General features: G+C 44.1%; 3 protein-coding genes across 5 annotated transcripts in view; 2 read left to right on the plus strand and 1 right to left on the minus strand.

Annotated features, from left to right (window-relative positions):
- Positions 1-38,107: 38,107 nt before the first annotated feature.
- On the minus strand, positions 38,108-47,937 carry TMEM18 (transmembrane protein 18). Of its 3 annotated transcripts, none has more exons than XM_012497684.2 (6): positions 47,131-47,937; positions 45,610-46,087; positions 45,362-45,482; positions 42,668-42,722; positions 39,888-39,981; positions 38,108-39,806 (listed from the first exon to the last, which is right to left on the minus strand). In XM_012497684.2, exons 2-6 carry the CDS (start codon positions 45,718-45,720, stop codon positions 39,711-39,713), a joined length of 477 nt encoding a protein of 158 aa, XP_012353138.1. In that variant the 5' UTR covers positions 45,721-46,087; positions 47,131-47,937; the 3' UTR covers positions 38,108-39,710. The 3 variants fall into 3 exon arrangements, with proteins under 3 accessions (XP_012353138.1, XP_030656497.1, XP_003278853.1); XM_030800637.1 differs by having other exon boundaries at positions 45,818-46,087; positions 47,131-47,210; XM_003278805.4 differs by lacking the exon at positions 45,610-46,087.
- A 29,778-nt stretch (positions 47,938-77,715) lies between these two features.
- Positions 77,716-462,307, plus strand: SNTG2 (syntrophin gamma 2). Its single transcript, XM_030800009.1, has 17 exons — positions 77,716-77,840; positions 212,911-213,048; positions 226,560-226,616; positions 226,717-226,774; positions 254,916-254,959; positions 255,062-255,103; positions 284,400-284,487; positions 290,733-290,824; positions 309,597-309,724; positions 335,891-336,020; positions 337,753-337,791; positions 345,031-345,147; positions 358,537-358,608; positions 366,561-366,767; positions 408,896-408,988; positions 416,668-416,778; positions 462,037-462,307. The coding sequence occupies exons 1-17, from the start codon at positions 77,769-77,771 to the stop codon at positions 462,166-462,168; spliced, it is 1,620 nt and encodes a 539-aa protein (XP_030655869.1). The 5' UTR covers positions 77,716-77,768; the 3' UTR covers positions 462,169-462,307.
- Positions 462,308-506,537: 44,230 nt separating this feature from the next.
- The window catches only part of TPO (thyroid peroxidase), an 86,837-nt gene continuing 16,658 nt past the window's right edge, over positions 506,538-576,716 (plus strand). Inside the window, 11 exon segments of the mRNA XM_030799838.1 lie at positions 506,538-506,631; positions 513,891-513,975; positions 523,113-523,282; positions 525,943-526,075; positions 540,852-540,981; positions 543,235-543,441; positions 562,629-562,851; positions 562,854-563,146; positions 569,905-570,163; positions 574,468-574,611; positions 574,614-574,637. Coding sequence (XP_030655698.1) covers positions 506,538-506,631; positions 513,891-513,975; positions 523,113-523,282; positions 525,943-526,075; positions 540,852-540,981; positions 543,235-543,441; positions 562,629-562,851; positions 562,854-563,146; positions 569,905-570,163; positions 574,468-574,611; positions 574,614-574,637 — 1,762 coding nt within the window.

Below are 576,716 nucleotides of genomic sequence, written 5' to 3' on the forward strand. Positions count from 1 at the left end.
TGTATCAGAGCAGAGAACAAATTGATGTCATTACAAAAAGTTAGTGTAAGACGTAAAACTTCCTTGATAGCAGTACCATTAAGTTAGATATATAAAAAAAGTTATTTTAATATACAACAGCATACATTTATCAAATAAATTAAATCTACATTTGACTGAATAAACGAAATATCAAGTAAAAATTATAAAATAGAGAGAGATGAATAATAATGAAAATAATATACATTAAGTTTGGGGAATACAGCTAAAGCAGTATGTAGAGGGCAATTTATAGTCATAGGTACTCCTAATGGAGCTCATTATTAAAGGGCTAAAAAAAATCCCTTAAGTATATAAAGGTTTATGCCACTAAATTAATTAAATCAGCAGTTAAAATATTAGCAGGGTCAATAGTCTTATGGACCTGTCCAATTTTACGAGAAAAAAATGAAAAAAAGTTTTACATGAATTACATCAACATATCAAAGTATAGCTAATCCCAAACTTTTAAGTCATTGTAAAAACAAATCTAAAGTAACACTTTCAAAATGTCTGTTTTGAAGTTTTCGATGAGTCTTTTGTAAGTAGATTTGACTATGTGTATTTTTTATTTTCAATTTAACAATCAATTCAATTTTGATTTTGATTTAACATGTTTTGTCCATTTATTTTCATTTTGATGGGAGATACATTTGAGTTGATGTTTAGTGGCTTATTTTATGTTTTATATTTATCTAAGTTGCTAATAGTGTTTCATATTCTACTATCCTGACTCCTATTAGATGGAGTGATTTAGTTCACATTTTCCCTTTCTTGTTGTTAACTTTTTATTTTTTAAGTAATCATTATTGAAACTGACATGAATCTAAACACTGTCTAAAGGTAATTTAAAGTCCTAAAGTGCAGTTTCGGGGGGGAAGATTTTTGGCAGTAAGTTCTATTTTAACAGTTACTGGGGAAACATATTCAGTCTATTTTAGTAAGTTATGTTTTTTGATAATTTGTTAAATATTTTATTTTGTTTACTCTGTAGTCTATAATGTTAGACACACTTTTATTCTTGACATCCTTGTGCTGAAGTAAATTTTTTTTTACAAGTCCTTGTAGAGATTTGCCAATTTTATTAGTGTTTTCAAATGACTATTCTCATCTTCAGGTTTTCTATATTATGATGTTTTCTATTTTGTTAATTGCCACTCTCATCTTTACAACTCTTTCCTTCTTGATGCTCACTTGTTGATATTTTTCTAACTTCTTGAGATGACGATAATTAATTATCGGCCTTTCTTCTTTTCTACTACACACATTTTAATACCGTACATCACCATCTACATAACCGGGTGCACCTCACCCCATCTGTCACCTCTGGTCCTGCACTAGGTCTCTGCAATCTGTGCCTGATACAAGCTAGGGTGGCATTTTTGAATTAAATATAATCATGTCCTGTCCCTACTGAAACCCTCCAAGTTTTCTCCAATTCTCTTGAGCTATATAATCCAATGTCCTTCTATTTCCTAAGAAACTTACATGATCATGTGATGCCCCCTCTCCAGCGTCCCTGAAACCCCCCGCTGTGGTGGGGACCTTGCTCTCCCTTGGCTTCCTTTGGCCTGGACTGTTTTCCACTTAGTTGTCCCACAACTTCCTTTTTGTCCTTGATCTTATCTCAAGGATCCCCGCCCCCTTCCATCGTGGCCCCGGTTTATTTCTTAGAGAGCTGTCACAATCCACAGCTACCCTGCTTCATTGTGTTTGTGTGTCTTTATCATTTAATTCCTTCTTAGAGAAGGTCTGCTCCCAAGGGAGGAAAACATTTTTATTTTTCTTACCTTTGTTTGTTTTACCACCTCTTATGTGGTAAGAGAAACAGAGGTAAGAAAAATAAAATGTCAGTCAGCATTTGCTGATGGGATAAATGAATGAAGCCAAGCAGAACGTCTGAGGGGCCTATGGGCCTGGTGCTCACAGACAGTGCTGTCAGTCGGCTCTTCACCCACCAGTCCCATCATGGTCTGGGCTCAGTTTTCTTCCTCTGTAATTACTGAATTGAGTGAGTTCACCTTTGAAGGGATAACTGCTAATGACATCGCCAGATACAGAAGAACATCATCAAGTTATAGAAATGTGCAGATGCAGGTATTCCTTATCATCAATGCAGGGTGCTGGGTGCTCCAGGGAGGCCTAGGAACATGGATGGGTCTGGTCCTGACCCCCAGCGCCCAGCTTCTCACAGCACACGGTGCAGAAAAGCACCTGAGGGTCGGCAGCCGGGCGGGGAAGCAGCAGACACAGGCATGCGCCTGGGAGACTCGGCAGATATCACAGGGAGACTTGAGCCTGGCCCCCAGGGATAGCAGCAGGCACTCTGACCATCTGCATGAATATCTATCTGTATTTATTTATTCTGAGACAGAGTCTTGCTCTGTCGCCAAGACTGGAGTGCAGTGGCGCGATCTTGGCTCACTACAACCTCTGCTTCCTGGGTTTAAGCAATTCTCCTGCCTCAGCCTCTGGAGTAGCTGGGATTACAGGCGTGTGCCAACATGCCCAGCTAATTTTTTTGTGTGTATTTTTAGTAGAGACAGGGTTTCATCACGTTGGCCAGGCTGGTCTTGAATGCCTGACCCCAACTGATCTTCCCACCTCGGCCTCCCAAAGTACTGGGATTACAGGTGTGAGCCACTGTGCCCAGCTATGTGTTTATATTTATGTGCATTTCTGTATTAATTCGAAGTGACTCCCTTAGCCAAGATTCCTGCCACTCCTTTAATGTATGACTCAGGCACTTTGTCCGTGCTTCAGTGACTGTGATTTAGGTTCCTTTGATTGGAAGTTGACTGAGAGTTCTTGTTACAGGTGACAGACCAAGGCCGAGACTGAGAAAGAGACAGGAGAAGGGAGGGGAAGGGCAGAAGTCCACAGCTGGGAGCGCAGGGACTCGGGTGACTTACCCTGGGGCCTATTTCTCATTCATCCCTACAACTGGCGCAGGTCTCTGTGTTTTCCTACTGACATCATCTTCCTCATTACACATCACGCTGAATTTTTCAGTATGTCAATTCACATCACTAATTTTAATTCCATCCAGTTGCGTGTGACAAACCTGAATATCCCATCCGTTTCGTGCCCAGGTTTTTAGACTTTTGCTTCCAGGAGCATTTCCCAACCTTGCTGCTTGTGCACTGCGTGCCTTGGTCCCAGGCTGGAGCATCACGTGAATGAATCTGTTTCCAGCAGGCATGGGGTGAGGTTTATATCAGCCTTCATTAAGCAGTAATCACAGCCTGCCGCTAGACGCACATTTCCCACACACATGGGATTGCAGGAAGCTAACATTCGCCTCTTCTGTTTTATTTTCTGCCACCCTTGCTTGAAAGTTCAATTCACGAGTAATACATTAAGTGGGAAGATAAGTAAGGTTTATCCTTTAGCTAACATTCATTACAATAATAACAAAGTACATACTATACACCTCATTGTTTATAATTGCAAAGTACTGAGGTTACCTATTTTGATGAAAAATGTCTTAAAACATCAAGATTTTAAGCATGATTATGTCCATGTTACTAATATTTTAATTCTGCTACCTTAAATATCTATCATTGACACATTAAATATGCTATTGCAGGAAAGCTGATTTAAAAAATCACAACTTTACATATATATTATATTATTTCACAATGGCTAAAATTCCTTTTATATATTGAGGTTGCCTTTCATTACTAATGAGTCAAAAGAGCTTTATAATCCTCTTATTGATGGTATCTTTAACTTTCTTAAATGAAAATTTTAGCTGGAGGTGAATATATTTTGCTTAAAAAGTTAACATAGACAATAATACCTCATGTCCCCATTGATTTGGCCTTCGCATATGACATCTGCTATCTACTCAGTAAACATATTTGTGTAATATCGAGCATATTATGCAATACATATAAGTGTATTTAGCAATTACGCCAAATAAAATTATGCTTGTTTTAACAGCTCATACCAGTTTTCACATCTAGCTTTGTGGGGTATTTTTTACAGTTACGGTTACTTTTAGGGTTGGAGTGAGGTCTGGCTGGTGTACGGATGATCCGTCTTGTTAAAACGAAGAAGCACGATTACTCAGTGAGGCGTGGCCAACTGTGTTTTTAGAGAAAGTGCCCCGGGGCACAGGGCTTTGTGTTTTCTGGAATGCGAGGTGACAAGCCCCGTCCCAGGTGGCCCCGGACGCTGCTGGCTGCCACTTTCCCCGCCGTCCCCGGCTGTTGGAGCCGAGGCTGAGGGATGGCGCCATCCCAGGAGGGAAACGGTGGCCCCCAAGGCCGGGACGCAGGTGGCGCTGCAGTCGGAGCTGGGATGTGGATCCCCCGGCCCGGGACGCGGTTAAAAGGTCCAGCAACCCCACAGGCCCGTGGGGTCTGCGTTGCTCCAGGTGCCCGGATTCACCGTCCAGCCGGGGCCCTGACCCCGGGTCCGTCCACGCGGCTGCGATGCTCGGTCACCCTGGCTCCCGCCCACCCCGGGGAGATAGTCCCCTCACCGGCTCCTCTGAGGAGCGGGGCCAACACGCCGCGGGCTCTGCGGGTCCGGCCTCGGGTTCCATCGCAGCAGCGTAGCCTGATGACTCCATTTTGTCGCTGCGGAGGAGCCGCACGGAGTCCACAGCGCCAGTGCTGTGGAGCCGCGCCGGGGAAGACGGAGGAGGCGCGTCCACAGTAGCCTCGTGTCTCCTCATGGGACGTTTCCTCGGCGGGGACTCGGCGCGCCCAGAGGCTCAGGCTCGCTCAGGCCTAGGGAGGCGGGTGTATCCGCGTCCGGCCCGACCTGTGAGGAAACAGCACACGTGAAGCGAGGGGAGTCGGCGCAGGCTGGAACAGGGTGAATCCGCAGAGCCCTCGGCCGCGCATGGCGGCTCTGTCAGCTCCGGGGACACAGGGACCGTCCCCGGGCCCATCAGCGCGATAGGGAGGGCGTCCGTGCGCCCACATGCCCAGCTACACCTCCGCAAAGCTGGGAAAGACGAACACAGGCCACCCTCAGCCACCCGCCCGGACCGCTGCGAGGCCCGCGGGAGGGAAGACGCGCCCTGGCACGCGGTGTGGTAACCGCCCTTGGACGCAGCGGCGCTTTGGGCGGGAAGAGCCGCGAATTCCAGAACATTTGGGATCATTTGTTAAAAGAAAATCCTCGGGCGCCACCTAGGGCTGACATGCTGCCTAACTCCTCCCAGCCCTCATTTTAGAGAACGGAAAATGAAGCCCAAGTTATTTACTATAAAATGGGAAAAAACGAAAACATTGCAATATGCAGATTGTATCACACATATTATCTTAGCAGGTGTTTTTGCACTTGCCTTGCAGATAAATAGGACATATCTAGGTGGTGCTGTGTCCAATAAAAAAAACACATCTGAACTCAGGTAAGGAAGGGTTCTCTCAACAGGGAGAGGTTCCAGCCAGGAGACCCCGAAGCGTCTCCCACTCAGGAAGACACGTGCTTCTCTGATATGAGAAGGAATGACCACAGCCAGAGAGACGCCCTACGGGGGAGGATGGGCGGGATGGTGAGTGGAAGGGGTCTTAGGCTGGGGTTAGCAGACGCCTGGAGAAGCAGGCCAGGGCTTGCTACTCCCTGTACGGAGCACTGGATGGCTCCGTCACGTGGGTGTCTCGTCCACCGTGGTCAGTTACTTGTGAGACAAGAACAGGGAATTTGGAGGGTCTGAGCCTGGCCTGCCTGGGTAGAAAGAGGACCCCTGGGTCTCCTCTACACCCTGCAAGGAAGGTGATCTTCGCAGGGGACCATTTCTGGAACGTAGAGGGTGGAGCTTCTTGACCAGCTCGAAACTCAGGTGAAGTTCGGTGTCAGTAGAAACTCCGTGTTGCCTCTACGCATGGCTGGACACATTTGCTTCTAGCCTTGGCCACTTGATTCCTGGTTGTATAGGTTTTATGTGTACAGTCATGCATTGCTTAACGCTGGGGATACATTCTGAGAAATGCATTGTTAGGCCATTTCGTCATTGTGCAAACATCAAAAAACATCGTAGGGTATATGTGAACAGAGCCTAGAAGTTACAGCCTATGACGCACCTCGGCCATAAGGTGTAGCCTCGTTCTCCTAGGCTACGAACCTGTACAGCAGATGGCTGTGCTGGAACTGCAGGGAGCTGTTACACAGTGGAGAGTGTGTATCTATACATAGCTACACGTAGAGGAGGTGCAGTAAAAATATGGCATAAAAGATAAACATGGTGCACCTGTATAGGGCACTTACCACGAAAGGAGCTTGCAGGATGGAAGTTGTTGCTCTGGGTGTTGGTGAGTGAGTGGTGAGTGCCTGTGAAGGCCTAGACTCTCAGACATTTCTGTCCACTACTGTTGACTTTATATACACTGTACACATAGGCAACACTCAGTTCATCGCAAATATTTCTCTTTTCTCAATAATAAATTAAGCTTAGCTTAACCTTATGAAATAACTTTTTACTTTATAAACTTTTAAGTTTTTAATCTTTTTGACTCTTTGTAGTAACATTTAGCTGAAAACACAAACACATTGTACAGATGTACAAAAATATTCTCTTTCTTTATATCCTTGTTCTATAAGCTTTTTTATTTTTATTTTTACTTTTTTAACCTTTTTTGTTAAAATCTAAGACGCAAACACACACGTTAACCTAGGCCTACACAGGGTCAGGATCGTCAGCATCACTGTCCTAACCCTAACCCTCCACATCTTGTTCCCTGGAAGGTCCTCAGGGGCAGTAACACACATGGCGCTGTCATCTCTAATGCCTTCTTCTGGAATCCTCCCCGAAGGGCCTGCCGAAGGCTGTTTCACTGTTAACCAGTTTTTTTTTTATATAAGTAGAAGGGGTACATTCTAAAATAATGCTAAAAATATAGTGTAGCAGCAGTCCCCAACCTTCTTGGCACCAGGGACTGCTTTTGTGGAAGATAGTTTTTCCATGGACCAGAGCTGGGGGGAATGGTTTCTGGATGAAACGGTTCCAGCTCAGATCATCAGGCATTAGATTCTCATAAGGAGTGCACAACCTAGATCCCTCTCATGCACAGTTCACAACAGGGCTGTCACTGGATTCTCCTGTGAGATTCCAGTGCCGCTGCTGATCTGACAGGAGGCAGAGCTCAGGCAGTGATGCTCACTCACCTGCCATTCACCTCCTGCTGTGCCACAGTTCCTCACAGGCCACAGGCTGGTACTAGTTTACAGCCTGGGGATTGGGAACCCCTGTAGAATAATAGAGACATAAAAGAGCGACACAGTCATTTATTATTAAGCATACTGTACATAGTTGTGTGTGCTACACTTTTATGCAACTAGCAGTGTGGCAGGTTTGTTTACACCAGCGTCAGCACACATACATAAGGAAAGTGTTGTATTGGGACCTTAGCGTGGTTACAATGGCTGCAACTGCCCTGGGCAGCAGGGATTTTCAGTATATGCAGCCCATTCTTTACCGAAATGTTATGTGGCCCATGAACACATATGCGTATGTATACATATGATGAACTGTCAGTAGGTGTGCACAAAATTAGGAACCTCTAATCTCTAGAGAAAACAATCCCTACTTTTGCTCAAAATAAAGAAGCACAGGTTAATTAAGACATTAACTTGATGGGGAAACCCTGGTTGTTCCTCTCAGACTGGCAGTTCTAGGGTCTTGAATTAATGAGAACATCAACTGTGTGAGTTAACATTGCGAGTGCACAGTCCTCAAATGGATGCCAGGCAGAACCCAAGAGCTCTGCCCTCTCTCCAGCATCCCCTGTGACTGTCTCACCCGTGGAGACACCGGACTTGTATCTTTAATGTCTGCTGTATTAGATAGAATCATTCCAAAGTTGCTGATTTTGTAGAATACAAACTGTAGAATATTGGCAGTCTCACCTACAGAGGATCAAACGAGTGAGCCACCAAGGTGCTGTTGAGGATTGCACGTCTGCACCCACAGCCGTGCTTGTGACTGCCAGGGAAGCTGGCGGCCACCAAGCCACAGAAAAACAGTGGAACTGAGCCTTTCAGGATCTGCTCGCAAAATATGGCAACTCTTAGAAAACAAACAAAACTGTGAGGCACAGTCACATTAACCTGCACCCGTGAGGGCATCTCAGTTCTTTGTGTTCAGCGCCCCAGAGGAGATGTAAATGAGGGTAATTGACCAAACCCCAGAAATCTTGGCTGGAACTAGGTGGTTCAAAGACATTTTTGGATGAGGTTCTTAAATTCTAATAAATTATATAAATTACTCTACATTTAGAGGTGCTAGTAGCTGGGCCTCATCACAACAGTGAACCCAGACCTCACAGGATGAGAGAGACAGTTCGTTTTGACAAAGAAAATGCATCTGAACATTAGTATTGCCAATTTCTTAGAATTCCAGGTGTCTTTAATTTAGTCAGCATGTGAAACAAACCTTCAGTACATGGTTTTATCTTAACACCCAAACTAAGCCTCCAAAAAATCTCAGGATTGCAATTAGCTCAAAGAGCTTAAGCTAATCAAATAGCTTTTAAAATTAAGTTTTAATGCCTGCTGCTATATTAATGTGCTATATTTCTGTGGCTGATTCTATGCACATTTTAGAGATTCGTAGCTTAAAGTTGTGCTTCCAAAAATTACCCAAAGAAAATTTCACACATACACAGACATAGGCACACAACCCACCACATATATACACATATGCACACAGGCTCACAGACACCAGTACACAGACAGGAACACATGTATACAGGCATACACATATACACACTTGTACACATTTATACAGGCATGCAGATGTGCACACACACTCATATATGCAGATATATACACACATGCACATACATACTTACACACATTTATACATACATGCACATGTGCACACACACCCATATTCACATATACACACCCACATGAACATGTGTATATATAAATACACACATGTGCACACTTCTACACTTTTATACATACATGCATGTGTGCACACACCCGTATAAACACACATACATACCCTCACATGGACACACATACACACTTTTCCACATTTATGCATACATGCACATGTGCACATGCACCCGTATAAACACATATGCACCCACACGAACACATATATACACACATGCACACACATATAATGTTGTACACATTTATACATAAATGCACATGTGCACATACACCCATACACACACCCACGGGAACACACATATATACACACATGCACACACATACACACTTGTACACATTTATACATACATGCACATGTGCACACACACCCATGTACAACACACATTACATATACACACACACACACACACACACACACACGGCCAGACTAGAGATGGATCTTTTGTTCCATGACACTCCCTTTCATTGAATCTGGATCTGCACCAAGCACTGGAGACTCAACAGGGAAACGGCTGCTGTGACTTCTCCCAGGACAGCGTCTGCACTGAAAACAGCATCGAGTTGGCTGACGAGCCTTCTCTACTACTACGTTACACGGGTTTACACGGTGGTGTCAAGGAACATAGGCAGGGAACTTAACCAACAGGTATAGGAACAGGGAAAATTCAGGAAAGAGCTGAGCCTCAGGAATTCTGAAAACTGCATGCATGCTTTTCAGAGTTCCTAGGGAGTTGCGAATCACCATTGCAAATTTAGTTCAGTGCAATGCATTTGGATGGAAGGCCTATTACTGCAAAGCACCCCAAGGAAAGAAACAGGTTTTGTTATCTCTTTTGAGCACGTGACTCGCTGGGAAGGCTGGATGTGAAACACTACCTCCGACCTGATGAAGATTGTGATGAGAAATGTAAGGAGGTTTAAGAGCGGCTGTGAGGAACATGAAGAAAAGAAAGAAGGAAATCTAACTGGGAAGACCTTAAAGGCCAGTTGGGGAAGTTGGGGGCTCTGGCTGGGTTTGAAGGAGACACTGGAACTTGGCGGGAAGGTGCAAGGGAGGCACCGTTGCCAAGCAGCATCCCCACGGGGCCCCACAGCGCACACTGAGCCAAGAGGACAGCCACCCTCCTCTCAATGCAAACAGGCACTTCTTCATACAGATGCGATGACTAATTCACCCAGGACTTGCCCGAAATGAATTCTAACGTGAGGAATTGAAAGAGATTGTGCCATGTTAGAACCTCAGTTCCCACCTGCTGTTACTGTGCCCCATGTGTGATAAACTCAGAAGTCTCCAGTTTGACGTTCTGTGCTGCATCCAGGTGATGGTCATTCAGCTCCGTGATACGCACCACGTGAGCACCTGTAAATGGACATAATGAGCCGGTTCCACCATGGGCCACGCTCTCATCTCCACTCACATCATAAACAGTCCTTGTCATAAACAGGGTCTGGTCTCCTCGACTTTTTCAAAGTTTGCCCCTAACTAGGAAGGGGTTGACCCTGAAATGGAAAATCGCTTTCTGAGGCGTAAGAAAGAGCATAGAAAGTGAGAGCCAGGGTGTATGAGGCCTTCCGTGACTGCCACGCTCTCCGCTCCATTTCTGTCCCAGCTCAGTGGGTCTGACTGTTCATTTTTCCCGAGAAAGTGGGATGAGCAACATGCACGTGGCTGGTGGAGCTGGGGCTGGCGCACGGGTCTTCTGGCTCCAGACGTGGTTCAGAACCCCAAGATCAGCCTGGCTCCTCAGCCTGACCACGTCCTTGGGGCAGCACAGGGTTAAGCCAACGGGGAGTGATGCCTGGGTCCCCGGAGCCCCCACTTCCGTAATGGTGCCCAGGGTATTCACCTTGAGAACTGGTGTCCACAAGACTAACAGTGTCTTGCATGAATTCTATCAACTACTAATTCTCACTGCAAAAGATGAGACTTTCAAACAATAATGTGGAGGTTGTAATAAAAATGAAACCATAGAACTTGGAATGTTGCATTCCAGAGCTCAACTTATATGATTCTTAGATTCCACTTTGCAGAGGCAGATACAGAAGTTTGGGGGCTGGAACTCACACAGTTTGCAGAACCCTCTTTGAGAAAAAGAGCACGCAGGGCCCTGTGGACAGGCCCTGAGACGCAGAGGCGACCCTGAGCCCCCGAGCTGTGGGGCCAGCAGATTCCGCATTTCATCAGCAGGAATGATCCTGCCAACTTGCTCTCTTCCCTTTCCCTGGATTAAATCTGTTCTTCCCCTTCTGCCAGTCTTGCGTGGACACCAACTTCCATGGTGAAGATTTGGGAATCACAGATGATGTTTTAAAACAAGGCATGTGTCATCAAAGGTTTTAAGGAACAGGAATCATTAGAGCAGAGACAGCCTTTAAAAGGGTGAGGTGGAGCCACCCCACTCAGCCCCGCCATTCGAGAATCCAGTTCCCCTCCACCTTCCACTTTGTATCCGGGTAAAAATGAACACAAGGGGGACTGGCCTGGGGAGGAAAGGACCCAGAAGAAGAGAGAGGATGGGAAAGGGCCTCAGCGTTGCCAGGAATGTTGAGGACAGGCGGGAGGTAAACACAGAGGTGGCCGAAGGGGGCTACCATGGGGTGGGGAGAGATCCAGGTTTCCCTGGCTCTGGGCTGTGGGCCCTCACCTGCGGGCCGCTGCCTACACGGGTGTCCCTCCTGCACCTTAGTCCTCTGCGTCAGCTCTGCCTGGAGGTGGGGATCGCACACTTAGGCTGATGTAAGCTGCCCCAGCAAGTGTGCTTGAGCCCCCTGGCTCTGGGGCATGTCCTGATAGCAAAGCCAGAGGAGGCTGAGTAACCAGATTTATGCAGCACCCCTGGGAGACATTGAAGCCTGCATGTCCCCTTTCATCATAGGATGACGGTGGAGTTTACTTCTATGTGTGGTTTCTAAAAAGTGAGTTTGTACATGTCACTTCCAAATCTGATTTCAGAGAACAGGAATCAGTGATTTGTGGATGCCCAGAAGTGGGACTAGTTTGAACTCAGTGGACTGGGTTGGGTTTCATCTGGGGAGGTCAGGTCACTCACATCTTGGTTCTCTTGTTATCAACAATTAAAGCATGATTGGCATGTATGTTATTTTAGGTAATTTACCAAAAATGTGCTGAGAGCATTGCTGCAGTTTCGTTGATGAAATTGGTGGAACAGCTCAGAGGGATTTTTACCCAGCAGGCATTTTTCCTCTGAGTTTGTCATACCAGCTCTTTCTTTCCCAGAAAATACAATTCCGGTTGTTTTATTTTCTCTCTCTGTTAGATTGCAACCTTTGATACCCAGCTCACACAACACAGGCTGTGTCTGCCTCTTAGGCTCATATGTGCACAGAGCTGTGCAGCTCTGCAATATGGAATTGTAGAGTGAATGAAGGGATGGAGGATACAGTATGCGATTGTAGAGTGAATGAAAGAATGGAAGATAGAGTATGCAATCACAGAGTGAATGAAGGGATGGAGCTTACAGTAGGCAATCATAGAGTGACTGAAAGTATGGAGGATAAATATGCCAGTTGTAGAGTGAATGAAAGGATGAAGGATACAATAATGCAATCATAGTGTGAATGAAGGGGTGGAGGTTACAGTAGGCGATTGTAGAGTGAATGAAGGGATGGAGGTTACAATATGCAATTGTAGAGTGAATGAAGGGATGGAGGTTACAATATGCAATTGTAGAGTGAATGAAAGGATGGAGGTTACAGTGTGCGATTGTAGAGTGAATGAAGGGATGGAGGTTACAGTATGCGATTGTAGAGTGAGTGAAGGGATGGAGGTTACAATATGCAATTGTAGTGTGAGTGAAGGGATGGAGGTTACAGTATGCGATTGTAGGTGAATGAAGGGATGGAGGTTACAATATGCGATTGTAGAGTGAATGAAGGGATGGAGGTTACAGTATACGATTGTAGAGTGAATGAAGGGATGGAGGTTACAATATGCAATTGTAGTGTGAATGAAGGGATGGAGGTTACAGTATGCGATTGTAGAGTGAATGAAGAGATGGAGGTTACAGTATGCAACTGTAGAGTGAATGAAGGGATGGAGGTTACAATATGCAATTGTAGAGTGAATGAAGGGATGGAGGTTACAGTAGGCGATTGTAGAGTGAATGAAGAGATGGAGGTTACAGTATGCAACTGTAGAGTAAATGAAGGGATGGAGGTTACAATATGCAATTGTAGTGTGAATGAAGGGATGGAGGTTACAATATGCGATTGTAGAGCGAATGAAGGGATGGAGGTTACAGTATGCAACTGTAGAGTGAATGAAGGGATGGAGGTTACAATATGCAATTGTAGAGTGAATGAAGGGATGGAGGTTACAGTATGCGATTGTAGAGTGAATGAATGGATGGAGGTTACAGTATGCGATTGCAGTGTGAATGAATGGATGGAGATAAATGCATCCAAACAAACTGAATTTGCATCACATCAGGATCCTTGTAGTTTTAAAGATAATTACAACTGGGAGTTTTTGGAACATAGTAATGTATATTTTTTACAAATATGATTTTTCCAAGAGAAAAAACAACTTGCTCGCCCGACGAGTGTTTGCACATGTGGTGCGTATTTTACCATGAATGTCTAAAGCAGGGTCAGGTTTATGAAGTCGTGATTACTATCGTGGTGCGTTTGGCAGAGAAGAAGGCTTAGGGCTCCCCCACATCCACGTTCTCTCTGTCGGCCACACTTGCTCACTGGAGACACTTCCCAGCCCCTTCCCAGAAGTGAGGTCTCCTGCTAGCACTGGCTCAGGAGATGTAGGCAGAGATGACAGGTGACGCTTCCTGTCATCTGGCTAAAAGTTCCCAAAGATCCTCCCCTTTCTCGCTCTGTTTTCACCTCCAGGATAAGCGTGAATGAGCCCTGCAAGATGCACGGTCTGGACAGATGGAGCCTGGGGCAAGGTCCCACAGCCACCCACCCAGAGGAAAGGCACTGGCTGTGTTACAGTGATGACACCTGGGGTTGGCGTCTTCCAGCAGCCAGCCTCATTAGCCTGCTAAGCATGGTGACACCTGGGGCTGGCGTCTTGCAGCAGCCGCCCTCACTCGCCTGCTAAGCATGGTGACACCTGGAGTTGGCATCTTGCAGCAGCCGGCCTCACTCTCCTGCTAAGCATGGTGACACCTGGGGTTGGCATCTTGCAGCAGTCAGCCTCACTCTCCTGCTAAACATGGTGACACTGGCATCTTGCAGCAGCCGGCCTCACTCGCCTGCTAAGGCACAAGAATCATCCTATCAGAGACTCCTTATGAGGCAGAGAAGCGGGTGGAATGGGGAGTCTTTACAATGAGAAAACTGTGGCTCAGGAAGCTGAGGAGGCTTCTAGGTAGGGAGGCTGTGAACATCATGGAAGTACGTTCGTGCCGTGACACGAACAGCGGTGACAATCTGAAGTGCTTCGAATCCCAGTTGCATTTGTGTTTCAACCTGACTTTTTTTTAATTAAGATATTTCTATTTGTAGAACAGATCTGAGCATGGCCCATAGGCATGGAGGTAAAATCCCATCTAAAATGTTTCAAGGAGGCAGCTTTCTCATCACATAGAACAGTTGCTTTCTCTCTGCAGCCTGGTGATGCTCACATTTGTCTTTTGAAGAGGTAAGTTTGAAAAAAGGAAAGTTCTCCAGGTTGTCTGTATGCTTCTCCCTTATAAATCCCAAACCATAATTCAACTTTAAGTATTTAGACTAGGCTTTAAGTATTTAGACTAGAGCCAAGTGGAATAAAATGCTTATGCATTTATACATGCAACTGTGCTAACTATAATGGTAGTATTTTTTCCTAATAAGAATTTGGCAACAAGGAAAAAAAAAGAGGGAATCTGAACAGAGTTGAGGGCAAAGATGTTTTAGCAAAATAGTTGGTTACTGATTAGCTAATAGATGTCCTTACTCAAAATTCCAGTCCACCCAAGTGTTCTGGGGAAACCTGCACAAACTCGAAGGTGGTGTTTGGAGTTTCACTGAGAAGTGGGTTTAGTCCAGTGCAGCTCATGATTCCTGGCAACCCTGGCCCACATCAATGAGGTAATCTTTTCAAAATGACTCTGAAATGCATCTTTAATGAATTAAGTACAGCACACCTGCAGGCAATTGAAGTAACACATACCTTCAGTTTCCATCTTCAGCTCTCAGAAACCACACGCTTGTTACGGCAATCGATACCATTGTCATTTTGTATTCCCAAAACATGGGCTTTGTGCCAGCCACATCTGTCTTGGAGGAAAGAAAATTATTTTTTTCCAATGTTCATGTCACTTTGTTTGGCAGAAGACCCTTTTGAGGCTGTGGTTCAGTGAAAAGCTCTTATTTTTTTGCAGCGTATCACCCTGCAGATGCCGTGTTTCAATAGAACTACCTGAGATAAAAACCAGAGGTTTCTTTAATTCTCTAATAACTATTTACTGGACACTATTCTACATGCCCTGGGAGGACACAAAAGTCACGATGCAGCCCTAGATCTTGAAATAGCGATTATATCAATCCTTTTATTACTTTTTTGTATGATCTGGTTCCTACCTTGATGGAAATTACCATCTGGCTAGATACATTAAATGGATAGTTAAGATCCTGCTAACACGGGCTACTATTTGTTAAGTGATGCCAACATGCCAAACCCCAAATAAATATGTTTTCCGTGATTCTGCCTCGTTATCACAAGAGCACTGTGAGTGGGGATTAGACATCCCTATATTCAACTGAAACGGAGAGACTCACAGAGGTGAAATATTTTGCAAAATTCATAAGAGAAAGTGCAGCGACAAGATAAAGACGTAGATTGTTAAGGCCCAGGCAGCGGATTTCTTGAGCTCAGGAGTGTGAGACCAGCCTGGGCAACATGGCGAAACCTTGTCTCTATAAAAAATACAGAAAAACAAAAAATAGAAGATGTGGTGGCGCATGCCTGTGGTCCCAGTTACTCGGGAGGCTGAGGTGGGAGGACTACTTAAGCCCAGGAGGCAGAGGGTGCAATGAGCTGAGATCGTGCCACTGCACTCTATCCTGGGTGACGGAAGTGAAACCCTGTCTCAAAATAAAAGAAAAGATTGTCAAATTCAAAACACCTCTTTCTGCTGTTCATGGCCAGGTGGAGACTCTGAAGCAGCCTTAGTGAGCCACGTACTCCAGCCCAGCCAGTGCCATTGACCATGAGCCCCAGCACATGGGAGGGGGACAGCCCTGCCCTCCTGTCTCCCCCTCATAGGGCATGTCTGCAGGGAGTTCCCCTGCGGGTCTGGGACGGGGCTGGGATGGCTGATGCTGGAGGAACCCGGGAACCTGCAGGCACACCTGGCATGAGCAAAACAACCGTTTTCTGTTTTATGCCACTGAGAGCTGTGGCCGTTTGTTATTACAGAATGACCAGGTCTGTTTTGACAGTCACCAAAACAGCGTGGAGCACCCTATGGGGAGGAGGGGGAGAGAGCAGGCCAGGAACGAGGGTGCAGGCCAGGAACAAGGGTTTTAGGATGTGGGGTGTGCAGGGGCCAATAAGGTGTCTTTTGAAAGTGGCTTTGAGAACGAAATTTTAATAGTTTCGAAGCAGAAGCCAGATTGAGGCAAGTGGGATGCATGTGTCTTCATGAACTGAGTTCTTCCAAAAAATCTTTTTTAAATGACAAGATTACTCATAGTTGGTAGACTTTTGACCATTTCTAGAGATAAGAAAGGTGCCTATCAAAACTCACCATCAAAACTCACAGAGGTTGGTGCCATCATGGCAGCCATGCAGCCACTGGCCCTTCCAGGTTCCCGGGCTCTGCTGCATGCCCAGCCTCACTGTGTGCCCGGCCTCACTGCACAGCTGCATTGTCAGCCGCTCCCGGCCTGGGTCGGGGTCAGTCACTGGCACCGAGGTTTCTATACCGATCTTAGACAAGAGCTCAGTCTCATTAGGGCCGTGATTAGTGATGGCATCTGTATAAGATGTTGTCCTGAGATGTCCCAGTGCAAAGCAGCTCGTCTGCCCACCACGCCACAGGCCCTGAGGGTGGGTCCAAGCCCAGCTCAGCCCAGCCCTCAGGCGGGGGCAGTGGATGGAGGTCACTGACAAGTCGCTGGAGGGCTCGGTCCTTCCTGACTGTGGTGGAGGCAACCAGGAGGACCCCGACCAGGCCACTTCCTTCACCAAAGCAGGCAGGCTGAGAAGCCCACCGCCATTCCAGCCAGTGGAACCAGCTCTTCTGAGCCTAACTGTGGACCCTGGCACCATTCCGTGTTTCAGGGCACCAGGGCCAGCTATCGCTCCAGGGAGGGCCTCCTGGGGCAGCCTGTGAACGCTGCCCACACAGGGGTCAGCTGAGGCTGAGTGAAAAATAATTGGGTTAATAATAAATGAAATCAAACTCTAATCAAAGCACAGCATATTTTTTTAAAATCATAATCACAGACCAGTTGGATAGTGGGTGTCCTGAGGCTCTGACCCTTGGGGTGAAGGAAGAAAGCGGAGAAAGGCAAGAGCTGACCCACAGACAGGGGGTCAATGTGCCCAGGGGACTCACAGACACAGGACCAAGGGACCCACAGACACGGGGTCAATGCATCCAGGGGACTCACAGATACAGGATCAAGGGACCCACAGACACAGGGTCAGTGCGGACCAGGGGACTCCTGTATCCACACCATACACGCTCTGGGAATGGCAACGCACGCGTGTCCAGGTCCCTGCAGCCAGCAGGTATCTGCGTGGGGCTGAAATGCAGCTCTCTCAGAGGCTAAACCTCCAAAACTCCAAACACAAGGGCTAGGGTATCAGTGCAGCCCTGACCTCAGGACAAGTCAGCAGCCAGGGGTGAGCAGGAGGTAGCTGAGCGCCTGGCGGGCCTGGCCCCGGGTGCTGGATTCACCCTGGACCTATCAGCCGGAGCTTGGGCGTGGACAGCTGCAGATGTCTGGCCTGGAGGCTGAGTCCTGCCACTCCCATCCGGTGGTGTCAGGATCTGAAGATGAGAAGTTCTCTCCCACACGCTCCAGTCCAAGTCCCTCTCTGCTGCCTGGCCTGCCCCTCCCGACAGCCACGCTGGAGTCTATTCACGCAAGCAAAACCTCTGCAGGGTGCCTGGGCTGTCCGGGGGAATGGAATTGTGAGAAGACATGGTGTCCCTGTAGGAGAGACACAAGCATGACGGGGAGATCCCAGCCCTTGGCCAGGCCTGCGAGTGGGGGCAGGGATGCCATCAGGGGGTCCGGGGTGGGATGCCTGGCCCTCTGCACCCTGCATTTCTCTCAGAATTAAGGCAGAGCACAGCGAGGAAGGGGCAGCATCCTCCTGCATTTCCAGAGTGGCTTCTGAGCGCAGCAGGGATGGGAGAGGTGGGGGTGATGTGGGGGCAGAGAGGGTGGCAGCCACAGACACTGGGGGTCTGGAGATGGACTCGCCTGGGAAGGCCCCCGCGTCAGGGCAGCTGAGAAAGTTCTCATGGTTTAATTTGAGTGGTTGGCTGGAATTTGGTGCCAGGCTTTAAGATTTAAAACCCAGGGACAGAAGCAAACTAGGAGTAGAGTGATGCTGCATTTGCCTGTTGAAGGTGTTCACACGTGGCCCAGGTCATGGGGCAATGGAGCTGCCCTGGAACCCCTGTGTGCTCAGGACAGGCTCTGCCTTCGCTGGCCTCTGCATCTTGATTGCATCGTTCCTTGCTTGTCCCCCATGGTACCCCAAAGGGGACAGAGCTCGCCCCAGGGGTGTCTCATGATGGGGACCAGCTCTGCCCCACTGTGATCTCAACTTCCCAAGACGGGGACCAGCTCTTTCCTGCTGCCGCCTCAATGTCCCACAACAGGGACCAGCTCTGTCCCACTGTGGCCTCAAGGTCTCACAACAGGGACCAGCTCTTTCCCACTGCAGCCTTGATGTCCCATGACAGAAACCGCCTCTGACCCACTGTGATCTCGGCATCCCAAGACAGGGACCAGCTCTGTCCCACTGTGGACTCAGCACCTGGTGGTGCTGGAAGTTCAGGTGGTGCTAGCCCCACAGGAAGGGAGGATGTGTGTCTGCATGCATCCCTGTTGCAGCCCCAGGCCATGGGCTTTGCTCTCTGTCCCCTGAGGGGAAGGCTCAGAACTGTATTTATGACTGTCTACCAGCCGGCCATGCAAACAACCAGCCGGGTAAGGCTAGGACTGCCGCCAAATGCCTGACCCAGCAGCTTGGGTTTGGCCACACACATGGCACTGCTTGGGGCTGACGAGGAGGGTGACCAAGACCTCGCTGAGTTTAAGATGATGACAGCTCCTGGATGGCAAGTCCCACAGATCTGTGTCTCCTGAGACTGATCGTGGAATGGACTGAGGACCATCTGCAAATACCGCTTAGTACCAAATCTCTTCTGCTCGAAGCCTTTGTTATATGGTTCGTGTGACACTAAATAATGGGAAACGTATGAAGAATTCTAAACATTCTGTTTACGCGGGTGAGTGCAATCAAATCAATAGCAGTTGCTACTCAGAAATCTGGAAAAGCAATTGTCTGGAATGGATTCTAAAATGTTTTAGCAACTCAGTGGGGTGGGGTGTTGTCAGACTGACTGTTGGTAAAGTGAGGGTCAATTATGGAGCTGCAATAACCTAAATTAGTACCACATGATGGCTCAGGCCACTCCGCACGGATCTGTGTCTAAGAGGGCCTGGCAGAGTGAACTTGCAGCTCGGCTTGGTTTTGTTTCTGAGTGAGGAACTGCACAGGAGATTGCTCTTCAGAGGCCTGCATTTAGAGGCGAATGAGGTAGAAAGATCGATACCTGCGTTTTCTTATTCCTTGTGGCTGCGGCAGATGTAATCTTAAAATGGCTCCATCACCTTCGAGGCGCAGTCCGATGTGAAGGAGACGGTCCTGCTTGGCCCATGAAGACAGCTCTAGTGCATCTCAGAACCACCATCATTTTTGTCCCTCTCCCTTCATACCTGCTCTCAGCAAAGGACCCTGCCTTTGGGATTTACAGAAAATGAGGAGTTGAACTAAATAACAAACAAGGGGCTGCTAATTAGAGCGTATGAGTCCATTTTCATCCACAGCGTCTTATTCCATCTTCTTCATGCACGGGCTCTGCATGGTTCTGCCCAGTTCCCTCTTGCCTGGTTTTTCAGTTATTTGTGGATTCTTAGAAATTCTCCATATACTCTGGACATAAATGTCTTTGCTAATTATTAATCTATGGCTGCCAACCTTCTACCAGCTTATATCTTTTCAAATGCCTTGAAGATGTAGATTTTGTTGTAACTGGCACATGATTCTTGTGCATCTTTATGGCGTAGTCAGTGATGCTTTGTTGCATGCCGTATGCCACTCAGGTCAGGGTAATTAGCATAGCGATGCAAACACTGACCACATCTTTGTGTAGGGAACACTCAGTATCCTTCCAGCTATTTGAAACTATATATCCTTGTTTACTATAGTCTTCCTACAATGGTGTGGAACAATAGAACTTTGAAAGATAAATTCGTATTTTTAATGTAGTCAACTTTGTCCATTTTCCCTGTATTGTTAATGGATTTTTAGATCTTGTTTAGAATATTTCTCCTTGCACCAAAGTCAGAAAGCTGTTCTCTCATTTCTCCTGTAGAAGGTTTAGGGTTTCAGCATCCACAAGTCCTTGAGCCATGGGAATTAACAGCTGCTGAGCTGTGAGGTCCGAGGCACACTCAGCCCGGGAACCATGGGCTGTTGCAGTGCTGGGTGAAGGCCTGGTCCCCCAGCTGCAGCCCATCCTTCCCATTATGGCCTGTACCTAGCTGGGCCACACCTGGGCATGTGGGAATTAATGGCTGCTGAGCTGTGAGGTCCGAGGCACACTCATCCCAGGAACAATGGGCTGTTGCGGTGCCCGGTGAAGGCCTGGTCCCCTGGCTGCAGCCCGTCCTTCCCACCACAGCCCACACCCGCTGGGCCACAACTGGGCCTGTGGGGCCACCTATGAGTGCTTCCCTTCACTTCACCCAGACCGCAGTGCAGGAATTGCCAAGAATCCGTGAGCGGCCGTGGTGTCCATCAGAGCACAGGCCGCTCCTGTCCTCAGGAGTCTCTTGGCGGATCCAGGGCCTTTGCACTCAGGGTCACTTTCAGGTCACTCTGGGCTGGGCTCGACTCTGCAGACCAGTCTGGAAACCTCTTATGTGCGACATCAGCTTTTCTTACCTGTCAATATGCCATACGTTTCCGTTAAGCCATCTTTACATCTTCTAAAACAATTTTGTAATTTTATTCATAAAAATCTTGCACATATTTTGGATTGGTTTCTTGGAAACTTACAATTTTGGTCGATATTGTAAAAGGCATCTTTTATAAAATGCATTTCTAGTTGTTTATTTTGTTATAAAAACAAAATTGATGTACATTGATCTTATATCGAGTGATCTTCCCCAACTGTCTTGCTAGTATTTATCATCTATCTATATCTTATTTGGGGATTTCTCTGTAGAAAATATCATCTGCGATTAAGAACACATTTTTTCTTCTTTCTTTCAAATTCTTACAACTTTGGTTTCTTTTGTTTATGTTACTCTATGATAGTGTTTCTATTTTCATAAGATTTCTTCTTTTCTTCTGATAATGTCCTTATTCAATCTTTATTCTCGAGAGTTGAATTGATGGACATGGTTTCTGAGCAGCTGGAGGCTTCCTGTCTCTGTTACTGGTGAGAATTTGCCGTTCACCTAGTCGCTGTTCCTTGCAGGGAGGGAGACTCTCTCTGTGGCTTCCACGCTCTTCAAGCTTCCTGTGTTGGGCTCAAGTTCATGACCCCTGCCCTACTCGACTGCTGGTCTCCATCTTTCCATTTTGTTATCATAATTTTAATGGGGACTTGAAAGAAGCAGAGAGAAACAGCTCTCAGCTGTCCACCTTGACCCAGCAGCCCAGAACGGCCGCAGAACTGACCTGAGGTGCGTAGAATGAGACCTGCAGGCTCAGCTGTCTTTCCGCAGTGTCCTACCACGTCCACACCTTCCATTTCATCAGCTCCTAAACCTCCTGCTTCTCCAATCTGGGCCTACCCCCAAGTGATGTCTTTTGAAACATTAAAAACATATTGGACCTTAAATACAATTTTGTATGAATGCATAGTTTTCTCACAGACTGGGTGCAGGCCACAGTTAAGATTGCTGTAAATTAGTGGCTCTGTCGTGTCTTCCCCGTGGCTGAGATAATACAAGTGTTCATGCGTTCCTTCAGCTCCTAAATGGTACATTCCACATTGTCCAGGAGCTTGGTTCACTTCCACATGGACTCTCAGCTAGGGGTGGGGAGCCGCAGAAGGGGTGGTCAACTTTTATCACCGGACCCAGTCTCTGCTCCCAGCTTGTGGACTTCGTATCTGTATGACTTTGACAGCTTCCAGAAACCCCAGCCACAGTGCCCGGCGTGTAGTAGCCTCACATATTTGGGTGCCAGGGAGCTGACCCACTGGAGGTGGAGACCCTGACAGTGAGGTGAGGCTGTCCTCATGGGGTCCACTGTGGGAAGCATGGGGCAACTGGGGCCTAGGGAGTCCCATCCATTTCCCAGGGTTCACAAAACATTTGCCTCTATCTACTTCTTAATGTGGGGCAAATTCCTTCTCATACCCAAACCATGTTTCTCTGTGAGGTTCTTAGATTCTCCTCCCAAGCACCCTTTTCCAGCACAAATTTATTATTTCTCTGCTGTGCTGCAGCCCCAGCTCCTCCTGGCTTCATGCCTCACACACCTGCCGCTGTCTCCTGACCAGGTCGCAGTGTCAAGTTCTTTACACATGTGGACGTGCAGAGCGGACGCACAGACGCTGGAGAAGGTGGGAACACACGTGGATGTGCAGAGCGGACTCACAGGCACTGGAGAAGATGGGAACACACGTGGATGTGCAGAGCGGACTCACAGGCACTGGAGAATGTGGGAGGCGGGGAGCAGCTGAGAGCTGGGGAATTGCCTGTGGGGTATGATGCTCGCTATTCGGGTGACAGGTGCCCCACCTTCACCACTGCACAATCCATGCGTGCAAGAAATCTCCACCCGCCGGGCGCGGTGGCTCACGCCTGTAATCCCAGCACTTTGGGAGGCCGAGGCAGGTGGATCACAAGGTCAGGAGATCGAGACCATCCTGGCTAACACAGTGAAACCCCGTCTCTACTAAAAATACAAAAAAAAATTAGCTGGGCGTGGTGGTGGGCGCCTGTAGTCCCAGCTACTAGGGAGGCTGAGGCAGGAGAATGGCATGAACCCGGGAGGCAGAGCTTGCAGTGAGCCGAGATTGCGCCACTGCACTCCAGCCTGGGCGACAGAGTGAGACTCCGTCTCAAAAAAAAAAAAAAAAAAAAAGAAATCTCCACCCATCCCCTCCAAGTATATAAAGTAAACATATGATGAGAAGGAGAAACGCTCTACACAGAGAATGTGACCCAGCCTCGCTTCTCTGTCCACGTCCCACTCACAGAGTAGAGCATGGGCACCTGCCAGGACCACCGTGGCCTCCTGGTGAGGAGGCAACACCATGGGCTTCCAGATCTCCTCGTGTGTTCCTCAAACTCGCTTTGCCCCTGAGTGTAGGATGCTGTTTCCTGTCTTCGGTGCTCGCCCTTCTGACATCAGAGATTGATAGCACTGAGTCAGGAAGGAGAAAAGGACTCTGGCTTTGGGCCACGACAGCTCCAGATCCCATACCAACATCACTGTGGACTGCAGAATTTTTCATTTTTCTGGAAATCTCTTTTTTCATCTAAAATATGGAGATAATACCATTTACATTACAGGGTTGTTGTGATGAAATGGTTCACTCAAAACAACTTCCCAGGAGGTTTCTGATGTAAACATGGCTCCCAGCACTGGGGCACAGGGAGGACAGGCTCCGCCCTTGGGATGCACACCTTCCAGTGCGCGTTTAAGGAAGTGCGAGCGAGTTCATCAGGGAGCAGAATGAGTTTAGATAGAACTTCTATAACATAATATAAAGTGGGGCTTCTGGGTGGAAATGAGTGGGTGACACTTTAGATGGGGGCCCAGGAAGTCCCCTCTGAGGAGGTGATGCCCGTGCAGAAGCAGATCAACCTAAGCCTCAGCCAGAGGCACGTTCTGAGCAGAGGCGGAAGCCAGCTGGGGCCACTAGGAGGAAAGACACTTCTTCTGTAGGATCAGTGCGGGTGCAGCACCCTGAGTAAGTTATCATCCTAAAAATGAGGCTCTCCATGGAGGCCACATCACAAAGGCTGTTACACACGTGGTGCAGGCATCGGGTTTTGTTCTGCAGACCTAAGAGCGATGGAAAATGCACCACAGCTCTGTGCAGGCAAAGGAGGTTGTCAGATGATGGGATTTTCTAAGGGAAATATTTGAGTCTCACAGAAGAACACATGTATTACACATCAAAGTTATAAAGCCTAAGAAAAAATGAACACCATTTTGTCTATGGCAAGTAGAACATTGTCAAACCATTAAAATACACCTGGACACTCCTCCCCCAAGAGAAAACCACATAATTAATCACACAGAAAAAATCAGCGGTGGCTGATTGCATTTTCCAAAGACAGCATAAGACAAGCCCTCATCACACTGGCTCCTTCACAGTGGGACTCTGACTTTGACACACCTACCAGGATATGGAGTGCCATGTCCCTGTCCTGGGTCCTAGGCAGTCTTTGTGACTTCCTCTGTGAGTGGGATGACATAGGATGAAAAAGTGATGCACCTTGTTGTCTTGAGACATTTGTTCTTGGAACCGGCTACCATGTTGTAAGGCAGCCCAAGAGGCCATGAGGAAGCCTGTGTGGCCTGTCCTGCCATGGCCCCAACCCACAGCCCTTGCTGCTGATCAGCACCAACCAGCCAGTCACGAGGGCAAGTCCATGTGTAAAGTGAATCTTCCTGCTGCCTCCAAGCTGAAGTGTATGAAGCAAAGGCAAGCTGTCTCCTGGGATCTCTGCCCAAGTTACAGATCTGTGAGCAACACTGTGACTGCTGCTGTTTTCATCAGCTGAGGCTTGAGGTTGTTCATCACAAGGTACTAGTAAGTAAAAGAGATTTGGGACCAAGAGTGGGGTGCAGCCATAACAAAACCCAATGCATGTGTCCTTAGTGCTGGGAAGTGAGAGGCACCTGAGGGCCTTAAGTGTCTGTAGCAGGAAATGTTCTAGATTTTCCACACTAGGGTAAAGTGCTGTGATTACTTAATTGTTTAAATAGCCTTTATTAAGTTACAAAAGTTTTCCTTTTTTCCTACTTTGTCAATAGTTTTTGCTTGATTAGTTCATTTTGTTTTTTAGTTCATGAGTTTTGAATTTTATCAAATTTTTTTTTCTGAAGCCATTGAACTCTTCACAATTGTAAACTGAGTTATGTTTTCTCTTCAATACACAGCTGGGTTCATTTTCTTAACATAGGCAAGTTTTCCATCTGCATTTATAGAAGTTTCTATGTGTTCTTTCTTTCTTGTGTTTCTCTTGTCTAGTTTGAGAATCAAGTTTGTCACAATAAACTTAAATAACGAACTTGGTTTTGTGTGTATGTTTTTATTTTTAAATTTTATTTAAAACATGTTATTTTATGTATATATGTATTTATTTTTTAAGTTTTTTTCTTTCTCATCTTATTTTGGATTGTTTTCTTTTTCTGTTTTCTTCTCTCTACAAATTCGATGGTTATATACTACATTCGTATTTCTTTGATAGTTACTTAACAAGGCCTGAAGTTAATTAGTATCTGTCTTAACTCAGACTGCTCTAACAAACACCACAAACTGAGTGGCTTAAACACCAGAAATTTATTTTCTCACAGTTGTGGCGGCTGGGCACTGAAGATCAGGGCAGGAAGGAGGCAGCCAATTTGTTTCCTGTGAGGGTTTCTCCTTGTGTTCTTGTAAGTCCAGAGCTCAGTGGCGTCTCCTCTTATCAGGACACCAGCCTGATGGAACCACGCCCTGCCCAGTGACCACCTTCTATCCTGATGATCTCCTTATTGGAGCCACCTCCAAATACAGTCCCACTGGTGGCTAGGAATGGATGTATACATTCTGAGAGCACACAATCCAGCCCATAGCAATACCTGTAGTCTTCTCCTAAAAAGTAAAGAATAAAGAGCTTGAACACTTAAATTGTGTTCAATTGTGTTCTCCTGAATTATTGGTTCCTGCTGTCCAGTAGTTTATCTTTCTCTCTCTCTCTCAAATGCATGTTATTATTATAATATCATTAATGTCACAATCATAATTTTCTGCAATGTGTTTTAGATTTAAACAAATAACAATTAATTTTCTTCCATAACTTCTTACTTCTTTTACTATCATCTGGTAAAAGAAGGAGGACATCTCTCAGTAGTTTCTTCAGGGAGTCTGTGTGTAGTAAACCCTCCCAATTTTCTTCAGCTGTAATGTTTTAAATTTGTTTGTATTCATGAAATATAATTTTACAGGGCACACACATCCAGGTTGACAATTATTTTCTATCATCATTTTAAGGGATTATTCCAAACTTCTCTTAACTTTTAGTATCGCTTTTGGAGGTCTGCAGTCTACCGAATTGTCATTCCTATTAGACAGTGCCAAAGTATTCTGTCTTACATATTTTACCTTTAGACTGATTAGTCTCAGTTTTACTCCAGTATGTCCAGATGTATCTTTGTTTTGTATTTATTCTGCTTGATAGACAGCATGCTTTTGTAATCAAATTGTTTACTCATTTTTTTGCAAATATAGTCTCTCTCTAATTCTTCTTGTTCTATCCTATTGTAATTACATTCAATATATACTGAATCTTCTCACTTTATCAAGAGAAGTTTAATAAACCCACGTTTTTCATCTTCCTTTCTCTGTGTTTCTCAACAGCCTCCTCTATGGACCACATGGCTGGTGCTGCAGGGAGCATCTGGGTCACCTCCCTGCTGGCCCCTGGGTCTCTACAGACCTTGCTGAAAACCTTCCTGGGTAAACACCTACGGCTTGCATAACTTAGATCCAATGGCTCACAGGAGAGATCGCAACTGGGTGACCACATGCCAGGGCACCACATCAACAGCACTAGGAGCTGCCTTGGGGATGTAGGCGCCTTCCATGGGCTCTTCCAGAAACCAACTACAGGAATATGTTTAGAAATAGAGGTGTTCTCAGCAAACAGACTGGAACTAGTTAGATAAAATGAATCATTAGTGTATAGATCTCTGTAAATGTCCAGGAAATTATTATTAACTTAAATGTCCAAGAAATTATTATTAACTTAAAACATTAGTTATTCTTGCTACACCTCCATGTTTTATGATGGAAACATATTATTTTTTCTGAAATGGAGTGTGGGTTATCATCTACATTTCAATTGAGATATAAGCTTTGAATTGCTAGCTATCATTATTCCTTAGTGCAGTTATTGTAACAAAAACAACCAAACCAAACTTTACCTTATTTTTATTTATTTATTTGCAAACTGGATCTTGGAAAAAAACCCAAATCATCCTTAATCCCTGTAGTTTTGTTTATTAATCAACTCCCCCTGTGTACTGAAACCTGTGCCACATCCGGGCATGTGGCAGCTCCAGGATCCATAGCTCTGTACCCAGGGATGATAACTCAACAGCAAACCTCTGCACCCTGCATTTCCTGGAACTGAGGGATGCAGTCTCCATGTGCTGGGATTCCTTTTCTCAATTCCTGTTCAGTTTCTAGTAAGTCATTAGGCCACCCTCTGTCCGTACTTCTGGGCACCCTGCACAGATCACAGGCAGTGTCTCCGCAGGCATCTCCTCTCCCCACCTGCAGTCAGTCTCAGACCCATAGACTGGGTGCCTTTGCCACCCTTCTGGATAGTTTTCATTGACATCAGAAAATTGGAGAAACTGGAAAAATACTGACGTCTATAGAATGTGAAATATAATTTGGAATGTAAACTTGAAAATTAACCTTGGAAATAAAAACATTCATCATGTCGTAAACGTGTTCAGAGGAGAAATGTGTAGAACCCAATACTCCAGCTGAGCCCAGCTTAGGGTCCTGCAGGGGGTGACCTTGGGTTTCTGTTTCTTTTCTTTCTTTCCTTATTTCTTTCCTTCTTTTTTCTTTCTGTCTCTCTTTCTTTTCTTATTTGTCTCTTTCTTTCACTCTCTGTCTCTCCCTCTCCCTCTCTCTTTTTTCTTTTTTTTTTTTTTCTGCTGTCTAACAGACCAAAATGTGACCTTATCTCAGGTCCACATATGTTATTTCTTATTCCATCGCATTGTCCTCCAGGCTTTCACCAGAGGTGGAGGGAGGCGGGGGAGTCAGTGGTCGCATGTGAACCACGCTCATTCTTAACTGCAGTTCCACAGACAGAACCCTCCCTAACCGTTCCCCAGACCCCAATTTTCTTTCCATGTTTCTCACTCATTCCCTTTTCCTCTCACATAGCTCATGCCAACCCCTCCTTGACTTTCCTGGGATTCCCACAGCTTCACCATTTTCCCAGGTCCTCAAACCCAAATGCTCCAAAGCCATGTTGGCCTTGCTGTCTTCCAGCCTTTCTCAAATATGCTCACAGCACATGTGGTCTGAAGTGGATCTGCTGTCACACTGCATGTCTCCTGCATCTGTGAGGCCCGAGGGGCTTCATTCATGGTTTTGAGATGTTCTGCTTTGCCAAGAATAGTCAAGAAAAAAAAAAAGAAAGGAAAGAAGGGAGGGAGAGAGGAAAGAAGGAAGGAAGAAAGGAAGGAAGGAAAGCAGGAGGGAGGGAGGGAAGGAGAAAGGGAGGGAGGGAGGGAAGGAAGGAAAGAAGGAAGGAAGGAAGGAAGGGATACAGTCCAACAATTCCTTACAAAACTAAACAGACAATCCAGCAATTACATGTTTTGGCATTTACCAAAATGAACTGAACTTTTATGTCCACACGAAACCCACACATAAGTGTTTATAGCAGCTTTACTCATAATTGTCCAAACCTGAAATTAATCATGATAACCTTCAGGAGGTGAGTGGATAAAAATTGTGGATAAATAACTTCAGTGAGTGGATAAATAAACTATGATTCATCCAGACAAGGGAACATACTTCAGTGTCAAAAAAAACTAAGCCATGGAAAGACACAGGGGAACCTTAAATGCATGCTTCTGGGTAAGAGCCGCCAATCCGAATAGGCCACCTCTGTGTGACTCCAACTCTATGACATTCTGGAAATGATCAAACTATGGAGACGGAAAAAAGATCAGTGGTTACCAGGGGTTGGGAGGAGGGAGGGAGCAGGTGGAGCAGGGAGGACTCTTAGGGCAGTGGTGCTCCTCCGTGTGATGTTGCGATGGTGGATACGCAGCATTGCACATTTGTCCAAACCCACGGGAAGTACAACAGCAAGACGGAGGCCTAATGAAAGCGACGGGTTACTCTGGGGGACGATGAGTGTCCGTGTACGTTTGCTGATTTTAGCAAATGCAGGGCAGTAAGCCAAGAAGTAAGTAACAGGAGAAATTGGGACTGGGTGGAGTATTGGAACTCCACTCAATTTTCTGTAAACCTAAAACTGATTTAAAAAGATTAAGTCTATACATTTAAAATGTAATACTATAGAAACAGCATGAAGTTTTTTGAGTATAGACAGTGGTTGCCTTCATAGCGTCATTTACTGGTCAGCATTTTATTTTTCATGTTATCTCTTTATTTATTTTGGGGGAGAAACATTGTAAATCCCAGAAGGCTCTGTGCGTGCCGGGAGAAGAGCTGCTGAGCGGCGGTTCCCACGCGTGCTGCACTCACTTTCAGAGACAAGTCTTGGTCTTTGTGCTGGACGGAGGAAATGCTGGTGATGGGAGGCGGAGCCCACCTGCTCCTCAGCCCCGCCGGCCAGCAGGGAAAGGCAGGCAGCTGTGGAAGCCGCTGAGCAGGAAGCAGGGCCGGGATGTAAGGCAAAAGCCGCAGGGACGCCGGCTGGGCCTCGGTTGAGAGCAGGGGAATGAGGAGCAGGTCTCCCAATCCGGCTTCTATCTAAGGACAGAGCTGCTGTGCACCGGCTGAACTCCCGCTATCTGCAGTGCTCCCGCTCCCTGCTGTGCACCCGCTCCCTGCTGTGCACCCGCTCCCTGCAGTGCTCCCGCTCCCTGCTGTGCTCCCGCTCCCTGCTGTGCACCCGCTCCCTGCTGTGCACCCGCTCCCTGCTGTGCTCCCGCTCCCGCTCCCTGCTGTGCACCCGCTCCCTGCTGTGCACCCGCTCCCTGCTGTGCTCCCGCTCCCTGCTGTGCCCCGCTCCCTGCTGTGCTCCCGCTCCCTGCTGTGCACCCGCTCCCTGCAGTGCTCCCGCTCCCTGCTGTCCCGCTCCCTGCTGTGCACCCGCTCCCTGCTGTGCCCGCTCCCTGCAGTGCTCCCGCTCCCTGCTGTGCACCCGGAGCTGCCGAGGCTGGGCCCTGGATGGTGCAAGTGGGCCTTGGGTGTAGAGTGCAGCCTCGCCCCCATTTCCCGTGGATGTTTCCAGCCGCCTGAGTCTTCTGAGCCCACAGATAAGGTCAAGCGAAGGAGGGCGTGTCCCTTTAGCTTCCGACTTCTACTCTCTACTTAAAAGTAATTCCTGAGGCCAGCAGCGTGTCAAGGGCCAGGGTGGGGCCCTTCATCTTTTCTCCTCGTGTGTCTGAGCCTCCCAGTGTCCAGCAGGCAGAAGCCGTGAGCTCCTCGGGCCTGCAGCGTCTTGTGAGGCTCATCCCGATCACAGCGCAGCCCACACGGAGCAGCCTCTCAGTCCCTCCATTCTCATCCTGTTACTTCACTGGATAGGTCTTCTTTAAAAAGCATTCGTGGGCCGGGCACGGGGGCTCATGCTTGTAATCCCAGCACTTTGGGAGGCCGAGACGGGTGGATCACCTGAGGTCAGGAGTTCGAGACCAGCCTGGCCCACATGGTGAAACCCAGACTCTACTAAAAATACTAAAAAATTAGCTGGGCATGATGGCAGGTGCCTGTAATCCCAGTTACTCGGGAGGCTGAGGCAGTAGAATCACTGAAACCCAGGAGGTGGAGGTTGTAGTGAGCCGAGATCATGCCACTGCACTCCAGCCAGGGAAACAGAGTGAGACTTCATCTCAAAAAAAAAAAGCATACCTGAAACTAGAACCACGTAAACATGGAATGCACTTATTAATTCACATCATGATCTATGTGGGTGCAGGTGCAGCATGGGTGTTTTCTAATGTAACGGAAAAACGAAATCAGCGATGTTGTCTCCAGGCCCCTACATGTGTGCACGTGTGTGCACATGTAAGAGTACACTGCTGCATGTATCGTGTGGGTATGTGCATGAGTGTGAGCATACATGCACACGTGAGAGTGTATATGTAAACCTGCACTGTGCACATTGCGGTGTGACATGCGCACATCTCTGTGTTTTCACATGTGTGCACGTGTGTCCCTGTGTGTTCACGTGTGTATGTGTTTAGGTTTGTTTCTGGACGGTAAAAACTGACTTTACAACTGATTTGGGATGTGGTTAACCTCGTTCAAATGAACACAGAAGACCGAAGCACTGCACTTCCCAGCTCATTCCCTTCAGCTCCAGGTGACTTTCCTCAATCAAAAATATTAGATTTCTCTTTCTGAATAAGTGACAGAGATTTTCCCCAAGCAGCCAAACAGGGGCCTCTGGCATGGTGCTGTGGTGCCCTCTGGAGGGTTGCTGGAAAATACGCCTTCCTCAGACAGAGCGGGGAATGAACTGGGAAAGCTCTGCAGGGCCAAAGGAGGTGTGCAGCCCCAGATCCTGACGTTCCCCTTTCACAGCTCAGGAGACCGACCTGTGCAGGATCCACGACTCTGGCCACACGTCGGGCCGGGCTTCTCTTTCACGCGGCAGCTACGTGTCACGTTTCCTTTTCTCTATTCTGGTTCTGGAGTGAGCAGCACAGGACGCATTCTGCATGCCCCACGCCATTCTGGGGATCAGATCAGCACCACCGCATCGCCAGCCCCACCAAAGCCATTAACAGACGTGCAGTTTAGGGAATCTAACACATATCTTTTATTTTATTTTATTATTATTATACTTTAAGTTTTAGGGTACATGTGCACAATGTGCAGGTTTGTTACATATGTATACATGTGCCGTGTTGGTGTGCTGCATCCATTAACTCGTCATTTAGCATTAGGTATATCTCCTAATGCTGTCCCTCCCCCTTCCCCCCATCCCACAACAGTCCCCGGTGTGTGATGTTCCCTTTCCTGTCTAACACATATCTTTTGATCCTTACAGTGATCTTATAAATAACTATGTCGAGTATGCCTATATACCTTTCCTGAAGGGAAACTCAAACTCAAGGCCATCATCACCATGTCCAGTTAGAACTGAGGCTCTTATAAAATTGATCATGTTCTGTGGTCATCACAGGAAGTGTCTTCACTCGGAATCTATCGTCAGACATGTCGGTGCCTCTCGAGAGTTCTCATGAACACATTTTTACAATGACCACGTATTAATGTGCAGAATTCCACAACAGCTTGCTGCTCTCACCCTGGAAAATCCACTAATTGCATACGTATTTCAATGTGCTGTCGACATAAAGGTGACGCCCTGTAGGATGGGGGTTGTAAACCTGCCAGGACAATGGTGAAGACTCGGGAGGGTAAGAAACGAGAAAGCGCTGTGTGCCGTTGAAGCAGCCGGGAAACCTGCATCCACCCAGGCTGCACCTCCACTCCCAGGCTCCGCGCTGCTTCTGGTCTGTCGTTCTGCTCAGGACTGTGATTGCAGCGGGGAAGCCTCTCACTCACACATGAGCCCCGTGTGCGGCCTAGGGTTGGTGGGAGACACAAACCTGTCCCAGCCCAGCCTGAGTTCATTGGTTACAAAGGACAGTGGCAGGGGAGTCAATGCCCCACAAATGTCCACTCAGTACTTTTCAGAACTTACATGCTTCTAATATGTGCCAGGTATGCTTTGAGAGACTCTTGGATGGACTTTCTTGTATTGTCAATATATAAGCTGTCTGCAATTTATTATTTGATTTGTCACATCAGTAACATACAGAGAAGAATTTAAAGAGCAAAAAAGCCAACATGAGTAACTTTATTTATAAAGGTGTCACAGTTCTTAGCAAGTAAATCCATTCCTAGGAAAACCATGCCTTCTGGCTTCAAATTCACAATTTCTAAGGTCCCCCTTTTTTTACCTGGATGCTTGAGCAAAAGGATATTTGGTTTGGAGGCTAGAGAAGGAGGCAAAGATGCTGTCTGGGTATTTCACAGGCATTTGTACAATAAATGAAATGAACTTGGAAAGCATTTAAACACCAGCCACCCATCAGTGTGAACTAAGGTACAATCATAAGGATGGCGCAATGTGTTTGTTGTTGTAACTCGTTTAAACTAACTTCACTGTTGTGAGGTCTTCACGATTCTTCTCTGAGGGTCACTTGTCAGCTTGGGAGGAGGTGGAACCTCAGCTCTTCACAGTTCCTGATGATACATAAAGCAAAAAATCTTCTCAACTTTCTAAAACCTTTTCAACACAAGCCAAAGCCAAACTACGGACTAGTAACGCGTATTTCTGCCCTATATGTGTTACCAATTTTAACACATAAAATTAGAAATAGGTTTTTTAAAGCCAATATTACAAAACAAAGAAGAATATGAACAGATTATTCGCTAAAAAAATGCAAAATGCCAACAAGCATTTGAAAAGTGTTAAACCTCACAGGTAACCACAGAAGTGCAAGTTAAAGCAGTGAGATAAAACTTTCACCTTTCAGAAAAGTTTTTTTTTTTTATGTTGCTACTTAGTGCAGACAAGGATTTCAGGAAATAAGTACAACCAATATTGGCATATGCTTTCTGAAAATTGATTTAGCAACATTTACCAACTGTCACATAAAAGTTATATATGTTGACTAAATTTCACTTGTAAGAATTTATTCCAAGTCAATAGTGGAAATGTAGGCATGTGACGTTGGAGATTTCTGTGTTGCTGATGTCAGTAAAACAATTAGAAAAACTCTGCATCTCTAATATCAGTAAATGGTTAAGTAAATTCAGCCTATACCCCTACAATTTGTTTACTATGCAGGCATTGAAAATAATGTTATATAGTGAAATAGCATCATGATAAAAGGGACTACATTACTTTATAGAAGATAGACTTACAGAAAAGAGGGGCAGCAAATTGACATTTAACAATTTCCTCCTGTTCCAAAGACATCCAGTGTTATATAAGAAACAACCAAACATGGGTAAGGCAGAGGAAAGAGCAGCACATGGAGGGACAGGCTGTGAGTGAGCCGGGCTTAGGGATCCATAACCCACAAGCCAGGCTGTGAGTGAGTTGGGCTTAGGGATCCATAAACCCAGAGATGCAGACGCCCAGCTCAGTCAGATGGAGCATCACCCCCACATACAACAGGACCCAGAGATGCAGATGCCCCACTCACTCAGATAGAGAATCAACCCCACATAAAATAGAACCCAGAGATGCAGATGCACCACTCACTCCGATAGAGAATCAACCCCACATAAAATGGAACCCAGAGATGCAGAGGCACCACTCACTCAGAGAACCCACATACAACAGGACCCAGATATGCAGACACCCCACTCACTCAGATAATCAACCCCACATAGACTAGAACCCAGAGATGCAGACACCCCACTCACTCAGATAGAGAATCAACCCCACATACAACAGGACCCAGAGATGCAGACACTCCACTCACTTGGATAGAGAATCAACCCCACATACAACAGAACCCAGAGATGCAGATGCACCACTCACTCAGATGGAGCATCACCCCCACATACAACAGAACCCAGAGATGCAGACGCCCCACTCACTCAGAGAATCAACCCGACAGAAGATAGAACCCAGAGATGCAGATGCACCACTCACTCCGATAGAGAATCAACCCCACATAAAATAGAACCCAGAGATGCAGATGCACCACTCTCGGAGCAACAACCCCACACACAACAGAACCCAGAGATGCAGATGCCCCACTCACTCAGATAAAGAATCAACCCCACATAAGACAGAACCCAGAGATGCAGATGCCCCACTCACTCAGATAGAGAATTAACCCCACATAAAATAGAACCCAGAGATGCAGACGCCCCACTCACTCAGATGGAGCATCAACCCCACACACAACAGGACTCACAGAGGCAGTCACCCAGCTCACTCAGAGGGAGTGTTAACCCCTCGCACACAAAACCCAGAGATGCGGACACCCAGCTCACTCAGATGGAGTATTAACCCCATGTACTACAGAACCCCGAGATGCAGACACTCAGCTCACTGAGATGGAGCATCAACCCTACACACAACAGGACCCACAGAGGCAGACGCCCAGCTCACTCAGATGGAGCATCAATCCCATGCGCAACAGGGCCCATGGAGGCTGACATCCAGCTCACTCAAATGCAGCAGGAGCTGCTAAAGGCTGCTTTGGCCCAGGACTGGAGCAGAAGGCGGTGGCCCTGAGGCTTACAGAGCAGACCCTATGGCCACATGCTTGGACTTAGGCCTCTGCTTGGCTGCCTGAAGGCTGCAGGGAGCTCCTTCTCTGTCCTCAGGTTCCTTTCAGGGCCTGTGCCAGGGTCTGTGCCAGTCAGCGCCTCCCCTGGCATAGGTCTTGTGCAATTTCTAATGACAGCATGATTCGGAGACTATAATAGCTACACCTTCCCCCAAAGTGAGGAAAGATCTAACTGTACAGGCCGCTGTGAAACTGGAACATCGGAGGAAGAGGAGCTAGAAGGCTTACCAGGCCAATGAGGATGCTTGCTGTCAACCGTTCCAGCCCCATTCGGAACAAGCTGCCACCAAGGCGCGGCACCCACAGTCTGCGTGGGCCTCGCCGCCCCATCCTGCCTTCCCTGTGCAGCGACCAGGGCTTGGAGACATCTTCGCATCGTCCTGGGACTGGGTAGCGCCACCCCCTCTTCTCTGCCCTGGCTCGCTACCTTCCTGCCTCTGAGAGCCCTGCATGTGGAGCCCAGCCCCGTACTCCCCAGGACCGACTTGCTGGTGTAGTCAACCTCTCAGACCCACCTGCCTTCTACCAAGCACCCGATCCCCCTCCCTGCCAGCCCTCCCTTCCCTGATCCCCCAAAGGGAAACAAACAGCTATCCTCTTCCCTCCGCAGATGAGGGGCTCAGGGAAGCTCCCTGCCTTGTCTCCTCACCAAGGGCGAGATCGTGAACACAGAGCCCTGACCACCCCCTCCACCTTCCTTCTGGCCCAGCCTGTCAGTGCCTCCTACCTTTCCTGTCCATTCTCCGCATGGCAGCCGGAGCCACGAACTGAAAGCTATGAGCTGAAAGCACAGGTGGTCCTGGCCCGTCTCCTGGACAGACCCTGGACGATGGCCATGCCGCTCAGGAGCTGGAGCCTCTGCAGGGCTGGGGCCTGTGCGGTGCCCCACCACCATCTCGCTGCACTCATGTCCTGCTGGGCTTGCCAGGTGTCGTTCGGTCCAACAGGCCACAGGGCCCCAGCTCAGGGTCTGCCCTGTGGCTGTTTCCCTGCCCGGGAGACTCCAATCCCTGCAGGGTTCCCTTTTCCTCTCATTTGCCTCAAATGCAAGTGCCCATCAGCTGTGAAAGGGCCCCCACTGCTGTGCCATTCTCCATAGTGCCATGGTCTTCCAGCAAGCACTGCCCCGGCACCACTCAGATGACTTAGATGCTCAGTAACTGCCTCCTCCCTACGTGGCGCCTTGATGGGACGCGAGCCCAGGGCTCCAAGCCTACACACCCACAAACCCGCACGCAGGTCCAGGAGGCTTCCCCGTTGGACGCAGGCCCTGCGTGTGGTCCCATGGCTGCTGGGAGGATTGTGGGCAGCCCCAGGAACCACTGGAGAGGATGCCAGGGAACATGTGTCTGGTCTCTCCTGGGCTCCATTCCCTGTGCTGATCTTAATCCGTAGCTTTTCACAGTGGTAACCACAGCCCTGACTGTGACAGCTGCTTTGAGTCCGGGAGTCCCTCCAGGGCTTCACCCTGGGGTGGTCCTAGGGACCCCTGACTCTCTTCACATTCTTGAAATCAGAATGCATTTTATAATAACCATTCATTATGAGAGGGTTTTGATAAAACCATGACACAGATAATTTCTCTTTACTCTTTAGATGAGGACGTCTATTAGCATGGCTAGTCACTGGTTCTCATGGCTTCAGTAGAGGGAAGGCTGCACTGAAAACGTTCTGGCTAACGTGGTGAAAGAAGAAGGGTGCTCCACTGAAGTCCAGACAAGGAAGCCTGAAGTTCTTTTCCAGAGAAAAGATGCTTGGGCCTGACCGGTGTATCTTTGATGGCAATTCTCGTCTGTCATTAAGCATCCCACTCAACTTAGCACCACTGAAGCTCCTTACCCTGAATTCCACCCCCAGCCCTTTTTTTTAAAAACACTTATTTTGTAAAGGGCCAGAACATGTTAACATTTCCTTGCCACTTTATTTCTCACAGAAGCTAGCCATTCAGGCTGCATACTGCTTTCTGATTTGATATAAATTATCTGTACAAGTAGACTTTCTTCTACTGGCAACGACACAATTGCGTTTGTTTGTTAAAACTCAGCACCAGATGCTGCAGCAAAGGGACCTGCCAGCCAAAGTTGGAGCTAAGTTCCAGGTGCTCCTGTTTCCAGTTACAGTAAGATGCAAAACAAATACCATTTTTTTGGAAAAAAAAACATACTACATATTATTAAAGATATTTTATTGCATAGCAATTGATAAACATAAGGTGTCACAGGTTTGGAATGTGAAAAATAATTTTTATCACAAACCTCCTTTCCTGTACTTTATCAGTAAAAACATTTGTTCTACTTAAACAGATGAAGCTCTCCAGTGAGTCATCCACATTTATGGAGCCTGAAACCTGCGTGCTCTGTGAAACCCCCAGGGCTTTAAAGTGGGATTGCACCTGTGCTTTCGTAAATTACTCAACTGCTGATCATTTTGGCTTCTATGACTTTCCCTAACATGAGGACAACATATCAAGACAATTGTTAACAATGCACTTTAAGGCACTGAATATAAACTTACTACAGTTAAAATAAAGTGAAGGTTGTTTTTACAAAACCAAAATATAACTGTTCCAAAACACACACACACAGAGTAAAAACCAAAGAACACACGTCATGGTTTCACACTGACATGTCATCAGCATCAAATTCATGCAAAGTTAGCAATACTGTTACACTACTTTATCACAGGCAAACTGAGATTCAATCACACGGCCCCATGTTAAGTCCAAATAACATATAGATGGTTTATTAGTCTGTTCTCACACTGCTATAAAGATACTACCTGAGACCTGGATTACTTTATAAACAAGAAGTTTAAATGACTCAGTTCCACATGGCTGGGGAGGCCTCGGGAAACTTACAATCATGGCAGAGGGAGAGGCAAGCACCTTCTTCACAAGGCAGCAGGAGAGACAGTGACAGCAGGGGAAACTGCTGTCTTTAAAACCAGCAGATCTTGTGAGAACTCCCTCTCTATTATGAGAACAGCATAGGGAAAACCAACCCCACGATCCAATCACCTCCCAACAGGTCCCTCCCTTGACACATGGGGATTACAATTTGAGATGCGATTTGGGTGGGGACACAGAGCCAAACCGTATCAGATGGTGAAAATGTTATACTAAAAATGCACAGTCTTTACAAACTCCCTGGTTTCTTTTCTCTCAGCAAAGTCAAATGTCTACACAACTGCCCTGGACAATGCCAGGGGAGGAGATATTACCTTAATCATCTTTCTGTCCCACTTCTCAGCCACAAAGGCCCGAGAGGGGCATGAACTTGGCTGGTGAGCTCTGCACCTCAACATTCTCTTCCCAGGCTTGTCTACTCAAAGATAACTGTGCCAATTATATTTTGAATTGGTAACTTTCAGAAATGCACAATTAGGCATGCTATCAGATACAATGCACAATGAGTATTCCCTTATTGAACACCTATTTTTAAATACCTGGGTCTCTAACCAACTGTCATTCTCAAACTACAGGTCCAGATTTGACAGGAACCAAGAGCCACTGGGCAGGAGCTATTTTATAAAGTGGATATTGCAACCTAACAGTATGCCTGTCCTAACAGAACTGGGAGCATTGTGTTCCCAAGCACCTAAGTCAACAGAACACCGCGACACTTAGGAAAGACATGCTTCTCCATGGAGTGCTGACTTCAGGGCTTCCATTCTGTTTTCGGGAAAGCAGCCCATAACTTTGCTAGAGAGGGCCTAGCCTCTTGTGAATTGGTTCATCAAACTGAGATACAACATATTTTCCAAAAGCTTCCTTCCAAAGTCTCTCTGCCCCAGCACTGCTGACATTTCATGTCGAGTCATTGTGCTATGGCCAACCCAGGCACACAGGATTTTATGCATCACCCCTGGGCTCCACAGGAGAAGCCAGGAGCACCACCCTCTCCAGTGACAACCAAAAGCATCTCCAAACTTTGCCCCATGTCCTGGAAGGTGAAAACACCCTCTACTGTGAACTGTGGTATGCGCTAGAAAACACAGCACGAAGAGGAGGGCATGGTGCCCATGTACAGGGTGGCACTGTTTATTATTGAGTTTCATATTTTATATTGTGTATTTTATATTTATAATTAGTACTAGTTACACATATGACATGGACTTCTTCAAATCAAATTCCCAGTTATGAAGCTCTGCAGAGACCGTTCCCACAGCCTGACTACAAAGATCAGGCGCCTGAAGACACATGTCCTGATGGATACATTCAGTGCTGGCAGAAAAGCCGACTTCAGTGTGTGCCCTACCGCGATGGATATTTACATAAAACAACAGTTTTTCAAACCACGAGTCAGCTGGAAGGATGCCCACGCCACGCGCACTGCAGCACTGGGAGCAGCCAGGGTGGACGGGAAGGACGCAAACTCCAAGCAGCTGCTGCCCCTCAGTCTTCTTTCCTTCTCCTTTTCTTCTCCTTTCTTCTCTCTTGTGCATTCTTCAGGTCAGTCATCACATTCAAAGTCTTCCATACCCACATAACCTAAACACAATTGTTTGAGACATGTTTAGATTTGAAAAACATACACATGAAGAAAGACAACTGAAAGTGTCATCTACGTACCACAATGATCATGGCATTCACCAGCAGCGGGGCTGAAAATACTATAGAAATGAACATCCCTCTAGAATCGAAATACTGGTATTTTGAAAATAATCTGTTTAAAAAACAAAAACAAAAAGTTACTAGGCAATACAACCAAAAAGTTCGTGACGCTATTAAGACTTCGGAGAGAGCCGATGTGGACTGAGGTGGGAGCAACCCCCTCACTGGGCCCACCCTTGGGAGCAGCCGTCATCCCCACTGTTACTGTCCCAAATACAATGAATGCTCATTATGAAGAAAACACACTGGGTCACAGGACAGGGAGACACCACCCAGCAGCACTGGGAAGACCCCGAGGCCTCCCACAGCAGAGAGACGCCACCCTGCAGCCCGTCTGGGTCAGCGGCACATCTGACCTCAGCTGGAAGACACTGATGACTTGAAATCCTTAAAACCTACAGAGTAACAACGTCAATAATCCCCGTAAATGACAAAGGGACAGCAGCTGCGTCCCCTCCACAGCTGCACTGGGAAGGAGTGGTGCCGGGCCCTTCCATCCCTTTGGTTCTCATAGCAGTCCTCCTGCTGTCAGCGCCAGTGCCTCTTTAGCAGAAGAGACTGAGGAAGGCAGAAGATCTCCACCTGCACAAAGGTACAGCGCCAGGGAGGGCAGAGGATCTGCACGTGGGTATTGATGATTCTCTCAGCAGCCAGCATAGGAAATGCCATCAACAAAGCTAGCAATGGTGGGCAGTGGGTCAACGCCTTGTGGACATGGGGCTCCCACCTTGCTGGCGCTCACGGCTAGCAATGGTGGGCAGTGGGTCAACACCTCATGAGCACGGGGCTCCCGCCTTGCTGGCGCTTACACTCTCTACCACGGGAGGCCCAGAAGTAAGAAGTCCAAGCATGTGGCGAGTGCTGCTATAGAGAAACGTGAAGCCTGTCGGGGGTGAGGGGGCCTTGTGGAGTCGTAGGCACAGCCATGAGCGGCTGGGACAGAGCCGGCAGGAGGCCGCAGGGCATCACTGCAGGACTCCGCGTTTACTCTGGGTGACCTGGGGACACTCTGGAACGTTCTGAGGGGCAGTGCTCGGCTCTGAGGTCCACGCTTCCCCAGGATGCCCAAGAGGCTGAGCAGTAGGGGGATGGCTTAGGGACTGCCCCACGTCAGCAGGTCGGCGAGGGTGGGGTGAAGGGCATGGAACACACTGGGCTCGTGGCTGACCTTAAAGGTGGAGGGACGGAGCTTCCTGAACAATGCCCTATTACGTCTCTGGTCTAAGAAGCTTGAGGGAGAAGCCGCCCCTATAAAGAGGGGGGAACAGAGCAGTCGGCCTGAAGTGTGAATTTTGAGACGTTTGTTAGACGTCCTGGTGCCCAGTCCAACAGGTGGGACAGGCAAGAAACCCAGCACTTTTGAAACCAGGAGATCGCGGAGAAGCACGAAGACAGGAGGCTGCGGCCAAAGGGAAGGGAGGGGCCAGAAAGGTGCTGCACCCTGGAGAGGGAAGGGAGGGGCCAGAAAGGTGCTGCACCCTGGAGAGGGAAGGGAGGGGCCGGAAAGGTGCTGCACCCTGGAGAGGGAAGGGAGGGGCCAGAAAGGTGCTGCACCCTGGAGAGGGAAGGGAGGGGCCAGAAAGGTGCTGCACCCTGGAGAGGGAAGGGAGGGGCCAGAAAGGTGCTGCACCCTGGAGGGGGGGGGGGGGGCTGCCCTGGAGCTGGGTGTGGGAGGGCTTCAGGGAGGACGACACTGTGCCAGCCTCTGGACAAGGTCAGGGTCACCAGGGACTGAGCACCACTCCTGGGACTGAACCATGGGAAGGCCCTGCATCTGGGAGGAGAGGTGGGGTCCCCAGGGAGCCACTTATGGCTAAGGAGAGGGCAGGGAGGAGGGAGGAGAGAGACGGTGCATCTGGCTGCAGGGACACTGTCGTGGAGGGAAAGGCTGAGCAGGCAGGAGCAGGGCAGGAGGAGGCCGAGTCAGGGGAGGGTTCGGGAAACCGGGCGGGGTCTAACAAAGGATTTCAGGGAGTGCTCAGCAACCCCTTTCGGTGAGGGCCCAGGATCAGCGTTCAGGGCTTATGGGCCACGAGGCCACAGTCTCAGCTCCTTCCTGCTCAGAGTCTGGCAGTTTTACTTTTTTTCTGTTTTATATTTTAAAATGTAAAAGCCATTTTTAGCTCACAAGCCACTCAAAAACAGTCAGTGAGGCCAGGTGGGTCTAACCTGACAGAGGCTGTGTGTGTGGTTCACCCTGGGCAGGTGCTGGGTTCCAAGTCCCCCGGGATGAAGCCAGGGGTAGAGGAGGGGGCACAGGACGCAGGGCCAGGGCTGCCAGCAGTGCCCCCCGACATCAGGATGCGGGGCTGGGGGTGAGGCAGGCAAGTGCCCCAGACCACCCAGAAGCCCCCTACTCAGGTCCAGACTCCCCATGGAGCAGCCACCCTGCAAGTCCAAGGGGGAGGGCACGGCTGAGGCCAGCATGGACCACGTTCTCTAAAATGCTGCGGTTTCTATTCTGTAGCTCAAATTCCCAAGGCCACTTCTCTGGCTCTGCCATCAAAGGCCTCAGCTAACATTGTCCCACAGTGCCACGCTCAGAAAGGGCCACTCTGGCGCTGGTAAAGCATTTACAGAGTTGCCCTGGAGCCCACCAACCCTGGACACACGGGCATGGGGTGTACGCAGCTGCCACGTTAAGATTCACCGTCTCCTCCGAGAGTCCCACCGGCTGTGGGGCCGTTCCCAGGGACACCCCTGCAGGGACCTGGTCACAGGCCCGGGGGTGGGCTCACCTCCAGTTCATCGCAGCCACCTCATTGATGTATTCAGCGCAGTAGACTAAGACGACTGAAAAAGGGTACAAGTCATGTTAGAATTTAGATGACCCATTATTACTCGTTATAAAGTTATACATTCTTTACAGCAGAATACTGAATAGAAATGTCACTTTAATTTTAAACATAATGTCAGGTAAACATCCTAACATTGTCAAGTTGTAGGACTCACCCATTTAGCAGAAAGAAAACCAAAGCCAACAGTGCTCCAGTTCACCAGTGCTCTATGGTGTCACTCAGAGCCCGTGCCCAGGTCAGCGCCTGCAGAGCTACTGCAGGAGCCGCCCGAGGTCCCAGGCTTCACCCAGGCATGGCTGGACCTCACACCTTTCCCCAAGGACAGCAGCCACAGTTCAGCCCCACAGGACACGGCAGCAGGAGCTGAGAGCCACGAGACCCACAACTGACAACCAAGGGCTTTTCACGCTCACACTTCCTGGGCTGCCCTTGGGACACTGCCACTGAGATGACCACAGGAGGGGAGTGAACAGCTTTGGGGTACTGGAGGCAAAGGCACAGGAGGGAAGGCAGCAGCTGGTGGGGGCACGGTGAGGCCTCCATGCTCCCAGGAGCACACAGACTTTAGGGACTGGCCCAGGGTCTCTGGCTAATTCGTGGGTAATGCTGGCACTGAAACCCATGAGACAGTGACCCATGCTACCATAAAATCAAATAAAATATAATTCAGCAAATTAAGAAAAATGTGATGCTTTAACTTCTAAGGTAAATCAAACTGTAAAAATCCTTTCATTCTTCTTGATTCACATCAGAAAGCAGATTAAACTAGGGGCTACGGTGAGCCCCTAGTTTAATCCACTTCCTCCCTTCAGGAATGGACTCAATAAAGCAGAGGAAAAGAAGGCACAGGGAAAGAACCACAGCAGAGGGGGAGGGAGGATGGGGGGGGAGGAGGGTGAGGAGAGGAGGAGGGCCAGAGAGGGGCAGGAGAAGCAGGGACAGCTGGGCACGTGAGAAGGGTAGGCTAACACGGGAGGTGGCGGGCATGGGTGCGGGGAGGAGGGTGTGGAGGGCTGACGTTACAGGGGGAGGGTGGGGAGGGTGGTGGGCACGGGAGGAAGGCGGGCAAGAAGGGTGTCACCAGGTGCTCCTCCTCAGCTATTCCTGAAATGCACCCTGGAGCAGAGTCTGAATCTTGAATCTTGATGGTGCTGGTTATAAGCTGTGTAGCTGAGGGAGTCAGAGAACCTCTGTCTATTTCATTTATAAAAATGGGCAAATAAAAGCCAACTCTTAGGCTGGTTTGAGAAATGAAATCACAGGAAATGTAAGGGCAGGCAGCACAGTGTCTAGTATTACCACGGTGTGAAAGCAGTCATCCTTCCCCTTATCCTAGAAAACATCAAACCCTTGTGCAGTTCTCCAGCTGACAAAGCTGTTCAGATCCAGGAGCTCAGCTGGTGAAGCCGTCACCTTTCTTTCAGGTGCCTGCCTCAGGGCCTCTGCGTGGGGCACTCGCTCCCGCCCTCTGCCAGCATCTCACTGCCTGGCTCCTGCCTATGCACCTTTTGCCCCTGGGTTCCCAGGGGACTGTGTGATTTAAATCAGGCCGCTCCTCCTGTTTCACTGTGTTTTTGGCTTTTCCACTGCAACACTTGTCACTGTTGATAACAACACAGGTCTGTGATGAATCACTGGTGCTGGTGTCCCCCAGGAAGCTGTGGGAGGCAAAGGAGCCCTGTCTGCCTGGTCCACTCCGGCACTCCTCAGGGCACCCTCAATACAGAGCTTGCCCTGAGCGCCTCACTTGCATAGGCCCCCGCTGTGATGCAAACCCTCATCACTTCTCCAGTCTTTCTAAGATCAGCTCTTCTTCAGATTTCCTGTTTTGCACACAGCCAGCTAACTAAACTTATCTAAAATTAGTTATTTTTAACTACCAAGCAAAATCTTCAGTGTCTCCCCAATGTCCAGAGTCAAGAGGAGCCTGAGCCAGGCCTCCAGGCCCTCCTCACCTCTTCTACCCACGTGTTTGTAACGCTCAGTGTCAGAAGTGCTTAGGTCCTGCAGGGCTGGCAGTTTCTCTGCCTGACCCACACCTTCCATCCATCCATCTCTGCATGTCGGGCTGCTGCCCTCCCAGGGTCGTCACCTGCTCCCTCTCTTTTCTTACTAACATTTTACTCACTCTTCACACCCTATGCCATGATTTCAGCTTTTCTGAATAATCTTTCTCAGTCATCCTGTGCAACTGCCTAACTTCTCTAAGTTCTGTAGCCCTTATCCTTGAAACTAAGTTGGGCAATGCCTTATTCTATGCACAGAACTTTTCTTTCCCAGGCTGCAATCTTCCTCCCATTCAAAGCAGTGCATGAGCAGAGCTGCCACCAAGGACGCATCTTGTGTAAATGACAGCACTTCTGGAAACCCAACTCTCCTGTGTGCAGCTGGTGCTCAGCACCTCCCTGGTAGGCAACAGGAACTCAACAGATTCCTTTCAACTCTAACATCCAAAAAGTACTTTTCTTTATAGCTTCCAAGAGTGAAAAATGGGAGTGCCCTGGGAGCAGGCACAAGACAGAGGGTTGAGAGGTCTTGTAAAAATATGTACATATTTTGAAGACACAGACAGAACATACGCAGTTTCATTTCACACGGTGATCTGAGTTGTGGAGTTTGTGTTGTTTTACTCACCTAGACACAGAAAGTGCCCGATTTGTAGTCTGTAGCTTCGGGAGGACAAGCAGGTGAGGAGCAGGCAGAGCGCGTGGAAGGCAGCCAGCCCCATGAGCCAGGGCTCAGTCCAGTCCGTCTGCTGTAGGAACACACCAGCAGACACTCACTGTCCTGTCACATAGGGCCGGGTTCACGGCCCACCCACAGCCTTCTCCCAGGGCAGGGGGCAGGGGCCTCTCACTCCTGAGTCCTCCTGGGCTACTCACCAAGGTATCCAGAGAGCATTGCCAGGCCTCAGAGAAACACGGGGACAGGAAAGGGAGAAGGAACCAGGAGGATGTAAATAGGATTCTCCCCCCAGTACAACTATAATTCATGGAATTCAAAGTTCAAGCACACAGAACTGAGGGCATCTCTGATGTGCCCCTTTTGTGGAACAGAATCATGTTTTTAAGCTGAGTATAAAGGAATTACCATCCTTTATGATGATAATTGGTGATGATAATTGGTGACTGACGACAAGGAAATTAAGTCGATTGCTCAAAGAGATGCACTTGGCTCAGCCCCAAAGGTAAAACATGAATAATCATTTCAGGCTCCTTAGTCAGCATTGAAGGCCTCGGGGAATCTTGAGCCATCGCCACGTGCAAGACTTGATTTTCTCCAACCTCTCTGCACTACACTGAACCCTCCAGACAGTGCCGCACTCCACCGCCTCCTGGACTCCCCGGGACCCTGCCGTACCTGGGAACAGTGTCTGGCTCAGGGACCTGAAGTAGCCAAGCTCAGATCCACTGCTGCCCAGTCCTCATCTGATGCTCAGACGCCAATCCCAGCAGTCCTCAACCCTCCCCATCCCCTCCTTGAGCACCCTCCTGCATGCGACAAGCCCTGCCCTCCAAGCTGCAGCCCCGCACTGCCCTCCAGGACTCCTGTAAGTGTCACTGCTCTCTGCTGGGGACCGCAGAGGCCTCTCCAGAGCCGCGCCATGAAATAAGGACACAAGCGCATCTGCTCCCATCAATGCACCGACCAGAAGACCAGAGGCAGGGAGATGAGGGGAGCACGGCTTTCTGCCCAGACCCCATCAAGTGCCCATGTCACCCCTTGGCGGCCACGCGGGGCGCGGGCTCCTCTGGGACCTGTCAGGCGAACCGGGCACGGCGCACGCCCCGCCCACACGGGGGCAGGGTTCCTCCGTGCCACGCCCACACGACCAGGCTCCACCACGGACACCCAGCCACACTGCCAGGATCCGCCCACATGGCCGAAGCCCCGCCCGCAAGACGCTGGACTCGCCGGCGTGCACCTCCCACACGAACAAAGCCCTGCCCCTCGCGCTCCGCCCACACAACTCAGCCACGCCCGCACGGTGCAGGACGCCCGCCCAGCCCAAGCCCCGCCCACATAGCGCAGGACCCAGCTCACTGCGCACGCTCCTCCACAAGGCCCCGCCCCGCCCAACGGCCCAGGACCCCGAGTAGCGCTCGCGCCCCGACGCCTGACCCCGGCCCCGGCCCCCTCCCACAGGCCCCAGGACCCCGCCCAGGGCGCGCTCCACCGCCCCGCCCCGAGCCACTCCCACAGGACCCCGCCCACAGCGCGCCCCGCCGCCGGCCCCGAGCCACTCCCACAGGTCCCAGGACCCAGCCCAGCGCGTGCGCTCCGCCGCAAGGTCCCGCCCACGGCCGGCGCCTTCTTGGCCAAAGGCGAGGCGCTCTGTGAAGCCGCCCCACGCCTCTCCGCCGTCCTCCCCCGAACTGGTGGTTACGCGGGCCGCGAGTTACCGTGAGCACGGCTGGGATGCTGACGGGGAAAGAGCTGACGGAGAAGGCGGACGGCATGGTGCTGGGAAGCCCGCCCTCACAGCAACCGCCGAACCCGGCCTAGCCAGAATCCACGGAGGGCGCCAAATCTTCTCTCGTGAGATCTGCCGTTCTCACGAAACTTGCGCTTTCTTCCTCTCGCGGTAATTTCATGGCATTGCTAGGTCCAGATATCGCGATATTTCCAGGTGTTCGCTGTAATACGGAAAACTTACTACCCTGCTGTGGAAGTTGTGCTCGCTCCGCCGGGAGGCTGAGGGCGTCTTTAGTTCTTTAACATTAGCAGGCGGAGGCGGATGGGGCTTCGGCGGCTTGTTTCAAAGGATCAAGGCGCTGTACCGCCACGCCAGCTTCAGTCTCACCTGGGACTCCCTAGAAGGGTCAGAGCATCAATGAGGACGGTGTCCGCCCCGAGACCCTGCGGGAGCCGGGAACATTGCCCACTCCTCAGACCCTGCAGGACCTGGGAAGGTGTCTGCTCTTGGGACCCTAAGGGCAGTGCACTCTTGGTCTGGGTCAGCTTAGGGTTATCTGTCTTCGCTTTGGAGATTTACAAGGTGTTCTTCCGCTTCACTTCCTTGTTCAAAAACAGATATAAAAATATAAAGTTAATTTTCTTCCAGCGAATTTCTTTTTTTCCTTTATTTTAACATTTATACCCCAACTTTGAGATTTTCAATTAAACATTCTATTATTTTAACATCATGAATTAAGTGTATATACTTTCATTGCATATGTTAGCTCTTGAATTGGTTTAATGTTTCTAAAAATAGTTCTAGTGGTGGACTATATTTTTAATAGTTTTAAACCCTCCCAGATCTTTCTTAAAATCTTTCCACAGTGTGGTCATTTCTGCTTATGCTACTTAACATGCATTCTCTCATTTCAGTGTAGAAGGTCATGGTTTCTTCTTAGCGGAAAACATTTCTTTCATTGATACTTTATTCTTCCTGTATTCAACTCCAGGAACATCCGTTAGGTAGATAGTGCATCTTCCTCTCTTTTGTGTTTCTCAACCTTCCTCTCAAAACATCACGTCTGTTGTTGCTGAGTTTGGGAAATCTCGGGCTTGGCCTTCCTGCCTTTTTTTTTTTTTTTTTTAAGATGGTGTCTCACTCTGTTGCCCAGGCTGGAGCGCAATGGTGCGATCTCGGCTCACTGCAACCTCCGCCTCCTGGGTTCAAGCTATTCTCCTGTCTCAGCCTCCCGAGTAACTGGGATTACAGGCGTTCGCCACCTCACCTGGCTAATTTTTTTTTGTATTTTTAGTAGAGACGGGGTTTCACCATGTTGGCCGGGCTAGTTTTGAACTCCTGACCTCAAGTGATTTACCCGCCTGGGCCTCCCAAAGTGCTGGGATTACAGGCATGAGCCACCGCGCCCAGCCGGTGTGATGGTTTTCATCTGTGTCCATTCTCACTCCCCTGTGCTTGTTCAGCTATTTTCAACAGGACCTTTCAGTTACAGGGAGTAGATCTGTCCTCTTCAGTTCAGCCTGTTACTGTGTATCTCCCTGATGATATTTCGTTACTATGTGAAACATCACTCTATTAATTTCCATGGGTTAGTTTCGTTGTCAGTCCTGTCCGGTGCCTGCCTTTCTTTCGTGATGTCTGTTTTCTTGTAATTTCTGTAATTTTGGGTCAAACTCTTCTTGCTGTTAATATTAACCACAGCCTATCTATGGTCACTGGGATTTTTTCTCTTCATCCCCTCAGCCCCTCCTCCCAGATCTATCACATATTGTGCGCCCTGGCACCCACGTTTCCAAAACTGTTAAAACTGCCCCTCAGCAGCTTCACTCTCAGTCCCAGGACATTCATCTTCCACATTTCTCCCGCCCTGCTGTTCTGAACAACGCTAGGCTGCCGGACATTTAGACATGAAGCTCGTGAAATGTCGCCAGTCTGAAATGTGCTTTAATTTCAAACATACACCATCTTTCAAAGACTTTGTACCAAAATGTAAAATATATAATCAACAATTGTATTGGATGTGAGGGGGAAGGACCTTAGCGTTCACGGGTGTGAGGGGGAAGGACCTTAGCGTTCACGGGTGTGAGGGGGAAGGACCTTAGCGTTCACGGGTGTGAGCGGGAAGGACCTTAGCGTTCACGGGTGTGAGGGGGAAGGAGCTTAGCGTTCACGGGGTGAGGGGGAAGGAGCTTAGCGTTCACGGGTGTGAGGGGGAAGGAGCTTAGCGTTCACGGGTGTGAGGGGGAAGGAGCTTAGCGTTCACGGGTGTGAGGGGGAAGGAGCTTAGCGTTCACGGGTGTGAGGGGGAAGGACCTTAGCGTTCACGGGTGTGAGGTGGAAGGACCTTAGTGTTCGTGTATGTGAGGTGGAAGGAACTTAGTATTCATGTATTGGTTATGGTTTCACGACTGAATGACATTGGACAAATTATTCGGACAGTCTAAAACTCAGTATGCTAAATTCATAACACGGGGGTAATATCAATACGTCATAAGTCAGCATTGAGAGGAAATGTTTGTGTAAAGTGCCTAGAACATGGGAAGCTTGCAGAGAATGTTGGCTAATTCAGTGATCATTGTCATTCTCTTTCTCGTCAACACCATCATCATTTGATGTGTATTCTGGAGACAACATTAGTAATCAAATCCCATAAATGTCAACCGGATCACTTCTCTTCTGTTTTATCTCCATCATCCTCAGATGTTCTAAGAACCTGGGCTCAGAGCCATAGCTTTATTTTTACGACCAACGCACAGACACTCGCATAGTGTTTTGGGCCAGAAGTCAGTGTGTGGTTCAGTTCATCTTCCATTTGTGCCGACCCAGATAAGGATGCTCTGTTTAGACGCTGCCCTGAGGAAGAGAATCCTGCATTTGTGTGGAAGGTGAATGTGCCACCCAACGCGGAACTGAGCCGGGATCCCAGGGCAGAGCCTTCCTCCCACTCCGTCATCGCGGCCACGCACGCGATCTGCTCCAGTGCACTGCGCTTCTGATACCGATGGCCACCAGATAGATCTTGGGCTGTTTTTCCCATAGACGCTATCTCATCCACCAGGCTAAAACATCTACAGGGGGCCAAATGCAGGCCTGGAGCTGAATTTCCAGCTAATTACGGGCTCATTTCCTTGTGTTGGGCTTTAGTCTAGAAATGCTGAGTGTGGGGTCGATGGGGATGAGAACAGGGAGGCGCCACCCAACTCCCAACTCTCCCTGAGTCCCCTCAGAGGAGACCTCGCCACGCCACTTGCTCGTTTGTCTTTGAAGGAGGTTGGGTGTGGGAGGAGGGCAGGAATCGCAGCAGGGACCCCGGCCCTCAGACCCCTTCCCTGTATCTGTGCCCTCCCACCCCTGCCCCTCTGTGGTGGGGCTCATGGGAGAAGCACATGGGACCACCTGCTGCCCCCAAGATTGTATTTCTTGTTGTCTTGTGGGCAGAGAAGAGTTCCTTATGTAAAGTCATATGCATAGACCTCAAGGCTGACATTTGGGGCAGGGAGCATAGGAAAGGGGGGTCTGTGAGCTTCCCATGGCGGATGAAGCAAAGTGTCATGCTTGGGTTGAAACAGGATTTAAAAACAAATTGTCTTACAGTTCTTGAGGCCGGAAGTCCCGGATCCAGGGGCTTGCAGAGTGGGCTCACTTCAAGGCTCTGAGGCCGGCTGTTGGCTTGTCCATGGGCCTCCTCCTCTGTCTTCCCTCTGTCTGTCTCTGTGTCCAAATTCCTCTTGTCGTAAGGACACCAGTGATCTTAGGTTAGAGCCCACCCTAAATGCCCTCATCTTAACCTAATGACAGTCAGTATCTCCATCCTGAGGCAGTGCACACAACCCAGCCCATGGTTGTGCTTAGCAGTGGGTTGAGAGGATTTTGACACGAGGAGGCCTTTGGGGAGGACACCAGCTGGGCTTCTCAGGTGAGAGCAGGGACAGAGCATCCCATAGGAAAATGTGGGTGTGAGCAGAGCACAGGCCTGCAGCCACGGGGAAAGGCCGCCGGCGTCCAGTGAGGGGAGGGACAGGGCCGGCCTCTGGAAGGTGCTTCCGGGCTGGTGTGGAGGAAGACCATGGGCTCCAGCCAGCCTGGACTCGGTGGAGAATGGAGGCCCCTGTAGGACTGGCAGAGGAGCGAGTGCCCAGGGTCCCCGCAGACACCCTGAGATGCACCGCAGGGCATAGTGCTCAGGTGCTCAGCTACCTGCCTACACAGCCGCTGACTCCACTGCTAGAGCTGTCCCTGCCCCAGTGGGCTGCCCTTGGGAGCTGGTGGGCCTGGACTGGGAGCCTCTGGACAGGCCATCTCCCTCACTGTCCCTTTGGGGCAGCCTCCCCTCCCTCACAGAGATTGCCGTGCTCAAAGCAGGGAGGAACTTCAGCCGGGAGAAGGGCCTTCCAACCCTGAGCTCTGTGAGAGGAAATCTCATTAGCAGCAAACCCTCACATGTGACCTGGAAAAAAAGGAGGCATCTTTTAATAGACGATGTCTGGATCTTTAGTGAGGGTGATTTAGATATAATACTTTCGTTTACTTTCAAAAGGGAAAAAGTATGGGTCACTCAGAAATTTCTGCTGTAGCTTAGATCATCGATCAAGTTCACAGCGAGTCCATAATTTCCAAAATTCAGACAGTTTCATCTTAGCCAAAACGAAGTGTCTGCAGTGTGGGAATGCTGAAGACAGCCGGCCCAACACCCTGCTCAGGGAATCCCAAAGCCTCCCTGTGATCAGGAGAAGGAAGCCTAGATTTCTAGGTTAGTGCAGCCCACTAGCAAGAGAATAAAGTCTCGGTGTCAAGCTCTCCGGCTGCAAACTGTTCCCCTGTGTCTCCTGAGAGTCCCCAAGGACTCTGGAGGGGGGCTTCTGAGTGTCGACCAGGGCTCTTCCTTCCAAGGGCAATGCCCCTTCCTCCTCCTTTCTGTTCAGCGACCCCCACATCAGCCCAACACCCTCTTCAACCCCATGTCTCAAACCGGAAGTCACAGCTGCATCCTTTATTTAATTTCTTTACTTTTATAGAATTTTTACAATATTTGTCATACTCTGCTTGTAGTTATTGGAAGCATGTCTTCTTCTCCACAATACAAAAGCCTCAATTTGGGGACTTCATTATTAAGCTTTTTTTTTTTTTTTTGTACATACGATCTCACTCTTACCCAGGCTGGAGTATACTGGCATGATCTCACCTCACTGCAACCTCTGCCTCCCGGGTTCAAGTGATTCTTGTGCCTCAGCCTCCCGAGTAGCTGGGACTATAGGTGTGCACCACCATGCCCATCTTTTTTTTTATTATGTGTAATTTTTTAGAGACCACATATCACTATGTTGCCAGCGCTGGCCTCGAACTCCTGGCCTCAAGTGACCCTCTGACTTCAGCCTCCCAAAGTGCTGGGATTACAGGTGTGAGGCACCGTGCTGGCCTTCTGTTTTTTTTTTTTAAGAGACTGGGTCTCTCTCTGTCACCCAGGTTGGAGTACAGTGCCATGATCATAGCTCACTGCAGCCTCAATCTCCTGAGTTCAAGTGATCCTCCCCGCCTCCTGAGTAGCTGGGACTACAGGCATGCACCACCATGCCTGGCTAATTTTTAAATTTTTTAAACTATTTTTAAGAGATGAAGTCTTACTATGTTGCCCAGGCTGGTCTCAAACTCCTAGTTTCAAGTGATCCTCCTACCTAAGCTTCCCGGAGTGCCGGGATTACAGGCATGAGCCACTGCGCCTGACCCGTAGTCAGCCTCATCTAACAGGCAGCACACAGCGTACTGCACAGTTGCTTTCTCTTACTCACTGGTCAGTGAACCCTTGTGGAATAGAAACACAGCAGAGCTCAGAAAGGCCCTGAGCAGAGCCTGGGGTCTGAGACTGAGGTCTGCTCTTCCACACACTACCAGCCTCTGGAAAAGGAGCAAAATCTTCACAATTCAGTTTCTGTGTTTGTGAAATGAAGGGTTCAACTCCATGATCTCTAAAAATATTCTGCCCTACAATTGTCTGCATGTCAGCTATTCCAGTTCGCCTCTGTGTGAGATTTTCCTGCTGGAAACCCCACTCTCCCCACGGCTTCTTCTCCAGTCCCAGTCTGCCCAGTGGTCGGTATCAGTGTTTTCTTCCCAGATACCAGAAAACCAGGTGACCTCAGCTCCTGTCCTTCCACGTGGTGTTCTAATGTTATCGCATTAAGTAGCTGCAGAACCAGTGGGGATGAAATTTGTGTTTAGAGTTTTGACATGTTTCCGCTCTGTTTGCTTAGTTACATATTTACCTACGTAATCTCACATCCATAAATGGTTTCAAGTCACAGAACTCTAAACTGATTTACACTTTTTCACGTGTCCCTGTACTAACATGTCCCCGTACTAACATCTATGTTTTTCTTTTTTTCATTTTGCCTTAGCAATAATACAATTTGGTTGATTTATATTTGTTTCAGCAACTGCCCCAGAGAATCTTGTTTGGAATTAAAATAATTTCTGAAGTTCCTTTGGAGAGTTCCGCAAAGCTTGTTCCCTCACTTCTGTGAATAATTTCATTTTAAGACATGGACAGCACATTTATCAGTTTTCAGTACACATGAAGCCAAGAATCCTAGTTAATACATTAAATGGCAGTCATCCATCATGAGCAGGTGGCAGATCGGAGCCATGAGGCAGAGGAAAGGGAATGAAATAAGGGCAAATGCAAAATCCCACATTTACATTTAAAAAAACCCACAATAACAGAATGAGGAAAATTGGTTAAATTGTCTTTTCACTGAAAGGTATTTGTCAGATTTATTTTTTTCCATGTGATTGGGATTAATAGGAATAAACAATGCTGTGGCTTCAAAAAGCATCGGAGAGCTCACCCCGTCTTAGCCTGTAACAGCAGAAAATAAGAAGAGTCCACAAGGCAGTGATAGCACTGGTCAGTGGAATTTTTGGCAAAACAGTTAAAGACAGGAATGGGTGAAAACACTGCATAAAGCACTTCACAAAGCATCAGGCATCAGGCCTCAGGCCTCAGGCACCAGGCACCAGGCATCAGGGATTAGGCATCAGGCACTCATTACAGGAATAACGTGAGGTTTTAACGTTTCTGCATTTCACGTTCCTGTGTGATGAGGCCTCTGTCCGGGCTGCAAGGCACCTTGAGAGGTGCTGCCGCTGGCTGAGCTGGGAAGAGGGGGTGTGGGCAGGTAAGCGTAGAGTCCAGATTGGAATAGACTAATCTTTGGGACAGCCAAGGGCTGGGGTCAGGCAGGAGGCCTGGGGCTCAGAAGAGAAATGTAAGCACCAGGTGTGAACCCGACCTTGCAGGGAATCCACGGCAGATGACGCCTGGGGGATAGAAGATGTCAAGAGAAGCCTGGGAGGGAAAGGGGCTGGACTCTCTGGGTTTCTCCTGTTTGGGGCTGGGTAGAAATCTTCCATCTGGGGAGGGACACCGGGGGTGCTCAGAAGCCAGGGGGACAACCTGCTGTTCTCTCAGAAATCAGGGAAAATGTGTTTCATAAAAGGACAGCCAGGCCAAAGGTATTGGATGGCCTTGGGAAGAGACAGATGAATCCGAGAGCACCTGCTGGGGTTGGTGTCCTGGGGTCCGGTTTAGTGTGAAAAGGACAGAAGGGCAGTTTTGGTGAAGTGGGGGCTGGACTGCAGCCTGGAGGTTGGGAGCACGAACAGGAATGAGGACGCCAGGCTCTTCCTCTAAGGGCGTGGCATCTTCCAGGACATCGGGACTCGGACAAGGGGCTCTCCTCCTTCAGCCAAAGCTGCAATAATTCATTCTCAGGCTCCTCCCCACATCTCTTGTCACTGAACCTGGCCTATGTCTGGAATATTGAGGTCAGCTTTCACAGTCTGTATCCAGAACATCCCAGCCTCCCACCGCCTCTGCATGCAGGCCACCTCTAATCTAATGAAAACAATAACACATTTTCCCAAGCTCTCCATCCCTTCCTGACATCATTTTATGAAGTGATCAATTGCTGCAGATACCTCCTCACTGCTACTCAGAAGACCTTATTTCTACCACCTTCTCTGCAGTGGTATCTGTCTAGTCCCCATCTCAGTAGCACAGCAGGACAGAAAAGAATGCCAAAAATATTCAGCATAAGTCAATGCCAAGCTACAAGGTCAGTCTAAGAAAAAGAGCATCTAGATGCATCATCCTTAGAGTGCCTGGGTACGGGGCCACAGAACTGGGAAGGAGAGTCACATCAACCTCACAGGAGCATGGTCATGTTGCGGAGACAATGTCAAAAGGAGGGACCTCAGAAGGGGGGCCGGAGAGGGGGCGAGTCTGATCAAGGTCGGTTCTGAGGGCTGGCACGTCTGAGAGCCCCGCACTTGGACCTAGGGCTGCACTGCTCAGATCCTACTTAGTTTGGAGATTAATTATTGTTCAGCCTACCTAATCTCACATAGGTTGTTGACCTATAAAACGTTTACATCCACATTCAAAGCCAATTTTGCTAATAATTTAGATTTCAGAATGTAAGGGCAAGAAAGATTTAGATGACTTATAAAGTCAAATTTTCTGAAAGTATGAATTGCAAAAGTCTGGAAATGTTCGTTGTAAGAACTTCTTTGAAGTAAATTACTTATTTTAGTGTAAGGTTGAGCAGTAAGACATAGAGGAGCCGTGAGACACTCTATGGAGCTGTGAACCTATTCCCCACACCCTCACAAGGACGGGCTGTCTCCCAAGGGGGCCGCTGGTTCTTTCCTTCTGAAGCAGAGCTTTGTAAAGTGAAGTCGCTAGAGGAGCAGCAGCAGCAGAGGCAGCTGAGGCCTTGAGGCCTTCTTTGAAAATCCCACCCTGACCTACGGGATCCAAAACTCTGCAGGCAGGACCCCGGGATCTGTGGGCAACAAGCACTCCGTGATTCCAATGCAGGCAGGACCCCGGGATCTGTGGGCAACAAGCACCCCGTGATTCCAATCTGCAGGCAGGACCCTGGGATCCGTGGGCAACAAGCACCCCCTGATTCCAATCTGCAGGCAGGACCCCAGCATCTGCGGGCAACAAGCACCCCCGTGATTCCAATGCAGGCAGGACCCCGGGATCTGCGGGCAACAAGCACCCCCGTGATTCCAATGTGTGGTAAGGTTTGAAATGCAGTGTTCTGGAGAAACCTATGTATGAAAATACATGAGGAAAACAGATCCACAGGCCTTCACATAACAAACAAAATGGAAGAAGTTAGGCTGATAGAGCAAATATCAATATCTGTGAGAGCAGGAAAACAGGATAATTCTAAAAATAAGGAAAAGCTGACACAGAGGAAGCCCACGTTGTCACAGCAGGGGGTGACCTGGGTGCAGGATGCCCCCCTGTTGATGTCAAGTGGGTCAATCTCGGGATCCACAAGTGGAGGAGGTGGCCTGGGGTCTGCAGTCCAGAGCAGATTTCCTGGGTCAGGTCTTGGGATCCACAAGTGAAGGAGGTGGCCTGGGGTCTGCAGTCCAGAGCAGATTTCCTGGGTCAGGTCTTGGGATCCACAAGTGAAGGAGGTGGCCTGGGGTCTGCAGTCCAGAGCAGACTTCCTGGGTCAGTGTCAGGATCCACAGATGAAGGAGGTGGCCTGGGGTCTGCAGTCCACAGCAGACTTTCTCTCTCCACCTTCTCATAGAACAGAAGCAAGAGAGCACAGCTGCAGGAAAATAAAGGTTCTATGGGTTTCTTGCTGAGAACTTGCCACATATCTCTCTCCACAGAAGGTAGTAAAGTCTCTGCCTCCAGAGCAGCCGGCTGCCCAGAGACCATGGTGGCAGCATTCAGGGACAGGATGAGCATATTCTCTCTGTCCTGGGAAAAGCAAGCCCCAGCAAAGAGATGGAAGCCCCACCACGGATATGCCTGTTGAGCTCCGGGGAGCCGGCTGCCTGCTCCCCGGCTCTACGATATGCCCAATGGGCACCAGGAAGCCGGCTGCCTGCTCCCCAGCTCTCGGATATGCCCAATGGCACCAGGAAGCTAGCTGCCTGCTCCCTGGCTGTGGGATATGCCTGAAGGGCACCAGGAAGCCGGCTGCCTGCTCCCCGGCTCTGGGATATGCCTGATGGGCTTGGCAAGCCAGCTGCCTGTTCCCCAGCTCTGGGAAGGGCCTGCTGAGAACCATCTAGGCTGAGGCTATGATGTTATCTGCTCTCTCCTATTATTTTCTACCTGATTTGCCCAAATTTTACACAAATTATTGACAAAAGCAAGGTGGTTTTCAGCTGAAACAGCTGCACTCACATGAGAGCACCGTGCTTGAACCGCGTGCTGGGGTAAGTCGAAGAGTCTCCTTGTTTCTTGGTCCTGCGGTATGAGCCTAGGGCTATGATGCTCTTTCCCCTCCTCACCTGGCTTACAAATCAGTCCTGAAAAATCATGTGGAATTCTTTGGAAGTCATCATTTTATTTCCGTTCAAGGCAGGAGTTGAATTCTCCAGGATCCTGAGGTTCCTCTTATAAAAATGTTCCTTTTCAGATGATGAAACAGCCGGTGCTGTGGAGTTTGCTCTTTGACCTGAGCATGAGAACAATTTGAAGTCTGTGGTTGATTGACATTTATGCCTCCTTAGTGAAAAGGCAAAGGTAGACGCCCACACAGAGAAGAAACGAGGAACTTCGGCCTCATCGAAGCCGAGCGTCTGGACGCTGAAGCCTTGAGTTCCAGAGTGTTGGTCTGTCCTGAGTCCCAAGCTGGTGGCAGACGGCCCACATGGCCTAGCCCTGCACCGTGGCTGCCCCACACACACCCTGATGAGCTTGCTGTGTATCCCGCTGCCTGTGCCATCCTACACCACCCCCACCTCTGAGTGTCAGGAAGTGCACACGGCTGAACGACAATTCCCCCATAAGACTTATCCCCACGTAGGACCCCGGGAGTGAACGGGAGGAGAACGGTGCATCCATCCTTCTCTTTGGTGAGAACACTAAACAGGGCGCCACCTTAGCCCGGTCGGAGGGAGCCAGACAGGAACCGGACACCACCCGAGGTCAGCATCCTCCGGCTGGCCCAGCAGAGTGAAAGAAGTAAGGATGAAAGATGTGGGCACTGAATATTTAGGACCCTAATTTATCCAAGGAGAATACTTTATTCTAGATCTTCATGCCTGCATTGGAATTTGAAAACAGGGTAAAGTTAGTGTAAGTTGAATTTCAGGCATGTGCTGCCATTGACTTGCAGCTTTCCATGGAGGGCCACAAGCCGCAGGCCCTGCACCACCTCAGCTCCAGCCACATCGGGCCCTGCGCGTGAATTCAGCTGTCCCAAGAGGAACTCTGGTTTCTCCTCCATCATGCGTTATCTGTTCGTTTCGCTTAGAAAAGAGGCAGCATTTTCGTGGGGTGGGGACAGGCCATCCCATGTTCTCCGGTCAACTGCCATTTTATATCATGACAATAAAACTCTCCACCTTTGAGACATCAACTAAACACTGCTATTTCTGAGAATCAAGCAAGCAATTCCTTCCTCTACCATACGCTGTATCAAACTGATAAAAAAAATTCATAGCTGCGGGCTGAATATTCATTTCATGATTTCTTGGTTCTCATCAAAGCCAGACAGGCACACAAAGAAGTGAAAACAAGGATCATTTCCTTCATCCACCCATCCACAGAGCAATAAGCATTTTAATCTGATCCTGTGCCAAGAATTGTACGATCCAAAGTTCAATGGACCCAACTTGTATATCATCTTGACTAAGAGAGATTGAGAAAAGTTAAATACAAAAATGGAATTCAAACGCATCAAATATGGACTGTTTAGCTTTCTTTCATCAAGTTGGAAATTATCCTTGAAAGCTCACCAGGAGAAAAGTCAAGCATTTGGAAGTGGACCGCTATCTCTACGCGCAAACGATGTACCAGACCTGTTTGGGTTTAGGAGAAAGACCACTGTATACTAATGGGGACATAGGTTTTTGTCCCAGTCCAATCATTAAGAAGCTGAGTCAATTGGGGCAAATTACCTAGGATGTCTGAATCTTAGCTTTCTTATCTTTTTAAAAGTGATAATTATTCCTTTCTGCTTTGTAGAATCACAAAGATCAAAGTAAACTTAAAGCTGGATAACCTATAATAGTTTCGGAATTCTCAAGTCCTATGCGAGTTTAAGTATCAGTTAGGATGATATTTGGAGTCAGCTGATGGTTCTGAGCACTCTATTGAGAAGCGTGTGAAGGCCCACCTGGGGGCCGTTGTGGAGGCAGAGGCCTGGGCACGGATGCTGAAGGCCGCCCCTTGGGGGCATTGTGGAGGCAGAGGCCTGGGCACGGATGCTGAAGGCCGCCCCTGGGGGGCATTGTGGAGGCAGAGGCCTGGGCACGGATGCTGGCATTGAGGGAAGAGTGCCCCCTCCTTCTGAAGGAAGCCCTCCCTGACCACATCGATCACACTGCCGGCAACTCCACAGGGCTTCCAGACTGCAGACAATTATCTCTTCAGAGTACAATCGCCAAATCGTGGCTGTTAGAAATTACTGGAAAACATGAAGACGTAAACGTGACTTTTGTTGTGCAAATCTGGTTACATTATCTATTCAAATGCTGCCGGCAACACTCAAAGAGATATTTCCCTTCTTTCTCTGAAGTAAGGAAAACTAGTTTTCTGAACAAATTTTTATAAGGACTTAATTTCACGCTTAGCAATGCCTTGTCTTCATTAACGTTCTTTAGGCCATTTGAGAGGATAACGCTAAAGTGTCTTAATGAAGCCGCCGGCGTAGGAGCTGGCTGAAAGCAGCCGCATTTACAGTCTCAGCCGGGGAAAAGTGCCTTCAGTGCAGACCTGCGTGGGCCTCTGCAGACATTTCCCAGGCAGCGCTGCGGGGCTCTGGGACTTGGGAAGTGCCCAAGCACGATTATTTCTAGAATTTTCCGCATTGTAAAAGCTCAGTTTCCTCAAATCACCCTCACCTAGAGAAAGTGCTGACCCAGGGAACAGGTTTGCTTCTGATTTGTGCATTCTGTATCCCTGCCATGTGCCACACCGTGCTAATTGATAAATAAATTCCCTGTGCGCTGTCCAGACAGACGCTACAGGCAGAAACACGAAAAGTCGCTAACACAGAGCGAAGATAAAGAGGGCAAGGTCTGCTCAGCAAAATGGTGCTTAAAGTCAGTCCTTTCATTAAAAAATGTAAAAAGTGGGCTGTGTGCAGTGGCTCACGCCTGTAATCCCAGCACTTTGGGAGGCCAAGGCAGGTGAATCACTTGAGATCAGCAGTTTGAGACCAGCCTGGCAACATGGTGAAACCCCATCTCTACTAAAAATACAAAATTTAGCCGGGCATGGTGGCACATGCGTGTAATCCCAGCTACTCCAGAGGCTGAGGCAGGAGAATCACTTGAACCTGGGAGGCCAAGGTTGCAGTGAGCCGAGATCACACCACTGCACTCCAGCCTGGGCAACAGAGTGAGACTCCATCTCAAAAAAATAAAATAAAATAAAATCAGGGTATACTCTGTGTATTCAGCATATACTCCCAAGAACTCGGGAATGAGAAAGTTCAGTTAGAATCACATTAAAATTAGCGCTAATACCTACTGGCTCAGGGAGTTACAGCCCACGGGCTCTGTCTCACCTCTCATTAAAGGGTCCCCATCTGCTATGCACCTCCAGGACTTTGCAGAGTGGAGAGGGGCGTCCCCAACCCTGGAAGGGCCTGGTTCTTGGCCATTCACAGCTCGAAGAGGCAGCTTCGCCAGCTCACGGGCCCTGTTGCCTGGGCCACCAGCCACACTTAGAACCCTCTGGTGACTACAGATGCTTCTCAGGCTGGTCCTTGTTCTGATCCTGCAACCTGGCTGTGGACCCTTCCTCTAGTGTCCCCAGAGAGCTCCATATTCCCAGCACTTCCTAAGATAAATGCTTTAGCTTCTATGCACGTCAACACACCCACGTCAAATAGCGGGGTGTGTTTCCTGCACATAACCCCGACACAACCTCACTGTAACAAATGTCCTGAAATTCTATTTGTCTTTTATTAAACTAACACTTTTATCTTAGCAAATAAGACTGTCCGCAAGGTCCTAAAATTCCATCTCTCTGCTTGCTCTAACCCACAGATTCACAGTCTGTGTGGCAGGAAGGAGAGTAGTCCATGGGGGTGATGCGCAGCCAATATTTTAGTTTGGAAATTAGATTTGTTGCCAAACACACCATGGTCAAGATTGAAAGAGTCTCAGAAAGGTTTGACTTTTTAGATTAATTCACCCATGTATGCTGTTTTTAAGGACTGGCCGTATCTTTTACCCGATTTAGGGAGGGAGACCACAGCTGAGGACACAATTTCTTCCTCATAAATAAGACAAGCATATGGTTCAATTGATTTGACACCAGAACATTAATAAGCTAGCTCCATTTTTTTTTTTTTTTGAGACAGAGTCTTGCTGTTGTTGCCCGGGCTGGAGTGCAGTGGCGTGATCTCAGCTCACTGCAACCTCTGCCTCCTGGGTTCCAGCAATCCTCCTGCCTCAGCCTCCCAAGTAGCTGGGATTACAGGTGCCTGCCACCATGCCCAGCTAATTTTTGTATTTTTAGTAGAGACGGGGTTTCGCTATGTTGGCCAGGATGGTCTTGAAATCCTGACCTCAGGTGATCCACCTTCCTCAGCCTCCCAAAGTGCTGGGATTATATGGTAGGAATATTTCATTATATTTAGGGTATTTATTATCAAATATTTACTCAACACCCACTTTGTCCTAAGTTGGGATCTATAAATACAACCAGAGGCTAAATCGGGCCCGTGGGCTTTCCTGTGTGATTCTCAATTAAGAACATTTTATATTAGTGATCTTTGATGCATGTATTCATCTCTTTTCATGCTGCTGATAAAGCCATACCCAAGACTGGGTAATTTATACATATAAAAGAGGTTAAATGGACTCACAGATCCATGTGGCATGAGAGACCTCACAATTACGGTGGAAGGTGAAAGACACGCTATCTTCCATGTGGCAGCAAGAGAGAATGAAAGCCAAGTGAATGTGGAAACCCCTCATAAAACCATCAGATCTCATGAGACTTATTCACTATCATGAGAGGCGGAAACCCCTCATAAAACCATCAGATCTCGTGAGATTTATTCACTATCACGAGAGGCAGAAACTCCTCATAAAACCATGAGATCTCGTGAGATTTATTCACTATCACGAGAGGCAGAAACCCCTCATAAAACCATCAGATCTCATGAGATTTATTCACTATCACGAGAGGCGGAAACCCCTCATAAAACCATCAGATCTCGTGAGATTTATTCACTATCACGAGAACAGTATGGGGGAAACCCCTCATAAAACCATCAGATCTCGTGAGATTTATTCACTATCACGAGAGGCGGAAACCCCTCATAAAACCATCGGATCTCATGAGATTTATTCACTATCACGAGAACAGTATGAGGGAAACCCTTCATAAAACCATCAGATCTCATGAGATTTATTACTATCACGAGAGGCGGAAACCCCTCATAAAACCATCAGATCTCATGAGATTTATTCACTATCATGAGAGGCAGAAACCCCTCATAAAACCATCAGATCTCATGAGATTTATTCATTATCACGAGAGGCGGAAACCCCTCATAAAACCATCAGATCTCATGAGATTTATTCACTATCACGAGAACAGTATGGGGGAAACCCCTCATAAAACCATCAGATCTCGTGAGATTTATTCACTATCACGAGAACAGTATGGGGAAACCCCTCATAAAACCATCAGATCTCATGAGATTTATTCACTATCACGAGAACAGTATGAGGGAAACCCTTCATAAAACCATCAGATCTCATGAGACTTATTCACTATCACGAGAGGCGGAAACCCCTCATAAAACCATGAGATCTCGTGAGATTTACTCACTATCATGAGAGATGGAAACCCCTCATAAAACCATCAGATCTCATGAAATTTATTCACTATCACGAGAGGCGGAAACCCCTCACAAAACCATCAGATCTAGTGAGATTTATTCACTATCACGAGAACAGTATGGGGGAAACCGCCCCATGATTCAACTATCTACCACTGGGTCCCGCCCAAAACACGTGGGAATTACGGCAGCTACAATTCAAGATGAGATTTGGGTGGGGACACAGCCAAGCCGTATCAATGCATAATCCATTGCTGTGCCACACTGAGGCTTAGAACAGCACCCATTTATTAGCTCACAGTTTCTGGGGGTCAGGAGTCCAGACCTGGCTCAACCGGGTCCTCGGCTCAGGGTCATAGAGACCCTTGAGGGGTCTGCGGGGCTGACTTCCCATCAGCAGGCTCCACAGGGAAGGACCAGCCTCCCCAAGACCCGGCTGCTGGCAGAGTCCACTCCCTCCCTGCTACACAGCTTGGCCTCAGTGCTGGCCGCTTGCTGTCCCCAGCTGGCCCTGAGCCGTCAGTCAATAGATGCTGCAGGTGTAAATCAGATGATTGGAAAAAACTCTGGAAAAGTGCAAAGCAGTTAGTGATGTAAATCTTGACCTATTGTCTTAGAAATTCACTGATGAGTCCCCTAAAGCCCACCCTTGAGCCCTGAGTTAAAAGCCTTTGCACTGGGCTATAGTACCGTAGTACAGGTCCCTCAGGCCTCAAGACAATTTAATACTAGCACAGCTTATAGAATACAACACACTCTATGTTGTGAAAGCATGGGAAAGGAACCAACACCAGTAGATGTTTTGCAGGGTCACACCCCGGGGAGAAGGAAGGAATTCAGAGATGCACCTTCCGTTATCTGCACCTCTGATCAGCGGATCCACTCATCGATCAGCAATGTGGAGCCAGAACTGAGCTTTCTGCCCACAGACCTGGGGAAAAACAACAGGTGCTCAGAGCTGCCAAGGCAGCCAGGGCTTGACAGACAGATGCCACAGGGAAGTAAGGCCACACATGAGTCCCTGTGACTTTCGGAGCGCTTTTGTCCTCAAGGCATTTTCCGATTCCTCACGCTCCGGGCAAGAACCCCTGAAGTGAAGCAGAAGGTGTCAGCGGAGCCGTGGTAGAGGTAAGCAGGACACAGCGCAGTCTTGCCATGGGGACCAGGACGGTGTGCAACCCCGGGTCCCGGGCTGTGCCCCAAGAGTCAGAGCAGGCGGTAGGTGGGGAGGTGACTCTCAAAGAATGAAATCTGGCCTCAAATCACTCCAGCGTTTGCTGGAACAGAAGTGGCCTGGCTCTGCACTAACTTCTGCCAGAAGGAAAGGAAGGTTCTTAGTAGAAAGTCATTGCCTAAATCTTAATTTTCTTAATCAAGGCTTAACATTCAATTGAAAGAAAAAAAAAATACCAAGGCTGACAGGAGACAGAACCAAGTGCAATGAGATGAAAAGACAAAATAAACAGACCCAGATACAAGCGTTGTCAGAAATCAACTTTAAAATAGCCGAATTAAATTTTTGAAAATAGATGACACGATAGAAATTGTAGAAACTAAAAGGAGTTTGAAGATCTGAGAATTGTATAATAAAAATAAAGAATTCAGTGTAAAGGTGTGATGGGTAATATTAAGTGTCAACTTGATTGGATTGAAGGACGCCTAGATAGCTGGTAAAGTATTGATCCTGGGTGTGTCTGTGAGGGTGTTGCCAAAGGGGATGAACATTTGAGTCCGTGGACTGGGAGAGGCACATCCACCCTCAGTCTGGGTGGGCACCGTCTAATTGGCTGCAGTGCGGCTAGAATATAAAGCAGGCAGAAGAAGGTGGGAGGAGACAACTTGCTGAGCCTTCCGGCCTCATCTTTCTCCCCTGCTGGATGCTTCCTGCCCTCCAACGTCAGACTCCAAGTTCTTCAGCTTTTGGACTCTTGGACTTACACTGGTGACCTGCCAGGGGCTCTCGGGCCTTTGGTCACAGACTAAAGGCCACAGCGGGGGCTTCCCTGCTTTTCAGGCTTTGGGACTCAGACTGATCCACTGCTGGCTTCCTTGCACCTCAACATGCAGACGGTGATCGTGGAGCTTTCCCCTGTGATCGTGTGAGTCACTTCTCCCTAATAAACTCTCTTTCACATTTACATCTATCCTGTTAGTTCTGTCCCTCCGGAGAATTCTAATATAAAAGGTTTAATTCCAGACTGAACAGGAGAGGGAAGGATTGGCAAGCGGGAATGTAATATTCAGACCCAAGTGCAGAGAAGAAAAATGCAAACACAGAGGAAAGCAAAAGGGATTCACCCATGATGAGAAGTCCACAGACACGCACATGAAATTCTAGGAGAGGAGGAGGGACTGAGGGACGGAAACAGTGTTTGAAGAAATACCCCATCAGATTTTTCAGAACTGACCAACACTAGCAGGGAGCAGGCTCAGGAGGGTCAGCAATTGACAAGGAGCATAAAAGCAAAGAAAACCTCACCTCAGCACCTCCTAATAGAAAACGAGGCTGACATCTCCAGGAAGCTACAATGCGACTGTGAGCTGCCTTCCCAACAGACTCGGGAACCAGAAGTCAAAACGGATACAGCTTTAAAGTGCTGCAGGAAAACCAGGGAACTCGCTACCTACTTAGATTCTAATCCCAGAAAAAAAACCCTTCAAATATGAAGACAAAGTAAAGATGTTTTTAGACAAACCAGAAATTCTTCTCTAACATAAAATGAAATGCAAATACTCAACTAAATAAATTAAGTTTCGAATGTCCAGTTAAGCATGCAGGCTCTCTGTCAACTTGTGTGAAAAAAACAAAATATACCTTTTAGTTGTTAAATTCTAATTGATATTTAGCATTTCTTTCAGTTAGAAATATGGGCAACAAACCACAGTAATATGCTCATTAGCATAACATTGTCTCCAGTAGAAATTAGAGGGCCTATTGGGCCACACAGCAGAGGGTCCGTGTCTAGAAATGTCATTCATGCTCATGAGTTCCGACATCAAGTTAGTGATGAGACCTGTCACCAGATCTTTTAATTTAGGGTTTTCAAAAACATGGTATGTCTTTTATCATGTCATAGTGATAAAAATTGACAACTGTATTTCTCGTGAGTGTTTTTTCTCTAATTCAGTTAATGATATGATAAGCAGATAAAAATCACTAGTCTTTAGGCTAATAGGAAAAATGTGACTGGCATATTTGACTCAATTGTCATATCAGAATGAAAATTATAATACTTTTTGAACTGAAAATGTTAAAAGAATAAAAAATGTTAATATGAATTTTGTCACCTAAAAATATAAAACTATTAAAATGTTAACATTATAAAAAATACAAAAACTGAGCTTGAAAGGAAAATTATAGCATTGAAAGGATATTTTAGAAAAGTAAAAGGGTCAGAATGAATGCTCTGAGTACCATTTCCAATAATTGAAAAAATTACGAGCCTGTAAAAAGTGGAAGAAAATAATAAAATTAATAAACAGAAAACAAAGCCATTTTTGAGATTATAAATCAAGCCACAAGTCGGAGTTCTGATTAAACCCACAGAATTTAAACACCACCGATGGGTCTGCTCAAGACAAAGGCAGAAGAGCAGACACAGTTCCCCAGTGCAGGGGGCACCACTACAGGTCACACAAATGTTGGAGCCAGCAAGGGAGGGCTGAGGGGTAACACTGGGCTCAGCTGGTCAGGTGCAGCCATGCAGAAGAGACAGTGGAAGGAAGCCATGCCTGGAGCACTCCCTCATTCTGATGAAGCTGGAAAAGAGATGTTGAGCCTCCAGAGGAGCAGAGACAGAGGTGATAAAATCTGGTGCAGTATCCACGCCTTGTCCGCAAACCACCAGTTGGGCTGTGTGGCAGGGAGGGCATGGCCAGCACAGAGGGGAGGCCAGGCCAGGCCTGGCTGGAGCTGACTGTGTATGGTGAGCTGGGGCTGAGAGGGGCTTCCGAGTCTGGAGCCAGCAGACCCGAGGCCTGCAGAGGGCTTACCATTCTGAGGGCTTGGTTAGATATGGAGGCTGGAGTAAGGAAGTAAATAAATTTGAGGATAATGGGAGCCACTGAGAGAAAAAGAGATCAAGCTATGGGGAAGGGATGGCTGGAACAAACTGCAGTCATGGTCTGGAAATGAAGAAATAAGTATGAACTCTTGATATACATGCATATCCATCTTTTATATATAAACACATACACACACAAATGCCTGTTTATATATATCTTATATATTAATATAACATATACTTAATATATTAATATAAATATATTTAATAATATAGGTTACATATAAAATTAAATGTAATAAAAGTATATATTAAATATAAACAATTATATATACATATATGTATACATATATGTATATATAGATATACGTGTGTGTGTGTGTGTGTGTGTGTGTGTAGTGATGGTTAATACTGAGTGTCAACTTGAAGGATGCAAAGTATTGATCCTGGGTATGTCTGTGAGGGTGTTGCCAAAGGAGATTAACATTTGAGTCAGTGGACTGGGAAAGGCAAAGGCCCTCCCTTAATCTGGGTGGGCACCATCTAATCAGCTGCCAGCTTGATTAGAATATCAAGCAGGCAGAAAAATGTGAAAAGAGAGACAGGCCTAACCTCCCAGCCTCCATCTTTCTCTCATGCTGGATGCTTCCTGCCCTTGAACACTGGACTCCAAGTTCCTCAGACTGGCTCCCCTTGCTCCTCAGCTTGCAGACGGCCTATTGTGGGACCTTGTGATCATGTGAGTTACTACCTAATAAACTCCCCTTTATCTATATCTATCCTATTAATTCTGTCCCTCTATAGAACCCTAACACATATATATAGCATATATAAAATATATATAATATATATAATATACATATATATTCATGGCCCTATCTGCTAAGAGGAGCTAGAAGTCAGGTGGCTCAGTAGCAATGGGCCATACAGCACCTAGCTTTCAACTTCTAAATGCCACTCTTCACAAAAAAGAATGAGAGCTCCTTGGAAAGAGAGCTGGGTAGAAGACTCCTTGGAAAGAAGACTGGGAATCGGGTAGAAAATTATGAGATAAGCCTGGAAGAGAAAGTGAGAAAGTCCTCATAGAATGAAGAGAATTTGTCAGGAGACACAGGCCTCGGCTCCAAGAGGATCTTATTGGCCAAATCTGGCACAATTTGAGCCTGAATATAATAATGGAGTATACCCCATTGAAGAAAAGAAATCCACATGTCCATGTCAGTGAATGAATGAATGAAAGAAACATTGGTATAGAATGCCAAGGAACGAATGTTGAAAGATGAGATTATGAAATCATCATTTGACAACCATCATTACAGTAACTGATCCAAGGAAGAACCACCAAAGGATTACTCGAGTGTCCACTTGTGACTTGTACAGGGGGCCAGCCCCTCATAGGACCTGGGAAGACCTGTGCCTGCTGGTGCCCATGTACTTGTGTCTCCCAGGGACTTGGGTAGCCAGCATGACCCACAGTGTCTGTGGGTGGCAGTAATAGCAGGTGCCTTCTGAGGCCAGGCCAAGGCACAGAAGCCCCACCTCTTTAACTCCTTGCTCTAAGGGAAGCTGTGGCCATTCTGTAAGGACGCTCGGTAGCCCTGTGGAGAGTACCACGGGGTGAAGCACCGAGACCCAAGAATGGTGCCCATGCCCACTTTCCAACCTGGTGAGGCTGCTGTGAAACCCAGTCCTGGAGGCTCTGTCCAGCCTTCCTATGACTTCAGTATCAGCTGATACCCAACTGCAATCTCCGCAGACCCCCTGAACCAGAACCACTTCGGTTAGCCAACCTTGAGTTGATGATCCACAGAAACTGTGTGAGACAGTAAATCATGATAGCTGCTTTAAGCCATTGCATTTTAGGGTGATTTGTTGTACAGGATTAAACAACCCAAAACGTATTTGCTATAATCACTTAATGTATTTATCAGCTAACTATTTACTAATCCGTAAGTTCAAATATTTATTCTTTCATTTTACAGTAAATAAGTCTGGCAGACGCTCACTAAACAAATGATCAAGTTAGTATCACCAGAATCGGGACAGGTTAACAATGGGCCTTCTGGTGTGATGCACTATGAATACCAGGACACATCTGTGATATTCCTGTCGAAAAATGTACAAATGAATACAGTTATGAGGAAAGTTCAAACAAACCAAATTGAAAGAAATCCTGTACTCTTCAAAAATATCAAGATGGAGACTGAAGAAGATCAAAGGAACAGACAACCACAGGCAGAGCGTGATCCCGAATTGGATCTTGAACCCGAAAAGAAAGTAGAAAAAAGGGAAAGTTAGTTAAGTACGTATATTTATTATTGCTATGAAAAGATATTATTAGAAAAATTGGTGTAGTTTGAAGGTGGTTTGTCTTTACAGTATTAATGATAAATTTCCTGATTTTAAATTTGCTTTTATTTTTAATTCACATACAATTGTACATATTTATCAGGCAGGATGTGATGTTTCAGTACATGTACACACTGCATAATGTGATCAGTGTACTAAGCGTATCTATCACCTCAAACGTCACTATTTCTTCGTGGTAGGAACACTCAAAACATTCTCTTCTAGCTATTTTGAGAGACACAATACCTTTGTGTTGACTGTAGTCACCCTACTATGCAATAGGCCAGCAGAACTTTCTTCCTTTGTAATTGTAACTTTGTACCTGTTAACCAAGCTCTCCCCATTCCCTGCTTTTTCCTCCCTGCCCCAGTCTCTGGTAACCACTGTTCTATTCGCTACCTCCATCGAATTAACTTTTTAAGCTTCCATGTATGAGTAAGAACGTGTGATAATTGTCTTTCTGTGCCTGGCCTATTTCACTTAACATAATGTCCTCCAGGTCATGTTGCAAATGATTGGACTTCTTTTTTTTATGGCTATATAGGATCTCATTGTGTATATATGAAAGGAAAATAAATCTTGGGGCCCCAAAACCAAGAGGCTAAAGGGAAAAGTCAAGCTGGGAACTGCTTAGGGCCAACTTGCCTCCCATTCTATTCAAAGTCACTCCTCTATGCTGGGCGCAGTGGCTCATGCCTGTAATCCCAGCACTTTGGGAGGCCGAGGCGGGCGGATCACGAGGTCAGGAGATCGAGACCATCCTGGCTAACATGGTGAAACCCCATCTCTACTAAAAATACAAAAAATTAGCCGGGCATGGTGGCAGGCTCCTGTAGTCCCAGCTACTTGGGAGGCTGGGACAGGAGAATGGTATGAACCTGGGAGGTGGAGCTTGCAGTGAGCCAAGATTGTGCCACTACACTCCAGCCTGGGTGACAGAGCGAGACTCTGCCTCAAAAAAAAAAAAAAAAAAAGTCACCCCTCTGCTCACTGAGATAAATGCATATCTGATATCCTTCTTTGGAGAGGCTAATCAGAAACTCAAAAGAATGCACGAATGCAACCATTTGCTTCTTATCCACCTGTGACTTGGAAGCCCCTTCCCTGCTTTAAGTCTTCCTGCCTTTGCTTGGAGTTGTCCCTCATTTTCAGGCCAAACCAGCGTTCATCTTACACATGTTGATTGATGTCTCATGTCTCCCTAAAATGTCTAAAATCAAACTGTGCTCTGACCACCTTGGGCACATGTCATGAGGACCTCCTGAGGCTGTGTCCCGGGTGCACATCCTCAACCTTGGCAAAATATTACTTTCTAATTTAACTGAGACCTGCCTCGGATTTTTGGAGTTCACATATACAACCCACATTTTCTTTATTCATTCATCCACTGTTGGACAGTCAGGTAGCTCTGCGTCTCAGCTATTGTGAATAGTGCTGCAATAAATATGGGATTTCAAATATTTCTTCAACATACACATTTCCTTTCATTTGGATATAGATCCAGTAGTAGGATTGCTGGATCATATGGTGGTTCTATTTTTCAATTTTTTGAAAAACTTCCCTGCTGTTTTCCATAGTGGTAGTAGTGCTTTACATCCTCGCCAACAGCGGACAAGTGTTCTCTTCTTACCACACCCACTCCAGCAATTATCTTTTGTCTCTTTGATAAAAGCCATTCTAACAGGTGTGAGGTGATATATCATCATGATTTGATTCATATTTCCCTGATGATTAGTGATACTGATGTTGACCACATTTTTATATACCCATTGGCCAATTGTATGTCTTCTCTTGAGACATATATAATAAGGTTTTTGTCTCGTTTTTTAATCAGATTACTTAGATTTTTGCTATTGTTTGAGTTCCTTATATATCCTGGATAATAGACCTTTGCCAGATGTAGAATTTGCACATATTTTCTTCCATTCAGTCAGTCTGTCCTTCACTCTGTTGATTGTTTCTTCTGCTGTGCAAAAGCTTCTTAGTTTTTGGAATATCATTTGTCTATTTCTGTTTTTGTTGATTATGCTTTGGAAGACTAATCCAAAAAGTCCTTGCTCAGTCCAAGGTCATGAACTGTTCACCCTATGTTTTCTTCTAGTAGTTTCATAGTTTGGGGGTCTCACATTCAAATATTTAATCCAGTCGTTTCATAGTTTGGGCATCTCACATTCAAGTATTTAATCCATTTCGAGTTGATTTTAAGTGGTGACAGATAAGGGTCCGGTTTTATTCTTTTGCATGTGGCTATCCAGTTTCCTCAGCACCGTTTATAAAGGTGGTCCTTTCCCCACTATGTGTTCTTGGTGTCTTTGTCAAAAATCACTTGATCGTAGATGTGTGGATTTATTTCTGGGCTTTCTATTCTGTTTCTTTGGTCTGCATGTTTGTTTTTATACCAATACCATGCTGTTTTAGTTACTACAGCTTTGTGGTATATTTTGAAGTCAAGTGGTGTTGTCACAGGGTGATCTCCAAAACTGGGGCTCAGCCTAGGAGGCCAAGTGGGTTCTTGCTTTAGCACAGGAAAGAACTCAAGAGTGAGGTGGCAGAGAAAAGCAAGAGCAAATTTGTTAAGGAAACAAAGGAGCAAAAGGAGCCACTCCACAGGCAGAGCAGGGCAAGACTACAGGAAGGGTATTTCCAGGGTTGCTGCTAGCTGGCTGTCTTAGCGTGATTTCTTCATTATATGTTAGACAAGTGGTGAGTTATTCATAAGTTTTCAGAGAAAGGGGTGGAGAGCTCCTGGAACTGGGGTGTCTGCCCCTTACAGGGTAACTTCCGGGCATTGCCATGGCATCTGTAAACTACCATGGTGCTGGTGGACATGTGTTTCATATGCTAATGCATTATAATCAGAGAAATAATAAGCAGTGAGTACGACCAAAGGTCATTTCTGTTGCCGTCTTGGTTCTAGCTGGCTTTAGCTGGTTTCTCTACTGTCTCTGGTCTTATTAGTGGAGTCATGTGACCTGTTGTCTTGGGAAACAAGTCCCGCTGAATTCTTATTTCGGCGTGGGCTTTTGTTTCCCTCAACATTGCTTTGGCTCTTAGGCTTTTTTTTGGTTCCATAGGAATTTTAGAATTTTTTTTTTCTATCTCTGTGAAGAATGACATTGGTATTTTGATAGGAATTGCATTGAGCCTGTAGATCACTTTGGGTCATATGGACTTTTTAACAATATTAATTTTTCCAATCCACAAATACAAGATATCTTTTCATTTATTTGAGTCCTCTTCAATTTCTTTCATCAACGTTTTATGGTTTTCAGCACAGAGATCTTTCACTTCTTTGGTTCAATTGATGCCTAAGTATCGTTTTTTTGTAGCTACTATAAATGGGCTTGTTTTCTTGATTTCTTTTTCAGATTACTCACTATTCATGTATAGAAACTCCACAGATATTTGTGTGTTGATTTTGTGTTCTGCAACCTTACTGAATGTGCTTATTAATTAGTTCTAACAACTTTTTGAAGGAGTCTTTAGGGTTCTCTATATGTAATACCAACTCCTCTGCAAGCAAGGACAATTTGAATTCCTCCTTTCCAGCGTGGTTGCCCTTTATTTCCTTCTTTTGCCTAAGTGCTAGGCTAAGACTTCCAGTACCAGGACAGAATGGAAGTGATGAGTATACTCTGCATGCATGACAGTGCTTTTGATTTTTTACAAACATTTGTTAAGTACTTACTGGAAATGGCACATTATTTCTGCAAATTACTCTGAACAGGTTTCATGGAAAGTAATCTGCATATGAATAGAGAGAAACAGAGTATTACCTGGGACTTGAGTGAAAGATCAAGGGCACAGCAGCCCCAGCTATGTGCGGTTTCACTTTCTGTGGTCCCAGGTGCCTGTGGTCAATTGCAGTCTGAAAATATTAAATAAAAATTTCCTGAAATAAACAGTTCATAAGAGTGAAGTTGTGCCCTGAGAAGCATGGCAAATCCTCACGCCGATGCAGGATGTAAATTGTCCCTCTCAGGATGTAAATTGCCCTCTCAGTTAATAAGAGTGAAGTTGTGCCGTGTTCTGAGAGGCATGGTGAATCCTCACGCCTTCTCTGTACCGTGAATTCACTGTGTGTGCCACACATCCTGACACTTATTAGCTGTCTGGGTTATAAATTGACTGTCCAGGTAGCACAGTGCTTCTGTTCAAGTCTTGCTTATTTTATTCAATATTGGCCCCAAAAAGACTAGGGCAAAGAGAAGCCGTAACGTGCTTCCTTAAGTGAAAAAGTGAAAGTTCTCCCTTTAATAAGGAAAGGAAAAAAATGTATGATGAAATTGCTAAGATTCTCAGTGTGGCAAGAATGAAACTTCTTGGGGCAGAAAAACTAGTTACACAATGATAACCAAGTGTGAAACAGGAAGGTAATAGGTCTTCGTTGCAGAACTAAGACTATGCCTGGAGGGGGCACAGGGTCAGTTAGCAATTCAAGCAATATGAAGGATGTTCCCATAAGGCTGTCAGTCCAGAAAGTATTTTAAGCTAATTAGAAAATGAAACGCAGCTGCGCATGGTGGCTCATGCCTGTAATCCCAGCACTTTGGGAGGCCGAGGCAGGGGGATCACCTGAGGTCTGGAGTTTGAGACCAGCCTGGCCAACATGATGAAAACCCATCTCTACTAAAAATGCAAAAAAATCAGCCTGGCCTGGTAGTGGGCACCTGTAATCACAGCTACTCAGAAGGCTGAGGCAGGAGAATTGTTTCAACCAGTGAGGTGGAGCTTGCAGTGAGCCGAGATCGCACCACTGCACTCCAGCCTGGGCGACAAGAGTGAGACTCCATCTCAAAATAAATAAATAAAATAAAAAATAATAATAAAAATAAAAAAAGAAATTCATGCTAGTTTTGCTGTCACATTTCAAGCTGCAAATGTTATGGCCGCAGTGATGATAAGTACTTAGTTAAGACGGAAAAGACGCTGAATTTGTAGGTAGAAGACATGAGCGGAAAGGTGTTCCCACCGAGGGCACGTCAGTGCAGAAAGCACAATCCCATGGGAAGACTTCAGCAGTCAGTCCCCTGAAGTGAGTGACACTGAGCAGTTCATGGCAAGTGAGGCATAGCTACACTGATTTAGGAGTGGGCTTGTCATGAAAAACAAAACACAAAAAACTGGAGAGGCTGTGTTTGCCAGTGAGGAAGCTGCTGCCGTATTTCCGGCGGAGCTGAAGTTGATTAAGGGGAAAGGATGCCATCCAAAGCCAGTCTTCAATTGCAGTGAGACCAGGCTCCTCTGGAAGAAGATACCCAACAGAACCGACATTCTTGAAAGTGCAAAGAAGGCCCCAGGGCATAAAACACTGACAGGCTGATTTACCCTGTGTCGTGTGCAATGCTGTAGGACGCGTGGCCAAGCCAGGTGTGGTGCACACAGAGAGGAACACTTATGCTCAAAAAACAAACGTTACCTGCTTGCGTTCAGGCAACATAACCAGAAAGCGTAACCACCATGTTTATGGAAGGGCTCCACCACCACTTCCTCCCAAAGCCTTGGAAGGGGGAAGGTTGGAATAGAAAGTCTCATTAGTAACAGACGACGTACCTGGCCATTCTGAATATGTTTACTACAAAAATGACAAGGCCAAGGTTGTATTATTATTATTAAGACCAGGTCTCACTCTGTTGCCCAGGCTGGAGTGCAGTGGCATGATCTCGGCTCAATGCAACCTCCGCCTCCGGAGTTCAAGGGATTCTCCAGCCTCAGCCTCCCTAGTAGCTGGGACCACAGGTGCATGCCACCAGGCCTGGCTAATTTTTGTATTTTTTTGTAGAGATGGGGTTTTACCATGTTGCCCAGGCTGGTCTCAAACACCTGAGCTCAAAGCAATCTACTTGCCTCAGCCTCCTGAATTGCTGGGGTTACAGGTGTGAAGCACCGTGCCTGGCCCCAAGGTTGTATTTTTACCTTCAAATACAACCTCATTGCTCCTGCCTTTTGACCAGGGCATCGTCCAGTTTGTCTAGGCCACATACATCAATTCCGCCAGCAATTGATGCATATATATATACATAGTTCAGTACTATCCACAGTATCAGGCAGGCATTGGGGGTCTTGGGACATATCCGTGAGGGTGAGGGGTTACTGTAGTTTTTTGTACTACATTTACAAAGTTTCTGTAAATGCAGGATTATTTCAAAGTTAAAAGTTAATAAAGAGACACCAACTGCAACTGGTTTTAGACACATCTCAGAATCAAAGCTATACTCATCACAAAAACCAGAAAGTTGAATTTTGGTAACCTCATGGGGGACATTCCCTTGCAGAGTTTCAGGACAGTCAGGGTTTTACTTTTTATTGTTATTATTATCGCAGTAGAACCCTAGTATTTAAAATAAAGCAAAGTAACTCTTACGTGCCGTCCTAACACAGATGCATAAAACCAGATAGGCAGTTAAAACTTGAATTAATTAGCCTTTCAAAAGCAGCCCCAGAGCGCCTACGAAGTCATGGAATCACAAAATTTTATTATAGAAAGGATTCCAGAGATTGTCAGCGAAAACCACATTATTTTACAAATGAATTAACAATTACCTTTGGTCTGAAAAACAAAAATATATGTGTCTACTCATTTAATGATAAAATTTTAACAAAAACTTGTCTCTCAAAGTCAACATTCATGCATGCAACACGCTGTTTTTCCTTCTTCAGGCCCTGGAATAGAATGTCCCTTTGCAAGGTAATGAGACAATATCTTTATGTATTTGGAGACATTTAATTTCTCAGAGCTTATATGCACGCTCTTTTAAAAATGCAACTTAAAGGCAAACAATAATCTCTTGTACTTTTTCTTTCTTATTCTAGGTTTTGCTACAAAGAAAAAGTAATACAATATTTTTTACCAATTCACCCAAGAAGCATATTTTGTAACACGCACTGTGCCAGGTATAAAAAGACCTGTTTTTTGCTATTCAAGAGCTCGTCCTCTGGTTAAACTGAGTGCTAAGAAGTGCTGGCAGATTGCCGTGCAGGCGAAACAGGAATACAGAGAATAGAGAAATGGGGAAGGGCGTCTGTGTTCGAAACCCAGGTCTGCTCGGGGGTCAAGCAAGACGGAGTCAGAAAAAGTAAAGTGTTTAACATCGAGTTTTCAATATTTATTTGTTTACAATGCGTCACATTCTGCTCCTAGATAGGGTTAACCTCTGAAGACCTCAGATTTCGCTGCTTTTCCTTGCCGTGGAGAGGGAATGAAACGGGCATCCCGGCCTCCGCGATGCGCGCTCGTGCCTCGGCCGGAGGACTAGGGGGCGGAGGATTTGGAAAGGGAGAAAATACGCGCTGGCTTCTTTTTAAAAATGTGGGTAGCCTCGCCTGCCCCCTCACTCCCCCGCCGCACTGGAATTTATCCTAAACTTACTTTCATTTACATTCAAACAAGACGATTTGAGTCTACCAAACCCAATACTGCATCTGCGAGGCTCCTTTGGCACAAACCTGAATGAACAGCGGGAACCGCCGTCTCCGAGGGCGTCTGAGATCTGGGGTCCCCTCCCCACCGGGTCTCCCCGCTCCCGCCCCAGCCCCGTGCGCCCCAGGAGGGCACCGCCGAGCGCCGGGTCCCCGCAGGGTTCGGGAGACTCCGCGGACCGGAGGCGGGATGGGGCCCCCGAGCTTTGGGGGCGGGAAGGGAGGGTGGAAGGAAGAGGGGAGCGGGGTTGGGGAAAGTTGGAGCTTCGGTGTCTTTTCTCTGGGCCAGCCGTCCTCGGGGCCCTGCGCTGCTTCTCCAAGTGCTGGGGAGACGCCGTGGGGAAAGGTCTGAGGATGCGGCCGGCTGGGCACAGGTGTGGCGGCTTCAGAGGGCCGGGGAGAACCCATGGCTTCAAGGCTGTGGACTAGAAATGTCCCTGATTAGAAGCTGAGAACCTTTGGCCAGGGAGGCGGGGCGTCGGGGAGGGGTCGTCAAGCCGGTCCAGAGCGCGGCCGCCTGCGCCCCAAGGGAGCGGAGGTGCCCCCCATCCACCCACCCACCGCCGCCACTATGCGCCGCGGACCTCGGCGACCCAGCCCGGGTAGAAGCGCGCGCTCCCCGCCTCCAGCCTCGTGCGCCGGCCCCTGCCCCGCCGGCCCCGCGATGGTCCCCCCTCCACCCCCGCGGGAGCGCCCCTGTCCCCCCATCCTGGCACATCCCCCGGAGTCGCGCGCCGGTTTCCCGCCCCGTGGGAGCGCCCCTCTCCGGACTCCGGCTGATCCCCGCTCGCCGCCCTCCCCGCGGGTGCGCGCCCGGCCCCTCCCTCACCCGGGGCGGGTCTGCGTGGGCGGTGCTCCCGGGCGGCGGGCGGAGCTCCGGTTCCCCAGCCCTGCGCCCCGGTGGAGCCTGAGCCGGAGCCGGCAGAGGGGCGCGGACGCGGCGCCCGCCCGGGTCCTGGCGTTGAGCTCGGCCGGCCCGGAGCGCGGACCCAGCCGCAGGGGCGGCGATGAGCACCGAGGGACCCCCGCCCCCGGCCGCCCCCCGCGGACGCCAGGGCTGCCTGCTGGTGCCTGCGCGGGTGAGTGCGGCCCCTCAGCGCCCCTGCACCCCCGGCCCCCCTTCCTTCTCCTTCGCGCCCTTCTCCCTCCGCCCCTCCTCCCTCCACGCCCCCTCGCTCCCCGCGACCCCCTTCCCTGTTTCCGGGGACGGCTGGCCGGAGGGTGGGCGCCGGAGCCCTGGGACGCAGTGGGCACCCGCCCCCTGGCCGCTCTGCTCCCTCCAGCCCAGTGTCTTACTGGAAACTTGCAGGCTTTGCTCTTCCAGAGTCTTGCAAGGCTTGGTTTTGAGGCGCCCGGGCTTCCCTTTACTGCGTGGGAAGTAGCGCTTTCCAGAATTTGGGATTTGAGATTGGCCCCACATTCCTTCCCAGGAGCGGCTCTTTCGGGCCCAGGCGGTGGCGCGGACCGGAGCGTCCCCCCTGCAGCCTTCGGGCGCCCAGGCCAGGTATGAGTTGGCCAGAGTGAGCTTGGCCAGGTGCGTGGCGCGGCCTCGGCAGGTGCTGGGGGCTCTCGGCCATTCGGGGAGCCGCTGGGACGCCAACTGGGTAAATACGGATTACTTTTTTGAAGTCTGTTCTAGTTCCTACCCTAAATAACTCCCTCCTCACCTTCTTATTTTTAAATAACTATTGATTGCCAGAAAACAGAAATGTTGGCTCAAAGAAAAACGGAAAGTTCTTGGAAAGCTTCAAGTTGCCATCCACAGCACAGCCCCGAGTTGCGAAAACAGTTTAAGGGAGCACGTGGCCACCCCAGCCCTAGGAGGCTGCCGAGGAGCGCGGCTGTTCGTGAAAATGCATTGACAACCACTCCTTTAGGGTTCCTTCCCCAGGAGCTCCCAGTCCCAGGAGCGACCAGGAATAGTTAGCCCTCCCTTATAGGACAGCAGGGAGAGGGTTCAGAAGGCCACAGGTTGAGGGCTGCTGCAAATTCCTATTGTCATAATAATGATTCTAAACTAGGACTGTGGTCGTAGCTATTGTGTGATGTTAAACAAAATTCTATATAGAGACAGATGCATCTTCATTCAAGTCGTACCTTTCTGGGCTTTTACTACAAAATATGAAAATGAAATTTCATGTAAAATGTGGGTGTTTGTTTCTTGAGTACTTTGTAATATGAGTAGCTATCCCACTGTTGCCCATGGTAATCAAACCCGAGAAAATATGCGGGGATTACCTGGAAATAAACTGCAGTAAAAACTGCAGGCGCTGTGGAATCACAGGCTTTCCGTCTGGTCACTGCCTTCAGCTTTAAAATGACGCCCTCCCATGGTTAGGGATTGTTCATTTTTCTCGAGACATTCGAGCAAAGCAATTCTTGCTTTTTAATCATTGTAATTATAGCAGAAGCTTTGAAGTGGATTCATCATACTTCATAATTAACCCACTTGATGAGTTATTGGCAATAACGTCAACAAATAAAGCAACTGCGCGTATTCTAGTAAATGCTTTCCTTTGTGCTCAGTGTTAATTAAGGTGCTAAATTGGATGTTTTCCAGTCAAGGGTGGTCTCTGCCCACCTGTTTGCTACAAGATGTGATTGGCGCTTTCTTTGTAATAAGGACCTTGATTATTTGAAACAGCCTGTTTGAATTGTATTGAAAGAAACTTTTTTTTTGGCGTTGGAGGCCTAGTATTACAATAAGGTGGAGCATTTTAAGAGCAAGACTCCTAACTTTGCAGTCATAAGTAATTGGGTGTGTGCTAAGCCTACCTTAGACACCAGTGCATGGTCATGTTAGCTCAGATTCTTATGTATTTAAAACGAATCTGTTAAGTATCGGTGTTGGCAGATTTGTCTTGAAAACATGAATGTTCTTAGCATACAATGTCATCCTTGCTTAATGGCAGAGACAACTGTGCGGAATTATTTTCTTACCATAACTGCATAATATTATTCAACTTGTGTAATTGTTTAATCATTTCCGTTAAGAGAACTTGGTGCTTTTAACTAGAAAAAGAGGAAAGTCTTTTCTAAATCTTATATTTCTAGTTTTATTTTTTCTATCTGAAGTCAAAACTATACACATTCTTTATCATGACTGCTTGTTTGAATCATGCAATTTGGCCACGCTTGAAGGTCTCGTGTTCGGCAGCAGAACCATTTTGTTTCGCCTTTCAAGTGCCTGTTCCCGATGTTTTTTTCTAAGTTAAGTGAGTTCATGGAGCTCTGTCTCTGACCATACCTGGATTTGGGGGGTAAAATCCCACTGGCAAACAACCATCAGTACAATGTGCTAAGTATGTCTTGCTTCTAGCTTCAAAGACTACTATTGGTTGATGTTTACAGCACGTTTGCTGCTTTTAAGTGGCAACACTTCTTCAGTCTGGGGCGCTGGAAGAATTATTGGCATGAGCCAGGAACATGCCCATTTATGTGATGAGCTTGCCCATTGAAGGGGGAGAACACCTTAGGTCATTTTAAAGCTGCATTTGGTAAGGGCACCACTTAATCATCTGTTTACAGATATGAATTGCTGCATGAGATGAATGAAGCATCTGAGCTCCTAAGAAGGTTACCCATTCCTTCTATGCTTTGGTTATGTTTCTGATCCTTGCTGACTCATCTTTAATTTCAACTGTAGAATTTCTGTTGATGTCTATGACATCATAAGCAAAATTCACGCATTATAAAGCAGGCAGTTACCTGATTTTACCAGGAGACGCGGAGACATGTTCCCCAGTAAACAGTTGAATGAGGTCCAATTAAGAAAAGTGTGCCTTTTTTTGTTTTTTGTTTTTTTCCAATATGGGATGTTAAAATTGCCTTGTTTTCTGAATGGTGTATGTGGGTGGAGCAACAGCTTCTTGTCTCTGGATATCTTTATGGATGATGACTGTAGACAAGGCATTTAAGCTTCAGTTTTTTTTTTTTTTTTTTTTTTTTGTTGAGACGGAGTCTTTCTCTGTCGCCCAGGCTGGAGTGCAGTGGTGTGATCTCGGCTCACTGCAAGCTCTGCCTCCCGGGTTCACGCCATTCTCCTGCCTCAGCCTCCCGAGTAGCTGGGACTACAGGCACCCGCCACCGCGCCCGGCTAATTTTTTTTGTATTTTTAGTAGAGATGGGGTTTCACCATGTTAGCCAGGATGGTCTCGATCTCCTGACCTCGTGATCCGCCCGCCTCGGCCTCCCAAAGTGCTGGGATTACAGGCGTGAGCCACCGCGCCCGGCCTAAGCTTCAGTTTTAATTTAGATCTGCTTCCCAAGATACCCCATGAGGCTCTGAGCGAGTTGGCAGAGGGGCTGGCGTCGTAGTTCTTGGTGAGAGAGGATGTGTTTGCACAGCAGGCCTCCTATTTACTAAATGGGTATATTCAGGATAGACTTACTAAGCAGTGTGATTTTCTGGCTTTCCTGGTAGCTCATGTAGCATGGGACAGCAGGCACACGAGGGACCCCAAAGGGGAGCTGCTCTCAGGCTCTGCTGAGCACCCCTAACTCCTGCGCTGCTGGGCATGGGGCAGGCACAGGCAGGTGCTTGTGGAAATGGAGAGGGAAGGAGGGAGATTAGGGTTCCAGGGAACTCGGAGAACCCCCGCCTTGGGAACCGCCATCCTCTCTGGCTCTGGCTTCCCACCTGTGGAATGTGTGCTTGGGTTCTGAAGGTCACTTTGTATCTGATTCCGAATCCCTCAGAAACTCACTCTTTAATTAGATTCTAGAGGTATTTTTGTTGAGTGGGACACAACAGGGGAGGTTAAGAACATGCTTTTGGAGGAAAAATGCACTCAGGATTTCATGGAAAATGGACCTGGAACTGGTGTGTACTTGTCATTGTTGTCCAGCTGGTTACCGCATGTTGCCATGACTGTAGTTTTGAATAGTCGACTTTGGATTATTTTCAGCTAACACTAGATGTCACTTTCCCCTAGTCCATACTAAAGTTCCACGTAAAACTCAGGAAGCCGAGGTTATTCTGTCTATTTCTGTATTAAATGCTAAGCTCCCCTATGTGGGCGTAATCCCTCACCTGAGGACTGACCCCAGCCTGTGGCTCTTCATCCTCCACCCCTCTAAACAAGAAGGCCCCCCCGAAAGCTCACCCATTTCTGGCTGCCTAACAGGGACCGTATCACTTCTTCACCCCATCAGCCTGAACCTTCCTGTTTTCCCCCCTTGCATATTTTAATAAATACTGTTAACAGTGCTGTGAATATGAGGATGTGATTTTGCAATTAGAATTACATGGTAAAATAGTTTGCTTTTTAAGGAGTCTACGTTTTTACATCCTGTAAAATATGATTATAAACTAGCTATATTTTAATTTAGCAAAGACTTTGGATTTAAGAAAGTGAATATGCTTCTTATTTAGGGGATACTGTTCTAAACATTTATAAAATGTAAAGTTATAGTTTTAGTGCATAAAGTATTAAACTTCACAGTCTGCTAACTCCTAAACTGCTAAGTTTTAATTCTGTTTTATCTGTCATACTTTGTAAAGAAACTGCATGTCATTCACTTCTCTTGACTTCAAACCTAGATCAGTGCGTGGCCTGTTATTTTGCAATAATCCGCATTCCTGTTAATGAAACAGGTGACCCTCCACTGTCAAGATTCTGAGTATCAACTCTGGGAGGTACCAACATTCACTCGACATTTGGGTGAACATCATTTGATGATAGCACTGAATTGTGTTATTATAAAAACAATCACATAGAACATTAGAATCAAGTGTCCTAAATATCGTGCTTAGTAGCCTCCATTTTATAAATTTACTTTTCCTCGTTTTTATTTGGGCCCCAGCTCCAGAAGACAAACTGTCTTCTTGTACCCAGCCAGTGGCAGTGGCCTCTAAGTGTGGACTGACCAGGAAATCACTGTAATTACTCCTACCTTCATCAAACTAGTTTAAATGACAAGTCCTGTGCAGGAATTAAATTCCACTTCAGTAAAGAATGCTTGTAGTTGCAGATGTTTTATTGTGTAGTTCATAAATTATTATAGGTAAGGGCACAGCCACGGAGACGCACTCAGATTCCATGGAAGAACATTTCTGTTCGTTGAGCTGGTGTTTAGAAAATAATCTGCATTTGTGAAGTGGGATACAGCTGCCAGTTATTCTGAACAAAATCATCACTTATTTTGGATTTGGCAGCAAGTCCTCTCACTCCGAACGGGGAGGCCTCCCGTAGTCTGGGGTCCCAGCTACCCTCCTTTTAGAAGCTGGTGCCAGGGAGGCCAAGGGCCCACATCTGCCACTGCCCCCGGCCCTGCCTCAGAGCCTTCCCTGCGCCTGCCCCTGCCCCTGCCCCTGCATCTGCCCTGGCCCCGCCCCCTGCCCTTGTGACTGTGCTGGCCCCTGCCCCTGCCCCTGCCCCACACCTATCCCTGCCCCTGTCCGTACCCCTGCCCCGCCCCTGCCCATGCCCTGCACCCACCACCCCGCCCCTGCTCCTGCCTTGCACCTACCCCTGCCCTGCCCCTGCCCTGCCCCTGTGCCTGCCCCTGCACCTGCCCCTTCCCTGCCCCTGTGCCTCCCCCTGCCCTGCCCCTCCCCCTGCCCTGTCCCTGCCCCTGCCCCTGCACCTGCCCTGCCCCTGCGCCTCCCCCTGCCCTGCCCCTTCCCTGTCCCTGCGCCTGCCCCTGCCCCTGCCCTGCCCCTGCCCCTCCCCCTGCCCTGTCCCTGTGCCTGCCCCTGCCCCTGCCCTGCCCCTGCCCTGCCCCTGTGCCTGCCCCTGCCCCTGCCCTGTCCCTGCCCCTGCACCTGCCCCTGCGCCTCCCCCTGCCCTGCCCCTTCCCTGTCCCTGCGCCTGCCCCTGCCCCTGCCCTGTCCCTGTGCCTGCCCCTGCACCTCCCCCTGCACCTGCCCCTGCCCTGCCCTGCCCCTGCGCCTCCCCCTGCCCTGCCCCTGCCCCTGCGCCTGCCCCTGCCCTGCCCCTGCCCTGTCCCTGTGCCTGCCCCTGCGCCTGCCCCTGCCCTGCCCCTGCACCTGCCCCTGCCCTGCCCCTGCCCTGCCCCTGCCCTGCCCCGCCCCTGCACCTCCCCCTGCACCTGCCCCTGCCCTGCCCTGCCCCTGCGCCTCCCCCTGCCCTGCCCCTGCCCCTGCGCCTGCCCCTGCTGGGCGTTCTACGCGGACATTTCCAAAACTCCTCTCTGCAGCTCAGCCTGGAGCAGGGTTGCGTTCTGCCCTTCCCAGGCTGGAACATAACCGCCCACCCCGTGGCTGCATCCTTCCTCCCTTGGGCCTTCACACACCTGGGTTGGGCGCGTGGAGGGCTGCCTGCCCCGGCTCAGGGCCTTTGCTCAGCTGCCTCTCCCGGAGGCTGCATCTCACCTGGCGCAGCACCTGCCCCGCCAACCCACGCCCGTTCCTGCAGAGGACCTGCTCCCCCAGGGACCCGGCCCACCCGTGGCTGTGAATGGGCCCATCTCAGTCGGGCGTCTAGGAGGGAAGTGGCACCTGGGTCCCCTGCTGCTGTGAGCCCATGGAAGGGGCCGCTTTCAGAAGGACACAGCCCGGGGAACTCGGTTCTGCCCCGCTGCGTGGTAGCTGACCCATGTGTCAGTTGAGCCAATAAGTATATATCTGAATTAGATGTATGTGTTTCTATGAACTAGAGAGAAAGTTCCATTTCCGGTTTTTGAATGATAATGTATATTTATGATCAGTTTATTTGGATTTAAGTAAAATTGTGCTTTCATCTTTTTAGAGTAGCTAGTTTTGATTTCAATTTTCCACATCCGCATAAATTTAATGGTAAATGTAATTTATTCTATTTCTCAGCTGTATCCTGCTCAAGATTATCCTTAATGATTTCTCTGCAGATGATCGTATTTTACCAAATGGCTCTGTCAGTGTGCCTTTTTACATTATTAAGTTTTCATTATGTACTGAGAAATATGAAATTACTTCTTATACCTTCAACCTGGGGACATCCAGAACCCGATGAGTTAGATGCGGTGTTTTTAGAAACGTGTGCTAACTTGGTCGTAGTTAGCATAGTTCATATGGTCTTGAAAGAAATCCAAGTCTGGTTTTATTCCTAAAACGATCATGGTCTGCAGCAAGGTAGAGAAAGTCCAGCCTTTGTATTACCTCCTCGGAAACACTAGAGATTTTACCACCTCCCTGCTTGAGGGGGAGCGACGGATGGGGAACTGTGGTGGGAGGTAGCTCTGGGTCTCAGGCCTTCTTTTGAAAAGTGGGGGTTTGGCGATGATTAAGTGCCATTTGGAGAAATGCTTTATCATGATGCACCTTACATATGTGCAGACACAGGCATGCAGAATTTAGAGAAGAATGATTGAGTACCTATTAATTGCCACACACTGAGCTGGAAGCTAAAGATAAAAATAGAGTAGAACACCTCTCAGACCAGGCCAGTGGGGCCCTGACTACCTGAGCGGCAAATTCTAGACAAGCAGACACGAAACAGCACAGGGCAGCTGAAACGTGTTCCCTCTTCTATAGATGAGGTCGTGCAACATTTGTCTTTAAGGATCTTGGATGAAGGATCCTTAAATTATTTGAGTGGCCCCTAAGTACATGTCCCCTTATAAGCGAGAGGAGATGGAGTTTAGAGACGGGCACACAGAAGGCGAGGCTGGTACTGAGACAGACTGAGACGGGAGAGACGCAGTCACAGGCCAGGGGCACCTGCAGCCACCAGAGCCAGAGGAGGCAGGAAGGAGGCTTCCTGGAGCCTCTGGAGGAATTTGATCCTGGACTTCTGGCTTCCAGAACTGTGAGAAGATAAATGTGCATTGTTTTAAGCCACTAAGTTTGAGGAAATGTTGTCATAGCAGCCATGGGAAGCTAATCAGTCTTTTTATGTAAGTAATACAGCTTTTAGGGAATATCTTCTTAGAAATATAGGGAATTTGAGCCCAGTACCCCCAGGTTAGAAGAACTTACCTAATTGCTAACATCTACTAGGTACTAAGAGCTCTTTGGAGGGCTTCATTCCTTTAACCCCCCTGGGGTACTGCTGATGCTCCCCATCTACACGTAAGACCGTAGAGACGGCAGGTGAGGGGTGGTCCCCATGGTGGCCGCAGCCCCTGGGGGTCTGACTGTGAGAGAGACGTCTCTATGCCACGTGCAAAGGCTGAGAAATGGCCCCAAACGCGTTTGCTTTAAGTGGTCATTGCTTGTGAGACAAAAGGATAACAACAGGAATTAGGAAATCAGAATCAGGAGGAATATACAACTGTTTTATTATAATTGAGGTTGTCGTACAAAATGGGAACAGTTCATAAGTCGAGTAGATGGCAACAGCTCATGCAGCCCCTCCCCACACACATAGCAGTGAAATGATGTTGAGATATGCAGAGTATCTATGTGATATTCTCCAGATTTGGTGCTTCAAGATGGATTTTTCATAAAAAAAAAAAACTCTGCAAAGATAGGACATTTTATTGAAGCTGAACTAGCAGAAGCTTTGTCAATTACCTATACTGTAATTGCTTTAAAAATGAAAAAAAGAAAACCTCTAAAGTCACCATTATCTAAATTGGTGTTAAGAATTTGAAAGGTATTGAGAACATGAATTTGTAACCAAAATACATTATAATCTAAATAAATGGTCTTTTTTTTAAAAGTGGTTCATTTGAAATCCAGAGAGATACGAGAAAAATCATGTGGACTTCCAAGTTATTTTCTATTTTAGCTTCCTAGATGTAGTACAGTAAAATGTACTATTTCTTACATATTTTAATATTTTGATGTTAGGAGTTATAGTATCAAACATGCCTTATGACAGTCAAAATTTTGGGATAGTACGATATCTAAAACAATGATGCTTGGCTAGGAGTTAAGAAATTAGAACCAAACTCTGAAACTGCTAATAACAAAAGATAATAAAGGATAATGACTCACACACAGATAAGACCACTCTTTCTCTGTATATAAAATACATTTATTCTTTGTAGCAACAAAATGAAATAGAACAAATTGTAATATATTTTGTAATGTATAACACTTATATAAGGTTTAATTATATTAAAAATTAATTTCTATGTTGAATAATACTGTAAATTTAGTAATGGAATAAAGAGGAAAATCTAGTAGCTGAAAAAAGGAGGTAAACTGAAAGCTTTCCTATCAGAACAAGATACAAACCCACTAGGAAAGCAACTCTTCCCTATTGAATTGAGGAGAAGACCAGCACAGATCTATGACAATGCTATGAACTTTATGTATTGCAATTATTTTCTTCCAAAGCTTTATCAAATTTTGTCGTGACCTACAGATTCTTTTGGTTTTAATCACGGTGGAATCAGAATGCTTTTAGATTTGTAATTTCCATGTTGGCAGGAGGAAGGGAGTCAGGGAGGCCTGGAGTTGGGGGGAGGTCCAGGGTTCAGCTGCGCTAGGGTCACCTGGTGCAGGGGGCTGCCTCGGGGTGTGGTGTTCCCGCAGTGGGCTGTGCAAAGTCTCAGGGCGGCCTTTGCTTTACTGGCCGTGGGCTGAATGGAGAAGGTGAACGGAGCAGGCCAGGGTCACAGAATTGCATGGTGCAGGCCTTGCCTTGCTGACCCGGGGCTGGAGGCTGCATTTCGGGTGCCGCTCTGCAGCTGGAGGGAACCTTCAGAGATGCGATTCGAATCTTCCTGTCACCTTCTTTGGAGTAAATATATTTCCTTTATTCCTTTGATGTTTGTATGAATAGTGGCATGGTATCCGTATCTCAGTACTGAAAGTGAGTATGAGATGGAAAAGTACAAGGAAGGAAAGTTCCTGTGACCTGGTCTATACCTGGCTAGCAGCTCGTAGATTTCCTTCTGGCTTTTTCTGGTGTATATTCTGTAAGTTAAACTCATCCTCAAGATAGAATTTTCTATCCTGCTTTTTAGAATTCTCATTATAAAATGATAATTTTCATAGTTTGCTAAGAAATATCCATCAATTACCGTCAACCCCCTGCTTAAGGTTCTTCTGTATCAGTGGAGAGGCTTCAGGCCGGTGTTCCCATAGGAGGGGGCTCTGTTAATGACACGGTCCTTTGCCCTTCTGTCTGGAAAGCAGCACCTGTCCTTGCTCCACTGGCTCAGGCGTCTGTGACTAGGGTGACAGCATTGCTTAGGAATCCCAGCTGATAGCCAGGCCTGTTCCCTGGTAGAATCCCACAGCAGGGAATGCTGGGCTTCTGGGCCCCACAGTTCTCCCGAGAGCTCAGGCTGCCTGTTCTCCTTTGTTCTCTCCTTCTTTGTTGGGAATGCTTCAGTGCATGGTGCTTTTCAGGGTAGGGTCATGTGTGCCTTATTTTCTCATTGGTGAGATTGGATTCCTGTTGTCTCCCAGGTGAGCCCTGGAACTCAGGATTCAGCTGGATGCAGACAGAGGACTCTGCCCTCGTGGCAGAGCTGGGAGCACGGTGAGCTCTGAGGGTTCCCGGGCACAGCTGTTGGTTCTGAAGGGGGTGCTCCTACTGCCTGCTCATGGCCCTGGGACTCCTCACCTGCCCATTTGCTCCCTGCCACTCCAGGGCACAGCCCCTGGTTTGTTCCTGTCACTCCCCGCCTGGACGGGCAGCTCCCACGAATGCGGCCAGCTACTGTAGATAGTGCTGATCACAAAAATTTATGATTTCTGATTTTATCACCATTTTCTGTTGATATAAATCTTTAGCTTACTGGTATTGCCAGAGTTTCTAGTAAATGAGAAATTATCATGGTAAATAAAACCAACTTTATTTTGTTTTATATGTTATCACCCCTGGGAGGCTGTTGGTTTGAAACTACTGTTAGATTTTATTTTATTTTTTATTTTTGAGACGGTGTCTTGCTCTGTTGCCCAGGCTGGAGTGCAGTGGCACGATCTTGGCTCACTGCAACCTCTTCCTCCGGGATTCAAGTGGTTTCTGGCTAACTTTTTAATATATTTTTAGTAGAGATGGGCTTTCACAGTGTTGGCCAGGCTCCCAAAGTGCTAGGATTACAGGTGTGAGCCACTGTGCCCGTGGAGATGAACCACATCTGTGAACTTTTCTATAACGTAGCATCTGCATTAGTACAGCTGCTGGGAGTTAACACACCACTGTGTGCCCAGGAAATGTTACATTTTAATTTTCTTAGAATGGTAGGATTAGCCATTGAATTTCTCAATTATCGGGTTTTCTGCAATATCTTTTAATTGAACATTTTATTCTTTTTCTTAATTTGTAGGCTTATGTTGTGTCTGTTGTTTTGTTTGCTGAAATCTCTTATGTCATTTTGAGTTCAGTTTTTCCCCTATTCTGAAATGTCGGTACATTCCCGGTGAATGGGTCTAAGATAGTGACAGCCTGTTTGTCTCCGTGCTGAACTGATCACGGCAGTGGGGCTTGCTCAGAGAAAGGAAGTGCTTTTAGCCAGGCTGGGTTTATAGAAAACACACTGGTATGCACACTTCATGTGAAGCTGCTGAGGAACATTTACTTTTCAGAACAGCAGTACTTCTTCCTAGATGAGCAGATGGAAAAATCACATTTTACAATTTCAGTTGAGAAAGATGGAGTTGTACCATTCAATCTAGACTTCCTTGGTTCTTCAGTGAAATGTGGAAATACTGGTAACTTAAGATACATTCCGTACGTTACTTTTAGTTTTTTGGCCGGAGTGCAGTGGCATGATCATAGCTCACTGCAGCCTTGAACTCCTCAAACACCCCAGCTCAAGCAATGCCCCTGCCCCAGCCTCCCGAGTAGCTGGAACCACAGGCACATGCCACTACCCCGGCTAACTTTTTAACTTTTTGTATGGATGGGGTCCCACTATGTTGCCCGGGCTGATCTTGAACTCCTGGTCTTAAGCGACCCTCCTCCCTCGGCCTCCCAAAGTGCTGAGATTGTAGGCGTGAGCCACCATGCCCAGCCCCAAGGTAAGTTTCTTACCATGCAAGAAAGCATGAGTTTCGTGGTGACGGTTCTGGATCCAGATCTGCCTTGAGCCTTTTCCTTAACCACATCGCTCTCAGCTTCTTCATTTGTGTCCTTTGCTGTATCCAGCTACTGGAGTAGCTGCATTATTTGAAACCATACAAGCCTCTGCAATGCAGAAAAATAATTAGATGAAGTAAGGAATTTATCCATGGTACAAATAGAATCAACATATTTCTTGATTATGCCTGTCTTTGAATAAGTAGGTTATGCTGAGTTTTCACTTCATCTTTGAAATAAATAGAAAAATAATAAATCAAATATGTTTTATTCAACCTCATGCATTAAGTAATGAAGCCAAATAAAACCAAGAAAATTACAGATACCTGTGCAAAGGAGATGTGGTGAGCCCTGTTCTGCCTTCTAATTTGATTGAGGAGAGGCACATAAATTGAAAACAAAACAAAAAAACAGTTCATTAAAACAAAAGATAAGTGTCATCCCTTAAATTAGAGAATGAGCGTGCCCATTCAGCAAGGTGAAATGTTGTGCTAAGCCCCACATTCACAGATGCCTCCACTAACGGGGGATTTGGAGGTACTGCAAATATGTCAAACCAAAAAAGGTGAATACTGATGATTTTTGGCGTGGTGACATGATTTCTCATGCTACTCCTGTATTCTAAAGCTGGTTTGAGTGCCTGCGTTGTGTCGTACTATTCAAAAACTAACTGCAGTTTTTCTTAATTTATTCTTCATTAATCAGACTATGGTTTGAGCTTTTTTTAAAAAAATACTTCATTATTTGAAAATGATTAACATTAACATCATTAACATAATGAATTTAAAGCCTATTTTTCCAAAAGCATCACAAAATAAGCACTTTTGAAAATGAAAATATGCTACATAAAAATTGAAATGGAATGACCCAAAAAATTCAAAATTGCATTAAAGTAGACAGAAAAATGTGCTTCAAACAGATAAGAAAGGCAACACGCTCAAAAAAGTTAACTCTTTATTTATATGATATACAGTTTTCTAAACATTAGTTCTTCTGGGAAAAGTATTAGGAAGGCGAGCAAGTCAGTTTCCATGCTTTACACACTTATATGTAAATGAGGTGACCAGGGTTATCACCTATGTTTGGTATATGTGTACACAAAATAATTAATGATGTTATTATTGAAATAACGTATGCCTTGGGACCAACTCCTAATATTTACACCTTTAAATATAAAAATATATTTAATATGCTAGTTTTTAACTTCACGAAAATTTGAGCCTTGATTTTTCTTTTCCACAGTTTCTGACTGGCTTAAATAGTGCCTGGCCCGTACTAGGTGCCTGGTAAAAACTGGCTGAATATATTAATACTAAATTAAAATATTCAAACTAACTCTATTCAAATAAAATATTTGAATAGTCAAATTGAATATTTGACCATTCAAATAAAATAGTCAAACTAACTCTAGAATCTTTAACAGTTTACATTACAGAGATACATCTCCACTCGGTACTAAGTGTAAATCCTTTGGAGGTTGTCATGTGAAAATGAAGCTAACGGTTAAGATAATCCAATTGCATGTGATAAATCTGTCTTCATTTTCTTCTTTTTGTTCCGAAGTGACCGTGTCTCTCATTTGAATTTTTAACAGTTGCAGCTGCCTGCGTTTTCCTGTCCCTAGTCTCAAGGCTCAACAATCCGTGCAGTCACAGTGCATGCCGCTCTCCCTGTTGGCGAGCTTTGTAATCAGATCTGTCTCGGTGATATTGAACACCAGTGTTGCTTGTGAAATCCGGGCGTCAGCACTACCTCTGGATCTTGTAATGAAGCTCCAAGGTAGCCAAAGAACTCACACATGCCTAACTTTTTAGAAAGAGAGCAATTTTCTAAAATAAATTCCTTATTAAGAAGGAGTCTTCTTATAGTTGCATGGAAAGTTTGATGGAAGCATCTTTCCTTGACTTGTATACTGTGTTCTGAGGACGTGAGGGAGCCCTTCCTGTCCCATGGTGTCTCCGCCTGCCTCCGCCCCTTCGTGCCAGGGTTACTGATTTGCCTCAGGTGCCTTTAGGGTTTTTGCAGGAAAAGAGTCAATATTTAGCATTTTACTTCCAGAAGAGCAGTCCCACACAAATCCTTCTCCTCCATGTTGCTGACTGTAGGATGCAGATGTGTTTGCAGGAAGTATGTTAGGGAGGTTCCCAGCATCTCATGGGAAGGATGGGAGGAGGAAGGGCTGGACAAGGGGGCCTGAGGGACGAGGCCTTGGTTGATCCTACAAGGAGTTCTGAAGACAGGACAAGGCTTTGAAGGCCTCCCCATGGGGAAGAGACACAGGGTCCTTGGAAGTGCAGGGTCCTCAAGACGCGGGCAGCTCTGGGGTGAGGCTGTTCCTGAGAGGCTGAGCCCGGGGCAGCTCTGCCACAGTGGGTCCCGCCCTGTGCTGGGAAGAATCTGAGCAGCCTTGCCGTCCACTGCATGTGACACTCGGGTCCACGCTTGGGGTAGGTTCTGAGAAGAGCTCCTCCTGGGTGGGGTTTCTCCACCAAGGAACTTGGAAGACGAGGGGAATGGGTGGCAGCCCCCTCTGTCCTGCTGGCCCTGGGGCTCCTGTGCCCTGGTCCTGGTCCTCCTCCTTGGCCCTGCAGTCCACCTCCTTGGCCACCTGCTTTTCCTCCTTGGTCCTCTGTCCTTTTCCTGCACCCCCAGTCCTCCTCCTTGGCCCTGAATCCTCCTTAGTCCCCCAGTCCTCCTCAGGACTCCAGTTCTCCTCCTGGGACCCTAGTCCTTCTGGTCCCCTAATTCTCCTCCTGGTCTCTCAGTTCTCCTTGGACCCCATCTCCTCCTTGGACCCCAATCCTCCTCCTTAGACCCAGTCCTCCTCCTTGGACCCCAATCCTCCTCCTGGTCCCCCCCCTCCTTGCGCACCCCCCCTTAATGCATCCTCCTCCTTGGACCCCAGTCCTCCTCCTTGGACCCCAATCCTCCTCCTTAGACCTCAGTCCTCCTCCTTGGACCCCAATCCTCCTCCTCACCTCCTCCCCCAGTCCTCCTCCTTGGACCTCAGTCCTCCTCCTTAGACCTCAGTCCTCCTCGTGGACCTCAGTCCTCCTCCTTGGACCCCAATCCTCCTCCTGGTCCCCAGCCCTCCTCCTTAGACCTCAGTCCTCCTTAGACCTCTCCTCCTTGGACCCCAGTCCTCCTCCTTGGACCTCAGTCCTCCTCCTTGGACCCCAATCCTCCTCCTTAGACCTCAGTCCTCCTCCTCTCCCCCCACCTCAGTCCTCCTCCTTGGACCCAGTCCTCCTCCTTGACCTCAGTCCCCTCCCCCCCCCCCCCCCCCCCCCCCCCCCCCCCCCCCCCCCCCCCCCCCCCCCCCCCCCCCCCCCCCCCCCCCCCCCCCCCAGCCCTCCCCTCCTTGGACCCAGTCCTCCTCCTTGGACCCCAATCCTCCTCCTTGACCTCAGTCCTCCTCCTTGGACCCCAATCCTCCTCCTGGTCCCCAGCCCTCCTCCTCATCCCCTCCCCAGCCCTCCTCCTTAGACCTCAGTCCTCCTCCTTGGACCTCAGTCCTCCTCCTTGGACCCAGTCCTCCTCCTTAGACCTCAGTCCTCCTCCTGGACCTCTCCTCCTTAGACCTCAGTCCTCCTCCTTGGACCCTTGCTCTCCTCCTTGATCCCTTGGCCTCCTTGATCTCCCTGTTCCTGTTGTTGCCTCCTCCTCCTTGACTTGGTCCTCCTCCTTGATCCTCTGGTCCTCTTCCAGGGTCCCCTCCTCCTCCTGGCCTCTCGGTCCTCCTCCTTGACCCCCTGGTCCTCTTCTGTGGTCCCCTCCTCCTCCGTGGCCCCCTCCTCCTCTGTTGCCCCTGGTCCTCCTTGTCCCTTGGGCTTCCCTCGCCTTGGGGGCTGCTGCTGCTGGCGGGGGTGTCAGCTGCCCAGTGTGTGCTCTCCCCTGGAATTCCACTGGATGGGGTGGGGCGTTTCCTTCTGTCTTTTGCTCCATCTGTGTTGTCCATGCAACTGGGCCCCCTACAGTCTTCTCCAGAAGGACCTGTATGGGGGTGGCTGACAGGTAACCTGCTCCCTGCACATGGCTCTCCACCCTCCAGGGTGAGCCAGGCTGGCACCTGGGCAGGAGGCAAGGGCCACCTTGGCCTAGGCTGACCTGGACCCACAGAGATGCTTAGGGCGGGCTGGGCCCAGCTCCTCCCGGGTGCTCCCGGCTCTTCCCAGCTGTTCCTACTCAGTCCCTGCTTTTTCCATCCTGTGAGTGTCGGACCCATCCCTACCAAGGCCTTGCTGCTTCCCTCACCTCCATGCATGCCCAGGGTCTCCCGCGGAACCTGCTACGCAGCGAGTCCTGCCCTGGCGTCTGCTCTTGTGGGGCCTGGACCAGAAGCCACCTTGTCCCACCTCCCGTCTCTGTGCCACATTCTGTGTGGGGTCTTCAGTTACTTCTGGGTCATCAAAACTGGTTAGTTTTGATATTTTTAAAATGTTTGTTGTTGCGCTTACAATAACTTCTTCTGGGTATTTATATCTATTAAGAGTACTTATTTTACATTTTTTTTTACTTAAAAATTTAAATATCTGCAATCTTTGCCTGATTCTGCAATTTGTTACTTTTGTCTTTTTTTTAACCTTGTGGGAAAATGCTCTTGTGTTTTGGATAATTTCTCATTGTGTTCATTTGAACTCTGATGGTGAGAATTCTTTAAGGAATATGTTCCTTTCATCTTTATCTGTAAGATTTTTGAGATTTTTAAAGGCTTTTATAATGCATAATTCATAAGAGAAAAATAATTCTGACTATAAGGAAATTTTTCAAAATCATGTAGGACAAAACAAAATATAAATAAGTTATAAAATGAATGCAAAACAATGAAATAGAAAAGTATGTCAAAAACAAATAATAGTTTGGCCAGGCGCGGTCGCTCACGCCTATAATCCCAGCACTTTGGGAGGCTGAGGCGGGTGGATCACGAGGTCAGGGGTTCGAGACCAGCCTGACCAACATGGTGAAACCCCATCTCTACTAAAAATGCAAAAAAAATTAGCTGGGCGTGGTGGCGGGCGCCTGTAATCTCAGCTACTCAGGAGGCTGAGGCAGGAGAATTGCTTGAACCCGGGAGGTGGAGGTTGCAGTCAGCCGAGATCACGCCACTACACTCCAGCCTGGGCGACAGAGCAAGACTCTGTCTCAGTAATAGTTTAATGGCTATATTTTTAATTTTAAAAAACTTCTGAAATGAGAAACTTTAAAAGTCCAAAAGAAAAATGTACAAAGAATATAAATTTACCTTAAAACAGAAAGAATTGTCACTAGTCAAAAATATATATGAGAAAATGTGCGCCCTGTTCAGGCAGTGCAGACTCTGTGTGTGTTTGTTTTATTTCTCTTTTAGCAACTGGTACTCTTTTTCTTTTTTTTCTATTGACCTATTGTAATGGGTAAAACCACAAATATGCTATTTAGTAGAAATGGGAAATGGGGAGAATGGACACCTTGCCTTATTCCCTATCTTAAAGGAAAAACATTCAGCTTTCATCACTAAGTAAAATGTCACTGTATGTGCTTTAGAGATGCTTTTTTTGGTTTGATGAAGTTCCCTTCTCTTAGTTTACTGAGATTTTTATCAGGAGTGGATGTTGAATATGGTGAAAGTGTTTCTTATCTATTGTGGTAATAGTGTTTTATTTTCAGTCTGTTTTTATGGTAAGTTACACATTGATTCTGCAATTTGAAATAACCTTACATTCTAGAGATAAATCCCCTTTGGTCACAATGTATCATCTTTTTATGTATTACTAGATTCAATTTGCTGTATTTTGTCAGTGGGCACTTGCTTCTACATTCACGTTGGATATTGGTTTGTTTCTCTTCATGGTGTGCCTTTGCCTGTTTTGGCGTCAGGGTATTGGTGTAATCCTGGCCTGTCAATACGAATTAGAAAGTGTCTTTTTGTGCCAGGCACGGTGGCTCACGCTTGTAATCCCAGCATCTTGGGAGGCCAAGGCAGACGGATCACCTGAGGACAGGAGATTGAGACTAGCCTGGCCAACATGGTGAAACCCCATCTCTACTAAAAATATAAAAATTAGCCAGGCATAGTGGCAGGCACCTGTAATCGCAGCTACTCAGGAGAGGCAGGAGAATTGCTTGAACCCAGGAGATGGAGGTTGCAGTGAGCCGAGATTGTGCCACTGCAATCCAGCTTGGGCAACAGAGCGAGACTCTGTCTCAAAATTAAAAAGAAAGAAAGAAAGAAAGTGTCTTTTTATAGTTCAACAGATTTCCTTTAGTATTTGTATTCTTTCATAAAATTCATGCAGAATGCATTTGAGCCTGGAATTTTATTTTGAGAGTTTTTTTAACTATAAATTCAGCTTCTATGGAAGGGGCTTCTTCACATTATTCATTCTTGATGAATTTTGATAGTGTCTGTCTTTCAGGAACTTTGTCCTAAGTAATGAAATCCTTTGATAAAAAGTTGCTTGCAATATTTCTTATGTGTTTAAAGTCTATAGGTTCTGTGGTGATGCCTCCCTTTTCCATTTGTAATACTGTTAATTTAGGTCTTTTCTGTCTTTTTTAAAAGTAAATCAGTCTCCCAGTTAATTATCAATTTTAGTGTTCTTTTCAAAGGATACATTTTAAATCTCATTTTTTATTTTGGTTTTGAAGTTCATTGATTTTTGTGCTTATTATTTTTCTCAGTGCTTGCTTTTGGACTTATTTTGGTTGTGTTTTTCCTGATTCTTAGGGTGGAGTCTTATGTTTCTGATCTGGGGTATTTCTTGCCTTCTATTGCCAGTGTTTACCACCATGTATTACCTATGGAGTGGCGCTTTAATCCCTTCCCATAAGTTCTTATGTCTTCTTTTTAAAAGTGTCTGTTCATGTCTTTTAACCATTTTTTAATGGGATTATTTCTTTTTTGCTTATTGATCTGTTGAAGTTACTTATGGATTCTGGTATTAGATCTTTGCTAGATGCATAGTTTTCAAATATTTCCTTTCATTCTGCAGGTTGTCTTTTTATTCTGTTCATAAGTTTATTTTGCTGTGCAGAAACTCTTTAGTTTAATTAGGTCCTATTTGTCAATGTTTGGTTTTGTTCCAATTGCTTTTGGAGTCTTTGTTATGAAGCCTTTGCCAGTCCCTGTGTCCAGAATGTCTCAGGTTTCCTTCTAGAGTTTTTATAGTTTTAGGTTTTACATCTAAGTCTTTAATGCATTTTGAGTTGATTTTAGTATATGGTGAAAGGAGGGGTCCAGTTTCAATCTTCTCCATATGGCAAGTCAGTTATCACCAGCTCCATTTATTGAATTGGAGGGTCCTTCCCACACTGATGGTTTTTGTTGACTTTGTCAAAGATTAGATGATTTCAGGTGTGTGCCTTTATTTCTGGGCTTGCTACTCTGTTCCACTGGCCTGTGTCTGTTTTTGTACATATACCATGCTGTTTTGGCCACTGTAGCTTTGTAGTATAGTTTGAAGTTGGGTACGTTGTGCCTCCAGCTTTGTTCCTTTTGCTGAGGATTGCTTTGGCTATTCAAGCTCTTTTTTTGTCCCATATGAATTTTATAATAGTTTTTTTTTTCTAATTCTGTGAAGAATGTCTTTGGTTGTTTGAAAGAAATAGCATTGAATCTGTAAATTACTTTGGACAGTACATTTTAACACTATTGATTCTTCTTATCCATGAGCATGGAATGTTTTTCTGTTTGTTTGTGTCATCTCTGATTTCTTTCAACAGTGTTATCTTTCTTATTATAGAGATATTTCACCTCCCTGCTTAGCTGTGCTTCTAGATATTTTATTTTTGTGTGTGATTATGGTGAACAGGATTGCGTTCCTGATTTGGCACTTGCTTCGGAAGTTATTGGTGTTTAGAAATGCTACTGAGTTTTGTATATTCATTTTATATCCTGAAACTTTTCTGAAGTTGTTTATCAGATCTAGGAGCTTTTGGGCAGAGACTGTGAGGTTTTCTAGGTGTAGAATCATATTGTCTGCAGAGATAATTCAACTTTCACTCTTCCTATTTGTATGCCTTTTAATTCTGTCTCTTGCCTAATTGCTCTGGCTAGGAATTTCCAATACTATGTTGAATAGGAGTGGTGAGAGTGGGCATCCCTGTCTGCTTCTAGTTCTCCAGGGGAATGCTTCCAGCTTTTGTCCATTCAGTATGATGTTGACTGTGGGTTTGTCATAGACAGCTCTTACTATTTTGAGGAATATACCTTCATTGCCTAGTTTGTGGAGGGTTTTTAATATTAAGGGATGTTGAATTTTATCAAAAGCCTTTTCTGCATCTATTGAGATGATCATGTGGTTTTGGTTTTTAGTTACATTTATGTGATGAATTACATTTATTTGTTTTGTATGTTGAACCAACCGTGCATCCCAGGGATAAAGCCTACCTAATTGTGTGGATAAGCTTTTTGATATGCTGCTGGATTCAGTTTGTTGATATTTGTTTGAGGATTTTTGCATCTATTTTCATCAAGGATATTGGCCTGAAGTTTCCTTTTTTTGGTTATGTCTCTTGGTATCGGAATGATGTTGGCTTCCTAGAATGAGTTATGGAGGAATCCTTCCTCTTCAGTGTTTTGGAATAGTTTCATTAGGAATAATACCAGCTCATCTTGACTTGTCTGTGAATTTGGTTGTGAATTTGGTCCTGGGGATTTTCTGGTTGATAGGCTTTTATTTTTTGTTTGTTTTTTTATCACTGATTTAATTTTGGAACTTATTATGTTACTGGTCTGTTCAGCATTTGAATTTCTTACTAGTTTTGCCTTAGAAAGTTGTATGTTGCTAGGAATTTATTCATTTCTTTTAGGTTTTTTAGTTCGTGTTCATAGAGGTGTTCATAATAGTCTCTTTTTTGTGTTTCTGTGGGGTCAGTGGTAATGTCTTTTTTGTCATTTCTGATTGTTTTTATTTAGATCTTTTCTCTTATTTTTAATTAGTCTGGCTAGCAGTATATCCATCTTATTTATTTTTTTAAAGAGCAAATTTCTGGTTTTGCTAATCTTTTGTGTGTTTTTTCATGTGTGTTTCCGTTGCATTCAGTTCAACTCTAATTTTGTTTCTTTTCTTCTGCTAGCTTTGGGGTTAGTTTCCTCCTTTTTTTTTTTTTTTTCTTAAGATATGATGTTAGGTTGTTAATTGGAGGTCTTTTTAACTTTTTGATATGGGTGTTCAGCACTGTAAACTTTTGTCTTAATACTGCTTTAGATGTGTTCCAGAGATTCTGGTGTGTTGTATCTTTGTTCTCATTAGTTTCAAGTAATTTTTTATTTCTGCCTTACTTTCTTTGTTTACTTAGAAGACATTCAGGAGCAGGTTGTTTAATTTCTATGTATAGTTTTGAGCGATTTTCTTGTTATTGATTTCTATTTTTATTGTGGTCAAAGACTGTGGTTGATATTCTTTTTTAATTTGCTGAGAATTGTTTTATGGTCTCTTGTGTGGTTGATTTTAGAGTTTCTAATACGTGCAGATGAGAATAATGTATATTCTGTTGTTTGGGGGTATAGAGCTCTGTAGATATCTATTAGGTCTATTTGGTCAAATACTGAGTTCTGGTCCCAAATGTCTCTGTAGTTTTCGGCCTTCATGCCCTTTCTAATACTACCAGTGTGGTGTTAAAGTCTCCCACTCTTACTGTATCTAAGTCTCCTCCTAAGTTTCTAAGTACGTGTTTTATGAATCTGGGTGCTCCTGTGTTGAGTCCATACACATTTAGCATAGGTAAGTCTCCTTGTTGTGAACCCTTTACCATTATATGAGGTCCTTCTTTGTCTTCTTTGATTGTCGTTGGTTTAAATTCTGTTCTGTCTGAAATTAGAGTAGTAACTCCTGCTTTTTTTTTTTTTACACATCTAACAAGCAAACAGAAAAAAAAGCAGGAGTTACAGATGATGTGTTATAATGTACATCTTCCACTTGACACTATTGGTACGGTTTGGATCTATGTCCCCATCCAAATCTCATGTCGGATCATCATCATAATATTGGAGGTGGAGCCTGGTGGGAAGTGATTGGATCGTGGGGGTGGATTTCTCATGGATGGTTTAGCACCATCCCCTTGGTACTGTCCTCCTGATAGTGAGTTCTCATGAGATCTGGTTGTGTAACAGTGTGTAGCACCCCCACCCCTTTACTCTTGCTCCCACCATATATGACCTCTTGCTCCCACTTTGTCTTCCACCATGATTGGAAACTCCCTGAGGCCTCCCCAGAAGCAGAAGCCGCTATGCTTCCTGTACAGCCTGCAGAACTGTGAGCCAGTTAAACCTCTTTTCTTTATAAATTACTCAGTCTCAGGTAGTTCTTTATAGCAATTTGAGAACAGGCTAATACAAGTATCTACCATGTGACAGTATACCATTTTAGTGTCTTGTAACATTTACGTATATTTCTTACCCCTCATATTTTGCTCTAGTTAGCATATGTTTTGCTTCCATATTTTTAGGAAACTCTAGTACATTTTTTGTTTGATTTCAATGATCAGTAATTCTTATAGCAAATTAAAAACAATCCTCTTTTCGATATACTGTCCTTTATCCCTTTATTTAATCTGCATTTCTGTCTGACATCACAGTTCTTCCTGGAGAACATCCTTTAGCATTTCTTGTGATGCTGATCTGTTGCCAATGAATTCTCTCAGCTTTTGTTGTTCTGAAGGCATATTTAGGTAAATTTCCCTACATTTATGAAAGATATTTTTGCTGAGTATGGATTTCTGGATTGAAAGTTTTTTCAGTGTTTTTTGTTTTAACTACTTTCAGGGAGTTTTCTTTACCTTTGGGTTTCTGGAGTTGAGTGTAAAAGGTTGAGGTTTTGTTGAGTTTTTGCCATTGAGGGACGGACGTATTAACCTGTTTGGGATTCTCTGGGCTTCTTGTCTGCATATATATATATTTTTTTTTTTTTACTTGGATATTGTTGTTTTTTACTAATTTTGGAACTCTTTATTATTAACTCTTTGAACATGCCTCTGCCTTTTTCTTTTTCTCCTCTCTGTCTAGAACTGTAACTGCCTGTTACTGAGTTTCTGATTTTCCCACAGCTCTGATATGTCCTTTCTGTTCTTCCTTTTTCATTTTTGTTGTGTTTCAGTTTTTATACCTTATTTTGATTTATCCTCAGGTGTCTTTATTCTTTCCTCCGCTGTGTCCAGTTGTCTAACAAGCCCCATGGAAGGGATTCATGCTGATGTTCTGTATTGCTTTCATTCATTTAATTTTGTCTTTTAAATGTCTAGGTTTTCAGCTTTTTTTGCTCAGATTTTCCATCTGCCCATGTGTTTCGTTAAACTCGTCTTTTACACACTTGAATATCCAAATCTCAGTCATTTGGAAGTTTCTGTCTGGTATCTCAGGACCAGTGTTATCCCTGGCCCTGTCTCTGTGATGGCTTCATTTCCTGAAAATTTATTTAGTTATTTATTTATGCTTATTTCTGTTTTTTAGCTCATAAAACTAAGAAAGAAGGAAGTGGTGGCCTCTTCTTTGGCCGGATGTTACTGAGAGTGTTGAGTTGAGCTGGGTGGTTGATCTTTGTTGCTGTCATCCCCTTAGAAGTCACCTTCAGAGACCAAAAAGCCTCACATCCTCTGAGGTGGGCTGCTCCTCCTGTGGGCTCATGGGCTGTGGTGCTGGAGAGCTTTGCCCCATGTTCATGCTCCACATGATGTAGCAGGACCCCAAGCCTGGGGGCAGAAGGACAGGGCCTCCCCACGAGTGTTCCTCCACAGGAAGCTGCACCTGTTACCTGGCCATGGTAAGGCACTGCCTGGTTTTCCTGATCCTGCCTCTTTTCCAGGCAGCCCTGTCAGTTTGACCCTGGGGTGAGCTTTAGGGCATCAGTGCATAAGCGACCCCTGCATGCAGGAGCTGGACACTGGCTTCCTTGGGTATTCTCTCTGCCTCAGTCTTTGCTGGACCTGTCGAGGCTGCTGGTGAGGGAGGGAGATTTTCTGAATCATTCATGAAGCTCGAGGTTTTCAAAGGTGTCTTGTCAGCTGAAGTTTCTAAAATGTTACTGGCTTCCTCCCAACCTGTTTTTTGGCAGCATTTCCTACTCTGGAGCTCTGCCAATCGTGAAGTCTTTCAATCCTGTCTCCGTTCAGAGGGGCTTTTTACTCTCTGGAATGTAGTTCACTTTGTTGCCTTGAAGCCGTAGTTCTGGTGGGTTCAAGTTAATTTGTACTTCTACACTCTCTGACATTCTCTGTGGCTAGGGTAGACACTATGCCTTCTCATGGCTTTGTGTATTCTACATACATACCCCAAACTAAACAAAAAATAAAGTCTCATCTATCCTAATTTTCTGCCCTTGTATTTTATTAATTCTGCACGTTAGGTCATTTGAAACAGAGAGTGAATGAAGAAGGTGAAACATACACATGGACATCACACACACACTTGCACTCTCTCATACCCAGCAGCAAACAACACGTGCCTGCACCCACTCGCACCCGTGAACAAACCACACCACACACTTGCACTAACACCCGTGAGCAAATACCACCCCCTTCCACTCACACTTGCAAGCAAACACCACGTGCTTGCACTCACACCCCTGAGCAAACACCACACATTTGCACTCACACCTGTGAGCAAACACCACGTGCCTGCACTCACCCATGAGCAAACACCACACACTTGGACTCACACCTGTGAGCAAACACCACACATTTGCACTCACACCCGTGAGCAAACACCACGCATTTGCAGTCACAGCTGTGAGCAAACACCACACACTTGGACTCACACCTGCGAGCAAACACCACACATTTACACTCACACCCATGAGCAAACACCTCACACTTGGACTCACACCCATGAGCAAACACCACACATTTGCACTCACACCCATGAGCAAATACCACACGCTTGGACTCACACCCATGAGCAAGCACCACGCATTTGCAGTCACACCTGTGAGCAAACACCACATGCTTGGACTCACACCTGCGAGCAAACACCACACATTTGCATTCACACCCAGGAGCAAACACACACTTGCACTCACACCTGTGAGCAAACAACACGTGCTTGCACTCACACTTAGCAAACCACACCACACACTTGCACCCACTCACACCCATGAGCAAACAGCACTAGTTCCCCTGTGACTCTTAGGAGATTTGCAGGAAAAAGTCTCTGGGGCTAGGAGTACTGAATACATTGACATCTAATATATAATAAGCTCTAAAGATTAATCAGTTAAGGAATAAGCCAAGAAAATACCCAAAACAGAACGCTCTGCACACCTACCCACCCATCCGCCTACACCACATACAGCTTAACATTTGACAAAAAATGCCTGCTGTGTTTTAAACACAAAAATCTAAGCATAATCAAAGACTGAAATTAATTGTGTGTTCATCCTGAATGTATTTAGTAAGTTGTGAGTTTAGCTATGTAACTTTTTAAATAAACGTGTTGATAACAAAAGCTACTGGTATATGTCCATATAGCTATTATTGTTGTGTTTATTCCCCAAGATCTCCTTCAAGATGTTACTTTACCAGGGAGTAACCTTTATTAACGTGTGATGAAAATCTTCTGATACCAGACAAGCCATAACAAGAAAAGTACAATGGCTTCTTAGATGACATTGCGCATAAAACAAAATCAGGACAATCCGTTGTCTCTTGGTAACGTGAAATTATGGTGTGTACTGCCTGCCAGGGATAGGGACAGGCTCTCCCACAGCTGCTCTTTTCTTCAGAGAAGAGGAACCTGTGATTTAGAACGCATTTGAAGAGTTGGATGAAATGTATTTGAAGGATACAAGGCGATGAATCTGGTGTTTGTGGTGTGCTTATCAGCGGAACAATTAGAAGCAATTCATATTCAAGGTAAATAGAAAAATTATGGATCTTTTGAAATGGAAAGTTCTATCAATTCTGTAAAATATCATGAAATAACATTTGTTTTTGAGTGGTGTTTTGAGTTGTGAAGGTTTGAAGCTGGGCAGGAAGAGAAACACGAGCTTGCACGCTGTGACATATCGATGTTGTGATGAGCTTTTAAGTGGTTCTCTACGTGCACATTGTCTTTCGAGTGATTGAGAGGTGGAGTCCAAGGCCTTGTTAGTAAATGTGGAAGCCAGCGATTGTTCTTGCTTCCCCTGCTCTGTCCCCACCTCCCTGTCCTCGTTTCTTCTTTCCTCCTTTATCAGCCTGAGCTGTTCTCCGAGTTTTGCCTGAGAGCAGAAGCATGACAGTGCTCCGGTGTGCACAGGGGCTCTGGTGCTCTTCAAGGTTTGCTTAAAGCTAAAATAGTGCATATTCTTCTATCACCCGTTTCAGAACACATCAGTGATGAGTATTGTTCAGTAATGTCGTCCCTACACATTTAAAATCGTGGTGGCACCTGCTATCCACTCCCCAGCCCTGTCCTCTGCCCCTCTGAGCCCCTCTTCTGAGCAGATGAGCAGGTCTGTGCAACCCCCACTCAAGAACCCCCATCCGTCTCCCTCCCTGCCTTACTGCTTCCACTCCTGCCAGCCCCCATCCCCCATCTTCCAGATTTGCTCAGTTTACCCAGCAGCTCTCCAGAGGTATCCTCAGCCAAGGTGAGTGAGGGCCATGGGGAGCACCAGGCTGCTGGTCTGCTGGTGGGTAAGGCCGAGGGTCTTGTGGGATTTCTCAAGGATTGGAGGTGGCAGCCCCGCCTGGCAGACACCATCGTAGACGCCTGCTGTCTGCACAGCCTTCCTAGATTCCTCCTGCCAACATTCCCTGTTAATGTAGGTGATCCAGGAAGCCACAGGTTCCTCTTCTCTGAAGAAAAGAGCAGTTGTAGGAGAGCCTGTTCCTATCACTGACAGGCAGTACGCACTGTAATTATATACAACCCAGAGACAACGGATTGTCCTGGTTTTATTTTATGTGCAATATTATGTAAGAAACCATTGTACTTTTCTTGTTATGGCTTATTTGCCGTGTTAGAAGATTTTCATAACACGTTAGTAAAGGTGCCTGCCTGGTAATGTCCATGACGGTGGTCCAGGGAGCAGCGTGAATGGTGGCAGGAGGCCCCTGTGCCCACGGCCTGCTCTGAGTCTGCTGTGGGAAAGTTCGCTGGATTTAAGTGATTCCCCCTTATCTCTTAAGCTCCATCTTTACCACCCAATCCTCTGCCTCACCTTCCCCTGTCCCGCTGCCTCCACCCTGTTTTAAGGCACTGTATCCTGCACTTGCACTATTTAATAAAATAACCGACAGCTTCCCTCCCACTCGGGAACCTTGCCATCTCCGCCGCTCAATGGTCCATCTTGCTCGTCAGTCGTAAGTCAGGTCTCATCCCCTTGGTGGTTTAAACTCATCGACAGCTACTCATTGCTTCTAGGATGGGATCAGAGCCTCGCCGTGCCTCACCTTAACTAGACCTTACCGAGATCAGGACCTGCCTGCGTTCCCAACGTCACGGCCACGTGGTTCATCCATAACCTCATTTCCGCCCTCCACAATCTCCGCTCTGTTTTCTGAGGATGGCAGAGCCTTCCCGCCTCGTGCCACCTGCTCCTCTTCAAGTAACTGATCTCATCTCTTTCATCTCAGCTCACTGGTTTCTGAGAATGGCCTTCTTGGAAGACCTCATGTAAAATCGCTGTTATTATCTATAACATCGGCCTACGTATTGATTTCATGAAGGTTATCAAAATCAGTACTTCTCTTGTATATTTATTCATACTTGTTTCCTTGTTTATTGTGTGTGACCCCATTGAAGCATGGGATGGAGACATACCCAACATGAGCGAATCCACCCAACTTGACGAGTGATTGCCTCTGGCCAGGGAAGGCGATAGGGGGCGAAGGTCACAGTGAGGGGCCTGGAGTGCCCTTGCTGAGCTGTGAGATGCAGCTCGTGGTGCTCGATGATGGGGGGGTGATGGGGAGTTGGGATGTCTATTCCCACACTTTATCATAGCTCAGTATACGTGGAAAATAGTGCAGAAAAGTACATTAGTAAAAGTGATTCACGTATTATTTGAAGTTCTTTTTTTCCAGAATTTGAAATTATTACTTTTCATTCAAGTTTAGGTGGTAAATGTCATCTGATATTTTTCAGAGACCAGATCCAAAACTTTAATTATTATGCAACAAGGGACATGTCTCAAAAATTAAATAAAAAGAGGAATTTTGGGGGATGCCATAAATTTAAGGAGGTATAAATTTTCCCTTTTAATTTTCCGCTCATCATGTAATAAGATTCAAGCTTCTAGGTGGTATTTCCCTGACATTTGCTAAGCCTTCTGCCCCTGTGATTCACGGTAGCCACCTGTACAGTTTGCTAACCAGGGCTGAAAGCTGTTAGAAATGACTTTTAAAATACATATATTTTTGACCTATGAGGATATTTTAATGTGTGCAATAAGTGGATGTCTCGTGCGCAAATGGAGTTCTGAAATTCCGAGTGCAGGTAAGTCCCGCGATGGGAAGATGGCCGAGTCTTAGTCTCATGCTCTCACTAATCAAGTGTATGAACCTGGGAGAGTCCCTTAGCTTATTTGGGCTAGAATGTCCTCATCCATAAAGTCATTTATAAGGATGAACCTGTTGATAATTTTAAGTCAGATTGCTGAGTATTATGTATTCATTTTAAAAAATGAGCACTTGGTGTGTTGCAGGCTCCCTGCATTGAGGATTGGATGTGTGTAAACCAAGGCCCTGCTTTTCTTAATCATAATCTCCTATGGAGCATTGAAGTGACATTAAATTCAATTTCAGTGAAAGGAAAATGGAAATCAAATGGAACTAGAAATCAAATGGAAATTGAATGGAAATTGAAATGAAAATATTACCATGGCCTCAGTGGACAGCTGGTATACTGGCTTTTGGGTTGGGGGAGTATTGACCTGGTTTGTGGTGAGAGCTGATTTCTGTGGTATAAATACCTCTATAGTGGCTGCTTCAGGCATCAGTGGTTTCATTACCAGTTTGCAGCATTCCCCAGTATTTAACAGTCTGCTCTTCCATGCTGGTGCAATGAAGAATTCAATGAGATAATTGATTAAATAAGAAGGTAGCATTCAGGTACAAATGCTGCACAAACGGCCTCATAGGCATCCCCGGAAGGCAGGGTGGGGTTGGAAGGAGAAACAGGAGCTTGCCCGTCGGGCTGCACCCAGCCTTGCTGGCCATGTTGGTCGCCATGTGTCTTTGTGGTTTTTACCAGACAGCTCTTCTCGGTGACCTGTCCTTTTGGCCTTTTGGGAAGCTGGGAGGTGTCCTAAACTCGCCCCGTGGCTTTGTTGCTAAGGAATATGCTCCCCAAAAGTGGTTTTAGGAAAGTTGCTTCATTGTCTCTGGTCTTTTTCTGCTCTCCTTTAAAAAAGACATTTGCTTTTCTCAAGACAGGGAACAAATCAGCCCTACTTATGCAAATGTAGGTTTCTTTCAAACAGCTGCTACAGTGGAGTGATTTTCCATTTTAAGATCTTTTAACTCTTAATGGCATATTTGCAACTTTCAATACATTGAATGTCCACAGAGAAGTAACACCTTGTAACAAAGTTATGCCAAAATTTATAGAGATTATAATTTGATTTAAATTATGTTAAATACATTATGAAATAATTGTGCCACATTTTGCTAATAATTAAGTACATAAAAACACAAAAAAGTAAGTAAATTTTCATTCAAAATTTTTAATGGATGAAATCTTTTAGAAGATAGGTTATTTAATGTAAAATTTTATGCCAAAGAGCATCTATGACTTCCATGTGACTTGTTTGTTTGAATTCAAGCTGCTCTCAGATACAGAATTCCAAATCAGCATCCTCCTTATAGTTACTTCTTCATCATACAGCCATCTAAACAAGTGCTGTGTATTCATGTTAGGGTCCAGGTACAGTTGCATGTTACAGTTAGGATCCAGTGCTCAGTTACAACTCGGGCCTGGGCCTCCTCTTTAAAGGTGAGCAGGTGGGAGAAGAGAGTTTCCTAGTAAACACCAGAAAGAACAAGCCTCCTCGAGTAAACTAAAACAGCTGATGATGAATAATTCATGCAACCATTCTGTTTCCTGTGGATCTGTGTGGAAGGTGGTACTATAAGGAAATATGGTGTTTCTAAGTCATTGGGACTCTGCCAGGAATACAGAAAACAGTACATTTTGGATAACAATACTCACATTTTCATCCTGTTTCATTTTAAATTTAACAAAGTGAACTTTTGGTTTATCACTTATTTTATCAAGAATACAGTGATTTCTACAGAGCTCACATTTTACTACCTGATGCTTATCTGAAATTTTAGCTTCATATAAGCCATCCAGTGTGTGTAAGTACATTATTATAAGTGGATAGGCCTAGTGTGTATAGACACATGTACACATACACACACACACACATTTATATATGTTCTTTTAAAAAGGGATGTAATGAAACCTTGTTTTAATATTTGACATGACAAAAAAGAAATACTTTTCATTTTCCTTGAAAGACATTAACGGGTTAGATGATAAAGGATAGTAGCTTCTTTTTCCCATCCATGCTGTCTATGCTACGTTCCAGATACCCAGGACCTCATAAATTCTGACTTCTTAATCATCATGACAGCCCAATTACCTAGCCCTATTATTTTTCTTATTTTACTTGTATGGAAACTTAGGCAATAAGAAGTTAAATGAGTAGCCCAAGGTTAGAGCTGGTGATGTTCAGGACTGAAATTTGAATCTTGGCAGGCTGTGTCCTGGATTTGAAATATGAACCACCCTCCCGGATGCTTCTCAGGTACCACTTTTACTACCGATCAGACTCATTCTATTGTAGCTTTGCTTTTCATGATCAAGGTGTTTGTATCTAACTGAGGAGTGTGACTTTGAGCAAGGGACAAAATATGTGAACAAATAGCTGCCTGTTTTCCTCGAGGCTCAGCAGCTTCATCAAGCAAATGGCAGTCATTTGGGTGATTTCCAGGCTGGGCCATGTTGATTCACATGAAATATGCTTTCCATTGTAGTATATAATGTTGCTGTTTCCAGGCATGCCCACACATGCATGTACACACAAAGGTATATAAACAAATGCATGTGCAGACACACACTTACACAAGCACATGTGCACACACATGCACAACACAAAAATGCATATGCACACATGCTCACACATGCATATGAATGCACACGTGTCCTACACATGCAAGCACACACACATGTTCCAAACTCATGAGCACACACACGCACACACACATGCCTGCACACACATACATATTCGAGGACATGCCTGCGCCCACACGCATGCACATATGCACATACACACAGGTGCATAGACATGTGTGCTCATACATGCACGTGAACACAGACCTGCATACATGCGAGTGCACACATATACACATGCACACACAAACAAGTCGTACACACATGCACATTAATGCGTGTCCCTACATGAACATGAGTACATACATGCCCCTACACTTGCAAGCAGACATGTATACCATGCACATGAAACTATGCATGCACAAATGCCTATGCATGCTCATGAACACACGTGTCCACACAGATGCACACAGATACTCATGCATTTGTGCACATACATGCCCCACACAGATGCACACTCACATGCATGTGAACACGTCCACACAGATGCACACTCATGCGCTTGAGCACACACATGCCCACACAGAAGCACACAGATGCACACTCACATGCATGTGAACACGTCCACACAGATGCACACTCATGCGCTTGAGCACACACATGCCCCACACAGATGCACACTCACATGCATGTGAACACACACATGCCCCACACAGATGCACACTCACATGCATGTGAACACGTCCACACAGATGCACACTCATGCGCTTGAGCACACACATGCCCACACAGAAGCACACAGATGCACACTCCCAAGCACTTGTGCACACACATGTTCACACCCACACACATGCATCTCCAGGCTTTTTCTTTGGCTGCTAATCCCATTTAACAACTGTCTTCAAACCTGAATCTTGGTCTTTCCATAAATTTATTAAGTCACTCACCTGTATTGGCAAAGCCCTAAATAGAATCCTGCTCTCCTTGTTTTCTTGAGTTTTATTTTTTTAATGATGCAAAAACTTGCAGTCTCCTTCACAGTGTATGCATTGTTTTAATATAAAGTAAGCCTTACAGTTACCAGTTAGAGGAATTCACCTTCCCCACTTTTTCTTTGAGAATAATTGGTGTTTCAAAGATGTGCCCTATTAATCTGGATGCTCCCTGCACACCCCCTCGGTACACAGAGGACACAGGCATGTCCCAGCCCCACCTCCTCTAGCCCTACTGCAGGGGTGAAAACACGGGAGACTCTGCAGGTTGCTTTTCTAGGTTTTTTCTGTTCCTGTTCCCTCCTGGTTGTGAGTAAAGTTGAGTAGTTAGTAATGCACTAATGTAAAATATGAAATGTGATTCCAATCAAAAACATCTTCAGATTGTGAGACTAATACCCTGAACACCGTTCATATTAAAGTCAGCGTGCATGCAGTGGGTTTCTGAAAGAAGCAGCGTGGACAGGACTCCTGTGGGCAGGGCCCCTGCCACTGTGCCTGGGCAGCTTTCTCTTCTCTTGTGCTCACTCAGCACCTCAGGTTAGTATTGACCATGGCCCTGACTCAACACCGATTGTGGACTTGGTCACTTTGAGCCTCGCCTAGAATGGAAGTCCCAAGGTGCAGAGACTGTGCCTGGAGGAAGCTGTGAGACACTAAAACCCCATCCCAAGGAGGGGGAATCTGTGCAACAAATGGTCAGGATGAAGCAGAGGCTCTCTTCCATAGAAGCTGCGGAGGTGGTGGTCAGGATGAAGCAGAAGCTGCAGGGGTGGTGGTCAGGATGAAGAAGCTGCAGAGGTGGAGGTTGGGATGAAGCAGAGGCTCTCTTCTGTAGAAGCTGTGGAGGTGGTGGTCAGGATGAAGAAGCTGCGGAGGTGGTATCAGGATGAAACAAGCTGCAGAGGTGGTGGTTAGGATGAAGAAGTTGCAGAGGTGGAGGTTGGGATGAAGAAGTCGCAGAAGTGGAGGCTGGGATGAAGAAGTTGCAGAGGTGGAGGTCGGGATGAAGCAGAGGCTGTCTTCCGTAGAAGCTGTGGAGGTGGTGGTCAGAATGAAGCAGAAGCTGTCTTTAGCAGAGGTTGCAGAGGTGGTATCAGGATGAAGAAGCTGCAGAGGTGGTGGTCAGGCTGCCCCATCCATCATCACACTCTGGTTTAATCAGGTGCTGCCTCCCACCCTTCCTGCCCATCTTGGTGCCTCCTGTATGACTTTCGGGGGGGCTGCGAAGCAGGTGTCCCAGATCTAACCCTCCGAAATAGTCACTCTCCGCCCCGGGGCTGGAATCGTGTTTGCAGCCTCCAGCCCACCTGCCCTTCTCCTGTTCCGCACTCAGTGGCTCCGGTTGCCCCAGGATGAACTCTGAGCTCCTAAGTGTGCATTGATCTTCAGTCTTGATTCATGTCCCTGGTTGGATTTAAAGTGTTGTAGGTACCAGTTTTCTTAGAAATTGGTCCAGAATATATTGAGTAGAGGGAGATTAAGAGATCAAGACATATTTCTCACTTGTGGGCACCCTCCACCGTGGAGCCTGGAGAATCACTGAGGAATGGGAGGAGGGATGACTGTGTTCAGAGAGCAGAGGTGGGTGCAGAAGTCACCTGGCCATTGCCACTTGGGAGAAGTCGGGCTCCACACAGCATGGCCTCTGAGATGTCTGTGTCCCTGTGTCCCTGAGGGTCAGTGTCAGGAGGAGGCCAGACTGTCTGGAAGAGCTGTGGGCACACCCCCTTGTTGGAGGGCTGCATGGAGGGGCGGTGGCACCGAGCTGCCCCATTGCAGAGTGGCCAAGTGGCAGGAGCTCTGTAAGCCACACCTCCCTCCGCTGCTTGGCATTGCAGAGGTGAAGCTATTGAATCACACTTTACCCTGGGGTTCTTGTACAAACCAGATGCACTTTTGGAGAAGAAAAATAAGAAGCCTCACCTATTTCTAACAGCCTTCCCACTTTTACCCAAAAGAAACAAAGCTTTTTTTTTTTTTTAATAGCACACATTCATGCAGTTAATTAAGATAAAGTAAAAAGAAAGGGCAAAATATCCTCTCTGGTTGGTGACGGAAATGGGAAGTGTGTGTTTCTTCTACTGAGGGAAGGGAGGCTCAAATCTTCCAGCCTGAGGCTTTTTCATTTCACTCATTTCTCCACAGTCCAAGCAGGAGCTCTGTGCCGTTTGCTGGGTAGAAGATACTCGGTGCTTCCTTGCTCTCTGATAAATGTCATCTACCCTCTCCCATCCCCTCTCATCCTCCCTGGTCCCTTTGGTCCACTCTGACTGGTTCTGGTTCCCCACTCTATAGCCTCACCTACCTGTGCTGAGCACCATGAGGTCAGCTGTGGCCCTGCCGTCCTGAAATTGCTCCTTCACTTGGTGCATCCTGCCATCATCAACGGCCTCCACGAGGGCACTGCCTTAGCTCCGTGACTCAGGACAGTGCTAAAGAAGTCAGTGTGTTCTCAGCGGGGAAGGCGAGGGTAACAGACGTCCAGGTGCTGCGTCAGCTCCACGGGGAGGGAAGCACCCACTTCTCAGTTCCTGAACCCAGACCTTAGGTCTTCAAGTCTAATGCTTATTTTATTGGGGCACAGTAGAAGTTTTATTATCAATCAGAATTTAACAAGGATTGACATGAGCCTGTTTGTTTCTTTTACATAGTTTTCTTCAGTAACACTAGAAAAGACGTGTTCTAGGCTGCACAATTTGCTGGGGGAGTTTTTCTGTGCAGAAGCATATTATATGTCCATTTTTTCCCCAAAAACAATCACCTCAATTTGTGAAGACACAAAATCTGATCATCAAGTGTTGCCTGAAAAGCAAATATATATCACTGTCATTCTTAGACATAATGTGGCTTCTGCAGACCACACCCCACTCCCGCCTAAAGAAAACAGCACGGACTCCCTCCAGGAAGGGCTTTTCCTGCTGGATTTATATCAGGTTCCATCAAAGAAAAGTGACGGAAATGCATGTGCTTGCAGCCATTAAACAGAAAGACAAGTTGATTTTTTTTTTTTTTTTTTGGCAAATTTAGAAACTGGTGAGAAAACGTTTCATGCTAGAGCAACTTCTGTAATTAAGACATTTTCTTCCTCTAAAATAGAAGGGTTTGTGTGAGCTCGGGGGTGTGTCTTTTTTCTTTTCTAGGAAGTGGAAAAACCAGACTCTCAACTTAAGCTGAGCGGCCCTGCTAGGAATAAGAGGGCTTTGCCGCTCCCCAGCACCCCCTCTGCTGGGCCAGGCAGACACCCTGGGAGGATCCAGTCCTCAAACCAAGGCCGTTTTGCTTTTTAACTTTGGGGAATATGCACAGGATAATTTTCAGAGAGAAACAGATGCTGGTAAACTGATATCTCAGACCTTCAGTCAGAAATCTAGCATTCTCTGTGGTTGATTTTATGGTAATTCTTGCCTACACAAGTTGGTAATTAACCTGTCTTCTGATAGGACCGTCTGGGAGCAGTTTCACCTAAAGGAAGCCGACGCTGGTTGGCTTTTTATCCTAGCTGCTCTTTCAATTGGCATAAATGTTTCTTCTATATCACGTGAATCCTCTTAACTTTAATTTTCTTGTAAGAATGATTAATATTGAGACAGCCAAGTGTTATCACAGTTTCATGGACAAGAAAGAGACAATATATGGAAGAAAAGTACTGTGTTTGGAGACCCAACCTATTTTTATTTTATTTTTCTGAGAAGCAAAGCTCAGAAAGGAAGAGGGGAGAGTGATTTGTATTTTATTTATTTCTTTTTACTATTTACGGGGAAAAAATACATTTCCTGCAAATAATAGAGAGAGAGAGATATATCAGAGGATTTCCCATGTGCCGAGTATCAATTTTCCTTTCACACTGTCTTGCATGGGGGCTGAGGAAGCACTGAGAACAGGCAGCTCATTTGGGGACATGGCCGGGATGGCCTCTGTACCCTCACGGCCTGAGCAGAGTTGTGGCCCCTGGGGGGCCTCCCAGGCCGCCTCCTCACACGCTCTACCACGGTTGTTTGGGGTGGAATGACAAAGGTAACTTTACCCTTTAGAGAAGAGAAAATCTCACCTAGAATCAGGTTTCTGTTTTCATTTTTAACATTTGAAAAAATGCCCCTTGACATGAGTTGAACTAGACTAACAGATAATGTGGATTTACCTAAATAGGACTTCCCATGTAGGAATGGACAGATGTTGTGAATGAGGTTGTCATGGTTGGTTACAAAGGGAAGATTTCAGATAAGACACGTTTGGAACCTTCCGGACAGCTCAGGATTCCCTAAGAAGGATCGGCATACCAGTGGCCGAGCCTGATGCTCACATCATGTTTAACAGCCTCGACCTCCCTAAAGACAATCGGAGATTCTGTGAAATGTCTAGGCAAGGTTGCTTTCTTAGCAAGTGGAACATTTTTTCTACCTTAAATAGAGGATTTGTTCTTTTAGTAGAAAAGATAAAACGTAGCCGTGTTCTAATTAAAGCACAGATTGTGTTGTTTGAAGAAAATGTCCTTGACAATACAGAAAAATAGAACATATTAGAAAAACCAGTAAATACTCAACAATCTTAGAGTACGTAACTACGGGCTAAATTTTATAGAATATTCTCAATAGCTTTTTAGATTAAAATGGGAATGCTTGCAGCTGTTTTTAAATGAGTAACACATTCGATTATTGTTATATATGTTTTTACAAATAATTTTCAGACACGTGTTTGAAGTGTTGATCGTGTCCTTAGCATGTGCTAGGTGCTTTGGGAAATGCAGAGGTTCTAGAAAACACGGCCTCTATCCTCCAGGTGGTTGCCATCTGCCTGGGCAGGAAAACATCCCTGAAGTGGCAGGAGGTGATAAAAGGTGGAATGCAGTTAGGTCCCGGAAACGCTGTAGGAGCTTAGAGGAGATGGAGCTTTTGGAGCCTGGGATGTTGTGCCAGGACTGAGAAGGGGAGGTGAGGCTAGACTGCGCTGGGTTAAAACCGGCAGGAGAATGTCACACTGCAGGTGTGGTGGGCAGAGATGGTCCCCAGGGATGTCCGCGTCCTGATCTTGAACTGTGAACACTGGACCTTACGCAGCAAGAGCTTCCGCAGAGGTGGGTCAGTGAAGGCTCCTGGGGTGGAGAGCTTCTGGGATGATCTGGTGGCCAGTGTGTCATGGGGACCTTTACAATAGGGGCAGGATTGTCAGCGTCAGAGGAGAGGTGAGGATGGAAGGAGAGGTTCGCGGTAAGTGCCCGGAGCCGGGGGACTCAAATGCCTCTAGCGGCTGGAGAAAGCAAGGGAAGATTCTCCCGAGAACTCTCAAAGGCGAGCAGCCCTTCTGAGGCCTTGATTTCAGGACTTCCGAGTTCAGAGCCGTGAGAGAATACATCTGCGTCTTTAAGCCACTGCATGTGTGGTCCTTTGTCACAGCAGCTCTAGGAAACCAAGGGGAGGCTGGGGAGAGAGGCCTGGAGGACAGGAGGGTTGATGGGGCCTCCGCAGATGAAGGGAGGCCTCCTAGACAAGGACGGGGGTACTGAGAAGACTGAGGAGAAGGTTCTGGAGATGTGGAAGGAAGGCCGCGCAGCCTTGCCCGTCACTGGCGCTCTCCACTCCGTTTCTGCCCGGGAGTTCCTGCCCCCAGGTCTGCACCCAGGATGACACCCCACATGGGCCTCTCCAGGCTGCTCAGCTGCCCAGATGCAGCTTCTTCCCGCCCTCAGCCTCGCCCTGCCCGCCACACCCCGCGCCTTCCTCCTCATCACCTCACGGGGAGCCTCCCGCCACGTTGGCAGGATGCAGTCACTTACTGACTTTTGGTTCCTTTAAGAAGTACGCATCTTTCCCAGCCTGTAACACTGAGAGGAAACAAGGCTTTCTTGGGACATCATCAAGAGGTCACAGCAAAGACATGGGGGACCGAGGCGTGGACACCCAGGTAGGGAGAGCCTGTGGCCACCCAAGGCCCATGCTCAAATGTAACCATAGAGCCACAGCTATGATTCAGATTGGACACTCATGACCCCAGAGGCCCTGAGTCCGTTGCAGTTAATCCCATCCCACCCCTCCTGGCCATACTGGCCTGTTCTGTGTCCCTAGAGTTGTGCCTTTTCCAGATGTCAAATAAGTGGAATTTTACCATGTGGAGTTTTGATTTTTCTTTTTTTTTTGGCTTCTTTTTTCAGACTTCTTTGGCTTATCACAATGCTTCCAAAACTCACCTGTGAGGATGCGGGGTCAACGGGGTGTTATCCTGGGTTGAGGTGCCACAGTCTGCCCAGCCTTCATCTGTGGATGGGCGTTTTGATTGCTTCCAGGCTTAGGCAGTTGTGAATAAAATGGCTGTGGGCGTTCATACGTGGCTGCTATAGGCACGATTTCCATTGCTCTTGGGTTAAGCTCCCAGGAGTGTGCCTGCTGGTCCTTATAGGAAGTATATTTGCAATTTTATAGGATTTTTTTTTTGCATTTTTATATAAATGTAAAATCACTTTCTCCATTTCTACAAAAACACCTGGTGCCGTTTTAATTGTGATTTTGTGTGTATATAGCTCAACCGGTGAAACATGTCAAAAATATGGAATTTTTCAATCTATGAGCATAATACATTTCTTATTTAGTTCTCCTTTGAATTCTACCAGCCATGTTTTACAATTTTCATTGTATATGTCTTGCACATATTTTGTTAAGTTTATGACTAAATGTTCATATACTTTATTTTATTGTAATTTTTTTAAATTTCAGTTTTCAAATATTTCCTGTTGTTACAATACATAAATTCAACTGATTTTTGTTTGCTTTCTTTATATCTTGCGACTGTCAAACTTGTTTAGTAGTTTTGTTGGCTTTATTTTTAGATTATTCAAGATTTTCTATGTAGGCAATCATGTTATCTGGGATAAAGGCAGTGTTACTTCTTTCTCCCTAACGTATGACTTCTTTTTTATTTTTTCCTTCCATCTTGCATTGGGTAGGATCTCTAATAAAATGTTAAAAAGACAAGAGAGGGGAGTATCCTAGTGGTGTTCCTGATTTCAGGGATAAATAGTCCCTTTTTCTCCATTAATTGTCACACTCAGTAAATAGATTGTCAATTTGAGAAGGTCCCCGTTTCCATTCCTAGTCTGCTAAGAGTTTTTAATCCTAAATGTGTTGAATTTAGTGGAAAACTTACTTTGCATCTATTGTGATGTTCATATGGTTTTAGTTTTGTAGTCTGATATGGTGTATCACATTGATTTTCAAATGTTTGTGTAAACTTGCAATACTGGTGTAACTCTCAATAGGGATTATGTATTTTTCTTTTAATCCACTGCTGAAAATGACTGACTACATTTTGTTAGCTATTTGCAGTTAACTTTATGAGGCATATAATCCCCAATTTTCTCTCATAATATATTTGCTTTTGATAGCAGGGTAATTCTGGCATTATAAAACGAGTTGGAACATGTTCCCTCTCCTATTATATTTTAGAAGGTTTTGAAATAACCTAGTAGTAAAGCAACTTAAGACTAGACCCTTCTTTGTGGAAATAATGCAATTCTTTTGTTAGATTTAGGGCAATTCGGGTTATCTGTGTCTTCTCAAGTGAACTTTGGCTGTTGACTGTCATGCGCTTGTCATTTTAATCTAAGTTATGCAGTTTACTGCATAGAGAAAGGAAGCCAAGGAGACCTTGCTGCATGGTCCAGGACAGGGGTGGCATCCAGTCACGGCTCCGCTCTGTGTCCTGCCCTGAGCTCCTCCAGGAGCTGGGAGCAGCTGCTGACCCCTTTGTGGTTATTCTAACTCACAGGTAGCTTTATGCCTTTGCTAACCTTTGACCTTTCTTTTAAAAATCCGCTGTTATTGCTGCCATCTTTTCCTTCTATTCTTTACTAAAGGCAAAGAGCTCATGGGTTCTCACTGCCCTCAGAGGGGCTGGACGTCCATGGCCATTCGGTTCCTCTGTTTGCTTGGAGCCTCGCTCTGGAGCCGCCTCAGAGAGGCCTTGATCTGTGCTTTGCAGGTGCTAATCAGAGGAGGAGCTCCACCAGAGGCATCTCAGTCAGCCCAAGCCTCTGCCACCAAATCCCACAGACCTGGTGGCTTCAACAGATTCTGGAGGCTAGAAATTCAAGAAGAAGGTGTTGGGAGTCGGTAGCTTCAGTGTCTGATGAGGGCCTGCTTCTGGCTTCACGATGGCCCTTTCTCATTGTGTCCTCTCGTGGTGGGGGAGCTCTCCTGCCTCTTTCTCCTGCTACAGGGGCACAGATCACATGAGGAGGCTCCACCCCCATGACCTAATAATCTCCCAAAGACCCCACCTCCTAACACCATCACATTGCAGATTAGAGCTTCAACATCACCTAGGAATTTTAGGAGGACCCAGATATTCAGTCCATAACAACACTTAATTATAAATTGTGAACATAATTTTTTTGTCAGTTCTATGCATTATCTATTTTGATGTGCACATTTTATTGAACCTGGAGAGAAAGCACATTATTAAAATAAATCTAATAAAATTGGTATACAGTAACTCTTTTTATATCATTCCTAATTCTGGAAATGCCATCCTAAGTCAGAGGGAAAAGTTGGCACCCTTTACTTAGAAAAAAAAAAAGAATGAGAAAATTCACCTTTTAAAATAAAGTCATTAACTCTTTATTTTTGCATGTTGGAAGGCGTATATTGTATTCTTTTAAGAGGGAAATCTGGATGCTTTTCTTTTTTTAATCATAATTTACTGACCTTTCTTTCAATGTCCCATTTACTCGTTAAGTACTTACCATCCTAAGATCAGTAAAAACCTTAAGATATGCTGATGGTATATATTTGGTCACACTACAGAGAAAACTTTCTCTTAATTTGCCTGTTTCTGCTGGTAATGAGATGATTTAGTACCAGAGACAGAGAAAACCAGATGGCAATTGTGCTGTTCCATAACTGCAGGGATTATAGCTCGTTCTCCCTGAAAGTCTATGTATTAATGTCTAAGGGATTTCAAGGATGAATGCCACGACCTCAAAGAATGATTCAATTTCCTAAGTCTTGCCTCATTGTTAAAATAGTCAGTACATTAAATTGAAGTTGTGGAGAAGGGAGCTTATAAGTTCTGTAATATTAAACACACACACACACACACAATTGTGACTTTAATTCTAGAATAACAAGGCAGGCTATAATGATTTATACCCACAAACAGACCTTATCAGTTAGAGTATTTATAGTTAATACCTTACTAATCCTCCTGGCTTATTCTGTTTTCCATAATCCTGTTACAGTTTTGAAATAATACTCATGAATTGGGGTGTGAGGCATGTTTTTTGCTCCAGGTAGCACCCACGGCATCGGCCCTAGATGGAGGCGTGATGCTGCTTGGAAAATGGCGAAGACAACACTGTCTGCAGGGATGGTGTCTAGGGCTGATTGCTGGACAAGCATTTCCCGGCACAGGGAATGCACAGCTGGTTCAGGTTTCCCAGGAATGAGTTCCCTGCATGTCATCCTGAGACCAGGCAGCAGTGGTGACAGCAAATTCATTCTCAGTTCATTGTAATTATCAATAAATGATAAGAAATTTCGTGAGAGATTGTTGCCCTTAAGCTTAAATCTGGGAGAGGAATTAATTTTGTTCTGAAGCAGACTGGCAGGGAGCACTTGTAAGTGATGCTGTGCTCACCTGTTACTCAAGTCAAGAAACAAAAGTGACAGAAACATTGACTTCACTACGGCCCAGCATGCACCTGCAGCATCAGGCAGGGCAGATGAAGGAAATAACACACTGTGACCAGCATGCACCTGCAGCATCAGGAGTGTGATGCAGATGAAGGAAATAACACACCGTGACCCAGCATGCACCTGCAGCATCAGGCGTGTGAAGCAGATTAAGGAAATAACCTCAGATAGGATTTTCTTTTGAGGGAAACATATTTTATATAAATTATCAATACTGTGGAACTGAAAAGCACACATTTGATTATTTTGTAAAGCAAAAAGGTGCATTCACAGAATAGGAAGCAGAAAAGAAATATTGGGGAAATTGAGTTAGTGATATGGATAAAATTATGCTAAGGGAAAAAAACGACAAGTAAAAATATGAGAAAGTGGATAGTAGATACAAAGGACAAAACACTTGATACATATTCCTACTGAAGAAATTAAATGAAAACAGATGTGATAATCAAATTACAACTGCAAACCTTTCTTGATACAGTATTTAGTATTTAGTTTTGGCACCCTCAGGGATACACTATTGACAAGAATTTCAAAAATAAATGAAATATTTAATAAAAGACTTCAAGAATCTTTGCAATACAAGATGAGTGAATGAATGAATGGAATAAATTACCATCAACTGACCCAAATCTACCTTCTCTCAGACTTCATTTCTGAGTAACTTTGGAATATCCTCCCAATTAACAAGAATGAGATTAGGACCAGGAATTCACTCCCCTTCCACATTGCATTTCATATGTGACAGTGCAGAGAGTCATTTTATGACAATTAAGTTCATGCTGAAAAGCAGCTGCCAACATATTGTCTCTTTGAGGCCATCACACAGTGGCCTGTCCATATCTTTATTCTCAAAGCTGTCTTATTCTTTTATAGTATCATACACCATACCATTCACCCAAAGTGTGCAGTTCGGTGGTTAATTGTGTATTCACAGAGCTGTGCAGCCATCCCTATAGTCCAATTTAAGAACTCTTTAGCACCCTTAATATAAAACCCCATGTCCATTAAGCAATCAGTCCCGATTACCCCTCCCCCCAAATCCTGGTGACATCAAATCTACTTTATATCTCTAAAGATTTGCCTTCTGTGGACATTTTACAATAGTGTTGGTCATACAGTTGGTCTTTTGTGGGTTCTTTTGCTTAGCATAATGATTTCAAGTTCCATCCACATTATAGTATTAGACTGTTTTCTTGTTACTACCAGATGTATTCCATTGTAGCACATTTTGTTTATCCATTAATCAGCCGATGGACTGGGTTGTTCCACTACTTGACTAATATAAATAATGATACTGTAAATATGTATGCGATTTTGGATGGACCTGGTTTTCAGTTCTCTTAAGTGTAAAACTATGAGTGGAATTACTGGCCACACTGTTTCCAATTCTATTTCATTATTTTCAAAACTCCTAAAATCAGTAGTGTCTCTGATGTGATGATAATACTGGATCAAGAAAATTGTACCACTTGACATCCCCACCAGCAGTGTATGAAGATTCCAGTTTCTGCATATTACTACTAAAACTTTGTGTCATTTTGTTTATTAAAATCGTACTAGTGAGTGTGAGCTGGTGGCTTTGATTTGCATTTCCCTAATGACTAATAATGTTATGTATCTTCACATATAATTATTTGCCATTTGTATATTTTCTAATGTTTCCATTTTTAATTGGATTATTTATCTTTTTCAGTTGTGTTTTAAAAATAATTTTATGTTATGGATACGTGTAGATATATGATTTATAAATATTTACTTTCATTTTGTGGGTTACCTTTTCATTTTCTTCAAAGTATCCTTTGTCATGGAAAGTTTTATATTTTGATGAAGTTCAGTTGATCTATTTTTACTTTTGCCATAGTTTTTTTTCTTATTTTACCTAGCAAACAATTGTCTGACCCAAGATTATAAAGATATACTCCTATGTTTTCCTTTGGACTTTTATAATTTTGTTTCTTACTATTAGGTAAAGGGTCTATTCTGAGTATATTTTTGTATTTTTGTGTATTGTGTGAAGAACAAATATAAACGTATTTATTTTTTAAATGTGGATATCCAGAGATCCCAGCATCATATTTTCAGAAGTCTTTTCTTCTCCCCTTTGAATTGTCCTGGAAAGCCTGTTGAAAATCAAATTATAGAATATACATGTGAGGGTTTATTTCTGGATACTCATTCCCATTCCATTGATCTATATCTCTGTTTTTATAAAGCTATGTTAATATTTTCATGCTTATGCCAGCACTGTACTGCCTTGATTATTTTTCCTTGGTAATAAGTTTTGAAATTAGGAAATGTGAACCTCCAACTTTGTTGTTCTTTGTTAGGATTGTTTCTGACAATCCTGGGTTCCTGGGACATCCACAAAATTTTAGAATTAGCTTGTCAATTTCTGCAAATAAGTCAGCTGGGATTTTGATAGACATCATATTGAATCTGTAGATCAATTTGAGAATTATCCATTTCACAATATTAAGACTGTATTAAATTTTTACTGTATTGTCTTCAATCCATGAACATGGAATGTCTTTCTATTTATTTAGTTCTTCCATTTATGTAGTTCTTTCATTTTCATTAACAACGATATATAGGTTTCAGAGTTTTGCATTTCTCTTAATGAAATTATTCTCAGGGTTTTTATTCTTCAGTTTAACTCCTATAAATAGAATTATTTCCTTAATTTTATTTTTTAGAATGTTAATTGCAAACATATATAAATACAATTGACTTTTGCTTATTGATCTTGTATTCTACCACATTGCTAAACTCATTTATTAGTTCAAATAATTTTAACAGATTTCTTAAAATTTTCTAAGTACAGGATCATGTTTTCTGCAAATAGAGATAATTTTGCTTCTTAATTTCCTATCTAGATGAGTTTTAGTTCTTTTTTCCTCCTAATATTCCTTTGATAGGTACACCCAGTGAAATGTTAAATGAAAGTGGCAAGAATAAACATATTTGTCCCATTCTTGATTTTAGCAGAAAAACACTCAGACTTTCTTCCTACGTATATTGTTTACTATGGATTTTCCACAGATAACTTTTATCAGATTGAGGAAGTTCTGTTTTATACCTAGTTTGATGGACATTTTTATCATGAAAGGCTGTTGGATTTTATCTAATGCTTTTTCTGCCTCTCTTGAGGTGATCATATGATTTTGTCTTTTATTTACTCCGTATGGGGTGGGGTATTGGATAAATTCCTTTTAGATGTTAAACCAACCTTGCATTTCTGGTATAAATCCCACTTAGATTATGGTGTATAATCTTTCAGAAATGTTGATGGATTTGATTGGCTTGTGTTCGGTTTAGCATTTTGCATCTATATTCATGAGGGATATTATCTTGTAGTTTTCTTGTGATGTCTGATCTGTGTCAGGGTAATATTTGTCCCATAGAATAAGTTGGAAATTATTTCCTCTTGATGTTTTTAGAAGAGTTTATGAAGAATTTGTATTCATTATTATTTAAATATTTGGCAGAATTCACTAGAAACTACTATTTCATTGTCTGTGTTTGCTGGATATACATTCAGATTATGTATTTTTTATTCAATTTTGTTTATGTTTTTCTAGGAATGTGTCAATTTCATTTAAGTTATATAATTTTACCAAAGCTCTTTCACACCGCACTTTCTTTGACTTATATTACCTCCTTCCTCTCTACAAAGAGCAGCACAACTTCCCCATAGTATGTAGAAAAGGAATACAATCAGGAGGAGAGAGAGAATTAGTTGGCAAACAGCTCTAACTTTTGCTTCAAAAAGACATGGAAAAGTAGAATTTCTGGTTTTAAAATTTTAACATATGACCTGAGCAAGTCCCAAAAGTCATTATTTAGTGGAAGTTATTTTTTTGTTGTTGTTTGCCTTGTAATGAGGAAACACTTTTATTGTCTTTCTTAACCTCTAGTGATGGATAGATAGGTGTGACTGACCATAAACAAACATACTCTCAACTTATGATTACACACAGGTGGCCTGAGTGTCATGGAGGTATTTTGACTGGTATGTAGTTTTCTGGTCCATACTGGGTTAAAATAGATTAATTTAAATATTTGACAATTAGGTAGTTTTCACTTAAAAACCAAGAAAACTTTTCAAACACTTACCTTTCTGGCAACTTCGGCTGCCAGAAATCAGCTCAGAAGTGAGCAACTTCTTTCCTCTTAGATGGTGCCCTCCATTTCTAATTCAACAGAATTCCCAGGATTTCTGATTGTGCTTGTTCCTGAGCCTACTATTTATTGTTGTGTTCCTTACACCTTGTAGAAAAATGGGTTTAGGAATAAATATAAACATTTCTTGTGATTCATCTAAATCAAAAGTGGGAAAGTAAAATGTAGATATATGCTTATGCTGCCACAAACATTGTGTGTATCTATATATCTACATATAGACATACACATATGTGTATCTGTATCTACATGTATATGTATGTGTGTGTATATATTGGTGGAAACCAGTTTAGCTTTGCTGATTTATATTGCTTGTATTTGAGTTACCCAGTTTTTTTTTTTTTTACTACCACTAGGTATTGATGAAAGCAACACAAGAAAGGCATTTTGGAGATGCTGGGGTACCTAAAATTTTCCTCTATTAACATGAGGGTTGCTCTGTAGCAGTGAATGAACAAAAGGAGCAAAGTTTGAAAAATGTCTGATTCCTTCTGTTTCATCATTCATTTTATTTAATATTAATAATATAAAATGTCAACAAAGCCAAAACTATTGGATAAGATGCCTAAGGTTGTCAAGTGAGACTTTTTTTTCTGTTTTGCAATACCAATACCCTATGGGTGTCTGGCCATCAACTCAGCAGCACTTCGTTCTGTGTCCGCCTTGTACCAGGCACTGTTCTGGATACCACTCTACGGGTACACAAGGTCTCATACTCACTGTACCTTTTATTTTTTTGGTGGAATGGGAAGAAGGCAAAGAAATAAGCAAGTTCACAAATAAACAGAATAATTTTATAAAGTGTTAAGGGGTAAGTAGGATATAGAGCAGAAGGATATGAGAACATGTACTGGGGGCGTGACAAGCACTAGGTTAAGCTAGGTGCCCTCTCTAAGCACGTGGCTTCTGAACAGAAGCCTGGATGTCAGCCATGAGCAGGCCATGAGGACCTGTAGGGAAGGACATGGTGAACACATGTCAGGGCTGAGAATGGACCATGATTTCCAGACTATTGACAGTGACTTGAGATGCAGGAAATGAAGTGAGAGATGTAGGATCGTGCAGATAATGGCAATGGATTTGAATTTCATTCTGTCTGTGGTGAGAGCAATCGGTTGGTTTTCAGCGGGAAAGTAGCATGATCTGATCTTCATTAAAGACTTCAATCTGACTGTGCTGTGGAACACAGAATGTGAGAATGGGAGCTGTGGCAGGAGCACAGACGAGGTGGCCATGACAGAGACAGAACTAGATTGAGACCACCTCCACCACTCACCTCAGGAGTTCTTGCATTTCTACTTAGTGTGGTCTGGCAGGCCTGCCCTGTCTAGCTCTGCCAAACATAGACCCCCCTCTGGGGCTGAGTGGGGAGCCCAGGCCACCGGGCATTCCAGAGACCAGCCCGTTGCCTGAAGCACCAGAGAACTTCTCTTGGTAAACAAAGATTAAACATAAACCCTTCTGCTACCACCACAATCGGCCCTTACCTGCATGAATCACCTACTAGCCTGGAGATGGAACTACACAACCCATTACAAAACCTGTTGACACAAGCGAACAGCACAAAGAAGCGTGATGAGATTCTTGAGACCTCCGCCACTCTGTCTCTGCAAGAGGCTGTTAGCCTACTCACCTGACCAGTACATCACTCCTACACCCAGCATTTGAGAAAGCCATCATAAAAAGGCTATCTGTAGCCAACGAGTTCATGCAGAATCTTTGCCATTGAAAGCACCTAAAACAAAAGCCAAATAACCCTACACAACATACATTATAGTCACATCCTCAAGGGTGAAAAAATTCATCCAAATGAAAGTAAATTCAAAAATAACAAGAAGGCATAGTTTATCTAGATGAGAAGGAACCAGAAATTCTGGAAGTATGAACAGAGTATTACAACAGCCCCCAAATAACACACTAATTATCTAGCAGTATATCCTAACCAAAATGAAAACATGAAAATACAGATAGAGAATATAAACTATTGATTTTAGAGAAACTTGTTGAGATTCAAGAAAGAGTTGAAAACCAACAGAAAGAAATCAGAAAAAAATCAAATTAGGACATGAAGGAAAAGTTTACCGAAGAGATAGATATTAAAAGAAACAAATAAACAGAACTTCTAAGAATGAAAAATTCATTGAAGGAATTACAAAATACTGTTGAAGACATTAACAATAGACTAGACCAAGCAGAAAAAAGAATCTCAAGAGTTTGAAGACTGGTCTTTCAAATTAACTCAAACATAAAAGAAAAAAATTTTTTTAAACAAAGCTTTTAAAGTGTATGGGATTATGTAAAATATCCACACCTACAAGTCATAGGTATTCCTGAGGAAGAAGAAAAAGTAAAAGTTTGGAAAACATATCTGAGGAAATAATTGAAAATAAATTCCCTCATCTTCCTAGAGATTTAGACCTCCAGATATAAGAGGCCCAGAGAACTCTAGAAAGATACATTGCAAAATGGACTTCAACAAGACCTATAATTATTACATTATCCAAAGACAATGTGAAGAAAAAAACTTTGAATCATTAAGACAAAAGCATCTGATTACCTGTAAAGGAAAGTCCATCAAATTTCTAAGCCCATCAATGGACTTAGAAACCTCACAAACCAGAAGAGACTGGGGTTCTACTTTCAGGCTTCTTAATGATAAAAACTGTCAACCACAAATTTTATATCTTGCTAAACTAAGCTTCATAAATGAGGGAGAAGTATAGTATTTCCCAGACAAGAAAACACTAAAGTAATTTTCACCAAGAGACTGGCCCTGGAACAAATGCTTCCAGGAGTCCTGAACGTGGAAACAAAATGTTGATACTCACCATAATAAAAGCATAAAAAGTAGAAAACTCACAGGTCTTATAAAACAATTACACAAATGAGACTACAAAGCAACTAGGGAACAATTAACATTATGACAGGAACAACACCTCACATATCAATATTAACTTTGAATATAAATGGATGAAATGTTTCACTTAAATGATACAGATTGGCTAAATTGATTTAAAACAACAACAACAACAACATTATTCAAACATATGCTGCTTACAAGAAACCCACCTGACTGGTAAAAGACATTAGGAGGCTCAAGGTAAAAATGTGGAAAAAGTATTCCATGCAAAGGACACCAAAAACAATCATGAGTAGTTACACTAATATCAGATAAAACAGGCTTTAAATATACAACCGTAAAATGACAAGGAAGTTTGTTATATAATGATAAAGGTATCAATTCCACAAGAAGCTATAACAATCATAAATATACATACACCCAACACTGGAGCACCTAGATTCATAAAACGAATAGTACTAGAACTAAGAAAATAGCAATACAATAATAGTGGGGGACTTCAATACCCTACTGAGAGAACTAGACAAATCATTGAGATTGAAAATCAACTAAAAATTAGCAGACTAAAATTTGTGGACCAGATAGACATAACAAACACATTGCATTCTACTCAACAACTGCAAATTATATACTCTTCTCTTCAGTGCATAGAACATTTTCCAAGACAGACAACATATAAGGCCACAAAACAAGTCTAAGTAAATTTTCAACAATCAAAATTATATAAAGTACTTTACTTTCTCAGACCATAGTGGAATAAAACTAGAAATCAATTTTAAGAGAAACTCCGCAAACTATACAAATATATGGAAATAAAACAACCTGGTCCTGAATGATTGTGGGGTGAAACATGCTATTAAGATGGAAAATTTTTGAATTTTCTTTACCTGAATAAAAATGGAGCTACAACATACCAAAACATGTGGGATACAGAAAAATAAGTGCTGAAATGAAACTTTATAGCATTAAATTTCTGCATGAAAAAATAGATGAAACTTTATAGCATTAAATTTCTGCATGAAAAAATAGAAATGCTACAAATTAACAACCTAACATTGCACATCAAGGAACCAGGAAAAGAAGAACAAACCAAACCCAAAGCTAACAGAAGAAAATAAATAAAGATAAAAGCAAAACCAAATAAAATTGAGACCAAAAAAATCATACAAAGGATCAACAAAACAAAAAGTTGTTTCTTTGAAAGGATAAACTAAATTGATAGACCACTAGCTATATTGACCAAGAAAAAAAGAAGATTTAAACAATCAGAAATGATAAATATGACACTACAACTGATATCACAGAAATACAAAAGATCCTCAGAGACTACTGTGAACATTTCTGTTCACACAGACTAGAAAACCTAGAGGAAATACATAAATTCCTGGAAATATACAACCTCTCAATATTGAACCAGGAAGAAATAGAAATCCTGAACAACCCCATAACAACTTATGAAGTCGAATAAATGATTTAAAATTCTAACCAAAACAAGCCCAGGATCCGGCAGTTTCACAGATAAATTATACTAGATGTACAAAGAAGAACTGGTACCAGTCTTACTGAAACTATTTTAAAAAATGAGGAGGAAGGACTGATTTCTCACTCATTCTATGAAACCAGTATCATCATGATAACAAAAAACCTAGCAAGAACACAACAAAAAAGAAAGCTACAGGCAAATATCCTAGATGAACATAGATGCAAAATCCTCAAGAAAGTGCTAGCAAATAAAATCCAGCAGCATGTCAAAAATATGATCAAAATTTTATCATGATCAGATGAGTTTTAACTCCAGAAATGCAATGATGGTATATGCAAGTCAATAAATGTGATTCGCCACGTAAACAAAAAGCAAAAACCAAAACCATATAATCATCTCAATAGATGCAGAAAAAGCATTCAATAAATTCCAGCATCCCTTCATAATAAAACCCTGAGCAAACTAGGTATTGAAGGAACATACATAAAAATAATAAGAGCCAGGTATGAGAAATGCAAAGTCAATCTCATATTGAATGGACAAACACCAAAAGCATGCTCCTAAGAACTGGAACAGGATAAGGATGTTCACTTTCACCTCTCCTATTCAACATAGTACTGAAAGTTTTAGCCAGATCCGTCAGGCAAGAGAAAGACATAAAAGACATCCAAATTGGAAAAGAGGATGTCAAATTATCTCTGTTTGCTGATGATATGATCTTATACCTAGAAAATCCTCAAGACTCTTTCAAAAGACTCCTATATTTGAGAAATGAATTCAATAAAGTTTCAAGATAAAAATAAATGCACAAAAATCAGTAGCGTTTTTATACAACAATAATGATCAAGCTGAGAACCAATTCAGGAAGCCAATTCCATGTACAATAGCTACAAAAAGTAAAATACCTAGGATTATATTAACCAAGGAGGTAAAAGAATTCTACAAGAAAAACTATGAAGCACTGATGAAAGAAATCTTAGATGAAACAAACAAATGGTAAAACCTCCCTGGCTCATGGATTGAAAAAAATCAATATTATTAAAATAACCATACTACCCAAAGCAATCTAGAGATTCAGTGCAATTCTCACCAAAATATTAATATTATTTTTTAAAAGATTAGAAAAAAAGTCCTAAAATAATCCATGTGGAACTAAAAAAGAGGCTGAATAGCCAAGCAGTTCTAAGTAAAAAGAATAAAGCTGGAGGTATCACATTACCTGACTTCAAATTATACTGCAAGGCTATAGTAATGAAAAGAGCATGGTCCTGATATAAAAATAGACATGTAGATCAAGGAACAGAATAGAGAACCCAGAAATAAAGCCACATACATACAGGCAACTGATCTTTTACAAAGTTGATGAAAACACACACTAATGTAAGGACACCCTATCCAAAAATGGTGCTGGGAAAATTGGATAGCCATATGCAGAAGAATTCAACTGGACCCATAGCTCTCACCATATACGAAAGTTAACTCAAAGTAAGTTAAAAATTTAAATATAACACCTGAAACTATAAAAAAAATACAGAAGAATATCTAGGAAAATCTCTTCTGGACATTGCCATGATCAAGTAAGTTCTTACTAAGACCTGAAAAGCAAATGGAAAACATCCCAAAAATAGACAAATTGAACTAAAATGCTTCTGCACAGTGGAAGACAAAATTGACATAGTGAACAGACAACTTATAGGATGGGGGAAAGTATTTGCAAACTGCATTTAGTGAGTAACTAATACCCAGAATCTACAAGGAATGCAAAAAACTCAATAACTAAAACAACCACATTTAAAAGTAGGCAAAAGACATGAACAGATATTTTTCAAAAGACAGACAAATGGTTACAAGCATTTGAATTAATGCTGAACAACACTGACCATCACAGAAATGCAAATTAAAACCACAATGAGATACCGCCTTATACCAGTCAGAATGGCTATTATTAAAAATTAAAAAACAGATGTGTATGAGGATGTGGAGAAAAGTAAACACTTATCTATGGTTGATTGAAATATAAATGTACAACCTGTATGAAAAAGGGCATGAATATTTCTCAAAAAAAAAATCCCTAAAAATAAAACTCCCATTCAATCCAGCAATCGTAATAAATGATATATACCCAAAGGGAAAAAAATGATATCATTATGTCAAAAAGATACTTGTATGTTTACTGTGGCAGTTTTCACAACAGCAAATATCTGGAATCAATGTGTTCTTCAATGAATGAATGACTAGGTAAAGAAAATGTTATATATATATTTATATAGTCACCCATAAAAAAGAATGCAATCTTGTCTTTTTCAGCAACATGGATGGAAGTGGAGGTCATTATCTTAAATGAATTAACTCAGAAACAGCCAAATCCTGCATGTCCCTGCATGTTTCCACTTCCAAGTGAGAGCTGAATGAAGTTTACACATAACCACAGTAGAATGATAGACCTGGAGACTCAGAAGTGGGGAGGGTGGTAAGAGATGAGAAACTACCTCATGGACGCAATGTAAACTATCTGGCTGATAGTTACACTAAAAGCCCGCACGCACCACTACATGGTATATCCATGTAACAAAACTGCACACGTACCCCCTAAATCTATAAAAATAATTCAAAAAGAAAAAAATAATGGATTTGCACGAGTATGTGAATCTATTATGGGAGGATGACTGGATAGTCAAGAGTGTGGCCTGGAATTGGGTGAGGTGAGGGAGGGAGGTTTGCAACGTGCAAGTCTGGATGACACAAGCCGGTGGCATCAGCTCAGGCATCAGTGGTGTCAGCCCCCAAACTCTGGACCCAGTTGGAGGCTTCCATAATTAAGAGGGAGCATCAAACATATTAACCAAGCATTCATCATGTCTAGACTTCATTACATATGACATTTTGATTTCTATTGTGTTGGAGTCTAGAGAGAGGCCCAGGATTTCTGTACACATTTGGACAGGCTTCCTTCCTTCGGTCTTACCTTGGGTGCATTTGCCTGGCAGGTGAGAATGATTAGGCAGCCAAGTGTTTCTGTCAGAACCTGTTCCAGTGATGTCCTAAGCAGCTATGAGTTTCGGAAGGAGCTGCTGTGATGATCTATTAATAGATATTCCCTAATATGATGCACTTTTAAGCATCACTCTGTAGCTACTTGCTATTATTTCATTTTGAAATCTTTATTACTTCAGATTACACTTATGTAACATTGTTGAAACATCGTATTTTCTTTGTACATAAACTTTTTATTCTCAAAGAAGTAATTGTAATTTGCTAGGCTTCTCCCCTTTATTTATTCCTTAATGTGTACTGTATTCTGGGGTTTCTGAAATCCCAATGCAAACTGAATGCTTAATTTAACCTGTCATAACCTGAATTACTTCATTTGGGAAGAGAGCTATTACAAAGCAGCTGTGTTACAAAGGAAAATTTGCCAAATATTTATACCTATACCGAATCCCTAAACTGTGCAACCTATTGAGTTTTAATTCTATAAAAGAAGTTATACCATGTTTTATTCTTAATGATAGTGCCTGACATGACTGTCCTGTGACAAAAACTAAATCATTAGTCCCTGTAACAGGAAGTCTATATTCATAAAACTCTTACAAGATAACACAGGAAAAGCCTAGTTTATGTCAGATATGATGATGACTTTTGATATGACATCAAAAGTACAATCCATGAAAGAAATAATTTAAAATTGAAAACTTCTGCTCTGCAAAAGACATTGTTAGGGTAATGAAAAGACAAGCCAAAGACTTGTAGAAAGTATTTGAAAAATAATCTCTGATAAATGGCTTGTACACAGGATATACAAAGAACTAAAAATCAACTACAAAACCTTGAAGAACCCATTAAAACTTGGGCAAAACGCTTGAACAGACACCTCACCCACGTAGATCTGCAGATGGCAGATAAGCATATGAGGATGCTCAATGTCACATGTCAGGGAATTGCAAATTAAAGCAACAATGAGACAACCCTACACCGCTGTTAGATGGCTAAAATCCAAAATGCTGACAGCACCAGATGCTGGCAAGAATGTGGAGCGATGGGGACTCTCCTTCATTGTGGGTGCGAATGCAAATATGGTGAAGTCACTTTGGAAGACAGTTTGGTGGTTTCTTACGATGCTAAACCTATTCTTAACATAGAACCTAGCAGTTGTGCTCTCTGGACTTTACCCAGATGAATTGAAAACTTAATGTACCCACACAAAAAACATGCAGAGATGTTTACAAAAGCATTATTTATTTGTTTATTTTATAATTATATATAATTGTCAAAAACTGGAAGCAACCAAGATGTCCTTCAGAAGGTGAATGGAGAAATAAACTATGGTCCATCCAGTCACTGTAATGTTATTCAACAGTAAAAAGAAATAAACTATCAAGCCACAAAAAAAAATGGAGGGGCCGGGCGCAGTGGCTCACTTTTGTAATCCCAGCACTTTGGGAGGCCGAGGCGGGCGGATGACGAGGTCAGGAGATCGAGACCATGGTGAAACCCCGTCTCTACTAAAAATACAAAAAAGAAAATTAGCGAGGCGTGGTGGCGGGCGCCTGTAGTCCCAGCTACTCGGAGAGGCTGAGGCAGGAGAATGGCGTGAACCAGGGAGGCGGAGCTTGCAGTGAGCCGAGATCGTGCCACTGCACTCCAGCCTGGGAGACAGAGCGAGACTCCGTCTCAAAAAAAAAAAAAAAAAAAAAAAAAAAATTTACATGCAAATTACTAAGAAAGAAGTCAATCTGAAAAGACTGCAGACTGTATGATTCCAACTGTATGGCCTGCTGGAAAAGGCAGAACTCTGGAGACAGTAAAGAGATCATGGATTGTGGGGTGGGAGGGGTGAACAGGTGGAGCACCGAGGATGTTCAGGGCAGTGAAACTGAGTTGTATGATCCTGTAGTGGTGTCATTATCTATCTATCCAAATCCACGGAATGCCCAACACCAGGAGTGAACCTTGGTGTAAACCATGACTCTGGTTGACGAGGACACATCCGTGTAGGTTCACCAATGATAACAAATCCGCCGCCTAGGGGGTGTTGATAATGAAGGGGCTGTGCACGTGTGGGGCGGTGGGGGTACGCGAGTTCTCTGTACCATCCTCTCAGTTTCTCTGTGAAGCTGAAACCCCTATAAGAATGAAATCTATTTTAAAATATTAACGTTGGAGCTGGGCGCGGTGGCTCATGCCTGTAATCCCAGCACTTTGGGAGGCTGAGGCTGGTGGATCGCCTGAGGTCAGGAGTTCGAGACCACCCTGACCAACGTGGAGAAACCTCGTCTCCACCAACAGTACAAAAATTAGCCAGGCGTGTTGTCATGTGCCTGTAGTCCCAGCTACTCAGGAGGCTGAGGCAGGGGAATCTCTTGAAGCTGGGAGGCTGAGGTTGTGGTGAGCCTAGATTGCGCCATTGCACTCCAGCCTGGGCGACAGAGCAAGACTCTGCCTCAAAAATATATATATTAACCTTGACATTGCTCTTGAGACTTTATTTTTATATTATTTAAACATTGGATGAAAAATTTTACATGCCAACTGAATTATGTGGAGGAAGCCAAGATAAATAATTAGCAATATATTCTTCAGGGACATATGAGCAGAGTATTGGAAAACTCTGGAAGAAAAGTCTATTAATACATATTTGGATGGCTAATCTTGTGTTTTGGTGAAAAATTCTTTTTTTATTTTGAGTGGACCTCAGTATTGTCATTTACTTAGAGAATTTACCGTTGTCTACTTTTCGTTACACTTTTCTGTATAGACTTGGCCCTCCACATGTGTGGGTTCAACCAACTGTGGATGGAATGCATTTGAATAAAAAATGTGTCTGTACTTATGTATAGGCTTTTTCCTTGTCATTATTCCCTAAATAACATATTGTAACAGTGTTGTTATGGCATTTACATTGTGGTAGGTAGAAGTAATCTGGAGATGCTTTAAAGTATGAGGGAGGGCCAGGCGCGGTGGCTTACGCCTGTAATGTCAGCAGTTTGGGAGGCTGAGACGGGTGGATCACCTGAGGTCAGAATTTCAAGACCAGCCTGACCATCATGGTGAAACACCCTTTCTACTAAAAGTACAAAATTAGCCAGGCATGGTGACACACACTTGTAATCCCGAGGCAGGAGAATCGCTTGAACCTGGGAGGGGAAAGTTTCAGTGAGCCGAGATTTTGCCACTGCACCCCAGCCTGGGCGACAGAGCGAGACTCCATCTCAAATAAATAAAATAATAAATAAATAAATAAATAAAAAATGTATGTATGTATGTATATATGTATGGGAGAGGAGGTGCATGGGTTTTTTGCAAATACTGCACCATTTTATATCAGGGGCTTGAGTATGTGTGGGTTTCTGAGGAGGTCCTGGAATCTGTCCCCCATAGATCCCAAAGGACACTGCATGACTCTCACACACACACTAGTGAGAAGGACGTTAGACAGGAGATCTGAGTTCTATGTTTTGGCCAATTCCTGACCCACACGATCCTAGGTCATCATAAATCCCATCTCTAAATTTGTTACTTCATCGGTGGAGACAGCTGGGTGTTGCCAAGAGAAGTAGCAAAGGTTTTGGTGTTTGATGGACTCGCATTTAGACCTGACTTGCCCTTTCCAGCTGAGGATGTTGGGCAGGAAACAAAACTTCCCCAAGCCTCAGTTTCCACAGCAAAAATGGCATTAATCATATGTATTACACACTGTTGTGAAGACTGAAGATGATGTCTTTAAATCACCCACCATGAGGCATAGTAGACAAGGTGAGCAAGGAATTTTCTGAGTAAACGTAGCATTACCTTTTAAGGCTATAGAATGATGTACTATATGGGAAAGCACTCAGTAAGTGTTCAGCTCTATAGAAAAAGATGCACATCCCTTGTATTGAGTTATAAACTCAGTGGACAATATACCTTAGAAGGTTTTGTTTTGGTTTGTTTTTGGTTTATTTTTTGAAACAGACTCTCCCTCTGTCGCCCAGGCTGGAGTGCAGTGGCGTGATCTTGGCTCACCACAACCTCTACCCGCTGCCTCAGCTTCCCAAGTAGCTGGGATTACAGATGCCTGCCACTGCGCCTGGCTAATTTTATAATTTTTAGTAGAGACGGGGTTTCACCATCTTGGCCAGGCTGGTATTGAACTCCTGACCTTGTGATCCACCTGCCTTGGCCTCCCAAAGTGCTGGGATTACAGGCATGAGCCACGATGCCCGGCCAGGTTTTTATTTTGTGGGGGGCATGTTATTTCTTGGCCTTACTGATCTTGGCATTTATTTAAAAGGCTTGATAATAACTTATATTGAAGACACTGTTTTACACACACATAGTACCTGTTTTCTATTTTTCTGTTCTGTATCTTTCTCTGAAAGTAGTTGATCTGTGTTTCTGTAAACAAACTTAATTCTCTTTAGTTAGGGGACATTTAGAAGTGTGTTTATAACACTCACCATTTATAAGCAGATTCCAGTAATTTTACATCTATTTTATTTCACATGAGCAAACTAGTATTACTTATCTCCATTCTTGACTATTTTTAGTGCTTCACAAAATTATAGTCATTTCTATAATAGCTTTGTCACTTTTTTTGAGATGCGCACAAAATGGATTTTCAGGTAACCATCACATAACAATCATCACATACCAGTATTTGGCCCTCTGTGAACATTTTCCATTTAAAAAACAAAGTATACTGCATTAAAAAAATGCATGAATTTCAGACTAAATGCCTGCTTAACTACATCATCAAACAGTTTTTATTATTTGTATTTATTAACACTACAGAAACCTATAATGTCATAGAACTAATGATAGGTGATATAAATATTTATTTGATGTTTTAGTTGTAGTTTTCATTTTAGAAAAAAATACAGTAATGTAAAAGGGCATCTGGTTTGGAGTAGATTTGGATAGTAATTAGTATTTTTGCTTTTCCATAAAATAAATACAAGTTTATAAGTTACATATATTTTAAATTGTTATTAAATTCAGGTTTCCCAGGTTTTGTGCTCAATTTTCATTTCAGTTCTTTCTGAAAGGCCCTAGGTTACCTAATTTTGCATTTGACAGCAAGTGCTGTTTCAAATTACTGAATTTTAGTATTGCAGGAAAGAACTGTATGGCAACCTGAAATTGCTTGTACATAATTCCTTTCAAATTATAGCCTATTATAAAGAAATGCACCTTTTTTAGAGCACCTAGGAAAATATTTTCTACAGAGAAGCTCCTGGTATCAAAATCCCTAAAGCTGTGTGAGCAGCTGTCTCTAAAGGCAGTCACGTCTGGTCCTGGATCGCGTGTGTGGCAGCTACACCTGTGTCCCCAGGAAGACATGCTGGTTCTGGTACTGGTGAATCTCCCAACCACGTGGAACCACGTGAATTCTTTCCTCCTTTTCCCTTGCCTGATCTCAGATTTATGATAGGGAATGAGATCTTCCCTTCCCTATGTTCCTATTGTCCCCATCTCTTTTCTCATCCTTTCATTTTTAAACAAATCAGAAGTCCTGACTTGTGGAAGAGATGCCCTATACAAGATTCTCCACGTGTGCTACTGATGTGCCTGATCAATTTAAGTCACTGTTTGGGGGAAGGAGCAGTACTTTTGCTGGTATCATTTACATTTGTACTAACAGGTGAGATATTATCAGAACACACTATTATTATTATTATCAGAGGTATCTGACAATGAGATCTTTATAATATGTGATTCAAAGTGGTATGAACACACTAGATGGAGCTTATGAGATGTCAGAAGGAGAGGTAATGGGATGTCCATGGGGTGAGTTGAATGTGGCGTGAGCACTTAGGGGCTCACTAAAGATGGGACCCAGAACTCAGGCTGCAAAGGCAAAGGATAAAGAGTGAAGCTTATACAGTAAAAGTCAACCTACTTGCATTTACTGAAGGAATAGGTAACATAAATTAGTTGTATATGCCAAGACTGGACCTGGTCTAGCTGGGTGTGAACCACAAATGCAGAATCGTGGCTGCTGTAAATAAAGGGAAAGGAGACCCTGACGATCAGCCTCATGAGCGTGGTGTGTGGGATTGTGAATGAATCTGTCCCTCTGGTCAAAATCACTCGAGCATTTATCTGAGCATTTTGCTTGTAGGCATCAGAGCCAGACTATAATTAGAGAAGCTGGAATACGGCCAACAGGATGCCACAGCAAAAATTAAATGCTTGCAAAACACACATTTCAAGAAACAGAGTCTCTTTTCATTGGAAGAGTGAACAGTCACACTTTTTTTCGGATGGTGCTTGGTTGTGGAAGAAAGGATTGTTAGAACGTGATTGAAAGCCTGTCCAAGGCCCTATACCCAGGGCTCTTCACCTTTGTCTCTGCTGCTCCCGGAGCCATTGCTGACAGGGCTGTGAATGACAGCTGTGCTCAATGACTTGACCCCAGGCAGGGCCCAAGGGAGGGGCTCCCTCCCAGGCTGAGTCCAGCGCACTTCAAGCTAGAATGCAGAAAGGGAAGCACTTACTGTCCACGCCCTAGAGTCTTCCGACTGGACAGAAAATGGAAAAGTGGAACTGAGATAACTTTACAGCAAGATGCAATGATGTGTTCATGAATGGAAAAGTAGAACTGAGTTAACTTTACAAGATGCAATGGTGTGTTCGTGGAAATGTTCTATCTCAGAGGCCTTTCTCAGTGCTCTGATAGGTTTTCTTTTAGTTTATTGAATGGGAGACAGATTTAGTTATAAAAACATAATCAGCAAGTGTGAGCTGTGTCTGCCTCACTGTATCTGAAGTCCCAAGAAGCCAGCATTCTGATCTAATCTCTAACGTGGCACGGGGTGGCTGAGGGCCAGGTGGGAGCAGGGCGGAGCCACAGTAGGCAACACACTTGCGTCTGAGCACTTTCTCAGCTGCTAGAGCCAATTTCTGGTTATACAGATAGGCTTTGGTGAAAGAATAGAACAATTCAAGACATGCCTTTTAATACATAAACACAATGGACCATTCTCCTTTAACTATTAAAAAAACCCCACTAAATAAATCTGATAACACCATCAGTACACATGTAATTTATTAAGTACAAATGTGGAGACAAGTTTCAGAAACAATCTTTGATGAATGAGGTATGATTCAGATTTTTAAATCATACCATATTTGCATTTCAGTTCTATTGTTATTTCTTTTTGGCTACTGGTGGCCGTGTCTTGTGAGCAGCATTAAAAAATGTGATTGCGATGTTGCTATTTCTGACCTTGAGGAAAGTTTCAAGTATATTTAATTTTCTGTGTATTAATATAAATTAATATAATTGCAGGGTTTTTTGTTGACATCAGGTTTCATATGAGGTCTGAAAATCTGGTAGTATGCATGAAGTATCATTTTCATCGAACTTTAATCAATTACTGAAGAGATAAATGCTTATTATCAACTAAAAAAACACAATAAAAAACACATTTTAATTATTAGTAGATGCATATTAGTAATTGTAGACCTAGCTGTATTGAAACTCTGTGTTACACTCATTAGGAAATAATTTTGAAGTCCACTTGTATGTAGGCACGCATTTCTTCATATGTATTTTATATTCTCTAAGAAACCGAATATAGACAAAGATGGCATATTTCAAATATTGACTTAGAAACTTTCTTTTCCCCAGTGAATACCAAATAGTTAAATTCCTGGATATTCCTCTAAATCAAACAATCTCTAAATCATAAGCAAATTTCATTGCTATCGAGATAATAATCCGCTTCCTCTTCTCCCTGACAATCAATACCAGCAACGATCACAATGGTACAGTGGAGAAGCCGTAACAATACTAAGCGTAAGAAACTGTCAAGGCTGTCACGTACGGGATGCCTACATGTGCCAGGGACTTGCCATGGAGCTTCCATTAGAGCCACAAAACAACATTTTAAAATACGTTGTTCATGTCCATTTCTATTTCATGAGTTCTCCCATCCTAGGTGCAAGTGAACGTGTCCCCATGTGGGAGGCCAGCGGTGAGCAGAGCCTGGCACAGTCCCTGCCCCCTTAGAACCTACAGCTGGGTGGGTGGGTAATGAAACCTGCAGGCTTAATCGACAGTTGCACTGAAAAGGGACGGCAGTGCCTGGGGGGTCTGGAGAGGGATTTATTTATAAGGGCAGAGAGAAGGGTGATCTGGAGAAGGACTTATAAGGGCAGAGAGAGAAGGGTGGTCTGGAGAAGGATTTATAAGGGCAGAGAGAAGGGTGGTCTGGAGAGGGATTTATAAAGGCAGAGAGAGGAGGGTGGTCTGGAGAGGGATTTATAAAGGGAGAGCCAAGGGTGGTCTGGAGAGGGATTTATAAGGGTGGAGAGAAGGGTGGTCTGGAGAGGGATTTATAAAGGCAGAGAGAGGAGGGTGGTCTGGAGAGGGATTTATAAAGGCAGAGCCAAGGGTGGTCGGAGAGGGATTTATAAGGGTGGAGAGAAGGGTGGTCTGGAAAGGGATTTATAAGGGCAGAGAGAAGGGTGGTCTGGAGAGGGATTTATAAGGGCAGAGAGAAGGGTGATCTGGAGAAGGATTATAAGGGCAGAGAGAAGGGTGGTCTGGAGAGGGATTTATAAGGGCAGAGAGAAGGGTGGTCTGGAGAGGGATTTATAAGGGCGGAGAGGAGGGTGGTCTGGAGAGGGATTTATAAGGGTGGAGAGAAGGGTGTCTGGAGAGGGATTTATAAGGGCGGAGAGGAGGGTGGTCTGGAGAGGGATTTATAAGGGTGGAGAGAAGGGTGTCTGGAGAGGGATTTATAAGGGTGGAGAGAAGGGTGGTCTGGAGAGGGATTTATAAGGGTGGAGAGACATGGAATTTGCCTCCCTGGCCACATCAGCATGAATCTCCTCGAGGTTTGGTGCTTGTGATGCAGTTGGGGGGCGGGGGTGGGAGTTGAGGAGATGGAGAACTGGCTAGAGCCCAAGGGGCAGCCTTGAGGGGTGGAGGGGGAGCCTGAGGAAGCTGGGGGGCCGGGAGGGGGCTGGGCTGCGTGTGGCTGGGTAGGGCTGCATCTCTATAGCCTAAGAAGGAGTGAAAACCCCCAGGTAGTGACAGCGCGGGGCTGAGACGCAGGCGGGAAACCTTGGGATGTGCATTTCGAAAAACCGAGTTGCCAGGTGGAGAAGAGACTAGAGCGGGAGCAGGTATCCTGGTCCCGCAGGCTTGTCCGGGGTGGAGATGTGGGCAGCTGGGACTGTGATGGTGGCTGTTCAGATGCAAAGAACTAAATGGATTCAAGAGCCTCAAATGGACTCAATGTCTAGTTAAAGGCTTGGTAGAAGGGATTTTTAGATGCCATTAAAAATGACAGTCTTAATCAGATTAAAAATTTGGCCACGTTAAAATAAAATATCCACACATATATATTATTTTTCAAAAAGACAACATAAACCAAGTTAACTGACAGAATACAAGCTGGAAGGACATGTGTTCTATTTATGTGACTTACAAGAGGTTTATTTCTGTATTAAATGAAGATTTTAAAAACAATAAGGCAGTGTCATAAAGGGAAAAAAATCCCATGGTACAGACAGACAATCCAGCAAGTGGAAACCTTTAAGGCCAGTAAACGCGGATGATGCCCAAGGTCACTTGTGATTGGAGAAATATAAATTTCCATCAATGGGGATGTCTTTTTCCCAGCCAGGAGACTGAAAAATAAAACGTGTTAAACCCAAATGTTGCCTAGTTTAGTGGACTGCCAGAAACTCACATGCAGCTTTGTAAATCATTACAAATGTCTATGAGGATCAGTTCTCTAGAAGAATTGAAGACGCGCCTTTGGGTGCAGAGTTGCATATCCGGGTGCCCTAGAAATTCCTTCGCTCCCAGCAGGATGTCCCAGCATCATCTGTACCTGCTGCCCCGCAAGACAAAGGCTTGCAAATGGCCCATGCAGCAGATAGTCCATGTTTATAAATGGTCAGTATTACTAGTAACAGGAAATAAAAATGGAAATAGCATTACATAGAATACTGTAGGGGATTGTCTTAATACACTGTATACATGTGTTATGCTTTGTTAATTTCATGCAATGAAATATTACATTACTGTTAAAATGGATGAATTGGGGCTATCTCCATCAACATATCTAAATATGTTACAGCTTTGAGAAAGGTAGTTATAGAGCACAGTATATAGTATGACCCCCTTCCTGTAATTAAAAAAAAAAAGTGTATAACTGTTGTCAACAAGTAATCCCATGGTTCATTAATTTGCAGATAACTTTTTTTGTTTGTTTTTGTTTTTTGTTTTTAGACGGAGTCTCGCTCTGTCACCCAAGCTGGAGTTCAGTGGCGTGATCTTGGCTCACTGCAGCCTCTGCCTCCCAGGTTCCAGCGATTCTCCTGCCTCAGCCTCCTGGGTAGCTGAGATTACAGTCATGTGCCACGTGCCTGGCTAATTTTTGTATTTTTAGTAGAGATGGGGTTTCACCACGTTGGCCAGGCTGGCCTCAAACTCCTGATCACAGGTGATCCGCTCGCCTCAGCCTCCCAAAGTGCAGGGATTACAGGTGTGAGCCACCACGCCCCGCTGACAACTTTATTTCTTATAAAGAGTTGCAGTCCTCAGGCTGGCCTCTCTGACAGCCTGCCTCTAGCAGAGACCGAAAGCAGGCACTTGAAGGAGGAAGGCTGAGACAGGAATTTATGCTGAATAGGTTGGCCAAATATACATATTTAGCAGGTGGGAGATGGAGCTATGCATATTCACGGAGTGGCTCTGAGACATTTGACTGAATAAACACGTATGTCATGTGTGACCCATGTTCACTTTGGGGTGTGGACTTAACATTAAAATGTAGCAAAATTAGGCTCTGTGTGTTGAAAGGTGAAGCTGGGACATGAATGCCCTCAGTGCACGGCCTCTGCAAAACCAGCCAGGACCAGACCATGGTGGGTGGTCTCTTATCAGGAGAAAGTTACTGGAATCACACCTTATCCAACTGACACTGCTGCTGTGGCTGGTAAGAGGTTCAGTTGGCCAGGGTCTCAGAGCTGGATGAGCTATGAGTGTTTTAATCTTTCTTATCTCTAGGCCAGTGCTGGTTCAGCTGCTACAGAAAAAGAAAAATCTTGTGGCAGTGAGAATACGGTTCACTAAGTACAGGGTACACAACTCACCCTTTGCCTGGCACGGCTTTAGGTCCTATTTGTAATTTGGTGCCTTATTGCCACAGAGAATCCACTCTGTCAGTCTTATGATGTCTATTTTACTGCTGTACCATCTAGTATTAATTATTCTGTAACTGTGTCATAAAAGTCTAAAAACTTCATTAGAAAATTGACTCTGCAAAGCAAAAGGTATGTAATAAGGGGAATTCTCAAGTATATCTTTTTAAAATTATATACACACATGCAGACGCACGTATACACACATACACATGCAGGCATGCAGACACATGGAGCTACGTGTACACATGCAGACATGCAGACACATGCAATGGCATGTACAAACATGCAAACAAATGCACATGCATGCACCCATGTAGAGACACGTGCACATGCACACCCAGAATATATGCATATCCACACAGGCAGGGACACACACACATACACACACATGCACAGACATGTACGTACATGTATTCATGTTTATGGTGTAGGTTAAAGTCGTATAAAGCTGGCGTTGAATATACAGATGCACACCATAGTGTTAAATTTTGCCTAAGAGCTCACATATACATACATTTTAAAGAAGAGTTACTGTATCTTATTTACTTGGTTTCTGATCACAGATAAGCATTGCTTGACAGCTCTGTGACTGTGTCAGGTGAATGTTAAAGGGTTGTCATGAGGGCAGTATTAGATATGGAATGCTTCAATAACTGTCAGGTTCCGAGCACACAGTGGGTGTTCTACAAATGCGGATGGTGTGAGGAGGTGACCTGTGGTGTCTGGTCAGCTCATACTTCCATATTTTTCTTTAGGCTCTTCCCCTTCAGAGAGTGCCCCACGCCATCTCCAGTTGGGTTTCATCCATCCCTTTTCCTCCAGCCCCTTTCAGAATTGCATGCATGTATCTGGCATCCATGCATAAGAAATGTAAAGATATTTGTTGGTCATGGAGTTAGTTAGCAAAATATATATGTTGTAGTATGGTAACGAGCCTCTGTTGACTCCCACTTTTTACTGGTAGGGATAAAATTTGAAAATGATTAATTCACAGTTCTTTTAAAAATCCCTTTAAGGCTGGCTGATTGCTGAAGTAGCTCTTACGTTCTGTTCAGTGCATCAAAGCAAGGGAAACACTGTCTTGCAGGAAGTAGTGAGGAGACAAGCAGCCCTGGGGAGCTGAAGGCACATTGCTGGTGATCAGAGGGTGTCTTCATTTACTGGCCACAATCGGCATGAGCTGCTGCTTCTGAAAGATGCCCTCGAAATCTGGTGCCCACTCCTGAGACCATGGCGGGCCCTCCAGGAATCCCTGCTTTAGTGTTCACTTAGTTGTGGCAAAAGATGGGGCCTTGGTGCCCACAGCCGACTGGGTAGGCAGAGGCTGTGCAGTCAGGGAGGGGAGAGTGCATGGTGGGCAGAGTTGGGGCAGCTGTCAGACCTGGAGAAACATCAGTGAGAAAGTTTGGAAAAGGAGGAAGGAGCAGGAATGAGAGCTGTTTAGACCCAGGGCATAAACTCACCTGGGCCAGGGTGTGCTCTGCAGGGAAATATTCACGGCATGAACAATATGCAGAGCCAATGCATGCTCAAGTGGCTGGCAAAAAAAATAATAAAATAAAATAAAATAAAATAAAAAGATTGCGTGATTTTTTTGTAAAATGTTGGCAAAGGCCTGAGCACAACATGCTTTCACGTAATGGGCCATCACGTTACAGCCCCTATTGGCTCTCAGCAGGGTTGGCTCCCAGTGGGTGTTTTCTGAGTGCTGCTGGGCCTGGGCTGCTGGTAGTTTCCAGGGTGTGAAGAGATGCCCATTGTCCTCCTCCTGTCCTGACAGGTTTCCCACTTGAGAATACAGCACGCATGCAGAGCTCTATCTACAGTGCTGACAGCGCTGCATGTTTTACTAGAAGGACCTGGCATCAGCTCTTCGAGCAGGTGCTGTTAGGGGGGCAGCTGTGGAGGGTGTGAGTTGTGGACAGGCATTCTGAGCTGGGCTGCAGAGCACTGATAGCGGGACGTCATGGTGTGTATTGTGCATCAAACAGCCCCCTTTGGCTCAACTTCATGTGATGGGCGATGAGGTTGAAATGAGACAGGCCAGATATCATGTCTGTGAGTCTTGGAGGGTCTTGGAGAATGAGCTAAGAAGTTTTCATTTTAATCCACCAATGAGTGTGTTTGGAGCAAGAGAGGGACTAGTGATTCTAAACTGGCGTTTCCTGATTCACGTGGCAATGTTGTGCAGGGTTGAGTGGGAAGGGGACAAACTGGAGCTGTTTAGAAGATGGCTTTGTGAATCTGAGTGAGTGATGTGGGAAGAGGCCACGGGTGTGCTGGGAATGTGGAGGGAGTGACCAGGTGTGGTATCCAAGGGAAGAAATGGCAAGGAGGGTGGGGTCAAAGTGGCTCCAAGCTTTGGAGATTGCACACTTCTGGAAAGAAAGGAAATGGAAATTCATTGAAAAACTATAATGTCACAGCAGGCTGTTGAAACTCTACAGACATTCTCTAAGTTCATGATAGTTCCACTGGTAATTACGCTGCAGGATTAGGCGGTTTTAGCTGAGGGATAACCACAGTGCTAGGAGGCTCATGCCTAGCGACCTGGGGCTACCTGGTCGCTCATGGGGCGACCTGGTATTAACATCAACACAGAAGCCAGGCGTGGTGGCTCAGGTCTGTCATCCCAGCACTTTGGGAGGCCGAGGCAGGTGGATCACCTGAGGTCCGGAGACTAGTGTGGCCAACATGGTGAACCCCGTCTCTACAAAAAAAAAAAAAAAAAAATTAGCCGGGCGTGGTGGCGGGCGCCTATAATCCTAGCTACTTGGGAAGCTGAGGTAGGAGAATTGCTTGAACTCGGGAGGCAGAGGTTGCAGTGAGCCGAGATCATGCCATTGCACTCCAGCTTGGGGGACAGAGCGCGACTCCATCTCAAAGAAAAACAACAACAACAACACAGAAACACCATGGGCCACTGACAGTTATTCCCAATAGCCATTCAGGCATGAATCTCTTCTAATATTAACAATGGTGCATTCCAAATACACAAGCTGATGATGAATAAAATCCCATTTTATACAGATACGTGCATGCTCTTCCAGCCTTCATAGACGTGGGGTGGATGGTGGAGGACTCCAGAGTGATGCCCAGCGGGTGAATGGCAGGGCCACTTCCTAAGGGCCCAGGCCTCTGGGCTTGGGCCCAGCTCTCCTGGCTCCAGCACAAATGCCTTTCCTCCCACTTCTGGGCCCTGGACTGGCCAGATGGTGAGCGAGGGAACCACTTACAACCATCAGCAGGCAGGCCACGGTGGAGCCTCAGAGGGACATCTGCAGAAGGACTTATTTTTACCAAAGAGCTGTTCTGAAAACCCACTCAGCATCTGCACTGTCTAAATGGGATCTGACTGTGCTGGGTCTGTGTACTCATTCCTGCACTTCTCCAAATTTGTAGGAACTTTTTTTAAAACACAGGAAAGTTGGAAGAATAGTCTAATAATATACTCCTCATCCATATTCAATTACTAATATTTTAATATATTTATCATTGTTTTGTCTTTGCTGATTATTAAAAATCATTTGCAAAATTCATGAATTTTAACCTCAAATATGTCAAACTGTCTGCCACATCAGGCAGTCCCATTATTCATGAGCTGAGTTTTTCACTTTAGAGAGTAATTCACAGACTTCTCTGTTTTTAACCATATGTATATATATATTTTTTGCTAATAGTAACTGTTGGACAGCATGAAAATATCCTACCAACAATTTTTGCTTAATAGCTTTAGCATTTAATGATGATCCTTCTGAGTCAATTATTTCATTGAACCTGGAAAAATGGTGATTTTTCTATTACATTTTTAATGACCTTTCTCCTAAGAAGAATAGCTTTTCCTCATCAACTATAGAGACACTGAGGTTCCTCTTAAAATGAAAGGTGGATGATTAATTCTCTCTTGAATCGCCAATTTTCACAGTAAGGAATCGTGTTTTGATCTCTTCCAGTGGGGGCAATCAAGGCATGTTTGTCTCTTCCTCTCACTTGCTTTCTCTATAATTTTTTGAGTATTATTACATATACACGGTGCACTACAGTCAGTTACAGTAGCTACTATCTTTGACAGTTAAATAGACGCAAATGTGATTAGTAGGAGGTTCAAGCTGGTTTCTGTATCTTGTTGACCTGCACCCATAAAAGTCTGTTGATCAGTAGCACCTTTTGTTTGATAATAAAAAATATCTCAGGCACACTATCATAATACTTTGCTGAATCCAGGAATGACATGCCCCATTTTCCAAGGAGATGGATTGCTTTTTAAAATCCATCATTTTAACAGGGTATTTAGAAACCAAAAGCTTGCAGGGACATTTTCTGGACACATCAAGCGAATATATTTTAAAATTTTGTTTAAATATATTTTTTAATATTTTACTCAAATTTGGTATAACTTATTTTTTGCCTTGACTTCTAGGAATTGTCTTTTTTTTTTCTTTTGCTTTAGGGCCAGAGTCTTTCTGTGTCATCCAGACTGAAGTGCACCCTATGATCATAACTCACTGCAGCCTCTACCTCCTGGCACCTCCTGGCTCAAGCAATCCTCCCACCCCAGCCTCCTGAGTAGCTGGGACTATAGGAATGCACCACCCTGCCTGGATTTATTATTATTATTATTTTTTGTAAAGATGGGGGTCTCACTCTGTTGCTCAGGCTGGTCTGAAACTCCTGGCCTCAAGTCATCCTCCTGCCTTGGCCTCCCAAAGTGCTGCAATTAAAAATGTGAGCCACCAAATCTGGCTTGAATTTTGTTTTATGTGCTTTTTTTTTTTTTTTTAGTGAAAACACAAGCTCCTAATAATCCTATCATGCTAAATTATTCTATGTGTACATGATACATTTTCAAAATTTTAATACACTAGTTACACGTGAACTAGTACAGCCACTGTGGAGAAGGGTATGGAGGTTTCTCATAAAGTTATGAATAGAGCACAGAGGTGAACTGAAAACTATGAATTGACCCAGCATTCCCATTACTGGGCATTTATCCGAAGGAAAGGAAATCCTGCTCTCCTGTGAATCGCTAGGTTCTTGCACGTCCCTGATTTCCTGTGAGTCCCTGCGTTCCCATGAATCCCTTTGTTCCCATAAATTCCTTTGTTTTTGTGAGCCCCTGCGTTCCCGTGAATCCTTATGCTCACGTGAACCACCTGTGTTCCCGTGAGCCTCTGCGTTCCCGTGAATCCCTGCATTCCCGTGAGGCCGTGCGTTCTCGGGAGCCTCTGCGTTCTGGTAAGCCCCTGCATTGCCGTGAATCTGAGTTCCCATGATTGCCTGAGTTCCCGTGAGTCCCTGAGTTCCCGTGAGTCCTTGCGTTCCCGTCAGTCCCTGAGTTCCCCTGAATCCCTGAGTTCCTGTGATTGCCTGAGTTTCTGATTCCCTGTGTTCCTCTGAATCCCTGTATCCTCGAGTATTCCTGTATCCTTGTGAAGCCCCCGAGTTTTTGGGCATACTTGCCTAGTACATGGCAAGCACTCAGGTACATTTTTTATTAATAAGGGATTGCATTGGGATTGGTGATAATCAAAATGGGTCAGTGCTAAATAGTGAATTTTCCCTCTGTCATTTCTTTCCCTCTTCCGTGAGAATCTCCCTTGTGTAGCTGAGAAGCTGCAGTTAACATCGTAGCATCTTGATAGCGAATATAAATCCACAGACCTTGAGAAACAAGGCCTAGGGATTGTCATCTGGAGAGTTAAGATTTACTTTAAGAAGACAAGAGAAGATAAAGGAGATAAATGGCTTCAGCCAGTTGGCCAGGGTAGGAGGATGTGAGACTGGCAGCAAATGAGTCTCCCAGGCACACACAAGCCTCTGAGCTGCTACAAGTGGGAGAAAACAGGAAAGAGGATTTTTTAATGTGGTTCAGAAATAAATTCTTTTTGACTTTACATTTAACCCACTATCAGTAGATATTCACATAGGTTTTTTTTATTTTTATTTTCTGGCCCGTGTCTTGAGGAGAGAATTAGTCTGGGACCATGTTATTTATCCTGTTTGAAATGAGGGATTTGACTAATCACCCCGCAGCCTGGCCTGGATGGTCACTTTACTCTTGGGCCATCTCCTTTTCTTGGCAGCAGTAGAAGGATGTGGCTCCAAGACTGTGTTTTCTCCTGTACTGTGAGGTGAGTGGCCATCACATTGGGCTGAACTGATGCTGTGTTGGAGGCTGGATGGTGGTAAATCTATTTTTATGTAAATTTTCTGCAGTCAGAATGTGCAAATAGTTGATGTTGTCTTTATTTTCCATCACAGAGATAAAAGGCCTGACTTATTTTGTTAACATAGAGGAACATAAGTTTTACACTTAAATGGGTAATAGGTTATTATTATTTTTATTTATGGTTTCATCGTCGAACATTTTTATATTGTGGACAGTGTCAATTCTTGCCTTTGTGGGCCCACTCAGACCTGCCTGGTCAGGCCTTGCAAGGACACTCACGTTGCCCAGCCCTGGCTCCGTCACTGTGCCACTGTCAGCACATCTGCAACCTGTGTAGTCTGGGGACATTTAGGCAGCTTTAGGCTCATCTGCAGCAGGGACAAGTGGATCCAGAACCTCGGCAGTCTGCAAGGAGAGTTGTGTGTGTGCTGTTGATGTCCGCTTCCACCAGGTCAGGCTGCAGGCTGCTCTTGGACCTCCTTGTCCTTGACTGGGACTGAAGACAGCACACCTGAAAGCTTTCCGCGGATGAGCAACGTTACATGGAGTATCCATTGACAATGTGGAAAAACTGGTGTGTGCTTTATACCAGTAATAACTCATTTAGAACAGGAGTTGGCAAACCTTTCTGTGCAGTGCGAGATGGTGCTATTTATTTGTGATTCTGTGGCAACAACAGTCCTGCCCTTGTGGAGGGGAAGTGGCTGCGGTAGACATGGGTATGGAGTGGGTGGTGACTGCCAGGGAAGCTTCATGGCAACACAGGAGCCTCCCAGTTTCAATCCGTGGGCCACAGATTGAAAATGAAGCAGAAAAAGATATTTATTTGAAAAATCATAATAGTAAGAGTGAGGGACCAATATGAAGAAAACAAATTTTTTTTCCTTTTTTTTTTTTTTATTATACTTTAGGTTTTAGGGTACATGTGCACAATGTGCAGGTTTGTTACATATGTATCCATGTGCCATGTTGCTTTGCTGCACCCCTTAACTAGTCATTTAGCATTAGGTATATCTCCTAATGCTGTCCCTCCCACCTCTACCCACCCCACAACAGTCCCCGGAGTGTGATGTTCCCCTTCCTGTGTCCACGAGTTCTCATTGTTCAGTTCCCACCTATGAGTGAGAACATGCGGTGTTTGGTTTTTTGTCCTTGCGATAGTTTACTGAGAATGATGTTTTCCAGTTTCATCCATGTCCCTACAAAGGACATGAACTCATCACTTTTTATGGCTGCATAGTATTCCATGTTGTATATGTGCCACATTTTCTTAATCCAGTCTATCGTTGTTGGACATTTGGGTTGGTGCCAACTCTTTGCTATTGTGAATAGTGCCACAATAAACATACATGTGCATGTGTCTTTATAGCAGCATGATTTATAGTCCTTTGGGTATATACCCAGTAATGGAATGGCTGGGTCAAATGGTATTGCTAGTTCTAGATCCCTGAGGAATCGCCACACTGACTTCCACAATGGTTGAACTAGTTTACAGTCCCACCAACAGTGTAAAAGTGTTCCTATTTCTCCACATCCTCTCCAGCACCTGTTGTTTCCTGACTTTTTAATGATGGCCATTCTAACTGGTGTGAGATGGTATCTCACTGTGGTTTTGATTTGCATTTCTCTGATGGCCAGTGATGATGAGCATTTTTTCATATGTTTTTTGGCTGCATAAATGTCTTCTTTTGAGAAGTGTCTGTTCATGTCCCTCGCCCACTTTTTGATGGGGTTGTTTGTTTTTTTCTTGTAAATTTGTTTGAGTTCATTGTAGATTCTGGATATTAGCCCTTTGTCAGATGAGTAGGTTACAAAAGTTTTCTCCCATTCTGTAGGTTGCCTGTTCACTCTGATGGTAGTTTCTTTTGCTGTGCAGAAGCTCTTTAGTTTAATTAGATCCCATTTGTCAATTTTGGCTTTTGTTGCCATTGCTTTTGGTGTTTTAGACATGAAGTCCTTGCCCACGCCTATGTCCTGAATGGTATTGCCTAGGTTTTCTTGTAGGATTTTAATGGTTTTAGATCTAACATGTAAGTCTTTAATCCATCTTGAATTAATTTTTGTATAAGGTGTAAGGAAGGGATCCAGTTTCAGCTTTCTACATATGGCTAGCCAGTTTTCCCAGCACCATTTATTAAATAGGGAATCCTTTCCCCATTTCTTGTTTTTGTCAGGTTTGTCAAAGATCAGATAGTTGTAGATATGTGGCATTATTTCTGAGGGCTCTCTTCTGTTCCATTGATGTATGTCTCTGTTGTGGTACCAGTACCATGCTGTTTTGGTTACTGTAGCCTTGTAGTATAGTTTGCAGTCAGGTAGCATGATGCCTCCAGCTTTGTTCTTTTGGCTTAGGATTGACTTGGCGATGCAGGCTCTTTTTTGGTTCCATATGAACTTTAAAGTAGTTTTTTCCAATTCTGTGAAGAAAGTCATTGGTAGCTTAATGGGGATGGCATTGAATCTATAAATTACCTTGGGCAGTATGGCCATTTTTACGATATTGATTCTTCCAACCCATGAGCGTGGAATGTTCTTCCATTTGTTTGTATCATCTTTTATTTCATTGAGCAGTGGTTTGTAGTTCTCCTTGAAGAGGTCCTTCACATCCCTTGTAAGTTGGATTCCTAGGTATTCTGTTTGAAGCAGTTGTGAATGGGAGTTCACTCATGATTTGGCTCTCTGTTTGTCTGTGATTGGTGTACAAGAATGCTTGTGATTTTTGTACACTGATTTTGTATCCTGAGACTTTGCTGAAGTTGCTAATCAGCTTAAGGAGATTTTGGGCTAAGACAGTGGGGTTTTCTAGATATACAATCATGTCATCTGCAAACAGGGACAATTTGGCTTCCTCTTTTCCTAATTGAATACCCTTTATTTCCTTCTCCTGCCTGATTGCCCTGGCCAGAACTTCCAGCACTATGTTGAATAGGAGTGGTGAGAGAGGGCATCCCTGTCTTGTGCCAGTTTTCAAAGGGAATGCTTCCAGTTTTTGCCCATTCAGTATGATATTGGCTGTGGGCTTGTCATAGATAGCTCTTATTATTTTAAGATACGTCCCATCAATACCTAATTTATTGAGAGTTTTTAGCACGAAGGGTTGTTGAATTTTGTCAAAGGCCTTTTCTGCATCTATTGAGATAATCATGTGGTTTTTGTCTTTGGTTCTGTTTATATGCTGGATTACATTTATTGATTTGCGTATGTTGAACCAGCCTTGCATCCCAGGGATGAAGCCCACTTGATCATGGTGTATAAGCTTTTTGATGTGCTGCTGGATTCGGTTTGCCAGTATTTTATTGAGGATTTTTGCATCAATGTTCATCAAGGATATTGGTCTGAAATTCTCTTTTTTGGTTATGTCTCTGCCAGGCTTTGGTATCAGGATGATGCCGGCCTCATAAAATGTGTTAGGGAGGATTCCCTCTTTTTCTATCAATTGGAATAGTTTCAGAAGGAATGGTACCAGTTCCTCCTTGTACCTCTGGTAGAATTCGGCTGTGAATCCATCAGGTCCTGGACTCTTTTTGGTTGGTAAGCTATTGATTATTGCCACAATTTCAGAGCCTGTTATTGGTCTATTCAGAGATTCAACTTCTTCCTGGTTTAGTCTTGGGAGGGTGTATTTGTCAAGGAATTTATCCATTTCTTCTAGATTTTCTAGTTTATTTGCATAGAGGTGTTTGTAGTATTCTCTGATGGTAGATTGTATTTCTGTGGGATCAGTGGTGATATCCCCTTTTTCATTTTTTATTGCATCTATTTGATTCTTCTCTCTTTTCCTCTTTATTAGTCTTGGTAGCGGTCTATTAATTTTGTTGATCTTTTCAAAAAACCAGCTCCTGGATTCGTACATTTTTGAAGGGTTTTTTGTGTCTCTATTTCCTTCAGTTCTGCTCTGATTTTAGTTATTTCTAGCCTTCTGCTAGCTTTTGAATGTGTTTGCTGTTGCTTTTCTAGTTCTTTTAATTGTGATGTTAGGGTGTCAATTTCAACTGAAGAAAGGGTATCAGTGATGGAAGATGAAATGTATGAAATGAAGCGAGAAGGGAAGTTTAGAGAAAAAAGAATAAAAAGAAATGAACAAAGCCTCCAAGAAATTTGGGACTATGTGAAAAGACCAAATCTACGCCTGATTGGTGTACCTGAAAATGACGGGGAGAATGGAACCAAGTTGGAAAACACTCTGCAAGATATTATCCAGGAGAACTTCCCCAATCTAGCAAGGCAGGCCAACATTCAGATTCAGGAAATACGGAGAATGCCACAAAGATACTCCTCGAGAAGAGCAACTCCAAGACACATAATTGTCAGATTCACCAAAGTTGAAATAAAGGAAAAAATGTTAAGGGCAGCCAGAGAGAAAGGTCGGGTTACCCACAAAGGGAAGCCCATCAGACTAACAGCTGATCTCTCAGCAGAAACTCTACAAGCCAGAAGAGAGTGGAGGCCAATATTCAGCGTTCTTAAAGAAAAGAATTTTCAACCAAGAATTTCATATCAAGCCAAACTAAGCTTCATAAGTGAAGGAGAAATAAAATACCTTACAGACAAGCAAATGCTGAGTGATTTTGTCACCACCAGGCCTGCCCTAAAAGAGCTCCTCAAGGAAGCACTAAACATGGAAAGGAACAACCGGTACCAGCCCCTGCAAAAACATGCCAAATTGTAAAGACCATCGAGGCTAGGAAGAAACTGCATCAACTAACGAGCAAAATAACCAACTAACATCATAATGACAGGATCAAATTCACACATAACAATATTAACTTTAAATGTAAATGGGCTAAATGCACCAATTAAAAGACACAGACTGGCAAACTGGATAAGGAGTCAAGACCCATCAGTGTGCTGTATTCAGGAACCCCATCTCACATGCAGAGACACACAGACTCAAAATAAAGGGATGGAGGAAGATCTATCAAGCAAATGGAAAACAAAAAAAGGCAGGGGTTGCAATCCCAATCTCTGATAAAATAGACTTTAAACCAACAAAGATCAAAAGAGACAAAGAAGGCCATTACATAATGGTAAAGGGATCAATTCAACAAGAAGAGCTAACTATCCTAAATATATATGCACCCAACACAGGAGCACCCTGATTCATAAAGCAAGTCCTGAGTGACCTACATAGGGACCTAAACTCCCACACAATAATAATGGGAGATTTTAACACCCCCCTGTCAACATTAGACAGATCATCGAGACAGAAAGTTAACAAGGATATCCAGGAATTGAACTCAGCTCTGCACAAAGTGGACCTAATAGACATCTACAGAACTCTCCACCTCAAATGAACAGAATATACATTTTTTTCAGCACCACACCACACCTATTCCAAAATTGACCACATAGTTGGAAGTAAAGCTCTCCTCAGCAAATGTAAAAGAACAGAAATTATAACAAACTGTCTCTCAGACCACAGTGCAATCAAACTAGAACTCAGGATTAAGAAACTCACTCAAAACCACTCAACTACATGGAAACTGAACAACCTGCTCCTGAATGAATATTGGGTACATAATGAAATGAAGGCAGAAATAAAGATGTTCTTTGAAACCAACGAGAACAAAGACACAACATACCAGAATCTCTGGGACACATTCAAAGCAGTGTGTAGAGGGAAGAAAACAAATATTTAAATAAATAGAAAACTTGACTAAGCCATACATGATGTGATGTGATAGAAGGTTATTAAGTATTTTTTCTATAAGTGAAGTTATACTTTAAATATATTCTAATAAAAACATGAAGACATGTTTTTTTAGACAGGGTCTCCATCTGTTGCCCAGGCTGGAGTGCAGTGGCATGATCATGGCTCACTGTAGCCTTGACCACCTGGGCTCAAGCAGTCCTCCTGCTTCGGCTTCCTGAGTAGCTGGGACCACAGGCTCACGCCACCACACTTGGACAATTATTTTTTAAAACTGTTTGTAGAGATGTGGTCTCACTATGTTGCTCAGGCTGTTCTTCAACTCCTAGGCTCAAGCAATTCTCCCACCTCACCCTCCAAAATGCTGGGATTACAGGCATGAGCCACCATGCCCACCCAAGACTATTTTTAATGAAAATATTGATTCTGAAATTTATCTGCAATAATGAAAAGATGAGAATTAATACCCAAGGCGTCTTTGAAAAATAAAGTAATAAAGCAGTGACTTACACTAGCAGATGTCAAAACATTGTCAAGCAAGGTGGCACTGAGGTGACATAGGTAATACAGGTCCACATTGTGTACTCTACCAAGAAATAAAAGGAAAGCAGAAACTAATACTTACAATATGATTACTTGTTAGTGCAATCTATGGGATACTGAAATAAATGGCAGTATATAATGTTAGTTATTTTGAAATATTGCCAAGATCTGCTACATACACTCTGCATGGATTAGATAACTTATCTAAAAGATCAAAATATGAAACACCCCCACTCACACTGCCAAAATCAAACTATATTCCCACCAGAACACTGAAGGGCTGTTGTAGAGCTTAACGGAAAGAGTAGATCCAAGTTCTCGCCTCAGTGTTTTCCCCTCGGGATGATGAGTAATGCGGGGTCTGAGTAGTGCTTGAGCAGGAAGAAGCATGCCATCCCAGCTGGGAGCAACTTCAAGAGACTCATGGAATAGAACATGGGCCCGGCTGGTAAACACAGCCCAGGACGGGGTGAGGGTGGCAGGGGATATGGGTGCATGGAATCCAGGCAGGGCAGCCACACAGGGACTTCTGCATGCAGGAGATGGCTGTGGACCTGTGCGGCACTTCTAGAATTCCCATGATGAGAAGAGCATGGGAGATTCGCTTGCCATGGCTGCTGTTTTTTACTGCAGAGCACAAACTTAGTATTTTATAGTTCTGGAGGTAGGAAGTCTAAAATGGATTGCACTAGGCTAAAATCAAGGTATCGGCAGGACTGCGTTCTTTCTGCACATTCTGGAGGGCAGTCTGCTTCCTCTGGATTGTAGAGACTGCCTGCGCGCCTTGGCTCCTGGCTACATCCTCCATCTTCACACCATCTTCACAGCCAGCGGTGCAGCGTCTCCAAACCTCACTGTGACCCTGGCCCTCCTGTCCCCTCTCTGCCTATGGAGGCCCCTGTGATGACACTGGGCCCTCTGGGTCATCCGGGATGACCCCTATCTCACAAGCCTGAGTCGCATCTGCACCATCCCCCTGCTATGTGACATTCACAGGCTCTGAAGATGTGGATATTTTTGTGGGGGCCTTTGCCTAACATAGAGAGCATCATTCATTCATGAGACCCTGAGACTGGTCAACCGCACTTGAGAGATTTGAAAATTTGGGCTCTGCAGGAATAATTGACTTGCTGAACTAGTTGTTAAGCCCAGGAGTTTTAAGTCAGCATTACAAACTAATTTGGCATTTTGTTTTGTTTTGTTACATGTTTATAGAAGTTAAAATGCATTCTTTAAAACCAGTCCAAATATAATGAGTAATTTTAATATGAATTGTTAATCAGTTTCTGGAAAAGCAAGCAGCTTTGTTCGTTACTGGATAGTTAATTTTGAAAAGTTTTGTTGTTGTGGTTTTTCCCAGTGCCCCAACACCAGATGCAGACACATGGCTTTTAATTGAACCCCACTCTAGCATTGTTTTATGGTAATTCAGGATTATTAATCAGACTCTCAATTGGCGTTCCTCTCCAGCACTCAGCGTGAACACTGAAGAACACGCAAGGGAGAGGACTTGTTCTCCTTCCAAATTTCATGCAGTTTTGGCATTAATTCAAAGTCTGCTATTCAGTGCGTAAAGAACTCATTAGAGTTACCAGTGCAGGGACTTAGCCCTCTGACAATAGTTTTAGGAAATTACAAGATGTCATTTGCCAACATCCAAAAACACAAATAAATAAAACTGCCAGGAAAAAAAGTGAGGGAGATATCATTGTATGGGCTAGAGTTTTGAGATTAAATATTCATGGATGGCTGTTTGTGTTTTCCTAGGCATGAAATTGTTGACAACCCTGCACTCACCCGGGATGTCTCATTCTCCCGAGTAGCCTTGTGCATGGAATGTAGCTCAGGAAACAACCCTCAGAATAACCTACTTGCTCTGCCTTTTAAAAATACCCCGATTCCACCTCTGTCTTCCATGGCAAATGGTCTGAGTGCCATCCTCTGTCAGTGGGTGAATGGTCTGAGTGCCATCCTCTGTCAATGGGTGAATGCAGGAGCCCCCTCCTGCCCTTGGCCTGCCCTTCCTCTTCCTGCTCGTTGCCTCCTCCTTTTGCCTGTGGCCTCCCCCCTGCCCTTGGCCTCCTTCTCTCCTGACTTAGTGTCTGCACAGCAGCCTTGCTGATTTACTGTCTACACTCCTTGGCTTAGTATCTGCACAGCAGACAGAGTGGTTCTTCTACAGTAACTTGGCTCAGCCTCCATCGTGCTACCCTTGCTCCCTTGTGTGATGCTGGGAGCCCCTCCATCCTGGCCGCTCTTGCTGCTGCACTTAGTTCTCTGTGTCCCGTGACTCTTTTCCATGTGCTTCGTGCACACGCTGAAAACAGCTCTCCCCTCCATCTGCTCACTGCCTGCACCCTGGAGAGAACAGGGATCTTGTCTGCTTGTTTCCTGGAGATGCTCCTGGGCATGCAGTGCTTCCTGGTCCCAGCAAGTTACTCATGCATCTCTGTTGAGTAGAGAGATAAGCAGGTGAATTATTGAAGGTACGTCTGACCCACAGACGCTAAGCTCTGGCTGCACATAATATGCTTCCTGAACCTTTAAAAATACTTGGGTATTCACTGACTGCAGATATCCTGATAGGGTGGAGCCTGAATGGACATCTATAGTGTTTAAAATCCCCACAGCTGGTTCTGAATGCTGGCTGAGAAGCTTCCTTCCTCAGGTCGGGCTCATTTCCCTCTAGACGTGAGGCCTGGTGTCAGTCACATAAAATGTCCAAACCTTCTCAGCTTCCTCTTCTTTGAAAGGTCCAGAAACCCTCTGCTGTCCCTTCATGTGGATCTATCTTTCCTTATGCTTTACTCAAAAAGACTCTGGGTCTTACAACACTAAGTAGTTAGAACTCCAACACGTTCCTGATCCTCTCTGCCTCTGCATCTGTTTTCCAGGCAACCTCCTTTTGTTTTGTTTTGTTTTGTTTTTAAATACTAATCACATTTGTGTGAAAGCCAGGGATTCTTCTCACCCTGCGCTTCTAAGCAGGATGGGTACTGTTCTGTTTGTGTGCATTTTTGTGCTATCTTACACGCTTTTACGATGAATTTGTATCTACTTTTTTTTTTTGAGACGGAGTCTTGCTCTGTCGCCCAGGCTGGAGTGTAGTGGTGCAATCTTGGCTCACTGCAAGCTCCGCCTCCCGGGTTCACGCCATTCTCCTGCCTCAGCCTCTCCGAGTAGCTGGGACTACAGGCACCCGCCACCGCGCCTGGCTAATTTTTTTGTATTTATAGTAGAGATGGGGTTTCACCGTGGTCTCGATCTCCTGACCTGGTGATCCGCCCGCCTTGGCCTCCCAAAGTGCTGGGATTACAAGCGTGAGCCACCGTGCCCGGCCTGTATCTACTTTTTAATAGGACCAGGCCAGTTCTAGAGTCTAGAGTTTTTAGTAATGTGGTGTCCCACGTTCGTCTCCAAGAGCAAAAGCCCTGCCACTGGCTCTTGGGAAATGTGGAGGGAAGCACCTTCTGTCCAGGCTGGAGTGTGGCTTCGGGCAGGATCGGGAGGGGCTCCGGTGGCCTGGACAGCAGGCCCCCACGTTTCCGGGCCTTCCAGCCACCCCAGCCTACTTACCTTTATCTCCCCAAATCATATATCAAAAACCCCAGTTTATTTCTATAAATAATTCATATTTACTTTTGTGTTTCAAGTTAGAATTGGTACGTTACCAAAAGTCTCAGCCAACTACAGGAGGCTAGTTTGATTTACAATTTTTAAATGACTAAGAGGAGCTGGTAATTAACACAAAAAAGAATGATTTTCTTTGCAGGTGAGGGAGGTCAGGAAAATATATTGCAGTGGTACAAGAAATATACTTGACACTTGATTAAACAAGCTATAACATGTCTAAATAAATTCACAGTGTCAGGTTTTGGTTTATTGCATTATTGAATAATAGTATCTAAGAATAATAAGACCCCCTTGGTTATGCTGCTTGGTTATGCTTGAATAATTCCTTTTTTAAGGAAATTAAGAAATGGAATTTGGTCATTGTAGATGTTTCTACTAATCAGCAGTGTCGTCCTGATCAGTTGACACATGAGTCCTCCATAGTTCTGGCGTTTCACCCTGAGACCATGCGTGAGAGCCTGACCTTACATGTTCTGGTCCTGTCTCATTCCTTCCAGACTTAAGCTGCTGTTGCCGCCAAGGTGCACTCATTCCGGTGCCCCCTCAGTGCCCCTGTGCCATCTCATCAGCCTCCTGAGTAACTGGGATTACAGGCACGTCCCACCACGCCCAGCTAATTTGTTTGACATTTCTGTGTAGTAATGAAGTACTGATATACACTACGACACAGATGAAACTTGAAAATATTTGAAGAGAGAGAAACCAGATGGAAGAGACCTCATGTTGTGTGATCCCATTCACATGAAATATCCTGCATAGGTCAATCCACAGAGACTGAAAGTAGATTTGCATTTCCTAGCGATGGGAAATTGGGACTGACTGCTAATGGGCACAGGGTTTGTTTCTGGGGTAATGGAAATCTTCTAAAATTAGCAGTGATGGTTGCACAACTCTGTGAATACAGTAAAAATCTGAATTTTAAATTTAAAAATAGTGGGCTGTATAATATGTGAATTATATATAATTAAAGTAATTATTAAATAGAAGTAGCTACTGACAGCATTGCTTGTGACAGGTGGAAGGGTGACCTGAAATGAAGTGTCATCAACACCAAAGTGAAACAAGGGCAGGCAGGGTCCTAACAACGGAACAACGCTGCAGCAGGACCATGGGCGGGACACAGGAGCACGGTGGATTGATATGACCAAGAACTTCTTAAGCAAAACCACAAAAGCCAAATAAGTAGGCCAGATTACACTGTACAGCAGTGAATAAATGTAACCAAGAAATGACAGATTACAAAATGTTCCTAAAGTCTAAAAATGATAACGAAATTACACACACACACACGCACACACATACACATATATCAGGAATCTGTAGCAAATCTATAAGATAAATGAATAAGCCCAAATTTTAGATAGCCCAAAAATATAAATAGGTATAGGCAAGGGAACTCAGGTAATGGGTAATTGGGACGATTTCAATTGATACATTTAAATTTACATAATTATAAGATATCCTTTATGCCCAAGATGTCTGCAAAAGTAAAATAAGAATCATGCCAAGAATTGGCCAGTTTCCTCATGTTTCTGAATTAAGAAGGACAACATGTAGTTTTCACCATTAAGTATATTATCTGTGGGTTGTTTGCAAATGCTCTTCAACAGTTTGAGGTAGTTACTTTGTATCTACCTCATTGGTAGATACACCAAGGGTGTATCGACCCTCGGTCACTGTGTTAGATCATTCTTGTGTCACTATAAAGAAATATCTGATAAAAGAGGTTTATTTGGCTCACAGTTCTACAGGTTGTGCGAGCATGGCACTGACATCTGCCTAGATTCTGGGGAAGGCTCAGGAATCTTCCAATCACGGCGAAATGCAAAGCCGGGGCAGTCATGTCACATGGTGGGAATGGGAGTGAGAGAGGGGAGAGATGTCACACACTTTTAAACAGTCAGATCTTGAGAGGACTCACTCACTATTGCAAGAACAGCACCAAGAGGACGGCACTAAACCACTTACGAGAAATATGCACCCATGATCCAATTGCCTCCGCCAGGTTCCATCTCCAACATTGGAGATTACACCTCAACATGAGATTTAGAGCAAACAGCATCCCAGTTGGTACTGTAGCCTTGGACAATTGGTACTGTAGCCTCAGACAATTGTGATGCTAAACAGTGGCCACTGACTGCTTTTGACAGATGCCCTGGGAGGGTGTTGTCCTGCAGAGGAAGCTCTGAGTCAGGTCAACAAAGACAAGTCCAGAGAGTAGAGCCTTCCAGGGAGCTGCTGGTCAGATCTAATTCTGACAGTTTTTTGGAGATGGGACTTTTGGAGAAACTCCACAAATGCCTGTCCCTTCTTCAAGGGCTGCTATGTTACCTGTGGCACAGTTACTACAGCTGTGAGACCGCTGGTGTTGAAGGCTGCTGCAGAGCTGTGGAGACTGCGATAGAAACAGGGTATGTTAAAATATCATAAAGCTTACTCTTCTTCCCAGCGTTCAGATACTTTGCTTAATAAAATCTCCTGTGATCACTGCTAGCCTTTGATCAACTTTTGGAGTCCTGAAAAAGTTGTGGCTAACAATTTTTTGCCAGTCTGCTCTCTTGCTCTTGTGGAGGTCTGGATTGACTTTGGAGTAGAAGTTCCCTGTGGACCTGTGGAAAGGCTTCTCATTGTTGAGATTGAGACTGAGATTACTGTGTTGTAGGAGACACTCACAGGCATTTTCACAAAGTAACTCAAGATTGTTTGGCTTAGTTACTGGTCCAGCCTGTGCTCCCTGCAGTAACACATGAGTGTTTCCAGTTTCTTCCTATCCCCCCCAGAAACTGATTTTTTTAAATGAATGTGTTAAGTGTAGTGATTTCATAAAACTTGAAATATTATTTTCTTCTTTCTTATCTTTTATTTCTCTTTTTAAAAATATATTTTTAACTTTTATGTTTAGAGGTACATATGCAGGTTTGTATATAGGTAAACTCGTGTCACAGGGGTTTGTTGTACAGATTTTTGTCACCCAGGTATTAAACCCAGTACCCAATAGCTTTTTTTTTCTGATCTTCTCCCTCCTCTTACCCTGCACCTTCAAGTGGGTCCAGTGTCTTTGTGTTCATGTGTTCTCATCATTTAGCTCCCACTTATAAGTGGCCTTCTGTTCTTGGGTTAGTTTGCTTGGAATAATGGCCTCCAGCTCCATCCATATTCCTACAAAATAAAAATTGATCTCATTCTTTTTAATGGCTGCATAGTATTCCATGGTGTATATGTACAACATTTTCTTTATCCAATCTACCATTGATGAGTATTTGGTTGATTCCATATCTTTGCTATTGTGAATAGTGCTGCATTGAACATATGCATGCATGCATCTTTATAATAGAATGATTTATATTTCTTTGGGTGTATACCCAGTAATGCAACGGCTGGGTCAAATGGTAGTTCTGTTTTTCGATCTTTGAGGAATCACCACACTGCCTTCCACAATGGTTGAACTAATTTACACTTCCACGAACAGGGTATAAGTGTTCCCTTTTCTCTGCAACATCACCAGCATCTGTTATTTTGTAAGTTTTTAATAGTAGCCATTCTGACTGGTGTGAGATGGTATCTCATTGTGATTTTGATTTGCATTTCTCTAATGATCAGCAGTCTTGAGCATTTTTTCATTAGATACCTACAAAGAGAGTTAGATTCCCACACAATAATAATGGGAGACTTCAACACTCCACTGATAGTATTAGATCATTGAGGCAGAAAATTAACAAAGACATTAAGGACCTGAATTTAGTACTGGACCAAATGGATCTGATGGACCTCTAAACAACTTTCCACCCAACCACAATAGAATGGTCTTCTCATCACCACATGGTGCATACTCTAAAACTGACCACACAATAGGACATAAAACAATCCTCAAAAAATGCTAAACAACTGAAATCACACCAATCACTCTCTCAACCGCAGTGCAATAAAAATGGAAGCCAAGACTTGAAACATCGCTCAAAGCCATGCAATTACATGGAAATTAAACAACTACTCCTGAATGACTTTTGGGTAAATAATGAAATTAAGGCAGAAAACAAGAAGTTCTTTGAAACTAATGAGAACAAAGATACAACAATCCTTTATCTTCATTCAGTGCATTGCTTCCTTTGTTATTGTTCCTCCAAGTCAAGGAGCATTCAATATTGTATTTGCTGAGTGTCTGAGGCTATTCTCTCATCAAGGACTGGAATTCTGTTGCCCCGTGACAGGCAGGCAGAGTCTGACTGGCAATGATTGTCTGTAATTGATCCTGGCGGTGCTCTATGGTGCTGTAGAATGAGTATCATAAAATGTATTGAGGGTTACTTTCAAGATTCTTAATCTTGTCATCTGAATCTTTTGTACCTCTACTTATTTCCCTCCATTTGTTTTATCAAGGGATGGACCAAAAAGGACTGGAACCAACTCTCCAACTGCAGTTCTAAAGATGCTCATTGTGTACTTCAGCGGCCGGTGTTTTCTTTGGAATGCTTGCTGGGTTTGCGTATGGTGTTGATTGTTGATTGCTATATCATGTTGATTTATTGTTCATTTCACCAGTGTTTAGTTGTTCTCATGGGTTTTGTTTTTGTTCCTGGAAAACCTATTTAAACAGTTTTAAATGGACACGATTCTCCTTTTGGGGTTCATATTTGCCCACTTTATATATCTAAAGTCTTTTATTTTCAACTCTTGTATATTTGCATTTATCTTTAGTGTGTTTTTGTCTTTATTTTGTCTGCACATCTTATCTGAAGGGGATGGAGATGGAACATGAGTATTTGTCTACATGGGAAATCTATTTTTTTCCAAAATAAACAATTACATTGTCTACCAATAATGATATTTTCCTTTCTTTACAAATCATTAAACATCATAATTCTATTTCCTACCTTATTAATTTGACTGGGATTTTTCTGTAACCATGTTGAATGGTAGTGATGATAGTGGAAATATGTTTAAACTTTTTGCCATCTGTTAATAGGATCATAAGATTTTTGTCTCTTGATTTTCCTAGGTGATTTTTAACTTACGGTTTATTAGCATCAGCTTCTGCTGACAGAACCCCTCATATATTTGGTGTTACTCTTTCATTGTACTTGTAAATTATATTTTCTTGGGGAGAAAGAGATATTCTACTTATATTAAAAGGAGAGATTTGTTCTTCATTTATTTCTTTTCTATATTTGTCACGTTTTTCTTTGTTGTTTTTCAAACGTAGCAGGAATCACTTCTTATCTATACTCTGATATTCTTTACAAGGCATAGTATTTTTTTCTCAAATGTTTAGAAGAATTCATCTATAATCAGTCTTCGCCTTGAGTCTAAAAGTGACTCTGATAAATTTCTAAGATCTCATATTATTTCAAAACCTACTTAAGTTTTGATAATTTAATTTTTCAAAGAAAATTGACACTTTAATTAAAATGGTACATAGCCTAGTCACACTCCCCACCGTGGTTTTTAATTTGATTCTGTGTTTCTATGGCAGGTTATTTTACCCATATTCCTTTCTGCCTGGTTTATAAAAGTGACATTTTCTTAAGTGGTGTTACAACATTAAATTAGAAATGTAATAAAGTATTTTTAATAATGGTTTTATTTGTTATCATTGTTCTGTGATTTTTCCAGCTGATCCCCCAATTGTGCTAATTATGGTGTTAAAATATGCACCGATTTAAATCTCACTGTCTGCAATATTCCCCTTATCAAAGGTAAACAAGACCTTGCCTAGCGTTTGTCTTGAGCATAGTTCTTTCAGAGACACCGTGTTTCTCTCTCTGCATCTTATTAGCCTGGTGAGAACAGGGCATTCATCCTATAGTGTCTGTCACCATGTGAGAGACTCAGGAGCCTGGGTTGTGCCCACATCATGTGCTGCCAGAGCTGGAGGTGAGGGCAGTATGGGTCTACTCAGCTCCCAGGGGCACCTGTGCCTTGCAGGTGCCTGCCTGAAGTTCACTGGTCCCTGGAGCACAAGCAAAGTAGAAACCCGCCAAGTCAGAGCGGCTTGCAGCTGCATGCTGCCATTTCTGTGGCCAAGTGGGGACATTCTGCCAGCACTCAGGGCTCTCCATCTGCATTCTGCTTCTCTCTGTGGTGCAGAGCCCACAACAGGTCAAAACCTGACCCAGAGCCAGCTGGACCATGTCTGGGTCCTTTGGGACACCAAGGCAGTGGGGGCTAACACCCGAGGCTACTCCTCGCCCCATGCCTCCCTGCCTCTGAAGGAGGAATCCACATCCCCAGGCTATGCTGCCATAGCTCTGGCCCACAGATCTGAGCCAGACTTGGATTTAAAGGGTGTGATTCAGTGTATTTATTATATTCACAGAGTTGTGCAGCCTTTGGCACAATAGGTGTTAGACCATTTTCATCACCCCAGAAAGAAGCCATTTACAGCCATTTTGCATGCTCCTTGCCCAAGTCCCTGGCCACCAGGGACCTGCTTTTTGCCTCTCTGGATTTGCGGCTTCTGAGGCTTTATATACACAGAATCATAGGACGTCTGGTGCTTTATATACACAGAATCATAGGACGTCTGGTCTTTTGTGTTTGGGTTCTTCTACTTCGCATCATGTTTTGGGGGTTCATTTTTGCTGTTTGCATGAATCAGTTCTTCATTTCCTTTGATTGCTGAATAATATTCCATTTTATGGCTACAACATGTTATTTATCCACTCATCAGGGATGGACTTTCTGGTTGTCTTTAAGCTTGGCTATTATGAATCCTGAGGCTGTGGACGGTGCTGTTCAAGCTTTGGTGTGGACCTGAGTTTCTGCTGCTCTTGGGTATATACTCGGGTGGGCTTGCTATGTCACATGGTCACTCTGCTTCTCATCTGTGGAAGAGTTTTCAGACTGTTTTCCAAAACAACTGTGGCATTTTGTATTCCTCCCAGTGGTATATGAAGGTTCCCTCACGTCTGAGCAATTATGTATCAGTTGTCAAATCCTGGCCCTACTTTTGGTCAGAGGTGTTTGCTTAACTTTGGTTCCACTTGATCATCTTTACAAATAAAATTCATGGCCTCATGATCAATTTCATACTTGGTATCCTTTTAAAGCTGAACTGCTGTCAGTATTCAATAAGGAAGATATCTGTGTATTCTTTATTTCCATAATACATTTTGGCAAGATTCATTTTCTGTAACCACATTCTCATAGAATGAACCTAGGAGTTTCTACTTTCAGATTGGCAAAAATAAAGCCCACAGCTAATTGTAGGGGAAAATATAATCCTGGAATATCTAAACTTGTATATGAAGCGAACAGTGACTTCTCAAAGTATTGTGTCATGGACCCGAGGAAGCTCCGTCTTCCTTGAAGTCATAGCCCCTCCCACAGTTCTCTCTTCCTTTTGTTCATGTTTGGCAGCATCCAAATTAACCTTTTCTGCCATTTTCCTTTTAAATAAGTTAAAATTCAAAGAAATTCAACATGGATAAGATCAATCTTAGCTATTATTCGAGAGGATTTATCTTCTAAAGAACTTGCTTATAAAATATTAACTGTATAATTATTTTGACATGTGGAACTCAAGTTCAAGTTCACCTTTGTAACAGTTTTGCGGATGGTTCAAGTGAGCATGAAAAGCCTGGTAAATCAAGTAACTAAAGTTTTTATTATTTAAAGGAAAGCTAGAAGCCTCGTCCTAATTTAATTTCACAGTCAAACGTGGCATCTAATGAAATATGTGGCACATTGGGAAGATTTAGATACACTGCCTGTTTTTCATCCTTTTCCACCTGCAGTTTATTCTTCCCAGATGAGCTCATATTGTTCTGCTTCTACCTTTTTTTATAAGAACAACATCTTTATTCAAAAACATGCATCTTGGCCATATCTGCCGCTTTGCAAATCTGTAAGTTTATGCGGAGGGTGCTTAAAGCTCCCGCAGACTCATTTCTGAAGGTGATAGTATCTTTTATACAGTAATTAGGGTCTGTCTTTAATTCTGCATTTTGAAATCAATGATAAAAATTCCCAGTTAAGGTATATAAAGAAATGTTTTGACAACTTCAACAGTAGTTGTCTGAGTGACTGACAGTTGATTTTTAGTAATGATAAATAGCAATTCCTTTATTTTCTTGTGATAGTTTTAATGCATTCTGTGACTCTGAAATATGTGTACAAGCCTTTCCTTCCATTTTTTCTCACAATTAGATTGCATTTTAAATACAGTTTAAGCAGGTAGATGTCTATTTTAAATAACATTGAAATGCTTTCTGTGTGTCAAATTCAAGTTATTCAAATGTTATGCCATTTTATTAAAAAGTCTTTTGATCTTTGTGACTTATTTCAGCATTCCATTTTTACAAAAATAGGAGTAATTCAACAGCATGAAGTTCTAGCGTTATTTTTCTTTGAAAGTGCCCCCTAAGTAGGTCATTATTGACTCGTCTTCCTTGTTTTCTTTGAGGGCCATCAATCTTGGGGGATGGCAGAATCAATCTCTTTTTACCAGACACTGGTATGGCACTGCATAATCATGACTGACGTTTGGCTCTCTACAAATTTTAAAGCCAAGTCATAAAAGACCTATTTATATTTTTTTCTGGATTATGGAAAAATATAAGTGCTGCTCCTAATAACACCACTGGGAAGCTGTGTGTGCAGCCTCACTTCAGGGCTGTCAGCCCTGCTCTGGAAGGGTTGGGGGGGACCTGTTTAACCTTCTCCATCTTTCTGCAGACAGGAGGCTGGCGGCTGTCCTGGGCACACACTGTGAACCTCTGGGCTCCTTTTGGCTCTGAGCAGATGGGACACTCTGGGATTTAGCTGGCTGTCAGAGGGCTTCAGTTGAAAGAGAAGGTCTCTGGGGTCAGGCATTCCTTATTCTTATACCAGATCTGCTTCACAAGATTGGCCTGTGTAGGTCACATGAGCACTCGGGCCTCTGTCCTCACCTGCAGCTCCTTTCCAGGCATGCTTGTGTTGGCTGCCACTTAACGCCTGCATCAGTCTCTTACAGTCAGTTGTTGTCAACTTGCCTGTCCCATAGAATCACCTGCAGGCAGGATAAATTCCTGCACCCCCCCCCAATGACACCAGAGTCCCTGTGGGCGGAACCCAGGCATGGGGAGTTTGGAAGCTTCCCAGGCCATTCCACCTGGGACCCCAGTTTGAGAACCCCTTCTCTGGCCCTCACCTGCTCGCCTCCCTATGGCCTAAACCTCTCCTCGGATTCCGGCTCCCATGGCCCTCTCTCCTCCTGTCTTTCCCCAGTTTTCCCCTTCCCGCCACCACTGCTTTCAGCACCTTGGCCTGCCCAGCCCCACCTTTGCACTGAGTGGCTCCAAGGCTCTGAGTTCCTCTGGCCTCCAGGGAAAGTCAGTAAAGTTCAGGGGTCCTTCTGGATGGAGTTTCTGCTGGCCATTGCCGAAATCCACATTGATCTAACAAGCACATTAACCTGCTGATAATAGAAAAACTTTGCTTCCTGAAACGTGAATTGCCCTTTTTCATGCTTCAAACAAAAACCAATTTAGATATTTTTCCTTAACATCATACCTGATGATACGAAGCATTTCAAAAGACGTAATGAAGAAACCTCATTTCTGAAGAGGCTAAAACCCATAATGACAGTGTAGGTAGCAGAATAACTAAATCCTCCCTGTCCTGCCACCCTTGATGTTTGATATTAATTATGCTTCAAAAATATGCCTGTGTGATGGAGCCCGGCTGTGCTGTCAGAGCAGCCGTTTGATTTCTGAGTTTGCTTCGTGTTCAGTTTGCTTTTTCTGTCCAGTGGAAGCAGTGAAGCCCTCAGTCAAGTGAATCAGAGGGCTTTTTGGTGGAGGCTAATGTTAAATTCCGGGACTGGCAGAGAAAAGGGAATACCCTTTGTCAGGTACATGCTAAGGTGTGTGATTCCTTTTCAGAGGGAAAGTGGCCTCTCTGTATCCGTCCTGCAGCATGTTACATATCCTGTACTTTCTAGGGTGAATTCTCACTGTGTGTGCTGCAGACACCTTCACCTGCAGTTTTGTTTGTGTTGTTCCCAGTGTGGTGCTTAGTGTAAAGAACAGTTAACCGTAGTTGGATTTGTCAGCCTTTACCACATGGTGTTTGCTTTTTCTGCCTGCAAGGAAACTTTGCTAAGCCCCAACAGTCAGGAAGATCTTTATTTTAAAAGCTTTCAACTTAAAGTCTTTAACATGTCTAGACTTAAGTAAGGATCCAATTTACTGTTTTTGTTGTTGTTGTTTTTTCATGTGTATAATCAATTGCCCCAGGACAGTTTATTTTTATTCCTAGCCGATATAGTTTGGATATTTGTCCCCGCCAAATCTCGAGTTGAATTGTGATCTGCAGTGTTGGAGGTGGAGCCTGGTGGGAGGTGTTTGGGTCATGGGCACCGAATCGTGGCTTGGTGCCGTCCTCCTGGTAGTGAGTGAGTTCTCACGAGATCTGGTTGAGTAAACATGAGCAGCACCTCCCCTCCCACTGCCTGTCTCTTGCTCGTGCTCTGCCTTCACCTTCTGCTGTGAGTCAAAGCTCCCTGAGGCCTCCCCAGAAGCTGAGCAATGCTGGTGCCGTGCTTCCTGCACAGCCTGCAGAGCTGTGGGCCGGTTAACTTCGTTTCCTCATAAACTACCCAGTCTCAGGTATTTCTTTATAGCAAGGCAAGAACAGCCTAACACACTAGCTGTCAGCAATACCTGTCAAAATCAAGTCTCCTTGGAATTATGGGGCTGATTCGGGGCCCTCCGTTCTGTTCTTTTGGTTGATTTTCTAAGCCTGCACCATCTTTTTCCCAGAGTTCCAATTATTATGACTTAATAATACCATATTTCTTCAGTTCTAAGATGCCATTAACATTTACATACACCATTATTTTATGTAACACTACAAAGAACTAAGGCTACAAATGAAATTTGAAACATCTGTTGTATGATAGAACTTGATTTCACAGATGCTGAATTATGAATGCATATTATTAGAACTAATGACAGATATCAAATTTTCTTTTTTAAAATGGTGGATTAGCTCCTCTTGGGACGTTACATTTCCTTAAATTTTAGGGCCTTTTTTTGTCAAGTTTCAAACTAATTCATGCTTTGATTCGAATTACATTGACTCTATCAATCAATTTTGGGACATTTGCCATCATTTTATTGCATCTTCTTATTCACAAATATTTCTCAATTTAACTAGTATTTCTTTAATGATTTTCTTTCTTTTCTTTCCAACTTTTATTTTAGGTTCAGGGGTACATGTGCAGGTATGTTAGAGGGGTAAGTTTTGTGTCATGGGGGTTTGGTGTACAGCTTATTTTGTCACCCAGGTAGTAATAGTACTCTTTTTGATTCTTACCTTTCTCGTACTCTCCACCCTCAAGTAAGACCCATGTCTGTTCCCTTCTTTGTGTCCATATGTACTCTGTATTTAGCTCCCACTTACAAATGAGAATATCCAGTGTTTGGTTTTCTGTTCCTGTGTTAATTCACTTAGGATAATGGCCTCCAGCTCCATCCATGTTGCTGTGAAGCACAGGATTTCATCATTTTTATGACTGCATAGTATTCCATGGTGTATATGGACCACATTTTTTTTATCTGCTCCACCGTTGATGGGCATCTAGGCTAATTTCATGTCTTTGCCATCGTGAATAGTGATGGGATGAAGATAGACATGCATGTGTCTTTATGGTGGAATGATTTGCATTCCCTTCTGTATATACCTGGTAATAGGATTGCCGGGTTGAATGGTAATGTGATTTTAAGTAACCTGAGAAGTCTACAGACTACTTTCCACAGTTACTGAACTAATTTGGATTCCCACCAGCAGTGTGTACCTGTACCCTTTCCTCTACAACTTTGCTAGCATCTGTTGTTTTGTAACTTTTTAATAATAGCCATTCGGACAGCTGTGAGATGATATCTTGCTGTGGTTTTGACTTGCATTTCTCTAATGATTAGTGATGTTGCCCATTGTTTCATGTGCTTGTTGGCCACATATACATCTTTTTTTGAGAAGTGCCTGTTCATGTCCTTTGCCCATTTTGTAATGGGGTTGTTTGTTTCGTTTGTTAGATTTGTTGAAGTTTCCTATGGATTCTGGATATTATACCCTTATCGGATGCATAGTTTGCAAATATTTTATCCCATCCTGTTGGTTGGGGTTGTCTGTTCACTCTGTTGATAGTTTCTTTTGCCCTGAAGATACTCTTTAGCTTAATTAGGTACCATTTGTCAACTTTTGTTTCTGTTGCAATTGCATTTGGAGTTTTTGTAATGAAGTCTTTGCTAGGCCCTATGTCCAGAATAGTATTTCCAAGTTTCTTCTAGGATTTTTATAGTTTTTTAAAATTTAAGTCTTTAGTCCATCTTGAGTTGTTTTTTGTATGTGGTAAAAGGAAGAGGTCCAGTTTCAATCTTCTGCATATGGCTAGCCAGTTATCCCAGCACCATTTACTGAATAGGAAGTTCTTTCCCCATTGCTTGTTACTGTTGACTTTGTTGAAGATCAGATGCTTTTAGGTTGGTGGCTTTGTTTCTGGGTTCTCTAATTTGTCCCATTGGTCTGTGTGTCTATTTTTGTAACAGTACTATGCTATTTTAGTTACTATAACCTTGTAGTATAGTTAGAAGTCAGGTCATGTGATGCCCCCAGGTTTGTTCTTTTTGCTTACAATTGCTTTGGCTATTTAGGCTCCATTTGGTTTCCTATGAATTTTATAATTGGTTTTACTAATTCTGTGAAAAATATCATTGGTAGTTTGATGGGAATAACACTGAATCTGTAAATTGCTTTGGGCAGTATGGACATTTTAACAGTATTGATCCTTCTTATCCATGAGTGTGGAATCTTTTTTATTTGTTTGTGTCATCTCTTGTTTCCTTCAGCAGCATTTTGTAATTCTTATTGTAGGGAGCTTTCACCCCCCAGTTAGCTGTATTCCTAGGTATTTTATTGTTTTTGTGGCTGTTGTGAATTTGGCTCTCAGCTTGGACATTAATGCTGTATAGAAATGCTACTAATTTTGCACATTGATTTTGTATTCTGAAACTTGGCTGAAGTTGTTTCTCAGATCTAGGAGCCTTTGGGCAGAGACAATGAGATTTTCTAGATATAAAATCATACCATCTGTGAAAAGAGATAGGTTGACTCTTGCAAGCCTTGTATGTCTTTCTCTTGCCTGACTGCTTTGGCTAGGACTTCTAGTACTATGTTGAAAGGAGTGGTGAGAGGGGCATCCTTGACTTGTTCTAGTTCTCAAGGGAAATGCTTCTGGTTTTTGCTCATTCAGTGTGTTGTTGGCTGTGGGTTTGTCATAGATAGTTCTTGGATTCTGAGACAATTTCCTTCAATGCCTAGTTTGTTGAGGGTTTTTAAAATGCAAAGACGTTGAATTTTATTGAAAGCTTTTTGTTTATTGAGATGATCATACTTTTTTTTGTTTTCAGTTATCTTCATGTGATGAATTATATCAATTTATTTGCATATGTTGAACCAACCTTGCATCCCAGGGGTAAAGCCTACTTGATAGTGGTGGATTACTTTTTTAATGTGCTGCTGGATTTAGTTTGCTAGTATTTTGTTGGGGATTTTTCCATCTGTGTTCATCAGGGATATTGGCCTGACGTTTTCTTTTTTTTGTTGTGTCACTGAGAGGTTTTGGTATGATGCTGGCTTCACAGTATGAGTTAGGAATCCCTCTGCCTCAATTTTTTGGGAATAGCTTCCATAGCGTTGGTACCAGCTCTTATTTATACATCTGTTACAATTAGGGTGTGAATACATCTTATCCAATGCTTTTTCTGGTCAGTGTTTTTTTTCTTAATTATTAATATGAATTCAATTTTGGAACCTAATATTGGTATATTCAGGGTTTCAATTTCTTCCTGGTTCAATCTTGAATAGATTGCATGTTTCCAGGAATTAGTTTCTTCAGGGTTTTCTAGTTGGTGTGCATGGAGGTGTTCATAGTAGTTTCAGAGGGTTTTTTGCATTTCTGCGGAGATAGTGGTAATGTCCCCTTAGTCATTTCTGATTGTGTTTGTTTGGATCTTCTCTGTTACTTCTTTATTAGTCTATCTAGTGGTCTAACAATTTTATTCATTAAAAAAAACTTTTGGTTTCGTTCATCTCCTATGGTTTTTCACATCTCAGTTTCATTCAGTTCAGCTCTGATTTTGCTTCTTTTTTCCTGCTAGCTTTGGGGCTTGTTTGCTCTTTCTTTCTTTTTTTTTTTTTTTTTCAAGGTGTGATGTTAGGTTCTTACTGTGAGATCTTTCTAACTTTTTGATTTGGGTGTTTAGCACCATAGGCTTTCCTCTTCACACTGCTTTAGCTTTGTCCCTGATTCTAGTATATCTTAGTTTTCATTAGTTTCAAAGAATTTCTTCATTTCTGACTTAATTTCATTATTTGCCCAAAAGCCATTCAGGGGCAGATTTTTTAATTTCAGTGTTAAGTGTATGGTTTTGAGACATCTTATTTATATTGCTTTCTACTTATATTGTGCTGTAGTATGACAGTGTGGATGGTATGGTTCAGGTTTTTTGAATTTGTTGAGAATTGCCTTAAGGCTGAGCATGTGGTTAATTTTAGAGTCTGTGCCATGTCCATATAAGGAGAATGTATTTTTCTTGTTGTGTGAAGTGTTCTGTAGATGTCTATTAGGTCTATTTGGTCAAGTGTTGAGTTTAAATCCTGAATATATTTGTTAGTATTCTGCCTCATTGATGTAGTACTATGAGTGGAGTGTTGAAATATCTCATTATTATTCCGTGGTTATCTGAAACTCTCTGTGAGTCTCTAAGAATTTGTTTTATGAATCTGGGTCCTTGAGTACTGGGTGCATATATATATATATTTAGGTAGTTAAGTCATCTTACTGAATTGAATTCTTCATTATTATGTAATGCCCTTCTTAGAACGTTTTGATCATTGTTTTTTAAAGTCTGCTTTGTCTGAAATAAGAATAGAAAACCCTGCTGTTTTCAGCTTGCTTCATAGATCTTTCTCTATTCATTTCCCCTGAGCCTATGGATGTCCTTGAATGTGAGATGGGTTCCTTAAAGACTGCATTTGTTTGGGTGTTGCTTTTTTTTTTTTTTTGAGACAGAGTCTTGCTCTGTCGCCCAGGCTGGAGTGCAGTGGCGCAATCTCGGCTCACTGCAAGCTCCGCCTCCCGGGTTCACACCATTCTCCTGCCTCAGCCTCTCCGAGTAGCTGGGACTACAGGCGCCCGCCACCACGCCCGGCTAATTTTTTGTATTTTTAGTAGAGACGGGGTTTCACCGTGGTCTCGATCTCCTGACCTCGTGATCAGCCCGCCTTGGCCTCCCAAAGTGCTGGGATTACAAGCGTGAGCCACCGCGCCCGGCCTGGGTGTTGCTTTTATCCAACTTGCCACTCTGTGTCTTTTTAATGGGACATTAGCCTGTTTACATTGAGGTTTAAGATTGATATGTGCTGGTTTGATCCTTTCATCGTGTTATTAGGTAGTTGTTATGTAGATTTGATTGAATAGTTGCTTTATAGTTCAATGGTCTATGTATTTCAGTGTGTTTTTGTGGTGGCCAGTAACAACCCTTTGTTTCCATGTTTTGCACTTTTTTAAGGATCTCTTGTAAAGTAGATCTGGTGGTAACAAATTCCCTTGGCATTTGCTTTTCTGAAAAGGATTTTATTTCCCCTTCACTTATGAAGCTTAGTTTTGCTGGGTATGAAATTTTTGGTTGTAATTTATTTTTTCTAATCATGTTGAATATAGGTCTCCAATCTCTTCTAGCTTGTAGGGTTTCTGCTGAAAGGTCTGCTATTAGCCTGATGAGATTCCCTTTGTAGGGGATCTTCCCCTTCTCTCTCTCTGCCTTTAACATTTTTTCTTTTGTATTGACCTTGGAGAATCTGATGACTATATGTCTTGGAAGTTGGTGATCTTTTATATACCTCTCAGGGGTTCTCTGAATTTCCTAAATTTGAATGTGGACCTTTCTAGTGAGAATGGGGAAATTTTTGTTGTTATTTTCCTTAAATATGTTTTCAAAGTTGCTTGTTCTCTTTTCTTCTCTTTCAGGAATGCCAGTCAGTCATAGGTTTTGTCTCTTTACATAGTCTCATATTCCTTGGAGATGTTCTTCAGTTTTTTCTTTATTCTGGTCTGACTGTGTTAATTCAAAGAACTGGTCTTTGAGGTCTGAGATTCGTTCCTCAGCTTAGTGTATTCTGCTGTTAATACTCCTGATTGTGTTATGAAATTCTTGTAGTGAGTTTTTCAACTCTATCAGACCAGTTTGGTTCTTTTTTAAAATGGGTATTTCATCTTTAATCTCTTGGATAGTTTTACTGGATTCCATAAATTCTTTGGCTTGGGTTTCAACTTTGTCCTGAATCCTGATGATCTTCCTTGCCATCCAGATTCTGAATTCTACTTCTGTCATTTCAGCCATTTCATTCTGGTTAAGAACCATTGCTGGGAAACCTTGTGTGGGGCTTTAGGGACAAGAATACATTTTGGCTTTTAGAGTTGCCAGAATTCTTGTGCTGGTTCTTTCTCATCCATGTGGTGAGACGTGTGCTGATGTTCCTTCAGCTGTGTGGTGTAATTTGAGTGTAGTCAGTTGGCTTCGTTTCTGGATGTTTTCAGAGGGCCAAGGCTTTGTGCTGGGTCTTCACTTGTAGTTGACCTCTTGCCTTTTGTTTCATATGGGAGTAAATTCGCCAAGTATTTTGGTGTTGCAGTTTGGGCTGCAGCCCAGTAGGTGGTGATTGTCATTGCTGATTGGTGGGCTCTTGCTCAGTTACGTGGTTCCTCTTTATTTCCTCACGTTTGCAGCCCTCTCCCTTTCAGTGCTCTGAGAGCATGGGCTTCTCTCCCATTCAAGTGCTGGCTGTATATCTCAGCTTGACACTTTTTTTTTAATCTTATGGTAGACTAAGGTACACACACAAAAAATGCTGAATGCCAGCATAAAAGCAGAGATTTTAAAGTGTCACCACTTAGAATAATGTTTATTGCAGGGGTTTTAACCAGGTGCTCTTCGACAGATATAGGAAATTCCTATCTATTCCTTCTTTGCAAGGAAATTCTTATAATTATTTCTCCATATATTTCGATTTTTAATATTTTTTTACTTAACATTTTAATGTTCTTTATTTTAATGTATAAATTTATTCCTTATAATCTTCATCCCTATTTTGATTCTTTCCTTCACCTCATTATAGTCATTCGCATTGTCTCTATTGATAAGTTTCTACAAAATGCCTACTTTTTGTGTACACATGTGTTATTTTAGTCAATGTTTTACTGATATACAATATGCAAAGGGAAAAGTGTCCAAATCATATGAATAGCTCAATGAATTTTCACTAAGACCTCCTTAAGTGGCCAGCACTCACACCCCGACATCCGGTCAGTCACTACCAGTCAAGAGTGAATTCGTGAATGACTTCTAACTTCACTATGATAATTTTCCCTGATTCCAAACTCTCTCCATATAAATAGATAGCTATATATAGACACACACATATATATCACATAATATATTATGATGTGTGTCCACACTTTGCTTGTAGTTGCACTTTGTATATTGTATTTGCTGTGTGAGGATGCCAACACTTGTCCTACTTGTTGCTGGACACTGGTGCTGTTATGTGGTCTCGGTTGTAGTAGATGACATGTGTCTTTAGATGGACATGTTTGTGCAGCTCTGTTGAGCGAAAACCTGAGAGGGGAATTGCAGCTTGAATGTGCGTATGTTCAGCTTTTGTAGAAACTGACAAGCAGTTTTCCAAAGTGGTTGCACCATCATAAACCCAGCAACCATAAATGAGAATTGTGATTGTACCACACCTTCTGTAAACCTTGATATTCATTCACCCTCTTTGATTTTGTTCATTCTTTTGTGAGGTGATGTTGTTTTATTGTGGATCTGGTTTGCATTCTCTGCTGATTAAATCATGCTGAGCACCTTTCTATTTGTCATTAGTCATTCACATAGCCTTTTTATTTTGGGTATTATACATTTTAATAGGCTTTATTTTTTATAGAGTTTTAGGTTTACAGCAAAATGGGACATAAAATATACAGATTTCCTATGTACTCCCAGTCCCCCTTCCCCAAACAGCCTCCCACACTATCAGCATCTCACACCAGAAGCTTCTTTTGTTACAATCAATGAACCTCCATTGACAAGTCATTGTCACCCAAGTCTGGAGTTCAAACGAGGGTACACTCTTGGTGTTGTACAATCTGTGAGTCTGGACAAATCTGTAATGACAGGTAGGTATCCACCATTATAGTTTCATACAGAGTCACTTCACTGCCCTAAAATTCCTCTGTGCTCCACCTGCCCATTCTTCCCTCCCTCCCAAACCCTGACAGCCACTGATCTCTTTACTATCTCCGTAGTGTGCCTTTTCCAGGTCAGATAGTTGGACTTGCACAATATGGAGCCTTTTTTTTTTGTTTGTTTGTTTGTTTTGTTTTGTTTTTGAGACCAAGTCTCGCTCTTTTTTTTTTTTTTTTTTTTATTATACTTTAGGGTTTTAGGGTACATGTGCACAATGTGCAGGTTTGTTACATATGTATCCATGTGCCATGTTGATTTCCTGCACCCATTAACTCGTCATTTAGCATTAGGTGTATCTCCTAATGCTGTCCCTCCCCCCTCCCCCCACCCCACAACAGTCCCCGGAGTGTGATGTTCCCGAGCCTTTACAGACTGGCTCTTTCACTTACTAACATGCATTTAAGCTTTCTTTGTGTCTTTATGTGGCTTGCTTGCTCCTTTTGTTTTAATGCTAAATCGTATTGTCTGGATAAGTCACTGATTGTTTCTTCATTCACCTTCATATTGGTTGATTCCAAGTTTTTGCAATTATGAATAAAGCTGCTATAAACATTCCTCTGCAGGCTTTTGTGTGGACATGTTTTCAGCTCCTTTGGGTAAATAGCAAAAGGCATGCCTGCTGGATGATATGGTGAAACTATGTTTAGTTTTGTGAGAGACTGCCACACTGTCTTCCAACATGGCTGCACCATTTTGCATTCTCACCAGCAATGAATGAGAGTTCCTGTTGCTCTACATCTTCACCAGCATTTGGTGTTGTCAGTGTTTTGAATTCCAGCCCTTCTAATTGGTGTGTGCTAGAATCCCATTGCTGTTTTAACTGGCAATTCTCCAGTGACATATGTTATTGAATATCTTCCCATATGCTTATCTGCCATCTGTATGAATCATTTGATGAGAAATCTATTCAGATCTTTGCACACTTTGAAATTGGATTGTGTTATTCTCTTTTTTTCAATTGCCTACTTGGGTCCTTGCCAGTGTTTCTCCTGGGTTGTTTTTTATTTTTACTGATTTAGGAGTTCTTTACATGTTATATGTATGAGTCTTTATCAAACATATGAGACACAAAGATCTTTCACTCTATAGGTTCCCTTTTACTCTCTTGGTAATATTCATTGAACAGAATTTTTTTCCTTTTAATGTAGACTTAGTTTATCAATTGCTAATTTACAATTACAACTTTTCCCCTTCTTTTCAAGAAATCTTTACTCCAGAGTCATGAAATTAGTTTCATTTCTTTTCTTTTAAACACTTTATAGGTTTACCTTTTAAATTTAGATCAAAATTCCAGCTAGAGTTTATTTTTCTTCTGTATGCTCTGAATTAGGGTTCAAAGTTTGTTTCCTTCCTATTTATTGTAGAGATTATTCTTTCCAAACTTCACAGCAATACCACATTTATCACAAATGTGGAGTTGTATATGTGGATTTTTTTTTGACTTTGTATTCTCTGTACTCCACTGGGCTATTTTCCTTGAGCAAATTTTCTATTGATTGAATTGCTCTAAGTTTATAATAGTTCCTGATATCTGGCAATATGAATCTTAAACTTTGTTTTCTACTAGGATTTCCTTGACTATAGTTGGCCCTTTGCAGTTCCATTTAAAATTTAGAGCCCCTTTATCAATTTTTATGACTTATTCTAGGATTATTATTAAACAGCTTCCAATAACAATTATTATTTTGAATATGTAGATTACTTAGGGGAGAAGTGACAACTTGAAAATAATTCATCAAATCCATAAACAAGATCTAGTCTGTAATTCATTTAGGTCTTCTTAAATTCCTCCCAATAATGTTTTGTAATTTTTATCATAGAAATTTTGCACATCTTTCATTAGATTTATTTCTAGATATATTTAATGCTACTGTAAATTGCATGTTTTTATCTCAACTATTATTTGTTGCTGATATGTTGAGACACACTTTAAAAATATTGACATAATAAGCTGATATTTTATTAATGTCAAAGATTAATTGCTTATCTGTTTTCATACCATATGCATAGATACTTTTGGATTATCTCCATGCTCAATAATATCATCTATGAAAAATGCTGGTTTTATTTTTTCTTTTCAATGTTTACACATTTCCTTCCTCCCTCTGTCTCCCCCTTCCTTCCTCCCTTCCTCCCTCCCTCCTTCCTTTCCTCCCTTCCTCCCTTCTTCCCTTCCTTCCTTCCTTCCTTCCTTCCTTCCTTCCTTCCTTCCTTCCTTCCTTCCTTCCTTCCTGTTTGCTTCATGATTGTATTGGCTGGGAGCTGCAGTACCATGCTGTATTGAAGTGGTGCTGTTGAGCACCCTTTCCTCATTCCTTGTCTCAGGAATTTTCAAGCTTTACCCTGAGTATGACATGTGCTGTAAATCTTTTGTAGATGCCTCTGACCAGTTATGGAAGTTCTCTTATTAAAAGGCTTTAGGTAACAACATTTGTCAACAATTTTTTGAGATTAATCAATGATCATATAAGTTCTTTGTTCATATGGTATGGTTGCCAGCCTGGAGGAAGGCACCTGGTATTCACGCCCCTGTGTAACCCATCTGATCTTGTACTCGGGGCAGCCTCTGTTGTCATGGTGTGTGGCATATCTGATGATCTGCCATTCCTGATACTGGGCTATAAAGTCTGCAGCTACTGTGCTGGGGGCAAGCATTTTTCCTCCTGGATCATTCTTTCCAGTATATGCCATGTTGTGAACTACCCATTGGAGAGGCCCATGCGGCAAAACACTAAAGCCTCCAGCAGCCGCCACAGGAGCGATCTGGAAGCAGATCCGCTGGCCACACCTGAGCCTTCAAAGACGGCAGCACCCCCAGCAGCTGGGCTGCAGCCTCTGCAGGACCCTGAGCCAGAAGCACTCAGCCGGGCTCTCCCAGAATCCTGACATTCAGAGGCTGTTGGTTGTTGGATATTTTATTATACAGCATTAGAGAACTGTTCCATGTTATGAATTACGCTGATTTTCAAATGGTAAACTACCCTTACATTTTTTATTGTAGTTGTTTTAAAAGTATTTTGCTTTTTATATTTTTTGGATTAGATTTCATAATATTTTATTTAGGATTTTTTCATTTATATTCATGGGGGTAATTGCTAAGTAATTTTACTTTATTATAACCTTGTTAGGTTCTGGTCTGCAGCTTAGGTTGGTTGTATAAATGAGTTTACTGGTAGTCATTGTTTTTCTATTCTGTGGAAAAGTTTGTATAGTATCCATGCTATTTGTGAAATATTTAGAGGAATTCACTGGGCCCAGAGTTTACTTTGTGAAGTAATTTTAATACCAAGTTCAACTTTTAAGTTACATACAGGAATATTTATATTTTTATTTAATATTATATCTGTTTTAGTAAATTGCATGTTTTAAAGAGTTCATCCTTTGTACACAAATCACAACCTGTAAGGTAAAACATTCTTGCTATTTTCTTGTGTGCTTTTCATATCTGCGGGACTCATAGTGGCTTCCGCCTTCCTTTCCTCATCTGGCTGCTTCTGTGTGTTCTCTTCTTATTTCTCATTTCTTCCAGAGAACTGTTCTTTGGCTTTGTTCATTAGTTGATTTGTCTTCTGTTTCATGTATTTGTGCTCTTATTTCCTTTATTCTCTTTCCTTTTTCTTGCTTTGTTTTTGGAAACTGAAATCAGAGGTCTCTAAAGTGTTTTGAAAGCCACTTGGTACCTTAGGCTTACTGGCCATGTCGTCCTTTATAGACACTCAACTCCACCATCCTTTCTTGGAAACAGCTGAAGGGCCGTGGCTGTGTTCCAATAAAACTTTATTTACAGACACAGGCGGTGGACCTGAATGCTGGGTGGCCTACCCTGGGATGAGGTCGCTGATTTTCACCTTTAGTTTCTGCATGCATTCCAGCTGTAAATTATTCAGTTGCAGCTGCACTTCACAGGTTTTGAAAGTCGTTAGCTCATAATCTGTTCAAAACACGTTCCGATTTCCACTGTGAGTCCCCTCCTGGATCTGTGGTGATTTGTGAGTATGTTGCTAAACTTTTCAGGAGAGGAGATTTTCTGTTATCTTTTTTTGGTAGTTTTCCATTGCCACATATGTGAAAATAACATACTGACTTCAGTCCTTTGAGATTTTTGAGGTTTTATGGCCCTGCGTTTTGTCCACGTAGGAAGGAAGGTGTTCTGCTGTTGCTGAGCACAGTGTTCAACAGACATCAGTCAGCTTCCATTCCTTCACTGTGCTGTTCAGATCAGTGCAATGCTGATTTGTTCATGCTTCTAAAATGTAGGTAAGCAGGCTTATTTTTAATTCCTGAGTTTTTCATTATATGCTATGATTCTAGAAATGCATTAAAAGTTGTTTTTATTGAAGATGAAAGTTATTTTGGCAAAAATATCAATTTTACATTACTGAAAACTTTAAAATCATATAATTTTATTGTTTCTTTATTCTTAAAATCTAGCTACTCCAGGAGGACGTGTTCTGGTGTTGACTGTTGATCCGTATCACTCCATCCCCCCACCCCCCAGCCCTTTGCAGCCAAGTTGTGTCTCCTTGATGGCAGATGTCAGTTTCACAGAGACGTAATTGTTTCCAGTATTATTTCTATGCCTTTTGATTGTTTTCCACTTTGGAAACATGAGTTACATGCTAGGTATCCAGGTCGTGTTCACTTGGCATCCATCTCTATCGTCCTCTCCACATCATCATTTCCCACCTCATTTGTGTGATGCACTTAGGCCTCCATGTGGTGACTCTGGTTCTTGATTGTTTTCATCTGATTTTATTGCAGTTTGTTGTGGCTTTGATTCTGATTACTTTAACCTGCATTCACCTTCCTTATCCTTTCCTCCATTCTTTTCTGAGCTGATGACTCCCTTTCAGGTAATCCTGTTTCCATGGTCCCTCCTTCTCACCTCCTCTTCTCCCTTCCGCCCTCCCTCCCTTTGTCTCCTCTCCTCCCTCCTTCCTCCTGCTCCCCTCTTGCTTCCATATGAGTGGGAGACCTTGTGTTCCCTCCTCCCTCTGCAGGCCCTGTGAGGTGGAGGATTACAGGGATTTAACCTGCATGTCTTGGCCTTGTTGTTTGTACAGCCCTCTAAGTGCTGCACCAGCATGAGAGGCACCACGCCTGCCACCTGCACATGTCTGCTGGGGCACTGCGGACCCGTGCCATTGCCACCCTGATTCAGACGGGCGGACCTGAACCTTTGGTTGTTTCCCATGGTGTGGCTCGGGGGTGTTCTGCCACCTCGTCAGGTGGTAGAAATTGGCCCTTTCTCCTGCATCCCTAAGCGTCAGGCCTCAGCTGTTCCCACCCGAGGAGAGAGGCGGCCCACACCTGGGCTGTGGCTGGAGCATCTTCAGGGCACCAGGAGTTCACTCTTCTTCATGCCAAGGAATTGGTTAATTCTTCTAGGATCCAGCATTTTTAATTATCTAACTCTAACGAGGGGTTTAACATAGAGGACTTCAGGGATTTTCAGTATGGCTATTTGACTGAGTTTGAAGGATTCCTGAAAGGAAATCCCAAGCTCCTACTGAGGTTTTCTCACTCTTCCTAGCAGGTTTAGGATGCAGTCCTACATGGCTAGAGATGTTAGAGAAGGTCTCAGTAATATCCCTGTGAACCCCACAGAGCCCCTTTGGTGATTCTGGGACCCCCTGGAGGTGACACATTCCTGAGAAACCGCAGGGTACACAGCAATAGCATAATTAAGCCCCATGCTAATTAATTCTTTTCCCCAGACCTTGGGTCAGAATGTCACTTGTTTATATTATCTGAAGTTAATGTTGATGTATTTTTGGATTTTCAGAGAGGTACATTTTCAAATGAAAAATCTAAATTAGGAAAATGAAGAAAGTAAAACAGAATAATGTAATTGTAATTAGGGTCTACCATTAAGCATTTGAAATACATGAGATGAAAATTAGCCATTTTAGAAGCTAAAAATATTGCCAGGGTGATGGTTTTTTGTTTTTGTTTTTTTCCCTACTGATTCCTTATTCAGAAAACAATTGCCTCTCACCTCCTCAGTCCAGCCTGCATCAGGTACTGTCCTGTGATACTATAAATGCTCTCACCTCCTCTATCCAGCCTGCGTCGGGTACTGCTGTGCGAGTCTATAAATGCTGTTACCTCCTCTGTGCAGCCCACGTCAGGTACTGCTGTGTGCTGCTATAAATGCTGTAACTCTGCATTCACATTGTAGACGTGGCCCTGACTGCAGGGAGCCAAGAGAGAAGTGTGTGGCTTCATGTCATGGGCAGTGAAACAGGGGCTGTGTGAGAGGAGTGTGAATGTGAGCTTGCCCCGGCCCAGGCCGTCTGCCTGGCTGTGCAGTTCATGGCTTGGGGCTGCTCCGCTTGGGGCTTCTTTCTGTAAGCTTTTCATTTTGTGTAGTTGACTTTTTCCAGTGCTGTTGCCTAGAGTGGGTACCGTTTTCTGATGAGCCCACACAGAAAGAATGCATTTCCACCCACTGTGGAGGCTCACGACCTGCCTTGTGTGGGTCAGGATTTTTCATGGACATCACTAGATCGGCGTGCTGAATGCCCACCAGAGACAAAAATACTGATTTTGAGTCAGTGTGATCTTCAGATTTTCCATGCCAGAAACGTTTTTATCAAGTAGCGGGTACAACTATTTATCAGTTTTAATATGAAAATGTTAGTCATTCGTAGAGATCAAACCATGTTGCAGAAATTCAGATTTGGAAGAAACCCGGAACAGTAATTGATCTTATCCGTTCTCCTCGGGTTATCATGAAGGATTTAACAGTGTGAACATTTCCATTTTCTGAGGTGACCGTGCCTTTATTTAGATGGCTCTGAATTGTATTTTCCATTCAGTTGCAGCACCAGCCCTCCCTTGATGTGCAGAATGAGCAGGTGTCTTTAGGAGTGAGGCTGGGGCAGGACTGAATGCAAATTAGCCCTTGCCCAGACAGAAGACAGTCTCATCTCAACAGCGGTATTTCCTGGAGGGTCTGATCTGTCCCGGACATGCGGTGGGTCGCGGGGACTGCAGCTTCATCTCTCAGATGGCTCCTTATCCCCACTGTTTCAGAGTGGACACAGGGAGAAGAGGTGAGGCAGCTGGGACCCAGGCGGCTCCTCTGGCTCCCATCTTGGTGGGAAGCTGGTCCACACCACCAAGAGCACAGGGAGGAATCCCTGCGGATGGGCTCCAGCTTCATTCTGAAGGAAGTAGTTGAGTAAGTTAAGGAAAGTGGATGAGAGGGAGAGTGCATGGGGGAGGGAGGGAGAGGCCGCGCTGTGCTGTGAGGAGGGAGGGAGGGAGAGCACTGCGCTGTGCTGTGGGGCGGGAGGGAGAACACAGTGCCGCGCTGTGGGGAGGGAGGGAGGGAGAACGCGGTGCCGCGCTGTGGGGAGGGAGCGAGAGCGCAGTGCCCGCTGTGCTGTGGGGAGGGAGGGAGAGCACGGTGCAGTGCTGTGCTGTGGGGAGGGAGCGAGAGCGCAGTGCAGTGCTGTGGGGAGGGAGGGAGAGCGCAGTGCTGTGCTGTGGGGAGGGAGGGAGAGCGCAGTGCAGTGCTGTGGGGAGGGAGGGAGAGTGCAGTGCAGTGCTGTGGAGAGGGAGGGAGAGCGCGGTGCAGTGCTGTGGGGAGGGAGGGAGAGCGCGGTGCAGTGCTGTGCTGTGGGGAGGGAGCGAGAGCGCAGTGCAGTGCTGTGGGGAGGGAGGGAGAGCGCAGTGCTGTGCTGTGGGGAGGGAGGGAGAGCGCAGTGCAGTGCTGTGGGGAGGGAGGGAGAGTGCAGTGCAGTGCTGTGGAGAGGGAGGGAGAGCGCGGTGCAGTGCTGTGGGGAGGGAGGGAGAGCGCGGTGCAGTGCAGTGCTGTGGGGAGGGAGGGAGAGCACGGTGCAGTGCTGTGCTGTGGGGAGGGAGCGAGAGCGCAGTGCAGTGCTGTGGGGAGGGAGGGAGAGCGCAGTGCTGTGCTGTGGGGAGGGAGGGAGAGCGCAGTGCAGTGCTGTGGGGAGGGAGGGAGAGCGCGGTGCAGTGCTGTGGGGAGGGAGGGAGAGCGCCGCGCTGTGCTGTGGGGAGGGAGGGAGAGCGCCGCGCTGTGCTGTGGGGAGGGAGGGAGGGAGAGCGCGGCGCTGTGCTGTGGGGAGGGAGGGAGAGCGCAGTGCTGTGCTGTGGGGAGGGAGGGAGAGCGCGGTGCAGTGCTGTGGAGAGGGAGGGAGAGCGCGGTGCAGTGCTGTGGGGAGGGAGGGAGAGCGCGGTGCAGTGCTGTGGGGAGGGAGCGAGAGCGCGGTGCTGTGCTGTGGGGAGGGAGGGAGAGCGCGGCGCTGCGCTGTGGGGAGGGAGGGAGGGAGAGCGCGGCGCAGCGCTGTGCTGCGGGGAAGGATGCATGCCGCTTCCTCCAGGACCTGTAAGTGCGGGGTTGGACGGGGCTTTCTGAGCGTGGGAGCTGGGGCCAGGCCTGTCCTGCAAGCAGCTGGCCTATTTCTGCTGGAAGCTGTGAATTACAACTGTAATGTGTTTATTCTAAGGACTAACATGGCACTATTCATAAAAGACTGTTAATATTTGCACTTGCTTTCTGTAATTGTACTTCATCAACTTATTTTTGATCTCTATTCTGGCTGTATTTCATATTCCTGATTCTCTTCTGAATGACTGAGAGTTGGTGTATTAGTCAGGGTTCTCTAGAGGGACAGAATTAATAGGATAGACACATATATATAAAGGGGAGCATATTAAGTAGTAGGAACTCACACGTTCACAGGGTCCCACAATAGTCCGTCTGCGAGCTGAGGAGCAAGGAAGCCAGTTCGAGTCCCAAAGCTGGAGTCTGATGTGTGAGAGCAGGAAGCATCCAGTGCGGGAGAAAGATGCTAAGCCATTCTAGCCTCTTTGTGTTTTTCTGTCTACTTTATATTCTGGCTGCACTGGCAGCTGATTAGATGGTGCCCACTGAGATTAAGGGTGGGTCTGTTTTTCCCAGTCCACTGACTCAAATGTTAGTCTCCTTTGGCAACACCCTCACAGACACACCCAGGATCAGTACTTTGCATCCTTCAGTCCAATGAAGTTGACACTCACTATTAACCATCACAAGTGGCAAAATATAAATGCCTCTAAATGTGCACAGGATCTTTCTATATTTAAACAATTAGTATAAATTTGCATTGTCAAAAAAATCTTCCAGCTGGGCAACATGGTGAGACCCCATCTCTACAGAAGATTAAAAAAAAATTAGGTGGCGTGGTGGTGCACACCTGTAGTCCCAGCTACTCAGGAGAATTGTTTAAGCCCCAGGGGTCGAGGCTGCATTGAGCTGAGATGGCGTCACGGCACTCCAGCTTGGGTGACAGAGGGAGACACTATCTCAAAAAGACAAAAAATAAAAAACTTTGAAAAATTATATTTGAATTAATATAAATAACTTATATTTGTATCTGGATTCTTTTCTGCTGTTATTTTCCTTGTTCATCATCTGTTGTTGCTGACTGAGAGATAGGATTATGTGTCAAAAATTAATATTTTTCTACCAACATGTAAATTTAGAGTACAGTTTTTTTTTTTAAAAAAAAAGATAATGAATGGAGATGTATGTCTTCTCAATGAGGGTAGTGTCTCTGTCTTGTCTCTGACCTTTGTGTCCACAGCATGTGGTGAAAGTACAGGCAGAGTAGGCACTGGATTTTTTTTTAAAAAAGCAAACAACACACCAGTAGTGTTAAATGAATAAAGGACACACTGGAAGTTATGTGACATTGTTTCTTTGAAATTATCCCTGTTTTCATTTTACATAATGTTTGTTTTAGTGGGTTTATTGGCAGTATTTTAATTTGCTCTGTATTGGATTATGGGTAAATAGGTTGCTTTCCATATAATTCCACAATACCTGTTACCACATAGACTCAGAAATCCTCGTGTCTCCTCAGCTGCTGTTCACACTGCTGCTTTTGTCTGATTAAAGTTTGGTTGAGCAGAAGGTGAACCCTGGTTGCTATTTCCAGTGTCCCCCACGCTGGGGACCTGCATGGGAGTAGCATCATCCTTGGCTAGAGGGTGGAGTTTTCGTCAGAAGTGACCAACCTGTCTTTGTAGAGGCTCATGGTTCATCTCAAGCACCATCAAAAGCATCTGGTTGTACCTAACTAATGGCACCTGTTTGTGCCACACAAGCCTGTGGCTCCTAATGAAAGTCAGATGAACTGAGCTTCCCTGTGCCAGAGCCCTCCTTGAAGGCTGTCATCACTATCACTGGTCCAGTGCCCTCTCCAAGGTGGGCTGCTGCACAGCTGTCTCCCCAGGAGGGAGAGCAGGATGACAGCCATGGGACCACACCTGGGCTCCGTCTTTAAATGTTGCCATTTGTCTTCTAGCTGGGCTCACTTTTGGGCAGCATTTCCTTCCTTGTCCTAGTTGCTGCTTCAGTAGAAAAACAGGAAAGCAAATGCATCTTTCCCCTTCGTCTTTGAACCGCATTGCCCACTGTCTTGCAGTGCCCTTTGCTTAGCTTTGCTGTCTGTGCAAGTTCATCTACGAGACTGAGGAAAATGCGTTCCTGGCAATGGACTCCTGTCACCTTCTGCCATCTCTTAGAGCTGGAGTGAATATTCTACAAACCTGTTTTTAGATTTGATCTTGAGAAGGAATGTAGGAGTTTCCTGGGAAAGCCAAATATCACAGGTCCTTCTCCTCCTGGACTAAGAGTTTTCAGCTGTAAAAGGGCAAAAAAAAAAAAAAAAAAAAAAAAAAAAATCAGTCAAGATATCTATGTAAACATTTGGAAGATGATGAAGCTTATACAATGTGAAGGTTACTAGAAGGATTCTGCAGGTTTTATAAATGCAAGTGTGTTCTGAGATTCTAATGGAAACTTGGAGTCATAATTAGATTTGAACATTTTTTGGAATTTTAATCTTTTGGATACATAATTTGTAATCTTTACTATTTCATCTAAATAAGTTTTTTGTTTTATAAGTTTCTCTTTTGTGGAATTTTGAAGTATAAGGAAAACCATGACAATGGAAATATAAAACTCCCTCAACCCTCATGACTCAGAGGGCATAACATGAATAATCTTAGACAAAAGTTCTTAAAATTTTATCTTTGATTAGAGACCATTTTAAAAAACAATCTAAAATACATTAAAGCTTAAAGATCCAAAACAAACTGAGACATACCTGAAAAAGTGCTGGGAAGGTAGATTTTTCCATTTAATTACTACGACATACCATAAATCTGTATAAACTAAGACAGAGTCATATTGGATCAAGGGTACAAAAGTTCAGTAGAATCAAATATAGAGCTCAGAAATAGGAGATACATAACAAAAGTGGCATGGCAGATCACTGTGGAAATAAAATATTTTGTATAAAGAGATGGAAAGAATGGTTAGCCACATGAAGTACGATTACATTTTATCCCTACCTTACATCATATCAAAAAAATAATACAAACTGGAATGTACTCTTACCTGCAGGCCTTAGTGTAGGAAAGATGTTTAACACCAAGACTAAAAGACTTTAGGGATAAATGAAACGTTTGATAAATGTAATTACACTAAAATAAAACATTTTAAATTAAAGGAAGGAAACAGTTAGAAACTGAAAATTACACAGAGGAAACCAAAGGTTCATTTTCAAGAAATGAAATAACAGATACCAGTGTGAACTCAGTTGTTTAATATTGATAGCTATCTAATGGATATATAGGTATTAATACACGTGTGTATGTGTGTACTGTGTGTGTGTGTGGAGAGAGAGAGGTGCATAGATACGGAGACAGAAGTATCCTACCGTGGATCACTGGGCAGTCCTGGAACCAAAGACACCCTCTAGCATGAGAACCCCAGCTCCCGGCTTTGGATTCTAAATGCCCTTCTTCTTCACAAAAGGGAACCAGGGCCCCTGAGGACAGTCTGGCTCCGGCACTATGTTAAGTATAAGGTTCATCTGGAAGAGTGACAGGTGTAAAGGGCAGAAAAGTCAGCTTGAAAGTGTCCCATGGGCCAAGCCTGGAATAATTCAAATATGAACCTAAAAATGATACTAAAGAGTTATAACTATTTGAATGAAATAGTGAGTTTATACTGAAATAAATGAATAAATAAATGGAAAAGAAGAAAAAGCTGCACTTGTAGTTAGATGCCAACTAATAAATTGAGAACAAATGCTGAAGTTATAATAAAAGGTATCAATGGATTTAAAACCAGTGGGTGGAGTCAGACCAGGAGCAGGATATCTTCACAGTCCCGATGTGTCCTCCCATGAATTAGTTATAAATTACAAAGGAAAAAATGGTAACATTAGGGTGGAGAAACTTGTGGGTCCACAACTTAACCAAGTGATCAAAATTACCAGAAGGACAACAGTGATAGAAATGTAAACTTGTGACCCTCACACAATCACACAAACTTCAGCTGAGGAACATTGCACAAAATAACTGACCCATGTTTCCAAAAAAAGTCAAGATCAAGAAAGGTAAACAAAGGGTGAAAAGGTAAAAGAGACGTGACAGCATAGAGCCGCGTGATCCTTGGTTGGACGCTGGAGTGGAAAGAATGACAAAAGGTCAACAGGTTAAAGAGATGTGACGGCACAAAGCTGTGTGATCCTGGGTTGGACGCTGGAGTGGAAAGTGATGATAAACATTTTTAAGGCAATTAACAAAAATGGAATATGTGTATTAGATAATAGAAAGGTATTGTGAGATGATCAATGGGCTCACATTTCTGCACAACTTGTGTGCAGAAGTGCTGATTGCCTTTGTTCCAGACAACCTTTTCAAGGATGTTTGTAGAGCAAACAGCTTTCCGAGGTTGAGGTAGTGTTTTGCCTCTGATAAAAGGGCAGGCATGCTTATTGAACATTGTTAAAGTTTCAAAGTTTCCTACGTTCAGGGTTTCTCTTCTGTAATGCAACCCACCAGGTATACAGCTGTCAATCATCTGGCCCTCTTGATGCTTCATGGGATAGCAAGCTCAAGAAATCATAAAGGAAATTGTGGGTGCTCTGTGTCCTGCTCGTCTCTGAGTAACGAAGTCCTTTAGTCCTTTGTCTCCAAGCCAGGCATTTCATGTCTTCTGCCAGCATCCATGCGCTGTTGCTGGATAACGTGTTAGCTTGAATTTAGGTAAAATCTTAAAACCATTCTTGTCAGGTGTCAGTGATCAGTTTTCTGAACTTTGTCTTTGGAATGGAGCAATATAAAAATACTCCATTATCGTTGGATATTACTTGGTAGTATTTAAGAGCAGAGATAAATAAAACAATTACTAAAGAAAAAAATGAATATATACTATAAATCTATAACAAAGAAATATGTATCACAATAAAAATGCAAATTATACATCAGAAAAATGGAATCAGACATAAGAGGCCTTTCACAGAAGTAACACGTTAATAACAAACATGAGTGTAATAGAGGAAAGAAACACAAAGGCTACAATGAAGGATTTTCACACCATTTGACTGAAAAAAGCTTAATTAGAAGGAATGTGCACTCACTGAAATTATTATAAGTTGCTGGTAGGAATATAAATGGCTCTACAATAACTCCGATGGCCACGTTTGTCATTATCTCCTAAATTTGAACATGATCAAGCCCACTCTCAGCCATGCACCAAGGATATACTTTTGTTGTTGTCTAGATGGAGACATAGAAATAAAAGCAAGAAATGATGAAAGACAGGGTTCAGAATCCTGGCAACCTTGGGTGGGTGGGAGCAGAGGAATGAAGTGGGGGCTATATTATTAGAATTAGATTTTTTCTCATGCTTTTGGGTATGACAATAATAAAGAAATGTCATCAAATAACTAAATAAAAACAAGCTGTGCATGGATCAATGATCAGAAAGTGCAAAAAATGAAGGGCATGATTAGTCCAGTAGAAAAAGAAAAGAAAATAAGAGATGTAATATTGCATCTCCAAAGTGTAACAAAACTAATGGTCATTCTTCAAATAAGAAAACGTATTGGGCACCAACTGTACCTTATGACTCTTCTGTGGTAGATAAAATGTTGAGTTAAGCATGATTTTAAGTTGATTTTTGCATGTACCAATTTTCCCTTGATTTTTGTGAGTTATAGAATACTTCCCCTTAAAAGGAAATGTGACCACGTCGAGCTTGAAAATTAGGCTTAATAAACGTCAACCTGCACTTCATGGTGTATTAGTAAGTGATTCATTATATAAAATGGAAAAAAAAGTGTGTGTGTGTGCATACACACAAACACACATATATATACATATACATACACACACAGCTTGGTTACAGTGCATATTTTTGTTTCTTTGCTTAGTAAAAGATATACCACATTGTACATAACAAATAGATATTTCTACTTTAGTTGATATAAAATAACTAAAAAACTTAATTGTACTTACACTTTGTGTTTAGATGTGGAAAGTAGCAAGAGACTGTAGTATCCACTGTAAACCATGACTATACATAGATAAACTCTCAAATCATAATTCTTTAAAATCTATGCAAGAGCTTTCTAAAAAAGAAACATACATTTTTTTTTTAAATTCGTAAAGTATAAGCCCTTCCTAGAGGAGCAGATATCCACCGGTGATGCTGCCGGGCTCCTCACAGATGAGCTAAGGAGAAACCAACTGGATGTTCCACAAAACTGTGAAAAGCTGCATTTAGCTGGGTATGGTGCACAGACTTCCCAGGAGTTGCAACCAAGGAGCATTTGCCCACCAGCCCTTCAAAGAAGCAGGAGGCATTTGCAGGAGCCTGGGAGTGGGGCAGCAGGGCCCAGAGAAGAGTTCCTTCTCAGGCACAACTGGCTCTCTCCAAAAGCACCAGGAAGGAAAGCTTTCGGCAGGACAGCAAAATGCAGCGTGAGAGTAGGAAACCCAGGGATGATCCTGATGTCGGAGTGCTCCCGAAGGGACTAGAAAATAACTATGAACCAAATGTGTGATTTCACAAACAGAAAGTAGAAGCAATTCAAGCAGAAAGGTTATTAATGAAAAACATGTCAGAAATAAATAATTATGTCATTGGGCTTAACTGAAGAGTAGACACAACAAAATACTGAAATTGAAGATAGGTCAATCACATAATTCAACTGAAACACATGGGGGAAAAGGCATTGAATTAAAGGTGTATTAAATAAAGAAAAAAGTTTCACATTTATGAGATAGTAGCAGAGTCTAACTTAAAAGTAGATTCCCAGAAGAATGGAACAGAACGGATATTTGAACATACAATGGCCAAGAATTTATGAAATCAGTGAGAGTTATCAATATATGTCTTGAAAAGTTCACTGGACCCCAAATAGCATAAAATTAAAACAGTCATTTTTAAAAGCATATAATAATCAAACTGCTGAAAGTGAGAGTAAATAGAAAAATCTTAAAAACAGAAGATTAAAAAGATAAAATACTTATGTAGAAATAATTTTAAAAGACAGCCAACTTCTTAGAAACAACAAGGGCCAGAAGAAAATAGAACCATATCTTCACAGTGCTAAAAGAAAAAAATAATGAACCTAGAATTCTGTATCTGTGAAAGTATTCTTCAACAATGAACGTGTATTAAAGACCCATTCAAACGGAAGTAAAATAAAAAGATTAAACCTTTAAACAGCCTTGCACTATAAAAAATGTTAAAAGACGTACTTCAGACTGAAAGGAAATGAAAGCAGATAGAAATGTGAACCACAGGGTGAAATATGAAGCACCTGAAATTAAATATAAAAAGCACATATCCACATATGTAATTTATGTATGTTTTAATGCATTGATATATAATTATATATATGTATGTATACTGAAATATAAATTTAAGTTTATATATATAAAAATAAAGTACTATATTTGGGGGCTTATCGCTATGGAAATCATGACAGTGTGACTATAGAGGATGGGAGGAGTTACTAAAATTATTTGAAGATTCTTACATTGTTCATGAAGTTATGCTATATTTGATGGTAGTTGGTGATAGGAAAAAATTTTTATTCTCAGCTAGAGAAACTGTTAGGAAATTTTAAGAATCTACATTTTTTTTAAAAAAATTAAAAGTGATGCAATGGGATGCTAGGAAATACTTGATTCATTCAAAGAAGACAGAAAAGAAGAACAAAGAATACAGTATCCAAACAGAACACAAAGGGCAAACATGGTGAAATCAAATGAAACCACATCAAAACTTACCTCACAGGTTAAAGGAACAAGGACTTCAATTAAAAAGTGGGGGTCAATGACAAGACCCAACTTTATGCTGTTTGCAAGAAACACATTTAACAAAGAGACAGAATGAAATGGTTTGGGGAAGATATTCTGTGTCAATACTAAGCATCAACAACATTGTGGGGCAATTTCATATCAGACACGGTGGATTGTGGGAAGAAGATTTGATGAGAAGAGTGAAAATAGCCAGCTTATTTTCACTTGGTCTGTTGGTTACACGTCAGCTGGAGCTGCGTAGCCGGAGCCACACAGCCATGTGGGATGTGGGGGTGTCAGTCCAGCATGAGCTTGAGAAACAGGGAGTCTTCATGGAGATCTGAGGCCCCTGCCCACTGACTTACCAGGCACTGTGCTCTGTGGCCACCTGCTTTCCCAGGATGCCTGTATTCAGACCCTTCACCACAAGGCATCTGACATAGTGACTGCCCTCTGTTCTAGCTGGGTGACCATATAGTTAATTGTCTAAACTATGAATAGTCACAGGGAACATACTCATGGTTACATTGCGATGAGAGGCATAATTGGAATCGTCCCTTGCAACTGAGAGGTGACATCCCCCACACCTACCCCAGCATACCCTCTGAGAGTGTTTTGGACGAGGTCAAACAAGTAAATTTCTTTTTTTCTTTTTTTTTTAAATTTTATTATTATTATACTTTAAGTTTTAGGGTACATGTGCACAATGTGCAGGTTTGTTACATATGTATACATGTGCCATGTTGGTGTGCTGCACCCATTAACTCATCATTTAGCGTTAGTTATATCTCCTAATGCTATCCCTCCCCCCACCCCCAACCCCACAACAGTCCCCGGAGTATGATATTCCCCTTCCTGTGTCCATGAGTTCTCATTGTTCAATTGCTATTACCAACTGGATGTTTGCTTACTGCTTATCTTACGTAGCACGCATTGTATTATGAGATGATGTTTGTTATATATGTTTAGAGTTTAAATATTCAAATTATTTTCAAAGGAGGCATTTTTGTTTTTGTTAAAAAATTGTATTTAGCAATAGGTTGCAAATCACGAACTTTCTTCCTAATGCTATCTGTTTTATGATACTCCGCTCAGCTTTATGTATCTGAAATTTGCAGTTATATTTTATATGTCGTTTAGCTGAATGGCCATATTAAATAGATATTCTGGAAAGAGTCTTGGGTTGTAGGATTGGTAGCTTTGGATTCCATGTAGATTTTGCCCTCTGCAGAGCCACTAACAAGATGTTTGGATTTTGGTGAGAAAACTCACCTTCGTTTGGCTTTGGTGGTTTTTGTTGCCAAATGAAGATAACTTAAGGTTACAAAAATAATCACATGAGATTATCTAAAATGCTTTGTATAGCAGTCACTTAGGAAACTGTAGCAATAATGATTTCATTATTAGTTTGGTGCAAAAGAAATTGTGGTTTCAGACCGTGAAATTCAAATCATTATAACTAGGCTCACACACATTTTTATTAATCAAAATAGGAACCATTACAAGCAATACATTTTTGCCAATGAGAAATAAGTTTGTTTATTCCTGTGGCATAAAAATCCATGCTTCAGGATTCGACGAACTCTTGGAAAGCATTTTCTGCATCCTGCTGGGTGTGGAAGTGTTTTCCCTGCAAAACGTTGTGAAGATGCTTGAAGAAGTAGTTGGTTGGCGAGAGGTCAGGTGAATATGACAAATGAGGCAAAACTTCGCAGCCCAATTCATTCAACTTTTGAAGCATTGGTTGTGCAGTGTGCAATCATGTGTTGTGAAGAAGAATTGGGCCCTTCCTGTTGATCAGTGCTGGCTGCAGGCATTGAGTTCTTGGTGCGTCTCATCGACTTGCTGAGCACACTTCTCAGATGTGATGATTTTGCCGGGATTCAGAAAGCTGTAGTGGTCAGACCGGCACAGACCACCAGACAGTGACCAGGACATTTTCTTGGTGCACGTTTGGCTTTGGGAACTGCTTTGGAGCTTCTTGATCCAGCCACTGGGCTGGTCATCACTGATTGTCATATAAAATCCACTTTTTGTCACACATCACAATCTGATTGAGAAATGGTTCATTGTTGTGTAGAATAAGAGAAGACGATGCTTCAAAACGACAATTTTTTAAATTTTTGCTCAGCTCCTGGGGCACCCACTTATCAAGCTTTCTCACCTTTCCAGTTTGCTTCAAATGCTGAACGACCGTAGAATGGTCGTCTTTGAGTTCTTCAGCAGCTGCTCGTGTGGTTTTAAGAGGATCAGCTTCCATGATTACTCTCAGTTGGTCGTTGTCAACTTCCAATGGCGTCGCTACGCTACTCATCTTCAAAGCTCTCATCTCCTCTGCAAAACTTCTTGACCCAGCACTGCACTGCACGTTTATTAGCTGTTCCTGGGCCAAATGCGTTGTTGCTGTTGCGAGTTGTCTCCTCTCCTTTACGACCCATTTTGAACTCAAATAAGAAAATCGCTCGAATTTGCTTTTTGTCTCACATCATTTCCATAGTCTAAAATAAATATAAAACAAACAGCAATTAGTAAGTCACTAGCAAAAAAAAAAAGTGAGAAATGCGCACTAAAATGATGTGTAACGTAACCACATTTACTGAAGAATGTATTCCAGTATCAAATGGCAAATTCCAACAATGCAGAAACTGCTGTTACTTTTGCACCAATGGGTAATGAGATAAAATCACTTCCATTTAATGTTTATAACATCACCAGTTTATCACTATGTCGTAATGAGTACTTGACATATTCTATCCACCATACATTGCAAAAACATATATTTACACTTTTTATTTGGGAGGAGCTGATTTTCATGGATCACTTCTGCTTTTGTGGAACTAAGCATTCACAATCTTACATGGAAGGGATAAAATACATGTTTTTTTCTAAAATTAGTTAATAACATTTTAGGGAAACCTAGTATCTTTTTTTCTTAAATGTTCTTAAGCCTCTTTTTTAACCTCCTTGATGTTTCTAAAGTGAGTCAGAGAATGAGTTTATGAAGTTTGGGCTCAAAGAGAGCAAGATGACACGTGACATAGTCTGTCAACATTCTCTTTTCTTGAAGCAGCACCCATCTCAGTATCGAACTCAAAGAGGTAAACTTTTAGCACTGGAACTAAGTTATCCAACTATGTAAGGGCACCCATTTATTTTTCAGATGGAGAAACCAAGGCTGAGGAAATTCGAGCGAGGTTATATAGCAGATCAAATGCCCCCCACCCATAAATCATGCCTGGGTGCAACACAGGCTTCTCTACGCAAACCCCAGGGACAGTGCATCACTTTCCCTGGGAGGAAGTGCAGGCTTATGGGTCCCACAGTCCTTGGACTCCCAGGCCTCGGGAGTGGGGCTAGAGTTTTGGGGTGACCCTCAGATCCTCTGCACGGTGAGGACAGAAGTAGCCTCTGAGTCGGTCCTCCAGGAATCAACAGGCATTCCCCAAGTTCAGTCTGCTCTGTCAACCTGAGCTGATCCTCATTTCTGCTAAGAGATCCTATTGCCTTGCTTTCAACTGAAAGTTATTTTACCTGTATCTTTTTCAAGAGTGGTCAGGTACCAGGTGTGAAGTAGCTAGTGTGTCATCCAATAATCCAAGGAGGGAGAGTCACTTCCCACAGACCCTCACATAGCAGGGCGCCCGTAACCGTGTCAGCAGGCCTTGTTTTTAAAAATTTTCTTGAAAGTTGAGGTTCAAGTAGATATAGGTAGAATAAAATATTCCTCGGTTCCATTGAGTTTTCTCCTAATATTGGGCATTCAATAGGTTGTAGAAACATGAAGCAAATTAACACGGTTTCCACAGTCGAGATGGTAACAGTGGAATGGCAGAGCCCCGTAACCAGGGGTTACGATCTATTATTGCAGCTGCTGGCCCTGAATCCTTCACGGCATGATATTTCCCTACAGGCATATTCTTAAAAATATGAGTGATAAAATGCTTAAGAAAATCAGAAATACATTAAAATGCAATTAGGTGTTCTCATTTTTATAGCCATTTTATATTTTGTACTTTCACATATTGTTGGATTTTAGCTTCAATATTAATAACAAAAGCTCTTTTGACAGTTGCTTAAAAATCCATTACCTTTCATCTTAAATTCATATTCTGAAAGCACTGATGAAACACACAGCACAGAAGTTTCATGATTTTATTTTATATATTCAGAATGGCATAAAGATAGCAATAATCAATCTTCTCTAATCGGCTTGTGATGTACTGTGTTTACAGTAATTAAAAAGGACATTCAGCTTTCTAATCATTCAGATAAATGTCACTTATGCGCCAGCTGTTTGTCACTGTGTCTTTGTCATGGTAGGGCCATACTCATCCACTGGAAATGCCAGTTTTTACCTCGAGGCTGCTTAGAACAAAGCTTAAACGGCTGAGTAAAAATGTGCATTTGAAAGACGGAATTTGTAATAACATCTCTCAAACGTGTGAGTGTCATTAGATCTGTTTCCAGTCACAATGAGGAATGTGTTGTACATGGTTTATGATGGAAGGTGTTTATTATCCCGAGTCATGAACAAGTCTATGTTTTGAACTTATCTCTGATATTTTATAAGATGCTAAGCACCTTAACACAAAAGTAATGTCTGAAAGATTCATCCTGCAAGACTGTGCTGCTTTATTCTGAGCTGAACTCAGGCAAATTTACCAACATAGATGATATGGGGCATTAGAATAGTCCAGGCCTCTCTTATATAAATGAAAAAAAAAAAAAAAAACTCTTCTGATTTACATTCTGAAAGTAGTCCAACCTGTGAGTGAAACTGAATTATATTCTCATTAAAATTCTGGTCTAAAGCAATGCACGTGGATTATGGAACAGGGAAAGAAAATATCCACTGAGGCTAGGAAAAAAAAAAAAAAAAGCAGGCCGGGCGCAGTGGCTCACGCCTGTAATCTCAGCACTTTGGGAGGCCGAGGCAGGTGGATCATGAGGTCAAGAGATCGAGATCATCCTGGCCAACATGGTGAAACCCCGTCTGTACTAAAAATACAAAAATTTGCTGGGCATGATGGTGTGTGCCTGTAATCCCAGCTACTCAGGAGGCTGAGGCAAGAGAATCACTCGAACCCAGGAGGTGGAGCTTGCAGTGAGCCGAGATCGCACCACTGCACTGCAGCCTGATGACAGAGCGAGACTCCGTCTCAAAAAAATAAATAAAAACAAAACAAAACAAAAAACAACCCTAGAAAGCTGTCTAGTTGATAACTCAGCTCAAGAGATGTCCCTGGGAACTCTGGGCCCCTTCAGCACCTCACCCAGGAATCCCGGGAAGCCCACTCCTCACTGCCCAGGTTCCCTGGACACTCGTTCCCACAGCCACTGTTTCTCCCTCCAAGTCATTTCAGAACCCCCGGCCCCCTGCGTGTTTCTGCAGTGACATCAGCCTGCAGGGGGATGGAGTAAAGCCAGCTGCCACCTTGGAGCTTTTTGCGAGACCACCAGTGCCAGTGAAGTGATGTTGGCAATTTCTGCCAGTCGGTCTGAGGGGCGGGGGGTGGGGCAAGAGGACAGGAGAGCAGAGTGGGAATTGCCCTGAGCCCACCGGAGACCCCATCTGACTCTGAGCCTGTGCTTCGCTCTCTTATTTCATCTCGACAACAGTTTTGACAGGTAGATGAGACATTGCAATTGATAACATTGCAGCTCTTCAGCAAATGGATGTGGGCTCACATTCAGATGCCATCATGTCACCCAAGTTGTGGAACTTCTTGAAGCTTTTGTTTACTCCTCTGTAAAATAAGGATGTTTAGGAAAACGTTACTCATTAGCCGTTGATGAGGGTTAAGTGGAATAATGCTCGTGAGCTTCTTAGCAGAGTTTACGACATAATATATGCTATTCATATTATTTTTAATGTTAATATTGTTTCATTGTTTGCCTCATTTTCCACAAGAGGGAACTCCGGCTCACAAAAGCTAAATGTCTTACTTACATGCAGCAGATTAGAAGATGACATAGCAGGGATTTATATTCCAGTCTCTCTAATGCCAAAATTAATTCATAAAATCAAATCTATCTTGCCTCACAATAGCCACACGTTGAGAGTTACATTCATGTTTAAGGTCCAGAAAAGAAGCTTCTTATCAGCTCCGTTGTGTCACTAGTAACTGTATTTTACTATGATATTTTCTGCAGCAAGCAGGTGAACCCTGATGAGGGTGTGCAGTGCCTGTTGCTGTTGGAGTCTGTAGTGACTGTATTTAGTGTGGTATTTTATACTTTAGCAAGCATGTAATCACTGATGAGAGTGTGCAGTGCCTGCTGCTGGTGGAGTCTGTAGTGACTGTATTTACCGTGATATTTTATACTGTAGCAAGCACGTGAACCCTGATGAGGATGTGCAGTGCCTGCTGCTGGTGAACTGGCTTGCGTCCTGCCTCTGTGTGCATTTAACAAATGATATTTTGTGTCACTGGGGGGTGGCCACACTCGACGCGGGCAGTGGGACTGCTGCCCTGATGGGCGTCCTGGGTTGGCAACACCATGGGGTGGTCACACTCGATGCGGGCAGTGGGACTGGTGCAGAGGACACAGAAGCCTCGGATAGGGGGCACCCCTGGACTCTGTTGTGTGGCTTTTTCTGTGGCCAGTTTCAGTTTTCATCCTTTCTCTGCAGTTAATCACAGCCACAAGTGTAACTGCTCTCGATGGGTCTGTGAGTACTTCCGGTGAATCAATGAAACTCCCGAATGTGAAGTTAGTGCTGGAAGTGAGGGTTGTCTATTGTGGACACAGTTCTTGCAGTCGGGACCAAAAGTCTTAGTGGGGTGGTCTGGGGGCCAAGCCCTTGACCTTGTGTTCTGGCCAAGTCCACACAGGAGGCTTCACCACAATACAAGGACACAATTGAGGGGCTGGGGACGTTGCTAAGTAGCATCTGGGAGAAAGGGCAGAACATGGGTACAGCAAAGACCCCAGGGCTTGGCTGGACCCTCGGAGCACACGGAGCTGGCGGGGCTGCTGCTAAGCTGGCACTGAGAGAGAAGGCAGACGTGGGGGATCCTGGGCTGTTTCATGACGTTCAGCTGTTACTGTCAGCGAATCTGGGCAGTAGCAGGATGTTTTAAGAACAGAAGTGACATAATATGACTTAGCACTTTGGAAAAAGATCACAGATACGTTTGTTGAAGGCTGAGGTAGGAGCAGGACGATTTTATGGGGCTTTCTTTATATGCAGCTGAGAGGTGACTGGTGCAGGTCAGCGTGGCAGCGGTAGGGGAAATCGGGGTGTGTTTAGTGGTGAAGCGGGCAGAATGTCATTGTGGATCGGACGTGTGTTGTGAGAGACACAAGGATTTCTCTGAGGTTTTCACCTGAACAACTAGATGGATGGAGTCACCCTCAGTTGGGATGAGGAAGGGCAAGGATGGGGCAAGTTTGAGGAAGAAGATACAGGAGTTTTGTGGGGACCACATGGAGTGTGAGATGTCTGTTGAGGAGGCGGCTGGGTGCAAATATCTGGCACTTCAGAGGGAGATCCTCGCTTGAGATGTAGATTTGGAACTCACTGGTGTGTACATGGAGGAGGAGGTCACAGAGGGGATGGATTTAAATCCAGAGAAAGGGCCACGTTCTGTGCCATAAAGTGTCCTAACAGCAAGCGTCAGACGTGGAGGCGTCACCTCGGGAGGCTGCGGTGTGGCCAGTGAACTGGGAGGGGCAGCAGTGCTGTCCTGGGAGCCCCAGAGGGAGGGTGACTGGCAGAGGCCATGGGCTGAAAGTCAGGGGGCAGACACTGGCGGCCACTGCAGGGCCTAACAGCACAGGGGCTGTCAGCCCCTTGGAAAGAGCAGCTTGGATTCAGCAGTGGGGGCAAAGGCCTGGCAGGAGTGGGTTTGTCCAGGGAGAAGGGGAGACCATGGAGCCAGGGAGTAACTTCCTCAAGGAGCTGCCCCTGCAGGTGAGTAGAGAACGGAGCAGCCCCTGGTGGGGAAGCAAAGTCAAGAGAATATTTTTATACAGGAACAGAAATGCCCTGCTGTAGGATGACAGAAGGATCCGGTGTGAGGTGAGCATGCTGGGGAGCTGCCTGGAGGGGTGTCCTTGAGTTGGGATGGGCAGTATGATCCGGTGCAGAGGGGAAGGCTCCCCTGGACAGGGCAGACCCGGACCGCCTGGATGGCCTCAGCCTGTGGGAAGGAAAACTAGGGGGCAGGTGGTGCTATCGCAGTTGTTTTGAGGTGCCAAAAATCACCCCCAGATATGACAGCAAACTTAATAAATGCCTCGTGGGTTCTGACTGGTCATTCTCCTATCTCTCTCCCTCTCCTGGGGCCTCCCTGTTTCCTAAGACACAACAATATTGAATTTAGGCCAATTAAAAAACCTATAATGGCCTGTAAGTGTTTTAAGTGAAAGGAAGGGTGGCCATTGTGTCACTTCCACCTTAAAAACTAGAGAAGTTCAAGCTTAGTGAGGGTGTCATGTTGAATTCTTAGATAGGCAGAGACCTAGGCCTCTTGCAACAAACAATTAGCCAAGAGGTAAACACAAAGGACAATTCTTGACAGAAATTAAAAAGCGCTACTCCAGTGAACACAGAAATGATAAGAAAGTGAAAATAATCTTATTTGCTGATGTGGAGGAAATTTGAATGGCCAGGATAGATCAAACCAGCCACAGCATTCCCTTAGCCAGAGCCTAATCCATAGCAAGGCCCTAACTCTTCAATTCTGTGAAGGTCTAGAGAGGGGAGGAAGCTTCAGAAGGAAAGTTGGAAGCTAGCGGAGGTGGGTTTATGAGGTTCAAGCAAAGAAACCATCTCCACAACGTAACAGTGCAAGGTGAAGCCACAAGTTGCTGATGGAGAAGCTGCAACAAGTTCTCTGGAAGATCCAGCTAAGATCATTAATGAAGGTGGCTACACTCAACAATAGATTTTCCATGTAGATGAAACAGCCTTCTATTGGAAGAAGACGCCATCTAGGACTTTCATAGCTGGAGAGGAGAAGTCAGTGCCTGGCTTTGAATTTTCAAAGGACAAGCTGACTCTCTTATTCTGGGCTAATGGAGTTGGTGACTTTAAGTGAAAGCCAGTGATTTTCTTTTTCTTTTCTTTTCTTTTTTTTTTTTTTTACCATTCTGAAAATCCTAGGGCCCTTAAGCATAATGCTAAACCTACTCTGCCTGTGCTTTATAAATAAAACCACAAAGACTGGATGACAGCACATCTGTTGACAGTGTGGTTGACTGAATATTTTTAGCACACTGTTGTGATCCACTGAGACAAAAAGAAAAAAAAGATATCTTTCAAAATATGACTACTCATTGACAATATACATGGTCACCCAAGAGCTCTGATGGAGACATACATGGAGATTGAGGCTGATTTCATGCCTGTTAACACAACATCCACTCTGCAAGTCAGGAATCAAGGTGTAGTGTTGACTTCAAGTTTTATTGTTTAAGAAATACATCTCATAAATTATAGCTGCCATAGAGAGTGATTCCTCTGATGGATCTGGGCAAAGTAAATTGAAAACCTTCTGGAAAGGATTCACCATTCTAGATGCCACTAAGTACATTTCATGATTCGTGGGAGGAGGTCAGAATATCATTAACAGGACTTTGGAAGACGGTGATTCCAGCCCTCATGGATGACTATGAGGGATTTAAGACTTCAGTGGAGCAGGTACCTGCAGAGGTGGTAGAAGTAGCAAGAAAACTAGAATTAGATGCAGAGCCTGCAGATGTGACTGAATTGCTGCAATCTCATTATAAAACGTTAACAGATGAGGAATTGCTTCCCTTGGATGAGCAAAGAAAGTAGTTTCTTGAGGTGGAATCCGCTCCTAGTGAAGATGCTGTGAACATTGCTGAAATGACAATAAAGGATCTAGAATATTCCTTGAGCTTAGTTGATGACACAGTGGCAGGATTTAAGAGGTTTGACCTCAATTTTGAAAGAAGTTGTACTGTGTGTAAAATTCTACCAAACAGCATCAAATGCTACAGAGAAATCTTTCATGAAAGGAAGAGTTAATCTATGTGGCAAACTTCGATGTTGTCTTATTTTAAGAAATTACCACAGCCATTTCAACCTTCAGCAGCCACCATCTTGATCCGTCAGCCTACAACAACAAGGCAAGTTTCTCCACCAGCAAAATGATTACAACTCAGCCAAGGCTCAGATCATTGTTAATATTTTTAGCAATAAAGTATTTTTTTAATTAAGGCGTATACATTGTTTTATACATAATGCTATTCCACACTTAATAGGCTACAGTATACTGTAAACATAACTTTTATATGCACTGGGAAACCGAAAAACTGTGTGACTTGCCTTGTCGCAATATCCACTTGATTAGGATGGTCTAGAACCAAACCTGTGATATCTTTGAGGTTGCTTGTTCTTCTTTCATACACATTACATAGGAAACTAGTCATTTAAGTAGATATGATAACATTATATCCAATGTTCCCTATTATTGAACATTAAGACCTTTTTTCCCTTAGATGTTTTTGGCTGTTGAAATTATAAATTTATGTAATTGCTTTTTTGGTTAGGGTGAGGTTGCATGATGAAAACTTTGTATTCTTTTCATTAACAAAAAGTTAAATGGTTATATGTTAAAAGCATGTCTCAGTATTTAATATGCCTATTTTGTAGAAAGAGGGATTTTAAAAAGATATTTTTCCTGAGAAAATTTTTAATGATGTCTATAAAACCTATTTTTCTTTAGCTTGTATGTGGCTGGTGAACCTTAATTTTGACAAGATACAGATGTTGGATGGACTCTCAATATTGATATGTGGGTTCAAAAGGAAACCGCCCAGATAGGTTCCCAGGCTCAGTAAGTGGCTGGTGTTTGAGCATAGCCAGGTGGAAAGGACCAGGGTGAAGACACGGGGAGGAATCTGGTCTCCGGCCTTGCTGCCTCCCGGCAGCTGCAGTGTAGCCCCTCTGCATGTGTGACCCTTGTCTGCCCGGGCAGTGCTCAGACATGCCTGGCTCACAGGTAGGAGCAACGCCAAGTAGCCCTTTTCAGACTGTAAATCACTGTGACCTCTTTAGCTGAGATGATGCATTTCTCCCCTGACATTCTTTTTGACCTAAATCTACTAAGGTAAGCCTGCTAAAGGGAGCACACTGCTGGGAAACTAGAAGGAAGGAAGGGATGTGGTTGAGTGCGCAGTTTTCAGGAATATTTATAAAATCTTAATTAAAACAGGTAGAATAAACAGTGGTCTTTACATTGAGGGAGAATTTTCCTAAGTTTTGAGAAATTTGATAAAGGTATTGTTAAGTAATCAGCATTTCAATTCTATAAAAATGAAAAGATAAGACTATTTTGTAATTCGTTGCATTTTACCTGATGAATTTAATTCATTCACCCCTAAGATTCAAAGCTTACTCTGTATCTGACATTAAACACACCTCCTACAATTTATATACCTTATAACTTTCTCTGGAAATGTTTGCCTAGGAGTAAACAAAGCATTAAATTACAAAGCAACTCAAGGGAAATTATCAAATGTTGAATTAGCAGAACCTAAAAAAATGTAATGACTATAATAGGCTCAAGTTATTTTTTTAAACAAGTCTATGTTAAGTAATACTATCCTAAGAGAAACAGTAGTTTTTAGGAATATATCCATTTGATTCATATGGCACTGTGAAGTTTTTGAATCAGTTTCATGTGTGTAATCTAATTTAATTATTATTTCATTGCGATGTTGGTCTAAGAATCAGATTTTACCACTTTAAAAAATCCATAAAATAATCATGGAATCATATATGACTATACAGAATGGACCATAGAGATCCAATATTCTCATCATTATAGGTGCCAAGAATAATGCACATAAAAGAGTAATAACTTAGCCAAAGTCATGTAACTAAGAGAAATGGATCAGATGAGGGTTGGAGTATAATTAAACAGACGCATGTGTGCATGTTTTTAAGTGGAGAAGTGCTCACTGAGTCCTCAGCCTGTCCTAGGTGCTGTTGGCCTCTTGGGATGCAAAGTGAGTGGGGACGACCTGAGTGGCAGCTCCTACGTCCTTCGCAGCCACCACACGTTGCAGGGCTGAGCTGTGGCCACCAGCAAGTCTCAGCCAAAGACCCTGCTTTTATAGGGACTTCATTTTATGTCTCTAAACTTCAGACTCTTAACTTTGATGGGCAGAATATTACCCATTTTTCCAATGGAAAGTGTTTGTCATTGTTCATTGGAAGAAAATGAATGTTCAGGTTTCTGCTTTCATTTAACCTTCCAAGGGCAGCTGTCATTGTTTCTGTGTAGATCTTAGTAGGATGCTGACTGATTGGCGTTCGTTTTTCTTCTTATCTGAATTGGTTTATATCTAAAGCTAGGAGTGTGGATTTTCCTCACTCAAATGACATTTGCTGATAGATTACTCGCTGGTGTCTTGATTCTTTCTTTTGGTTTGATATGCTGCTGGATTAAGAGAGTTTATTTTTCTTTCTTGTGCCAAAAAATGGTTTCATTTTTACTAACATGAAAATATCCATAAAGATAACCTGCCAGTAAAATGACTGAATTATATTGGACCACTGCTATTCTGTGACAGGTTCTCTGTTAGGGACTTTCACAAATACCGTCCCATTTACCCATTCGTGTGTCTGAGTAAAGTTGCAATTATCTGCTTTTACAGATCAGGAAGCAGAGGCTCAGAGCAGTGAGGCAGGTTGCACACCTGTGTGTAGGCAGCATGTGGCAGACGTCGTCGGACGCGTCTGTGGCTCGCTCCACCTCCTCCAGGGGCTCATGTTCTACATATGACTAAAGTCAGTGGTCACGCAAAAGTCTTCAATGCTAGTTATACCACCAGTACATAGATGTATATCCATACAATCTTTAATCTTTGATAGACCCAGTCGACCAAGTCAAAAGGCACGGTATTAGAAGTTTAGAATTCTTGATAACCAAGCACTTCTTACAGCTCCGTTAGCTGTTAACGTCTAAAAACTGGGCTAAATTGGAAGTCTGTTCCTTCCTTCCACCCCGTATGGCCCAGTAACTTATGTGGTTAGTTTCTCCTCCCCTGTGCCTTTTCATGGCTCTGTACGCTTCTTTCAGCACCTGATATGCATTCACTAATTCTCTCAATGTCAACAATTCAGGGAAGGAAATATACTTACTTCTGGATAAACAAGGGGCAGTGCTTTATAACAACTTGCATACGTTTTTACCACACTTTTAATCTATAGAATAGCAATAATTATTTGGTGAGTGTTATGCGGTGTGATACTTTATGTCAAGTATGTTCTATTTTAGAATAGCCTTCTCTGTTTGAATCTGCTGGAAAGCATCAGTGTGCTACGCTTCCAACAAAGACATACGTGAATGATCTCAGCAGAGATGCACTCAGCTGCATAAATTAATTAAAAAACTGTAAAATAGCTAAATTTAGTATTTATGATTTTTCTAAATTATTAAGAAACTCACCTTAAATTTTATGAAGGTAAATCAACTTTAGCAACAAAAATCAGGACTTAATAAAAAATTGACCTTCATAGATTTAAATAATCAATAATAAATGAGCATTTTCATAATTTTAAAAGTATAAACATTTGCATAAATTATTAATGTTTTGAAACCCTATTCTTCTAAGTCTTCTTCATGCTATATTTACATGTATGTATGTACGTAATTCTTAATATATTAGTTATTATCATACTCTTCTGCTTTTCACACATGCTTGTTATTTTTGGACTCCTTATCAACAGATGCTGAACTAAATGTTTTTAGCAGCTTCTCAGTATCACCTATAAATCATAATGCACTTTAAAAGTGAAAGGTGTGAAATGAACACCTTGCCCACCACTCTCAGTGCCAAGTCTGATTGTATGTTTAGGATGAATTCTTAGAAGTAAAAATGCTACATTAAAACCTAGGCCTAGTCAACGTTCACATCTGTTTCTGAGTGTTTTCTGGGAACATTCTGTGCATTCACACACACCTTCCAACACCATATGGACATCCCTGTCCACACGTCTTTGCTAATGTGAGGTGTTGCTATTCCTTTTAAACATTTACCTGCCTGGTAGTTTAAAAATCTTAATGTTGTAGTGACTGTGATTTTTTGATGGCTAGTGAGGTTGCATGTATTTTCACATTTATAATTCATTTTCTTTTATTCCTTCTTTTGGGAATTACTTTTATCCTCCTTGCTCAATTTTAACAGGATGCTCATGCTTCCTTAAGTGAGGCTCTATGAACCTAGTGTCTGCAGCGTGCATTTATTTTTGAATACGGTATTTTTGTTATAGAAAGGTTTTCTATTTCTATAGAATGAATCCTTTACTCAAGAACTTCTGGTTTTTGAGTCACACTAACCCAATATGCTTACACACATCCCCACATCCCCGCACACAAACACACACACACACTGATATTTCCTCACAGGTTTGTATTTTGTTTTTCTACATCCCTATGACTGTTGATCTCTCTGGAACTTGGTGAAATGAGGCATATGAGACCCATGCTTACAGTTATCAAAGCATTACTACATTAAGCAGTAATCTTAAAATCTTTCTTTGTAGGAATTTTTTTTTTTTTTTCTCCAGGGATGTCACACACCCCACATGTACCCAAGACCTCCTGGTGCTGATGTGGGTTCACGGCACTCACTGTTTTGCGGCCGCTGTGACATCGCAGTGGATTTTATGTTTTCATGTCTCCGTGTAGCAGGTCTTCTTCTCTGCAGCTGTCTTATTTCATTAAGCATATTGTTAGAATTGTAAGGCTACATTTCAAAGTTGTCTGTACCGGGTATTTTTTGGAATTGCATGGATAAAGTTATAAGGATGGAAGTACGCTTCCTGTGGCATTCCGTTTGAGAACTTTCTGGTGCCCCTCAGATATGCCAGGCTGGGCTGTAGGTGCTGGTCCCCCTCAAGTGGAGAAGGTAGAGAGGACCCTTCCATCATGGAACTCACGCTCTGTTGTAAAGCGGCACACGGGTTCTGAGAAGTTCTAGGGAGAAAGATAAAGCTGGGAAGAGGTATGAAGAGCAGTGGGGGATGGCAGAGTTCCGATTTTAACTGGTTGGTTAGGGAAGCTGCCGAGGAGGGGACTCTCAGCCCAGACCCCAGGAGATGAGGATGCCGGAGAGAGGAGTGGGCGGGGCAGGTGGACGGACCCCATGCAGGCACGGCGGGGCTGCAGGACAGCTGGGCAGGGCAGGTGGACGGACCCCATGCAGGCACGGCGGGGCTGCAGGACAGCTGGGCAGGGCAGGTGGACAGACCCCAGGCAGGTATGGCAGGATTGCAGGACAGCTGGACAGGGCAGGTGGATGGACCCCAGGCAGGCACAGCAGGGCTGCAGGACAGCTGGACAGGGGACAGGGAGAGACTGCAGGTGCTGGCCTCACAGGGCATTGCCGGACACTGGCTTTTCCTTTGAGAAATGGCAAACTCTGGGGAGATTTTGTTCAGAGAAATGACATTACCTGAACCATATTTTAACGGGGCCACCCAGCTGTGACTTTAAGAATACACTGAACTGGGGACAAGGCTGGAAACAGGGAGGTCTTTTATGAGTCCAGTAAAACAGCTTTGAAGGCAACTGAACCCTGTGACCCCAGGCAGAGGGGGAAACATTTCAGGGGATTTGCTGGTGAGTTGGACACCGAGAGTCAGGAGGGAGGAAGGTCACAGGAACTGAGGAGCTTCAGCTGAGACACCAGGATGATGCTGTTGCCACCTACGGGGATGGGGATCTTTGGATGAGAAGGGGTTTAACCGAGACAGCAGAGTGACGCCGTTGCCACCCACTGGGGTGGGGAGAATCATTGGATGAGAAGGGGTTTTGCTTTTGTTTTTAAATATTTTTATTTGTTTTGAATGGGAAAGACTCAAAGTTTACTTTTGAAGAAGTTGAGTTGGAATAACTATTTTATTTCCAAAAAATGTGTCAAGGAAATGTATGCAATTAGCTCGTTAAATACCCAGAATTGCTTAAGCAGTGGGAGATGTGGGCCCTGGAGAAGGCAGGACCCGGCGGAACCCACGTCCCCTCTCCCTGCCTTTATTCCTCCTGGTGAATGACCTGCTCTTATCTCAGCACCTCCGTGCCCAGGCTGTCCACAGAGGTTTTCCTGGAGAGCTACAGGTGATGTCTGCAGCGCACAGGAAGGGGCACAGAAAGCAGTGCCTGGAGGGCATATTACTGCATATTACCGCAAATAATTCTCTCTGGCAACTAAGGCAAATTTGACATAACGTGTATTATTATAGAAGAAAGTGATTAGCATAAATTGCAACTTTGATTTGGAATGCCTAATTACCTCTGATTTGGTTGTGTTCCTGACTTTAGTTTTTTAACATTTTGAACAGAAGTTAGGTTTATTTCAGATAGCATCATCTGGTTCGCACGGCGTTAATAAAGCAGCAGATGATTCATTAGAGGTCTTTGTTGAATCTTATTTGCTTTCCTTGGCTAGCATTTAAAATTTTATATATTTAAAATACTATGTTTTATTTGTTAAAGCTTGGCACACCCTTCCTGTGGCCTCGGTCATGGAAACTGTTCTCTGTGGACACCAAGTTCAGTGTTTTCCATTCCTAGATCCCTGGGTTGCAGGCAGTGTCCTCACCAGGACAATTAACCAGTAGCAATGCTGAGTGGTCAGCGTGATGAATTAGTTGGAAGTTAATATCCTATGTGAGTGTGGACTTTACATCAAGATATAACATCGATCAATATTGCATCTTTTTGAAGTGAACTAAAAACTGTTCTTGTCCCGAATAACGAGAGCAGAGCAAGCCCTTCCTCCTAAGGCGGCTGCACTGCCTGAGCTTCTGTGGGAGTGGCCCACTGCTCACTGTGGCCGCTGCTCGCCACGCATCAGCCACTCGGGGTCTCTGCACCCTGTTCCGGGTCCTGCTCCTTATTAGTGCCGCCCCTGAGGTCCTCCACAAGAAACCCACGGGTCCCCCACGGCGGTGGCGAGGGGGACCTGTCCTGGGCGGTGGTGTGGCTGGGGGACAAGCGATGGCTCAGTGAAAGTCTGCAGCAAGAATGTGCTCAGATGCATCGGTCACTGGGGGATCTGGAGAAATCAGGCTGGCCAGAGCTCCCATTGCCAGGGAGATTCCTAGGTCATCATGGAGAAAGCCTGTTTAGCAGGATGATACGGCCTCTGTATGCACTCAGAGTGAGCGCGTCCTTCCAGACACTGCCTGTGACTTATTTTTATAGGAATTTGACTTTTACTTTGAGTTTTGGGTTCCAACTTTACAACTCCAGGCTTGGTCTGTATCAGCTAAAACTTTTATTCCTGTCCTGACCCCAGCATATTGATATACTTACTCTTCTGTGGTGTGTATGTGCCTGTGTCTGTGTGTGCATGCGTTTGTGTGTGTCTGTGTGCCCGTGTTTGTGTCTGTGTGTGTATGCGTGTGTGTGTGTCTGTGTGCCCGTGTTTGTGTCTGTGTGTGTGCATGCATCCCTGTATGTGTGTGCCTGACTTTTTGTGTGCACGTGTGGAGGCATGCATGTGGGCCATATGTGTTGCATGTGTGTATGTGTGTCTGTGTACCCGTGTTTGTGTCTGTGTGTGTGCATGCATCCCTGTATGTGTGTGCATGAGTTTTTGTGTGCATGTGTGGAGGCATGCATGTGGGCCATGTGTGTTGCATGCGTGTGTGTGTGTGTGTGTCTGTGTGCCCCTGTTTGTGTCTGTGTGTGTGCATGCATCCCTGTATGTGTGTGCATGAGTTTTTGTGTGCATGTGTGGAGGTATGCATGTGGGCCAGGCGTGTTGCATGCATGTGTGTGCAGGTGGTTTCTAGGATGTGGGAGGGGCGGTTGGAAGGTGGAAGAGGCACGGCTGCTTCCTGGGTGGTGGCATGAGAAAGGTCTGGATGCTATAAAAGCAGCAGGTGTTTGTGTTTTGGGGTGTCCTAGGTCAACAATTAAGGAAATGCTTCTGAGCTCCATTCTGCAGGAATCATTACCGAGAACCCTGGTGGCCCTTCCTTTTCTCAGAGCCTGAGAGCTGTCAGTCATAGTAACTGTCAGGGAGCGTGAGAAACATGGCCCAAGGAGAAGCAAGGAGAGAGACTGAGACCTGGGGCCTCTCCCAAGCCTCAGGGCCCTTCTCCTTTACGGCAAACAGGATGACTTTATGGCTTCCACGGGCCACGGCGTCCTGAGGAAGCCCCATCGCTCAGCTCCTCCCATTGTCAAGCCCACACATCTGGGCTAGGGGCTCAGTGCTTGCTGCCCTGTGGCGAAGCTGGCCCTGCTTCCCTCTGTGTGCAGCGGAGTGGGGGTTGCCCACCTGTCATCAGGCACCCGTGTGTGAGAGTAAATGCGAGAGGCAATGGTGAGATATCCTCGCAGGTGTAGTGAGAATGCACATCAAAGTCAGGCAGGGAGCAGCAGGTACTTACATTTCATCCTGTTTCACGAGCTGGTTGGCTAGAATTCTATTTTCCCAATTGGGTGTTCACTTATAAGAGTTACATATTACACACACTCATGGGGAAAATACTGAGGAGGGTCTTCCTGCCCTTAGGGACACGTCTACATTTCTTCATCTCTCCAGTGAGCTCAGCCCTCGGTCAGGCAAGGCCAGCAGTCAAGCTGCAAAGGGCCCGGGGGCCTGGGTCCAGCCACACCCCGTGCACCTGGGACACAGCCAGGGCCTCCTTCCCGGCTGCCCTTGGTGCCTCTACAGGCACCGCCCCTTACAGAGAGCTGGTGGATCCACAGATGTCCCATGAGCTCCCAGAGCCGCAGCAGCACTCCAGTTCCAGTGCCCACCCCGTCTGGCAATCTCACCTATGTATAGCCCCCTGGGGTCAGCGAAGTGGGTGGGAGCACACAGTGCCCACAGGGATGAGGAGAAACCATTAGAGTTCCCATTGGGTGCAGTTTTACTTATGCTGGGTGAGGTGTGGATTGCAGTGGCCGGGTCCCTGGGCTGCTGGCCAGATGGTCACATGTGACAGTGTGTGTGAGCACAGTCCTGCATGTGTGGTTGTTAAATTAACAGATGCAGTTCAGTGGGGCACACACTCTTTTTTGTGCTGTGTTGAGTGATTGAAAGCAAGAGGAAACCACTTGGAACCCTCCTGAAACTCTCCTGCACGTGGGGATCAGCTGAGGATGTTGGGAGGAGCAGATCCTAGCTTGGTTGGCAGCTTCCCTCGGCGAGGGTCTGTGGTTCCCATGAGTGCTGAGGAGGCCCCCACTGTTGAAACAAGCCCAACAAGCCCTTCCTACCGCCCTGTGCTACTTAATGGAGGCATTTGATGAGCTGGTTTTTTAAATCCTTTTGCTCAGCCTGGATCTTACCTGATGAACTCCAGATCTCTGGGGCAGACACAGGCGCTGGGGCTCCGTGGACCCCCTGTTTGGTTCTCACAGCAGCTGAGTTGCGGAGCTGCAGGGTCCTATGTGGCCACAGCCTCATCCTTCACACGTGGGGACCTCCCTGTCCGTGGGCCAGGCTCTGTCTTCATGTATGGCTCTGAGTGTGATGGTTGATTAGCACTGCGGCTCTAGGCAGAGAGGATGGTGGGGTCTCAGCCCTCCGCGCTGGGCCACTGGCCTCCAGCTGTGCTCGTCCCCATCCCCTGCCACGTGGCATGAGGACCAGGTGCCCTGGCTCCCGCCCCCCGCTCCTGCACTCCGGAGGCTGGGTCCCGACAAGGCACTGGGCATGCGGCCGGGCATACCTGCTATCCTGTGGGACGCCCAGGCCCTGTGCCTGGCCAGCGGCCTGCTCTGGAGCCCCCAGGGCGGCTTTCCCTGACTCTCCCCGAGGAGGAGGCAACGCTTCTGATGACCCAAAGGTGTCTTTCTGAACTGTGCTTCCTTCATCTGCTGACAAAGCGGATAGACTTATCTTTGACTAATTAAACTTCCCTCCTGATCAATACTTCCTAGGAATTTTACATTTTGTTGCTTGCTGTCCAGGAACACCAGGCCTGGCCCGTTCCCCAGCTCCCAGGACACGGCAGCAGCCCCTGCAGGAGATTGGGCCACGCCCGCCCGCCCTCTTCCGAGAAGGCCGCTTCCTCCGCGGCTGTGGTTGTTTCCAGTGTGTTCCTCTCCTCCTCCGGGCCAGCAAACCTTCATACAGATATTTTATGAATCTTAAAAACTATCATTTTTATTCAAATAACTTTAGTTAAACTAAAACTACATATTTTTTTTGGAAGTGGGAAAAATTATTAAAATAAAATACTATAAAACTTTACAAGTTAAAAAAAAATGCCTGCCTAATTTTCTTTTAAAAACATGCCTTATATAAATCCTACAAAAACTGCTCAGGAACAATTATTCAACATTTTATTATTTTTTTGCATAAATGAATCAAATCCTTATTGGTCGAGCACAGATCTCCTGTACACACGCGAGCACTACACGTGCATTTTAGGATTGTCTTGAGCAGGAGGCGTGCGTCACCTGTCCCTACCCCTGGCTCCTGCCCTCACACCATTTTTTTGTGTTTCCACTTTGTCCCTACAGACAAAAACCTCTATTGCTCTGTTGTACGATGAAGAGTCTGAAAATGCCTATGACATCCGGCTGAAGCTGACCAAAGAGGTGCTGAGAATTCAGAAACAAGATGTCATCTGTGTGGACGGAAGCCACCAGGGCAGGAATGTAAGTGCCGCCACTTCAGGGAGGTCTCGGAGTGTTTTGGACGAGCCCCATGAACGGTCTTTGAAAAGTGTGGTCCAAGAATGATTGCTGAGCAAAAGCTGCTACTCGTTATTTAAATATCCCCAACTACTGGCTTTGACTGTGTCACAAAATAAAATACAATTTTTAAGGTCGTATTATTTATTCTCTCCCTGACTTTCTTATTTGCCAATATATTTTCCATGTAAATCTTTACGTAAAAAATAGACCCAATCCTGGCATGTACCTGTAATCCCAGCTACTTGGAAGTCTGAGGCAGGAGAATCGCTTGAACCCGGGAGGAGGAGGTTTCAGTGAGCCGAGATCGCACCACTGCACTCCAGCCTGGGCAATAGAGCGAGACTCCATCTCAAAAAAAAAAAAAAAAAGGAAAAAATGAAAAAGAAATAGCCCCAAATGCCACCATGTGAGATGTGGAATGTTTTCAGTATGTTTTTGAAAATATTCCAAAAACCATTTCCATTCCTACGTTCTAGGTTGGCCCTTTCTGGGGGCACAGGCTTAGGAGACCCTGTGTTTATTTGGTTTTCTGAGTCCTCCTGCCTTTACCTTGGAAATAAAATGAAGGGGGCATTTGCCCCCTTACTCGCAATCCTGTGATCGGTGTTTCTGAAAGAGGTGCAGATGTTAGCAAAGTATGACGGGTTTCCCGAGAAGGTTCACAAAGATCCCACCGCAAACCGTTCTGCTGTAGATGTGTATTGTGTACAAGGGGCTCCTGTGAGCATCCTGGCTCACACCTTCAGTTTGGAGCCCCTCCTTCTGTAGCTGGCACCCGGTCCACCCTCCTGCTCCCCGACATGTGCCCTGTGGCTCAACGAGGTGAGGGCTCCGGGATGGGGGTAGGGTTCCCCTTTCGGTTGCTCTTCCCTGGAACCCCAGCCCCAGTACCACATCCCACCACCTGCCCTCTTCGTTCTGGCTCCAGGACTGCATCTGTCTTGGTCTGTTTGAGTTGCTGTAACAAAATACCTGAGCTGGATAATTTACAAAGAACAGAAATGCATTGCTCACAGTTCTGGAGGCTCAGAGCACAGGATCAAGGTGCCCGCAGGCTGGGTGGTCTGGTGAGGGTCTGCTCTCTTTCCAGACAGCGCCTTGAATGCTGCATCCTCCAGAGATGGACGATCACTGTGTCCTTGCATGGCAGGAGGAGGAAGGGGTGAGATCTCTCTGCCAAGCTTTCGCGTGAGGGCACCTGACCCCCTTCATGAGCTCACAGCCCCCATGGCTCAGTCGCCTCCCACAGCCCACACTCCGGCACCACTGCCCACACCCTGGCACCACTGCCCTGGGTAGCAGCTTCCACATGAGCTTTGGAGGAGACACAGACATTCCAACCACGACCTCTGCGTTCAAGAGGCCACTGTTGGTCTTCATGGGCTCATAGGAGATTCCCACAACCCTGAGGCTTCTTTTCCACGAAATGTAGATAAATCTCTTGTCTGCTTTTATGTCGTGTAATCACTAATCATTATTTTCTTTCCTCCACTTGTTCTAAATACCTAATAAGAGTGGGCTTGAGCAAAGAAAAAAATCAAGGTTTTGTAATCATTTTAAACTTACCCTGCTTAATAGAGATTTTTAACTATAGAAAATCTCAAAGTAAAAACACGAAATGTTTTTCTGCTGTATTGGCTAGAAAAAAAAATGAATTACCTTTTGAAAGTCTGTAGCATCAGGTTATCTACCAAAAGTTGGGTTATTGGTGAAAATGAAAGACTCCTTAAGAAAAATGGGCCTATGCGCAGACATATAGACTTATGCATACAATTTTAGGTGAATTATTGGCTCCAAACCTCTGGTTACGTTTGTATTCTCACCTGCACATTGGAGAAGAAAACATTCACGGGTAGGTGTGTGTTTTGTTTTCTTGAACCTGCTGAAAATAGAACCACATTATCCGTTAATGATAGACGACCATAAAACGAAAAGAGCAAAAGTAGCTTTACCTTTAACAAAGCCAACAGGTCTCTAAATTCTGTCCATGTGCCTGCAGTGCAGAATCTGAATTGATGTATTATTTTACTTCCTATTCCTTTATAGGGACATGAAGTGTGGATGTCAAGGATCTCGGGATTCTGTCTCCCAGAGACAGTGTGGGCTTTCAGGAGGGGAGAGCCGGCTTCCTCTTACCTTTCAGAATTTCCATTTAGATTGCTTTTTTTTTTATAATTGTCATTGTGCAGTAGATGTTCTTTTAATTTATAAGTCCATGTTGGTACTTTGAATTAATGTGGTAAGATGCTGTATATTACACTTGTTATGTTAGGTCACGGTAGATTTGCAGTTGGAAAGTATTTTAGAAAATTTCACATCTTCATTTTACTATTTAGGAAATTAAGATTCAGGAAGAAGAAGATATGCGTCTAATATTACAAAGTTACCCGCAGAGTTAAGACAGCAATGGGCACAACTCCGCTAATTTATAATCTAAGGGATGCTCTCTGTTAAATTAGTGAAGACCACACAAGAAACAGACAACCACAAGCAGCACCAACACAAACAGTGTGGGGTGACTATTAAAATAGTGTGAGTTTAGAGAGGGCTTCAATCACGGAAACTGGTGTGAGGTGATTTAACCTGTGCATCAGGGGACAGCCCAGGGGCTGAGCCAGAGAGGAGGGCACGGGCTCTCTCTCTCTCTCTCTCTCTCTCTGTCTCTCTCTCTCTCCTACATGGAGGCAGAAAGCCCAAAAAGTCACATCTTCTGTGAGTGAACTTGAAAAACAATCTGTCCCTTAGAAAAGGCACAGTCAGAACACTCACCTGGAAGAGAGACAAAGACACAAATCCCGAAGGATCCCAACCCCCCATCTGCCCCCATGGGGGTTTGGTGCTGAGATTTATGGCATAGAAACCTCCAGTGGAAAATGAAATTTAATGTTTCAGATTTGGAGGTTCCCCAGGTACAAAGTAGAAGCAAAATGCACATTCTCTCCAGCACAATCTACTCTAAGTAAGGCCTCGGGCCATTGCCAAGTGTAAGGTCACAGGACCCTGTGGAGACCCTAAAATTATTTGTTAATGCAGAAATGGACTCACTGACAATTCAGGTTAAAAATGATCTGATTACAATATAAAGTACTTGGATTTATTATGTTTCAAAACATAAAATAGGATATATAAATATGAAAAAGGAACAAGGGGCTATAAAAAGTGATCCAGCAGATGTGAAAACACACCAAGATAATATCTAGAAATTAAAAACAATACCTGAAATGAACCTCCATGAACAATTTAAATAACATGTTAGGTACCAACGAGAAGCATGAAGTATAAACAGAGCTGAAGAAATGACACTGAATTGAGCACAAAGAGCTGGGAAACATGGAAGGAAATGGGCCTGGAGGGCGGCCCGGGGTGCTAAGGAGCAGAAGGAGGGTGGCAGGAGACAGAGGTCAAGGAGGCAGGGATGACAAGTCTACATAAGTGCTGGCAGATGGCAGCCCTCAGGTTTAGATGGCCGACAGATAGCAAGAGGGGTAAATAAAAAGACAGCAGCACTTCCTTCTGGTGATGTGCACCTGCTCTTGTGCACACCTGCTCTTGTGGTCATGGCTGTGCTGGCCTCATGAAGACTTTGGAGGACTTTCCTCTTTCCTCTTCCCGGAAGAGTTCGTGTAGCATTGCTGTTCTGTCTGTCCTATAGGAAGGCTTTGTCAGGGTAATGTAAATCTGTAGACGTAACTATTAGAATTCAAAGTACATCATGCGCTAGCCCTGACCTAACCTCTGACTGTTCCTGGGTAAATGCAGGTTAGGCCACTGCCCACACTCTGCTGATGCTGCATTATGTGATATTGACCTTGCCACTCTGTTAGACTATATGTAGCTTAACATCAGAGACCACGGTGTTTTCTGTTTCCTATGTGTATCTTTACAATTGTGCAAATGAGACTAAAGCCATTTTTGAATGATTGAGTGCGTAAGTAAATAAAAAGACGTATTTTAGAATATGCAAATTAAGACCATTAAATAACATATAGTAATGTACTAATCGAGTCAGTCTCAAGCCTTTGAGCCTTCAAAAGGCAGGCAATTACAGTGGTCCACTGAGCTTGTGAAAATCATTTTTAGAATGTAGGTATATTGCTTCTATAGCAACCAACGTGAAGGAAACCCAAGATCTGTGATTTGAATTTGAATTGAAGAAGTTAAAGGCTCTCAGATTGTTGAATGGAGCATGACACTTGCAAACATGTAGGAGTTTATGATAAATTCTATGCACAATATACAAAATTCTACACTTGTTTGTCATAAAGTCAACATTTCATGACTACTTTATCTAAATTTATATCTATATTTCACACCCAAGCTGCTTCTTATTCTTTGGGTCCAAAATCAGGAGTAGACATCGCTTCTGCTTTACTTTTTTAAGATTCTAACCTTAATCTTTATTATTTTATGTCCTTAAATTTAGACAAATGACGAATTTCTCTTACAATATTTTATAATTCAGCCAAAATACAAGTAATTTAGTAGCAACCCTTTTAAGCTAATCGGACACTTTATCAGCATTATGTATTTTTCTGTTGGTAACTTTATTGACAAACATTTATTAGTTTGTTAACTCTTCCATTTTTCTCAGATCCCAACACAAAATCTGTTTCCTTCCAGTTTCTGAAAACCAGTTTCTGTGTGCTTCTTCATGCACTGAGTCCGCTCTGATGCCTGTGTGTATCACCTCACCTGTCTCTCTTGGTTGGGTCCCACTCCCCCTGGCACCCCTGGTTCTGCTCAGGGCATGTGAGCTCTCGTTAGTCCATTAGGGAAAGGTCTGATGGACCCCTCGACCTGTGCTCCACAGAGCTCATCAGTGTAGGGCAAACATGCGTGTTTACAAATGGAATACTGCATAAGAAGAATGGCTACTGTCCTAGAAACTAGAAAACAGGAAGCAAAACAGCTGCATTCGGAGCTTTCATTTGTCAGTGACTCGCCCACTGGTGGAAGAATCATATAAGCTCATTAGAGTGTGTCCATAGTCAAACTGTAATATGAATTCTTCCCTCGTTATGTTCTACCCCAAGGTATACCAGATGTCTTGCTGATTGCCTGGCTGGCTTTAAGTGGGAGGATATCCTTCTTACGAAAATCACTAACTACACTTCTGCAAGGCATCCATTCTTATTTGAAATTGATTTCTCTTGTGTTTAAAATGGCCACTGTCCTTTTCCTTGGATGAATTTATTTCCAAAAGATTTGTCTCCACAGCGGAGAATGGCATGGCGAGGCAGTGTGACTGGAACATAAACTGTAAGACACAAAGTGCTGGGAAAAAAGCAGGTAAATTTGGAAGCAAGTAATTTGTGAAATTTCACAGGTATGCGGCTGAAGGCTGCAAGGATGAACCAGGGCTTTGAGATTCATACCTTCAGGAGAAAAGTGGACAGTCTCACTGAAAAGGCTTCTGAAACAATTAACAGAATGCAGTCGTCAGCAAAACATCTAGAATTTATCTATCATCACTTGGATAGTGGCCGACTCTTACAAAATTCACCTTCGCCTTAGTTTTCAACATTATTGAGTTAGCTCATTAAAATGTTATTTAATGGTACCCAGAATAGAGTTCACTTTAATAAGGAAAGTTCTGGTTTAAAGAATATGAAAACCTTAAAATAATGAACAGTTTGGCTGTATTCATTATAAAAGTTTACACCAAGGTTTAGTTTAAAATAATAGTTTACACTTTGGGAGGCCGAGGCAGGAGGATCATGAGGTCAGGAGTTTGAGACTAGCCTGACCAACATGGTGAAACCCTGTCTCTACTAAAAATACAAAAATTAGTCAGGTGCAGTGGCAGGTCCCTGTAATCCCAGCTACTCAGGAGGCTGAGGCAGAAGAATCGCTTGAACCCAAGAGGTAGATGTTGCCGTGAGCCGAGATTGTGCCATTGCACTCCAGCCTGGGTGACACAGCAAAACTCCGTCTCAAAATAATAATAATCATAGTTTACATATGTTTGTGTACGAGGCTGTGTGCACACAGCAGCACACTTTATAAAGATATCAAATAGTGCGTCACTCAAATAGAAATTTCAATAACTAAAATCTAACAGCAAAGACAGTTGCATAATCTGCCAAACATTTTTATTTTTTTAAGTATTTAATTTTTCAAACCTAAAAAAATTGAAGTGAGCAAACAGAACCCTGTGCAATTATTATTAATATTTATTATATGCCAACATAGCACTAGACTGCTTTGGCTCTGTCTACGTTATTAAAGAGTGAAGTGTGCCTTCACATCTGGAGCCTGACTGCCTCCTCCCCGGCCTTTCGGTTCTGATGCTCCTACCGACTGTTCCATTTACATTTTTAAATTCTTCCTTCATACGCATTTTTCCACAGACAGCATATGTTTTGTGTGTTTTTCAGTTGTAGATAAATGGAATGCCATTAGGTGCTCATTTTGCTAACGTTATGCTTTTCAAATGGATCTACAATGCGTGAAGATAAAACCTGCTCCGTGTAGATCTACTTAGTCCATCCTTTAAGGACTGTGAGTTGTTAGATGAACTGTCCAAAGTTGATAAGTTTTCTGCACATTCTTAGTTGGATGTAAGTCCCCGCAAGAAAAATTTATATTTTCAATATTACCAACATACTTATTTTAATAAGCCTAACTTTGCAATGATGTGTACATCTCTAGAAGTTAATTTGGGGCTCATATGTGATGAGTTCTTGTTACCAGCTGTGGTAATCAAGCAGCAAACTTGATTCTTGCTTCCTTGGAGGAAAGAATTGGGTTGAGGGGCAGAAAGAGGTGTAAGTCAGAGGCAGAGAGTGAGGCCAGTTTTAGAGCAGGAGTGAAAGTTTATTAAAAAGTTTTAGAGCAGGAATGAAAGGAAGTGAAGGACACTTGTAAGAGGGCCGGTGGGTGACCTGAGAGATCAAGAACCCCATCCAGCCCTTGACTTGGGGTTTTCTCCATTGACATGGTTCCAAGGTTTGCAGCCCCCCTTCCTTCGGGGCGGGCTGTCTGCATGTGCAGGGCCAGCCAGCATTTGGGAGGGTCTGCACGCACCATGTGTTTCTTGGGGCTGTGCACTTGTTCACTTGAGGCGTTTTTCCCTCACCAGTTGAGTCTACCCAGAGGGAAGTCATAGACCAGTTAAATACCACCCTTTTGTCTTGAAGTGCACATGCTTGAGGCCACTCGCCCAGCTCCTGAGATCTTATTGGGAAGCTGCTTATCTCCAGCCTCAGGTGTTTTCTGTCTACCAGGAGACTGCCTTTTCCTGGTACTGGCTGTGCCCAAGGATCATTTTAGAGAGAAAGTGTAACAACCACCTGACCACCACCTGATGGTTGCCTGACGTTCTGGGGCTGGGGCCCGTCTCCTGCCCTGCTCGTGTCTGCTCTGTGTTACGGTTGTGAAGAGCGAAGTCGAAGGGCGATGATAGGCCCATTCGCATCCATGACTAATCTTGGTGGGTGCCCAGCTGACTGGCAGGAGCAGTGCTGCCAGGTGTGGAGCTGGTGGGTGAGAGGCAGCTGACATGGACAGACACCCCTGCTCCTCATCACCTGCCCTGATAGTGCAGGCCAGGCTGACCAGGAAAGCTGCCAGCCCCAGGTCCCTGGATCACTTGGGATAGCTCCCCTGGAGGGCCAGGCCCATCAGCACAGGAGCTGGGGGGCGAGAGCTTAGGTTGGAAAAGCCCTGGAAGCTAATTCAGAGGAGGAGAGCATCTTCAGGTTCCTCCTGTACCCCATCAGGGATCCAGGCAGAGGCTCCGGATGGACCAGAGACTCTGATGCCAGGATGCAAACATCATAAAGTCGTGGCGGCTGGGGGCCTGGTTCCTGACTGCAGCTCCCAGAGACCCCAGTGCACTGTCCCCGCATCAGGTCGGAGCTACAGGGCCACTCCCCCATGATGCCCGCCAAGGACAGCTTTTGTCATTCCTGGCCTGTGCTTAGACCTGAAGAAACTCATAAATCAGGGCTTTGGGTGTGAGAAGCCAGATCCAACTCCTCAAGAAGGTGGAATACTATGGAATCATTGAATTTTAAAATTTGGGAGTTATCATACACTTTTCAAAACTCTAATCCCAGGATATTGAAATCCTTCTAATAAGGATTTAACATCCAAATTAAGCAAATATGCACAAGAGTTTTCAAGTAACTCTTCTTAGTTTGAAATCATTGCATCCAGACACTGAGAAATAGTTTACTTACTTCAGATGGCAAATCCGGGCTCCCTCAGCCTATTTAGGAAATTTTATTTGAGTGAATTATTTTTAAAAAGTGGAGAGAGATTCAACGCCCCATTCTGAAAAATGCCTTATAGAGTGTTTGCTAAAGCAAAGGGAACGTCCAACTCTGTGGAAGAAGCAATGCCTCCTGACTCAACAGCCCCTCACATAACCCCAGGATGAAGTCTGTTAGCATGTTGTTTTCTGAAATAAAACTCTACGAGTATTTTTGAAAGTATCTTTCATGTGCGGGTGTGAAATAGAATACTTCAGAATTGTTTTTCTGTAAATTTCTAATTTTTAAAATTTAACTTTCAAGCCCTCCAATTATAGAGAGAAAAAAAAAACTCTTATTTTTAGGTCCCTAGCATTTCCCACATCTCCATTCTCTTCTTACAGGAGTGAGGCCAGGCCTGTGTGAGGAGTAAGACCTCCAGGGAAGGGAAGGGGATCGCCGAGGACCTGGGGAGAGAGCAGGGGGATTAACACCCCCTGTCATTCTGTCCTCACCACAAGAATGGTTTTGAGCTGAACAAACCTGGGGGCAGGGCCCTGGCTGGTGGCCATGGCACAGGAGCAGTGTTTTACCTGTAGAACTGATTGAAATCTTTCTGGAAATTGCAGTATTAAAATCTGAACATGAGTTTGCAGCCGTAACAAATTTAAATTTAGTGTTAAGTCCACAGTTTAAATATCTGAAGTGGAATCGTGAGGCCCATTCATACATGTAATTCAGTAATAACTTGAAGAACAATGTTTTAGAAGACCAGAATAAGAAATCTGATCTTATATACCCCCAAACCACTTTTTGGTTGATGAGAAATGTGTAACTGTTAAGTTAACTATGTCATAGAAAATAGCTCCTTCTTAAAATATGTGGTCAGAAGATAATGTGGAGATAGCTATGTCCTATTATTAATATAATGATGCTGCTACCAAGATGTGAACATTAATTAAATGTCATAACATAGTTTGGGATTAAATGATAAAATGCAGAATAATATTTTATGAAAGATTTTATCTGATATGTTTGTGAAAAGAAAAGCAAGATTGAATTTGAAAATAATTTATTGAACAATTACCTTAGATTCCAACCTCAGTTCTGTAGAGGTTTGATGATACATTCGATTGTATTCTGAATTTGTTCCTTTGGTGAGTTCCTGGAGCCCCTGAGTATGGTACGTGAGGAGGCCGTGATTATGGGGGAACGCGTGGAATAGGGGAGTCAGGCCATAGATTAGATTCATAATGAGCCTCAGGGCAGCTCACGATCCGCACCTGCTTGTGGGTCCTTGACTTTAAGGGGTATGTATTGGGAGGGGAATGAGGCAGCAGACTGTTTTTGTTGCATTAGAAATGCCTTTTGATGACATTGGTTTGTGTAGATATCAGCTGACAGAGCACTGTGGAAATGCTACCCCGAACCTCACAGTGATAAGCTGTGGATTGACTCTGGGGTCATACAATAATTAGGACGTACGAGGCAGGACAACTTCAGCCAGGCTGCTGTGTGAAAAGTTCCAGTTAGAAGCTGCAGAAGTTTTCCCATTTACTTTTTGTCACCCAGTAAGTTTTATAAACCTTAGTTTGAAAATTAAAGTTCCTAGATATGCTAATGTTAAAATGTTAGAACCTTCATAATTATATAATGTTCATTTATAAAAGTGTGAAAGCACAAATTGGCTGAGCCTTTTCTCTCAACTTTGACACACTGAAGTCCTTGGTGTTTGAATGAGGTGGTTTTAAAATAACAATTTTTCATGGATCAAACTAACCACCTTGGTATTTTTGTTAAACCTGATGGTCTGTAAGGTGCTTTGCACAGTGATCTTCCTTAACTCCTGTTGAGGCAGCTTGGGCTCCACCGTGATAAGGAACCACAGGTGGGCTGGTTTAGGCAGCAGGGACTCCCTTCTCACCGTTCTGGGAGGTGGAAGTCCAACTCCAAGGTGCTGTGGGTTTGGTTACTGTCAAAGGGCTGCCTTCCTGGCTTGCAGATGAAGGCCTTACAGTTGTGTCCTCATATAGTAGAGTTACTGGCAAGGGCTGGCTTCCTGGACTTCAGGCAAAGGCCTTATATGTGTGTCCTCACATGGTAGAGACAGCGAGGTGGGGGTGGGGAGAGAAAGAGCAAGAGAGAGAGAGGAAAAAAAGAAAAAAAGAGAGAGAGAGAGAACGCTGTATCTGCTGTCTTTTCCTGTTCCTTTAAGGACACCAACCCTGTCAGATAGGGCCCGCCTGAATGACCTCATCTGACCTTAGTTACCTCCTACAGGCCCTACCTCCAATGCAGTCACACTGGGGGTCAGGACTTCAACATGGATTTTAGGGGGACACGATCCCATTCCCAGCACTTCCTATTAGGGCTCACAGTACAGCTCTCACTTTCCAGATGCAGAAACTTGATTTTAGAGAGATTTAGAGACCTAAATATCTAAATGGCTGGTTCAAATGTACACAGAAAGGAACATTTCAAGGCACTGCACAAAGCAGATATGACATAAATATTATTCTGGCTTAGCTAAAATCATAGAGAACAAACCCTTCGCGTTCTAGTAAACAAATATTTATGTTGGTTGTTAATGGTGTAATTTTTTTCTTACCTATCTTGTTAAGAATATTAGTCCAGATTTTGCCACAGGTGATCAGTTTCTTGATATTTTCTTTGAAATATCAAGGATATTTTAGGATATTTCAGGATATCTTCCTGACATGTATAAGTGAGTCAAATGACAGTTTTAAAATGTCATTCTTTGGCAGTCTATTGGGGCAGAAACTAACTTGTTTCTTCTCAAAATATATTTTCTCTCATCTTGTACTTGCTTGCATGAGTTTCAAATACACTGACAGCTGCAATTTTAAAATGTTATTGAGCATTTTCAGAAATTCCATACAGAGAGGCCTCCAGTTACTATGACGTAGATAATTCAATTTTCTCATCTTCCATAGCACAGAAAAGTTCTTAGAAGCATAAGGCTGTTTGCTGTGTCACACAGAGGAGCAGCTAGTAGGTGGATGGATGCGTTTCTCCCCACTCCCTCACTTGGCCATGAACACTACAGAATTTAGTGTCTGCTGAGGAAGGGAATGAACCCCCCCTCGTTTCTGCAGTTCACGCTCATTGTGAGATGCATTCTGGCCTGCAAAGTCAACTGTCCACGTGTTGAGGAGGAAAACGGTGTGCTTGCCACATGCAGGAGTAACTCCCTCTCCCTCCTCTATAGAGAATATCCTTGGAAACCCTCTGTCCACACAATGGGATTTATTTATTCAGCTTTATTGAGCTATAACTAATAAAAATTGTACATGCTTAAGGTGTACAGGGTATGTTCTCATACACATATACATTGTGAAATGCACACTAGAAACAAGTTAATACATACACCTCTTACAGTTACCTTTGTTTATTGTGGTGAGGACACGTAAGGTTTATTCTCTTAGCAAACGTTAAGGAAATATGGTATTATTAACCATAGTCACCATGCTTTCCATTAGAGCCGCAGAACTTGTTCACCTTACAGCTGAAATGTTGCACCCTTTGGCCTGCACCTCCGCCCCCTACCCCGAACCCCCTGGTAACCACAGTTCTACCCTCCGCTTCTGCGTTCAACGTCCTTAGCTTCCACGTGCAGGAGAGACCGTGTGGTATTTGTCTTTCTGCGCCTGGCTTATTCCACTCGGCACAATGTCCTCCAGGCTCATCCGTGTTGCCACAGATGGCAGGAGTTCATTATGACTGGAGGATGTTCCATTCGGTGTATCTGCTGCATTTTCTTTATTCTCACATCTGCTGGTGGACACTTGGGTTGTATCCATATCTTGGCTGTTGTCAATAATGCTTTGATGAGCAGGTTAAGAGCCTGTTACTCTGTCCATTGGTGCAGTGTGGCTGGGAAGCATCTGTGGCGTTTCAGGTAAATACTGAGAATGTGGGTGTGATGAGAGACCGTGGTATGGACCTCCCAGGAGTGGCTCTGACTTTGCTGTTCACAGTATCTGGAATACAGCCGAAGACCAAGAAAAAGCCAAAACGATCACTCTGTAGCAGTCCCTGAAATACGGCTCTTTTTCTATGTATAAAATTATTTTTGTCAGTTAAAAATATTATATGTCCAAAAAAGATCAAAATAGTAAAATTTTCAGTTAAAGTGTTATTTGCTGTGTCCCCATATACACACTTTAACGCAGGTATATTTGCTCTAATTTTTGGTTTCTTTCCTTTGAGTTTATAAAGTATTTCCCCCTAGGAAGGACATTCCTGGGGTGTCTCAGGCTGGGAAGCCCTCACAGCAGCCTTCCTGCACCTGCACCTGCACCTGCACCTGCACCGCTGGCTGGGGCGGGAGCTCCCAGGTCCCCCCTTCGGCGTGGGCTCTGCCACTGTCTTACTTCTTCGTCCTTGCTTTGCACAACAGATTCCTTTCAGAGCCATTCAGCCTGAATGTGCTCATGTTTCCACTTAGAACTCAAAGAATGTCTGTTACTTCTGTTTTTCCTGTAGTGTCTTTTTGAGGGAAAAGCACCCTTTGGCCACTGTCCATCTACCCCAGGCTGCCTCTGTGTGCCCCCTCAGAGCGGCGCCAGTCACCCGTGTCTACCTGAAGTTGGCAACAGTCGCATTCATCAGATTAGACCACAGCAAAACATAGGTGCATGGCTTAATGCGCAAGAGATTTGGAGATTTTTTACCATCTCACTTGCCAGTTAAGGGCCTATTGTGCTTTTAGCTTTGTATCACAACCTACCTTTAAATATCCCAGGCACCTGTGGTCAGAGGATGTGAAAAAATTGATCATTCATGAGTTAATATTGGTTGAAGATTGTCCCAAACACGGCTGACTTCAGCAGAGATGCACAGTGAAGAGGGAGCCCGTCCTGGGGTTGGTGGGAAGAGAGCAGTTCTAAAACGGGACTGAGTGCTCTGCCCCACTTCCCTTTCACCACCTTGGAGAAGGTGGGCCCCTCGTTTCTTCACGGAGCTCTGCTCCTGACAAGCAGAATGCAGATGGGATGACAGTTCTGTGGGGATTCTTCCTGGATTTCAGACAATGCCTGGAATGGGGCCTATTCTTTATCACTGTCGTCATTTTCATACGTGCAGTACCGCACAGTAAAGATTTGAAATAGTGTCATTACTGTCATATTTAGCCAAAGTTGCTTTGGAAATATAATTTAACAAGTATTTGGGTTTAAATGAAGAATTTGTTTTGGATTCACTTTCTGATAGTGCATTTTAACCTAAGCTTGGTTTGTTTTCTAAAATTTTTTAAAGCACAGAACTGTTACACTTCACAGACAGCCAGTTGGCGGCTTGGGCCTGAGTATAAAGGTATGGAAATGGTTTTCTCTATTCCTGCTTTTTATTTTTGAAGAACTTTCCAGTGTGAATCTTGATAACCATGTTTCTTTCTGATGGCTTTGTCTTTCAGGGAGGTTCTGAGCACAACGTCCCCGTCGTCATATCAAAAATATTCAAAGACCAAGCAGGTAAAAACAGCCAAAATGACCTGTGTATGCATCGCAGCCATTTGTAAGATAACAAATTACTGAAAATGATAAAAATCAGCAGATAGGTGTTTTGCTCGATCACCTAAGCTTCCGTTTTATTTTTGTAGCTGTGTCTTGTTTCAAAGGATGCTTCTTATGCCCTGATCTGAGGCTGCCCTTTTTAACCTCTGCTGATCCCTCTGGCCCTTAAGAGAGACACTATTTCTCTGTTTGAGGTATCAGGTTATCCTCTAAAGATATTGATGATTCAGGGGTTTGAATGCTGATTTTAAGGTATGTTAAAAATTGAGGAGAATTACATATAGATGGAGAAGTTCATGGTATTCATTGAAGTATCTGACACGCAAGTCTCCGAGCATAAGAATATAACGAGCCTGTAGCAGGACTAGCTGACCGCACTCAGGCGGGGCTGAAACACCGGCCGTTCTGCACTTGGCAGCTGGCGGTACTGCACTGACTACCACCTCCATCCATGAAATGAAACACTGGCTATGGGAATAATCATAAGAATAACTGACATTCATAGGGAGAGATTACTCTGTGTAGAATCGAAAAGTGAGGGTGGGACTTATGGCCACACATTCATTCAATTTTGGACATAATGTGCCCATTCGATTTTGGGCAGTGATGGTCAGGTCGTCTGAAGGTGGGTGCAGTGAGGGCAGCGATGGTCAGGTCCTCTGAAGGTGGGTGCAGTGAGGGCAGCGATGGTCAGGTCAGCCATGTGTGGTGCAGGAGATCATGTTCTGCTGCTGAGATTGTCTCAGTGGGATTTGAATTCCCCACAGCAGCTCTGAACATGGTCTCAGGGAACAGAGGTTTCCACAGAATGTGTCGCCATGAAATTGGCATCTGGGTAAAGATTCTTTTTCGACAGAAGGACATTTAAGAGTCAGGTCAGCAACACATTTTTCTCCTTTTTGAGCAAGCTTACAAACCTGCCATTAAACTTGCAGCAGATGGGATTCCATTTAATCAGGAATTAGGGGCCAGCAAGCCCCAAAACCCAGAGGCAGTCTCAGCCTCAGAGGCAGCAGGGGCTGTTCAGAAGGAAACCTAGGAATTTCAGTGTTATAAGAAATACAGGTTAGTTGTAACCAAGATGGCAGGAAAAGTGAGAGAGCTATGCAGGCCTCTGAATGAAAGGATGATTCTTCTTGAGGGGTTTTTTGTTTTTGGTTTCTTCCCCCACCACACCGACAGAGTCTCACTGAGATGCCCAGGCTGGAGTGCAGAGGCGCAATCTCAGCTCACTGCAACCTCCACCTCCCAGGTTCAAGCGATTCTTCTGCCTCAGCCTCCCGAGTAGCTGGGACTACAGGTGGCACCTACCACACCCAGCTAATTTTTGTATTTTTAGTAGAGACGGGGTTTCACCATGTTGGCCAGGATCGTCTCGATCTCTTGACCTCGTGATCCTCCCACTTTGGCCTCCCAAAGTACTGGGATTACGGGCATGAGCCACCACACCTGGCCATGATAAATTTCTACAAATGATCCATTTGATGATTTTAAACTTCATAAACAACAGACAAAGCCTCCGTGCATGCTGTAATTGCAGGTGCACACTCATTGATTCGGTTGTTAGGTTAACAAACGTTATAGACCCCTGAGAGTTAAGCACTGTCTTCTGTGCTGAGAGTAGAGAAGTGAAAAATAGACTGATTTCTTGCTTTCAGAGCATGTACATTATAGTGGGAGAGGATAATAAGCAAAGATACAAATGAAATTATTATGTCAGGTATGGATAAGACGAAGCAGAAAAATATAGCTACATTTTTGCTAATACTTTCAGGCATTCTATGACCTTTAACTACCCTATGAGATAACGACTGGGATTTTCATTCCCATTTTACAGGTGAGGACACTGAGGCAAAGATACTTTAAAGAGTTTGCACAGGGACAGACATGCAAATGGCAGAGCCGGGGAGTGACCCCCAAGACCCTTCTCTGGGTCATCGTCTGGTGCTGCCCCTCTTTCAAACGTTTGTAAAGAACCAGTGCAATGTGGTTATGACGTTTCATTTATTCTTTACTTTTACACATTTCCTTGGGTTATTGCTCTATGTTGGTATTGCCTAGGGTTAATAACTTCCTAGTGTAGTAATAGTGAAATTATTAAACCAGAAAAGGAAAAAGCAGTGTCTTTTCGGACGAGCTGAGTGACAGGGTCTGTTCTTTGATGCATGGGTTATTGGTTAGTGTTATGAGATTTGATTAATTCTCTCAAGATAATTTAAAAATAAACACTTCGTATTGAGCTTTCTTTTTATAGTTGAACTTCTTTTGTTAAGTCAATAGACTTTTAATGTGCACACGTTTACCTAAGTTTTAGGTTTCTGCATGTATGTACCTCAGGGAAAAGACAAATGGAGAAAGGAAAAACTCACTTGTCAGCCTGGCCTGAGCTCTGCTGTGTGTCCTTTTGTCAGCGTGTGTGGCCCTGGGGTGCTGGCATTGTGAAAGCCTGGGGACTCCGTCCAGGAGGGGCCGTGTGTGCTGTGAAATCCTCTCAGCTTACGGTGGTTTGAGTGAATAAGGCTTGCTCTTCTCACTGAAAGAGAAATCCAGCTGTTTGCTGTGGTTTTCTCCCAGTATCTTTCCGTCTTCCTGTGGCACCTTAGCTTGTGGGTTTTATCCTCATGTTCATTGCCTTATATTTGCAAAATGGTGGCTGCATTTCAAGATAACGTATCTTCTTTTTAGGTAGGAAAGAAGGGAAACGGGGCACCACCCCCGAAGAAGCGCCATGGTTCCATCTCCGGGAAGGAAAGCCTTCATGGTATTCCTTCATTTCCATCCACCCACTGGAACCGGACCCAAGTTCACCCTCAGAAAGGCTGAGGGAGCAAGTTCTTCATGAGTTGTTTGACAACCTTTTGCCACCCCCTTAGTTAGGGGAATGCAGGAGTTCCATTCGCTGAGAGCAGCACACTCTGCCCTCTGCTGAACCATGGGAGCAGGCTGCCACGAGGCTGGGAGGGTTTGGTGGGGGTGGGGTGAGTGTGGGGTGGCCCCACTTGCATTTTGTCATTGCCAGCTGTGCCACGCAGAGGCCTTGGCCGGGGTTTGTTTCTCTCCATGGTTTCAGGAATCTGCTGCAGGGCTTACAACTTAGATAAAGGTAGTTGCCATATGAGGCTCTGCATGAGGTCCACCTTAGCTGCTTAGACGTTTAAATTCTTAGTATGGTGTCCTTCACACTTTCACTCACGGCTTCAGTGAGGTGTGTGCACCTGCCAAGGCTCACACAGGAACCACACACATACGTGCTCCTTAAGGCAGCCTGCCAGCCTACTTAGCAACTGCTCTCCAAAACAATCTGTTTTAATACCTAAAATCACCATGGGCGATTGGATCTGACACCGTTCTATACACAGATTTTGTGAGGACTGGATTACTCTGAGCATGGTTCAGTACTGAGGACACCAAGCTCCCACTCACTCTCCCTCCAATGAGATTCTTCCTCAAGACCCTGCTGCCCCTGGCCCAGAAATCATCCACGACTCCACTGCTTACAGAAAAGCCAATATGCAGTCTGGGCTTTCCAGCTCACCTCTGCGTCCTGGGTCCCACAGCCAGGTTTGTCTCCTCCCTGCTCCGATGCATGGCACACGATGCCACCCCAAGTCTCCACCCTCATCTGGAAGCTCGGCCTCCCCCACGTGTCACAGCCAGGTCAGGATGCACAGCTGGTGGCCCCTGACCCTAAGGCCTCTCACCTTGCTCCGTGGTAATAGTGGACACATGCTGTCACTCGGGTGCAGGGTGTGGAGAGCTCCTTGGTAATAGTGGACACACGCTGTCACTCGGGAATGACATGAGTTGCCCAATTTTACTCGGCTAACAAGGGCTTGCAAAGAGCCCTTTACTTGTACACTTAGATTTTTCCCTCAAAATCCAGTTCTTCCTACTATAGCATATCATCTCATTAGGTACAAATAAAATTCATTCACAGCCACTGTTTAATTCCACTTAAATAAATTAATGGTAATAAATAATTTAATAAATAATAATGTTTCTGTAAGAGTTTATCTGTAAGATAGGCCTGGGCCCTGTAGCTAATTTGATGTGTATATTCGGGAGACAAATGGAACAATTAGAAAATACCCAGAAAATTGCACAGAAAGGAAGGGGTGTTTTGTCCCCAAAAGAAAGGCAAGACCAATGCGAACCTTCAGTCGTTCTTATGTGGAGTATTCATTGTTCAGCGCCAGGAAGTATCCTCAGCTAAAGGGCGGGTTCTTACAGAGGCCACCTGAACTACAGTGGGAATGTCAGGTGGGACACGAGGCTCACTGTTACTCATGAAGATGTTGACACAGAACGATGATTTCTATAACCAAATATATATACTACACTTGGTGGGGAAGGAAAGGGAACACAAAACCCAGGTCCCAAAGCTCCCTGTTCAGGTCTCCGTGGCACAGTGGCTGTGGCAGGGTTTTGTCTGGATCCTATCGTCATCTAAAGTCACGGCCTGGACACCTGTGAACACAGGAAGAATCACCCTTTTCATACCAGAGTCACGGAGACTTTTGAGCTTTGTGTGGTGGGATCACCATGACATGGGCCTCCACCTGTATTTTATTGTTCTCTAGAATTTTCACCTGTTATTGGTGTCTTACTGCCATGCACATGCCTTCATTATGCCAGATCTGTGATTAATTTCTTTCTGTGTTTAATTTATTTCACCTGTTTTGCTGAATTTAATGTGAAGCCTTTCTCCCCTAATACTTTCTCCTCTGCTTCCCTCCCTCCCATGTAAATATTGACTTAGATGTCTTTATATTAATGTAAGGTCCTGCCCTTCACATGCCATAGAAAAACCTGTGATGAATGCCCCCATTGTCCCTCAGCAAGCAGAGACTGGAGCAGCTGAGATGCCTCTTCCCAGAACTGGAATCCTTCACAGCACTGCCTCTCTGGCATCCACTCCTCACACCGCTGGGCCTTTGCCTTTGACAGTCATCGTGTCTGCTGTGCTGCCATATCTTCCTTTCTAGGCTCTAAAAAATGGTTTTTGAAATTCAAAATGTGATCCAACTACTCAGGCCAATGTGCCTGCACTAATAGATAAGTCAGATACTCTCTGGTTTTTCTTCTGGAGCTCTGTTAAATATTTGATAGAGTCCTTCTATTTTAGATGGTTGAACCTGGATCTGGCTAAATGTGTATAAAACGCATTGTCAGAAATCTTTTCTCACCTTGGGGTGGGTGGATGTGGAATTCGATTTGAAACTTTTAGGTCTAACTTTCCTAACCGTGCTTTCCATCACAAGCCAAAATCTGCTTTTTGTCTCAAGTTAGCTTTCTGTAAGAATGAAGGGAGTCCCATTTTCCAATCCCCAGATCTAGACAGAGGTACCGCAGATTGAATGAAGAATATTCCGGTGTTACTGCTTTATTGCTAATGAATCAATGAAAGGCATGGCTTTAAAGCTATCAAAGTAAATAGAACTTGACAAGGATAATGTAAAATGGACTTCGTAGCTCAGTGAGAAATGCTGAAACCTCAAAAAGAATCACAAGAAACATCAGAAGCCCTGAGGTGCGCGTGCTGTGCACTGCAAGTCAAATTTGAAATCTGAGTAGGAAGAGGCTTCATCCTCAGGAGCGGCTGGAAGCAGGCAGGGGAGTCAGCGTACTGACAGGCCCCTCATGCCTTTGCAGGGTCCCTGCTGTTGCGATTAGGACCACAGGTGTGCAGCAGAGAATCCAGTTGTTTTTGCTTTAGAAAGTGCCTGAGGTACAAATCCTTCTGGCCCCAAAGATGCTGTCCTGGGACCTACTTTGCCATTGCTCCTCAAGTTCAGCCAGTGTTATGGCAGGTGTCAGCTCCCACCAATGGGGACCTTCCTGGAAGATGAAAAATACTTTTTAATTTAAATATATATTACACTTCAAAATGTCCGGTGTCCTTCAAATTACTTCAAGGATTTAGATTTCCATGTTATCAATGATAAATAATCTCCCAGGGCCACTTAGAGAGAGAGACTCCCTGAGAAGAATCGTGTGTATTAAGTAAGGTTTAACCCTTATAGTCCTTTGAGGAGGGTAAGAAGAGTCTCCCTTGTGCAGGGACAATCACTGAAGTTTGGGGAAGTCTAGAAATTTTAAAAGAGCAGGATTTTGGAAATGAATTCAGGTCAACATTCAAACCCCATGGTGCCCTTTTGAGTGGCCCCGAGGTGGCCCAGGGCCTGCCCTCCAGGACTTTGGTGGAGGTGGGGGCCAACGGGTCTCTCTTCTAACAGACTCTGGTGGAAATAGTATCAGTTTCCTTATGACTGACACACTAGTGAGGGAATATCATGATACATTTATGACGGAAACACCTTATGTTTGTGCAGTTCACGTAGACAATGCGGATGCAGTCGTAGGTGGTTGGATGTGGCGTCTTCAGAGCTTAGGGTGCTTGTGAGTTAAATGATCCTGGTGGTCACGGGTCTTAGGGCTTTCTTTCTGAGAAGCAGAGCTAGCGAGTGCTACCTAATTGAAAAGATTGTGTGAGTCTGTAATGTTTTTCTCTTATTCACTAGAACACTTTATCAGCCTGACAACACTGGAAAGGAAACAAAAGCTATCAGGGAAACAGGTGTGAAAACAGCTCCAGTTAGGCAAGGCTGTGGCTGCTCATGCGTGGCCCTGGTTCACGCAGAACTCTCCAGAATTAGGGGTGCTCTGGCGTGGGGGTGCCCTGGTGTGTGGGTGCCCTGGTGTACAGGTGCCCTGGTGTACAGGTGCCATGGTGTGTGGGTGCCCTGGTGTACGGGTACCCTGGTGTGTGGGTGTCCTGGTGTACAGGTGCCCTGGTGTACAGGTGCCCTGGTGTCTGGGTGCCCTGGTGTGTGGGTTCCCTGGTGTACGGGTGCCCTGGTGTGTGTGTGCCCTGGTGTGTGGGTGCCCTGGTGTGTGTGTGCCCTGGTGTGTGGGTGCCCTGGTGTGTGGGTGCTCTGGTGTGTGGGTGCTCTGGTGTATGGATGCTCTGATGTGCAGGTTTATTTTCCAAAAGTTAGGTAAGAACATCACTCAAGATGATTGAGTCTTTCTAATTCCAAAGGCACTTTAAGATTTCAGAGAGCCTTGGATTGTTTAATAGAGAAGACATTGCAGGACGTAAACCATAGAAGGTGTCTGAGATGACTGTAATTTTAAACAAGTTCCTAATATTAATACACAGCAAAGTATCATTTAATTTTAATAGAAACAACTTTTACTATGATCTTTCCTTTTTTTCTTTCTCCTTGAAATGAAGACTTAACATCAAATTCAGCAAAACAGATGAAATCAGTTAAAATATAACGTGGCGTGCAGGGCAGGCACGGCCTCCTGCCCCTTGGGAGCTGGAGCCCTCACTGAGTCCTGTGTGTGGCTGTGCTTTCTGGGGCTGAGCAGAGGAGGTAGCTCAGTTCCCCAGGAATCAGAACCTAGGCGGAACTGTGCCACCCCAGCCTCCAGGGTGAAAAGCAACAGCTCCCTGAAACTGGACGAGCTCCCCAGAGTTCAAGCTACAGAGGTTCCTTCCTCCCCAGGGCATGGAGTCCTCACTGCACTGCTCCCCACCTTGTGGGTCCCAGGCTGCACTGGCATCTTGCCATTCCTGGGTCTTTGCTGCTGCTGCACTGGCCTCACAGGGCCTAGGCCACTGCCATGTCCTGCCATCCCCGAGTCACCAGTGTGTGGCACATCATCTCCTGGGCTCTAGTTGCTGCTCTGTCCTGTTGGTTTTGGGTCCAGGATTGCAGCTGTGCCCTGTGTCCCAAGAGCTGAGCTTCTGGAGAACCCCTTATCTCCCAGGGCCATGACAGTGCTGTGTCCAGCCCGCCAGGGTCAGAACCAGAGCTAAAACCTGGCCCCCCAGGTCTGAACTGCCAGAGTCTGCCTCAGAACAACAGACCCCAGCTTTGTGGACAATCTGAAGCCACCTAAGCCCCAGAGAGTGAATCTGCACCTTGAGCACCGGGTGCCACAATGGCTTCACGTCACCCAGAGCCCAGCTGCCCTGTGCACCTGTGCCCTGGATCTCAGTGCCACTGCAGCTGCTTGTGGGCTTGTCAGACCCTGCGCTGAGAAAGATTCCCTCAGCTGAGACTCCCCTCTACAGAGAAGACAAAAGCAGTGGGATACGTAAAGGCCTTGCCACCAAGGACCCTGGACTTACACTGCCACCATCATTGCCCTGAATTCTCGCAGCCTACACCACTTAGACACACACAGTCATTACTGACATTCATTACAACTGAAGAACCTGCACAGAGACTATACCCCTGCACCCTGCCCAACTGGCACCCTCAGACCCATCTGTATGTGAAAATCTTCCCCTACAAAAGGCACTACTTAAAGATTAGAAGAGATAAGAATCAGATAGCGTAAAAAGGAACCAGACAGAAATCTCAAAGCTGAATAACTCAATGAAATAAAAAAAATTCAGTAGAGGACTTCAATAGCAGACCTAGATTAAGCAGCAGAAAAAAAAAATCTGTGAATTTGAAGGTAGGTCTTTTGGAATGACTCATTTGGGGAGGTGAATAGAAAACAGTAAAAATAGTGAAGAAAGCCTACAGCACTCACAGGAAGCAATCAGATGAAGAAAGTTCTGTATTATGGGACTCAGAAGGAGCAAAAACAGAAAAAAAGGACAGAAAGGTTATTTAATAAAATAATTACTGAAAACTTGGAAGTTTTCAGTCTTGGGAGAGATATGGGCATCCAATTTCATGAAGCTCAAAGATCCCCAAACATATTCAACCCAAAGAGGTCTTCACCAAGGAACGTTTTAATCAAAGTGTCAAAAGGCAAAAAAAGGATAATTTTAAATGAAGCAAAAGTGTCAAGTCGCATATAAGGGAATCTCCATTAGTCTATCAGTGGATTTCTCAGCAGAAAACTTGAAAGCCAGGAAAGAATAGTATGATACCTACAAGGAAAACAAACAAACACAAAAACCACTAGCCAAGAATTCTGTGCTCAGCAAAGCTGCCCTTCAGAAATGGAGAAAGTAAGTCTTTCCTAGATTAAAAAAAAAAAAAAAAAGCTGAAGGATTTCATAATCACTATACTTGCTGTATCTGAAATGCTTAAAGGAGTACTTCAAGCAGCTAGAAAAGGGTAATCACTATCACAAATACACTTGAAGATACCAACTCACTGGTAGAAGTACATAGTCAAATTCAGCATACTCCAGTGTCATCACGGTGGTGTGTAACCCACACATATCTCCAGTATGAAGGTAAAAAGTCAAAACAGTAAAATTAAGGCCACAATAACTTTTTAAGGTATACACAATGTCAAAAGATGCAAATCGTGACATCAAGAACATAAACTGTAGAGGAGAAGTTAAAGGCTCTTTTTTTTGTATACAAAAAAAATGTAAGTTGTCAGCAGCTTAAAATAGTAGACTATAACTGTAAGATATTTTACATAAGCTTCATAATATCCACAAAACAACAACAGCAACAAAATGATAGCAGATATACAAAGGGTGAAAATAAAGGAATCAAAGCTGAGCACCACAGAAAATTATCACATTACAAAGGCAGACAAGAGGGGAGGAAAGGAGCAGAGGATCTACAAACAACAAAATAATAAGAGAATGACACTGGTCATTTCTTATCTGTCAATAATCACCTTGAATATTACAAACAGGAAAATAAGAGAATGACATTGATCATTCATTTTCTATCAATAATCACTTTGAATATTCCAAACAAGAAAATAAGAAAATGGCATTGGTCATTCCTTATCAATAATCGCATTGAATATTACAAAACAAGAAAAGAAAATGGTATTGGTCATTACTTATTTATCAATAATCACCTTGAATATTACAAACAAGAAAATAAGAGAATGGCATTGGTCATTCCTTATCTATCAATCACCTTGAATATTACCAACAACAAGAAAATGGGAGAATTACATTGGTCCTTCCTTATCTATCAATAATCACCTTAAATATAAATTGATTACAATCTTCCATCAAAAGACATATAGTGGTGAAGCAGACTGAAAAAGAGATGATCCCAACTATATACTGGCTATAAAAGACCCACTTTGTCTTTTAAGGACACACAGATATTAAAAGTGAAGATAAGGAAATAATATTCCATGCAAATGGTAGCCAAAAGAGAGAAGGGGTGGTTAAACTTACATCTGATAAAACAGACTTTAAATCAAACCAGTCACAAGAGACAAAGAAGGCCATTATCTAGTGAAAAGGGGATAATTTATCAGGAGGACATAACAATCATAAACATATATGCATCCAGCATTGGAGTACTTAAATACATAAAGCAAATATTAATGAACATAAAGGGATAAATACATAGTGATACAACAATAATAGGGGACTTCAGCACCCCACTTTCAACAACAGATAGATCAACTAGACAGAAAATCAATAAGAAAATACAGGACTTGAATTGCACTTTGGGCCAAAACGACTTATCAGATATATAAAGAATTTTCCATGCAATAGCAGCAAAATACACACTTTTCTCTAGCACACATGGAACATACACATGGATAGACCATATGTTAGGCCATAAACAAGTCTTAACAAATTTTGTATTGCAATTCTATCTAGTATCATCTCTGACCACATGGAAGGAAACTAAAAATCAGTAACAGGAGGAATCTTGGAAAATTCATAAATAGGTAGAAATTAAACAGTATTGTCCTGAACAATCAATGGGTCACAGAAGGAATCAAAAGTGAAATTTGAAAACTGTCTATCTTGAGACAAACAACAATGGAAATACAACCTACCAGAACTTCTGGGATGCAGCAAAAACAGTTGTGAGAAGGAAATTGATAGTAATAAATACATAAAGTAAAACAAAAGAAAGATCCTAAATAGTCTAACATTAAGCCTCAAGAAATAAGATAAAGAACAACAAAGTAAACCAAAAGTTTACAGAAGGAAGGAATGAAGATCAGACAGAAATAAGTCAAACAGACAATAGTAAACAATAAAAAGAATTAGTAAAACTAAGAGTTGTTTCTTAAAAAAATAATAAAATTGGCAAACCCTCCATCTGTATTAGTCTGTTCTCACACTGCTATAAAGAACTGTCTGAGACTGGGTAATTTATATGAAGGAAAGAGTTTGACTCACAGTTCCACATGGCTGGGGAGGCCTCAGGAGACTTACAATCATAGTGGAAAGTAAAGGGAAAGCAAGGCACCTTCTTCATAAGGTGGCAGGAAAGAGAATGAAGGCAGGAGGAACTACCTACCACTTGTAGAACCATCAGACCTTGTGAGAACCCACTCAGTATCATGAGAACAGCATGGGGGAAACTGCCCCCGTGATCCAATCACCTCCACTTCTTCTCTCCCTTGACACGTGGGGATCAGGGTGATTGCGGAGATTATAATTGAAGATGAGATTTGGGTGGGGACACAAAGCCTAACCATATTATAATCTAAGAAAAAGAAGTTTCAAATAAATAAAAAAAGTGAAGGCATTACCATGGACACCTCAGAAATGAAAGGATCATAAGGGACTATTATGAACAATTATATGCCAGAAAATTGGACTACCTGGAGGAAATGGTTAAATTTGTGGAAAAATACAACCTGCCAAGTTTGAGTCATGAAAAAATAGAAAGACTGAACTGACCAAAACCAAATAGGGACATAGAAGATGTAATCAAATCCTTTCAACAAAAGAAAGCATGGAACCAGATGGCTTCATGGCTGAATTATACCAAATATTCAAAGAAGAAATAATATCAATACTTCTCAAACTCTTTCAACAAATAAATCTAGAGGGAATAATTACATATGCATTTTTAAAAGCCAGCATCACCATGACACCTAAGCTGAACAAAGATGTCACTAACAATGAAAACTACAGGCCAATTTTTCTGATGGACAAATAACACAAACATTCTCATAATGACTTTAGCAAGCCAAGTCCAACAGCACATTAGAAAGATTATACGTCATGACCAAGTAGGATTCATCCATGGCGTGTGAGGCCAGTTTAACATTTTCAAATTCACCAATGTGACACATCACATTAACAGACTGATGCAGAAAAATCATTTGACAAAGCCCATTATCTATGATAAAAAATCTCAGCAGTTCAGGTATAGAAAGCATGTTCACAATAAAGCCATTTATGAAAAATTCCTAGCTAGCATTATAATCAATATGAAAAAAACAAATGCTTTAACATTGAGATCCTCTACAAGGCAAGGATGCCCAGTCTCGCCACTTTTATTCAACATGACACTGGAAGTACTTGCAATTAGCAATCAGACAAAAAAAAAAAAAGTGCATCCGAATCAGAAAGGAAGAAGGAAAGTTATCTATTTGCAGATGGCATGATTCTATATGTAAAAACCCCAAAGATTCCACAGAAAAACTGTTAGAACCAAGAATTAAACTCAGTAAAGTTTCAGGATATGAAATTCATATGCAAAAATTAATAGTATTGTTATACACAGATAATAGCTGAAAAAGAAATCAAGAAAACAATCCTGTTAATGCAAGCATCAGAAAAAAGTAAAATATTTAGCAATAAGTATAACCAAGGAGAAAAAAGAGCTATACAATGAAAACTGTAAAATATTGATGAAGACAATTCAAAACATTGAAGAAGATACAAATGAAAGATATTTTGGGCTCATGTCTGGGCTCATCATAATTAATATTGCTAAAATATCTATGAGCCAAAGTTATATATAGATTCCATGTAATCCTTATCAAAACCCCAATGACATTTTTCACAGAAACAGAAAAAACAATTCAAATATTCATTTGGAATCACAAAAGACCCTGAATGGCCAGACAGTTCTAAGAAAAAAACAGTTGGAGGCATCACACTTTCTGATTTAAGATTATATTACTATAGTAATCAAAACAGTATGGCGTTGGTATAAAAAGCAGACACATACACCAGTGGAGCAGAATAGAGAGCCCGGAAGTAAATCTAAATGTACATGCTCAACTAATGTTGGACTAAGGGCATCAAGAGGATACAATGGAGAATGTATAGTCTTTTCAATAAATGTTGCTGGGAAAACTGGACTTCCACATGGGAAAGAGTGAAATTGGACACTTGTCTTACACCGTATAGGAAACCTACCAAAAATGGACAAAAGTCTTAACTGTAAGATCAGAAGCCATAAAACTCCTAGAAGAGAACGTTGGAGAAGAGCTCGTTGATATTGGCCTTGGCAATAATTTCTTGGCTGTCACGCCACAAGCTCAGACTACAAAAGCACAAATAGATAAATTGGACTACATCAAACTGAAGTTTCTGCACAGCAAACAACAAGACCAGCAGCCTATGGACTGGGAAAGTATATTTGCAAAACATGTATCTGATAAGAGGTTAATATTCAAAATTATGGAGAATTCATTCAGGTTAATAGAAGAACAAGTAAACCAATTAAAAATGGGCAAGGCAGATACAGAAAGACAAGCGCCACATGCTCTCACTTATATGTGGAATCTAAAACAATTGAACTCATGGAAGCAGAGAGTAGAATCGTGGTCACAGAGGCTGGGGATTGGAGAATGGGGAGATGATGGTCAGAGGGCACAGACTCTCAGTTATGCAGGAAGAATTTTTTTTAAGTTCTATTGCATAGTGTAGCAAAGATAGCTCTTTAATAGATTATTACACATTTCAAAATTGCTAAGAAAATTTTCTTAAGTGTTTTCATTATAAAAACATGTGAAGTATTTGAGGTCATAGATATGTTAACCAGCTTGGTTTCATTATCCCATATTGCATTCATAAATCATAACATTATTTTTACCCTGTAAGTTTATATGATTATAAATTGTTAATTACAATTTGAAAATATATAGGATGGAATATTACTCAGCCTTTTTTTTTTTTTTTCTTAGACAGAGTCTCACTTTGTTGCCCAGGCTGAAGTGCAGTGGTGCGATCTCGGCTCACTGCAAGCCCCGCCTCCCAGGTTCACACCATTCTCCTGCCTCAGCCTCCCGAGTAGCTGGGACTACAGCCCCCCACCATCACACCTGGCTAATTTTTTTTATATTTTTTGTAGAGACGGGGTTTCATTGTGTTAGCCAGAATGGTCTCAATCTCCTGACCTTGTGATCCTCCCACCTTGGCCTCCCAAAGTGCTGGGATTACAGGCGTGAGCCACCGCGCCCAGCCTACTCAATCTGAAAGAAGGAGGAGGTCCTGTCCTTTGTCACAACAGGGTTGAACCTGGAGGATGCTGTGCCAGGGGAAACAAGCCAGACATTAAAGAGAAATACCACATGACCTCACTTATGGGTGGAACCTGAGGAAAAGGTCAAGCATGCAGAGAAGAAAAATAAAACAGTGGTCAGCAGAAGTGAGGAGATGGTGGTGGGGAGGAATGAGGAGCTGGAGGTCAGAGGATGCAAAGCCGTGCACAAGTAGGCGAGCGAGTCTAGAGGTCCGGTGGCCAGCATGAGGACTAAAGGTCACACAATCATACCGTGTTGGGGATTCCCACTACATTTTAGCTGCTCTTGACACACACAGACACACAACACAAAACAAAAATATGGTTAACCAGGTGAGATGATGGATATGTTAATTTTCTTCACTATAGTAACCATTTTACTATCTATAACATCTTTTTGTATGCCTTAGACATACTGTTACTAATAGTAACAAAAATCTACTGGACACCCACAGGACATTCACAATTTGAATCAACACCAGCATTAACCTTCAAATTATGTTAAATAAAACTTTTTATTTAAAAGTCTTCATTTTAATATGCTAAATATTCAGTTATCGTAGCTACTAAAGTCTGGCTACTCGAGAGACTTCTGGCATAGCATATTTCATAATATTAAAACTTCATTCCTTTATTCATGAACTTTATTATCAAAGTAGAGATTTTTTGTCCTTTTTTAAGTCTAGAGTGTGTGATAGGAAGCTGAGTTTTCCTCTCCTCTCTCCCTTCCTCCTGTCCTCTCTTGCTTCTTCCCTCTCCCTCCCTTCCTTTGCCTTCAAAGCACCCATGCATTTGTGCATATTTTTATTTGTATCCTTAGGTTTGAAGTTTGCTGCTTTCCTCTAATATCTTGGTGTTAGTCATTCAAAACCCTTAATAACCTACCATACCTCCAAAACAGAATTGTTTTCTAAGATGAGTTATTATAAATATAAATCACAGAAGGAAAGCATACTTTAGATGGACATGCTACCTTTCTTTTCTTACAGATTTACAGTAAATAAATGTTAGCTGTTTTAATATTGATGTGTGTTTTGCTTAATTTATTCTCAACTGAGAAACTTTTTATCTCTTGTGGCAAAAAGTGACACATTAGATCAGTTAGTAAATTTCAGAACAGGATATGATGATAGGATGAATGACAGAAGTAGACAGTAGGGTGTGGCATACAGGGCTAGGGTGAAGCTGTGTTTTTTAAATTAACACGTAATTGTACATATTTATGGGGTACATAATGATGCTTCAATACATACAATTTATAGTGCTCAAATCAGGATAATTATCATATTAATCATCTCCAACATTTATTATTTCTTTGTGTTGGGAATATTCAATATACTCTCTTCTAGCTGTTTGAAAATATACAATATATTATTGCTAACTATCATTATTCTACAGTGCTGTAGAACACTAGAAGTATTCCCCCTATCTAGCTGTAATTATGTATCCTTAAAAATACCCCCTCCCCTTCCAAACCTCTGGTAACCTCTATTCTGCTCCTTAGTTCTGTAAGATCAGCTTCCACATATGAGTGAGAACGTGCAGTGTTTAACTTCCTGGGCCTGGCTGACTTCACTTAATGTCCTGTAGGTTCACCCACTCTGCCACAAATGGGAGTGTTTCATTCTGCGTGTGGCTGAATAGTGCTCCACTGTGTGTATACACCACATTGTCTTTATTCTTTCACCTGTTGTGGGACACTTAGCTTTGTTCTGTATCTTGGCTATTGCAAATATTGCTACAATTAACATGGGGTGCAGATATATCTTTGACATACTGATTTTCTTCCCTTTGGATAAATGTCCATGGCGGGTTTGCCAGAATCATATGGTAGTTCTATTTTTAGTTTTTTTGAGAAAGCTCTATATTGTTTTCTGTGTTGGCTATACCAGTTTACATTACCACCAACAGTGAGTTTCCCTTCCTCTGCACCCTCACCAACGTTTGTCATTTTTTGATCTATTTAGTAATAACCATTCTAACTGGGATAAGATAATATCTAATTTTGGTTTTTATTTGCATTGCCCTGATGATTAGTGATTTTAAGCATTTTTTCATATATTTAGTCATTTGTCTTCTTTTGAGAAATGCCTATTCAGATCATATGCCTATTTTTCAGTAGGATTATTTGTTTTTTTGCTGTTGAGAGATTTTAGTTCCTTGTATATGCTGATATTAATCCTTTCTCAGATGAATGGTTTGAAAATATTTTCTCCCATTCCGTGGCTTGTCCCTTCACTCTGTTGTTTCCTTTGCTATGCAGAACCTTTTTAGTTTGATATACCCCATTTGTTTATTTTTGCTTTTGTTATCTGTGTTTTTGAGGTCTTGTTTATACAATTTTTTCTCAGACCAGTGTCCAGAACCATTGCCTCTATTTTTATCATCTAGTAGTTTTAGTTTTGGGTCTTACATTTAGATCTTTGATCCATTTTGAGTTGATTTTTTTATACAAAGTGAGAGTTGGGGGTCCAGTTTCCTTCTTCTGCAAGTGAATAGCCAGTTCTCCCAGCACCATTTATTGAAGAGAAAATGTTCTCAATGTATATTCTTGGTGCCTTTGTAAAAAAAAAAAATCTGTTGTCTATAGATACATGGATTAATTTCTGGGACACTTGGTCTTGTTTGATTGGTCTATCTATTTTTTGCCTGTACCATGTCGTTTTGGTTACTATAACTTTATAGTATAATTTTAAATCAGGAAGTGTAATATCTCCAACTTTATTCTTGTTTCTCAGGATTGCTTTGGCTACTTGGGGTCTCATGGTTCTGTGCAAATTTTACGATTTTCTTTTTTATTTCTTTGAAGAATGTCATTGGTATTTTGAAAGGATTTGCATTTAATTTTTAAATCACTATGGGGAGTATGGTCATATTAACAGTCTTGATTTTTCCAGTCCATGAACATGTTATGTCATTCCTTTGTGTCATTTTCAATTTTTTCTATCAGTGTTTTATAGTTTTCCTCGTAGGGATCTTTCATATCCTTGGTTAAATTTATTCTAAGAGGTGTGTGTGTATGTGTGTGGCTATCGTAAATGGGATTGGTTTACTGATTTTTTTTCAGCAAGTTCATTGTTTGTATTTAGAACACTATTGATTTCTGTATGGTGATTTTGTATCCTCTAACTTTACTGAATTCATTGATCAGTTCTAAGAGTTTTTTGGTAGAGCCTTTAGGTTTTTCTATACAAGATCATGTCATCTGCAAAAAGGGACAGTTTGACTTCCTCTTTTTCAGTTTGGATGTCCTTTATTTCTCTCTTGCCTGAGTGCTGTAGCTGGGACTTCCAGTACTATGTTGAGTAAGAGTGGTGAGTGCGGGCATCCTTGTTTTGTTCCAGATTTCAGCCTTTCCATTCAGCATAATGTTAGCTGTGGGTTTGTCATATGTGGACTTTATTGTTTTGAAGTACTTTTCTTCTATACCTATTTACTGAGAGTTTTTGTCATGAAGAAGTGTTAAATTTATTAAATGCTTTTTTTTTCTGAATCTATTTAGATGATCATATGGTTTTTAATTTGCCATTCTGTAAGGAATGTAATTTATTTATTTTTGCATACTGTGAATAATGGAATCGTGATTATACCTAGAGTCTATTCATTTCACCATTTGGGGCTGTATAAAGACAAAATTGCTTTTAAAAATAAGCAAAATAATTATATACATTTTATTATACATATGAATACATATAAAAATTTGAAAAATGTATTCCATGGATTTGAATTTATTTTTGTGTTATTATGGAAGTTTTCTTCTTTCAACAGGCTTTGCAACATAATGAACATCTGCTTTACACATTTATTCATAACTGTTTCATTATTTCTCTTTCGTTTAAGTGATGCCTCCATCAACACAAAATGCACAGTACAGAAATAGTAAGTGTTTGATAAATGAATACAAGCTCTGGTCTCCCTGCTTCTCTCAGACCCTCACAGTTTAATCTGAGTTTCCTGTGCCAACTTTCCATATTGTTTATATACTGCCATGATACGGTGGAGGGTGAAAACTGTGTTAGAAACTGGGACTTCTGCTTGGGGTTTTCTTGTGGACAGGTTCTGCACTGGACTAACAGACACTGGAAATCTTCATCCAAGGCTGATAGCCATCAGCCAGGATGAGAGTGCACAGGGAATGCTCAGTTTGTCTTTTCACAGCCTCTTAATGTGACTTTCTGATATTCCAGTTGATTTTTCAAAAATGAAATCTGCATTTTCGACTTGGAAACTGTTGGGAAACAATTCAGTTTATGATTAGGAAATGATTACTCATCTACTTCCAGTGCTGAAGGGGAGATCATACACCTAGGAATAAGTGTCTAGCCTTTCCATCTTCAGAGAAAAATGTTATACAGCAGGGGAATCGACCTTGAATAAATGACATATACATTTTATGCAGGCCATTTTCAGAAAGTACCAAAAGTGAGATGAGACAGTTGGTTCTTGAGATAAGCTAAAGGATTTGCTATTCGTTCATTCATTTTTCTAAATCTTCTAACAAATGATTTCCCAAGAATACTACAGGTGGTTCTCACTATTTAGCTCCTCTGCAGAACATCCTTCTTTGATGCTGTTTTAGAAAGTCACTGGCCTTTACCAGAAGTCTTTATGATAAATGACAAGATGAAGTTTGTATCTGCATGTCCTGCAAACATGCTTTTGAACTCAGTGTCCATTATGGTACATCGTTTCTTTTATGTAAAGGGCTACATCATTCTTTGAGAATTCCTTCCCTGGGAAATGTGTCTCTTCTGGTAAAAAGACACAAATATACAATTTTGGATAAATTTGGAAATTAATAATTTCATCATGGTTGTCTCATCTGAGACAAACCGTAGAGCCAAACTGTAATGCCAAATAAGAAGGTCAAGTCTGTGACTGCATTAATTTAACTTTGTATGTATTATTTGTCATTCTAAGTAGTCCTTAATGTTCCATGTTTTAAATTTAGCAATTATAATATGCATATAACTTATGGCATTTCACCTTTAATCCTTTTGAAGCGAAACTGGAAACCTCAACCCCTTCTGGTTGTCGTGGTGTTGAGTAGGGCTTGGAGGATTTCTGATGAGCTGTGCAGTAGACTCTGCAGTCAATAATACATCATTGCCAAGTTTATTGAGCCTGGACAATGTGGCCTCTCATTATCATCAAGAGAATGCCTCTAAATACCTCTTTAATATTTTATAACATGTTATCTTCATGTAATTTAATATATAAAATATTTGAAGGTGGCGTTCACAAGGTTGTAATAAAAATTCTTGCAGGCTATACATGCACTTAGCATTTGTAGGGAGCAAGTCTACTTCTTATTGGTTGTACAGTTCCTGATAATAAGAGTTACAGGCAAAAGAACTCATTCATCTTAAATTCTTGGCCAAAAAACTTAAAAGCCATATGTGCCTGTCTTATTCTTCTTGCTTATTTTACACAATATGAGCAATGAAAGTGTTTCTGAGTCTGTGAGTCTCTGGCTTCCTTTACTGCTTCTGCTGAGTAAATAGGCCGTCACTTATCACGGACATGGACATCCCAAATCCATGGATGACATTCTTTGGAGCCATTTGGTGAAGTGACAATATAATTTTTTGCATAATTTTTTCTAGCAAACTCTGAGAATAAACTCACAGTTTAAAAATAGCAATATGGTTTCCTCAGTTGAATAAAACCAACTAATATATATGATAAAGAAGATAAATTTTAATTTTTCCTTTCAGATTAATGATATTTTACATAATAAAATCTTTTTTTGCATTAAAAATTTTCCAGCTAGAAAAATTCAAAAAGAACTGTAACACTGCTGAAATTATTTTAAGAAATGACAAAGTTTTCTTTTTGATACATCATCACAGTCAGGCTGGTGGGAACTCCATCTAGATGGCTCGTCCACCCTTTCCACATTTGTTCCCCCTCCCCAAGAACTCCTGGAAACATTTTACTTTATTTAAAAGAATGTTCCAGGCCCATATTTTTGGAGTAACCTGAGAAAGTCTTGTGCCCAAGTCACAAAGCATGTATTTCTTGCCAAGAAGCTTGATTCATTTGCTGGAGTGCAGTGTTGGAGATTAAAATCTGTATGGAGAAGCATTTTTCACAGCCCTTCGTGAGTCGGTCATCACTGGGTACTCTGCAGAGGTAAAGAAAGTCTGTTGAAAACTTAAGCGTTCACACTGGCACTGCCAATTTAGAGTTTCATTCGCCGCAGATAGCTAAATCCTGCAGCCTATCATCAATACCATAGCAATTTTTCTACAGTTTTGACTAAATGGTAATAAAAGCAAATTGAATGACCTTTGTTTTATCAGGTAATACAATGTAAATTCAAACAATGATTATAGGATTTATACAGTGAACGGGAGCCCCGGACAAGACACAGCCTCAGGCTGTAAAGCATCCTGCTGGTGAGATGCAGTCAGCTTTCTGTGGGGTTGGCGCAGGTTTCCAACTGTAAGACATGCTGCTCTGTTAAGATTATACATGCACTGTCTGATTTGTTCCTGGGTGAATTTGCCGAAGTTAGTGTGAATTAGAAGATGTGTTTTGACTGACAGTTCTTGGTGTCTGTGTTGGGCTGGTGTTTCTTTCTTGGTAGAAACATTTAGGTGCTGGAGCACTATTCTTGCTTCCCAGGATGTAAAAGGGCAATTTAAGTTCCAGAGTCACACTCGGGATGGATTCAGCCACACCCCGGCCTGCGGTGTGCAAGCTTCAAGTTGTTTTTGGCAAATCCATTTGACTTCCATCCTATCAGATTATGTATTTTGGTGATATCGTTGGAATCTACGGATCATTAAAGTGAGCTCTTTTGAAAATGAGCACACACGGGACACACTATTCATTTCCCTCAGTGTAAAGTTTCAGAGAAAATGCAGAAACTCTCCCGTTCTTCTAGTTCACACCTTTATGAGGGTCCTGTTTAACCCATTTGCGAATCCTTTTTCTTTTTTTTTCTTTTCTTTTTTTTTTTTTTTTTTTTTGTGAGACAGAGTCTCACTCTGTCGCCCAGGCTGGAGTACAGTGGTGTGATCTCGGCTCAATGCATCCTCCACCTCCCGGGTTCACGTGATTCTCCTGCCTCAGCCTCCCGAGTAGCTGGGATTACAGGTGACGCCACCACGCCCAGCTAAGTTTTTGTATTTTTTGTAGAGACGGGGTTTCACTGTATTAGCCAGGATGGTCTGCATCTCCTGACCTCCTGATCCGCCCACCTCAGCCTCCCAAAGTGCTGGGATTATAGGTGTGAGCCACCGCGCCCGGCCACTAATCCTTTTTCTTTTGAGCTCTTCACTCAATGTGAAAATATGTCCATTTACTTTCACCTATATCCTAGGCTAACATCTTTTGACTAAACTATCAAATACAAATTCTCATATGGATTTTAATATAGTCTCTGCTACATTGTTTTACAAAGCAATAAGTTGAACTGTAAATTTAAAGTTTCAGAAACCTTTACCTTTACATGACCTCAGATAACCCTATAATTACTTTATCTTGATAAAGCAAGTATAATAAAACAGAAAACATTACCTCATTATAACATTTTGCAGGAGTTTGAATATTTATATGGATTAAAATGCATTATGCTGTATTTCCACTCTGTATAATGAGGCAGTGGCCGTATTACTGTAGGGATTAACTAGAATCATTTTCAGCTAAAATCAACAAACCTTGCCTAATCTGACCAAATAGTTCATTTTATTTAGGAGCATTAATTAAAATTTTGAATTAAAATCGAACTTTTATGATTTTATTTTATCATCCATTTTACCACTTTTTAAGTTTTTTAAGGCTAAAAGTGTCCGTCAGGTGAAAAACATTTCACAGATTTAGCTGGAAAGTATTTGTAATTACCTTTCATTTAATAACTGGGAATGAGTCTTCTTCCTCCTCCCTTTCACTGAACCAAAATTGCCTAAGAAGGTTGGTTTTAAGCCAACATTTCACAGGGTTCACACTTTTGTAATGTTGTTTGTAACCTTTAGCTGTTAATAGCTACATGGAACTCCATGACATGTGCTATTTCTCTGCTCTCTTTGTTTCTTCTTTTTTTTTTGAGGTTTTTTTTTTTTATTATACTTTAAGTTCTAGGGTACATGTGCACAACGTGCAGGTTTGTTACATATGTATACATGTGCCATGTTGGTGTGCTGCACCCATTAACTCGTCATTTAGCATTAGGTATATCTCCTAATGCTGTCCCTCCCCCCCCCCCAACCCCACAACAGGCCCCGGAGTGTGATGTTCTCCTTCCTGTGTCCAAGTGTTCTCATTGTTCAATTCCTACCTATGAGTGAGAACATGCGGTGTTTGGTTTTTTGTCCTTGCGATAGTTTGCTGAGAATGATGGTTTCCAGCTTCATCCATGTCCCTACAAAGGACATGAACTCATCCTTTTTTATGGCTGCAGAGTATTGCATGGTGTATATGTGCCACATTTTCTTAATCCAGTCTATTGTTGTTGGACATTTGGGTTGGTTCCAAGTCTTTGCTATTGTGAATAGTGCTGCAATAAACATACGTGTGCATGTGTCTTTATAGCAGCATGATTTAGAGTCCTTTGGGTATATATACAGTAATGGGATGGCTGGGTCAAATGGTATTTCTAGTTCTAGATCCCCGAGGAATCGCCACACTGTCTTCCACAATGGTTGAACTAGTTTACAGTCCCACCAACAGTGTAAAAGTGTTCCTATTTCTCCACATCCTCTCCAGCACCTGTTGTTTCCTGACTTTTTAATGATCGGCATTCTAACTGGTGTGAGATAGTATCTCATTGTGGTTTTGATTTGCATTTCTCTGATGGCCAGTGATGATGAGCATTTTTTCATGTGTCTTTTGGCTGCATAAATGTCTTCTTTTGAGAAGTGTCTGTTCATATCCTTCATCCACTTTTTGATGGGGTTGTTTGTTTTTTTCTTGTAAATTTGTTTGAGTTCATTGTAGATTCTGGATATTAGCCCTTTGTCAGATAAGTAGATTGCAAAAATTTTCTCCCATTCTGTAGGTTGCCTGTTCACTCTGATGGTAGTTTCTTTTGCTGTGCAGAAGCTCTTTAGTTTAATTAGATCCCATTTGTCAATTTTGGCTTTTGTTGTCATTGCTTTTGGTGTTTTAGACATGAAGTCCTTGCCCATGCCTATGTCCTGAATGGTATTGCCTAGGTTTTCTTCTAGGGTTTTTGTGGCTTTAGGTCTAACATTTAAGTCTTTAATCCATCTTGAATTAATTTTTGTATAAGGTGTAAGGAAGGGATCCAGTTTCAGTTTTCTACATATGGCTAGCCAGTTTTCCCAGCACCATTTATTAAATAGGGAATCCTTTCCCCATTGCTTGTTTTTGTCAGATTTGTCAAAGATCAGATAGTTGTGGATTTGTGATGTTTCTATTCTTTTCCATTGGTCTATATCTCTGTTTTGGTACCAGTACCATGCTGTTTTGGTTACTGTAGCCTTGTAGTATAGTTTGAAGTCAGGTAGGGTGATGCCTCCAGCTTTGTTCTTTTGGCTTAGGATTGACTTGGCAATGCAGGCTCTTTTTTTGTTTCCATATGAACTTTAAAGTAGTTTTTTTCCAATTCTGTGAAGAAAGTCATTGGTAGCTTGATGGGGATGGCATTGAATCTATAAATTACCTTGGCCAGTATGGCCATTTTCACGATATTGATTCTTCCTACCCATGAGCATGGAATGTTCTTCCATTTGTTTGTGTCCTCTTTTATTTCATTGAGCAGTGGTTTGTAGTTCCCCTTGAAGAGGTCCTTCACATCCCTTGTAAGTTGGATTCCTAGGTATTTTATTCTCTTTGAAGCAATTGTGAATGGGAGTTCACTCATGATTTGGCTCTCTGTTTGTCTGTTATTGGTGTATAAGAATGCTTGTGATTTTTGCACATTGATTTTGTATCCTGAGACTTTGCTGAAGTTGCCTAACCACATGATTATCTCAATAGATGCAGAAAAGGCCTTTGACAAAATTCAACAGCCCTTCATGCTAAAAACTCTCAGTAAATTAGGTATTGATGGGACATATCTCAAAATAATAAGAGCTATCTATGACAAACCCACAGCCAATATCATACTGAATGGGCAAAAACTGGAAGCATTCCCTTTGAAAACTGGTACAAGACAGGGATGCCCTCTCTCACCACTCCTATTCAACATAGTGCTGGAAGTTCTGGCCAGGGCAATCAGGCAGGAGAAGGAAGTAAAGGGTATTCAATTAGGAAAAGAGGAAGTCAAATTGTCCCTGTTTGCAGATGACATGATTGTATATTTAGAAAACCCCATTGTCTCAGCCCAAAATCTCCTTAAGCTGATAGGCAACTGTCTTTGTTTCTTAAGCTACATTTAGGACCGAAGCACAATAATGACTTAAAATTCCGTGAAATTTTTGATAACGCTTGAACTAAATTAGCTTAAAGCCATTTCAAGTCAGTATATTTAAGAACCTTGAGCATTCTGGAAATGATGAACTTATGGTTTACTATAAATTCAGTTCAGTAGTTTTAATGACCCAGCTTATTGCCACAAACAGAGGAAAGAGGAAGCAAAAGCAAAGAAACCAGTGAACAAAGAAAAAGCGATTTCACACCATGTTTTTCTACCTGAAGGACTCTGGTGGGGCATGAGGAAAGGCTGGACTTCCCTTTGCCTGGTCATCGAATGCTTAACCTGATTGTCGGCTCCAGGACTGAGGGAACCTAATTGTTTCCTTTGAGAGGAGGGAGAAAGTGGGGGCAAGAAAATGAGGAATAAACCAACAAGCATTGTCTCACCACATTAAAATTATTGTTTTTCTGCTGTTCAAACTCTGAAGTTTTAGTTAAGGAGGGATTTCCACATCTTCTTAAGGATTTTAATTTGATCCTTTAAATTTCTGCAAAAACTGCAGAAAGTGTAAGCCAATGTTTGCTATTTACCTAGACTGCTGCTGGCATTTTAATTTCATTACTTGAGAATTTATAACATTACATTTGTGCACACACAAAAATTACATGCCAGCTCCTCAGGGCCTCACTGTCTCCACTGCCTCAGTGTCCACAGGCCTCTGAACTTGCGGGACCTGCAGAGCCTGGAGCTCTCCCAGTCAGAGGCGAGTAAGGAGTGGCCAGCCCTGGGATCCCTGCTTCTCCCAGACCGAGGTTCCTGGGTGGCTTAGAGCTCAAATCAAAACAGGATATGCATTGACTCAGCCGTTCAGGACCCTCTTCAGGGTCTGTGAAATGTTTTAATGAGGCGGACTTCCCTCCAGGTAAGCACTGCTGCGCTCCCCATGGGCGTGCTGGGCGAGGAGGCCTGGCACGCAGACAGACGCTGGGCTGCAGTTCATCGTCATTTCATTAAACCCCAGGCCCTGCAGAAAAGTCTGGGTCCAGGGAGGCTGCTGACCCACGGGCTCGGCACTGCCCTATGTGAGTTTTTCTGCTGTCTGGAGGCGGCTTCTGACCAACTCTAGAGCAAAATAGACCTCACTGCGTTAGTTCCAGACAAGAAATGGCAGCTCCGTTCTGAAAACTCTAGATACCATTCTTTTCAGGGAATTTGGTTATGCATTTTGGTGCCTGGCTCTGGACAGTCATTTTTTTCTGCTGTTCTGTAGGATCTCAGGCACACATGTGGCTTGTTGACAAAATAAAATGCTGCTTTCTGCTTTAGGTTAGAAGAGTCAGTTGTGTCTTCATTGACCTTCATTAAACAAAGATATTAAGTCATTTACTGTGAGTAATTACCATAGGTTTCATTTTAAAAACACATTACCTTGGCCAGGCATGGTGGCTCACGCCTGTAATCCCAGCACTTTGGGAGGACGAGGCGGGCAGATCACCTGAGGTTAGGAGTTCAAGACCAGCCTGGCCAACATGGCGAAACCCCGTCTCTACTAAAAATACAAAAAAAATTAGCAGGGTGTGGTGGTACACATCTGTAATCCCAGCTACTTGGGAGGCTGAGGCAAAAGAATTGCTTGAACCCAGGAGGCAGAGGTTGCAGTGAGCCAGGGTCGTGCCGTTGCACTCCAGACTGGATGACAAGAGTGAGACTCCGTCTCAAAACGAAACAAAAAAACAAAAACATTATCTCCTGCACTGGACTTGTTCAATGACAAAGACTACTTTCCATAATTAGCTAAAGTTTGTTTTGTAAAAATCAATGCAACTAAATGCACAGAGATTTTTATTTTCTGTAGGTCCATTCAGACCATGGGGTAAAATACTTTGATAAGAACAGCTTTATCCCTATACTGTTAGATAAGCTGAAGCTTAGTTTCTGATGCGTCAGATAGGTATTTAATAAAGGTGGTGCTTCTTAAACTAAATATTGAGAATTATGATGATTAACTGACTTGGACCTTGTTTTTATCATATGCAATTTTCTGCACTTTTATAGCATCCATATTAATGATATGATCTATATAATCACTACTGCATGTGTAATTTCACATGGAATCCACATATTCTATGTGTACTTTCTTCTGTTAGCCTTTGATTCCCTTAAAATTTAGGTTTGTAATGCTTCTGAGACCCTGGCTCAAGAGTCCATTATTCCAGATAATCAATAAATGTTTTCAGGATGCAGCCGACGCTCGTGTGGCTAGAGAGGGGAACAACAGCATGCGAAGAACTGAGAGACAGAGAGAGACAGAGGGACACAGAGACAGTGAGAGACACAGAGAGAGAGGGAGGCAGTTTGAACACAGGGAGATGGCGCAAGGAGAGAAGAGCTGCCACCACTGCATGGGCCACAGCAGCTTTGCCATGCACAGTTTCGGTGCAAATGAGAACTTTATTTGGATCACTTAGCATCAGTACCATTGCTGTACAGAATCGGTACCATTACGTACAGTGGTATGAAAACTATAGTTTCAACACAATTTAATATTTGCTAAACGCTAGAAGTAATATTTAGAATTGACATTTAATCTGTATATAGTTTGTCAAGAGCATTCCCACTTTCAAAGAACAGGTTATTACTTGTTTTCCACTATTTAAACAAAGATTTAAAATTGAAACAAACCTATGTGAAGGCAAAAATTGGGGGGAAAAGCCTTAGCTTTTGTGCAGATTTGTTCAGTCGTATTGAATGGGGCTCTCTCTGCCTCTCTGACAATGGAAAGGTTAAGTGAAAACATGCTGCATAGATTATAGTCAGACTTTCTCATACAAAGTTTTTCTCTTTGTTGCCTTTAATATTCTAGGTACAGTTGTTTTGATCAGAGCCATCTCTGTACGTTTGCTTATGAGAATGAGGGGAAATGCTAAGTGGCTGTGGGAATTCCTTGTTTATTGCACACTTAATGAAAAATGTGCATCAGACTTTCCATATTCTGTAATGAAACCCTTTATTAGGAGGAAGTGACATTTGTTTTCCACACTAAACAAGTCTTCTGTGACTGGAAGGCAACTCTTTTAATGCACGTAAATCAATCTAGCTTTCCTTATGAAGTGGCTGCCTAATGCTATGTGTTGACATTTCCCACACCCTTGTGGACACATGCACACACACATCCATGTGTACACACAGGCACACACATCAACAGATTCACATGCTCAGACTTGCAAATACCCATGCATGCCACCCACACCCATGCATGCACACCCATCTGCACCTGCACACACACACCTCATGTGGACAGATGCACACACACATCCACGTGTACACACAGGCACGCACATAACAGATTCACACACTCAGACTCGCAAATACCCATGCATGCCACCCACACCCACACATGCATACACATGCATACATTCACACCCATCTGCACCTGCACACATAAACACACATCTACTCACGTGGACACATGCACACACACACACGTGGCCACTTCAGCTACTGCAAGCACTGTGCTTAAATGACTGTCATAACAAAGCATGTCACTGAGATTTCTCTTAACACTGTTGCCACTTTTGCCACCCTGCAGCTGACCAGACAGGGATGTTGTTCGTAGGAGATGCTGTTCTCCAGGTCAGTATTGTACACGTTAATCCTTAACTTGATTGCATTTTTATTTTTAACTTGTATTAATCAATTATTATTCTCAACATTCTTACTTTGTCATCTGTTTAGGTTAATGGCATACATGTAGAAAATGCAACTCATGAACAAGTGGTAAGTGAATTACATTTTATAGTTATTCTGTTTATTATTCTTTTATTTGAATTATTTGTCTCTATAATTTATATTTCACTGAGTCTATCCATAGATGCAGTCTTAGAATTGGAAAGAAAGCTTAAAAGGTTTAGTAAATCGTGTTACAAAAGGACCTTAATAAACTGCCCACTGTCGACTGTTGTGTGCTGACTGGGGCACTTCACAAGCATTCCCGTCAGGGATCCTCACAAACGCTGTAAAATACACTTGATGAAGCCCATGTTTAACACAAGAGCACTGGAACTCAGGGAGCAGGTGACTCACCCAGGATTCCTGAAGGGTTATCATCGTGCTGAGCACAGGAGGTGTCAGGGCTTCACAGAGTCTCCCTGTACCACCGGGGCACTGGAGCTTGCAGGACCTTCACGCCTTTGCTCCCCGTTAGCTGGCAGCAGCACGCTTGCATAGAATGTGTGCTGTGGAGGATGCAGGTAGACCTCTGAGGATCACATAAGATGGTGGGGGTCAGGATGCATTCGGTGCAGGATGCCTTCCATGGAGATGAGCTTTCTCCAGTGTCATGTCAGGTTAGGCAGATGAAACAGACATCTATCCCTGAGGTACTCATTCTGGCTGTTGGGAAGAGAGAAGCCGAGTGCAGCCTCACCATGGGGCTGATGCCAGGAAGCATGTGGTGGGGACGCATGGTCAGTCTGGTGCCTGCAGGGTGGGGGGAGAGGTGGAGATGGTATTACAGCTGAGAGATGAGGTGGAGGGTGAAGCGGGTGAGATGACTGGCAGAGCAGTCCCTGTGCCAATAAGTGACCTGGGGGGACACAGGGTCAAGGGGAGAGGCAGCGGAGCCGAGTACAGGATGCACGCCTGGGGCCCAAGGCAGCCAGTAGAGCCCTCACGGGAGTTTATTTCTGTGAGTTGCAGCAAAAGGCAAGCAGGCTAGTAATTTAACTTGTCCCACAAAGATTAATAGGCATGCACGCATTTCTTCTTGTGTTTATCTTTTCAATTAGCCAACTTTTAGTTCCAAGGAAGGGCAAACAGCCCTAGTACCCAAAAGTCACCCCATCTGCGTAGCAGTAAATTTCCGTGAAACCAAGGCAGGCACATGCAGCAGTCTGTAACTAAACAGGGAATCGCTTCCTACATGCTCACTCAGAATTCATCTGTGTCTTCATTCAAGATGTGTAGTTATCGACCTCTAATTTGTGCTGGGTGGAGGAAAGAGTCACAACAACAAGGATCAGCACATGTCTTGGCCTCCAACGCCAGAAAGTCTCAAGTAGATGAAGTGCTGTTATCCTTTTGCTTATTGTGGGAAAACACATCACAATTGAAAGAGAGGCAAGACACACCTTCATGACTTCTATCCTAGCCCAGAGAGAGTAAAATTCTTGTGAGCAACAGTTTTTTTGTTTTGTTTTGTTTTGTTTTTGAGACAGAGTCTCGTTCTGTCACCCAGTCTGGAGTGCAGTGGCATGATCTCGGCTCACTGTAACCTCCGCCTCCCGGGTTCAAGCAATTCTGTCTGCCTCAGCCTCCCAAGGAGCTGGGATTATAGACGCCCACCACCATGCCTGGTTAATTTTTGTATTTTTTTTTTAGTAGAGATGGGGTTTTGCCATGTTGGCCAGGCTGGTCTTGAACTCCTGACCTCAGGTGATCCACCCACCCTGGCCTCTCAAAGTGCTGGGATTACAGGTGTGAGCCGCCACACTCGGCCACAACAAATTTTTGCACCAGTTGCTCACAACTGTAATCCAAGCACTTTGGGAGGCCTAGACAGGAATCCTCCTGATCACTTGAGGCCAGAGGTTCAAGTCCAGCCTGGGCAACATAGCAGGACCTGTCTCTACAAAAATTTAAAACAAAATCTAGTCAGGCATGGTGGCGCATACCTGTAGTCCCAGCTACTCAGGAGGCTGAGGTGGGAGGATCACCTGAGCCAAGGAGTTTGAGGCTGCAATGAGCTATTATGGCTCCCTACACTGCAGTCAGGGCAATAGAGTGAGACTCCATCTCAAAAAAAAAAATTTCTAGTAAATTATATGTAAATCTTATAAATGGAGCTGTTACAATATTGGACTGATACAAATATACTTTTTGAACCAAACTGATCATATCATATGTCTACATTCTTATGTGATACAAAATAAATTATTAGAGAAATGCTAATGAGACATATAATCTCAATTTTTCAGATGCATAAAGTTCATTAAAATGCTAACATTTTAAAAGACTTATAAATCATATGATTTCACGTCCTCATTTTTCAGAGTAAATTCTGGCTTCAATTAATTCTGAAAGAAAAACGTCAGTTCTACTGAATGCAAAGAATCCTTTGTAATATAAAAACTAGATTTACCTCCACAAAGTGAATCTTATTCACTCTACTGCTTTGGAAAATTTTACTACTTTAAGTTGTTAAAACATCTTAATACACATACATGCATATGCATTAACATATAGTTTCCCCTTTTTAATACATCTGTGCATTTTCGTCCACATTGGCATATAATACTGTAGCCAGCTGCAGCCCAGTAAACTGCCCGTATGTTCACTGGGCAAATTCTGAGACATGTCTCTCTTCAGAGAAAAAGGGAGATCGATGACGGCTGTCACTCAGTGTGACATCCCTGCGCAGACACAGATTGAGATGTCTGGGGGGCGGGCAGCAGGAGCTGCCGGTTCCTCTCCTCCCTGTAGCTGGTCTGTGATGCGACCACTGATCCAAGTGAGGAGCTCTGGGAGGTGGTGGGCTGCTCTCCAGCGCCCCCACAGGCAGGGCGCAGAACAACAGCCTGGCCGGGCCACAGCAAGGCTGGCGTGTTCCGCCTTTAATCACCCCAGGGCATCTCAGAGCAAGAAACTTTACAGAATGTCATTTTTCTACAGTTCACTGGGAAATTTTAAAAAGACGTCTCAAATGTTAAAGTAAGATATTGTCATAGAAAATTACTTCTAGTCTAAGTTACAGTCTAAGTTCTTAAGTGCTATGAAAACCATTGATAAAAATTGCCCTAATTGGGGAAAGAAAAAAGTCACTAACACCTTCCACGGAGCTACCTTTTTAAATTTAAATTAGTCCTTTTAAAAAACACGTTTCAGCCACCTAGAGTAGCTTTTACTATGATGAAGAACTCATGGCAGATCCTGCTGTAGGTGATTTTGAACTTAACTGTTAAAATTGACATGTTGGGAAAAATGGTGTGGACACTCTGAGCAGAAAGGAACCTTCCAAATCATCTGTTTTGAACAGCAGCTCAGGGCGGGAAGCCCCATTCACAGAAATTGGCTCTGACAGTTTACTCAGCAGACCATGGGGGCTTCATTCCATGTTAGCAGAAGAAGAGGTTCCTAATACAGAGCTGAAGCTTGCTTTCCTGTTAGGCCGGGTTTTCCATTTAACGACATGTGTTATGGTTAATACTGAAACAGGACGTTACATCCTGTGTAAGCAAGGCCTTTTTCCTCAAGAAGGAGTACGTTCTGGCCTCGGTGCCAGAACACAAAGTATGCTATGGCCATTCGAAGGCAGGCTGTTTCTGGCGATGTGTGCTAACAGCTAGAAACCGCAGGAGAAAGAATCACTGGCCATTTTCATAGCTGTTTACCAGGTATCAGGGACATTTTTGATTTGCTCTGGGATACAGAACACATCTGGGACAATAGCTGGAACTGGAGTTCCATCTGTTGATATTTACAATAGAGCACTCCCTTGCTAATAATTTCTTTGCTTTCTGCCTGAGCCAAGAGGCAATAGAAAGAAATGTAATAAAAATTACCTCCTCCACATCTTTCAAGTCTTTCCTACAGCACGGCTTTTGGTTTTTCGTTTTCCAAAGGAAAAGCCATTCTAGGATGTCCAGTCACCCAACCATGATGGTCCTGAATCCAGGGGTCCAGACACCAACATGAAGGTTCCACCAGTAGGATACATATCTGTTCAGCTCTGTACTCAGAGGGGAGATAAAGAGCCCCAAGGTGTGTTTGGGGCCCTGAGACAAGTGTGGGATGAGTCCAAGACAAAGGCAGCTGTCCCCCGACCCACATTAGTCCCACATTGTGACAGGGGCCGTGGCGGGCACTGGGGCTCCAAGGACGTGGCATCACCCCAGAGCCAGGGTCCAGCAGCTCTTTGTACACCACTCATAGTTGCGAATCTCTGTTTTACAGAGGCTAACAGGGAGATCTGCAGTACAAAGGGTTGGTGGGCTTTCCTCAAACAGACTTGGACTTCCCTTTATTCAGGGCTGCAGTTCTGGGAACTGACTCTCTCCCTGAAATTGATTGAGAGCCCAGGCCTCTTTACTGTGGTAAGTCCAGTCTCTATCCACCTGACCTGGAGATTTTTCACCTATGCAAATCAATTACAACTGCAATGTATTTCCCATCTATTTCAATCCTAAGAGCTCCATGATCAATTAGCCATGGCTAGATAGATCTGCAGGTCAAACCATCAGCCCTGCCGCCCATGAAGGGAACCAACCCACCTGGTCTGAAGGTTCAGTGCTGCTGCCTGGGCTCTGCCATCCCATCCAGGGTCCACCATCCCTTTGGATTCCAGGAGCCACCTTCAATGGTGGCATAGCCCAGTACCATGCCTGCTCAGCAGGAAAGTGCCACAGCAGAGTTTCTGGGATGCTGGAGCCTTCCTCACTTAGGGTTTTTTCAATTTTTTGGCAAAGAAGTGAATGTAGATTCAGCAAGGGAGCAGGCATGGGAGTATGCACCCTACTTCCATGACCCTTTGAATTCTTTCTGGGACCGCACACCAAGGAAGCCATGGCAACTCAACCTCACTTAGTGTGGCCACTGTGAGTCCTGATCTTAGTCAGCTAACCAAGGAAACCAGTAGAGTCTCTCTCAAGTAATTAAATTCAATCCGGAATCTCTAGTCATTCAATCCAGAATCTCCAGTCATTCAATCCAGACTCTCCAGTCATTCAATCCAGAATCTCCATTCAATCCAGAATGTCCAGTCATTCAATCCAGAATCTCTAGTCATTGCACCCATATTAATACATTTGGTCTAATCCAACAGAGGATTCTACAAGCCTAAACACATACTCCCATGCACAATCAAAAGTTCATTTCTGCCACTGTCATGACCATTGCATTGCAATTCTTTAGATATGCATGAGATAGCTCTTCTGAAATTAGGCTTCATAATAAGATTTGGGGCTAGTTATGAGACTAGAAATATGGGGAGTGGCCAGGTGCATATCAAGGAAAGTCAGCATTGTCCTGCTAAGTTGTTGCCTCAGAAAACATAATTCTAGGACCTTTGGGCAACAGTGACTGCCGGTAGGGGAGGAAGGGGAAGGAAAGTCAATAGGATATGAACATGCAAAAGGGACACAGACATGCTGGGATCTGTTCTCATTCCCAGTCTTTGTCCATCAATGCCCTAACTGTAGAGAGACTCACTGCCTGATAGATAGAATTACTCAGCCACCTGCAAAATCAGATGTGGGCTTGAGTTTTCAGAAGTCTTAACTCTGTAGTTACAAGAAATAAGGAATCATTTCAGGGGAATCCTGAAGCTCTCTAGCATTCCGCTCATGGCTTAAAGTGGAAATATGAGTCCCTGAGCCTTGTCATTGTCTTTCTCCATGTTCTCCACTGCAGCTTTAAGCAGCCCTCTGCCCTTACCCAACACTAAACTCTACCCACTAGGATTTGGTCAGGAAAATGGGAGCAGCTCCAGGAATTCCAGCTGTAACAATTTGAAGATGGGGATAAACGGATTCTCACCAAGTTGGGATTGCTGGAATGCAAAGGGCAGAGAATCTGCTGTCGAAAATATGATATTCGGCCGATATGAGTAGCTCACTCCTGTAATCCCAGCAACTTTGGGAGGCCAAGACAGGTGGATTACTTAAGGTCAGGAGTTCGAGGCCAGCCTGGTCAACATGGTGAAACCCCGTCTCTACTAAAAATAAAAAAAAAGTTAGCTGGAAATGGTGGCGGATGCGTATAATCCCAGCTACTCGGGAGGCTGAGGCAGGAGAATTGCTTGAGCCCAGGAGGCAGAGGCTGCAGTGAGCAGAGATCATGCCACTGCACTCCAGCCTGGGTGACAAAGCGAGACTCTCTCTCAAACAACAAACAACACCCCCCACCACAAAAAAAAAAGATTATATTCAAAAACTATAAAACTGTCAGTTCTTAAGAAGAGAAAAAACAGAAATTTAATGCAGTTCTCATGAAAACTCTGGAACGCTTGCACATCTCCCACAGTCGACAGTGTTGAAGCTGTGGCTTTCAGGACATGCAGGGTAGCCCCATGGATCCGTCTGCCCAAGGGTGTGCTTATCTGACTTCAAAAACGGTTGGCATCACCTCTTTACCTCCCAAATCTTTAATGAGTTTCTTTCAGAAAACTCTCACCCTGAGACATATGGGAAAGGATCTGGATAAACAGAACCTGGTTTCTCTTTCTACTTTGAGAAGGGAAATGGAGGGTTGCTGAGTTGGCAACGGACAACCCAACCAGCCATAAGAGTGCAACTGGCCAGAAATGGATAGACCCACCCGGCAGAAATGGATAGACCCACCAGGCAGAAATGGATAGACCCACCAGGCAGAAATGGATAGACCCACCAGGCAGAAATCAGAAAGGACGTAGCAAATTTAAACAGCATCATCAATCCACCGCATATAATGGACATCTACAGACTACTTCACCCAACAACAGCAGAATAACATTCTTCTGAAGATCACATGAAGAATTCACCAAGACAGACCACATTCTGGGCCATAAAAACACATTTTAACAAATTTAAAAGAACAGATATTATATTTGTCTGTTCTCACATTGCTGATGAAGACATACCTGAGACTAGGTAATTTATAAAGAAAAAGAGGCTTAATAGACTCACAGTTGTATGTGGCTGGGGAGGCGTCAAGAATCATGGTGGAAGGCAGAAGGCACATCTTACATGGTGGCAGACAAAAGAGAACAAGAAACAAGCAAAAGGGGTTTCCCCTTATAAAACTCAGATCTCGTGAGACTTATTCACTACCACAAGAACAGTATGGAGGAAACCGCCCCCATGATTCAATGACCTCCCACCAGGTCCCTCCCATAGCACATGGGAATTATGGGAGCTACAATCCAAGATGAGATTTGGGTGGGGACACAGCCAAACTACGTCAGATATTGTACAGTGTTTACTCTTAAACCAAAATGGAATTAAACTAGAGATCAATAACTGATAGCTAGGAAGTCACAAAATGCTTGGAGACTAAACAGTACTCTTCTAAATAACACACTGGTCAAAAAATCTCAATAGAAATCTTAAAAATATTTTCAACTAAAAATAATGCAACTTATCAAAATTTGTGGGATGCAGAGAAAGCAGTGATGAGAGAAATATATAGAATTGAAAGCATATGTTAGAAGAACTGTCAAAAAAATTTTTTTTCAACAGCAGGAGTTTATTTCCCCGAAGCTCTAAGCTTTCCCCTTAGGAAACCAGAAAAAGAGAAGCAATTTAAACCCAATGTAAGTAGAGGAAAGTAAATGATGAAAATTAGAGAAGAAATCAGGGACTGAAGACAGGAAATCAAGATAGGAAAAAAAGCTGTTTCTTTGAAAATATAAATAAACTTATAAGCCAATAACCAGGCTACATATGCAAAGAGAGAACACAAGTTAATAATATTAGAAATCAAAGAGAGGATATTACTATAGATTCGACATTACATACACCTCTATGCTGACAAATTGGATAACCCGGATGAAATGCACCAATTCCTTAAAAAACACAATCTGCCAAAACTTACACAATAAAATACAGTCTAGATTGGCCTACATCTATTAAATGAATTAAATCAATAGTTAATAACTTTCTCAAACAGAAAGTGCCAGGCCAGATGGGTTCCCTGGTAAGTTCTACCAAACATTACAGCAGAAATTATACCAATTGTCTACAATCACATTCAGAGAATAGAAGCAGAAGTAACACTTCCTAGTGCATTCCATGAGGCCAGATTTATCACAATACCAAAACCAGATGAAGACATTATGAGAAAAGAAAATTATAGACCAATATCAACATAGATGCAAAAAATCCTCAACAAAATATTAGCAAATGGAATTCAACAACATATAAAAAGAATTACACACCACAACCAAGTGGGATTTTTTGCAGCTATGCAAGACTAGTTCAGCATTTGGAAATTAATGTAATTCATCACATTAACAAACTAAAGAAGAAAACCCTAATGATCTTATAAATGGATGCAGGAAAAGCATTCCACAAAACCCAACATCCATTTATGATATAAACTCTCAGTAAGCTAACAGTAGAGAAGGACCTCCTTAACTTGATAAAGATTAACTACAAAAAATCCCACAGCTAACATCATAGATAATGGTGAGAAGCTAGATGATTTCCCACCAAGATCAGGAACAATACAAGGATGTCCCTTCTCATCAGTTCTTTTCAACATCATACTGAAAGTCCTTGGATGTGGAATGCAAGGTTATTTATTATACACAATTTAATTGCCTTGCTTGGTACCAGAAATGAAAAACTGGACTTTGAAATTTAAAAAGCACAATACCATTTACATTAGCACTAAAAGAAATAAATTACTTAGTTGTAAATATAACAAAGTATGTATAATGTCTAAATGAGATGAACTACAAAACTCTGATGAAAGAAATCATAGAAAAAATTAATGAAGAAGATAGTCTATGTTCATGAATAGGGAGACTCAATATTGTTAAGATTTCAGTTCTCTCCAACTTGATCTGTAGATTCAATATGATATCAACCAAAATTCTAGCAAAAAGTTTTGTGGATATTGACAAATTGATTCTAAAGTTTATATGGAGAAGGAAAGACTAGAATAGCCAATGCAGTATTGAAGTAGAACAAAGTTTGAGGCTTGACACTTCCTGACTATAAGACTTACTATAAAGCTGATTTAATCAAGACAGTGTGGTATTGGTGCAAGAATAGACAAATAGATTAATGGAATGTAATAGCCCAGAAATAGAACCACGTAAATATAGTCAACTTCTCCTTCACAGAAGAGCAAAAACATTATAATGGGGAAAAGGCAGTCTTCAAAAAATGGACATCTACATGTACAAAAATGAATCTAGACATAGACCTTACACCCTCCCTAAAAATGGAGGACCACGGGACCAGCTGCAGAAATGAGAACTGTAATTGTCATGAGTATTTCCTCCTCCTTTTGTTAAAAGCATGTTTGTGCATGTATACACTTGTACTAAGAAAATATCTTCACTTTATTTCATTTCTCCTTTATCATGTGACATAAGATTTATTGACTTCATATCAGCATTTAAGTATTGTTAACTTTATATAATAGCATTTGGGTTGGGGATTGGTGCATTTCCAGTTGTACGAAGGATAGTTATATTATGTTAGGTATAATTATAACCTCATTATTGTCTATATTTGAGGATTATTTTTGATCTCAGGAGATGTATATGGATTCAAGTTGACAAGGAGTGGGCTTGTGATGGTTAATACTGGGTGTCAACTTGATTGAATTGATGGATGCAAATTATTGATCCTCGGTGTGTCTGTGAGAGTGTTGCCAAAGGAGATTCATATTTGAGTCAGTGGCCTGGGAAAGGCAGACTCTTAATTTGGGTGAGCACCATCTCATCAGCTGCCAATGTGGCCAGAATATAAAGCAGGCAGAAAAACGTGAAAAGCCTAGATTGGCCTAGCCTCCCAGCCTACATCTTTCTCCCATGCTGGATGCTTCCTGCCCTCGAACATCAGACTTCAAGTTCTTCAGCTTTGGAACTCAGACTGGCTTCCTTGCTCCTCAGCATGCAGACGGCCTATTGTGGGACCTTGTGATTGTGTGAGTTAATACTTCTTAATAAACTCCCCTTACTGTGTACATCTATCCTATTAGTTCTGTCCCTCTAGAGAACCCTGACAAATACCCAAGTATGGGGGTAAGAGTCACCAAGAAAATCTGCAGATAATGATATCAGTGGTTCCACACAGGGAAGGAAATCTTTGATGGTCAACAGAGTGAGGCTAATGACTAGCTGCAGTTGCATGGCATGAAATGCGGTATTGCCCAGACATGATTGTTCCATGTGAAAGTAATTATCTTTACAAATATTATTCTGAAAACATTGCTGCTAATAACCATTAATTTTAAGTATATGAAATTTTCAGAGGCAATTGAAGCAATAGAGGTCTGAATATGATTTTAAAAGAAGAGAGCCAATTACTTGAAGAATTCATCTGTTTTTGCATTATAAGGACCGAAGTAGTAACCTTGTCTGGAAGAGAGGGTGCTGGAATGAATGAGCTGGTGGTTGCATTTTTCTGGCTCCTTGTTGGCTTCCTCTAGATAGAGCACTACTCGTTGCTGGAAAACCAATCCCAGGGGCTGGTGCAGTTTCAGGGGGCCCTGCAGGAGGGTCAGATCGGTGAGAGCAGAAACATTGTGAGGCTCTGTCATTCCAAATGAAAGTGTTGGAAAACTGTGAAATACGGAGTGACCTTAGTGATTTCCTGGTTGGTCCCACTCCTTATTTCCCACATGGAGAAGACAGGGCCTGTCCCACTCCTTATTTTCCACATGGAGAAGAGAGGGCCTGGCAGCTTTTCATGTTTGCAGGGACATGAAGGCGACATCACCTCGTGTTCCCAGGGCAGCCCAGGTACATGCTTCACGGAAGTGGGAACCCAGAGCTGGGGAGGCTGTGGGGCTGCTGTGCTGCTGCTGTGTGTGTTTTATGTGAGGCCCAGCACCAGGCTGAGCAGGAGTTAGCTAAGGACCTGCCTGCGAGCTCTTCATGCTGAAGATGCCAACTTGCTACGGCCCTCACTACTGACCTGTGTGTTACCGTGTTACCTGACACCAAGCCTGAGCTCCAGGGCATGATGCACCTGTGGTTTGGAGAGGGTTCCTTCCTTGTGTGATCACCCAGGTGATGAAGCCAGCATGAGATGAGAGTGAACACGTGGAGGGGCTGCTCTCTTGAGGCCTTTTGGATGTTCTTCCGAGCCAGGCCCACACAGAGGGGCTTTCAAGAGTGAAGGAAGGGAAACAAGGAAGTGAGGAGAGAAGGTGAAGGTGGAGGGAAGGGAGGAGGGGCCTTCCTGCTGGGCCCACCCTCTGCAGGTGCCTCCTGCCCTGGTATCACAGCCTGGCAGGGGCACCCTCTGCAGATGAAAGGGACAGGAGTCTCGAGGTCTCACAGCTGTTTGAGGCTTCTGGGCATTGCCCCTTTCCTTAAAAATAACGAACAGTGACCGTTGTCAGGCACCATGGAATGTACCCCAGGGTTACAGAATTATTTCCTGGAAGGTATTTGAAACGAGTCTTGTGGACATGAGTTTGGAAAGCAAAGTAAATTATGGATTCCATGGTTCATACACCAGGGGTCGCTGGGCAAGCTGGCAGTTACATTGAAATTAAAACATACATGTTCTTCTTATCGGACGTGTGTGTGTGTGTGTGTGTGTGTGTGTGTGAGAGAGAGAGAGAGAGAGAGAGAGAGAGAGACATGGGGAACAATGAGGCTTACGAGTGGGGAGGGTGAGAGTTTGTCAATGAGATTGTGTGGAGGTTGCAGCTCTGGGAATTGCCCCATAGCTGAGCTAAGTTTGTCTTTTCATTGTACAAAGGAAGAGATACTGAAAGTGGCCAAGGATTGTGAATAGGATTAGAAAAAAGGACAGTTGTGAATATACACAGGAGAAAGGAAGCAACAGCATTGGAAGATTAAAACTCTACTCGGGGTTTTGCCGCTTATTTTCATCCACGAGCACATTAGAAAATCACCAAGACCTCTGTGGGTTAATCTGTAAAGTCAAGTCCTAATGTGCTTTTCCCTGCAAGAATCTATGAGCAGCAGTGGTTTGGAAAAATCTATCCACCATGTCTTTTCTAGGTTCAGGTGGCAACATTATTCCTGCCCACTCTCAACAGATTGATGAAGTTGATTAGCATTTTTTTTTTTTGAGACAGAGTCTTACTCTGTCACCCAGGCTGGAGTGCAGTGGTGCGATCTCGGCTCACTGCAAGCTCCGCCTCTCGGGTTCACGCCATTCTCCTGCCTCAGCCTCCTGAGTAGCTGGGACTACAGGCGCCCGCCACCACGCCCAGCTAATTTTTTTGTATTTTTAGTAGAGACGGGGTTTCACCGTGTTAGCCAGGATGGTCTGGATCTCCTGACCTTGTGATCCGCCCGCCTCAGCCTCCCAAAGTGCTGGGATTACAGGCGTGAGCCACCGCGCCCGGCCGAAGTTGATTAGCTTTTTATTTGACACTTCTCCATTATTAAAATTGCACTCACGGATGAAATAATGTTCTTTAAATATTTCACAATCACAGATCTCTGAGTGAATGGTGACTTAATTTAACAGCAAGCATTTGAAGGTTTAGGAAAAAATTTTGAGAGGCTGTTTTAAAATGCAGGGATCTCGGGAGAGGGAATCCCTGGTGGAGGTCTGTGTGGAACCCCATTCTCATAGTTCTAGTGTTCTAACAAGCAAATGCAGCTGTCATCTCCACTTGCCTCCTAGCGATCTGTGGGCAGTGCTAACAAGCATCTTACTTTTTATCTACTGGCTGTCTGTCACTCATGAGTGAGTGAGTGACATGTATAAAAGTAAATTTAGCTGTTTGCAGCCCATGAAGCTGGCTTTCCCTGCTACAGCACCAGTGGGCAGACCTGGGCACACATGTGCATGAGACATTTCATTGGCTCTAATCGGTAGGTGACCTGCAGCCCAGAGGGTCTTCCCTGGGGGCTTGGTGTGTGCCTCCTGATGTATGGCCAGGAGGACAGAGCAGGGTGGGGGCAGGCCAAGATGAATGGGGAGGAGATGTTTTTCTGTTGTGAGAGAGCAAAACGTGCTTATGGAATTCAGTTGATAAAAGTAAAGGGGCATCCTGTGAAGTTTACTTAAGGACACAGAGAGATGGAAGTACGACCCACTCAGCAGCAAATTTTGTGTTAGAGTATAAAGGTCAGAATTTAGAGGGTCAGTATCTATGCCTGAGAGGCTTCGGCCTTTTCTAGTTGTGGAACAGAAGTTGTCGAGGGAAGACCAGACCTCTCATGAATAGCCCTGTGTGGAGGCAGCTGCGGTCGGCTCTGTCCCGGGGACCTGCCTGGAGCTGGGCTCCCTCCGTGTGCCCAGAGCAGCCACGCGGCTGCTGAACCGAGCTCCAACCCCACAGAGCCTCATTCTCACCTGTGCTGTCCCTGGTGGGTTGCGGTTTGGGCTGTGACCGACACTCTCTGGGTGATGCATTTGATTTGTCAGATTTGGAAGTGGTTTTGTCAAAACTTCTAATTACCTCTGAGTTAGAAAAGTATAGAATATGTGCTATGACGAACAGTGGGAAGTATCAGTGAAAGTGCATGATTTTGGAAGAAACCAGCCTTAACTGTACAGTTACTGTTCCTTCAGTTGTTCTCATATTGTGGAAATGAGCTGTCTTCAGCCCAAATGTAAGGCATGTGCAGGCTGAAATCAGGCTGCAGTCCTATCTGTACCAGCTCTAGGGTCAAGGTGTGCTCAGACCCTGGTGCCGGCGGGCTGTCTCCAGGGGGGTGTCTGTGGTCCCATCTGTACCAGCTCTGGGGTCAAGGTGTGCACAGGACCCTGGTGCCGGCAGGCTGTCTACGGGGGGTGTCCCACACCTGTGCACAGCAGAGGGCTTTGTCCTTTGTTGTTGGTTTGTTGGTGGTGCTTTGTTGTTTGTTGCTTGTTTGGCTCAAACATTTCCTAATGTTTTGTTTTCCCGATGCTATCTTCTGATAAATGTTGAGACCCTTCTACCTGTTTCCAAACCCAGCCTCGCCCTTTCTGCAGGAACACCAGACACCAAACTGCAGCTTTCCCCCTAGACTGAAGCGCGATGCCCACGTGCACCCCTTGCTTGTGACCTCTGCATGTTTCTTCCACCCTAGGGACCTTCAATGCTTTCCTGTTCATATTTAGATTTTTACGACTTATATTATTCTTTAGGCTGCCCTGAGAGCCTTTGTGTCCTGGATTTGCTGCTCGCCATTTGCCCGTGCATGCCGTACTTCTCATCACTTTGTTACTTTCGTGAACCTGGTGAGATGCAGATGAGCACAGCTGCTCACACTCTGCAGGGCACCTGCTCACATGATTTTACCTAATCCTCGTAGTGACTGGAGAAAATGGGTGACTAGCCCTCATGTATAAGGGGCATAAATTGGGTTTTCAAGAGCACTAAGCATCAGAACTAAGAATTGAAAACAGATTCGCTCAATTCTAAGTCATTTCTACTATAATATACTCAATTTACTAAATTCTCAAAGATATCTAGAGAACAATTATTCAAATATTAAATACGTAAGTATGTATGGTCCTTCATTTGCTAACCACATAATAGAATTTTTTTGTTTTGTTTTACACATCATGTGTAGTTCTGGCATTATCTGGATGATAAAGAGATCATCAGTGTGCTGACTCCTAATTAGATGGTTACAGGCCAGGCCATCAGTCAATCATGGCGTCCACTCTCAAATTGTGTGAAGATGTAGGGTAGAGCAATTAGTCTTCAGCTCAAATTATGGACAATCTACCACTCTTATTTCAGGTATTATTTGATGATAGCTGATATAGGATTGGTTAGGGCTCCACCAGAGAAGCAGAGTGGGTAGGAAAGATATTGGATACACATGTGTATACATGTTTGTATGTGCACATGCATGTACGTTTGAGGCCGTGTGCATGCTGGCGTGCATATACACGTGTACATGTGTGTACTGCATATATGTGTGCACATCCAGGGGCATGTGCAGTATGTGCTTATGTCTGCACATGCATGGATGTGTATATTCAGTGTGTGTGTATGTGTGTGTGCATGTGTATTCATGTATGCACACACGTATGTGTGTAGGTGTGCACATGTGCATGTGTGTATGTGTGCACATGTATGCATCTGTGTGTGTTTGTGTGTAACATTTGTAGTTCAGGACCTCAGTCTGCAAACTCCTGAGAGGATCTGAGCCTTTATCCAGCAGGTAGATTTTCTTCTTCCTCAGTGAAAGCCCAAGTTTTGATCTTAAGGACCCAACTTACATTATTGAGGGTAATTTCATTTACTTAAAGTTAACTGATCATAGATGTTAACCACATCTATAAAATACCTTCACAAGGCCAGGCATGGTGGCTCATGCCTGCAATCCCAGCACTTTGGGAGGCCGAGGTGGGCAGATCTCCTGAGGTCAGGAGTTCGAGACCAGCCTGGCCAACATGGCAAAACCCCATCTCTACTAAAAATACAAAAATTAGCGAGGCGTGGTGGCAGGCGCCTGTAATTCCAGCTACTCAGGAGGCTGAGGTGGGAGAATTGCTTGAACCTGGGAGGCAGAGGTTGCAGTGAGTCGAGATCGCACCATTGCACTTCAGCCTGGGCAACAAGAGCTGAACTCCGTCTCAAAAAAAAGCCTTCACAACAGCACCTAGACTGGTGTTTGGCTGAATAACTGGGCACTGCCCAGCCAAGTTGACCACAGGAAACTAACATTTATAGCCAGTAAGAAACCGTGACATCTTTTTTTTATTCATTTTTTTTATTATACTTTAAAGTTTTAGGGTACATGTGCACAACGTGCGGGTTAGTTACATATGTATACGTGTGCCATGTTGGTGTGCTGCACCCATTAACTCTTGTTACATGATGGTTATTTTAAAATATGTGAAGGAAAAGATCCACATTTTAAAAGATTGCATTATCGTTGTTTGAATGACACATCAAAAGGATCTGCCTCTGAATTATAAAGAAAATATTATCTGATTAGGAATGTCAGTAAAATGTCTAAAAAGTGCGTACTCAGTCATCTCATGCCCAAGGATGGTGGCTCCACAAAGGGAAAGCCTCATGGAAAAGCTTAAATGCACTTGTCTAAGTGCATAGAGTGACTTAAATGCTATGAATTTAATTATTCCCTGGCAATAACTTGTTCGTGTTTTACGCATAATCTCTCCAAAGGCAAGTGGATAATAACTAATTGCGCGGAGCAGTAAAATGCAGGTTATTTAAGGAAAAAAAAATTATTGATGCTGCAAATATTAGCTGTTTCTCAATGCGGGTGATTGAAGACTAAATACATTTTCCTACCTTCGAACAAAAATCGAAGTGCATCAGCTTGGGCACAATGCCCATGAGAGCTGGCCTGAGGTTGGCCACTGCTAAAATAGGGACTTAGCTGTGCCAGAGTGCAGATGTGGCTTCTGGGTGGAGGTGTGTATTTAAAATCCAGCCAAGAGGACTTCCAGGAACCAGCTATGAAATACAAAAGTCGAACAGAAATCTCTTGCAATGATTTTTTTAAAAATGGAATTTTACCTATATAAGCAAAAAACAGGAAATCTTAAAAGTTTCAGAAAATCTTAGCAGATGCAAAGTGTCTTGAGCCAATGAGGAAGAGAGCAGGGAGCCAACAGGAGGCTTGATGGGGGCACAAGGAAAGGGTTCGGGGAGAGGCGGGAGGAGCATGGTTGGGGGGAGGAGGGCCCAGCCCCACGGAGGCTGACCTTGGGGACAACCAGAGGCAATGGCTGCAGCTTCCGTCATATGCGGCTGAGGCGCTGGCACGGGCATGGAGATGGCGTCTTCCCGGAGGGTCCAGTTGTGCTGCCTGTCCTTCCAATGTTAAGGTGGGCGGGACAGGACGCCAGAGCACACGGCTTTCTACGGGAAGATGTTAATAAGATTGAGCTTATGAATGAAAACTTAAAAGTTAGCAATTTACCAAATAGAAAGTTCTACACATATGTTGAAAAATGCTGATGAGAAGTTGGGTTAAGGAGCAAGTGTGACAGAGACAATGTAGGTCGGATAAAATGAACAGCAAAAGGGCATAAGAAGAGAAAAAGTGAGGGACGGAGCAGCTGCAGCATCATGACAGTGACAACTTGTCATTGAATTATTCTGGAAGTTAAATACCGAAATTCCCATCAAATACCGAAATTCTCATCAAATACCGAAATTCTCATCAAATACCGAAATTCCCATCAAATACCGAAATTCCCATCAAATACCGAAATTCTCATCAGATACCGAAATTCCCATCAGATACCGAAATTCCCATCAGATACCGAAATTCCCATCAGATACCGAAATTCTCATCAGATACCGAAATTCTCATCAGATACCGAAATTCCCATCAGATACCGAAATTCCCATCAGATACCGAAATTCCATCAGATACCGAAATTCCCATCAGATACCGAAATTCCCATCAGATACCGAAATTCCCATCAGATACCGAAATTCCCATCAGATACCGAAATTCCCATCAGATACCGAAATTCCCATCAGATACCGAAATTCCCATCAGATACCGAACCGAAATTCCCATCAGATACCGAAATTCCCATCAGATACCGAAATTCCCATCAGATACCGAAATTCCCATCAGATACCGAAATTCCCATCAGATACCGAAATTCTCATAAAATACCGAAATTCTCATCAAATACCGAAATTCTCATCTGCATGTCTAATGGATCAGCAAACTCCATGAATTAAAATGCCATAGCAGTAAGTGTAAACGAGATTAATTCTCCCTATTTAAGGAAAATGGACTCTCCTACTGGCTGAGAAACTCAGAGCCCACCTTCCTTCTACCTCCAACACATACATCCCACACATACCACATACACCACACATATACGCACACAAACAACACATAGACATGCACACACCACACACACACACACACAAAGACACATACCACATACACACAACACAAAAACATACACACCACACACATAAACACACACCACACACACACAAAGACACATACCACGTACACCACACATATACACACACACAAACAACACATAGACATACACCGCACATACACACCACACACATAAACACAAACCACACACACACCATACATTAAACATACACACATAACAACCACATATACATACAACACAAACACACACACATAGACACACTCCATACACACACACGTAGACCCCACACACACGCACACACACACCACACACATAAACACCATGCAAATATATATGGACATACACCACACACACACACCCACACCACACATAGCATACACATACCCACATGTACACACACATTCACACCACATGCATATACACATATGCACACCACACACCACACATGTCCCACATCACACATACGTGTACACACACCACATATGTACACACACACCACATATGTACACACACACAGACACAAGCATATTCCATCTACCAGAGAAATACTACAGCCAGTAAATTCAGAAGGTTCATACAGAAAGGAGAGGCAGCAATTTCAGTGCGAGTCCAAATTTCAGGGCTGAGCTCAGAGCCCCTGGGGCACTGTGTGCAAGAATCTGGATGTCAGCCCTGGCCGTGGTGGTGGGTGCCAGTGAGAGAGACGGCCACCTCAAGTGTCTCTCCCATTGCCTGGGGGACCTGCTGCTGGGCCAGGCGGGGCTCTGAGAAGGCTTCCCAATCACCCCCAAGCTTGGGGCTGAGGAAAGAGCTTCGTGGAGGTGCCAGCTTTTGAGATGGGTGGCGCAGGCTGAAGATCTAACGTGGGAGGGGTGCAGGCACGTGTGGACTTGGGAGCCCTGGGCTGGAAGTGATGTGTAGGGGTGATGGCCACACAGAGTGTTCAATCAAGGAATGCAAGCGCTGCTCCCCATGGACCCCAGCGTTCAGACCTCAGGAAGCAGAGCGGGGCCAGCAGACAGAGGGGATGCCCAGAAGGACAGGCTGGGCCAGGACAGGACACCACAGACAAAGGAACCCTGCCGAGGAGACAACAGCAAGAGACCAAGGGGTAGATGGAGCACAAACAACTTCTTAAAAGCATTTTGCTGTGGAAGGGAACAGAAATGGCACAGGGCCGCCCCTGGATGTTGCACTAAGGAAAGGTTTCATGGTAGAAGGGTTCCGTGGCACGGACTGCTCTGAAGGGAAGGAAGCCACATAAAGGAGACATTGTGATATAGGATGAGGCGAATGCACTGGGCAGAGGCTCGAAGGGAGGGATTCCTGTGGCCCTAGATAGATCGAGGGCAGCTCTTTTGTTGGGGGGGATGGGGAGACAGAACAGGCTTCAGACACGGCAAGTTGGCAGATCAGGAGTACACAGAGGTTCACTTTTATCTGCACATTGAACTGAGAGCTGTGATCAGCAGCTGAACAGGTGGAGGCTTCAGTGAAGAGAAGGAAGGAAACACCCATCTCGGGATAGGGAGAGAAAACAGGTTGGGGCATGCCCTGCCCTGCACTAGAGTCCCTTGAAGATGAACTGTCATGAATTTAGAGATTAACCAGCCAGCACTTAACGTTTTTCTCCAGCCACAGAGTGCAGCCAGGGTGCAGCCACAGAGCAGGAGGAGACCTGGAGTTAAGTCCCTTGTTTCTGAACCAGTGACCATGACAGGTGAGGGCAGAAGGACGAGGGACCAGGGGTTCGGTTTGAGGAGGCAGTGAGGTCCCGGCTGGAGACAGTGAAGTGATGCTCGGGCTGTCATTTGAGACTTGGGTGGCTGAGCCCTGCCTGCGTGGGGGTAGGAAATGAATGGGCCTGCAGTGAAAGAGGACCCAAGATGCTCAGAATAAAGATTCCAGCGCAGGGCGGCAACTCTTGGGTGAAACAGAGAGGTTTCCATGGTGATTGGGAGTGTGGCTGAGGAAGGTGAACAGTGAGACCCTTGGATGCCAATCTGGGCATAAGTCCTTCCCTGGTTATCCACAGAAATATGAATCCTTGGGGAATGCAGACAGGAAAAGTCGTTTGCTCCAGGAAGCTGCAGGTCCCTGCATGGATTCACTCAGCATACCCCACGTGCAGTTCAATCCCATACATTACTATTTAGCAGAAATAGTCAAAACTCGGCTTCTTCCTGACTCGGCTCCTTCCTCACCTCACCTTCCTTTCTCTTCCATCCCATCACTGCCAGCACCCTGCAGAGTGGCCACCAGTGCTGATCCACTGGATGTGTCACTGGGGACTTGGTAAGTTTGGCAGGAAACATCGAGTCCTGCCCTGGCTCTACCCCTGACCCCTGCAGAACCCAGAGGTGCAGCTGAAGTGCACCCCGGCACTGCAGCTCATGCGCTGAAGTGCACCCCGGCACTGCGGCTCGTGCGTACTTGGCAAAACCCTCCCAGACACTCACACGTGCGCAAGGATGCCAGACAGGAGGGAAGGTGTCCACGAAGAGGCCTTCACACTTAGAAAAAGTCCAGGGCTGTGCACATCCCTCACATCCATAAGTAGGTTCCTTATATATAACAGAGACTGGGTTTAAATGTTGAAAGGATACCGGCAATGAGAATGCAAGCTCATTAAGAATGAAGAGTTTCATAGGCTAAGATCTGTTTATTTATTAACATAGTGTATTTAAGCAGAAATGAGTTAAGTCATTTTCCAAGGAGAACTACAGTGGAGTTTTTCTCTGTTGAGGTCACAGAATTTTTTTCCGACTCTGGAAATAACTCAGCTTCTGGTGTGCGCAGACTAGAGATGTGCTGTAGGAATGTGCTCAGCCTGCCCCACGGGTGATATGAGCCCAGCACCGCAATGCTCTGTGAGGTTTTTGAAGGATGCTAAAGCTATAGATATTTTATGCATCACTTAATAAGGGAGAAGGAGTTTGCCTTAGGCAGTTTTCTTTAAAAGTCTCATTGCTCTAGGCACAAAAGTTAGCGTTTCAAAGTTACCTTGGCCGGCCGGCAGGTTTGGTACGGCCCATGCTGTAGACATTCCTAGCAGCGCACACTCAGATGGGGGCTCATGATGACTAGTAGATTCAGCATCATGCTCAATGGGCCCAGTTGCATAAACTGTTTTTTGTCTTAAATGATGTGCTGCTGACTATGGCAGTATGTAAGGATACTTGAATCATTTATAATAAAATATAATAAAAGTATCCTGGTTTTAAAACTAATTTAGGGGAGTTATTCATAAATTAAACCTTCCCTTTACTCACTCAAGTTCATGTGAAGGAAGCATTTAAAAATTTACATAGAAAAGTAGAAAATTATTATTTTTTAAAATTTATCTACATCTGAGTACACTATGAGAAGTGGTTCAAGGAAGGAGGATGAATTAGTGAGATGTGACTGTCCACAGGGACCACTCTCCGTTTCTGGTGGGGGAAGAGATGCAGAGGAGACTCCTGTGTGTTTAGCATGGCACCAGGTGCCTGGCTCCTGGGCTTAGCTTCTGTAAAAGAGAAGAAGTGAAAAAGAAAGAAGAGTATTCATGACAATTGAATAACACATCAGTGCACATTTCCAAATCATGTTTCAAGTGACCTATGTGTAAGCACGCCAAAGTGTATCTTTTGGGGAGGTGCATTTCACCATGGTTGGGATGTGGGGCAGACAGGCACAGCATGGCCAGGGGTGTGAGAGAATTAAAGGTGTGTGCAGGAAAGGGTTACAGTGATGGATCTTGGAATTTAGCCTGAATAAAGGGGAACGTAAGGCTATGGCATAGTAAGAACAAGAGAGAGAGCTGCCATTGCCAATTGTGGTAAGTCTCCATAGGGCTGCAGTGTCGTGTGTGCAGGAGGGTTCCAGGGAGCACACCGGAAGACAGAAATGGTAGTTGGGTGCTTGATTTAAAGTACAGAGCACTTGCAGATGTTGATAACAGCAAGGTCTAATACGAGGTCTTGGAATATGTTACTAAAGTGGGGCGGATGGCAGATCGTAGAGGAGAGGAAGTCAGCGTGTGGGTGTCCGTGTGTGTGTGTATGCATGGGTGTGCATATGTGGGTGAGTGTGTGTGAGTGCATGAGTGTGTATGTGGAATTACATCTGAATGTGTGTGAGTGCATGAGTGTTTATGTGGGAGGGTGTGTGTGTGAGTGCATGTGTGTGTGTGCAGGTGTGTGTGCATGTGTGTGTATGTGGGGGGGTGTGCATATGTGTGACTGTGTTTGTTCTCATGGGTCTTTAGTCAACATAAACTCACAATTTTTTTCCGGAACATGTGGGGCATTCACAATTATTTAGGCCACAAGGAACCCAAGAAGAAATGCAACACAGATGGTATCTAGTAAACAAAATGACAAATGCCTTTAAAAATATCCACACTTCTGGAAACTTTAAAAATAGCTATACTGGTGTAAAAAGACAACATGAAGGAAAAAATACACAATAGTAACATGAAAAATATTGAATAACTTTGTATCAAAATTTGTGGAGTACAAGTAGGGCTTAAGGGAAGACTGGTAATTTGTAGATATTTATTAGAAAACAAGAAAGCAAAGGAAAAAGAGCCATGTTGTCACCTAGGAATCTGGAGCAAGAACAACAGAGAAGCCCTCAGGAGCAAAACAAGAAAGAAATAATAAAAATGAAGATGCGAATTTGTAGAAAAGAAAACATAGAGGACAAGTCAGGGAAAATCAATTAATACTAAAACTCCATCTCCCACGGTGGGCTTGAAATAACGCAAGATGCAGAGGCCTCTGAAAAGACTGATGAAGAAATATTAATTAAAATACAAATAAGATTAGGGATGAAAGGGGAGGGACTAAGAAACTACTCAACAGGAATTTGAAGATTGAGGATTCATTGAAGTAGTTATGGAACATTCGTAAAATGGAACATTGCGTCCATGAGAAGGGCTAGAAATACATGAATAATACGGGATAAGCTGCAAGATGCGTTAGGTAAAGAAAGTATCATGTCTAACAGAGTTCAGGACCTGTTTCAGTTCAAGTGAAAATGGGGCAAATAAATGGGATACATGGTGTACATGGTGTATGAAAATTCTTGTACTGTCCTCTGTATTCCCACATACTCATGCATCTACACATGTGGCTGCTGGATTAAAATGCACATACATTGTATATCTGATCAATAGGACCAAACGGCCCTCAGATAAGAAAACGTTCTTACCAAGGCATAGCATTTCCAGAAGAACACACACAATATCCCAGCATCGGTCGTCTCTTAGGTGTCAAACTAGAGATCTCATAGGTATAAAAATCAGACTCTTTTATTGCATATGTTGTATTGTTTCATAGCTAAACTATCAAATGTGTTATGTTTTTAATTCAAATTCAAGCTGCGTTGACCCGAGGCTGCTGTGTGTAGAACATGCTCTTCTCTGCTCCCCTGGAAGCCTCCGTCAACAGGTCAAGATTGCAACTCCCCGGAGAAACTGCACTGATGTCACCGACTTCGTGTCCTGGGCTACTCACCAGCCCCTGTTGCAGACTGGACTTTGTGTCCCCCAGATTCACATGTCGAAGCCCTAACCCCTAAATGAGGGCGTCAGGAGACAGAGGTGGGGCCTCTGGAAGTGACTAGGGTGAGACGAGGTGCTGAAGATGGCATCCTGGTGATGGGATCAGTGCCCTGTAAGAAGAAGCCCTCTGGAGCGCACTTCCTCTCTCTACCATGCAAGGACACAGCCAGAAGGCCAGGCCCTCACCAGGAAGGATCTGGCACCTTGCTGGCACCTGATCATGGACTCCCAGCCTCTGGAATTCTGAGGAAGGACCTCTGCTGCTGAGAAGCCACCCAGGCATGGCTGAGCTGACTCAAACACTGCAGTGAATCCAATGGCTTCAGAGTCATTTTAAAAGTATGGGGAGATTTCATTTCATAGTTGACTCCTTTCTAAGGAAAAAATGGATTTGGCTTACCCGTCAGAGTTTGACATGCTGATGAATTGGAGGTTGGAACGCATCCTCCTACCTCGACTTTGTCAGTGCAGAGCAGGTGTGCACTGTAATGGGAGCTGCAGGTGGAAGTGGGGAGAGGCTAGGCATGGTGGCTCACACTTGTAGTCCTAGCACTACGGGGCCAAGGTGGGAGGATCACTTGAGTCCAGAAGGTCGAGGCTGCAGTGAGCTACGATTGCACCACTGCCTTCCAGCCTGAGTGACAGTCAAAAAAAAAAAAAAAAAAAAAGAGCATCTAGACTTTTAGTGTCTCAATCAAATTTAAACAGTGGCAAATACATTGTGTACAAAAAGCTGATTTTAGATGCTGTGTTGAAAGAGAGAGAGAGAGAAAGAGAGAGACAGAAAGGGGGAAAGCCTCCAGGCCATGGCTACTGGTGTTAGTTTGCTGCAAAAAGCAGTGACTGCTGCTGTGGGCTGAAGGAGGCTGCCCTCTAGGTGGGTGTGGGCCAGGGTCTCTCCCAGTGCCGTCAGGCTTAGGGCCATGATTCCAGGAGGGAGAAATCTTTGAAGGCGTTGGTTGAATTTAGTAGCAACAATGGTCAACATTCAATTATTTTGTTCATACACCACACATATGCTTCAAACTAAATAAAAAATAAGACTGATAGCAAATTGAATGCCTTTGTCTTGTTCGGGTATTTTAAAGTCCCCAAAAAATCAAGACAAGGTAAACATTTGGGATTAAAAAATAATAATAAATTGAAGCTAAATCCAATCTTTAATTAAAAGTGCTGGTTTTCAGGCTACTCTGCCTCTCTCTATTGATTGGTTCCGTTACTTCTGACAAAATTGTCCATTGTGATAAGTGCAGATTCCTGTAAGCAAGGGATGGCAGATTTTCCTCCTTCAATCCACAGTCATTCTCCAGAAAAACTGGGGAAAGTCACTGAATAGACTCACTTACCTCGGATATGGAGGTGGGCAGGGAGGTGTCCACACACACCTTGATGACTTCCAACAAGGACTTCAGGCACATTGGCTGCGGGACAGACTCACATATGGCAGCTGTGCGTGGCCTGGTCCTCTGGGAGGAGGGCGGCCTGTTTAAGGATGGGGCACGGTGAGCTTCATGAATCTCAAACTGCTCTTGTCCTGGTGATGTTTTGCCTTTTAAAATGACACTGCACTGAGCTCCCGGGACAACTAGGGTCTTACAGTGGCCGTCACTTGCTGGGAGGTGGCTGGACAGTGGACAGAGGAGGTCTGTGCGATCTCCCCTCCCACACCGCACACTCTGCACCTCCAGGGACGAGGGCTTGCAGAGCCTTGTGAGAGTCCAGTCCTTCCATGTAGAAAGGAAGGGTGTCGTCACCATCGTGAACCCCATTTGTCAAAGGAGAGCCTCAGTTCTACTTCTTTTCACCAAAGTGGAGAAGAAAATTCAGATTTGGTAGTTTTCTCCAGGATCTTGTGCAGCGGGGAGGATAGAGTCAGACAAATCTGCTAGTGGTTAAGCTTTGACACTTTCTGGGAGTTGGTCAGAGAAGGGCTTCTATTTCTTTTTTTTTTTAAATTTTTATTATTATACTTTAGGTTTTAGGGTACATGTGCACAATGTGCAGGTTTGTCACAATTGCTTCAAAGAGAATAAAATACCTAGGAATCCAACTTACAAGGGATGTGAAGGACCTCTTCAAGGAGAACTACAAACCACTGCTCAATGAAATAAAAGAGGATACAAACAAATGGAAGAACATTCCACGCTCATGGGTTGGAAGAATCAATATCGTGAAAATGGCCATACTGCCCAATGTAATTTATAGATTCAATGCCATCCCCATCGAGCTACCAATGACTTTCTTCATAGAATTGGAAAAAACTACTTTAAAGTTCATATGGAACCAAAAAAGAGCCCGCATCGCCAAGTCAGTCCTAAGCCAAAAGAACAAAGCTGGAGGCATCATGCTACCTGACTTCAAACTATACTACAAGGCTACAGTAACCAAAACAGCATGGTACTGGTACCACAACAGAGACATAGATCAATGGAACAGAACAGAGCCCTCAGAAATAATGCCGCATATCTACAACTATCTGATCTTTGACAAACCTGACAAAAACAAGAAATGGGGAAAAGATTCCCTATTTAATAAATGGTGCTGGGAAAACTGGCTAGCCATATGTAGAAAGCTGAAACTGGATCCCTCCCTTACACCATATACAAAAATTAATTCAAGATGGATTAAAGACTTAAATGTTAGACCTAAAACCATTAAAATCCTACAAGAAAACTTAGGCAATACCATTCAGGACATAGGCGTGGGTAAGGACTTCATGTCTAAAACACCAAAAGCAATGACAACAAAAGCCAGAAGTGACAAATGGGATCTAATTAAACTAAAGAGCTTCTGCACAGCAAAAGAAACTACCATCAGAGTGAACAGACAACCTACAGAATGGGAGAAAATTTTTGCAACCTACTCATCTGACAAAGGGCTAATATCCAGAATCTACAAGGAACTCAAACAAATTTACAAGAAAAAAACAAACAACCCCATCAAAAAGTGGGCAAAGGACATGAACAGACACTTCTCAAAAGAAGACATTTATGCAGCCAAAAAACATATGAAAAAATGCTCATCATCACTGGCCATCAGAGAAATGCAAATCAAAACCACAGTGAGATACCATCTCACACCAGTTAGAATGGCCATCATTAAAAAGTCAGGAAACAACAGGTGCTGGAGAGGATGTGGAGAAATAGGATCACTTTTACACTGTTGGTGGGACTGTAAACTAGTTCAACCATTGTGGAAGTCAGTGTGGCGATTCCTCAGGGATCTAGAACTAGAAATACCATTTGACCCAGGCACCCCATTACTGGGTATATACCCAAAGGACTATAAATCATGCTGCTATAAAGACACATGCACACGTATGTTTATTGCGCCACTATTCACAATAGCAAAGAGTTGGAACCAACCCAAATGTCCAACAACGATAGACTGCATTAAGAAAATGTGGCACATATACACCATACAATACTATGCAGCCATAAAAAGTGATGAGTTCGTGTCCTTTGTAGGGACATGGATGAAACTGGAAATCATCATTCTCAGTAAACTATCACAAGGACAAAAAACCAAACACCGCATGTTCTCACTCATAGGTGGGAACTGAACAATGAGAACTCATGGACACAGGAAGGGGAACATCACACTCTGGGGACTGTTGTGGGGTGGAGGGAGGGGGGAGGGACAGCATTAGGAGATATACCTAATGTTAAATGACGAGTTAATGGGTGCAGCAAAACAACATGGCACATGGATACATATGTAAGGGCTTCTTTTTCACAGTCACTTTGAACTGCAGCAGCCTGTATGAAGACAGGATGTGGACATCAGAGACAGGTGTCTCACAAGGGTGCACTTGTACTGAACAGCAGGGAAAGAAAGATGCCTTGGAGACAGCCGGCGGGAGAGGCCTGACTCAGCCCTATGGGGGTCCAGCCTGTGGAGCATGACAGGAAGGCAGTGCCGCAGGGTCACAGGAAGTGGGCATCTGAAGACTCCCAACTGGAAGTGGGCTTGTGAGGGATCCCAACAGGAAGTGAATGTGGGAAGCATCCCAACAGGAAGTGGGCATGGGAAGCCTCCCAACGGGAAGTGGGTATGTGAAGTCTTCCAACATGAAGTGAGTGTGTGAGGCATCCCAATAGGAAGCGGGCCTGTGAAGCCTCCCAACAGGAGGTGGGCATGTCAGGCCTCCCAACAGGAGGTGGGCGTGTGAGGCCTCCCAACAGGAAGTGGGCGTGTGAGGCCTCCCAACAGGAGTGGGCGTGTGAGGCCTCCCAACAGGAAGTGGGCGTGTGAGGCCTCCCAACAGGAAGTGGGCGTGTGAAGCCTCCCAACAGGAAGTGGGCGTGTGAGGCCTCCCAACAGGAAGTGGGCGTGTGAGGCCTCCCAACAGGAAGTGGGCGTGTGAGGCCTCCCAACAGGAGGTGGGCATGTGAGGCCTCCCAACAGGAGGTGGGCGTGTCAGGCCTCCCAACCGGAAGTGGGCGTGTGAGGCCTCCCAACAGGAAGTGGGCGTGTGAGGCCTCCCAACAGGAAGTGGGCGTGTGAGGCCTCCCAACAGGAAGTGGGCGTGTGAGGCCTCCCAACAGCAAGTTGGTGTGTGAAGCCTCCCAACAGCACCTGCGACCTGGAGGCCATCAGCACAGGGTCACCAGCCACATGGAAGTGGATGAGGAGGGGAGGGAGAAGAAAGGATGTTGAAAATGCTCAGTGGCATTAGGGGAGCGTTTCTGCAGTTCTGCTGTTTCCAGTCTGGAGTTTTTAGTGGGATTTCATGAGGTAAAAGGGACGAGGCTGTCCTATGAGGTCAAGATCTATGTGAAAGCACCGACATATGTAAGGTTGTCCACAGGCATGGCCGGGGTGGGGCGGCTCAGAGGGCCAGGAGGGACCACCAGTGGTAGAGGTGGACCAGCCATGCCAGATAGAATGTCCTCGGGTGAAATAGGAAGGCATTTATGTTGGATCTCAGGCCATGGGAACTTTCAGACTTTCTAAATCCAGTCTTCAAAACCCACTCAAGCTACGTCAGGTGTCTTAGGGAGCTGTGCAGAACTGTAATCCTCCAGGTATGCAATGATGGGCATGGAAAGTGACTGAAGAAATGAGGAGGAAAGATCAGAGGGAGTGATGAAGTGGGGCAGGAACCCACCCAAACTGTGGGTAGGCTTTATGTAGAGGAGAGAGCAAGGTAGGATATGACTGCCCTAGGAGGATGAAGTAGGGCAGGAACCTGCTCAAATTTTGGACAGGCTCCATGTGGAGGAGAGGGTGAGGTGGGATATGCCTGGCCTAGGAGGATGAAGTGAGGTAGGAACTTGCCCAAACTGTGGGCAGGCTCTGTGTAGAGGAGAGGGCGGGGTGGGCTATGCCTGGCCTCGGAGGAGGAGGATACGGCAGAGGAGGGTTATGCATTATGGGAAGACACAGATGCAGGTGCAGTGAATTCTAACACACACAGCTTTGCGGCATCTAGACTTTTAGTGTCTCAGTCAGATTTAAACAATGGCAACTACATCGTGCACAAAAAGCTGATTTTAGATGCTGTGTTGAAACATGTGGGATTGTATATGAGGCGACTAAAACAGTATAATTTGAAATTCCAGCACAGAACTAAGTTCCATCCTTTTGAAGTGATAGCCACTAATTTCCTGAGAACTAAAGCGTCATTTAAATCTTTAAATTAGTATTTGTGGTTTGTTTTGCCACAGTTAATCCACGTTTTGCCAGTGACTGAACACAGGCTGTTTGTAGTAACAAACATTTCTCCGAGGGTATTATTTTCTGGTAGATTGCATTCATAGAGATGCAGAGAGCCTGGTGTTGTGGATGATACAGGCAGACCCCTGCTCACTCATGCACTTGTTTACGCAGATAGAGTTGGGAGGTAGGTGGTCTCGGAGGTGATAACCACTCTTTCTTTACTCCAGCTGAAGCCCACAAAGTTTTCTGTGTTTCAGAGGTAACTATGAACTTTGAATTCTTGGGAAACAGGAGAGGCAGAGAGATTTTAGTTTTTAATTCTGTGTCTGGTTCTTTTGTGGTGGTAACGTAGCTATTTTTGTCATATTGACAGGTGCATCTTCTGAGAAATGCTGGCAATGAAGTTACCATCACCGTTGAGTATCTCAGGGAAGCGCCGGCATTTCTGAAGCTCCCGTTAGGTAAGTGGGAAGAGGAGAAATTCCAGGGTGCTGGAGAAATTCCTTTTGTGCCACATTATTTATCCAAATGCTACCGCATGGACTGGGATATTAGTCACTTCCTGAGCGTATATTCAGAGAGAAGAAAAGCATAGGCAGACACCATGGCATGGGCTTTTTTAAAGGAAGTGTTATCAGACCATGCTTCTCGACCGTGCTTCTTGTCACTTAACTACATGGTTCTTCCTTCATGCAAACTCACCATGACTGTATTTACCTATATGTTAACATACAAGCAAATTTTACATTTAAAATACCTATGTTGATCTGAGAAATTTTCAGTGCAAAAAATGAAAATAATGGTACATTTATGCTATGAAGTCCCTGATGTATTTTGGCACAAAGCTTGTAATCCTCTATTATACTTGAATTGTGACCCAATATGAAAGTGATGAACCCCAAATCTAGAAAAATGTTTTAGTGAAGATAGTGGTTGTAACTTTTACTAATGTTATTCAGCTGTCATGGCTTTATAAAGGTTGGAGTCACCACCGTTCCTTTGATTTAGCAAAGGGCATCACTGCCCTCTTTTTGTGGGTAATCAGGAAAGGCCTTGAAGGCAAGGCCCAGGCTCCCCAGAAGTCAACATCTGCTAGTAGCTCAAACCCCATGGCATCCGACGTGGAATGAGGCTCTCCCGCCGAGCCGACAGTCGGGTTCCTTCTCATGCAGGCTGCTGGGCTGTGCTTCCTGCCACTCTCTCATGGGAAGGAACGGCTCCCCTCCCTGGGGGTTCATATTGGCTGTTTTACTTTCTCTCTCTCTTCCATTGATGTCCCCGTTGTCAATGCCTTCCTTTCTCTCCTGCCCCGAGTGGCCCGGCTGTACCTCTCAGGCACATCAGTTGTTGAGCTCTGATCATGCATTGGATTTTTCACTGATACAGGAGGGGGGCAGGGAAGTGCTGGGAGGAGAAGGGTGGGTGCCTGGTGAGGGCTCCACCCCCAGGCCTGTGCCCATGGACCTAAGTGAGGACAGGCACTCCTGTTCTTGCACCCAAATGTTGCGTTTTCCAGTACCACCCTGGCCTACCACGCCCCCATCCTGTGCCTATAACAACCCCAAGACCCTAGTGGGCAGAGACACAAGTGGCTGGACGTGGAGAAGAGCAGAGGAGTGGAAGAGCATGCTGACAGGTACCAGCAGACACTGGCAGGCTATCGACTGGCAGAATGATGTGGAGTTTGGCTGGGGTGGTTGGACGAGACTCCAGGAGAAACCACCCTGCCACTCCATGCCCCTTCTGGCTCTCCATCCGTCTTCTGAGAGCTATCACCACTCCGTAAAACCTTGTGCCAACCCTCCAAGCCCACGTGGGATCTGATTCTTCTGGTACGCTAAGACAAGAACCCCAGGATACAGAAAGCCCTCTGTCCTTGCGATAAGGCAGAGGGTCTAATTGAGCTGATTAACATAAGCTGCCTATAGACGGCAGAACTGAAGCCTACAGGCCGCCCACGGACGGCAGAACTGAAGCCTACAGGCCACCCACGGACAGCAGAACTAAAGCGTACAGGCCGCCCACGGACGGCAGAACAGAGCACCCTGGAACACACTCCCACTGGGGCTTCAGGAGCTGGAAACATCCACCCCTAGATGCTGCCAGGGGTCGGAGCCCCAAAGCCGGCCCATCTCTGTGGTACCCCCGCCCCCAGAGGTTTGAGCAGCGGGGCACGGAAGAAGCGAGCCACTCCCCCATCACAAGCCCTGCAAGGGGGACAAGTGAACTTTTCCTGTTTCAGCATTTGATCAAAAGCATCATTAGACTCATAGTGTGACTTCTGCTTTCATCTTCCTGAGCGACCAGGAACAAATCCATTTCAGCAACTCTAATTTTCCCACCGATCACAGCAGGATAACTATGCTATTCACAATCTTCGGAAAATCAGTCTTCCTGCCACTGTAGCAAACCTGGATCAGTAAGATTCACTGCATGCCTTGCTACCCTCAGAGACCACTCCCTCTGCTAGACGGAGCCACGGGAGCATGGATGAGGACCTAGACGGTTCTTGAGGAAAAGAGTAAGGGGTGCTGAGGGGCTCTGCATGAGAAAGGCGAATATTCCCAGGGCCGTAGAGGCAGAATATGTTAGCAATCAGCCAAAAGTTCAAGGGAGCGAAATGTCACACGCGGCACAGTGGTGCACCCCTGGGGTTTTCAGAAACGTTGCTGTGAGTCAGGAAGGGGGTGGACGTGATGAGGGCTGCACAGAAGTTCTTGGAGCCAGCAGGGAGACTCAGATGTCAGACACACATCAGGAGGCCCAGCAGTGAGCTTGGATGGGGGAGGAGGACTCACCGGCAAGGGGGCAGTGTGAGTGTCTGAAGATTCTGCAGCAGCTGTGACCATACAGGCTCACAAAGGAAGAAACTAAGACATTTCATAGATTTTTGCCAGAAAGAAAAGAAGAGAAGTTAGTGGCTTGGACAGGAGGAGGTGGCATAGATAAAGGAGGAGACAGACAGAAAGCAGGGGGTGCTTTCTGATGCTGCAGAGTGGGAGTGGGAGCCCGAGGACGCTCACCCTGGGGCCGTTCCTGACTTCTCTCTTGGGCAAAGTGACTTCACAGGCAGAGTGAGATGGGTGCTGCGTCTAAGCCAGCTTCCCTGGGTGCCTTTGAAGGAGCAGAATTTAAGCAACAGCAGCAACAACATTGCAACACCAGATCGCAGAAGAAGTGCCCCAGGCGGAGGTTTTCACCGTGAGCCCCTGCCTGGAGCCCCATAGCACTGAGCCTGTGTTTCCCTCTGAGGATGGGCAGCTCTTGCAATTCTGGTGCCTGAGCCCGCGGGGCCGAAGGCTCTCTCTGTCGAGATTCACATCCTGACTTCTGTCCATGGACTCCACTAAAACCCGCAGGCTCTGGGGTCCATTGCCAGTGACCTGGTGACTTCTATGAGCGTTGCTGCTGGCATCCTGAGCAGGGCTGTGCTGACTCTAACGGCTCTGCCTGGACAGGCCCAGCTGAACGGACCACCCCACACGTCCTCGGGCACATGCAGGAAAGGGCAGCCTGGGGCGCAGATCACGGAGGCCAGGGGTGCTGAGTCTCCATTAATTCAATAAGTGTCTATTCTCCTTTTATTTCATTCTTTACGATAAAAAATGTTAAAATCTTAGTATCCATAACAATTTAAGCAAGGCAACCATAATCTCTCCATAAATTCAGGCGAAACGTCCTCTGCTGAATTCACACCGTGAAGGTAAAATTTCTGTGCCTGGGCAGACTTCACTTTCTGACTGATGAAGCAGAAATCCACCGAGCAGCTCCAGTGAGTGGGGAAAGAGAGTATCACAGCAGATCTGTGCGGAAAGTGTCCAGTTTCCACATTTAAAAACGTTTATCAAAGAGAAAATAAATAGTCATTTGAGACTGAGTCAAAGTAGGCTTTTATTTTTCACAAGTCAGGCTCTTGGTCTTTTTATAAAGATACAATTCATACAACACAAAATTCACCGTTTTAAAGTAACACTTCAGCAATTTTAAATATTTCACTACGTTGTAGAGGCATTGCTACTATCTAATTCCAAAACATTTCCATCATCCCCAAAATAAACCCTGTGCCAATTAGCAGTCAGCCATGATTCTCCCCACCCCAGCCCTCGGCAGCCGGGAATTTCCTTCCCGTCTCTGTGGCTTTGCCTGCTCCGGACATTTTCTGTAAATGGCATCCTGCACTGGGGAGCCTTTGTGTCTGGCGTCTTCCCCCAGTGTAGTTTCAGAGTCTGCCCCCAATGCCGCGGGCATCGGTGCTGCATTCTTTTAGCTGAACAGCATCTGTCATAGGGAATATATCTGTGTATACGGACCCATGTACATACCCTTTGTATGGGTTTTGTTTATCCATTCATCAGCTGATGGGAGTTTGTCTTGCTCCTGTTTGGGGGATATTGTGAATTATACCGCCATGAGCATCCGTGAATGCGTTTTTCTTCGGAGATGTTTTCCTTCCCACCGAGTCGATGCCGATGACTGGAATTGCTGGGTCCTCTGGTGACTCGAGCCTCAACTTTTTGAGTGGCTGCCAAGTTATTTTCCACAACAGCCGTACCGTTTTACATTCCAACCAGCATTGCCTGAGGGTAATCTAAGTAGTTCTGATAGGTTAGGGTTAATTTTTTTTAAGATTAGGTGTTTTAATAAACACTGATCATTTACTATATGTTTTCTAATATGATTGTTTATCTTTGACACCAACTGAGTCTATTTTATCATTAAGAATTGTTGATATTGGGGTTTTTAAAAAATAATGGAACTTTATTTGTGATAGATGAAAGATATTATAACTATTCACATTTCTGTTCTGGGATATGGATGACAAGGTACCCATTCATCAGAAATAAATTTATAGAAATTTAGAGTGGAAGCGTGACTGTCAAGTGTAAATTTATTGACTATTTACCTGTTCGCTCATTCGGTCAATGGCAGCTTGGATCTGCTGCCATTAGTCATGTGTCTCCTTGTCTGCAGCATGGGCTTTGGGATTTTGGAAGACTGCAGTAATTAAAAATATTTTGATTTTCCTCCCAAATGACTGATAAGGTGATTACGGATATAAAATAACAGGCACTGGGAAAGAGCTTCAAATATATAACAGTGAAATGCACTTCTGAACGCTAAAGGGCAGATTCAGGCGCTGTCTCACTGACCCCGTGAGATGCTCTGGGTGCTGTGTGGAGCAGAGGCTGGTCCACAGCAGAGTCTTCACCAGACAGTAAACAGTCGTCAATGAAAAAGAAAAGTTCTTCATCTAGTAAAATTGACAACTACCCTTTAAAAGTTAAGCAGTTCTTGTTTCCCCCAGAGTTCTCCAAGTTTCTCAATATCTTAATTTTCATGAAGGAATGTGGTATGAAGTGTTTTCTAAAAATATGAGTCTTTGTAGATATTATACAGCTGGACAAAGGGTAACAGCGAGCCATGGTAACTCGCTGGATGTTGCACGTCACATTTGCAGAGGCAGATTGGAGGTTAGAGGGTCTTGAGCCTCCAAGCCATATTGCATTCCTGTCTGCACCAAGCGAGGCTGGTGGTCACATTATGACTTTGCATATGCGGTGCCGATTGATCTTCACTTTAATCCCAGGAAATAGATGGCAAAACAGGGCATCCCAAATACAAATGCACGGAGCTGTGTCCACCAGGCTTTCTTCAGCTTCACAGGGGTCTTTCCTGCAAGAAGTCAGTGTGCAAGTTCAAGCCTCCATTCTGCAACAGCACCACGTGGTTGTGATGATTGATGGCTGGCTGGTGACAGGTCCTCCTGCTAGTGCTGTTCTCAGTGCTTCTTTCCTCTTTCCAGGCACTCAGGTGATCTAACAACAGGGCCTGGTCTCCACTCAGGGATGCATCAAAGGCTCCTTTCTCAGTGTTGGGAGGCCTCTGTTCCACCTGGCTGGGAATCTGGCATGGTCAGGCTGCTATGTTCACAGATCTGTCTTTACGTGGCAATACCACAAAAATGCTGGGCTGAAACACTAAGCCACATGGGAGCTGCCCACTCTTATAGTCCAGCCTGAAGATATTGGTGGGAAGGGACAATAAAGGAACAAATACAGCCTTTCTCCCTGAGCTGTTCCCAGGACCTTGGAAATGGCATGAAAGCGCTCTACGTCCCCTGGGTAATCCATGCAGCATGAAGATCTATGAACTGGCTTGCTTCTGTTTAGCAGGTGTAAGCTCTGGTTGCATGAGCCTCTATTTCCAGGGAAATTATGTTATGAGCACGTGTTTTACCTGTAATGTGCTAAGTGCTTTGAGTGTGAGCTTTTCAATGTTGTCTCTGGAAAAAACCTTTTGAGTGGCCTGGTATGATCATCTCCTTTCAAAAGAGAACACTGCAATCACAGAAGGTGCCTTATGCTGACCATTCCAGGGGGGCATGTTAACAGGGAGGGCCTGAGCTGCTGGGGGCACACCTTCCTGATGCTGTCCCTCCACGCTGGGGAGCCCTCACAGGAGCTGGCAGTGGTCCCTCCCTTCAATCTGAGGTCAGATCTTGGTGAGGAGACCACATCACGGCAGGAAAGTGAGAGGCCATTGGGGATGACCCAGCCCATAACTGGACATCAGCTTCTCTGAGAGTGACCAGGCATTTTGGCGCTGGTGACTTCCCATGCATAGGTACAACTGAAGTCACTGCATGGTCACAGTGTGCTTTGTCGGTGGGCACCAATTGGAAGAAACTTCTCTTGTTTTGCTGCAGGGTCCCCAGGGCCATCCAGCGACCACAGCAGTGGGGCCTCCTCTCCCCTCTTTGACAGCGGTTTGCATCTGAACGGAAACTCCAGTACCACAGTAAGCGTATAGATTTTTGTTAAATTTTATTTTAACAGAAATATCAGTAGCCCAGAGATAATCTCTAGACAGAATTAAAAAGATGCTGTACTGCCCAGTAAAGATAATTGTGATAGTTTGAGAGAAAATACCTAGAACACAGATTCAAGGTGCTGTTCTGTTGACATTTACTCCCACGTGGGACACATCCTGATTGCATTATAGGATATTTTAAGTTCATAATTCACAGCATCTCAGTGAGCAGGCAAGAATTCTTTGAGTCCTGCCTCTGACTTACATATCACCATGACTGTAGGAAGGACTGCAGTTTATTTTTAGGAACCTTCTGTGAGACTCCCATGAATTTCTTAACAGAAAACACCTAAGGAGGTATGAACACTGTATAATGCAGTGAGTTTTAATCACATTCCAAATATCCATCCTCCCAAGAAAACCAGACTCAAGCAAAAAGGAGAACCTGCAGCTCCCTGGGGCATAGGGCTCCCGCCCTCCTCCCTCAGAAGCCTGAGCTCCAAGAGAACCTGCAGCTCCCTGGGGCATGGGGCTCGCACTCTCCTTCCTCAGAAGCCTGGGCTCTGAGAGAACCTGCAGCTCCCTGGGGCACAGGGCTCACGCCCTCCTCTCTCAGAAGCCTGGGCTCCGACTCCTGCAGGGTGAGCTGTGAGCTGCACTCCTTGGGGAATTCATCATCCACAGAGGCATTAGTGCATGAGAAATGTAGAATCCTGTAGGCAGCTTGAAAAAATGTTTTATTATAAATCGTTCCAGTCATATTATCAAAATGACCAGATACTTCATACACAGGGAGAACCTAGAGAAAAATATTCATGTTTGTACAATCTATGTTTAAGATGTCTGACTACTCCATTTCTAACCATTTAATTGAGCTCTTGATAATTAAAAATTGCATTTAGACTCTGTGTCAGTTATGAAGCAAAATAATAAATGCCCATGAAATTACAGTTCTAATCAATAATTAGAATATTGTCCCTAGCTTTCCATCTGTGCAGTCTTCCATACTCCATTTTCTGGCCTGTCCAGAGATATAAGGCATCCTGAATTTTGTGTTTGTCATTTTCTTGATTGAAAAAGTTTTATCCATATATATATATATATATATATATATATGTAAAATTTCATTTTATTGCAAGGCTTATAAAATATTATTCTGCCATAGTCTTCTGAGATTTGCATATTTACTTACTGTTTGTTTCTGTGAGGTTTGCTGTATGATATTTCACTACAGTTTATCCATTGTCAGTTGCCTGTGGACACTTTGCCGTTGTTTTATGTTTGTTTTTCTAGTTTATCATCATTAAAACAAGTGCAGCCATAAAGATACTTATAAATGTCTCTTGGCTATTCTATAAGGTAGAATTTCTGAGTGCTAGATTATACCAGGATGCTCTATTTTCAAAATAACAGCAAGTTTTCTACAAAAGTGGCTGTGCAGTTTATATTCACACAGCTCTGGGGAATTCCAGTTGAGCCACAGCCTCTCCAGTGCTAGGCAATTTTTGACTTAATATTCGAAGTACAGTAGCTGTAAAATGGTTCTCTCTCTGGGGCTCTATTTCATTTCCATCATTACTAATGAGTTCTGTTTACTTTTCCTATTTGTATTTTCCTTTGGTTTTTCCTCTTCTGTGAAATGCTGTTTATCTCTTTGGCACATTTACTGTTAAGGTGATCTTTTTTCTTACAAATCCATTGAGATGTTTAATATACACTTGGTAATAATATTTTGGTGATTAATGGGTTAAAAATCTCTTCCTACAGCTTGTAACTTGTCTTTTTAATTTTGTTTGTGCTATCTTCTGTGGTTTCGTGGTTTTAGGATTTTGTTCAAGAAATCTTTCTTAAGTTCATAAAGATACTTCCTTATAATTTCCTCTAAATATTGTTAATGTTTGCTTTTCACATTAGGTCTCTAAATCCCATGAGATCTATTTTTATTACACCTGTGAAAGGTAGAGTTCCAGGTGCATTTTTATGGGTAACCAGTTGTCTCAACACTGTTTCTGGGTGATCTGCAATGCCACGGCTCACATGTAACCAGCACCATGAGCACAGGCGTGTGCTGCTGAGACCTCTGTTGTATTCTGTTGGTCAATATCAATGGCAATATCACACTATGTAATTACTAGGTATTTATAATCAATTTGTGTCATCTGTAGGCCTTGCCCTCTTGCCACCTCCTAACCCACTCTATTTTTTCCATCCTCTCTCTTTGTTTTTTCTTGTGAATTTCAATAGCTCTTGATCCAATTCTACAAAAAACAGTGTTGGGATTTTGACTGTAATTGCGAGATTTACTGGGGAGAATCAAACCTTTCTGACTCACCTTTCCTGCTTATGGAAAGCATATTTATTTGTGCTATTTTGAATTAATACTGCTCCATTTCTTTCCATATTCTTTAATATTTTCCTACGGAGTCTTTTTAAAATTAATTTTACAAGAGGATCGTACAATTCCATTTGTCTGCAACACCCCGTCCCCTAAGCCAGCATAGTTCAGCAGGGAGAAACTGTCCTCCTACCCTTTCTGTGCAGTTATCCTCAGGGTTTTTCTCCCATTATGTGGCTGTAGCTTGTTGAGTGGACTCTAAACTCTTCCTGGAAGGAGACACAGAGCATGGGGCATGATTCGGTGCCATTTCAGGAAAGGTCAGACAGTCTTTGCGGCTCTGGTAAGTGCAATGGAAAAGTAACATGACAGCAGCGTTGAAGGGAGGCTGCCTGGTTCTCCCAGTTCTTCTAGTTCTCCCGGCTCTCCTGGTTCTTCAGGCTTTGGTGGATGTGATCCTCAGGTCAATGAGTAATTGTGGAATTATGGAGGGGACATGGGTAAAGTGACTAGCCTAATGCTTGGAATATGTCATCTTCAGACATCCTCATCCTCCTTATCAGCAAGAGAAAGAGAAAAAGAAGTGCTAAACTTAAAATTCTTTGTAGTTATTCATATGGTTAGCTCAGCTCCAGAATAAAGCATCATCAGGTTATTTAAACTCATTACAGAGAATCTGAATTGCAGAGTTTAAAAATAGGTTTAATATGTTCTTTTTAGAAGGCTATCAAGACTCAATATTGAGGCCTACCTGAAGGTGAAGGGTGGGAGGAGGGAGAAGATCAGAAAAAATAACTATTGGGTATTAGGATTAATACCTGGGTAAAGAAATAACCTGTATAACAAGCCCCCATGACACAAGTTTACCTATATAACAAACCTGCACATGTACCCCTGAACCTAAAATAAAGTTTGTTTTTTTAAAGAAAAACTTAAACAAAAATTGACAAATGGGATCTAATTAAAGAGCTTCTGCACGGCAAAAACAACTATCATCAGAGTGAACAGGCAAGTTACAAAGTGGGAGACAATTTTTGCAATCTATCCATCTGACAAAGGTCTAATATCTAGAAGCTACAAGGAACTTAGACAAATTTACAAGAAAAAAAAACCATTAAATGTGGGCAAAGGACATGAACAGATACTTCTCAAAAGAAGACATTTGTGTGGCCAACAAACAGATGAAAAAAGGCTCATCATCACTGATCCTCAGAGAAATGCAAATCAAAACCACAATGAGATACCATCTCAGGCCAGTCAGAATGGTGATCATTAAAAAGTCAGATGATGTCGAGGTTGCAGAGAAATAGGGACACTTTTTCACTGTTGGTGGGAATGTAAATTCTTTCAACCATTGTGGAAGACGGTGTGGTGATTCCTCAAAGATCTAGAACCAGAAATACCATCTGACTCAGCAATCCTATTACTGGGTATATACCCAAAGGAATGTAAATCATTCTGTTACAACAATACATGCATGTGTATATTAATTACAGCACTATTCACAATTGTAAACACATGGAATCAACCCAAATGCTCATCAATGATAGACTGGATAAAGAAAATGTGGTAGAGATACACCATGGAATACTACGCAGCCATGTAGAGATACACCATGGAATACTACGCAGCCATGTAGAGATACACCATGGAATACTACGCAGCCATGTAGAGATACACCATGGAATACTACGCAGCCATGTAGAGATACACCATGGAATACTACGCAGCCATAAGAAGGAACAAGACTATGTCCTTTGCAGGGACATGGATGGAGCTGGAAGCCATTATCCTCAGCAAAATAAGGCAGGAACAGAAAAGCAAACACCACATGTTTTCACTTATAAGTGGGAACTGAACTATGAGAACACATGGAGGGGAACAGCACACACTGGGGCCTGGCAAGAGGTGGGGGCCATGGTGGGAGGGAGAGCATCAGGAAAAAATAGCTAATGGACGCTGGGCTTAATACCTAAGTGATGGGTTGACAGGTGCAGCAAACCACCATGGCACACGTTTACCAGTGTAACAAACCTGCATGTCCTGCACATGTACCCTGGAACTTAAAAATAATAAAAAAAAAAACTTTAAAAGGAGCCAGAAGTTAAAAAGAAAATAATAGTAAAATTGACAACTTCTTTCTCAACAAAAACAAGAGAAGCTAGAAAAAATGAAATGACACCTTTAAAGTATGAAAAAGAAATTCCTGTTTAAAATTCTATAATACCCAGCAAACCTGCTTCAAAAGTGAAGAAAAAAATATTTTCTGACAAAAAAGAGATAATTGTTTCCAGTAGACCAGCACTTTAAATTTATTTTTTTTTGAAAAGGAAACTAAGCTTACCTACATAGTCCTTCAAGTTGACATGCACTTCTTGAGGTGATAAAAGGTTATGGGCACACTGCTGAATGAAAACAATATTTAAATAATTTCATTTATATAAATTTGTCACAAAAGATTAGCAGTGATTGCATGTGTTGTTAAATATGAGATAATTTTTATATTAGCCAGACTACTGTATTGTTGGAATTTGGGGCAATAAACACTTATCATTTTGTTGTTGTTCTTTAAAATATTTTTAATTATATGATAAACACTCCTGGCATAATATCAAGGGAAAAAAACATAGATGAAAATTTTTTAAAAGACTCAAAATCCTGTAGGAATTTTGAGACATTCTAGTTGGTTTTCTGGATGGTACTTTAATCATCTAAAAGCCAATTTGCTGTGCAGTTAGTTGACCATTGGGCCCTCTCTTATAGAGATGATTTAAAGCATTGTGGTTATTCTTTGCACTCGAGAGTGTGTTTTATAGTACATAGCAAAATGGTAATACTAGCATTGATAGTGTCTATGGACTGGAGAATAAAACAGATGGTGCAGTTTCTTTCTTGAAAGAGGTGAGTTGGAAACTTTCTAGACTCAAAGGATTTACGCTGCTTTGATGGCTGCATTTTCAGACTCACCAGCTTCGCTTTCATCTTCCCAGGGCCAGGCCTGATGGAGCAAAAAGCAAAGTTTGTCATGTTCAGAGCAGCCTTGTAATCACAAGAAACCCAGAGGAATGGTTTCTGTCTTTACAAGTGGATACCTCTGACCCCTGCTGCATTAGCAACCTCTTCCTCCAGAAGTAGGGTAGGTGGTGTGTAACGTTTTCTCTCTGTCCTGACAGCTGGAGTAATTACCTGAGCTACCTTATATATTTGACAATTTTCCATGTTATTATTTGAAGCTAAATTACTAACTACCTGCTTTCCCAGAAGTCACATTTCTCATTTCTTTTTCTTCTGCCTCCTAAAAGTTGAAGCTTTTTGCAGAGAGCTTTTGTTTCTAGTTGCCACACATCCTCTCCCGGCACCTGAGTATGGTTCACGTAGTTTAAGATTCTAAGTTCATTATTTGTACTATGCCATTTTTGTCTCAAGAATCCTTACTAAACATTTATAATGAAGGAAAAATCCCACTCACATTAATATCGTGCGTTTAGGTTTGAAAGTACAGAATCCATTGCTCTTTCACCCGTTGCTGAATCTATGGCTGCTTCTTCCCATCTTCTGCAAATTCTGTCCTGACTGGCTTGTTAATTGGTTAGTGTGCAGCTTTCCTTCAAAGAGTGCATAGAGGGCTGCCTCCCTGGTTGCGTGCAAGTGCAAAAATGCTTGTCCTCGCCTTGGGAGATGGTGCTTTCACTCAGTGCTCTGGGTTCTTGGATTGCTGACTGGATCCTTTGAGAGGATTTAAAATGCTCACCTGTGGCTTCTGCTTCAGCTCTGCCAGTGCAAGTCTAATGTGGGACTCACTAATTTTCCTTTGTAAGAAACTTTTACCAAAAATCAATAAGGAGTTATAAAGAACAAAATATTTCTCATAGTAAATCCCCGCTCTTCTAACTTAAAAATTTCAAAAAAAAAAACTAATCAAAAAGACTGTGGTCATTGTAATTAACTGAATGAATCAAGAAGGGTATAGGAAAAATGTCTCAAAACAAAAATTACAGAAGGTATAAGAGAACAGATGAGAAACTTGTAAATAGTAGTCACACAAAAGAAAAGGCAGCTATAATAATAAAAATAAATAAATAAAGTATTGAGTCTGCAATCTGAGAGGAAAGATTGCCTCCCAGGCAGAGATAGCAAATGACCTTGCACATTTAATCGATGTACAAGGTGCCTGTAGTGAAGCAGGTGACTCTGAAGTGACAACTTAATAAACTTCACAGAATCTTTGTCAAGATATACCATGTCTCTAGAATCTAGAAGTATTCCCCCCAAAAGTAATCAGTATTTTTGTTTGTTTGTTTGCTTGTTTGAGACAGGGTCTCCCACTCTTTCCCAGGCTAGAGTGCAATGATGGGATCTGGGCTCACTGCAGCCTCAACTTCCCGGGCTCAAGTGATCCTCCCAACTCAGCCTCCCCAGTAGCTGGGACTATAGGTATGCACCACCATGCCTAGATAAGTTTTGTATCTTTTTTGTAAAGATGGAGTTTCACCATGTTGCCCAGGCTGGTCTTGAACTCCTGGGCTCAAGCAATCCTCCCTCCTCAGCCCCCTAAAGTGCTGGAATTACAGGCATGAGCCATGGCGCCTGACCTAATCACTATTTTGACCTCTATAACCATAGATTCGTTTTGCCTGTTTTTGAATTTCACATGAATGACAGTCATACTCTTGCGTCTGACTTTGTTTGCTCAATATCATGACATTTGTTTGCTCAATATTATGACATTATATGCAGCAGTAGGCTTTTTTATTTGTCATTGCTATCCAGTATTCCACTGTATGCTCATAACACAATGTTTCTGTCTAATCTAATGATGGTGGGCATTGGAGTTTTCTGATTGGGGCCTATTACATATAAAACCATTATAATCATTTGTGCACATGTCTTTTAGGGGACGTAGTATCCATTTTCTTTTGGGTGTCTACTCAGGAGTGCAGTTGCAGGGTGACATGATACATATATGTACTTACCTTTAGCAGATCCTGCTCAGCAGTTTTTCAAACAGGTTGTATCAACTGACCACCAGCAGGGTGAGGTGTGAGAATTCCAGTTTCACATTCTTGCATCATTTCATGTCATATGCCTTCACCAGTAAGGCTGGACAGATAGAGAATAGTATTTCTTTAGCATCATCAACACGATGGCAAAACAACAAGTTCAAAAAATTGATGGGAATTAGCAACTTTGTGATTCAATCTGGGCATTTTATTTTTATTATATATATATGTGTGTGTATACACATATGAAACAACTTAAAATATTTTCAAAAGCTATTTACACACTCTCAGTTCATGAAGTTTTTCTTTTTCAAAAAGCTCAGATGCAAAAGGAATTTATTCTTGCTGAAAGAAAAATTAAGGAAACCTAGAATATATAGTTATTCAAAAGAGGAAAGAAGTTAGCATTAAAAAAAGTTTTTCCGTGTATATCCAATTTTTTTTTCTCAAACAAATGAAAGGTACTTTCTACTTCTGGTAGTGTTTTAGAATATCTGTTAGGAAGGGCTGTCAAAACCCTATTTCCTACAAAAAATATAAAATAGTTATTGCTTGGCTTGCAGAATTTCAGCGAGTTGAATGGAGATGAACTGAATGTAGGGTGTTGAGTTACAAGCACTCAAGGATTGTGGGGGCCACCCTCGGTCCTAATGCTTCTATGGGCCCCCAGTCCACCACGAGACTAAGCCAGGGTCAGCAGTAGAAAGAAGGGGTCAGAATTGGAGAACTCTACATTAATCCAGGAATTCAGGAACATGGCTAAGTTGATTCCAGCTCACAGCACAAGTAACTGAAAATGCATTTAATTTAGGCCCCAAAGTTATCCGTAACTTAAGTTCAACCAAATATGGAAACATCAACACATTTTATCAAACACATAAAAGAAAATACTACATAGATGAGTGAGCAAAAAATGAAAATAAAAACAATAGACTCAGGCAAAACTTATAGATTTTCAGACATTGAATATAAAATAACTATGATGACTATCTTAGCCCTTTCTCATACTGCTGTAAAGAAGTACCAGAAACTGGGAAATTCATAAAGAAAAGAGGTTTAATTGGCTCATGTTTCCATAGGCTGTACAGGAAACATGGCTGGGGAGGCCTCAGGAAACATGGCTTGGGAGGCCTCAGGAAACTTACAATCGTGGTAGAAAGTGAAGGGAAAGCAGGCATGCAAAAACCTGAAAAGGACACAACAAAGAAAGGAAACAACAGGCCAATATTTCTGATGAACATAGACACAAAAACCCTCAATAAAAAAACTAGCAGACCTAATCCAACAACACATTAAAAAGGTAACACACCATCATCAAGCAAGATTCATCCCAGAGATGTAAGGATAGTTAAATATATGCAAATCAATAAATATGACACATCACATCAACATAATAAAGAGCAAAAACCATATGACCATCTCAGTGGAAGTAGAAAAAGCATTTGATAGAATTCAATAATGCTTTATGATAAAAGTACTCAAATTAGGGAAGGGATAAACTTCAACATAAGGTCATATATGACAGGCCCATGACTAGTATTGTAGTGAATGGGGGAAAAGCTGAAAGGCTTTCCTCTAAAAATTGTAATAAGACAAAGATGCCCATTTTTATCACTCCTATTCAGCATAGTACTGGAGGTCCTAGACAGAACAATGAAGCAGGAGAAAGAAACAAAAGGCATTCACATTGAAAAATAGGAAGTTAAATTGTCCCTCTTTGCAGATGACATGATCTTATATATAGTAAAACCTGAAGACTTCACCAAAAAACTCTTAATACTAATAAAATATTTCAGGAAAGTTGTAGGATAAAGAATGAATGCACAAAAACCAGTAGCATTTCTCAATACCAATAACAAACCAGCTGAAAAAGAAATCAAGACACCAATCCCTTTCACAATAGCTATGAAAAAATATTTAGGAATAAGTTTAATCAAAGAGGTAAATGACCTCTACAAGAAAAACTACAAAACGTTGTTGAAAGAAATTGAAGAAAACACAAACTAATGGAAAGACATCTCATATTCATGGATCAAAAGAATTAATATAGTTAAAACGACCATATTTCCTAAAGCATTTTACAGACTTAATGCAATCCCTATAAAAATACCAATAAAATTATTTACAGAAATAGAAGATATAATTTTATTAATTTGTATGGAACCACAAAAGAGCATGAATAGCCAAAGCTATCTTAAGCAAAAAGAACAGAACTTAAGCAAAAAGAGCAGAATGACTTTGAAATACACTACAGAGCTATAGTAATGAAAACAGCATGGTACTGCTATAAAAACAGACACAGAGACCAATAAAATATAACAGAAAACCTAGAAATAAATACACATATTGGCAGCCAACTAATTTTTGACAAAGATACCAAGAACATACATTGGTGAAAGGATACTATCTTCAATACATGGTTCTGGGAAAGCTAGATATTCATCTGTGGAAAAATGAAACTGGACCCCTATTTCTCACCATATTAGAAAATCAACTCAAAGTGGATTAAAAGCTTAAATGTGAGATCCAAAATTATAAAACTACTAGAAGTAAATATAGTAGAAACACTTCAGGATGCTGGTTTAGGAAAAGATTTTATGACTAAGACCTCAAAAGCACTGACAACAAAAAATTTTAAAAAATAGACAAATGGAACTGTATTAAACTAAAAAGCTTCTGCACAACAAAGGAATAACAGAGTGAAGCAACAATATATGTAATGAGAAAAATATTTGCAAACTATTCATTCGACAAGAGACTAATATCCAGAATATACAAGGGACTCAACAGCAAAAACAATAAGAAAAACAAACTAATCCTATTAATACTGGGCGAAGTATCTGAATAGAAAATTCTCAAAAGAAGACATATGGCCTATAGGCCAACAAATAGCCAACTAACAGATGTATGAAAAAAATGCTTAGCTTTACTAATCATCAGGGAAATGAAAATCAAAATCATGATGAAATATTATCTTACCCCAGTTAGAATGGTTATTATAAAAAAGATTTTAGAAAAATTACAGACTCTGGAAGGATGAGGAGAAAATAGAAGTCTTATACACTGTTTTTAGAAATGTACATTAGTACAACCACTCTGGAAAACAGTATGGAAGCTCTTCAGAAAACTAAAAATAGAGCTACCATATGATTCAGCAATCCCACTAGTGGGTATTTATTGAAAGGAAAGGAAATCAGTATATCAAAGGGATACCTGTACCCCCATATTTATTGCATCATTATCCACAAGAGTAAGATGTGGTGTCAACCTAAGTGTCCATTATTAGATGAATAGATGGGAAAAATATGGTATATATACACAATGAAATACTATTCAACCATAAAATAATAAAATCCTGTCATCCACAGCAACATGGATGGAACTGGAGGTCATTATACTAAGTGAAATAATCTAGGCACAGAAAGACAAATATCACATGTTATCACTCATATAGTAAGAGCTAAAAAAGTTGATTTCATGAAGTAGAGGGTAGAAGGATGGTTATCAGAGGCTGGAAAGGGTGTGTGGGGTGGTGAAGAGAAGTTGGTTAGTGGGTACAAACATACAATTAGATAGAAGGGATAAGTTCTATTGTTAACATAGTTAATAGAAATATATTGTGTTGGGGACATTTCACATATTTTCTTCTAGGTGTTTTGAAATGCATATTTCAAATTCTATATGGCTTATGGAGGAGTATGCATTTGAAATGCATATTTCAAAATACTTAGAAGAAAATATCTGAAATGTTCCCAACACAATGAAATGATAAATGTTTGAGGTGATGGATTTTTAATACCTTGTTTTGATCATTATGCATCATATGCATGTATCAAAATATCACATACACCCCAAAAATGTGTGAAAATACTATGTGTTAATAAAAATGGGCAAAAGAAATGAAAGTAAATGAACTGAGAATCAGAGACTTGTGGGACACCTCCAGTGGTCTGAGTTACATATCATGGAGTCCCAGAATGAGAATAAGAATGCAAAGAATAGGAGTGAACATGAAGCAAGATGGACACAAAGAAAACTATGTAGGCATATCACAGTCAAACTGTTGAAAACCAAGGAAGAAGAGAAGGTTTAGGAAGCAGCCAGATGATAAAAAAGCGTATTTTTAAAAATAAATTCAAGTTGAGAGAAAATGTTGCCAGTAGACCTACACTACAAGAAATACTAAAACATGCTCTTCAAGCTAGAAGGACATTAAACCATGTGGAAACTTGGGTACATAGGAAGAAGTGAAAAGCACTATGAATGGCAAATAGGTGGGTATGTATATAAAATATCCAATATAAACTGTTTATTTTCTCAGGTTTCTTTCAGATAAATAATACTTTAAAGGACAAGATGATGACAGTAAAGTGGACTTCATAATGTATGTAGAAGTAAAAGATACAGCAAAAATAGAACCAAGGGCACAGTTAAATTGTTCTATTTTGAGGTTTTTATATTTGTGAAGTGAGGTATGGGAAGATTGATGTGTCAATATGAAGTTTAAAGGTATACAATATTGACTCTAAAGAAACACTGATATATTAAGAATGCATATTATGACCCCTACAGTCAATGAGGAGATAAAAGAGGAACATGAAAAAAATGAGTTACCCTTTATAAAGAAGAATTTGTTCAACAGAATAGAAAAAATCCAGGGGAACAAAAAGACCAATAGCAATATGTAATTAAGCCCAGCATTATGAGAATCACATTAAATATAAATGGACTAAACATTTTAATTAAAAGGTAGAAGTTGTCAGACTGGATTTTTAAAAAAGCAACATCCAACTGTATGGTGTATACAGAAAATATAATTTAAATATAAAGATACCCACAGGTGGGAATTAGAAGAATAGAGAGCATGTATTTTATAAACAATAACCATAAAAATATGGGTCTATTAATATTTGATGAGTGGTCTTCAAAATAAGCAATGTTTGCAAGAGGAACACTTTATTATGATTTAAAAATCATATGAGTTCATCAGGAAAACATAATAATTGTAAATATGGTACGTACCTTATAACAGAGCTTCCAAATACAAACCAAAAACTGGCAGAGATGGGAAAAATACAGAGAAATCCACAATCAAAATGGGAGATTTTAATAGGACGGATAGACAAAAACATTAGTAAAGATGTAGAAGAACTACTCTACCATATGAATCAACTGGGACCTCACTGACATTTATAGAGTCCTGGATCCAAAGTCTCCAGAATGCACTTTCTTTTCAAGTGAGCATGGAACATTCAACAAGATAGATCGAATGCTGGGCCATGATCGCCTACTTAGGACGAAAAAGATTTATAGAAAACTCAAGTATCCTGCCATTGGTGAATTCTTTCAAATAAATAATATGTACACTTTTCTAACTCTTTCAGAAAATAGAGGAGGTTGAAATGAATCCCAGATAACTCTGTGAAACTGGGATAACACTGATACCAAAACATTCCACTGAGATTTAAGAGTGACAAATGTTACACAGGCCGGGCACAGTGGCTCACACTTGTAATCCCAGCACTTTGGGAGGCAGAGTCACTTGAGGCCAGGAGTTTGAGACCAGCCTGGCCAACATGATGAAACCCCATCTCTACTTAAAAAAAAAAAAATGCCAGACGTGGTGATGCGTATCTGTAATCCCAGCTTCTCAGCAGGCTGGGGCACGAGAATTGTTTGAACCCAGGAAGCTGGGGTTGCAGTGAGCTGAGATCACACCATTGCACTGCAGTCTTGCAACAGAGTGAGACCTTGTCTCAAAAAAAAATATGTGTGTGTGTGTGTGTGTGTGTGTGTGTGTGTGTGTGTGTATGTATATGTATATATACGGACCAATAGCCCTCATGAATGTAGATGCAGAAATTCTTCAACAACATATTAACAAATCAAAAGAAGGATCATGTATCATGAAAAAAATGGGGTTTATTTCAGGAATGCAAGCTTCGTACAACATTCAAAATCCAAATTTAGATGACAGCATAGCAACATTATTTATAATATCCTCAAGCAAGAAACAACTCAGATCTCTTTCAACAGGTGAATGGATAAAAATGAATAATCTGCTGACACGCACATTACCATGAATGCGTCTCCCAGGCTTTATGCTGAGAGAAGAAAGGCTTACACACAGTGACAGTGCATCATTCGATTAATACCGAGTTCCAAAGCAGCAAAATTAGTCTATAACAGCAGAAACCAGATCAGTGGCTACCTTAGGCTGGAGGGATTGCCTGCAAACAGGCACAGAGGAAGTATCATGGGGGTAGGTGTTACGTGGATGAGGTAGAAATACTGCGTTTCATAATTTGGATTTGGGCTGCATGGGCTATGTCTATTTGACAAAACTCATCAAACTGTGCACTTAAAATCTGCACATGTTATTGTATCCCATTTGTGCCTCAATATATTTCAATTACAAATAAAAAAAGTGCAAAGCTTTTCAGTCATTCACTGTAGAAAATACAGCAACACCTAAAACGTTAGCTTCAACCTCTTATTTAAACACAAAGTATTAAAACACCAAGTGTATGATGATCCTTTCTTATCTGTAGTTTTGCTTTCCTCAGTTTCAGTTACCTGCAATCAACCACATTCTGAAATATTACATGAAAAATGCCAGAAATAAACAATCATAAGTTTTAAATTATGCACATTCTGAGTAGCTGATGAAACCTTGTGCACACACTGCTCCATCCCCTCATCACAAGGAGAAGGAGGAGTACGGTAAATAGATCTTTATAGAGAGACCACATTCTCATCACGTTCTTTACAGAATAGTGATGTAATTCCTCTATTGTATTAGCAGTTGTTGTTAATCTCTTACAGGGCCTAACTTATAAATTAAACTTCATTATAAGTGTGTGTGTATAGGAAAAAAGCATAGTATATATCTATATGGTTTGGTACTATCCACAGTTTTCAGGCATTCACTGGAAGTCTTTTTTATATTCAAGAAATTATTATTATTAAAGCAGAAAGGCTCAGAAGCCTCCTGAAAGCAAAGATTTGTCTTCAGATTCCACTTTTTATTTTCTATGATCTAAAAATATTATTTTCTTGTATGTCTTTAAAAATTATTATGTGCAGTATGATCTTAACTTTTAAAAACCACATAGAAAAAGACCATGCGAAATATACAAAATGGGTGATAAGGTTTTTTTAAGCTTTTTATATTTCCCATCTTTTCTAGAATGTGGTTGTATTTCTATGATAATCATTGAACGTAGACTTAAGAGTGTGCTCCGAACACTACTATGTGTCCATACATACATACCTTGAGGATGCAGAAATGCTGGGATGATATGCAGTTTATATTAAACTGGGAGCCTTGTAAGTGGTTGAAATATTTGGAGGTTTTGCTTTCATCTACTTCTATTCATCTCCGGTAACTTTATAAAGAGTATGTTAAAAGTACTCAATTTTTCTTGAGTTTTCAAAATGCATCCATCTGGGCACAGTGCCCTCTAGAGATCTGCCTCCATTCAGAATGTTTATCTTGTGAGTGCTGCAGATCTCAGGACGAAATCACTTTTTGCCAGCCCCAAAGAACAGAGCTGGGAGAATGCAGAGTCGGGGAGCTCATGCTTGCATGTCTGAGATGAAGACTGTCTTGAAAACTTCTAAAATAACCTCACAGGTTCCTTCTTGGGGACTGCAACAATCTGAATACAATGCTTTAGAAAGAGCACCTGCCTAGTGACCTGACGCCAATTCTTGCTTTGAGTCTCTGAACCTGATGGCCTCCGTCTCCAGGCAGCTCACGTGAACATCTCCGCCAGTACAGGCTCCCCCTCGCCCTCCATTCTTCGAAACATGTGTGGCTTGCATTTTTGGTTATAATCCGTTCTTCTAATTCTTGTATACATTCAGTGTATTGGGAGATGTTTTTCTCTAATTTTTTTGATTGACAATCTTATAGTTAACTGTGGCATCTCATAGTAAATGCCCTGTGAGTTGGCTGGTCAGTCACATATAAATGCTACAGGATGGCTTTTGGGGGTCAGTTCTTTGGCAACTTTTGACGGCATCATAAATTAAATAGAGGAAAATATGTTCTGCTTTGTTCCTCATCTAAAGTTGGTTTCCACTGCCATGGATAGATGCAGATGCTTTTGCAACCCTGGAAATGCTGAGCTCTGCATTCCTGTTGGAAGCAGCAAGATTACAAAAAGCTGACAGGTACAAGCTATAGGGTTTGTGATCAGCTGGTAGGAACATGCCTCATTATATCTGCAAGCTATTGAGTTGATGTAAGATTTGGGACCACGATGAGAAACACGAGGCTCTGCTTTCTGCAGGACATGAACTCTGTCAGAGTGGGGTTTGCTCAAATGAGCAGCGCCTACCTTGAGCTGACTTTGGAGATGCCTGTGTGGGAGGCAGGCACAGGACCAGAAGGCCTTTCCGGGCACCCTGCACATGCTCTTCCCCAAGGAGAGGACACTGGAGGCATTTCCTCCAATGTCAGTGCCAGCTTGTGACTGCAGAGAGCAAAGAGCTGGGTGTGCTGGGGCAGCTGGAGAGGAAGGACCTGCAGAGGGGGTAACACTGGCGTGTTCCTTCTCCTTGGCCCTCAGTAGATGGGAGCATTTGACCCCGCTGAGCTAAGTAAGCGTTAGCTCACAGAGACCTGACTTCTCCCCTAGCTGCTAGGTTATAGAAAATATTTTCTCCAGATTGTGCAAAATACTTTTCCAGAGGAAAGTACATTCAATGGGACGTGAAATTCAGGGTTTATCAGTGGCCTCTGAGTGAAAAGCATCCTATGAAAGTCCACAGTCTGGAGGCAAAGCCTGCGCCCACAAGCTCTGCGTGCAGCCTGATTTTATGAAGAAAAAATGGGTTTTCTTAATGGAAAATTGCTTTTGATCCTACACTTTTGAAAAGCAATCTTCAACTGATTTTATGAAAGGATGCATACTGTTTTGTTTATTTAAATATTGTGTATTATATAGTAGAATCCTCTATGAATTTTAAGTGGTGGCTTTGCAGTATAATTCCAGTAATTCTGAAAACAGCACACTGTAGCAAACCTTTGAATCAGCAACAAGGGGTACAGAGTATGTGGCTAAACACACAGCACCATTACTAGGATGAACTCCTATGGCACAGATTTATTATTGTGCATGCAAATACCACAGTTAAAATTAAATGAATAGGGATAACTAAAACCGTGCCGCAGTAAGCAGTCATTTATAATGAATTCCTACACAGGTTGCAGCGGTCTATGTAGACAAATGGTATTTCAGCAAAGCTAATATGAAATACCTATCAGGTGATCCGAAGGAATTTCAGTGCCGTTCTCGTGCATGCACCAAAGGCAAATCTCTTACCAGAAGTTAGAGCCCAACAGAAAAGGGTAACAATGAATGAATATCTGTAAAATTCAGCTCAGAGTTCGAATGTTCCAATATTGCCACTTTTGCTATTGAGCTATTGGCCATGGAATTAATAAATACAGAGAAACAATGTTAGGGTGATAACCCAAACCCAACCTCTGGTTGTGTGAGTTTTTTTTCCTGCCTTCTGACACATCTGTAGATGGCGATGCCGCCTCTTCTGTATGATGCTCCAGCCCTCCCTCAGCCTCCATTCCCCCATCCCACCTGCATTGAGTGAGAGGCCTTTCATCTAAAATCCTAGGGCGGGGATGCAAAGATGATTTGAGGTGGAGGAGAATGAGAAAGGGGCTTATATATTAGCAAAGATGAAAAATAAATTACCACACTCTTTCTGTTAAGCGTGAGCATTGTGCAGAGAGTCTCATGGAAACCTCATGCACGTGGAAGCGAAGCCTCCAAGGTTCCAGGGATCTGATGAGAAACCCTGGGGAACGGCCCCCGTCTCCTCTCACCACAAACCAGCCAGAGCCAGTTCAGCGGCACAGAACTGTTAGGGACATTATTTTTGGGCAGGTAAAGCTGACTGCAGAGGAGACTTGAGGTGGACAGGGTTGGCTCTTTAAGTGGTGGATTAACCAATGTGTAAAGTATACATTTATAAGGAATGAAGTCTCAAATAACATTCTAATACATAGTGAACACCCAGCAGCTTAATACTTATGAACAAGCAAGTATGAAAGACACTTCAGGCCGGGTGCGGTGGCTCACGCTTGTAATCCCAGCACTTTGGGAGGCCGAGGCGGGCGGATCACGAGGTCAGGAGATCGAGACCACAGTGAAACCCTGTCTCTACTAAAAATACAAAAAAAAAAAATACAAAAAAAAATACAAAAAAAAAAATTAGTCGGGCGTGGAGGCGGAGCTTGCAGTGAGCAGAGATCGCGCCACTGCACTCCAGCCTGGGCGACAGAGCGAGACTCCGTCTCAAAAAAAAGAAAGACACTTCATGCCACCCTTCTGAGCCTCTGGAAAGCCCAGGTCTGTTTTCTCAGGGCGCCCCTGCTTACAGAAAGTCTTCTTGCAGACAGATGCTCAGATTCCAGGTGCAACAGTCCCTGGACCCTGTGGTCCACAGAGCCAGGAGTTCAGGGCTGGTGTTTCCCGTGGACACTGAAGCAAATTAAAACAATGTCTTGTGAGTGTGGGGCTTGCCTGTGAGCGTGCGTTACACCTGTGAGTGTGAGGCACGCCCATGAATGTGGGGCACACCTGTGAGGCGCGTTCTTGCCGGTCTCTGGGGCGGCAGCACCTGGTTCATTCATAGCGAGCCCGGCTCTGAGATCAAGATGGCTCAGGCAGCTCAGGCTCCTCTTTGAGAATGTGGAATGGGATATGGGTGTATCCTGTGGCCCAGAACCCACCTCTGACCCTTTCATTGTTGGACGCTCATGGGGCTGTTGCGTGTTCCGACCCTTTCGTTGTTGGACGCTCGCGGGGCTGTTGCCTGGTGCTGTGGTGGTTGCATGGCTCCTTCACCTTCCCAGACGGGCTTCCTCTCGAGAGCCGCAGACCCGATGAGGCCTCCCCACTTTGCCATCTGGGCTTGGCTCTGACCACAGCACAGAGTCGTTGCTACCGATAATAAGGCAGACCCATGACCTGGACGCCCGTTGGAATGTCATCAGCCATTCTATCATGTGTCTCTCGACCTAAACTCGCTGAGTGGACATTTCAGGTTGTTTTGGTTTTGTGTCTTTCTCACGGTCTCTGTGCATTGAGCCCAGTGCTGTGTCTACAACTTTTCCTCCAAATTTAGGCCCCTCTTCTCCTTCTCCTTCTCCTTCTCCTTCCCTTCAGCTTCCTCTCTTTCATGCAATTTGCAGTTAGAAAATAGAGGGAGAAAATGTCTTAAATCCAGGTAGAAGAGCACTTCTTTCCAGATCTTTCAGAAACGATCTCACTTGCTTTTTATCAGTTGAAATGTGTTGGACTTGAGTTGTGTGTTCCAGGTGCCTGCGGATGCCTCTCCCTGCATGCAGCCTCCTCTGCCTCTGTGACGCTTCATTCTCCTTTCTTCTGTACAGGCTCCATCATCACCTTCCTCGCCCATAGCTAAGGACCCGAGGTATGAGAAACGCTGGCTGGACACCTTGTCCGTGCCTCTGTCCATGGCTCGCATCTCAAGGTACAAAGCCGGAACGGAAAAATTAAGGTGTGTGACCGTTGTCTGAGATGAGAAAATTTTATGAACCCCGTGCACTTTTGCCAGTTCCTACAGGCCACTGGTTACTCCAAAGCGCTTGACTGTGACATTAGAAGTCAGGTATCAGAACAGTGAATTTATTACTAAGAATAGTTCTATCTAGGGCAAGGTGGCATGGTTACTTCTCACGAAACAGTCATTACTAAAAGAAATTCTATTTTTAGTTTTAGATGCTAAGAGAATTAGACTGGAAATAAAGACTGACTTCTTGTCCAAGTCTCAGATGTTTCTAGAAATGCCATTTAAACTCTGTGGGCCTCTTTTTCTTCAGTAATAAAGTGAGAGGGTTAGACCAGCACCTATGTTAAATAAATGCTAACTAGCTTGTGAGCTTGGTTAATTAAATAATTTCAAAGATGTAACTATAAAAGTTGATGTTTCCGTAGCTTTTCGAGTAGAAAAACGTATGCTTGGCTAATTGTGCTATTTAATCACTGTGGAAAGGCCCACAAATAATGAGTCGGTGAATTTCCTTTTTCTGTTCTTAAGACAGATGTGTAGAAATAGCAAACCTTCTGTCAGCAAAGGAATTTTTTTTAATTGAGCACCGTACGTCCCACAATGTGTGTGCATCTGTGTGAATGTGTGTGGCTGTGGTGTGTGTGGTCTGTGTGAATGTGTGTGGCTATAGTGTGTATGGTGGGCAGACAGTACAACCTGAAATTCCCTTTACTGGTTCTTAGATGAAAGGAAAAGTCTAGCAAACATTGCTTTTCATGAAGGGTTAGAATTAGGTTTTCTATATTAATTGGTATTAGCTGTACAGCCTCTTACAAAGGATGTTCATGTCTGTGGAAGGATGTTTATGATCCCACTGCAGGAACAGGGACAGTAAGCTTGATTTTCAGATTTGTGCCCGTCTTTGGTAAAGGGAGACAAACCTAGTAAAAGATGTGTGTATTGCTAGAGAAGTGGAAAGATAGGTAGGTGAATGTGGGTGGATAGATAGAGAGATGATAGAGAAAGTGGATGGATGGATAGATAGATAGAGAGATAGATAGATAGATAGATAGATAAACAGACCGACCGACCGACAGATAGATAATGTTCTGCATAATAATGTTTTGGTCAAGGACAGACCACATATGCCATGGTGGTCCATTAGATTGTAACAGAGCTGAACATCCCTACTGCCTGGTGACATCAACCATCATAACCTCACAGTTAAAGATATGACTCACGTGTTTGTGGTGATGCTGACACAGACAAACCTACCGCAGTGCCAATCATATAAAAGGAAACAGTAATGTCCTGGACCTTCACATTCACTCATTCCTCACTCATGGCTTCACCCAGAACAACTTCCAGTCCTGAAGGCTCTATTCATGGTGAGTTTCCTGCACAGGTGTGTCATTTTTTAACTTTTATACCCTATTTTTACTTTCACTTTTCTAAGTTTAGATGTGCTTAGATACACAGATACTTGCTTTTGTGTATTTAGATACCCCAATAGGATTGTGTTACAGTTGTGTAAGTATTCAGCATAGTCACATGCTGTACAGGTTTGTAGCCTAGGACCAATAGGCTATCCCATATAGCCTAGTGTAGTAGCCTGTATAATCTAGGTTTCTGTAAGTGCACCCTCCGATGTAAACACAATGACAGAATCGCCTAATGACACATCTCTCAGAATGTATCCCCATCATTAAATAACATCTGACTGTAGATATATAGATGAATTATTGCAGTGATAGAGGGGCTGAAATATAGATAGATTACAGAGATACAGATAGATGGATAGGTAAATAGCCATTTGTAAAATACAGCAAAATGTTTTAACAGTTCGTGCTCTCACTGTGAATTCCTTTTAAAATGTGTGCATGTGGCTTTCTTATAACATGTTTCTTTGGTTTGGGGTTAATTTGGGAACCACGTAGAGATCTGGGCATGTATCTGTCTTGACAAAGAAGGAAATAGTGCGTGAAATGACATTTATCTATTAGCATATTTGAATTAAATGGGTTTTTAGAAAAATAGAGCCACTGAACTTCATTACACACTTCCTAGCCCATCTGTCATTGAATGTGATGAAGACTGGCCATTCTAGCTTTGGTTTAAGAATGAATTCAGGTCATAAGATGGAATGTCTCCTACTCTGAGGACAGGATAGGGTCTCTAGTTGTATTAGTCCATTTTCATACTGCTATGAAGAAAAACCTGAGACTGGGTAATTTGTAAAGAAAAAGAGGTCTGATGGACTCACAGTTCTACATGACTGGGAGGCCTCACAATCATGTCCGAAGGCAAAGGAGAAGAAAAGGCATGTCTTACATGGCAGCAGGGAAGAGCATGTGTGCAGGGAAACTGCCCTTTATAAAACCATCAGATCTGGTGATTCTTATTCACTATCACGAGAACAGCATGGAAAAAAACCCACCCCCATGATTCATTACCTCCCACCAGGTCCCTCCCATGACACGTGGGAATTATGGGAGCTACAATTCAGGATGAGATTTGGGCAGGGGCACAACCAAACCATATCACTAGTAATTCTTAACTAAATGCAGACTTTACCACCCATTCTGGCAGCTTGAGAACATGTAGAAACACATGTGTTATTCTTGGTGACAAAATATTTTGACCCACTAAGCCATTCATACCACAATCATTGAGATAAATACATGACATCCAGGAGAATGAAATGGAACCCAAGAAGTCAGCCGATTGCCTGAGCCTCAGATTGTGTTTCTGTTACAAAATCTATCACACACTGATTTGGTTTGGATCTGTGTCCCCACCCAAACCTCATGTGGAAATGTATTCCCCAATGTTGGAGGTGGGGCCTGCTGGGATTAGATCATGGGGTAGATTGTCATGAATGGGTTAGCGAAATCTCCCTTGGTGCTGTGCTTCTGACAGTGAGTGGGTTCTCCTGATATCTGGTCATTTAAAACTGTGTGGCACCTCCCCACTCTCTCTCTCTCTTGCTCCTGCTCCTACCATGTAAGGTGTCTCGCTCACCTTCTGCCTTCCACCATGATTGGAAGTTTCCTGAAGCTTCCCTAGAAGCAGAAGCTGCCATGCTTCCTATGTAGACTACAGAACTGTGAGCCTGTTAAGCCTATTTTTTTATAAATTACCCATTCTCCGGTATTTCTTTATAGCAGTGCAAGAACGGACCAATACACACTGTAACAGCAAACTGAAAGGTTTATAATCTTTCATAAGACAAGAATATTTTGTTTTATAAAGGCAAATATATGTTACTAGCTTTGCTGACTTTTTTATGATTTTTAAGCAAGAGTTAGTATGGTCAGGAAAGGGCAAATAATAAAACGCATAAGGGCTTAAGCTATGAGTTTTATAAAACCTGTTTGTTCTGAAACATATTCGTGTAAAGTCCCATTTAGAGGCTGAGATGCTGTTCTTGGCTCCACCTTACCTGTAAGCTCCTCGGGTCTCATTTTAAAATGGATGAAAAAGAGAAGAGACATGGGTGTGTTGATCCCAGTGGATGGAGTTCTAAAATTCTTGTGTGTCTTCTCCTGAGGGCTCCTCAGTCTAAGGAGGGTAAGGAATAAGTTTAGAAATTGTCAATTCTAAATCAAACAGGTTTTAGAATTGTAAAACAAAAGCTGTAAGCTGTAGCCCAGGAGGAACCTTTAGATATCATATAATGGAAACATAAATAGGATGAAGAGGTTGGAAGCCAGCATCCTGTGTGTCCCCCCTGACTCTGTCCTTGTCCAGGTATAGGACCTCAATCTATAACCACCACCTTCTGGGTCCTTTCTAAAAATTGACAAATAATAATCATATATAATTAATGTACAATGTTATGTTTCAATACATGTTTACCTTGTGGAATAATTAAATCAAGCTACTTGGCATATGAGTAACATCACATCCTTAGCATTTTTGTAATGAAAATATTTAAAATCTACTCTTTTAGCAATTTTGAAATATACAATACAGTATTTACTCACTTAACATCATTGATTGGTCCTCAGAAACTGCAACTTGGAGTGAAAAGATGTATAAAGAAACCAATTTTCCCATAGGCTAATAGCTATAATAAGAGTCAGATTCTGACAGCATATTTTTGGTCACAAAATATCACCAAACTTCTAAATAAAGACCAAAACACTTCAAATATTAAACATTGAAATAAATATGAGCTATGCATACATTTAAGGAAGATTAATAAAAACAAGTAAGATAATTATTTGCCCAATTATTTCATTCAGGGTTGAGGAGATTGGAGTCTGTGCTGGAAGCTCAGGACTCAAGCTGGGCAACAGCCCTGGACAGGATGCCATCCCACTGCAGGACAGCTCACACACTCCCACAGCCACTCAGCCTGGGACCATTTGGACACAGCAGTTAACCTTATCTGCACGTCTTTGTGGGGAGGAAACCAGAGTGCTTAGAAAAACCCATGCAGACACAGAGCAAACATGCAAACCTCACAAAGATACTGTTTCTTCTGTCACCTGTGATTTTGGGTCATATTCAAGAAATCATTAACCAAATAAAAGTCATGGAGCTTTTCCCTATATTTTCTTTTAGTAGTTTTATAGTTTCAGTCTTACATTTAAGTCCTTAATCCATTTTCAGTTGATTTTTGCATATGGTGTGAGATAAGGTTCTGGTTTCACCAGATATGGAAGAGACTGTCATTTCCTCATAATATGTTCCTAGCACTTTTGTTGAAATCAATTGGCCATAGATCTGTGAGTTTATTTCTGGCTTTTTATTCTGTTCCATTGGCCAATATATCTGTTTTATGCTTGTGCCTTGCTGTTTTGATTATTATAGCTTTGTAATATGTTTTGAAATCAGGTAGTGTGATGCCTCCATCTTTGCTTTTTATGCTCAAGATAGTTTGGATATTCAGAGTGTTTTATGGTTCTATATACATTTTAGGATTGTGTTTTCTATTTCTGTGAAAAATATCATTGGAATTTGATAGAGACGTCATAGAATTTGTATATCATTTTAAGTACTATGGTATCTAAACAGCATTAACTCTTCCAATCCATGAATGCAGGATGTCTTTCCATTTTTTGTGTGTCATCTATAATTCCCTTTACCAATGTTGTATATTTTTCATTGTACAGATCTTTCAACTCTTTCATTAAATTTACTCCTAGGTATTTTATATTTTTATACTACTGTAAATGGGATTGTTTTCTTAATTTCTTTTTTGTATAGTTCATTGTTAGTGAACAAAATACTACTGATTTCTGAGTGTTGTTTTGTATCCTGCAAATTTTCTAAATTCCTTTATTAAGTCTAACAGTTTTTTTGAGTCTTTAGAGTTTTCTATATATAAGCTTATGTCATCAGCAGAGACAATGTCACTTCTTCCTTTTCTATTTAGATGCCTTTTATTTCTTTTTCCTAATTGTTCTTGTTAGCACTTCCAGTACTATGTTGTATAGATGTGGTGAGAGTGCACATATTTATCTTGTTCTGGATTTTAAGGGAAAACCTTTCAGCTTTTCATCATTAAGTATGATATTAGATGTGGGATTGTCACACGTGGCCTTTATTGTGTTGAAGTACATTCCTTTCATACCTAATTTGTTGAGAGCTTTGATGATGAAAGGATAATGAATTTTGTCAAATTTTTTCTGCATCTATTGATACAATGTTATGTTTTTTGTCTTTCATTTTGTTGATATGGCGAATTACATTTATTGATTTGCACGTGTTGAACCATCCTTGCATCCAAGGCATGAATCCCACTTGATCATGGTGACTGATCTTTTTAACGTGCTATTGAATTCAGGTAACTAGTGTTTTGATGAAGATGTTTGCACGTATGTTCATCGAGGATATTGGCCTGTAATTTTTGTTTCTTGTAAGGTTCTCATCTGGCTTTGGTATTAGGATAATGCTGGCCTCATAAAGGTGAGTCTGGAAGTGTTCCCTGCTCTTCAATTTTTTGTGAAGAATTTAAGAAGAATTGGTATAAGTTTTTCACTATTTATTTGGTAGAATTCAGCAGTGAAGTCATCTGGTCTTCAGCTTTTCTTTGATGAAAGGTTTATTATTTTTGTTAATTATTATTACTGATTTGATCTCCTTACCTGTTATTAGTTTATTTAGATGATCTATTTCCTCTTAATTCCATCATGATAGGTTGTATGTTTCTAGGAATTTTTTTTTAACATTTTTAAAAGCAAGTTTTACACTAATTCCTTTTTTTCCTTTTTTTTCTTTTTATACTTTAAGTTCTAGGATACATGTGCACAACGTGCAGGTTTGTTACATATGTATACATGTGCCATGTTGGTGTGCTGCACCAATTAACTCGTCATTTACATTAGGTATATCTCCTAATGCTATCCCTCCCCGCTCCCCCAACCCTACCACAGGCCCTACTGTGTGATGTTCCCCTTCCTGTGTCCAGGTGTTCTCATTGTTCAATTCCCACCTATGAGTGAGAACATGCGGTGTTTGGTTTTTTGTCCTTGTGATAGTTTGCTGAGAATGATGGTTTCCAGCTTCATTCATGTCCCTACAAAGGCCATGAACTCATCCATTTTTATGGCTGCATAGTATTTCATGGTGTATATGTGCCACATTTTCTTAATCTAGTCTATCAGTGATGGACATTTGGGTTGGTTCCAAGTCTTTGCTATTGTGAATAGTGCCACAATGAACATATGTGTGCACGTGTCTTTATAGCAGCATGATTTATAATCCTTTGGGTATATACCCAGTAATGGGATGGCTGGGTCAAATGGTATTTCTAGTTCTAGATCCCCGAGGAATCGCCACACTGACTTCCACAATGGTTGAACTAGTTTACAGTCCCACCAACAGTGTAAAAGTGTTCCTATTTCTCCACATCCTCTCCAACACCTGTTGTTTCCTGACTTTTTAATGATCGCCATTCTAACTGGTGTGAGATGGTATCTCACTGTGGTTTTGATTTGCATTTCTCTGATGGCCAGTGATGATGAGCATTTTTTCATGTGTCTTTTGGCTGCATAAATGTCTTCTTTTGAGAAGTGTCTGTTCATATCCTTTGCCCACTTTTTGATGGGGTTGTTTGTTTTTTTCTTGTAAATTTGTTTGAGTTCTTTGTAGATTCTGGATATTAGCCCTTTGTCAGATGAGTAGATTGCAAAAATTTTCTCCCATTCTGTAGGTTATCTGTTCACTCTGATGGTAGTTTCTTTTGCTGTGCAGAAGCTCTTCAGTTTAAATAGATCCCATTAGTTTAATTAGATCCCATTTGTTGATTTTCTCAGGTTATCTAATCTGTTGACATATAATTGTCCAGGGCCTGTGCAGCATCTGCAGTGGGATGGGAACCCGCCAGCATGTTGGAGGCACAGACAGGCGAGTCCCTCTGGGTCCTTGTGTGAATAGTAATAATATGGTTAGGCTTTGTGTCTCCAGCCAAGTCTCATCTTGAATTGTAATCTTCATGTTCCCACGTGCCTAGGGAGAGACCTGGTGGGAGGTGATTGGATCATGGGGGTAGTTCCCCCATGTTGTTCTCATGATAGTGAGTGAATTCTCATGAGATCTGATGGTTTTATAAGGGGCTCTTTCCCTCCCGCTCCTCACTCTTCTCTCTCCTGCTGCCATGTGAAGAAGGGCCAAGCTTGCTTCCCCTTCACCCTTCACCCTTCATTGTTGCTGTGGGGAATATGAGCAGGGGGACTTCCCATTCCACCATGTGCTGAAATCACTCTTGGGTCTTTTGTTTTGTTAAGTAATTAGACCAATGATGGTTGAGGTTCCTTAGTTTTCTCAGTTCTTTTTTTTTTTTTAAAAAAAAGAGTCTGTAAAGAATAGATGCATACTTAAGTCTAATTCATTTTAAATATGTATTTATATGATACAAATCACATGTAATAAGTGCAACTGTTTTTATTTCCATTTGCCTCCAACATGTTACAAGCCCATGCACTGGCAGAAGTTATTTTCCTCCATTCCATTTTCAGATCAAGCTTATACTCAAGTGGTTCTTTGGTAAAATGGGAACTATGCATTTGGATAAATTGTGTCATTGTGAATGAGGATTAAATCATTGGCTACACAGTACCAGAAAAGATTGTTCACTAAGAATTTGAAGGGAGAATATTGAGGTGAAACTAAAAAAGACATAAAAACATAAGCATTCTTCCTAATGGACATCAGCAGATGCCACAGAATAGGGCTTTCCCTCAAGTTCTCCAACAGGAAAATAATCCCTGTCCTGCATTACAGGTGACTTAGCATAATCATGCGATCCTGACTGCTGGCTTAGTTATGCAGACATTTCTCTGACATCAGGTGAAGAAAAGCATTATTGATGGGGTGGCCATGGTGGTGGAGATGCTAGAATTTTGCCTGTCTTTACCATATCAGTTTTCTATTGCCATGTAACAAACCCGTGCAAATTTAGAGCAGGTAACACAAGACTGTTTTATTATCTCACAGTTCTCATGGGTCAGGAGTCCGGCAGCACCCGGCTGGTTATCTGCTTGGGATCTCACCAGGCTGAAATCAAGGTGTCAGCTGGGCTGTGTTCCCGTCTTCAAGGCTCACTCAGGGTTGCTGGCAGAATTCAGTCCCTTGACTTTATAGGACTCAGTTCCCCACCTTTGTCAGCCAAGGGCTGCTCTCCACCACCAGAGACCACCATGTTCATTGACATGGTCACCCTCTGCCCTCAAGCCAGCAGCAGGTAACAGGTAACCCCATGAGCCTCCAATCTATGACTTCCTTCACTCTGACCTGTAGACCCAGACATAAAGGGCCATGTGCTCAGGCTGCACCCCTGCATAAATCTCCCTAACTCAAGGTCAGCTGAGTTGAGACGTTGATTGCATTTGCAGAATCCCTTCACGGAAACACCTAGTTTCTGTTGATTGAATAACTGGAGCAGATGTTTCCACCAAGGTCTGAGAACGGGGCTGCCTTAGAACTCTGCCTGCTCTAGTGTCTCAACATCTGTTTCACCCTGGAAAGCCCATAGCATGTCCATGCTTCTTAGAAATTCATCCTTTTAAAACAAAAGTGGCTTGGATGATGGTTGGCTGTTCTTCCACATGGTACCATTGGACAAAGCTGGATTTGAGCCAGGCTCCTGCCCATAGCATATGTGTTTCATAAAATAAAGAGTGAAGAAATACTTAAGAACAAGAGAAATGTCTGTGCTTGAAAAGTATCCACAATCATTTTGCAAGTGAGGAAGCTTCACGAGAGGCTCAGAAAAGAGGAGGAGCTGTGGTGTCTCTGGGATGTGCCCCTGGGGAAGCAGGTGGTATGAAGGAATAGTACGGGGATAGGAACTAAGAGATTTCTAATCCCGCTTCACCCTCTTGGGGCCATGACCTAGATAACTCATGGGGGCTCTTGTGATGGCTTCTTTGCCGGTTTAACCAAGTAGGGTGGGAGATGATATAATACTTTACTGCTTTCTAAGATAGTTTATGAAGGTAACAAAAAATAAAACTGTACGTTTAAAGGAGCTTTGAAGCAGCAGGAGTTCAGTGATTTTTAATTGTGATGAGGTTTGGGTCTGGGTTTCCACCCAAATCTCATGTTGAAATATAATCCCCAGTGCTGGAGGTGGGTCCTGGTAGGAGGTGACTGGATCATGGGGCAGATTTCTCATGAGTGGTTTAGCACCAACCCCTCGGTACTGTTGTGATAGTGAGTTCATTCTCATGAGAACCAGCTGTTTAAAAGTGTATGGCACCTGCCCTCTTTCCTTACAACTCCTGCTATGCCCATGTCAAGTGCTGGCTCCCCCTTTGCCTTCCGCCATGATTGTAAGTGTCCTGAGGTCTCCCCAGAGTCCTGGTAGATGCCGCCCTGTTTCCTGTACAACCTGTGCCACCAGAGCCGAGGAAGCTTCTTTTCCTTATAAATTATCCAGTCTTGCCTATTTCTCTATGGCAGTGTGAGAATGGACTAATACAAATTGTTTGTGGAATAAGGAATGACTGAACAGAAGGAAGGAAATTCAGATTTGAGTGATTATCCCCAAAGATGAGCAATTAAACAGCTCCAGAATCTCTGTCCCACAGAATTACTGTGCATCACTTTGCAGCTCTTTACAGGGAGAACTGCTTTTTATTTACCTGCTCACAGGAGCCCTGTCCATGCCTCTTGTTTTAGGTAGGCCTCAAATCGATTAAAAGTAATTGACTTTCTTTTTTTCTAAAACATAGAAGGAAAGAAAGGGAAAGGAGGGGACAGGAGGGGAGAGGAGGGGAAGTGGAGAGGGAGAGGGAGAGGGAAAGGGAGGGAGTTAAGTAGTAAGGGAGGAAGAGACAAAACTCACAACTTAGGGGTCTTTTTGCCCCACATCTATCATGTTTTTTTATAATACAATGAAATTATGTTTTGTGAGTCACAATAAAATTTCATTTGCTTTGTAGGCACTCACCTTATTTCAGAAGAAAAAGGCAGATGGGCTCTGTAGTAGTCATAATGGAAACAGACCTACTGCAGATAAGCAGATTTTGAAAAGTGATACTACAAGTCAGAATTATACTGCTAAATACTCTAATTTGTTTTGCAAAGGAGAGAATCATGTTTAAATAATCATACCAAAAAGAATCCCGTGGTGAGTTTTCTGGAGTTCGTCTATCCCGAGAGCACAGCACTCGATGCTCTGAGCTCGCGCGTCCCGCACACAGGGCACTCCTTACCCAGGCTTCCAGGGAGACAGCGTCCTGGCGGCTGTGGTGCCTCAGGAAAGGGGCTTGTTCTGGAATTTGGGAATGTGTTGGGTGGTTCTAGGAAGGGCCAGGAGATCAGGGCTCGCCCTGCACTGGGTGCCGTCAGAGCGTGGGCTGTGTCAGCAGCGTCTGGCTTAATTTCTATCCAGGAGCATGAGACAGGAAGTGGCAGGATCTAGGCCAGGCTTGTGGGAGCAGCAGCCCCTCCCTTAGACCAGCAGCCGCCAGGGACCTGTGGGGCCTTTGTGGTTGGACGGCATCTCGTGTGTCCCCTGCTCCTGCTCTGCCGTGTTCCCTCATGTCCCAGGAGAGCCCTGGTCTGAGGCTGATGACATGTGGGACTCTGTTTTTCAGAGGAATCCCACAGCCCTGCCAGCTGCTAGCAGGTGACAGAGCTGCTGTTTCTTTCTCATTACGCCGTCTTTAAATTTTCTGAAAACTTTCTTTTGATGATAGAAGGTTAGGGTGTTCATGTTGATGGAAAGAGAATAATCCCATTCCACTTAGACCTCTACAAACGCCCAGTTCTCTGGCATGTATCCTACTCTGATAAGGGCAGGGGCCACGTGTTTAAGATCTGGAGGTCTCTAAGTCTTCTCAGAAGCCAATGCTGCCTTCAACACGGGGCAATTCTGGTGGGGGTGTCTTCCGTGGTGCCCAGCCCTGGGCCGCCCCCTCCACTGGCACGTAGGTGAATCAGGGTGTCCTGTGAGCACCACAGAGAGCTGCCCTGAGGCACCCGTGGACCCACTGCTAAGCGGATGAATGACTACCTAATGTAGCTCTCCTGAGTTTGCTCTGATAGAGAACAAGGGCTGCTGATTTACGGAGGCACCCTGACACCCCTCCCCATCTGACAGATGTGCGGAGCAGCTCTGAGTTGCCTTCTCTGGGTGGAACTGCATCTGCTCCTTCTTTCCTGGGAGTTCAAAATCATTCTTGAGAAATCATTCTGCATCTGTGTCATTCTCCCAACTCACTTCTCTAGGCTCCGTTACGCTTTCTCCAGGGGAGTGGTCCCCACCCGCACTGTGTGACGCTGTTTCCAAGATTCCCCGGGTGCTCCTCTGTCTCTGCCTCTCTCTCTGTCTCTGTCTCTCCTTGTCCCTCTCTGTCTCCATCTCTGTCTATCTCTGCCTCTGTTGGTCCCTCTCTGTCTCTCCTTGTCTCTGTCTCTCTGCCTCTGTCTCTCTCTGTCCCTCTGGGTCTGTTTTTGTCTCTGTCTCTGTCTGTCTCTCTGTCTCTCTCTCTGTCTCTGCCTCTGTCTCTCTCTGTCTCTGTCTCTGTTTCTCTCTCTCTCTCTCTGTCTCTGCCTATCTCTGTCTCTGTCTTTCTGTCTCTTTCTCCCTCTGCAGTCTCTCAGTCGAGTATCTTCTCTTTTCATCTCTGAGGATTATTCGTTTTTTTTCATTTTGACTGTAAGGGATTAGTGCCCTGTCTATGAAAAGACGCTGCAAAGTCTCCGCTTTTGGACATTAAGATCTTTTCTTCGTATCCAAGCAAGATAAATTTGTAACAAGTTGTCTGCTTTAAACATTAATTTGATTTTTCTTTCCTTTGTGTGTGGAGATTTAAAAGGCTCTCAGGGTTTGTGATGAAAATGAACAGGAAGGGCTTCTTAAGCTGACGGTGCTGAATCGCTGTAGAGGAAAGCAGTGTAGGATGGAGGGCGTCTCCCTGTCCTGCCTGCAGCCCGGGCGCCGAATCTTGTGTCTCCGCCAACTGTGTCCGATTCCTCGGTGCATCCTGGGATCCCTGTGCTCCTAGCCCCACGACCACAGCTGTGGCCAGAGTCATTTTACCATGAACCCCTCACCTCGATTTCCTGGCACCCTCCCCATTACAACTAAACATGAACCGAAGTCACTGAGTTTTCCTGCTGCTGAAAGGGGAGAACTATCAGTGACATCATTCGTATTGGGCCAAATCAATCCCCAAGCAGGCAGGAGCCAGGCATGTCTGGCGGAAAGAGTGAATGGAGAAGGTTTTAGAGGCAGGAGACCTTCAGGGTGTACATGACCTCAGCACACTAACCTGGCTCTGAAGACCTCGTTTTAGTCAGCGTGGGCTGCCGTAGCCCAGTTCCACAGATGGGTGACCTTAGTTCCACAGATGGGTGGCCTTACGCAGCACACAGATGGGTGGCCTTATGCAGCAGGCATGCATCCCTCAAGCTCTGAAGGCTGCAAGTCCAGGGTCAGGTGGTCAGTCCGGTGAGGGCCTGTCCTGCATTGCAGACGGCACCTTCTCTCTGTGTCTCCCTGTGGAGGAAGGGGTGAGGGTCTCCCTGCAGCCTCTTCTGTAAGGGCACAGACCCCATCAGGCTCCACCCTCAGGACCTCATCACCTCTCAAAGTCCCCACCTTCCAACACAACTGCCTTGGGGGCTAGGATTTCAACACTGAACATTTGGGGAGCCACGTTCAATCCACTGGGAATTTGACCCCAGACTTGGGGATGGGAGTTGCTAGGGACACTCCACTTTTAGGAATTAGGCCAAACTTTTCCATTACTCTCGAAGTCACACTCTTCAAAAACTGGATTTCGTTTTTTCTTCTATCTGTGCCTCTGCCTGGAGCACAGTCCTGGGGATGCTACCCGACCCTTGACCCTTGACCTGGCTTCCCAGCCTCCTCATCCCCCTCTCACCTCCTCTGCTGCATGGCCATCCCTCCTGTTACCTGCTCTGTGCTTACCTCAGAGACCAAATCACCCCATGCTCTGCCTCCCGGGCCCCTCACCTAGAGTGTTCCAAGGCCTCTCTGATGCTGCGCGCCCAGCGTGGGAGGAGGAGGTACAGACAGAACCCTCGGCGGCATCTGCAGAACGCATTCCACGTTCCCCTCACCTCATACTCAGTCTTATCTGAAAAGCAAAACTATTCTCCTGGCTGAATGGTTTCCTGGTGTCGAGATTTTTACGTTTACCTGGACTGGGCCCAGTCTCCAGGCCTCGGCTGGGTGTTCTGAGTCAGGGCTCGCCTCACTCTATGGCTCGTTTCAGATGCAACGTTTCCATCCCAGGAGAAAGAATGGAAGCCCTGATAACTCAGGTCGCAAGAGCGGTTACGTTTCTGGAGTTCACGGAACCCCTCCAGCAGGTACACTTGTGTTTAACACCTAAACAAATAGATAGGAAAAATGCAGTGTTAGGCAGGAAAACCTTGAGCCGTGTAAGCAGTGGCCATTCACGTGGCTTTAATGTATAGAAGAGGCTCTTTGTTAGTTAAGAACTGAGGTTGTGAATCAGAGACTGAGTTCTTTATAAAGGTCACTTGTGTATGTGTGTCCCTGCCTTTACCACTTCTGGCCTTATGAGTCACCTTGGGAAAATTGGTTAATCTACATCCTCCTTGATTTCTTCATCTTTAACATTATAACAACAGGACTTTCTTCATAGGATGATTGTGAGGGCTAAAACCACTGCAGCATATAAAGCAATTTACACAGTGTTTATTACAAGTTGTGAATAAATGCCAGCTGGTTCTTTTTATCTTCGTTATAAATGCAATTGTTAGTAATCTATGTTGTTATCCTTCCTCATTTCTCCCAAAAGTATTAAATATTTAACTTTAAAGACGTATGTAGGAGTATGAAAAGAATCAGGATGCTTTTGTGAAAGGAGCCTAAGAATTCTTTGCATATCGTTGACCGGTCGTAAAGTAAGCAGCAGAAAAGCAGTGCCAAGAGGAGACGGGCGTGGAATTGTACATCCTTGTGTCCGGTCCTCTCTTGAGAGTCGGTCGGCTTTTACTGCTTTTGTCCTTCCGTAAAGTCCGTACCTTACGGTTAGCAGGAAACATTGACGGGCAGCTCTTTGAGCCAGCGCTTCTGTCATTCCTGTGCACTCTCAGTCCTGTGACCTCCCAGTGTGGGATGAAGCTCCACTCACGTCTGCGTTTTGGGGTGGAATTTAAGCACCGTCTGGACTAAGAAATCATTGCGGAGACGTTCATTCCCAGGGATCTGAATGAGGCAGAAAAGTGCAGATGCCCAGAGACGATTCGTCCTGCTCTTGAGTGACACCAGGTCTTTCTCATCTTTGGCTCAGGAAGTGCAGCCCACGGTGGTGCAGGTTAGCACACCTGGGCAGGGCACAATCTGTGGGCACACGGAGGCCCATTAACACCAGCCATGTATTCAGTGATCAGATTTTATGCGGGAAACATTTCTTGACCACCATTTAATACCACTTGCTACACTGGAAAAAAGAAAAAAAAAACAACCTTGCTATGGAATATGTGATTAAATGATAACTTTCAAAAATGTATTAAAACTTTCAAAAATGCATTAAAGTTGGAACGTAAGGCATTCTATTGACCAATACCAAATTCTACTGGTTTATAACCATTGATTTGGATTCCATGGGCTTTGAGATAGCCTATTAGGTTATTGTCAATTTAGAGGAAACCTACATGGTTATGTCATTAGAAAGTTGCATTTGGATTTTAAAATGAAGGTTGATCCCTGGAAGAGGACCTGGAGGACTGTTGAACACAATGTATGTTTCTCAAAAATGGGATGATTGCTCAGAATGTTCTCCATGTACATGGTGCCCTTTCTGCCAGTCACCCAGCTTCATAGAGGTTAAATCAGAAGCATAGGCAGCAGTGGGTGGGGCCGCGCCACGCTCTGTCCCCAGCACCAACTGGGAATACAGGCGGTGTTTCCGTTGGAATCACCCCATCAGTATGTAAAGACACAGGGGCCCAAAGCTCTGCTAAACGGAGGTGCAAGGCCTCGAGGCCATGACAGTGACGTCCTGGACACAGAAGCCTGTGATACACCAAGGCTCACACCGAGAGAAACGTGGGACCCAGCGTATGGAGGACGCTCTTCGACTGAACTGAGGGAAAAGGTGGAGACCGAGCCGGGCTCCTTATGTTCATTTTCCTCAGCTATAGGCAAAACCGCAAGTTCTCTTATGCAAAATAGTTACAGAAAACTAAATGTTGAGAGGTTAGGACTTCGCCTCAGTAAATTTAGCCTGTAAGAATCTTTTAGACTGTTTTATTTTTATAGACAATAAATCTATCTGTTTCAAATTGATTGTATTTTGAATTTTTAACAGTAACTTCACTCATTATGTAAAGTGAACTTTTAAAATGTGTTTGTTTTTTCAAACATGAGGAATTCAAGCCCATAATCAAACCCATTAGATACACTTTACAGCACCTGTAACAGGCAGCTGCCTTGCTTCCCTGGACAGAAAGCGGGTGTCCTGCGTGCTGTCTGCCTGAAGGGAGAGGCGCGATGTGTAAGTGTCCTTGTACATTCAGCATCACCCCAACTGTGTATTTTAAATCAGTGTTTACATTTTTATAAAGAGTTATTTTATCATCACTGAAAGAGGTTCTGTGGTGTTTTTTCCTAAGTTAATTCTGCATTTGCCCTTAACAACAAAACCAAACAAAACATACAAAAATTCCTTCTAGTGATGATGAAATAGCTCTTGAACAAAAGCAAACAAAAAATGCATTTATTTCCAAGCAGGACCTGAGCACCTACTGTGTGCACTTTCCAAGGTAGGAAGGATTCCTATAGGACTAACAGCCTGTCCAGCTGATGGCTGCTGTGCCGAGGCCACAGATGGGTGGAGGACAGTCGGGCCCTCGTTGGTGTCCAGCGTCTGCTGCTGCAGGCGGATGTTCTCTCCTGAAGCAGAGGAGCCGCCTGTGCGACTCTAATCAACAGCATTGTTGGTGTGGAAAGGAGAGTCGCAGCAGACTGCCTTTGAGCTCCTCCGCTCAGGCGCGAATCCATTTCCCCACCTTATCCACCCTGGAGTCCTGCAGCTTCCACACAAGCTCCTCAGGCCTGTTGGAGTGTGGGCCTGTGCAGCCACAGCTGGGGAAGCTGAGCCTGGGTCTCCACTGAAGTTAGGGCTTGAAGGTAGCACTGGCCTGTTGCAGTCAGCCTTGGTGTCTGCCATCGGGTGGAATTAATCATTTCCTCTGAGACATGATTACGTTTTACAGTAAACTTGTATAAAATATAAACATGTTCTCTGGTGATTCTTCTGCTCGTACTGGTGCCGCTATTAAAGTTCTGCTGGGTCTAAGCGAGGGCACTTTGCTGCATTCTGTGGCTCCAAATACTGCTCTGCTGGGCAGGTCGGCCTCCATTCTAAAAATGAGGAAGAGAGCCTGAGAGGCCGGCAGCCTCCCGCCTCGTGCAGGGGATGAGACGCAGCGCCTGGAGCGTCCAGGCCTTTCTGTGTCTCAAGGCTGGAGTCTGAGTGCTGTTCTGTGTGGGCTGAGTGCTGTACCGTGTCTCAGATCTCAGCTAGTGCTTCTGTCATTCCTGTGCACACTCAGCCCTGTGACCTCCCAGCGTGGGACGAAGCTCCACTCACGTCTGCACTTCAGAGCTGGTGGGGGGTCCTCGTGGTCATGGACTGTGAATTACCCATGTTCACATGTGTGCCTAAAATGTGGCCTTGACATTCACAAAATATGGTTCTTTTAGGATCACAGAACATGGACTGCGAGGCCTGCTTTGGCCCTGATCCATCCGGTCCCCAGCTGTGGGTCCCTGCTATGGGGGGAGCGCCTCTCTCTCACCCAGGCCCCCCTCAGTGCAGCTGTCCAGCCCCTGGGAGACCCTCAACTTCCATTCCTATGGTCCATGCCTGCACATCCAGGCTCTTGCCCACCTTGGGGGGCCTGCTCTGGGCTTCCTTTTATCAACAGATCTCAACATTTTTTCACGTTACCGAGAAATTACTGCTGTGTCCCGGGCCCTGAGCCACCTGGTTTTAGGAAGCTGTGGACTAAAGGGACAGGAGCTGACTTTGGTGTCGGGTAAAAGCACGGCCGCGGCTTCTGCTGCTCCATTCATTGTCAGGTGTGCAGCCTCCACCCATGTTCCATTTGATAGTCCAGATAACTTTCACTCTGGATTCATGCAGGCTACAGCATTCTGTTTTAATGATGAGGTTTTATTCTTTGAAATGGAAAAAGGAAACGAAGATCAGTGAGTAAACGTAGGCATGCTGTTGTGTTATGACCTGCCTGGTGTAGCAGACAGTTTTATAAACAGACGGCACGGGCAGCCAGGATCAGAGGGACGGGCACTGGAAACTTGGATGTCTGGGGGCCGGGACTCAGGAGCAGTTTACAGAGAAGAAAAGGCTGACGCAGAAGCTGAGAAGATTTGGGGACAGTTCTGTGAGTGATGCCTTCACCTGGCTGAAAAGCGAAGTCCCCATTGTGCTCACAGGTCGCCCTCTGTCCTGCCTGCTGCTGGGGGTGCCCACCTGGGTGGTTGAGGCCAATTGGTTGGTCTCATTTGATCTCAGATAAACAAGAAGCAGCACTGAGCCCCTGGATGCTGGTTGTGCATCCCTGGAGTAAACGCAGATAATGATTCCACATTGTGGGCAGCGCAGGGCCCAGATCCATGGATCCCACCTTACGGATAGCACAGTGCCCTGATCGACAGCGTGGGGAGCCAGAGGTTCCCAAGCTTAGACCCAAGCCCCACACTCCACAGCTGTTCGGCCCGGCCAGTGGCACAAGGCCCTGCTACCTACCGTCCTGCACCCTGTGTAGTTGAAATGACAGTGCCTCTTCCGTAGAATCACTGCGAGGGTGAAATAGATCCGAAACATAAACTACTTAGGATAGTGACAGTGCCTCTTCCGTAGAATCACTGCGAGGGTGAAATAGATCCGAAACATAAACTACTTAGGATAATAACAGTGCCTCTTCCATAGGGTCACTGCGGGGTAGGGAGGGGTGAAATAGATCCGAAACATAAACTACTTAGGATAGTGACAGTGCCTCTTCCATAGGATCACTGCGGGGTAGGGAGGGGTGAAATAGATCTGAAACGTGACTTACTTAGGATAATGACAGTGCCTCTTCCTTAGGGTCACTGCGGGGGTGAAATAGATCCGAAACATAAACTACTTAGGATAATAACAGTGCCTCTTCCATAGGGTCACTGCGAGGGTGAAATAGATCCGAAACATAAACTACTTAGGATAGTGACAGTGCCTCTTCCATAGGATCACTGCGGGGTAGGGAGGGGTGAAATAGATCTGAAACGTGACTTACTTAGGATAATGACAGTGCCTCTTCCATAGGGTCACTGCGGGGGTGAAATAGATCCGAAACATGACTTACTTAGGATAATGACAGTGCCTCTTCCATAGGGTCACTGCGAGGGTGAAATAGATCCGAAACATGACTTACTTAGGATAATGACAGTGCCTCTTCCATAGGGTCACTGCGGGGGTGAAATAGATCCGAAACGTGACTTACTTAGGATAATAACAGTGCCTCTTCCATAGGGTCACTGCGAGGGTGAAATAGATCCGAAACGTAAGTTACTTAGGATAATGACAGTGCCTCTTCCATAGGGTCACTGCGGGGGTGAAATAGATCCGAAACGTGACTTACTTAGGATAGTGACAGTGCCTCTTCCATAGGGTCACTGCGGGGGTGAAATAGATCCGAAACGTGACTTACTTAGGATAATAACAGTGCCTCTTCCATAGGGTCACTGCGGGGGTGAAATAGATCCGAAACGTAAGTTACTTAGGATAATGACAGTGCCTCTTCCATAGGGTCACTGCGGGGGTGAAATAGATCCAAAACGTAAGTTACTTAGGATAATGACAGTGCCTCTTCCATAGGGTCACTGCGGGGGTGAAATAGATCCGAAACGTGACTTACTTAGGATAGTGACAGTGCCTCTTCCATAGGGTCACTGTGGGGGTGAAATAGATCCGAAATGTGACTTACTTAGGATAATAACAGTGCCTCTTCCATAGGGTCACTGCGAGGGTGAAATAGATCTGACACGTGACTTACTTAGGATAATGACAGTGCCTCTTCCATAGGGTCACTGCGAGGGTGAAATAGATCCGAAACGTGACTTACTTAGGATAGTGACAGTGCCTCTTCCATAGGGTCACTGCGGGGGTGAAATAGATCCGAAACGTGACTTACTTAGGATAATAACAGTGCCTCTTCCATAGGGTCACTGCGAGGGTGAAATAGATCCGAAACGTGACTTACTTAGGATAGTGACAGTGCCTCTTCCATAGGGTCACTGCGGGGTAGGGAGGGGTGAAATAGATCTGAAACGTGACTTACTTAGGATAATGACAGTGCCTCTTCCATAGGGTCACTGCGGGGTGAAATAGGTCCGAAACGTGAATTACTTAGGATAGAGCTTGGCACAAAGCCAGCTCATAATGAGTGATGGCCTTTATTTAGTTCTCTGTTGTTACAGCTACTGCTGCCACTATCATGTATGACCAGTTCTTATAATCAGGTGACATGCCCGGCAGTGTGGGTGTGAAAGGAAGCACAAGCCATTCAATGCAGCACCATGCCCTCGCTCCAGATGGTGCCCGGTGGAGAGGAAAATGATCATGAGGACGTGCTAAATTTGCATACGCCAGCCATGAGCTCCTCCCTTCACCTCCCTCCTCTGTTTGTTTCTCATAGTCCAGTGGTGTGAGCCCATTGTCAGATGAGGGAACCCCACAACGTGGCTGAGATCAGGTGGAGTCAGTCCTACCAGCAGGCAGCAGGCAGAGGGGAGTGTAGACACCACCTTCCTGTGACAAAGTGCTGGAATCCTGCTGGGTCTTCTCAAACATTTACTCACAAAGCAAACACTCACACGTGCCTACTGAGTGCCAGGGCTGTTAGTGCTGGCCGTGGTGGAATGAACAAAGTGCAGGATGCCCTCTGTGCTGAGGCCTGCAGCAAACACACAGGCTCATGATGGCCTCACGGCAAGACGCATGGACATGTGCAGCATCCCTGCAGGCTGCTTCCTGTCCTTCCCGTCCATAGGGAAGCCTTGAGGGAATCCTGGACATCGCGCTCCAGTGCCCCACGCACTGGCCTCGGCATGGCCTGCGCGGATGGGGCCTCCTGCCTCTCCTGCTTCTGCAGCACTGCCCGGGGAAGTGAGGGGCTCAGAAGACCCAAACCCTGTTCTCACAAAGCAATGGGAAGTGACAGAGAAGGGTGAGGAGGTGCCCTGTGAGACACCACGGGGGAGAAATTCTCTTTCTTGGACCTGTTGAACTTTTCTTTGTCTCAAGTGAACACTTTATTTGTGGCCTGAGTTTCTGGTAACAATGACTTTTTTCCCCCCTGAGACGGATACTTAGTTGCCCAGGCAGGAGTGCAGTAATATGATCTCGGCTCACTGCAACCTCCGCCTCCCAGGTTCAAGGGATTCTCCTGCCTCAGCTTCCCAAGTAGCTGGGACTACAGGTGCCCGCCACCATGCCTGGCTAAGTTTTGTATCTTTAGTAGAGACAAGGTTTCACCATGTTGGTCAGGCTGGTCTTGAACTCCTGACCTCAGGTGATCTGCTGGCCTCGGTCTCTCAAAGTGCTGGGATTACAGGCATGAGCCACCGCGCCCAGCCCACAATGACTTTTTAATGAACAAGTTACTACATAGTTCCTGAACTTAAATTAGCCCTCTTTATTAATATTTAATATGGACTATTTAGAAATACCACTGCATGACAGGGAAGTAGAAAAAACATATTTTTCTAAGTTGTACTAAAAAATAATATACTACAGAGACAGTTTTGAAATAAAATATGTGAACGAAATTTCAAGATTTTTCAAATTCTGAAACATACACATTCTGTTTTTGTCTCATGAGTACTCATAATTTTCAGTCATGAGCTGAAATACACACACATGCACACACACACACATGCACACTCTCCTTATTTTCCAAAGCATAAAGGCTTAAAGAAAACAGGCATGTGTGCAATGCACACCTTTCCTCCCTGTTACCGCAGGCCCAGAGGGAGGTGGTGGCCAGAGCTGACGGGGAGTGACAGGCTGTGGTTGTAATGAGGGCCACCAGCCATCATTTATGGATGAAAGCTTCCTTGGTTAAATTTTGTAAGGTCCAATGTATTTGTTCTTTAAAAACTGGACAGCTTATTAAAAAGGCAATTTACACATTTTGACTTCCCTTTCTCCGACATTGAAGCTTTGACGAGCAATTAAGAATTCTCAGTTTTTAGGGTCAAATTTTATAGTTACTGGAATCCCACAGCACAAGTGAAGCAGAAGGTTGGAAGAGTGGTCATTGGTAGTGGATGTAGCAGGGGTCTCGGTTTGGGGCTTTAATAATAACTGATAATGCTCTGTGATTGGTTTCCACTGAAGCAGATGATTTGAAAAAGGGTCAAATCTGTTGAGGTGTGTTTTGTGACAGGAAGATTCCCAGCGCTGTGGGTGGGATTCGGAGGCCTTTCTGGATGTGCACAGGAAGACGGCAGCGAAGGCAGGCAGTGTGACCAGACGCATGAGAGCCGGGCTGTGGGGCTTTTCCCGGCAGGAGCCGCAGAGTACAGCGTTGAGGCTGGCACTGAGCCCACATAAAGAGTGCAGGAAGAACGGCCTAAACAGACTGGCTGTCCTCCACGGGAGGTGGAGGCCAGAGCACGGAACTTCAATTCCTTAATGTCCTAATACATTAAGTCGTGTGCTTTGAACTTTATTGGAATAAATGTATTTCTCTTAGCCAAAAACCGTGAATTGATTCACTTTCTAGAGTATAAGTCTATTTTCAGTTTTCTCTTTTGAATTGAAAAATTCTCTAAGAGCTGAGGAAACCCTGGGAGGAGGGTGGACTTTTCAAAAGTGCCGACACGGTCAGTGCCTGACTTCCCCATGGATGGCGAGTGTCTGGGAGCTGGTTTGGTTTCTTCTCGGAGGACCACGGGGTGCCAAGAGCTCTGCCTTCAGTTGGTGTGGCTTTGCTTACAGTGGCTTCCTACAATCTCATGTGTGGCCATCAAAGAGCATGTTAGCTCCCGAGCAGCAGATGCTCTGTGAATTTTAGCTCCAACAATGACCTTGGCCACGTGAACACCATCCTAAAAGGCCTGAGCGGCCACCGTGAGGCAGGTAGAAGCCGGGTTCCAACCATGAGCCACGGAGGAAACTCGGAGGAAACCGTGAAACTCGGAGGAAACAACGGCCCAGAAATGCCCTGGAAGAAGCGGCTCCTGATCTTGCATCCAGACGTGCCTGAAAGCAGATTGCGTAACTTACACTAGTTACCCGGCTTCTATAATGATGAACCAAACAGTGAACCAACAGTCAGCCATGCTGTGAACTTTCTTTCCCTGTTTCATTAACATGTTAGTATCTGCCATCAGCATTCATGTCAACAACTTTCAATGTTTCTGTTCATTTGATACTTAATTTTTATTGCTTTCTTTGACAAATTACAGACTAATAATGTTTATATGGTACTTATGGGCTTACAAATAACTTTGTTTCGGTTATCCCATTTGTTCCTCTCAGTATTCCTATTTTGTGGTACGGTTGGCATTTGAAGCCCATCGTATGGACAAGGAAAGCCCAGCTCAGAGGTGGGATGTCCAGCCTGCCTCATGTAGCTATGGCATAAACGTGCCTGGACTGCACACGCCTCCCTTTTCATTGCAGGACACAGCCGTCTGCCCCTCATGTGAGGCCGAGAGCCTCTGGGGCTCCACATGCGTTCACTGCCTCGGGGCAAAGCTGATGATCTTTCTCAAGACCACAGCATCGATAAAGGGTCCTTCATGGAGCCTGGGTCCACCGTCTCTACCTCACATCTTATTCCTGCTACATCAATGATGGTGTAAACCTCCGAAGGCAGAGTTAGGACTCTGGACTCAGATTCCTTCTCACCACTGACTTTACAAGGATGACCACAGTACTGACCCTGCTGAGAGCGCCCAGTGTTCGGTCATCATGCATTTGGTGCATACGTCACCAACCCTGAGAATCAGGAAATGCCAACTCCCTGAGAAGACACTGTTATTAGCACATGTGAGCTGGAGCCAAGCAGTGACCACGCGTGTCCTTCACACACCCTCACATGCACAACCAGGCACCCCCGATTCATGAGACGGGGGCGCCCCTACCCCACGCTGCCCTGAGGTCCTTGCAGGTCTCACCAAGCACCCCCAATTCATGAGAGGGGAGTGCCCCTACCCCTGCCCCACGCTGCCCTGAGGTCCCCCCCCCGCCCCCATGAGACCCCTGCCCCACGCTGCCCTGAGGTCCCTGCAGGACCCACCAGGTACCCCCGATTCATGAGAGGGGGGCACCCCTGCCCCACACTGCCCCAGGATCCCTGCAGGCCCCCTAGTCTAGCTGGCTCCAGGCAAAGCTGCCCCTGGCCCACACTGGCACCACCTCCTGTTCCTCCCCAGGCCTTTGGAGAAGAACAGGCTCTTCTAAAAGAATAAAAGTGTAGAGCTCTGAGATAGGGAAAATTGGAGGATGGGACACGGGGAACTTTTGAGGATTCTTCTGAAGTCTGTTTTTGGTCTGAGAGTTGGTTGGCCAAGAGTATGTAATACATGACTGTTTATCGAGGTGTTCACTGGTGAGTTGTGTGCCTGTGTGTGTGTGTGTGTGTGCTGTAGCTCAATGTAAAATATGCCTAGAAGTAACAGTCTCTGACCTGTCCGTGTGGGGAGCCAGGGAACTTGGCTGTTATCCGCAATAATCTACTTGACCCAGCTGTTTATTTACCACTAGATTAAGGTCAGCCTTGCTTTGTATATGTCTCACCAGTTAACATGAACAAATAAGAAATGATGGCGATGAGGCCATTTTTAGTTAGCACTTACTTTAATAAGAATTAATGGATACTCGGACAAAAGTATAGATATGTTTCTCAATATTTAATAAGCACCTAATTCATGTGGAATATTATACAATGTGCCTAAAATAGTCTCCCAGCATTTTAAAGTGTAAAGATTAATTTATTATAGCAGACATCCAGGATCAAAGGCCCCACGGGAAGCGATGGATCCTGAGGGACAGGTGCTCCCCAGGAAGACCAGGAAAGGTGATCAGAAAGGGATGTGTGAAGGTGAAGGCGGAGCTGCCTGCCCTCCCCATGCAGGGGACCTGCTTTCTCCGGCTTCTTCCCCTCTCCAGCTCCACACAGTCACCTCCACCTTCACCTCTGTCCTCCTGCAAAGTCAAGAGTATCTTGTTCATCGCCATCAGGCAGAATATCAGCTACAAGTAGATAAACCTCACATTCTGATTCAAGAAACACTGATTAGGATGAGAATGACCCCTAGACAGGGATGCCTGCTTTTTGAAAGAATGACTTCTAAAGTAGCAAACTCTGGTCTGATAGATTTGGCTCAAAAATATGCAGAACTGTGTTATACCATCTCTGTTCCCTACCCCTTCTCCTACACACCCTTCCTTGCCTAAGAAAGCAGCGATGACACTCACATTTGAAAGATTATTAAAACATAGCTTAGTGATGACTTATTTTTTTTTTATTATTGTACTTTAAGTTTTAGGGTACATGTGCACAATGTGCAGGTTTGTTACATATGTATCCATGTGCCATGTTGGTGTGCTGCACCCATTAACTCGTCATTTAGCATTAGGTGATGACTTATTTTTTAAAAAAATATGTTTGTTTTGTTCTGTATTCTATCTTCAGTTAGCTGCTTGAGACCATGGAGGTATTATGAGTCATATAAATTAATATGCATTGTTTTCTTTTTTTCTTTTTTTTTTTTTCAGATAGGGTCTCACTCTGTTGCCCAGGCTGGAGTGCAGTGGCGTGATCTCAGCTCACTGCAACCTCTGCCTCCTGGGTTCAGGAGATTCTCCTGCCGCAGCCTCCCGAGTAGCTGGAGCTACAGGTGTGTGCCACCATGCCCGGCTAATTTTTGTATTTTTGGTAGAGATAAGACTTCACCATGTTGGCCAGGCTGATCTCGAACTCCTGACCTCAAGTGATCCTCCTACGTCCGTCTTCCAAAGTCCTGTGATTATAGCCGTGAGCCACTGCGCCCGGCCAATATGCACTATTTTCTTAAGAAAAAGTCTATAAAGGTGTACATGACATTTCTCTTTTGCAAATAGGTATATGTAAGGTATGTTTTTAAAAGATGTTGCATGACAGGGAAGAACTACTGAATTTGAGAGGGTTGGTTGTTAATACTTTGCCATGATTGAGTTCTCAGCAAGTGGAGTGTCATGGAGCAATGGAAGGGGACCATGTTCTCCCAAAGCTCCCCTGTCAATCAGAAGCACACAGGTGGTCCTAGAGAAGGGTGGATGCTGAGTGCGGAGGGTGCCTGGGCTGCTCCAGCCTCACCCCATCAGGAGCTTTAAGTGCTCCATCCAAAGGGTCTTCGAAAGAATAACCAGTAAGAATCCTGCAGACGATAACTCCAAAATTTCAGGAGCACTGTTCTTTCCCTGACAAATGGCTTTTCATGTTTCATCGAATTAGAAGTAGCTCCTGTTACCAAGGGAGTTTGGGGTTTGGCCTTGGTCTCAGCAAGCCTGCTGACTGTACTGAGACGCCTGAGGAAGTGGTGCAGTTGCCGTGTGTCCTGGGTCCAGGGTAGAGCCCTGCTGAGCATCAGCCTTGAAACTCACGGAGGCAGGCCCGCTCCCCTCGCTGCGGAGCCTCCTGGACAGCTCTCTCCCTCCCCAGGTGGAACGCATTCGAGGTGCTCGCCCTGGACGGAGTCAGCTCTGGGATCCTCCGGTTTTACACAGCCCAGGATGGCACCGACTGGCTGCGGGCAGTCTCAGCCAACATCAGGGAGCTGACACTTCAGAACGTGAGTACACGGTGTTTCTGAGTCTCTGCTGATGCTCGTTCTGCATGAAAAATAATGGGAGACATCGTATTTCTGATGATTTATGATTAACCCTAAACAGAAAATCATGTACTTGTTTCAATGTGTCAAACCTATGACTGAAAACATTAAAAATCAAGCCATCAGAATGTTTCCAAATCAAAGAGTACGGCTATGTCTGGCAGCTGGGAATTTCTCACCTGGTTTTGTCTTCCTCCTCCCTCTGTCTGCCTCTGTCTATCTCCCTCCCTTCCTCTCTCTTTCTCTCCACACACATACACAGAAATAGTTATATGTCATAATTTTACATTTTACCCAAATGCATTGATACAGTGTGACATTTTGAGTTGGGGAAACCTAATTTGGTTAAAAGTATAATTCTCCCAAACATTATGAAGATTTAGAAAAAGGCATAATTGAGCAAAAACATTACTTCTCAAATTTGTACTGCAGTCCCCCAGGAACGAAAAAGTGTTCTGTCCCCTTAAGTGATGTGTTTGATACTAAAAGTCAACAGGACATTTTAAAAATTCAAGAAATGAAAAGAGATGGGGTGGGAGCGAAGACTCGATGACATGGGCATTGCCTGGAGTGGTGGGTGCCTGGACTCGGACATGGAGCCGTGGCCGCAGCCCTGGCGACTGTGGCAGGACTGGCCCTGCCTGGAGGCAGCCCTGGACCAGCCTTGCTGCCCTTGCTCCCTCTCAGCTGAGTTGCCCTGTAATTGCACTTCGATCCCTGCTCTGTTCCATCGTAGCCTGGAGGCTGCAGAGGCTGGGTCCAGCTTGCAGACTGGCCAGGCGCAGCCCACCCTGCAGCCCTGCAGAGGCACCCGCCCTGCCCCTGCCCTGCCCTGCCTACCACCTCATGTCTCCCTTGCAACCTCCCTTCTTCCTGTGGCTGCAAAACAGAAGTTAACCTAACACTGGGGGAAGCAGCAATGTGTGACATTTCTCCTGTGAAGACCTCAGGGGCTTCCTTTCTGCAACCATAGAAGGAAGTACCAGGACCTTCCTAACATCGTAGTTTTCAAACGCAACACTTTAAATTCCAAAGTTATCTCAACAAATAGAAAGGGAAGAAAGGATGGTGCTCGACTCATATTTGCAGAAATGTTTGTGACAAGGAGCGCCCTTCAGTTCTGTGTCGTTTCACACATCACCCCTCATAGGCAGGGCAGAGAAGTCAGATACCCCAATATTTCAGAACAGAAATGTGGACTCTGAGCCACCTGCTGGCTGTGTGGCTGTGGGCTGTGGGAGCATTATGATTCCGCACCTCCACTTCCTCGGTGAAATTTTGGAAAACAACATCTACCTCCATAGGTCACTGGGAGAACTAAATAAAAGAAAGAATGTCAACTGTGATAACCATAATTACCATCACAGTAATACTGACTCTCACAAGGTTATGTAGAGTAGAAATCATTTCCTCACTTTTCTCAGATATTGGAATTTAAGCACCTGCTCTCGAAGTGTAACTTCACTTACATAAATTCTGATATTTGAAAAAGAGGAATTGAAGTCTGCTAGTAAAGTTTTTTTCTACTGCTGCCATGTTTGTATTGACTGGCTAGGTCTTCAGATAGGAAATATGTCATTAAAGAGGCCTGTTTCCCAGGACAGAGTGTGGCTGATGACTTCCAGCTGTCACTCAGGTGAGCCATCCTGGTGTTGGTGGCTGTGGCCCTGACTCGTCTGCCTTCTCTCCACAGATGAAGATGATGAACAAATGCTGCTCTCCTTCCGACCAGGTAGGGTTGGTATTTTCTGCTTCATGACGTAACACATCTTGAAAAGCAGTCTCTGGTTTTTTGAAATTTGATTTGGAAAGGTTGATAGGAAAACATTAGCACATTTCAGACTGCATTTGGTCGTCTCTGCCCTGCCTGTTAATTCTATAAAACTGCTCTTTCTGTGGGAATAGCATAGGTCATTCTGATCTCCTGTGTATAGATTATTTCTCTATTGTCAGTTATGTTTTGTAAGGAATCGTGATTTAAATGATGATTTAGATATGATTGTTTAAACTGAGAAGGGCTTTGAGATGACACACCTGTGTAATTTGAAATTTTAAGCATTATATTATTTTTTTAAATAAAATCCTTACTAGGAAAGCTTCGTTCTCAGGAGGGCTTTGGCCCAATGGGTGTTATTGCCAGTGGGTAGGGTCCTGTCATCCCCAAATCCAGGCAGTTTGTTCACCTGGAGCCCAGCGCCCTTAACGTTGTCCTGGATTCAGGATTGCTACCTTTGTAGCCGCCCTCAGGCCTGATTTTCTGCTCACTTCCCAGGTCTATGAGTACTTAGGAAAACTCTATTGTAATCAAGCTGTTTCAATATCAGGCAAATCAGTTTTTAAGCCACTGCATTATTATTCTGTTTCCTTTATAATAAACTTATGGTTTAACTTGTAATGTAAGGGAGTATGTTGCTTATAATTCATTCATTTTCTGGTTATATGTCTTATGGGCTTAAGGAAGTATGCATCATAGCTTCAAGTTAAGAAAACTGATTAAAACATGTTCAGTTTGCTTTAAATAGCGCACAAAAGCCTTTAAATAGTGCTTAGCAAGAAAATTTGAATTCACGATGGAGGACTTTAGAAGAGCAGGTCCCCTGCCTATCAAATATTTACTGAAACAATGGGAAAATAGGGCTGTGTTTTAAATTAAACCTCTATGGTCAACATTTCTACATTAGAAAAGAAACACTAAGAATAAATAGTTCTTCTAAATCTAACTTTTATCTTTTTTAATATTATTCTCAATTTACCATCAACTTTTTGTTTACATAGCTATTTTATGATTAATATTTCTATAAATTCTTCAAATTAATACAGGATTCATTTCATATTCTTGTACATAAAATATCATTTCCCTACTACGTGTTTTTGAAACAGAAGTTCTGAAACTTTTCCACAAAGTACATATCTCTCTATGGTTCACACAGGAAACAGCCTTTATCAAGGCTGGGGGGACAGTGGGCCAAAGTTTTGCCATGATCTCTGAATAATTTACCATTTTGAAATTGCATCTTCTTCACACACTCAAAATTAGCAAAATGTTTCCTGAGCTCCTCTTAATGGCAAACCTGAGACTCTTCCGAGATCTTAGGAGAAGTGCAGCTTCTGGTATCTCTCAGTGTTGGCTGCTTCTTCCCCGTGTCTCAGCTTGTTCGTCTTGAGGACAGCCGTCCTCTCCCGACCCTCAGAGGAGTTGTCACCTTGCAGAGAAATCCTTGATGCTGAACGGTGATGCCCACACGTGGAGAGCTGCGTGGCAATGGGCAGCATTTAGGGACTTGGCCTTTACGTGTTTCAGAGAACATGCTGACTTTCGTAGCTATACTGGAATTACTCCTTGTTGGAAAGAGCACTGCTCCGGAGAGGAAAGCATTTTCTTTATTATTATTATTATTATTATATTTTAAGTTTTAGGATACATGTGCACAACATGCAGGTTAGTTACATATGTATTCATGTGCCATGTTGGTGCGCTGCACCCAGTAACTCGTCATTTAACATTAGGTATATCTCCAAATGCTATCCCTCCCCCCTCCCCCCACTCCTTAATCCTCCTTATCATTGACTCACGAGAGAGAATGATGAAATAATGGTTCAGAGAAATGTAAAAACCTGTAGCAAGCACAGTTCCCAGTATGGAGCACGTTGAAGGAGCATCTTCCGGAGACCTCAGAGGCAGTGGGCGGCCTTGTTTTTGCTTCATCTCGGTGAAATGCTACCACATATTAAACCTTGTGTATTTCACATCGATCTTGGTGGCCTTGTTTGACAAAGCAAAATCCAAAGGCAAACCCTGGACCTGATAACCCTGACCAAACCCTTCTCTGATGTGTAATTTTAACAAATTCACTCCTGAGGCTTCATTTCTTTATCTGTAATATAAGAAAGTTGTACTGGGTAATTTAAGGTCCTTTTTACAACCTTAAAAGTTCTATAAAACTTTGAATTTACTTAGCGGCTTGGAGTAGTTTATTTGGAAATTAATCTTAGAGCTGAGCTTCGTTACGTAGGGTGATGAAGAACTAGCCCTGCTATATCCGGATGTGCTTTTGGTGGAGGATGGTCTCACGTTTTCTCCAAAAGTGGTGTGCTTTGTACAAATGTTAGGAGTTTAAGACATTAGGCCCTTTAAAACAGAAAGAAAATTTTTTCTCACTCTGAACAATTAATTCTTGATTTTGGTATTTAATAAATAATTGTGAGATAAATGTTAACGTGAAAAATGCAAATTTTATGTGAAAAAAAATTTATGTGGAAAGATAAAGGTGTTTAACAACCACTGAAATTGGCAAACAAAAACACACGAAAAACAGAATTAGGAGAATACTACAAAAAGCATAATGTCTGCATTTTTAGACTCTCATATCTGGTATATAAAATAACCAAATAATTTATCATACAAACTAGAGCACTTTTGTCTGGGACATAGGCTAACCTGAAAGCATTACCAAGATAACTGCAAACAAACATATGCTCACTCCACCAAATAGCAAGCAGCCCGATTTCTTCCCAAATTAAACTTATTTTTGAATAACCTGAATTTTAATTTAGGTAGATATTGATGCCTTAATCGCTAAATTTCCCTGACCCCCTGCAGAAAACCCTAAATAACACAGGTAATTCTGGCTTTTTCTATCTAAAGGAAAAGACCAGCTGCATGTTAGCGTCCGGTGGACACTTAACTAATTATCTTGACTTATCAGGTGAAAAGGACTCTCTTATAGAAATGGTATCAGAAAAGATAAATAAAAATATATTTCTTTATTATAATGGTTATGACATCTTAATTTTATTAAGGTACTACAGTCAGGGAGATGTTTCTAAAAGTATAATACACACTTCTTGGAATGTGTAATTAGAAAATTCATAATGTAGAAGATAAAATTAGCTTTGCTTAAAATTATTTATGAACTGCATATACCTAAGAAAGATTCAGAAAGCATCCGATGTTTCCAGCAATAGCAAAGCTATAACGTATTTCTTTGCTAAATCTAGCATAATTCAATTACTTATGTGATTTAACTAAGCTCACATGCAACTAACAGGTATTTCAGATTTTACTGGCAGTCTATTATTGCCATCTTGGGCCAACAGTAGCTCTTTATTCACTCCTTAATACATAACTCTCCTTGAACTTCGTGCCACACACTGTGTCAATCCTATATAGAAAAGAAGAAGAGCCCAACGCTGTCCCAGCCCAGGGGGAAGAAAGAGCAGCCCTGGGGAAGGGAGGTGGGTGTACAGCTCATGGGGCCTCCCAGGTCTGGGTGCTGGGATTCCAGCTGGTACCTGCAGCTCCTCAGAAACAGAGTAACTCTACTCAATCAGAATTAGACGGTAATTCCACCCCTTGATCAAGTTCTCCTCCAGAAAGAAGGCTTGCTGCTGCCATGCTAGAAAAAGAATCCCAAGTTCTCTATTTTAGCCAAGATTCAGGAATGCATACTTTCAACTTTCTACTCGCCCTTGATCTACCTGGAATGTAAATCAATCTCTCACCCATCTGTCCTCTGTATTTAGATATTCCTGAGTGTTACATCCCTGTCTTAGATTAAGTTCCTGCACATCAGTTTCCTATTCATAGTTCATTCCTTGTGAAATCTAAATTGCAGTGCATGATTAAGTGTTTCGTGAACAGAAAGAGTAAGATCAGGGAAACTCGACAGTATGTGAACACGATTTAAAAAATGAGGGAGCCAAGGCAGGCGGATCACGAGGCCAGGAGTTCAAGACCAGACTGGCCAACATGGTGAAACCCCGTCTCTACTAAAAATACAAAAATTAGCCAGGCGTGGTGGCACACGCCTGTAATCCCAGCTACCTGGGAGGCTGAGGCAGGAGAATTGCTTCAACCCTGGAGGCGGAGGTTGCAATGAGCCAAGAGCGTGCCACTGCATTCCAGCCTGGGTGACAGAGCAAGACTCTGGCCTGGGGCCGGGGTGGTGGTGGTGGGGGGGGTGCACTGGGGAAATGAAGGAAGTAAAACCAGCAGAGTTTGCCCTACAGGCAAAAGAAAAACATCACTTTAAATCTCTCTACCCCGTATGAATCTAATTAGGCTTTGACCCTCAGAATTTCTCATCAGAACTAGTATTTGTTTTATGAATTTTAAAGAATCTCAGACCACATTGCCAGGGACCTGCAGAAGGGGATGTGTTTGCCATTCCTTCGTTTTTTGTTTCACTCTTTTTTCTGGATGTGATTATTCTCTACTCTTCCCTTTTACCAACTTTGTGATTTGACGAGGATATTGGTGTGATTCCCCATAAAAAATATGGGGTCAAACCAGACTTTTTGTGCTTGTTGCTGATGCTTAAAAGTTTGCAGGCCGGTTGCAGTGGCTCATGCCTGTAATCCCAGCACTTTGGGAGGCCAAGGCTGGCGGATCACGAGGTCAGGAGATTCAGACCATCCTGGCTAACACGGTGAAACCCTGTCTCTACTAAAAATACAAAAAATTAACAGGGCGTGGTGGCGGGCACCTATAGTCCCAGCTACTCGGGAGGCTGAGGCAGGAGAATGGCGTGAACCTGGGAGGCGGAGCTTGCAGTGAGCCAAGATTGCACGACTGCACTCCAGCCTGGGCGACAGAGCCAGACTCCGTCTCAAAAAAAAAAAAAAAAGTTTGCAATAATTTAGGACTCAGGCAATTTCCTACATTTTCTAGAAATTCTGGTTCCACACTTTGATGCTAATCAGTAAAAGAAAGGTCTTCCACTCAGCCATCCTGACAAATACAATAAGCTTGTTTTTGCCTGCTGCAGTTATCCAGCAGCCAGCTGCTCCGAAGATTTGGATTTGAAGATATAGTCATCATTGCTTGTGAAACCTTGCCTAATAAGGCCTCCTCAAGAGCTTTAGCAAGGCACTCAAGTGTGCGTAAGATGACCTGGGCAGCCTGCTCAGGGCCATGTGCCTGGTCTTCCTGGAATATGAACTCTTTTCTTGCTGAACAGACTGCCTGCGTAATATTCTTTTCATGACTGTGGAAGCCACTGTGTTTGCAATTAATTGTTTTTAGTAACTATGCTTCAAATGAATCCTATCTTAAACTGTACAAATCACTGCACTCGTGCAGTAGTGAATTGGAATTAATCACGCATCAAATTCATGTTAATTATGGAAACATCAAGCATCTGCTAAATTTGCTAGAAAAAGATGCATTTTTAAATGGAGGTTTTTATGATTTACAGAGTATAAATGCTAGTGTTATAACCAACAAAAATATAAGTATGTGACCCAACCAGACGAAAAAGGAAAAAATCTATTAGGTATTTTAAAATAATCTGTGTATTTGGTTTCAAATTCAGACACTAGAGGAGTAAATTACACATGAGTGGCTTTTCCAGGTATGAATGTCCCCGGCCTTTGCCCCCAGCTAGTGCCTTACGAGGGCTTCCCATGGTACACTGTGAAATTCCCATAATTCTCACGTGAGTTCTGTAATTCTACCCATTTCATGATAGAAAAAGAGAGCCTTGGCAATGTTAAATGTGCTTTGCTGGGGAGGGTCTCTGGGGAAATAAAGTCGTCTTATGTTACTATAACATTAACACCATACCACATCGCTGTGGTTCCCCAGCCTCCGTGGGACGTAAGTATAACCCACTAGAAACTCGGAAGTTCGTGATCCAGTGAAATATTTGGGTTACTTTGAAAAGCCTTGTAAATCCAGAACAGTCAAGAAAGACAAAATTAAAACGTTTAATGCATTAGGGGATTCGTATTCAACACGGAAAACCATGATGATGTTAGCTGTTCCGCTACGCGCCCCCGCCCTGCAAAACAGTGCTCCTAATTTTCTTTCCCATTGCTAGAAATACCGTTTGTAGAAATCTAATTCTGTCGTCCAGCATCTCGACTTCCCAGGAAGTCTCTCATCCAGCTTAAGAGTGAAGACCGTCAGCGCTTTATCAAGTTAATAACAGAAACAGGATGCGCCCTCCCTGGAGCCGGCGCCGGCTGTGAGGGGACTTGCCCAGGCGGCTCCAGCACTGGGGCCCTCGCGGGCTGTGAGGGGACTTACCCAGGTGGCTCCGTGACGGGACTTGCCCAGGCGGCTCCAGCAGAGGGCTCTTCGTGGGTGCGTGGGGCTTGTACACTTGAGGGGTGTCCAGGTCCCAGCTGGTTCTCAACTTTTAATAGCTCATCGGTCAGTGTCATTTGGTAAAGTGGTTGGGATCTCCGTGATAACTTATTTTTATTTTTTTAAAGTTTTAACTGCTAAGCATATGTTAATAGGTTTTCCTTGAAATAGCAGAATGAGAAAATGAAAGAATTATAATGAAATTACTCCTAGTACTTGCAACAAAATATGTGTCACATTAAAATTTTAGATAACATGGATTTTTCTTTAATATTAGATTGAATTCATGCACTGAATTCTTAAATTGGATTATTATTTAAATATTTTTGAATCATATTCTGATTTTTATAGGTTGGATTTTATATCATACGCCTCAAAATATTCACTGCTCATTGTAAGAATGTAATATTTTGCATTATTTCATTGTTGTTAAGAAGTTGAACCATAAAGAGAAACAATTATTTTTCCACATATGCCAACTTCTATGTTCACTATAGAAATGAAAAATATCATTAGCTGTTTTTACTACCTCATAGAAAAATCTGAAATACTAACTTCTAATAGAATATAATTCAATACAGTCTTTTTAAAAGATAAACCAACAACTCTAAGGCAGCTGAGAAGTCCGTTGGCCAAAACTGAAAGTGCTCATATATAAAACCTGGTTCAATGCAAAACTGAATTTTTAATTCAAGATGTGATTCATTCCTACTGTGTGAACTTGACTTGGAAACTTGGACATCTCCACGTTTCTCCCGTCTCCTGATTCTGGGTGTGTTGACCTGGTGGGAGCACGGCTTGCTCATGTGCTTAACTCTGCTCCTGTGACAGTATGCCCTCATTAAGGCTTGGTTTGTAATTTTCAAAGGTTTCCCTCTGCAGGTTGTGCATATGGGGTGGGTAAATGAGAAACTCCAAGGAGCTGACTCCTCTCAAACCTTCAGACCCAAGTTCCTAGCACTGAAGGGCCCGTCCTTCTGCATTTTCAACACTCCTCCGGTAAGGATGCTTTTGACACTCCACAGGGAGGGGCTGCTGGGAGGGCTGTTCCTGTAGGAGCGGGGAAGCTACATCTGGTGTTTGGAGGAGGACAAAGAGTGCTTGGTCCTGCCGTTTGCTGTTTCTACATGGTTGGAAAGAATTCTGCTTGTAGATTACTTATTTCTTGCTCCAAATTTATAAATTAACCCATTTCTTTCTTTAGTTCAAATAGCCATTAAGATATTGTAGAGTTTATTCCTTCCTCAAATTCCAGCTGGTTTGGAGGTGGGATGCAGAGGCTCTGTGTCTTAGAGGATCAATTATGTAGTTGAAGAAGCCAAGAAACATACAAAATACAACCCTCTTTTTAGACGTTTCTAATTTCTAAATTTTAAAAGCTTTTTTCCCTGATGTCTCTCAAGTTTTATTTAAAAAATTAGCAGCCTGCTTTAGTGGGGTCCATGATATAAATTTATGGCTGAATACTATAGTTCTGCAATTTCATTTTCCAATGCCCACCGGTACCGTTCTCCCCAAACTGACTGAATGTAATGTGTAATGTCTAGAAGTTTATCGATTTAAACAGCTTTACTTTTGAGAGTCTGACCATCAGAATTGCAAGCAAACTAAAAACCTGAGAGCTTCAGGTACCTACACATTTTGGATGCATGTCACGTGCAGTGTTGATGGGACTTTCTTCCATTAAAAGGAAATGAAAAGATAAAACCAAGTTTCACCTCCAGACATCAAGACAGTAATACCCTGCCTGTCTTTTCATTGGTAAGGATGGCTTTTTAAGTAAGCGTTTTACTTGAGAATAATTTTAGATCTATGGAAAAGCTGCACATTCAGTGCAGAGAGCCGCGTCTGCCTCCACTCAGCTCCTCTGATGCACACGACTTATGTGGCCATGGAGCATCTGGCAAACCACCATTTGACAATGATGCAGCATTACTAACCACACTTCGCCCTCCAGTCAAACTTCAGTTTTTCTACTAACGCAGTTTTTCTGCCTCAGAGATAACATAGGATATCACATTGTCTTTAGTTGCAAGGTTTTAAAATAAACCAGCACTTTGTGCTTACTGCATCTAAATATTTGCATGAATAATGATTGAATTCCCCTCAAAACAAACATAACCATGTTCTTTAACATTTACTGCTAATTTGCTCCATATTTTCAAATTCAAGTCCCAGAGGTGAACATCTGATTGGCTGGGCTGATTTTGTTTTTGAGCAGAAGTAAGATATTCATGCCAGCTCATCTCAGAGGTATTGAAAGACTCGGAGGAGGTGACTGGCACCACATGTACCCAACCTGGACCACATACCACTGATACTAGAGATGCATGAAGGGGCTGAGGTGTCGGAGGCCTTCCATGGACCCATATCACTCCACATGTTGCCTGTGCGGCCTGTTTACCAGTTGGCCTTTTATGAAACTCAGGGATTCTTCAAACCCTAATAGGCAAACCCTAATTCAATAATCATTGAATAGCAAGAGTTTAAAACAGTTAGACAGGTTTCTTTGCCGTGGGTCTTCACGGAAGTTATGTCCTGCCTTGGGATGCTCCAAGGTGCTGGTAGCATCCAACTCATCTCAGCAAGGCCCGGCTGGTAAACTGATTGCAGCATCACAAAATGTCCCTGGAATTGCTAACGTGCGTAAACTCCTTTGTAGCTTACAGTGTACTTTTGTCCATTATATAATTTGATTCTTGAGACAACTGAAGGCCCCTCATTTTAGTGATGAGTGCCAAGAGCACACAGTATCAGAGCTCCATCTTGATACATCATAACTGTTTTATCATGGAGACCTATTGTAATATAAATCGATAACTAAAAATAGGTATTTTTATCTTAGCAACACATTGAACAGCCACATTCACTTGCTTTTCTTTTCTCATTTGAGTCTTGCTTTTACCGATGAAGGTCATGTGTAAATAAAATAGTAAACAAATATACTTGACCGAGGATTGTTTTGGATAATTTATTTAAAATCCTCTGTTAATAGACTGTGGGTTGTATTAACTACATTTAATGCCAGAATATTCTTACAATGTACTGAAAATCCAGAGTGCAGGGAGTATCCTCGCTCTGGTCTTCTTCCCCAGTGGGAACCACCAGCTCTTTTATTCTAGTGGGAACAGTGACTGGAGGGGCCAGGACAGATGTCATTGGCAGATCTCATCTTGAACAAGGCTGACTCGAGCTAGAAACCCAGTTTCCCAGAGTCTGTTCTCATGTGGCTCTGTGAGCATTGCAGGTTGTCTCTGAGGTCATTGACATTTGTTAAATGACGGAACCTCCCTTACAGACCAAGAGCCTTTGGGCGATTGACAACATCTAGACCCCGATCCACATCTAGACCCAGATCCACACACTCGCTGCCCCGCGATCACCTGCAGCTCCATCTCCCAGAATTCAGAAGTCATGCATTAAAGTATTTGGCCTGTCATTGTTCTTCTTGAAACTTGCTCTCATAATTTGTTTTAAACTGGCTGACTTAGCCTGAAAAAAGTAATAAATACAAATAAGCAACTTCCCTTTAGTATTCATTTGTATTCTGCTTAGTTGCAAATTATGAGACCCTGACTATGTTTGATTTTGAAATAATTCTTTTAAAGAAATCCTAATGTATCTAAATTTTAAGTTGTGCTTCTTTTTCTTCATATCTGCTGTGGTTAGAGAGTCCATTTCTTATTTTAAATGCAGTTTTGTTTTGCTAAAATGTAGGCGAGTCTTCCCTCAGGGCCCTGCGGTCGCTGCCACTCACACTGGCCGGGCAGTGCAGCGCAGCATTTGCAAGGGACAGAGAATCATTTCCTGGGGGTCTGAAACCAGGATATGGTTGTGGGGAGTGAGGGCTGAGGAGGGCGCATGGCACTGGGGTGAGGACCAGGAACCTCCCCAAAGCCACAGGAGCAGCTGTGTGTGCCGGGAATCCAAAGTCACATTTCCACGTGTCCAGGAAGGAACTGGAAATCGCAAACCCCTCGTTCACGTAGAAGAAGTGCCCACACCTTAGCCTGCTGGGTTGGCACTTCCCTTCCCCAGGGTTGCCAGCCTCCTGCCCCTTCCTCTGGCCCACAGAGTCCGTGCTCTGTCTCTGCCGCTTGGCTTTGCTGTGGTTTGTTAGGGTTTCTTTCTTGGTCATTTAAAGTATTTGAAAACAATAAAAAACTAGTAGACAAACCCCGTATGTTTCCTCTGGCAACATCTGCTTGTCCATTCCAGATGCTGCAGCTCCTCCCTCCATATCTCTCCCTGTCTCTGTCTCTCCCTGTCTTTCTGTCTCTGTCTCTCTCTGTCTCTTTTTATATCTCTTTCTATCCCTCTTTCTCCACCTGTCACTGTCTTTGTCTCTCTCTGTCTGACTCTCTCTGTGTCTCTCCCTTTGTCTGACTCGTCTCTCTATCTCTGTCTTTCTGTCATCTCCTTCTCTGTCCACTCTTTGCTCCTCTCAAGGTCTCTCTCTTTCTCCATCTGTCTCTGTCTTTTTCTCTCTCTGTCTGACTCTCTCTATTTCTATCCCTGCCTTTCTGTCTCCTCTGCCCTCTCATTGCTCCTCTCGAGGTCTCTCTCTTTCTCCATCTGTCTCTGTCTTTGGCTCTCTCTGTCGGTCTCTCCCTCTCTTTGTCTTTCTCTCTGTCTCTCCTTCTCTGCCCTCTCTCTGCTCTCTTCCTTTACTTGCTTTCCAGTCCCTCAGAGACAGTTTCATCTTTGGTGTGGGAAACTGCCTTATCTTGTATTCATGGCCCCTTTCTTGTCTTTTCCTATAAAAGTTATCTATCATATCTTTCTCCTTCTGCATATACTCCGGAACATTCCTAGAACATGATTGTTTTCATTAACTTCTTATTTCTAGTAATTTCTGCAGAAGATGACTTGGCACCATCCCCGTTCTCTCTTCAGAGCCGTCAGCAGGGCTTCTTTCCATCATCGTGGTTCTGACGGCCTCGCTATTCCTTGTAAAGCGTCAGCAAGGACCCGAATGAGCCTGGAGAGTAATTCTCAAGATTTAGTAAAGCGTGAAGTTGAATTAGCCCCGGATAGATTTACCATTAGGCTGCAATTTAAGGAAGCTGGATGTTACTCTAAACTGTATGCATCCATCCAAAATGGTCATTGACAGTTTAGCTGCCCAGATCTCTGAAATATAAAAATTTTGTTATCTTCAAGTAAGCATAGTTTCATAATTTAAATTTTTAAGTATAAATATATAACTGTTAATTACACCAATATAGACTGCACAGTCTGTGAAGCTTTTGAGTCTAGTGGTGCTTAGGAAGCTCACGTAGACACACACACATGCACACACTACACACACCACACACACCACACACCACACACTACACACACACCACACACACCACACACACACCACACACCACACACCACACACACCACACACCCACACACACACACACACCACACACACCACACACACACACACACCACACACCACACACCACACACACCACACACCACACACACACACCACACACACCACACACCACACACACACACCCACACACCACACACACCACACACCACACACACACCACACACCACACACCACACACACCACACACACCACACACCACACACCACCACACCACACACACCACACCACACCACACACACCACACCACACACCACACACACCACACACACCACACACCACACACCACACACACCACACACACACACCACACACCACACACACCACACACCACACACCACCACACACACCACACACCACACACACACACACCACACACACCACACACCACACACACCACACCACACACCACACACACCACACACCACACACTACACACACCACCACACCACACACACCACACACCACACCACCACACACCACACACCACACCACCACACACACACCACCACACCACACACACCACACACCACACACACACACCACACCACACACCACACCACCACACCACACACACCACACACCACACACACCACCACACACACCACACACACCACACACCACACACCACACACACCACACACCACACACACCACACACACACACCACCACCACACACCACACACACCACACACCACACACACCACACACCACACACACACCACACACCACACACACCACACACCACACACTACACACACCACACACACCACACCACCACACACACCACACACCACACACCACACACACCACCACCACACACCACACACACACACACCACCACACACACCACCACACACCACACACACCACACACCACACACCACACACACCACACACCACACACACACCACCACACACACACACACACCACACACCACACACCACACACACCACACACCACACACACCACACCACACCACACCCACACACCACACACCACACACACCACACACCACACACACCACACACCACACACACACCACACACACCACCACCACACACCACACACACACACACCACACACCACACACCACACACACACACACCACACACACCACACACCACACACACCACACACCACACACACACCACACACCACACACCACACACACCCACACCACACACCACACCCACCACCACACACCACACACACACCACATCACAACCACACACAACACACACACCACACAAATAGACACACACACCTCCCACAGGCACACCACATGTGCACACACCACACGCACACACCACAGAAACCCCACACACACCATACACACAACACAAGTAGACACACACACCCCACAGGCACACACCACACACACACACCCCATGCACACACCACACACCACACACCCCACACACACCACACACCCCACACACACCACACACACAACACAAATAGACACACACACCCCACAGGCACACACCACACACACACACACCACACGCACACCACATGTGCACACCACTCAGGCACACACCACACGCACACCCCATGCACACACACCCAGACCATGGCGTGTGGATGTGAGAGGAGGGACTCCAGCCGGCAGCGATGCTCCCATTTGCTGAGATGGGAACTGTGGGATGTACTCATTGGTGAGTGCCGGATCTTTGTAAGTTTGAAATGTTTAAAGATTTCCAAAGAGAGGTTTTTGTGTAGAGTTAGATCCACCAGGCTTGAGTTCAGAGACAAGAACTGGGTAGCCATAGAAACTTTGGAGGCACCCAGTACGCAGAGAGCTCCTGATGCTGTGAGGCCGCAGGGACCTTGAGTTCATCTAACTGGATCCTTGATGATCCACGATAAAGAAGCCACTCATTTATTCTGGATCTGGATAATTTGTACTTTTTCAATGGTAATCAATACCAGTAATACACTGGAGAGATAAAAAGATGCAGGTTGTTATGAATATTCCATCCAAAAGTTAGATTGATTTGACTTGTTTTATCTGTATACTTCCCGATGACTTCATGTAGTTTATAAATTTCTAGTGGCCTCCAACTGTCATTACTTAACGTCACCTGTAAAATGAGAATAGAGGACTGTAAATGCCTACGTGAGAGGGTCGTAGGGAGATTAAGAAAGGATGATTAGTACATTATAAATATCATACAATGGATGACTGGTGTGGAAGTTTTCTCTCTTGATGAAACACTGGAAACACAATTTGGTTTCCATGGACCTGGGAACTGCCCGTGCTGGGCTCCTGCTGCCTGCACCATGTCCAGCATTGCCTCTGACATAGAGAAGATGCTGCCTGGTTACTGGTTGAATAATCTATAAAATCAGTACTGGGGCCTATTAATGCTTGGCGGTGGGCTGAGTGTTTTGCAGAGGTCATCAAGTCCTCTCTAATGAGAATATCAAGGAGAAATCAACCCCTCATATTTGCACTCTAGCCTGGAGAACAAGAGCGAAACTCCATTTCAAAGAAAAAAAAAAGCTGTAAAAGCATTTGAATCTAACAGACAAAATTATGTATTAATATTCACCAACTTCTCATTGCAAAATCAATACACACAATATGGTGAATAAATTTACATCTAAATATAATATATTAATATTTTTTCTGGCCTGACATTTTATGTCCTGGCACTGGTGGCAGTTTGCCAGTAGCAGTCTTACTTTGCCCAAATCTAAAACAACCTTATGTTAAGGTTTTAACATCGATATTTTAAATATATTTTATCCTGACATAAACATGAGGTTTTTGGATCAGAGACAGGTTGTTAATTACTCACAGAACGTCTCAATGTCGGTTCCCCATCCCCGCCCCAGAGTTCAGCGCGGGCAGAGGTGTCAGCCACGGGAGAAGCACATGGGGCCATGACTCTCAGGGCTCATATAGGATGCCCAGCACCCACCCACCCTCCTCCCCACAGAAGGAGAGGCTCCCCCTTACTAACGCCAATCAGACGTCTCTCAGGAGAGAAGGCCAAGGTCTCTCTTCCATCACACTTTGGAATATAAACCAAAGGCTTTGGGGGCCATTCGTGTGAAATGTCCCTGAATGATTCACTATTGCCAACTCCCATAGCTGGGTCACTGCACCGTCGTCCTTCATTCCAGTGCCAGTGAGTGTTGCTCAGAAAGCCCTCACTATGCAATAATGTAGAAATATTCACAGAGCCTCGATTCTCAGCAGTCTACGTCAGCAAATTTTAGTGAATTTTACAATGACCCAAAGATTATCATGACAACTTAGGAAAAACTAAAAGACAAAGTCCTTCTTTAAACGATGGCTTCTGAGCTCGTTCAAGATGAGGAAGAGGAAGAATATTGAAGGAGAAGAGAGAAAAGAAGGTGTATTAGTCCACATTCACATTGCTCTAAAGAAGTGCCTGACACTGGGTAGTTTATACAGAAAAGAGGTTTAGTTGGCCCACAGCTCCACAGGCTGTAGAGGAAGCATGTCTGGGGAGGCCTCAGGAAACTTACAATGTGGCAGAAGGCAAAGGGGAAGTAGGCAGGTCTTACATGGCCAGAGAAGGAGGAAGAGAGGGAGCGGGAGGAGATGTCACACTTTTAAACAATCAGATCTCATGAGAACTGTATCACGAGAACAGAACCATGGCCAGAGAAGGAGGAAGAGAGGAAGGGAGAAGATGCCACACACTTGTAAACAGTCAGATCTCATGAGAAGCTATTACGAGAACAGCACCAAAGGGCAAATCCACCCCCATGATCCAGTCACCTCCCACCAGGCTCCCCCTCCAACAGTGAGGATTATAATTTGACATGAGATTTGGACGGAGTCACAGACCCCAACCATATCAGAAGGGAAATGGGATAGAAGAGTGGAAAGGAGGAATTGGAGTGGAAAAAGCAGGTCCGTGTTTCAGAGTTCAGTTGTTCCGTGAGGAGGGCCCAGCCCACCCTGGTGGGTCCCTAATCTCTGTCTTTCCCATGCACCAGGAGATGCTGGAAGAGCTGAGATTAAAGCCGGGACTCTCAACTCCTTCTCACACACTCTACTCTCCTTTGTTAGCCAGAGTATTTATTTCTGATTTGTACATTGGAATCTGAAAGATGTTTCAGTTATTCCCGCTTTCAAACATCATTAAAATGTGTTAAAAGAAGTTATAATGTCAATTTTACAGAATTGTATGGTATTAATATATCAATGATACAGCAACTGCCTATGCATATGCAAGAATTATTAGCAATTTTAAGACTATCAATTACATAGGTATATTCTATCATTAAAAATATTACTTGGAAAAAATAATTCAAATAAAGATTTGTAGATGGAGCAAACTATATTGTTCTGGGGCCACATATTCATTGTTCTATGATAACAGTCAAAGGTACCAAGATATGGCATCTTGCAGTCTACAATTTCGGCTCCATTTCAAGCCAAATGTGGCCAGATACTTAGAAAATTGTCAATTGCCATTATCTGGAAAACTGTAGTGATGATATATAGTTACAAAACGACACATCTTGTCTACCATCTGTTACGTCTCTTTTGTTCCGTGAGAGTCTGGAAAAAATCCAGGAATCTGCGTACCTCGTGTTTCCTTGCCCTGGTGTTAAGTCACTGCTCTGAGTAAGAAGCATGATAGTAGAGCCAGTGGATCTCTCTCCCGACATGCAAAATCATTCCCCAGAGAAAATCGGCTGATAAAGTGCCTCAGAGAGGCTCATGCTGCATGGGCCCCTATTAGCAGAGGGTTTCCCCTTTTCTCACATAAGAGGTGCGGTCCTGGAAAATCATGTAAAATAAGCCACGCTGACTGCGTTAGGGAGCCCTGGATTTCAGGAAGCCATGGTGTGGAGCCAGTCATTTACCAAGTCAGGAATTTGTTTGTCTGATGAGCGGTGATTGAACATGCCTCTGCTTTGCATCATTTGTCCAATGAGCGGTGATTGAACATGCCTCTGCAGTAAGGAATTCGTGTGTAATTCACAGCGGCTGCTTCCATCCCACCCTCGGCCTTCCTTTCCTTTTAAAAGGTGTCAGGCTTCTTATCTTCAGGTTGTTTTCCCACAAGACCACCACATCAGACTCCCCTCATAAAACATCAAGAACACCAATGTACCTACGAATCACCTGGGAATACTTCTTAAAAACACAGGCTGTGATATGGCAGGTCTGGTGCAGACCTGAGACTTGACATCACCAACAGGGACCCAGAGATGCCGAGGCTGTTGCTGGCCATGCTGCCCTTTGGGAGTCATGATGGATACATCAACAGTAAATTGCTTAACAATAAAAAGTCAGGATCTCTGAGCCTCACTCCAAACTTGCTAAATCTGAACTGCTCGGATGGGGTGCAGGAATCTGCATCAGCAGGTGACGCCTGGCCACACTCATGCATGGCACAAACACACTAGGAGTGCCCTGCTTCAGAACAGTACTCCAGGCTTTCAGCATTGTCACTGCATCGTGGGCTATGCACACCTAGAATTTTGAGCTTTACATTAATCTTCTAATTATATGTGTGTGTGTGTGTGTGTGTGTGTGTATACACAAAGCTGTATATATATATATACACACACAAAGCTGTATATATATATATATATAACTACATGTATTAATACACATATGTATGTATAGCCATGCATTGCTTAAGGACAGCTATATATTCTGGAAAATGCACAGCGAGGCAATTTTGTCATTGTGCAAACATCATAGGGTGTACTTACAGAAACCTAGGTGACCCATATATTTTTATTTATGTATATTTTCATATAGAAAACCAAATGTTCCAGCACCATTACTGATTATGAGTTCCTTCCTCTAGTTGATCTGCAAGGCCAGTATCAAGTTCCATCGACCGGGTTTCTGTATATGCTCCATTAGAACCTATGGGGCCACCGTGGTCTGTGCAATCCATTGTTAACTGAAGTGTCATGACGTGGTGCATGACTGTATAGACACACGCACACACATTTGTGTATGCATACAGAGAGGGTTTTGACTAGCTTTCCTAACATTAAGCTCAATTTAGCCAAGTTTTTTCACTTTTGTTGCAGCAACCTACCTCCTATCTGAACTACAAGCTACGCAGAACCTAACCAACGCACGAGATGCTCTTCTTGGATACCTTGGACGTGGTTTTATCTTAAACAATCCCCTTCTGTTACATGGTCATGTTCAGCATTGAATTGTTGTAGCCTAGATATTTTCTAGAGCTATAACTAGTGAAATAAAAAGTGAGAAGATCCCTAACGGACATGATGAATTTTTTGGTGATAATTTTTTTCTGGCAGAAACTCAGAGGATCCTGATGCCTGCACTTTCACTAAATTAGAGAAGTGTTCACATCACATCCACGTAGGGACAGGAAGGATGTCTGTGAAAGGCTGGAGCCAGGCTGAGGATGCTCTGTAGACAGGATCACTCACATGAAGTCACCTGAGCTGCGTGTCAGCAGCGGGGAGCCGATGGCAGGGCAGCTGGGACTTGGAAGAGGGGAGGGAGACCTGCCAGGGCTGTCAGGAAAGGCCTCAGGGCTGGGTCTGAGCTGAGTCCTTAAGAAGCCATGAGGTTCAGGTAAGCAAGGAAAGAACAATGATAGAAAGATCTGCTTCTTTTTTTTTTTTTTTAATTAATAGACTGGTTTTTTGGATGATTTTAGATTTACAGAAAACTGAGTGGAAGGTGAAGAGTAGCCTGTGCCCCTCACCGCCCCCACCTCCCCTGTTCCTAACACTTGCGTCCTCTGGTGCATTGTCACAGCCAGGAGCTAGTGTGGATACTGCCACACTCATAACATCCACGTGGCTCAAGGGGACTTCCCACAGCTCTCAGGGTGGCAGCATTTTCTTCAAGTCCACAATAGAAATGGTTCCATCTGAAGCCTGACCACCTTCTTACCTGTGTCTCCGATCGAGGCACATTCCCTTCCCTGAATCAATCATGGTGGTGGAGATGGTGAGAATTCTGGCCTGAATTGTGTGTGAACTGTGCCTTGCCTCCCTGGGCTGGGGGCAAGGTCATAGCTCTGGGAGCGGAGAAGGGATCCCCAGGGGGAGACACGGCCACTGGCAAGAGGAGTAAAAGAGTAGGAGGAAGGCAGGACTACGGCAAAACGAGCAGATGCCACAGGGACGAACAGAAAGGGGCTTAATAAACAGGTGATGGATACTTCAGAAGGAGGGAGAGACTAGACCTGCTTCTGCGAACAACAAAGAGCACAGCCTCCTCCAAGCTTTGTCTTAGAACAGGACTCAAATCCCTGCTGTTTTGTCACATACTGATAACAGACTAGTATGGAAAATGCATTCAATGTGACATAATATAATACCGTGACCAGATATATTAATCACAGCGTGATGACAACTGTGAAAACCTAAAAGCAATCTGCAATGTCCCTCACAAAGATAAAGCTTACGAAAACCATAACTCCACAAGGAAATTCTAGGCCGTAGTTACAGTTGTATTTCTGAATAACATTTAATGACATGGGAAAATGCTGATATTACAAACTACATTTTGAAAAGTATAAAACCATGAATATGCATAAAGTATATTTACAGCAACAAGTAAACTTGGGAAGATGCCTCTGAATAGGGTGTTTAGTGGGTTTTTTTCCCCTTTGTATTTACAGCCTCCAAAAATAAGCAGCATTGTCCTGAGAAAGTTAAAAATGGTGGATCCATAATTCAGTATTTTCTAGTAATAGAACCAGCACCTGAGCTCTGACATTAGGCAGTAGCATAAAACACTGGCCAGGGTGGGAACGGGAGGAGTGGGAAGGGAGGGGCAGGTGCAGTGTTGAGGAATCAGTGGGCACTGCTGTGGAATTCAGGGTGATGTTTTATTTCAGGCATCCATCAGCATGGCTCTCCAGCTCTCAAGAGAATGGGTGCTGGAGTTCTGGCTTTTAAACTCCGAAATAAGCACCTGAGACTCTCTCTAGCAAATTCGAAATGTAACTCTTACGGCCTGAATACCAGATCCAAGAGTAACCTTAAAGTTCGTATCCTAATTGGCCATTCTCACTTTCAAATTGCTCCCTTTACTTACTGTTTTATTGCTGAAATCACAATGAGCTGACTCTAGGGCAATTAAATATTAAATGGCAAACTATTTGTGTAATTTTTCACATTTCAGTTGTGATGATTTCAAAAATGTCTTGAGAATTTTGTTTGGCGCAAGGATTACCAGAAAGTCACCAATTAATTAAAGCCAAGATAATTTCAGTGTTTCAAAGACATAATTCAGTGAACTTTGGATAATTTTTACTGGCTGAAAGAAAAAGTACAGGGTCAACAATGAAAAACATCAAATTTGTTACATTGTTGAATATTTTAGATTTTTCTGCATGAAATATTTTAACTTAGAGATTAAATATCTGAGCTTGAATTGTAAACCATAGAGCATTATTCAAAAGTGAGATTAGTTTGGTCATTATTATTGTTAAAATAGTTGTGAACTACAACAGGTCAGACCAACGAAAAGTGTATTCGGTTAAATTGGTTAGCAGATTTTTCATTCATTTCTGAAATAGATCTAAGTTTACTTCTAAAAAGCAGAAGACCGTCTACACAATATTTTCTGTCCATTTTTGTACTCCAGTAAATATATAAACTCATTCACTTTCACATGCATTAAATGTTTCTTAAAATTAATCCCTAATTTAATCTAAAAGGAATCCAAAATGGTTTTCTAAAATTATGCCCAATTGCATGTGATAGACAAGATATCATAGATATCAATCTTATGTATCTAAGATAAGATAAAGGAGATAGACATTTTCCTATCAATAATGGATCTATTATATTTGCCCCAAACTGACAGAGATGAGGATGTGGCGACTCATCAAAACTCACAGCAGTACGTAAAGTTTAGTGTTACCAATTTATACTAATAGGGGCTGAGGATTTAATTGAGGTGGACACACATGCAGTCACACTATTGTAAATTTTTAAATTTTTCAACTAAAAGTAGCTGCTGCTTTTCATGGAACGTTCTCTGTTTCTTGCAGGTGAGCACCTTCGATTGGGTGCGAGCAGAAAGGACCTATCACCTCTGTGAGGTGCTATTTAAAGTTCACAAGGTAGGTATCTTTTGCACTTTAGATGCTTTCATACAAATAAGATGCCCTTTGGGCTTGTGGAATGAGAGGATTGTTTGTTCTGCATGGGCCATTGAAATAGTAAAATCTGAAACAGTAAAATAATGTGACGATCTGGACCCATCCTCCTGCCCTACCTGGTACATGGGTTCTAGCTGTCACCCTGTTGCTCATCAAGGCAGGATGAATGGATGACGGGGTGTGTCTGTGTGTATGTGGTATGTGGTGTTTGTGTGTGTTTTAGGGGAGAGATGTGTTTTACGACGTCCACTTACAATAATTTATTCCAAGAACTTTAGATTTTGTTACTGCTGCTGCTGTTATTGAAATTGTTTTCAACAAATCAGATACAAATTTGCCCCAAGGTCTGGCCAGTTTGCTGCTCATGGTTCCTAGGGTAAGTAAGGACTGAGCCTTCCTCCAGGGGACACACCTTACTGGTGGTGTGCCCGGAGCCTGGAGGTGCAGCAGGGCCCTAGCCTGGGCCCCCGCCCACCTGACTGCAGAGGTGTCTCCACAGCAAGGCGACGATGCATTCACCGTGGCCGGGTGCCACCGTGTCCTAGTATGTGACTCGGTGCATCATGTAAATAAACCACCTGTGTCTTTTTCATGTAGGAGTACACAAAACAAAGACAAATAGGTATATTAAGTGAAAGTTTTAAAATACGTACCTTTTAGTCTGAGAATTTGACTGAAAAGAGTTATCAGTCTAAAGTTAGAAGTTTTGAATAAAGATTTGTCTTTCAAAGTTTGGTTTGTTTTCTTAAATTGAAAATATCCTCAAAAATAATATTCTCTATCTGTAGTTGCTTTATTTTAAATTTAAATCTGGAATTTCAGACTGCCTTTAATGGAAACATGTACAAGGGAAATACATTTCCATAATAATATTATCAAACGATAAATACATTCTTTCCCATTTTTGAGAAATTTATTTGGGCAACATTTTTCTGCATTGTTCCTATTTTTGTTGAATATGGTAATGAAGGAGATGAAGGAAAGGGCTGGATGTATTTAAATTAAGACTCCTAATTACAGGTTGTAATAAACAATCATTGATCAGAAAGTGAACATTTCTGTGCTAGGCATATTCATTAAAAAAAGGAAGAAAATAGAATAAAATATTAACCGTGGTTTTCTCTTAGTGATGGCTTTTCTAGCTATTGTTGCTTTCATTATAAAAATTACTCTGTTTTCTAAATTATCTGTGACAGGAATGCATTATTTTGAAAATGGTAAAAAGGAAGCCTTATGTTAACATGAGCCTCTTGGTTGTAGACGATATGCAGGTCATTTCATTCATCACAGTTCCACAGAGGAATTGGTAGAGTTCTTGGCCTTTTTGTTTCCTTTGCCTGGGCTCCTCATCAACACATTTTCGCTTCTCCCCCCTCTTATTTCAGAGGATTCTCCTTCCGTGCACCTGAGATGTTCTTTAGGTACTGGGGTGTCTTTGAGAGATTATTGTATCTTACATATGTGGTTCATTAGTAATCTATAGAGCCATCTCATTTTCCCAGGAAGATTATAAAAAAAATTTTAGTAAATTTTATATGAAATATTTATGAAATCATGAAATTAGCCAGTAGAATGGCTGTGGCAAAGGTATTAAACTAAAAATGGAGTAAATAATAATAATAAATCTATAGCATTCAATATTTTTTAAAAAGAGATTATATGAGTTGAATGTCCTATTTGGAAGTCTTAAAATAATGATCTTACAAAATCATATTGACTGCTTTTACACACATTTAATGCTGATGTTTATCATTTAGCATACATAGATTTAAAAGTAAATGCATTTAATTCATTTTCAGAAATGTAAATAAATATGTGAGTATCATAAGAACTAGTACTTTTTCATATAGATTCTTTAAATATCCATAATTAACATTTCAAAGTGTACTCATTAATATTTAGACCAGAAATCAAATTCTGAAGTTGTGATTTTATTTTTTCTCTGATACCTTCTCTGCTCTAAAAATTACTCTTCCCAACTCTTAAAATTATGTGTTCTATATTTCAACACTCATCACGAAATAGATGAGAAAATTGCATCAATCAGCCTTGATTGCAGTCGTGAGCGAAATGATAAACAGCTTTCGTGCAGCATGGCAGAAAAGCACTCTGGATGCTATGGAGTGTCCTGTGTGAAATCCATGGGTCAGTCCTCTCAACCTAAAGATACCCCATTAAATTTTCAGGAAAAGTCAATATTCTCATATGTTTGGCAGAAGATCTTATCTTTATTGAGTACTTTCCTAGTAACCTTGCTAAGCACTTTGCTATGTCCTTGAGTTAATTCTCTCCCCACCTAAGGAGACCTCTGTTTTGTAGCTAAGAACTCAGAAGCAGGAAGTGGACTTTCCAGAAGCCAAGCAGAGGCAGGGATGGGGCCCAGACTCATGTGGCTGCAAAGCTCATCCCGAATCCTGCTCTATTCCACGTGCTAGAAACAGTGGTGTTCTGGGAGCCTGTCGCGAGTGGTCATTAAGAGTTCTAGAACGTGTTCTCCAGGGATCTTCAGGGTAGTCCTGTTGGGATAATATCAACACTGAGAGGAAGAATTCCTAAATGATTTTCCTAAAGCCATGTCAGGACAAAATTGCACCAGAGTTAAAGGCGAAGAAGGCAAGAAGACCTTATTTCAAGTCTATTATGATAGGAGAGAGAGATTAAACCCAACTCCACTGAAATAAAGGATGAGAGGGTTTCTACAAGTTGGGCTGGGAAGGAGATTGGGGCCATCATTGTCTGTTGATTGGCTTCCTACAGAGAAACAGAGAGCTTCCCCCATCTTCATGATAGGAGGTGGTTGCACAGCTTAGAGCCAGGCACCTACAAGGCTGGGCTCCATCCTTCCACAGGGACAGGAGATGACACCATCTTCCCAGTGATCACATTTTGAAGGGACAGCTCCCAGCTCCTTGAGAAAGACAGTCCTGAGTTGTACAGCTAGCAAAGGACTTCTAGAAAGATTTAGGTATCAAATGGCAGAGAAAGAACATACAATAATACATTTTCTAAAGCAAATGCTCTAAAGATAGGGAGTTCCAGGTCCCAGAGGTGGGAAGAAGCCGGGTCAAGTCTCAGTCCAGACGAGGAAACCTGAAGGCTCACTCCAGACAAGATAACCGGAAGGCTCAGTCCAGACGAGGTAACCCGAAGGCTCAGTCCAGACGAGGTAACCCGAAGGCTCAGTCCAGATGAGGTAACCTGAAGGCTCAGTCCAGACGAGGTAACCCGAAGGCTCAGTCCAGACGTAACCGAAAGGCTCAGTCCAGACGAGGTAACTGGAAGGCTCAGTCCAGATGAGGAAACCTGAAGGCTCAGTCCAGACGAGGAAACCCAATGGCCTAGCCAGCCGCTGACTGACTGTTGACGGCAAGCCGCTGACCTTGAACTTCAGTGCTCAGGGTTTCCAGTTGTATCAACACACTGTGATCCACAAGGGCTGAGTGATTGTTTTTAAAGGAGCTACCAGAACTATCTGGGGAAATGAGCTATATATGAATAATTAATTTTCCTTATGTAGAACTTACAACACATTCTTTGTGAGGCTAAACAGTGGAAAAACAATCCCTTGCTTGATCAAGCAGTCTTACTCCTCAGAATTGAATCTAAAGAAGAGTCCATTATAACACTGAGTTCAGAGGAATCGAAGAGCCATATGTATGAGAATGTTTAAGGATATTCCTTAAATTAATGATATTTAAGAATAATCAAAAGACCATTGAAAAATATTTTAAAATCTTACAACATATTCTAAGTAATTGCATTATAAATTTATACAATTATATGTACAAATTCACATTGCATGAAAGAGCATATTAATAATTGTCCTATTATTAAGGTCATATTAATAATTATTCACATATTTAAAAAAATCAGATGACAAAACATAGTAGTAGTAAATTTATCTTTTAAATTCCCTTTATTGTTGCTATAATTGTTTCATAATAAATATAAATAGAAAAAATATGTAATTTTAAAATACAACCCTTTTTGTTTTTTTCAGGAAAGGGAACATAATAAGATGATGTCTTGCAGTCCTAGGTCGGGGGTGGGCTTTCTTCAGTCGTAGGGGTGGCTGGAAATGCTGTTCTGGATATTGCCAGAGCTGACCCTGCCAGGAGGCCAGGTAGCTGCAAAGCAGACATCAAATCGACATGTACGGCCTGGCTCGGCATTGCCTTAGGACATGTGTCTTTATGAAAACAGGTAGTGAACTCATGTGAATCTGGGATGTGAGCCCTGCATCCTGGCCGCTCTGTCGTGTAAAGTTATGACAACATTTTTATCACAATTCCATTTCACAGCTCAAAAGTGGAGGCTCTGAGAGAGTGAATTGCTCAAGATCAAACAGCTAATACTGGGCAAAGAAAGGCCTCAAATTTTATCTGACTCCAAAACCTGGTGTTCTTCTATTATAATACACAGCTGCCCAAATACAGCAAGTGATAGGAAAGAAACACAATTGACCTTTGAACAACATGGGCTTGAACTGTATGGGCTCATTTGTATGCCAATTGTTTTCTATAAGTATGTTGGAAAATTTTTTGAAAACAATTTAACAATTTTTAAAACCTCTTAAGACAAACTGTGTAGCTTAGAAATATCAAAACATTAAGGAAAAGTTAGAGATGTCATGAATTCATACAATATATGTAGATACTAGTCTATTTCATCATTTACTCCTGTAAAATATAAATCAATCTATTTGGCACCATCTGCAGTGGAGAGGAATATAGACAAAGATAAAGATGCAGCGTTAAATCATTCCTGCCCATGGTTAACTGTAGCACATAGTGTTACATGGGTTTCTGAGTAAAATGTCTTAATCATCCCTCTGGAAGCAATTTCTCTCTCCAGTAAATTGCAGGTCATGGTAACGAGTGATCTCTCAGAGTTCTTGTGTACCTTCTCTCCTTCGTGTTGAGTCCAGTAACGTAAACCTTGAATAACACCCCGGGACCCACACGAAGTGCCACGAGGGATGTTACAAGTGCCCCCAAGAAGCGGGAGTGTCACAGCATTGCCAAAAAGCTGAATTGTTTGCTGTGCACCACAGATTGAGGTCTGCAGCTGTGGATGCCACCATTTCAGACCATTCGTCTCATAAACAGATGATGTAAACTTATGGTGTCACTAAATACAGTGCAGTGTTCTAAGTACATCTTCTCTTCTCTGTGATTTTCTCAATAACATTCTCTATTCTCTAGCTTACTTTCTTAATTCATTTATTTATTTAGAGATAGGATCTTGCTATATCATCCAGGCTGGTCTTAAATTCCTGGGCTCCAGTGATGCCCCTGCCTCTGCCTCCCAATTAGTTGTGATTACAGGTGTAAGCCACTGTGCCTGGATTCACTTATTCTATTCTAAGAATGTAGTATATTATACGTATAACATACAGAATATGTGTTAATTGACTGTTCATGTTATTAGTAAAGCTTCTGATCAACAATAGACTACTAGTAGTTAAGTTTTAGGGGGGTCAAAAGTTATGCGTGAATCTTCAACTGTGTGAGAGTTGGCGCCCCTAACCCCTGGGTTGTTCAAGGCCCAACTATAATGAGCCATTCAATGGGGGATGTGCGTTCCCAAATAAATATCTTCCAAAAGATTTTCTTTATCAGTTTTTGACATTTAAGTTCAGTGGATAAAGAGATACTTTCTGCACCATAAGGTCAATGATGAACATGTTGTTCTTGGTTTGTGACGTGTAACCCTATAGGTTCCAGGTATCCCACCTGAAGGAGAGGATCCAAAGGGCCCCAGAATTAAAGTGCAGTTTCTGTACTCAAGGCTCATTTAGGGTTAGCAACGTATGCACACTACACCCATTCACGTACACACACATTCATGTGCACATACATTTCCACATGTACACATGTTCATGTGTGCACACACATTCTCATGTGCACACATACACGCACACATGTTCTCACGTGCACACACCACAAGGCATTTGGTGTCTGGATGATGCACAGGGATAAATGTGCAATGCTCTCCATGAGCAGAGGGTCATCCTGCAGAGCCATCTGAGGGGCCAGGAGAGCCAGGGCATTCCCCCCGGAGAGGCCAGGAGGCCTGTCTGAAACACACCAGTCGTAGCTTTTACCTCAAACCTGTGCCTAGAGTGCATGTGTCAGCATATTTCAAGTAAAACTGTTTGGCCAACTGCTGAGTTCATGTGGATTTTGGGACTGGACCTTGAACGTAAGTGTGAGTGGGGACTGTCCAGCTTGGCTGGTTGGCCCAAGTGAATGGAGATATCTCTGAATCATGATGGGAAGACCCAGCAGGTAGGCAGCTCCCCTTCCTTTATGCTGCCATATGCAGGGCTGTGGGTGAACACCACATTCTCATTCAGGACTTTGGAAACCCCAGCCCAGGTGTCTCACCTTGTTTCCCTTCACTGGGGAGAGACTGGTGCAGCAAAATTGACGTTGGGGTGCAGTGTCCCAGGAAGGTGTCTGGTGGGGGCTCTTCAGGGTGGATCTGTGGACCAGTAAATGAATGGGTGAGCTGAGAACTGAGGTGGGTCCAGAGAGAGACAGACAGAGACAAAGAGAGGGATAGAGAGAGACAGAGAAACAGACATAAAATAGAAAGAGATAGAAACAGAAAGACAGAAACAGAGAGAGAGAGAAAGAGAGGGACACAAAGAGAGACAGAGACATAGAGAGAAATGGAGACAGAGAGAGACAGACGGAGACACAGAGACAGAGAGGTGCCAGCCAGGTATTGAGTGTGTGTTCACCATGCACCTCCATGCTGTTGACCTAGTAATTGTGACAACTGGAACCCCCAGTCTTTCTCTTCTGCCCTTGAGAAAATGAATCCCGAAGTGGGGTGCAACCTTGCAGATGGGGAAAAGAAGTGGGGAGCTCCCCAGGCTGCTCTGTGTAGCACAGGCTGGCAGCATCCAAGTCACCTTGGTGGTCACAGAGTAAAACCTGTGATATAATAGACATGCTGTGAGTAACTTACATCTCTGGGTTAAACGATTAACCAGAAATGGGACAACATCATTACATCATTCCCTTTGTCAGGCCTTTGGGTTGGCGGAATGAGCTCCTGGGTGGCCGGGTGCCTTGTCGTGCTTTAGAGGCATTTTGGGCACTCGGTCCTTTATCTCAGGACAGTGAACTCGCGAGGAGAGGAAGAGTCAGTAATTCTATAGAGACTCGGAGGCGCAGGGGACGCACTTAGTTTGAGTGGTGGCGGTGTTTTCAGTGTTTTTTGGTTTTGTGATAAACACAAGCATCAATGTCTCAAGACTTTCATCTTTATCTTTTTTGTTGGTTTTTTTGTTTGTTTGTTTGTTTGTTTTGAGACAGGGTTTCCCTCTGTCACCCAGGCTGGAGTGCAGTGATGTGATCTTGGCTTTCTGTAACCTCGGGCTTCTGGGCTCAAGTAGTCCTGCTGCCTCAGCCTCCCAAATAGCTAGAACTACAAGCGTGTGCTGCCACACCTGGCTAATTTGTTGTATTTTATTTATTCATTTATTTTTGTAAAGACAAGGTCTGCCATGTTGCCCAGGCTGGTCTCAGACTCCTGGGCTCGAGCAATCCACCCACTTCAGTCTCCCAAAGTGCTGGGATTACAGGCGTGAGCCATCACACCCAGCCTCATCTTTCTCTTCACAGTAAAACAGGAAAATGTGTGGTGACCGGTATTTTAAGGGAAAGGCACTTACAGAGAATTAGGCTTTTGACATAATTTATTGACAGATATTTGTCTGTGGACCACTTCCGCACCAGCTGTGCATGAGAAGGCTCATTGCTCTGAATTTGCCTACTTGTCTGCACCCAGGAGACCATTTCCCAGATCACGCAAACGCTGCCTTCTCCCCACGCCAGGGCCCTCAGCATGGGAATGACCTTCCAGCGCTGCACGTTTCCAATCCATGCTCTGTTTTTCAGTTCTGGCTCACAGAGGACTGCTGGTTGCAAGCAAACTTGTATCTGGGTCTTCAAGATTTTGACTTTGAGGACCAGAGGCCCTATTGCTTCAGCGTCATGGCCGGCCATGGGAAGAGCCATGTTTTCAAGGTGGAGCTTGGCAGCGAGCTGGCCGTGTGGGAGAAGTCCTTCCAAAGAGCCACATTCATGGAAGTTCAGAGAACCGGGGTGAGTGAACAACTCACACTCTTCTCACCTACACCTGCTCGGGTGTCTGAGACAAAGCGTTGGGGTATATGTAGCAATTTATTGGGGGAAAAGGGGAATCTTCAGAAGGTGAGAATTTTTCACCTGAGCCACTGTGTGGAAATGATCGTTCACACGGAGTCATGCGCTCCATGGATAACGTGAGCTGTAGTGTAAGGGAAGGGGAGGAGAGGATTTTGTGTCTGTGTCTACACTGAATGTGAGGAACGGGCTGCATTGCTTTCCAGGCAGGGACTCTACCAATGTGGCACTCAGATTCCTGGTAAGTGATGACACTTCTAGCCTGTGCTCCAGGAGACAGAACACCTAGCTTACAAATGAGTAAAATATGTCGTGCAGTTACTTGGATGTTTGTAATATTTTAAGGCACCTTAATGGTTCTTCCTCTCAAACTTAATATGGTCCAAAGGAGAATATAAAATAGCTTGTGTGTCTGAATTGCTTTTTCTTCCTGACAACAGCAAATATATCACTCACAAATTTGAATGTATACCATGTGAAGGGATAAGGAAGAATGCATTATAAGCCTCCTTATCCGAAATAGTGGGATGATCCTTCAGGGAGGATGCGTGCCGCAGGAATGAAGAGTGACAGGAGATAGATGAGGCAACGCATCACAGAGGAGCTCTGACTTCACACCAAAGTCCAGGGCTCCCACCTGGCTGAGCGCAGAGAATGCTGTGTGTGAACTTAGTAACTAAAGATGGCTACTTCATTTAAATATACATATATATACTTTGAATGTGAAAATATTCTGTGTTATTTATCTTTCATTCAGGGTGTCAAAATGTATCCAGGCTCCTTGGTGTGCCATCACAGAGCACAAAGCGTCCCTGTAACTAATGCACACTGAGATCTGTTAGTCCACAGAATGAAGTCACACCCAGATCTTCACAGAAACCAATGCCAACGTTTATTCTCATTTATCCCAGGCCGCTGTGATTTTCCCCTCAAATTGGGCACCCTAAATTGGAATTATGGTTGATTCCTGATGCTTAAAGTAACCTGTATATTTGAAGCATCCAATTCATTAACCATTATAGAACATTACATACTGGAAAGAAAATTACTAAACATAGGATCCCTCATCTCAGGGACTTACTCAAATGTATGGTGGCATTTAGCCACTTAGAAACCATCAGTACTAAAGGTTCAAGTCATTAAATGGCAAAGTGAAAGAGCGTTTCTGGGACAAGGTGAACTTTCTGCTTGTTTTCTTTAGATGATAGCCGTAATCATTTTGCTTTCAACGTAAATCCTGGAGAAGTAGAGAGAATTCTCCATTCGCTGTGTATGCGGGGGCTGCCCCACGCCCTCTAGTGCCCCAGGGCCTGTGCCTGGCTGAGCAGAGTCACGGTGGCCGTTCAGACTCATCTATGGGAAGGTGACAGGTTACAGGAGAAGATATCCTGAATAAGAGCAATCATAGAATTACAGTGTTGGAGGGAGGGTGAAAGGTTAGTAATTTCATCTAGTACCCAGATGTAGTGAAATTAATGTCTGAAGCATTCTAGAGGGTGGAAGTTTACTTAGGATTCCTAAAAAAATAGAAATTCTTTATGAATAGTCCTTCCTTATGTTCTGTACTATCCTTATTCCACTAAAGGGGGTGAAGTCTGGGCATGGTGGTTCATGCCTGTAATCCTAGCCCTTTGGGAGGCTAAGGCAAGAGGATCCCTTGAGCCTCAGAATTAGAGACCAGCCTGGGAAACCAAGCCCAAGAAACCTAGAAGCCCCATCTCTGCAAAAAATAATAATAAAATATTAGCCAGGCATGGTAGCTCATGCCCGTAGTTCCAGCTACTCAGAAGGCTGAGTGGGGAGGATCTCTTGAGTCCAAGAGTTCGAGGCTGCAGTGAGCTATGATGGCACCACTGCACTCCAGCCTGGGCCACAGAGTGATACCCTGTCTCAAAAGAAAAAAGGTGTGGGGTAGGGTGGGAGTGGGGTCAGAGCTGGGGTTGGACTTTCATGGTCAGGACATCTTTCCTAGAGGAAGTGGTTAATCTCTTTTAAAAATCACTGGTATCTTGCACAGGTGGAGAAGATAAGGCATTCCCAGTAGGAAGCATTGAAAAATTAGGCTAATGCTCCATTTGGCAGAATGAAAGATCTAAGATTCGGGCTAGGACTCAGCAGGCAGCAATGTGCCCAGGTGAATTTTAGAGGAAACATTTTCAATAATCCAGGATTGACATAACGAAGACCTTTCATGGGGGATGGAGGCAATGAGGGTGTTAACAAGTTGGCACACCTGCAGAGACTGTAAGTTGGCGTGGGCATCCATCCACGTTTTTGCAGGACTGTGTTGAGTGGGGCTGTGGGGGCCATGATGACCACTGTTGGGAAGAACTGCTAGGGCCGTGCCATGCTGCCCATGACTGACTTGCTGGATCTTCACAACTCAGCAAAGTGGATGCCCTCAAGCCCCAGGTGGATGCTTCCTTGTGCAGGGTGGCAAGGTCATGCAAGACCTCTCAGGGCAATGGATTCCCAATTTCCGCCTCACTCAGGACCCGTGTTTTAGGAACCCACCCTGCAGGCATTTCCTGAGCTCCACCCCATGTAGTGACCTGACTTCTATCAGATCTGCCCATGGTGTCCTGGGAAGGACAAAGCATTTCAAAATTAGATAGACCCACTCCCTCTTCGTGAATTAGAGAAAATAGTTCTCCAAAACTCCATTACATAAACTGTAAATTAAGTATTATAACTCATCATGGAGTACTTATAAAATTATATTACGTTTAGTAATATCTGTAAATGAATTAAGTCAAATGCCTAATACTCTATACTAGGCTGGATGCATTGCGTGTACATCATTTAACTTTTTTAATATGTCTAAGATACAGTTGTTCTTTTCCTGTTTATTTTACAAATGGTAAACGAAAGTTCAGAAGGGCTATGTTACTTCTCCACAGTCATCTAGAGACTAAACCACAATGGCAGAATCTACGCAAGATTTCAAGAATTGCTGTCTTGAGAGTCACGTTCTTTCTGCTGAAACATTCAGCCTCACATGTGACAGAAATGAAATAGTGTGAAGGTGCCTAGAACAGTCCCTGGCGTATTTCAAACTCTCCGTAAATGTGTTCTTGATTCATTAGCACTGCTGGATTTCTTTTCTCCACCTTCTATCTCCGTTTTGCTTGTTTTGCTAGTTTTTTCTACTATTTCCTGACTTTGATCGTATTCCAACTCGACTCACAATTTTAAATCTCCAGAAGAATTACATGTGTATAGTGTTGATAGCGTTGATTTTTCTTTACTAATTGTAACACTTTTCCAGCATTGATTAGCGTGTTCATTCCTTCTCTAAAAGGATTTCTGAAAGGAAAGCCCTGCACCCTTCACAAGCTCTGGATCTAAACTCATGACACTTCTTCACAGTCGTTTCTGAATGCACCTATGTGAGGTCAGTACATTTTACAGAAAAGTTCTCCATCATCAGGGTAGTAGCTTCGTGCATGTCCTTAACCGCCTTATCAACATTATTAGTCTCTTAAATAATATCTACATTACAAATATTGTTCCAAGTTATCCAGAATTCAGTGTCACACACATGTGTAAGAGAATAACAGCCCTTCCGTGTTCCAACCTCTCCATCCCTGCCTCCCAAGCTGAGGTACAAATGCCAATATTATGTTATATAATCTTCAAACTGTTTTTACACATATTCAAGTATATTTTTTCCTTTTTATTGAAAAGTCATCACATATGCATGTTGTTCTGCAATTTACAAGACTTTTGTACATTTTCATGTCAATTTATCTAAATTTTTGTTTATACCAGCTATGTCGTGTTAGAATTTAAAATTAAAAATGTATATCTTTCCTAATAGCAACACAAAAACACAAAGTATAAAATATCTATCAGATAGGATGCCTTTGGCTACAAGTAAGAGAAAGTTTTTGACTCACCCAACCGTAAACAATACCGAATGTTGCTATTATTTCCCATAACAAGGTTTCCATACTCCACCTTGCTGAGCTTTGAGGTCTAGATTGTGCCTCGGTGTGGCTCCCCTCCTGGTCATAAGATGCCTGCGGAAGCAACAAGCATTCATGTCGGTGTTCAGGGGAGGCAGAAAATGGCCTCCATAACCCACTGAGGATGTCCCCTTCAGCCTGGCTGTGCCAGCCTAGGTCATGAGCCCATCAGACCAAAGTACTCATCTAGGGAACGCCATTGGCTGATTGGCTTCTCATCAAGGGAATGCCGTTGGCTGATTGGCTTCTCGTCAAGGGAACACAGTTGGCTGATTGGCTTCTCATCAAGGGAATGCCATTGGCTGATTGGCTTCTCGTCAAGGGAACACCATTGGCTGATTGGCTTCTCGTCAAGGGAACGCCATTGGATGACTGGCTTCTGCGAACCAGCACCCACCCTGGGGACTGGAAATGAAGTCAGCAATGGTCCCAACCTTTGTGGTACCAGGGGCTGGTTTTGTGAATGACAGTTTTTCCACGGACAGGGCCAGGGGGGTGGTTTGGGGATGATTCAAGCACATTACATTTATTGTGCACTTTATTTCTATTATTATTACATTGCAATCTATAATGAAATAATTATACAACCCACCATAATGCAGGTGAGGTCCCTGACTTTGTGTTCCTGCAACTAGACAGTCCCATCTGGGGGGATGGGAGACAGTGAAAGATCCTTAGGCATTAGGTTGTTATAAGGAGTGTGCCACCAAGATCCCTCACAGGTGCAGTTCACAATACGGTTCCCACTCCTTTGAGACTCTAATACTTCTGCTCATCTGACAGGAGGCAGAGGTCAGGTGGTAATGCTCACTAACCCAGCTCCTGCTGTGAGGCCCAGTTCCTGACAGGCCACAGACTGGTACTGGTTTAAAAAAAAAAAAAAAGTATTCTATTAGAAAGGACATCCCAGGAAACAGGTTTAGAGAGGACACCCCAGGGGACAGGTGTAGAAAGGATATCCCAGGGAGCAGGTGTAGAAAGGACACCCCTGCCGGTCTGCCTCGGGGAATGGGACCTCACTGAGGCAAACCAAGCTGTCCTCCTTCCACACAGCTCCCTTGGTAGGAGCATTCTCCCTAATGGGCCCGTCTTTCCCTCCTGCTCCATTTCTGGACTTAGGTTTGCTCTCTGGTCTGAGCTGCTCTCACAGAACACCAATCTCTTCTGCCTGTTTCCAAGTTTCAGAAATTTTTCTGATAATTTCTCCTTTTTGTTTATAAAGACTCTCCAAAGACTATTCTTGTTCACACACTGGTTAATATTCTGGCATTAGTAGTTGCTTGGTATCATGTGCAACAGAATTTTAAGCAAATCAAGGTGGCTTTGTGATTCATCAATGCCTTTACCACTCCTACCGTACCATCAAGACCAGCACAGTCAAAAAGAGCTTCTGTGTATGGAAGATGTGCAAAGGCAATTCAGTGGAGAAGGGAAAGCCTTCTGAACAAATTATGCTGGGATAATTGGATGCCCATATACGAAAAAAAGAACTTTGACTCGTTATATACATAAATATTATATATATAAGCATAAACTCAAAATGAATATAGAACTAAATATAAGTGCAAAACTATAAAACTTTTAGAAGAATAAACAGGGTAAAGTCTTTGTGACCTCTGGTTATGCAAATATTTCTCAGATACAAAACCAGATGCACAAACCATGAAAGAAAATTGATAATTTAGACTTGAAATTAAAAGCATCTATTATTTGAAAAACACTGCTGATATAATGAAGAGAATATATGAAAACTGGGAGAAAATATTTGCAAGGCATATAACTGATAAAGGACTTCTATCTATAATGCATAAAAAGATCTCAAAGCTCAATGATTAGAAAAACAATAAGAAATTTGGGAAAAGGCTTGAATAAACACTTCAAAAAAGATTTCTAGATGGGAAATAGGTATGTTAAAATATGCTCCAAATCATTAGCATGTAGGGAAGTGCAAATTAAAACAGTGAAATCTCACAACACACATATTGGAATGAGTAAATTTTAAAAGACTTATGATGCCAAGTGTTGTTGAAGGAACTGGAACTTTCATTCACTGTTGGTGGCTGTGGAAAATTGCACACCCAGCTCGACAGTATCTTAAATGTAAAGACAAATTGACCATAAGATCCAGAAAGTTTCTCATTACCCTGGTGTATGCAAAAATGCTCATAACAGCTTCATTTGTAAACAACAATAACTAAAAACAACGCAAATGGTCACTGACATAGGAATCAATCAAAAATGTGTGTGTATCTATATAAAGGAGTGGAATTCATCAACAGAAAGAATGAACTATTGGCATATGCAATGATGTGGAACACTCTCCAAGCAACAAGAGTACATTCTGTCTAATTGCCAGAGCAATAGTTTAATTTTAATGAGGTCCACTTCATTGAGTTTTTCTTTTATGGATTGTGTTTTTGGTGTCACATCTAAGAACTTACCCTTTCACCCTCGATCAGGATGATTCTGCCCTGGATTTTCTTCTAAGAACTCACCATTCTGCCCTCAATGAGGGTGATTCTGCCATGGGTTTTGTTCTAAGAAGTCACCATTCTACCCTCAATCAGGATAATTCTGCCTAGATTTTGTCGTAGGAGCATGACCATTGCACATTCACATTTGTCACTGGTGTGGTAATGTGTGCCAAGGTAGATGGAAGGGGAATCCACCTGGCTGGTGGGCCCCTGCACAAAGGCTCAGTGAGATAGTCTTAGTTTATTTAGTGTTGCTGTAACAGAATAGCTGAGGCTAGGTAATTTATAAAGGAAAAGGGCTTATTTAGCTCATAGTTCTGCAGGCTGGGAAGTTCAAGGGCATGACACTGGCTTCTGACCAGAGCTTTCCTGCTGAGTCCTAACATGCAATAGATCAAAGAGGAAGCCAACATGTGCAAAGGGGCCAAATATGAAGTGTGTCCTGGCTTTACGACAGCCTATCCTTGTAAAAACGAATTCATTCCTGAAAAATCTCATCCAGTCTCCAGAGAGGGAGAACTCTCTCACTACCTAGAGAATGGCAGCAAGCCACCCACCAGGGCAGAGCCATCACGACCAAAATGCCCTGCATTAGTCCCCACCTCTTAAAGACTCCACCTCCCAACATCCTTACCTCAGCAACTACAGACTCAGCTTGTTTTATTGTGCTTTGCTTTGTTAAGCTCTGAAGATACTCTTTTTATTATTTATTTTTGATTGAAGATTTAAGGAAACCCTGCAGTAAGCAAATCTATCACTGCCATTTTTCCAGCAGTATGTGCTCTGTCATGTCTCCACATCTCTGTCACATTGTGGGAATTCTTGCAGTATTTCCAGTGTTTTCATTATTACTATATCTGTCACTGTGATATGTGATCAGTTTTTGTTGTTACTGTTGTAATTGGTTTCAGGCACCACCAATGTTGCTCATATAACACGACAACCTTAATCAGTCACTGCTAAGTGTGTTCTGATTGCTCCACTGACCAGTCGTTTTCTCATCCCTCTTCCTCTCCTTGGGCCTCCTCATTCCACGAGACATAACAGTATTGAAATTAGGCCAGTTAACAACCCTGGAATGGCCTTGAAGTATTCAGGTGAAAGGAAGAGTCACATGTCTCTCACTTTAAATCAAAAGCTAGAAATGATTAAGCTTTGTGAGGAACACATGTCAAAAGCCATGACAGGTCAAAACCTTCTTGTGCCAAATAGCCAAATTGTGAATGTAAAGGAAAAGCTCTTGAAGGAAATTAAAAGTGCTACTCCGGTGAACTCATGAATAATAAGAAAGCAAAACAGCCATACTGCTGCTATGAAGAAAGTTCTGAACAAGATCAACGTGCTGAACAAGAACAAACCAGCCACAATACTCCTTTAAGCCAAAGCCTAATCCAGAACAAGGCCCTAGCTCTCTTCAATTCTATGAAGGCTTAGAGAAGGGAGGAAGCTGCAGAAGAAAAATTGGAAGCCAGAAGAGGTGGGTTCATGAAGTTTAAGGAAACAATCTGTCTCCAAAACACTGAAGTGCAAAGTGAAGCAGCAAGTGCTGATCAAGAAGCTGCAGCAAGTTCTCCAGAAGATCCAGCTAACAACGCTGATAAAGGAAGCTACACCAAACAATAGATTTTCCATGTAGACGAAACAGCATTCTATTGGAAGAAGATGCCATCTAGGACTTTCAGAGCTAGACAAACGTCATTGCCTGACCTCAAAGCACCAAAGGACAGGCTGACTCTCTTATTAGGGTCCAAAGTATATGGAGACTTTAAGTTGAAGCGAAGGTTCATTTACCATTCCAAAAAGCCTAGGGCCCTAAAGAATGATGCTAAATCTACTCTGCCTGTGCTCTGTAAATAAAACCACAAAGCCTGGATGACAGCACATCTGTTAACAGCATGGTTTAGTAAATATTTTAAGCCCACTGTTGAGACCTACTGCTCAGAAAAAAAGATTCCTTTCAAAATATTACAACTCATTGACAATGCAATTGGTCACTCAAGAGCTCTTGTGGAGATGTCCAAGATCAATGTTGTTTTCATGCCTGATAACACAACGTCCACTCTGCAGGTCACAAGTCAAGGAGTAATTTTGACTTTCGAGTTTTATTACTTAAGAAATACATCTCATAAGGTTATAGCTACTATAGATAGTGAACCCTCTGATGAGCAAGTCAATTGAAAACCTGGAAAGGATACACCACCCTAGATTTCATCAGAAACATTTGTGACTCATGGGAGGATGTCAGAGTATCAACATTAGCAGGAGTTTGGAAGAAGCTGATTCCAAACCTCATGGATGACTTTGAGGGATTCAAGACTTCAGTGGAGGAAGTCACTGCAAATTGATAGGAATAGCAAGAGAACAAAAATAAAAGTGAAAGCTGAAGATGACTGACTTGCTGCAATCTCAGGATAAACTTAGAACAGATGAGGAGTTATTCTTATGGATAAGCAAAGAAAGTAGTTTCTTGAGATGGAATCTACTCCTGGTAAAGATTATATTAATATTGCTGAAATGATAACAAAACATTTAGAATATTCCATAAACTTAGCTGATAAAGTAGCAGCAGAGTTTGAGAGAATTAGCTTCAATTTTGAAAGAAGTTCTACCATGGATAAAATTCTGTCAAACAGCCTCACATGCTACAGAGAAACCTTTCATGAAAAGAAGAGTAAATCGATGAGGCAAACTTCATTGTTGTCTTATTTTAAGAAACTGCCACAGCCACTCCAACCTTTAGCAACCACCGTCTGCATCAGTCAGCAGCCATCAACATCCAGGCAAGGTCCTCCCTTTGCTAAAAGAGGAAGACTCACTGAAGGCTCAGATGACCACTAGGTTATTTTAACAATAAAGTATGTTTAAATTAAGGTGTGTATATTGCTTCTTAGACATAATGCTTTGCACACTTCATAGATTACAATATAGTGTAAGCCCAATTTTTATATGCACCCAGAAACTAAAAAATTAGTAAGACTTTTTGCTTTATTGTGACATTTGCTTTATTGCAGTAGTCTAGAACCAAACCTATGATATCTCCAAAGTCAGCCTGTGAATTTCAACATGAGTTTTGGTTGGGATAAACCACATCCGAACCATAGCAGGGAGTCAGGGTTTTCCACATGATGCCAGGGAAGAGGCAGCTGGTGACATGCAAGCTGGGCACCTGCAGGAGGTTTTCGTGTAGGGCTATGCAGGGGAGGAGGGAAGACAGCTCGGCTGCTCCTCAGAGGGCGGCAGGGGCACAGCCTCACAGACAAGCTCCACGGAGATCCCGCCGGAAGTGTCGGGCCCCACTCCGGGGCCTCCATGTCAGTGGGGTTTCCATCCCCACTGGAAAGGAGGGGAAGATAATGCTTTTCTGGTTTTCCAATGAGTAACATTCTCTCTGACACTTCGTGGCAAGTATTAACTTCACCACATTACTAAAATGGTGATTATTTCATTTATCAAATGTCATCAGTTAATCAGCAAAATTTTCATATAACTGGGACATCTCTTTCAGTTGCAAGCAAATCTGGAACTACTTTTTGGTGAAACAGTTTCACAATATAGCATGCACTTCACCTGCTTAATCACAGTACGCAAGTAACCTCATTTTGGGGCAACTCAATCAAGTAACTGGCCATGTCAGTTAATGCAACATATTGTTTATGGAGGGCAGGAGGTGCTGGTGAGGTATGTTGTTACCTGACCATGTCAGTTACCATACCAGGTTGCTGTTTATGGAGGGTACAAAGTGCTAATGAGGTATGTTGTTACCTGACCATGTCAGTTACCATACCAGGTTGCTGTTTATGGAGGGTACGAGGTGCTAATGAGGTATGTTGTTATCTGACCATGTCAGTTACTGTACCATGTTGCTGTTTATGGAGGGCACCAGGTGCTAGTGAGGTATGCTGTTACCTGACCATGTCAGTTACCGCACCATGCTATTGTTTATGGAGGATAGGAGGTGCTAGTGAGGTAAGCTACCTGACCATCTGCTAAGTTCTTTTATTTAAATAAATTTTAGATTCCTTACTCGTCCTACAAGCCTCAATTCTGTTTTTCTTGCTGCTTCCTGTAGTAGGCCTCCCTCCAGATTTCATGACCATTTGTAGTGCAGTGGTAGCCAAGAAAAGAAATACCAATGCTCCTTTCTCTTTTGTCAGAACGAAGAGCAAAGAAAACTCAAGTGAAGATGTAAAGCCTGTTTATGTAAGTGTGACATACAGTAGTCTCCCTTCAATTCTGTTTTGCTTTCTGAGGTTTCAGTTGCCCGTAGTCAAACGTGGTCCAAAGATATTAAATGAAAAATTCCATAAACGAATAATTCCTAAGTTTTAAATTGCACATCATTCTGAGTACTGTGATGAATCTCGTGCCACCCTGCTGCATCCCCTCAGGATACGAATCACCTCTGTCAGTGCGCGAATCACCCCTGTCACTGCACGAATCACCCCTTTCAGTGCGTGAATCACCCCTCTGTCAGTGCGCGAATCACCCCTCGGTCAGTGCGTGAATCACCCCTGTCAGTAGGCAAATCACCCCTGTCAGTGCGCGAATCACCCGTCAGTGTGCGAATCACCTCTGTCAGTGCGCGAATCACGCCTCTGTCAGTGAGCAAATCACCCCGTCAGTGCGTGAATCACCCGTCAGTGCGCGAATCACCCCTGTCAGTGCGCGAATCACCCGTCAGTGAGCAAATCACCCCTCTGTCAGTGAGCAAATCACCCGTCAGCGCGCGAATCACCCCTGTCAGTGCGCGAATCACCCCTGTCAGTGAGCAAATCACCCTCTGTCAGTGAGCAAATCACCCGTCAGCGCGCGAATCACCCTGTCAGCGCGCGAATCACCCTGTCAGTGCGCGAATCACCCCTGTCAGTGCGCGAATCACGCCTCTGTCAGTGAGCAAATCACCCCTCTGTCAGCGGGCGAATCACCCGTCAGCGCGCGAATCACAGAGCTCTGTCAGTGCGCGAATCATCCCTCTGTCTGCGCGAATTACCCCCGTCAGTGCCTGAATCACCCCCTGTCAGTGCGTGAATCACCCGTCAGCGCGCGTATCACCCGTCAGTGCGTGAATCACCTCTGTCAGTGCCTGAATCACCCCTCTGTCAGTGCGCAAATCACCCCTCTGTCAGTGCGTGAATCACCCTCTGTCAGTGCCGAATCACCCCTCTGTCAGTGCGCAAATCACCCTCTGTCAGTGCGCGAATCACCCCTCTGTCAGTGCGAATCACCCCGTCAGGCCCGAATCACCCCTGTCAGGCGCGAATCACCCCTCTGTCAGGGCGCGAATCACCCCTCTGTCAGTGCGTGAATCACCCCGTCAGTGCCCGAATCACCCGTCATTGCGTGAATCACCCCTCTGTCAGTGCACAAATCACCCCTCTGTCAGTGCATCCAGGCTGCACACCACCCATTAGTCACTTAGCAGCCATCTCTGTGATCAGATCGACTCTTACAGTGTTGCAGTGCTTGTATTCAAGTCCCTACGGATGTAGTCATGTCACATAAGGGCTACTGAAGTGCAAGAGCAGTGATGCTGGTATATAGTGATAATTGTTTTATTATTCGTTTCTATTACTAATCTCTTCCTGCACCTAATTCACAAGTTAAACTTTATCGCAAGTATGCATGTATGTAGGAAGAAACATCGTATAGAGCACAGATAGGGTTCCTTAACTCCATGCTTTCAGCCGTTCCCTAAGGGTCTCGGAATGTAACCTCCCTCCCGTACAGGAATTAAGGTTTTGTGTGTGGGCTGTTTTGGTCGTTCTGAAGCCTTTTGCTTATATCATCTTTCATGTGGTTTGTGCTGTTTTTTTGTAACCAGAAAACTTTTCTTTCATTTGTTGTATCTGCACCGCATCTCTGATGTGCTGCATGCTTTTTGCGATGTTTTCAGATGGGAAGGTGGCTGGAGTCGGTGCTTTTCTCCAGCGGTCAGTCAGGCATCCACCTAGCCCAGGGTGGCCCTCTCAGGATTCCAGGACCGCTATTTCTGGGCATTGCAGATAACATCCAGCTGTGAAGCAAAATCTTTTCTGAGCACCATAGCTAGATACATTGTATATGAGAGAGACAGATACACAAGCTGCCTTTTTAAAATTCATAAGTGGCTGGGAAGATAGTTTTGAATAAGTCACTGAACCTTCCTAAGAATTGGTGTACTTATTTCTAACATGATTACTATATCTTTGCATGATATTATAAAAATTAATTTATGTTTATAAAGCACTTCACATGGAAATATGCAAAACATAATTTTCTTACATGCTTAAATTAACTTTCTAGATAAATTTTCAAAAAATCTTTCTTGAATTATTTAAAAAACCACTATTGTTAATGAGTTTTGAAATATGATATAGAATAATACTACAAATGTATTTTTGTTTCTCCTGAAAAAATCAAGAGAACCTAAGAGAAAGTCAGGTGAAATATTGAAAAACATTAGATTAGAATAGATTTATGGGGTCATTAAAAGATAATTATTTGTTACCAGAACCTCCAGTTTAATTACACAATCAAGTTTTAGATTATCTTCATTATGTACACGAACCTTATCGCAGTTCTAATTTACCTCATCACTTTCAGAGCTGGTTTGGCAGCCAGCTTTAAGTTAAAAGCACCAATGTAATCGTGTGGCTTCTGTTGATGACTCTTAAATGTTTTGTTTTCCTTAAATACACAACAGTTGCACAAATGGCCTGGGAAGGGACTGGCCTTGGTGGGACCCACTTGATTCCTCTTGAGCTTTTCCAGCTCCTCTCAGGGGAAGCACCAAGGTCAGAGGCTCCTAGGACTCCTCACCATTTTGGAGCCTCATCCAAATTTATGTTAAAATTCAGCTTTTCCTTAAAATTGTTATTCATTCGCTTAAATCCTCGCTGTAGTGCATTCTTAGCTACTGAAGCAAATTACGAATTACAATAAATTCACAAGTGACCTCATATTAAAGTTATTCAATGCATTCATTTACAAACTTTCTGAAAGTATCTAACTGATGCCTATTATTCTACTGCTAGTGCTTTGCTTTTAATAAGTATATTGTGTAATTATAGAAACTTTATATAAAGTTTGTCAAATTTGATAATTACTAGTTTGCATATTCAAACTCAGATATTCACATATGAAGTTATATCCTGCTGCTGTGCACGTGGACACATACAGAGGTAAAGTTATGCTCTGCTGCTGTGCATGTAGACACGTAGATAGTTATTCAGGCTCATGGGAAAGGCCTGCTGGTCCTTATCTTTAACATCGGTGCCCATTTTATTCCAAGTAGTTTTTTATTCAGTTGTGCTTGTCGCAGGGTCAAGTGTCTTAGGGTTGAGTGTGATAAATGCCGAAAGGTCTTGGAATTGTGAATTCATGAGTGGATAAAACCAACACTCACTCTCCTGTCTTGGAGGCTGGGTAACTGTGTGTGTTATGTGGTATGTGGTTGTGTGTGTACGTGGTGTGTGGTATGGTGTGTGTGTTTTGTGTTTATGTGGTGTGGTGTGTGTGTGTATGTGGTGTGTGTGTGCTTGTGTATTTGGTGTTTATGGTGTATGTGGTGTGTGGTGTGTGTTTATGTGGTGTGTTGTGTGGTGTGTGTGTATGTAGTGTGTGTGTGCACGCGCATGCATCCATTATCACAGTGTACATTGCAGGACACGTGTCCAGGACAGCAGAACATGTCCCCACAGTACCTGTTAACCTGGCACTTGCTTTGCTGCCAGCCATGGCTGTGATGAAGGTGAAGGTATGTTCCCTGTCACTCAAGCCTCTGCATTTAGTAAAAAGCAAATTGCACCTCAGGAGACAGCACTGGAAATGGGGATTTAGTTCACAGACCAGGGGCCCTCGCCCCGCCTGAACATTTGTGGAAGCGGACTCTGGCCCCACCCAGCACAAGCACCCCACACATCTGTGGAGGGAGGTGGGCAGCATCAGCCACTGCACCCCCGTCTGTGTCTCCTCAAGCCCGGGAAGAGATGGATGGGCTCATGGCCGAGCCTTGTGACCTTGCTACCACTTCTGGCATTGTTTCTATAGGAAAATATCCTGACTCTGAAAATCTGGCTTGCATATAAACATCCAGCCTTATAGCCTGCCTGGAGCTGTCGGTTTTGCATTATCAAAACCGTAATAAATATTAATATGGATGTGATTTTAAACGTGTGCCCACCTTACTTACTGGCTTTGGTATGACTGCAGTAATGTCCTTCCCATGGCTCTTTGTCCAGACACCTGGAGTGAGTGTGGGATTCTCTTCTACAGCGAAGTGAATTGCACTTGTAGGGGAGTAGTTTACGTGCACCGCCGAGTTACTCCAAATATAAAAGCCCATTTTCATTCCATACTAGTAGCACAATATAAATACTATATCTACCATTGTCTCGTGAGCCCTTTAGATGAAGTTAATTTCTTCCTTTTGGAATTTATTTTGCATTTATTATTCATAAACTTACCTAAACTCTTTCAGCTGAAAACACTGTTGATCAAAGAAACGCTACTGCATGCTTTGGAAGTCAGAAATGCACCCAACATTTAGAAGGCCCAGCTTCAGGCTGGGCTGAACGGCATCTGTGCTGGATGCTTTTTAATTATAATCCCCCAAATTCTACCAAACGGGAATCCAGAGGCTGTATCTGCAAGGTCCCGCCAAGCATCACTCATAATAACGCTGCCTCCCCCGCACAGCGCGTCTCTCCGGGAACTGCCCCCGCCCCCAGGTCAGTGAGCTGGGCGCTCTCCAAGGCCGGCTTCAGTCCCTGTCTCGTGACTTTCTTTCATGACTGATATGATAAGTAGAGCACCGGCATTTCCTGATGGTCCCAACAGGTCGGCCTATGAAAGCCAGATGAGCTCCCTTTGCTCACACAGATGCCATTTGCTACAAAGAACCTGCACATCTGTTTTCTAAATTAAGATTAAAAATAGCCAAAAGGCACAAAATACAGATATCAAGACAGAAGCGGCCACGGAAGGTCAGTAGCTAAGCTCAGAGGATCCCAGTCTCTGGATTTTCAGTCTTCCATGCACCGCCCACACCTAGAAGGAAAATTCCTTCTCCAGGGCTCGCAGAGCCAGGCTGCAGCCATGGACAAAGCCACCATGGCCTGCTCCTTCCGGGAAAGGCAGGTGGTCTGTGGCCTCCTGCTCACTGCTGCCGCCCACACCCTAACTCCTCAGCCGCATCCCTGCACCAGGCTGGTGGTCACCCTCCAAACTCACCGCTGGCCAATCTTCCTGGCCTGACCCCTGCTGGGCCTGTGCACACCCAGACCCCTGCCAATCCGGCTGCTTGGGACCCGGGGTGTCCATCCCTTTGCCTCCCTTTGGCCAACATGGAGGCTTCTCAGCCCCGTGGCGCTTGTGCTTATCAGCACTGACAGTCCCTTGGCTATAAGGTGTCTCTTGTCCACTGCCCAGCTACAAATTAGTCAACGGAGCTGCTGTGCACCTGCAGGGTATCCAGAGCTGCCTGGACAAGGCCCACAGCCCCCTCCTTCCCTGACCTGCCAGGCTTGTCTGAGGACCGACTGTGCCCAGGACACCATTCACACTGTCTGTCTCTGGGGCTTTCTGTTCCACACCCCGCACCCCAGCCTGGATGCCCTCTCCTCACCACAGCCTGTGTGTGGCCCTGGCTTCTCTGCGTCTCACAGTTCTCTGTGGACCTCCCTCTCGCATGGGATGTCCTCAGGACCATCACACAGCAGGTATGCCCGGTCATTCATATCCTGCTCCTGCAGGAGCTCAGCAACTGTGGAGGCAGCGTTTCCTGAATTAAAGCAAGTCTTGGGCATGGATAACTATCTGGGGAATAAACAGTTAAAGAGCCCGCTGTCTTCTTTACTTACCCGAATATAAAACAGAGCTCCTGAGAGAAACAGGGCTACAACACTGGTGCTGCGCTGTGGCTGGGAATTTTGTTTGACAACTTTAAACTGAGTACCTCACGGTAGATATTTGAAAGCCCCCGCAGTGAGCCGCCGACCTGCCGTTGTGAAGAATGATACTGAGTGTTGCTCTTGGTGCCTGTGAGCTCCTGTGACTCTCCCCCAGAAAGATGCTGGAGTAGGGAGCGGGCTGCAGCTGACAATTTATTTCTCCAAAAGCCATTATGGCTTAATTTAATTAGATTGGAACTAAGAGCGCTGGTGGTAATGTTTCTATTTCTGCTCCATCATTCATTTCAGGGCTAATATAATCCTTCAATTAATACCCCCATCCTGGGAAGAGCATGGCCAAATTAGCTTTTATTAATTGTTCACATTGTAACGTTCCCCCTCTGTCCAACTTTTAGCTGTTCGGATTCTGACGGGTGCTGATAGGAAGGCGGCAGCCAATTGAACCTGGAAATGTGTGAGAACCACAAGCCCAACATTTTTCTGGGATGCAAGCTCGGTGACGGCAGGGAGATTCTGTCTTGTTTTTCTTTGGAACCCCAGAATCTCCCACGTATCACAGTCAGGCACCCCTCGAAAAACTTACAAAACCACCTAAAAAGAAAATATATTTCTCACCATCTATTTCCCTTTGATGTAGACTCCAAACCAATAGTTTTTTTAGTTTGCTTATGGGGCCCTAAAGGATGTCATGTTTTCTCTGAGTAAGGCAAGATTAAATTGGCCTTATCTTTTAAAATTCCACTTAAACATATGTTTCTACAAAACAAATAGAAAGTTAAAGCTGATGTCAACTAAATCACCAATTCTAAATACTGGAACCATATTATATTTCTAAAATAGACATTTGTGTTTGTAATTAAAATATTCAGTTTTGCTTATTAATCATAAACTCAAACATTTATTGCACATTGGCTGTGTGTCAGGTTGTAGGAAACCATATACTTACTGTATTAGGGTTCTCTACAGGGACAGAATTAATGAGAGAGATATATATATATCTCATATTAGTTTTACAACTCTCTATATAAATATAAATATATAAATATGATATATATGCATATATGGGAGTTTATTAAGTATTATTAACTCACACGATCATGAGATCCCACAGCAGGCCATCTGCAAGCTGAGGAGCAAGGAAGCCAGTCCGAGTCCCAAAGCTGAAGAGCATGAAGTCCGATGTTCGAGGGCAGGAAGCATCCAGCACAGGAGAAAGATGTAGGCTAGGAGGCTAGGCCAGTCTAGACTTTTCACGTTTTTCTGCCTGCTTTGTATTTGCTGGCAGCTGATTAGATGGTGCCCACCCAGATTAAGGGTGGGTCTGCCTTTCCCAGCCCACTGACTCAAATGTTAATCTCCTTTACCAACACCCTCATAGAAACATTCAGGATCAATATTTTGCATCCTTCAATCCAATCAAGTTGACACTCAGTATTAACCACCATAAGTCCACCCCTTGTCAACTTGAACCCATACACATCTCCTGAGATTATACATAATCTTCAAATAAAGACAATCATGTCATAATTACACCTAACATAATACAACTCTCCTTGGTATGACTGGAAACGCACCAATCCCCAACCCAAATACTATCACACAAAGTTAACAATACTTAAATGCTGACATGAAGGCAATAAATCTAATGTCACATAATAAAGGAAAAAAGAAATAAAATGAAGATATTTTCTTAGTACAAGTGTACACATGCACAAGTATGTTTTTAACAAAAGAAGGAGGAAATGCTCATGACAATTGCAATCCCCATTTCTGCAGCTGGTCCCATGGTCGTAGCTGGCATTAATGACTTCCTTCTTCTAATACCCATTCTGTACTCCTTTTGCCTTCAGCAAGCACCTCAGCAGGTCGTGTTTGTTTTTCCTGATGGAGAGACCCAAACCTTCATTCCTGAAGGGTCTGGACCATTTGTAGTCCTGGCCTGGATTGGGCTGTTGTAGTTTCCCATTGACCTTAACCACAGGGCACGGTAATACTAAGAAATGCCCGAATGGAGCTCCTGTATTCTATGCATACTCTTCCTTGCTTCTGTTGTGGAGTAGTAGACTGATTTCATTTTGATATTCTGGGTCAATCGCCCCAGCCAACACTGTAACTCCCTTCTTAGCCTGTTGACTTAAAGGTAGGAGGAGCCCAAAGTGTCCAGGTGGCAATCTTAACTTCCAGTTTAATGGAATTGTCCTTGTGTTTCCTGGTGGCAGCGTTCCTCCTTCTGGAACTAAGACCTCTAGGACAGCAGAACATAATGTCGAGGGAACTGGAAACAGAAGTTTTGCTAGGGGATCACTAGGGGTGATGGTGAGTGGTGCCACTTCCTCTTCCACCCCTTGATTCTTGGACCCGTGAATCCTGGCTATGGGAAAAACAGTACCATATATCGAATGCTGATTCAGAGCATACATGGTCTTCTGGAGAACTTTTCCCCTTCCCTGCAAAGTATTGTCACCTAGTTGGCATTGTGACTTCAAAAGGCCATTCCACCATTCCGTCAATCCAGCTGCTTCGGGATGACGGGGAACATGGTAAGACCAGTGAATTCCATGAGCATGAGCCACCACTCCACTTTTTCAGCCATAAAGTGAGTGCCTTGGCCAGAGGCAATGCTGTGTGGAACACCATGACAGTGGATAAGGCATTCAGTGAGTCCATGGATGGTAGTCTTGGCAGAAGCATTGCATGCAGGATAGGCAAACCCATATTTAGAGTAAGTGTCTATTCCAGTGAGGACAAACCTCTGCCCTTTCCATGATGGAAGAGGTCCAATATAATCAACCTGCCACCAGGGAGCTGGCTGATCACCCCGAGGAATGGTGCCATATTGAGGGCTCAGTGTTGGTCTCTGCTGTGAGCAAATTGCACAGACACACCCAGGATCAACACTTTGCATCCTTCAATCCAATCGAATTGACACTCAGTATTAACCATCACACTTGCTCTGAAGAACGTTCGCCAACAGGTTACCTGAGTGTCGCTGTGGCTGTCATGACGTGCTCACTGAAGGAGGCAGACGTGCTCCTGTGCACTTCCTCCGCAGGCTCTTCACTCTTTCAGAATGAGGGGGCTGGTGAGAGCAGGTGTGTCCTCCAGGTGGACACACAGCTCACAGAAGAAGCTCGCAGAAGGGCAGGCGTGTTTGGAAGGAACTCTGGGTTGGGAGGAGAATATCTTTGCTCACTCTGTACTTTTCCCGCCGAGGAGTCACCGCTGAGTCACCTGCCCCTTGTTGTTCATTCCTTCCTTCTGTCTAAACAATGAGTGATTGTTATCCATATTTAAGGAATGTTGGAAAGGCTTAAAAATTGTGAAAACTTTTGAACAATTTAATTTCTTTAGAGAAAATCTGATAAATGGAAATAGAAATAGTCCGGCAGGAGGCACCGGGGCCTCTGTGGATGCAGCAGATGCTCCTTTGTCTGAGCCAACCTCGAGTGAAGTTGGAGGCTGGGTGAGTCTGGCAGCCTTTCCTTCTCACCTCACCTCTGTGCTGCTCTGATTGGACAGACGGTTTCTAAACGTGTTCACCATGTGTCTTGTTCATGGGGAAGCTGAACTGTGAACATGCCCCTTTATTCGAGAAATGAGCCCCAGCCCACACATTGCTTGGTGCTGCATCTGGTTGAGCAGGGATGGAGAATAGCAGCAGGGGGGCCCAGAGTGCTCAGTGCAGGTGGCAGAGTGACGGCGGAACGTGCTCCTGATGGTGACGCTGAACGAGGAAACCCTGAATAGCATGCGCCAGACAGCGAGCTCTCACCATTCCCATCGGAGGGCCGGGGCCACAGGAGCAACTTCACCCGCTGACAGCGTGACCTGTTGTTTTCACCCTCTGGCCACTGCTGAAGAGTCTGCCGTCATGAAAAGGGACCAAGCAGCATTTCCACGTCAAAATAATATGTGTCCTTTTCCATCCATGGTTTTGTGGCTGCATTAATGGAAGGAGAAGCCTTCCCAGCTGTTGACTTTAAGACCCGAGAATGACCACCTCACTCACGCATTCCACACAGCATCGTGATGGACAGCCTGGACCCGGGGCCGAGCACCTGGGGCAGAACACCTGGGGCAGAGCACCTGGGGCAGAGCACCTGGGTAGAGCACCTGGGCAGACCTGGGGCAGAGCACCTGGGGTAGAGCACCTGGGGCAGAACACCTGGGGCAGAGCACCTGGGGCAGAGCACCTGGGAGTAGAGCACCTGGGGGTGGGAACACCTGGGGCAGAGACCTGGGCAGAGCACCTGGGTAGAGCACCTGGGAGACACCTGGGGCAGAACACCTGGGGTAGAGCACCTGGGGCAGAACACCTGGGGCAGAACACCTGGGGAGAAGCACTGGGAGACACCTGGGGCAGAGCACCTGGGATAGAGCACCTGGAGTAGAGCACCTGGGTGGAACACCTGGGCAGAGCACCTGGGCAGAGTGCTGGGCAGAACACCTGGGGTAGAGCACCTGGGGTAGAAGCTGGGGGAGCTGGGGAGAGCACGGGACGGAACCTGGGTGGAGCACCGGGGAGAACACCTAGGGCAGAACCGGGGAGCCTGGGACAGAGCACCGGGCAGAGCACCGGGACAGAGCTCTGGGCAGAACACCGGGGGAACCAGGGCAGAGGGGGAGCACCGGGCATAACACCGGGGGAACCTGGGGGGAACACTAGGGAGACACCGGGCGGAACACCGGGCATAACCTGGGCATAACCCGGGGGAACACCTGGGGCGGAACACCTGGGGTGGAGCACCTGGGGCAGAGCACCTGGGGCAGAACACCTGGGGTAGAACACCTGGGGCAGAGCACCTGGGGCAGAGCACCTGGGGTGAGCCCAGCTTCCATCCTGACCACCTGGAACCTTGGGCAAGTTTTTAAAAAGTCCTTTGCCTCAGTTTTCTTCTCTAGAAAATAGGATAATAGAATTAATCCCCTGGAGTTGTTTTGATATTTATGAGTGATTGGTATTTATACAGCTTAAGATGGTGCCGGGCACATGGTAAATGCTATCCAAGTTGGCTATTTTTACTCACTCGGCAAGTGTTTTTTGAGCGGCACTTATGTTCTAGGCCTTGGAGAACCTACAGTGAACAAAACAGACAAATCTCTGTTCACAGATGTGACATCATATCTAGACCACTGAGAGCACAGCTCACATAGGGCAATGTGTTTCTGGTTGTCTCATTTCTGCTACTTTTCATCAGGTACAAGGTCTGAGATCCAGCAAACACCATGTAAATCTCTGGAGATCTGAAGAAGAAATTTGTATCACCAAAAACATAAATTTAAGTTAATGGTGCTCAGCTATCTTCCAAGATGGTCCACTTCCCAAGCTCACCAACAAGCTACAAACACACCACACCCACGCATTCACACACACAGGCATATACATGGACATGTGCACACATGACACACACATGCATTCACGTGCACACAGGCCCATGCATGCATGTGTGCACTTACACATGAACACACATACATAAGCATACATGCACATGGGCACAGCACACACATGAAGATACACACATTTTTGTGCACACTCACAGTTATGCATATGCACTTATATGTATGCCCACACACATGCACACCCATGAAAATGTGTGTAAACATGACACACCTCACACACGTGTACACATTCACACTCATGCACATTCATGCAGGCATGTATTCACACATGCTTATGCCACACCCACTTTTGTGTACACACTTACACCTATGCACACACATGTAGCCTTTCCCCTGCCTACTCTTCCATCTCCCCCAGCCCCTGCATTTGCAGGTCATCCCTAGCCACACAAATCTGACTTCAGACTTCTGGTCTACTCTTACACCTGATTCCTTTCAGCCTTGGCCTTTGATGTTGTTGATTACTGCTCCTTCATTAGCCTCTTTTCCACGATCATCTTGATCATTTTCTGACTTTCTCACGGCTGTCCTCTGCTCCCTGCCATCATCTCTACTTGGCTTGAAACTCAAGTGTTGGCATCACCTCTAGCATCTTTACTTCCTGCCACTAGCATTATCTTCAGAGATCCTAATCAATATCACACCCTTAGATATTCCAAACTAGCGATGATGCCAATCTTTACTTGTCTGCAGCTCATTCTGCAACCTCAGATCCACATCCCCAGGTGACTGGGGTCCTGTTCTCACCCTCAAAATGTCTCCTTCTGCCGCCGCCCTTCTCTCATCTTTCCTGGGGCACTGGGTGCCGCGTGCACTCAGCAGGAGCCTGCTCAGTCTACTCACTGCCTGCATGTTTCTCCTCCACAATTTCTCTGACTGCCCCTTCCCCTCGTCTCACTCCTGCCACTTGCTCTGTGTCCATCACTTGGCAGATCATACCCTGGAAGCCCTTGGCACACTTTGTACACTGTAGGCAGCACTTAGCAAACACGGACATCCGTGTTTGCTTTGCGTGAACTCGTGCCTATTTGCACAGAAAATAGGCACGGGCCATACTCAAACCTGTAGCCATGTTTGGAGTAGGACCCTTGTTTTAAAAATGTGGTGAAATATACATCACATAAAACATAACACTTTAAAGTATACAGTGCACAGTCATTGAGGACATTCACAGTGGTGTTCAGCTGTCACCACCATCACCAGAACCCTGTCATCTTGCAAAGCCAAAGCTCCATTGCCATTAAACACCAGCTCCCCATGCTCCAACCCCAGCCCATGGTAGCCACTATTCCACTTCCTGTCTCTATGAATCTGAGGACTGCAGATATTTCGTATGAGCAGACTCGTGCAGTGTCAGTCTGTTTGTGCCTGACTTATTTAACTTAGCATAATGTTTTCAAGGTCATCCCTGTTGTAGCATGTCAGGATTTCCTTCCTTTAAAGGTGAGTAATATTCCATTGTATGGATATAACATTTTTTTTATCCGTTCATCCACTGATGGACACTTAAGTTGTTTCTACCTTTGGGCTGTTGGGAATAATCTTGCTATAAAAATGGTGTATTAGTCCGTTCTTACATTGCTATAAAGAACTACCTGAGGCTAGGTTATTTATAAGGAAAAGTGGTTTAATTGACTCACAGTTCCACAGGCTGTACAGGAGGCATGGTTGGGGAGACCTCAGGAAACTTACAATCATGGCAGAAGGTAAAAGGGAAGAAAGCTGTCTTCACATGGTGGAGAGGGACAGAGAGGGAGCATGAAGGGGAAGTTCTACACCCTTTTTTTTTTTGAGATGGACTTTCACTCTGTCACCCAATCTGGAGTGCAGTGGCATGATCTTGGCTTACTGCAACCTCCGCCTCCCAGGTTCCAGCAATTCTTCCACCTCAGCCTCCTCAGTAGCTGGGATTACAGACGTGCACCACCACACCCAGCTAATTTATGTATTTTTAGTAGAGACGGGGTTTTGCCATGTTGTCCAGACTGGTCTCGAGCTCCTGACCTCAAGCAATCCACCCACCTTGGCCTCCCAAAGTGCTGGGATTACAGGTGTGAGCCACCGCGCCCAGCTGAGAAGTACTGCACACCTTTAAACAACCAGATCTCGTGAGAACTCTCTCAGAAGACAGCACTAGGAGGATGGTGCTAAACCATTAGAAACCACCCCCCTGATCCAGTCACCCACCAGGCCCCACCTCCAACACTGGGAAATGCAATACATGAGATTCTGGTGTGGACAGAGCCAAACCATATCAATGGGTGTACAAATCATCTTGTAATGTCTCTGCTTTCAGTTATTTTGGGTATATACACAGAAGTGGGATTGTTGGATCATGTGGCAGTTCAATTTTAAAATTATAAGGAGTTACTGTACTGTTCTCCATAACATTGCAAAATTTTACATTCCTAGCAATAGTACGCGAGGGTTCTAATTTCTTCATAGCCTCATCATCACTTGTTATTTTCTGCTGTATTTGCTTGTTTGTATTTTATAGTAGCCATCCTAGTGGGTGTGAGGTGGCATCTCACTGAGGTTTGATTTTAGTTTCCCTAATCACTGGTGATGTTGGCATCTTTCCACGTGCTGATGGGTCATTGATATATCTTCTTGGTGTAATGTCTATTCAAGTCTTTTGCCCATCTTTTAATTGGGTTGTTTGCTTGTTTTCTTCTGGTTCAGTTGTAGGAGTTCTTACGTATTCTAGACATCAACCCCTTAATAGATATATGATTTACAAACTTTCACATTCTCTGGGTTGGATTTCCACTCTTTGGTGGTGTCCTCTGATACACAAAAGTTTTAATTTTGGTATTATTCCATTTGTCTATTTTTTTGGTTGCCTGTGTTTTTGGTGTCATGTCCAAGAAATCATTGCCAAGTCCAGTGTCATGCAGTATTCCCCCTATTTTTAAATCATAAGAATTTTACAACTTTAGCTCTAACATTTAGAGTTTTGATCTATTTTGATTTAATTTTGGGATATGATGAAAGATAAGGGTCCCACTTCATTTTTACAAATGGATATCCAGTTTTCCCAGCACCATTTATTGAAAAGACTGGCCTTTCTCCATTGAATGGTCTTGACAACTTTGTTAGGAATTATCTGAGCACCTATGGGAGGGTTTCTTTCATCGCTCTCTGTTCTGTTCCATTGATCTATGTCTTTCTTTATGCCAGTGCAACGTTGTTTTCATTAATGTAGCTTTGCAGTAAGTTTTGAAATCAGGGACTGTGAAATCTCCAACTTTTTTTTTTTTTTTTGAAGATTGTTTTGGCCATTCAAGGTCCTTGACATTCCATAGAAATTTTAAGATGGATTTTTCTATTTCTGTAAAAATGTCTTTGGGATTTTGATAATGATTGCATTGAATTTGTAGACAGCTTTGGGTAGTATGGACATCTGAACAACATTAAGTCTTACAATCCATGAGCACAAGATGTCTTTTCTTCAATGGTGTGCTCTTTAATTTTTGTCATCAATGTTTTGTAGTTTGCAGTGTACAAGTCTTTTTGCTTCCTTGGCTTAGTTAATTCCATATATTTTATTCTTTTTGATGCTATTGTAAATGAGATTGTTTTCTCAATACCCTTTTCAGGTTGTTCATTGTTAGCATATAGAAATAAAACTGATTTTTGAGTGTTAATTTTGTATCCTGCAACTTTGTGTGCAGGATTTGCTCAATTCATGTATTAATTCTAACAGACTTTTTTGTTCTATCTTTAGGGTTTTCTATATGTAGGACAATGTTGCTTGTGAACAATGATAATTTTGTTTTTTCTTTCCTATTTGGTTGACTTGTTTGTTTTTCTTCACAGTTGCTGTAGCTCGGATGTCTAGTACTGTGCGGAATAGAATTGGCAGCAGTAGGCATCCTTACTTTGTTCCTGATCTTAAAGAAAAAGCTTTCAGTCTTTCACTATTGACTATGATGTTAATGTGGGCTTTTATATAAGGCCTTTATGATGTTGAGATATTTAACCCAATTTCTAGTTTGTTGGGTGTTTTATATCATAAAAGGGTGTTGAATTTTGCCAGTTACTTTTTTGCATCTATTAAGATGATAAGTTTTTCTTTTTCCTTCCTTTTGTTCACATGGTGTGTTGTATTGATTGATTTTTCTATGTGAAACCATCCTTTCATTCCAGGGATAAATCTTACTTTGTTACATTGTACAATGCTTTTAACGTGCTGTTGAATTTTGTTTACTAGTATTTTATTGAGATTTTTGCATCAATCTTCATAAGGGATATTGGTCTGCAGTTTTCTTTTCCTGTAGAGTCCCTGTCTAGGTTTGGTATCAAGGTAACATTGACCTCATAGAATGACTTGGAAAGTATATCCTTGCCTTCAGGTTTTTAGAAGTGTTTGAGAAGGATTGGTGTTCATTTTTCTTTAAATGTTTGGTAGAATTCACCAGCAAAACCATCTGGTCCTTGGCTTTTCTTTGCTTTAAGGTTTTTGATTATAGGTTCAGTCCCATTGCAAGCTACAGTTTGTTCACATTTTCTATTTCTTCTTGATTTAGTTTTGATAAGTTGTGTGTGTCGTAGGAATTTTTTCATTGAATCCAAGTTATTCAATTTGTTAGTGTAAAATTGTTTGTAGTACTCTCTTACATTTTTTTTTTACTTTTGTTTAGTCAGTAGAAATGTCCCCTCTCTGATTTCTGATTTTAGCTATTTGAATCCTTTCTATGTTTTATTTGGTCAATACAGATAAAGTGTTGCCATTTTAAAAAACATTTTTGAAGAATCAAGTTTTGCATCCATTGATTTTCTATATTGTTTTTCTATTTTTTCTTTTTAAAAAATTCTGCTTTAATCTTTGTTATTTCCTTCCTTCTAGATTTGGGTTTAGTGTGTTTTACTTTTTTCTAGTTTCTTAAGGTTTAAAGTTAAGATGTTGATTTGAGATCTCTCTTTTTTTAATATAAGCATCTTTAGCTATAAGTTTCCCTTTTGGCCCTAGTTTTACTGTGTTCTGTGAATTCTGGTGTATTGTGTTTTTTATTTGTTCAAGTTATTTTCTAGCTTCCCTTATGATTTCTTCCTTGACCCACTGGTTGTGTAAGAATGGGTTGTTTAAGTTACACATATTTGTTGATTTTCATTTTCCTTCTGCTGTTGATTTCTAGTTACATTCCAATAAGATCAAAAAAGACAATTGATACAATTTTAATCTTTTAACATTTATTAAGGCTTGCTTTGCCACCAAGCATGTGGAGCAAACCTTATAAAGTATGATATCTACAGGGGAGAAGTGACCCTCTGGCAGGCTTCCTTTTGTGCATTGACTAGGAGTTAAAAGGGCCCACCTTGGAAGACTGCTTTCCTGCTCTGATAGTGCCATTTGGATGATCCCAAACTGGAGCCGAGAACAGTCCTCTAAGCCTGTGGACTAAGAACATTCAAGATGTTCCTGAACAGCCCAACACTGGGGTCCAGGTCAGATGGTGCCACATGTGTTCAGGCTGGTCACCACCATAGCCTCTTAGCTGACCATTCTCTTCTCCAACTCTCTTTTGTCTCCACCACTCTGCATACCCCTGCAATCTTACCCTCTCCAGATCGGCTGTCCCGGAAGTCCTCAGTGGCTCCTGTCTTTTTGGAGGAGATGGAATGGTATTCTGAACAACTCCCATGCGTGGGGACATTGGGGACAGACCCCAACCCTCAGATCCCATTAGGGACAGACCCCAACCCTCAGGTTCTGGCCATGCCCCTCCCATGCTCAAGGAATGCAGCTTTGAGAATTTCATCTAGTCTCTCTAAACATGGTACATTTTATGTGCTCAAATGTTTGAGAAATGAATGAATTTATAAGAGAAACTTAGATTCTTCATCTGAAAAACAGAGATTTAGCTTTCTTAGGAGGAAGTATATGAGTTTCTAGAATGATTACCTTAGAGGGACAGATGATACAATTTATATTTAGAAAGTAGAAACTGGTTAAGATTAAAGAAATCTCCAATCAGAAGTGCAGAAAGGAGCTCACTCTCTGCTACTTCTTCATGTAAAGGGGTTCGTCATCCGTCTCGTAAGCAGGACAGTGGTCTTCCAAACCACATGGACACAAGCACTTTCTATCAATGGTAAACAGTCATTTCAGGAATTGGATATTAACATATGATGAGAAATTCTAGTAGGGATTATTGAACAATATATCTTAGCATCTTAAGAAACACAAACCTAAGTCCTCAGGTATGTGACGGAAGTGAGTGTCATCGTTTGCTTTATAAATTACACAATGTCTGGAGGAAGAAATCAAGCCTGCAGAATCTTAAAACCACTCGCTGACATAACACTCTACAGTTTATAGCCCAGGCACTCAGAGGCGAGGTAGTAGACAGTGTGGCTCGCCTTCTGACCTGGCTCCATCTGGGATGAGGCATTTGATGCAGGCTGTCTCGTTCACTCCCACTACACTGAATGTGAAAGATCCAGCTCTGCCCTGTGCGCGTGGAGTGCTGGGGAGATGATGATCCTGGGGAATGACTGAGCAGGGAGGCCCAGGGGGCAGTGTCAGAGTCTCTCTTTCATGCTAGTGTGGTGCCGCAGGAATTCTCGTGTGGCCATGAGCTCTGTGGCCATGAGCTCTGTGGCAACTCTGAGTTTCAGTGTTTTGAACTCTCAGATGCAGAGACTGAAGTGGCTGCATGCCGGGCGGATGTTTTGTCTCATGCCTCAGTGTGAGGAGCCTGCATGGAGACAGGCTTGCAGGTCCGCCTCCTGTCTTCTCCCCGTTCACTCTGATGGAACTCTCTTCCCAGAATAATTTTTTCCAACAGGTGCGAGACTTGTATAGGGAGACTACCTTTTTAATACAAAGTATCCGCTTCAGTAAGTTGCCCATTTTAGTAACTTCAGTGTTTCTTAGTTTTAACCCTATTCCCAGAGGCATCTATTATAATAATACAGAGAAAGTGTAGCCCAGAAATGTAATGATTGAGGAAATTTCGAGTGACATAGGAATGACAGCCATAGAGGACTGAGTCTCCTGTGTTTGGGTGGGAGGGGCAGGCAGATGTCTCCATCGATGGTTTCCACTGTAGAAGGCTGAGTCTCCCGTGTTGGGGAGGGAGGGGCAGGCAGGTGTCTCCATCGATGGTTTCCACTGTAGAAGGCTGAGTCTCCTGTATTGGGTGGAAGGGTCAAGCAGGTGTCTCCATCGATGGTTTCCACTGTAGAAGGCTGAGTCTCCCATGTTGGGGAGGGAGGGGCAGGCAGGTGTCTTCATCGATGGTTTCCACTGTAGAAGGCTGAGTCTCCCGTGTTGGGGAGGGAGGGGCAGGCAGGTGTCTCCATCGATGGTTTCCACTGTAGAAGGCTGAGTCTCCTGTATTGGGTGGAAGGGTCAGGCAGGTGTCTCCATCGATGGTTTCCACTGTAGAAGGCTGAGTCTCCCGTGTTGGGGAGGGAGGGGCAGGCAGGTGTCTCCATCGATGGTTTCCACTGTAGAAGGCTGAGTCTCCCATGTTGGGGAGGAAGGGGCAGGCAGGTGTCTTCATCGATGGTTTCCACTGTAGAAGGCTGAGTCTCCCGTGTTGGGGAGGGAGGGGCAGGCAGGTGTCTCCATCGATGGTTTCCACTGTAGAAGGCTGAGTCTCCTGTATTGGGTGGAAGGGTCAGGCAGGTGTCTCCATCGATGGTTTCCACTGTAGAAGGCTGAGTCTCCCGTGTTGGGGAGGGAGGGGCAGGCAGGTGTCTCCATCGATGGTTTCCACTGTAGAAGGCTGAGTCTCCTGTATTGGGTGGAAGGGTCAGGCAGGTGTCTCCATCGATGGTTTCCACTGTAGAAGGCTGAGTCTCCCATGTTGGGGGAGGGAGGGGCAGGGCAGGGTGGGGGGAGGGGCAGGCAGGTGTCTTCATCGATGGTTTCCACTGTAGAAGGCTGAGTCTCCCGTGTTGGGGAGGGAGGGGCAGGCAGGTGTCTCCATCGATGGTTTCCACTGTAGAAGGCTGAGTCTCCTGTATTGGGTGGAAGGGTCAGGCAGGTGTCTCCATCGATGGTTTCCACTGTAGAAGGCTGAGTCTCCTGTATTGGGGTGGAAGGGTCAGGCAGATGTCACCGTCGGTCGCTTCCACTTGGTAAGCCTCTGCCTTGCACCATGGCCACTTCTGCGCTAATGCTGATCTACTCATCCCGGAATTGGTTAGAATAATGATGGCAAACACAGCTGCCGACCAATTGGGTGCTTATTGCATACTAGGCACTGTTAAATAACTGTATATTTATGAATCATTTGATTTTTATAAAACTTATACATATTTTGACTGTTATTCCCATTTTTCAGATGACAAAGTGAGGGGCACAGGGTTGCAGAATGTTCCCAAGGCGCCCCTGCCCCAGCAGCAGCCTCTGTGCTGGTGAGCATGCCGCTACCTGCCCCTCAGGCATACATTTCACAACTAGAGAAGCCTCTTCTACCTGTGTATTAGTAAAACTGAAAAATACAGGGTCTTATCAGTCCCCCACAGAGATAGAGGTTGACCTAGGCTCCTGGCCCACACTGGCCAGGCCTTTCCTGGTCACTCAGGGACCTCAAGGCATCTCCGTGTTCACGAATCAGTCACTGTTTGCATTTTCCCACTTTCCTCCCTGGAATGACAGTCCCCGAGCAGCTCTGCCTTTGTGTAGGAACCTGCTTCCGGGTCAGCACAGGGCAGACTCCCCAGTACGCTGTTTAGGAACAGACCACCTTTGCTAAGAAAATCACCGTCTTTGAAGAGTTCTGATATTAACCACAGTCTTGCTTTAGAAGAAGTTGCTGGGCTGACAATAAATTGTATTTGTACAGCACAGGTAGAAATGCCCATTTTTTGCCCTTTTTGCTTCAATTCTAGATACAGGACACAGAAAATTATTTGACACTTTCTCAAGAAAGCAGAACAGAACATCCAGCCTCACAGAGATTCCGGGTGCATAACTTCACTGTCCAGGGCACCAGCTGTATGTCCTAGGGGTGTTTAAGGGGCGTGTCCTTTATTTTCCTCCATACTTCCCTGAAGGAAGTAGTAGAAGAAGTTTCAACTTGCCCCGTTCTACTGGAAACCTGCATTCCACCCACTGAGGATCCCTGAGCTAATGCCCCCACCGCCAGCCTCAGGCTCCCTCCCACCTTGTGTATCTGCAAGTGAGGGGAAGAAGCTTTTCTGTCTTCATGGAGAATCCATACTCATCACCTGAAGGTGGAGGATCCAGGTTGAACTGCAGTGCATGCAGTACACATTCATGTAAATATTTATTTTCAATGGAGAATGTGAAGCAGTTACTTTGCCATCTGATATTTGGTACTTTGCACATCTCCATTAAATGTGTGCTGCTGACTTGTGTCTATTGCATGAGCTATACTTGAGACATTGTCCACCTGTCATTAATAACATCTTGGAGTTGCACGACATAGGGGCTGCCCAGCCCGGTGCCTCCGCAGCTCCTTCCTAGCGGCCCAGCCCGGCATCTCCGCAGCACCTTCCTGGCTCTTGTAGGTTGTTATCCAGCCTCTCCCTGGAAGCATCAAGTGATAGCAAAGTGGCCCAGGAGCTCTCAGGATAAGAGCAGAGAATGAAATTCATGAATGGAAAAGAAGATCCAGAAGGCAGGGATCTTGGCCTTGTTCCATGTTTGGACCATGTGAGTTAGTCTCCTAGGAGAGTCCATCTCACACTAGACAGGCAGAAGTTAACAAGCTTGAAAATACTGAGTATCAGCAAGGAACAGAGTAGTGAGAACTCCCAACCAGGGCTTGAGCAGGGCATGTGTTGGTCTGTATGAATCTAGAAACGTGTGGAACTGAGGCCCATTGCCCAGAGCTCTATGTGTTATAAAGAGCAGACAGCTGCAAGGGATGACGGACAGGAGACTGGGCTGGTGCTTCTCCTAGAGCAGGGGCAGAGGGGATTTCAATCTATCATCATGTCAGCATAGTGTATTTTATATAAATTTCATTCATTTATTTATTTTTAGTTTTATTTTTTGAGACAGAGTCTACATCTGTCACCCAGGCTGGAGTGCAGTGGCTTGATCTCGGCTCACTGCAACCTCTGCCTCCCAGGCTCAAGAGATTCTCGTGTCTCAGCCTCCTGAGTAGCTGGAATTACAGATGCCCACCACCACACCCGGATAATTTTTTGTATTTTTGGTAGAGATGGGGATTTGCCATGTTGCCCAGGCTGTTCTGAAACTCCTGGGCTCAAGCGATCCACCCACCTTGGCCTCCCAAAGTGCTGGGATTACAGGTGAGAGCCACCACACCCGGCCTATACATTTAATTTAAAACAATAAATATGTAAACAGAAGACAGGCCAAAGTGGCACACATTCTAAAACAGTGAAGCAGAATTAAACCAGTAAGCCTCGGTAGAGACCCTGTCCTCCCCTGGTCCTGGACGGTGCCCCTGGGTGAACACCAGATCTGCTTTCCACACCCGCCTTCCCTGGGTCCCCTCCTCCTCTGCCTCCGCCTCCTCCACCTCTCCAAATGCCTTTTTACCATCCTGTGCCACTCCAGAAATGTGATGGTTAATACTGAGTGTCAACTTGATTGGCTTGAGGGATACAAAGTATTGGTCCTGGGTGTGTCTCTGAGGGTGTTGCCAAAGGAGATTCACATTTGAGTCAGTGGACTGAGGTAGGCAAACCCACCCTTGACTGGGTGGGCACCATCCAAGCAGCTGCCAGTGAACATGAAGCAGGCAGAAAAATGTGAAAAGGAGAGATGGGCCTAGCCTCCCAGCCCACATCTTTCTCCTGTGCTGGATGCTTCCTGCCCTTGGACATCAGTTTTGAGATTCGGACTGGCTCTCCTTGCTCCTCAAGCTTGCAGACGGCCTATTGTGGGACCCTGTGATTGTGTAAGTTAATATTTCATAAACTCCCCTTGATATATATCTATCCCATTAGTTCTGTCTCTCAAGAGAACCCTGACTAATACAAGATACTTTTATCCAATAAGGCGCAACACCGGGAGCCAAGAGTCAGAGGCAGGAACATGCCCCACGCTGCTGCTTTCTGGGCCGTGGAAACACGTTCGTCACCAGTCCTGGCCCTGCTGGTCTAGCCCTGTGCACATTTCCCAGGGCTCCCCTAAGGAGCGTCCGCAAACCAAGTGGCTTAAAACAACAGAAATTTATCCTCTCATTTCTAGAGGCTGCAAGTCTGAGATCAAAGGGTCGGCAGGGCTGAACTCTCTCAGGTTCAGAAGGTGAATCTTTCCTGCCTCTTCCTGCTTTGGGTGCCTCCTGCAGTCCCTGGCATTCCTCAGTCTGCAGCTCCTCACCCCAGCTTCTACCCCTGACTCCACACCTGGCTGTCCTCCCTGGGTCTCTGTCTCCTTTTCTCAGAAGATCACTGGCACAGGATTTGAGCCCCATGTGCTCCAGCACAGCCTCACCTTGGTCTCTTCTGCAAAGAGCCTACTTCCAAATAAGATACTGGGGGCTAAGGCTCCAGCATGACTTTTGGGGGGACACAAGTCATTCCTGTGCACCAACCCACAAGAAACGTGGAGCACAACTGCAAGGCTGAGCTGTGGTGCTGGAAGCAATAAATGAGGAGTCAGGATGCAGGGACAGAGAGACCTGCCTGTCCTCTGTGCCTGTGGCAAGCTGTGTGCCTGCCCAAACCCCACCTGTCATCTGTAAAATGAGGATGAAAGCACCATCTTGTGAGTTTACCATGAGAATTCAATGTAAGGCACTTAGCCTAGTTCCAGGCATGCAAGAAGGGTGCCTTAAATGAGGACGCTGTTACCATCACCGCTCTGAAGTGCTGTTAAAAATACTTTCAAAGTCCACTCACTCATGGCTGATGCTCTTCGTCAGCTAAAGCGTTTTCTGCAGGTCTCCTTCCGCAATCCAGTCTGCTTTAGGTTGAAGAAAGCATTGGCCTCCTGGGGCTCACTGTCCCCAGGATAAAAACAGAAAGATCCCTCAACACCCCAGGGTGGGTCCGCATTTCCCCACTGGACACAAGCTGCGGCCCCAGGGTGCACATCGACCAGAAATTCACGTGGGCCATGCCAGCCCCTGCTTGTAAGGTGGCTCTCAGTCTATCCCAGCAGAGCTGCCTGTGCCCACGTGATTTCTCTCCCTTCCCATACCCCATCGTGATGTTGCTTCTGACAGCTCCGTGCATCCTGTTTTGTTAATGAACAGAATCATTTCTTTAACTTCTTCATTAATTCCAGCTCTTCATTTGTGCATGTTGTATGTTGTCTATGATACTTAAAAGGCTAATCTTAATGCTTTTGTTTGGAGCGTGAATTTTTAACATATTTGAAAATGAACTCGAAGGTGCTATTTAATACCATGTTTTATCACATCCTAATTACGTTTACTAGCTATTGTCCTATAAAAAGCTATTTTAATTTTTATTATCTGGATTTTTCGCCACTGCAGCACATGTCATTTTCTGCAGTGATGTCCAAAAATTAAGTAAAAGGTATTTAAGGGAACTCTAATTGATTGTGCTTCTCAAGAGCCCTAGAAAATTTGATGAGTCATTAGGCTGACTGTGTGCGAGAGGAAAATCTCCACAGCCTGAAGCTGTGTAAGATGGGATGGCTTTAGAACTGCCGAGCTCTCACAGCACTCAGCTCAAGCCTCAGCATCCCCCAGAGGTGACATGCATGGAGTTCTCAGTGGATGGTGGGGAAGGGTCAAGGTGACGACATGCATGGAGCTCTCAGTGGATGGTGGGGAAGGGTCAAGGTGACGACATGCATGGAGCTCTCAGTGGATGGTCGGGAAGGGTCAAGGTGACATGCATGGGTCTCAGTGGAGGTGGACATGCATGGAGCTCTCAGTGGATGGTCGGGAAGGGTCGTGGGATTGGGCACCTTACTTAGTTTGAGGGAGAGTCACAGGGTCCACATGCTCACTGTGGTTGTCACTGCTCACCCTGCACCCTGCTGAGGCCCGGCCGCTGTCTGCACCCGTGTCACACTGTCCTCCAGGGGGACCTGCAGGATGTAACCAAGGCATAACACTTGTATCACTGGAGTCCAGGAGAAAAGAAGTACTCAAAAAATATTATGGCCTCAAACCTCCCCACATTGGCTAGAGACGTAAACCTACATATTCCAGAAGTTGAACAAACTCTAAACAGAATAAGCCCAAAGAATTCCATACCCAGATCCTTACAATTAAGCTCATGAGAACTAAAGAAAAAGAAAACAAATCTTGAAAGCAGCATGAGAAAAATAATACAGCTCTTAGGGAGGAAAAACCATTCAATTTACAGTGGCTTTCTTATCAGAAACTACAGAGGCCAGAAGGGAGTGTCCCAATATTGTTTTAAGTGCTGAAAGAAAAGAATTGGCACACAGAAGCCTTTATCCACTTGAAAATATATTTCAGTAATTAAAAAAATTTAAACATTTTCTGATAAAAAAATTAAGAGAGTTTAGTATCAGCAGATCTATCCAAAAAGAATAAAGGAAGTTCTCTAAACAGAAATCAAACGATGAAAGAAGGAACCTGGGCACATCAGGAGGGAAGAAGGGCCATGGTGAGCAAGAGTGCAGGTGACACCACAGACATTTCTTGTCCTACTGAGTTTTCGTGCTTTTTTTTTTTTTTTTTTTTAAGACAGAGTCTCGCTCTGTCACCCAGGCTGGAGTGCAGTGGTGTGATCTCGGCTCACTGCAACCTCTGCCTCCCGGGTTGAAGAGATTCTCCTGCCTCAGCCTCCCGAGTAGCTGAGACTACAGGCATGTGCCACCATGCCCAGCTAATTTTTTGTATTTAGTAGTCATGTTAGCCAGGCTGGTCTCGATCTCCTGAGCTCGTGATCCTCCCACCTCAGCCTCCCAAAGTGCTGGGATCACAGGCGTGAGCCACCGTGCCCGGCCTGAGTTTACTAAATTATGTTTTATGGTCGAAGAAAAAATAATAACACTGTCTGATGTGATTCTACATGCATATGAAGAAACTGTTTGAAATATATGTACTATAAATGGGGAGGGAAAAGGAAGGTGAAGGGGAGTGAGGTTTCTATACTTCAGCTAAACTGATGGAGGAGTGACCACTGTGTATATAGAACGTGTATACAACTGCGTATAGAGAACCAGAGCAATTTCTAAAAAGGCCATCCAAAGAGACACTCAGAAAAATACAGATAAATTGGAATGCTAAAAAAAAAAAAAAAAAAAAAAAGAGTTTAACTTACAGTTAGGCAGAAAAAAAAGCAGAGAAATCAAAGACAGGAAAATAAAATAAAATATCAGTCTTCAGCCCTAAGATATCAATAATTACATGAGTGAAAATGGTGTAAATGTACCAAGTAAGAAACAGAGATTGGCAGAGGAGATTAACAAGATGACCAAGCTCTAATGAAGAAACTTACTTCAAAGATACCATGTAGATGGTTTGAAAGTAAATGAGTAAAAAGAGATAAATCATGTAATCTTGATCAAAGGAAAGCAAGAGTAGCCCTATTATCAGTAAAGGAGACTTCAGAGAAAATAAAATTACTAGATGCAGAGAGAGTGGTGTTATAGGATGATAAAAGGCTCAGTCCACCGAGAAGACCCAGCCATCCTGAGTATTCGCAAAACAACGGGGCTGCAAAATATGAGAAGCAAAAACTGAGAATTGAAAAAAAAAAACAAAAACAAAAAACAGAAAAATCTACAATTACAGTGGAAAGCCTTAACACTCCTTCTCAACAATAGAAAGACAACTAGGTAAAATATCAGCAAATATATAGAAGAATTCAACAGTACCGTCAACTAAAAGAATCTAGTAAACATTTATGGAATCCCCCCACCACATACTATGGGATAATAAACATTATTTTCAAGTGTCCATGCAACTTTTAGCAGGATCAGCCATATCTGGGGGCATAAACAAGCATCAACACATTTGTAAGAACTGAAAATATACAAAGAATGTTATCCAATTAAAATGGAAACAAATTTGAAATCAACAACAGAAAGATAATAGGAAATTCTCCAAACACTTAAATACTGCACACTTATAAATAAGCAATGTGTCAAACATGCAGTTTCAAGGCAAATAAAAAATAATGAGGATATGAAAATGAGAACCCCGTAATACATCAAAGTTTGTGAGGCACAGCTGAATCAGGGCTGCACAGGAAATTTATGGCATTAACAGCATGCATTCATTAGAGAAGAGGAAAGGTCTAAAAACTGTAGGCTTCTGCCTCAATAAACTAGAAACAATAAACTATAAACCCCAAGGAAGAGCAGATCTCAGTAAAATCGAAAACAGAAAAACAGAAGAGGAAACCAGTAAAACAAAGAGTTGTTTCTTTGAAGGTACCATTAAATTTGGCAAATGTTTAGAAGAAAGACTCACAAAAAAAAGAGAAAAAGAGAAAACGAAAATTGAGAATATAATAAATGAAATGGGATATCACTGCAGACTGTGTAAACTTCCACAGAATAATGAAAATACAATGAATAACTCTACACATGGAAATCTCGCAACTTAAACCGAAGAGACTGTTTCCTCGTAAACCACGAACTGCCACAACTCCATCACTATAGAGTCTTTGTGTAGCCTTACCATTACTAAGAAAACTGTATTTGTAGCTTAAAAACTTTCAAAATGAAATGTTTAGTTCAGCTGATTTCACTGGAGAATTCTATCAAATGTCAAAGAGAACACCAATATCTTCTCTATAATATCTTCTGGAAGAAAAAAGGAGGAGGAAACACAAGTTTTTGAAGCAAGCATTACCCTTGTACCAAAAGCAGTCAAAAACACTCCAGAAAATAAACTACAGACCAATATTTTCCATTAATACAGACACTAAATCTTCAAGAAAGCACTAGGTGACCTACGTGTGGCAGATGCACACCTGCTGTTATTTCTCTTATATCCAACTCCAGTTCCTTTTCCAGGCTGCTTGCTTTACTGCCCACTATTGGGAGAGCATTTTCCTTACTGGAAATGAGCAAATCAAAGGGGGCGAGTTGCTTGTCATCTCCTGAAGTTATAGCATCTCACCTGAGCAGCATGGCTGTGGCATGCTGTTCTTGGTGTTCAGAACACAGAAAATAAATCTTGTCTTGGCCGGCATGGTGGCTCGCGCCTATAATCTCAGCACTTTGGGAGGCCAAGGCAGGTGGATCACTGAGCTCAGAAGTTTGAGACCAGCCTTGTCAACATGGTGAAACCCCGTCTCTACTAAAAATACAAAAAGTAGGTGGGCGTGGTGGGGGACGCCTGTAATCCCAGGACTTGGGAGGCTGAGGCAGAAGAATCGCTTGAACCCGGGAGGCAGAGGTCGCAGTGAGCCGAGATTGCGCCACTGCACTCCAGCCTGGGCAATAAGAGCGAAACTCTCTCTCAAAAAAAAAAAAAAAAAAAAAAAAAAGATGGTTTTATTTCTGGTATTCTTAGGTTTTTTTTTCTTTCTTTTTTTTTTAACTCTTCAGGTAATTCTGTGCTTTATATTTTTGATGGTTTCTGTAAATATTGATTGCTCTGTGCTATTGCTCTTGGTTTATTTTATTCCAAAAGCTGAACTTCAAAGCCATTTACTTTAAGCTTTCATTAATAAGACCGCTTTTGATATTTTCATATAAAGAGTTCTGAAACTATCTATTTTACGTTTTGGTCAGTTGTGGAAGGAGGTACTTAGAACTTTTTATTTTTTTCTTGAACTCGTTAATTGATTCAGAAACTTTGCTGTAAGCCCAGAGCTGTGGTCCGCAGTTGGTCATTTTTCTATGGGTCACCATATAATGTGCTGGAGATAAAGTTCAATACGAAAAGACTGTCCCCTGTCTTCAGCCAAACCATGAAGTGTTCTGCATATACCCTTTCTCCATAATTTCATCAGTAGGTCAAATGTTATCCTAGTAAGTTGTTCCTGCGGCCTCAACATCTTGGAGAATTCCAAATGAGTTACGTGGACATTCTCTCCCCGAGTTACGAGAAAATGTTTAAATTACTAATTTTATCAAAATTTGCTGGGCAGTCTATGAGGATGTCTTTCAAGAAACCGGCACACAAAAATAAACATTCCCAGACTCCCTCCGATGTGGGAATTGGGCTGTGAGGCAACCCTTCCTTCAGGATTTGGGGCGTGTGTGCCAATTAGACTTTCTTCCAAGGCATCAAGGGAAAATTTGTAAACATAGAGGAAGCCTGGAAATAATCCCACATGTCATTCATTCACTAGGTTGAAAGAATTGTGTTTGGAAAGTTCTATGATAAGACTGTTTTGTGGGAGTTGTATGTACAGCAGTAATGAGGAAACAGATTTTTTTTTTTAATTCCCTCAAGTTCTTTTTTTTTTTTTTTTTTTTGAGACGGAGTCTCGCTCTGTCGCCCAGGCTGGAGTGCAGTGGCATGATCTCGGCTCACTGCAAGCTCCGCCTCCCGGGTTCATGCCATTCTCCTGCCTCAGCATCCTGAATAGCTGGGACTACAGGTGCCCGCCACCACGCCCGGCTAATTTTTTTGTATTTTTAGTAGAGACGGGGTTTCACCGTGTTAGCCAGGATGGTCTCAATCTCCTGACCTTGTGATCCGCCCACCTCGGCCTCCCAAAGGGCTGGGATTACAGGCATGAGCCACTGCGCCCGGCCAATTCCCTCAAGTTCTAAAAATGCGAATGATGAGACACTCTATGTGTCTGGGAGGATATTGATTGATTAATTCTGAAAATGACGTTTTGTGTAGCCAGAGGTTCCTTAGACGAAAGCTTTCTCTTTTTCCTCCATCCTAAGCCCCTTTGGAGATTATGCAAATGCGTTGTGTGCTTATGTAGCCGTCCGGAATTTGTCCTGTGCCGTAAAGATGGGCTATAATTACCGAATGTGTGTGTATTGCCATTCAGTGCTAGCCACTGATGTTTACAATTTCTACAGATCCTATGATGCTAGCTACTTAGTCTACATAAAATGTAGCAATTACCCTTGGAATATTTTCATTTCCTATTTTATAATCACTAGATTTAAATTCTAGAGATTGAGTAGCTTTCAAACCTGAGCTGTGAGAGTGTCACCACTCCTGTGGACTTTCACGTAGAACCTCAGTCCTTCTCACACTCTGGGTCAGGTTTGTGGAAGGTGGGCAGGGGGAGCTGGCTGGGACTGTGCTTTCCAGCCACCGCTCATTTGCAATCTGCTCTCGGACTCTCATCACCAATGCCAACAGTGTGTAGAGTATTCGTGACCACCAGCTGTGTGTGCGGCCTTGGCTGGACCCCTGATTATCCTGAAATGGTCAGGAGCCGTGTAAAGCCCAAGGCGGATGGGTCCTTCCGGCCTTTTGGGCCCCCTGCCACCTGCTCTCCTCTAAGAGGGGAGAGGCAGGGACTTGAGCTACCGTGTTTGTGACAATCTCTAAAGAAAGGTTGACAGGCGGGGCGCGGGGGGGCAGTGGAGGTCTTGTCAGGCAGTGCAGGCAGCCCATGGAGTGGAGCAGTGGCAGGACTGAGACCTGAGACCTGACTGGCCCCTGCCCGCCTCGGCCAGGGTGTGTGTGTGTGTGTGTGTGAGCCATGCACTGTCAGCGTGTGCTGTGTGTGTGAGCCACAGTGTGTGTGCATGTGTGTCAACCATGTGTTGTGTGTGTGAGCTGTGCGCTGTATCTGAGCCACGTGCTGTGTCACAGCAGTGCACTGTGAGCCGTGCGCTGTGTGTGTGTACGTGTGTATGCCATGCAGTGTGTGTCAGCTGTGCGCTGTGTGTCCCCACACTGTGCATGTGCGTGTGTGTGTGTGTAAGCCACATGCTGTGTGAGAGCTGTAGGCTGTGTAGGTGTGAGCTGCGCATTGTGAGTGTGTGTGTGTGGTGTGAAAGTCGTGCACTGTGTGTGTGTGGTGTGTGTCGTGTGCTGTGCGTGTGGGAATGTTTGTGTGTGTACCATGCACTGTGTGAGTGTTTGTGTGTGTGGTGTGTGAGCCATGTGCTGTGTGTGTGTGTGGTGTGAGCCATGCATTGTGTGTCTATGTGTGTGTCTGTGTCTGTGGTGGGTGAGCCGTGCGCTGTGTATAAGGGTGTGTGTGGTATGTGAACCGTGCACTCTCTGTGTGTGTATGTGAGCCGTGCATTGTGTATGTGTGTGTGTGTGTGGTGTGCGAGCCATGCACTTCGTGTATGGGTGTGTATGTGTATGTGGTGTTAGCTGTGCACTCTGTGTGTGTGTGGTGTGTGAGCCGTGTACTGTGTGTGTGTGTATGTGGTGTTAGCCATGCATTGTGTGTGTGGTGTATGAGCCATGTATTCTGTATGTGTGTATGTGTGTATATGGTGTTAGCCGTGCACTGTGTGTGTGTGTGCGTGTGTGTGTGTGTGTGTGCGTGTGTGTGTGTGTGTATGCTAGAGGGAGACAGAGAGAAGGGGGAAAGAGAGAGATTGTAGGCATCAAGCACCCCTTTTCCACAAGAGTAACGTGTTTGGATGCCACAGGGTGGCTCAGAGACAGGCCCAGAACTCACCGGCTATATTTTTCCAGCTCAAATCGATGGCTCCGATTCTCTTCTAAATGGGAACATTTTACCTACAGATTTATTACAGAGATTGTTAAAAATAACTTTTACCAAGTTATTAGGGTTCATGCTTCTTTTGTCTGGAGTGGCATGAAAACATTTAAAACACAAATCTCGCTTTCACCCAACATGGCTGCGAGTGCATTGGCAGGTGCTCACGGGCTCCGCAGCCTGAAGCCCAGAGACCTTTGGGGCAGAGTCCAGGAGCAGAGAGCCCGGGCTTCCCCTCAGAAGCGTCACTTGCTGGTCCAGGCCGCCCTCCGCACAAACCACCCACCGCGGGTGGGATGCGCTTCAGACTGCGGGACTTCTCCCACTGTGTGACCACCGATGTCGTTTTTGTATGTTTTTGGCGGTATCCCTGCTGTACTGCTCTGCTGCTTGGTGGTGGTGTAAATTGTACTGCTCTTCAGAATTTTCTCAGGAAAGTGCCACTTCTAGCTCCTGCGGGAACGTGCTTGTGGGCCTCATGCAAAGAGAAGTGAACATATTACCCAATAGGTATAATGAGCTAGCAGAAAGAAAATCCAGTGGTTTACTGTGTTTTCAAACACGCGTTGGAGAATAGAGATTGGCTGGGCTCTGTGCATTTGTTCTGAGTTAGAGCAATGCCTGTAAACACTCCCCACCCTCACAGAGCTGGAAATATTTGCCTCTTGACAAAAAGCAAGAAAGAACTCCCTGTATGCAGTTAGTCCTGCGGGTCTCCTGGGACCCTGCATCCTCTTGTTCTGTTCCCTGTAACTTGGATGTTAGAGCATTTTATAATTTTTGACCAAAGGGGGGTTAATATGGAGACTACCTAATTAAAGTTAAGCAGCATTATTAAAGAACGTTTTCTCAAAATTGATACTTTTTTCTAGTCCAGAACATACAGGTGCAGCTGGCAAGGAGAGATGCTGCGTTTCATGGTGGATTTCGCGTTGGGATTTACCTGTTTTGAGAGTAAGACAAAGGTAAGAGGCTGAGCAGGCATCCATGCCGCCCCATTGCCATGTGCTTGGTTACACTCCATGGGCGTTAACACTCATGCGTGTCTGGTAGAAGCCACCACCCTTGCTGGGTTGTGTATTGTGCGGAGGCCGTGCTTTCATCGACCTGTTTTTCTGATAGCTCAGGACCCAGGATTTCCACAAGCCCTGAGGGTGTCTGACCAGTAGGATTCACAGCAGGGTCAGGTGGGTGGACAGGGAAGTTGAAGATGCTGCTGCTGAGGAGGGACCCACAACACTTGAGTAAATGCTTTGAAAAAAACATTCATCGTTGCCTGCCTTTCATCTGAACATTCGTGGTGGCGGTGAACAGTGCCTGTGCCTGGGGGAATTTGTGGAGGGTGGATGCCAGGAATGTACAGCTGCCCTTAGGAAGGGAGTGAGACCCTTTCCACCCACATCTGAGTATTCTCCTAACTACATAAGTGTTAAGGAAATGCTTTGTGAGGACAATCCACTGTTTTGTCACAATATTTTTTAAAACCTACTCTCTGTGTTAATTAAGAATGAGTGAAATGGAAAGTGTTGGTAAGATAAATACGGTTGTTAAAAAAAATTTCAACAAATCGCGTTGAAAGACTTAACTTGTCTTTTATTAGCAATCCCGAATCAGGCTGCAGCCCCTTTACAAAATAGAGCCCCGTTTATTATCTCATGGTCATTTCCTAACTTCTGTGTTCAAGAACCTTTGGATGCCCTCTGCAGTGAATTGGTCATTGAATCTGTAGGTTAATGCGCACTGGGAACTGCACCTTCTTTCTGAGAAGCTGCCCTCACTGTGTGGCCTCTACAAAAAGCAAGACAAAAACCCCTTCCTGAGCAGGGGCTCCCAAACTGGTGGTTTTGCCCCCAAGGGACACTTGGACATGTCTGGAGACATTTTCTATTGTCAGGACTTGGTGGGAGTTTCTGCTGATATCCAGGGCACCTGGAGGGTGGAGCCCAGGGATGGCTCAGGGCACAGGGCCCTGCACAGGGCATCTCCAGGGCCTACCAGGCAATAGTGTGGAGGCTGAGAAACCTGGGCTAGGGCCATGGACTAATTAGGAATTCCAGGGCCAGAAAATTTAATGGAGTCATTGTTCCCCTCCAGGGCACATACCACATTTGTAGTGACAATAGCACATATTTGCATAAGCATTGAATGAGAAGAAGGGATTTCACATCTGCCACCCAGTATCCAGGTCCGTAATTCTATGGACCTAAAGTCACAGAGTGGGAAGTAGCTTCCGGGTTCCGCTTAGGTGTTCTTCCCCCTGTCCCTGGTCTGCCATATGGACCTGCCGTTTCCAGTCTGGGTGACTTGCTCTTAATATTATTTGGAAGCCAGATCTGCATAACCTTACTGTGCATGTCCTTCTGAGATAAGGGAGGTAATGAAGTAACTATTCAAGTGTAAGGACAAACTCTCCATACAGCTTCTTAAAGAGAACACCTGATTTGTAACTTCTACTTCTTGCTCTGTGTTTCAAGTAATGAAGTGTTCCAGGTAATCTAAAAGGAGACTCCAAACTCTGCTTTAGAGCAGGTCTGCTTAGCCCCCTCACTGCAGCCCCTGGGGTCCTGTGTGTCCCTCCACTGGGAGGAGCCTGTGAGCTCCTCCTTTCCAGGAGCGAAATGCTGGCCCACCGGCCCCATTGCCTGGGCCAGCACTCACCAGGGGCATTTATCTGTACCTGTGTTGCTGTGGGTAATGTGCTCACAGGCCCTTCCCAGCCAGCGCCTCTCACCCATGCTCGGGGCTCAGCATAGCGTCCAGAGGTCACGTGTCTCCATGTTGTAATTCTGCCAGAAGGTCTCAGCATAGGAAGATCAACTGAGTCTGCAGAAATGAAGAGAACATCCATCACCACGTTTAGCCAAGCCCTGAGCCTCATACCTGCAGGGGCTGATTTTCACCTGGAGTGGCCACGGGGTTCCCTGGGTGGGAGTGATGTTTGTGAGTTTCCAGGCCATTGCTCAACATGAAGACACATTTCCTACCTTCATTTCCCCGGTGAGTGTCCTTTCTTCCTGGGCTGCCCTGTGCCTTTCCTCCTCAAGGGCATCACCATCCTTCCCCAGAACCTCTTCCCATTTCCCTGGCATGGTCAGTGCCAGGCACAGTCAGGCAGAGCCGGGCTTGGGGCCTCGTGGGACACTTCCTATCATTTCAGACAGAACTGTCTCCAGAGTCAGCCCTAAAATCAGTCCAGTCAACTTTTAAAATAGCTATAATTTGTTTCATAATTCTGTGCGAGATGGGGTTGTGAGCCCTTAGAGTAAAAGCAGCAGTGTTTTAAATCCCTGGTAACCAGACCGTCCAACTCAGCTGAGCTCCTATAATTAAAGCGCATTTGTCTACAGCCTTGAGTGCCTCCTTCTGCTTGACAGCGTGCGTATCCCTCACCCAAAATGACCTGGGCAGTGCTAGAGTAAGCATGCTGGCGGTCTGGGGGCATCTGGGCCGGCTCCAGCCCTCCACCTGCTCTCTCTGCTTCCAAGGAGGAACTTTTCACCTCCTCAGCCAAGGCTCTTCTCTGCTCACTGTTCTTTCCACTCTAGGTCAACTTTGTGTAAAGATTCAATGAAGATGTCTTTTTGCTGGTCTGAACCTGAGGCTTAGAGGCCCTGACCTGCTGACCTATTTTCCTTTGAAGGAGAGCACTTGACCTCACATTTTTCTTGTGATTGTTTCTTTATTTCAAGGAGTTCTGGCCTAACACTGGTTTGTTGAGTCCGTTCAGACAGCAACTGAACCTGAAAATAGCACATGACAACACGAACAATTGTTCCTTGTAGTTTATTTCAGAATTTACAATATTTGAATTAATTTTTTTGAAGAAAAGCTTTCCCACCTTAACTGTGAAGGATAAACCAATGGGTTGTAAATTCATAAAATGTTTATAATTTTGCTTTATTTGGCATCTTGTCACTCATGTCAATGTAGGATGACATTTGTGAGTTTGGCGTCAATAGGTTTTCAATTATTTGTATATCGATAGGAACATCAATATGATGAATGATATGAAAGAATTATGAAGATAAATATTATTGAATATGAAATGCTTCCAAATAATTATTTTAAATGGTATTTTCTGCAGTACCCATGTGCCCTCTTATTAGTCATTATTAAAAAGTCAAATAGATTCTATGGCTACAAATATTTAGATTGGGAGTTACCACGCTTATATTCACAGGATAATTAGCACTTTTACACCACACTATACTGTTAACTCAGGACATTTGTGTATTATTTCTGGGTCAAAACTAGACCATGACATGGCAACAATGCCTATTCACCAAACTCTTGCACAGAAAGAGGTTCTGGACCTGGGAGGCCAGCACAACTCATCTGCAGGGACATGCTCCTTCGAAGCCTGTGTGTGGCCACATTTCTTGATTGCCCACCTCTGCTTCCCAGAGAAAGACAAGCAATTATTTCCCATGCTGAATCCATTCACCATCAACTATCTATTTTCAACGTTGAGAAAGGAGGTAAGCGGAAAAACAAATGCGTTTGACCATGAAAATATTTTCTGCACTTAAAAAATAAATGAGAAGACCATTATCTAATCTATATGGCCTAAATCTCTAGATGCAAAGTTTTTTTTTTTAATTAAAAAGGATAAACTAGAACACCCTCCTAGCTGCTAGAGATGGAGGGCATCCCTGCCCCACACAGGCGGGTCACCTGCCCTGTCCAAGTGCACTCCAGGCCGGGGGGCCTCCGGACGACATCCACATCCTCTTCTCGCTCTCTGGATTAGCACCGACTTCCCTACTGTTCCATGTAATTAATAAGAAATGAGAGGACATTGACAAGAATAGAACCCGCAGTGGTGAGGGAGAAGGGGAGGCTGACCCTGGGTGGGCACCAGGCAGCCTGGGTCAGGGAGGGGTCCCGCCTGAGTCCTCAGCCTCCACGGATCCCAGGATGGAGCCTGGCCACACACGTAGGACCAAGAGCTGCTGGAGAGGCAGAACCACTGCAGGATTCACTCGTTCTTGGGGGGCACATTGAAAAGCTAGCCTTGTCTCTAAATGGTAACTTCTCTTCTGAATCTACCACCAGGCCACTCCCCACACCGCAGCAAATTATGATTCTGTATTCAGGGCGATCAGTGCAGACTCTCACAAGAGTGTCCTGGTGCTGTCCTGGTCCCCACGGGACCTGCTCCTTAGCTAGGAACAGGATTCCTGCGGGGCTGAGTTACGGTTGATGGAGAGGAACAAAAAGATCAGTTTTTAAAAGCTGAAAAGGAATTGTTTGTTGTGGAAGACAAAATGCAGACTTACCTTTGGCCTGATGAGGAAGAGAAGCAAGTGTCTCCACAGCTCCCAGGAAAACATCAAGAAACGAATTAGGTTTGAACTGAGAGCACCTCCAAGTCCTTGGGGTCATGGAGTTGCCTGGTACTGCCCGTGGCACCTCCACCGTGAAGGATTCAAGGATTATCTTCCATTGTCGGTGTGTTAACAATCAGACTGTGTTACAGAGGAAATATTACCTTCCATTGTCAGTATGTTAACAATCAGAATGTGTTACAAAGGAAGTGAGATGTGATTATCATCTTTAACAGCCTGAAACCATCAAAGTAATATGTAAACATTAACATGTTTCATGTAACATGCACTGAACTGCAACGCTGCTCTTTAATTACTAAAACTCCCAAGAGGGAGAACTAAAAACCCGGCTTTCTTCAGCTTTTATCTGTGCCACGGGAGGATGGGTCCACCCAAGTTTATCCCCCAGGCTGTGGAGTAGAAATAATGGCTCTGTTGTGACTGGCTGCCCAACAGCATATCTGGAACTGTGAGTGGAGCACATGCCACATTCTGACCTAGAAGGTCCAGTTGCGCTTTGGAGAAGGGCTCAGAGTTGTGAAATTAAACTGTTACCCAGACCACTTTTAAATAAAGTGTGCAGAAATGCCATCCATAATGGAAAAACAAGTTCCTTTTCTACAGAAACATTGCTGTTTTCAGGTGTGTAAGAGAAAAGCTGTGAAACAGTTAAAAGAGGCCACCACGGGCGATCTGGAAGGGACGATTATGAGAGGAGCCACCACGTCCAGCCACACAGCTCTGAGAAGGGCAGAAAGAGAGTCACACCTGCTCCCACGGAGCCCCAGCTTGTGCCTGGACCACGTTGCAGCCTCTCCCAAACCAGAGAAGCTGACGAGATCCTTGTCCTCCATCACCCAGACAAGAGCTAGATGGTAAAATTAGGACATAATTTTATGCATATATACTGGATATCTATGCCTCATGAAGAAGGGTTATTCTCAAATCTGCAAATATTGAGTACAGTTGCAGTGCAATATCAATGGACCGAAAAGTCAATAATCATATACCTAAATCACTTCACTGTGAGGACCATTTTGAATTCTTTAAACAATAAACAGGACTTTTACATAGATATTTTTGCAGTGTTTGTATATAATGTTTTAACAGCAGTTTACGATACCATGCAAAATATTAATTTAGGTTATTCCCAAGACCCTATCCTAATAGAGGTAGACCACTACTGCGCTCTCTTTCTTCAAAATCAAATTTGAACCAAAGACTCTTACTGCTGCTCACAGAGTCGTTTGTTGCTTATTTTGTGAGAAATTAGGCAAAACCTCAATAGCCAAGACTGCCTGGCATCTCCTGATGGATGAGCACATACCTATGATCACAGGTCCCTCCTACAAATGATGGATAATAGGTCCTTTTAAAGGCAGATGAGACTTACCTGAATCTAAGAGGCTGGAGTCACAGCCTTCACTTAACAGCTTTCAGAGAAGGTGCTTTGGCGCTGCCTAGGCAAGGTGGAATTCGTGTGGAGCGTGGGAAGAGGCTCTCCGGAGGCAGGTGCTGTGGGTGGAGCAGGGCAGGAGTGGCTTGGGCAGCTCCCTCTCTGGGACAGGCCTCCCAGGCTGGCTGTGGCTGCCATCTGCTTCTGGGGCTTGCCTCAGTGCCCCAGTGCTCACATCACGCTCTTTTCTGCTCGTGACAAGAATAGATACACATGCTTCACTTCTGGAATTGACAACCATGGGGTATTAGTCCATTCTCATACTGCTATGAAGAAATATCCAAGACTGGGTAATTTATAAAGAAAAAGAGGTTGAATGGACTCATAGTTCCACATGGCTGGGGAGGCCTCACAATCATGGCAGAAGGTGAAGGAAGAGCAAAGGCACCTCTTACATGGTGGCAGGCAAGAGAGCGTGTGCAGAGGAACTGCCCTTTATAAAACTATCAGATCATGTGAGACTCAGTCACTGTCACAAGACCAGCAGGGGAAAGACCCGCCCCCATGATTCAATTACCTCCCACCAGGTCCCTCCCATGGCATGTGGGAATTATGAGAGCTACAATTCAAGATGAGATTTGGGTGGGGACACAGACCCAAACCATATCACGTGGGAAGCAGTGACTGAAGCATGATTTTGGCATGTTCTCTTTCCGGATAGTGTCTGGCAATTCTAATGCTAAAAGGATCCTGATGCCCAAAGTCTGTCCAGGTGGGTGTGGGCTCAGTTTCCTCACTGTGAACATGGAAGAGACAGAGAAACTGTTCCCTAAGATCCTATGAAGTTCTAATTTTCCCAAAACCTAGAGGAAACATGTGCTTTGACACTTTGGCATAAAATGCAGAAATTATATTTAGCTCCTGGATTTAATATAAAGAAAAAGATGTGGCCAAGAATCTTGAGGCTAGAGTGTGGGTGGGAAATAAACCCGTCAATGGTCAGATGGGATAGAGGTGTTCTTGAAACTTCTTCCCTGTTTTCTGCAGCCCCTTTGCCTCTCCTGACACTCAGAGAAAAATATGTTCATTGTTTAAAAATAAAAGCTTTTAATTGAAATTCAACCTATGGCTTGCTAAAAAAAAAAATACTGTTCCCTGGTGGAATTTTTCTGGGAAGATAAAGATTTATTATAATGAAGTGTCTATAATTAAAGACTATCTTTTATAGAAGACATCCATTAAGTCTTTCTTTGCTGTAGCCTTTTTTATTTATGAGAGTAAGAGTTTGTAGAGTACATTTCATCTTTAACGTACCTTAGCAAACATTAAGTAATTTTTGCAGTAGTATTAAAAAGCGATATTTTTAATTTTTAATTTTACATTTTTCAAATTGGTTCATGAAAAACTAAAGTTTAGTGTTTCACATATAGCCATAGATGGGGTGGTATCAGTCAGGATTAAAGTTTTTGATTTTATCTGCACATTCAACTATGTCTTATATAATATAGGAAGAACTGGAACTTTTAGTGATTTTTTCTAAAGTTCTCCAAGCAGAAAAAGGAGCAATGCTCATAGGATGTTTTAAGGCTGTGTACAGGAAAATGCAAGGGAAGACCAGAGGGGGCCACTGCGGGCGACGTGGGACTGAGGACCATGGATGCTCATGCATCCTCAAGACATGCGGGGCAGCTATTGGGGGCTGGACTGTGGGGCAGGAGAGCTGAGTGGGCTGGAGGAGGCCAGTTTGCAAAGACTGAAGAGCGAGAAAGTAGGGACTGACAAATCATCACATGCTAAACATCGATTTAAACATTAAGTGAATGTCTGTTGATTTAACGAGGCTGTTTAATGTAGTAAGAGATGCTAATTAAATAAATGAGCTCTTGTTTATAAATCACTAATTAATTTTATTCCTTTACAGAATGTGCTCTGGAGATTTAAATTTTCCCAGCTTAAGGGATCTTCAGATGATGGGAAAACTCGAGTAAAGCTACTGTTTCAGAATCTGGACACCAAACAGATTGAGACGAAGGTATGGGGCATGGGGCATGGGTTATTCTGCCACCCACCCACACATAAAGTAAGCTCGGATGGTCTGCTGGTAAAAATCTCCACCCCTCCCATGCACACAAAAATAAGCCAATAGGTCCCGAAGCACGAATCCTTCTTAAAAATTAGGCAATAGATACGCCGAAAGAGACTGTCAAGGTCAAATATCCTTTATCTGAAATGCTTGGGACCAGAAGTGTTTGGGATTTCAGATTTTGGAATATTTGTGGATTAGGTACTGATTAAGCATCTGAAATCCAAAAATCCAAAAAACAAAATGTTCCAATGAACATTTCCTTTGAGCATCATGCCAGCATTCGAGAAGTTTGGGATTCTGGAACATTAGCATCATGCCAGCATTTGAGAAGGTTGGGATTCTGGAACATTTAGCATCAGGCCAGCATTGGAGAAGGTTGAGATTCTGGAACATTTAGCATCAGTCCAGCATTCCAGAAGGTTGGGATTCTGGAACATTTAGCATCAGGTCAGCATTGGAGAAGGTTGAGATTCTGGAACATTTAGCATCAGGCCAGCATTCCAGAAGGTTGGGATTCTGGAACATTTAGCATCAGGCCAGCATTGGAGAAGGTTGAGATTCTGGAACATTTAGCATCAGTCCAGCATTCCAGAAGGTTGGGATTCTGGAACATTTAGCATCAGGTCAGCATTGGAGAAGGTTGAGATTCTGGAACATTTAGCATCAGGCCAGCATTCCAGAAGGTTGAGATTCTGGAACATTTAGCATCAGGCCAGCATTTGAGAAGGTTGAGATTCTGGAACATTTAGCATCAGGCCAGCATTCCAGAAGGTTGGGATTCTGGAACATTTAGCATCAGTCCAGCATTCCAGAAGGTTGAGATTCTGGAACATTTAGCATCAGGCCAGCATTCCAGAAGGTTGGGATTCTGGAACATTTAGCATCAGGTCAGCATTCAGAAGGTTGAGATTCTGGAACATTTAGCATCAGGCCAGCATTCCAGAAGGTTGGGATTCTGGAACATTTAGCATCAGGCCAGCATTCCAGAAGGTTGGGATTCTGGAACATTTAGCATCAGTCCAGCATTCCAGAAGGTTGGGATTCTGGAACATTTAGCATCAGGCCAGCATTCCAGAAGGTTGGGATTCTGGAACATTTAGCATCAGGCCAGCATTCGAGAAGGTTGGGATTCTGGAGCATTTCAGGGTTTGGATTTTCAGATTTGGGATGCTCAAGCTATACAGGATATTTCCTGTTAGAGAGACATTTATATCCTAAAATGGTGACCATTGAAACAAAGTATTTGATTTTACTAAAATGTACAAGCTTCTTAGTAAATATCAGCAGGAAATCAATATTTTAAAATATACCACAAGTCAAAATTTAAAGGAAGGGTTTTACAAACTGTATTTTGTTTGCACACTGTATGTGATAAATTGACAATAATATTGAGAACAAACTTCTTTGTTAATTAAAGACCTTAGACCTTTTAAATTCATTGCCTAGAGGTGACATTGTACTATTGACAGGTGTTGACTTTTACCATATTTTATGTATAAGTGTGTTGCCCAGAAGCCAGTTTTAATATAAACTTAATAAGACTAAAGATTAAATTTACTAAACTGAAAAATAAATTTTAAAAAATATGAGACTCATGAACACATATTGTGTGGAAACAGATTGTCAATACTTTGCAGACATTTTTTTCTCTGATGGAATTAATCTGAGCAACACGTCACACATGGCATTTTTATATGTGAAAGTTTACGTCGACTTTGATCCTCTCTTCATTGATCTCAATGAAATGACATTTTATAGTTGCTTTTAAGTACAACGGAAATTGTATGGGATTGTTTGACATTTTTATGTTTTGGAAATTGACAAAAGCAAAACCTGAATGCAGATGGTACAGACGCTGTGGCTCCTGGGGTGGGGGACAGTGATGAGGCAGCGGCACTCGTGCTGAGCACAGGGACCTGAGCAGGCAAAGGCGCTGACCTCTCAGCAGGCTGCCCTGAGCTGCATCCAGGGTCGTCAGCCACCAGCAAGGTGGGAACGCGGAGAGAGAGGCTTGACATCAATTTCCATCTGGTATTTCACTGGCATGGATGTGAATGGATCGGGGATGAAAATAGAACATTCTTCCTCTGGGTTGTTTATTTATGCAGCTGTTTGCCTCGGTGCCATCGCAGGGGAGGAGCACCGTAACCTTTTGCTGCCTTAATCTTGTGGAGCTCTGAGTCTCATACTGTGAGGGTGCAGGAGGTCTCTGGTGGCCATGAGGGTTTCACGCCTGCGGTGTCCCCGTGGCTTTCTGAGCCCTTGTCATCCCCGGGGCTCAGGCTTCAGGACCTCCAGCAGCTTCCATGGCATCTGAAACACCCTTTTGACAGTGTCTGTTGAGGTTAAACGTATTTGTGTTTTATTTGTTAATGATCAGTCAGCTCTTGATTATCTGTTAATAAAAGGAGCATCAGTATCATGTCACCTAAGACAGAGAGGCCTGAAATATGTTACCTTCACGTGGGACACAGGCTTTGAGACAGGCATCGCTGCCTTGTGATGCTTTGTTTGGATTGCACCTATTTCCATCGTGGGTTGGTGGAAAAGAGAATGCTCCAGGGAGTTACAGAGGCCATAGGGATGGATACCGGATTCGTAGGACTTGTAGTTTAAACAATTTTGGGGAATAGTTTATGAAAAAAAAAGTAAAACTGCAAATACAGCAACCTAGCTACTTAGAAATGAGTGTGGGGCACATAAATATGTCCCAACAAACCCAAACTAAAAAAACCTCCACCTCCATTTCCCCACGCTGGATCTCAGAGCTGCCCAAGGCCCCTCCGTGGCATCCCTGGGATGAGAGGGAGGAACTTGGGTAGAGAGAGGCAGGGACCTCACAAGAGCAGTGACCCGAGGGCCCTGGGCACGTCGCTTGGGCCCCTCAGCTCCCTGGGCTCTGTGCAGGCAAGGGTCTCACAGCTTACACAGGAAGAAGAGGGGACACAGAAGAGGATGACAGCATTCCCACCTTATGCCACAGAGTAGGAAACACATGTGGATAACTGCAAACACTTAGTGCGTGGGTGGCCGTGGGCATTTTCAGAAGTCACCTTCACACACTGAGGTTCTGCATTTATCAACGTATGAGATATACTGAAAGTTAGAACATGGCGGCTGGGAAATGAAAACTCTAGAAGCTAATGCAGGACGTAAGGAGTCCACGGGAATGAATTCTGAGTTGAAACTCAAAGCTATTGCAAATCTTGGATGTTAGCAATATGTTGTCTTAAGAAATAGGAACATTTTGTTATCTCAGTACATCAATTAACCAGGAGTGTCAGAGAAACAATATTCCTAGTAAGTTGATTTTCTAGTGAAATGAGTGGCAACCATGAAACAAGTTTCCTTTTAGTAGCTGTTGAAAATATTTCTGGAATATTCTACCAGGACACTGCCTTAGTAATTAGTGCATGATGGGAACACTTGAGTTTCTCCTGAAATCTAGGGAGGAGTTCTGGGGCTTGGGGAGCAGAGTGAAATATTCCTACCATCCATTATTTGCAAAAATCACATAGAATTGGCCGGGCATGGTGGCTCATGCCTGTAATCCCAGCACTTTGGGAGGCTGAGGCAGATGAATCATGAGGTCAGGAGATCGAGACCATCCTGGCTAACACAGTGAAACCGTCTCTACTAAAAATACAAAAAATTAGCCGGGTGTGATAGTGGGCACCTGTGGTCCCAGCTACTCAGGAGGCTGAGGCAGGAGAATGGTGTGAACCTGGGAGGCGGAGCTTGCAGTGAGCCGAGATCATTGCACCACTGCACTCCAGCCTGGGCAACAGAGCAAGACTCCCATCTCAAAAAAAAAAAAAAAAAAAAAAAAAAAAAAAGAAAGAAAAGAAAGAAAAAAATCATGTAGAATTCAAGACTGTAGGATGATTTCACAAGGATTCCAATGGCTGGAAATTTGAGGTTGCAGTAGTTTTTAAATAAAATATTTTTCTTCCTCTTTGACTGTTTTTTCCCTTAAAAAAAAAGAGTGGAGAGGAAGCAAATGTTACTGAATGAAGAATTTACTTCCATCCTGTGCTGTTTGATTATGTTCTTCATGCGAATTATGTCAGATTATACAGACATAGCTTGGCGTGCACTGCACAGGGGAAGCTGCCCTTCCCCAATTCCCACGAAAGATACCCAGTGAGGCCCCGCCATGTTTCTGTGTATATTGCTTATATTTTGCATATTTCTTTATAATTCCATTTTTGCCTCTAGGCTGAGCCTCCAAAGGGCAACTTTTGTTTAGCTTTTTTATATTCAGCATGAGGTTCAGCACATATGTACACTTAATAAATGTTTTAAATGAATAAATTAATGAAGAAGGAGCAAATTAGTGTTAAAGAAACTGCCGAATATACTCACTGGAGTTTCATCAGTTCTAAGGAGAAAATTGTTCCTACTATCATTAAAATGAGGTACCTTAATGACTCCATGCAGATGCATACAGAAGTTTCTGATATTCCCACATATATATCCATGAAGCAGAGGTTGTGCCTTGAAAGCAGGGCACATTTTACTGAAGAATCATTCTGGGAGAAACACTACCGTGTGTTTCTCACTCCATAATGATCAGTGAGAGTAAACCCCACTGAAAATTATGCCTCTGCCATCAGTGAGTCAGCCGTGTGTGCCAGCCGCAGACACAGGAAGATTGGGCGTGGGCACCTGCGTGTTTAGGACCACGGAGAGTATGGCAGACCAGAAGGAATTTGGGGTGTTTCCAATACTGAGGCCTGGCTGCTGAGTTTTCTCGGCAGGAGCACCAATCGATGCCCACAGCATTTATCACTGAAAAGACTGAATCGAGGGTGCTGAGAAAACTATTTCAGGAAGCCAGATGGTGCCAGGAGGGAGGGCCAGCCCCAGCAAAATGTCATCCAACAGAGAATTTCCCATCTCCCTGTGCGTAAACCAGGGGCTTCTAAGTGTTCTCATGCAGATGGATATCAAAAGGAAGAGCATAAACAATTAATATGATACATGTGAAGCACAACGCCCCCTTCCCTAATACAGATCTGAAATTATTTTTTAAAATCTTATCTCAAGAAAATGAAAACAAAAGCAAAGCCTTCTTTCTTCCTCCCTCCTTCCTTCCTTCCCTCCTTCCTTCCTTCCTTCCCTTCTTCCTTCCTTCCTTCCTTCCTTCCTTCCTTCCTTCCTTCTTTCCCTCCCTTCCTTCTCTTCTCTTTCCATTTTTTAAAATAATAACCTTTGATAGAAGGCTGGATAGTCAATTCATTCCAGAAAAATGAATTGGCTACTTTTAGGATGTTTGAACACAACATCTTTGTTTTGGTTTTAAGTATCTCAATAGCTGCATCCAGAAACACAGTATTCAAACTAACAAAAAAATATAGTTGAATCAAATCTTTTTTCTAAGCAGTGGCAACAAGCAAGTGTATTATCATTCAGTAACTAAAGTGTTCAAAATGGTGCATTGAAGTTAAAGCATTCAGTCACAAAACTTCCCCTGCAGCAGGGGAAAGTCGGAATGAAGACTGCTCTCCAGAGGCAACCCTGGAGTGTCAGCAGCTAACTCCCCCAAAGCCAGAGACACGGGAATATTTAGGGCCCTAGGAGGGAAAATCCACATCCCCAGAAACAGGGTCAGGTGCGTCCTGGGACCTCATTTCCTAGAGAGGAACTGAGGTTGAAAGGGAATGGAGCTGGAGTTCCAATGCAGACCCCATAACACTTTAACTGTTTAAACCTGAGTTGGCCCCAGGAGAAATAATAAAAATTAATATGGCCTCCCTAGATGGTTTTGAAGACATCTGGTACCAGATTCAACTCCGTGAGTCTCTGACCACCTCTCTCTTTGTCTCTGTCTCTATCTCTCTCACCCTGTCTCTCTCTCTCCCCCTCCTTCTACCCTTCTGGTGCAGAGTCCTCAGAGGCTCCTTTCCTACTGGGATACCTGGGTGATCTGTGGTCTTGGAGGCTCCCCCCTACTGCTTGGGGTTGATACAAGGGAACCTATCGCTGCCCCAATGATTTGGGGGCACTTTGCACGTGGGAACCTGGGAAGGACCCCTGCCACTGAACGTCACTGAGCAGGGACTGCTTTCATGAATATCCCACCCTCCACCTTTTGAAAGAGGGCTCAGAGGAAGGCTCAGATCCAAGCAGGAAGTGCTGCCGCTCAAGGCCATTTCATTCATAGGGCACATTCGCTTTGTAAAACTCATGAGCCAACCCCTTACTTTTCTCAATAACCCTGTAAATTAGGCATGATCTACCCCAGGTCCACACATTTTAACAGATTCAAAAAATTTTGACCAAAAGAAACACTGTGCTGTGAGTCAGAGGCAGAGCCTACTTAGCTCCAGGCATCTGCCTCCTTTCTTAAGAGTGGACCTAAGGAGAGGTAGGAAGCGGAAAGGAGGTGGGCAGCGCTGATCAGAATCTCTTTCATAGAGGAAAACACTTGGATTTCCAAGGACAGCCTCTAGTCGGCTTGGAGCTCAGTGGCTTTTAGTGCAACAAGAAGTAGCAGAAGTGAAGCCCTGACCACAGCTGTCTCATCATGAAAATGGGTGGAAACACCAATAAAACTCTGAAGGACACATGCCTGAGACCCCCCATAGGCTGGGACATGGCTAACGGTCACATTGCTGAGACCTCCCGCCACCCAGTAATGTGGGACATGGGTAACAGTCATATTGCTGAGACCTCCCCCACCCAGGTAGTCAGGGACGTGGCTGACAGTCACATGGCTGAGGGTCCCAGTAGGCTGAGAGTTGGCTAACAGTCACATGGCGGAGAATCCCCAGTATGGCTGAGTTGGGAAGGTGTTAGTGCCCAGTAGCTGAGTTGGGACAGTGTCGCAGAGTGGCAGAAATGAGCCTTCAGTCAAGTCTCTGATTTTCATGGCTGCTGTTGCTTATTGAATCATCTCTAGTCTTTGGATTGCCACGGTTTCAGTTTTCTCAGAACTAAAACAATAAGAAATGCATAACATTGATAATTTGAAGAGTAGAAATATAGTGCATGTAAGGATTTTAATAAAGAAGAAAATTTGTAAGCCAGAATGAAAAAAAGAGAACCTATTCTATTAGGAAGCCAACTAAAAATTTCATGAATAAAATTAAATTTAGGTTCTTCTTTAGAGACTTCTTGGAGCCAGGAAATAATTCAGAATTCAGCCTAACTTGTAGGCAAATAATAAAAATTCAAAAACAATGGTCAGCACTAGAATCTAATAACAGGTGTGCAGTTGGAACATAAATTTTCTCTCTCCAGTCCCCCAATTTTACCAAAGATAAATCATAGTAGGCCCAATTTATTTTTAAAATAAGTTTTAGTTTTATTTTATTAGGCCTGGTTATTTGCATAAAATACAGCAAGAATAATGATTGGCCACATCGGTTCCTTCTAAATTGGTTTTGCCAGAATATTTTCTTAGGGAATTTCAGATTAGACTCGTTAAATCCTCTTGAGGCTGGGAAGCCAAGCCAAGGATTTACCATCAGACTGTGCCGGTAGTATCTGTATGAATTGGGTGAATTCCTTCCTTTTCAAGTTCCCAAAATATCTTTAGGGTCCTAGGCCTGTTTGAAAGTGACGTTCTGTACTTGCCGCAAGGTCAGAAATCTTGTAAGGGAACCTCGTAAGCAAGTTACCGCGCCGGTTTTTCCAAGGTACTTCTTATTGGCCCTATAAACTCAATGTCAGTTCCTCAAAGCAGTCTGGTTATATCTAAAAATATGCCATTTCATTATCAAAGCCTTGATGAAATTACCAGTGCCTCCAGTCACGTCCTGTCACAAAAGAAAATAGACTCTTACTGAGCTTATGCAAATAACTCTTTCACCATAAAATAAGAATACCCATGAGTAGTTTCTGAATTCTGGAGAAATCAGGTAGAGGGAAAGGTAAATGTTTAAGTTTTGCTCCCAAAAGTATAGTTTACCCAATTGCTGTAAGCTGTAAATAGTTTAAAAGAAAAAAAGAAAGACTTTTTTACTCCGTAAACAAAATGTGATTCAGCAATGTTTCAAACAAAAAGTTATACAAGTTATTTCAGTCCTATATCAGTTCATGTATTTAGTTCTTGTTCTGTTTAATGTTGGGTTAGCAATCCTCATGAACACATCAGTTTTGGTTCTGGTTTTGTTTTAAAGTTCTGGAAGTTTTTAAATAGTCTAATAGGATGATCTCCAAAATTATTAGAAACCCTCATTTAAGTGTACTTGTGATCCTTTGTTCATTTTGTTAATAAGATTCAAAGCTTTTACTGTAGTTGATTTTATGCTTTTTTAGAAAAGTTACAGTAAAACAATAATTGCCTGTGGGTGACAAAAGACAGAATAGCCATGGTTAAAGACTCAGTTGGCAAATAAATTTGGTTATTTCTGTGACATACAGCAATTAAATATAGTCAGAATTATCACTGATAACATATACCTAGGCATATCAGATTTTTTTTTTTTTGAGATGGAGTCTCACTCTGTCAGCCAGGCTGGAATGCAATAGTGTGATCTTGGCTCACTGCAACCTCCGCCTCCTGGGTTCAAGTGATTCTCCTGCCTAAGCCTCCTGAGTAGCCGGGATTACAGGCACCTGTGACCACGTCCAGCTAATTTTGTATTTTTAGTAGAGATGGGGCTTCACCATGTTGGCAAGGATGGTCTCGATCTCCTGACCTCAGGTGATCCGCCCGCCTCAGCCTCCCAAAGTGCTGGGATTACAGGCATGAGCCACCGCACCCAGCCGGCATATCAGATTTTTTAAAGAAATCTTATACAATTTTGGTACACATATTTATAATATATCCAAACAAATATAACAAATAAGTTAAAAACCACTTTTTATGTGATATTGTTTCTCTCATGATTATAACATACCAAGTAAACGTATTATGTCTTTCTCAGACTTGCAGGGGACCTATTTGGACTTCCAGAGGTCTTAATGTTCAAAAATTATTTTAAGGTCGAAAAGACAATTTTAGATTTTGAAATTTTATTTTGGAAAGCCCATATCAAATATCTCAAAGGTTTAACACACTGGAACAAAACAGGAACACAAGTCACTGAGAAATAACAGTGATTCATTTAACTAAAGTGATAATCAAAAGATTTCAAAAGCAAAAACTATTACTCTTTGATAGAGAGGATGTGCAGTTTTCGAAACAATTAACAGACTTCATAAAGGAAGCATGAGGCCAACAGAATGTGTCACTCTCCCCTCCCACCCTTTTTGCAATCTACTTTGAAGGGAAATGAAAAATCTTTTACTATCTCCTATTAATATTACATGAAAATCTTGCTCAAAACAAAAAAAACACTTTTGCTTTGGCGTATTATTAATGCTGAAGCAAATTTTAATAAAATCTTATAAACAAATCCATTTAATCTCAATCAGCTTTGACACACAAGATAAAATTTTCGTAAATATTTTATAATCTCTTACACATTTTTCCATTCTCTTTTCTCAACTTTGTATATCCTTCACTTTATCTTTCTTTTATTCTTTCCATTTAATGCAACCTTAGAATAACCTTTACATTAGGCAAAGCCACTTTCCTGTAATAAAATCACACCCCCAAGTCTTTCTTGAAACCTTCCTTACCAAAAATATATCTTACTTTTCTTATACTCTCTGTATATAGAATTGTTTCTCCTCTTATCTCTAGTTTTTGTTGCTGGAAATTAGTCAGAATTTTAACTCTTAGTAGCCTTAATTTATAGTGTAAACCTAAGAAGCAGTTTATATCTAAAAATATGCCATTTCATTATCAAAGCCTTGATAAAATTACCAGTGCCTCAGGTACCAACAATTTATGAATACACATTTATAATCTTAGAAACATAGGCTTTCTAATGGAACAATGTTTCAATTTGGAACAGGATGTTTTTACTGACAGATCTAAATATCATTTGTTTCTCTGAAATAAGAAGGCAAAATATATAAGCTTAAACTCATATTTAATAATTGCTGTCAGTGTTATATCTATTTGGAAATGATTGATATGTTCAATGAATATCATCGTTTAATTTAGCTTAGCAAAGCTTTAAGGGTACAGTTACCAAAAACTTTGAGAAGCCTTTTTAAGTAAACATATTATAAAACAATTATTACTAAAAGTTCATTTATAAACTTTATCCCATTTATAGCTATTTATCTATTCATTCTAATTTTTTGGAAAATTTCATGAGACATTAGACAAATCCAGCCTTGTGTCAAGTTAAATTTTCTGTTAACCATTTTTATATTACTGTATGTTATGCAGGTATCATAAAAGCAAGAACCTTAAAGTTAAATACATGCATAATTTACTGATAACTCCAAAAACAGTTGTTTTATTAAACAAACATATTAAGCTAGTTTTATTTACCAAAATTCTTACTCAAATTACCTGAACTTGGAAAATATTTGGGTTTACTTATTTATGAACACTCATTTATCTTGAAGTTAGTTTGGTACTGTATTAGTCTGTTCTTGCATTGCTCTAAAGAAATACCTGAGACTAAGTAATTTATAAAGAAAAGAGATTTACTTAGCTTATGCTTCTGCACGCTGTACAGGAAGGATGATGCTGGCATCTAGTCAGCTTCTGGGGAGGCCTCAGGAAACTTTTACTCATGGTGGAAGGTGAAGGGGGAGCCAGCACATCACACAGCCAGAGCAAGGGGGGTGAGAGATGCCATCCACCTTTAAACAACCCCATCTCGTGAGAACTGTATCATGAGAACAGCACTAGGGGGATGGTGCTGAACCATGAGAACCCACCCCATGATCCAGGCGCCTCCCACCAGGCCTCACCTCCAGCACTGGGGATGACAATTCCATGTGAGATTTGGGTGGGGACACAGATCCAAACCATGTCAGGTACCATGTAGGTAATATACAAACATGTGGATAGACACGTGCATGCATGCAGATACAACATATGACATACTTGTACCTGTGTATGTGTCTAAATGTTTAAAAATTAAGGAATTTAATGAAAAAGAATAGAGCTTTACACCTGAAAAGAAGCTGTCCACCCACAACTCTGGGGCTCTGTGAGGAAAAAGAGTTCCTCTCCAAAAAAGAGTTTTGTGACACCAATTCTGGTTTCCTCAAGAGGTCTTAGGGCTGTTAGAAGATTTTTTAGGTCCTCTCTTGTGGTATTGAAGGGGGCAGGAGAAAGAAGGAACAGAAAGAACTAAATGAAGGACAGATCTTAGAGGAGACAGCCGGAGGAGTTCTTGTTTTCCAAAAAGTTAATAAAGTTTCACATTATCCTTGGCAAAAATCCCGTCAACTAGTGGAGAAGCACACAAAATGAGCGCATTAGTTAGCAGGGGTTTAAGAAAAGAGGGACTCCGTCACCAAGATGCTTTCATAGAAAGAACAGAAGCCTCAAAGCATGTGTGTATCCACACACACAAACACATACACCCACATGCACACACATACACATACATACACACACACATACAGATGCACACACACACATGCACACATGAATACACATGCACACATGCATGCACACACACATGCATGCACACATACATGCACAGATTCACACATGCACACATAAACATACGCACATACACAGACAAATTTACACACCCACACGCTTACTACTAGATTTAATTAAGGTTACTTTTGAATACAGACTCTTAAAAAATCCTTTTATAAGGTATTAGCTGGGCAGTTAGCAAACATTCCTGGTTGCTGTTTTTTTTCTTTTTTCTTTTTGGAATTTACAGAGTTTTAGAAGTGGGACATATTTGTTTATTAGAGGTCTAGGGTAATCATTATTTAAAGCTGTTCATCTTTGGCTTAATAAAATGTTTCCTTTTTCTCTGAGTAAATGGTTTTATTTAGCTTAAGAGAGAAGGCTAAAAAACAACAACAACAAAAAATGTCTATCACATTCTAAATATAAACCAAAATTTTAAACCAAAGGTGTACGTGCACAGATGACTCAAAATGAACACAAATAAATATGCTTGAGCCCAAATTAAGAAGTTCTCCCTGGCATTAACCAAGGTCACCAAAGATGAAGCGAAACTCTCCGCCTTTTCAAGATCCAGACACTTCCAGGGTTAGCTTGAGAAAGAAAGTTCTGCTAGCATCAGACGGGGTGCAGCCGTATCTGTCAGGTGAAATATTCCAGGGTCTCACTTCTCAGCTGCCTGTCTGCACACAATGGCCAGGTTAAAAGAAACAGCCAGGAAAACAGGAAAACAAAAGGTGTCCATGGGGACAGTGCAGGGAAGAAAATATAATTGCTTTTCTTTCCTTCATGTGTTCTTAGTTTTAACACTTTCCTGAAAACGAAAGTTGATTAACAAGAAGAAACCAGCAGAAGTTTATTAATGAGTGTTGTACGCATCGTGTGGGGGAAGCCTCGGAAGTTTTTCTCTCTCAAGACAGTTAGTTGCTTGGGGACTGTGCTTACATAGTATTTTCGCAAAGAACCACAAATCCTATATAGTGACAAAACAAAGAAAAGAGCATTTTCAGACCTCCAAGAGGTGGGAAAATGTGGAAGGTGAATTTATGGGAAGAGTAAAATCTGCTCCTATAGCCTCTGGTGCCACTGCCTCTGAGCAGATAAATGAGTGTCGTGAGGGGCCTCTCTTGAGGTGGGAAAGGAGGAGAGGAGGCCAGGAAGCTGTATCTTTGTACGCTGCTGTTCTGCCGTCAAGCTAGGGGAAGATGGGGCAAGGTCCCTGGCATGTTCACCTTCTTCAGCTCAACAATTCTCAGTGTTTTCGAGAGGAATATTTTGGTTTTCTTCAGTAGAAAGGATTACACATGGGTCCCCTAAAAGGTCAAAAGCAATACAAATAATGTAAACAAATAATTCAAATTAATTCTTATACATACTTCTCTCCTAAGCTAAGTGCATCCTCTGAGGAGAGGAATTCTGTGGTGGTCTAAAGAATTTCCATGCTGTTTCAAATCTGATCTCACCTGGAATACTGCCTAGCTAATTCCCTGGATGAGACTATGGCAAAGACATGATAATACATACATTTCCAAGGGACTGGGAAAGGCCTGGGAAAGCCTGGCATTCCTTTTGTAATCTGTGCAGCAAGGTGGAGCAGGCAGTTTGACCATTCACAAGGATGTCTTGAGAAGTTAAAGGAAAACTCTCAAAAAAACAAAAAATTTAAATCTCGTATTATCAGATTTCAGGTGGGACAGACAGAAAGTATGTTTTCCATTCAATTAGTCAGGTTCCACAACCTGCTTTTTTAAATTGTGCAAACATATTAATTTAAGAATTTCAAAAGGCTTGCATTGTGACCATTGTTTTTTAGGGTCACCTTGAGTCACATGGGTCCATTTACATAGGTATTTGCAAGACAGAGCTCCATAAATCCAGCTGGTGTTTCCAACGGGGTGCCCCTTAAAGGAGAGCTCAGTTTTGGTGAGCAGGGTCCCATAATTTTAGCAATTCCTTTTCAAAAGTGACCAAGGCTGGCATAGTCTATCAGGTCGATGTGTGCCGGTTGATGAGTGTCACTCCTCAGGTTGTCACCAGTGAGTTGTAACTTGTCCTCAGGGTGTTAGCAGTGACTTGCGACTTGCTCCCGTGTGTTTCAGAAGCTCCCATCACCTTGGGGCAGCAGAGTGACCATTTCTTTATTTACCTTTCCAAAAGCAAGAGTCCCTAAAATGTTCTTCCAGTGAGGGATGCTCTGTGAGGCCATGTTGTGTCCTGGACAACGTTCCTGAAACCTCTCCAATCCCCTAGAGCACCCACGTGGGTCAGAGCTGCAATTGTCTCTTCTCTTCAGGGCAAAAGAACTCACTGTCATTCACCTTTTAGTTTGGAGCTAACAGAAATTGGTCCCAAATGAAATGAGAGGTCCTAATTACAAACACTAGGAAGCAGTTGCAATTTTAAAAGCATACTGTGTAAATTTGGGCCCAAAGAAGTGAAACCACTGGTGCTAGACTGGAATACTGTGAACCAGACCTTCTGCTGCGAGCTGAGTCCAACCGACTTTGTCTTAATAACTTTACAACTATCCGGGGGTGGGGAATGTAGGAAATAACTTCTGGGAATGACTTGGAACTGAGATCCGTTGACTTTATTCTTTCCTTGCCTGGTAATCTTGATTGGTAACTTGAGTGAGACAAGCCTCGTGAAGTTTGTGGGTCTGAGAGTCCCACCCAATGGAATCCCAGTTCTTGACCTTGTCTGAGGCACACTTCGGAGGATCCTTGTGTGGCCTTGAATGTTCTCAGTATTCCACTTGCAGGCTGTCAGTAGCTCACTTGATAGTGTGTGGCCACTACCTCAGCCTGGCATCTCTCTGGCTGTGAAGTCATCATTTTCTTATTTTAAAGAGTAAAGGTATGATAAGTCTGCCAGATAATCAGCTGTCTCAATGATGCTCAAGAGCTTTCAAATCTCTCATTGCATGTTCAGAAAAATGCACACTCCTGGGCAAGGTACCAGGAAGGCCTGAAGTTCATGCCCTGGCGCGGTTTCCAGCTTCACGGCATAACCCAGCCTGGTGCCTGCTCGGCTGCCTCTTCCCTCCAGCTGTTCTTCACAACATAACCCAGGCTGGTGCCTGCTCAGCTGCCTCTTCCCTCCAGCTGTTCTTCATGACACAACCCAGCCTGGTGCCTGCTCGGCTGCCTCTTCCCTCCAGCTGTTCTTCAGGACACAACCCAGCCTGGTGCCTGCTCGGCTGCCTCTTCCCTCCAGCTGTTCTTCAGGACACAACCCAGCCTGGTGCCTGCTCGGCTGCCTCTTCCCTCCAGCTGTTCCCAGGACATGCGCTGCAACGTCTCATCTCCAGGCCTTTGTTGGGTTCTAGTTCTCAGCTTGTCTTCCTGTGAAGTTGTGTCCTTCCTTTCTACATTCATTTGGTAAACATATGTCAAAAATGTACTATGTCCAGAGGTCTCTCTGCTAGTGAGTGAAAAGTTATCCCTGTTAATTTTGAGACATTAAGATGAATTGGCCATTCAGAAATTAGGGGAAAATAGAAATACAAACAGAACTTACTATAATGTTACCTGATGTGTGTTGTAAAAGTGCAAGGACAAGGACCAGGTGGATTCACACCTTAATTCTATCAGACATTCAAAGAAGAATGGGTATCAATTTTACTGAAACTATTCCAAAAGATAGAGAAAGACAGAATCCTCCCTAAACCATTATGTGAAGCCAGTATCACCCTAATGCCAAAACCAGGAAAAGACAGAACAAAAAAAGAAAACTGCAGACCAATATATCTGATTAACATATGTGCAAAAATCTTCAAGAAAATTATGCTAATAATTTACTAATTAAATTCAACACAATATGCCAATTAAATCCAACAGCATATCAAATAGATAATACACCATAATCAAATGGGTTTCATACTGAGGATGCAGGGATGGTTTAACATACATAAGTCAATAAATATGGTACATCACATAAACAAAATTAAAAACAAAAACCATATTATCATCTCAATAGATGCAGGTAAAGCATTTGACAAAATCCAGCATCTCTTTATGATTAAAACCCTCAGCAAAATCAGCATAGAAAGGACATGACTTTAGGTAATAAAAGCTATCTATGACAAACCCACAGCCAACATCATACTGAATGGGGAAAAGTTGAAAGCATTTCTCCTGAGAACCGGAAGAAGACAAAGACACCCACTCTCACCACTTCTATTCACCATAGTACTGAAGTCCTAGCCAGAGCAATCAGACAAGAAAAAGAAATCAATGACATCCAAAATTTTAAAGAGGAGATCAAACTATTGCTGTTTGCTGATGATATGATTGTACATAGAAACTGTAAGGACTCATTCAGAAAGCTCCTAGATCTGATAAATGAATCATGTAAAGTCTCAGAATACAAAAGCAATGTACACAAATGAGTAGCACTGCTATACACCAATAATGACCAAGCTTAGAATTAAATCAAGAACTCAATCGCTTTTACAACAGCTGCAAAAAATAAAATACTCAGGCATATACCTAACCAAGGAGGTGAAAAATCCCTACAAGGGAAACTACAAGACACTGCTGAAAGAAATCATAGATGGCACAGACAAATGGAAACACATCTCATGGTTATGAATGGGTAGGATCAATATTGTGAAAATGACTATACTGCTGAAAGTAATCTACAAATTCAGTCCCCATCAAAATATCATAATTCTTCACAGAACTAGAAAAAACAAACCTAAAATTTATGTGGAACCAAAAAGGAGCCCACATAGCCAAAGCAAAACTAAGAAAAAAACAAATTTGGAGGTATCACATTACCCGACTTCAAACCATAATAGAAGGCTATAGTCACCAAAACAGCACGGTACTAGTACAAAAACAGACATAGACCAATGGAACAGCATAGACAACCCAGAAATGAAGCCAAATACTTACAGCCAACTGATCTTGACAAAGCATACAAAAACATAAATTGGGGAAAGGGAACTCTATTCAATATATTGGTCTGGGATAATTGGCAAGCCACATGCAGAAAAAATGAAACTGGATCCTCATCTCTCACCTTATACAAAAATCAACTGAGGATGGATCAAAGACTTAAATCTAAGACCTGAAACTATAAAAATTCTGGAAGGTAACATCGGAAAAACTCTTCCAGACATTGGTTTAGGCCAATGAGAGTTCATGACCAAGAACCCCAAAGCAAATGCAACAAAAAGCAAAAACAAATAGATGGGACCTAATTAAACTAAAAAGCTCCTGCACAGCAAAAGAAATGATCAGCAGAGTGAACAGACAACCCACAGAAAGGGAGAAAATCTTCACAATCTATATATTCGATAAAGGACTAATATCCAGACTCTGCAAGGAACTCAAACAAACCAGAAAGAAGAAAACAAATAATCTAATCAAAAAGTGGGCAAAGGACATGAATAGGCAATTCTCAAAAGAAAATATACAAACGGCCAGCAAACATATGAAAAAATGCTCAACATCACTAATTTGCAGGGAAATGCAAATTAAAACCACAACATATAAGCTACCTTACTCCTGCAAGAATGGCCATAATCAAAAAGTTAAAAAACAATAGATGTTGGTGTGAATGTGGTAAAAAGGGAACACTTTTACACTGCTGGTGGGAATGTAAACTAGCACAACCACTATGGAAAACAGTGTGGAGATTCCTTGAAGAACTAAAAGTAGGACTGCCATTTGATCCAGCAACCCCACTATTGGGTATCTACCCAAAGGAAAAAAAAAGTCATATGAAAAAGACACATGCACACAAATGTTTATAGCAGCACAATTAGCAATTTCAAAGACATGGAACTAACCTAAGTGCCCATCAACCAATGAGTAGATAAAGAAAGTATGGTACATATACTCCATGGAATATTACTCAACCATACAAAGGAACAAAATAATGTCTTTTGCAGCAACTTGGATGGAGCTGGAAGCCATTATTCTAAGTGAAGTAACTCAGGAATGGAAAACCAAATATCATGTTCTCATTCATAAACGAGAGCTAAGCGATGAGGATGCAAAGGCATACAAATGATACAATGGGCTTTGGGGAATTGGGGGGAAGGATGGGAGGGGACTGAGGAATAAAAGACTACACATTGAGTATAGTGTACACTGCACGGGTGACAGGTGCACCAAAATCTCAGAAATCACTGCTAAACAACTTAACCATGTAACCAAAAACCCCCATTCCCCAAAAACTATTGAAATAAAAATAAAAATGAATGTTCAAAATGTGTATGGACAAAGTACTCAAAAGACTACAGAAAAGTGAACTGTTTCTTAAATAGTTATGTTCTGTCTTCTTGATTATAATCCTGTCCCAGTAATTGCCCTTTTCATAAAGAGATTCATGTGTTTTGTCTCTCAACTTGGGGCCCAGCCACTGTGACCCTAAAACGCACTGAGCCTGTGCTCCTTGCATAGAGGACCTTGAACATACCCCGTGCGTCCTCTGCATCAGCCGCTGGCTTTCCATGTGACAGATGCTCCGTAAATGTTTCCTGCAATTAACCGTGCTTTGAGAAACTTTATCAACATATAAGCTAATTTTTAGGAGACGTGACAGAATGGGTCCTGACATACTTCCTGGCTCTCTCAGTGTTGAGAGAAGCCCAGCAGCGGCCTGAGCCGTCAGCAGCCAACCACACTGCCTGCTGGTCCAGGAAAGGCGAACCAGGGCTATAGCTTCTGTGTGAGAGGGAAGGACTCATGCTCCTCTCTTACCCTGGCTTTGGGGATTCACAGGCAGATGAGAAAGTTAGAGCATTAAAAAAGAGTAAAAAAGTCTGGCCAAGAAAACAAGAAAATTCTAATATTATTTCGACATCAAGCTTCTAAGATAAATTAAAAATTAGACTGGAGCCCTACGGGTGAATTCCGGTTTCCAAGTATCATTGCACTAAATCTAGACATGTACTTCAGCCTGTGTGGGTCTGGGTTGAACACGGAGAAACCACATGAGGCACACTCAGGTTCTGTCCAATGAGCTTAAATTACTCGCTTGTGATTGGGTTTGGCAAAATATGAGATGGATGTTCACACTGGGAGAACTGTCCCTGGTAAACACTCCAGCTTCTAAAGAAATGCAGCTTCAAATCTGCTGGGTGACCTTAGAGAGAGGCTGGTGCGTTTTACTTTTCTTTCAGGTACATCACAGTCATGGTTTACGTCACCAGATCAAACAAATCATATTCTCATTGCTTTGTTTTCCTATCTTTTTTATTTGGAAGGGACCATCCCCATTATGGTCTATATTTTGGAAGTCAAAATAATATTAGTCTTGAAATTAAAACACTATAATATTTCAACTCAAAGGCATTGGTAAAGAGATAAATCCAAAATTTGCCTCTTTTGATACAGATTTTCAAAGAGAAAAGTACCAGACACAATAATACCTACCAGTTTGGAGGCATCAGTTTCCAATTCTCCCCACTCTCTCTGTGCTTAGTGACGCTGAACATTTGTTTCATATACTTGCTGGCCATCTGTCTGTCTTCTTTTGGGAAATGCCTGTCCAAGTTTTTCGCCCATTTTAAAATCAGGTTGTTTCTTGCTTTTGAGTTCTTTGACTTCCTTATATATTTTGGATATTAACCCCTTATCAAATGCATGGCTTGTAAATATTTCCTCCATTCTTTAGGTAGTTACTTCATTTTGTTTATTATTTTTATTGCTGTGCAGACACTATTTAGTTCAATGGACTTTAATTTGTCTGTTTGCTTTCATCGCTTGTGCCTTTGGAGTCATATCCAAAACATCATTGCCCAGACCAATGCCAAAAATATTTTGTCCTATATTTTATCCTAGTAGTTTTATAGTCTTTGGTCATTTTGAGTTGATTTTTTATATGGTGTGAGATAAAGATCTGATTTCATTCTTCTGAATGTGAATATCCAGTTTTCCCCACATCATTTATTGAAGAGACTATCTTTTCCCCATTGTGTATTCTTGCCACCCTTGTAAAGGAGCAACTGATGGTAAAAGCATGGATGTATCTTTGGGGTCTCAATTCTGTTTTTGTCTATATTTCTGTTTTAGCGCTAGTACCATGCTGTTTTGGTTGTTACAGCTTTGTAGTATATTTTGAAGTTGGGTAGTGCAATGCCCCTAGCTTTGTTCTATTTACCCAACAATGCTTTTGCTAGTCAAGGTCTTTTGCAGTTCAATATGAATTTTAGAATTTTTTTCTGTTTCAGTCAAACATGTCATTGGAATTTTGATAGGGATTGCATTGAATCTATAGATTGCTTTGGCTATAGTTTCTTTTCTTTTTTAGGTTGAATAATATTCCATTATACACATATACCCAATTTTTAATCCTTTCATTCATGGACGAACACTTAGGCTGCCTCCATTCTTTGGCTCTTGTGAATAATGCTACTGTGAACACATGTGCTCAAATATCTGCCTGAGTCCCTGCTTTAAATTATTCGGGTATTGAACAAAAGTAGAATTGCTGGATCATGTGGTAATTCTATTTTTAATTTTTTGAGGAACTCCCATACTCTTTGCTGTAGCAGCTGCACTATTTTATTTCCACCAACAAAGGAAATTGGAATGCACAAGGGTTCCAGTTTCTCCACATCCTCAACAACACTTCCTAGGAGAGTACTGGCCATCCTAATGGGTGTTAAATGTTATCTCACTGGGGTTTTATTTGTATCTTCTAATGATTATTGATGTTGAACATCTTTTCATGTGCTTATTGGACACTTCTATATCTTCTCTAAATAAATATTCAGACTTTTTGCCCATTTTCTAATCAAGTTGTTATTTGTTGTTGTTGTTGCTGATTTATAAGGGTTCTTAAATATTCTAGATATTAGCTCCTTATCAAATGTGTGATTTGCAGATGTCGTCTCTCATTCTGGGAGTTTTCTCTTTATTCTTTGTTTACAGTGTCCTTTGATGCACAAAAGTTATTAATGTTGGTGTAATCTAATTATCTCTTTTAATTTATCTATGCTTTCTTTGATTGCCTTTGCTATTTGTGTCATATCCAAGAAATTATTGCCAAACCCAGTGTCATGAAGTGTTTCCCTATGTTTTCTTCTAAACTTTTTAAAGTTTTAGTTCTTACGTTTAGGTCTTTGATTCATTTGGGGTTAATTTTTATATATGGTATAAGGCAAGAGCCTAAATTCATTGTTTTGCAACCAGATATCTAATTTTCCCAGCACCAGTTGATTAAAAAACTGCTCATTCCCCATAGCACGGGCATTTCTGATTGAATGGCAGACTTACATGGCACCACATAGGCCAGGTTTTACTTCTGTGCTCTCTGGTGTATTCCATTCATCTGTATGTCTCTCTTTATACCAGTAACAGTGTTTTGATAACTGTGGCTTTGCCATCAGCTTTAAAATCAGGAACCATGAGACCTCAGACTTTGTTTATTTGTTTTCAAGATTGTTTTGGCTGGTCAGGATCCTTTAAGATTACAGATGCATTTTTCTATTAAAAAAATGTCTTTGGGATTTGGATGGAGAATGTATTGAATCTGAGGTTCACTTTTGGTAATATTAACATCTTAATAATATTATGCCTTCCAACCCATAAGTATGGGATGCCTTTCCATTTGTTGGTGTCTTCATTACTTTAACAATTTTTTTTAGTTTTCATTCTACAAGACCTTTGCATCCATGGTTAAGTTCATTCCTTAGCATTTTACTTTTTCGTCCTATTGTAAATGGGATTGTTTTCTTAATTTCTTTTTCAGATTATTCATTATAAGTGGATAGAAACAAAATTTATTTTCCCCATCTCCCGACCCCCAGCTCCGGGTAAACTCTATTCTATTGTCTGTCTCTATGAATTTGCTTTTTCTAGGTGCCTCATAGAAGTGCAGTTGTAGAATAGATGACCTTTTCTGTCTGGCTTCTTTTGCTTAGAGCTTAATGTCTTCAAGGTCCATCCATGTTGGAATATGTACCAGAACATTCTTTTTTAGAGCTGAATTATATTCCATTTTATGAATACATCATATTTTATTCAATATTTGTTGATGAGCACTCTGGGTTATTTCACCTTTTGGCTATTGTGAATAATGGTGCAATGCACATTTACATGCAAGTATCTGTTCGAGTCCCTTTTTTATTTTTTGGAATACCCATGGGAGTGAATTTGCTAGGTCATATCATAACTCTATTTAACTTTCTTACAGAACTGCTCATCTGTTCTCCAGCGCCTATACTTGTTTACATTCCAACCGGCAATGAAGGTTCCAATTTCTCTGCATCCTCATCAATGTTTTTCTTTTCTCCTTTTTAAAATATTATAGCCATTGTAGTAGGTGTGAAGTGGGTATCTCATTTTGAGGGTTTTGTTTGTTTGTTTGCATTTCCCCAATGATTGATGATGTGACACATCTTACCATGTGTTAAGGGGACATCCATGTGTCTTCTTTGGAGAAACTTAAGTCCTCTGCCCATTTTTAAAGTGGATTTTTTGTTTTTTCGACGTTGATGTGTAGGAGTTCTTGATAAATTCTGAACATTAAATCCTTCTAAGATATATGATGTGTAAATATTTTCTTCCATTCTGTAGTTTGTCTTTTCTCACTCTCTTGAAAATGTCCTTCGATGCATGAAAGTTTTTTTATTTTGATCAAGTCCACTTTATCTCTTTTTTCTTTTGTTGTTTGACTGCAGTGTTTTAAACTCCCTAATGCATGATACAAAACAATCACTTACCAGAGTTATCTAACATGTGCTAGTTGGGGCTGGAGCCACCTTGAATTCCCACTTCAGTTCTCACATTGGTATAAGGAATGGTTTGTAGCTGTTTTTATATTTTTCCAGACTCCAGGAGGAGGGCTTCCTGCCAGTTTTCCCTCAAATTGAGTGGAAGCCTTGTCACATCTCATCAGTGAAAAGACTTGCTCATTGCGAGGGCTGATTATTTCTCTGATGTGTGAATCTTAAGCTGATGAATATCAAGAGGAAAATGTAAACCCTTCTGCCACACCGCAGTAGAGGAAGCCATAACTGCCTAACCCACAGAAACAAATATATTCCACTGCAGCCCAAGAGCTGTGCGCTGGCACCTGCATACAGGCTGGAGACAAGATGGTCAGCTGGGGGAAAGGGCAGCACCCCCCACCCCCATGCTAACCACCAAATGAGAGTATTGGCTGCTGCAGCACTCCCGGATCTGCAGACTAGAAACTGCTTAAGGCCTCGCACCATCCACTCACTGGCCGCATCGAACTGGAATCAAGCTGGGATGCAGCACAGGCTGCTTCCAGGTGCTCCCAGAGGGGTGGAGGCTCTGTGGAGGCACAGAAGAGGCACCGAGGCACTCACCTCCCTCTCCATGGCCTCTGACAATTTTCTGTACATTCCCAAGGTCTTCTCTCTCCTCTCCACAACAAAACTGGAGCTAACAATTAAAGCAGGTCCTCACATCTGTCTAAATTTACTGATTTAGGTAACAAAACCTGCAGACCTCAGAGACTGTGAATTTGGAGAAGTGACTTTAAGAACCGAGATGCCGGTTGTTATTACCCTGGAAGAAGGGGTGGGAAGAGGAGTCTCTGCAGACAGAGAGTGGACTTGGCATTTGAATAAATGAGATCAACAGCCCAATTACGAAACGCCATTATTTATCCTTTCCAGGATAGAAAGGGCAAACATTTCATACTAATCGAAGGAGAAATTCTTTTGCAAAGTGGGTCATTTTTCTTTTCCAGGTTCTATAGAGCTGGTTCATGCTAGGAATTAATAAATACCACATAACAAAATGTTGTTGAAAATGGCATCTCTTCAAAAAGATGTGATCACCACTATTCTTTCAACCGAAAAAGATTCTAATGCGAAATATCTCTAATGTAAGTGCATATGTTCACAAAAGTGAGCCAGTACAAAAATAAAATGTTTGACATAAATGTGATTTGTCTTTCTAAAATTGAATGGTAGAATAGTGACATTTTATTATTATTTGCATTAATTATAAAAGCATCCTAGTTTTGCTATTATTTCACATTTTTTCCTAAATGGGAAAATAATTTTTCCATCTTTTGTTATTAATAATTCATTGAATTAATGTGGGATGTTTTGCATAGAGCAATTACAGTTTATTTTCTTCCTAATTTTTTTATAACAAAATATCCCCATTTTACAGGCAAGACACCTGGCTCAAAGAAAGAAATTAAATTATTAGCCTAAATTATAGCTGCCATTTTTGATGTTTAAATTGTGCCGAAGTTTACATGCAGTATCTCACTTAATTCTCCCAATAGACACAGTCTGGGGTTTGTCTCAATTTGTAGGTGAGAAAACCAAGTTTTAGAAACGTGCCTTTCTGAGACCTTTGGCTGCCAAGGGAGGATGGCAGCTGAGCTGGGTTTGCAGGAGTCTACGTGTGTCTCTGCTGTTGGAGATGCTCACAGGAGTTTCCAGATGACGGGATTCACCTGTGATCCTCTGAATCTTCCCCCTTGAACTCTGTGCTTTCTGTACACATCAGGAAGCTCAGGATGATCCCTTTGTTCCCCATCAAAAAGGGCCACAGCTGACACCCCTACAGCAGAAACACATGTTAACAAGAGAGAAGCGAAGAACATTTATTACACTCACATGTGTTCATGGAGGTCATGGGAAGTGTGAACTCAGAGAGGGTCCAGATGGCTGAGGCCCGAATGCCCTCCTCACAGAGAGAAGGAGTGGGGTTGCTCAGGCCGGTACTCCAGGGAGGGTGCGTGGGAGTGAAGGTTGTCTCGGCTGCAGATGAAGTCTCCCAGGTAACCTCTGGGAGCTGCCCTCAGAAGAGCAGGGGGATAGTCTGGGCTTGGTGGCCGCCTCCAGTCTCTTCTCTGGAGGTTGATCTTTCCCGGCTGTTTAATGAGATCCCTGGGGAGGCAGTGTTACGACAGTTGCATTTCCTTTGAAAGAAGCTTTCTCAGTCAAATAAGGAGACTCCAGAGAGCTTCTCCCTGCACGTGGGAGAGAAACAAGACAAGGCTGGAGGGACCTTGATTCTGAGGCAGCTTCTGGGGCCTTCAGCACATCCATGTGCCAGGCTTCAGGGAGCCACCTGCTGAGACCCAACAATGCTCTTTTTGTTTCCTAATTTTTATCGCTTTTTTTTTTTTTTAGAGATAGGGCCTTACTCTGTTGCCCAGGCTGGAGTGCAGTGGCACAGTCATAGCTCACTGCAGGCTCAGATTCCTGGGCTCAAGCCATCCTCCTACCTCAGCCTCCCAAAGCACTGGGATTACAGCTGTGCATCACCTCACCCAGCCTGTTTTATTTTCTTTTAATGAACAACATGCTGTAGCCTGGGACTTAGGTAATTCAGACTCTGGAAAAGATATTTTCCTTTAATATTTACAAGCTTCTTGAGGACCTAATTACTGCAAATCAGAGCCTTCCTAGCAAGTCTTCTGTGAAGACCTCGGGGCAGGGATCTCACTCCTTAGACAAGGCCGGTTTCTTGCTCCTGGCTTGTTATGAATTATGTTATGGATTACATTTGTCTCTTGAGTGTCCTACATTTCAAATAGCTCCCACTCTCTAGGACAGCAGCAGCTTCCCCTTACTGGGATTGTTAATTTGGGAAGCAGGACATGCATAGGAAGAGTGGACTCTCACTCTTCCCCCTGTTCTGGTCACACCTGGCCCAGCAGCCCTGCCGATAGGACCACCCCTCCACCCTGCCTGGCACTGGAACTCCTGAGAGCCCCCCACATCTAAGGATGTCTCTGGAGGCAGGAAGCCTCAGTCCCAGGGAGGGTAGAGGGCAGGCTCACCCTGACCACGGTGCAGAGCTGACTGTGGTCTCAGTCCCCATCTCCAGCTCTGATGTCCAGACTTGCTCAAGCAGGAAGTCCTGTTTGCTCTGCACATCCCACCCAACCTCTCCAGTGCCGAATTCCAGGGGCAGCCAGGACATGAACTGGAGGGGCAAGCTCCCTCCAACGCAGGCTTCAGCATTCACAACTAGAGGAAGATGAAGAGGATGGCAACAGGAAATCGAATGCTGCCAAATACTTAAAGGTTTATTCTGAGCCAACAGAGTGACTGCGACCTGGGGACACACAGTCTCCTGAGGTCCCAAGAAGATGCACCTGAGGCAGTCGGGTTGCAGTTTGGTTTCATTCATACATTTCAGGCTGACAGAATCGCAGGTGAATCGTAAGTCAGTGCATGGAGGATGTGCACTGGTTCAGCCTGAAAAGGTGGGTATCTCCAAGTGGGGGCTTACAAGTCATAGGTGTGTTTTGGGGATTCTTTAGCTGACAGTTGGTTGAAAGAGCTAAGCTTTGTCTAAAGACTTGAGGTCAGTGGGAAGGAACACTGAAGTTAAGATGAGGGCATCTGCGTCCACCATGTCATGCTATACCAGAGTCAGGGTGGAAAGTCAACCACATCATATGGATTAATTTAAAAAACAATCTGTTCAAGGGGATTTTATGGTTTGTAGGGCACAAGTCCCCAGGCCCTTTAGAAAGGAATTTGGGAAAGAGGAAAAAAAAGGTCAGAGCTCAGTCCTCAGGGAACAGGAAGGTGAAGCCCTTCTGGTCCCAGCACTAACCCTACCCAGGCATCACCATAACAAGTAGGGGGCTTTGGGTCCTTGAGTAAGAAGATCAAGACTTGAGAGGGGTTAGAGCTCCAGCAGGGCAGGGTCCAATAGCCTCCTGACCAGCCTGTGGGTCTTCCTGGTGTTAAGGCTCAGCCCATGAAAACCAAGGAGCCCTCTGGCAAGTCAGACCCCAGCTGACCCTCACCAGCCCTGCCCAGAGGCTAGGACCATCATCAAACCACGGCAAAATTGGTTTTGAAAGCACTGGTTTACAACCACTGGTTCTTAAAGACCACAACATCATTTCTCACTGCCTGTTCCTCTCTGTCACTCTGAAGTCCCCATCTCTCTCCTTGTCCTGTCAGGCCTTTGTCTGGCTCCCATCGCTGTATGTGTGAACCTGTATTTCATTCCTTTCTCTCCTTGGCCAAGGCCATGTGAGTTCAGCATTAAGGAGTCTGAATGGCTGCATCTCGCCCATCCCTGGGAAGAGAAAACTAGCTCAGAGGAGTCAGCTATGTGAGGTTTGCAGAATTTATCAGTCCCAGGGAGACGTGAATTTGGGGCTGCAGTCCTGCACTCCCACACATGCAGCCTTGCCTGGGGCAGCTGTTTAAAGGCATTGTGCCCCTGCCCTGCTGCCTCACCCATCATCTTCATGTTCCTGGAATTTGTGATACAAAGAACAAAGCATAGCCAATCAATCAGTAGCTTATGGTATTTAATTTAGATTTTGGGTAAACAACTCAGAAACTGCCTCTTTTTTTTTTCTTAAGGTCCATTTATAACTGTAGCTTTTTGGAGTGTATATTCAGGACAATTTAAATCTGTGTTCCAGGTTGCAACTCTCAAACTTGGCTCAAACAAAGTCTCCACATGTATTAATTTAGCCTCAGCTTCTTGCTTTAGGTTGACATTCCTATGGCAACAGCCACTGGACCCTGCCTGGAGCACAGCATGCCCTTAAATGCAAGTGTGCATGAATAATTTGTAAACCAAAAATAAAATTCTAAAGCCCCCCAGCCATCTGAATGGACTTCCTCCTCAGCCAGGGATTTCTTAAAATTCAACCTGAAAGACTGGTTCAGGCCATGATAGGAAACAAGTGTTGGGTGTGCCTCATGATGCCTCTCTGGCATTAACGTCAACATATTCTTTAAGTCTGAAAACAAACATTTTACAACCTATTCTCTAAAGCCTACTACCTTAAAGCTTCCTCTGCAAATAAGAACTGTGGTCTCCACAATCCTTTATCTTAACCCAGACATTCCTTTCTATTGATCCCAGGTCTTTATGTTCACTCAACCAATTGTCAACCAGAAAATTTTTCAGTCTACTTCTAAGCTGGAAGTCCTTGCTTGTAGTTGTCCCACCTTTCTGAACCAAACCAATGTATTTCTTAAATGTATTTGATTGAAGTCTCCTGTCTTCCTAAAGTGTGTAAAATCAAGCTGTGCCCTAACCACGTTGGGAACATGTTCCCAGGACCTCCTGAGGGTGGTGTCACAGGCCATGGCCACTCATATTTGACTGAGAATAAATCTCTTCAAATATTTTACAGAGTTTGACTCTTTTCATTAACAAATTGTTGTACAGTTGAACAGAAATCAGCTTAAACTAATACTTGTGCTTCTAGCTTTCTTACTTGGTGTATTTCTAATGAATTATTTTCTTTAAAAATAATCTTGTTCAGCCCAATGGGTTCTTCTTGCCTGATGCACAAAAAAGCCAATACAATGAGACAGAATGTGTTACAGCAGAGAAAGAGTTTAATTATTGCAAGGCACCTGAGCAGGAGGAGACAGGATGTACTTCTCAAATCTTCCCTACGATGAATTCAGAGGCTAGGATTTTAAAGGATAGTCTTCCGGCAAGGGGCTAGATAATGGGAAATGCCAATTGGCTGGGTTGGGGATGAAACCACAGGGGTGACAGGGATGTCCAAACTGTCTTTGTGCACTGAATCATTTCCTGGTTGGGGGTCACTGGTCCAGGTGGCATCAGTTGTTCTACTAAAATATAAGGTCTGAAAAAATATCTCAAACACCAGTCTTAGTCTTTACAATAGTGATGTTATCTATGGAGGCAATTAGGGAAGTTACAGGTCTTGTGAGCACCAGCTACGTGACTCCTGAGCAGCAAGCAAGTTAAGAAACAATGACTAGTTATGATTTACCTATGCACAGCTCTTAGCAGAATTCAGGTTCCTACCATAATTCTAACCTTGTTGGCCCTTCATTAGTTATACAAAGGCAGTTTTGGTCCTCGAACAAGAACGGGTAGCTTTGGGAAGGGGCTGTTATCATCCTTGCTTTAAGGTTAATCTAGAAGCTAAATTCCTGTGTTCTGAGCTGGGCCTGTGCCCAGGCATGAACAAGGCCATCAGCTTGTGAGGTTAGAAGCAAGGTGGGGTCACTTATGCTACTTTTCTCACCTTCATAAGTTTCACAAAGGCAGTTTCAATCTCTCTTGTATGTTAAGTGCCATCCAGATGCCAGGGACTGTGCTGGGTACTGTTTATGCATGATTGCATTAATCAGTACCAAGCCCTGGGACACAAACAGCGTAATTATCCTCGGTTTGTTCATCGTGAACCTGGGGATGAGTGTAAGTATCTTGCTTAGGGTAAAATAATTATTAAACATAGAATCAAAGTTAAGCTTAAGTCATCTAAGACTCACAGCCTGCCCAGACTCAGGTCTTGTCAACATTTGGAAATGATTATTTCTAAAATAATGAATTATAAGCTTTTTGGAGGGGATAACTTATAATGTCTGTTTAAAATTTTAATGTTTTTAAATTAAAATTTTATAAACAACAACAACAAAAGAAGTGTGCCCATTTAGGAAATCGGATGGCCTCAGTCTCCTGGCCTTGCTATCACCCCCCCAGTACCTTCTACATTTCAGACATTGCATCCCCCTCCCTGCGATGCCTATTAGGGTAATTATGGTTTTGTAATGTGTGGTGATTCCTCAGAAAAGAGTCAAGGGATCCGACTCTGCAGAGGGAGAAGGTGGTTCTTCCTGGAAAGTGGAACTTGGATGTAACCACATTAGTTCCTGCTGGGCTTTGGTCGAATTAATTTCAAGCCTTTGAAAGAGGAGGGAAAGTGTCACTGTGTGAATGGAGGTCTGGAAGGAGGTTGCCCTGCAACACAGCTGGCCCTGATACACGTGCAAACGTGTTCTCTGCCTCTTAGAAAAGCTACCAGATTGCCCATTTATTTATGATTATCCATTGTACTAATCTGTATGGTGCTTCTTGCAGGAGTTTGGCAATTTATAAATCACAGATTTTTCCAGCAAGGACAGCCGGATGCTGTTTCTGCACATGTGCTTTGACACATAAGCACACAGTCATTTGCTGGCATTGATGACTTGAGTGAAGGCTGAGGTTTTGGCTCAGAGAAACATGATGAATGTTGATGATGGAAAGGGGACAGTGATTGTAAGAGGTGTATTTTATTAAATGAGAAAATAGAAGCATAAATGCCAACATGCTTCCAAAAAAGATATATGAAGTTTTTTCTGCTATCATGATTGGAAAAGAAAAAGAAAAGAAAGAAAAGCCCTATGGGCTATAATGACTAGCCTTACGAAAGCAAATGATATTGTGAGTGAATGGGGACATGATTGACTTGAATTGATGCCTGATTTTCATATTTTTGTTAATTATTTGTAAGACAAAATTATCAGAAAATGTCTTCCCCATTCCTTAATATGTTTATTACTACTTTTACTCTCAATATCAAGTTTGGAATGGGTAAAATCCTACACCATCTCCGCACGAAATTGACCTGGTTCGGCCGATAAGTGGAGGAGTTATTTATCTTTGTCAGAACTTGGAAATTTCCAAATAAAATATTTACACAAGCAGAAGAAAGCAGGCCCGCAGTTCTCTTAATTTCCTTGCTTTCCCTCTCGTAGTATATGTCTACCTGACTCTGGAGCAATGGTAAATTGCAAGGACTACGCTTTGTGAAAACAGCTTTCCAAAGAGCAGGGATTCATCTTTAAAACATGTCTCTGGAGGCACAGGAAGAGGCAAGAGTGATGGATTCAGAGTTGTTTGCACAAGTCAGATGTTTTTTAACCTTCTGGCAAGATAATAATGCTGAGGGTATAAATAACATTGATGAAGATATAATTCCATTATTTGCTGAAGGGGAAAAGGTGGTTTAAAAACCTAAGTTGAAGAAACACCAAGGAAAGTATCCCAGGAGGTAAACCCCGGAGTAACCTGTCGCGATGACAGAGAACACTGCCAAGGAAGGTAGATCTTTGAATCTAACCCAATGAATCTGAACGGGTAGAAGAAAGAGGGCACTTGACCCAACAACTTCCAAACAAGTGTGGAGGCGCACGGGATGTGAACGGAGCCCTCTGTTCTCATCTACCCACTCGGCCGCGTCCAGCCGAGCTCCACAGCCTGGGTTTGTTTCTCTCTCATCAGCTGTTTCTGCCATTCTGGGGGGAAAGCACCTGCTCATTTACACTGTTTGCCGTTGAAGCCTTCATCCTACTGCTCTGAAGTGTCTCTGACCTGGTTGTTCCAGGAACGCCAGCCCCTATGGTGGAATGCTCGCCCCACCCTCTCTGCCAGCCCATGAGGCAGCTTCCTCCTCACTGACCTGCCCTCTGGCATGCCCTCACCCTCCCTGGACTCCTGCAGCCCCTCCTGAGGGAAAGTCCTGTACTCACTCTTTCCCTCATGTCTCAGGATGGACAGCTGTCCTCACCCCATAGACACGATTTGGTGTTTCCCAGCCGACCGGGAGATCCCTGGCCCTGCAGAGTGGTACCAGCAGTGCACAGCCCCACAGGGTGACCATTGCTTTCTAACTCACTACACTCGTGCCTCGGTTCCTGCCTTCTTCTGGAACCTCCTCCACCCACACCATGCCTAACTGTAAAAATCATTTACTCCTCCAAGGTGCAATGAAAATGACAAGTTACAACCAAAGCCATCTTCTGCTCAATCCTCCTGGCACCTTTAGCTTCCTGACTGTGTTTGGGGTACCTGCCTCTCCTCTCCTCCCCTCTGCTCCTTTCAACTGGGATGCCAGCCCCTCTGCCTCCTGAGCTTCTTTGGACTGGGATGCAGGCCCCTCTGCCCGCCAAGCTCCTGGGCACGGTGAGGCTGGGCCTGTGCAGGCCTCTTCCTAGCAGCTGGGCCCCATGTCAGGTTTGAGCACACAGTTCAGCAACCCTGCGAATGTAAACTCAGTGGGTCAGGGTGGAGCCTGAGATTCTGCCTGTCCAACAGCCTCCCAGGAAATGCTGTGTCTGCAGGACCACTCGCCATAAAGCTTATGAGTTTATTCTTGGGCGTTTTGTAATATGGCGACCTCATAGTGTCAAGGTTCTGAAATCTTCAATGAGCGAAACAGCTGGTCCCATTAGGCTAAGGATCAGATTCTACTTCAAGTGCCAGTCTTGCAATACATTGGCCTTGTCACCTTGCACAGGTTATTTAAATATCTGTTTTCTCATTTGAAAAATGAGGACTGTATCACCTACATTTTATTTTACCTTAGCTTTGAGGCTAAGGATGCCTTATTAATTTGACAAAGATAGTTTGGTGAAAATAGCGATGTCTGTTGGGTGTTGATGTTGTACTGGAAACCTTACCCTTCTCATCAGCCACCTCATTCAGTCACCACAGCAGTTCTGGGGGCTCAGTGGGGTCCTGCCTCACAAAGACATCACCTCCGAGCTGCACAGCTGCCCAGTGTGCTCCTATGCTGCGTCTAGCTCACACCCACCCAGAAACCCACGTGGTGTATTTTCAGAAAAATTTCCAGCCACTATACAAAACCACTGGGAACTTGAAACTGGCTGTGGTGGGAGCACATACACCTCAGCAGTGAGCAAGGGCTGCATATCAGGCCCCCTCCATCCCCAGGACAGCCAGGTCACCTGCACACCACCTCCCGCCCACAGAATCAGTGGGCGGAAGGAGCACGACCTGAGCTCCAGGGTGTGCTCATATGTGAGGGCTCCAGCCTCATCGTATAAACATAAGGAAGTGCCTGGGGCCCTGGCTTGGGCTGTCTGCAGCACCGCAAGTGTGGAATTGAGTTCCGGGGTGTGGCTGTTCCTGGTGATTGTTGCATTTCATCCTATACTTCTTGGGCTTTTTCTAAGGCAAGCTACAAAGCATCCTCACTTATTCCAGGTATTCATTCATGCATTGAACAACCATCTCTTTCGAGTCTAGCTTTGAGGGCCAAGTCCCCACAGCCACCTCCTTGAATTCATGGGGCCGTCAGTGGCAGAGGAGTGGCCTGCCGTGAAAGGCAGCCTGTGTTCGGATTGCTGTGGCCCAGTGGAAACGGTTCTCTTCAATGCTGATTGACTTCACCTTTGCCCCCTTTCCCATAGGGCCGTTAGGTAATGATTGGGAAAACTAAGAACCCAGGATGGCTGCTCATTGGAGGGGCCAGTCATCTCACTGACACTTTGTGACAAATGTCCAGCAGTTTGTGCACTGAGACGGAAAAATGGACCATGCCATAAGGAGGTGTGATTTCCACTGGAGGAGATTGATTGAGGACATTGGGTAATACTAGCATTTATATGTTGATTGAAAGTGTCACTCTGGTGATAGATGGGGCATGCCTGCACGTAAAGAGTGGGAAAAAAAAAATGTTTTCTCTGGTGATGGGTGACCTCACCATTCACATTTTGACAAGCACAGGTTAGAGCCTCATGGCATCCTAAAAGTTTTACCTAATTAGGGAAAAATTCAGGGTGTTAAAGCACTCAACTGTTGAAAACTGTGCCAAGATGTGGGTCATATTTAAAATCATTGTTTCAGCCACCATTAAATATTAAAAGACTTTATAAAAATCTAAGGCATTAGGACAGATCTATTGCAGAGGAAAATGACAGGGCTGTAGGAGTTAGGTGTGGGGGAAGTGGAAGACCCGGGCTGGAGCTCAGGGACTGGCTGTTCCAAGGCAGAGAGGCTGCCTGAGTTCCCTGAGCCTCTGCGTTCTCATCTGTGAAGTGGATACGTTTCCATGGGGGAAGTGGAAGACCCCGGACTGGAGCTCAGGGACTGGGTGTTCCGTGGCAGAGTGGCTGCCTGAGTTCCCTGAGCCTCTGCGTTCTCATCTGTAAAGTGGATATCGTTTCCACCTGAAGGGTGTCGCACATTGCGAACGCAATGGGCTGGAGTGACGTGTGAGAAGAGAATACTTTGGGACTTTACAGCAGATTAAAATCTTATTTTTTCAAGGTTGGTAAATATCTCTGGGTAGACGTTTCACAGGCAATGGGGTCTAAGAGCCGGGCGGAAGTTCTTCCTGTGTCACACAACATCGGTTTGACTTCAGGCTTCTGTGGCCTCGATTTCTTCATGTGTAAAACAGGGAATGTATTGTCAGCTTGAAGTGTTGTTACAAGACTAAGTAAAATAACATGAACAGGCCCCTGGCCAAGCCCTACAACACATTTCACACAGTGGTTCTTATTCTTCATGTCTCAACGTTAGTGCCATTTATGCCTTTGACTGTGTGACCTGGGAAATCACGTAATCTTTCTGGTTTTCATATTTGTTTATGTGTGGTAACAAGCACATGACATGAGATTTACTCTCTTAAGTATTTAGGTAAAGAGTTCAGCCGTGTTAACTACATCCCCGTTGCTGTGCAGCTGATCCCTGCACCCCTTTATCTCACATGACTGAAACTGCACCCGTGGAACGGCAAGTCCTGTGTCCCCAGCTCCTGCCCCTGGCAGCCCCATGCTACTCTCCCTTCTGAGAGACTGACCCTGTTAGATTCCGTATATAAGGGAGATAATGCAGTGTTTGTTCTGCTGTGACTGGCTTATTTCACTTATCACCATGTCTTCCAGCTTCATCCATGTCGCTGTCAACAATAACAGGGTATCCTTTTTTGAGGTTGAATAACGTACCTGCATACACCATACTTCCTTATCCATTCTTGCTATTGACTGACGTTTAGGCTCTTTCCCTATCCTGGCTATTGTGAGTAGTGCTGTAATGAACAGGGGAGTGCAGGTCTCTCTTGGAGATACTGATTCCATTTTCCTTGGATGCATTCCTAGACATGGGATTGCTGAGTCATCTCGTGGTTCCATTTTAATTTTTTTGAGAAACCCCTATACTATTCATAGTGGCTGCACCAATTTACCTTTCCACCCACAATGTTCAAGGGTTGCAGCTTCTCCACGTCATTGTCAACACGGTATTTTCTATGTGGATGTGTGTTTTTACGGCAGTCTTCCTGATGGATGTGAGGTAGTGTCTCAGTGTGGTTTTGATTTGCATTTCCCTAATGATTGGTGATGTGAATGCTTTTTCATGTTTGCTGGCCACTTGGATGTCATTTTTAGAGAAATGTCTATTCAAGTCCCTTGCGTATTTTGAAAATCAGGTTGGTTGTTTTTTACTGTTGAGTTGTAGGAGTTATTTATACATTTTGGACATTAACCCCTGATTAGATACGGTTTGTAAGTATTTTCTCCTGTACCATAGGTTGCATTTTCACTCTTCTGATTGTTTCTTCTGTTGTGCAGAAGGGTTCAGCTGACGTGGTCCCAAATGTCTACTTTTGCTTTTGTTGCCTGTGGTTATGGTGTCATATCCATGAAAATCAGTGCCAAGATCAATGTGATGAATCTTTCCCACTGTTTTCTTCTAGAAATTTTATAGTTTCAGGTCTTATGTTTAAGTTTTTAATCAATTTTGAGTTGATTTTTCTGTATGGTGTAAGATAAAGGTCCAGTTTTATTCATTTGCTTCTGAATATCCAGTTTTCACAGCACTATTTGTTGAAGAGACTGACCTTTCCCCACTGTGTGGCATTAGCCCTTTGTGGAAGATCACCTGACAATGTAGGTATAAGTATATTTCTGAGCTCTCTATTCTGTTCCATTGGTTTATATGTCTGTCTTTAGTACCATACCATTGATTACTGTGGCTTTGTAATATGTTTTAGAGTAAGGAAGTGAGTTGCCTCCAACTTTGTTCTTTCTCAACATTGCCCTGGCTATTCAGGATTTTTTGTGGTTTCAGATAGATTTTAGGATTTTTTTCTATGTCTGTAAAAATGCCTTTGAGATTTTGATGGATATTGCATTGAATCTATAGATCACTTTGAGTAGTATACACATTTTAACAATATTAAGACTTACAGTTCATTAACGTGGTTTTTTTTTATTTACTTGTGTCTTTAATTTCTTGCAACAGTGCATTATAGTTTTTGGTGTACAAGTCTTTTTGCCTCCTTGGTTCAGTTTATTCTTAAGTATTTTACTTGTTTTGATGCTATTGCAAGTGGGTTTTTTTTTCTTAATGTCTATTTTGGATCGTCTGTTGTTAGTGTGTACAAATGCACCTTTTTTGTGTGTATCAATTTTGTCTTCTGAAATTTTGCTGAATTTTGTTTATTCTAACTTTTTAGTGGAATCTTTAGGGTTATCTACGTATAAGATTACGTTTCTACAGAGATAGTTTTATGTCTTCATTTTCCAATTTGAATGTCCTTTATTTCTTTTCTTGACCAATTCCTCTGGCTAGGATGTCTAGCACTGTGTTGAACAGAAGGGGCAAGAGTGGGTATAATCTTAGAGAAAAAGATTTCAGCCTCTCACCATAGAGTATGATGTTAGTTATGGACTTTTGACGTAGGGCCTTTGTTACATTCAGGCAATTTTCTTCTATTCCTACTTTTTATTATTTTTATAATGAAAGACTGTTGAGTTTTGTTGAATGCTTTTCATGAGTCTTAAAATCATGTGATTTTTATCCCTACGTCCCAGGGATAAATTCCACATATTTGTAGTATATGATCCTTTTAATGTGCTATTGAATTCAGTTGACTAGTAGTGCCTTTGATTGCTTTATTATAAGGGTAATTTGGCCTTACATAATGAGTTTGGAAGTGTTCTGTCCTCTTCAGTTTTTGAAAGAATTTGACAAAGATTGGTGTGAATTTTTCTTTAATGTTTGGTAGAATTCCCCAGTGGAGCCATCTCTTCCGCATTTTTCTTTTGTTGGAATGTTTTTGATTACTGATTCACTCTCCTTCCTAGTTAGTGGTATGCTTAGATTGTCTGTTTCTTCATGATTGCCTGGTAGGTTGTATGTTTCTAGGAATTTATCCATTTTTTTCTAGGTTATCTAATTTGTTGGTATATAATTGTTCACAGTAGTCTCATAGTTGTTTTTTTCTTCTGTGGTATCATTTATGTCTTCTCTCATTTCTGACTTTGAGTTTTCTCTATTTTTTCTTAGTTATATTAGTGAGCTTGAACTTCTATTTTAAATAAAATACCATAGTGTAAACAACAGACATTTATTTCTTATACTTTTGGACACTATAAAGTCAAAGATCAAGGTGCTGGTAGATTGTTCCTGAGGATGGATTTCTTTCTCTGTTGCAGATGTTCACTTTTTTTCTGTGTCCTCACATGCAGAGAGAGTGAGCACTCAGGTCTCCTTTCCTCTGCTTACAAAGATTCTAATTCCAATAGTGGACCCCATCCTCATGCCGTCATCTGAATCTGATTATCTCCCAAAGGTCTTACTCCAAGTATGATTTTACTGTAGTTTAGGACATCAGCATATGAACTTTGGGTGAACAAAACATTCAGTCCGTAACACTAGTCTAGTTAAATATTGTTCATCTTTTCAAAAACCAACTCTTAGTTTTATTGAGTCTTGCTATTGTTTTTATGTTCTCTCTTTCATTTAGTTCTGCTCCAATCTTTATGTTTTTTGTACTAACTTTGACCTTAGTTTGATCTTCCTATCTAGTTTCTTAAGGCATAAAGTTATTTGGTTTATCTGAAATCTTTTTCAACATAGGTGTTTACCACCAGAAACTTCCCTCTTGGCACTGTTTTTGCTGCATCCCACAAATTTATTTATGCTATATTTTTGTTTTGGTTTGTCTCAAGATATTTTCTAGTATCCCTCTTGATTTCTTCTTTGATCCATTGGTTCCCCAAGAGTGTGTTGTTTAATTTCCACATTTTTGTGATTTTTCGAATTTTCCTTCTGTTATTGATTTCTAGCTTTATGCTTTTATAGTTGAAAAGGATACTAGGTGTGATGTCAGTCTTCTTATATTTGTTAATATGTGACTTGAAGTCTATGGCCTATCCTGGAGGATGCTCCTGTACACATTTGAGAAGCTTGTGTTTTCTACTGCTGTTAGATGGAATGTTCTGTATACCTGTTCAGTCTATAGTGTTGTTCAAACTTGTTTTCTCATTGTTCTTCTATCTGGTTGATCTAATCCTTATTAAAAGGGTGATACTGAACTCTGCTCCTATTGTTGTGTTGTTGTCTGCTTCTACCTTCAGTTTTGTCAATGTTTGTTTCATACACAGGTTGAATATCCCTTATCCCAAATGCTTTGGAACAGAAGTATTTCATTTTCAAAATTTTTTTGGATTTTTGAATATTTGTATATCCATAATGACATATCTTGGAGATAGGACCCAAATCTAAACACAAAATATATTTGTTTCATATATACCAAATACACATTGCTTGAAGATAATTATATATAGTATTTTTAAAATTTTGTATATGAAACATAGTTTGTGTTCACTGAACTATCAGAAAGCAAAGGTGTCAGGTGTGGAGTTTCCTACCTGAGGTATCATATCAGTGCTCAAAAAGATTTAGATCTTGAAGCATTTCAGATTTCAGATTTTTTGATTATGGATGCTCAACCTTTATTTAGGTGTTCTGATGTTGGGTGCATATTTATTTACAGTTGTTCTATCTTCCTGGTGGATTGATTCTGTTTTCATTATAAAATATTTTTCTTTGTCTCTTGTAACAATTTCTAACTTAAAGTCTATTTTGTCTAAGTACAGCCACCCTGCCCTTTTGTTTGCATGGGATATTTTATTCCATCTCTTCACTTTTGGCCTATGTGTGTCTCGAAATCTAAAGTGAGTCTCTTGTACACAACATATAGTTGGGTCTCAATGTTTTTGTTGTTGTCTATTTCACCACTCTAATTTCTGTCGATAGAGAAGCTGAGACTCAAAAATAATATTATTTATCAGCACATATGATGGCTTTTTACATGCTGGGAAAGATGACTGCTTTTACACAACATCAATATCCTTAAATTGTGAACTTCTATTTAGGTTCTAGTCCACCAATAAACCCATTGTCATTTTTAGTTATGTGCTTCCATAAACTAATCTTTATTTTATTTCTTTGCATGTTTTTTCTCTTTCATTAGAATGCTGCCTTTCTATAGTAACATTGAGAAGCATTTTACTTTGTCCATATCTTCTTTCCATTTAACAATATTACCAAAAACAAGCAAACAAAGAAACTAAAGCTCAATTTATTCAACCAAAAATGGCTATTTATCTTCATTTCTTTACATTTATGGGCACAGAACACATTCTTTCCCATTTTTCCCATAGAAAAAAAAGTACATTAAATTATTGAAAGAAGTTATCTGTATTCATTTTCTATCGATGCTTAACAAATTAACACAAATATAGTAGACTAGAGACACACATTTATCGTCTTACAGTTCTCTAAGAACTTGTCTCTTAGGGCTAAAATCAAGGTGTTGGCTGCTTTCTCCTGCAGCCTCTTGGGGACAGTCTGTTTTCTTGGCTTTCCCAGCATCTGGAGGCTTTGCCCTTGTGCTCTGAGCTCACCTGTGCCAGAAAGCTCCAGCCACAGCAGCTTTGGAAGCATGCCTCCCTCTCTGCCCTCAGGGTGGAGGATCTTGTATGAAGCCTGGATCACCAGCCCAGCCTGTTCAGGAGAGCTCCCTCTGGGGTGTGTTCCTTCCAGCAGCACAGCTTAGAAGGAAGGTATGGGGTGGAGGTTCAAAAGGATCAAGATATTTTTATTTCCAGAAGGTTATTGGGCTCTTTATGCACTGCCACCTGCTGCAACAAGTGAGGGGAAGCTCCTTGCCTTTTCTATCTCCCTTATATTTGTGTGACTAAAAGAAGCTACTCTAGTGTTTTTAATTTCCTTTTCTTAAAAAAAAAAAAAAAGAAAAAGTCTGTCCCTGGGGGATTTTCTTTCCTTCTCACTCAGACAGAAGCAGCAAACGTACGGTGTCTGATTTCACCCCCCCACATCAAGCATCATACACAGATGAGCAAACCCTTCACTCAGGAAAGGGATGAGTGATTTTTCTTTCAGTATTTGTAGAGATGGAGTCTCTAAATAAGAGAGCAGTGTCTGCTTGGCCTGCCATTGGAGCCAGATTCTGCATAACAGTTCCAATCACCTGCGTGTCCCAGTGGTTTTCCAGTTCCAGTCACCTGCGTGTCCCAGTGGTTTTCTGTCTTACTTAAGAGAGTTCTTTTGGAGATCCCACCCACAGGTTCTGACCTTATGGAATATTCAAAGCTGATGCAGTCCCCAGCGCTGTCTCTTCCATTCCACTAGCGTCCATCAACTCAGTCAGCTCAGATACAGCCCTGAGCAGTAAACTGGGTCCTTGGGGCCTTGGTCCAAGCCTCAGTGCTTTTTCTAGCTTTGCCTTCTGTGCCTCAGCCATTGGATTCAGATTCTATTGTCCTATCTGTGGGGGCCAAAGTGAAACTTTAAATAAATGTGTAAACATCTTTTATTTGTAACAGCCTGTGACATTTTGATTGCATCATTCTCCACCAACAATAAGAAAATTTACATTATAATGATTTGTCCCATTGAGTGTGCAGCACGAAATTCTCATGGAATTTAATAAATGGTCATCAAGTTGCCCCAGTTAAAAAAAAAGCTCACAGAATTTTGAAAACCAAAGCATGGCAAATCACTCTTGGAGATGGTGCAATTAACACAGTGAGGTGGCTGAGAAGTTCCACAGTAGCAAAAGTATCCCGCTTTCTTCAACCTACTTTTCTCCAAATCTATGCATACAAAGAGTGTTTAAAAAATATAACTTATTACTATCAAACACATTTTGGGAAATGCTGCTGTGTTGATACCATCACATTTCAGTAGAACTTCTGTGAAAGTCATCAACACTGAGCATTTCAATAGAACTTCCATGAAGGTTACCAAGGCTGAGCATTTCAGTAGCACTTCCATGAAGGTCACCAATGCTGAGCATTTCAATAGAACTTCCATGAGAGTCACCGACACTGAGCATTTCAGTAGAACTTCCATGAAAGTCACCAATGCTGAGCATTTCAGTAGAACTTCCATGAAGGTCACTGACACTGAGCATTTCAGTAGAACTTCCATGAAGGTCACTGACACTGAGCATTTCAGTAGAACTTCCGTGAAGGTCACTGAGATGCTGAGCATTTCAGTAGAACTTCCATGAAAGTCACTGATGCTGAGCATTTCAGTAGAACTTCCAGGAAGGTCACTGACACTGAGCATTTCAATAGAACTTCTGTGAAAGTCACCAACGCTGAGCGTTTCAGTAGAACTTCCATGAAAGCCACCAAGATGCTGAGCATTTCAGTAGAACTTCCATGAAAGTCACCAAGATGCTGAGCATTTCAGTAGAACTTCCATGAAAGTCACGACACTGAGCATTTCAGTAGAACTTCCATGAAGGTCACCAATGCTGAGCATTTCAGTAGCACTTCCATGAAGGTCACCAACACTGAGCATTTCAGTAGAACTTCCATGAAGGTCACCAATGCTGAGCATTTCAGTAGCACTTCCATGAGAGTCACCAACACTGAGCATTTCAGTAGAACTTCCGTGAAAGTCACCGACACTGAGCATTTCAGTAGAACTTCCATGAAAGTCACCGATGCTGAGCATTTCAGTAGAACTTCCATGAAGGTCACTGACACTAAGCATTTCAGTAGAACTTCCGTGAAGGTCACCGAGATGCTGAGCATTTCAGTAGAACTTCCCTGAAAGTCACTGATGCTGAGCATTTCAGTAGAACTTCCAGGAAGGTCACTGACACTGAGCATTTCAGTAGAACTTCGGTGAAAGTCACCAACGCTGAGCGTTTCAGTAGAACTTCCATGAAAGTCACCGACGCTGAGCATTTCAGCAGAACTTCCATGAAGGTCACCAATGCTGAGCATTTCAGTAGAACTTCCATGAAAGTCACCGACACTGAGCATTTCAGTAGAACTTCCATGAGAGTCACCGACGCTGAGCATTTCAGTAGAACTTCCATGAAAGTCACGGATTCCGAGATGGAATGACTCCTGTGAAACCCTCACAAAATGGACCCCCCCCCCATGAAAGAGGAACCATGAATATTTTCCTGATAACAAGAAGTACCACAAAAGACCCTAGCAACACCACAACCTGCACAAAGACCACTGCAACCTTGTGCAAAGACAAGTCTTCTATGAGGACGCAAGCTCCCCTTGCTATTGATCCTTGTAGCCAAGAGTAACGTTTCAAAACAACTTCTGTAACCTCCTCACTTTGCCTTTAAGCTTCCCTGAATCCCAGCCTCTCTGGATATCCCTAAAATTTCTTATAGCACATATGTCCCAGCTTGCAATTGCCTACGTAGTCCCAAATAAACTTTGGGAGAGCCTCTCTCTGCCATTGTATTAGGCTGACCCTCCCTAACCCAACGTATTGGACTGTTCATTCCACACTGTTTACTGCACGTAGAGCCAGCAGGTGCCCCTTCCTCTGCAAGTGGAAACACATCAGCCCATGACTGACACCTGACACGTGAACACGGGTGAGGAGTGCAGGGAGGGATCCATACAGGGCGTCCCCGGCTTAGAACTCAACACAAGTATTTTGTTCAAACAAAATGTCAAAATGTGACTTTGATCAGCTCTAGTTACAAATATATAATTCAAGATAGTCTTGCTGGTAATACTTGTGTAGAAAATTAACCAGACCAGAGATATCATGACTCAGCTTTTGGCTGAATTGAAGATGTTCAGTGAAATGCCCACAGGATGCCTGTTTATTCAGTATCTGGATCATGACATAATGGACCGAGTATTGTTTCATAAGCTTTAATTTCATTCCTGGCTTTCAATACTACTTATTGAGTTTTAGTGTGGAGTTTAGTGGTGTGACCGATTTCACTGCTAGCTAGTAATTTTTTTTCTTTTTTTTTTTTGAAACAGTTTCACTCTTGTTGCCCAGGCTGGAGTGCAATGGCACAATCTCGGCTCACTGCAACCTCCGCCTCCTGGGTTCAAGTGATTCTTGTGCCTCAGCCTCCCAAGTAGCTGTGATTACAGGCACCTGCCACCATGCCCGGCTAATTTTTTGATTTTTTTTTTTTTTTTTGGTAGGGACGGCATTTCACCATGTTGGCCAGGCTGGTGTCAAACTCCTGACCTCAGGTGATCCATCCACCTCGGCCTCCCAAAGTGCTGGGATTACAGGCGTGATCCACCATGCCCAGCCATTGCTAGTACTTTCAAAGATTATGCAGTGTAACTTCAACTTACGATACCAAAAATTATTGATGTTGTTTTGAATGTGTGCATTATTACTGCTAGCTGTTTGGCTTCTTATTTCTGTGCATTGTGCTATTATTGGATACATCTTGGGAGGTTGTAAAGCAATTTTCAATTTCTATGTATAAAACCAAAACCCTGGCTGGGCGCGGTGGCTCATGCCTGTAATCCCAGCACTTTGGGAGGCTGGTACAGGTGGATCACGAGATCAGGAGATCGAGACCATCCTGGCTAACACGTGAAACCCTGTCTCTACTAAAAATACAAAACAAAATTAGCCGGGCATGGTGGCGGGCGCCTGTAGTCCCAGCTACTCAGGAGGCCAAGATGGGAGGATCACGAGGTCAGGAGACCGAGACCATCCTGGCTAACATGGTGAAACCCCGTCTCTACTAAAAATACAAAAAAAAAAAAAAAATTAGCCGGGCGTGGTGGCAGGCACCTGTAGTCCCAGCTACTCAGGAGGCTGAGGCAGGAGAATGGCATGAACCCAGGAGGCGGAGCTTGCAGTGAGCCGAGATTGTGCCACTGCACTCCAGCCTGGGCAACAGAGCGAGATTCTGTCTCGAAAAAATAAACCCCAAACCCTGAAGCATGAATGGTATGGTCATTATGGCTGTTTTTCTCCAAAAGTCCCTTCAAAAGCTCAGTAATTGCTATTTGGAAACACACATTGAATTACGACATGTGCTGAGTTTGCAAGAACCCTGTGTTTCTTCTAGAAAGCTACTTGGTTTTTTTCCTCTAACAGGGATAAGTCAAAACGAATAAAAGATTTTGAGTACAGTCTCACGCTTTGGGTATGACTGGTGAATCCAGCTTGAATTAAAGTTTAACACAAGGGCTGGGCAGGCCCTGGGTTCCACCCACGACCACAGTGAGGGATGCTGGTTACCAAGTGTAATGACACTTTATGAAACTACCTAAAGACTATGAAGCTTTGACAGGAGAATACACCTCAACATCTTGAACATTTTGCTCATCACAATTTGAAATGATCAAAATAATTAGTGTTGTAGCTGTCAATGTTGAGTCATTCACATGCAAAGGAAGGAACTTAATTCAAATTGGAATAAAGGAAAGGTGAAGCCTTTGGTTGCAGTCACCAGGAGGTTGGGGGCAGTTCCCAGCATGTTGGTACCCAACGTCCCCCAGTGTTCTTTGTGTGTCCCCGCATGGGGTGTTCCTCTGTGTTGAATTCCTCTTCCGGCAGGCTGGCTCGCTGGTTCTCCTCTTGGCGTTAGTGGTATTGGAACAAGCTTCAGGTATTCACTTCTCCCAGCTGGTCACGCCAAAGTAGGCATCTTGGCCTCCCTCTCCCTGTCATCTGTACCAAGCTGCCACTGGGCTCTGGCTGGTCCACCTGGGTCCTATACCTACTGCAAGAGGGGAGCAGTTTCTAAAAGAAAGGCATGCAGAGAGGACCAGGAAGAGGCCAAGGGGACTTCATGCTGTCAGGGAAGTTTGAAGTCATTTTTGAGATGTCACGTCATTGAGTTATAAAGAAAAGCGGCTCCGAAAAGCTGAGATGGATGTTATTGGGGAGGGAGGGCTTTACACGGTGATGTGTGACCTCCAATCCTGCCTGGGGCCCCATTCTCCACCCCCTCATTCTGCGATGGAATGAAAATACCAAGATCCTGCCTTTTGAGAGCTTAAGGGAGCATGTCTGTGGAACTGACAGGCCTTAGCGTTGCTGTTCTTCTTGAAAGTGATTTATCTTTCTTTCTGGTGTCATCTCAGCAGTTTAGAATATGCTAGAATTTTGGCGAGATTTAGCAAATAGGATGTCAATTAACAGTCACCTTAAAAGAAATTTTGTTTTCTTCATTGTATTGAATTTTGTTATGCGAACAAAGAAGAGAGACAATATTAGAAGAATGCACTTAGACCTTCTTTTCTACCGACAGAATGGGGGTGGCAGGACGGCAAGATTCGTATTTTACCATCGAAAACAGGAAGATGATTTTTCCCCAGTAACTGAATAACTTCTAAAAACAGTTTCTTTAACTTCTGTGTCAGCTTTGGGGTTCACTGTGGACTTTTCTGTTGATTTAACACGGGGACTTTTTGTGGAGCAGTTTGTGGAGAGAAGATGAATCTTTTGTGGGTCATTTTTGCTTTTACAGGACATGTAGGGTCTGTAATATGCGGAGGTAAGGATCCAGGAGTTTGTTTCAGTTTTTTTATTGGAGGGAGGTAGGGGCATAACCATCTCTCTAGGAAACTCTCCCTGGGGCACCCTTTCCTGCCCTCCTGTAGCCATGGGGACAGGGTGGGTGAACAAGGCCCCTCCTCGCTCCCCGCCGTGCTGTGCGCACCGCCTACTCTGCGCCACACAGCAGGCGCCGTTCCTCCCAAGCGCGGCCTTGGCATGAAGCCCACACGCACCCATACAGAAGGCGCGGAGGCCTGAGACACAACGGCTAGTTCTGCCAACTCACACAGCACAGGGGTCTGCCGCGACGGGATCCACATCACAAAATCACCACAGGTGCTGGGCAGGTGGGGAAGACTGAGTCCTGGCCCGGATTACCGGGTCTGAAATCAAGACCCATCACTAAAGATGCAAAATAAAGGAAGTGAGTATTAGCCCCCGTTCGGTGCAAGAAAACAAGTAAGTTATATTCTCAGCGTTGTAATAAAAAATACCCGGTATATTCATGTTTATAACCAATTTGGATCATGTTACTCTGCCTTTTACTTTAAACCATACGTATTTCCTGTGTATTATTACTTTTTTGGAGGGACTTTCTTGGAGTTGACAAGGTCCAAGCTTTGTTAAATATTTTTGTAACGTGCTCTTCCAACAATTATAATAAACACTTGATCTGATTTTCTCCTCCAGGAACTCGAGTTCCAGGACCTGACAGCTGTCCTACACTGCATCCATTCCTTCATAGCAGCCAAGGTGGCCTCCGTGGACCCCGGCTTCATGGACAGTCAGAGTCTTGCCAGAAAATACATGTACAGCAGCTAAAGGTTGTTTCTGTTGAGTGCTGAAAAATTAAATTATTTTCGTAAGAAATGATTCTTTCCTGCACAGTATTGTAACTTTGTGTTGTTTTATAATGAGACTATAGTTGTGATACCAATAGAACATGTCACTAGTTTCCAAAGACGGGTCCTCCTTGTTAAATCTGACATAGGGGATGCCTGGTCCCCTCTTCCCACGAGTCTCCCCCCAGTGAGGAGCCCCAGCGTCCCCCACACAAGTCTGTGGCTCGGACTCCAGTCCACCTGATGCAGTTCATGCCCCTAGCCCGCATCCCAGCAGCATGAGAACCATGTGGGCATTGCACTCGCCACTTCCCACGTTGGCAAAACCCAGATTTATTTTTATAAAATATGTCATCGAAAATTCTGAGCAAGTGCCACGTTTCTCCTCAGGAAGGAAAGGGTCTCGTTTGCAGTGGGCTGTCATTTCCTTTTTCCTCCAGTGGTGATCAGAGTGACAGGATTATTTGAGAAACAGGGATTGGTCAAAATATGTGGGGCAAGGAAATCAACTTTAATTACTTAATATTATAATCTTATTACATATCAATCTTCATGCTTATAAATTTATCATACATTGAATAGCATATATAAATGTGAATTTTAATTATTTTCCTAATTCATCAAATATTAGCATGCAGTTTAGTTTCCTTGTTTCTCACATTGTTTATGACTTCTAAGTAGGGATACTTTACGTTTTTGTTATTAATGGCAATTGACTGGAGTTGCTTGAATTTTTTTTTTAGAGATACAGACTCTAGATAGAAAAATAAGGATTAGGCACTTGCTTGACAAACCTTCAAATAAAGGATGAACATAAAACCATCAATCTATAAAGCATAGGAAAGTAAGAAACAGAGGCCTGCTCCTGCAGTTCTATTGAAAAGAAAATGTGGGCCAGGCCTGGTGGCTCATGCATGTAATCCTAGCACTTTGGGAAGTTGAAGCGGGTGGATCACTTGAGGTCAGGGCTTCAAGACCAGCCTGGCCAACATGGCAAAACCCTGTCTGTACTAAGAATATAAAAATTAACTGGGCATGGTGGTAGACACCTGTAATCCCAGCTACTCAGGAGGCTGAAGCAGAAGAATTGCTTGTACCTGGAGGGTGGAGATTGCACTGAGCCGAGATTGCGCCACTGCACTCCAGCCTGGGCAACAGAGCAAGACTGTCTCCAAAAAAAAAAGTGCAGATGCTAAAGGTTCCATGTTCCATTTCATGAGGTGATGAAGATCTCAGCAAAAATCCATAGCTCCCCACATTGCACCCGCCCCTTGTCTATCTGACGTTAGGAGGAGGGAAATATTTTAATATACCAAATATTTACAACCAATAGTTTTATGTGTTTGAAAGTATATCCTTTTTAGAAGATGTACATCTCTATATAATAAATATTGCATGTACTATGGACATTTTGATGGCTTCTGTGGAAGACTCTAGCAGGGAGCAGAGTATTTCAAGTGAATTTAAAATAATATTCTGCCCTGTGAATGTTGTTCTTGGGGCATCAGACAGTATTTTTCTGTCTCAGTGTTCATTCTCTGGCTTTAATTCAAACTTCCTATTAATACTAATAGCAATAGGAGTTAGAATTGTACAAAATATATAAAATCCGAAAAAGGTAAAGGTAGAAATTTTCCTTTCACCAGTTCCCCTTCCAGTGTGGATATTTTGATCTGCAAAATGAACAGATGCTCATTTTCTTCCCTTTTGCCAAAAAGCCTAAAAGCACCCAAAAATAGAACGTGTTCTTCTGCACCAAGGAAGGAAGAAACTGGGAAGATTTTTGTTTTTGTAAAAAAATGATTTTAGAAAATAAACCTTTACTATATAATAATGAAAAAAATAAGATTTTCCCAGGAAGATTTGATATGAAATTTATTTTTATATTTGTATGGATATACAATTATTTCCAAAAAATGCACTATTTTTTAAAATTTAAAAACAGTAAAAGTATTTTTTTGTAAAAATGAGACAAATGACCCCATTCCCACAGGCCTTCCCCTTCATATCAACTGGATCCCTGTGGGTGGCCACGTACAAGGCTGTAAAGACGCCCAGGCTGGGCAGTGAGGCCACATGCCAGGCACCAGCCTCCCTCTTCCTGGCAGTGCGTCAGGGAGATGGCCCGTCATGATGGCATCTGGCCCATGGGGGAGACAGTCCTTCATGATTGATGGCACCTGGCCCATGGGGGAGAGACAATCCTTCATGATTGATGGCACCTGGCCCATGGGGAGACAGTCCTTCATGATTGATGGCACCTGGCCCATGGGGGAAGTGGCCCCTCATGATTGATGGCACCTGGCCCGGTGGCGGGCGGGGGGGGGGGGTGGGGGGGAAACAGTCCTTCATGATTGATATCACCTGGCCCGTGGGGGAGGCAGCCCTTCCTGATCACACCCCTTTAAAACCGAGACTCCTCAAGTGGCCTCAGTATCTCCTTCGACCAGGCCCTTGCGAGGTGGGGCCCGGGTCAGAAGTTGTTTTATTTTTATTTGAGACACTCAGTTGATTCTAAGATCTCCTTAGCTTTGGGTTTTAATCAAAAGGTAATGGGGTCACCTGCAGATCTCCATAGCTAACATCTACTGAGAAGTCACCAGCTCACCACCTCTCCTGGGATGCAGGCTCCGGCCCTTCGGCTCCCATTTCCAGGTACAGAAGCAGAGGGTCAAGGGGCCCAACAAGGTGTCTGCAGCCCTGGAGCTGGCCAGGAGCCCAGGCCTTCTGCCACGTGCCCGGGAGTCCTCACACCACAGGGCCCAACTCCCTCACTGAGCAGGGGACCCTCAGAACCCACAGCAGCCACGCCGACCTGGGGAGTCTTCCTGGGGGGCAGATTTATGTCTTTGCCCCTCCTTGGAAAACAGTAGCATTATCTTACAAACATGGATCCATTTTCCTTCTGCTCCATGTCTGTGCATTCCATATCCCATTTGAACACCAAAAACAAAACATTTTTGAAACTGATTTAATTTCCAATATGTGGGCATTTGACAGGATAGTATCCTGAATAGATAATTCTCGTTAGTGATGTTGCTGTACGAATATTCATCCAGAAGTTTTCTTTATGTCTTTTAGAAGGACTGGAAAATGCTCAGAATCCCAAAAGGCAAGGAAATGAAATTACAAACATCACGTCTCTTTTTTTTTCTAATGGAGAACCACGCACCGAGTATGTCTTTAACTTGGATGTGTGTCTTGAATGCAGGCTCTGCTCATACAAAGCACGTGGGGTTTTCACAACGCTGAGCCAGGAAAAATGACTAAACTCTGGCAGGAGGAAAAGCAAAGAAACCTCTAGAGAAGATCAGGTGAGACACAATTGCAGCTCAAAGTTAGTCTCCAGCCATGGGGTACAAACAGATTTTTCAAGAGCAGAACTGGATTTGCAAAACCCAGAGATTATTCTGCAGAAGGATAGGCTCTGTGGAAAAGAGAGATAGAAATTAACCTAGCAGTGGTTTGTGATGGAAGACAGTTTACACAATGAGGTCTGGTTTTATTGAGAATGAGACTTACAGCAAGTAGTTCTGAACATTAGGAACCATATTTTTAAATGACTCACGTGAACTTTATTTTTCTCATTTTATGGTCTGAATTTTAGTGACCTTCAAGAACATTTTAGTTTTCAAAGGAAAAAAGCTCTAACTAAATAAATTTGATTACAGAAAAATAAAACATTCTCAGCATATAAGCAAGTTTCTCCAAATCTTACTTTCAGTAGTAAGTTGAACTCGGTGTGTTTGAATATGAGACAGCGATCAGCAAATGCCTTGTAACAATCGTCCAATCACTGATACCGCCCATGTCCCATTGTTTGCATTCTCAGCCTATTTTCATGTGTTTCTTGACTGTTTTCTTCCTCCAGGACTCCCCGCGTATCACGGCAGTGCCAGAGGAATCCCGGCAGTTAGCCGGAAAGCTAGTTTACCCCTCTGGGCCCATAGTTCTTGGGAACTAGCTCCTCTGATTTGCTGACAGCCTCTCATAAATGTATAACCACGAATCCTGCCCTGCCCTTGCTGGTGGAGGGACCATTTGATTATTGTCCATTCGACAGATAAAAGTTAGGACAGGATTGTTCAAAACAGGTATAAGATGGAGAACATTTCCATGTTGTTCTGGTTTGCTCCGTTCATTGTTTGGGGCAAGAGATAGACAGGTGGAAGGTACATAACCCCTCCCCCGACGCCCACAATCCCCACAGGTTTCCCACCTGCCTTTTAAATACAGTTGTCAGCACACCGGCTGTCAAAAGCAGAGGAGCCAAGGCTTGGCAGACTGTTGGCTTAGGGGTTGGGAGAACTCTGTGTCCTTTCTGAGGTGACCACAGCAAGTTTAAACCCGTGTGAAGAATTTACCATGTTTGACTCTTTTGCTCATATATGGAATAGAAAAAGTCAATCCCTGTTCCCCACCCCCTCACAACCTCATTATGGACGTCAGGTGAGAAATCTGGGAGGAAGTTCTCAGCAAACCAGGAAAAGTGGGTTTTCAGATTTGAGCCGGTGCCTGCCATCTCTAAGGGTGTCCTTATCCATGCAACCAGGTGCCTCCTGAAGTTATGAATGGAATCGGTGCACACACGCTAGAAAAGCAGCAGGAAGCGTTCACAGGTAGCACCATTTCCCTAAGGAAAAGCACTTTCTACCTGTGAAAAAGGCCCCGATAGACGCGGGGTTAGACACATATGTTCCTCATTTCAGTGAAGCGCTTGCAAGCACACCCTATCACCAAGCTGGAGAAGTTATGGTGGAAGAATGAAGACATGCCTGGCACATCCTCAGGAGTATGGCTAAGTCAGAGACGGGGAGGTGGGATATGCCGAAATACAGAATTAACAGTTTGTAAAGCCCTTAACAGGTTAAAACCCTGGGACAAACTAACACAATCGATGTTTTAGAGAAGAAAATACTATCATTGAATTTAAAAAAAGAAAAGATTCAAGGGGAGCCCAGTCTCCCAAACAGTAGCTGTTGGGAGAAGCATGTGGAGCATTTAGGTGAAAGTGTTTTTGATCCCTTCAACAAATATTTGCAGAGCATTAACCCCGGGGCCAGGCACTGTGACAAGTGCTGCAGCCATAGCCTTGGATGGATGGGCAGCTTGGGTGGATGGGCAGCTTGGGTGGATGGGCAGGTTGGATGGATGGGCAGCTTGGGTGGATGGGCAGCTTGGATGGATGGGTAGCTTGGATGGATGGGTAGCTTGGGTGGATGGGCACCTTGGGTGGATGGGCAGCTTGGATGAATGGGCAGCTTGGATGGATGGGCAGTTTGGATGAATGGGCAGTTTGGATGAATGGGCAGTTGGATGGATGGGCAGTTTGGATGGATGGGCAGCTTGGGTGGATGGGCTTGGTGGATGGGCAGCTTGGTGGATGGGCAGTGGTGTGGGCAGCTTGGGTGGATGGGCAGCTTGGTGGATGGGCAGCTTGGGTGGATGGGCAGCTTGGATGAATGGGCAGCTTGGGTGGATGGGCAGCTTGGGTGGATGGGCAGCTTGGGTGGATGGGCAGCTTGGATGATGGGCACTTGGGTGGATGGGCAGCTGGGGGATGGGCAGCTTGGGTGGATGGGCACTTGGGTGGATGGGCAGCTTGGGTGGATGGGCAGTTTGGATGAATGGGCAGCTTGGATGATGGGCAGCTTGGATGAATGGGCACTTGGGTGGATGGGCACTTGGGTGGATGGGCAGCTTGGATGGATGGGCAGCTTGGGTGGATGGGCACTTGGTGGATGGGCAGCTTGGTGATGGGCAGCTTGGATGAATGGGCAGCTTGGATGGATGGGCAGTTTGGATGAATGGGCAGCTTGGATGGATGGGCAGCTTGGGTGGATGGGCAGCTTGGGTGGATGGGCAGTGGGATGGGCAGCTTGGGGATGGGCGGGATGGGGCAGCTTGGGTGGATGGGCAGCTTGGTGGATGGGCAGTTGGTGGATGGGCAGGGGGGGGCAGTTGGGTGGATGGGCAGCTTGGATGATGGGCAGCTTGGATGGATGGGCAGCTTGGTGATGGGCAGTTGGATGATGGGCAGCTTGGGTGGATGGGCAGTTGGGTGGATGGGCAGGTTGGGTGGATGGGCAGCTTGGATGGATGGGCAGCTTGGATGGATGGGCAGCTTGGGTGGATGGGCAGCTTGGATGGATGGGCAGCTTGGATGGATGGGCAGCTTGGATGAATGGGCAGCTTGGTGGATGGGCAGGGGGGGGGGGGGGGGGGGGGGGGGGGGGGGGGGGGGGGGGGGGGGGGGGGGGGGCAGCTTGGATGGATGGGGGGGGGCAGCTTGGATGGATGGGCAGCTTGGATGAATGGGCAGCTTGGATGGATGGGCAGCTTGGGATGGATGGGCAGCTTGGATGGATGGGCAGTTGGATGATGGGCAGCTTGGATGGATGGGCAGCTTGGATGGATGGGCAGCTTGGATGGATGGGCAGGTTGGGTGGATGGGCAGCTTGGATGAATGGGCAGGTTGGATGGGCAGGTTGGGTGGATGGGCACCTTGGGTGGATGGGCAGCTTGGTGAATGGGCAGCTTGGGTGGATGGGCAGCTCACAGGCTGGGATAAGCCATGGCACACAGCTGCTGAAAACGCCAATGTCATCCTAGTGCTCACCGTGAAGGAAGATGGGCAGACAATGCTGTGCCCCTCGCGACGCACCTGGAACCGATCAGTTCACACAGGAAACGTGGACTTTTGTTCTGGGAGCCATGTTTCAAGGACACTGACACACTGGTTCCCAACAGGCGGTCAGTTTTGTATCAGGTGCTTCCTTTAAAACAACTCCACAGCACATGTCAGGAACTAGGGTTTTCATAGAGCAGGTAGAAAGCTGTCCTGCAGTATATCCCTCTGGACAATCTGTACAAAGCGCACAGTAATTTTACCACCTTAGCAGAATTTCCATAAACTGGATTATATTATGATGGGTTTTTTGTTTTTAATCTTAAAACTCAGAGTCAATAGTCTTAATTTTCTCAGTATTAATAAAAATAGTGTACATATGGGAGTTTGGGTATGAACACGGAATAAATATAACTGACCTTATACATGTATCCTACACACTATCTCTACTATGTCATTTTTTCTCTATGAAACTGTGTAAGTCTGGGTGGGATGCAGCGGGAGACGGGCTACGTGACTCTTCGAAATTCAGGTTACCCCAAATCTTTTCCAACAGGACAATCTTTTAAAAAGCGCAGATAGATGAATACCTACTTTGTGCAGGGTATATAATAATGAAATGTCACAGAAAACTCAAACAGAGGAAAGTGTGGGTGGCATTTTTACCACTGCGGGAATGGTCCCCCATCCAGGACACAGCCTCAGCATCTTTTCCTATGCCTTTAACTTCAAAGGTCCATGGACAGTCCAAGCTCAGGCCCAGAGGTATTACAACATGCACACTTAGATACAGTTGTTTGTGGTGAAGAAAAAGTCGAAACAGTTTTCAGATGAATATATGTAGCTTCAAAATACTTAAGCCAACTGTAGATGATATTCTAAAAGATAAGCTGTTACCTGAAACATATCTTGATGGGCCATTTCAGTTTCAGAACTAACATTCTGAGTGTTGTAAACAGCAGTTCTTGCCCAGTGGCAGATCTAAAAGTGCCTGTGTCCATTGGGAAGAAGAACGGTATTTAAAAGCCGTCTGAAATAAGCCTCGTGGGAAAACAAGTCCACTGCCGCCCCTCCCACAGTCTCTCCGCTCTTCCTGCATCAGCCAGTGGTTCACATTGAGGACACACAGGTGAATCACATTGAGAATTCCCAGCAGCACCGTAGTTTTCTCCCCGGCTGGCATCTCAGATCAGCCCCGTGGCTGATTCCACGGTGGGTGGGGGAAAAGGGACCTACTTCACAACGATTTCCATCTGGGTCATGAGAGGAAGAATTGCCCCCGGCCAGCAAGTATCCGAGACCTGGAAAGGCCGCGTGAGCAAACAGACAAAACCTGCACTCGCCTTCCTTAAACTGAGGGGAAATCCTGGAGAAACGCCTTGCACGCTCAGAAACAAACGAGAGAGATGGTCACGGTGACCAAGTCTGCAGGTCACCTCTGTGGCCACTTCCCTCTGGATGAAGCCCTCAGCCATGGTCTCCTCTTCATGAGATTATAAGGAAAGATAATTCAGATGGAAATCTTTTTTACCCAGACTGTTGGAAATGCAATGATTGTTACTGCAAGGATTGAAGGCAATGGGCTGGAAACACGCACCCGGTTCAGACCCTGCCTTCAGCCGGTGCCGGAATCCTTCCTCGACCCCAGCCTCACCGTGAGACACCTGGCCCTTCACTCAGAAAGGGCTCCATCAGTCAGCACCTTGGCAACCCACTACCCACCGTCCACCTGGTAGGATTTCTGTGTTTTTGTTTTCCTTTTTACTGAACGGGCTGAATTGTTGATAAAGTTAATCTTTTGTTGTCATACACAAAGGGATAGTGAGTTTCCCAACTGTGTTACAAACTTAATAAGTCATAGAAACCATGGTCGCTGTGTTTAATTTCTTCTTTCTAGGACAAGCACGTTTGCGCCTTTCAGGTTCTAAGTTTTAACTGACAAAGTTTGAAAACATTTCTGCAAAAATGTTGATGAGGATTTATTTGAAAAGAACATCACACCAGAAAACATGAACCCTGTAATTTATACAGAAATCTTTCCTTCCTTCCTCCCTCCCGCCCCTCCCTCCCTGCATCTCAATTAAAAAAGGACGAATGATGGTTTCCAGCTTCATCCATGTCCCTACAAAGGACATGAACTCATCATTTTTTATGGCTGCATAGTGTTCCATTGTGTATATGTGCCACATTTTCTTTTTTTTATTTTATTATTATTTTAACTTCAAGTTAAACTTAAAGTACCCTAACTTTAAGTTTTAGGGTACATGTGCACAATGTGCAGGTTTGTTACATGTGTATACATGTGCCGTGTTGGTGTGCTGCACCCATTAACTCATCATTTAACATTAGGTATATCTCCTAACGTTATCCCTCCCCCCTCCCCCCACCCCACAACAGTCCCCGGAGTGTGATGTTCTCCTTCATGTGTCCACGTGTTCTCATTGTTCAATTCCCACCTATGAGTGAGAACATGTGGTGTTTGGTTTTTTGTCCTTGCAATAGTTTGCTGAGAATGATAGTTTCCAGTTTCATCCATGTCCCTACAAAGGACACAAACTCATCATTTTTTATGGCTGCATAGTATTCCATGGTGTACATGTGCCACATTTTCTTAATCCAGTCTATCGTTGTTAGACATTTGGGTTGGTCCCAAGTCTTTGCTATTGTGAGTAGTGCCTCAATAAACATACGTGTGCATGTGTCTTTATAGCAGCATGATTTATATTCCTTTGGGTATATACCCAGTAATGGGATGGCTGGGTCAAATGGTATTTCCAGTTCTAGATCTCTGAGGAATTGCCACAATGTCTTCCACAATGGTTGAACTAGTTTACAGTCCCACCAGCAGTTTAAAGTGTTCCTATTTCTCCACATCCTCTCCAGCACCTGTTATTTCCTGAGTGTTTAATGATCGCCATTCTAACTGGTGTGGGATGATATCTCATTGTGGTTTTGATTTGCATTTCTCTGATGGCCAGTGATGATGAGCATTTTTTCATGTGTCTGTTGGCTGCATAAATGTCTTCTTTTGAGAAGTGTCTGTATATATCCTTCGCCCACTTGTTGATGGGGTTGTTTTTTTCTTGTAAATTTGTTTGAGTTCTTTGTAGATTCTGGATATCCGCCCTTTGTCCTTTGTCAGATGAGTAGATTGCAAAAATTTTCTCCCATTCTGTATGTTGCCTGTTCACTCTGATGGTAGTTTCTTTTGCTGTGCAGAAGCTCTTTAGTTTAATTAGATCCAATTTGTCAATTTTGGCTTTTGTTGCCATTGCTTTTGGTGTTTTAAAGTCCTTGCCCATGCCTATGTCCTGAATGGTATTGCCTAGGTTTTCTTCTAGGGTTTTTATGGTTTTAGGTCTAACATGTAAGTCTTTAATCCATCTTGAATTAATTTTTGTATAAGGTGTAAGGAAGGGATCCAGTTTCAGTTTTCTACATATGGCTAGCCAGTTTTCCCAGCACCATTTATTAAATAGGGAATCCTTTCCCCATTTCTTGTTTTTATCAGGTTTGTCAAAGATCAGATAGTTATAGATGTGTGGTATTATTTACGAGGGCTCTCTTCTGTTCCATTGGTCTATAGATCTGTTTTCATACCAGTACCATGCTATTTTGGTTACTGTAGCCTTGTAGTATAGTTTGAAATCAGGTAGCATGATGCATCTAGCTATGTTCTTTGGCTTAAGATTGACTTGGCAATGTGGGCTCTTCTTTGGTTCCATATGAACTGTAGTTTTTTTCCAATTCTTTGAAGAAAGTCATTGGTAGCTTGATGGGGATGGCATTGAATCTACAAATTACCTTGGGCAGTATGGACATTTTCACGATATTGATTCTTCCTATCCATGAGCATGGAATGTTCTTCCATTTGTTTGTATCCTTTTTCATTTCATTGAGCAGTGGTTTGTAGTTCTCCTTGAAGAGGTCCTTCACATCCCTTGTAAGTTGGATTCCTAGGTATTTTATTCTCTTTGAAGCAATTGTGAATGGGAGATCACTCATGATTTGGCTCCCTGTTTGTCTGTTATTTGTGTATAGGAATGCTTGTGATTTTTGCACATTGATTTTGTATCCTGAGACTTTGCTGAAGTTGCTTATCAGCTTAAGGAGATTTTGGGCTGAGACAATGGGGTTTTCTAGATGTACAATCATGTCATCTGCAAACAGGCACAATTTGACTTCCTCTTTTCCTAATTGAATACCCTTTATTTCTTTCTCCTGCCTGATTGCCCTGGCCAGAACTTCCAACACTATGTTGAATAGGAGTGGTGAGAGAGGGCATCATTGTCTTGTGCCAGTTTTCAAAGGGAATGCTTCCAGTTTTTGCCCATTCAGTATGATATTGGCTGTGAGATTGTCATAGATAGCTCTTATTATTTTGAGATACGTCCCATCAATACCTAATTTATTGAGAGTTTTTAGCATGAAGGGCTATTGAATTTTGTCAAAGGCCTTTTCTGCATCTATTGAGATAGTCATGTGGTTTTTGTCTTTGGTTCTGATTATATGCTGGATTACATCTACTGATTTGTGTATGTTGAACCAGCCTTACATCCCAGGGATGAAGCCCACTTGATCATAGTGGATAAGCTTTTTGATGTGCTGCTGGATTCGGTTTGCCAGTATTTTATTGAGGATTTTTGCATGGATGTTCATCAGGGGTATTGGTCTAAAATTCTCTTTTTTTGTTGTGTCTCTACCAGGCTTTGGCATCAGGGTGATGCTGGCCTCATAAAATGAGTTAGGGAGGATTCCCTCTTTTTCTATTGATTGGAATAGTTTCAGAAGGAATGGTACCAGCTCCTGCTTGTACCTCTGGTAGAATTCGGCTGTGAATCCGTCTGGTCCTGGACTTTTTTTGGTTGGTAAGCTATTATTGCCTCAATTTCAGAGCCTGTTATTGGTCTATTCAGAGATTCAACTTCTTCCTGGTTTAGTCTTGGGAGGGTGTATGTGTTGAGGAATTTATCCATTTCTTCTAGATTTTCTAGTTTATTTGCATAGAGGTGTTTATAGTATTCTCTGATGGTAGTTTGTATTTCTGTGGGATCGGTGGTGATATCCCCTTTATCATTTTTTATTGTGTCTATTTGATTCTTCTCTCTTCTTTATTAGTCTTGCTAGTGGTCTATCAATTTTGTTGATCTTTAAAAAAAAAAAGACTGCTCCTGGATTTACTGATTTTTTGAAGGGTTTTTTGTGTCTCTATTTCCTTCAGTTCTGCTCTGATCTTAGTTATTTCTAGCCTTCTGCTAGCTTTTGAATGTGTTTGCTCTTGCTTCTCTAGTTCTTTTAATTGTGATGTTAGGGTGTCAGTTTTATATCTTTCCTACTTTCTCTTGTGGGCATTTAGTGCTATAAATTTCCTTCTACACACTGCTTTAAATGTGTCCCAGAGATTCTGGTATGTCGTGTCTTTGTTCTTGTTGTTTTCAAAGAACATCTTTATTTCTGCCTTCATTTCATTATGTACCCAGTAGTCATTCAGGAGCAGGTTGTTCAGTTTCCATGTAGTTGAGCGGTTTTGAGTGAGTTTCTTAATCCTGAGTTCTAGTTTGACTGCACTGTGGCCTGAGACAGTTTGTTATAATTTCTGTTCTTTTACATTTGCTGAGGAGGGCTTTACTTCCAACTATGTGGTCAATTTCGGAATAAGTGCAGTGTGGTGTGGAGAAGAATGTATATTCTGTTGTTTTGGGGTGGAGAGTTCTATAGATGTCTATTAGGTCCACTTGGTGCAGAGCTGAATTCAATTCCTGGATATCCTTGTTAACTTTCTGTCTCATTGATCTGTCTAATGTTGAAAGTGGGGTGTTAAAGTCTCCCATTATTATTGTGTGGGAGTCTAAGTCTCTTTGTAGGTCTCTAAGGACTTGCTTTATGAATCTGGGTGCTCCTGTATTGGGTGCATATATATTTAGGATAGTTAGCTCTTCTTGCTGAGTTGATCCCTTTACCATTATGTAATGGCCTTCTTTGTCTCTTTTGATCTTTGTTGGTTTAAATTCTGTTTCATCAGAGACTAGAATTGCAACCTCTGCCTTTTTTTGTTTTCCATTTGCTTGGTAGATCTTCCTCCATCCCTTTATTTTGAGCCTATGTGTGTCTCTGCATGTGAGATGGGTTTCATGAATACAGCACACTGATGGGTCTTGACTCTTTATCCAATTTGCCAGTCTATGTCTTTTAATTGGAGCATTTAGCCCATTTACATTTAAGATTAATATTGTTATGTGTGAATTTGATCCTGTCATTACGATGTTAGCTGGTTATTTTGCTCATTAGTTGATGCAGTTTCTTCCTAGCATCAATGGTCTTTACAATTTGGCATGTTTTTGCAGTGGCTGGTACCAGTTGTTCCTTTCCATGTTTAGTGCTTCCTTGAGGAGCTCTTTTAGGGCAGGCCTGGTGGTGACAAAATCTCTCAGCATTTGCTTGTCTGTAAAGGATGTTATTTCTGCTTCACTTATGAAGCTTAGTTTGGCCGGATATGAAATTCTGGGTTGAAAATTCTTTTCTTTAAGAATGTTGAATATCGGCCCCCACTCTCTTCTGGCTTGTAGAGTTTCTGCCAAGAGATCAACTGTTAGTCTGATGGGCTTCCCTTTGTGGGTAACCCGACCTTTTTCTCTGGCTGCCCTTAACATTTTTTCTTTCATTTCAACTTTGGTGGATCTGACAATTATGTGTCTTGGAGTTGCTCTTCTTAAGGAGTATCTTTGTGGCGTTCTCTGTATTTCCTGAATTTGAATGTTGCCTGCCTTGCTAGGTTGGGGAAGTTCTCCCGGATAATATCCTGCAGAGTGTTTTCCAACTTGGTTCCATTCTCCCCATCACTTTCAGGTACACCAATCAGACATAGATTTGGTCTTTTCACATAGTCCCATATTTCTTGGAGGCTTTGTTCGTTTCTTTTTATTCTTTTTTCTCTAAACTTCTCTTCTCTCTTCATTTCATTCATTTGATCTTCAATCACTGATACCCTTTCTTCCAGTTGATCGAATCGGCTACTGAAGCTTATGCATTCATCACGTAGTTCTCATGCCATGGTTTTCAGCTCCATCAGGTCCTTTGAGGACTTCTCTGCATTGGTTATTCTAGTTAGCCATTCGTCTAATCTTTTTTCAAGGTTTTTAACTTCTTTGCGATGGGTTCAAACTTCCTCCTTTAGCTCGGAGAAGTTTGATCATCTGAAGCCTTCTTCTCTCAACTCGTCAAAGTCATTCTCCGTCCAGCTTTGTTCTGTTGCTGGTGAGGAGCTGCGTTCCTTTGGAGGAGGAGAGGCACTCTGATTTTTAGAATTTTCGGTTTTTCTGTTCTGTTTTTTCCCCATCTTTGTAGTTTTATCTACCTTTGGTCTTTGATGATGGTGACGTACAGATGGGGTTTTGGTGTGGATGTCCTTTCTGTTTGTTAGTTTTCCTTCTAACAGTCAGGACCCTCAGCTGCAGGTCTGTTGGAGTTTGCTGGAGGTCCACTCCAGACCCTGTTTGCCTGGGTATCAGCAGTGGAGGCTGCAGAACAGCGAATATTGCTGAACAGCAAATGTTGCTGTCTGATCGTTCCTCTGGAGGTTTTGTCTCAGAGGGGTACCCGGCCATGTGAGGTGTCAGTCTGCCCCTACTGGGGGGCGCCTCCCAGTTAGGCTACTCAGGGGTCAGGGACCCACTTGAGGAGGCAGTCTGTCCATTCTCAGATCACAAACTCCATGCTGGGAGAACCACTACTCTCTTCAAAGTTGTCAGACAGGGACATTTAAGTCTGCAGAGGATTCTGCTGCCTTTTGTTCAGCTATGCCCTGCCCCAGAGGTGGAGTCTACAGAGGCAGGCAGGCCTCCTTAAGCTGTGGTGGGCTCCACCCAGTTCGAGCTTCCCAGCTGCTTTGTTTACCTACTCAAGCCTCACCAATGGTGGGTGCCCCTCCCCCAGCCTCCCTGCCCTCTTGCAGTTCCATCTCAGACTGTGCTAGCAATGAGCGAGGCTCCATGGACGTGGGACCCTCCAAGCCAGGTGTGGGATATAATCTCCTGGTGTGCTGTTTGCTAAGACCATTGGAAAAGCACAGTATTAGGGTGGGAGTGACCCAATTCTCCAGGTGCCATTTGTCACAGCTTTGCTTGGCTATGAAAGGGAATTCCCTGACCCCTTGCACTTCCCGGGTGAGGCAACGCCTCGCCCTGCTTCAGCTCACACTCGGTGCGCTGCACCCACTGTCCTGCACCCACTGTCCGACAAGCCCCAGTGAGATGCACCCGGTACCTCAGTTGGAAATGCAGAAATAACCTGTCTTCTGCATCGCTCACGCTGGGAGCTGTAGACTGTGGCTGTTCCTATTCAGCCATCTTGGAACCACCTGACATTAGTCATCCAACTAAAGTATTTCCACCTGCACCTTCCTAGGCAGGTCAGAATTTTCTAAAGAAAAATTTAGGGTACATTTTTGCCCCAAATAAGTGAGCAAAAATGAATTTGGGGATACATTCTTGTTCTAAATAAGTGAACAACTAAGAAGTTTTTTTTTTGGTTTTTTTTGTTTGTTTGTTTTTATTCTGCTGATGGCTAAATCTCTGGGGGGAAAACAACTGAATAACCTTTTGACAAAGCTGGGCTGCACTGGCAGCTCACTCAGGAGGGGCAGGGCCTGGCTCAGGTCGGGTCTTCCTAGTGGAGACCGTGCTGGGATGAGGAGACAGTGGCACCACGGGGAGGGGTGCTGAGGGTGTCTCAGAGAGCAGAGGGTGTCTGAGGAGCCCATGGGCAGTTCTGGTCCTGGCCAGGGCTAGTGAGATCTGGTGTCTGGGTTATCGATTTTCAGGACATTCATTGAATAGATAAATGTATCTGCAACTTCATCTTCCTGGGCAAGTGTTTCCTGTAGTGTAAAGTCAAGTTCAGAGATGAGAGTTCTACTTCCCAACTGTAATTGGAATCTCAGTTTCACTTACCCATCCATGTGTCTGTGCCTCAGTTCCCTTTCATGTAACATGGGAAAAATAACACTACTTTCCTCATCAGATTGTTAATTAATACAAGTAGAATACTTAAACAGTCTTGGTGGTGGAAATACCTGCAAATGTTAGTCCTTACCGTGGTGATAATGATTTGCTCAGTAAGGCTTCCTCCCAAGCCATGGCATGCTCTTACTTGGGCTGTTTCTGTCCCCAGAGCCACTCCTGCCACTGCTAATCTATTGTCCTCCCCTCCTGGCATCCGGTGTGTGGCTCTTCCTCCCTTGCTTGTTTCCAGGAATCCTTTCCACCTCAGATTAAAAGCCTTTTCCACAACATGGCCTACTCTGACCTACCTGACCCTGATTGGGTCAGCTCTAACATTGTAGTATTTTAGAATTGTTTCCTCAGTGATAAGCAACCAGGACACTTAGATCAAATTGCTGTTTGTCTTTGGCTTGCTGTTCATCTTTTCCAATAAGCCACCTTTTCTTCCCAGGGACCATGCCTGGTTTTTTACCATGGTGTCGCCTGGCATACAAGAGGTTAAGTGGTTATTTCTTTCTTTTCTTTTAATACTTTTTAAGTTCTAGGGTACATGTGCACAACGTGCAGGTTTGATACATAGGTATACATGTGCCGTGTTGGTTTGCTGCACCCATCAACTCGTAATTTACATTAGGTATATCTCCTAATGCTATCCCTCCCCCAGGTCCCCAGCCCCTGACAGGTCCCAGTGTGTGATGTTCCCCACCCTGTATCCAAGTGATCTCATTGTTCATTTCCCACCTATGAGTGAGAACATGCAGTGTTTGGTTTTCTGTCCTTCTGATAGTTTGCTGAGAATGATGGTTTCCAGCTTCATCCATGTCCCTGCAAAGGCCATGAACTCATCCTTTTTTATGGCTGCATAGTATTCCGTGGTATATATATGCCACATTTTCTTAATCCAGTCTATCATTGATGGACATTCAGTTTGCTTCCAAGTCTTTGCTATTGTGAATAGTGTTGCAATAAACATACATGTGCATGTGTCTTTTTAGTAGCATGATTTATAATCCTTTGGGAATATACTCAGTAATGGGATTGCTGGATCAAATGGTAATTCTATTTCTAGATCCTCGAGGGATTGCCACACTGTCTCCCACAATGGTTGAGCTAATTTATACTCCCACTAACAGTGTAAAAGCATTCCTATTTCTCCACATCCTCTCCAGCATCTGTTGTTTCCTTTTAAATGATTGCCATTCTAACTGGCATGAGATGGTATTTCATTGTGGTTTTGATTTGCATTTCTTTCTCTGATGACCAGTGATGATGAGCATTTTTTCATGTGTCTGTTGGCTGCATAGATGTCTTCTTTTGAGAAGTGTCTGTTCATATCCTTTGCCCACTTGTTGATGGGGTTGTTTTTTTCTTGTAAATTTGTTTGCATTCTTTGTAGATTCTGGATATTAGCCCTTTGTCAGATGGATAGATCGCAAAAATTTTCTCCCATTCTGTAGGTTGCCTGTTCACTCTGATGGTAGTTTCTTTTGCCATGCAGAAGCTCTTTAGTTTAATTAGATCCCATTTGTCTATTCTGGCTTTTGTTGCCATTGCTTTTGGTATTTTAAAGTCCTTGCCCATGCCTATGTCCCGAATGGTATTGCCTAGGTTTTCTTCTAGGTTTTTTATGGTTTTAGGTCTAACATGTAAGGCTTTAATCCATCTTGAATTAATTTTTGTATAAGATGTAAGGAAGGGATCCAGTTTCAGCTTTCTACATATGGCTAGCCAGTTTTCCCAGCACCATTTATTAAATAGGGAATTCTTTCCCCATTTCTTTTTGTCAGGTTTGTCAAAGATCAATGGTTGTGGATGTGTGGTGTTTCTGTTCTATTCCATTGGTCTATAGATCTGTTTTGGTACCAGTACCATGCTGTTTTGGTTGCTGTAGCCTTGTAGTGTAGTTTGAAGTCAGGTAGCATGATGCCTCCAGCTTTGTTCTTTTTGCTTAGGATTGACTTGGCAATGTGGGCTCTTTTTTGGTTCCATATGAATTTGAAAGTAGTTTTTTCCAATTCTGTGAAGAAAAGTCACTGGTAGCTTGATGGGGATGGCATTGAATCTATAAATTACCTTGGGCAGTATGGCCATTTTCACGATATTGATTCTTCCTATCCATGAGCATGGAATGTTCTTCCATTTGTTTGTGTCCTCTTTTATTTCATTGAGCAGTGGTTTGTAGTTCTCCTTAAAGAGGTCCTTCACATCCCTTGTAAGTTGGATTCCTAGGTATTTTATTCTCTTTGAAGCAGTTGTGAATGGGAGATCACTCATGATTTGGCTCTCTGTCTGTTATTGGTGTATAGGAATGCTTGTGATTTTTGCACATTGATTTTGTACCCTGAGACTTTGCTGAAGTTGCTTATCAGCTTAAGGAGATTTTGGGCTGAGACAATGGGGTTTTCTAGATATACAATCATGTCATCTGCAAACAAGGACAATTTGACTTCCTCTTTTCCTAATTGAATACCCTTTATTTCTTTCTCCTGCCTGATTGCCCTGGCCAGAACTTCCAACACTATGTTGAATACGAGTGGTGAGAGAGGGCATCCCTGTCTTGTGCCAGTTTTCAAAGGGAATACTTCCAGTTTTTGCCCATTCAGTATGATATTGGCTGTGGGTTTATCATAGATAGCTCTTATTATTTTGAGATACATCCCATCAATACCTAATTTATTGAGAGTTTTTAGCATGAAGGGCTGTTGGATTTTGTCAAAGGCCTTTTCTGCATCTATTGAGATAATCATGTGGTTTTTGTCTTTGGTTCTGATTATATGCTGGATTACATCTATTGATTTGTGTATATTGAACCAGCCTTGCATCCCAGGGATGAAGCCAACCTGATCGTGGTGGATAAGCTTTTTGATGTGCTGCTGGATTTGGTTTGCCAGTATTTTATTGAAGATTTTTGCATTGATTTTCATCAGGGATATTGGTCTAAAATTCTCTTTTGTGTGTGTGTGTCTCTGCCAGGCTTTGGTATCAGGATGATGCTGGCCTCATAAAATGAGTTAGGGAGGATTCCCTCTTTTTCTGTTGATTGGAATAGTGTCAGAAGGAATGGTACCAGTTCCTCCTTGTACCTCTCATAGAATTCAGCTGTGAATCCATCTGTGGACTGGTTGGTAGGCTATTATTGCCTCAATTTCAGAGCCTGTTATTGATCTATTAAGAGATTCAACTTCTTCCTGGTTTAGTCTTGGGAGGGTGTATGTGTTGAGGAATTTATCCATTTTTTCTATATTTTTTAGTTTATTTGCATAGAGGTGTTTATAGTATTCTCTGATGGCAGTTTGTATTTCTGTGGGATTGGTGGTGATATCCCCTTTATCATTTTTTATTGCATCTATTTGATTCTTCTCTCTTTTCTTCTTTATTCTTAAACAGATACTTAGGATAAAAACAAAATATGTGTAATGTTTTACATTCACGAGTGTGTAAAGAGTCATATACACCCTTTGTCGTCACTGGCTTTATTTTAAGGCAAAGGTGACTGACTTAGGTCATTCTCACACTGCTATAAAGAAATACCTGAGACAGGGTAACTTATAAAGAAAAGTGGTTTCACTGGCTTGTGGTTCTGTAAGCTGTAGAGGAAACAGCAGCTTCTGCTTCTGGGGAGGCCTCAGGAAGCTTCCAATTGTAGCGGAAGGCAGAGGGGAGTGAGGCATCTCACAAGGCGGGAGCAGGAAGGAGAGAGAGAGGAGAGGGAGGTTCTGCATGCTTCAACCACCAGATCTCACAAGAACTCACTCACTATGAGGAGGATGCTGCTAACCCATTCGTGAGAAATCACCCATGACCCAGTCACCTCCCACCTGGCCCACTAGGCCCCTCTTCCAACCCCGGGGGATTGTAATTCAACGTGAGGTTTGGGTGGGGACATGGATTCAAACCATATCAGTGACTTTGCAGAGTTAAGATCAGGTCCATACAGGACCTGGGTGGAAGAGGCGGGTGTTGGGGGAGGGCCTGGGCTGGGCAGGTGGGGGACCCTTGTGCCCAAGGACACCCTGTGAACCTGCTGATATCAAGCTCAGGGACACCTGTGAACCCACTGATAGCAAGCCTACCTTGAAGTCTGTTCAATGTTCTTCCAAATAAGGCCTGTGGAAATTCTCATGAGAAAAACAAGGCAAAAACTGCAGAAATTCAACAGAATAGATATATAGGAGATAAAAAGAGAGTTCCTAATTTGAAATGTCACTACTTTATTCAGGAAAAAATGCTCACTCGTGATTATTGGAGTACAAATAATGTTTTTATGTTTCCAATTATATATTAGAATACATGAGAATTAGCTAAATCATGGTGACATTTTTAAATATTTTACTTCTTCTTTACTCATTTATTGCTATAAGGACACTATCTGAAAAGTGGAGCTACTATTTATTTCAATATTTTAAGTAGACTGTGAAAGATAAAACAGACCATGAAGTAATGCATTGATGTTTATCTGTCAAGGGAGATTTAGTAAGCTTTCAAATACCACTTTCAACTTAAGCTGCTTATCTCCTCCATGTGGCAATTTTCAATACTTCCAAAGTAGGAGTTTTACCTAGAAATCATTGACAAAATATGTCCAGCAGCCCCCAAATATTTCACTATATCCAGTATTACCTTCCACATTGAAGCATTTAGCACGATATGGAGTTGTCCCAGGCTTGAAGACTATGAATACGGTGGAATATTAAAGCTAAATTTGACAGGAAAACACAAATATTGACATCTTATACATTTCAGCTGTTTTTTCCTGTAATATAAGAACCTTGTAATGGAACGTATAAATGGGAAATAGACTCTCAGACGGTTTCATTTTGAGGAGCATGGAGGGTTCGGGCTTCGATGCTGCCTGCAGTGAGCAGAAGCACCTCGGTCTGCCAAGACCTCAAAATACGGGCTGGCCCGGCCACCACAGGATGGGGAAGGCTGGATTCTCTGAATGGGATATGGAATAGTCAGGCAGGTGCCTGGATCCAGACCCGCCGAACAGATGTCTCCAGGCATGCTCCTTTAACACTTGAAGCGTGCATGTCTTACCTGTGAGATGGAGAAAGTGTGTCTCCCAGGCCAGTGGGGCTGGGATTGGAGAGGATGGAACAGGCAAATGCAAACGTGAGAAAGCAGCCTTCAGGGCCACTGTCCTGGACGCATGGACCGAGCGTCACCCGGGCCCTGCCCAGAGAGTCTTGCCTGGTCTAATGCTCTGCTGTCACTGGTCTGAAATGGTTTGTAATTTTTTGAGAAGGGGCCACGGGTTTTTAATTTGCACTGAGCCCTTCGCATTCTGTAGCTGGTTTGCAAGCTGCATTGCATGGGCCGTGAGAGTGTTGAGATGCGGTTAGATGTGCAGGAGCGGAACTCAGGATGTGCCCCCACCTGACTCCAGGCTCCTAGTCGCCGCGCAGGGCCTCTCCTGACCCTGAGGCTCCCCTTTCCCCGCACCCCATATGTCGGATTTTCCTTCATAGTTTATAGCTTTAGTTGAACAAGAGTTTTCTAGGATGAAAAAAAAATTGCAGAGTTTTTTCTTTGAATTTAAATGTCTTATTACTTTTCCTCCATTGTCTGTTGGTGCAAAACAAACAAAAGAAAGCATCAGCTGCTTCTCTTTCTCTAAATCTCCAGGAAGCCCTGCCTCTCCAGGCAGCTCCACTCCCAGGTGTGCCCTTGGAAGGGGTGCAGTTTGCTGCACAGAAGCTCTGGCATAACCCAGAATAAAACACTCATTTCCCCAACCAGCCAGCCACACTGTAATCCAAGCAGAACAGCTCTGACACAAACATTTCCCATGTGACCATTTAAGATTTTATACATGCTAATATTCTTCCTTTAGTTTAAAGAAAAAAGTTTGCTTTGGATTATTAAAAAGTTCTGCATTTAAAGGTCATGGGGAAAACTTAAATAGCAAAATGAAATGAAGCAAGGCCCAAGTTTCTTTTATGTCTGACATAAAAAATTGTTAAATAATGCTATGCATTTTTGATAGATTTAAGAGATAAATTTCCTAATTTTATGTATAATAAAATAAAAAACACAACAAAAATCTCTCCATGTGAAGCAGCTTTGAGTGGTGTTAATGAGTGATCTGGTTTGACTGTGTCCCCACCCACATTTCATCTTGAATTGCAGCTCTCATAATCCCCTTGTCATGGCAGGGACCTGGTGGGAGGTAATTGAATCATGGGGGTGGGTCTTTCCCATGCTGTTCTAGTGATAGTGACTAAGTCTTATGAGATCTGATGGTTTTATAAAGGGCAGTTCCGCTGCACACGCTCTCTTCCCTGCCGCCATGTAAGAGGTGTCTTTGCTTCTCCTTAGCCTTCTGCCATGATTGTGAGGCCTCCCCAGCCATGTGGAACTGGGAGTCCATTAAACCTCTTCCTCTATAAGTTACCAAAACTGGGATATGTCTTTATTAGCAGCGTGAAAACAGACTAATACAATGAGGAAGTAAGAAGAGGCTGAATTCCTACATAATCCAGATGCTTCCTGTGAGCTGCCACTACGCTCTGCTCTGCTGGAAGCTCACGTGGGGAAAGTCTGCCTGGCACAGCTTCCCCAGGCCCCATCTCCCCTCAGAAAGGGCAGACACCAAGGCTGGGGAGGAGGCAGAGGGGAAGCCAGCCAGTGTCCTGTAGGTGAAGCCCTCTGAGCCACATGGCTACAGAGGCCAGCAGGGGTTCCCCAGGAAGGAGGAGCTAAAAAGTGATCTGGGAAACTCAAACCTGCCCCAAGAATTCTGGGAGTGGAAAGGCACAGACACTAGACCAAGAGCAAACCACATCCCAAGAAGCCTTTACCCAGTGGGGCCAGGGCAGGAGGCCTGGGTCTCAGGACAGCTCCTGGCTCTGAGATTGGCAGAAGTATAGACGTCCCGCAGTTCACAGCAATGTCTTCCGCAGCTGAGAGGGTCTCGTTCATATGTCAGCCGTCTGCAAATCTGACGGTGCTAGAATATTTTTCGATTCAGCAGTGGAGTAACTTTACATTCTGAGGGAGCCCACTGGCTTGTAAGGTGAAAGGACAGGTGCGGTTATGTTCTAGCACCACATAAACATGGAGGGAAATTGCAGAATGAGCCGCTGTTCTTTCCCTCAGATGCGTGAGGATGGGCATCGCATCACGGGGAGACACAGTCTCATCCCAAATCCCACCTTTGCCATCAAGTAGGGAGCATGAGCCCCAGGTTAGAAGCTGTCGGTGTCTGTTAACAATCACATCCAGCTGGCCCGCCTAGGACCCAAGGCAGGCTTCTTGGAAGCTACATGTGGGCGAACGAATCCATCCTTGCTCTGTCGTGCCTCACGAAAACATGCAATTTTAAAATAAAGCCACAGAAGTTTAATAGATACGTTAAATAGTTAATGCATTATGTAGGAGCAAATCATAGAACTTGGACTCAATGTTTCTATGGTATATAAACATCGGCATACTTGTTTTCAATGTATTCAAATAACGTGTATTTTCCAAATGAGGCTTGCTATCCGTTCCAGACCCTGTACTCACTTGCTGTTGGAACATTATCAAGGCTCGTTTTCCTCATCTGAAAGGTGGAAACAATAGTAGTTGCCTCATAAGGATGCCGTAAGGACTCAACACCTGCCAGCTTTATCCGTTTTAAGATCTATTGATAATTAGAGTTCACATACAGGAGCCTCAGCTGGGGAAAAAATCCTGTTCTGTCTATATTTGCCACAGTATCTCGTCTCTGCAAATTCCCTCAATTCAGAGATTATCATTGCTTCCCAAGCAAGTTATCCCATTTTTACTGCAGGAAAACACAAGGAAGCACAAATCTGAAACATAAGGCATGACATGGGAGTTACTGTCTTCCATGGGTATGTGAGGACGCCTTCCCTGAGTGCCCTGAGTGCCTGCAGATGCTGTGGCCTAGGAGGAAGATACACCATTCCCTCCCCCAGCAAGCTCTCAAAGTTTGGCAGAGCCGTGTTCCAGTCCAAAGGGACTCCCATCTCCCAGTTCCAGCTGCAGGCTCGAATTCAGGCTGGAAAGACACAGCCAGCTCTTGGCCCCCTGTCGTTCTTGAGTTTGAGGAAAAGCACAGAGGCTTGTTATAGTCTGTGCTGGAGTGTGGCCTGTGGAGGCAGAGCTGGGAGGCCCTGCTGCATCTCTGGTCCTCGTTGTTGCTCTCCCAGCCTCCAAACCTCCCACCCCCGGGGCCTGATGCAGGGGAAGGGACTCCTCCGTCCTCCTCTCTCTGCCTGGCAGTTGGCTCCTCTGCTTTGCCCATCAGAGGTGTGTGTTTTCCAATCCTCTCTGCACAACTCCCGATGTTCTCTCTCCTTCCATCAGCCCCCAGCAGAGCATTTTCAAACCCAGACACGTGTCAGAAGCTCCTTTATCCAGCTCCCATGGGGCGTACCTGGGGTCAAAACTTCCAGAGTTCCAAATATGCACCTGGTGCAGAAAAAAGTATTTCCCATGCCACAAACAAAGGGTATAAGAAAGTAGTGTTCTGCACATTTTCAGGCATGCAACTTCATCTCTTGGTTAAGCCCCACTTCCAGACAGTGAAGGAAAATAAATCCAGTCAACTCCAAGAAAAACCAGGCATCAGTTTTCATTCCCCCCTCACTCAGGGATGACTCCGGTGAGGGACAGGGCTGTGGCCAGGGCTTCTGTCTGTTTACCACTCTCTGCTGGCATCTCCCCATCAGTCCTAGGGGAACCACAGATGCCTGCTGGCATCCAGTGATGTGTGGTGGCCTCCCTGTATCCTGCAGGCAGCCTGGGGCCCATCTCCTGACTGGTGCACTGCCCACAAACTACTGTTGCCTTTGGATCACTTCTATGCCGGCTCTGGCACTGCTGGAAACTTGTGGGTTTGAATCAAGCCGTCTCCCCAGACACCCACACCCCACGCCTGCCTGGCTTCCCACTGCAAACAACGCTGGCCACCTCCCAGCACCAGCTCAGAAGCAAAGACCACTCCATGGGTTCTCAGACCTCACCCAGTGGGCGACTCCTGTTGTGGCCCCAGCATTGCAGACATCACAGGCGGAGGCCTCTGTCCCTTCTCTGCCTCCCCACAGCTCAGCATTTATCTAGCTGGACAGGGAGGGTCTGGGCAAAACTGCAGTGGGAGAGGTCATGAATATCACCCGGTTCATGTGCAGGCCAGCCCTGGTTTCCTCCTGCACCGCTCGCATGGGGGTCTCTGTCTTTGGTTTTGTGGGGGTGCCCTTTCCCCAAGGAATGGGGTGCTGCGGCCAAGGCTCTCCTTGCAGCCCCAGCTGAGGATTGTGGGGACCAGGGAGTGCGGAGAAGGTGCCTGGAAGGTTGTGCCCCCTCACTTGCAGCCACAACCCAGGACTGACAGAGGGTGGCGGGTGCTGGCACCAAAGCTCCTTGAGCAGCCACTGCCAGGCCCCTGAGGAAGCTCCAGGCCCAGGAGGCTGGGCTGTCCCTGCAGCCAGGCCCTCACCTCCTCTGCAAGCCTCGCTCACATTCCGCTTTCCAGGAACCAGACCAGAGACATTTCTTCCCTTCTTCTGTTTCTTGGAGACCAGCCCCACCCTCCCTGCAGGTGCATTTCCCAGGTGGTGTCTGCAGTTGTTTCTGTAGGACAGGACTGGGTTCACCCATGCCCTCCTCTGTTCAGCCATCCCTCCCTTGTCTGCCCCAGGCGAGTCCTCATGAAATGTCCAGCCTCCCCAAGGGAGGCACAGCCACGCACTCTCCAAGCCCTCCTGGGCATCACCAGATTGCATTTTCCCCACGGAGCTCCTCCAGCAGCATCAGCAGCCTGACGATGGGCTTCCAACTCTGGCCTTTCCAATACAGCAGCCCCCTTACCAGAGGGAGAATCTTTCCAAGACCCCAGTGGACACCCAAAGCTGCAGAGAGAACGAATCCTATGTATGCTGTGTTTTCCTACATACACATACCCACGGTGAAGTTTAGTTTATAAACTAAGCACAGTAAGGGATCCACCATAACTGATAATAAAATAGAACAATTATAACAATACCCAGAATGATGCATGATTTAAAACCCATGAGTTGTTTATTTCTGGAATTTTTCATTTAATATTTTCAGACTGAGGTTAACCACAGGGAGCTGAAACTGCAGAAAGCAAATCTTAAGTTCAGAGGCCCTGCTGCCCACCCTTTCCGTCTCGGCAGATCCCAAGCACCTCGGGAGCCTCTCCCATCCCAGGGCCTGGGGCTCCTGCCTCCTCCCCATGTGGCCTCAATCTGCCTTCCTCGCATGAATTTCTCTGAAGGACACCTGTCTTCACTTACTCACACCTCTCTAGGAGCACCAGGTTCTGCAAATAGGAATAAGGCACATCAATGGGTGCACAAGGCAATCCTTACACTGAAATCTTATTTGTTATTTGAAATTCACATTTAGGTGAGCGTCCTGCATTTTACCAGTAGCCCCACCTAATGGGAGCTGCCACCCATGGCCACCACCCTTCCCTCTTCTCCAGCCGGACGCCCCTGGGCTCTCTTCCCCTTCCCAGTGTGGACATTCTTGACCTTTATTTTCAGCCCTCATGTGGCATTGTCCCTGTCTACTTTCTGCAGTAGCTTCTTACATTTAGAAAAATTATGTTTGAAATGTTATTATCAAACATAGGGGGAGAGGCTCCTAGGTTATAAAAAAATACATGAAGTTCCTACCCATGAGCATGGAATGTTCTTCCATTTGTTTGTATCTTTTTTCATTTCATTGAGCAGTGGTTTGTAGTTCTCCTTGAAGAGGTCCTTCACATCCCTTGTAAGTTGGATTCCTAGGTATTTTATTCTCTTTGAAGCAATTGTGAATGGGAGTTCACTCATGATTTGGCTCTCTGTTTGTCTGTTATTGGTGTATAAGAACGCTTGTGATTTTTGCACATTGATTTTGTATCCTGAGACTTTGCTGAAGTTGCTTATCAGCTTAAGGAGATTTTGGGCTGAGACAATGGGGTTTTCTAGATATACAATCATGTCATCTGCAAACAGGGACAATTTGACTTCCTCTTTTTCTAATTGAATACCCTTTATTCCCTTCTCCTGCCTGATTGCCCTGGCCAGAACTTCCAGCACTATGTTGAATAGGAGTGGTGAGAGAGGGCATCCCTGTCTTGTGCCAGTTTTCAAAGGGAATGCTTCCAGTTTTGCCCATTCAGTATGATATTGGCTGTGGCTTTGTCATAGATAGCTCTTATTATTTTGAGATATGTCCCATCAATACCTAATTTATTGAGAGTTTTTAGCATGAAGGGTTGTTGAATTTTGTCAAAGGTCTTTCCTGCATCTATTGAGATAATCATGTGGTTTTTGTCTTTGGTTCCATTTGCTGGATTATGTTTATTGATTTGTGTATGTTGAACCAGCCTTGCATCCCAGGGATGAAGCCCACTTGATCATGGTGGATAAGCTTTTTGATGTGCTGCTGGATTTGGTTTGCCAATATTTTATTGAGGATTTTTGCATCAATGTTCATCAAGGATATTGGTCTAAAATTCTCTTTTTTGGTTGTGTCTCTGCCAGGCTTTGGTATCAGGATGATGCTGGCCTCATAAAATGAGTTAGGGAGGATTCCCTCTTTTTCTACTGATTGGAATAGTTTCAGAAGGAATGGTACCAGCTCCTGCTTGTGCCTCTGGTAGAATTCGGCTGTGAATCTGTCTGGTCCTGGACTTTTTTCGGTTGGTAAGCTATTAATTATTGCCTCAATTTCAGAGCCTGTTATTGGTCTATTCAGAGATTCAACTTCTTCCTGGTTTAGTCTTGGGAGGGTGTATGTGTTGAGGAATTTATCCATTTCTTCTAGATTTTCTAGTTTATTTGCATAGAGGTGTTTGTAGTATTCTCTCATCGTAGTTTGTATTTCTGTGGGATTGGTGGTGATATCCCCTTTGTCATTTTTTATTGCAACTATTTGATTCTTGTCTCTTTTCTTCTTTATTAGTCTTGCTAGCGGTCTATCAATTTTGTTGATCTTTTCAAAAAACCAGCTCCTGGATTCATTGATTTTTTGAAGGGTTTTTTGTGTCTCTATTTCCTTCAGTTCTGCTCTGATCTTAGTTATTTCTTGCCTTCTGCTAGCTTTTGAATGTGTTTGCTCTTGCTTCTCTAGTTCTTTTAATTGTGTTGTTAGCGTGTTGATTTTAGATCTTTCCTGCTTTCTCTTGTGGGCATTTAGTGCTAAAATTTCCCTCTACATGCTGCTTTGAATGTGTCCCAGAGATTCTGGTATGTTGTGTCTTTGTTCTCATTGGTTTCAAAGAATGTCTTTATTTCTGCCCTCATTTCGTTATGTACCCAGTAGTCATTCAGGAGCAGGTTGTTCAGGTTCCATGTAGTTGAGTGGTTTTGAGTGAGTTTCTTAATCCTGAATTCTAGTTTGATTGCATTGTGGTCTGAGAGACAGTTTGTTATAATTTCTGTTCTTTTACATTTGCTGAGGAGTGCTTTACTTCCAACTATGTGGTCAATTTTGGAATAGGTGTGGTGTGGTGCAGAAAAGAATGTATATTCTGTAGAATCAATATCATGAAAATGGCCATACTGCCCAAGGTAATTTATAGAGTCAATGCCATCCCCAACAAGCTACCAATGACTTTCTTCACAGAATTGGAAAAAAACTACTTTAAAGTTCATATGGAACCAAAAAAGAGCCCGCATTGCCAAGTCAATCCTAAGCCAAAAGAACAAAGCTGGAGGCATCACGCTACCTGACTTCAAACTATACTACCAGGCTACAGTAACCAAAACAGCATGGTACTGGCACCAAAACAGAGATATAGACCAATGCAACAGAACAGAGCCCTCAGAAATAATGCCGCATATTTACAATTATCTGATCTTTGACAAACCTGACAAAAAGAAGAAATGGGGAAAGAATTCCCTATTTAATAAATGGTGCTGGGAAAACTGGCTAGCCATATGTAGAAAACTGAAACTGGATCCCTTCCTTACACCTTATACAAAAATTAATTCAAGATGGATTAAAGACTTACATGTTAGACCTAAAACCATAAAAAACCTAGAAGAAAACCTAGGCAATACCATTCAGGACATAGGTATGGGCAAGGACTTCATGTCTAAAACACCAAAAGCAATGGCAACAAAAGCCAAAATTGACAAATGGGATCTAATTAAACTAAAGAGCTTCTGCACAGCAAAAGAAACTGCCATCAGAGTGAATAGGCAACCTACAGAATGGGAGAAAATTTTTGCAACCTACTCATCTGACAAAGGGCTAATATCCAGAATCTACAATGAACTCAAACAAATTTACAAGAAAAAAACAACCCCATCAAAAAGTGGGTGAAGGATGTGAACAGACACTTCTCAAAAGAAGACATTTATGCAGCCAAAAAACACATGCAAAAATGCTCATCATCACTGGCTGTCAGAGAAATGCAAATCAAAACCACAATGAGATATCATCTCACACCAGCTAGAATGGCGAAGATTAGACAGTCAGGAAACAACAGGTGCTGGAGAGGATGTGGACAAATAGGAACACTTTTACACTGTTGGTGGGACTGTAAACTAGTTCAACCATTGTGGAAGTCAGTGTGGCAATTCCTCAGGGATCTAGAACTAGAAATACCATTTGACCCAGCCATCCCATTACTGGGTATATACCCAAAGGATTATAAATCATGCTGCTATAAAGACACATGCACATGTATGTTTATTGTGGCACTATTCACAATAGCAAAGACTTGGAACCAACCCAAATGTCCAACAATGATAGACTGGATTAAGAAAATGTGGCACATATACACCATGGAATACTATGCAGCCATAAAAAAGGATGAGTTCATGTCCTTTGTAGGGACATGGATGAAGCTGGAAACCATCATTCTCAGTAAACTATTGCAAGGACAAAAAACCAGACACCGCATGTTCTCACTCATAGGAGGGAATTGAACAATGAGAACACATGGACATAGGAAGGGGAACATCACACACTGGGGACTGTTGTGGGGTGGGTGGATGCGGGAGGGATAGCATTAGGAGATATACCTAATGCTAAATGATGAGTTAATGGGTGCAGCACACCAACATGGCACATGTATACATATGTAACAAACCTGCACGTTGTGCACATGTACCCTAAAACTTAAAGTATAATAATAATAATAGTAATACATGAAGTTGCAACCAGCTGTTACTTGAAAACCAAAAAGAGGCCAGGTGCAGTGGCTCACGCCTGTAATCCCAGCACTTTGGGAGGCCAAGGCAGGAGAATCACTTGAGGTCAGGAGTTTGAGACCAGCCTGGCCAACATGGTGAAACCCCATCTCTACTAAAAATACAAAAATCAGCTGGGCTTTCTGGCACGTGCCTGTAATCCCGGCTGCTCGGGAGGCTGAGGCAGGAGAATTGCTTGAATTTGGAGGCAGAGGTTGCAGTCAGCTGAGATCACACCATTGCACTCCAGCCTGGGTAAAGAGCTGAGATCACACCATTGCACTCCAGCCTGGGTAAAGAAGCGAGACTCTGCCACAAAAAAAAAAAAAAAAAAATCAAAAATATTTGTGACTTTACATTACATGTGTCTCAGGAAAAAAAAAACTTTCAATTATGATGTGTGAAATTGCCCAAGCGGTACAAATGAAAACGTAAATTTCCTTCACGTTTCAGTAAAACCGATGCAGGCTTTTATTGTAGCTGTTAGTTTATTCAGGATTTTTATCAGCAAGAATCGAAAATTAACTTCACATGGAGTCTTCATGTCTTGCCAAGTCAGATATTAATGGGTAAGCCAAAGGAGATCTTTTTAAATGCCTTTTTCTTTTTACAAAAATCTCAAGAGATGGATTCCTTTCTAATCACGTATCCTTGTGGCAAAAAAAAAATCCAGCAATACAAGTAAAGACATTCCTTTTCCAAGCCTTCCTTGTGGCCTGAAGTAACTGTGGTGCATCGTAGTCTCCTGTGCTGACTTTCCAACCTGACGTCTGTCCTGGTAGGTCTGGATATTCCTCACCTTGCTGTAAACTCAGAGAGCTTTGCCTCCAGTCTCCTCCAGGAGGCTGAGGCTCCCATCAGCAGAGCCTCCCATATCTGTGCCTGCAGGTTGGCCTGAGCTGCAGGCAGCATGCACATCACAGTCACCCTGCTGAAAGAAAGTCACCCTGCTAAAAGTAAGACTTTAGGCAAAACACATTGAAGTGAGTTTACTTGACCATTAGAGGACTCACGAATTGGGCAGCACTCAGAAACAGAGGAGGTTCAGGGAACAGTGAGGGCAGTGGCCTCTCAGATGGATGGGGAAGGAAGACAGACAAGGCACCCAATCAGTTAGGGCAGGAGCCCCGCCACAGGGGAGTTGGTGGTTTCTGATTAGTAAAGTCTCTAGTTCTGTTTTTCTGTTTACACTGGGCTTTGGTTTGCTCACTCAAGAACCCCAGCCCTGGAGCCGTCCCAGCCTAATGTCCTCCCAGTGAGAATGCTGACACCACCTGCCAGGCAGCTACACCCATGACCCAGCCAGGCCAGCTACAGCCCCACAGCTCCCCTCAGGACCAGACGAGCAGAGCCTGCACAGCCCTGAACTTCTCCCTCTGCCCATCCTGCTTCCTCCTCATCCTGGCATGGATTTGATCCCTAATAAGCATTCTGCACCTCAAATCCTGCCTCAGTGTCTTCTGCCAGAGTGTGGGCTGAGCAGGTGCCTTGAACCAGTATCTCAGTGATGACCGCACAGGCAACTCCAGCCTGCAAAGCCACTCTGCAGCACGTCCTGAACATACACACCCCGTGGGTATTTGTTTGACTGTGAGGATAAATTCCAGATTTGGAACTGTGGGTCCAAGGGTATAGGTTAGCAGTCAAAGGGCACTGAGTGCCACGAGCCAGCCATTTACTCAGAGACCCTGCTGAGCAAGCCATGAGACAGAAGCCAGCCAGCCCCACGCAGGCTGTGTGAGTGGGCAGACGGAGGGCACCCAAATGCTGCTTCCTCGCTGCCCCTCATCTGGATCAGAGAACGGTGCACAGACTTCAGGATGAAAGGGCTGACAGTCACCTCTGGCCAAATCTCCATGCTGTGGATTCTGTATGCAGCCAAGTGGGCCCTAAGCCTCTCCACCTAACCAATGCCTCAGATGCAAGTGGCCCAGGGCTCATCCAGGGACCACCTGTAAAGGCCACCCTGCCCAGTGAGCTGGGGTCGGCATCCATGGGAGGACTCCCTGACTCTGGGGGCAGATAGTGAAAGAGGAAGGGGACCCCCTAAATCCCACAGGGAAGGCGCAGGAAGCAAGACTGCTGGTAATGCCTGGCCCAGTGGAATCTCCAGAGCCTGAAGGACCTGCTTAGGAAGAGACGGGAGCACAGAGCAAGCAGGGAGCCAGCCAGTCTGGGAGCCAGCATGGAGCCAGCCAGTCTGGGAACCGGCACAGAGCCAAGGGCAGTGGGGCGGATTGCCCATTTCCTCAGTGAATTAGTCCATTTTCATGCTACTGATAAAGACATACCAGAGATTGGTCAATTTATAAAGGAAAAGGAGGTTAATGGGCTCACAATTTCATATGGCTGGGGAGGCCTCACAATCATGGCAGAAGATGAAAGGCATGTCTCACATGATGGCAGGCAAGAAAAAATGAGAACCAAGCAAAAGGGGAAACTTCTTATAAAACCATCAGATCTCATGAGACTTACTCAGTACCAGGAGACCAGTAGGGGGAAAACTGCCCCCAGGATTTAATTATCTCCCACTGGGTCCCTCCCACAACACCTGGGAATTAGGGGAGCTACAATTCAAGATGAGATTGAGTGGGGGACACATCCAAACCGTATCACCCCATATTTTGTACATCTTGAATTTGGAAACTGAGTGCCAGCTTGTTTCTCCAGAAAGGTGCCCATCTGTATTTCCACCAGTGGTGAATGGGCGAGTCCTTCATTTCCAGCTTCCTTATTGGAGCCACCATTATTGCATCTTTAGTCACTCGCAATATGGGAAAAGATAATGTCTTCATTGATACTTAACCTGCATTTCCTGTATCACTATGTTTTTAGAAAGATATATTTGCATTTTTTCCTTTGTTTTATGAATTGCCTGCTCATGACTTCCGCCCTTTTTTTAAGTGGTATATTTAAGTGACTACCTTTACTTTGTGTTTCTCTGTAACCCACCGATGGACTGCCCAGCTCCATTCTTCGGGGCTGTGCGGGACCCTGTCCAAAAGTGCCTGGGTGCAGGGCAGGGCAATGTGAGAGCCAGCGGGGGCTCTGCTGGACACAGGCCATGCCCGGGCAGCCTGGCGATGCTTGGGGGACTCAGTCGCCTTGTCCCACTGGAGGTCCAGGTGGACACCACCTGCTCTCCCGCCTCCCACCATCATGAGACAGAATGAAATTAAAGGTACCACAGCAGCTCTGGGGTCTCCATGGTTCAGCTGTGAGGACACAGTGGGGCCACAGCACAGACTTCCTCAGCAGTGGTACCTCCACAGCAGTGGTATCTGCCCTGTCACAGGATTGTGGCAGGTGGCTGTGCCCACAAAAATGCCACACAAACTGGGTGGGGGACACTGGGGAACAATGGGCTGGTGACCCTCAGAGTTCTTTGGAACTACCCGTGGCTGCAGCTGCCCCCTTACCATGTGAACTTCAGGATGCTTCTCTGTCAAGCAAGGCTCTTAGAAGGACATGGTCCCATGATAGTCCCGAGAGCTGCTCACAGATGGCTCCATCTCCCTCCTTCCGAGCACACCGTGGGTTCACATTTCACTGTGGTGTGACCACCTGGCATGCTTTAGTGGGAGTGGTGTGGCCAGAGCACGCTGGGCCCCACCCAATCTCCCGTCTGCATGCAGCAGCAACATCCAAACGGTGGCTGCCCCATCAGCCTGGGACCCTGCATGGTCAGGATGAGCACAGCCCCTTGACAAAGCTTGGGATGGGGGTTGTCTGTTACTGCATTAACCAGCCTGCCAGCCTGCACCAATTCAGAGTCTTCCCAACTTTCAGTTTTGGATATATGCAATCTTGCGTGAACTTATGCATGGAGGGGAGAATCTAATTTACCTATAGCTATAGATCTCCCAAGCACAAATCATGCCAAAGGTAAAACCTGTGTTGTATGTGATTCTGAAACTGAAAGTGGAAGGGCTGAGAGACACCAGGCAAGCATTTTTTTCACTCTGGAATGCACATGTACAGACCTTGCCAGGTGTTCTCCTAGATTCCTATCACCTGTGTTGCACACGGTCTCAAGGGAGGAAACGCATCCTCCTTAGCCAATTGTGGTAATGTAATAGCCCATTCCACATCTTTGGTGCCCAAAGAGGAGTAGACAGGGCCCCCTCTGCTGGGACCCAATGAGAGAAAGATTCCTGCTGTCTTTTACTGCAGCCTGTTTGGGACTGAATTGCATCCCCAAGGTTCCTATGTTAAAGGGCTGACCCCCAGCATTTTAGAATGTACCTGGACATAAGGTTGTCAAAGAGGTAATTAAGTTAAAATAAGGCCATTAGGTTTGGCCCTAGTTCCATACAACTGGTGTCTTTAATAAGAAGAGGAGATTAAGACACAGACACACACAGAGGGATCACTATGTGAAGACACAGGGGAAGATGACCAGCCAGGGAGAGAGGCCTCAGAATGAAAACAACCCGGCCTACATCTGACTCTTGGACTTTTGGTCTCCAGAACGGTGAAGAAACAAATATCCACGGTTTAAACCACCTAGTCTGTGGTATTTGTTATGGCAGTCCCAGGAAATTAATACACGATCATTTCTTTCTTTCTAGAAGGCTGCAGCATTGGTTTTCTATTAAATCATTCTATTGAATTTATCACAAAAAGTAGGGTATTTTATAATCCAGTCCTTTTTTCTTACCTTTCAAGATTAATTTTATAGCACTGGTTATTATCTATAGTTTACCCTTACAATAATTCAATCAGTTATTTAAACATGTCATTCATTCATTCATTTCATTCATTCCTTTATCCATCCACCCATTCACAAATGTACCCACACAGCCATCCATTCCTTTATTCACTCATCCATGCATCCCACCCACCCACCCACATAGACATCAACTCATCCATCTGCCCATTCACCCATCCACCCATTCAATCATCATTTGCCTATCCATCCATTCATCATCCATCCATCCATTTATCCATTATCCACCCACCCATCCATCCATCCATCATCCACTCACTCATCCATCCACCCACCCATTTGTCCATCCATTCATCCATCCATCCACTCATTCATTCGCCCATCCATCCATCCATTTATCTATCCATCCATCCATCATCCACCCACCCATTAATCACTCACACACACATCCATCCATCCATCATCCACTCACTCATCCATACGCCCACCCATCCACCTGTCCACCCATCCACCCATCCATCCATTCATCATCCATCCACCCACTCATTCATCTACCCATTCACCCATCCACCCCCTCATCCATCCTTTTATTACCCACCCATCCATCCATTCTTCATCCACCCATCCATTCATCTATCCATCCACCAGTTTCTCCATCCATGCATCCATTCACCCATTCATCCATCCACCCACCCACCCACCTGCCCATCCATCCATAATCAGAACCCCCCTTCCCAGATTTCTTTGCACCCACCTTTTATCTCCCCCAGAACATTTCCTCATTATTTCAGCTTGTCAGTTGCCCTCTTCTGTGTTCTCACAGATTCACCCCCACGATTCTAATAGGGAATGTCTCCCACTCCACAGAAATCAGTTGCTTCTTTATCTTCCTAACTCAACTATAGCTTTTACAAAGTTAGGAAGAACATCCTATTCATGTTCGCACTTGTCAAGCACAGAACTTGACCCTAAAGGAGTTCTCAGTAATTATTTGGCTTATTCAGAAAGAAATATGAGTCATTTATTTTACTTAATATAAGCGATATCCACTGGACAATATTCTAGATTAGGCTTCTTTTTAGACCTTTGTGGTTTTTTTCTATAATCCCCACAATACAATCCCCAATCTAGCTAGAAAGAAAACATGCATCCTTTCAAACTGTAATTTGGTCAAAACAACATTATTTCATTTTTAGTTTTGTTTTGTTGTTTCCCTAAATTGACTGACTTGGCTAGTTCACCCTACTGTAACCTGTGTCTCTAATTCAACAGGAACGCACATTGCATCATCTGGGGAAACTCTATGCCTGCAAGTTGGGAGCTATTTGGTGATATTCACATCCTCCTCTAGAAATTACCCAAGTGTATTTACCGACCTTCACCACTCAGATTAGGGAAATCCACTTGGTGAGGGAAGCCATGCAGTCTAATGTGTATAGATGCTAGGGCCTTTTATAGAAACTAACAATTTTAAACCTGATTGAAGTATTGGGCTTAGAAAAGTACCATTTTTTTTAAATTTATTTTTCCAGGGCAACTGTGTTACATTTTGCTATCTTTTTGTGACTATTGTAAGACACGAAGAACCTAGCTTAGCCATCCTATTATCCACGTGAAATTGGTCCACTAACCAGGTCCTTCTCTGCTTCCAGACATGGTCTGGCTTGGACCTAGCATGCCTGGCTTGCAGCCCCCGCCACCCCTGAGCATGACACAGCCCTGGATCTCTGAGGTGCTCTTGCTGGCCATGGCTCTGCCTTGTGTTTTATGGAGCTCATCAGCCTGAGGGCATCTTCCTCTCTATTAATCTCACTGTAGGGTCACAAGATGCCGTGAAACAAAGGACCAACGGCCATTCACATTGTTACCCTTAGAAACTCCTTGCAAGGGCTGGAGTCATTTTCCTTTCAGTAATGTAAATACAAGCTCCTGTTCTGCCATTAGCAAGTGGAAGGTGAAGACTATGGGAGAGGCCAAGAGTTTGGAATGAGATGAGCTTGCACCTAAGACAGGACGTTTGTCAAAGGAAGTATCTTGTTTGGACCAGATCATTATTTGAAAGATCATCGGCCTGGAGGGAACATGAGAGTGTATTTAGTCCTCACCACACTGTTTCATAAATGTATTACATGCAGGACAATGAAAAATTCATTTTGCTGCAGGTGGAGGTTGAGAGGCAGACACAGGCACTGGACATTGATGGAGAAGTGAGGGAAGGTGAGCTATGTGAGTATGGTGACTGCAGAGGTTTGTAAGGAAAATATGACAACACAGATGTGCAGCCCTCAAGACAAACGTTTCCACCGGGTTTACCGCCTGGGGCTTTGATTTGTTTATGTTAATATTGACAAATCGTATGTGTACCATTACTTTCCAAATACCCTTAGAAATACATTCAAGTCAGCAAAGTATCTTTCTAAATACCACTTTGTTCGAAAAGGAACCAGGGGGAAGTGCCAAAACCTCAAGCTCATTATTGGCAGTTGTGGAATAGTCTATTGGAACATTGAGAAAAGGTGTGTGTTATGGGGCTTGTGGAGACAGCTGAAAACTGGTGAAACGTTTTTCAAAAGCACATCTCTGAATTGTTTCCAAATTGACCAAGCAGATGGGTCCTTTGTGTATTTGTCAATTTAACAAAAGCCAAATGTTTCATTTTCTCTCTTTTTAGAAATGGCACATTTATTTCTAACAAGTCTCCCAAACTACCCCCTTTTCTTGTCTCTCAGCAGGTTGTTAGGTGATGCAGGCATTTCAGGAAAGTCACAAAGTTACTTGTTCATACCTCACCAAATATCAGTATTCTTAACACACAATATAAAACTGAGGCTATCAGCATATTTAATAAACCAGATGAGCACAACATCCTCTTAATGATCGCTAATGTTTCCATTATCCTTTGTGGCAATTTAAATTCACTAAAATAAGATCATGCAACCTTCTTTTTGGCTTACATCAAGGAAGATTCCATTTCTATGAAACCCCCATCTTCAAGATTACACTGTAAAGACAAATTGAACTAAAGCTTTGAAGATTTCTGCACAAATGCAAAGAATTCAGATCTGGGATTCCATCTTTTATTCTAATGCATTCTTGATCTGGTTGTATTCTGAATCCTCCTTACAGGAATGTGGTGTGGACTGACATGTAATTTGGAAACTACTAGAAGGCTCTTGAGTGGAACCAGGGATTCTTCACACTTCATAGGGCAGCTGAAAGGAGCTTGAGCACTACTTGGGCCTTCTGACGCCAGAGTTACAGAATGTTCTTTTGCCGAATCATGGATGGCCACTTGAGCACACAGATATTCAGGACCCCCTTGTCCCTGTGTGCAGAGAGGCCTGGTGCTGGATACCGTTTATGTGAGTTCAGCGGATAGCTGAGGCTATGTGGATGCACATAACTCGTTAGAGCATCTTACCAAGTTAATGACTGAAATCAGAGCTCTCAGGTCACTACCGGAATCAGCTCCTCTCCGTGAAGTAGTTAATTGGGGTCATGATCTGCCCTCTGCACGTCCCAGTTAACTGCACCTGCTTCCTGTTTTCATGTGGGGAGGGGCATCCTCACCTGCCTTGGAAGCACTGACGTTCGAGTTGTGCGTGGGCTCCTGATGAATCCTGGGTCAGTGAGCTTAGCTGCCTAGGCAGGGTGGTAATTAGCAGCACAGAGTTTTACAGGAGAATCTACTGCATAGTTCATGAGGAAACTGAAACTCAAAAAAGATGTGTAAAGCCATGTGCTCCTGTGAGTGGGTGGGCATGTGCAGTCACTCTGCCTGCAATAGCAGAGGCGGAAGAGCCACAGAGACCCCCTCTAATCCTCTGGGCTCAAGAAAAGTACATTAATTAATTAATTTTATAACATAAAAACTTCTGGTGTTCAATCGGCCTACTCAGACACTCCTCACAATATGGAAGTAGGAAGGACACAGGGAAATGCAACTTTTCAATGATGTATCCATCAGCAATTTAACGTCTTGTTTTGTCCACTTTTTCTTCTTGTGAAGTGTAATGTCGAAGTTAGAGCCACATCTCCACTTTTAGAAAGATGTGGCTGAAATGTCTGAAGGGCAGGAGAGGTTACCCTTGGTGAGAAGACGGCTCTTTGCTGGCACAAGTCACCCCCGATGGCGTGGGTCCCTGGTCAGGAGGCTGTTTTACATCCTTAGCTTGTAAAAATGCGAAGCACAGGGGAATGGCGTTGCGCCACTCGGCAGGTTCTAGAGTTGCTGGAGAAGTGACTTATTGTCAGCAGTGCCCTGGAAACCAAGTCCCCTTAGAGTGAATGCACAGCCTTATTGAGGGCCACGTTGGACCTGAGCAGCTGGGTCTTGGCCCCACACAGCCAGCTTTTCCAGCAGTGCAGGAACTTGCCCATGTGTCTTTAGTTTCAGCCAAGCTGAACTAGTCATACTGTGTTTAGAGGCCACATTGCATGAAGAATATTATCTTAAATAGGAGACTCCAGGAACGACATGATCTGGTGCTCACAGCATGAGAGGAGCCTCACACGGCGCAGACTGCGGTCCCCAGAGTCCACGAGAGGAGCCTCACGCGGGGACAGACTGCCGTCCCCAGAGTCCACGAGAGGAGCCTCATGCGGGGACAGACTGCCGTCCCCAGAGTCCACGAGAGGAGCCTCACGCGGGGACAGACTGCGGTCCCCAGAGTTTAGACTCCTACCTCCTACTCATAAAAACTGGAGCCATTAAAATTTACTGCTAACTGTGGAGCTTTTCGGGGTGTGAGAGAGCCCCATGTTTATTTCTTGAATTTCAATTAACGAAAACCCTCCTATATTTGTCTTTGGTTTTATCTGACTCATATAAACTGGCAAATTACCTACCTGAGTTTGAACAAAGCTGAATAATTTTTCAAATTTTACAGGGGAATTTACTTAAGTTTGAATGACAGCATTTTATTTTCAAAATTTATTTTAAAATAAATTGAGCTGTAATAAGAGTTGGAAGACAACACAGAGCTGCCGAACCTCCTTCACCCACCTGCTCAGTGTTAACTCTGTGCACGGCCACCACACAGCAACCAGAACCAGGGCGTGGACGCGGATCCAGTGCTGCTGACTGCATCTCAGAGCTCACCCCGGTATCCCCAGCTTTTCCAGCTGCCTCATTTCCTGTTCCAGGATCTGGTCCTGGCACTGTGCAGCCTATGGCTGTCGGGCGTCTTCAAGTCCCTGAGTCTCCTCTCATCCAAACTTACAAATTTAAAAATACAAAAAACAGCACGCGCGCACACACACACACACACACACACACACAAGCCAGGCACCAAAAGACAAACACCTCATGATCTCCGTCCTATATGGAATCTAAAAAAGTCGAACTCGTGGAAGCAGAGAGTGGATGGTGGACACCTAGGGTTACGGGGCAGGTGTGGTGGGGGCAGGTGCTGTGGGGGGCAGGTGTGGTGGGGGCTGGTGCCATGGGGGGGACAGGTGCTGTGGGGGGCAGAAAGATGCTGGTCAAAGGTGAGGGTTTCAGTTGCAGGATAAAAATGTTCTGGGATCTAATGTATAGCTTGATGACTGCATTGTTTATTTGAAAATCGCTAGGAGAATAGATATTAAATGTTCCTATCACACACACAAAAGGACGAATATGTGAGGTGCTGTATATGTTAATTAGCTTGATTTAATCACCCCGCAATGTTTACATGTATCAAAGCATCACGTGAACATAAATATGTGTAATTTGTATTCGTTAATTATAGCTCGATGAAGCCGGGGGCGAGGAAAACAAAAACTAAAAAGTGAATGGCAAGTAAAAAAGGCAACATCAGGCTGTGGTTTGAAGAACACAAGGCAGTCAGGCCCTGGCCACATGTCAGATGAGTCAAGGGTGAGCCCACCCTGGATCCCTTTTCTGTTACAGTCACAGGCAAGGGCCTATTACAGGTGGTCCTCGGCCTCGGTTAGGGAGAGCCTCTTGTCTGTGGACAGAACACAGGATGCCTGCAGGGAGAAAGGTGGCCTTTCTATGGAGACATCAAGCAAAATGTGTGATTTGCTGTTTCTCATGCATTGATCAAGGTATTCAGTAATCAGATTTCCCCAGGGTATCAAATAGTTCATTGGCACTTGCCAAAAAATGGAAGCGTGCTTGTCGTCTTCTCGGTGAGCCCAGGACTGGACCGCAGGGCTGGTGCCACTCCTTCACTGAGATCTGCTTGTAGCAGGGCCCTGCATTCTGCCATCCTGATACATGTGAGTTGGCTTCTTACTGTACCATGCATTCCTTGCAGATTTCTGTCTTATTTGGAGTTCCTTAATTTTTCTCATAATGGGAGAAGACGTGTATTCTTTTCTTTCCTTCTCATGGCTAAAACTGTCCTCTTTCTCACTGAGTCTCCCCTGCAGTCTCTCCGCTCTCCATTGCTGGGTGGCCACATCTTCCCAGTGCGCCTTCCTGACAGAGACCAGGGACTTCAGCCAGATCTTTAGTTGCCTCTCTTTCATTCTTTCGTTATGTGATACCTCAGGTTTTCCACGTCCCCCTGCAGAAATCTTCCTTCCTAAGTCCCCCGTCCTCTTTCTCAAAAACGTGTGTGCCGTCCAATGGGCCTCCTCTAAACCCGCCATTCTCAGACTTTTCTCCACTCACCTCTCAACATTTCCAGTGTAACAGCTTCCATTGTACTTGATGCATTATTTATATTGTTTAATTAGTATTAAAATAAGCACATCACATAATCCAGCTAAAATATGTATTTTCAAATGATAGATACATTTCTCATGTTTGTGTGGGGTCAAATGGTAACAGCAACTTAGAGGAGAGGCTACAAAATGCCCTGGAGAGGTGATGTGCTGGCTCGGCCTCCCCCAGCCGTGCGTGCAAAACCCCTCTCCCCAGGTCTCCATCGTCACTCCGCATTTTCAAGCATCCTTCTGTGATGAAAAGAGCATCCAGTCAGTATTTACTTTACATTTTAATGCTCTCTTCTCCAAACTCTTCCTTGAGTATTTGCCCCACACTGTCTTGTTTGACCACCCACCTTTCTGGCCGTGTGAATTTCCTATGAATGCCTTAACGAAGGGCCACATGCTTAGTGGCTTTACTCCATCAGCTCCGGAGGTCATGGATCCAAATGAGACTTTTGGCAGCAAGGCCCAGGGACAGGGCTGGTTCTGCCTGGAGGCCCCAGAGGCCCTGCTCCTGGCCTCCTCCAGTTTCTGGAGGCTCATGGCCACGGCCCTCCAATCTCAGTTTCCATCATCACTTCCTCCTTTCTTCCCTCAGACTTTCCCACCTTTGTCTTGTAAGGAGCTGTGTGCTAACACAAGACCAGTGTATAATCCAGGCTAATCTCCCCTCCTCAAAATCTTAACTGAATTCCATCTGCAAAGCCCCTTTTGCCATGCAGGTTGCAGTCACAGGCTGGGGGACTGCGTCCCCCTAGACACTGGTGCTCTGAGCTACTCTTGAGGTCTTTTCCATCCACATTCTCCCAAGAAGAATCCCATTCACTCACAGTCCACTACTGTATCCCCCCTCAGGACTCCCAAATGTGTCTCTTTAAGCTGGACTTCACCCAACAGCTGAAAGTACATTTCCAAATGCCCAAGAGCTCACTGCCCGCCTGTGCCATGGGCACCTCCAACACAATTCCAAGCCTAAGCCTGCTGCCACTTTGCTTTTCACAGCCAGTCTCCTTTCTTCTCTGGCCTTCCTAGGGCCAGTACATGAGATTTTCACTTGCTTAGGCATCAAACCGAGGACGGTTGAATCCTCAGAGGCTCTGTGCTTTTCTTCTGTTCCCAACAATAACTCATCATTGAGCCATGGAATCCTCTTTAATGAGCCACCAAGTCTGGTCCTTCCTCTCTATCCAAACCCCACCCTCCTAGTGACCATTCTCAGGGTGCATGGAGGGATTGTATCACTGTTGTCTGATCTCCTCCCTGCTCTTCAGAGCTTGTCTAACTCATTTGTTATCTTCACCCATTTGATGGGTGCGTGATGATGATTGAGGGGAGAATGTTATCTTTTAAAGGCAAATCATCACATTCTTGGGCTTCAGAACATCTTCTAACAAACTAATGTTCTGAAGTCTTTGCATTATGTTTTAGCATTTAGTTTCAAATTACCAAGAGGAAGCATAAGTCACATTTGGAGAAGGGGAAAGAGAAGGAGAAAGATGAAGATGATTTTCACAAACTAGAAACCCACAGGACTTCCGGGGGCATGAAGAGGCTCCAAGTCTCAGGAGCGGGTCACTGAAGACGTGTTATTTTATCATTTTCATGATGAGATACAGCCTGAAAGCAGATCACCCATGAAGACATGTCATCTCCCAGCGTTCAGAGTGCAACCGTGGTGACCTTCCTACCGGGCATCTCTGTCTTTGTGGGGACTCTCTTGATTGGTGCATGACGAGGATTGAGGGGAGAATGTCTGCGTGCTGGCAAACACACGCTGGACTGCGCTCATTTTTCACCTCAACAAATTGGAAAAAACTGTACTTTATTCACCTCTTAGTGATAAGAGAACTGAGGGCTCAGGGACAGAAAGCATCAGGCTCGGAGTTGTAGAGTGAGTCATCGCTGGGCCCGGGAGCTGCACCCAACCCAATCCTCAGAAGATTAACAGCCCCTTTTTCACAGGGTATTTCACTGAGAAAGTAAGAGGGAGGAAAATGCAAGTGTCACAAGGGTGGATTTAGTTGGTTTATTCTTTCTCCCTGTATAATTTTTCCCCTCTTCTTCCTAACTCATTCGGCCAGAGGCTGGACCGCATGTGGACCCCGATGACATGGCACTTTGTTTCTGACCAGTCAGGACACACAAGAGGCCTGGCGCAAACACAACAAAGCCCGCAGACATTCTGTTCCCATGAAGAACGGACGCCACTCCACTTCCCAGCATCTTGACGGGGTATCAGAGCGTGGAGTCGGTTTATAAGGCGGGTAACCAAGTCCCTGGGAGGCAATTGAGGCGCACATTTCAGAAGAGTTACAGCTGTGGAAAGTACCCAACAGTGCAGTTGGCTGAGAAGAGGAAAAAAGGTCAGGTTGTAAAGCTTTTTATTTTTCCATTTTCTAAGAGAAATTCATCATTGGAACTTGTAAAGTGGTCCAAGAGAGGCTGTAATTTAGGCCATTATAGCAGGTATGGGTGGCGTCTCTCAGCAAAGCTGACTGACTGACTGATGAATGCTGTTTGCAATGACCTCCGCTGGAACGCGTGAGTCCTGTAGGGTCGATTCCTAGATCACCGTCTACTGAGACACATTCCTGTCAGCATGGACTCACTGGTGCTATCCTGCTTAACAAAATTAGTGGCTCAAAAATAGCCACAGAAAGCCTAAGAGAAGAAAACAAAGATTTGAAAGTAGAAATGATGAATTTTGAATCTTCTGTTTTGTCTTAACAACTGTAATGCTAAAATCATTTTATGGACATAAGAATGCTTTAAGAAATTCAATAGGCATTTAGGAGTTTTATTTATCACTTTTATAAAGACTAAATTTCTAATAGTATTCACTTTTTGCCACATAGACACGTTAGGGGAAACGGATTTTTTTCATTCCCAATAATTATTCCCAGGACTGTTATACTATTTGACATCACCAAAAATTTAAATAGGTTATTACTGAGATATTTTGGCAACTGGAGCTGCCAAACATAAAAACTCTGTTTTTGAATAATCGGGGCCTGGGAGGCCCGCTCAGCACTGCAGCTTCTGTGCACCTCCTGACATGGACGGCAACCGTGGCCTCCCAGACCCCAGGCCTGTGGGGGTCGCTCACTGTGGTACAGGCTGCGTGGAGTCAGTGGTGGGAGCCCCTCAGCAGGGAGACAAGGACGCAGCAGTTCTCACGGCCTTGTCAGTGCTTGATTGCATACTCTGTTTCCTTCCGTTAATTTTAGAATGAGAGCGCTCGCTGTCCTGTCTGTCACGCTAGTTATGGCCTGCACAGAAGCCTTCTTCCCTTTCATCTCGAGAGGGAAAGAACTCCTTTGGGGTAAGTAGCAAATGCATTGTGGTCTTCTGGCCTTATAAAGTTATTTTTCACACTTACTAAAATAGAGGGCATAATGGTAGCTCCTGAGAGTCCGTTTAGGCCCCTGTAGTGTAGGCTTTGTTATGCTTAAGAAAAAAAAAATTGTAATTCTTGATTTTAGAAGGATGGAAATACGTACATTTCTTTCTTTAAAAAAGAGCTGGTTTTCCTTGGATGACACAATAGAAAATTTTCACTTTTACCTATTCATATATTTGAAAAAAAAATTTCTTTGGGAGTGTTTTTCTTCCTTTGCTATAGAATTATTTTTTGTTAAATAACTTCTGTAATGTATGTTCTAGAATCAGTGTGCTACTATGTGAAAACAAGAAAGCTACTGAGATGCAGTGGTTAAAATAGTCACAGATCAAACTCTTTGCTTTTCTTTTGATAAAATAAATAAAGTCCCAAACCCTGAGAACAAGTTTCACTGGAACAAACACTGCAGGGGTGTTTGCCTGGACATTTCACCCCATGGACACCGCTGGCCCCAGAAGCAGGTGACACCTCGCTGGTCAGATCCCTGGGCCTCTGGACACAGTCCCAGGGCCCCTGGAGCAGGTGACACCTCGCTGGGCAGGTCCCTGGGCCTCTGGACACAGTCCCGGGGCCCCTGGAGCAGGTGACACCTCGCTGGGCACGGTCTTGGGGCCGTGGCACAGCACTAGGACCTCTGCCCTTGCCAGCCTTTCCCAGGACTGGAGGCCTTGTCTGTAGTTCAGGATCACAGGCTCTGGAGTCCTCACTGCTCCCAGCCACACCCAGCCCAGCCTCCTGCTGGGGGCCACATTTAACCCAATTTTTCTGCATCTCAGGACTTCACCACCATATTAGGAGCTGCAGTGAAGTCCATAACAGACTTGTAGGCTCCTTAAAAAACTCTCTCCCTCCACAGCCCCCAGGACATGCTGGTCACTGCCCACTCTGAGATCAGGGAAGCCATGGGGCCTCTCCCTGCCAGCTTCCATCCATGCCCCAAGGATGGGCTACTCACCCCTAATTCCTGTCCCTCACCTGCAAATGGAGAACACTGGAAAATTACTCATCACAGTCATTATTCATGAGCAAGAATGAGATACTCCATTTAAAGCGGTGAATGCAGTACCCCGGCAATCACCAAAAAATATAAAATTAAAATAGAGTCACAATATAAGGAACCTCAGGAAAAAGTGATTTTGCATCTTCCCAGAAGAAATCAATCACTCTATCACCTGGAACATGCTAGATGTTCAGCCAATGGTTTGTAAATTAATTACTTTGTTATTTTATTTCATATTTAGTAAGGACCTGGTTGTATAAAACCATAGTAAAACACGTTAGAAGTCAAGAGCTAGTTATGAGCAAGTTATTATACATGAGAGCTATTCAACAAAATATTTAAAACTTTGCAACCTGTTTTTTAATTTTAAAAATGACATTTAAAAAGCCATCAGGAATGCAGTATCCACAGCTTTTGCTAAAACAGTTTTTAAAAATTATTTTTCCATCTCTGAGCGATTTGACCTTTTCCTCTTGCTTAAACTTTTGGTCAACACGTCACAAGTGCACAGGACGGCAGCTGACAGCTGCCCCGTGTGCTGGGCACATCCTCCTGCCTGCTTCATTATTTCAAAGCTGACTTATTATTTGCTTGACATGTGAATGAGTTACTGAAAAAGACATTACATGTCTCACAGTGTTTCTACTGTACATCCTTTAATAGTGGTTTTGCAGCTTTAAATCTGTTTGGAAAACGATGATGCCTAATGACTGTGTGTGGGTTTGTGTCACCTGTGCTCACAGACATGTGAAGCAAAAACCTTGGCCTGCTCCCCAGCCCCTGTGCAGGACAAGCCAAAGAGCAGGCAGTGGCAGGGCCAAGAGGATCCAGGCTCCCCCTGGACCACACAGGGTCACCATAAGCAGATGGTGCTCCAGGGGGTCCTGCTTGGTGGGTGGTTCACCGATTATGTGTCAGGCACCCATTTTACAGATCAAAACGTAGAGGTCTATAAGTCTCAGAAGCAGCGAGGCTGTGGCCACTCAGTCTCACGTCCCAGGTCTTTACAGAAAACCAACACACATCCTCATACTTCGGAAGCTTGATGATAAGTACTCAGTGAAAAGTATCAGGCCAGTGCCGTGACTCACATCTGTAATCCCAACACTTTGGGAGGCTGAGGCGGGAAGGTCACTTGAGGCTAGGAGTTCAAGACCAGCCTGACCAACATGGCAAAACCCCATCTCTACTAAAAATACAAAAAAAAAATTAGCTGGGCGTGGTGGTGCCCACCTGTCATCCCAGCTACTCCGGAGGCAGGAGAATCAGTTGAACCCAGGAGGTGGAGTTTGCAGAGTTGAGATCACACCACTGCACTCCAGTCTAGGTGACAGAGTGAAAATCTACCTCAAAAAAAAAAAAAAAAAAGGGAGAGAGAGAAAAGAAAAGCATCAGTCCTGGATAGAGTTTAGGTTGTATCGACTTGTCTGCAAACTGTAGGAAGGTGAGAATAAGAAGGGAAAGATCTCGGCCAGTGCTCAGACTGGGTGGGTGCAGGAGAGACTCTTGTTCCAGAGCAGGGTCCCCTAGGGTCAAAGCACAAAGAGAAATACACTTCAGCACCTGAAAATTCTCTAATAAGAGTCTTTGAAAATGTAAACAATCTATGCATGACCATTGTTGTCTAAGAGAAGTTTGTTATCAATCCCTCCTCTAAAGCCCTGAACAGTGTTCTTCACCGCAGCCCTGTGTATTCATCACCACACAGGCTGAGAGGCATTCAAGCATTTGCGCAAAATCAAGATTTATGTGCAATTATCTTTATGGCAAATGTTCCACCAAGTTATAGCTGTTAAAAGAAAATAAGATGCAAATGAACAACAGGAAGCAGAGGCGCTGCCTGCAGCCTGGGAAAATTTGGGAAGCTAGCCTAATGAGTGAATTTGTTTTAAAAGGAAAGTTGGCAAACCTTATTCCAGTTCATTAAATTTCAACAAACAGCAATGATTAAAGTGAGAATCAACCCACAACTCTAAACAGGAATCAAGCGCTTAGAATTAGGAGCAAAGCTCTGGCCTTGGGGGCTTATGGTTTTGGAGAAGAAAGATTTTGGCTTTCATTTATATATTTTACATAAACAGCCTTTGGAACAAGGCAGCTTCCTTCTTCTTTCTGAAATATGGTATGTTCTTGCCTAATGTGTCCCTGAATCCCACCTCTTTTATGAACAATATGAATATGCATAAAGGAGAATTTGGGGGAACCGTGCCATGCGCCTCTCAGAGCAGGAGCAATCTTGAGAAGGCGCAGCCAGAGAGCAGCGGGCGGCTTCTCCAGAGAAAGTAATTAAGTCCCGTGACTCCCTAGAATTCAGTGTTCAGTTCTGAAAAAAATAAAGTTCAGGTTCAAACTCCCTAAGTCTATGGTCCTTGCATCAGACACCTCTTCCCTGGGACTGCTGGGAACCAAGGAAGGAAGGGCAGCCGCTGAGCTAAGGATAGCAAGGGGCTCAGAGCGGCCACCCCAGCTCCCTGGTGTCAGGAGAGCTAATGTGAGCTGATGGAAACTGAGAAGCAGCAGATAATGGAAAAGCCATCTGCCCTCCTTCTATTTGCCTAAAAGTAGTACATAAATCCACAAAAGTGACCCTTTCCCTCTCCAGCAGAAAGGACAGAAATTCGTCACCGGGGACCGCAGGCCCTCAACAGCCCGGCACCAGCCCCAGAGGCATTTGTGTGACAAACCTCTGCAGCCCTGGCCTCCCTTCCTGTAGTTGCCCCAGAGAGGCCTCCTCACAAGGTGTTTCCCGGGAGCTCAAAGTCCTTTGCTTTGGTCTTGCAGCTTCTTGGAAAATGATTGTTCTTTTGCTGAGGGGCTGTGCAGCAGAGCTCTAACAATCTGTTTGAGTTTCCATCTCAGGGCGCTGAGGGGGCTCCTTCGTGGAAGCAGGAGGCCAGGCTAATAACCCCTGTGAGTTTTCCTCCTGTGACTCTGCCTTTTGTCAGTCTAATTTACGATGCCCCAGAAACTTAATCTAAGATGCAGGGAGAGAAAAGGTTTCTTCCTCCCCTGCAGATGGATGTCAGTCATCTCTATTCAGCCAAGAAGTAGTTAACCTAAACAATGAAAACACCACTGGTTCCAGTAGAGACTGGAGACTATCTGATGAGAATTATGTGTCTCTGGGAGGAAGTTTTCAATACAAAAATGGATTTATTTTATGAAACTTAAAAGACAATAATAATCTGCAAGCCTATAAAAATGTTTTAATTCTGTAAAACATTTTACAGTAAGAAAAGAAACTAGAGACTAAGCAACATGTGATCAGTTAAACTTAAATAACAATATATTAATATTGGTCAATAACAAGAAATGATCTCTCTAGTAACTGCCATTTTCAAGCATAGTAGAGAAAGATAAGCATGTTTCTTTATATTTAATCAGTTGGTTCTTAAATAATTGTCAAGTGCCTGCTGAAAACCAGCCTTTGGTCTTGGTCGTGAACAGCGCAGAACTTTGCAGAGCCCTGAAGAGACTCTCAGTGATAGGATGCATATACACAGGTGGTGTGAGTGACAGAGCCAATTTTATTTCTGGTACCTAAAGATCAGCAGGATCAAAATTTCATAAAGGAAGACCTGGGAGCTGGAGATTGACAATTTCATGGGATGAAGGATAAATTGTGCATTACGTCCACAGCTCTGCAACATGGAGATCGGTCTTGGGCAGGTTGTGGACGTCCTGGATTCTGAGGAAGACCTGCACGCAATTCAGTGGGCGTCAGGAGCCTTCAGATGTTTTTGTCAAAGGCACAGGCACAAGCAGGCCTTGGTTTAGAAAGGTCACTTGGGTGACAGCAGGAGGGACAGAAGGATGGTGGGGAGATCAGTGCAGGAGCCAGTCGAGAGCTCCTTCTACTAAAGCAGTAGAAAGTGAGACTGGCAAGGGCCAGGCAGGAGCAGAACATTCTCCCAGAGACATTATGGGGAAATCCACACCACATCGTGAGTGAAAGGCAAGGAAAGCCACGGCTGGGCTTCTTGCTTGGGGACTTGAGCTGGCAGGGTGGTTATTTCAGGCTGTTAACACCCCCTAACAGGGAACAGAGGAGGATGGCGTGACTCAGGAGAGAAGTTCAAGTTGAAAACGGGCATTTGGGAGAGGACCAAAGGAGGGTGAGAGGAGAGGGCAAAGATCAGAGGAGCCAGAAATGCACCTGAGTTGACACTCACGGGAGGGAGACCATGGAGAGAAGAGAGCCACGGTGACCAAGGCTGAGAGAGAGAGTGGCCAGAGATTGAAAGCAAAAGGCACGACGGCCGGGAGCACTGAGCGCTTGCCAGGCCCTGGACCAAAAGCCGTGCAAACCTCTCTCTAAAACCATCCTAAGACGTAACTCTGCATGCTTACCAGGCCCTCGGCCCAGAGCTGTGAAAACTTCTTTCTAAAACCATCCTAAGACGTAACTCTGCGCACTTGCCAGGCCCTCGGCCCAGAGCTGTGCAAACTTCTCTCTTCAGAGCACACTTGCGAGGCCCTCGGCCAAGAGCTGTGCAAACTTCTCTCTAAAACCATCCTAAGATGTAACTCTGCAGCTAGGAGAGAAAACTGCGCCAGGTGAAGTGAGCTGCCGCGTCACTCGGAGATTGATTTGTCTCACTCCAGAGCCCATGGCCGTCACCCCTCTGCCACTTAAGAATGCCGGCAACATCCCAAAAGCACCAGAGTCCTGGGGGGTTGGGGGGTTACTGCATTTGGCAAATAAGCGGCCATGGCTGACCTCAGAATACTAAATGTTAGTTGAGTTGCCCGGGCAGTTGCAGTGGGTTTAGAAGGAAGTAAGAGGAAAATAAAGGCAAATTCCAAGTGTCTCATATCTCAAGCTTTTGTGGGAACAGGAAGTTCCCTGGCTCTTGAGAGCTGAGAGAAATCTCCATAAAGCCCGGAATGCTGGTCCTTGAGGTCCATACCTGCCACCGGTCCTGCGATGCCCAGGCCGCCCCTCCCCTCTCGGCTCCTACTCACTCTTGGTGGCATCATCCCACATTGCACTGTCCCAAGCACGCACACACTGGCGTAAAGCCGGGTCCCCTGTTCAGATTCCACACTCAGAGCCCGCAGCTCTGACGGCTGTGCTGGGGGTCACCGGCGAGCTGTGAGCCCATGCTGGGTGTCCCTCCCTCCCTCTTGCCCTTGCCTCAGGGAGCCCCACACCGGGGAGCCCTGTTCATTGCTCTCTGCCCAACCCTGAGGGGTCACCCTCTACCCCAAGTGCTTAACCACTGGTTACTCATCCCAGAACCCAAGAGAGATCCAGCACAGAGGTTTTCTTAACTTTGCTGTATCGCACTGTAAGAAACCCGGTGGCCAACGGAACAGACGGAGCAGGGCAGAGTGAGCAGGAAGAAGTGATGCTGGGGAATTTGTTTGCTCCTTGGGTGGGGACGAGCATGGAAGGCGCGTGGGGCCGAAGCCTTGAAGACCCTGCAGGCGCCTCTCCTGCACCGACCTCGCACAGGCGCCTCTCCTGGACCGACCTCGCGCAGGCGCCTCTCCTGGACCGACCTCGCGCAGGCGCCACGCTGGGCCATGGGGAGAGCGAGAGCCTGGTGTCCCCTTCAGGGACTTCTATTTGCTTTTAGGAGCCAATTCATTCCTTTGGTGAAGTATTGATGCTACACAGGTGAATTTAGTAACAGGACTGACGTGTGAACACGGCTGGAAACACTGGCCATCTTCCTGTTACCCCATCCGGAGCTTCATGTTGTTACCCAGAAATGGGATCTTAACCTCTTTAATATTCCAGGTGCTAAAACAAATGACATAGGAATGTTTTCATTGGAAACTGCTAGTATAGTGGAATTATTTTATCTTTTATTAAGTACACAAGATAGGCAAATCTTATTATCAACTTTACCACTACCTCAGGTAACCAGTGATAAATGTTCAGAACAAAAGTTATTCAGAATCATTTGAAGTGGTTTGGGCACGTGAGGAATTAAGGTGAGTAGCTCTCTCATCCCATCCAGCAGGCAGCTCTGTGCGGTGGGGGTGGACGCCCCTCTGTGGCGGGGAAGTGAAGGCCTGTGGAAGGGAAGCGACCCCGGGACCTGGCTTCCCGCCTGTCCCGGAAGCCACGTGGGCATCACCACAGCTAGATGGGCTTGAAGGACAAAGCAACACTGTCAGTGAATCGCCGAACTGTCATTGCGCTTTGACTGTGTGATACTCTGTTCCGTAGGAAAGCCTGAGGAGTCTCCTGTCGCCAGCATCTTGGAGGAAAGCAAGCGCCTGGTAGACACCGCCATGTACGCCACGATGCAGAGGTGAGCCCTGCGGAGGGGCCGCCGCCCCGAGCGCCACCTACAGGCGCATCCGCCCTGACATCTGCACACGTGTGGCCTTTCACAATTGCAGATGAAAACCTGAAGCTTGTCACTGTTAATTTACTTCCCCAGTGTCATGTGCAAGCAGCAGACAGCACTGGTATTTAATCTCCAATTCTTTCTTTAGCAAGACACAAAGGAAGAGCACCGTGATCCAATCAGCAATTACATATATCCTGGTTAAAAGACAGTAGAGGCTGACGTCCTGATAGCAAAACCAGCCTCTCTCCTCAAGGATTAGGACAGATTAAGGAGGAAAAGAGAGACCTAGATCCCAGATCTGTGGTGTTGTGATGTAACTGTAACATTACCTGTGCCATAGAATAAAGAATTAAATGGGGCTCTCCTCCATTTTTGAAATAATTAGCATTTGTAATTATGTAACAGACACCACTATTAAGAATATTGTGATCTCATATTACCTATCTAGTAAAAGAAAAGTAAAACAAAAAACAAAAAACCTGTAAAGCAGTTTGTCCTCCCAAGCTTATTATTTTGTAGGAAGTTGACTAATAAGTATATAAGTTCTCGAGATACAAAATATCAAAAGATAGCAGTTAATTTATTCCAAATTTCTATTATTCCAGCCAGAAAAATACCTTATTGTTCATATTGGCTGCAAACAAATTATTACTTATTTTCTAAAAATTGAATCAAAGGGAAAAGAAAGAGAAATACTATTTCTCATAAACTCACGCACACTTTAGTATGTCTAAAATGGGCAGGAATTCCTGGGGAAGACATGACAGTGGGGGTGGATACCAAGTGCATAGTAAGAAGTATGTGTTGCTCTCTTAGTAACAATTTGTGAACCCAAGTATCTAAGACAGATCTCAGTCAGTTTAGAACATTTATTTTAACAAGGATAAGGATGCGCCCATGACGCAGTGTCAGGAGGTCCTGAGGACACGTGCCCAAGATGGCTGGGGCACAGCTTGCTTTTACACATCTTAGACATAAGACATCAATCAATACATGTCAGATTTACATGGGGGGAGCTTCCAGGTCATAAGTAGATGTAACAGTTTTCTGATTGGCAATCGGCTGAAAGAATAATTATCAGTAGGACGGAATGTCTGAGTTATGTTAAGGCGTTATGGACACCAAGGTTTTATGAGCTTCACAGAGAAGAGATCGTGAATGTTTCTTATCAGACTTAAGGTCTGTGTTGATGTTGATGCTGGAGGGGTAGAAGGAGGCGTGTCTGACCCACCACCTTCCATCATGACCTGACCCCGCTTTTCAGGCTAACTTTGGAATGCTCTTGGCCGAGAGGCGAGGTCCACTCAGGTGGTTAGGCGAGGACATTAGAATTTTATTTTTGGTTCACAAATTGCATGTTAACAGAACCCTTTTGAAATCAGTGCCTTGATCCTAAGGATGCATTAGAGTGAGGGAAGCCCGGGAGAGGTGTCGGCTGGGGAGACTATTGGAAAGATTTGCCTTTTGATAGCTCTCAAAAAATACACTATACACCTATTCCGACTGTGTTTCTTTCCTTAAGAAATACTGTTTCTACTGTGGAACAGTCATTGTTCTAGATGCCAGGATACAGAGATGAGTTCGATCATTTCATATTCTCCGAAGTCCGTGCTCCTTCTGTAAAGACAGACACCTGAAGAGGGCACTTCATTTAGGGATGAATTTATTACAGATCATCAGGAAACATGATGATTGGTTGGTTAGAGAACTGACTGACTTTGCGTAAAAGTTTTAATAATAATAAAATACTTTTATCTTTCAAAACACATCTAGTTAGAGCCGAAAAGGAAAAAAAAAAACTTTTCTAAATAATAATATCCGAAGCTAGAGTGTGCCTGAGTCATTTCTTCCACTCACTTATGGATAGCAGTGTGGCCCCAGGCTTTTGGAAAGTGATAGGAAAGCACAGAGCCTGCCCACGGAAGTGTTTACGAAAAGGGAGCGTCTGAGACCACCCTACCTCCCTCATTCATCACTTCACTTACCTGGGTAGCATGGGGCCAGGGACAAAGGACTTTGCTCCCAAGGCAGATGGGGCCAGAGTTTTAGTGTTTGCACTCATTCCCTGAGACCAGCTCCCATAGAGCAATGGAAAGGAGACCAGGGCAGGCTGCACACAGGAGGGGCTGCGTCTGGGGAGGGGGGCCCTGTGCCTGGGGACCCAGATCTTTACGATGTGCAGTGAGCACGCCGGCCCAGGCTCTGGGGAAGAGCATCCCTGTTTGACTGGAGAGTGCAGTGTGTTCTGGAGGAAGATACGAACTCCAGGGAGGCAGGGGAGGGTTCCGGGGCCTGTGGCCCAGGCTGCACCAGCAACCGGGTTCACCTGCAGCAGCTAGAGCCTGTGAGGGAAGCAGGCAGGGGCAGGATCTGCCCATCCATTGTGTCTGGGCCACCTGGCCAGGTGGGGCTGGTAGTCAGTGGCCCCATGAGTGTGTGTGTGGGGGGGCGGTGAGTGTGCCCTTGACCTGGCAGGCACCCCTCGGACAGGGCAGTGTGCTTTTCTCCCACCATGGCAAAGAGCAGGCACTGCAGATCTACCCCCTCCACCTGCCGTAAGAGTGGGAGCAAATATCTCCCTTTCTCTCCTTCGTAATTTTATAATTTCAGCATGGACAGAAGAAGCATCTGCATGAGGAGGCTGTGGGTCCGGGAGACCAGAGGCCAAGGAACCAAATGCTCCCATCAGTCTCAGTTGCTCACCCCATGGTCTGTCCAGGCTCACACTCCTTGAGCAGTAAATTCATTCCTTTTTAGCATTCAGGGACCGTTTCCAATATTCACAATTCGCTGTGAGTTCCAGGGTGTATTCAGCCTGGAATATCTGCACCTAGATTGGTGACACCATTTGAGTCTGTTTACTGTTCACAGTGAAACACTCTGGGCATTACTGGGATGGAAGACAGAACAGCTAAAGGAGTGTTATTATTTAATCAAATGAAGCTATTGGATGATGTCCCCAAACCGAGAGCAATCCGGAGAATTCATGGGAACACACATTTGATGCATTGCTCTGTGTAGGCTCTTCACATTAAGAATGTGAAACCAGCTAGAGTCAAAATTTCCCTAATTTGAGTTTGATTTTCAGATACTTTGCTGCAATTAAGAGCCTGCAAGTGTCATCTATTAATACCTTGCTTACGTTCTGAAGCTGAGGTCTTAAAGTAACATGCAGCCCTGGCCTGGGCTGCAAACTGTGTCTGCATTCGGAATGACCCATGGCTGGGGCCCCCCAGAAATATCAACAGATGAACAGAGCAGACTGTGGCTTGTGGGGTGGTTGAAGCACCTTTCCAGGCTCTCCTGAACTGAGCTCTCTGCAGGCTGGGCTCTGCAGAACATGGGCATGATGGGAAAGTGACCAGCCAGCAAGGGAGAGCCCTCTCAGCTGCACGGCAGCTGCAGGGACAGGAAGGGCTGGCACGGGCAGCATGGCCTGGGGACCTATCCGGCGGATCCACTGCGTGATACCCTCCAGGTCACAATCAAAAGCTGACCTCAGTTTCCCAGACCCCTGCTTTCCTGACGTACCCCTTTTGGGCCCAGATTGTGTTGTCCCGTGGGTGCCAGGCAAAAGAAGGGATGAAACAGGTGAGCCCTCGAGTGGGTGCAGGTGTTGTTCTAGGAGGCAGAGAAAGTGGATTTCATCAAAAGGAGCACCCTTGGCCTTCAGACCTCCAGAGAATTCTCGTCCTTCCTGTTAGCCAAATGTCTTGCTCAGATAGATTTTAGATAAATGTCTCCAAGGAAAGCACGCGTTTTGGGGAGGGTTGCTATCCTGTCTACCACAGCGAGTCCTGGGGAACCTGCACAGGTGCTTATGCTGTGGCTCTGCTGCTGCTGTGACTGACAATGTCACTTGTGTCCGGGCCAGGAGTCTCCTGTCTTTGGCTGGCATCCATGAACTGTGGCTGGCTAATGTGTTAGTTATAAGTAGCTACAATCTCAGTGTCCTCAAAGTTCATGACTCTATAGTACTTTTTACAAACATGTCAGCAGATCTAAAACACATATATTTTATATTTTAAGTTAAATATCATATGCATTTGTATGTACATGAAGTTATTTCTAACATATTTGGTGCATGTGTATAATTTTTGTATCTTACTATCATCTCTATCATTCCCTGGATGTCTACGTGGTGCAAGCTATTTAATTTTCAATGAATTAATTTCCTCATCTGTAAAATTGGCTAATTATTGTATTTATCTCACAAGCCAATATGGTTTGGGTGTGCGTCCCCTCCAAATCTCATGTTGAAATGGGATTCCCAATGTTGGAGGTGGAGCCCGGTGGAAGGAATTGGATCATGGGGGCGGATCCCTCGTGAATGATTTGTCCCATCCCCTTTGTTTTTGCTCAGTTACTTCACGTGAGATCTGGTTATTTAAAAGTCTGTGGCACCTCCCCCACTCTACTCTCTTGCTCCCCGGGACCTGTCCACTCCCCATTCAACTTCTGCCATGGTTGTCAGCTTCCGGAGGCCCTCACCAGAAGCCAGGCAGGTGCAGGAGCCATGCTTATATAGCCAGAAGAACCGTGAGCCAGCCCCTTAAACTTCTTTTCTTTTCTGGGTAAATTACCAAGTCTCAGGTATTTCTTCATAGCTCTGTAAAAATGGCCTAACACAGAAAATTGGTGCAGAGGAGTGGAGTGTTTCTATAAAGATACCTGAAATTGTGGCAGCGGCTTTGGAACTGTGTAATGGCATGGGGTTGGAAGAGTTTGGAGGGCTCAGAAGAAGACAGAAAACAAGGGAAAGTTTAGAACTTCCTAGAGACTTGCCAAATGACTGGACCAAAATGCTGGTAGAAATAAGGACAGTGAAGGCCAGGCTAACATGGTCTCAGATGGAAATGAGGAACTTACTGGGAACTGGAGGTAGAGGTTGCCTGTGTTATGCCTTAGCAAAGAGCTTGGCTGCACTGTGTCCAAGTAGTGGGGATCTGTGGAAGTTTGAACTTATGAGTGATGACTTGGAGTATCTGGCAGAAGAAATTTCTATGCAGCAAAGCCTTCAAAGTGTGGTCTAGCTGCTTCTAACAACCAACCATCAGATATGAGAGCAAAGAAATGATTTGTATTTGGAACTTATACTTAAAAGGGAAGCAGAGCGTAAACACTTGGAAAATTTGCAGCCTACCCACCTGATAGAAAACAATATCCTGTTTTCAGGGCAAGAATTAAAGGGGGTTGCTGGAGTAACCATTTGCTAGATAAATTAGCATGACTACAAGGGAGCCGAATGTTGCTATCCAAGGCAACAGGAAAAGAGCCTCGAAGAAAGCATGTTATAAGTCCTCAGGACAGCACTTACTGTAACAAGGCCAGAGGTCTAGGAGGAAAGAATGGCTTCAGAGTCTAGACCTTGGGCCTCTTTGTCCTGTGCAGCCCAGGGACACTAATCCCTATATCCCAGCTACTCTGGCTCTGGGCTTGGCTCAGAGGGGCCCAGGTACTACTCAAGCCACAGCTTGAACAGTACAAGCCATAAGTGACTATAACTTTCACATGGTGTTCAGCCTTCAGGCTCACAGAATGCAGGAGTTAAGGAGACTTGGTGGCTTCCCCTAGATTTCAGAGAATGCATGAAAAAGCCTAGTGCCCAGGCAGAAGCCTCCTTCAGGGGCAAAGCCCTCTCAGAATACTCTACTAGGGCCATGCTGAGGGGAAATGTGAGGTTGAAGCCCCCACACAGAGTGCCCACTGAGACATGGCTTAATGGAGCTGTGGGAAGGGGGCCATCGCCCTACAGACCCCAGAATGGTAGATCCACCAGCAGCTTACACCCTGCACCTGAAAAAGCCTCAAGTGCTCAACTCCAACCCATGAGAGCAGCCAGGTGGGCTGTGTTCAAGGAAGCCACAGGGGCAGAGCTGCCCAAGGCCTTGGGAGCCCATTCCGCACACCAGGGTACAGGACGCAGAGTCAAAGGAGATTGTTTCCGAGCTTTAAGATTTAACAAATTGCCTGCTGAGTATAGACTGGTGTGGGGCCTATCAACCCTTTCTGTTTGCTGATTTCTCCCTTTTAGAATGGAAAAATGTACCCAATGTTGGTGCCCCCATTGTATCTTGGAAACATATAACTGCTTTTTTATCTCAGAGGCTCATAGGTAGAAGGACTCATCTCCAGATGAGACTTTGGACTTGGGACTTTTGAGTTAATGCCAGAATAAATTAAGACTTTGGGGGACTGTTGCAAAGGCACAATTGTATTTTGGAATGTGAGAAAGACATGGGATTTCGGGGAACGGATAGAATGGTAAAGTGTAGATGCTTTTCACCTCAAATCTCATGTTAAAATGTGATTCCGGATGTTGGAGGTGAGGCCTGGTGAGAGACGAGTGGATCGTGAGGGCAAATCCCTGATGAATGGTTTAGCCCCATCCTCTTGGTGATGAGTCAGTTCTTGCCCAGGAAGTCCATGTGAGACCTGGTTGTTTTACATTGTGTGGCACCTGCCCGCTTGACCTCTTGCTCCTTCTCTTACCATGTGAGACACCTGCTCCTGCTGCACCGTCCACCATGACTGTGGCTTCCTGAGGCCTCCCCAGAAGCCAAGCAGATCCTGGGTCCATGTTTGCACAGCCTGCAGGACCTTGAGCCAATTGAATCCCTTTTCCTTGTAAATTACCCAGTCTCAAGTATTTCTTTACAGCAATGCAAAAATAGGTTAACAAGTAAGCTTTTTAAAAATTTATTTTTGTAGTATATATTTCCGATGTGCAAAATGGTGTTTTGATATACAAATACATAATGAAATGATCACTACCGTTAAACAAAATTAATATACCCATCACCTTCCATAGTGATTGGTGTGTACGTGTGGTGAGAGCACTTAAAATCTCTCTTAGCACATTAGTTTTTAGTGTTCAATATTATTAACTATGGAAGGAATACAAGTGCTTAGCACAGCACCTAAAACTTTATTTTCATTCAGTAAGCACTAGGTATTTTGTTATTATTAATAAACAAAAATATAAACAATCCATTTAATTACGGCAGAACAACTAGGTCACTTTTCCCAAAGCCACAGTGGGTGATTCTGAGCCCTGAGCCTCATGTCTAACTTGCAGAGGGAAGGAGGTTCTCCTGCCAGCTACGTAGTTCTGTCTGGCCTCTGACACTCACACACCTGCCAACACCTCCCCCACTCTACTCTCTTGTTCCTGCTCTTGCTCCAGGACCTGTCCACTCACACACCTGCCATGGTCACTTGGGCAGTGCTGGCCTCCTGTCAGCTGGAGAGGCCCCGCCCTGCAGGCGACTCAGACAGGGCAGCTGTCTGGAGCCCCCAGAGCACAGTCCGCTGTGGTCACTCTGCTTCTTCTTTGAGGCCTGGCCCTGCCAGCTTTGCTGTCAAAGGTGGTTGACCCAACGCTCAGACAAGAAGGATGGTGAACTTGATGTAGTCCTCCCTTGGGTCCTGGGGACTCAGTAATTCCATTCTGCAGGTGGTTGGACAATGCTCTGATCCACCCAGGTGTTGGCAGCAATGTTGCAAAGGTCACCTCTGTGCTTTCTCTCTAGGTTCCCCAGGTCCTCAAATGCTAGTAGGCAGGCCCACTGTGAAACTTTGGATTGGTTCCCTGTAGCTGCTGCTGCTGAGAATCTAAAAAGGCCAGGTGCCTGTGTGGGAGACCAGGAGTAAGGGGAGGCCTGCAGGTGAGGGGAGGCCCCAGGTGAGGGGAGGCCCCAGGTAAGGAGAGGCCCCAGGTGAGTGAGGGAGGGAGGAGAGGCCCCAGGTGAGGGGGGAGGGGGGGAGGCCCAGGTGAGGAGAGGCCCAGGTAGGGAGGCCCAGGTGAGGGGAGGCCCCAGGTGAGGGGAGGCCGGGGGGGGCAGGTGAGGGAGGCCCAGGTGAGGGGAGGCCCCAGGTGAGGGGAGGCCCCAGGTGAGGAGAGGCCTGCATGTGAGGGAGGCCTGCAGGTGAGGGGAGGCCTGCAGGTGAGGGGAGGCCCCAGGTGAGGGGAGGCCCCAGGTGAGGGAGGCCCCAGGTGAGGAGAGGCCTGCATGTGAGGGGAGTGCAGTGAGGGGAGGCCCCAGGTGAGGGAGAGGCCCCAGGTGAGGGGAGGCCCCAGGTGAGGTGAGGGGAGGCCCAGGTGAGGGAGGCCCCAGGTGAGGGGAGGCCCCAGGTGAGGGGAGGCCCTGCCAGGTGAGGGGAGGCCCCAGGTGAGGGGAGGCCGGGGGGGGAGGTGAGGGAGGCCCAGGTGAGGGGAGGCCCCAGGTGAGGGAGGCCAGGTGAGGGAGGCCCGGAGGGGTGAGGAGGGAGGCCTGCAGGTGAGGGGAGGCCCCAGGTGAGGGAGGCCCAGGTGAGGGAGGCCCAGGTGAGGGAGGAGGGGGGGAGGCCCAGGTGAGGGGAGGCCCCAGGTGAGGAGAGGCCCCAGGTGAGGGGAGGCCCCAGGTGAGGAGAGGCCTGCAGTGAGGGAGCCCAGTGAGGGAGGCCCCAGGTGAGGGGAGGCCCCAGGTGAGGGGAGGCCCCAGGTGAGGAGAGGCCCCAGGTGAGGAGAGGCCTGCAGATGGGGAGAGGCATTCAGATGAGGGAGGCTTCACATATTTCTTCTTCTGTGAGGGTGTGTTTAGCTCTCACTGTGAACAGCTTTGCTGCCCCATTCTGGGGCTGCATTGAGCCGACGCTCTGCACTGGAGTGGGAAGGGAAGAAGTTGGAGCTGGGACACAGGCAGCCTCGGCCGGCATTGGCTCTGAGATCAGGGCAGGGCCGTGCACTCCCCAGTATCCTGTCTCAGTAGCTGGGACATAAACAAATCATGTCTCGGTTTGGATATGATGGCCTGTCAGCAATTGTTAGGAGAATCCAATTCATTCTGATGTGGCAGTTTTGTAAAGGGCAAGGATACGCCATTTTCCTCATCATTCAATACTGATGCGTCACTTACAACCTATTCCTGTTCCTAAACCCGATGACCCCGTGGACAGCAACTGCACATGTTTTACCTGTGCACACCCCGCAGTGCCCATCACATTGTCTGGGACACAGTAGTTACTCAATAAATGTCTGCTTAATTAATTAGTAATTAAGTATCAAAGCTACCATAGACAAATAATCTATTTTATATCTTCTTTATGTGCCATAGAAACCTCAAAAAAAGAGGAATCCTTTCTCCAGCTCAGCTTCTGTCTTTTTCCAAACTTCCTGAGCCAACTAGCGGAGTGATTGCTCGAGCAGCAGAGATAATGCAAACATCAATACAAGCGATGAAAAGAAACGTCAACCTGAAAACTCAACAATCACAGCATCCAACGGGTAATGTGTGCCCCTCTCCCCACTGAGAAGCGGCAAATCCCGAAGGAGGACGCCTTGACTTTGTCCAGGGGCTGCTTGTTCAGGGCATGCTTTTTACTTGAACCAAGCAGGATGGGACTCCAGCTCTTTCAAAGCATACAAGCTGCAATTTTTAAAAATGCTTACCAAACAGCCTCAATATCTTATTTTTGTTACTCTGGAAAATAGCTGTTTCTCTCCTATTCAAATCAAATTTGAAAACCAGCTCAAAAAGCTAAACATCCGTTTTTTATGGTATAAAATAATTTAGGAATTTTCCCATAGCCCCCCTCTTAGTTAAAACTTGGCGAGCTCATTCATAAAATCTCTTCAGTGAAAGGACTTCATGTGGGAGGCGGCGCGTCGCAGGGAGCCCCATCTTCCCACTGAGTTGCTGGTGCCTTAGCAGAACTACCCAGGAGCTTTGAGAGCCAATTTACTCATCTCTAAAATGAGGACAGTAGCACTGCTCACTCTGATGGCTATCAGAAGACCAGTGCATAAACCAGGAGCAAATGTCATTATTTCTTCAGCTCTAAAGCACTCTGTGGGCATAAGATACTGAGATGGTAATGCAGGCAGTCAAAAGGCATATTGGCTTCCTATGATGGGGAGCAAGTAAGCGAAATGTCTTTTTAATTAATTTATCAAGAATTTTTTTCTGTGCAGTGCCATGAGCTACTTGGCCTCTGAGTTGTTCCTTCTAACTAGCTCTAGATCAATTTGGTGCTGGTTACTTAGCTTTTAGAGTAAGACAAACTTGGCTAAATCAGTATTAACCAGAATTCTCAAATCCTAAACTTAACAGTGAAGTTTAATTAATTTCATAGCAAGCTAAGATTCATTTGAAATGTCCCTTGTTTCAAACCATGTGGCTGAACGATGTTTCTAAGGACTCTTGGTCCACTGTCCTGTTACGGGACACTGTCCTGTCCACTGTCCTGTCCACTGTCCTGTCAGGCCTCCTACGGAAATGGCAGTTCCTGACGTCCGAAGATGTGGGTCTTTCTGGTCCATGCCTTAGAGCCACATGCTCACTGCCGGATCTGTAGACATAGATGTTTAGGAGAATAGGCTGAGGTATTTGGTCCAGGCTACAATGTAGAACTTAAGGACTCCATAATTCAGAATGTTTTAAAATGATTTCCGTTGTAAGCATAGCCCATCTAGAAAATTTAGAACGCGAGGAACCTAAAAAGTTTTCCCATTACTTCATCACAAAGCCAGGACTCCATTAAAGGTCAGTGCCTGTCCTTCTAGGCTGCTCCTTCACGTTGGTCTTGTGTGTTACATGACTATGACCTAATAGTTCTTTTTTTTTTTTTTTTTTTTTTTTTTTGTTGAGATGAAGTCTCTCTCTCTTGCCCAGCCTGGAGTGCAGTGGCGCCATCTTGGCTCACTGCAAGCTCCACCTCCTGGGTTCACGCCATTCTCCTGCCTCAGCCTCCTAAGTAGCTGGGATTACAGGTGCCCACCACCACACCCGGCTAATTTTTTGTATTTTTAGTAGAGCCGGGGTTTCACCGTGTTAGCCAGGATGGTCTCGATCTCCTGACCTCATGATCCACCTTCCTTGGCCTCCCAAAGTGCTGGGATTACAGGCGTGAGCCACCACACCCGGCCAGTGGTTCTTTTCTATTGCACATGATTTGTTGTCTGCAAGCACCTGCTTGAGGGCATTCCTGTCAAGAAGAATCTGTGCTCAGCTTTTTGAAGAATGCATAATCCTCCACTAACTGAATGCACACTGCAGTCCAAGGTTCACTTAACTGTTCCCATAGAGCCATTCCCATTGGACTGTTAGTGAGCATTCATCATTGAAAGACTAGTTTGTTTCTCTCATATCTGAAAATGGAATGCATTCCTTCCTGGCTTTTTTTTCTATTGAATATCTCAATTTCACTGGTATCTTGTTAATCAAAGTTCTGTGGCATTATCCTCAAAGATTTATATAAACCATCTTGGAGAAGTAATCAATGATTACCTCTACCAATGGACAATAAAGCCACTCTCACTTTGATTTGTTGAATAACATATAAATTATACTGACAGAATTGATACAAAAAAAAAAAAACCAGGAAATTGTTTCCTGGGCTCTCGTCTCATCTGGAAAGGTTTACAAGGGAACCAAACATCAATACAAAGGAAAAATGAAAGGTTTTATAGATAAGTGTACCATCTTCATCAAGGCAAGATTTTTTCTACATTAGGGTTCAGGATAAATTCTACTCCTCACTGTCTTCTGAAGCACTGGGGCTGTTACTAGGCACACATGCCTCACTGTTCCAATGTGATGAATGCGCCCTGGAGATGTGCTCAGTGAAAGTTGATGGTAACTGCAAAGTTACTTGCTGACTTATCCCCCTGAGGGCTGAGAGCTCTTAGATTGCTTTTCTGAAAGATCACAGAGCAAAAATAAATTTTAAAACCCCCACATTTCTAGCAATAAGGAAGCTCAAGGGAATTAAATGAGTGAGCACTTGATGTAAAGGGAGAAGGCAGATTTTCTCAAAAACAGTGACCCCAGTTACATATGAATCCCAAGTTCAGATGCTGGAGCCACTTTTGAGACTGCAATAGAATATTTATTAGGTGGATTTGTGGTTACAAGCAGAAAATTCATGGTTTCCTATTTTTCACAGATGCTTTATCAGAAGATCTGCTAAGCATCATTGCAAACATGTCTGGATGTCTCCCTTACATGCTGCCCCCAAAATGCCCAAACACTTGCCTGGCGAACAAATACAGGCTCATCACAGGAGCTTGCAGCAACAGGTATTGTCTGTGGATTTTCTTAATCTTCTCGTGAAAGCTGGATCTGAACATGACTAGATGCCGTCATGAAGGAGCCTCTACCACCACTGGTGGATCTGTGCCCATACCTGAGCCCCCGGTTCCTGTCTCTGGCCTCCCCAACGTGGCCTCCTGCACGCCTGGTGGTGCCTCAAGCAGCGTGCCAAGCAGCATTGTCATTCCCAGCCACAACATCCCATCCACATGGGTGCTTACAGGTGACTCTTAACCTCCTGACCCCACAAATTCCACCGCCGTTCACCTAATAGCTCAAGCCACGTGCTTAGGCGCCATCTTTGATTTCGCTAACTCCGCTACCCATTGTTTCCAATGCACCCCCAAGACTGTCACTTTTACCTCCAAAATGAGTCCTCTCCACTCCCTGTCACCTTAGCTGAAGCCAAAATAACCGTCCAGCTGCCATCACGCGGTGGTCCCCTCACTGGTTCTCCTAATTTAACTCTTGCTTTCCCGGTTCATGCTCCCTGTTGTGGCCAACATCATCTCAGCACCCTCCTTCTCAACTCCCTCCCTCAGTCCCCACTGCACTCAGAGTGAGTTCAGATCCACCCAGCAGTGGCGACTGCCCACCTCCTGTGGTCCTCAATGGCGGGAGATGGACAAGAGTTTGGCCACACACAGAGGCATGTGATTCAGTCTGGGGTTCAGAATGGTTTTCTGAAGAAGGTGGTACGGGAGTGAGCCAAATCTTAAAGGATGAGTGGGCATTTCTCAAATGGTCCACAGGGTAGAGGAGAGGGCTTTGCAAAGACCAGAAAGAGCAAGACGCGTTTGGGCTGAAACACCAAGCCTTTGGCACACAGAGGGGCAGAGGGAGAGCAGCCGGGATTGTGGCACCTGTGGGGTCTGGGGAAGCAGTATGCCCGGTGGTCACCTAGAAGCTTTGTCCCAATAGTGTGGCGCCAGGATGGCTACAGGCTTGATGTTCAGATGTTTACCGATGCAGGCAGCACAGGTGCTTAGCATGGAAGCGCTCCTCAGAGGGACTCAAGCTCCTCGCTGCTGGGTGTGCTGAGGTCAGAAAGAAGATGCCCCGCCGAGAGAGGGATCAGCGGGACCCAGGCAGAGCCCTGGCCTGGACAGGCCATGTCCTGAGACAGAGAGCAGGGGCTTTGCGACAATGAACAGGAATCCGGGTCCTGGGTATATGATATTGGTTAAGAACAACAGCTTTGCAGCTGGACGGCCCTGGATTTGAAACCTGGAATCACCACCCGTCAGAGGGCAGTCTGTTTCAATTCTTTGAGCTGTAAGAGCTTGTTTGTTAAGCCCACAGCAGGAATGCATAACCCGGCCATGTGTAAGGACCAGATCTTAGGAGTGCGGAGCCCCGGCTGGAAGAGGCAGCCTGTGCTGAATGCGGAGATGGGTCAGGACCACACAGGAGGCTGCTGTCCATCCCTCCTGCCCTGAAGCCTGGGGGGGTCTGTGCTTTCCCGTGGAAGTGGGCTCAGAGGTGGAGACGGCACGTGTCCTGTCCTCAGAGCTCGGTGGGAGATATAGAGTAGACAAAGGATGCACAGGAGATGATGCCTGGGAGTACGGGGACACTGAGGTGGCTGGTGGGATGCATGGCTGGAGGGACCAGGCCAGGATGGAGGAGGGGATGGTGCTGGGGGGCCTGGGTGGAGGAGGGGAGGGGGCAGGTGCACTGCTGAGTCAGAGGCCAGAGCGGAGATGGCTTGGACTACATGGGGAGGAGCAGGGTCTTCAGCAGGGCAGGGTGGGGTCTAACCTGCAGGTGCATGTTGAGGTTGGGGATCCCTGGGGACAGTGGTGTTGGAGATGTGGGGGCGGGGCTGCTCTCTGAATGGGTTTCATACTTCTGATTTTATTAAAGAAATATAAGACATTGAATTCTGCATTCCTAAGCACGATTAAGAATCAGCGAGTCATACTTCCCGTATGTTTTCAACACCTCTGGCATGTCTTAAACAGCAGACAGTGTTAACAAGTCAGACTCTCCGTGGCCCGAAGCACTTTTCACCAGACGGGTCCCTGATGGAGCTCTTTGGGTTCTAGGTTTTCCTTGAGACCTCCTAACTTTTTTCCATTTCCTTTTCTGGCCGCTGCCTTCTGCCTGTCAGCCATGACCCAGACCTCAGGTGCATTCTGATGGCTTTCCCCACGGAGGTTGACTCAGGGGCTGGCCCCCACCCGCTGCCGCCCCACCTGGCCCCATGTCCCTCCTCTACGTCAGGGGGATGATGAATTCAGCCATGTGCAACATCGTGGGGATCCTGAAAGCAAACGACAGTGGAGGGTGAATTCCAGTGCTTGGGGAACCCCTGAGCAAAGCCGGTAGGCCTCACACATGCTCTAAATCTTGCTTGATTTGCAAACAGAAGAGAAACTTCACTGGAGATTTTTTTTTTTTTTTTGCAAATGCCTGAATTAAAGAAAAATGAAATATAAGCCTGACCATTCTGAGACTGCCAACTAACCTGTTTAACTAGGAACCTTCCAGCAGGGCAGACCAAATAATGCAAGACTGAAGCCAGTCAAAGCTCTTCTCCAATGACGTCTCCATCCACCTGCAAAGCCTGCCCCGGGTCCTGCAGTGGAGCCTCAGCCTTTCTTTGGTTTGGTGCTTCCTGATTCATAAATCATGTTCACTCAAAAAAAACTCTTTAAAAAATGTGTTGTGCCTCAGTTTACATTTTAACAACCTCAAGACCAGGGCCTCAGCCGGCAGCAGTGAGTTCCTGCTCGGCCCTTCCAAGCGGCGCTGCTGCTGTCTTGGGCGCCTCTGCCCCAGCTGCCGGGCGGGCTCCACTGACGCTCCTGGGAGAATCTCTGCTGACCACACAACGATGTTGGCACTGGGAGCTGTGATCTGAGGACACTTAGATCTGAGCTGGTTTCTCTCCTTCTGTGGTGACAGCTACAGTTTTCATTAAGAATTTACAGCATCTGGATATAAAATCTCCTATGCTCAAGGCTTCACACATTGTATTCCACCAAAAATAAAACATCTGCTCAGAAATCGGTCACTTGTTTTTATAAAAGTGAGCCACAGAGGGCCCCTGCCCCTTGGCCTCTGGGTGGTTTATTTTTTCTCTGCAGGCTGAGATCTGTTAGTGCCGAAGCCCGCTAGGACCAAGCTCAAGTTTATTCATGCCCAATCGTGATAAAAATAGCTCAAACAAGCAGATTTTTAGCCACTTGGAGCCTACCTCTTTGCATCTTCCACAAAACCTCTCCCAGCATCTCAGGCTGTTGGTAAGATACAGCCTCGTGGTCATCAGACCCCAGGTCACTGCTGTCTGTGGAGTTGCCTGCCCAGAGACTCCCCCTCCACCTCACCATGTTGCTGAGTAATGTCACCAGACACAGAGACCCTCTGACGCCCCACCATGAGTTCCTCGCCATCCTCCCCATCTGGGTGGTGGTCCCTCACCTTAGCCTCTGGATGGTCCCCTGCCTTGAGGGATGTCCCCTCTTCTGCACTTGTGCCCAAGAACCACCCCAAAGGCATGTGTGTGTCTCTGCCTCCCCGATCCTAACTTTTGCCTTGCTCAGCCCTGAGTTCCCAGAGCTTCCCCACGCCCACTAAGTTGTGAAGCTCCCCTCCAGCGGTCTCCTAAGCCGCTTCAGCGTCCCTCTCAGTCACCAGCACCTGGTTCCCCACCCACACCTTCCCATCCTTGCCTGGGCTGGCACCGACTCACTAGGTCCCTTCCTGCCCCAGGGGAAGTGACCTGGCCTCTCCAGGCACCCAGAGACTGTGACCGTGTCCTTGCGTGGCACTAGCTCTCTGGCCTGGGTTTGGTTGCCTTTCTCTTGACTGTTTTTGACTAGTGTGTCGGCTATCTTGGGTGAAATTTTCAGCTTAACACTCCATGCAGGAGGTCCCCAGTCAATATTCTCAGCACATCACCATATGGCTGTCCTGATGGTGCATATTATATCTTCTTATAGAACATATTAATACATGGGCTTCCTTACTTGATCCTAAAAATCCAAATATGTTTTAGAATTGTCATTGCAACTTCCCGTCAACATGTTTAGCATTTGTTTTGTTTAGGTTTGCTTTGGTTTTTCACACATGGGATTAAAGAATTAAGGTAGATATTTGTTTCTGATACATCATTTTTAACTTAGAGAATTTATATTCCTTTTGATTAATTCTGGTGATTAAGCTTTGCCTCTATATCCTTGCTGGGTCAGATGATGAACTTTTTATTCCAGTTATGAAGGGCATGTGGGTCCTCTGCAGTGAGTTTGGACTTTTATGTTTGAGGCTCACCAACATTCCTCAAAAGGTTTTGGATAATTAAATCTTGCATTAATCATTTCCCTTTGATTGTCTAAAATGTCACCCATGTTTCTTTCTGATTGCATTTGGCTTTTGTTTTCGTTTTGTTTCTTCCTTTTGTTTCTAACTCGGAGGCATATGTTTTCTTTTCCTGCTCGCTCGTTCCTTCCTGAAGGTCGTTTCTTGTCCCTCACCAGCCACTGCTGCCCACTGTGCTGCGTTTCCGCTGTGCTGCGTTTCCGCTGTGCTGCGTTTCCGCTGTGCTGCATTTCCAATGTGCTGCATTTCCTGCATTTCCAAGCGACCTTTGGGTGTTGGCTGCAATGACATCTTTAAGACAAATGTTAATTGGAATTAACTTTTGAAATTCTAAATGTCAAAATGGTGGATTTTAAAACTCATTCATTTCTACTAGTTTTCTTGCTTTATGGTGTGATGTCTGCATGTCACAAGTGGATGGCAGGGTTTCTAAGGTTTGTTTTTCCTTTGTTGGTATTTTCCTAATTGCCTAGGACATATCACGTAAAATTACTTAACAAGTAGTGGAAAAGAATGATTTTTCTTTTGCCATTTCACCTGGACTTTTTGTTTGTATGGTGTAGTCGGTGCTGCAGAAGCTCCTTGTTGAAAGAGAAGGGGGCAGGCTGCTTCTCGTTTGTGTGAAGTAGCTAATGCCACACCTGGACTTCTTGTTTGTATGATGTGGTCAGTGCCACAGGAACTACCATTTTGGAAGGGAATGGAGCAGGCTCCTTCTTGTTTATATGGTGTAGTCATTGCCACAGGAGGCACTATGTTGGAAGGGAATAGGGCAGGGTCCTTCCTGTTTGTATGGTGTAGTCAGTGCCGCAGGAGCCACCATGTTGGAAGGGAATGGGCCAGACTCCTTCTTGTTGGTATGGTGTGGCCAATGCTGCAGGACGTACACATGTGGAAGAGAATGGGGCTTGAGTCTGTTTTTCTTTTCACTTTGTCCTAAAGGAAATTATCAGGTCTCTGCATAAGCCCCTATTTTTTAACAAGGGAGTGTGTGTGCATACATGGCAAGCTGGTCCCTTTAAACATTTTAGAATCTCTAAATATAAAGCTTAAGATATTAGGAATGCTGTTGATAACTGTGCATTTGGGGTGAAGGTGTTTTGGTAGTATCATTTAAAGGATTTCCAGCTTCTTTCTGTTTCTGTTACCAACCTGTGGAGACCTCTTCATCATCCTGGACTCAGATCAGGGTCCTCGACTTTCTTGCACTCCCAGCCAGCTGAGGCTGTTGCTCCCCACCTGTGTGTTTTTATAGAAGTCTAGGAGCTGGGGGCTAGGAGGTGGTTGTGGGCAGGGGTCACATCACTTGCAGGTTGTCTTTGCTAGAAGCAGTCACATCAGCTGAGAACAGAATCCCCAGGGCCTGAGGATATCCTGCAGAAATTTTGGTTTTAGTGTGTAGCTTGGCATCAGCCTAGAGATAAGGCAAATTCTATTTTAAAAATCAAGTGTTCCGTGGGGGGATGGTGATATAGTTGGCTGTGTCCCCACCCAAATCTCATTTGAATTCCCACATGTTGTGGGAGGGACCCCGTGGGAGGTACTTGAATCATGGGGGCAGGTCTTTCCTGTGCTGTTCTCATGATAATGAATAAGTCTCACGAGATTTGACAGTTTTATAAGGGGGAGTTCCCCTGCACAAGCTCTCTTTCTGCCTGCCACCATCCGTGTAAGAAGACATGACCTGCTCCTCCTTGCCTTCCACCATGATTGTGAGGCCTCCATGTGGGACCATAAGTCCGTTAAACCTCTTTTTCTTCTCAGACTTGGGTATGTCTTTATCAGCAGCAGATGGAGTAGGGGAGGGCTACTGAAGAACTGAAGCCTCTCAGCTGCTGGAAATAGATGCAGTCGGGGTGGACTTACTCACGGCCAGTCCTCCAGAGGCAGTGGGGTCATTGTGGAGATCTGTGTGCCACAATAGCTAGAAAACAAAGGAGCCACGAGCCACTGTTTACTCTGTCATCTAAATCAATGGACTATCTTATCGCATGCAGTGTTAGTGTATTACATATGATTATTCATAAGCAGAAATACAAATATATATTATATACTGTAAGATAGTATTAATTATGTATATAGTATTCATCAAATATGATGAATTCACATAGATACTTCATACAGAATTTGCCTTCAGTTTTACATTGATACATGTGATAAGAACTGCTCTGTGTGTTCTTGAGAAAGTGCTCACATTCCCATGCATAATGGAAAAGCCATTGTATTTTGAAATAGAACACGAAATTCCAGCCACCACTTTGTCAGTTACAAGCTGCTTAGACTTCATGTCTTGCTTAGATTCTCAAATTCTCTGCATCTGGGAAATGGCAAACATAGTGATGCTCATTTCTAGGGTTGTCATGAGGCTGAAGTGAGAAAATGCAGCAGAAATACTTTGTGAACAATAATGCTGCAAAGGTCAGCGATTGTTTATGTAAATAATGGCCACCTTTGAAGCCCCTTTCTTCAAAGAGTCTGAGTCTTGGTTCTTGAAGAGGTGTAATTTATCTTTGAAAAATTGCATTATTTCTTGCTGGGCATGTTGGCTCATGCCTGTAATCCCAGCACTTTGGGAGGCTGAGGTGGGGGGATCGCTTGAGCCCAGGAACTCAAGACCAGCCTGGGCAACAAAGCAATACCTCATCTCTAAAACAAAAAACAAAAAACAAACAAAAAAAAAGAAAAATCGTGTTATTTCTTGAGTTTTGATCTGATGAACTACTGCAGTAAACCACTGTGTCTCACAATGTTGTAAGTGAATGGAGCAGGCTTCTTCTTGTTTGTATGGTGTAGTCAATGCCGCAGGAACTACCATGTTGGAAGGGAATGGGGCAGGCTCCTTCTTGTTTGTATGATCTAGTTGTTGCCACAGGAGGTACCATGTTGGAGATGGTACCATGTTGGATAAGTGGCACAGTGGATAGAACCCATCACGATAGTGACCATGTGTGGATTCCTGCCATTAAGTTGGAATACGACTTATGCAGGACTTGGGGGTGAATCTGGAGGCACAGGTGGCCGAGTCTCCCATGGGCCTACACCCCCAGATGAGGGGCCCCCAGATGCAGATTGAGGACTTTACACCCCAGAGGGCTGCCTTCTGGCCCCTCCCAGATTTTGATGTCTCCCCAGAGGTGACCGTTGCTTTGATCTTCATCACCATAGTTAGTTTTCCCTGACCCGGCTTTTATAGAAAGTTAGATGGTAACCCCTGAGCCTGGCTTCTCTGCCTCCAGGATTTAGTTGCTCCTGCCTTGCTGAGGGAGTCACTCATTGTTACAGGGCAGGCATGGGCGCCTCTCTGCTCAGCGCTGGTCAATGCTGCTGAGGGGCTGCTCCAATCTGCATTCCCAGGAGCAAAGTGTAAGAGCCCCAGCGCCCTCACCAGTCCCTGTCACTGTGAGCCCTTTCATTTTAGCCCTTCTTGAGGGGAGGGTGGCATTCTCCTGGTGACTAATTTATCTTGAACACTTTTAAAATACATTCATTGGCCATTTGGAGACTCTTTTTGGGGATGTGCCAGTTCAAACATTTTTCCCATTTTTTAATGAGTCTTTTTTGATTTATAGACGCTCATATTTTCTAAATATGTCTTCAATGAGAAATATGTTTTACAAATGTCTTCTCCCAGCTGAGACTGGCCTTTTCACTCTCCATGCTGTCTTTTGAAGAAATGTTGTTCATATTTTTAATGAAGTCCCATTTATCAATTACTTATTTCATGGAAAGAAAACTTTTTTTGTTGTGTTTAAGAATCTTGCTTTCTCTGAAGGATGTGAAGGTATTTTTCTTGTGTTTTCTGCTGAAAACGTTATTGTTTTACATGTCACATTTAGATCTGTGACCCATCTCATTTAATGTTTTCTGCAACATATGAGGTGGCAACCATGGTGTGCGTGTGTGTGTGTGTGTGTGTCTGGGTGTGTATGTATATTGTAAACCAAAAATAAAATTCTCAGTCCTGCGATCATCTGAATTGACCCCTCCTCTCTGCAAGGGCATTCCAAAGCTAACCTGAAAAACTAATTCCAACCATGATGGAGAGAGCGAGGTCAGACGTGCCTCATGACACCCTCCTCCTTTTTGGAATTTCTGCTAGAGCAGATACTTAACTCTGAGAAGAAACATTTACAATCTCTTCTCTTGGAAGCCTGCTGCCTGGAGACTTCACCTGCACGATGAAATCTTGGTCTCCACAACCTGTGTCTTAACCCAGACACTCCTAAGTCCTTAGATGATAACTTTACTCTTTCAAAAAATTGCCACTCAGAAAATTTTTGAATCTACCCTTGGCCTGGAAGCCCCCACTTCCAGATGTCCTGCCTTTCTGGACTGAACCAATGTACATTTTACATGTATTTGATTGATGTCTTGTGTCTCCCTAAAATGTATGAAACTAAGCTGTGCCTCAACCACCTTGGACACATGTTCTCAGGATCTCCTGAGGGCTGAATCATTGGCCATTGGTCACTCATATTTGGCTCAGAATAAATCTCTTCAACTATTTTACAGAGCTTGACTCTTCGTTGACAATATCTGTAAGTGCGTGTGTATATATAGAGGCATGTATATATAGGTAGATTTGTATGTGTGTGTGTATATATTTATCTATAATAGAGAGGGCTGTATCTATAGAGGCATGTGTGTGTGTTTGTGTATGTATAGATATATGTGTATGAAAGCATATGTATATGATATTTAATTTATTCAGAACCATCCTTTACCCAGTGAACTGCACCCATGCCTGTATCATAAATCGAGTAGCCATATGTGTGTGGGTGAGGACTGCTAGACCCTTACTATTATGTATACAATTATGAGAGAGAGGGAGAGAATGTGAGTTAAGCAATTAGCCACATTTCTTTTTCAGCCTACTGAGAAAAAGACACAGGGACCCCGTGGACATCAGAACACCTTGTTGGGGCAGCTCCACACTGGGGTGCAGGTGGCAGAAGCCTCACGGGATTCTGTCCAGCAGGAAGAGAGGCCGGCTTCAGCCCCTCCTGCCTGACAGCGCAGGGGTCCTGCCTGGCCTGGGAGGAGCCCGGGATTGGCGGCAGGGGCTGCTTCTGCCTCCAGAGGTTTCCAGGAGGTCGCACGTTGTGCCCTGCCAGCATCCGCACAGCTGTGTTGTACCCAGTCCCAGACGAGGACACTCATAGATTCCCTCCGGCCTCGCGTGGGAGCCGGGCCTGTGGTCTGCATCTCACTGTGCTCCACGCAGCTCCTGCACGCCTCGGCTGGGCTCGCAGATGTCAGTCCACCTCCTTTCCTCTTCCCTGAGCCTCTGCCCAGCCCTCCTGACCCGAGGGTCGGCTGCTCCCTTCCCTGCCTGAGTCACTTCCGTGACTCGCTTCATCCTCAGAGCCATCCCCTTCCTCATCTGTAATGTGGGAAGAACACCCACCTCGCAAGGTTGTTTTTGGTTGAAAGGCAGCACTTGTCAGGCTCCCCGCACGCCGTCCACAGCCGGCCATCGTAAGAGTTACGGCGACTGTCACCTCTCAGCCACTCCTCAGCATCGGACCTCTTGGCTCCTGGCCATGGCATTGACCACAGAATGTCGTAAACAGCCCAGTGTGTTTTTCCATGAGAGCAGTGGTCGGAGGCTCCTGCAGGTAAATGGCTGGAGATTGATTGACGTGGGAATATCACGGCATCACCGAATCAGAGCACATTTTTTCATGGCGCAGGAGCAACATCAAGTGTGTGGTGAGCTCTAAAGGACCTGGCCCTCGAGGTAGCTCACACCCTCGATGATGAATGGAGCCAGGTCACAGGTGAAATTTCCATCCAGGCGGGACAGACTCAAGCTGGGACTGGGTTCCCCTGGCGCCCGGCTTGCCAAATGTGCTTCCCTCCTGGATGCACAGAGAACGAACGTGGCGTGGACATTGTGGGCTGCAGGAAGCAATCCCACCAGGGATCAAAGAGCCAACTTCCTTCACAGCGGCCATTCTGCACTAAGCCTCTTTCATGGAGTTCGTGTTCTGTCCAATACAGCCTTAAAGCCCATGACCAATTCTTGGGGGGAGACGATCACGTTTGAAAGGAAAATTCCATATAGCTATTTAAGTTATTGGAAGAACCCTTAAGATCTACCTGGGTTTAACATAATTTGCTATATATAACTTGGTATATCATTCTCTATAGTCATTTGCCTAAAAATAATCAAAAATATAAATTCAATGTTGCATCTCCCATCCAGATATTTTGTGTTAAGAACACCTCATATCTGATGTCTGACAGCTATTTTCTTTTTCTCTATGTATTTGCCTTGAATTCACATTCATAGTCACCTTTTTTCCCTCTCACTTTGTTTTTCATTTGCATTTTGACCTAATTCATGAAATTATCCAGCAGGGTGAGACCTGATGGAGTTTTGCTGGAATGAAACTCCTTGACACAATCATCTCCTTTTTAGAAGTGCCTGTAGATTGAAAGTTCAATTGCTCGAAACAGTTTGCTAAATGACAAATGTGTGTCTATTAAGAGTTTAATTTGAACTTGTAAATCCATCAATGGCACTAAGATATCATTTAGCAATATTGACACTTGAAGTGAGAAAAAAACAGAAAATACCTTTGACCTCAAATAAATGTTTTAGTCCTTAAGAAAAGAAGAGGTGGAATTGACCTTGGTGTCTTAGGAAATCGCAGAACATACGATGGGTATAAACGATGCCAGAATAAACAAGATTTTCAAAGTCTTTGGAAAAAGCTGAGCTCATGCTGATTATAGAAAGCATTTGCATCTTTTGAAGGGTTTTCCTCTGAGGGTTCAAATATCCCTCAGGGATCGTGCTGGTGACAATCCCAGCTCGCAAACTGACTGGTTTTAATTGCCTTCAATCAAGTAGGTCCAACTGGAGACGGGAAAAATCACCGCTGAGTTTCCTCATACTTCCGGCCACCTGACAGGGTGTCAGGCATCTTTAGGGACAAAATGAATCCTCGCGCACCTGGCCCAGCGGGACTGCAGGGTGTCGGCTGCTCCTGGGTGAGCACCTCCCATACAGAGAAGCAAACCCCCTCATCCCGTGTCCCGCTGCTGCCCCGCTGAGAAAGAGGTGTGGTCACAGAAGGAGTAGAAAGCTGACTTCTTCCAGTTTCTCTCCCAGCGTATCACACTGCATTGCTGTGTGCTTCTTTTCACAGGCGGCACACATCTCTGGCGCTCAGAGCGTCTGCATGCTGTTACTGGATGGCCACACCTGGCAAACATATTGACCTGTGTCTTGTGGCCTCAGTCCCCAGCTTTATGCTCAAGCTCTCTTCAAGATGGAAGTTTAGAATTTCTTCTCTTTGGAATTCAGAAATCACAAAGTCTCCAGTGCCAGGTGCCTGGGAGAGGGGAGCTAGGGTCCCAGGGAAATCAGAGTGACTTAGAGCCTCAGCGGGAGCACAGACCTCAGTCTCCCTCATAAAACTGTCCCCCAGAAATGTTTCTCTTTGCTCATTTTGTCAGCTTTATGAGCCTTTTTCCGATGCTGCCGTTAATCCAGACCTAAGAAAGGAACAGTATGGTGCAATAGGTTTCCACTGGGAAAGGGTCTTTCCAACAGGAGCTGAGCAAAGTCTCAGAGGGACCCTTCTCAGTCCTGCTGACCTGCGGACCGTGAAGGTCAGGTGACACATTTGCGAAGCGTCCACAACAAACATCTGTGAGTGCTCTTGGGCCACTGTAGTGTCTTAGTGAACTGCTGAAATATAAAAGTCAATCAGCAAAAAAAAAATCACTGCTTAAGCATTAAATTAACATTTCATTATTTTTAATTGAGTGATCGAGCACCTCCCTATGAGCCACACTTTATGGAACTTCAATAAAGACAAACCAACCATAACTAATCTGAACACTTTATTAAAGCGATCTTTCCAATCTTCAGATGCTGCTGACCACTCATCCTCGTGCAGCAGGTGCACGACAGTAGGAATAAAAGCTCCTCTCCTCTAATGTCTGGAGCTGCGTGTGGCCTTAGAGACTTTTAAACTGGAAGAGTCTCCGCTCTTCAGTCTACCTCAAGGACAAAACGGATCTTTCCTTCACAAATGTTGCCCAGGTTACAAACAGTTCTTAGTAGAACCTTAGTCCTTTCATTCCTGTGCAGAACAACTAAATCGGTCATATTTAATACAAATGACTAATGTATGTTATAACCATAAAGGCGATGGTAATTTAGTGACAAAACTACACTAATTTTTAAATATTTATATTCCTAAACACTCCAAATGTTTTAAAATGTTATTTATCTTGTCACGATTCTTGTAGACTTCACTCCTTGTATTTTTGAAGTGCGTACACATCAGATACATGGGAGGGTTTTCAAAGCCTGCATCCTAGTCACGCCTGACTCTTTTGTCATGTGCCTTGCAAAGCCTCCCAATACCAGTTGTCCATGATGCAGCTTCAGACTCTGCAGACTCAGCCCTGATTGTATCGCGTGACTCTGCAGCTGCCACACACGGAACCCCAGTGCTGGTTGTTTCCACACGGGCGTGACTGACAGATACCAATGGAACCCGGATATCATGACAATGTTAGACCCAAAACAATCTGTATTTATTTTTAACAAAGGAACCTTTTTTCCACAAAAAAATTCTATTTTTTCTCTTTGAATTGACTTTTATATTCTAATTCCCTCATATTTCCTTCCAAATGCAGAATAATTTATGCCTTGTAAATTGAGCCGTTTTCTTCCAAATGTAGAATATTTTATACTTGAAAAGTCCTTTATTTTTAATATGTTTTACATATTTCTTTATCCTCTACAGATATTTATGCTCATGTTATATGTTTGATACATTCATTTATATGTTCTTCACATTCATATAGTCTTACCATGCATTTATATATTTGAATATGTATTTTATTTTGTATGTTACATTTTTATGTATTTTATAAATGTAAATTTCATATTCAGAAAATGTTCAGTGAGCACAAGGGCCTCAGTGTTCAATGTTTTCTTCAACATTGAGTTATTTTTTACACATTATTAGAACACAATTGATTTAATAAGCACAGATCTATGACAGATGTTGGTAATTATTATGCATAGAGATAAATATTTATTGGAATTTGTTTATTGATGAGATGGGTGGAGTTTCAGTTAGTTCCTTCATCAGTTGGCTGAACATCACCTGTTGGCCGAGGGGCCATGCATGCTGGTTACCCGAGATCCTTCCTGTTTCTGCCTTCTATCCCAGGAAATTATTAATAATTAATAGCGCTCCTGTCTCCTCAAAAGCATTCCAGTTTGGTTAGGAATTACATGGTTGCCCTACATACTATAGATGAGACAGTTCAGCAGCAACCTGTGATTATTTTTCCCTTTGCAGATGGAAGGTGCCTAGAAACCTGCTCCTGTGACTGTCGCTGGGAAAAGTTTTGCCACAGGAATGCCATCTGGCCCTAAAAACTCCTTCTGAGATATAGAAGAAAATGAACATATAATGAGCTATCATTAAAATGATTTTTATTCATGTATCAGCAAACAATTCAATAACATTGTCCTCCAAATTTCTAAACAAAATATTGGAAAATACCTCATTTGTGCAAAGGATTAGTTACCAATCTTTAGTCTTTTATTTCCTCAGTTTCTAGAAGATGCTCCGAGACATATCAAGTGACTGTTAATTGTGCCTACACCCCTTCAACTTAGGGGCACCTTGCTTAACACAGTACACTCGGAACTAGATGTGAAATCAAAATATTCAACACACCGTTACCTTATCATGCACTTCAAATACATTTTTGTCAGAATATATTTTGACCAAAAGAACGAAACTGAAGACCAGCCTACTTATGGGAAACTTCACCATCTAGCCTATTGGCTGAATCCATTGTCATCGCCAAATCAAACAGCCTCCCTTTTTACTTATTTTAATTCAAATTCATTTATTAATGGTTCCTTTGACAACCAGCTCACTTATGAAATCAGAAAACCAGCAACTTCCTCAGTTCCCACAAGTTCGCCTGGACAATCACACAGAGCAGGAACAGGGGCGACACCCTGGTGGCTTCATGGTGCTTTGATTAAAGGATGTTTTATGCCACAGGATTTCAAATGATCTCTTTGTTTGGAGTACCAGAAGTTTCTGTCCTCCAGAGAACTGCCCCTGGTACATTCTAGAAGGGTGGGAGACCCTCCTTCGGAAAACAGGGGAGTGGGAAGGAACTCTGCAGGCAGCTGCCTCCAGACAGCGTGTGCTGAGCTCGGGAGAGGGTGCCTGTGGGAACTGAGCCTCTGAAATGAGCTCCCTTGAAGCCAGCCATGACCTGGGCCTCCAGGAGGCCTTTTGGGTCTTCTGGGGAGCTGTGCCCCTTGGGCCTCCGGAGAGACCCCACTTATTCTCCCTGAGAAATGGTGCCTTATATCTGGAACTCACTGCTTCTGTGTTCTTCTCCCCCATCTCAAACACATCCTTGCGTTTGTCTCCACAGAGACCACCCCAGATGGGGCGCCTCCAACACGGCCCTGGCACGATGGCTCCCTCCAGTCTATGAGGATGGCTTCAGTCAGCCCCGAGGCTGGAACCCCGGCTTCTTGTACAACGGGTTCCCACTGCCCCCGGTGGGTACTCGGGACACTGCTATCCTGGACTAAGATTGGGTCCTGTGATGCTGAGGGAGGGAAATAGCCTTTTACTGGGTTCTTGCTCATGCTGGGTGCCGCATGCAATTCCTTCAGATCCTCCCAGCCTCCCTTTGATGTAGCAACCGCTGTTTCTGCCCTGTGGCTTAGAAGCCAAGGCTCAGGGAGACTAAAATCTCTTCGTGAGTGGAACCCTGCAGATTTAAATTAAGTTTTCTCAACCCTAACATTTCTGTTCCTGAAAATCACTTCAGTGTTTTCAGATAAATTCCTTTATCCATCATGTGGGCTAGGTACATCCCAAGATGATTATGAGTTCAGCAATCCACTTGTTGATGTAAAGATGACTGCTTTACTCCCAGAGGTGAATTTATTTGCTGAACAGTCATAGCCTAGTAGAATCTACTGGTCTATTTGGTCAAAAAATGGGTCATTTTGCTTGTAATTTAACTACTCATTTCAATGAATAAGCCAGTCTGTTTGCTCCGGTGTCATGTTCAGTGATGAAATTATCTAGAAATACAGCAGTGGATGTTCTGTTTAGCCCAAAGAGCGCAGGGGGTAGGACTCAGGTCTGACTCAGACCAGCTGTGGACAGACACACCAGCACAGAGTTCTCCTATGAAAGCCAACAACTTTACCTAGGCAATTTTCCTAGGCAGGCTTTTAGTAAGAGGACCCGGTGTTCCCCCAAGCCGTGAGCAGCCCTGGGTAGAGCTGGAGGCTGTGTCACTGAGGACAGCTTGGTGCTCCCAGCAGCAGGGATGAGGCGACTGGGCTCACACTCTGCTCCCACTGGCTTCCTGCAAGTTGCTTGCCTTCTTGGCCTCAGTTGGACAATCTCTAAAATGGGATAACACTGTCTTACCCACCGTATGCTCAACAGTAGACCAGTTCAACCCCAGAGGCTTTTTAAACTCTCATTATTATGAGATTGTGATTCTGTAAACCCATATTTGCTCAGAATTATTTCACTATTGAGGAAAATCAGAGTTCAAGTGTCCTCAGATGAAATTGTGTTGGTTTTCTACTCAGCTGTGACAAATTGCTCCAAATTTAGTGGCTGAAAACAACATAAATGTGATCTTCCAGTTTCATAATCAGTGTCTGATGTCTCACTTGGCTCAAATCAAGGTGTTGCAGAGCTGGTTCTTTCTAGGAGCTCCAGGGGAGAATCCCTTTCCTGGCAATTCCAGCTTCTGGAGGTGCCTGCATCCCCTGGCTCACGGTCCCTCCTTCAAAGCCAGCAATGCTGTATGTCTCTGTGCCTTTGTTTAGAGTCACATCTCCACCTCCAGTCAGGAGAGGGCCTCCAACTTTAAGGATCCATGTGACTGGATTGGACACTCACGGAGACCCAGGACAACCTTCCCATCTCAAGGCCTTTAATGTAATCGCGTCGGCAGGCTCCAAGGATTAGCGAATGGAGGTTGTGCGAGAAGCATTTTTCTGCCTCTGCAAATGACCCACTAACCCTCAAAGATTCATACCCAGTCCACATGCCTAATATGCTTACCCCATTCCAAGCTTCCCCCAAACCCCATCCCATGACAGCACCAACTCTAGGCCCAAAATCCAATCCAAATCTCACCACATAAATCATCCACATCAGGTAGGGCAGGCTCAGGGTAAGATCCATCCAGGACAAAATTCCTCTCCATCTGGACCTAGCCTGTGAGACGGGGAAGCTTGTTATCTGCTCTCCAGATGCCCTGGCGGAACGGTGTTAAACATAACAGCCACAGACATCTGGGTGGAGAAAGGAAAGAAAGGGGAGTCACTCCTCCCAACCCACAGGGAAATCCAGCCAAGCAACTCCCTTAGGCTTCAAGGCCAAGGAGTACTCGCCTGTGGCTGGAGGCTCTGCCCTCTGAGTCACGGACTCAACCGTCCTAAAGCCTGGCTGTTTTGTCAGTGACTCTTCACTTAATCCCCACAACAACACTGAAAGCTCAACCTTTCCATATTAACTTACAGATGAGGAAGTGAGGGCTGAGGGAAGTTAATGCCAGGCCCTCCAGCCACCACAAATCAAGGCAGGGATTCAAGTCCAGGGGCATCTGTCTTCAAAGTTTACGCTCCTCCTGCCCTAACTCCAGGGCACAGATCTCCTAGGAGCACCTGGAGCTCTGTGAACAAGAATCACACCAGGAAGTGCATGATCCCAAAGGGTCATCTTTCTGCTACCACGGGGTCCTCCTATGTCCTGACCAATGGTCTCTTCCTACCCAGGTCCGGGAGGTGACAAGACATGTCATTCAAGTTTCAAATGAGGTTGTCACAGATGATGACCGCTATTCTGACCTCCTGATGGCATGGGGACAATACATCGACCACGACATCACGTTCACACCACAGAGCACCAGCAAAGCTGCCTTCGGGGGAGGGGCTGACTGCCAGATGACTTGTGAGAACCAAAACCCATGTTTTCCCATACAAGTAAGTTTTAGAAAACATTTTTATGTTTATTATGAAACTAAGTGCTATTTAAAACGTCAAACAGAATAGTATAAAATAAAATGTGAAAGTCTGTTTCTCTTGTCCTATTCCCAGGGGTGGCAGTTGTGAATATCTGGTGCATCTCACTGGAAATTATCTGGGTACACATATATATAGCATATATGATAGTGTGTGGGCAGATGTGTATATAGCATGTATGATAGTGTGTAGTCATGTGTATATAGCGTATAGGATTATGTGTGGGCACATGTATTAGCATATATGATCGTGGTTAGGCACATGTGTATATAGCATGTATGATAGTATGTGGTCACATCTATATAGCGTATAGGATTATGTGTGGGTACTTGAGTATATAGCATATACGATCATGTGTGGGCACATGTGTATATGTCATATAAGATATTGTGTGGGCACATGTGTATAAGGCATATAAGATAGTGTGTGGGCACGTGTGTATATTGCATATAAGATAGTGTGTGGGCACGTGTGTATATAGGATATAAGATAGTGTGTGGGCATGTGGGTATATAGGATATAAGATAGCGTGTGGGCACGTGTATATATGAGATATAAGATAGTGTGTGGGCATGTGGGTATATAGGATATAAGATAGTGTGTGGGCATGTGTGTATAAGGATATAAGATAGGTGTGGGCAGTGTATATATGAGATATAAGATAGTGTGTGGGCATGTGTGTATATAGGATATAAGATAGTGTGTGGGCATGTGGGTATATAGGATATAAGACAGTATGTGGGCATATGTGTATATAGCATATAAGACAGTTTGTGTGCACATGTGTATATGGCGTATAAGACAGTTTGTGGACATGTGTGTATGTGGCATATAAGATACTGTGTGGGCACGTGTGTTTATAGCATATAAGTTAGTTTGTGGGTACGTGTGTAAATAGAGCATAAGATCCCATGTGTACCTGCGCTTTTTCTCATCCTCTGTGTCACATCATGTGCATGCTCAGTGCCTGGTAAGGACCACTTAGCAATAGTTCTTACACATATCTGCATAACATTAAGTGAACAGAAATGTAATTGTTTATGACTTCTTAATATTTCATTTGTGTGTGCATTATAATCTATCTAACCACTTCCCTTATTAATGAGCATGAGTTGCTTTCTGCTTCATTGCTGTTTTTATGCTGTCACAAATAATGAAGCAAAGAGCACACTTGGGCCCCCAGTCTTTGTGCCCATGTGCACACCCGATGGATCCAGGGGTAAGATTGCTAAGTCACGGTGGAGGTGCCTGTGGAATTTTGATAAATATTGCAAGATTACTCTCCATTATTATTGCACAAATATTCACTCTTACCAGAAAAGAAAGAGACCATATAGGTAGATTTTTAATTTTACTTCTCTCTGGAAACCAGCCTTGAGGTTAACAAGGGACATTTTCTTTTTTTTTTTTTAAGACAGGGTCTCACTCAGTCACCCAGGCTTGTATGCAGTGGTGCAATCTCGGCTCACTGCAACCTCCACCTCCCAGGTTCAAGCAATTCTTCTGCCTCAGCCTCCCTAGTAGCTGGGACTACAGGCGGGCGCCACCACACCTGGCTAATTTTTGTATTTTTAGTAGAGACGGGGTTTCACCATATTGGCCGTGCTGGTCTCGAGCTCCTGACCTTGGGATCCGCCTGCCTCAGCCTCCAAAAGTGCTGGGATTACAGGCGTGAGCCACCGTGCTCAGCCAACAAGGGACATTTTCTACTTAAGAGCACAGATGGTTTTGGTCTCATGTCCTCTCTAACATTCATCCAATAAAACTTCACTGGCAGTTATTCTGTGCCATGCTGTGCTGTGTGCTGGGCAGGCTGAAAAGGAAGACAGGCTGGTCCCTGGAAGGCGTGCAGGACAGTTACATAAACCAGCAGTTACAACATTCTGGGCATCTGCAGAGGAGGTCCCAGTGGGCAAAATCGAGACATCTAAACAAAATATCCCAAAAGGAATAATACTGGGGGAAAGGGGGACAAGGGGCACCATAAAGACTGTGTCAATCATAGAAACTGAATTTCAGCCAGGTCCAGCCTCTGTCCCTGGGAGGAGGTCTCTCTCTCTCACATGCTGGGGCTCAGACCCTGGGTGACGGGGGGCCCCTCACTTTTCTCTGCAGAGCCCCCTCACCAGGCATCCCTGAAGTGGCCCCGCTGCATGTACCTCTAACCTGGGATTCTTTCTTTCTTTTTTTTTGAGCTGGAGTCTTGCCGAGGCTGGAGTGCAGTGGCGCAATCTCAGCTCACTGCAACCTCCGCCTCCCAGATATAAGCGATTCTCCTGCCTCAGCATCCTGAGTAGCTGGGACTACAGGCATGTCCACCATGCCCGGCTAATTTTTCTATTTTTAGTAGAGATGGGGTTTCACCACGTTGGCCAGGCTGGTCTCAAACTCCTGACCTCAAGTGATCTGCCTGCCTTGGCATCCCAAAGTGCTGGGATTACAGGTGTGAGCTGCTGTGCCCGGCCCTACTGTTCATTCTTCACCACCCAAGACCCCAAAGTTCTCATCTGTTAACATTAGAGCTATTAGATCTTGCAGAAGTACCTGTATCTTCAGCAATGAACAGTCTGCCAAGCAGAGGTCCTTGTTCCCAGCTAAGTGGCTCCCAAGCAGAATCTGTGCAAAAAATGACTGAGTTATGCAGCCTGGAGAAGCAGTGGAGACGGGCACCTATTATCTATCAGGTCTTGGGTTCCAGGCTTGCCTTGTAACTTATTAGCTGCGTGTATATATAGGTTTGTTGTCCATAAAAAGAGTGTATTTCCCACCTAATAATGTAGCAATTAGAATGAAATGAAATCGAATTTGCAAAACCAGGCTCGGAGAAGGAATTCGATGAATGTGTATTGTTATTGCTGTGTTGCTGGAAGCCTAGACACCTGAGAGGGATGTGGGGTGATTAGGGAAGCTCAGCAAGGAGGGAGCACGTTGGGTAGGGAGCTGCACTGTGGAGGTTCCATCTGTGGGCTCCCCTGGAGCTGCACTGAGAGAACCACTCTGCGTGGGGTCTCCACCTTTGGGGATCCCCTGGAGTTTCGCTGGTTTGGGCAAGAGCTGGTGAAAAGCAGCCTTGGAAGAAGGAGGGATTGTTCTCGTAAGTCTGCAGCTGCTATTGGGGTAATTTGTGTTTGTCTAGACAGGTGGGACAGTTGGGGGCCACCACCTGGGTGGGAAGGACACTGGTGGCACTGAGGCCAGACAAGAACCCCAGGAAAAGCACAGCCCTTCAGGGCCACACACACTGTGGGGGAGGTCGGGGGCCTCCGGCCAGGGCATCATCCAGGGCATGTTCCGCTTATATCCAGGGCCATGTGATGGTTGGGGTGAGCCCCACACAGCTGCCCATAGGGCCTCCTTCCTCCATCCACAATACTCAAAGTTACATGGATGGCTGCGTTCGTATAAAGATAAATATATTAATGTAGGTTAAAACCTTTTCTTTGGCCTAAATGTTTACTATTTTCTTCTGATTTTAAAATAAATTAAACATTTTGTGAGCACACTTGCTCCTGTGGCCCCAGGCACTGTGGCTACGGTGCCTCCTGGATAAGTTGGCCCTGGGGAAACTGGACTTCCACCTGCCTTAGGGGAGAAATTGGCCTGTTGTCCTAAGAAAAGTCTCCTCAGAAGAACCCGAGTGGGAGTGAAAAGCAAAAGTGAGTTAGGCCCCAGGGCCCCCTTCCCCACCAGGCATAAATATATCCACAGGCATGCACGTACCCACAGGCACAGGTGACCGTGACCACCCATACACCTGTGCACACACATGCACACCGACCCATACACACATGTGCACACAGGCACATGCACCTATACATGCTCATGACGCACAGACCCACACACACACCTGCACACACCTCACATGCACACAGCTGCTCCAGGATCCTTCTGCTGACATGGGGACCCTGTGTAACTCAGTAGTGTATTGGACAAGGGCAGGGGAGGCCGTGGCGAGGAGCAGGATACTGTGATGCCCCTGGAGACCCCCGCAGAGGTTCTGGGGGGTCCGGGCACTGGCTCCTTCGGGGCTCCCTACTGGATCTCATGGGAAAGGCGAGTGCTCTCATCAGCCATGTCACTCTCCAATCGCCTCCTTTCTTTTTAGGGCTCAGTTATAGTGAGCCCGGTCACACCAGGTACCATCTCTCTGCCCTATTTCAACTTTCTGTTCTGGCTGTTCTGGGCCAGCCTCTCTTTCACGGGGCAGCACTGGTGTTGACAGCACTTCCCTTCCACACGGAGCACATGCTTGTGGGACCCTGAAGGCAGAAAGGCTGGGGCAGGTGCTGTGGGCAGCAGGGAGGGAGGGGCTGGACCATCTCAGGTGGGGAGCCTGCAGGGCTTGTTCCCAGGAGCTGAGGAGCTGACTCCAGACCTCAGGGCTCTGCGCTAAGGGCCCTGGACACAAACCCAGGGCACGAACAAGAGGCAAACCCTCAGGGGAAGACTTGAAAATATGGAATCACAGGGAATTGTTATCTTCATTCTATAAAGAGCTCTTATAAAGCAATGAGAAAAAAATAAACACCCAATGGAATAAACACCCGATGTGAATAGGAAAATTACAAGAAAACCCAAATATGTGTGTGTAGGTAAACACACACACACACACACACACACACACACATAGATATCAATGAAAGATAAATGAACAGCAAGATGCTGTTTTTAAACATACAAACTGGAAAGAAATTACAAAATTTTAATTTAGTGTTGTTGAGGGTATTGAGAAATGATTTGCATCCATACATTGCTGTGCAAAAGTAAACTGGTGAATACATTCGGGACACGATGTGACATAGATATGAAATGAAATCAAGCCCATTCACACCACCACAAGAATTTTTCCTAAGGACAATGTCAAAACTGCCCATAGAAGTGGGTGAATATATTTGTTTGTCACAATTGTTTATGTCACCAAAATACTGAAAAATTTTAAATGTTGATCACAGGCTATGAGCATGAGAAATACAAGCAACTTTAGGCAATCATGTTATACAGTGATATTATGGAAATGGTGAAATGTTGCCCGGGTTAGTAAAATTTTAGATGATATTCTACTTGTCACTTTCTTATTTCAAAATGTTCATTATTGAGCATATATTATCTTTGTACTTAGAGAAAAATAACAATAAAATTATTTGTAAACAATTTTAAAAATAAAAGGCAAGACCACATCTGGCAGGGAGGACACCTGCGTGCCCACGGGTGAGAATGTGGGAGAGGCCCCAGGGTGGGTCTCCAAGGCACTTTCCAGGGCTCTTTGTGTCAGGCCTAAGCCCCCTGGCTTGCAGTTAACAGCGTCCATCAATTATTCAGATCCTGTCCATCCCCAGGGCAGCTTTCAGTAGTTGAGTGATTGAGCTAACAGTCACTCCAGTGAGATGAAAAATATACGGTATACTCTAGGAGTAGCTCCATAAACCCGACAGATGACACATCATAAATCAGTGCTTTTAAATGTTTGATGTCCTTTACACTCAAAGCATCCAGTTTGGTCTCTGAGTATTTACGGTGGAGTGCGAGGGTGGAAGTTCTTCGTGAGCTTGGAGCAAGTTGGGACTTTTGAATCCCAAAGCAAAACAGAAAATGATCCACACAATTTATCATATCTATGTTTGTTCAATTTTCCTAAGAGAAACATGTTTCCAGCAACTACACGAGACTATAAATTAAAGTGTTTTGAGTCTCTGACTACTGACTCACTCAGCCCAGGGAGCCGTGAGAGCTTCGCAGCATCCTCTATTTTAGGACTGGGCTTTTCTTCATGACCTTGCTCCTTCTGGTCTCAGCTAAGTGGAGATGCAGCCAGCCCGATGATGTTCCACTGGGCGCTGCAAACCCCCCATCCACTGCAGAAAATATGTAGCTATGAATGTATCAAAAACCTCAAAGCTATACAAGCCTCCTCATGCACACCAATGTGTATCTCTAGGTACATAATACAAAGTGGAGTTAGTGGATTATGAATGATGTTCATGTTGGAATTTTTTATTTCCGTAGGTTTCTGGGGAACAGGTGGTGTTTGGTTACATGAGTAAGTTCTTTCGTGGTGATTCGTGAGATTTTGGTGCACCCATCACCCATGCAGTATACACTGAACACAATTTGTAGCCTTTTATCCCTCACTCCCTTCCTACCCTTTCCCCCTGAGTCCCCAAAGTCCACTGTGTCATTCTTACACCTTTACATCCTCATAGCTGAGGTCCCACTTATGAGTGAGAACATAAAATGTTTGGTTTTCAATTCCTGAGTTACTTCACTTAGAATAATAGTCTCCAATCTCAACCAGGTCGCTGCAAATGCCATTATTTCACTCCTTTTTATGGCTGAGTAGTATTCCATCGTATATATAAAATCACAGTTTCTTTATCCACTTGTTGATTGATGGGCATTTGCGTTGCTTCCACAGTTTGGCAATTGTGGATTCTGCGGCTATAAACACGCGTGTGCCCATACATTTTTCGTATAATGACTTCTTTTCCTCTGGGTAGATACCCAGGAATGGGATTGCTGGATCAAATAGTAGTTCTACTTTTAGTTCTTTAAGGAATCTCCACGGTGTTTTTCCATAGTGGTTGTACTAATTTACATTCCCACCAGCAGGGTAGAAGTGTTGTTCCCTTTTCACCACATCCACACCAACATCTATTGTTTGTTGATTTTTTTATTATGGCCATTCTTGCCAGAGTAAGGTGCTATTGCATTGTGTTTTGATTTGCATTTCCCTGATCATTAGTGATGTTGAGCATTTTTTCATATGTTTGTTGGCCATGTGTATGTCTTCTTTTGAGAATTCTCTATTCATGTCCTTATCCCACTTTTTGATGGGATTGTTTGGTTTTTCTTACTGATTTGTTTGAGTTCATTGTGGATTCTGGACATTAATCCTTTGTCAGATGTGTAGATTGTGAAGATTTTTTCCCACTCTGTGAGTTGTCTGTTTACTCTGCTGACTGTTCCTTTTGCTGTGCAAAAACTCTTTAGTTTAAAAGTCCCAACTATTTATCTTTGTTTTTATTGACTTTGCTTTTGTGTTCTTGGTCATTAAATCCTTGCCTGAGCCAATATCTAGAAGAGTTTTTCCAATCTTATCGTCTAGAGTTTTTACAGTTTCAGGTCTTAGACTTAAGTCCTTGATCCATCTTGAGTTGTTTTTGTATAAGGTGAGAGATGAGGATCTAGTTTCATTCTCCCTACACATGGCTTGCCAATTATCACAGCATCATCAGTTGTGTAGGGTGTCCTTTGCCCACTTTATGTTTTTGTTTGCATTGTGGAAGATCAATTGGCTGTAAGTATTTGGGTTTATTTCTGGGTTCTCTATTCTGTTCCATTCATCTATGTGTTTATTTTTGTACCAGTGCTATGCTGTTTTGGTGACTATGGCCTTATAGTATAGTTTGAAATCAAGTAATGTAATGCCTCCAGATTTGTTCCTTCTGCTTAGTTTTGCTTTGGCTATGCAGGCTCTTTTTTGATTCCATATGAATTTTAGGATTTTTTTTTCTAATTTGATGAAGAATGATGGTGGTATTTTGATGGGAATTGTGTTGAATTTGTAGATTGCTTTTGGCAGTATGGTTGTTTTCACAATATTGACTCTACCTATCCATGTGCATGCGATGTGTCCCATTTGTATGTGTTGTCTGTGTTTTTTTTAAGCAGTGTTTTGTTTTGTAGTTTTCCTTGTAGAGGTCTTTCACCTCCTTGATTAGGTATATTTCTAAGTATTTTCTTTTTTTGCAGCTATTGTAGAAGGGATTGAGTTCTTGATTTGATTCTCAGCTTGGTCGCTGTTGGTGTATAGAAGAGCTACTGATTTGTATCCAGAAATTTTTCTGAATTATTTTATCAGTTCTAGGAGCTTTCTGGAGGAGTCTTTAGGGTTTTCTAGGTAAACAATCATATCATCAGCAAACAGCAACAGTTTGACTTCCTCTTCACCGATTTGGATGCCCTTTATTTCTTTTGTCTGATTGCTCTGGCTAGGACTTCGAGTACTATGTTGAAGAGGAGTGGTGAGAGTGGGCATCCTTGTCTTGTTCCAGTTCCTAGAGGAAATGCTTTCAACTTTTCCCCATTCAGAATTATGTTGGCTGTGAGTTTCTCATAGATGGCTTTTGTTTCATTGAGATATTTCCCTTGTATGCCGATTTTGCTGAGTTTTAATCATAAAGGGATGTTGGATCTTGTTGAATGCTTTTTATGCATCTATCGAGATGATCATGTGATTTCTGCTTTTGATTCTGTTTACATGGTGTATCACATTTATTGACTTGTGTATGTGAAGCCATCCCTGCATCCCTGGTATGAAACCCACCTGATCATGGTGGATTATCTTTTTGATATGCATTGGATTTGGTTAGCTAGTATTTTGTTAAGGATTTTAGCATCTATGTTCATCAGGGATATTGGTCTGTAGTTTTCTTTTTTGGTTGTGTCCTCTTCTGGTTTTACTATTAGGGTGATACTGGCCTCACAGAATGATTTGGGAAAGGTTGCCTGTTTCTCTATCTTGTGGAGTAGTGTGAATAGGATTGGTAACAATTCTTCTTTGAATGTCTGGCAGAATTCTGCTGTGAATCTGTCTAGTCCTGGACTTTTTTTGTTGGTAATTTTTGTATTACCATTTCAGTCTTACTGCTTCTTATTGTTCAAGGTATCTAATTCTTCCTGATTTAAGCTAGGAGGGTTATATCTTTCCGGGAATTTATTCATCTCTTCTAGGTTTCCTAGTTGATGGGCATAAAGGTGTTCATAGTAGCCATGAATGATCTTTTGTATTTCAGTGGTGTCAGTTGTAATAGCTCCCATTTTGCTTCTAATTGAGCTTATTTGGATTTTCTCTCTTCTTTTCTTGGTTAACCTTGCTAATGGCCTATCAATTTTATTTATCTTTTCAAAGAACCAGGTTTTTGTTTCATTTATCTTTTGTATTTTTGTTGTTGTTGTTGTTTCAATTTCATTTAGTTCTGCTCTGATCTTGGTTATTTCCTTTCTTCTGCTGGGTTTGGGTTTGGTTTGTTCTTGTTTCTCTAATTCCTTAAGGTGTAACCTTAGATTGTCAGTTTGTGCTTTTCAGATTTTTTATGTAGGCATTTAGGGCTATGAACTTTCCTCTTAGCACCGCCTTTGCTGTATCCTAGAGGTTTCGATAGGTTGTGTCATTATTGTCGTTCAGTTCAAAGAATTTTTTTTTTTTTTGAGATGGAGTTTCGCTCTTGTTGCCCAGGCTGGAGTGTAGTGGCACAATCTCGGCTGACTGCAACCTCCACCTCCCAGGTTCAAGTGATTCTCCTCCCTCAGGATCCCGAGTAGCTGGGATTATAGGCATCCACCACCACGCCCAGCTAATCTTTTGTATTTTTAGTAGAGATTGGGTTTCACCATGTTGGCCAGACTGGTGTCGAACTCCTGATCTCAGGTGATCCACCGGCCTCGGCCTCCCAAAGCACTGGGATTACAGGCGTGAGCCATCGCGCCTGGTCCCGAAGAATTTTTTAATTTCCATCTTGATTTCATTTTTGACACAGTGTCATTCAGGAGCAGGTTATTTATTTTCCATGTATTTGCATGGTTTTGAAGGTTCCTTTTGGAGTTGATTTCCAGTTTTATTCTACTGTGGTGTGAGAGAGTGCTGATATAATTTCAATTTTCTTAAATTTATTGAGGCTCATTTTGAGACCTATCATATGGTCTGTCTCGGAGAAAGTTCCATTTGCTGTTGAATAGAATGTGTATTCTGCAGTTGTTGGGTAGAATGTTCTGTAAATACCTGTTAAGTCCATTTGTTCCAGGGTATAGTTTAAATCCACTGTTTCTTTGTTGACTTTCTGTCTTGATGACCTGTCTAGTGCTGTCAGTGGAGTGTTGCAGTCCCCCACTATTACTGTGTTGCCGTCTATCTCATTTCTCAGTTCTATTAGTAATTGTTTTATCAATTTGGGAGCTCCAGTGTTAGGTGCATATTTATTTAGGATTGTGATATTTTCCTGTTGGACGCGGCCTTTTATCATTATATAATGACCCTCTTTGTCTTTTTTAACCACTGTTGCTTTAAAGTTTATTTTGTCTGATCTAAGAATAGCTACCCTGCTCGCTTTTGGTGTCCATTTGCATGGAATGCCTTTTTCTACTCCTTTACCTTAAGTTTTTGTGAGTCCTTATGTGTTAGGCATGTCTCTTGAAGGCAACAGATGGTTGGTGAATTCTTATCCATTCTGCAATTCTGTATCTTTTAAGTGGAGCATTTAGACCATTTACATTCAATGTTAGTATTGAGATGTGAGGTATCATTCCATTCATTGTGCTATTTGTTGCCTGTATACCTTGGGTTTTTGTGATTTTGCTGTTTTTTTTTTCATTGTATTTTTGTTTTATAGGTCCTGTGAGATTTATGCTTCAAAGAGGTTGTGTTTTGATGTGTTTCCAGGATTTGTTTCAAGATTTAGAGCTCCTTTTAGCAGTTCTCGTAGTGCTGCCTTGGTAGGGGTGAATTTTTTCATCATTTGTTTGTCTAAGAAAGATTGTTATCTTTCCTTCATTTATGAAGCTTAGCTTTGCTGGATACCACATTTTTGGTGGATAATTGTTTTGTCTGAGGAGGCTGAAGATGGGCCCCAATCCCTTCTAGCTTGTAGGGTTTCTGCTGAGAAATCTGCTGTTAATCTGATAGGTTTTTACTTTGTAGATTACCTGGTGTTTTTGTCTCACAGCTCTTAAGATTCTTTTCTTCATCTTAACTTTAGGTAACCTGATGACAATGTGCCTGGGCAATGGCAATGATCTTTTAGCAATGAATTCTCCAGGTGTTCTTTGAGCCTCTTGTATTTGGTGTCTAGGTCTCCAGCAAGGCCAGGGAGGTTTTCCTCGATTATTCCCCAAAATAAACTTTCCAAACTTTTAGATTTCTCTTCTTCCTCAGGAATGCTAATTATTCCTAGGTTTGGTCATTTGACCTAATCCCAGACGTCTTGGAGGCTTTCTTCATATTTTCTTATTCTTTTTTCTTTGTCTTTGTTGGATTGGGTTAATCTGAAGACCTTGTCTTTGAGCTCTGAAGTTCTTTCTTTTGCTTGTTTGATTCTATTGCTGAGACTTTCCAGTACATTTTGAATTTCTCTAAGTGTGTCCAATGTTTCCTGAAGTTTTGATTGTTTTTTATTTGTGATATCTATTTCCTTGAATATTTCTCCCTTCACTTCTTGTATCATTTTTCTGATTTCCTTACATTGGGCTTTGTCTTTCTCTGGTGCCTTCCTGATTAGCTTAATAACTAACCTTCTGAATTCTTTTTCAGGTAAATCAGGGATTTCTCCTTGGTTTGGATCCATTGCCAGTGAGCTAGTGTGATTTTGGGGGGTGTTAAAGAGCCTTGTTTTGTTATATTATCAGAGCTGGATTTCTGGTTCCTTCTCATTTGGATAGTCTCTGTCAGAGGGAAGGTCTAGGGCTCAAGGCTGTTGTTCAGATTCTTTCATCCCACGGGGTGTTCCCTGGATGTGATTCGTACTCTCCATGTTTCCTAGGGATGTGGCTTCCTGAGAGCTAAGGTATAGTGATCGTTATCTCTCTTCTGGATCTAGCCACCAAGTTCAAATTGTTACAAAGTTCAGCTGGAGGTTTCCTTCTCCCTGTGGCCTTTTTCAGGTGCCTCTGGCAGCCCTCCTGAAGCACCCCTGTGAGGCGAGGTGAAAATGGCTTCCTAGGGGACCCAGAGAGCCCACAGGGCTTTTCCAGCTGCTTCCTCTACTCCTGTATTCCACTCGGCTCTCTAAATTGACTCAGCCCCGGGTAAAGTCAGAATCTTCTTCCGTAATCTAGACCTTCAGGTTCCGCAGTGGGGGTGCATGTTCGGGGTGGACCATCTCTCCCACTTCCGCAGTTTGGGCACTCACAGTATTTGGGGTGTCTCCCGAGTCCTGTAGGAGCCATCCGCATCCTTCAGAGGGTCTGCGGGTTCTCTTGGCTTTCCTAATGTATTCCTGCCGTCGTTCTGGAGCAAAAGTTCACGACGTGAGCCTCCACACACTGCTCTGTTTGTCCGAGTGAGAGCTGAAATCTAGTCCTGCCTCTTGTCCGCCAGGATCCGTCACAAAAAATCCTCCTCATGTTGGAATTTTAATAGGTACTCCCAAATTTCTCTGCAGCAATGAGATGGTGAATTGTATTTTCTAATTGATTACTTCTCAGCAATAATTAATCTTACATAATTCCTATTATTTTCCAATGCAGCAAAGAAGAAAACCTTGAATTTTACATTATTGGCTTTAAAGCCTGTATCTGTATCTCTTTTGTTGACCTAAAGCAAGAAGCTGAGGTACAAAATACATTTTAGAGCGTTTACTTGAGCCAAAATGAGAATAGCTGCCCAGAATACTTAGACACAAATAACCTTAGATGTCAGCTTTGTTAGATCTTTGTTGCAAACAGGTTTCAAAGGCGAAAAAGGTAGACAAGGAGTGAGCCTTGGTCCTTCACTCTGTATGATTGCTTGGCTTTTCATTTTGTTTACGGTGCCATTATTCACAAATTTAGGTCGATTTTAGTCAATTTTTTTTTCTTCTCTATGACATCTAAATTGTTATCTTACTGAGCAGGTCTTCCTTATCTGATATATATAATAATATATATATAAATAAATATATTTTTCTATATTTTATTTTAAACATATTAAGAACTGGGCTTGATATACAACTTTGTTTTATTAGGAATCTACTTTGTGTAGATAAAATACTGCTTTAGTGAGTAACATTTTAAAAAGCCATGGTGAGAGCAGTATCCTGGCTCTGTTCCTTAGATAAAGGGCATGATTCTGATGTTTTTCCTCACATACGGTGTCTACTAGGAATTTCTGCTAGACAACTTCAGTTAGAAATGTGCAAATCTTTGTTTGTAATTTCCCAGGAATTTTAATGAGGCTTGTGGGTTCCAGCTTTACTCAATGCCTTCCCAGCATCGGCGGGGAGGCCACAGGGCTTCCACTTCACTTCATTATCGTATGAGCTACACTGGTAGATTTCCATGGCCTGCATGATGGTGATGCAGGTTTTCATTTATTCTTGGATTGAATTTGCTAATACTTTATTTGAAATATTGCATCTCTCTTCATAAGCAGAGTTGTGCTACAGTGCTCTTTTCTGACACTGCACCTATTTGGGTGTTACAAACACACCAGCAATTGACAGTGGTCAGGGGCTGCCCATTCTTTTACTACGCTCAGGATTACCTTGTGTAAAATCAAATTTGGGTTCTTTGTTTTGAACAACTGGGAGAACTTATTTGTGACTCTGGTCCTGATAACCTCTGGGGTGGCAGATCTTTAGTTATGGGCTCCGTTCTGGGTGCAGTTAGTCTATTCGAGCCCATAAGTCTTTCCTGTTCTTTATTTTCTGTTACTTTCCTATTACGCCTTTTCATCTACTTCACATTTCTCACTCTCTTATGGTAACAGCAAGTTGAGTTACATTCACTGTGTTGTGCTTTTCGACAAGTGTAGTTAAGACTATGTATTTTCCTATGACCACCCCCCACACACAGATTTTGATACATGGTCCTTACATTGATGTTAGTTCAAAATAGGTTTTAATTTAAATAAGAACTTCTTACATTAAACTTGAGCACCCACATGTAAGTGTAATTTCACATAAATGTAAAACTTAAACTGTGCCTGACTCTCCTGACACGTGGCTCTTCCTCTCCATCCCTCTTTGCTAGACTCTCCTCCTCCTCACTCCCGTGTTCTCCACTCATGCCCCTGCCCCCAAACCAGATCACTTGACTCCCAAATGTTGATATTTGAAGTGTGTGTGTAGGGGGAAGGGGGCGTGATAAATGAAACTAGAATCGTAAGAAGCTGGTGTAGACAGCATAGTGGGTTCAAAGGGATTCACTGGGCACCCCGTTTTAATCAGCATGCCCTTGCTGTGATCTGAGTGCTCATGGCATGCCCTTCCCATGATCCTGATGTTCATGGTGTGCCCTTCCCATGATCCTGATGCTCATGGTGTGCCCTTCCCATGATCCTGATGCTCATGGTGTGCCCTTCCCATGATCTGAAAGTTCATATCTCATGCCCTTCCCGTGATCTGAATGTTCATAGCATACTCATCTCATTCTTTGCGTGCTCATAGTATGCTCTTCCTGTGATCTGAGTGCTGATATCATGCCCTTCCCATGATGCAAATGCTCACAGCATGCACTTCCTGTGATCTGAATGCTCATAGAGTGCCCTTCCTGTGATCCAAATGCTCATGGCATGCCATTTCCATGACCTGAATGCTCATGGCATTCCCTTCCTGTGTTCTGAATGCTTATAGAGTGCCCTTCACATGATCTCAGTGCTCATGGTGTGCCCTTTCTGTGATCCAAATACTCATGCTATGTCCTTCCCTTGATCCAAATGCTCATGGTGTGTCCTTCTGATGATCTGAGTACTCATAGTGTGCTTTTCCCACGATATGAGTGGTCATGGTGTGCCCTTTCCATGATATGAATGCTCACTCGGCTACACCTAAAGAAGTCATGCACAAGCATTTTCTCTTGAATGCTGTTAACATAAACAAGACTATGCTGAGTACACGTTCTGTATCTTGGATTCTCACTCAGTAGTGATGCGTCCTGGAAATTCCCCCAATGGAGCTCCAAGTCCTCCCTGCTCACGGCTGGACTGTTCCACACTCCGGGTCACAGCCATGGGTGTGCCCTTCTGTGTTGCAGCCTCTGCCACAATGTGGATCACCAGAAGTGACACTGCCAGGTTGGAAGGCAGCTTTAGCACTGCTGTGCTGGTACTACTGTCTAAAAATCCTGTGACCCTCACAGCAACGACTGAGTGTACCCCTTACCCACGTTCGCCATCCACGCTAGCAACAGCCTTGTTTTTTTCTCATTTTTTTCTGCTTGTTTGGCGGCAAAAGAAAAAAAGAGATATTTTGTTGTTACATTAGTTGCTTTCCCTGAATGTTAGTGAATTTTAAACTTGTCCTTTATTTTTTTTTTTTTTGGCAATTTGTATTTGTTCAACAAATGATCTGTTCATAGCCTTTGTCCATTTTTCTACTATTTGACTGTTAATTGATTTTAATTGCTCCTTTCCACTCTAGATGTTAACTCTCTCTCACTTTTCTTACGAATAGTTTTCTCCAGCCCCATCAATACAGAACTGTCAGTATGAAGCACTTTCATATTTTATAAGGCCAGGTCTACTTATGTGTTGGTGGCTTCTAGGCTCGGTTTTGGTTCAGGAATCTCCTTTGCTCGAAGTCAACAGTGACCTAACCCTAACCCTAACCCTAACCCTAACCCTAACCCTAACCCTAACCTACCTGGGTGGTATTGCAGCATGGGTTTCCATTCCTTTTGCACAGTGGACAGTCTGGGTGTGTTTTATTCCCATCCAGATGGAAAACCAGCTGGTTCTGCCCTCCTTCTCCCACAGGCCTAGATAATGCTTTGTCACTAGAGAACTGGGGTGCGCTTCTGGGCTCTCTGTCTTCTTTTATTAACAGATTCATCTGTTCTTGTTGACAACACTGTGTGGACTTGGTCATAGCGGCCTTATAGTATATCCTATTATCTGTCAAGTCAATACTGCATCACTATTCTTTTCCCTAGTTTATTAAGGAATAAATAAATAATGGAATTTGTGTCTTCATATAAACTTTAAAATTAATTTATCCACTTCAAAATGAAAAAGTACTATCATTATTATTCTAAATGAAATTGTATTTAATTTATACATTCATTTAGAAAGAAAGGATCTTTTCCCAAATTTTTTGTATATTTAATGATGTTTTATGATTTTCTTTTTGTAGATCATGTGATTATTTTGTTAAATTTACACACCTGATTTTGATAAACTTTTTTGTCATTATGAAAGGGATTTTTTTTTTCTCCATTACCGTTCATGGTACTTTGCTAAAGAACAAAACAAAAAGAAAAGAAGGAAAAGAACAACTTTATACTTTTCCACAGATTGAAGACACTTTTTAAAGAAATGTTATCAAGTTTTTAGAATTTTTTAGGTGTTGTAGACATCTAGCATAGCATTAAGGAAAAAAGATAATTTTATTATGTTTTAAATCTTATTTTCCCTTATAGTAGTTTTACCAGCTCTTATTTTATTTTCTAGACTTCGGTCTAACTGAGGTAGTACTGAGTACCAACAATGATAGTAGATGTTTCTGCTAGTCCTTAATTTTAAATTAAATTGTTCCATTGTTTCACTGCTCGAGATAATATTTGTTATTGCTTCTACATTATATTTTAGCAATTCCAATCTATTCTATTCTATTTCTGTTTAACCAGGAATGGTAAGTAATAGTAAATTGTGTTACTGCATTTTAAGTACCTGTGATATTAATTTTTCTTCTTTAATTTGTTGACACCCTGGATAATATAACCCTATTCTCCAACATGGAACCATTCTGTGAACAGATTCTATTTGACTATGATAATTGCTGTTTTGATTGGCTGCCCTATCTTTTATTATTTTATTTAGAAGGGGATATTGATCTGTATGCTCTGTCCTTGTCCTGTTTTCATCAGAGGCCAATACAAAAGTTTCACTGACTCTGCAGAATGCACTGGGGCCCTTTTCATCTTTTCCATGGCTGAAATAGTTTGAGCAACCTTGGAGTTACCTATCCTTTCGAGATTTCATAGAAATCCACCGTCAGTGCCATCTGACCTCTGGATTTCTGATCACCTTGTCTATCTCTTCCATCCTCATTGTCCATTGGAGTTTTACATTTCTTCTTGGAAAAACTGTGGTTATTTCTATTTTGTTAGGGAGTCATCGATCTGTTCTTCATTTTCCAACGTGTTGCCATGAAACCGCATATACAGTCGCACCTGATTCTTCTCATCTCCTGCGTGCCTAGCCCTGCTCCTCTCTCACTGCAATCCTGCCTCACTCTGTGCCCTTGCTTTGTTTTCCACGCTGGGTTGTGAAGCAGGGCTTCATGTTTTCTTCCCACCAGGTCTTTTATTCATAGTTAATTATTTTAACTTCTGCATGCATTAATTTAACTTTCTCATTTATTTTTGCTTTAGCTCTCTATTCCTTAACTAAATTCTTAAAATAGCTACTTAATTTCTTTGTTTTTGTTGTTCTTATGAAAGCAATTTAAAGAGCACAGATTTTCTTCTGAGGAAGGCTTTGCTGGTGTGCTTGAATTTTCTTAACAAGCGAGTTAACTTTTCATTGATTTCTAGAGAGAATTTTAGCTCTTCTTGAGTCTCTTTGAATCAGTGAGTAGGAGAATTTGCAGCTCCTTGTTATTTATTTGTAATTTTATTATTATTTGTGCTCTTCAATTTAATTCCTCTATTTCCTCCTATTCTTGTGGCCGCTGGGCCTGTATAATCTGAAGAGCGTGCACTGAAGTTCCTGCTGTCACAGTTTTCTTGGCTTTCCTACTCTTTTGCTGAATTTCAGCTCCTGCCTGGGTTCCCTGCTGGCCACAAGTTCTCACCTCCTCTACTCTGAGCCTCGCAGGCCTCCCTGAGGGCTCTCAGTGGAAGCGCTTTTTTTTTTTTTTTTTTTTTTTTTTTTTTTTTGAGAGGGAGTCTTGCTCTGTGGCCCAGGCTGGAGTACAGTGGCCCAATCTCGGCTCACTGCAAGCTCCGCCTCCGGGTTCATGCCATTCTCCTGCCTCGGCCTCCCGAGTAGCTGGGACTACAAGCGCCCCCACCACGCCCGGACAATTTTTTGTATTTTTAGTAGAGATGGGGTTTCACCGTGTTAGCCAGGATGGTCTTGATCTCCTGACCTCATGATCCCCACCTCGGCCTCCCAAAGTGCTGGGCGCCCACCTCAGCCTCCAAAGTGCTGGGATTACAGGCGTGAGCCACCATGCCCAGCCAGAAGCGCTTTTTTAATGCATGACCTGTGGACCCTGTGCTGGCTCTGAGCCAGGGCTGGGGCGTCCTCGCTGCCCCGACCCCCAGCTGGCCCTTGGGCTGCACAGCTGCCAGGCCTGGGCGCTGCCCAGAGGGGTTCTGACGGCCTCTGCTTTGCTGCTTCACCACAAGGCCGACTCCCTCTCACCTACATTCTTTCCGCTGCACCTCCTGTGCCTGAGTCCACCAGGAGCTCGGCCTGTCTCCCTGCACCGCGCTGCACGGAGCGGCTAAGCCCTGAACAGCTGCTGGCTCGCTGGGCGCATTTCCCTAATTGACCCCAGGTCTTCTGTTCCTTCCTCCTCCTCAGTGCCCGGGCCGCGCTTTGCCCCAAGAGGAGCTTTTCCCTTATTTTCACTGGGAATAATAATGTCCTATTACGAGAAGACCCTGATCTTCAGGAAGAGTCTCTTTCGGGGTCTGTCCAACCCCGGCGATCTTGTGATTCTGGACGAGCGATTTAACCTCTTAAATCAGATAACGCCCAGGGTAGGCCCTGACCCCGTGACAACTCCCCAGGGAGGAAGAGCTGCCAGGGAAAGGGCACATGCTCTCTGCAGCCCACAGAGCTCGCCGGCATCCGGCATGGGTGACTCTTCCCAGGAAACCTGTAAATCTGGAAATAATGTTTTAGATCTCCATGTTACAGATGAGAAGATGGAAGCTGGCCACAGCCAGAGCTGGAAGGCCACCCAGGGTCTCCTCACTCCCCTCGAGCTGCCTTTACACTAAACAGTGATGCCCCCAAAACTCGGAGACCGTTTACTCATTGTGCTCCTAAACCAAGTCCATGGCACTGGAAAGAAAGAGGTCAGCTCTTCCGAAAGTCAGAAAATAAACCAGACCGAGGATTCCATGAGCAGCTAGAACAAGTCTGAGCAGGAGCGAGACTGGCTCAGGCCAGGAGCATCAGAGCTTTGGGGAGATGTGGACTCCTAGGATGTGGGGTCCATCCTCTGGGTTCAGCCTCTTCCAGGCAAGAGACTACCGGTGAGCAGGCCAGGGGGGAGGTGGGGGGGCGCTGGCTGGACCGACCCTGCAGCCTCTTCCAGGCAAGAGACCACCGGTGAGCAGGCCAGGGGGAAGGTGAGGGGACTGGCTGGACCGACCCCTGCAGAGAGAGGACTGGAGGGGCAGAAAAACGTGCGGTGCTGTGGGGTCGTCGCCGGCCTCGAGCTTCTAGAGTCTTACAAATGGTGCGCGGGGGCCCTGGGTGACCTTGAACTCCCCTTTGCCCGCAGCTCCCGGAGGAGGCCCGGCCGGCCGCGGGCGCCGCCTGTCTGCCCTTCTACCGCTCTTCGGCCGCCTGCGGCACCGGGGACCAAGGCGCGCTCTTCGGGAACCTGTCCGTGGCCAACCCGCGGCAGCAGATGAACGGGTTGACCTCATTCCTGGACGCGTCCACCGTGTATGGCAGCTCCCCGGCCCTGGAGAGGCAGCTGCGGAACTGGACCAGCGCAGAGGGCTGCTCCGCGTCCACGCGCGCCTCCGGGACTCCGGCCGTGCCTACCTGCCCTTCGCGCCGCCACGCGCGCCTGCGGCCTGTGCGCCCGCGCCCGGCATCCCCGGAGAGACCCGCGGGCCCTGCTTCCTGGCCGGGGACGGCCGCGCCAGCGAGGTCCCCTCCCTGACGGCGCTGCACACGCTGTGGCTGCGCGAGCACAACCGCCTGGCCGCGGCACTCAAGACCCTCAACGCGCACTGGAGCGCGGACGCCGTGTACCAGGAGGCGCGCAAGGTCGTGGGCGCTCTGCACCAGGTGCGCGGGGTGGTCCTGGGCGCCCTGGGTGGCTGCGGCAAAGCCGGGGGCGCCTCGTGTGGGTGTGCAGAATCGTGGCTTCTGTGTCTCAGGTACTTGCACAGCCATCATGGTCGCCCACATGGGTGTGCTCCAGGTCGTGGGGCCCTGTGTGGGTGCGCAGTCATGCTGGGCGCCCTGCATGGGCGTGTGGAGGGTCATTGTGAGCTTCTGTGCAGGGGCCGAAGGGTAACTCCGGAGCCGGCGGCCCTCGGGGGCCCCTCTGTCCCACCTGCTTACCCTCCAGCCAGCTGGTGATTATCCCACCAAGACACCAACAACCACAGCCCCCCAACAATGACATCCAGGCCACCCAGGTTTCCCGGTGCCCACAGCCAAGCTACGTGCTTTACAGATTTCAACTCATTTAATAATTCCCAGAACAACCCTTGGAGGTGGGTGGACCAGGGGTGCTGGTGTTTTTGTATTTCCGAGACAATGCAGCGAATGAAGAACCGACTCTGTGAGGATTCTGAACTAACAAGTTAGAGTCTGTTTTATACCTTTCTTCATTGTATGACTCTCTTAAGTATCACATTAGAGGGTCTTGAATGGAGACTCAAGTTGGCCTTTTATTAATTGTGTGATGGAGAAAAGCACTTACGCACCTAGAAATGTGGTCCCTGACTCTAGGGGTCTCACGGGGTGGTTATGAAGAAGGATGGGCTGTTTTATACTGAGAGTCACCATGTGTGTCTGTTGCACCAGGCCCTGTGGCAGCCTGGGCATATCCTGTCTGCAGTCCTCGCCGGGAGCCTGCGGGAAGGGCGCGTCAATCCTGTTCTAAAGGAGGCACTGGAGCCCTGTCCGAGGAGGCACAGGGGCTGTGTGTGGCACCGGCTGCTCCCGGGCACCATGCGCCCCTGCCGCTTTCTGGCCTTCACTGCACTGGGGTCCAGGCCCCAAAGGTCAGAGCGGAGGGCCTGGGAAGCCCCCATGCGCTGGCGTTAACCCTTAGTTCCTGGGTGGCGAGGGGACCTGGAGCTTCCTGGAACAGGGGCTGGCAGCAGCAGGCCCTCAGGCTTCTCCAGCAAGCACGGCAGACGAGCTCACTGTCCTAACGCACATCCACACAGCAGTGCTTGGCGGGGAGCATCAGCCGGACGGAGGAGGCTTATGTGGGTGAGAAGATCGAGTTAGAAATGAAAGCAGGAACCTTGTCACCGTGTGAAGTAGAAATCATCAGGCACCCATGTGGCTTTCAAGCAGCGACTCAGATGCTTTCCTGCTTCCTTGTGCAAACAGGAATGTAAACCCAGGAGCTGCTGAGTGGTGGAATCCAGGTCCTCGTCTCCGTGAGCCTGGACTTCCCGCCACACGCGTGGGGAGGCAGACCCCAGACGGCTGCCTTCTCCCCTCTGCTCATCCCCCTGAGGCCTTTGGCGCTCCTGTTTGCTTCCTTGCTTCTTCTGTGCCCCTTCCCTGACTGCGACCTCCACGGGGAGACATTCATCCATTTAATTCTTTCTTCTCAGGACCCACAATTTGCCAGGTTGCTTCATAAATATATGTTGAATTTGTGAATGAAGTGGAATCTCAAAAATAATTCTGGAAGTCCTGCCCTGCTGTCACCTCAGGAGCAGGATTTGGTTTGAACCTTCTTTGAGTGAGAACCTCATCCAGCCCAGGGAGCTGTGAGAAGAGCAGCTGCCTCTGATCCCTGGAGCCCGTTCACAGAGCAGGAAACGTCCAATTGTCATGCACTCTGTTGTCTTTCTTCTCCATGGAGTTCTGGGATTATTTAGAGGCATAAATTATTACCAGGCCCTGTCATTGTAGATTAGAGACAGTTTAATTCCAAATTACCGAGAATCCCACTGACCTAGAAATAATGACATTTGGTTGCTGTGGCTGTGGCTGCTGCTGCTTCTCCTCCTCCTCCTCTTCCTCCTTCTCTTCCTCCTCTTCTTCTCCTCATTCTTCTTCCTCTTCTTTTTTTTTTGAGACAGAGTCTCACTCTGTCACTCAGGCTGCAGTATAGTGGCGAGATCTTGGCTCACTGCAACCACTGCCTCCTGGGTTCAAGTGATTTTCCTACCTCAGCCTCTCAAGTAGCTGAGACCACAGACATGTGCCACCACTCCCGGCTAATTTTTGTATTTTTGGTAGACGTGGGGTTTTTCCATGTTGGCTAGGATGGTCTTGAACTCCTTTCCTCAAGTGATCTGCCTGCCTCAGGCTCCCAAAGTGCTGGGATTACAGGCCTGAGCCACCACGCCCAGCTGCCTTTTCATATTATTAATGAAATAATAACAACAGCAACCAATAGGAAGAGAGTTCTTCTCTGTTTCATATTTACCTTCCTCAATTCATTTTCTGTGTGTTCTGCTTTTAAAAAAACTGTGAACATTCTTTTCTTCTTGGTTTTACATTTCACTTTTGAATTTCCTTTTGTATTTTTTTCAGTTAATAGGTCCTCTTTGGTGCTTTTTGCAAAAACCTTTGATACATTAAAATAATAAGTTGTGTTTAACGTGTCGATAGAGCCACTGCTGCGACTTCCAGCCATATTTGAAAGATCCGCGGTGGCCTGGAAGGCTCATTTTCTCTCCCTGGTTCTACCGACTCATAGTTTGGTGACTTTGTAATCTGGATCTCTCTTCTTCTGAAAAACATTAGATAATGAAAAGAAATGCCAGGGCAACTTCATGAAAGAGAAATAGCATCCCCCCTCTATCACCCCCCAAACCCCCTACACACACACACACATACACACACACACACACACATACACACACGAGCCAGCCAGGGCCAGGCTGATGCACACATCAGCAAGAGGCAGGAAGGCTCAACTCAGAGCTGGGAGTCACAGCTTTCTCCTCCATCTGTCCACACCACGTCCCTCCTCCTTCATAGCAAGAGGCGGGAAGGCTCAACTCAGAGCTGGGAGTCACAGCTTTCTCCTCCATCTGTCCACACCACCTCCCTCCTCCTGCATCCGTCCACACCACCTCCCTCCTACTGCGTCTGTCCTCACCACACCCACTCTAATTTGTCAGGGCCCAACCACAGCCACCCCCACTCTGAGGATCTTGGCTCCTCTAATTTCTTCTGTAGAAAGCTGAGAGCTATCCCCTCCCCCAGCCCTGGGCCACAGGACTTCTGCTGTGGGCATCTTCGGGAGGGATCTGCAGGGCCGCCCTCTGCTGGTTCCTGGGATCCAGCATCTCTCGGGGGACTTGCACGTAGGAAGGGCTGATAAAGTTCTTGCTGGCTTGAGATCCCACAGGACCCCGGTTCCATAAGCCCTGCTTCCCACCAGGAGGGACCGAAGCTCTTGCCCTTCAATCCCAGCAAACCCTAGCTGCTCTATGGTGTGTCATAAAACAAGAACTCACAATCAGTTGCTCACTTTGGTGATAACTTTTGTGTTCTGCAGACAAGAAAAGAATGAGAAAGGAAACCCTTCCCAGCACAGGTTGAGGGAGGCAGAGAGGAGGTGGCCATCCTCGGGGGGTGTGAGGGAGGCAGAGAGGAGGCGGCCATCCTCAGAGAGCCTGGGTGTGCCATCCAGGCAGCATGGAGTTTAAGATAAAGACATCCCAAACATCTGGCGTGGATGTTTTCTATGCCCTGGCCATCAGATAGCAGACCTATTTCTGGAGCACAGCCTTGATTTCCCCAGATATCCAGGGACCCACAGAAGCTTTGCTTTGGATGTGTGTGGAGGTAGAACCAGACCCCGGAGGGACTGCAGATCTCCCTGGACATCCCCATCCTGGGCAGGCAGATCCACGTCTCGGGGCAGGGGCTGCATCCCCGGGCCACTCGGCTGCCGACCTTTGCTGTAGCTGAGTACTTTTTCAGATTGGTTGCTCTTCCAGAGCAAAGGAGCAGATGGATAAAGCCATGCTTCCAAGGCTGGAAAGAAAGAGAAAGGGCCATTTCTGCAGTGGGTGCTGTTGCTGCCCCACCCAGACCCCTTTATCTGCAGGGCCCCATCCCCCAGTGGCCTCCAATGTTGGCTGACAAAGTCTCCTGGTCGTTCCTCCAGGGGTAGCTGTGGAGGCTGCCCCCTGCCCTGCAGGGACAGCCAGGCCCCTGCCTCAAGGCTGGACCAAGCCCAGGTGCGCCACGCTGCAGGGCTTCCTATGGAGGAGCACAAGCCAGGCCTGGCTGTGTCACGTCCTTGGGGAGCTGGGTATCTGCTCAGCCTTCTCCCCGAGCACCCGCAGCAAGCACATGGGAGCCTCTTATTGGACTAATAGGGCATGTTGGAGAAAATGCTGAGTGATGTTGTTCTGCATAGAGCAGGGTGGGTGACTTTGAAAGCAGTCGAGAGTCAGGAGGTTCAGAGGAGCCTGTGCCAGGGGCTACGTGGCTGTTTCCCACCATCGGTGACAAGGATCGCATCTCCAGGTCTCTTCGTCCTGGTCTCCCCGTGTGCTGGGGTCCTGGCTTCCCGTCACCTTCACGCCCATCATTTTCCCAAGTGTGGACCTTTCAGTCATTCCCACTGGTGAGTTGTGAAGGCAAAGAAATGGAGAGTGGCCACAAGTCAGCACCTGGTGGCTTTGGCAGAGGCTGTGGGGAACCAGGAGGCTGGGTGAGAGCAGACATGGAGGAGCAGCTTGAAGCAGCTTGGGAAGATGAGGCCTCTACGTGGCACCACCAGCAGAGGAAGAAGACGTGGCCACCTGGGAGGTGAGCAGGAGGGGCACCTGACAGCGACGATGCCCAGGTCTGACAGTATGGTGTCCACCCAGGTCCAATAGTTCACAGTAACCATTTCCCCACGCGACAGGTAAAGAAATACCAGAAGCATTTGCAGAAGAATTGCCATGAAAATTCCAGAGAGCTGTTTACGAGGTTCAAGTGTCTTCTTTTTCTCTTTTTGAGAAAGCATCTCCTCCATCACCTGGAAGTGCAGTGGCACAATCATAGCTCACTGCAGCCTCAACCTCCTGGGCTCAAGCAATCCTCCCACCTCAGCCGCCCAAGTAGCTGGGACTAAGGGTGTGCACCACCACACCTGGCTAATTTTTAATTTTTAAAATTTTTTTGTAGAAACAGAGTCTATGTTGCCCAGGCTGGTCTTGATCTTGGGCTCAAGCAATCCTCCCACCTTGGCCTCCCAAAGTGCTAGGATTACAGGCGTGAGCCACCACGCCTGACTCAAGATTCAAGTTTTAAGGCCCCATTGGTCAGAACAAAGGGTGCTTCTGCCCAACCTGAGGACGGCTCCCAGGGGAGGCTACAGTATCTGAGCCCAATCACTTACCCGGGACATTTCAGATCAGATGAGGAGCCAGTGGGGAAGAGGAGAGACACACTGTTCAGAGCTCTGGCAGGTCGGACACTGAGGAGGCGCAGTGTCTGCAAGGCTCTGATGAAGGGCACAGGTCTGCTCTGTCAGCAGCTGGCTGGGCATGGGTGAGCTGCTGAACCTGAGGCTCAGGCCTCAGGAGTTCTCTGCCTGTGCCTGCTGTACCCCCTGGCTCACAAGTCAAACTTCAAGTAGGCAAGAAGGGGAAGAGGTGTCTTCCTTAAAATAGCTTGCACTTGAATTTGAAATTGTCTCAGTCCCTGGGCTAAAAAGAGAGAGGCCTTTTCCTTTCTATTGTAGTGAGAAGAAACCTCAGAAGGTGCTGCCTGAGTTCTGAATGTGGGAAGGACACAGACCTTCTCATGCAGTTGGGAGGAGCCCCTTGGACACCTGTGTGGTTCAGAAACGTTGCCAAATAAATTGCACCTGAGGTGGAGAGGCTGTTTGCACGATGAAGTCAGAACTACTCTCTGGGACGCTGACCCATAGCACGATGCTTCTCACCAGTGGATGAACTAGCACAAGGATGGAAACCCCACAGGGAAACATTTGGATGCTGCCTTTTCCTCCTTGTCTGTCCAGGTCTCCGAGGTGGAGCAGGACAGCGGGGGGCAGGTGCGCCCTCGGTAAAGGCCCAGACCACACAAGACTCACAGCTCTCCCTGGTCTCCCTGAAGGGCCAAATTATGTGCTTAGGAAATGCATTCTGACACCTGGAAGGAACATATTACAAGTGTGTAAATAATATTGGTTATTTTTAAACAATCTGCTTGCCTTCCTAAACTGGTAAGCTAAAAGAGAAGATTCATATTCTAGAATTATTCCTATTATATTTCATTTGGATGCAGTTTATTGACCAAAATATTCCCCTTAAATACCAAAACAACTTGACACTGATTTTTCTGTCTGAAAGAAACACTGTTAAACCTGAAAGTAGAATCTTGGTACATAATTCTCCTGGGACCATGTGTCAACTCGTAATTTCCAGGCAGGCCCTATGATTGCAACTGTAATTTTCCATTGACAGAGCTCTCTGCCGTACAACATGCTTTGATTTAATCCTCACGAAGGCTCTAGGAATTAGGTATCATTGTTGCTTTGTAGAAAAGGGAACTGCTCCCAACTGTCAATCATCCAGCCAGGAGTCGAGCTGCCCAGCCTGGCCCGGTGACCGTTGTTGGCTCCACAGAGGCGCTGTCTCTTGCCACTGCCAGCCCCATCACCACCCTGGGAAGGAGGCTCTCTAGTCAGCCCTATAAACGCACCTCCTGAATATCCATGAAAAAGATCAACAAGAAGACCTTTCTGGGAAGTTCAGCTGAGGCCTTTATTGCAAGGCGAGAAGGTCCAGCTTCCTGGGGATGTCAAGAAAGATCCTCTTCCCCACTGCCGCTCAAGGCGACCCTCCTCTGGTATCCTGGGCCTCACTGAGATGCTTTTCCTTTCCGCACAGATCATCACCCTGAGGGATTACATCCCCAGGATCCTGGGACCTGAGGCCTTCCAGCAGTACGTGGGTCCCTATGAAGGCTATGACTCCACCGCCAACCCCACTGTGTCCAACGTGTTCTCCACAGCCGCCTTCCGCTTCGGCCATGCCACGATCCACCCGATGGTGAGGAGGTTGGACGCCAGCTTCCAGGAGCACCCCGATCTGCCTGGGCTGTGGCTGCACGAGGCCTTCTTCAGCCCATGGACACTCCTCCGCGGAGGTGAGTGAGTGCGGTCCCTGCAGCTGGTCCCCGTGAAGTCTCCCTTCTTTTTTTTAATTTTTTTTTATTATACTTTAAGTTCTAGGGTACATGTGCACAACATGCAGGTTTGTTACATAGGGTATACGTGTGCTGTGTTGGTTTGCTGCACCCATTAACTCGTAATTTACATTAGGTATTTCTCCTAATGCTATCCCTCCCCCTGCCCCCCACCTCACAACGATGGGGTGTGATGATCCCTACCCTGTGTCCAAGTGTTCTCATTGTTCAATTCCAACTTATGAGTGAGAACATGTGGTGTTTGGTTTTTTGTCCTTGTGATAGTTTGCTCAGAATAATGGTTTCCAGCTGTATCCATGTCCCTGCAAAGGACACGAACTCATTCTTTTTTATGGCTGCATAGTATTCCATGGTGTGTATGTGCCACATTTTCTTAATCTAGTCTATCACTGATGGACATTTGGCTTGGTTCCAAGTCTTTGCTATTTTAAATAGTGCCACAATAAACATATGTGTGCATATGTCTTTACAGTAGCATGATTTATAATCCTTTGGGTATATACCCAGTAATTGGATCGCTGGGTCAAATGATATTTCTATTTCTAGATCCTTGAGGAATCGCCACACTGTCTTCCACAATGGTTGAACTAATTTACACTCCCATCAACAGTGTAAAAGCATTCCTTTTCTCCACATCCTCTCCAGCATCTGTTGTTTCCTGACTTTTTAATGATCGCCATTCTAACTGGTGTGAGATGGTATCTCATTGTGGTTTTAATTTGCATTCCTCTAATGACCTGTGATGATGAACATTTTTTCACGTGTCTGTTGGCTGCATAAATGTCTTCTTTTAAGAAGTGTCTGTTCCTATCCTTTGCCCACTTATTGATGTGGGTTGTTTGTTTTTTTCTTGTAAATTCATTTGCATTCTTTGTAGATTCTGGATATTAGCCCTTTGTCAGATGGGTAGATGGCAAAAATTTTCTCCCATTCTGTAGGTTGCCTATTCACTCTGATGGTAGTTTCTTTTGCTGTACAGAAGCTCTTTAGTTTAATTAGATCCCATTTGTCTATTTTGGCTTTTGTTGCCATTGCTTTTGGTGTTTTAGTCATGAAGTCCTTGCCCATGTCTATGTCCTGAATGGTATTACCTAGGTTTACTTCTAGGGTTTTTATGGTTTTAGATCTAACATTTAAGTCTTTAATCCATCTTGAATTAATTTTTGTATAAGGTGTAAGGAAGGGATCCAGTTTCAGCTTTCTGTATATGGCTAGCCAGTTTTCCCAGCACCATTTATTAAATAGGGAATCCTTTCCCCATTTCTTGTTTTTGTCAGGTTTGTCAAAGATCAGATGGTTGTAGATGTGTGGTGTTATTTCTGAGGCCTCTGTTCTGTTCCATTGGTCTATATATCTGTTTTGGTACAAGTACCATGCTGTTTTGGTTACTGTAGCCTTGTAGTATAGTTTGAAGTCAGGTAGCGTGATGCCTCCAGCTTTGTTCTTTTTGCTTAGGGTTTTCTTGGCAATGCAGGCTCTTTTTTGGTTCCATATGAACTTTAAAGTAGTTTTTTCCAATTCAGTGAAGAAAGTCATTGGTAGCTTGATGGGGATGGCATTGAATGTATAAATCACCTTGGGCAGTATGGCCATTTTCATGATATTGATTCTTCCTGTCCATGAGCATGGAATGTTTTTCCATTTGTTTGTGTCCTCTTTTATTTCATTGAGCAGTGGTTTGTAGTTCTCCTTGAAGAGGTCCTTCACATCCCTTGTAAGTTGAATTCCTACGTATTTTATTCTCTTTGTAGCAATTGTGAATGGGAGTTCACTGACTTGGCTCTCTGTTTGTGTGTTATTGGTGTATAGGATTGCTTGTGATTTTTGCACATTGATTTTGTATCCTGAGACTTTGCTGAAGTTGCTTATCAGCTTAAGGAGATTTTGGGCTGAGACAAGGCGGTTTTCTAGATATACAATCATGTCATCTGCAAACAGGGACAATTTGACTTCCTCTTTTCCTAATTGAATACCCTTTATTTCTTTCTCTTGCCTGATTGCCCTGGCCAGAACTTCCAGCACTATGTTGAATAGGAGTGGTGAGAGAGGGCATCCCTGTCTTGTGCCAGTTTTCAAATGGAATACTTCCAGTTTTTGCCCATTCAGTATGATATGTGGTTTTGTCATAAATAGGAGTGGTCATAAATAGGAGTGGTGAGAGAGGGCATCCCTGTCTTATGCCAGTTTTCAAACGGAATACTTCCAGTTTTTGCCCATTCAGTATGATATGTGGGTTTGTCATAAATAGCTCTTATTATTTTGAGATACGTCCCATGAATACCTAGTTTATCAAGAGTTTTTAGCATGAAGGGCTGTTGAATTTTGTCAAAGGTCTTTTGGCATCTATTGGGATAATCATGTGGTTTTTGTCGTTGGTTCTGTTTATGTGATGGGTTATGTTTATTGATTTACATATGTTGAACCAGCCTTGCATCCCAGGGATAAAGCCGACTTGTTCGTGGTGGATAAGCTTTTTGATGTGCTGCTGGATTCAGTTTGCCAGTATTTTATTGAGGATTTTCACATGGATGTTCATCAGGTCTCCCTTCTTTCTTACGACTCATCGCAGCCATGCAGACCTTCCGTATGGGCACATTTGCTGATCCTACACAAGGTTTTTAATATATGTGGGGAAAACAAATGTGTTTAAAGCATTTTAAAAGGCTAAACTGGGCCAGGCACAGTGGCTCACGCCTGTAATCCCAGCACTTTGGGAGGCTGAGGCAGGTGGATCACTTGAGGTCGGGAGTGTGAGACCAGCCTGGCCAACATGGTGAAACCCCGTCTTTACTAAAAATACAAAAAAAAAAAAAAGTTAGCTGGGTGTGGTGGTGGGTGCCTGTAGTCAGCTACACAGGAGGCTGTGGCAGGAGAATCGCTTGAACCTGGGAGGCAGAGGTTGCAGGTGAGCCGAGATCTCGCCATTGCATTCCAGACTGGGCAACAGAGTGAAACTCCATTTCAAAATAAAATAAAATAAAAATAAAAGGCTAAACTGTTCTACAGTTATGATCAGCACCACCATCTTTAGAATGTTAATGATGGGTTACCTTTGGAAGTTAAATATTTGGGAGGAAATTATCCTATTCCCCAATTAGTTTTTTTGGAAGGGTTATTTTTAAGCCTCCCCATTTTTTCTTTATATTCCTTTCCCAGTACTCTGTATGTCTTTCTGGGAGCTTCTAACCTGTCTCAAAAGTTGACCGGCTCCAGGTGTAGTGGGGAGTGGGGAGGGCAGGGGTGCTGCAGTGTGTCCAGCGATACCTGCTTAGATGACAGCTGAGTCATGCACAGTGCGCCAGAGAGGCAGGGGCCGGCCTGGCCCTCAGCAGGTGCCCGGCATTTGAAGACACCCAGGTCATCCCACACAGGACGATGCACGTCGTGATTTCTAAGTCTTCCTTTTGGGCATCTTAAGGCCAAACTGATCCTTTAAAGACTCTGGTGGCATGCAGTGGTGGGTTCACGTGCCATTGAGAGAGAGGAACCCTGACAGGTGGTGGGGCCTGCTTTCTACACGGGGCCTTTGGAGATGACAGCAACAGTGGTCCCCAGGCACCCTGGCCACCCCCTCAGCTAAGCTGAGTCTTCCTTTCACTGTTCTGGATGTTAGAATTCAGCAAACGCTTCTTTTTTTTTTTGTAATCTTTCTGTTGCTGAGAAATAAAACAAAAAGCTTTAAAAACTGGTGGGCTCCTTCTCCAGACCCCTTTCTGAGGGTCCATCCCCCATGAGCCTCATCATCAGTGCCAGCCCAGTGGTTCACCCGCCAGCAAGGGCAGTGTCCTGAGGACATTCAGGAGACTCTGGAATCACACAAGCTGAATTCATGAACTTACACGAAGATTTGCTAAGGATAAGATTGAGATATTGGGCCGGGCGCAGGGCTCACGTCTGTAATCCTAGCACTTTGAGAGGCCAAGGCAGGGGATCACCAGGTCAGGAGATTGAGACCATCCTGGCTAACATGGTGAAACCCCAGCTCTACTAAAAATACAAAAAAGAAATTAGCCAAGTGTGGTAGCGGGCACCTGTAGTCCCAGCTACTCAGGAGGCTGAGGCAGGAGAATGGCGTGAACCCGGGAGGCGGAGCTTGCAGTGAGCTGAGATCACCACTGTGCTCCAGCCTGGGCGACAGAAAGAGCGAGACTCCATCTTAAAAAAAAAAAAAAAAGATTGAGATATTGTTGTTTCTCTAGAACTGAGCCGAGAACTGTCCTTGCCTTGTGCATGGTATTTTCCAGGTGGTTTGGACCCACTAATACGAGGCCTTCTTGCAAGACCAGCCAAACTGCAGGTGCAGGATCAGCTGATGAATGAGGAGCTGACGGAAAGGCTCTTTGTGCTGTCCAATTCCAGCACCTTGGATCTGGCGTCCATCAACCTGCAGAGGGCCGGGACCACGGGCTGCCAGGTCTGCCAGTTCCTTCCCTTGCACACCTCATGCAGCTGCTGCGGGATTTGCCGAGCTAGTAACCTGCTGCTAGAGAAACTGATTTACAGTAAAACAATCGCAAATCTAACGCCTTCTAAGCAATGGCTCTTAAAGGGCTCCAGTTCATTCAGCTAAAGAGGCCACTTCCAGCTTTTCTTAGAGATAGAAATGGCACGAAGAGGGTGGTTCTGAACCTCCCAGGAATGTATGAGCTGGGACCTTGAGAAACAGCCACTTCTAGTAGAGGGAGGAGGCAGTGCGCAGGCAGACAATGGCAGGTCTGTGTCTGGCGTCCCAGGAAGCTCCTGGGATGGCTAGAGTGCCCCCCTCCCTTTCTCCTCCCCACCACAAGGTCCCAGGGCCTGCAGAGATCATTCCACCACATCAGGACTGCTGTTAACTAACTGGTCCAAGCTGGCCCCTGGCAGGAGTGGCTGCTTCTCTCAAGCCAGCAGCCCCTTGTGCTTCCCACACCCCACCTGGCTCCTGCCTTTCCCAGGCCCCACCCTGCAGCCTCCTCCCTGACCTGCCCAGTTCCCAACTCCCTGACCTCAGGCCCACCTCAGGCTTCCCTCCTCTGGGCTCCTAGGTGGTTTGGTTGTCTGGTCAACCTGCAGCACCTGTCTAGACCTGATCCCCTGACACCTCGTATTCTGTGTGCGGCTCCGTTCTCTCCATGTACCCTAAGAGGTTGGGAGGTGCCCTCCTGTTGTGTGTGGGTGACATGTAAGATGGACAGTGCTGCTAAGTCCTGTCGTGCCCCGTCCCTGGGCCTTCCTCTGTCCCCTGGCCCTTCCCCCATCCCTATCTTCCTCACCAGTGGCGTCTGGAAGGGCTGGGATCAGCAGCCACACAGGCTGTGAATATCTGGGGACTAAATGTGAGTTGGGAGGATGCAGAAGGGGCCCCCATGTGTGTCAGGATAACGCACACTGTCCCCCTCACTCCCTGCACCCAAACACAGCTGCTTCCTTGTTACCAGAGCTCAGGGAGCACAGCCCACACATGCCTTCACACACCGGGCACACACCTGCACATGCCTGCACATGCCTGGCACATGCCCAGCACATACCCAGCACACACCTGCCCACACATGCCTAGCACACACCTGCACAGGCCTGCCCACGCCTGCACATGCCCAGCACATACCCAGCACACACCTGCACATGCCTGCACATACCCAGCACATACCCAGCACATACCCAGCACACACCAGCACATGGCCACACATGCCCAGCACATATTCAGCACACACCAGCACATGCCACACATGCCCAGCACATACCCACACATGCCCAGCACATACCCAGCACACACCAGCACATGCCCAGCACATACCCAGCACATACCCAGCACACACCAGCACATGCCCACACATGCCCAGCACATACCCACACATGCCCAGCACATACCCAGCACATGCCTGCACACGCCTTGCCTCTGGCTGGGACCCCCTTTGCTGCTGGCCCTGCTCAGGCCCCATAGCTTGATCTCCTCATGTTCCCATTGCTAACTTCCCTGAGCTAACTGCGCCAGAGAGCAGGCGACCCCTTCCCGGCTCTCACAACCCCCACCTTCCTCTGCTTCACTTTTCACCAACTGAAATGTGGCCAAAGGCAAAACCCACATTCCCACTGGCCTGCGGGTCTCCCCGTAGATCATAAACCCCAGAGGAAGGGCTGTGTTTCAGGGCTGGGGTCGTTAGCACCCAGAACCGTCGACTGGCACAGAACAGACACTTAGGGAACCCTCACTGAATGAATGAATGAGTGAATGAATGAATGAATCGCTAGCACCCAGAACCATCGACTGGCACAGAACAGACACTTAGGGAACCCTCACTGAATGAATGAATGAGTGAATGAATGAATGGAATCGCTAGCACCCAGAACGTCGACTGGCACAGAACAGACACTTAGGGAACCCTCACTGAATGAATGAATGGGTGAATGAATGAATGAATCGCTAGCACCCAGAACCGTCGACTGGCACAGAACACACACTTAGGGAACCCTCACTGAATGAATGAATGAGTGAATGAATGAATGAATCGCTAGC

The sequence above is a fragment of the Nomascus leucogenys genome, chromosome 19 (assembly GCF_006542625.1).
Source record: "Nomascus leucogenys isolate Asia chromosome 19, Asia_NLE_v1, whole genome shotgun sequence".
Classification (NCBI taxonomy): domain Eukaryota; kingdom Metazoa; phylum Chordata; class Mammalia; order Primates; family Hylobatidae; genus Nomascus; species Nomascus leucogenys.

Bases quoted from the DNA above. Each gene is read 5' to 3' on its own strand.
- TMEM18 (XM_012497684.2), bottom strand. From the start codon at position 45,720: ATGAATTATAGTTGTACTGGGGGGAGAATCCTATTTACATCCTCCTGG. The intron at 39,982-42,667 runs GTGAGCCCACCC...TTTTTTAAACAG, and splicing joins GTGGCTGCGATGAACTGGAG to ATTATTTTCAAAATACCAGT. The intron at 39,807-39,887 runs GTACGTAGATGA...AATTGTGTTTAG, and splicing joins TGAATGCCATGATCATTGTG to GTTATGTGGGTATGGAAGAC.
- SNTG2 (XM_030800009.1), top strand. From the start codon at position 77,769: ATGAGCACCGAGGGACCCCCGCCCCCGGCCGCCCCCCGCGGACGCCAG. The intron at 345,148-358,536 runs GTAAGGATGCTT...TGTTTCTTGCAG, and splicing joins GCATTTTCAACACTCCTCCG to GTGAGCACCTTCGATTGGGT. The intron at 366,768-408,895 runs GTGAGTGAACAA...ACTTTTTTCTAG, and splicing joins TGGAAGTTCAGAGAACCGGG to TCCAGAACATACAGGTGCAG.